The 567,047-nt window shown below is 38.1% G+C and overlaps 1 protein-coding gene, 2 long non-coding RNA genes and 2 pseudogenes across 7 annotated transcripts; 1 reads left to right on the plus strand and 4 right to left on the minus strand.

The window, feature by feature from the left end:
• Positions 1 to 7,688: 7,688 nt before the first annotated feature.
• On the plus strand, positions 7,689 to 184,418 carry Wdr72 (WD repeat domain 72). Its single transcript, XM_090358381.1, has 21 exons — positions 7,689 to 7,773; positions 11,052 to 11,220; positions 27,818 to 27,991; positions 32,980 to 33,086; positions 36,375 to 36,453; positions 38,781 to 38,952; positions 40,046 to 40,122; positions 41,704 to 41,823; positions 42,648 to 42,829; positions 43,204 to 43,300; positions 47,166 to 47,307; positions 47,890 to 48,135; positions 52,435 to 52,655; positions 57,822 to 58,017; positions 81,797 to 81,999; positions 110,262 to 111,079; positions 114,131 to 114,222; positions 117,210 to 117,289; positions 118,336 to 118,531; positions 176,742 to 176,846; positions 181,895 to 184,418. The coding sequence occupies exons 3-21, from the start codon at positions 27,839 to 27,841 to the stop codon at positions 181,948 to 181,950; spliced, it is 3,342 nt and encodes a 1,113-aa protein (XP_090214507.1). The 5' UTR covers positions 7,689 to 7,773; positions 11,052 to 11,220; positions 27,818 to 27,838; the 3' UTR covers positions 181,951 to 184,418.
• Positions 73,884 to 74,344, minus strand: LOC150046452 (small ribosomal subunit protein uS8 pseudogene; annotated as a pseudogene).
• On the minus strand, positions 144,651 to 156,654 carry LOC150046453 (uncharacterized). Of its 2 annotated transcripts, none has more exons than XR_016539618.1 (3): positions 156,509 to 156,654; positions 151,123 to 151,341; positions 144,651 to 144,923 (listed from the first exon to the last, which is right to left on the minus strand). It is a non-coding gene; the product is annotated as an uncharacterized LOC150046453 (long non-coding RNA). The 2 variants fall into 2 exon arrangements; XR_016539619.1 differs by lacking the exon at positions 144,651 to 144,923 and adding an exon at positions 149,818 to 150,932.
• Positions 170,433 to 301,068, minus strand: LOC150046454 (uncharacterized). 4 transcript variants are annotated; one of them, XR_016539689.1, is made up of 6 exons: positions 300,942 to 301,068; positions 184,454 to 184,651; positions 175,985 to 176,063; positions 173,397 to 173,517; positions 171,435 to 171,614; positions 170,433 to 170,582 (listed from the first exon to the last, which is right to left on the minus strand). It is a non-coding gene; the product is annotated as an uncharacterized LOC150046454 (long non-coding RNA). The 4 variants fall into 4 exon arrangements; XR_016539690.1 differs by lacking the exon at positions 184,454 to 184,651; XR_016539691.1 differs by lacking the exons at positions 184,454 to 184,651; positions 300,942 to 301,068 and adding an exon at positions 177,833 to 177,936.
• Positions 301,069 to 462,268: 161,200 nt separating this feature from the next.
• Positions 462,269 to 462,919, minus strand: LOC150046455 (acidic leucine-rich nuclear phosphoprotein 32 family member E pseudogene; annotated as a pseudogene).
• Positions 462,920 to 567,047: the final 104,128 nt, after the last annotated feature.

The following is a 567,047-nucleotide window of genomic DNA, read 5'->3' on the forward strand; positions in this document are numbered from 1 at the left end:
GACTGACTCTTCTTTCTGGAATATTCATTAAGTTCCGGGTGTTAACTTCTCTTCATATGAGACTTTACTAAAAAATCTATTGGGCCATTTTTCTTCTGCAAAACTTCTAGTTGCTGATGATTAATTACATTTATACACACAGCGGAGAAGAATTCACAGCAACTGCCAAATCCAAACTGTCTGTGGGTTATTCACCCTTCCCATTGCTTCACCTATCATTCTGTCTGTGCATGAAGCATTTAGAGTATGGAAAATAAATACATTGCATCACTCACTGTTGTGGTAACAGTTTCAAACTATCCAATGTCTACTTACCACTGTTGTGGTAACAATGTCAAATTATCAAAGCCTACTTCTGTAGACCTAGAAATCTACCATTTGAAAAATATGCTGACTTTTCTCATTTTTCTTTCACATGAGGTACTCCAAACACATGAGGAAGAAATGTATTTGACCTGGAAGTCAAGTACTAGAAAAATATCCTGTCTAAATGATACTTTTCATAGTCATAGTTCAATGACTCTATTATAATCAAGAATCTGATATTTTGTAAACTCTAAGTTACACAGGCTTATAGCTTCTTTAAAAGTCAGCCCAAGGATTTTCAGCTCCACTGCCAGGTAAGAACACACAAACATACACAGATTCATAGTTGGTTATCTATGCAACTTTCATTTTTATACTGAAATGTTGTATACTCAAATCCTGGTTTATAAAAACATTAATTCAGAGGCTGGGAGTGTGGCCTAATGGTAGAGTGCCTGTCTAGCATGCACAATGCTCTGGGTTTGATTCCTTGGTACCAAATACATAGGAGAAGCTAGAAGTGGTTCTGTGGTTTAAATTATAGAGTGCTAACCTTGAGAAAGCCCAAGGACAGTGCCCAGGTGGGCCTGAGTTCAAGTCCTAGGCCTGCCAAAAAAAAATCAAAAGATTCAATGATTTGAATAAGATACTGCTCTCATTGGCAAAACCAAAAATTTATATATATAACAGTGTGTGAGTGATACATGTATGAATGTTGTCATGTGTATATTGTAATGTGTATACATGTATATATAATTTATATAAGTATACACATACACACAAATATACACATGTATATGTATGCACACATCACAATCTTTAAATATTATTAATTCACAGATTAAATAAATTCATTTCCTTTAAGAATTATTTCTAGCCATTTTTAAAATTCTAATACATCTGAACTTAATCTACCACATACTCCCTAGGGGTATTTATTTTTATCTGGCAATAATCTTCCAGAGCTTAAAGGAAGCAGCTCACGCTGGTTAGCATCTTATCAGTAGAGAAACACATTTCAGCTGCAAATATTTGTCTTTTTGTTCAAATTCTTGAGTGAGTTTAAGAGATGAACGGATTATAAAGTAAGACATCAAGACATCATGGTCTGGTTCTCTCTACTGATAGGGAGGAGATATTTCTGTAATTCAAGCAATTTTATAGACAATACAAAATTCTTTCTGAGAGCAGGATACTGTGAAACATGTTTGTAACTCAGGAAGGTGAATTTGAGGACATCTTTGGCTACATAGCAAGACCCTGTTTATTTCTTTGTTTTAAAAACTATTCTAGGGCCAAGAGTATGGCCTACTGGTAGAATGCATGAAACTCTGGGTTCAATTTCCTGGTACATACACAGAAAAAGCCATAAGTGGTGCTGTGGTTCAAGTGGTAGAGTGCTAGCCTTGAGAGAGCTCAGACAGTACCCAGGCCCTGAGTTCAAGCCCCAGGACTGGCATACACACAAAAAAATTATTCTAGTGATACATATTTAAAGGCATTTGGGAATCCAAAAGATAATGTAAATGGTTTACTACATGAAGGAGTGCAGAGGCCTCTCATGTTCAAATTCAATGTAAAAAGAAAAATTTATCTTTGAGTAAGGAGACAATGTCATGAACAAACAGAAACAGCTACTGTTCTTGAGGAGTTAATTGTCCAATTTGTACATCAAGTTAGCAAGCACTGGAACCCCCAGAACTAAGAGTGGAGAAACTGGCTCTTTCAGGAGTTATTCTAACACATATATACCAACATGAAACATTTATCAGTATTTTGAATTAGCAATTCTGTTTCTGGAAATCTGTCTTAATACTCAACACAGAATATTTTTTTCAGTGTTGTACATTCCCTTTTATTTCTAATTTCACTGAAAAAATTAATATTTAACAATACCAAATAATGTATTTATAATATTTTCTTCTTAGTATAATTTCAATCTATTACTGTAATCAATTATATAGGTTCTTTATATTTACTATTCTTTTTTCTTTTTTTATTGTGATTAAAAGAAGGTTTACATTATATTCACCAGATAGAAGGTGCATTACTTCACAAACATTGATATCCTTTCTTATGACATGGTCCCCATTTTCCTGCCCCCCCCTTACCTTGAATTCCCCCCTTCCCTATCCAATTTTAAATAACCAATTAAGCACATATAAAATGTATCATAACAATGTGAAATACTGTAACAATATGAGATAACCAAGGGATGACAAAAGAGATGAGAGATAACATAGTACATTAAGAACAACAGTCATTCATTATATGGCTTTTGTTCCCTTATCCTGGAGGTCCTTACATTTAGTGTCATACTCTTTGGCCTAATGTCTCTAGATTTAACACATAATATTTTAGCTGAAAATTAAATACCGGTGACAGGGAAATGGAAAGTAAATACATTAGGAAACATTGTTTAATGGCCTATAAAATCCTTATGAAAAAGGATGGTAGCTGGACACCAGTGGCTCATGACTGTAATCCTAGCTACTCAAGAGCTTGAGACTGGAGGATCATGGTTTGAAGCCAGCCAACAGTAGAAAAGTTTCCATGAGACTCTTATCTCCAATTAAACACACAAAAACTGGCAGTGGCAAGATGACTCAAGTGGTAGAGTGCTAGCCTTGAGCACAAAGAACCTCAGGGACAGTATCCAGGCCCTGAGTTCAAGCCCCACAACTGATAAAAACAAGGATGGTTGTAAAGGCAATGTAAACATCTTTTAACATTATAAAGAATATAAACTATTCTTGATAAAATTATAATGTAAAAATAAGAGGTTTTCAACAAGGAGGCAAGAAATAATTAAAATGTTTGGATAATAATGGCTATTTTAGATTTGTATGTTTTACAGTATGTTTTTGTTTTCCTCCTGCATATTTATTTTAATGCATTAGGTCTCAGAACATGTCTATTAAAAATGCAGCCAAGTGAGCTTCTTATAGAATTTAGGGAAAATAGAAAGTTTCATCTAGATGAGTGTCAAGTAATTGTATATCATATAGTTTTTACTTTATAGATTATACAGAGATTTTTAAGTAATAGTATTTAATAATATATGAGTTTGAAAATAGTGGAATTAAAGGGGAATAAAAGGACTTTGTCATTATCATAACCATACAGACTGTCCTCTGTCAAAAGCAATGAACAATGTACAAATCAATGTAAGATGCAACATTTATTCATGGGGTGAGACTTTCAGGAAGGAGCCCTGGAGGGACACTTCACCCCCATAAACCAGGCATAGCAACCTCTTTGAGTTTATTAACAGAAACAGTAATGCATGAGTGGAATAAACAAGGAAGAGGTGGGTAAGCCATTCTGCCATTTGCTACTTACTAACTAACCAGGTGCTGGCAGTTTTGTATTGGAATTCATTAATGTTAGACCCAAAAGGATCCTGTGTTCTCCAATCTGCCTTTTTTCCATTTCACAGACATGAATCTGAGATGAATTTGTCTACCTCCTGACTTTCAAGATCCATGGATTTTTTTTTGGCTTGGGGGTGGGTGGGAGGTTATCCTTCCTTCATAAACCATAACTAAACGTGATTTACAATGCCAAATTTTAAAATATCCACCAGGTGTGATGGCCCACACTTGTAAACTTAGCAAATCAGAAGGCTAAGATCTTGAGGTTCATGGTTAGAAGCCATTTCAGGCCATGAGACTCATCTCCAATTAACCTCCAAGTGGAGGTGTGCCTCAAGTGGTAGACTGCTAGCTTGGAGCAAAAGTGTTAAAAAAAAAAAAACCAAAAAACAGGTCACCCTATTCTCAGGGATCAGGTCAAATAGGATTATATGATCTATTTAGACTGAGGTTGAGTCAAGTTCAAGTGCCAGGAGAATAGAAAGAAAAGTTGACCAAGTAAAGGTAGTATTTTTCCAAGGTTGGCCAATCTGTACAGATAATCCAGTTAACCTTTGTGATATAAAGAGTGTGTGTCTACAAGAAACACAACAAATCAGAGAAAGGCTGGATAAGTGGGACTACATTAAACTGCAGAGCTTCTGTATGGCAAAGGACATAGCTAGCAAATTAACTAGAAAGCCTACAGAGTGGGGAAAGATCTTCACTAACCATACAACAAAGGCCTCATATCTAAAATATATCACCAGCTCAAAAATTGAATCACTCCCAAACTAAGCTCCAAAGAAACAACCATCCCATTAAAAGATGGGCCAAAGACTTAAAGAGAGTCTTCTCTAAAGAAGAAGAAACAAAAATGGCCTATAGACACATGAAGAAATGCTCGACATCTCTGGTCATAAAAGAATACAAATCAAAACAACTCTGGGATTCCACCTCACTCCAGTTAGAATGGCCAGGATCAAGAACTCTAATAACAACAGATGCTGGAGGGGATGTGGCCAGAAGGAATCACTACTACACTGTTGGTGGGAATGCAAACTCATTCAACCACTATGGAGAGCAGTATGGCAGTTCCTCAAAAGACTAAACATAGAGCTCTCCTATGACCCAGCAATTCCACTACTTGGCATTTACCCAGTCATCCAGAAACAAGGACATACTAAATCCACTAGCACAACAATGTTCATTGCAGCACTATTTACCATAACAAAGATATGGAACCAACCCAGATGTCCCTCAGTTGTTGAATAGATCAACAAGATGTGGTATTTATACACAATGGAATTCTATGCTGCTGTCAGAAACAATTATATTGCCCCATTTGTAAGGAAATGGAAAGACTTAGGAAAAATCATATTAAGTGAAGTAAGCCAGACTCAAAGGAACATAGGCTCAATGGTTTCCCTCATTTGTCATAATCAGTAGAAACCTTGGGCTCTCCTAGCAGAGATTCACAATAGAACAAAATCTAGACACATAGGCCATATGGTATGACACTAAATGTAAGGACCTCCAGGATATAGAAACAAAACCCATATAATGAGTGATTGTTGTCCTTAAAGGACTATGTTATCTCTCATTTCTTTTGCTGTCACTTGGTTATCTCATGTTGTTACAAAATTTCACCTTGTTATCTGATATATTTTATATGTGCTTAATTGTTTATTTGACACAATTTTTTTTGCCAGTCCTGGGCTTGAGCTCAGGGCCTGAGCACTGTCCTGGACTTTCTCAAAGTTAGAGCTCTACCACTTGAGCCTCAGCACCCCTTCCGGCTTTTTTCTATGTATGTGGTACCGAGGAATTGAACCAAGGTCTTCATGCATGCTAGGCAACCACTTTACCACTAGGCCAAACTCCTGGCCCTAATTGTTTATTTGAAATAGGAGAGGGAAGGGGGGAAATCAAGATGTGCGAGGGGAGGGGTGAGGGAAATGGGGACCATGACATGAGAAAGGGTATCAATATTTGTGAAGTAATGTATTTGGTGAATATAATGTAACCCTTCTATTAATTACAATAAAAATATATTAAAAAGAGTGTATAACTAATCTTGCTATAGTCTTACCTCAGCCAAATTGTAAAGGATGGGTCTTTGCAGTGAGCTGTTTCTTAGAACACAAAAAGTGAAAGGGCTTCTTTAACTCCTACAGATTTTCCAGGATCAAAGTTTAGGTAAAGCTCATCATGGTGAAGAATCTACTTAGGATAAAGACCAATAGAAAAGGCCAGCCCTGGCGGTCACCATGCCTGTAATCTCACTATACAGGAGTCTAAGGTAGAAAGGATCATGCTTGCAGGCCAGCTTGGGTTATACTGAGAACCTTTCTAAACAGTGACAACAAAAGGTCAACAAATATTTTTTTTTTAAATTATTATTTTGTCTGTTGTGGGGCTTGAACTCTGGGCCTGGGCATTGTCCCTGAGCTTTTCAGGTCAAGGCTACCACCCTATCCCTGGAGCCACAGTAACACTTTCAGGTTTTTCTCTAGTGGTTAATCCGAGATAAAGGGTCTCACCGTCTTTAGTGCCCAGGCTGGCTTTGAACCACCATCCTCACATCTCAGCCTCATGCCATAGCTAGGATTACAGGTGTGAGCCACCGTGCCCATTTTCTTCACTCCAAAATTTATTTTGCTCCCTAACCCCCTTCCTCCCCACTTTTTCGTGGCTTCTAAAAACATCATGGAATCTGAGCACTGAATTTAAGATTAAGTCAGCCCTGACACAGGAATATCTTTTAAGACTATTATGCTAGTTATGGCAGAACTCAAACAAGACCAACCAGGTCTTGACGAGTTAAAAAACAAAAAAAACACAGGGACTCCTCGAAAGAAAGCCTGAAACAGGTTAATTTGGATAGAAGATCCTGCAGATTCAGAAGGGGTCAGGACTGACTGAGTCAGGGAATTTCTTTGTGGAGAGCTGCGAATTGGGATTCCTTATGAGCTGTCTGTTAAGATATTCATCCTTCACGATGTGTTACAGGTGTTTACCGTGAGCTCCACAGCCTAAAGACAGACAAGCCGACCTTCTGTCCAGCAGAAGAGGCACTAAATTCTATCAGGTGGTGGGAATGACACAGGAAGTGAGGCCGTTCGTGGACGACTGGCTGCGCACGTGACCTGCATGGGTCCTTAAGGCTCCACACAAACGCATACCAGGTACTAAACAAGACACAGCAGGGCGGGAGAATCTTCTAGATGGAAGGCACAGGGAAGGGCGCTCGCTCAGGGGAGATCTAACCTGGCTCGTATTCTCAGTCCCTAGGAAGGCAAGAAGTCAGAGGAAAAGTTACAATGTCTCCCTCCTCTGTTCCAGACCAGTTATTTCTTGGATCCCAAACGAGTCCCCCAAGTTTGCAGCCCCTCACGTTTGAAATCTTGGAGAAGCAAACGGTCCTTTTTTATTTATTTTTTTCTGGCTCACCTGCGGACCTACAGTCCGAAAGACTGGTTCAAAACGTAACCTTCACTCTTTCTTTAAAAAAATAAATATAAATTTACCTATTCTTGACGCTTCGAATCTCGGCTTTCCTGGCTCACCGAGCGAGGTGGCGTCTTGAAGGGAATTTCATTCTTTTCTCGAAGTTTTTGAGGTTCTCTGTCCATGAGGTCAAAAGTTCAGGTCACCTGATCTAGTCTGACGCCTCTCCAGTCACGGAAAGGACAGGGCACCGGCAGGCTGCGGGTTAGGTCGGCTAACTCCGGCCTCCACCGCCACCTCCACCTCAGAGCACCAGAGGAGGTGACAGGTGAACGTGCAGCGGGCGGGAACCGGCTGCGGCTGGGTCCCGGGGAGAGGACGTGTGGCTTTAGCGAGGCAAGGGGCGTGGTGGGCGGGGTTTAGGCTGGGGCCGGCGAGAATGGGCGGGACTCGGGGAGGTAATGGGCGGGGTTTGGACTGTGCCCGGAGAGGGTGGGCGTGGTGAGGCGTGGCATGGGCGGAGCTTGTGGCAGTCGGGGCGTGTTCTTGTCGGATGGGGCGGGGACTGAAGACCCTGAAGGCCGTGAGCGGCTGACAGACCGTGGCCTCGCGCCCGCGCGCGTGGGCTGAAGCACCTCTGCTGTACCGCGGTCGGGCCGCTCGGGTGAGGCGACGCCCCGGGTTTGGCTCGGTCCGCTCGGTTCTGGACACTGGTCCCCTCCGCACTGGCTCCAACTTTGGGGTTCCCAGTGTCGTCCGAGCGTGGCGCTGGAGGGCGGGAAAGGTGGGCGCGCGGAGCAGTGGCTGAACTTTTTCGGTAGTTCCCGGTTGAGGCCATGAATTTGAGGGGCGCTGGGATTCGTTCCTTTGGGTCTTGTGTGTGGGGGGAGGGGTGGGTGCCTCTCTGCTCCTCAGGTACTTTTAGAGACCTGCTTTTATTTTATTTATTTATTTATTTATTTATTTTAGCTTTTGGGAAGGTTTCTGGGACTCAGGCTTCCCAGTTCGTTTGTAAAGGGGGATTGGCATGAGGAGGGGAACTTGGGGCCTCCTGCTCGCCCCCCCCCCCCCAGCCTGGGGCTGTTGGCGGGGAGGGAGGAAGTTTGGTCAGCATTACTTTCTGCACACCTGCCATGAAGCAGCTTGTTCTTTTATGGTTGAATGAGGACCGGGAAAATAGAGCCGGGAAGCAAGGAGAAGAATCTTGTCCAGGTGCTGCCTTATCCGGCCTTCCTCATTCGTCGCCGCCGCCTCATTTTGTATACAGTTGAAAGTGATCTAGAAGGAGGATCTACCTTCTCCTCCTCCTCCTTGTCCTCCTCCTGTTCTTCTTCACCCCTTCTTTCCTTCCCTCTCCCCTTTCCCTCCGCCTCCCCTCCTCTCTCCTTCAAAGGACCAAAGGAGGGATATTAATGATTGATGCAAGTACTTAGATACTTTGGCTTTGTTCATTTCACTTCTCCATCCAGCTTGCCCCACCCTCCCTGCTCATACAGTGGAGTTTTGTTTTGTTTTGTTTTGTTTTTGACCAGAGGAGAAGAAAAGTACTCTTTGGTCCTGCCAAGTACTTGTGGTTAATTTGGTCTTGTGGGCATTTTTTTTTTGTAAAAATAGTTTTATTCCTTAGCCTTGAGTTCCTTCAACATGAAAGCATACCAGTCTTGTTTTCAGTAAAGCATACAGAGGGGGGAAGGAGAAAGGAACTGTCCTTGAAATGAACTAGTGAAGTTTTCCCCTTGAAGCCACCAAAAGCAACACTATGTTGAGTTTCAATATTGTCACATTTTTTTGGAAAAGATACTTGTAAGCTAGATTTCTTTCCCCCAAGATAGTAACTGTTTAAGCTTCTTGTCGCGAGTGAAATCTTCTGTTAATAGTCTCTAATGCAGGGAATGCTCTAGAAATCTGAGGTTATAGTTTACAGAAGACTATCAGAATAGAATATATTTAAGTTATTAAGCAGTAACAGTGGAATTTGAAAATACTAGTATCAGGAATATTTCAGATTTCATGATTGCTGGATTCAGTTGTCCTTTGGGCTTGACAATTATGTATTGTAATTAGTGATAATCTTTAATATTACTTATAGTGGTTGACATTCCTTATTCTGGCTTGAAAATTTACTTAAACTTTCTTTTATTTAGCAATACTAATGTTAATAGTACTTGATATTGCCTTCAGTGGATGGCATTCCTTATGAATAATTCCATCAGTCTATTATAAAAGGTATTTTTCTAGAGCCCTGCTTGATATGTATGTATTTGGTTAGGATCTTAAATAAAAGTGTTTAGGTGTGTGCTGAGTTCTAGTTTCAGATCAGCTTTGAAGTCTGCGGATCTTAGCAAGTCATTTAACTATTGTGTCATTTGTGATCTTCAAAATGACAGAATTGTCTTTGGTTGGAAAGCACGTGCAGAACTTTGTATCTCTTCCTTGGATCCTTTCTTAAAATGCAGGTGTTCACATTTAGAGGGGGTATCACTGCTCTAGGAGAGTTTTCACTAGTGTTGATTCTCATTTCCAGAATTTTTAGCCTCTGGACACTACTCATTTATTGTAAGGCAGTAATTAAGAGCCCTGGACTGACAGGTCTTTTTCTTTTCTAGTTCTGACCTTCGATCATGGCAAGTTATTTTCACTCTGTCCCATCCTAATGTGGTGATGGGGAGATGCTGGTTAACCATTTTACCTCTGAGCTTTGGTTTTCTGAAATGTAAGATGGGGGTCTTATTGTTTTACATAATCAGGTACTGATTAAACCTTCAACTGTGTCTTTGGAGGGGGGGGTATCTCCCCAACATATGGAAAGACTTTGTTGAATATAAGCACTCTCTAGTCTGATGCCCAGTAGGCCCTCAGCCCATTTGATATCCTCTCCTTCTCTCCTTTTGATTAAATAGAGGTAGATGGTAACCTAGACCTACGTACTAAAGGAGTGTACCACTTTTATTCTTACTAATTGAAACCCAAGAGATTTTTTTTTTTTTTGCCAATCCTGGGGCTTGAACTCAGGGCCTGAGCACTGTTTCCTTGGGCTTTCCTCATGTCCAGTGATCTACCACTTGAGCCACAGAACCACTTCCGGCTTTTTTCAGTGTGTGTGCTACCAAGGAATTGAACCCAGAGTGTTGTGTATGCTAGGCAAGCACTCTACCACTAGGCCAAACTCCCGGCCTCCCCAAGAGATCTTTTAGCTGTGCTGTTGGTTTAAAATATCCTACGGGATGTGATATGCCATTGTCCTTCCCTAACCACTATAGGCTTTCCTTCCTCCATGCAGTGTTAGTGGTCTGTGTTTTGGTTCTATGAAAGAAGTCCTCCTACCCCCAACCACACACCTTGAGTATTCTCTGCTAGAAGCAGGTCTACATTCCTACCTGTGCATGATAGGATCTCTGGTCGTTTTACGCCCAGCTTACATTTCAGTCATTGCCTTGGCTTGAGCTATTCAAGTAAGTTTTAAGGAAAAAAAACGTAATTATTTTAATTTTTTGTTGGCAATTGTTAGCCATTAAAATCCTTCTAAGTTCTGAAGAATGTGCCTTGAGATTCTATCTCCTTTGCAAAATGAACAATTGCATAGAGTTTTCTCCTTTTGTCTCTTTCGCTATCATACATTTTGAAGAAAACACAGTTTTGTTAAGAGAAACAAATTATGTTGGAAAGTCTTGCAGTGTCTTTTTGGGTCACTATTAATGTTGCATTGATCATTCCATGAAGTTTACTGAGATCGATTCAGGTTCTGTAGCCTCTAGTGTGAATATCTTTGGAGACAACGCCTAAATTCAAATACTTGGGCCCTTCTCCCTAGAGTGTCTAACCCATTATACCAAGTGTGGAGTACAAGAATTCACTTTCTCATAGATCTTTGAGAGTATGTCAATCTGATCCTGATGAAACTTGTATCCTCCTCCTCCTAAAAATCCTTTCTTTCTTTTGCAGTACCTGTGATTGAACCCATGGCTTCATGGATGGCAGGCAAGACTCTACCACTTGAGCCACACCTCTAGCCCTTTTGTTTATGTTTTATTTTTGAAAGATAGTCTCACCAACTTTGCCTGGACTGCTTCAAAAAGACTAAATTCTACCTCCAGAGTAGCAGAGAGTACAGGTATGTGTTAAATCACTCACTTGCTTTTGTCATCTTTTAGTCAGTGGTTTTCCTGAAGCAGTTGGTACACACACTACACGGGCTCTTGGGAAAACAAGATTATCTGTCATGTCAGTGTCTTCCAAGTAGAAATGATTGCCTTGCTTAATAGGGAAGATGGATACACACGATCAAATTATCAACTTGTCATAAAATGAGGAAATTGTAACACCTGTGCATTTGTATGGAGATGTGGCTGTTACAATCCTGAAAAGTATTACCTGTTGTAGAAACTAGATCATAATATAATGATTTTTTTGTAGGTACCATTATTTTTACTTTAAATATTAAAAGTAAAAATGAGAAAATGGATTAAAAGAAGAAAAAGAAATGACCTGTTAAGTCCTGTAAAGTCCTTAAAGTTCTTCGCATATCAAGATACCTACTTTCTTTATTACCACCTTCTTATATTAATAAGTACAAAGGATGGATGATTGCAGAACTAGGAATGTAGAAGGTCTGGTTCTAGTGATTACCTCTTTTATATATTGAGCTACTTTTTTTTTCTTTTTAGTGAAAGTGATAGGCAAGTTTGTTAGGAAAAGAATACACTTTTAATAGGCTGAAAGCAATTCATCTCTAGGCTTAGAATAACCACTATTCTTCTCTAAAGTGTGGCTATAAATAGGCAACTGAACATTTTAGCCTTTAGTAGAGGCCCACTGAATCCCCTCCTTAGGAAGCTCAGGTGTAGCACAGGCTTCTGTCCCTGTGAGAAGCAGGCTTCAGCCCTTGTGCCATATTTCCTAAGGTGTCAGCATTCTGGGGCAGAGATGGGTGCCTTCATTTCAGTCTCTCACAGCAAAGTGAATCACAACATACACATGTCATAGATAAATTTACTTTCTGAATGACTATTAAAGCAGAATTCCCTTACTTTCTTTGCAGTTTGCTCTTTTAAATGTTTTAAAAAATTAATTACTCCTAAATGGAAGATAAAGTGTTTTCATCTATGGTTTTGCTTATGTATTTAAAAACCTTTAAAATTATCATTAGGGAGTTTTACAAAGGGATTTTAATTCAACATGTCAGTGTGTGAATACAATGCATCGTGATCCTTGTCACCTCTTCCATTTCCTCTCCCATCTCTCCCAACTGTTGCCATTTCTTCAAATGATGACTGTGACTGTAGAGTTTATCACACACAGGAAGTAAGTTATTGCTCCTTTTCCTGAGGTACTGGAAGGACCATTGACCACTTCCTCATTATCCATTTTTTGAGTTCTTACTGAAAAACAACAAGAGAAGCTTCATCTTATTTTTTTCCCAGTGAAATCACAGGGGTAAACCAAATTCTAGTGACCCTTGAATTGCTAATGAATGTTGGTTGCCTACAGAAGAAGAAAATTATTTTCTGCCCTCCATGTCCATGTGTATCGAACATGTGTTCTGAGTAGTTACTCTCTTCACTGCTTCTCTTTCCAGTTGAGGTACAACATAAACTATTTTAATTAATACTATGCCACCAAAAGGGATTGAAATAGCCAATTGAATTCTGCCAAGATAGAGTCTTTTGATGAAAACATATCTTTATTGATTGTGGATGAAGAAAATCATTCTTAAAATGAAATCCAGAGAAAAATCATATCCCTCAGAGAAAATTTCTGAGTGGCAGGCTGAGATTAACATCATAAAATTGAATTTGCGCTGCAAGCCTTTGATGTAATCAGCAGCTGGGAGATGGTGTTGCCCTTGCTGCGTTCCTTCTGATTGTGGTGAATTATTGTGTGGAATGAAATAAGTGTTTTGGGTGTCCCTCCTCCAAGAAATACAAACAAGGTATTACTAGCTAGTTTCTTCCTAGTTAAAATGGGTTGGATCGATTCCTGGCTTCTTAGATTCTCACAGACTTTGGAGTATAGGAGTTGGGAATTGAATGCTCCAGGGACAGAATTTCTGGATGGCAGTAGATACTCCCTTTGTTCAGCAGAAACCCAGCAAAGCAGGACAAGAGGGATACTCCTTGCCAGGGACTATTTTGGAATAAGCAGAGGGTGAGGTACATTAGTACACATACTGTCTAGTTTCTGTTGGCCAACAGGTCTGGCTAGTTTCTCTGTCTCTCCATCCCTCCATCCCTCCGTCCCTCCGTCCGTCCGTCTGTCTCTCCATCTCTCCATCTTCCTGGCTCCCTGTCTCTCTCCCTGTGTCTTTCTGTCTCTCTGTCTCTCCCACTCCCTCCTTTCCTCTTTCTTCCTCCCTCCGTCTCCCTCTCTCTCCCTTTCTCCCCTTCTTCTCCCCTCTTTCTCCCTTTCTCCCCCTTCTTCTCACCTCTCTCTCCCTCCCCCTTCCCATTCTCCTTCTCCCTCTCTCCAGATGCAAACATATTGAAATCATCTCAGAAAGAAATTTTCAGTTTGTATAATGACTTCTTCCATGACAACATGATCACAATGAGCTTTTTGCTGTTTTCATATAAAGTTTTTAGGCTTTGAAAACATGACTGCTCATATTCATATATACATATGCTTCCATACCTGTAATGGATACGCTATGTAGATGAAGTAGTAAAAAACGCACTTACAGACATACTCTTTAGACTATTAAGTTACTTTCAACCTTAACAACTCCTCTGTGGTTGAACTAAATTGTGTTTGTTCTGCTTTATTTCATATTCTTTACAGAAATAGGCTTGCTTATGTGGAGTGTAAAGAGCAGATGGCATCATGCTTATGTACTCTCAAGCTCTTTGAAAAGTTGAGGGGGGAGACCTTGAAGTCATTCAGACCAGGAGTGTAATCAGTATTCGCAAAGGATTCAGATTAGCTATGTCCCCATTTCCTAATGGTACTAGTGGAAGATGAGCAGCTGAAATGGGAAAATGAACAGGGAAGCTTCGAAACAGTGGCTAGAACATATCTGACATTTAGCAAAGACTTGTTGAGTGGAATTTTTAATACCATGCTTTCAGACCGGGGGGCGGGGGGGGAAGAGGGCATATAATGAAAGCAGAAATGGAGACATGTTCTAAAATAAGAGCAAGTAGGAAGAGCCCTGACCAGGGATAATTCTCTGGTCCTGCAGTGTGGCTAATATAAAAAGGAAACAGGACTTGTATGGCTGATAATCAGAAACCCATAAAGATAAGAATGGTTGGCTGTAATTCTAGCTACTCTTGAGACTGAGATCTGAGGATTTGGATTTGAAGCCAACCTGGGCAGACAAATTTGAGAGTTTTTAAAATCTCCAATTAACTAGTGAAAGACTCAAGTGTAGGTGTTGTTCAAATGGTAGAGCACCAGCCTTGAGTACAAAAGTAAGGAAGAGTATCCAAGCCCTGAATTCTAGCTTCTATACTGCTGTGCACACACGTTCATACATATAACACAGATAGTTGTAAATGGTTCACTTCTTATGTTTTCACTTAGTGCTAGAATGGGCTGGAGTCTTGGAAAGTCCTTTTCAAAACCTGAGCATTCCAGTAAGGCTAAGATTCATTTGGAGTCTGTTGTTTAAGTCTTGGTTCTTCAATTTTCTTAGAGGCACTGCATTCATCAGTCTGCAGTGCTTGTGATTGTTTTAATAAAGGTTTCCGTGGAAGATGTTTCTGGTTGCTGAGCTGAGCCAGTAAACACTAGAATCACAGATGTCAGGGAAGTTTCTCCGAACAGGGCTTGTCCACCCAGGCCCGTATTCCTACCAGGGAGAAGGCCTGCTTTCTCTGGAAGGATGGATATAGTAGCAGTGGGCTGAACTTCTTTTTGTTGGCTCAGGCTAGATTTGAGAGAAGGAAAATAGAAGTCTGGGCTGAGAAGGAGATAGCTAACTACTGGAAAAGCATGAATTTTTTCCCCATGTAGTCATGGTATAAATGAACTATTGGTAAATTAGGGAACTAATCTCCCTTTGATGCTGTACCTTAGAACCCTCTGGCCAGTGTATTTCACTAGATACCTCATTCAGAAGAATTCTAGAAGGCAAGAACCTGTGTTTTTTTCATCTTTGATTTAGTAGGGTCTACTGAGTGAATACATGAATATATTCTTCCTCACAGGGCCCATAGTGTGAATGGAGATTTATTATATAAAAGAAGTTGAGAATTTGGTATATGATCAATTGGGTAATCCATATTAAAATTTAGATATATGCTTCCAGAACTAAGGCATTTGTTAATGTCATCTGTCTTCTAAAGAGAAAATCTCTTAAACTGGATGCTTGTTTGTAAGACTATGTAATATATTTCTACAGGCTGAGTGGCTTAAATAACAAAACTCTACTATATAACTCAGGATGCTAGATGTTTGAAATCGAGAGTTGGGTAGGATTAGTTCTTTATGAGAGCACACATCTACTCATATCTGACTTTTCTCCTAGTGATTGGCTGGCAGTCTTTTGCCATCCAAATCTGGTTTGTAGAAGCTTCATCCTTACCTCTACCTTCATCTTCATGTGGCTTTCTGTGTGTGTGTGTGTGTGTGTGTGTGTGTGTGTGTCTGTGTGTCTGTGTGTCTGTGTGTCTGTGTCTGTGTACGTACGTACGTGTACCAGTACCAGTAGTCCTGGATTAGTTTTTGTGGTCCAATATGACTTCATCTTCACTGAATTAATTATGTCTGCAGATAACACATTTTTTTTGCCAGTCCTGGGGCTTGACCTCAGGGCCTGAGCACAGTCCTTGGGCTTCCTTAAGGCTAGTGCTCTACCACTTGAGCCACAGCACCACTTCCAGCTTTTCTATGTAGGTGGTACTGAGGAATTGAACAACGGTCTTCATGCATGCTAGGCAAGCACTCTATCACTAGGCCTAACTCTCTGCTCCAGCTAAATCCATTTTAAAACTCACATTCGAATGTATTTAAATTTTAAACTTGAACATATGAATTTATTTCTCCCAGTTAATTATTACAATAGATCAGGATTATAAATAATAAAATGAATGTAAGTGACAAGAATTTCACTGATCTGGATACTATTTACTTAACACAATTTCAGTACGAAGTTTAGTAATTTAAAAAGTCAGGCTTAGTGGTGCTCTGAGTATAATCTTAGCACTTGGAAGGTGAAGGCAAGATTGAAAGTTCAAGGCCAGTCTAATCTACCTAGAAAAGTCAGTATCATACTGGGTTACCTACTGAGATCCTGTCACATAAAGCCGAGGACTATGGCTTCCACTGTAACTCAGTGGAAGAACCTTTTACTTAGGAGAACTCTGCAATTCTATCCCCTTAGCTTCTATCCCTGACATTGCAATTTACAATTTAGTGATTTCTAACTGTTATTGAACTTTCACATCAGCCATATTCGATCAGTATGTTTACTTATCCTCACTTTATTGATGATGAACACAACATACTGTTTAACAGTGGTAGAGATGGTGTTTCAATCCAGGCTGACTAACTCAAGGGCAGAACCATAGGCCAGGTGCTATATCTTCCCTGTTGGAGCCAGGTAAGGCAGATATTCCCATTTCATGGTGGAGGAATTTGAAAATAACAGGGTTTGAAAACTAGAAAACGTGTAAATTTGAATGTTCAGCATACGTAGTAAGCCTCTGGGGGGATCTTTCCCACACTTGCAGGCTCCTGTGGTGTTTCTTCACCTCAGACATGCTTGCATTTGCTCTGGCATATCGCATGTTACCTCGTGAGTGAGTTGTCAGACCTAGGTAAACTCCTTGAAATCTGTGACTGATTTTCATCTTTCTGGTCCACATCCTTGCACCATTGGGTACATCAGAGACACTTGTTAGATAAATATTTTAAAACTAAATTCATATAAATAAAGGTGTCAGAGAAATACTTTTTTGTTGGAGACAAAATAATGAGAGTAAATGAGGTGACAACATAAAATTTGGGATAATATAAAAATGTTGTAGATTAGTGCCTCTTACAGAATGTTAAAATAAGGGGTGGGATCTGAAGGAATGAGAGGAAGCTCATATCTGAATAACTTGATAACTGGGAAAAAGCATCATCAACCAAGAATGTCATTTATTTTAGTGGGCGTTTTGAAAGTAATTGTCAACACCTCAACTGTCATGATTTAGACATGCATGACTCCAAAGAAATCGTGATTCTCTTATAATCCTGAAGCTCAAGGGCATGACATACTATCAGTTTGGCTCTGGCGAGAGGTCATGTACTTGATTGGAGTGTATATGAGATGGGGAGATCCTATCTCAAAACAAGAACCAGAACAGTGCATCAGGACATAGGATAATTTACTGTTTGCCATACATTCATCTGAAGCAATGGATTAAGCAAAGTGTTTTCCACATTGTTCCTGGACACAGGAAAAACAACTGACTCAAAGAGTAAAAATATGTTTATAGAATTCACACACATTAAAAGACAATTGCTTGGCCATGAAGCACAAATATTTAAAACCAACCTCAAGGTGACTCAGCTATAAATACCAAGAGACAAGAACTGTGTTTTCTTCTCTGCTCTCTTTGTCCCACCCAACACCTTGTATGTGTTTGATTCTTGGTCACTGTTGATTTTTTTTATTAAGAATAGATAGGTTTTATTAAGGTCTAGATAGGTGATTTTGAAGCTATTAGACGTGTTAGGTAACTAAGTAAACAAAAAGACAAATAAAGCCTCAACACTTTGAGGTTTGAAACAAGGAAAACATAGTCTCATGACACTTTGACTGTTCTACCCAGAAAGAATATTTGCATTTTCATACTTCTCTGATCACTTTCATTCATCACTTTAGTGTAACTATTCATGGATGACACTAATCCTTCAGTTAATTAGCTCTGTTGCTTTCCAGCCTCATGGGCAAGGAAACAAAGTTTGAAGGTAATGCTTTGCGAAAACCTTTGCCTCAGATCCCTGGAGAGCTTTGAGCAGCAATGGAAAACTCATCCACATCATGATGGAGATGCTGTTCTAGACCATGAGTGTTTCAAGTTCAGAAATTAATCTACAAATCTGGAAAGGTATTTAGTAACTGAAACACATCCTTTCTAGGGTTTCCTAAGTAGCAGGCAAACATGTAGGAATATATATGCTGTTTTGAAGATCTTGGCTTCAAAAAAGAAGGTTCATTCTGAAATTATGCTGTAGTAGAACACTTTTATTTCTGTGTGTGCGTGCATGTGCGTGTGCGTACTCATGCTAATAGTAGGATTGAACTAGGGACCTGTTTATTATCTTTTTTATACACTTTTTATTGTAATTAAGAGAAGGGTTACATTATATTCGCCAGGTAGAAGGTGCATTACTTCACATACATTGATACCCTTTCTCATGTCTTGGTCCTCATTTCCCTCCCCCCACCTCCACCACTCATCTTGTTTTCCCCCTTTCCCTATCCTTATCTTTCTTTTACTCAAGCCCTGGTGCTTTGCCAGTTGAGCCACAGTTCTACTTATGGCTTTTTACTGGTTAGTTGAAGATAAGAGTTTCATAGACTTAACCTATCCAGACATGGCTTTGAATCATGATTCTCAGAGCTCAGCCTCTTGAGTAGCTAGAATTGTAGGAATGAACCACTAATAACCAGCACAAGCTGATTTTTATTCATATGTACTTTGGGAAGCCTTTGACTTAGTAGAATCAGCTTTTTACCTTTCCTAAGAAGTGGCCTGGTTAGGGCAGGATTGGAAGGACAGATCTTGTGTGCATGCCAGTTGTACAAACTTTCCTGGGTTACTGCTTTATTAAGTAGTTAAGTTTTCACTAGGGTCTATGCAAATCTCATGTTACTTTCTTTTCCTTCCTAGAACTATAGTTTGCGTTCTCCTAAACTATTAGCATTATGTAGCTAACTGTGCAATAGTGCTAAGTGTTTTCTCTGGTCTCTCATTTCTCCTTTTTTTTTCTTCAAATTTACAAAGGTATCATTTGTGCACAGCAAAATGTACCCATTTAAAGGGTACAGATTCTGAGAATTTGACCACTTAACCATTTTTAATCTTTAACCTCAAAATTTAAGAACTAGATTCCCTTTGGCTGTACCAAGTTATCTTTCTCAAAGAGAAGAATACACCACTTTTGTTTCTTTTAGTGGCTATTTTTGAAGAAAGTACGTAGGATTCTTTGCTCGTTAAGAAACAGAATTCTGAGCCTAATTCAGGTCTGTGGTATCTCATGACTTATTAGCTGGTCTGCTATGTATATATATATATATATGTATATATACGTATATATATGTATATATACATATATATATGTATATACATTTAATTCATTGTGGAAAGTCATACCTTGTATCTGAAGAATTTAGTGCTGGTACCTTTGTCTGTGATCAGACAAAAATGTTCTAGAGTGGTCAGTGAGACAAGGCAATGACTGATTATGTGGGTGTGTCCCTTAACAAAGCTATTTATGACAAAGAGTGTTCAGCAGACACCAGCCACAAAACCACATTTGCATCATACTCATTCCCTGGGCCTCAGACCAATCAGAAAGATATAAACAAATTATGAAGGGAAGAACATAAAGGTGGTGGGGGCAAAAGGATAGGAGCTAGAATGGTATGTTACTTTTCTTGTGTTTTCTTGGTACTGTGTTGATGGAGAAAGATCGGGAAGTATTAGATCAGCTTGTAGGGGTTATGGACGAAGGCTGTTAGAATCTGTAAGAGGTTTTGTTGCTTCATTTGACTCTGTGTACATGTGTACATTTACGTGTGTGTATATACATTGAGGTTTACACCCAGAACTTCATGCTCTTACATGATTTTTCTGTTCAGAGTTGATGCTCTACAATTTGAGCCATGCCTCCAGCCTAGCATTTTGCTAGTGAATTGGTGATGTAATCTAAAGACTTATTTGCCTGCTGGCTTTGAACTATGATCCTTCAGAATTCAGCCCTCTCTGGGTAGTATGTGTGCTATTATTGCTTGATTGTGTGTCTATGTATATGTGGTGAGTTTGGTATATGTGGTATATGTTTTGAAAACAAACGGAGTATAGCAAAGGAATTTTCATTTGTAGATCATTAAAACTTTCAGAATTGGCTTTTTAGCTTTGTTGTGATATGCAGAAATTACTTACTAGGATACTTATTTCTACTTCTAGCTCAGGTTTTTTTTTTTTTTGTCGTTGTTGTAATGAGATTGTTGTAAGTGCTCTACTACTTGATCCATGCCCCTAACCTTTCGTGCTTTATTAATTTTTCAGGTAGTTTTTTGCTTTTTGTTTGTTTGTTTTGATTGTGGGTCTAAAACAGGAACTGGATACTGTCTCTGACTTCTGTTTTCTCAAGGTTAGTGCTCTATCACCTAAGCCATATCACCACTTCTAGTTTTTTGATAATTATTTGGAGATGAGAGTCTCATGGACTTTCCTACATGGGGTAGCTTTGAAAAGTGATCCACAGATCTCAGCCATCTGACCAGCTTATATTATAGCTGTGAGCTACTATTGCCTAGAGTTTTTTTCCATTTTTTGCTACAGTGTCATACGAATCTTACTACCTATACCTCACTACCCTGTAGTTGGGATTTTATGTATGAACAGTATAGGTTATGCCCAAATGGTTGGTTGTGATGGAACCTTGATTCATTTTTTTCAGGGTTGGTCTGGAACTGCAGTGCTGACTTTTTATCTCCTGAGAAGCTGAGATTACAGGAGTAACATACCACACTTGGAACTACTCTTTGCTGGCATTACTTAGACCAAGCAGCCAACTTTCCTGAGCCTTTATTTCCACATTGTAGAAGAAGGAGGTATTTGTGATGTCCAAAGCTCTCCTTTATGTTCAGCCTAGGAACATAAAAGGGCTGTACAAAGGTCCTGTAGGACCAAGTTTTATTTAAATTTCATATATATATATATATACATATATATATATATATATATATATATAGTGCCGGATCTTGAACTCTAGGCCTGGGTGCTGTCCCTAAGCTCTTCAGCTCAAGGCTAATGCTCTTACAACTGGAACCACAGCACCACTTCGGTTTTCCAGTGGCTAATTGGAGGTAAGAGTTTCACAGACTTTCCTGCCTGGCCTGGCTTTGAACTGCAATCCTCAGATCTCAGTCTCCTGAGTAGCTAGGATTACAGGTGTGAACTACAGCTCCTGGCACTAATAATTATTTTTATAAACACATTCCCCGTACTAAATTTTTTTAGTGTAAGTATTTCCCTGATTTTACATTAATTCAAAATTTAAAAAGTGGTAGTATATTTTCTCTGTCCACAGTATAAAATTAGAGTAACCCATGTCTTTTGGTCACTCATTAGTGGGCATTTACTGAAGGCCAATTATAAGTGAGGAATGATGAAAGATTTCTGTTTAAGATTACTTTCACATCAGTTCTCCAAGAGAAAACTATCCCATTTTCTAGATGAAAAAAAAAAAGGCTCAAAGAACATTTCTAGCTTCTAAGGTGCATGATTAGGGGTGGGGAATCAAGACTGATTCATTCTATTATCTTGCCACTTTTCTTCATAAAGAAGTGTGCTGAGTACAACCTAACAATCAGCCCAGAATCAGAAATCGTCTGTTTCTATTTTAGTGAAGCAGGCAGAGGAACTTGAGTAATTACTCAATGCAAGTTCTACCACCACTGAATACTCTCTGGTCCTAGGAACATTGTGTCAGCTTTGCTCAGCTTCACCAAGAGCTAAATAAGAGTTTCGCTGTATATTGTTAAAGTGTCTTCCTTATTGTCTAGGTTGAGTATAGTCACAAGAAGTATGTAGCCAGAAGCCAGTGACTCATGCCTCTAATCTTAATTACTCATGGTTCAGAGATGAGAGGTTAATAGTTCAATGCCAGACAGTTTCAGAAAAGTCCAGACTCTTAATCTTCAGTTAGCAAGTAAAAAGCTGGAGAGGAGATATGATTCAAGTGATAGAGCACCAGCTACAACAAGCAAGGAAGCCAAGCAAGATGAGGCCCTGAGTTTCATCCCCAGTACCTAAAGATATCCTAAAAGGAAATATTGGATTAGTGCCACCTCTGTGGTAAGTTCTGTGTTAATGATTTGGAATGGAATAGTGAAATGACATACCTGCCCTTGGCTGACTTGGAGCTTTAAAAGGCTTTTCTTCACTGGTAACTGGAAAACCCATAAAGGTTCAGAAGATGGTCAAGGATCAGATGCATGACACAAATGGTATAGCACCTGTCTAGAAAGCTTGAAATTCTGAATGTACTTTCCCTAGTACTATGGAATGAAAAAACAAGAAGGAAGGTGATTAGGCATTTCTTATTATTAGCAACAGTAGACTGTTGCCAGATACTTTTGCTTTGATTGAGAACAGTTTGGGGCTCATTCTGTGAGCTTGTTTAGCCACCAGTGGTTATCAGCATAAGGACTTAACATGAGAGGTGAAGATGTAGTTTTGCAAACTCTGCAATGATTTGAGCCCTCCAGAGCTTTACAATATTCATGTCCCTAGTTAAGTTTTAATTCAGTACTTCCCACACTTCTTCACATCAAACATAAACATTGAATATGGTTATTTGGGTCCACACAGGATTGAGAGTTTCAGTTTCTTCCACACCTTTGTATAAACATTTCATGGCCTTTATGTTTTATGCCAGGGTCCACCACTGGGGAGCTTTGATTTAATTTCTATCACAGTGGGCAGCTGGTTTCTTGTTGAAATCTTCTGCAGGAAAAGAAGACTAACGTTCTGCAGATTTTATTATAAGGTCTATGATCCTTCACTTTTGGGTACATTCCTTATGTCACAAAGTTTTGGCCTTGTTTGACATGTACCTGAATGTCACTGTATCTTTAAATGTGTGATAAATAGCATTTTAAATTTAATATTATTTTTGAACATTTCATTATATATAAATTATATTTGTTCCTATAAGTAAGCTTGGTAAAATTAGCTTTATGTATTTTCCTTAATGTTCTCACGGTGCCATTGAAAAGCAGTGTATGTGTATGTACATGCACACACATTTATGAAAGAGGATTTTGTTCTTTTTTCTGTTTGTATTAGGGCTTGAACTCAGGGTCTGGAGCTCTTGATCAGCTTTTTCATCTACAACTGATGCTTTACCAGCCTAGCCTTTTGTCAGTTAACTGGAGATGGAATCCAATAGACTTTTCTGCCCAGGCTGGCTTCAAAGCATGATCCTTTAGGACGTACACTCCTGAGAAGCTAGAGTTACAATTACAAGCCATTGGCATCTTGTTTATGGGTTTCTCTTTTAATGTCCTGTTTTTCCCCTTGTACAATAGAAGTATTTTAAATTTCATTTAGCCGTCATTGAAAAATACACATCTATCTACAAGCTGTTTTTCAGACACTGCAAAATATAATTCAGGTGGTGGAATGTGAGATGGAATAATTACAAACTGAGGGTTATGAAATACAGGCTTGTAATTCCCTTACAAAAGTTTGGAAACTTGTCTAGACATATAATTATTTGAAATAAGATAAGACTTCACTCTCGCTTGCCACAGTGATTTCACCTAATTTGAGATGCTACATTTCAGGTTTTTCTTTTTAGGCTTATTTTTAATGGGAGTTTTAAGGAGATCTCAGAATACACAGGTTTTCTTGTCTCATCTGTTGATGGCAGAGCACTAGCTTCCTGGAGTTACTCTGTTAAATTTAACTGCAAGTAATGATACAAAGAGAGAGAGACTGATGAAACTGGCTTTCGAGATGTTATTTTGAGGGCAGTGCTTGAATATGAACTTAACCTTCTTTCTTGACTGCTGGGCTGTTGCTTTATCATTTGAACCACATCTCCAGTCCTGCTTTATGCTGCCTAGTTGGAGATTAATCGAAGAATTTTCTGTCTGTGGTAGCTTGGAATCACTGTCTTCAAGGTCTCAGTTCTTGAGATGTTGGTGTTAATAGGCAAGAGCTACCAGCACCCAGTTTCATTTTTTATTTTTGCTGTATATTCATTAGTCTCAGAATTTTATAATCAGAAATGGTCTTGAGAATGATGTAGATTCATTTCTCAAGCTTTCTTAGAAGAGATTAGAATAATGTTCCCCAAGGGTATACTTGATCTTAATTCTAGAATTGGGGGAATGTGTAATATGATTGATATACCCAAGATAAAATTAAAAATACCATCATAGGTATAGTGATAATTCTATGCTTGTATGTAAATATATATGTATATGTACATATGTATGTATATATGCATATCTATATTTGAATTTATTCCTCATAAACCACTAAGATACGGGTATGACTGGTGAAAAGATTCTCATTTTGTGACTTACTGTCTTTAAGATGTAGTAATGAATGTAGTTATGTGTTAAAATGAACCATGTGACTAGGTCTTTGAATTGCAGGAATGTTTATTACTGTGCTGGGCAGTCTGAATTGTTCAGGATGAAATCTGGTTGGGATTTGATTTCTTCTGGGTTTTGCTTTTGTGTGTTGTTTTCTAACTTGATTGTATTAGGTATACTTTTTCTTCCTTGGTCAAAGTTACCTCTGACAGCCTTGGCTCAGAGCCTTGCGCTTGCTAAGCTGACATTCTACCATTTGAAACATGGTGGAGGGCATGGTTCTTTAGATTGGGTGTCATACTTCTGTTGGAACTGGCCTCAGTTTATACCTCCATTTACAACCTCCTGAATAATTGGAAATATAGACATGAGTTATAATTGGCTTGTTCTTTAAGATAGAATCTTGCTAACTTTTATGCCTAGGATTATTTCAGACTTACTGTCTAACTCCACCTCCTTTTAGCTGGATTATCAGTTTTCCCAGGGCACTAGTCTCTCTGCTTGGTCATGGTTTGTTCCTTTTCTTGAAAAACAAACACATGCTTGTGCATGTGCACGCATACATGCATGCATGCACATGCGTGCACGAGCGCACACACACAGCCTTGCCATTATCCCTTCACTTTGTCACATAGACTTTCTTGCTGTTGTCTTCAAACCATAATCTCCAGATTTCAGCCTCCTGAGTAGCTCGGATTACAAGTGTGACCCACTTGTGCCAGGCTGTTTTATAATTTTTGGTAATAAATTTCTTTACTGTTGGAGCTATTTGTTTCTAGAGAGTTCAGTCTTGGTTGTTGGAAGGTCTCTGAGAATAATTTTAAAAGTAAACTTACAAAATAACACTGAACTTTACCTGAAGTATAGTTGATAAGCAGATAACTTGTATGTATATGTGAAGGTATTTAAAGTGTAAATTTTGATACATTTGTGATATAAACCTATGACCACAGAAAGTCATAAGGTTATTTACCACCTGAAAACCTACATAGTTCTTTGCCAATTCTTATGTCATATTCACTTACTTGAATTTGAATATTCTGAATTTTTACACAATGAGAATCATTATATAGAATGTATATGGTGAGAATCATTTTCTTTTTGGTTACCTTGTTATAGTCATAATTGTCTTCAAATTCATGCTGTATAAATCTTTTTATTGTGGAATAGTACCCCATTGTGTAGATATACCACACTTCGTTTATCCAGTTACCAATTAAATTACAATTGGGTTGTTCCCAGTTTTTAGAATCTATGAAAACAGCTGCATATGTAGCAGCCTTCCTATAAACAGAAGCTTTTTTCCACTTTTGGACAAGATCTAGGATTGGATTCATTGGGTCACATAGTAAACATGAGTCTAGCTTTGCAAAAACCTACTAAACTGGCTGTCATTATATGTTGCCATCATCAGTGTACTTGTTCTATTTCCTATATGTTTTCCTTAACACTTGGTGTGGGCTGTTTTTCCTTATATTGTATATATTCTTATATATTTATGGTAAAATTTTAACAAAGTCCTTGTTATATTGATCTAGGAGCAATTTTTACCTGGGCTTTTTTTCAGTGTGTGTGTGTGTGTGTGTGTGTGTGTGTGTGTGTGTGTGTGTGTGTGTGGTGATTTACTTTTATTCCATACCCATTTTAGTTTAAGTTTGGCACATATTTTTCCTTTGGAGATTTGGAAGTAAGCTGCTTTATTTTCTTCAACAATAGTGTACTTGTTCTGGTTTTTCCCATCCCTGGGCAAGGTTACTGCAGAAAGGCTTTGCCTCTTGTTCTCACATACAGGAACACTCAATTTCCTAGTCACCAAATTGAGGAATGACCCACCTCCAGTGCTTATTGTACTGACTTTCAGATTTCTCTCAGGTTTTACTCTTTGAGATTTGCTAAACTTATTTGAGTTTTTGAAAATGGACCAAGAATCTGAATATATGTGTAATGCAATATTTTTTCTGTTGTTGAATCAGAAGAAGTCTAAATTCAGATTATAGTGTTATTAAAATTAAAACACTGATTAGCTTAGCAATATGTTTTCTATGCATATAGCTGGTGTTCAGAATTACAGAACTCAGAGTATCTCAGGCAGAGTTTCATGGTCTATAGGTTGTTTCATGGTGCTTGAGTAGAAGACTTTTAGAATCACATGTCTAGCAAGGTATTAAATGCCTGTAACTGTAGCACTGAGGAGGTTCATGAGTAGGAGATCATGAGTTCAAAGCCAACCAGAACTGCATAGAGAGACTATGCTGAATTCTATGTAGATGGATGCAGTTAAGCACTTTGAATATCATGTACCAGTTTTAAAAATTCTTTTTGCTATTTACTTTCTGATGTTTCAGTACCAGATATCCTGCCAGACAGAAACTTTTCATTTTCTTCATTTCTGAAAGTAAAATGGAAAGCTGGCTAGGTTGCTTCTTCGTCTCTCCTATTTTTGACACATTTTCTTTTATTATTATTTACTGTTTAAAATTATCTTTAAGTAGTTGTACAAAAGGGTTTGAATTCCATGTCAATATATGAATACAATGCAGATTGATCACTACCACTGTTTTCGTCACCTCTCATCTCCCCCAACCCCACCCATCCCTTCAAGGTACTTATTCCATTTCACATATGTACATTGAGTATTAAGACTATTTTTCACTTTTTCCTTAAGCTCCACTCCTATGGAATTAACATATACTACTAGACTGCATCCCCAGTTATTTGCATTTGTGTAAAGAATGCTTACTTCAGGCATTCTTCATGTCTCACAAAAATGTAGCACATTACTAGATGGTACACAAGCAACTATTTTTTTTGTATTTCAGTCTCTGAAATTAACTCACAAGAGTAGTGATTTCATAAATATTACTGTTCATGATGATATCAAATATAAACATAGGTTAAATGAAATTATTACAGTATATCCAGACCAAGAAAAAATGTGTTTTCCCTCATTTGTGGTAGATAGAATATACCTATAAAACTATAAGTAAACACACTGGGCAATATGCACGTGGTTTACAAATGAATTACCCAAACTATTATACAATCTATGGGGATCTCAAATAGAGTAATTTTTTAGAAAGACTAGGTGGAAACTCAACATCAGCACCAGAAAATGGGTACATGCAAGAGGGTAGATGAGGCCAAGGGGAATCAGTTAGATAAGTGAATGGGGGGAAAGGGTAGAATACAGTCAAGATTTCATTTGATATACCACAAAATTAAGAAAAGTAAAGGAAGGGGTAGGCCAAAGGAGGATGAGGAAGTTGAAGGAATGACACTGATCAAGGTGCCTCGTATTCATAAACTGCTTTGTTAAATGACACCTTGTTTGTACAACTGCTTAAAGATAATAAAATAATTTTTAAATCTACTTTTAAAAAGGATCAATTCCCCTAACCATAAAAACAATGACAAGAGGACTCTTTTTCCCCTTCACCAGTGCATCCAAGATTTATGCAACATGTGGACTTCCATGCAGGCGGTAGCCCTCTGGGGAAAGAAGGCCCCTCCCCACAGCATCACAGCTATCATGATCACCGAGGACCAGCAAACAATTGTCACTGGAAGTCAGGAGGGTCAGCTCTGTCTGTGGAATCTCTCACCTGAACTGAAGGTTAGTTGAAACTTAACCGGTCATGAAACAGACACAGTACTCCTGACAGTGACAGAGGAAGATATGGGTGATGCTTATAGATGATCATTAAGGAATAGGTTTTAGGAATTTATAGAAAATCAAGCATTATATGATAGATCAATATCATATTTGAACATTATGGATATTGCTAATCTTCGCCATCAGCTAAGTGTTATCATCCTTTAAGCTTTGCTGAGTTCTACTATTTTATATCCTGAATTATATGTTTAAGCGAACTTACAGACATGTAAGTATAGTTCTAAAAATTATGGCTCATTAATTGAAACAGAGGGTACTCCTGAAAAACCACGATTAAGTAAATGAGCAAAATCTTAATTACCTGGGTATTTCTGCTGGTTTGGCCTTCTTGCTTTTCTTTCAGTCTCTGCTTTCCTATGACTTTTTTTTCAGAGCACATCAAAATGCTCTAACTCCAGTTTACTATTGTCTTCCTGTTCCCCAACCTGACCTCCCCCTAGGATTCAGCCCATCAATTAGCAATTAATTGCTCTTTCCTAAGTCATAAACATTTAACATATTGGAATAGATATTTGCTTAACTCAAGCAGCCTCTATACCCAGTTTGAACATTTTAACTAATGATGTACTTAAAGTATACTGCTCTCATTAAGAACCCTTTTAAAGATCAAAGACTATTTTTAGCCTTTAAAGTCTGTCACTTTAAAACCTAAATTAACAATTAATTGTAATTCTATTTTATAGTGTAATTAATTAACATCCTTTATCATTGAATAGTACTACAAGACTGCCAAGACCTGCATAGCAGACCTGCTCTGTTCAATGTTTAGCAGCATTAGTGAAAGAAAGAATAAGTATTATAGAAACAGTTGTTCTTTGGAAATGGTTAGCCATATGTATCTGTAATTTTTTTCTAGTATAGTTTCAACTTTTTTGTGTCTATCCTGGGACTTGAATTAATGGCCTGGACATTTTGTCCCTTAGTTTTTTTTTTGTTCAAGGCTGGCACTCTACCACTTGAGCCACAACTCTACTTCTTGCTGTTTGTTGGCTAATTGGATACAAGAGTCTTACAGACTTTCCGTCAGGGCTGGCTTCAAACCACAATCTTCAGCCCTTAGCTTCCTGAGAAGCTAGGATTACAAGCATGAGCCACTGGTTGGTTGAAATCCTACTCTTTAATGGCTTCAGATGTCTTACTAATTTTTTATTTCTGGCTGGAATAGTAATACATACGTCAATGTAAGTGACAGAAATTTATACTGGAAGTATTCTTGCCTTTCTTGGTATGTTCCTAGTATTCAACATTTGAGTATTTTGTGTGAGTCTGTGTGTATGTGTGCACATGTATATATGCATATCTGTGCCAGTACCAATGCTTCAACACAGAACCTTGCTCTCTTCTTTGGCTTTTATGCACAAGACTGGCACTTCACCACTTGAGCCACAGTTCCACATCTGGATTTTTAGGAATTTGTCTGCCAGGGTTGACTTTGAACTGTGATCCTCAGATCTCAGCCTCCTGAGTAGCCGGTATTACAGGAGCAAATCACTAGTGCCAGGCTTAGCATGTATTTTTGATACATATTGTAAATTGGGATGTCTGCTAGTTTCTTGAGTTGAAACATGAATGAGAAGTCATGTTGTGGCTGTGCTGAATGTTTCAGTATCCTAGAGAAAGGATGTAAACAGTTATGGTGCAGATATGTTGTAAAACATGGTACTTTATGTTAATAGTAGTCTGTACTGTATAGTCATTGAAGTAATTGGGCCATGTCTTTAAGAGCATGTCTTTGTTTGGGATTAGAGCAGTATTTCTATTAAGAGGGAACTGATAACGGCTGCATACCTTTTTGTTTGTCAAAATTAAAAGGATGCTTGGCATCTTAACTGGGCGGAAGCCAGAATATTATAAAATTATCCATCCCTGTGATAAGGAATTTGCTTATCCAAAGTGCTCATATTAAATTGAGTACTGGGAACAAGAATCAGATAAACATGGGTAAAAGATACCAAATCAGTCTGTTAAGGAAATAGATTATACCTGTAACAAGGTAAAGAGAGCTAGCATGTGGAAATTAGATGACCAATGAATCCTTCAAGCAAAGAAAACCACTATTGGGATTATAGTTGAGGGTAGGGAAAGATGTGTTTTGTTTTAGAAATTTACTATGAGATCCTTCTGAGAAACTCACATAAGATAGTAGGACACATTTGGCATTTTCTATCTGTATGAATTTAACTATTCTATATCACATACAAGTGGAATAACATAGAATTTGTGTATTTGTTATAAGGTTATTTCACTTAGCATAATATTTTCAGGATCTACATAGCATATACTCCTTTTTCCTTTTTTATAATCTTGGATATATACATATTCATATGTTTACACGCACATATATGTGATATTTTATTCATACATTCATCTGTACCTATCTATCTGTCTCTATATTTTTTTGTGGGCCACGGAGCTTTAACTCTGGGCCTGGATACGATCTCTGAGTTCTTCAGCTCAAGGTTAGTGCTCTACCACTTTAAGCCACATCACTTCAAATTTTCTGGTGACTAATTGGAGATAAGAGTCTCACCATGGTCTTTTGTTCCTGGGCTAGCTTTGAACCACGATCCCCTCAGATCTTAGTCTCCCGAGTAGCTGGAATTATAGGCATGGGCCACTGGCACCCGTCTAAATTCTTTTATTGGTCATGGGGTTTGAATTCAGGGCCTGGGTGTTGTTCTCTGAGCCTTTTCTATTTGAGATTAGCGCTCTACCACAGCTCCCCTTCATCAAGTATCACCTAGATTTACTTCTACCTTCTAGCTATTGTGGATGCTGCTGCTGTGGGCAAGGATATGTAAACACCTGTTGACATCACCTCTATCAGTTCTTCTGAATATATACTTAGAAGTGATTGCCACTTCGTATGTTAAATATATATTTTTTCAAGAGACTTTTTACCACCAGCAGTGCACATAGATGTGAAGCAGTATATATGTGTGTTGCTATACCTATAACACACATATGTATGTCATTAATAGGCCATATGATCATTCTGTTTTTAATTTGTTGAGAAATCTCCATAGTTTTACCAAATCACTGTATCAATTTATGTTCCTACTATGGTAAGATCCAGATGGACCAATGTTACACAAGGAACATTCATCATGTATTATTTTATGAACTTATTTCTGAAATCTGCACAGATTTTTGTTTTTGTTTTTGACATAAGGTCTCACTATGTAGCCCAGGCTGACCTCAAAATCCCAATCTTCCTGCTTAAGCGTCCTGAATGCTGAGATTAGAAATGCAAAGTATGCACATTCATGTGTTTGGGAGTTAGTTTTTGCATAATCATGAATATTGATTTCTTTTTGTTCAAAACCTGAATGTTGTAGATCTGATAGTCATCTAGGTGTTTGTGGTAGGCTAAAACAAACAAAATGTGTAGAGCACAAACAGCATAATTCCTTCATCAAGAAATGTACCATTTGTTAGATTTTAATATATCATATATAGGGTTTCTGAAACTTGTGTACCATAATGGCATAATAGAAAAAAGGGTTTGTCTTTACAGGAAGGAATAGGAGATACACTAGGCCTCCTTGGCACAGGTCGAAACTTTCTTAATAAGGACCAAGAATCACAACAAATCAGAGAAACGCTGGATAAGTAGGACTGCATTAAACTGCAGAGCTTTTGTATGGCAAAGGACATAGCTAGTAAATTAATTAGGAAGCCTACAAAATAGGAGATCTTCACCAACCATACAACAGACAAAGGCCTCATATCTAAAATACACCAACAGCTCAAAAAATTGAACCACTCCAAAACTAATCTCCAGAGAAACAACCATCCCATTAAAAGATGGGCCAAAGACTTAAAGAGAGTCTTCTCTGAAGAAGAAATAAAAATGGCCTATAGACACATGAAGAAATGCTCGACATCTCTGGTCATAAAAGAAATGCAAATCAAAACAACTCTAAGATTCCACCTCAGGAATGGCCAGGATCAAGAAAACTAGTAACAACAGATGCTGGAGGGGATGTGGCCAGGAGGGATCACTACTACACTGTTGGTGGGAGTGCAAACTCATTCAATCACTGTGGAAAGCAGTATGGCAGTTCCTCAAAAGACTAAACATAGAGCTCCCGTATGACCCAGCAATTCCACTACTTGGCATTTACCCAGCCATCCAGAAACAAGGACATACTAAATCCACTAGCACAATAATGTTCATTGCAGCACTATTTACCATAGCAAAGATATGGAACCAATCCAGAGGTCCCTCAGTTGATGAGTGCATCAACGAGATGTGGTATTTGTATACAATGGAATTCTATGCTGCTGTCAGAAAGAATGACATTGCCCCATTTGTTAGGAAATGGAAAGACTTGGAAAAAACCATGTTAAGTGAAGTAAGCCAGACTCAAAGGAACATAGGCTCAATGGTCTTCCTTATTTGTCATAATCAGTAGAAACCTTGGGCTCTCCTAGCAGAGATTTGCAAAAGAGCAAAACGTAGATACATAAGGCCATATAGTATGACTCTAAATGAAAGGACCTCTAGGATATAGAAACATAAGCCATATTAATGAGTGATTGTTGTCCTTAATGTACTATGTTATCTCTCATCTCTTTTGCTGTCCCTTGGTTATCTCATATTGTTACAGTATCTCACTTTGTTATCTGATATATTGGATATATTTGTATTTGGTTATTTGAAATTGGATAGGTAAGGGGGGAAAACAAGATGAGGGGTGGGGTGGGGGGAGTGAAATAGGGACCAAGACATGAGAAAGGGTATCAATGTATGTGAAGTAATGCACCTTCTATCTGGTGAATATAATGTAACCCTTCTATTAATTACAATAAAAAATATATGAAAAAAGAAAAAAGGGTTTGTTAATCAGAATGTGTAGTATCATGCTTTTTATTTTTTACATGGAGTTTTAAATTGTTTAATAACTTGTTCTCACCATTTTCAGATTTCTGGTAAAGAACTCTTATTTGGTCATTCGTCTTCAGTCACATGCTTGGCACGAGCTAGAGACTTTTCTAAACAGCCCTGTATTGTCAGTGCTGCTGAAAATGGGTAGGTATACAGCATAGAAGTTGTCAGTGCTGCTGAAAATGGGTAGGTATACAGCATAGAAGTTGTCTCCTCCATTTTCTTCTCTTTTAAAAAATTACAGTGCAATACAGTTTTAGGACTGAAAGAAACATTAAAATCAACCGGTGCCTTTTATCTTTTCTCCTTTAAAATTTTTTTCTGAGCTTTAAGAGGTTGTGTAAGGGGATTGCAATTTAACATGACCATCTAAGTACTCCAGTGCTTCTTGATCAGAATCATCCCTTTACTTGTTTCTTTTGTGTATAAGGAAAAGTATTGTCCCTTCATCTCAAGGAATATAATCATTTTTGTAGCTCATAATGTGATGCTCATTTTTTTATCTGGGTAGCAGGCATGATAACATCCCAATATGCATACAAGAATTTCTGGTTCCCATGCTAGGTAAAGAATAATGACAAATGCCTAATATAGAACTGGAAAGGGAAAAGTCTAGCTGTTTGTTTTAATCACAAGTACCTCCCTTCGAGTTTTTTTTCCTGGGTTGTGGGTCTTGAACTCTGGGCGTGGGCACTGTTCTTGAGCTCTTCAGCTCAAGCCTAGTGCTCTACCACTTGAGCAATGGCACCACTTCCAGTTTTCTGGTGGTTAATTGGAGATAAGAGTCTCACAGACTTTCATGCCCAGGCTGACTTTGAACTGTGATCCTCAGATCTCAGCCTCCTAAGGCTAGGATTAGAGGCGTGAGCCACCAATGGCCAGCTTCCTTTTGACCTCTTAGGCAAATTATTCATAGTTTTATGAAACAGCTTAACAGTCTTTGTGTTATTCCATGGCCAGCTGTAGTTGTAAAGGTGACTGAGGAAAGGTCTATATGAGTGGGGTGGTAGGAGAGAAAAGGAAGATAATACAGTGATTTGGGTGAAGTTCCACGTAAGTTAGTGTGCTGTGATGAGGTAGGACTTAGCTGTAGGGAAAAACCCATTGATGGATTAACTAGAACCTGTTGGAGTTACTTGTGAAATAAGCAAGTGTGCAATTGCTTCATGTATTTGTCCATGAAAGATTGATTTGCTGGTTGAACAAGAGAAACTGCTTTTGTTTATACCCCAAACATGTATATGTGTATATACATTTTTATATGCCTCTAAATTTTGGAAAATGCTAGAATGTTGAAGAGCCCAATATTGTACTTGTATAAACAAATATGTTTATTTATTTGGAGGATTGATATCATAGAGGTACGTTGTTCTCTTGGTTTTTAATAAAGGAATAGTAGATTAGATTGAAGAGTGGCTAAATCTGAAGTGAGATATCCTATGTTCATCTTTAACATTGGCGTACAGCTTTCCCACACATGCTGAAATATTGATTCCTACTCTGAAGCTCTGAAACATTTGGTGGATGGTAGAGTTAGAGTTTAGAGATGCTATTTAGAGATAGATCAAATGATCAAGTGACCTTTAAAGCCACATGTGGCAGGACCCCCAGCAAGATCTGTGGAATTGGAATCACTGAATATAACTTTTGAAATACTTAGAGATGATTGTCAGTGTATTATAGCAAGCATTGGGAAACACAGTGGTAAAGTCAAATCCCTTGAACTAAAAGATTTGTTTTCTCACTGGTTGCTAAAAGTTTAATTTCTTTACCTGTGAGATGTGTTTATTAACATTATAGGTGTATGGCTATCTGTTTTACCTCTGAGATACATAATGTCAATTTCTATTTGGTTTGGTAAACTTATTTTTCAGCGCATGTATAAGCACAAATGCAGATACACAGACATGCATACTTCCATGAACACACCTACCCATACTCAAAATGGTTCCTCCTGTTTTATGGAGCTACCTGCCTTTTTGGGTTACTTTATATCTTTTCTGAAATGAAATTGAACATAATGAGGGGGATAGAATGTTTTCCTTACCTATAAAACGTGTCTCTTCATCTCAGTACCTGTGATACTTTGGACTACACATTTCCTTTATTGGAAGGGACCTGTTAAAGAAGGCTTAGCATCTTTTCTGGTATCTCTCCACTAGATGCCAGTAGTGTGTTCCTAGTTAGGACATCTATGAATACCTCCAAATACTGCTAAGGTCATGTCCTGGTAAAGTGGAAAAGTGGGAACAAAATCACCTGAGTTTAAGATTGGGTAGAAAACTTTAAAAAACCCAAAGACATGTTATTTATCATTAGTAGTGACTATCTTTTGCTTTTGTTGTTAGCTGTCTTTTTGGTAATGGCAGAGTTTCTTGACTCTATTCCACACTGGCTTCAAACTCATGATCCTCCTGCCTCTGCCCCCCAAATGTTGGGATTACAAGTATGTGCCACCAAGCCTGGCAGGCTTTTGTTTGCTTTGTAATAGAGCATTTCCCTTATAGAGTTATGAAACTTTTGATCTTTTTCCTATGGGCATTGTTGCTTATGTATTACAATTGTAAAAACTAAAAAATGGTGCCAAACAACTCTGAAACAGCTATTTTGATATTTGTAAGCCAAAATTATATAAATTTTGAATATCCTTTCATTAGTATATTTTTAATTTTCACTTACTAGACTGCATCATTTAAGCACCAAATAAAATATTTTCAAAATGATAGGGGGTGGTTTCTAAATACTAAAATGACAAGGATGAGTTCAGGCTTTTAAATCAGAAGTGAAGAAATTAAAAGGGAACAGTGCAGTCAAGAATTCCATTGTATAAACCACAAAAGTAAGAGGTGTAGTGGGTCAAAGGGGGACCAGAATGTTGACCAAGGTGACATTTACCAAGATGCATTGTATACATAAACTGTTAAATGTCACCTCCCTTGTATAACTATTTAAGGATAGTATATTTTTGAAAGAATCGGCATCAATGAAAGATCTAATTGCCTCTGGGTGGCGCTGTTTGCTTTTCCAAAAAATAACACTGGCAAATGTACTACTTGATGCATTATACTTTTCAAAATATGTAGTTTAAGTTCATTTTAAAGAGGAAGCAGTTTACATGGAAAAATTATTGGACTGTCACTGTCTTGGGCAGTGATTCTGTATCCCCACAATTTCTTGTAGGCCAGTGTGGCCCTAAAATCAGAGTTACAAGCTGGTGGCAGGGTATAATTATCCAAACAAAAAGATACATATACCGTATGTCAACCCTGCTAATGACCACGACATTTTCTTGCCCAGTAATCTGTAACAAAAGCCATATAAACGATCAGGCTGTATTTAAGTGCAATGCTCAAGAAAAACTTGGCGGCACAAAAATTATTCTAGCCAATTGAGTGGAAATGACAGCAAATAATACAGAGCTATCTCTTCTAGAGAAATGTGTGTCTGGAATGTCAGCAATGGGCAGTGCGTGGAGAAGGCCACACTTCCTTACAGGCACAATGAAATCTGTGTAAGTATACCCATTTCCTCCAGAATATTTCTGGATACTGCACCTCATTTACCACATCTCTATCAGCATTGAAAGAAACAGCTTTGGGGAATATTGTTTTCTCGGATTTTTTTTGAGGGTAAAAATATTATCATTCATCACCTACTACTTTTGCATTCTTTCTCAAAGATACTGCTTGATGTTGTTTACTAATTCTTTCATGTCTTTATCTTAGCCTTTTGAATGACCATTTTGTTCACTGTCCTTAAACACAGAAGCCACACAAACCACATAAATATTTGACTTTAATGATGTGCTGTTTTCTTTCTTTTTTTTTTTTTGTGGGTCATGGGGCTTGAACTCTGGCTGGAGCACTGTCCCTGAGCTCTTCCACTCAAGACTTCTGTCCTATCCTTGAGCCAAGCCCTACTTCCCTGATGTGCTGTTTTATAAAGCATAAACTTAGCTGTGTACCAGTGGCTCATTACTGTAGCTACTCTGAGGATCGTGGTTCAAAGCCATCCAGGGCACGAAAAGTGCATAAGACTTATCTCCAGTTAACCATCAGAAAACCAGAAGTGGCACTGTGGCTCAATTGGTAGAGCAATAGTCTTAAGCTAAAGAGCTCAGGGACAACACCCAGACCCAGAATTCAAGCTCCATGACCAACCAAAAAATAAAGCATAAACTTACTCCCCATTCAGTTTCAGGTTTTTTTGTGTGTGTGTGCCAGTCCTGGGCTTGAGCTCAGGGCCTGAGCACTGTGCTTGGACTTTCTCAAGGCTAGAGCTCTACCACTTGAGCCTCAGCACCATTTCCAACTTTTTTTTTTATGTATGTGGTACTGAGGAATCGAACCCTGGTCTTTGTGCTTGCTAGGCAAGCACTCTACCACTAGGCCAAACTCCTGCCCTCAGTGTCAGTTTTAAATATTTTTTTTGTATTATTTTGGTGGATAGTTTTTTTCGTGTGTGTGTGTATGTGTGTGTGTATGTGTGTATGTGTGTATGTGTGTATGTGTGTATGTCGTCGTTTGCATCAGTACTGGAGCTTGACCTTAGGACCTCTTGCTTGACCAGTTTTGCTCAAAGCTACTCTCTACAGCTTGAGTTTTATTTCCACATCTGGCTTTTTGTTCATTAAGTGCAGAGAAGAGTTTCTTCTCAGATCTCAGCCTCCTGAGTAGGTAACAATTACATGTGTGAGCTACCAGCACCCATTTGGATAGGTTTTTAATTTCCATCTTATTTATAAATAGAGAACAATGACCTTTACCATAATTTAATTTTTAGTGCTTTTTTCTTCATATTCTGTTCTGTGGTTTGACCCAGAGATTCATACTTGTTGGTCAAGTATTCTACCCCTGAGCTGTTTACAGTCCTACTTTCTAATGTTCAAAGCAGCATTTGGTTTTTAAGAGATAAGTTCCAAGGACTTGGAAAGTAGTAAAGGATGAATTTCAAAACATAGAAAGTAGTTGCATGATTCCATTGGTGCTGACAGTGTCTTTTTATATTTCATACATAGCTTTTAGTGTTGGTGTGCCTTTCAACATTCACAAGCTTTTAACTTCTTTTTGTGACTAAAACCCTGCACAAAAGAGAGCTCATTAAAGGTAGAATTTACTACTCAATCCTTAAAGGAAGCAATTACAGAAATTTATTTGGTACCAGAACTTCTCAGTTGTTCTTTCATATCTACATGTAGCAGTATTGCTGGGGTGAAGAACCAGGGTTTTGTGTTGATGTTTAACATTACAGAGATAATATACCTGTGAACTTTCCATGATTTGGAATGTTTCTTCCCAAAAGATCTCTCTTTTGGATATAGAAACAAAAGCCATATAATGAGTGATTGTTGTCCTTAATGTACTATGTTATCTCTCATCTCTTTTGCTGTTCCTTGGTTATCTCACATTGTTACAGTATCTCACTTTGTTATCTGATATATTGGATATATTTGTATTTGGTTATTTGAAATTGGATAGGCAAGGGGGGAAAACAAGATCAGGGGTGGGCATGGGGGGAGGGAAATGGGGACCAAGACATGAGAAAGGGTATCAATGTATGTGAAGTAATGCACCTTCTATCTGGCGAATATAATGTAACCCTTCTATTAATTACAATAAAAATTATATGGAAAAAAAGATCTCCCTTTCTGCAGAAAATTGATGGAATACAAGTAGACTTGAAGTATAAAATCCATATTGCATGAGTGTAAAATAAACTAAAAATAATTTTAGTTGCCAGAACTAAAACTAAAATTTCAGAATAGTTCTTAACACAGCTAAAACTTAGGTTAATTTGGACATGAATGTTAAATTTTTACTTTGAATTCTATTTGTATAGTATTACCATTGCTCATTCCGGATGACGGGAGAAGGTTGGCTTCTGTGCTGTGGAGAATACCAAGACATTGTTGTCATTGATGCCAAAACTTTGTCAATTATTCACACTTTTACATCCCGGACTCCTGATTGGATCAAATGTATGTGCATTGTTCACTCCATGAGAATTCAAGGTAATAGTAAAAGGAGGAGAATCTCTACTTCCATTCCCAGCTCTGCTCAGTACTTGTAAAATCATCAAGCAGGTCTTTGCCTGGAATAATAGTAGGACTCTGAAGTTTTGGCCTTGCTGTATTTTCTGGATTTAGTCATGTGAACTCAGTTTCTGTAATGGGCGATGCCAGAGGAAAATGAGAGTAGCTCCTTTGTTATTTTGGAAAGTTAAAAACTACCAATATAGAAGTAGGGGGCTGGGACAGTTGGACAAAAAAACTACCAATATATAATGGGTAACATAGGTCATTTAAAGTTGTTTTCTGTATGTACAGAGATCACATTGAAATTTCAAAGCAAAATTGGACTAAGGTTGAAATGTTTACTTAAAAAAATACCATAGCCAGGGCGGTGGCTCACACCTGTAATCCTTGCTTCTCAGGAGGCTGAGATCTGAGGATCAAGGTTCAAAGCCAGCCCGGGCACAAAAGAACCTGAGACTCTTTATCTCCTATTAACCTCTAGAAAACTGGGAAGTGGGGCTTGGCTCAAGGGTAGGATGGTAGCCTTGAGATGAAAAACTCAGGGACTACACCTAGGCTCAGGGGTAGGGCAGTAGCCTTGAGCTGAAGAGCTCAGGGATAGCACCCAGGCTGAGTTCAAACCCCATGAATCACAAAAACAAACAAACAAAAACCCATACCCCAAGTCTACCAGATATGGTGGTATTGAGTAAACTCAGGTACTGAGGAGGTAGTGATATTAGGATTGTGGTTTGAAGCCAGCCTGGATCATAAGGTTAGCAAGACCTCATCTTGAAAAGCAGGCCCAATATTGATGTACATGGCACATGGCTGAAGTAAGAGAATGAAGATCAAAGGCCTGCCTGCGCAAAAGAGCTAATCATAATAGAACAGCAAAGAGCAAAAAGAGTGAAGGTGACTCAAATGGTAGAGAGTTTATGCTTGTCAAAAAAGAAAGCAAAGAAAAAAAATCCAAAGTTGAGTGCTTGCCACCTACATGGATCTACATAATTCTTAAATGACTATGAAATTTTACAATAACAAGTTGGGGCAATAGTTTCCTCATGTGTGATCTCTGTTCTTTTTATAGAAGATTCTCTTCTTGTGGTATCAGTAACAGGTGAACTCAAGGTTTGGGATCTCTCCTCATCCATCAATAGCATTCAGGTTGGTTGGCTAGAAACATTTTTTTCATTTCTACCTTATTTATTGATGTTTTAAATTATAAGATTATGGACATGTACTCCCGTTCATGATTAAAAGTTCAAATGATGTAGTAGTATATAAATACCTCTCTATTTTCCTCATCACTCTTCTTGAGAGTGAGGGAAGATGTAGACTTCCAGCTTTTTCTCTGTGCATATACAAATGTTTTTATCTGCACTCACAAACAACTTTTTTTAATTTAAAAATTTATAGCAGAATGTCTCTCTATACTAACATGAGAAGACACTATTTTCTACCATGGGGGGAAATCAGAGACCCTGAGCATACAGGATATTCTCACACTTACTGGCATTAAGCTACCAAAGAAATGGACAAGAGAGCAGATATAGTGTTGTTGTTGTGTTGGTTATGTAATGTTTCTGGCTATCTTAAGGAGCTCTTGATAGAACTCTTTGTTGGATGAGGAAGCCTAGCTATTGAGCTCAAGAAATATCAGAACTTCATCAGAAACTTACTGAGATGATATTATTCTTTGTATCTATGCGGTCATCTCTTCTCTCTCTAAATTTAAATTTAGCCATTAAGAAACTCCAGGTTTAAAATTATTTTCCATATTTTGTTTGATATTTCTTCCATGTTGAAAGTAACATAATGGTTATATTCTCAGTATTTCAGCATTCCTCTCTTCGTGTGTGTCTGTGTGTATAATGTATATATAGAGATACATGTTTTCAAATCTACAAGAGCTTCTTTTCAAAGTAGCATATTGGTTCAAAACATTGCAAAGAAATGGAAAGACTTAGAAAAAAATCATATTAAGAAGTAAGCCAGACTCAAAGGAACATAGGCTCAATGGTTTCCCTCATTTGTCACAATCAGTAGAAACCTTGGACTCTCCTAGCAGAGATTTGCAATAGAACAAAATCTAGACACATAGGCCATAGAGTATGATGCTAAATGAAAGGACCTCCACGATATAGAAACAAAAGCCATATAAGGAGTGATTTGTCCTTAATGTACTATGTTATCTCTCATCTCTTTTGCTGTCCCTTGGTTATCTCATTTTGTTACAGTATTTCACCTTGTTATCTGATATATTGGATATATGCATATTTGGTTATTTGAAATGGGATAGGCAAGGGGTGAAAACAAGATGAGAGGCGGGGGTGGGGGGAGGGAAATGGGGACCAAGACATGAGAAAGGGTATAAATATATGTGAAGTAATGCACCCTCTCTCTGGTGGATATAATATAACCCTTCTATTAATTACAATAAAAATATATGGAAAAAAGATTTTTTAAAATGATTTAATGGGGGGGAGGGAAATGGGTACCAAGACATGTGAAAGGGTATCAATGTATGTGAATTAATGCACCTTCTATCTGGCAAATATCATGTAACCCTTTTACTAATTACAATAAAAAAAATTAAAAAATGATTTAAAAAAACACTGCAAAGAACCTGGGGTACTTTGCCTTTTATACTGGTGTGATCCAGAGCAGGTATATAGAACAGGTTATCTTGTGGTTCTATTTAAATTTCCTGTAATTAGTATTATTTTGTTTTCTTTCCTTCTAAAGGAGAAGCAAGATGTCTACGAAAAAGAATCCAAGTTTCTGGGATCCTTGAACTGCCAGACCATACGATTTTGCACATACACAGAGAGACTTCTGTTGGTGGTGTTTTCTAAGTGTTGGAAGGTATTCTAAAATAACAATAAATGGCAATGATGTACAATGTGGTTTTTTTCTTGTCTTAGTACAATTATATGATTTTATTTATGAAACTTTATGACAATATCATTAAAACATAAAATGACTTGTCTTTTGTGCCTGATGACCCAGCGTCCAACTTTGTATATATAGCTATTTTTCTCCCCAAAACAGTACATATATACATCAGTATATTCTAATTTTATCAATAACAAGCCATTGTAATAGCATTTGCCTCTAAAACTATTTTCAATAACTACCTGTAGTATCAGAAGACTAATACTTTTGACTAAACTAGATTTACCTTCATTTTAAAATTTGTCTTTTGTCTATTTTATATCTGTACAGTGTTTCTTTGGAATATACATCTTTTTGCCTGTAAATATATACACTGATGTTTCCAAGCGTAAAGTAAAAGCTAGTTTACTTGCTGTCACTGGGTGGCACTTCTTTTCCTTAAATTTTTCATATAAATAACTCAGCTAAAGTACGCAGATGATACATTTATTAACGAAGATTTAAAGTGTATGTTCTTAGGAAGGACTTCTGCTCTACAAGTATTTTACTGTGTGCATCAAATCTTAAAATGTTAAATTTGGACTACACAGGAGAAAAATATAATTAGCTAACAATTTGGGATTTCGAGATTGTACATTAAACAGGCCTAGCCCGGCAATGAGACCACCAAGCTAGACTATTGCCGCATGGTTACTGTTACCTAAATAATCTTGATTTAGCCTACTTTATGTTTTCATCTCACTCGAGGCTTATATTGTAAGCATTTGTTAATGAGCATCAACGCTGTGTTCTAGGTCTATGATTATTGTGACTTTTCCCTCCTGTGGATGGAAGTGGGTGAAAATGGACAGTTTTTTGCTGGTGGAGAGGTGCTCGCGGCTCACAGAGTCCTCATCTGGAGGGAAGATGGTCACAGTTATATCTATCAGCTGCTGAACAGGTGGGCTCAGATGGGAGCAGCATACAAAACACTCAGGTAGAAAATGAACTTTGGGAGGTTTATTATGGAAAAATCCCTGCATGCTGTCCATGATCAAAAACCAGAACAAAACAACTTTGGCACTGGAAGATTTACCCTGGGCTTGGTGGGCTTCAGCTTTTGTGTGGAGCAGCAGGGGACGCAGGAATGAGATTAACCATGTATAACTTGTACAGCTGGTGCTGGGTTTTCAAAAAGTCACTTGTAATTATTAACCCAACAATTTCTAACCTGAATTTAGAAACTTGAATGGTACCATCCGGCTTTTGAAAGTGGAAAGAGGGTGCGGGCCGGAGGGAAAGGGGGTGGTGCATAGTGGGAGGGAAGCTCCAAACTTCTAAACTTGGCTTTTTTTTTTTAATCTTATTTAGTGGGCTTTCAAAAAGCATATACCCTGCTGATGGAAAGGTGCTTAAAGAGACAATTTATCCTCATTTGCTGTGCTCCACTTCTGTAGGGAAGAACAAGGTAAAGCGGAAAATGGGTGGCTGCCTTAGAGTAGGTTGTTCAGTAAGCATGGCTGTGTAACATTCTTGAGGAAAAACTAAATTGCATCAAGTTACTAATGAGAAAAATCAAATTTGTTAATGGAGTGGAAGAAAATTCTGCCTTAAAACTGTCAGTGTTGCTTTATTAACAAAATAATTTCTACTGAAAGCAGCGTTACAAATGTTGACAAAAATAGAGGTAAAAGTCAGACTTGTCCACCACAAATAGCTGCTAAGTTTTACAATTCATGTGTTTAGTTTTGTAGTTAGAATTACTGTTTTTAATATTTAGACCAGTTATGAGCATCCCACAGTGATGACTTACATATGTTTTTCCCTAGAGTCACCGATCATTAACATTTTGTCATATTTCTTGTCCCTTTCATACACAAACACCTCCCCCAAACTCCACACTTGGAAAAAAAAGATGCTATCTCTGCTATATGGTAATGGCAGAATGTGGTTAATATTTCAATTTATCTTCTCCAATTTTTAAACTTTATAAATGGTTTCTATACTTATAAATGGTTTATACTTTTTATACTTTATAAATGGCTTTTAATTTAACCATATATCAGGATGGCTTTCACATATACATAGCTATTCTTATGAATAATTTACTTATTAGAATAATATATAATAAAAAGAAGAAATAGATGATTATTTCTGGCAAACAATTGGAAATATAATTGTGAGATTATTACTTTGCTGAATTATACCTTTGACACTGTGAAGTCTGGAAATCTAAACAGTTTATTTCAGTGGTGTCATACAAAGTGAATTAAAAAAAATCCCTAGACTTAGTCACCAGGTAATTATCCAAAAAAATTCATAGAGTGAGGAAGAGTTTAGAATTATTGATTTGTCAACTATGAAACCATGGTATTTGTTTTATAGGATGATGGTTTGCTTAATTAGGCAACAGAGTGACTGGCAATCCTGTATCTTGATGGTGATCCCTTTACCATATCTATGAAGAGTTCTGTTGGAAAACCTCAATAAGAAACAGGCAAAAGTTAGGAGCCTACATGCCACCGGGGGGGCATGTCAGTTAGAATAATGACATGCATCCAGGGATGTTTCTAAAATTATTTGTGGGCAGAATTGAGGAAGACATTTTTAGTTATTTTAAAGGATTTATTCTTCCCTACTTTTTAGTTTCGATTTGATATATATATATATACATATATATATATATATTTTTTTTTTTAACCAGGTACTGTTTTCCTTGAAGCCAAATGAAAGTTGTGCTCTTCAGGAACTTGTACTCTTCTACAAATGTCAGTGATAGGCATGACAAGTTTAAAAAACTAGGATGCTGTATTGCTTTGTTTCTCAAAATGTATTTGTGAAATTTCTACTTGTTGTTTAGACCACCGTAATTCTGTATCTTAAAAATAGGGAGCAAGCTGGGCACCAGTCGCTCACACTTGTAATTCTAGCTACTCAGGAGGCTAAGATCTGATGATCGTGGTTCAAAGCCAGCCTGGGCACAAAAGATCATGGTGAGGCTCTTATCTCCAAATAACCACCAGAAAACTGGGTGTGGTGTTGCACGCCCAATGCTAGTGTTAGAGCACTGGCCTTGAGCTGATGAGTTCAAAGATAATGCCCAAGCCCAGAGTTCAAGTCCCACAAAAAAAAAAGGTAGGGACCAGATAGAAGCCAATGATTTATAAACATAAAAGTATGAAATCAAAGGGAATTGATCTACCTACCCTTAGATCCTTGCTTGTGCTCTATGCAGTAAATAAAGCCAGACATTTCCTTGGTCTATATTTACTGAATACAATACTTCGAGTCTGTCTTATAGATGAGGAAAACACTGTGGTATGATAAGGACATAAGCTTGATACATGCAGTAACCCTAGGAAGAGGTGCTCTGTAAACACATTATCGGGACCACAGGATACTGTAGAATTAAAATCTTCAAGTTTGACAAGAGTTTGTTTTGAGTTTTAACGATTGAACGTATCTACTGATGGAGTTGTAGTAACAAGAATGGGGACTTCTTCCTTTCTTCCATGTGAGGATATTCCAGGCTTTAGTTCATAGACGGTCACTATTTAGGCCTATGACATGGGTCCTGGTTTGTTAAGGACTTGAACTCACTGTGTCACCTGTCATTGTAAACCTTCAGCACCATAGTGGTGGTGGCTGGAGCAGAAAGAGACTGAGAAAAGTAGATAAGGAATTTGATAATATGAACTAATAGCGAGGATGAGGATGATGAAGATGATAGATAACCTCTGTTGAATCCTTCCTGTCAAACATAACCATACCTTGCTGACTTCAGCTGCCTACAAGATGCCAGTTTGGACCTGCTATTCAGAGAAGTTAATTCCTAGGTGTTAAACAAAGGCAGTCAATCTTAGATAAGATATCTTTCAGAGTAAGTTTATCAATAGTTCTGAAACAAAAGAAAAAGTTACTACTTATTGAGCAGGTACTAGATGTTAGTCATCATTCTAAGAACCTTGTCTTTCTCCACTCATTAATTCTTACAATAAACACTTCCCGTTACAGAAAATGCTTTTATGAGCCCTTTTTCACAGTTTGAAAAAGTGAAACAGAGAGATTAGATCACGTTCTTACATTAAGAAACTTGATCTTTTAATAGAACTACTAGCTGATAAAAGCAGAAATGGAATCCAGGTAGGTCTAGCAACCACAATCTTGTGTGGGTGCATGTGTGCGTGCGTGCGTACATGTATGTGTGCCAGCCTTAGAGCTTGAACTTGGGGCCTACACACTGTCTCTGAGAATTTTAACTCAAGGCTAGAGCTCTACATCTCAGGCATGCATTCATTTCCACGTTTTTTGAGGTAGTTAATTGGAAATAAGAGTCTCATAGATTTCCTGCTTGAGCTATCTTAAACTGCAGTCTTCAGATCTGGGCCTCCTGAGCAGTTAGCATTACAGGCATGAGCTATCTTAAACTGCAGTCTTCAGATCTGGGCCTCCTGAGCAGTTAGCATTACAGGCATGAGCCACTATTGCCCAGCTACCAACTGCAATCCTAAGGAATATTTTGTTGCTCTTAAAGGAATGGTATCCGCTATGATGATTGAAATGAAAAAAAAAAGAAATTAGAACTTGGGCTGGACGTTTGGCCTAGTGGTAAGAGTGCTTGTCTAGCATGCATACAAGTTATATATGTAAAAATGGTCAACAGATAGTAAGCCTATTCATGATAAAATTGTTTAAAAAAACAGACAAACACTGGCTGTTACTACTCTAACATATCCAAAGAGACTATGGGGAGATACGAGCTCCTTATGAGCTCCTGAGTGAGAATTACTACAGAAGCCCAATGCTGTCTGTCGCCCTTTCATAATGAAGACAGTGATAGTGCTATGTTTATAGAACTATTCTGAGGATCACTTAACTGAATGTGTACCAAGCTTGTGTCAATAATTAGATGTACATATTCTATGTGGATAATCCACATAGTGGATCTAATCACAGTAGTGATTAGATATGCTTATCAACTCCTGAAGTGTAGTTGATAACTTAGCTGCTTGGTTTTTGAAGACCAACTTTTTTGCAATTCACTTGAAAATTTTGGAAGTAATGGCAAATTAATCATTAAGATTTAATTTAATAAGTGAAAATGGAACTGTGTAACTTGAGATGGTGGGCAACAATGGTGGGAGGAATGACATTGATTAAGGTGCATTGAACTCATAAACTGATTTGTTGAATTAAAGCCCCTTTTGCACAACAACTACTTCTAATAGTAATAAAACTTTATCTATGAACGTTTGATCCTCTGTTTAAAAAATAGTGCTTTCTACAGTTAGAATGTTGCCTATATAAAAGTTCTATTTCTTATTTTGGCACAGAGTCTCCCTTTTGTCATGGGTTACATGAATGAAAGAAAAGAGCCTTTCTATAAAGTACTTTTCTCTGGAGAAGTCTCAGGAAGAATTACTCTGTGGCACATTCCAGATGTCCCTATATCCAAGTATGATGGCTCTCCCGGAGGTAGGACAGTTTCTAATCATATTCCTAAGTTTTCTTTCACCAGTCCTAGAGCTTGAACTCAGGCCCTGGACACTGTCCTTGGGCTTTCTCAAGAGTAGCACTCTACCACTTGAGCCACAGTACCACTTCTAGCTTTTTCTGTATTTTTAAAAATTGATTTACTTTATTATTATAAAGGTAATGCATAGAGAGATTATAATTACATGAATCAAGGAATGGATACATTTCCTTTCATACAGTGTCTTTGGTTCCCTTACTCTCCCAATCCTTCCCTCCTGTAATTTGTAAGTCAGGAATTTTCTGTGTGCAGTTACGTAGGATTATAAATAGGAAAAGTATTCTCATGATCTACTCAGTATTATGTGCCCCCCATAAAAGCAGGAATAAAAATGAATCTTAGAGATCAGATATAGAAGTATAACTGTCCTAAGTTATTAGTTGTTAATTCAAGTTAACAATGTTGACAGTATGAATGTGGGTTGAGCTATTGCACCATATTTCTAGTCTGCATGAGTTGATGTCATAATACTTTCTCTACCTAACATGAATTGATATTTTTCTTTTTTGTGTATTTTCCTTTAGAGATACCAATAACTACTACCTGGACCCTTCAAGATAATTTTGATAAGCATCAAACAGTGTCTCAAAGTATCTTGGACCATTTCTCTGGGTTTAAAGATGAGGCAGGTAGTGTGGTAGTCACGTCATCAGAGTACATTCCGAGTCTTGATAAGCTGATATGTGGCTGTGACAATGGGACCATTTTCATCACCCAGGCTTTGAATGCTGCCAAGTCAGGACTTCTAGAAGGCTGTTCTTTACTAAAAGGTGATTGAACTTTATTTGACCCTATTTATGTAATTAATGAAGCTTCAACTTCAGTAGGCTTTACTAAAGAAGTGGCCTAAAAAGGAATCTATCAGAATTTGTTGAAAAAATGTGTGTATTTTATTTTGTTTTTTTTTTTTTTAATTTTATTTTGGGTTGATGTACAAAGGGGTTGTAGGCAGTAAGTACATTACTTCTTGAACACTGTTAATCCTTCCCATGTTTTTCTCCCACTTTCCTTTCCCTTCTCCCTTACCTTGTTTTTCCCTTACCTTCCCTTTTTCAAATAAATAAACATATATACAGTACACCAGGTACCATATTCTGATACATTAACGAGATAAACCATAAGGGGAAAAGAAGAGAAAAGGAAGAGTTTCATATAATACATTAAGAACAACAATCACAAATATAAGCCTCTTGTTTCCATATCCTGGACTTTGTTTCCCTTAGCCTCATCCTATATGGCCATATGTACATGGCTTTGGAGCTGTTATGATCCTTTGTTAGAAGAATCCTAGACATACACTAATTGTTACAAGTAAGGGAAGCCATGAAGCCTGTGTTTCTTTGGGTCTGGCTTACTTCACTTAAGATGATTTTTTCTAAGTCTTTCCATTTCCTTACAAATGGGGCAATGCCATTCTTTTTTTTTCTTTATTTTTTTATTGTAATTGGTAAAAGGGTTACATGATATTTGCCAGATAGAAGGTGCATTAATTCACATACATTGATACCCTTTCACATGTCTTGGTACCCATTTCCCTCCCCCCCACCCCCCCCACCCGTCTTGGTTTTCCCCCCTTCCCTATCAAATTTCAAATAACCACAATACAAATAAATTCAATATATCAGATAACAAAGTGAGATACTATAACAATATGAGATAACCAAGGGACAGCAAAGGAGATGAGAGACAACATAGTACATTAAGGACAATAATCATTTGTTATATGGCTTTTGTTTCAATATCCTGGAGGTCCTTTCAATTAGCTTCATACTATATGGCCTTATGTATCAAGATTTTGCTCTATTGCAGATCTCTGCTAGTAGAGCCCAAGGTTTCTACTGATTGTGACGAATGATACTAAAATGAAATATATCCCTTAAGCTTTTTTTCTCTCTTTCTTTTTATGTGTTGGTACTGGAACTTAAACTCAGAACCTCACACTCTACTTTAGCTTTTTCACTTAAGGTTGGCACTGTACCATTTAAACCTCTATTGGCTTTTTGGTAATTAATTGGAGATAAGAGTCTCCCAGACTTTTCTGCCTGGGCTGGCTTAGAATCATGATCCTCATATCTTATCTTCCTAAGTAGCTAGGATTGTAGGTGTGAACATTGTGCTTTGCTCAATGTTAACTTTCTTTCCTTATTTAATCTTTCAACTTCTTTCAACAAAGGCAATAATAGTGTTTTTGAAACTGTATGTATGTATGTATGTATGTATGTATGTATGTATAGATACACTGGCTTATCAGTATATATTCTTTAATTCAGTTACACAAATAGAAATATACTCTAAATATACCATGTGCTTGAATATCCCACTATACCACTTGAGCCACAGCTCCACTTCTGGCTTTAAAAAACAAAAAAAAACACAGTTTAATGGATATAAGTCTCATGGCCTTTCCTGCCTGTGTTGGCTTCTAACCCTGACCCTCAGGTCTCAACCTCTCAAGTAGATAGGATTATAGGCATGAGTAACCAAGTCTAGCCATAAAAACATTTTAAGAAAATGATTTAGTGTTATTGTTTTATGAGCTTGTTATAAATGTCTGCCAATAATCAAATTTTATTTTTAAAAAATCTCCATTAGTTGGTGCTTAGATTTTCTACTCTATAGCTGCTATGGATAGTACAGAATTAATTACTTTTTTACATATATGCAGATATACCTATTTGTTCATATTTTTAATTTTGGAAACATACCTAAAACATTCTATAAAAATTTTATTTCAGTGTACATATATATCCAAAAATAGCCCGTGAAAATTTCCCAAATATGCTACATTTTTGCTACTAAACTTTTTAATTTTTGCTAATTTTTTTTGCTACTAAACATTTTTGCCAACAGGAATAAAATATATCCTCCTAGTTTGATTTTTATTAATGTACATTATGTCTTTGTCCATTGTAACAAGAAATATCTATGATGTAAATTCCATTTTGTAGCAATAAATACAGGAAAAATGGAGATTCCACAGTATGTAGAAAAATACATATAATTTTTTAAATAAGTCCTTTAAAAATGTAGAATGTTGAAGAGTATACACTGAACCTCAATCAAAAAATAAAATAAAAACTAGGCTGGTGCTTGTGTCACATGCCGGTAGCCCTACCTGCTTAGGTGGCTGAGATCTGAAGATTGCAGTTTGAAACCAGCCCAGACAGAAAACTTTCAGAGACTCTTTGCTCCAAAAGGCAGGAGCCTTTTGGCTCAAGGTGTAGATATGGGATTCAGGTCGTGGAGTGTCAGCCTTAAGTGACAATGCTAAGGGACAGCACCCAGGTCCGGAGTTGAAGGTCCAGTACTTGGATACAGACCTTCTCCACCACACACAAATCCTTTCCTATTGAAGTGTGTACTCTTTCTTTAGACTTACTTTCACTACTTAGTAGATGCTCCCTCTAACTCATAATTCAGTGATTGAAGTAGAGGAGTAAGTGGTAATGATCTGAGGAAAGGTAATGCACCGGTATATAGCTAAAGGTTGCTGTAAAGGTAAAACAGTAAAAGCCTAAGCATTTATTTAAATCTAAGCTGTTGTACCCTAATATCCAGAAGGCAAGCAGAAACCTATCTTTGATTTTTAGCATCTGGATTAGTGCTCAGTATGATTCCTGGGAATAGAAAGCAACAAGGTGCCCTATGGACTAGAAGTAATAGAAATAAGGACTTTCTGGAATTCATTATGATCTTCTCCAGTTTCAAGGAGGTTATTGTTGAAGGCATAAGTGGTGAGTGGGAAGAAAGATAACTTATCAGTAATACTGTATTCTAGTATAGATACAGTTTGAAACACCCTGGCTCTACTAAGTGCCAAGGAGAGTGCTGACAAATGATTTGTTCCACAAGACAGTCTCTTTGCAATAAAGATTACAACTATCCTGATCTTTCAGTTCAGTATTTGTGGCTAAGAGGGGAAAGGCAACTTATCCATGTTAAGAGTATCTATTGTCTACTCTTAAAAATGGTGTTTGTTGGGGCCGGGAGTTTGGCCTAGTGGTTAAAGTGCTTGCCTAGCATGCACGAAGACCCGGGTTTGATTCCTCGGTACCACATACATAGGAAAAAAAAAAAAGCCAGAAGTGGTGCTGAGGCTCAAGTGGTAGAGCTCTAGCCTTGAGAAAGTCCAAGGACAATGCTCAGGCCCTGAGTTCAAGCCCAGGACTGGCAAAAACAAACAAACAAACAAAAAATGGTGTTTGTTGCCGGGCGCAGTTTCTCACGCCTGTAAATCTAGCTACTCAGGAGGCTAGATATGAGGGTCAAGGTTCAAAGTCAGCCTGGGCACTAAGGAACATAAGACTCTTCAATTAATCACTAGAAAATGCGGAGTAGGGCTGTGGCTCAAGGGGTAGGATGGTAACCTTGAACTGAAGTGCTTAGGGACAGCATCCAGGCCCAGAGTTCAAGCCCCACGACCCACAAAAAAATTAGTGTTTGTTGTAAGTTAGCAACTCATGTATCATAAAAACATCTTAGAGAATCAAGATTTGAACTGACTTGAGTGCTTTATCAAAGGGAAAATAGAGCTTCTAAGCTCAGAGGCCTTTGCCTGTTCAAATAGCCTGAGGGTTTTTTTTTTTTTTACTCATTTTCTAGTCCAAGTGTTTGCTTATATTAAAAATTGATCAAAGAAAGCCAGACACTGGTGGTTTGCACTAGTAATCACAGCTACTTGGCAGGCTAAAATCTGGAGGATTATGACCTAAGAGCCCCTCCTCAACCAATAGCACTTATTTCTGTGCATACCTGTCACCCTAGCTATATGGAGGAACATAATTCCAACAGAAGAAACTACGTGTGATAGCATACACTTGGCATCCCACTTCTAATTGGATACAAACATTGGGAGGATCATGGTCTAAGTACACCCCTTACCAGGAAACAAGACCCTATTTCAAAAATAACTAGTGCATTGCAAGGAATGGAGCCATAGCTCAGCAGTAGAATTCCTGCCTAATAAGCACAGACCCCAAGTTCAAATAAAAAATTATCAAAATATTGTAATGAGTTCTTGTTCTTGAGCAAAATAACTTTGTATTATTTTATACTGAATTATTTTTCAGATTCCCCCTCTAATAAAGTTCTTAAAGGACATCACCAAAGTGTTACTTCATTACTTTACCTACATAGTGTCTCTTCAAAATTAGACCAAAGTTGGATGGTATCTGGAGACCAAGGTTCATGTGTCATATTGTGGGATATCTTCACTGAAGAAATAGTGCATAAATTCTTTTTGGAAGCTGGTCCAGTAATAAGTCTGTCGATGTCACCAGAGAACTTCAGAGTAAGTTAAAAAAATTAAAACATGACATATAATTTAAATGTTACATAACATTACACAATATTAAAAGAAAGCCAAGGAAAAATAAACCATGTAATCATGTATATCTATATATAATGGGATATTTTTTCCTTTTAATAATTCTATACACATTTTAATTATGTTACAATTTTATTCTAAAGGTTGTATGTAGTGAATTCTAGCTTCTCTAAAGCAATTTAATTATTTCTTTCAGTACTTATCCTTTTTTCCTCTCTAATTCTAATACGGGATTTAAGACAATAGTACAAAAATAAAATAATGGTTGGAATCCATAGATGAAAATTTAATTTAGTCTTCAATAATTTTTCCCTATGTGGATTATTTGCTTATTTCTTTTAAAATATAATTTTATTATAAGGTGGTATTCAGAAGGGTTACTATTTCATAAGTCATGCAATGAGTACATTTCTGTTTTGGATGACTCCTTCTTTTTCCCCGCTTTCTTCTTCCTGTCCCTGTGCTTTTTATGTGGGACTTGAACTTTAGGCCTGGGTATTATCCTTGAGCTCTTCAGCTCAAAGCTACTGCCTTACCCCTTGAGCCACAGTATCACTTCCGGTGCTTAATTGGAGATAAGAATCTCACAGACTTTTTAGTGCCCAGGCTGGCTTTGAACCACTATTCTCAGATCTCAGCCTCCTGAGTACCTAGGATTATAGGTGTGATCTATAGTTTTGTTTTTTTTCATGTAGTATTTACCTTTAGTTACCTTAAGTCTTAGGGCCACATAGTTTACAAATTATCTCCTCTACTTCTGGAAGAAGCTGGCAAAAAGCACTACCATCACACATATATGATAGTTCCACAATTTTGTGTTTCTAAATAGTTGCTTAAAGATAAACCTGATTTACAACTGAGTCTGTCTTAGTAAAGAATTCAAAAATAAAGTTGCCATTGTATCTACCATGGTCACTTTTAAAAGGATTCAAACTTATAGATCAATTCTAAAATGTGAGGAGTGTTAAATATTCTATATTTGACAATATACATAAGCTACCCTTAAATGCCTTTCAATAAGTAAAAAAGCTATTTCAGACTCAGGAAATTAGAATTAAACTGGCATAGTCAAGACCAAAAATACAAACATTGTTTCCTCATCTTTAGTCATTACCTTTAACAAGTTAGTGATCATATATTGAAACAGGTTAATATTGCTTGGTTCTGAGAAAGAGATTTCCCCAGTATTTAAAAATGTTCTCATAATTAGCTTTATAATTCTGAACACAAAACCAATCTTGGACAGATTTGGAAATGGCATTATTATTTCCTGTCTTGCTAAAAAATTAAACATTACTATGTCCAATTATATCACAGAAAGGGAAAACAATGACAGTGTACTTTTAAAGATCATATTCACTTAACCACAAACCAGTTTTACTTAAATCTGGACTGTCCAAAAACTATTTTCTCAGCCATTCATGATCTGAATTCCGATGTTAGAAATCAGTTAAATTATGATACATATTAAAAAGGCATGAGAGGGCCAAGAGTGGTAGAGTGCTTGCCTAGTGTGCCTGAAGCCCTAGGTTCGATTTCCTCAGTACCGCATAAACAGAAAAAGCTGGAAATGGTGCTGTGGCTCCAGTGGAAGAATGCTAGCCTTGAGAAAAGTGTTCAAGGAGAGTGCCCAGGCCCTGGGTTTAAGCTCCAGAACTGGCAAAAAAGAAAAAAAAAATCTAAAAAGGCAATGAGACTTTTGTTTTGCAATAAATAAGGCGGTGACTATGAGTCATTTGTAGCTTTTTTGAGAGAAGCTGTCAAATCTGCCCTTCTTCCCTTCTGAATGCCAGTGAATATCATTTTTGTTCTAGGGATGTACTTTTCGGGATTCTCCAGATACCCCATCTCCTCAGGTGATGCCTTTGTTCTTGTTGGCATCTGCATAAAAGAATCCAGTTCCTTGACCTCTCTTCTTACTAAACAGACCATGGAAATTAGGCCTCCCTTTTCAGTGGTGTGGCCCTGAGTACACGTCTGAACGAAAATCTTCTTGACTTTCTCAATATCACACATTCTAAATACACTTTTTCATGCTAGCATTGGAAAGGTAATAGCCCTGAAACCAGGCACTCCGCTGTCCAGCCCAGGACAGACCTACCTTTGCCTATATTCCACTGTGGATGCAACCACACTGCTTCAATGTGCTTATATTGAGCTTTAGCAAATACATAAATACCAACCTAGAACTGGGCTATCTGAAACAGGTTTAGTTATAATTTTCACATGAAATGTCAATTTAAATTCAGCTTCTACAAAGCTCACGAAAACATATATTAAAGAAAATATATACTGTTTTGTAGTAAGATATAAGAAAAGCGACATTTTAGTAATACAAATTATGAAATAATGGTAGATCAACAGGATATTCATAGGACAATATGCTGGAAATGTAGTCCACAACGTGGAAGGGGATGGGGAGAGAGAAAGTAGGAGACAAACATGGGAAGGGGTAACAGAGTTCAAAAAGTAATGTACTCACTACCTTATGAATGTAACTGTAAACCCCCTATGCATCACTCTGATAATAAAATACATTTTTTAATCTGGTTTGGGATATCTTGATAATATCTTCGATTCCTGAGTCTTTTTATTATTCTTTTCTTTCTGCTCCGGGGCAGAAGTCCAAGCCAGTTTCAGTCCTAATCCCTTTTTCTCTTGATTTGATTCTAAGGCTCAGGGCCCATTCAACCTATGTCAAAAGGTACTCAACCAAAGGAATAAAGCAGCAATCCTTTGAGGCATTCAAGGCAGGGCTCAGTGGAATTTGAACTATAAATTCATCAACTAGGAACCTGTACTCCAGAAGAATATGCTTTTCTGTGATTACTCCCTTCCCTTCATTCTTCATATGAATTCTTTCACTTTTTATTTTTCAAATGCTTAGAAAAATAGAATCTGATTGCCCTAGTGTCAGTCCTTAGACTGGATTCACTTCTGGTCATAAGATTCTTATTTCTCTCTCTCTCTCTCTCTCCCATCCTCCCTACCCACCTCATCCTCCCTCCCTCCCTCCCTCCCTCCCTCCCTCCTTCTCCCTTTTCCCCCCATCCTTCTGTCCCTCCCATCCTAGCCTTTTTGGTATATATGAGTGAGGCAGAAAAGTCAAAGAAAATCAGACATTGGATTTACTCTTCAAGTCTAGCTTCCCATGTAATTTTTTCCTCAGGATTCCTGTAGTCTTTAAAATTCTTTAATTTTATTGTCAAGATGATGTGCAGAGGGATTACAGTTAGGTAATACCATTTCTTGTCAAACATTGTTACCCCTCCCTCATTTTCCTCCCACTTTCCCTCTCTTTCCCAAGCCCCCCACCTCAAACTGTGAAGTTCATTTCTAACATGTTGTCTTGTGAGCATCGCTATGGTTCACCCTTTGTCCTTTGTCTCACCATTTTGTTGTTTCCCCTTGCTTCCCCCAATTCAGATACAAGACACAGGGTACCAAAATCATACAGTGACAACAGGGAAAAACCCAATGGGAAAGAAAAAAATAAGATAACTTCACACAGTTAAAAACAACAACTACAAAAAGAAGTCTCTTGTTTCCATATCTTGGAGTTCATTTTGCTTAGCATCATCTTACATGGTCACATGTACATAACTAGTGAGCTACTGTGATTCTCTTTTAGTATTATCCTAGATATGTACAAATGACTGCAAATGAGGAGTCTTATGTTTTGGGGGGGGTATGTCTTCACTTAATAAGATTTTTTTCTAAGTCTTTTTGTTTCCTTATATAAGGAATGTTGTCATTCTTTCTGATGAAAGCATAGAATTCCGCGCGCGTCTCTCTCTCTCTCTCTCTGTCTCTCTCTCTGTGTGTCTCTCTCTCTCTCTCTCTCTCTCTCTCTGTCTCTCTCTCTCTCTCTGTCTCTCTCTCTCTCTCTGTCTCTCTCTGTCTCTCTCTTTCTCTCTGTCTCTCTCTCTGTCTCTCTCTCTGTCTCTCTCTCTGCCTCTCTCTCTCTGTCTCTCTCTGTCTCTCTCTGTCTCTCTCTGTCTCTCTCTGTCTCTCTCTCTCTCTCTCTCTCTCTCTCTCTCTCTCTCTCTCTCTCTCTCTCTCTCTCTCTCTCTGTATCACATTTTCTTGATCCATTCATCTACCGAGGGACATCTGGGTTGGTTTCATATCTTAGCTATGGTAAATAATGTTGCAATGAACATGCTCTTTATAGAAAGAATCTTGGGGTGAGTGACAGGGGCAAAAATGTCCCCTAAAGCTGCACAAGTGGGAAATAAGGGCCCTGGGAGAATCTGAAGAGAGCTCAGCTACAAATACAGGAATTGAAACTGTGGGTAGGTCAGCAACAATGAGCATGGATGGTCGCTGCCCTAAATTATGGTCAAGGAAACCACATGCTGACTTTTAAAAATTACTTTTAAAAGTGATTCATTGTTATTGTAAAGGTGACACACAGATGAATTAGTTACATAAGTCAGATAAAGAGTACATTCTCTATGAACAATGTCACCACTTCCCTCATACTTTCCCAGTTCTCTCAGGATGTTGTCTTGAGAGCCTATTTTTGCTCCTTGTATCTTTGAGGCTGTACATTCAGTTGAACTACCTAAGGCTTACCTCTTTTAGATTGCGTCTACACTGAGTTTCCTGTTTGGATTAGAATCTGTATAGTTCTGGGAACAGCACCAAATCACATTTTGAGGCTTTAAGTGGAAACTATCAGCTCATGATACCCTTGGGCCTAAGCTTGTGTCTACAAATAGCTTCTTTTTGTGGCAACAAATTAGTTCTGGGGTTTATTTTATTCTACATTATTTCCGATGTCTGCCTCACTGCCTGAATTTGCTGAGTGATGATCAAGTCCTTCATTTATCTTCCAAGCAGATCTAGCCAAGAATTTTCCTTTTTACTTCTATCTCTTGACCTTCTAGAGAGGTTGTTGAGTTTAACTCTACTTTGTATTGCAAGGCTCTCCTCAGAGGGCCATGTGAAGAGTTTCTATAGAAAGTAGAAATGTCAAAGACAACAAATCAAAACCTTGAAGAATTAGACATTTCTTTTTAAATTTTTTTGCTTTTTATAAATAGGTCTTTATTACTAATGGGGAAAATTGATTTAATCATAAACTATCTGATTTTTTTCCTTGACCTTCCTGTTGTCTTTACACAGTTCCGAGATGATCAGATAATCTGCTGTGTGTGTAGTGACCACTCCGTGTCTCTCCTTCACCTGGAAGGAAGGTGCTGCCTCCTACATGCCCGGAAACACCTTTTTCCTGTGAGAACAATCAGATGGCACCCCGTGGAAAACTTTTTAATTGTTGGATGTGCGGATGACTCTGTCTACATCTGGGAAATTGAAACAGGTGAATTGAAATTTTACTTCGTGTTTATTCTTTACTTATTTATGATACACCAGCATTTGGCCAGGTAGAAAGCTCAAAAGATTACACAGGGTTGACTTCATTTCCTTTACTCTTTGGATGGGCTTTATCTCACCCTTCCGTTGAAGGCATGTATGCAAAATAAAGCATAGAAGCTTTAAGCTTTAAGTCAGATCCTGATCATCTGATGGTTAGCTGACAGTGCAGTGTAAAGGAATGAACCGGATATTTCTGGAAGCTATAAATAAAAACATAAGTTATCTACTTTAATTATTAACAAGAGAGGAATTTAGTGTCCTACTGGTCTCAAATTATCATTAAATTCTGCCGTCTTCAGCATACTCACTATCTCAGCAACATTTTGAGCTAATTGATCATGAGGAATAATGGAATATAATTAATTAGAAAACTCAAAAAAAAGTTGAGTCAGGGAAACTGAAAACTAAGTGGCTCAACTGAACTTTTCATATCATACCACAGAGAATGGAGAGTTTGAATTGTAATGGTCTTGGTTTAATTTGCTATATATGTAAAACTACAGATTGAGAAATACATATTTCAGAAAATTCTGAGGATATCAAATACAATAAGGTAATTAATGAATGGGAGTCAGGGAGGTGAGCTTAGGAGTGGATTTCATTGAAAGGATTGCATGATTCTTACTGATTACTCAGTGGTGGTTTTACATTGAGTGTTAATATACCAAATACTTCATAATAGTATATTTTGGAGCTACACCTCATCAAAATGATAGAGATTTTCTTTACATTTGGCTATCATGGGTTATGACAAAGACCCATGTCCTCATCATTTCAAGGTGGCATAGTATTGCCTTTCATTTGCCAGCTCATTTGGCTTTACAGTTTTGAAGTCTTTTGTGTTGGTTATGTCGTTTATTTGTCACACTCTCTAGGATACCATAGGAAAAGTATTATTGACATCTCATTGATGGAGACTTGCATATTTGTATGTAGGTGTGCAAGATTTCATAGCTCATGATTAGTGAACTAGTTTGACCACCCTAGCAGTTCTTTTCACAACAAATTTAAAATGAGGAGAATTTCAGAAAATCGTAGACAATTTAAGTGGCCATTGAGTTTCATGTCTTAAAATAGACCTTTAAAACCAAGATTGCCTCTAGAATCTGCTCATGAAGAGGTATATATGACCTTTGGTTAATAACATGGACAGTTTTCTTCTCTGTGAAAGGGGAGTCATAATCCTGTCTGCAGGATTAAAAAAAGCTAATATCCACAAGCTTGTAAATTAAATGAACCACACTACTTACTCTGTAGGCAGTATGCGCTATGATTAAAAGTTTTCTGCTTATGAAGTCTAAGTCTGAAACATGCCTAATTATAAATGTGCACAGTTGTATATATATAATTGTGAATATTTTGTCCCTGAACATATCTCTCATAGATAACTTGGTCATCAAATGTTCATGGTATTATTAGGATACGGTTAGGTAATGCAACATTTTATGTAATTCTTTGTTTTTTAACTGTATTTTTTTTGTCTTTTCTTTTTTGGTATTGGGGAATTGAACCCATGACACTGGACTTGCTAGGCAGGCACTTTGCCACTGAGCTCCATCCCAGCCCTTATGTAATTCTTGATGTCGGACATAAAGGAGGGAAGCCAACCCACTAGAATTTCTTTAGATTATATTTCCATTTTATATTTAATTTTATTTAATTTTATTTTTGTTTTATTTTTATTCCCCTCAAATACATAAGGACATATTATAGACATTTGAAAACTAAAAAGATATGAAGGGGAAAAGAAACCCACAATCCTATCCTACTACTTAAATGTAAGTCATACTAATTAATACTGTGATCTACTTTCTGTCAGACATCTTTTTTATGTTAATAAGTAGATTATTATGTTTCAATCAGTTGTACCAGGAAACAGCATTTCACCTAGATAGGTAAAGAATAATGAAATTTCAATGAAAGGAATATATTTAAGGCTATGGGTTGACAGACCAAGAGTAGATGTAAAGTCTCCAGCACCTAGACCCTGGCAGCATCAAGAAGTACTTGCCACCTGTAGAGCTGAAACAGAGGAGAAAGTAAGATGCTGAAACCCAGCAGGAGCTGATATTCAGGGGAAGTAGGTTCTCCTGAAGTGGTAAAAGAAGCTCTAGCTACATCCACAGTCTTGAAACAGTGTTGAAAGATAATGCCTTCACTTTGAGTCACCTCCATTAATTTAATCCAGAACTTACTGGTGAATGGCGTTCAGTCGAGAGCATCAGCTTTATTGTGTTGAGATAGGACAGCTGAAAAGTGAGAAGGAATGAAATGGACAGTGGTCATTATAGTGACCATTAGGAACACATCATGTTTTATGAATCCCCTAGAGCTGGCTTATTGGTAGTGTTTCCTATGAAAAGGTTGGTTTTTAGAATTGCCATGTTAAAAGTGTGTGTGTCTGTTGTCAAATCTAGAGTGTATCTCAGGTGAACTACATTGATGCTGAGGTTATTTTTTCTTTCTTTTTTGTTCCTGTTCTGAGGCTTGAACTCAAGGTGTGGGTGCCATCCCTTAGCTGGCACTCTACCAACTAAGCCTCAGCATTACTTCTGGATACTTGGTGGTTAATTGGAGCTAAGAGTCTCAAGGACTTTTCTGCCCCAGCTGGCTTGGAACCATGATCCTTAACTTCTTAGGCATGAGTCGCTGGCACTCGACTACAGTGATGGTTTCTGACAACCTAAGGAGATCTAACCTCAGAGGGAGGCTAGGATTGCTGAGAACAGTACTCATAACTGTATTCATATTGGTGACATGCTGTTTCCTAAATTACCTCATTCCTTCTAAGTTTGTGTTCTTCCTCTTGGTCTTGTGTCTGGAATTGTTTTCCTTACCAGTTGCCTTTGATCTCTGCAGTTCCAGTTTTGCTTAAAGTTGGAAAACCTTTTTTTTTCTTAAGTGGAATTTCATCTGGCTAAGAAGGTGTCATCATTCTTGATTGTATTTTCTTTTATGCAGGTAGAAACATCTAAAATACCAAGGCCAGAAGCCATTACATTTCCATAAATGTAGGGAGAAAAAAACACCAGCTGAGATGCAGAAACAGGCAGAAAAGAGCCTAACTGGCATATGACTTTTTATGTTATATGACTGGCCTGTACATGAATGAATGAGTTAAAGGAAAGAATGAGTGAAATAACTCTAGTATTCTTGGCTTCAGTAGTTGAAGTACAAATGAGTTCATATTAATACTGGCCAGTTTCAGTGACCCTCAGATCATGACTGTCCAGCTATAGCTGGTTCTTCAAGTTCTGGGATTTCTGGATCCCACAGGCCATATCCTTCCTCCTTAGATGGTAGTCTGTATATTTTCAACCCCAGTCATTTTTTCCTGGGCCTTTGCCTGTTATCAGTAGTAATAGATATTCTCTCTGTAGAGTTCAACACTAGCTCCAAATGTGAATGGCTTTACAACTGTGTTCTACTTCTTCAGTATTCTGCCTCCTGAAAATAAATGGATGTGAAAATAGCCATCATATCCCTCAGTCATGAAGTAACCCAGAGCTCATACAGAAAAAAAAATAGATGTCAGTGGGATAACCATCAGGGGGAGGGAGGAAAGTCACTAGAAAGTAAAAGGAAGAAATCATTGCACCAGAAATACTAATGTGTATTCTCAAAGTCTTTTTCTTTTTCTTTTTTTTTGTATATGATAGTCTGGAGGTTGAAGTCAGGGCCTGGGTACTGTCCCTGAGCTTCATTTGCTGAAAGCTAGCACTCTACCACTGGAACTGCAGTGCCACTTTGGTGCTGCATAGTTTGTTGGAGACAAGAGTCTCCTGGACTTTTCTGCCCAGGATGGCTTTGAACTGTGATCCTTATATCTCAGTTTCCTAAGTAGCTATGAATGTAGGTATGAGCCACCAGTCCCTAGCGTATGTGCTCAGTCTTTGTGGTTGATGTTTTGGTATGTAGAAGGCTTAGAATCCATTTCTGTGCCATCCCTCCCTTCAGGCATGGAAGTTGTCATAAGGCCTCATCATTCTTAAATTTCTTTTTGCCAGTCCTGAGGCTTGGACTTAGGGCCTGAGCACTGTCCTTGAGTACTCCTCAAGGCCAGCACTCTACCACTTGAGTCATAGCTCAAGCCATTTCTGGCTTTTTTTCTGTGTATTTGGTACCAAGAATGGAACCTGGGTCTTTGTGCATGCTAGACAAGCACTACTACTAGGCCATGCTCCTAGCCCCTTGGTCTTTGTTAAATACTGTATCACCTACTCATACTTCACTCTGGAGACTCTTGGTAGAATGCACTTGATTATTCTAGAGCCACTCCTACTATAGCCTCTTTTATCTTAAAGTAGCATGAGAGCTACCTTTCAGTGACTGGTGACATGGTCAGAGACATGCTGGACAAAGCTGAGGATCCTAGGTGTGCGCTCTGGTGAATGTGTGCCTCTCGTGGAGAAGGGGAAGTTGGAAAGTGTTTGTGCTACCACCAGGGGCCTTAGTCATGGCAGAAAAGAAAGGGCTGCCAATGCAAGCATCCAGTTTTTCTTATTGATTTCCTGGCTGCCTGTTGATATTTAGGCCTGATTAGGAAGGGAGAGAAATTGGAGATGTCATTTTGATTAATATTTGCACTCTCCTAGTGTGATTGGCATTGATGACGATGGGTAGATCTGTAGCCCTCATTTCTGCAACACAAAAGATGTCCCCACTAAAATGTACCCTGAAAATGATTTTCAGCAGAATTTCTTATTCTTTTCTGTATTAAATTTAGAATAATTCTCAGGACTTTTATGCTTGTGGTAATCAATTTACATAGCAAAACTTGTGAAATGACTACAGTGTATGCCGTGAACTTAACTATTATTACTCAGGGAGGACTTCTGTGTTTGATGTGTGCTATGTTAAGCCACTGGGTTTTTTTGTAAAAAAATTAAACTTGGTTTTCTTGAAAATTAAAAGATTTTTTTGGTAAGATGGTTCAGTGAAACTTTATCTGTGCAGGACTGTATAATAAATATTTTCACTTTTATGAGTCAGAATGATTAGTGAACTTTTTCATTGTCATTCAAGAGAAAGTATTAAATACATAGAGAAGTAGGCAAGGCTGTGTTCCAGTAATTTTTTTTTTATAATAACAGACCACATACAGCCTTGGCTTAGAGAACGCTGAAAATGAAGATGATTCTTCTCTTCTTCTTTCCTTGCCTCAGCTTCTTAAATGCTGGGATTATAGGCACACACCACCATATCTAGTAATTTTTTTTGTTTTACAGGAACATTTTTTTCATAACAGCTCATATTCAAAATAGTTCATAATTTGTAGTGCACTATACCTTACTGTTGTGATATAGAAGGCAGGGAGAGGTGGTTATATCCATCTTAGGGGAAATGAACCACAGAGAAGTTTTTAAATCTGAAAGTCCACAGGCCAGGTGTTCGTCCTTTCAACAGGACAGATGTCTCCTCCACCCCTCTGGTGTATTCTCTGTTGTGTTTCACAATAAGAACACCTCCTGCAGATGGAGGCCAGATCTTTTGAGACTGCCATGAAGGGAATTAGATAAGAAAAGGACTGAGAAGAAAGGAAATGGCTGCCAAGAAGCCTGCTACAAGCTCTTTTGAAGAAGGGTTTCTGGCTATCTCTCAGAGCTTGACTCTTAATTTACTGAGTTCTAACAGCCCTGGTCATCTGATTTCTTAGATGACAGATTAGCAGCAGCAAATTACAATTGGGAAGCTGTTAGTGGCAGGCACTTCTCTAGCAGAAGGGACAGCTGAGGGAAGAGAGAGGAGGGAAAAGCTATGCATCACTGCTCCAGGCAGTTTTTCCTCGGCATAGGACAAGCTGCCAAAACCTAAGTGCTGAAATGGATTCTCCTGCTCAGGAAGCACATGCATAACTCCACTGCTTCTGTTGGAGAAGAGCTGGGCTTTCTCCTTGTCAGGTACTTCCAGGCTCCACAAGGCATATTGAAAGATACTGTATTCAATGAATTCCAAGTCTGGAGAAATCTCAAACAGCTTGGAACCTGGAGTTCAGACTGAAGTCTGACCAATAAGTGGATGAAATTCAGGGTCCAGGTGAGTCTAGTTTAAATCCTTTCAGTTCCAACTGAGGCAGTGTGGGCCATGTGATCTTGAACAGAAAGCTTTTTAACTGTAGCATGGCTTTGAGGATCCAGTCTATAGTTAGGACCTAATTTCTGTGAAAAGATAGACTGTAACTATTAAGCAACCACTTTATTAAGAAAGCCTACTCATTTCAGTAAGAAATTAAGGAGCAGGGTGCCCAGTGCCAGTAGCTTACATAGGCAGTCCTAGCTATTCAGGAGGCTATGATCTGATGATCACACCAGTCCAGACAATTAACCAGCAACAAACTGGAATTGTAGGTATGGTTCAAGTGGTTGAACACCAGTCTTGAGTGAAAAAGCCAAGCAAGAGCTTAAGTCATAAGTTAGGGCACACAAAAAATAAAAGAAGAAAGGAGGGAAGGAGGGAGAAAAGGAGGAAGGAAAGGAGAGAGAGAGAGAGAGAGAGAGAGAGAGAGAGAGAGAGAGAGAGAGAGAGAGAGAAGAAGGAAAGGAAGAAAATGGATTAAGGAGTAAGAAAATGATAACATATTAAATGATAACATTTCAGGGCTATTTTTACCCTGTGTATTATATTCTTTAACTATTCATTTTTATTTTTAATTTTTTAAACTTTTTTGTGATACTTGAGTTTGAAAGTATGAGCCTGTTCTTGCTATGTTAATACTTGAGCCTTTTACTTTAGGCTATTTTTCTACAAAGGTTTTTTGTTTGTTTTCCTCAGGGTTGGGTTGAGATCATGATACTCTTACCTCAACCTAATATATAGTAAAGATGACCAGTAATTTTATTTTGTCACTATAGTTATTAGTGCTTATCTAGAAAATTATTCAATCTGCTTTGGTGATATATAAATGAAGCATTTGTGTTTTCCATGGTTTCAAAGCACATGATGTAAGTTTAAGGAAGATACAATGAGTTTGGTTAACCAATAGCTAATAAACTATATTTTACAACAATACCTAGTTTAATCAACTATAGATTTGAATTTGATGTCATTGTTTGCAAGTGAAGATAGTTCACATCTGTCATCCTATCTTCTTAGAAGGCTGATGTCTGGGACTTCAGTTCAAGGCAAGCTTGTAGCTAAGATTGAAGTGGTAGAATGCCAGCCTTGAATGAAAAAAACTAAGAGATAGTACCCAGACCCTGAGTTCAAACCCCAACGCTAGCGTAAAAAAATGCAGAATATGTGCAGGGCATGGTAGGGTAGAATTATGGTCACATTATCTCCAGTATGAAAGAATCTTGTAATTACATTCGTTGTTTGCTGTAAGGAAATGTCTCACAAGTTTACTATGTGGAGAAATCACTTTCCAGTCTGTAAGTTCTACTTTGCCACTTTCTTATGTAGTGTGTAATGACAAGAATTTCTAAAATTATAAACTATTTTTTTTTTGTCAGTCCTGAGGCTTGAACTTGGGCCCGGGGCACTGTCCTTGGACACTTTTTGCTCAAGACTTGAGCACTGTGCCACTTGAGCCACAGAACCGCTTCTGGCTTTTCTGTATATGTGGTTCCAGGAAATGGAACGCAGGGCTTTGTGCATGCTAGGTGAGCACGCTACCACTAGGCCATGCTTCTGGCCCATAAAGTAATTTTTTTTAATTATCCTAGTGAACAACTGGATCATTCTGAAGGTCAGTTTTACTTTGTTCTTATCAGGGTCATTACTTTTATAGAAAAAGGAGCAGAGTTACATTGTGTTAACTAACGAGTATACAGCTCTTACTACAAGTATGTTAAAGGTGCTAGGTATGCAGCATCCTGTGAATAATAGTCTTTCTAGTATGTCATTTTCTCAGAGCCATGTTATTTTGTTGAACATTATAGATGGAACCCTCTTGGGATGATTGTTTTTAGAAAACAAAAATAGGATATATTAAAATACAATGTGGGATCTTTTTCCTATATCACCTTTGCCAAGCTTCTTTTTCCTTTATAATAATTATTATCGATGTTATTGCTCAACACATACTTTTAGTCTGCAACCTGTTTTCTAAACCTTCCTGTCTTCCTTGTTGGCCTTAGTCATCACAACATTATAGTTTGCTGTTTTGGTTTATGTGTATATGTACACAGTTGTGAGTATGAACTCTGAAGTTTGGCAACTAAATATTTTCACAGTGGTTCAATTTAATGTTTTATGCAGAAGGTAGTGGACTTAGACAACACGAGCCTTGGGTGTCAAATTGCTAAGGTTGAATTGTTATCGTCTCTTGGCTTAACCTCACAAGTCAAGTTTTCCTCCTCAAAGAGGAATCAAATCTCCATAGCAGATAACTTGGTTTAAATGTTAGCTATTATTTAATATAAAGCCTTTTAAAATTACCACTCTGTTTAATACAGGAGACTTCATTACTTTTGACTCCTTAACACACAATGCTTACAAAATAAACACATGAAATCATCATGTCCCGTGCTTATCATAATAAACTAGATGAATCAAAGTAAAATAATCGGGATTTATAAATCTAATTTATTTTTGTGTATCAAAGCATCCTATTCAGAATGTGGAAGGTGCTGGTGCCCATGGCACATGCTATAGGATGCTGAGGATCACAAAGCTAGTTTTCACTTCAAAGTACATTAGACCCCATCTCTAAAATAACCATCCAAGTGCCAGGAGGCTTGGCTTAAGTGGTGGAGTACTTGATCAGCAAGTCAGTGAATGACTGTGAGGCCCTGAGTTCAAACACCAGTATTGGGGTTGGGGAGGAGAGAATGTGAAAAGACTTTACCGAATGAAAAATTTATTTACAAGTGACCCATATGTTAATGGCTTAACATAACTGAGACAGAACAACAGAAACCACCCAATTTTGAAAAGGCCATAGGATGGGAATGTATGTTTCTCCAGTAAAAATGTGTAAACATTCGGGCCAGGAGTTTGGCCTACTGGTTAAAGTGCTTGCCTAGCATGCATGAAAACCCAGGTTCGATTTCTCGGTACCACATATATAGAAAAAAGCCGGAAGTGGTGCTGAGGCTCAAGTGGTAGAGCTCTAGCCTTGAGAAAGTCCAAGGACAGTGCTCAGGCCCTGAGCTAAAGCCCAAGACTGGCAAAAAAAAAAATGTGTAAACATTCAATATGCATAGGAGAGGCTTGTCCTCATCAGCCTCCAGAGACATTCAAGTCCAAGGCACAGTGAGATTAGATACAACTTCACATTAACCAGGCATGTAAGTCTCATGGAATGTGTGTTTTTACTTTAGTAGAAATCCTCAGTGCTCGTTTGGATATGCAAAAGCATGCAGATGTATCTTTGTTCCACAACATGGTATGGGTCTGTAATTCTGCCTGGGGAGCCAGAGCTTATTTTAGTGAAATTATCTAAACATTAATTTGCCTTTGTAACTGCACACATGTCCTCCCATCCAAGGATGGGGATAATACAATAATCTCTTTGTAGATATATTACTGTCCTACTAATAAATTTTCATTCCTTAACTATTATCTTGCTTTTCCATCAGTCTTTATAAGATAAAAAATTGAAGTTATAGAATTATAGATAATACTAGATACAGAAGTATAGAATGATTCTTTATATGGATAATTTTCTATTTTGTTTTTAAGTACCAGTAACTTAGTTTTAAATTCCATAAAGTGTGATTAACTTTTTCTACTTAATCAGACATCCTTCTGTACACACGTTTTAATTGGTTTAGTACTCAATTCCATCTTCTGTGTGTGTGTGTCTGTGTGTGTATGTGTGTGCGCGCATATGTATATGTGTGTGTTGTGTGCACATGTGTGCGTGCATTGTATACACAATGTTACTGGGGCTTAAGCATTGTCACTCAAGGATGGCACTCAACCACTTGAGCCATGGCTCCACTTCGAGCTTTTTACTCGTTAATTGGAGAAACTGTATGAATGTCAAAGACTTTCCTGCTTGGGCTAGCTTCAGTTTATGATCCTTGGCTCTCAGACATGAGCTTGTTGTTCTCCGTCTTTTAATTAATGTATTTATTTACATTACTAGGAACTGAATTCAGGGGTCTCTCACTCTCAACTCCACCTTTTTTTTTTTCTTCCTGGCATCTTAATAGACATGTGGTATTTGCAGAATGTCTTTGGAACATTTTGTATGCTCAGAGGAAAAAGTAGGAAAATCAATACAATCTCATCTGAATGATAAAAATAAATGTTCTCTGTTCATGAAATCACGTTCACCGATTAAGTTCCATCTTTCCTGCCTTTGTTTCTTTTGGCTGTTGCTGTCTTCCTGGGTTTCCTCTGGTGAAGGAAGTATGGCTGTGATTGTTTTTAGTGATTTCTGTGGTCTGATTCCATTTGAGGATTGGTTGCTGGCTGTGCTGGCTGAGCAGAACAAGCAGTAAGAGTGTTTATTAGGGGACTGTTTGTTACAAACTGACAGTAGATGTGCAATGGGGAAGGGGTGCTGCAGCCTTGAGAGAGACATACTTCAGGATGGCTGCTCTGTGGCTGCTCCTCAACTAGGCCCCAAGCATGCTATAGGGACTTGGAACATTAGTGGATCTCCCAGCTGCAGTGCTGAGTGGAAATAGATCCAAAGGAGTCATCTGCCCCCCTCCACACTGCCTCTTTTCAATTCCCTGGCAACTTCTCAGTAGCCAGCTGCCACAGAAACTATCGAAAAATAGCAAGACTCAGTGGACTGTAATGATTGTTATTCTCCGGGAAAGCAGGTTCTGTGACTTGGCAGAGAGATAAAGGATATCAAATGCCCTCAATTCATCTCGGGGTATCAATAATATCCAACTCCTGCCATCAACTTGCTTACTGTTGGGATTAGATGGGAAAGGTCTTTTGTGTTTCTGGGGATGAACCACGTGAAAACAAATCTGAAGGTCAAGTCCTTGCCATGGGAGGGATGAACAGATAATTTGACTGCAAGAATGTCAGATTTTATCACGTGTGCTGCAAATAATGTTGATTGTTAATCTCAGACTTATCAATATGCCCTAGGTCATAGAATGGCTCAGTGGTTTTCCAGGACTTTTTCATACTTAAGTGAAGCAAATCCTGTTGACTTAGGTCTATAACCTGGGACTTGCTTCTTCTTGAGTCTCTGGAAAGCATCAGAGCCCTCGAAGCATCACTGAGGACCTTCTAGTTCACCATTGTGAACATTTATTCAAGGAAGTGAACTTCATGCAGACAGATCACAGTTAGTATCTATAAGTTGAAGTTCCAAGAAGAAAATTGCAATACAAAGACTTGCTTAGCAAAACTATTTTGGTTTGAACTCAGATTCTCTTCCACTTGAGCCACATTGTATCCCCTTTTTCCCCTTTATTTATACAGATAGTGTCTTGAATTTTTGCTCAGGGTTGATTTAGGACTGTTAGCCTCCTATCAGTACCCCTTACACAGATGTGAACCATCACTGCCTTATTTGTCTGTTGAGTTGTCACATTGATAACTTGTTTCTTTGGATAGTTTTAAACTATGATTGACTCCATCTCTGCCTCTCAAATACAAATACTGGGAATTGCAGGTGTGCAATATTACATCTGGTCCCAACAGCTTACTTTTCTTCTCCTTCTCTTCTTCCCTCTTCTTTCTTTACTTCCTCCTATTCTTTTTAGTTTTTGCATTCTGGAGTATTGGACCAGGGCTTCGTACATGCTAAGCAAACTCTTTACCACTGAGCTACATCCCCAGCCACCTAGAAGTTTACTTTAAGCAAATTATTTGGCATTGCAGATTTTTCTTTGATCACCAGTTTTCTTCCAGAAATATCACTGTCTAGTTTGAAATATCACATTGATGCATATTCCTTATTATATACTTTGTTCTTATATCCATTTTTAAATTTAATTCTATTGTCAAGGTACAGAAGGGTTACTGTTACATATATAGGATAGTAAGTACTTTTCTTGTTGATCAATTTTTATACTCTCTTGTTTTTCAACCATTTTCTCTCCCCCACATACCTGACCTCACCCCCAAGCTGTAAAGTTTATTTCCAACATATTGTCTTGTGAATATCACTATTAGCGTTGGTTTTTCTTTAGCTTTTGTCTCACCATTTTTCTGTTCCCCTTCCCTTCCTTATTTTAAATAAAGTTATATATAGTACACAGGGTACCAAAATCAAATACAGTGACAACAGAGGATTAAACCATAGGAGGTTTAAAATGAAAGAAAAAAGGAGTAACTTCACATAGTACATATCCCTTTCTGACTACCATAATAGTTCTCTCAAGATTAATCTTTCTGCAAAGACATCCTCATTAATGATTTTGTAAAGGAAGTTGTACTTTTCATGTTAAGGATTGAACTTAAAAGAATTCTAGGAGATTATAATCTCATAATCATTATGGCACAGACAATGCAGTCAGCCAAAGTGAGGGGTTTGATTCATATGACTAAGCATGCCTGTGCTGGGTGCTTTTGCAGTCACTATTAAGGACTCATTAAATGCATGCTCTAATGTCCCAGTGCACAAAACTCAGCATCCTACTTATTTCAGCCTTTATGTGTTTGCCAGTGAGATATGCCCCACCTACTCCTTGTCACTTATTCCTTTTCATCCTCAGTTTCTTTGTGCTTTGCTGAGGTGACTGCAATAGACTTAAGAATACCCAGTTAGTAGCAAACAATGGCAATTTTGATGATGAGCATAAGAAGGCAGTATTTTACATCTTATATATCATGCCTTTGGAAATAGGATGCTTTTGTAGGATTTTTTTTAAAAGACAATCTGCTCTATGTGTGTCTTTATGCATTTAATTATTTCAGAGTCAAAAATTAACACATAAAAGTAGTCAAAAAAAGAACTGTAAATATGATCCAGAGTAAACAAATGGCCATTTTCCAGATTGTATTGGTTTCCTGCTTCAATATAACAAAAAACAAAATTAGCAGCTTGAATCAATATCTCTTTCATATCTGTTCTGTAAGGGAGAAATCCATGTGAAATCAACTTGATTATTTAGGATCTCCAAAGAAAGGCAGGTAGACTCTTACAGAGAATCACTGGGGAAGCATTCACTTCCATAGTCCTTGACATCATGGCAGGATAGACTTCTGTCACAGCTGTAGGGCTGAGTCCTTGCTGGTTAAGGCCAGATGTTGCTCTTAACTCACAGTGGCCACTCCCTGATTCTTGCCCATGGTCTCCTCTACCTTCAAGGCCAGCAGCAGCATACCAAATCCTCATGCTGTTACTCTCCGTGAGTTTTCTCTCTTCCAACAGATAGAGCTCTCTGCTTACAAAGATGAACCAGCTACCTCTTTTTTTTTTTTTGCCAGTCCAGGGCTTGAGCTCAGGGCCTGAGCACTGTCTCAGCACCACTTCTGGATATTTTTTCTAAGTATGTGGTATCGAGGAATCAAACCCAGGTCTTTGTGCATGCTAGGCAAGCACTCTACCACTAGGCCAAACTCCCAGCCCCCAGCTTATCTCTTCTAAGATCAATTGATTAGAAACCATAATTATATCTATAAAGCCCACTTAGCTGTGTCACCTGAGGTGCTTGCCACTAATATTCCCAAAGGAGGCAATCTCATTCAAATGAGAACCATTTGGGATTATTCTTAGAATTCTACCTATTATGTTAGTGTTTGGGCAGAACAGTCTGTAGAAGATCCCATGCATCAGTGAGTCATAAATGAAATGTGAAGAAATGGGTGAACATTTCTGGGTCCGTTGGTGCAGACCTGATAAAGAATTGACTCTAATATGGCTATGTTGAACTATAGTGCTTTCAAAACAAACTTGATATGCTTGCTGGGGCTGTGGTCACCCATGTTTATTTGCATACAGCAAATACAGCCTGGAAAGTTGATGTCAGTCAATAATGGTTCATGCTCCTATCGCTACCCTATCTTCCTCCTCCAAAAAAATTGAAAAGCAAAACTTTCAAGACCTTCATCACTTGCCTGGTCCCTTACCTCAATCTTTGCTTTCTCAGAACCCTTCCTCTTCCCATTGAAAACTTCAGATAACTCAGAAAGATAATAACCTAATTAAATGAATTGGTGCCTGAAGTGAAAGAAATAATAAACCCAAATCACTTCAAGGAGACCATATCTAACAAATGATCTAACCTTTAATGAAGGGCAAAGGAAGATGAACCAAGACACTTGATATAACATTTCAAACATACACAGCAAATATTTTTGTAATACACAAAAGCAGGATAATTTTTATGTTTAGATATGACAGAGAATTAGAAATATCAGCATACTCTTTGCATTTTAATATAGAACATACTTTTTACAAATTGTCTTTATTTCCAAAGTGAGGTTAATGATGACAAATTATTCATAGTAGATATATGCTCTGTAAACATGGGTTTAGCAAATCTTACCAAGAAAATATTTGAAATCTGTTAAAAGTTAAGGCATTATCTGTAATTCTATATGTTGCCAATTTTAATTCTTGATATACTTTCTGTCCTTTTTTCTCCTTCTGTCTCCCCCATCTTGTCATTCTGGAGTTTGGTGGTTTGAATTAGATATGAGGGTTGAACATGGCCCTGCTGATGAAAGCCAAATGTTGCTCTGAATGTCTGCAGGCTGTGTTAGAGCCAGGGGTTAAGGTCAGTGGTCAGGGACTTTTAAAAAATACATTCTGTACCCTTCAGGCATAGAAGATAGATGTGAAGCCAATCATGAGTTTGTTATCACATTATGGCCTTCCTATAGTGTAAAAATGAGCCCCATCTTCCATATTTTGTCTTATGGCTGAATTTATTCTATTCAAATATAGTTAAGAATGAAAATAAGTATCTTTGTGCTTACTTTGATCTTTGTATATTCATTCCTTTCCTTGCAATTTGATCTTTGTATATTCATTCCTTTCCTTACACTTGCATTTCTTTCTAGTTGGTTATCTCCAAGACTCTGGTGTAAAATGCAGTAACTGGGAAATGGTTTTGTTAGGAAGTGGGCAGTGGGTCGATGTCTACACACTTCTGCAAGCAAGTCAGCGAACTTCAGTGTAAGCAAAGATAAATGATAAATCTCAAAAGAGCCCAATGCTCAAATTCCATGAATCAGGGAATTTGATGATAACTACCCATAAGCTCTTGGTCGAAGCCTGCTTGTATGAATTTGACTTCCAAATGGGCTAGTGAGGTCCCAAACCTTTTCTACTTTGGAATTAATTTGAAATGTAGCTGTTCTTAGATACTGCCCAGTAATGAGGTGGATTACATTAGAAAATGCCTTCTGATGGAGAAAAGATCCACATTTGTAACAGATATATTTGCATGTTCTTTTTGTTAAGATTTTAATGTAAATATGTATATTATTAATCACATGGTTACAACACTGAGCAAATTCTGATATTTTTACAGTAAGTAAAAGTATTTAAATGCTGGGCTTCCTTTTTTTTTTCTTTTGGTCAGTCATAGCGCTTGAACTCTGGGCCTGGGCATTGTCTGTGAGCTGTTCATCTCAAGACTAGTGCTCTGTGACTTAAACCGCAGTACCACTTCAAGTTTTCTGGCAGTTAATTGGAAACTAGAGTCTCATGGACTTTTTATGCCAGGGCTGGCTTTGAACTGAATCCTCAGAGTTCAACCTCCTGAGTAGTTAGGATTACAGGTGTGAGCCACCACACCCAGCTATAATTTTTCTCTCTGTGGATATTAAGGACTATTACATCTACAAGTCATATTTACATGGATGATTTTCTTATTCCCTACTCTTGTACCACAGTGGGAGGCAGAATCTCTTGTGATACATGAATATTACTTTAAGGTAGAATGATACTTCACAATCAGATTTCACAACAGGTATATCATAAGGTGATTATTTGCCTTTTTTTTTCCACTGAGGCATTTTATTTATATGCATGTGTTAATCCCTAGAAAAAGAATCCCAGGATTTTCCCTCCTGTGTGTTTCCGTCTTGCTTCTTCATGGTCCATGATGCCAGCTGAAGTGGTCAGTACAATGAAGCCAAACTGACGGGATGGGAGCAGATTATTCTGCCATTTTTCAAGGTCTTTTAGCTGTACATCAAATCGGGGGCTGATTACTCCACACTTGTTTAACCTGCCAGTGAGGTTCACAACAATTTTCCCAGCTCTGTGGTCATCAATGATTTCAAACTTGCCAATGTAGCCATGCTTCATCATCACAGTGAGAAACCGGACGATGACTTTGGAGCATGGCCTGATGAGGACCTGGCGCTTGCCTCTCTTCTCAGCATTGTTGATGCTCTTGAGGGCATCAGCCAGGACGTTCATGCGCACCATGATGGCGGCACGGAAAGATGGCGGAAAGTTATTTGCCTTTTTTTATGTGCTGGTATTGTAGCTTGAAATCAGGGCCTTGAATGCTCATTGGCTTTTTCCATATAAGGACGGAAATCTACCCTTTTGGCCACACCTCTGCTTCTGGATTTTTTAGGTGGTTAATTGAGGCAAGAGTCTTGAAGACATTTTGCCTAGGCTGGCTTCAAATCATAATCCTTAAATCTCAACCTCCCGAATAGCTTGCAATTACTTGCCCATGAAAAAACAAACAAAAGCCAATAGTGCCCTATGAATATGGATGTTCCTGATGAATTTACAGGACAGAGTATCACATTTTAGTGGTTTAGGAATCATCCTCCTTTCTGTTCTATTTTGTGCAGCTAGTATTTGAGCTAGATTACTCCAGATTCCTTCTTTCCTTGCTCATCTGCTGATAGTGCATGACCTCTGTCTCTCTGCTGAGATGTCTACCTGGAGTGTTGGATGATGTATATTTCAATAGCTGTCGTCAAACTTGTCCTGGACCACAGTGGAAACATTTCTGTCTTGGTCAGGGCCCATTAGGTCGCTAACAGGCAGAAGGAGCCAAGTAAAGTTGTTTTTCAATCAGAAGGAAATATTTGTAGTGTTTTGCCAGAGGTGTGTTGCACAGACCTTAAGGGTGATAGTTTTTAGAAAAGGAATAGAAACAAAATTAGAAATTTTAAGTTCCCCATCCCTTCTGACCTCTCCTCTGATTTCCTTTCTCCATCTCTTCATTCTATGCATTTTCTTATTTTTCTCTGCTTTAACTAGCTCATCCTGTACTGAGGAAGAAATGGTGAGGGAGCGTACAGGTCAAGGTAACATGACCTACTTAGAGACTGACACGAATGCCTCCAGTTCTCAATTCTTAGGGCATTGGTAATGGCTGTGGCTGGGAGTTGGGCCTGGTATCTGCCTTAGGATTTTAAATGCCACCTTGTCTTATATATACAGTCTCTGGAATCTGGGTCCAAATGTATAATGATCATAGTTGGTGTTAATTCATATCACACCGAGACCCATTTGTGCTCTGGATGCTTTGCATCTGCCCTTTCTATTTCATACAAGGAAAGGGTAAAATTTGACCAATCCATTCATTAAGGGACTATTTATTTTACCCTACTTTGTTCCACATATAAAGAACACAAACTTGTCAAACAGAAGCTAGTGTTGGGTGTGGAAGTAGCCTAGAATCTAAACAAGAAACTAAAATACACAAATGGGAAATGTCCTGAATGCTTTAAGGAAATTGAGGTAGAAAATAATGCAAGACAAGAGAAGAACTTGCTTTAGATGGGCCTTCTTAGAGAATATCTAAGATGAGATGGAGCAGATATAAAAGGATTTGATGGTTTCTAAGGAAAGGAAAAGGAAATCTCATTTATAAACATAGTGAAGAAGGTATGGGTGAGTAGGACTTGTAGGTCAGGAGTTTAGATTTAATCCCAAGTTGTTTTTTTTAAATATTTTGTGATTAATAGAAGGGATATATTATATTCACCAGATAGAAGGTGCATAACTTCACAAACATTGATACCCTTTCTTAATCCCAAGCTTTAACTACAGTTGAAAAACATCATTCGTCAAGTTGCTGGTGTCATATAGTCCATTAAGGAGTCTTATTTAGCCTTTAATTTATGCTATGCCCCATTCTGCTTTACAGCAAAGGATTTAAAAATAAGTCAAATCTATAATTCGACTTGGATTTTGATTATCACCTAGCCTTGGAGGCCAGGCTGTCTATGGAAAATCAAGCCTCATTTAGAAGACAGTGGGGGCTCCAGGCAGCCAGAAGACCAATGACCTTGATTGAGGCCAGTGATCAGTCACAGTCCAAAGCTAGAGAGCCATGGACAGTGGTTAAATAGCTCACAAGGGGCTAAGTAGAACCTCTGCTATGTGTGCCCAAACTCAAAGGATTGTTCAGATGTCTGATTAAGGGAACCTTTAGTGACCCTGTGAGGTAAAAGTTGTGATCCTCATTGTTTAGAGAAGAGACTGAGGCACAGTGACCTAAATAACCTTGCTAAAGGCCATGCAACCAGTAGTACTGAAAGCAAGATTTGATACACTGATTCAGAGAATCAGCTCTGACTCACCCTACAGTGAAGCTACCCTCTGCCATCTTGATAGAAAGGGACACATCAGCTGACACAGGACTGCACATGTGATCATAGACCTCTGGCTTCAAGAGGTTTGATGAGGGATGCTGTCAGATGCCTTGCTTTGATAGTAAAAACAAGACACGTATGAAAACAATGTAAAGATATCCTCCATGTTCTTCTAGGAATCCACAAAGAGGTCTTAGCTGTTCCTTTTTTCCTGTGCACTGACTTAGACAGACATGAACAATTCTGGATCAGTCAAATTTATCTCATCACTTTCTATCAGTTTCTATTAGTTGCCTAACTACTTGTTTCTCATGTTTCTTACACTTTTCTCATGCGTCCATTATTTCATGAACCAAAGATTGAGAATCTCTTATTTAAAATGCTTGGGAGATGTCATTCTTTAAAGAAATAGAAGAGGCAATCCAAAATTTCATATGGAATAATAAAAGACCCTGTATAGCAAAAACACTTCTTAGCAGAAAGAACAGCGCTGGAGGAATTTCAATACCAAACTTTAGACTCTATGACAGAGCTATAATTATCAAAACAGCTTGGTACTGGCACAAGAACAGGCCTGAAGACCAATGGAACAGAACTGAGGACCCAGATATTAAACCACAGACCTATGGCCACCTAATCTTTGACAAGGGAGCCAAAAAAATAGAATGGAAGAAAGACAACCTCTTCAACAAGTGGTGCTGCTAGAACTGGTTAAGCACCCGTAGAGAACTAAAGTTAGATCTTGCACTGGAATTAATTCCAAATGGATCAAAGACCTCAAGGTAAAAGCCAACATACTGAAAACTTTACAAGAAGGAATAGGAGATACACTAGGCCTCCTTGGCACAGGTTGAAACTTCCTTAATAAGGACCAAGAATCACAACAAATCAGAGAAAGGCTGGATAAGTGTGACTGCATTAAACTGCGGAGCTTTTGTATGGCAAAGGACATAGCTACTAAATTAATTAGGAAGCCTATAGAGTGGGAGAAGATCTTTACCAACCAAACAATGGACAAAGGCCTCATATCTAAAATATATCACCAGCTCAAAAAATTGAAGCACTCCAAAACTAATCTCCAAAGAAACAACCATCCCTTTAAAAGATGGGCCAAAGACTTAGTCTTCTCTGAAGAAGAAATAAAAATGGCCTATAGACACATGAAGAAATGCTCGACATCTCTGGTCACAAAAGAAATGCAAATCAAAACAACTCTAAGATTCCACCTCAGGAATGGCCAGGATCAAGAAAACTAATAACAACAGATGCTGGAGGGGATGTGGCCAGGAGGGATCACGACTACACTGTTGGTGGGAGTGCAAACTTGTTCAACCACTATGGAAAGCAGTATGGCAGTTCCTCAAAAGACTAAACATAGAGCTCCCCTATGACCCAGCAATTCCACTACTTGGCATTTACCCAATCATTCAGAAACAAGGACATACTAAATCCACTAGCACAACGATGTTCATTGCAGCACTCTTTACCATAGCAAAGATATGGAACCAACCCAGAGGTCCCTCAGTTGATGAGTGGATTAACAAGATGTGGTATTTATACACAGTGGAATTCTATGCTGCTGTCAGAAAGAATGACATTGCCCCATTTATTAGGAAATGGAAAGACTTGGGAAAAATATTAAGTGAAGTAGGCCAGACTCAAAGGAACATAGGCTCAATGGTCTTCCTCATTTGTCATAATCAGTAGAAACCTTGGGCTCTCCTAGCAGAGATTTGCAAAAGAGCAAAACGTAGATACATAAGGCCATATAGTATGACTCTAAATGAAAGGACCTCTAGGATATAGAAACAAAAACCATATAATGAGTGATTGTTGTCCTTAATGTACTGTTATCTCTCATCTCTTTTGCTGTCCCTTGGTTATCTCATATTGTTACAGTATCTCACTTTGTTATCTGATATATTGGATATATTTGTATTTGGTTATTGAAATAGGATAGGGAAGGGAGGAAAACAAGATGAGGGGTGGGGGTCGGGGGGAGGAGTGAAATGGGGACCAAGACATGAGAAAGGGTGTCAATGTATGTGAATTAATGCACCTTCTATCTGGCGAATATAATGTAACCCTTCTATTAATTACAATAAAAATATATGAAAAAAAAGAAGAAAAATGCTTGGAAGATACCTTTTAGGTTTCAGATTTGGGAGTGTTTTAATACAAACTTCATCACCTGAGTGTCCCGAATCTAAAAATTTAAAATGCTTCAAAGTCTGAATTCTTTGAGTGCAACAGCCTATAGAATAGTGTACAATTCAATTTTATCAAAACTCATATTAATAGAAAAATGGACATGCACACTACTTATTGAAATGAATTGTACAATTCAGTGTTTTTTGTTTCCCTTTTTTTTCTTTTACTATATGTATGTACATCTGAGGCCTTACCTCAGGGCCTGAGTATTTTCCTGAGCTTTTTTTTCCCTCAATGCTGACACTCTACCACTGGAGCCATGAGTTGTACTTCATGCTTTTTACTTGTTAATTGGAGATGAGTCTGAATCTTTGCTTCCTTAGCTGGCTTTGAATCTTGGTCCTCATATCTCAGCCTCCAGAGAAGCTAGGGATGAGAGAAGTGAGGATTATGCATGCCTGGCTATAGATTTTGTGTGTTTGTGTATTTGGTATTCGTTATAGGTATATAGAAGAAGAGATGGTATTCTGATTTTCAACATTATTTCAATCATGTGTTGTATACATCTCTCTTTGTTAGGGTCAAACTGGTTCAGAGTTACTCATTGTACAAAAGAATTAACCATTTGACAAGTCAGCTAATGTATCTTTGCATCTTGATTGGTGTCATCCCTTTTATCATTCTTGTCTCAATTTTCTTAACATCATAGCATATGCATTAAATTTTATAACTGCATTCCACCCCCACTTTCTTGTCTTCATATTCTCAATGGTGGTAGTTATTTTTGCACTTACTTTGGAGACTTAAATTTAAAAGTTCAAATGATTTAAAAAAAATCCTCATGTTCTTGTGTTTTTTCAATATCAGAAAAGCTTAGAAGGATATGTTTATGTGTTTTATATTAAGAGATATCCATTTGTGAATGTTCAATGGAAAAATATTGTGAGGATACTGAAAACTAAACATCTGCCTGTTTTAGTAGCTTCATGTCCAAACTACCAACTGATGGTTATTTAGTTTCTTTCAAGGAAAGAAAAATGGAAAAGTGTTGAATAATCACAATCTTCATATCTATCTTCTAATCTAAAGTCAAAGTACTCTACACATTTGCTTGCTTACTATTTTCTTTTTTTTTTACATTTTTTTATTATCGAGATAATTTATAGAGAGGGGTTACAGTTACATTTGTCAGGTAGTAGGTGTATTTCTTCTGACACATTGAGACACATTGAGGTTTTTATCATTGTTTCCCAATCATCTTGTTTTCTCCCTTTCCCTTTCCTATTTCAAATAAACAAATAAACGTATGTACAACACACCATGTAACCAACTCAGAGACAGTAACAATATGAGATGAACCATAAGGGCAAAAAAAAAAGAGAAGAGACATAACATAGTACATTAAGAACAATAATCACACAAAATAAAGCTCTTGTTTCCATATCTGAGTTTCTTTCCTTTAGTCTCATCCTATATGACCTGTGTACAAAGGTTTTGAATTATTGTAATCCTCTGCTAGGAGAGTCCTAGATGTGTACTAATTATTACAAATCAGGGAAACCTTTGAGCCTATGTTCCTTTGGATCTAGCTTAATTCTCTTAATAGGATTTTTTCCAAGTGTTTCCGTTTCCTTATGAGTGGGGCGATGTCATTCTTTCTGACGGTAGCATAGAATTCTATTGTGCTACTATTTTCTTTAGTGATGACTTCACTTGACCTTTGCTTAGCAGTACAAATAAGAAGAAGCTCTTAAATGATAAAGCTTTTTTCCTCACCGGTAGGAAAATATTTTAGTATTTTAGTGTTATTATTTTAATTTTATTGTCAGGGTGATATATAGAGGTATTACAGTTATATTCGTAAAGTAATGAGTACATTACTTCCCAAACATTGTTACCCCTTTCCATGTTTTTCTCCCACTTTCCTTCCCTCTACCCCAGTATTTTAGCATTATGTACAAAGTTTTAGTATTAGTTCAGCATTATGGTATTTTTATTATAATATTTTAGTATTACATACAAAGTTAATATTAGGGTCCGTGATCAAAGGAACGAGTCTGACACAAAAGTGGAAGTTAAACAGAGTGTTATTCTGCGCCTAGCAACGAGAATTACACTGATCGGTCAGGGTCGTCTCTAAGATGTGAGTGAGAGAGTGGCCCGCCTAATCTTACAGGCTACTTTTATAGGCCCCAGCCATGTGGTTGGGCTGGCCATACACAGATGGCCAATGGAATTCAACATGGTTGATTGATGGCTGGGACAACCACTGACACCTTTGCTGTTTGAAGGGGCCTATCATCTGGGTGGGTTTCTGGTGCACTGCTCTGAAGACAAGGGAAAGGGAGGGAGTTTCCTAGCAGGCCATGGGGGGATAAGGTGGGGAGGAATTGGGGAAGTCCCTTTCAAACTTCCTTTAGCATTTTTACTCAGTTGTATATAGGTTCTATCAATATATCAATAGCAATACAAATGAAATCATAACTGATGGGTGATTGTGGTGATGATTAATTTACTCACTGAAATTTCAGTGAGTTAAACCACTTGACTTTTGGCTGTCTGATAATTTCTCTCCTATTTGATGCTTATTCTTTTTAACTTCAAATTGGGCTTTCTGACAGTGCAAAGCATTGTCTGTTGATCTTCTAATACCATTGTGGTGATTATAAAGACCAACAAAACTAACAAGTTATGACAAAAGGATATAGGACAAATCAGCAATGATGATATCCTAATCATTAAAATTATATCTTAGCAATAGAAACAGTTTAAGGCTGGGAACTCAAAATGCTGTGGATATTGTGGTGGTTGTGAATTGAAACACTAGGTGACAGCAGTACAGTATTTCATAGTTGTTATTGATCACTTGTATACTGCATAATAAGTAAGGGATTTTACTATTAAAAGACTATCAAATGCCCTGTTTTCGGTGGATGAAAGAACTCATGAGGAAAATGAACATTTCAAGTCTATCATTTCAGCCTTTATGAGACGGTGATGTAAATAATTTAGCAAAAGCTCCCAGGCTGACTTTATTTGTTTGTATATTTATTGGTTTATTTATTGCTTGCCAGGATAGGCAAGATAACTAAAAGGATTTCAATTTTTCTGTTAAGAGAATTATATTCTCTTATTTGTAAGGATAAATATTTTGCATGCAACATTTATTTCTAATCTTATTTTTCCAGGTACTTTGGAAAGGCATGAGACAGGAGAAAGAGCAAGAATTATTCTTAATTGTTGTGAAGATTCAAAGCTTCTGAAGCTTGAGCCAGTACTTTCAGTTGCCTCAGAGACAAATAAGCACAAAAGTCTAGAACAAAAATCCTCCAGCTCCCACCAGCTTGGGTCAGTGTCCTGCTCTGGTCTGCAGGTGGATTCTTCAGGTAAGGTAAGTTCAAATGAAGTTTATGTGCCCCAAGAACTTTATCAACTGGTTTTCAAAGGGAGGAGGATTTTATTGTCTACTATGGATTCACTTTTATAGTTGAAGAGTATTTGACCTCTTACAAAATTCTTACTGCAAAGAAGCAAAAAGATATCATAAAAATTTGAGTATTGAATGGACAGTTCTCTTGATTTGGTATCTATAAGTTTAGCAGCTTTTGAGGGTTCTGAATTACACACAGTGATGTAGTCTGCATTTCTTCTTACAAAGTGGAGTATCTAAATGAGCAGAAACGTGGATTAGCTTTTTTAGTTTTCATCTCTAAACTTGATAAAGTAATCTGATTCATTTTGAGATTCTTTTCTATCTTTCCATCTTTGTACTTCCAACTCTCTTCTGAGCATTTTGTATCTGATATTGATATGTGTATATCAGACCTTTTTTCATGGAAGCATTTTCATAATACTGTCCTCTAGATGTAAATTTTACTTTAATGGCTGAATCATATTCTATATTTTGTTCCTACCATTGCAGATACAAAGTAGTTTCTTGTAACTTATATTTCAGTTATATGACTAACATTTATAAATTTAAATTTTAATCAAAAATTAAAAAACATATTAGTAGAATTTTAAAGTCGGGCTTTAGCTGATTTTCACATGCTAACATTTTCTGTGACAGTGTTGGTATTATGAAGATCATTAAGTGTCATTATTAAGGACATGTAATCATGTCCTTTATCATGTGTATATTTAGAACAAGAGGGAAAATGATAGTATTTTCATAAAAAAAATGTTCAACTAAAGCCATGTGTGCTTCTACACACCTATTAATCTCAATACTCAGGAGGCTGAGGTAGAAAGATCACAACTTCTAGGCCACGTTAGTAAATGTAGGAAAGCAGGAATACGAAGAGGCTGAGGATTTAGCTTAGTGGGAAAGCATTTGTATACATGAGGTTTGATTCCACTCTTGCTCCCAACACATGAGGATCTGGCTTCAATCCACTGTATCAGAAAAAGGCACTAGGTTGCCTAAGCCATGTGTTTAGCATAGCTGGGAATTCTGAGTGCCAGAACATAATCTTTAGATTCTTCTGCTTAGATATTTAAAATCTTTAGTTTTGCCAGTGAGACCAGAATTTTCCAACCCTTTGAGAACCCAGTCACATTAACCAAACACCTAAAAAACTTGAAGATAAAAATTAGACATCTATTTATTTTACAATGAAGAATGTGATCAGAATGGTGTCAGTCATTCAGCCCTTTGTCACCATAGCAAAGCTGGCAGGGGTGGGATCAGAGTACAAAACCATAGTGAAGAGTTCTTTGAAGGCCATAAAGGTCAAAGAGGAAGATGCTCATTCACTAAGCTCTGAGAGACAAATGCAGTCAATTCCCAGCCCTTTTTGGCTACCATCTCCTTGATTCAAGCTGAAATACTATGAGAGATTCCTAAAGATTGAATAGTAGTCTTTTCCTATTCTGTGTAAGCTACCTACTTTTGCTTATGCCCTCCTCCTTCAGATGCTGAAACCAATTAGCAGCTGCTTTTTCCCTCCTCTCATTTAGTCAGTTAATTTTAGATCATCGGAAACTAAAGATAGTTTTTTTTTTTTTTTGGTCATGGAACTTAAACTCACAGCCTGTACACTATCTCTGAGCTTTTTTGCTCAAGGCTAGCCCTCTACCCCTTTGAGCCACAGCATCACTTCAGGTTTCCTGGTGGTTAGTTGGAGATGAGAGTCTTAAAATACTTTCTTGCCCAGTCTGGCTTCCAGCTGTGATCCTCAGATCTCAGTTTTCAAAGGAGCTGGGATTACAGGCATGAGCTCCTAGCTCCTAGCTAAAGGTTATTTTTAAAGATCAGTCATATAAATACAATTAAATTTTGACTCTGACCACTGAACATAGATGGGAAATATATCACATATATTATGAGGTTGGGCAAACAAAGCATACATGCTAAACAAGCCTAGCTGACTCCTGTACATTCCATCTAAACATAGATGTGTGGTTCTCTGTTCATACCACAGTGAGCATTGGGTATTGCAAAGTGTGGACTAGAATGGTGGATGACAACTGGATGTCCTTTGACATTTCTAATGGCTAGGATGTGCAGGAACAATCTCATTCATCAAGGTCTACTTCTACTGGCTTAATTCCTAGAGGACAAACTGGTTGCTATTTGAGTTCCTTGGAGAAACTGAGAGCTACCCCTTAAGTAATGATTATATTATATATAATCATTATATATTATATGTTATATTGTATATAATTAGATATTAAATATAATTATGCATATATAATTATGTGTAGATATTATATAAACATATCTATATAATCTATATAAATATATAATATCTATACATAATTATATAATGTATAACTCTTTTTATATGTTATAATATAGTGTGTATTATATATAATATATAAATATATATTATATAATTTTATTTTCTGTTTATAATTTTGTTTATTTCTTGAGTTCAGGAAGCAATAAAATATCTGGGTCTTGTTTTCCTACTTGTAGGTTGTCTTTAACTTTATTTTCAAGTTGGTACCCTTTATCTCAGATAACCATTTCCATCCACTCTTTCCTTTTTATTGTTTTTTATTTTTTGTCTTCGTTCTCTTATATTAGCACGTAGTGTTCAGTGTGCGAGGTTTCTGGATATTTCCATACATGCATATAATTTACTTGGCTTATATTCACCCCTCTGTTGTCCTGTCACCTTTTTCTTGTCCCCTCTTTTATCTTTTTTTGTACTTTTAAAATTGTTCTTTATTACAACCTGTTCATACATGCAGAAAATGTACTATTTTATTCTCTCCCACTCTTATTCTTCTTTCATGGGGAAGCACTAAATTTGACAGGCCCAACATTTCCTTTGGTGTATGTCCTGTACACCTCTTGTTGAATATAGTGTTGCTTAATATTATTTTTATTTGTGTTTCTCAGTTACATTTTCTCCAGTTATATATTAGATTCTCTGTTATCTGTCATGTAGCTTTTTAGCTTTTCATCTTAAGAGTAATAAGATCATACTCATTTTTACCAGCTTGCAAATTGGTTAAATATAAAACTTTCAAAGATGTTTTTAAATCCCTTCTCATTATATGAAGTAGTATGCCTGTGGAATTTAGAATTTCTAAGATGTGTGTTTATATGTATGTTTGTGTGCGTGAGTGAGTGAGTGAGTGTGTAAGTCATAATGGAACATGAAATATTCCCTGACAATAATGTAAATCATCCAAACAAAATATCATGTTATATCCATACAGTGAGCTCTTTGTGTTTGTCAATCCTTAGCCATCTCTGGGAATATAGTATACACTTTTTCTTTCTGCATTTGTAGAGTGCATACAAATGCAGGGAAAGGTTTAAAAGAGAATAGAAAATACAGTGAAAGCATTTGGAAAATGGGTCCAATTTGAAATGCTAGAGGAGTTGACACTCCACAAAGAAAAAAAATCTTTGGAGAGTGGGAGAGGAGGGTAAAAGTCTTAAAGGATTTAAAGGAATACAATATTGTATTGGTGATAGGGAACTGCTTTTCTTAGGTTCAGCTGAGGATAAAACAAGATAAAACCTGTTTAAATTGCAGCAGGATGAACTTAGCTTCAAAGCGTGGAATAAACAGCCTTGCTGAAATCATTTCTACATTTTAGAAATTTTGGCATCATATTTAAGGAGAATGGTTTATTTGTTGGTTGGTTTTAAATTTTTCTGAGTTTTGTGTCTATAAAAATGAGTTCAAACATAAGGAAGATTTGTGAGCTTCCATCACTTAGGCCTGTTGGATGTTCTAGTTATGCCCCTTCCTTCTGCATGGCTGATTCCCTTAAGAACGGGTCTCCAGCAGCTCTTCAGTGCCTGGCTTATTACAGCTTCTTTGTCTAAAGCAACAGATATTAAGCACATTTGCCTACTGAGCAGAACTACTGCCTACTATGGCAGAACTGTTTGTTGGAGTGTTTTGGATATGCAGGGTTAAATGAAATACTTTCTTTTTATATTTCATTTTAATGTATACTGGGCAGTTTAAATTATAAATGTGATTTGCATTTTATTTATATTGAACTATGGTGAACAGGCTCAGGAAATGTAAATTCTTTTTCTAAAAAAATAAACTAAATATATTAGGTATTACAGGTCTGATCTTTGTTGACTATACCACGGTATTTTTACTTAATGGAGTTAGTATAGTAAGGGAAATTCTTTATAAAATGATTCTGAAATTACAAAATGGTGTTACAACCACTTGTGAAAACAATTTGAGGTAATTGCAGTTACCACTAAAGAAACTATTTGCAATGTTCAACAAAAACAACTCCAGCTAATGAAAACAGGTAATGGGGCCAGAGCTGATGCACTGATCAGTTTGCCCGTTAGTGATCTAGGTAATTCTGTCTGAACTAATTGCTGAGGAGATACTGGTAACTCCTTCTTTCCTCCCTCCGTGGCTGAAATTAATAAAGGAATCTGTTTGAATCTTGTATGCACTGGTTGGAAAGACTGCATTCACAATGGGCCCCGGTGGTTCACATGATGTGAGTTCTATTATTTAAAGGTAGTCAAGGCAGAAAGCTCTGTAACAATCTTATCTTCAATTAACCAGTATAAAGCCAGAAATAGAGATGTGGGTCAAGTGGTAGAGGGCTAGCTTTGACTGAAAAAGTTAAGGTCATGAGGCCCTGAGTTCAAGCCCCAGTACAGGAACAGATAGACACACACACATACACACACATGACTACCTGTACCAAGTGTAAGTGTGCATGTCAATTTATGAGTATACTGCATATTAGTCAAGATGCATTGTACTAATATATTGAATTAAAATGCCTTTGTAAAAAGTTTTTATTGATAAAAAAATGAAATTAAAAAATTTCAAATGAATTATACTTTTTTTTAGAGCATACATGGTGCAAGGTCAATTTTAAAAAACAAAACAACACAGCAACAACAAAAAGCAAGAGGGGAATCGGGGGTTTGGCTTAGTGTTAGCCTGCTTGCCTAGCATGCCTGAAGACCTGGCTTCCACTCCTTGGTACCAAATACACTGAAAAAAGCCAGAAGTGGTGCTGTGTTTCAAGTAGTAGAGCCTTAGCCTTGAAAAAGCCCAAAGACAGTGCTCAGGTGCTGAGTTCAAGCCCCAGGACTGGCCAAAAACAAAACAACAAGAGAGAGGAGGGAAAGTGGGAGAAAACCATGGAAAGAAGTATCAGTGTGTTCAAGAAGTAATGTACCCACTACCTGACAAATGTAACTCTAGCTCCTCTACACATCACCCAGACAATAAAATACAATTAAAAAAGTAATTTGTAGGTGTTATATATACCATCCTTTGTGGAAAAGTAGATGTGTAAATTATAGCTTCCAACAGCATTGTGTTGTTTTAAATGAGAATTTTAAGTAATTCAGTTACTTGGGCATCTTTAACTAAATGTGTACAACTGATTACAAATAAAAGTACACTTGCCTTTATCAACATTTTTAACCCTTATCTGACCTTAGGGTGATACATCTTTGATGCCATTTGCTGAAATATCTTACTAGAGATTTATGCTGTGACCTCTTGTCAAACTTAGCAGATGCCCTGTTAGGTCATAAATTGAAAACTGGATCCCCATGATTACCTATATCTTACTAGACTGGAAACACTTACATAATTTATGACTTGTAAAATAACCAAAGTAAAACTCAGAAAGTTCCTAAATAGTGACACTGCAAAATATCACCTGAATTTTTTATCTTTTCAAAAATTATATTTTTATTAAGTAGTTTTACAAAGGACTTACCATTCAACAAGTCAGTTTGTAAATACAATGCATCTTGACTGATGTCATCCTTTCATCATCCTCCCTCATCCCTCCCAATACCTGCCTCCTCTCAATCTCCTTCGTTTCACAGGATATTGAATATTATGACTGCTTCCTCCTCCTTAATGTAGCTTTAAAATTATGTTCTACCTGCTTAAAGTAAACACAGGGTATTTAAGGTCTTTTGGCATGAGTGGTTGTATCTGTATTGTGATTACATTTGTTCATTAATTTCATGATAACTTCAGAATCGAGTTCTGTCTTTGTTGGAATTTCTACTCTCCATTTAAAACTAACATGCATTGATAGACCTTTCTCAGGAAGAGTAGGTGCCAGGGGTTCTCCGCAGGGTATCACCTGAAATTTTACATGTAAAAAGTTTTACAGTTGCATGTTTTAGCCTAAATCTGTTTTTACATATCTTAATTATCAAATTTTTACCCATTCAAAAATGAATATTTATTTGTAAATAATTAATTATAATTACATTAGGCTAACTAGTCCATGACCAATGAAAAATTTGACATTTTCTGGTCAGGAACTAATTAACTTGGGATTCATTATTATTATTATTTTTAAAATATTTAAGAACATACCACTTTCTTTTTGTAAAATGTGTTGCCTCACTTTATATAATTTAGGAAGAAAATATATTTATTATTGAACCTAAAAACATTTAAAGAAAATAAATTGATATTTTTTCCTGTAAACAGTGTATTAAATTTTTTCTTTTGAAAATTGATTTAATCAATCCCAATTTAAAACTAGAGTGCCTACATAATAATCTTTCTATGAAACAGACCAGAAAGCAGTAGAGAAAGGTACAAATTGGTTTGTTTTCTGAACACAAAGTGATGCAGATTGTTGACGGTAAATACCCAGCTCTCTTTAGCATTTTATGCTAAAATAATCACTTGATGAAAAATAATCCTTCTTTTACTTGGTGGCTATTAAACTTTTCTTTCTGATGCAAAAGTTACACTTATCTATAGGAAAATTGAAGAGCATATCAGAGCTTTGTTGCAAACCTTATTTAGAAAGTCTGCTTCTAATGGCTCCAGCTGTCCACCTTGTCCAAAGAAGCCACTGTGAATTTCCTCACAGGACTTCAAAGCCTGACTTGTATCGAAACATCGGTTGTCCATGTAAATCAGAGGCACAAAAGGAGAATGCTGCCTCCTATTTCATGGTGCTCGGCTGGCGTGAGTCCTGCATTGTGCTACACGTGCCAGAGGGGAGTGCCAGCCACAGACACACACTGTCACAGACTCGTGTGACAAATGTAGTTAACACCAGATCCATATTAATGTTGTCAAGTTCCCTTGATGTATTCAAGCAGGTTTTAATTATTTCCAGCGTCCACGGGTCTAGAATATATAGCCTAATAACTCTTCAAAGGAAGCCTACTTAATGTGTGAATGTAAACCCTCTCATAAAAAAATGAAACTTTTATACCGGTCTTAGTCATTGACACAGGTTGTTCATCAAGTCAGCAATTTGTGTGGCAAAGTGCCATTTGAATAGTGTATTGTTAGGATACTTATGGTCCACTTGACAAGGGCTCTTGCTGTAAATAGTGCAATTTGACTCCAGCTGTTCAAGAGTGCCTTTGACAGTAGCACATTGAATGGAGATGCTCTACTGCACTGCTGGAAAATCAATATCGGGTTCTTGTTCATAGTAACCTGTTCTTTTCTCTTCTGTAGATTTATAAAGGACGATCAAGGGTTTCTAAGTGGAAGTTTAAATATTGTTTTAAACGCAATTCACTTTGAGTCTCAAATTAAGACCTGTGATAAATGGTGTAAACGTGGCATTTAGGGGACAAGATTTCAAAACCCAGACTCGCGGATTTTCCTCGCAGTGGCAGCGAAGTTGAATTTGGAATCTTTACACCCAGTAGAAAGAATTAGCGTAAAATATGGACTCTTGCGTATCTATAGTCGACTGCCAGCTCCATTATTTCTTGGTTTTGATTTTTCTGATCAGTTTCTCCTCTGCGTCCCTCCCATCTTCTCTGTGCGTATACCTTTTTTTGTGTGTAGAGTGCTTTGTGGCTGTGGCCATGGCAACCCCCACAGATGTTGAAGCCTGTTTCCTCCCCAGTGATTCTGTGAGGCAGTCTTGCTGGTTTTGAAGAGTCTTCTAGCACTTTTCAGCAATGCAGTGTTGCTATGATACCTGACTGTGGTTACATACATTGATTCTGTTAATTACATAGGGCTCTTAAAAAAAAATAGGAATTTTCTACTGTTGCTAGAGATTGTGTTTAAGATAAAAAGAAAGGAAGTGAAATTATATACTAAAGATGAGAGAACAGCGTTTCAGGGTAAAATCCTGAACCATCAAACTTTTTGAAAAAAAAAAACATTTTAGCTGACTGCTAGTTTCCTATGACTGCAAATAGAATTTATTTAAATTATTTCTAATCTTGACTGAATGTAATTTTGAAGCTTCATTGTTGTTTACCCGACATGTCTTAAGTCTTCCTTTCAAGTGTACTGTGAAGAATTTGAAAAGGCTGTCATTTAAAATATGAAAGTGCCTGTGCAGTGTGTATTTTCTCAAATGTGTTAAAAATAACTGTTTTGTGATTACTGATGGACTCTGCATTTATTGAATTGGTGGCTGAGATAGCAACTTGAAAATTCATAAAGTTGATCATATAATTGTGAACAAAGACCTTTCAGGCTGATTCAAGGTCAGTGTTATTGTTTTTATAATTGCTGATAGGCAATCACAGTTTCTACCAGAGGAAGGGTTTGTTCAGCTTTGATTTTAGCTGGTTTCCAAAACCCTTATCTCTTCTATTAATGCTAAAGGAAGATTTTTCAATGAATAAATGTTTATATCATTTCTTTGGTGCTAGATTTAGCCTAGATTTACCTCAATTCCCATCCCCCTACAATATTTCATCCACCCAGTTAGGGATGTGGAGATCTAGGATTTAAAATCTTTTCTGGAATTAAATTCTGTTTGTAATAATCATTTCATTTGCAGTAGGGGAAAAATATTGAACATACAGATAAGAAATATATCAGGCATTTGAATTTTGTGTTTGTCTTCATCTAGGGAAAATATTAATGTAATTTATAAAAGCTTGCTTTAAATTTGTATATTTTGTATGTAAATAATTTCATAGATACTTCAGAAAAGATTAGGGACTTTTTTTCTCCTCCTTTATTTCTTCTTTATCTTTCCTGATTTTTTTCTTTCAGTTTTTGTAACTTTTTTATTGTCTTTACATAGCTATCCAGAGGGATTTCAATTCAACCTGTCAGTTTGCAAATACAGTATATCTTTTCAGTTTGAGATGGCTGCTGCCTTTTTAAGAATCTGTGACTTTTCAAAAGTTGTTTATCTCTTGCTTCTTAGAAAGCTCAAAAACCGGACAATGCAAACCGGCTTAAATTGGGCTATTGCGGAGGCAAAAACTCAACACAGTGGATCTGGTTTTTCTTCTAGAGAAGGTGATAAACATTTCCCTTTTAAGAAACTTGGAGTTTTGTTACAAGAAACAAGTCTTTTAGGAATATCTATATCCTATTTTTTGTAATGATTAGCTCACTAGCTGATATTATGAGGAATGAAAACAGTTTTAGAAATTCAGATGTTGATGAACTTAGAGTTAGTTGCTTACCACAGAAAAGAAAAGGAGAATAAGCATCTTTCTTCTTGAAAGCTGGTCACTTATTGACTGATTTCACCATCTGGACCCATTTACAGAAATCTCAACAGGAGCCCTGCTTCTGCTCCCAATGACTTATGTGGGAACAGATCCTGAGAGAGCAAAAAGTGTAAAGTTATAGGAAGTAATTCTCAGAAAAGGAAAAGCGTATATTCTCATGGAACATTCTCTCTATATGACTAAAAATACAATCTATGAACGCTTTAGCATCATTTATTGGAACTCAGTGTGAATGTGTCTTGTCAGAAAAAATATATTCAGCCAATGACTCTTCATTTTTCTGAATTGAGTTTTAATAATGATATCTTTAAAATACCACCATATCTTTTCATACCCACTGACAACCACTAATTTATATTATTCTTCATTCCATTTAGCTACTACAAAAATGAATGATTTCATCATACATTAAAATATCCCATGTAACCTTGTGGTCCAAGTATTAGGACTCCTACTAGATATAAAAATGACCCTAACAGGCTGTAGTACGCATCAGGGTCTTTCTCTTCTTATGCACACATTTAATTCATTGCACAAATAAGACTGCTGTTTATCTCCACATATTGTATAATACTCAATGTTGTATTTTTTTTAAGTCATTAAGAAAACGTGTAAAATTCAAAGCCTATCTTCTCTATTTTTTTCCTGTCTCCCACTAGAGGTCTCCTGCCATTACACACAAAACTTAGCTTTCTCCAGTTATTTTCTGGTAGCAAATATTTTGTCTTCCTTTCTCTTTTTTTCTTTTCTTTCTCTTCGTTTTGTTTCTCCAGTCAATCTATAACAACAACCATAGTGTGCCATCAATCATGTGGGTCTATGGTGAAATATGGAAAGAATAACCTAAGCCCTGTCTTCCTATGTGAGTGTCATAAGGCTTAAATGTGAATACTGTTGGATTTTTGATAGGACTCCCCTCATCTAATAGGATGCCCAAATTGAAAACTTTCAAAAACTTGTTTTGTCATTATCACTCTAATATTTTTAGTTACTAAGGACTTCTTGACCTTCTGCCTTTGATGGACTGCTTAAATAATCTTGGGGCCATAATTCTACCTTCATCTCTAGTACTTAGTCAAGGTTGGAATTAGTATAATAGCTGCAGAACATGAAAAGTTTACAGTGTGTTGTATGACCATTTTACTAATCAGTATAAATTATTGCCTAAAACGCATACCTCTCTTTAGTGATCTATTCTAACCTGGTCTAGACAGCAGTTGAGATCTGATACAAGAAAATCACCAAACTGTACACTAAGTACCCAGATAATACATAGCAATTCAAACAACTGTTGGTTTTCCTGTTTTTGTGAACCTGTGACCAAAGGCCTATCAGTGGACACAAAACTTGATTTTTAATGCGCTGTGCTCAGATCTAGATTCTTGTGCTTTAAATCACTGTATTATTATACTTTATCATAATGCAATTTGTAACAAAATTAACAAATCAATATCTGTTGATCCTTCACTAATGAATAAAATCTAAGGATTTGGGACCTCACTATATATCTGTAAAAAGGTTATAATAAATTGGTACTTAATACATAAACAAGTTATGAAGCCCAACAAGACTAAGCAGTACCATCTACTGAGCTCATTATGTATGAATGATACATCATAGCTTTTAAAGCTTTTGCATCCCTCCTGCGGTTACCTGTCTTCTTGATGAATCATTTAATATGATTGCTTTTAATTCTCCTTTTCAGGACATGCTGAATTTCATTCAGAGTAGACATGCAACAGCATGTTATAATTACAAGTTCTAATTGATTTTTTACTGTCCTCTAGTAACTATTTACAATTTCTGGATCTGTGAATGCATGTCAAAGCCTTAAAAAATACCCCTTTTAGTATTTCAAAATGCTCATAAACTTTAATTTGTTAATCTGTAGTATTAAAATGTAAACATTTTTATCTCAAGTAAACTAGAAATTACACTTTCTGAGGTTTGTTTTGTTGTGTGCCTATACTGTGTGTGAACTCTTGCTAGGCTTGCACTCTAGCTTGGCTTTTTATATGTGATGTTGGTATTTTTATACTTGAGCCACAGCTCCACTTCCAGCATTTGGCTGGTTAACTGGCGATAAGAGTCTCTTGTATTTGTTTGCCCACATTGGTTTTGAAGCAATATCCTCAGATCTCAGCCTCCCAAGTTATTAGGATGGTAGTATGAGCCACCAGTGCACAGCCCTCTTGAGTTTGGTTAGGTTTTGAATATTAGCAGAAGAAGACGGGAACATATACCTTCAGTCATGAGTTCCCAGTCTGTTCAGATCACACTGTGCTTTAGGTGTCTTTTTAATCTCCATCAGCTTGTAAAGAGTAAAGGGATCCTAAAAAAAAGAACATTCTGTTTTTCTCAACCTAGATTATATTTGATTTTTAAAAATAAAAACCAAACTATAATATATATGTGGAAAATATTGAAAAAATATGAACTATATGTGTAAGACCATAAGATATAGTAGGCTTTATTAAATGAACTCATATTTCTTGACCTTCATTTTTCTTGGCCTTCAAATCTAAAGTTGAAGAGATGCATCTCAAGTGGCAGAGTGCCAGCCTAGAGCAGAAAATGATAAGGGAAGGCCTGAAGTCTACAATTCAAGCTACAGCACCAGCACAAAACAAATGACCATAACATTCAATAATATCCAAACACTGTTCAAATATATTAGTTACTCTGATCATTTAGATACAATTCTCAGTAAACCCAAAAGTTTATTAGGTGTGTGGAAATTTAGACCAGTCTAAATCATTTCAGAAGTTCATAAGAAAATGTTTATTAAAACAATGGCAATGTGATATTAACACATTAGGGATGAATGCCTTATCATAGGAGGTGAATTTAACAGTGAACTGCCAAAGACTCAGAGATACTAACCAATTTGGTTAAAATGGCTTCTTTTACCCTCACAGATTATATTATTATCTCATTTACTTGCCCTTAAACCTTCAACACCATTTTTCTTCTAACAATAAAGTTATTTAAAATAAGCACTCAAAAAATAGCCTGAGGATTCTATTGCATATTATAAATCCTCCACTTCCCTAGCATAATTACTTTACTAAGCCCTCACCTCAATACCAGGCCCCTAAAGCCAGCAGCAATCTAATCAACAGGTTTGTAATAACTTTTAGAAATGTAAGTATAATAAATATGAAGAGGCCTTATTTATGTTTCATTTCCCAAATGCAAAGACTGGCACAATTCTACATTCTTCTAGTAGCAAACATTGTTTCCTGCTTTTGTAGATCATTTGAAAATGGTTTAACTCCCCTCTCATGAGGGGATAAGGAGGAGCTGGTTACACCTGTGTATATATGACATTAAATACTTTTAGATAAATGGTTGTGCGATTTAGGGTGGTACTGGATTAGCGGTCCCCAGAGGTCCCAAGCCTTATAGGATTGATTTCTTCTTTATTGTCTCTTATTATCCCATTTAGATCCCAGTCATGTGGCTCACAGTAATTTTCACTAAGCCAATGATCTTTCACGTGCTGGAGCTGCTGACAGGTCTCCACAGGTCTTTTTCTATCTAAAATCAGATTTTATTCACTCAGTCTGGTCAAGTTCTACCCACTGAACATGCACCTGGTAATTAACTTGTAAATCACCGAGGGAATGCCTAATTATTTTATGAACATGTACTTTGTCTTCCCCAATAGACTTTAAATGTCTTAGAAATAGAGAATTACTGTATGTGTTATATAGGTTTATAGTGAAGAAGGCAAAACAGAATATCCATTCAACAAGTATTTTTTTCTGTGCCAAAAAGTCTTCTTGATATTAGGAATTCAGCAAGACCTGCCACTCATGGTTTTGTGTTTACATTTCTAGTGAGAAAGGCTAGATACTAACTTCAGAATCAGTTTCCCCTTCCCCCTTTTTCTCTAAAGGGGCAGACAGTAAATAGATTATTTATTTGTTTCCTTGTTAGCTTGTTTTGTGCTAGGGATGGGGTGCTGTCCCTAAGCTTTTTAATTCAAGGTTACTGCTCTACTTCTTGAGCCACAGCACCACTTCCAACTTTTTGCTGGTTAATTGAAGATGTGTGTCTCACAGACTTTCTGTTTGGGCTAGCATATTTCCAAGAGGTCTTAGGCAGATTTGACTAGCATGCCATGGTTTCCTGCATCCTTACTGGGCAAATGTTGTGGTTAGCTTGTGCTGTAACTGAGGGAAGTAGGCCACCAGAAGAGAAGTAGAAGTTTCCCACTGGAAGATGTCTTCTCATTGTCATTAACAGATTTTTGTAATGCCCCTTTTCTTCACTTTTCAGTGAAAATTGTTTACACTGAATTTGAGAGCACTAGTTTGTATGCTTTAATATGGCTTGTCTCATTCCCTTCTTTTCTTAAGTTATACTACAAGATACTATGTATCTTCTGGATAAATTCTAGGATGTGTGACATGCTTCAGTAATTTGTGGGGGAAAGAACTCATATCCTCTGTTAGGGATCTGATAAACTTCATATACTTTTTTTTCATATATTTTTTATTGTAATTAATAGAAGGGTTACATGATATTCGCCAGATAGATGGCGCATTAATTCCCATACATTGATACCCTTTCACATGTCTTGGTCACCATTTCCCTCCCCCCACCCCTCATCTTGTTTTCCCCCGTTCCCTATCCAATTTCAAATAACCAATTCATATACTTTTTTAAGACAGCATGTTCTCTAGGTATCGGTTTAATTTTAAAAGTTATGTATTGAGCTATACATCATGTAAAACAATCTAATTAGAAGCTCTCTTGGATCACACTTATAATCCTAGCTACTCAGGAGGAGGATTGAAATTTGAAGCCAGCTTAGGTATTAAAGTCCATAAGACTCTCCAATAACTGCCCAAAACAAAACAAAAAATGGCAGACGTAGGGCTGTGGTTAAGTGGTAGAGTGCTAGTCTTGAGCAAAGAAGCTCAGTGACAGTTTTTACGCGCTTAATTCAAGCCTCAAAAATGGTACCCGCTTGAGCACTCGTGTACACACACACACACATGTGCGTGCATGATATATTTAATTGAATGGACTAAAAATATCAGGTGGACATTTGGAGACACATATCCTAAATTAGCATCATAGCTGTTAATTCTTTGGAGAAATATATGTGAGAATCATTCAAAAGACAAGGAGCACTCTATACATTTTTTCCTTTGATCTGTGGAGCAGGAAACCAATTCTGACTAGGTTGTTTTTGAGACTCATGCCTATCCTGACCTCTTGACCACTTGTAAAATTGTTAGTCTGATGTTCAGAAAGCATCAACAAGATACCAGTTACTTCTGCATCCTCTTTTGGCAGCAAAAGTGTCTGGAGTAAGTCAAATCACTGTATGTATAGCACATCTCTCTTAATTGCTTTTCATCTCTAGAGGTTGAGTTCAGAGGCATTTAGCAACACATGCTTGTTATCTTAATTGACAATGTACTGAGAAAGAAGTGGAAGGAAATTTAAAGAGTTGCTTCTTGTGCCACAGGCCCCTGGTAATTAGATGGTTACTTATTTTTTAATTTGTATTTATTTATTTATTTGGCAGTCCTGGGTCTTAAACTCACCACTTGGGCACTATCCCTGAGCTTCCTTTGTTCAAATTTAACACTTTACTACTTGAGCCACAGCATTACTTAGGGAGTTTTCTGAGTGATAGGATGCAGAATAGCCCAAAGCTGCATTCTGAAAAGTCTGTCCAAATGGTTGGCATCACCCGTGAGAAGTGGGTGGAAAATATTATTCTGGTTTTCTAGTCCTTTTGTGGAAAGCATGAGATAGAGTACTTCACGTGGCACAACACTGGAGTTGGAGTCATCAGTTAGTGTTTGAATTCCAGGTTTGGCACACAGTTAGATGAATGCCTCTATGACTTTAACCTAGTTACTGAGCCTCCCTTGACTATCTTGTTCATTTATTTGTCCATCTGTTGATATCAAGTTAGATAATGCCCAAATACTGAAAGCTAAATACAACTAACTTTGTTGATTGCACACTGTGTGCCAGTCTGGGGCCAAACTGGGTATGTACTGGGCAGGAGTGGCTCATATCTGTAATCCTGTATATTCAGGAGGCTGATATCTTAAGGATCATACTTAAAAGTTAGCCGAAGCAAAAAAGTTCACTGGACTCCATCACTAAAATAAACAGCGCAAAACAGAATTAGAAGCACTGCTCAAGTAGTAGAGACCAAAATTTTATGTGTTCTGCTATCAGTAGAACATTAGGTAAGTTTATCAGCAAAGACTTTTATTCATTCCTTTTTGTTTTGCCTATTAGAAACACCATTGTGCAACAAGCCGTACCTCACTTGAATTCTTCCTTCAACTCTATGAAAGCCTTACCTTGATGTACATTTCTGTCAGTTCAACATGGCATCATCTAGAAAGATAGGGGGGCACATTTGCTTTTCAGAATTAGTCCTTAGATCTTGACATTTTAAAGGTGGTAGTTGGTTTCAGTCCCTTTCTGAAAGCAAGAGGCATGGGAATCACTGTGGCTCTTGTGGTTGGGAAGGCAGCACATGTCCCCAGCTTTTCTCAAGTTTGTTACCCAGTTTCCAGTATAAGATGCCTAAACACCCCCTTGAACTTTCATCTTGTTCCCTCATTTTCCTTCGCCTTCTAATTTCTTCAAAAATGCCAGGTGCCTTGCCACATTTAAGTGTGTTGTATAGTATTACTGCTCTTCTGCAGCTGAACCCGTTACCAAAATTTAGTTGGCTGATGAGAAGTTGTTTTGGAAATACTATCACAGGATGATAGCTGCATCAGTTTTATGAACACAAAATATGGAAACAAATAGGTTTGATCTACTTAGTAATTCCATATTGGGACTGGTCAATAAATCTGAAAAATCTTTCATAAAGCCATTAAAGAAATGGGCTTAGAGTTATCATATTTTTTGTTTTAAGTAGTTGTACAATGGAATTGCCACTTAACAAAGCAGTTTCTGAATATAATGCATCTTGATCAGTGTGAGTGCTATCAGCATTCTTACCCATCCCTCCCTTGCCCACCCCTTCCCTCAGTTCCTCCTCATTCATCTACCCCCCACCCTGTCCCCACATCACCCTTTTCAAGTATCCACTTCCTGGTGTTTATTTTATTAAACTGTTACTTTGCCTTTCTAAAGAATTACATTATTTGATTTCTCCCATGAATCTACCACATTGCAGTTGATACAACTGTATACATTTTCATAATATCCGACATGTTCATCTTAATTGTGGTTTATAGAATATTCTTCACCTTGTGTCACAGAAAGACTGAATGTTTTATTTTTGATAAGCAAACCCATTGCCTTATGCCTTTAAGAAAAAGTAACCTTGTATCCATTTTTACTAAGATAATCTTGGCTCATACCTATTGTTTCATTGTAATTACTAATAATGTCCTATCATGCTGAACACTGCTAGCTTTTGCCTGTAATCCTAGCTATTCTGGAGGCTGAAATCCAAGAATTATGGTTCAGAGCCTGCCAGGAAAATCTAACCTCCAATTAACTACCAAAAAAGCCAAAAGTGAAGCTGTGGCTCAAGTAGTAGAGTACTAGTCTTGAGTTCAGAAGCTTAGGAATAGCCTTCAGACCGAGAGTTCAAAGCTTAGGACCAGCACCATAAAAGAAAAAAAGTAACCTGGTTTGAACAATGAAAATGCCCAGTAACTTTATTTAAATATAAGTGAAGAAATACGTATATTCTCATCCTTAAGGCTCAGCTGTCAATTTCAAAATACTCATAAACACGAAGATACAATACCATGGATTGATCGATATCTAGAAAAATAAAGCTGATCCTAGTAATTTCCCTGTTATATCTACATAGGCAGAAGTAATCAAACTCCTTCCAGCAGGTAAGTGATGCAGTGAAAGAAATGGATTGTGCATTCCTAGGGCAAATTAAAGCCTTCATTTTTGCTTCATTCCATACTTCCAGCTTTAATCCTCACATGCTATATATACTTACTTTATTGTTCAGAGCTAGGATGCATGACAAAACTGAATCTACATTTTAAAACTGGCCATTATATTAGTTAAAAATGTAACTAGGTAACTCTAAAAGCCACTTCTCAAAATTCTGCTGTGTCTCAGAAATGAAAACATAAAACCTCCAATTAAAAAGAAAACATGCTATTTCCCCCCATTGATCACTTTCAAACTGGAGGTTTTTTAGGACCCGGTAATAATATTTTACCCTCATAAACCAGTTCGAAGCCTGAAACACATTTTCATTTATCTTGATAATTCTAGGCTTTATAGGGCCATGGAAAAGTGTCCATCTGTTCAGCCGAGATTGCCTGAAATAGTGAATGGTCAGAAAGACTTAGATGAAAAAGGTCAAAGGGGCCTTTTGACCCTGGGATCCTTGCCAAAGCAGTTTGAGCATAGGAGCTGATATATAGTTAGATACAGTTTGCAAAAGCAGGCTTTACTTTAATAGATAATGATAGCAAGAATATACAGTGAAGTCATGGCAGAAAGAAAACAAAAAGTATCCAATATAGTAATTTATTACCAGTCAGTGGGTTTCCCTCACTGGGTTGTTTTACCCCCGCAGTGGTGAGAGAAAGCAAAAAGGTACTCTAACACTTAGCTGAAAATGGATGCCCTGCTGATACCCAGATGTGTGGTGGCCCAGTGATTGCCCGTGCCATTAGCTTGATAATGTCGCCTCTATTGTAAACTCAGCTCCCCATGTTCTTCTCTCTGTATATCAGCCTCAGATTGAAGCTTTCTCCTTTGTCTTCTATTTGCACTGTCAATCACACTGCTCTTCACCTCACCGGATGAAAGAGATGGGTTTTTCCCAACAACTGTCTCCAGCAAGGTAGGGCTCCAGAGAGCTAAACAGAATGGCCCAGCACTATTCATTTGTATCTGGTGGTTTGATTTACACATTGTAGGGGTGGGTGTTTCTTCCTATTAGTCAACTGCTGGCCCCAGGTTTGTTCTCCTAGCTTGTAAGATATATGCTGTTCACACCTGTGCATCTCTATTTGTGACCTTTACCTCTGAAATTATGGGGGTGTATTTTGTATATTTGGTACAATATGAGCAAAGCTCTGTATAGATCCTTCTCAGTTAAGCTTTTGGAAAAAAATCCTTTTTAAAAGTACTTGTCAATGGAGATAAAATTCCTATGGAGTTCTTTGAACACTGAGGTTTTTTCTAAAAAAAAAAAAAATATATATATATATATATATCTTAAGATAGCCAAGTGCCAGTGCCCCAAACCTATAATTAGAGTTTCTTAGGAGATCTGATGATCCAGGTTCAAAGCCAACCCCAGGTAGAAAAGTCTCTGAGATTCTTATCTCTAAATGACCAGCAAAGAACTGGAAGTTGAGTTGTGGCTCAAGTGGTAAGGCACCAGCCTTGAGTGAAAAAGCCAAGCAAAAGTATGAATCCTTAAGTTTAAGCCCCAGTACCTGAACACACACACACACACACACACACACACACACACACACACACACACACAACCAACAAACACACCTTAAGATAATCTGTAAAAAAAGAAAGGTTAAGAAAAGATACCTTCCTAGACATGTTAAATAAAGCTTATTTTGTTGACCAAAGTAAAAGAAAGGTTCAGTTTGTATTTCTATGGTTTGTGTTTGTGAATTAAAATAGCCTCACCTTTACAAAAGGAGTAAAATTCAGTAAGCGTCTACCTATTCTTAACTTCACTGAAGACTTAAGTTTACTTAAATGACTACTTCATTCATGGTTCATGGTAGCTTAAATGCCTGTTCCTCAAATTACAGAAGAAATTTATTCTTTTTTTTTTTTTTTTTTTTGCCAGTCTTGGGCTTGAGCTCAGGGCCTGAGCACTGTCCTTGGACTTTCTCAAGGCTAGAGCTCTACCACTTGAGCCTCAGCACTACTTCCGGCTTTTTTCTATATATGTGGTACCGAGGAATCGAACCCGGGTCTTCATGCATGCTAGGCAAGCACTTTAACCACTAGGCCAAACTCCCGGCCCAGAAGAAATTTATTCTTAAAAGCATTATATGAGGGGTAGAGTTTGGCCTAGTGGTAAAGCACTTGCCTAGTATTCATGAAGACCCAAGTTTGATTCCTCGGTACCACATATGTAGAAAAAGCCTGAGATGGTAGAATTCTGTCCTTGGGGAAAATGCAAGGACAGTGCTTGTGCCCTGAGTTCAAGCCCCAGGACTGGCAAAAAATCATTATATGAAAGCAATATTAACTTAGAATTTTAGCATTTTCCTTTACATGCTAATTTTAAATTTTATTTTGATTTCACAACTAAGATTCCTAAGAAGTTTATTACTTTTGCAATAGATATAATAGTCTTTAATACATTTAATTTGTATATGTAAAATTCCATGGTAGAAGATCTGGTATTCTTGGAAATACCGTTTCAAATAAATACAGACATTTTAAGTTAGATCAGGGAAATGCATGAATTATTCAATAGAGTAGGGAATTTGCTCTGTTTGCACACAAATATTCTTTTTTGGGGAGGAGTCAGTTGTGGGGCTTGAACCCTGGGCCTGGGTGCTGTCCCTGAGCTCTTCAGCTCAAAACTACCACCCTACCACTTGAACCACAGTGCCACTTTGGCTTTTTCTAGTGGTTAATTGGAGACGAATTTCACGGACTTTATGCCCAGGCTGGTTTTGAACCTGGATCCTCAGATCTCATCCTCCCAAGTAGCTAGGATTACAGGTGTAAGCCACCCCAACAGGCTATATTCTGAGATTCAGGCTAGATATGTGGAGATCTGGGCCCAATGCAGCCTTCCCTCCAAGACTGTTTTGTGCCTGGCCAGACTATAAGGTTGTTACCACCACAGTGAGTCACTCTGGAATAAATCTGATGGGAAGCATGGCCCAGCCAGCACCCATCTTTGTCAGAATTAAAAGCTATAGCACTTGGGGCTTTGAAAACAGCTAAAGAGGGAGAGAATGCTGGAAGGAGTGACACTGATAAAGACATATTATACTCCCAAACTAATATGTTGAACTGTACATACAATAGTTAAGGATTACTTTTTAAAATGAAATTTAAAAAGCAACAACAATGAAGGACTTCAGCTAGAAAGGAGCATGGCCATCTTTTTAGGACAGACAGGAGGAGGGGAAAATCTTCATCCTCATAAACCTCCTTATGCCCTGAAAACCCAAGATGTTTTATTTAGCCTTCTACTGGATAAACAATCAGTTGTTCATAATGGGTTAATTTATGAGTGTATTAATAAGTTTGTTACTGGGATGGGGACCCAGCACAGGTTATACCTCAGTCTTAATAAACCAAGTCATTCTTCTGCCAAAAATGTGTATCTGGTATTTAAGTGAAAATTGTATACAAGTTTTTTAGCATTGAATGAGCTTTGATTTATCATTTAATCTGTTAACAGTTCTTATGCTTTTATTTTCAGCTTGTACTTTCCACTTTAGAATCTGAAGCCAGGCAAAGAGGCAGGCTAAGGGGAGTTTGTTTGTGTTTGTCAGGAGCATGTATCTTGTCAGGAAAAAGAATACTAGTCTTAGGAAAGAGATAAACTGACATGGGACTCTCCATCTGCTAATGGAAATGTGTGTTTTAAGGGAAATAGTAGAGTTCCCAGAACAAGGTGAATCCCAGTGGTAAACAGCCTTCAGAGACAAGAAGGTTAGATAGGTAAAACAGCATTTAAGTTGTACTTTCCATGAAATTTTTATGTGGTTATGTGTATTAAATCAGTTAATGCCTTGATGTATTTGAGGGGGGAAAATGTAAAAGCATTCTCTTTTCCTGGATATCATGTCAGTAATCCATGCAGTCACCTGACTTTTCAGGTATGGTTTATGTTGTAATTTAAGACTTTCCAAAACACAGTGTAGCAGTATTGGTTTTCATGTATCACTAATGGATGAAGGCTGAACTTTAGGAAGAGAGTGCTTGACAGTACTGAGAAGACCCTGACATTTATAGATAGCAAAGAAATCTCTCTCACTCTTCAAACCACAGACCTCTGCTAGCCTAGGTTATTTTTTTTAAGTGTATTCATTCCTAGAACATGAAATAGAAATTTGAGTTGGTCTGTGTGAATTCCATTTTTACATAGGTTATTTTACAGATGTTGGTAAAGAAGTTGCTTTTAGTTAAAAAAAATGGCGATAGTTGGGTGTGATTGCAAATGCCTATAATGTTAGCATTTGGAGGCTAAGGAAAGAAAATTGCAATTTTAAAGCTATGCTGAGCTGTGCAGCAACATCCTGTCTCAGCAAACAAAAATTAAACTGAAGCCAAACACAATTTGGTGGACCTTCTTCTGTATCAGTCCATTTAGCTCAACTCTGGTGAGACTTTTGGTCACAAATCCAGAAATACTGTTTTAGTTCTCCATTGAAAAATCTTTGATGGATGAAGTTACTGAGGACTGTGGGGCAATATGAAGTTATTACTAGCTTATACTTGGTATTCTTATATTTATCCAGTGCGCGCGCGCGCGTGTGTGTGTGTGTGTGTGTGTGTGTGTGTGTGTGTGTGTGTGTTATGCATGCATGTGTGCACTGGTATAGGGGCTAGAACTTGCATTTACCTCTTTTTGCTCAAGGCTGGAACTCTATTACTTAGTCTGTAACTCCACTTTTTTGTGTTGTTGTTTTTGCTGCTTAATTGGAAATAAACAATCTTATTCCAAATTCTAATCCTCAGATCTCAGCTTCCTGAGTAGCTAGAAACATAGGCATGAGCCTTCCCATGCAGGCTCATTTATACACTACTGGTACACAAATGGACATGAAATAACAGAAGTTAATGAGGAATAGTTACTCATATAATGAGGAATAGTTACCTCATATAAGTAGGCCTAGAAAATTCCAACTTATTCAATATTAAGGAAACATGAATCAAACAGTTTTTGAAGCAGCAATCATATCAGATGGAATCACAGTCTTCCAAAATATAAAAGACAGCCACATGCAGAAAATTAAAGATTGATTCCAGCCTATCACAATGCATAAGCATTAACTCAAAATGGAACAAAGATTTAAATATCAGACCTGAAACCCTGAAACTACTTACATGATAGAATAGGAGAGACACTGGAGGCATAGGCCAAAACTTCTTGAACAGACTCCCAGGGTCACAACAGATTGGAGAGAGATTTGGCAAATGGAACTACCTAAAAATAAAAAGTTTCTGTACAGACAAACACATAGCTATTAAAATGTTTAATATCTAATATCTACAGGAAACTCAAGAAACTAATCCCCCCTAAACCCAACAAACCAATCACTAAATGGGTAAGGGAACTAAAGAGAGACATCAAAAGAAAAGGTTAAAATGGCAAAGAAACATATAAGAAAATGCTCATCGTCCATGGTCATAAAGGAAATGCAAATAAAAACAACCCCAATTAGAACGGCCAATATTCTGAACTCAGACAATGCCAAATGCTGACGACGATGTGGAGAAAATAAAGTTATGATCCTGCCTTTTACAAAAGTAAACTTCAGATCTATAACAGTTTTACATATAGATTACTAGAAGAAATTATTTGATAATATTTTGAGTAATTTGCTTATAAAGCACCTATAAATACCAGACGCCAGTGGCACAGGCCTATAATCAAAGCTACTGAAGAATCTGAGATCTGAGAATCAGTGTTCAAAGCCAGCCTGGACACAAAAGTCTGTAAGACTCTTATCTCCAATTAACCATCAGAAAACTGGAAGTGGCGCTGTGGATTCAAATATGACCAACACAAAAAATTAAAAAGAACCTATAAAGAAGACAAAATTTCTAAAAGCTGCATTAAAATATTTTTACTAAAGATCAAATGTATTATAAACATCTTTAATGTAAATGAAAAGCCTAGGGACATGAAATACCTTTGCAGCATATTCATAGAGGATTCATATATTTAATTGTAAAGAGATTCTTGAAAACTAATGAGAAAATGAAGTAGTAAAATAGAAAATTAAGATGAGATTAACACGTAGGTCACCAACAAATTTAAGTAGCTATGAAGTGTTTCTCAATGAAAACTAGCAATGTCAGTTTCATATTAGATTATTAAATAAAATCCCGACAATCACCCGTGTTTACGCCAATGTGTTTTGAAGCAGCATTGCTAGAAAATTCTACGAATCTACTCAAGACCTTAATAGTATATATCACTCTGAGATTCCACTTCAAAGAATTTTAGAGGGAGCCTGGGAAATAGTGACTTATGTACATGTATGTTCAGAGAAGGCATAGAAAACAAGATTTTATTTGCACTCTGTAGAGAAACATCTATCTTCCTCAAAGAAAACTCTTATTCTCTATCTTGCTTGGCATTCCCTAGCAGTTGAGATTTGGAAGGGAAATTATCCAGAATCTGGGCAGTGGCATTGAACACAGATTACCAGCAACCAAGAGCGAATGAGCACTTGCACAGAGTTAGGCTGTACCTGGATGGGGCCATTGGCGCTGACACATTGGTTATGGAGCAGGTTGACTTTTGACAGAACTGTAATTAGATGCTTAACAGGGCTGGTGTCCGGAGACACTTATTTTTCACTTAGGTGACAGTTTCTTAAGTGAATTCCTCTGGTCACATAGAGGTTAGACATGGACTTATGGAAATGTGTAGGACTAATGCCTAATGGCTGCGTTCCAAGTTCCTGAAAACAAAATTGTCTAAGACTCAATAGCTTCCTATATCAGGTAGGACCACCGAACTCTGCATTGACCTTTTCTGGAGATGTGATTAAGTTTGTATTCAGTATGGCAGTATGATAACCTCTCACAAGGTAAATTTTAAATCTGTAATAATTTAATAATGATTAGTCAGGTGAATTAAAAGTATTTAATTGCATAGGTTTTTTTATTTGGGAGGGAGGGCACTTGTCCTGGAGCTTAAACTCAGGGCCTGGGCACTGTCCTTGATACAGTTTGTGCTCAAGTTTAACACTATCATTTGAGCCACAGCACCACTTCAAGCTTTCTCTAAGTAGTTTTTTGGAGATGAAAGTTTCATGGACTTTCCTGCCCAGGAAACCTCAATCCTCAGATCTCTGTCACCTCAGTAGCCATGATTACAGGCGTGAGCCACCAATACTCAGGCATAGTTATTAACTTTTGATAGTATAATGTTTGTGATGGAAATTATAGTAACAGACTTGATTGGGAGAATCTGTTCCGTACATTAGTGCAACCTTTTTTTTTTTTTAAGATTCAAGATAGTATGGTTACTCATTTCAAAGATTTATTCAGAAACTTAATTTAGATTATTTTGCTTTTACTGTCTTCAGTCAATATATAATCAAATGACCATTGGTATGGTATATTGGATTATGATTGACACATTCAATCATCTTATTAGTTTTAGTAGGCTATAGGTACATTTCTGAGAGAGAGGGTTAGGAAGAAAGAACGTTCATCTTAGGATTTTCTCTAAATCTTAGGATTTTCAGTCTACAAGTGACTATTTTACTTCTGTCTTTGCAGGAAGGTTCTCATTTGTTTTCCTTTATAATTGCTTAGGCTAGAACTTCCTTGTGCAGGTCAAAGCCTTTTATATCAAACTCATTAGGGGATCCAATATATTTTGAGAAAGAAGTTTTATCAAAACATGTTGTATACATTTATCAAAACATATTTTTGTCTTGTTCCTGAGCTTAGAGGAAGAGCTCTGGGTTTTTCTGTCCTTAATTATAATAGCTGTTGGTTTTTTAAATAGATGTATTCCATCAGACTGAGTGATATTGTTTTAATTGAGAAAAAGTGTTAAAGCCAGAGGGCTGTGATTCACACATGTAATACTAGCAACTCAGAAACCTGAGATCCAGAGAATTATGGTTCACAGCTAGTGTAGGCAGAAAAGTCCATGGGACTCCATCTCTAATCAGTGAAATGTCAGACTTGAGGTACAGTTCTTCCTATATTGTGGTGCCTTTGGCTTGATTGTTAGGGTGAATTTGACCCCATAACATGAGTTGGAAAGTATTCTCACAGTTTTTGTCTCCCTTGTGTCTCTATGAGGGTCATACCTCATAGGATAAATACTTAGCTGTCAAGGACCTTTGCATATTTTAGATATAATAAATGATACAATTGTTTTATTCTTGGAGGATTTATGGTGGAGAGAGTTCTCTGTAGAAAAGTTGAGAAAAGAAAACACAAACTTGAGAATCCTATCTTGGTTACTTTCTAAATAAGTCACTGTGAAGGTATCTTTTTCCCTTCTGCCTGTCACACTCTTAGTTTATGGAGGAGTCATTGTAGGAAATTTCTAAATGCTTTGTTCTCTAATATAACCGAGTCCCTAATGTGTTTTAGCATCTAGTACTTGTGTTTTTCTCATTATGTAAATATTTTTAGGAAGCCTTATTGCACAAAGTTACAAGTGTGAGAAGATGAGAAACATTTTCCTCAATGGATTATATGCAGTACATTTGTGCTCTGAGCAGGTTGCCTTTTATATCAAACTCAGTAGGGGATCCATTATATTTTGAGAGAGAAGTTTTATCAAAACATGTTGTTAGAAAGTACAACTCCACCTTCAAAGGGAGGAAATAAACCAGTGTTGTTTAACTATTTTGTCTCTTTTGAATCTGGTTGAAAAGGAAGTGTCAGGCACTATACTTAGTGGGAAGAAGGGAAATTTAAATCAATGAACAGTATAAAGGACATACATTTAAAGGTTTTGGACTTTTACCTTCACACCTATTATATTTTTCTTCAGACTTTCAGGTCATTTATTTTTCTTTATTTTTTGTGCATCAGGTTGCTTCAAGTTTGACTTTTCTGTTGCTGACAGTCATTTCATCATTTACTTAGGGTACTTGTTGGGAGAAAAAGAATAATTTCTGTTCGCTCACCGTCTGGGCTCCCACATTACAGACTTTCTGACTCAGTAGGTTTTTTGCAGTCTGTATGGATTTCAGACAAAGAAGGCAGCCCAGTGTGCCTTGTTCTATTCCCCACCTGCTGGTGGAGCTTTCACATGGAGATGTGTCAGCTTTATTTTACTCCTAGCCTTTCCAGAGTTCAGAGGTTGAACTGTGTTGTGCTCTTGCTCTCCTCATTGGAAACAATACCTTTCTTCTGGCTCAACCTGTAATTCCTGGGAGTGGGATTAAAAGTGATGGGATGCTAGGGAAATACCAGCATCTTCTCTACATGCCTAGAGTCTGGGAAGTACATGATGGGACATTCCCAGGTAATCAGAGTACATGCCATGAAGCAACAGGCCAATCACTAACACAGAAATGTTATCAGGTAACATAAAGTTCATATCTAGGCTTCGCACTTCTATATGACCTATGGCATATTAGAGAAAAGTGAAAATGAAAATTGCAAACTAGGCAAAAATTTCTGAAGAAATTGTCCAGGGTGAGCACAAAGAGACAAGAAGAAAAGCATGAAAAGCTTGACCAAATCTCTGATCATTGATCTTGGAGGTGATGGCAGGATAGACAAAATTCTCAAAAAGATGAGTCGTATTATTTCTGACTCATTTGGAGAAAAAAATCTGTATTCACAAGAAACATAGTTTGCTGCAGAATATCAAAGACAGAAAGGATCTAATGGGAAAAAAATAGAAAAGATAGGTGGAGTGACAGACTAGCAGCTGACTTCTCCAGTGAGTGAAAGGAAGCCAGAGACTGCAGAATAATGCCTTCCAAATTCTGTGAGACAGTAAGTCAAGCTAAAACCCTATACTCAGCAAAACTGTCTCAAGAAAAACATTTTACTTAGAGGCCAAACAAAGTTAAAGTTGATTCTCTAAAATGAATATCACAATTGACAAACTTCTAGCAGGACAGAAACGACAGCAACAACAAAAGAAATGAGAAGGGATTCATAGTTGGCCCAGAGTTAAACAACTAATAAACCAGTAATATAGACATTGAAGAAATTAAACATGTTGTAAGCCAGTGGGAGGTAGGAGTCTGGAACTTCAGATAGGTATCAAATGCATGTGAAAGAGTATAAGACTGTAGCAAGACCAAGGGAGGGAAACTTATGTGGCCAGATAGTAAATGTTTTCTCAATGTCATTTAGTGTTCTGTAATAATAGATACACTAATGGGTATTCCTGGTAGTGAAATCACTGAGAAAAAGGCAATTAGCAAGGAAGCCTCTGGATGTCTAGGTAGAAAAACATGAAAATTATTCCCTAACAAAACAAACAAAACATGAAAATCAATTTATGTAAGTTTTACCAAACTGTAAATACTATAAAAATACAAGGAAACATTTGCATTTGTGCTGTTTTATGGTATTTTTTTCCTTAAAGGAAGACACAACATGTACAATCTGTAAAGTAAGAGTTTCATGAAAGAATATTGAAAGATAAGCTGTGCCCATCATTAAACACTTCTTATGGCTATGTATATCGTTCTGTGATAGATCTTTGACCTTTCCTATATACAGAGAAGAATTGGATACAAGATTTTTCTTTTCTGTATTTCTGCACGTACTATAATAGGAAGATGTGAGTGTATTTCAGAGGATATAAATCTTGTTCCATCTTCCAGAGGCCTAGTTCAAATCTCTTTAGCAAGTAAAACCCTTAGGAAAAACAGAAAAGTTTTTAATAACACTAGATTGTAGAATATGTAGAGAGGACTGTTTATGGTAAAAGCAAAACCAGCTGACCCATTTGTTCTTAGCTGATCTCAGCATTACTTGCTTTTAAGTGTAACTCAGTATTTTCTTTGTATATCACTTTGGCTTTGTGGAGTGTTTAATACAATAGCTTAAAAGAAACAAAACTAGAATTCTGACACTGAGATCCTTTCCCTCTGTAGGTTAAGGATACCAAGCCTTTTCCAAGACCTTTTAATGTCTTGCCTGTGAAAACAAAATGGAGCAGTATTGGCTTTCATATTCTTCTCTTCAACCTGGAAAACCTTGTTGAACTTCTGCTGCCAACTCCACTTGGTGACACTGACTCTTCCAGTTCCTTCTACGGTAGTGACATCCTGAGGCGGGCCAAGAGTACAGTAGAGAAGACAACACTGACAATAAAAAGAAGTAAAGCTTCCTGCAGTTCACTCCAGGCTGAGACACAGGCCAAGCCTACGAGTGACAGCCCTGCTCAGGGAGATAATACCCTCAAATTATCTGAAGAAAATGATTGCATTAAAAGGCAGAAAAAAATGAAGAACTCCAAGAAGACAAATCCACAGCCATCAAGAAGAGTTGATGTTAAGGTCACAGTTGAAGCAGCAAAATTGTTTCTGTCCTGCCTGTTGCCCTGGGGAGTGGATAAAGAATTAGACAACCTGTGCATCCGACATCTCCATATCTTCAAGCTTCAGGGCCCCGTGTCTGTGGGACTTGCGGCCACTGAAGACTTCTTCTCACTCATGCTGCCAGGCTGGGACTTACGCAGCTCGGAAATGAAGAATGAGCATTCCAGAGTAAATTTGTTTTCCAGAAAAGTTTTGGATTTATCCAGTAAATACACAGCCACTGTTCCAAACCAGGTCACAGCACTAAGAGGATGGGACAATAATTATGAGTCTTGGTCAGAGTCAAATACGATAGTGTATTTGTTGAGCAGACTATTTTTAGTTAACCAATTAGTTGACCTGCCTTTGGAATTGGCCTGTGAAATTGAGAGGTAAGATATGCCTAGAGATTATGACTATACTACTTAAGGACATGAAAAAAAAAGCTGTTATTTCTGTATCCTGCTATCTAGTCTTCCTTCTTCCTAATGGGTGGGGGAGTTGCACAGCTTATTTATTTGTTTTGTTGGTCTTGGGGCTTGAACTCTGGGCCTGGGTGGTGTCCCTGAGCTCTTCAGCTCAAGGTTTGTACTCTACCACTTTGAGCCATAACACCACTACAGGACTTGTTTAAAATATGAAAACTTTAGTTTGGGAAGTTTCTGTTGTTGGAGGACAATTTGGCAGGACATCTAAATGCTTTAAAGTTTGTTCATTCAACAGATATCCATTGTTCTCTTAATAGTGTTCAGAGAGTCTTAGTGCTAAATGCTAACCACTAGAGCTATAACAAATCTAGAAATGCATTATATATTCTATAAGTTAATTATAAACAAGGAATACTTAATTGCTTATGTTGATATAGGTCATCACAAAAAGGAAAGTTGGAATTTTTACATCTCGAGTCATGCCACTGAGCTTATATTTTGGCAGGAGTATGTGTGTGTGTGCCTGCTGGTCTAGGCACTGTCCCTGAGCTTTTGTGTTCCATGTTAGCATACTACCTCTTGAGTCACAGCTCCACTTCTGGCTTTTTGGTTGTTAATTGGAGATAAGAATCTCATGGACTTTCTTGCCTATGCTGGCTTAAATCCACAGTCTTCAGATCTCAGCCTCCTGAGTAGCTAGGATTACAGGTGTGAGCCACTGATACCCAGCTTGACATACTTTTTAATGGCACCTGTCTAGTATGTCATTATAGAAAGTACAGTTTCATAGTAATAACTATTTTTGAAGTGTTTAATTTTGGCTAGTCACTTGTATAATCCCTTTACCTATCTAGCAACATGGATGACAGAACTGTTAAACATATACTATATTTTGCAGATATTTTGGTAGTTGTATAAATGAGGATACTAAGGTTGTAGACAGAAAGTATAAAACCTAATTTAACTCCTAAGCAGCTAAGACTGAATACCAACCCAGTTCCAGAGTATGATTAACTACTAGCCTCAATTCTCTGTTTCTTTGCCCAATGATAAATCACTATTTAGTTTTCCACAGTTTGATCTTACAGGATCAAAGTCAGTTCCCCAAATGCTTATTTATTGAACCTTTATCCTTACCTGTGACCTACAGAAGATATAGAAAATAAACTTAAGGTTTGGGTAGCAATGCATTCAGATGATTAAAATATTGCATATGAAACAAATAGAAAACAGAAATTAAAAAAAGATAAGACATATATTTGTAGTATACATAAATAGTGCAGATGATAGGAAGCAGAGAAAAGCATCCTTGTGTGTTGGAGAGGCTTTTAGAAGAGACACTGTTGGCTTCACCCATTCCTGGGAGGTAGATGGTGGACAACCTTTCTATTCTTTGGCAAGAGCTCAGTTCACAAAGTAGCTCTCCAGGCATTGAATAGACTTCCTGTGCTCATAAAGTCTGGTGGAACAACAAAAAGATTCCATAGTCCTTAGTGTTAGCTTCTTTCTGTCATAACATTTCTGTAACATAGGGCTTTTCATGTTCAGTTTGTAAGGTCTAACAATAAGAATACAGTGCCTGGTTAATTTCTGTGGCTCTTTAGACAGTTTCCCTACTTTTTGTTTAAATGTCCAAGTATATAGTTTCAGAAAAATCTCAGATAACAAACACACACACACCACAAAAGTATGGTAGGAAAAAAAATACGCAATCAATATGGCACATAAAAGACAAGGGTTGAATCCTGGTTTTGTTGTCACACTAGCCGTGTGCCTGTGGGCTAAGAATTTCATCTCTCTGGAGCTTGCTGCATTTACAAAATGAGCTAAATGGGATAGGTCAGTATAAGATTGCTCAGTTCCTAAAAACCCAAATGCTAACAAATGTTGTCTGCTTAAATATGACCCCACAGAGGAGAATTATTTGTCAATTTGTTTCTGACCCTGGAGCAGAGGATGGAGAGGTAGACTGGTGCCCTGCGGGAGAGCTTACAGATTTTCCAGATGCTTTTCCTGAGATAGTGTTTAAATTGTCGCAAACGTAGTCTTTCTTTGAAACATTTCCTTCAGACATTCTAGAATGGGAATGGAGGTGCCAGCATTGCACTGTTCCTCTCAATCACTCACTCTCAAGCTGATTTATTTTCAGACCTTTTATTTCATTTAATATATTTTTGAGAAATAAAAATAGTGTGTATTGGATTTGTCACACAAAATTCTTCCAGCAAACTGAATTATCTTAGTATAAAAGCATATTGTTGTGAAGATGGAGAATCCCTGAATGCTTAAAATAGGGCACATGGCTTCCTGAATTTTAAGAAAATCACTACCCTACCTGCCTGCCCACAGAATATCCCCAATGGTGTTTGATGACTCCTATGATGGAAATACTGGCCCAGAAAAAAATCTAATGTCACCTGGGGAGAAGCCTTTGACAGATATCAAAACTTAAGGTCTAGTGTAACGACACATGCCTGTAATTCCAACTAAGGAGGCAGAGTTCACAAGAATCGTGGCTCAAGCAGTCTGAACAAAAAGTACCTTAGCAAATAAGCTGTACCTGGAGGGGTATACCTGCCATCTAAGACGCTGAGAAGTCAGAGATAGGAGGCTCATGTTCTGAGCCCAGACAAAAGTGTATAACCCTAGGTAAAAACAACAACAACAACAACAACAACAACAAAACCCAAAACAAAACTAAATGGTCTCTGAACCTGAGTTACATATATTTTTTTAATGGTGGTAATATTCAGAAGTCTTCTTCTAAAGAGTTAGACACAGTTAATTCCAGAAACGTAAATTTTTTTTTGCCATTCAGTTGGGAGTTAAATTTTAGGTGGTTGGTTGAAGGGGCTCGAGAGAAGTGGTGAATGTGGAAGGTAATGCTTATAAAGAAACCAGGTCTCATTCCTGAAGTTGCTAATCAGGAATGACCTATATCTGCAGCTTGTTTCCTTGATATATTTTTTTTCAGGCTTTTGAAACAATCTCTTTTTAATCATTTTGTTTCAACAGATCCTTCAAAACAGAATCTTTACATAATAAGATGAAAAGTCCCGGGAGTGATAGTTCAAATTTTTCCAGCTTCTATGGTTACTTAAGAAATGGTAAGCCAGTTATACACACAGATATGATCTAACTTGTTTTTTTACCCCCTGTGGCCAAAAATCGTATCTCTGTAATTAGATAGAAATGTTTAAAGTGAGTAACATCCTTTAAAAAAGAAATGATATATTTCAAACAAACTTTAAAAAAATGCCTGAAACATCTGAAACTTTTTAGTAAATGAAATATTGGACTATTTAATTGAGGTTTTAAAAAGATTTTTGAGAATTTTATAGAGCCAAATCCTGAAGAACCACATACTACTATGCGGCGCTTATTTTAAAGGATTGACAGGAACCTGATGCCCTTCTGTAAGCAGAAATAGTGATTGAGTAATATTGGCGAGCCTGGGATGTTTTTATCTATCCCCTGAAGTTGCAATTAATTCCTTAACTCACTGACATTGCCAAGAAAAGTTGGCTCTCATTTTCTATCTCATATTAAAATTTTAACATCACATTAAAGTATGCTCTGAAGTGCCCCATGGTGCCAGTAAGTAGTTACAGTTGAAACCAATCTTTAGCTTTGATGGTTGAGTCCCCAGGTCAACAAGATGAGAGTGAAAGAGAGAGATCAAAAGATAGTTTTCTCTTTCCTTCTGTGCCTGTGAAGAAATGGGAACTATGACTTCAAAATCACTGTGCTGTCATATATGTTTCATGCCCTGCATTTGGTTATGTCAAATTCATTGTACATACTTCATGGTTTTCTCATCTATTCCTGTTGTAGTCTTTATTTACATTATATCCAGTTGTTCCTAGCACATTTTCCTTGATTATAAAGATGATAAAACAAAGTCAATTATATAACATATAATGGAGGGGGTAGGGGAAGGAAATAGGGACAAAAACATGAGAAGGGGTATCAATGTGTGAGAAGTAATGCATCTACTACCTAGTGAATGTAACTGTAACCTCTATACATTATTCCAACAATAAAAATTTTAAAAAAAATCATAGGTTACTATCTCAAATAAGAATATAATCAAAAGTATCTTGGAAAAATGCTAATTTAAATAGTTGATACCAGAATGGGAATGTATGCTAACATACTAATTTAAATAGTTGTAATAGCAATTTTCCTGCCAGCAAAATCCCTCTTTATTCTTCCCTATAAAACACCTAGGATCTGATACCTAGATAATACACATTAGTCATCAAGGAGCCTTAATTCATGGACTTGTCTTTTGGGAGATAATGTGTATATTTTTAATGAATGTAAAAGCTCTTAATAAATGCTTTTTTTGAGTGAGGAACTTCCCGGAATTCTGTGGATCAATTTGAATAAAATGAACCCTCCCTCACTCTTAGCATTTCCACTGAACATTACGATAAAGGCAGGAAGGACAATCAAGAGGGAAAATGTAAACCATACATAGCAAAAGAAGCCAAACTGAAGCATTTGTGCTTGGCCTATTCATCAGATTGGAATCAGATTGTAAGGGCAAATCAAAGGAAATCTTTTATTTGGTTTCATACATGATAGGTATTCAACCCTGGCAGGAATGAATTTCAGGAGCTATCTATGTAAGAAACTCCATATCTTAGCTATGGTAAATAGTGCTGCAATGAACATCATTGTGCTAGTGGCTTTAGTATGTCCTTGTTTCTGGACTTTCAGGTAAATGCCAAGGAATGGGATTGCTGGGTCATAGGGGAGCTCTATGTTTAGTCTTTTGAGGAATCACCATATTGCTTTCCAGAGTGGATGAATGAGTTTACACTTCTACCAACCGTGTAGTAGTGATCCCTCCTGGTCACATCCCCACCAGCATCTGTTGTAACTAGAGTTCTTGATCAAGGCCATTCTAACTGGAGTGAGGTGGAATGTCAAAGTTGTTTTGATTTGCATATCTCTTATGGCCAGAGATGTTGAGCATTTCTTCATGTGTCCAGATTTCTCTTCAGAGAAATCTCTCTTTAAGTCTTTAGCCCACCTATTAATAGGATGATTGTTTCTTTGAGGAATTATTTTTGAGAAATTCAATTTTTTTAGCTGTTGATATATTTTAGATATGAGGCCTTTGTCTGTTATATGACTAGTGAAGACGTTCTCCCACTCTGGGCTTTCTATTTAACTTACTAGCTATGCCCTTTCCCATATAGAAGCTCTGCAGTTTAATGCAGTTCCATTTGTCCAAACTTTATTTAATTTGTTATGTCTCTGGGTCTTTATTAAAAAGTTTCAGCCTGTGCCAAGGAGACCTAGTGTATCTCCTATTCCTTTGTGTAAAGTTTTGAGGGTATCTGCTTTTCACCTCAAGGTCTTTGATCCATTTGGAATTAATTCTGGTGCAGGGTGACATATAAGGGTCTAACTTTAGTCTTCTAGAGGTGCTTAACCAATTTTGCCAGCACCATTGGAGTGTAAGGAATCTTGATCCGTGTCACCTCTTGTACCATCTTTCTTCATTTCGCAAACCCACCTCTACCTTCAATTTTTTTGCCCGTCCTGGGCTTGAGCTCAGGGTCTAAGCCCTGTCCTTGAACTTCCTCAAGGCTAGAGCTCTACCACTTGAGACCCAGCACAACTTCTGGCTTTTTTCTATGTATGTGGTATAGAGGAATCAAACCCGGGTCTTCATGCATGCTAGGCAAGCACTCTACCACTAGGCCAAACTCCCGGCCCTCTACCCTCAATTTTTATCTAGTACACATTAAATATAATGACTTTTCCCCTACTCTTCTTCTATTCATGTGCCTTTATGTATAACACTGCCCCCCATGTTTCTACTTCCTGGTATTTATGTTGTCAAACAGTTTTTTGTTCTCAGAAGTTTCACAATTGGACTCATCCCCTAAGTATACCATCCTTTAGTCAGTTTATTGGTACATATATACATATGCAATTATGTATGTTTGTATAGTAGAACCAACTTCCACATGTTGTAAAAAAGCAGGCTTCCAGATGATTCTAAGTCCATCTTAAGGACCATTGACCTTCACCATTTTTAATTCTCAAGATGTATATGTGTTCTATGTGTTTCTAGGTAAGAATGACTCTGGTATACCTGAGGCTGATCTTTCACTTTTGAAGCTGATCTCCTGCTGGCGAGACCAATCTGTGCAGGTATGACACAGTCCACATTTGTATTGTTACTGGAGAACTTTCCTGCTCAGAAGTGATAATCCAATGTGAGGGAAGCCATGAGCCTAATGGCATATAGCTGAACTAACTAAACTGCAGGCTGTCCCACAGTCTGGCTGTATTGTGGTCTAAAGCTGTCCACCTTGATTTACAGGCATGGGCAGAACAGTTCCATACAGTATTATGTTGTTGAAAGCTCTCAGCTTAACTTCTCTCATTATCAAAGATTTCATTTATAAGTGAGCCCGTAAGTGTCAAAACATTTGTGTCTTTTCCAAAGGTTGCATTTAGACCAGGCACTGGTGGCTCACACCTCCTATAATATTTTCTAACTACTCAAGAGGCTGAGATTTGAAGATTATGGTTGAAAGCCCGCCTGGACAAGAAAGTCCATGAGCTCTTATCTTCAATTAACCACCAAAAAGCTGGAAATGGAGCTTTTGCTCAAGTGGTAGAACACCAGTCATGAGTGAAAAAGCTAAAGGACAACATCCACGCCCCTTGCGTTCAAGCCCCAGTACTCATACACACTCTCTCTCTATATTCACACAAGCACACGAAGGTTGCACTTATTGTTACTATTAACAGTTGAATCAAAAACTCCAATGTCTATGTTTTGACACACAGTCTTGTCTTCCTTGATGAGATGAGATCTGGAGGAACAGGATTCAAACCCAGCCCAGCAGGAAAGTCCACAGGGCTCTGTCTCTAAAAATAACCAGCAAAAAGCTAGCTGGAGGTGTGGCTCATGTAATAGAGTGTCAACCAAGCAGGCATAACCAAGTTCAAACTTGGGAAGAAAAAGACTTAAAAGCCTCCTGGGAACTGTATTTTCAAAATAAAAATTTCTGTTTTTACTGCCCACATTTCAGTTGTTTCAGGTGTTACTTCTAGCAGTGCGGGACAGTGATATTTCTAAAAAGTCAGTTCAAACCAAAATTCTGATATTCGGATTTTTTTTCTTTTAGGACTCTTACCAGTTTCTAGTATTACTAAAAATAATTCCTTGAAAAAAATAATTTTTGCAGGTAACTGAAGCAATACAAGCAGTTCTTTTGGCTGAAGTTCGACAGCACATGAAGAGTCTGATTAAGACTCCAATCAGGAGTCAACCAGTGTCCATAGAAGAGAGCAGCAGCTGTTTGATGACACTGGTCCCAGCCAGGGTGGAACAGGCTGAAGAAGTGGCATTACAGTGTATGACAAACAGTTCCCCCTCACAGAGTAAGTACAAAATCTGTTAGATTGCTCTTTCAACAGACTTTCTTTTTTACAACTTAGAGTATGTTTGAGAATATTAATTGACAATAGATCATTTATGCCAGATCCAAGCCAAGTAAGTGTCCTGTTTCTGATATATTTGGCTATCAATTTCCTCTGTGAATTGTAACATTTTAAAGAACTTAAAAGAGATTCTATTTCAATCACAAATACTTTCTTGAACAAAAGTACATATTTTACACAACTATGTTTTGAAGGTAAATTATTTAAAAAGACAGGAATAACAGAAATCAGGCAAATATATATGTATATATATTTGTATTTGTATAAGTAGCCCCTAATAATAAGTGCTAATTTTTCATTTTAGACCTTCTTAGTAGCCATATACAAATTTTTCTTATTTGGAAACATGAAATACAAAGAAAATTTATAATTGCTTTTATATTTGTACTATTTGATTTTATAACACATTTTATCTACACAAGAATAATGTTCATGGTTGTTGGCTAATGACTGGAACTGTAAATTTATACCACAAATTCGTGGGTGTACCAGTGGCTCATGCCTGTGAAAGTGAAACTTTAAATGAGTTTTGCTGTCACACGACCTATTCATGTTTAAAGTTTCACCAGATTGGGGCCAGTTCTTTCCTGTTGATTCGTGGGCATAAGGACAGTAGAGAACTCTTGATGTAATTATCTATGGCTATACCTGCTTAGATTTTTAAGTTTGGCATCCACTGTGATTTGATTGGTTTTGAACCATCCTTTCTTTACCAATCGTAAAAGAAAATTTGGATTGTTGTGTGATAACAACTGAGATGTCACAACATTAAAGTTATTACATATACTAGTGGATGAAATTCAGAGTATTTTAAAACAGTGATCACATAGTCACGAAATATTGAACATGTATTTTCTCAAGAAGTACTACTTGCAGGAAAATATTCACTCCAACTGTAATTAAATGAAAATGCAGAGCAGGTATGGAAAGGGGCTCCCTTAGGTAACATTATTAAGTTACTATCAGCTTTCTTATTTTTCCCACTATTCAGAAGAAATTAGTAAAGTTACAGGAGATGGTTTTAGACCTTCGAGTGGTCTACAGTATGTAATGATATCTTTTTTAAAAAGGATAAAAGCTGCTTTCTTTATTCCAAGTGTGCAGAGATAAGATTTAAGATGTTGTAGGGCTGTGATGATGCCTCAAGGCTCAGTACTCCTGTAGCATGTGATGTTTCACTAACCTTGCTTATTTGTGCTTTCCACAAATAAGCTCTTCCACCCTCAGCTTTCTCTTCAGTTTCTCTCTCTTTTGTATTCTTGGTGATGTATCATATTTGTGAATCCTTTAGAAAATGATGATGGTTTTGTTATGTATAGATAACACAGAAGCTTTCTTTGTGCTGAAGTGGAATATAATGGGTTTATTTAGGGTAGTATGGTAATAATAGATCATAAGAAAAATAATACCAACAAATATCAACTTATTAACACCCTCCAACACTGTGTAAAGAACTTGGGATGCTATTTCACTTTTTACTTTAGTTGTTACTCAATAGGCTTGAGCCCTAGGACTCTGGCTCCCACACATGAATCCTTAGTTCAAATGAGCTCACAGTTTTTGTTTGTTTTTTTTTAATTCAATTTTATTGTAAAGGTGCTGTACAGAGGGGTTACAGTTACACGTAAGGTAACGAGTATATTTCTTGTCACACATTGTTCCCCCCTTTCTTGTTTGTCTCCCACTTTCCTTCTTCTACCCAGACTCTTCCCTGGCCCTGTTGTAAAGTTCATTCCAACATAGTGTTTAATGAGGATCGCTGTTGCATTGGTTCACCCTTTGTCCTTTGCCTGGCTGTTTTCTTATTTCCCTTCCTCTCCTCAAATCAGATAAACGTATATACAAGATACAAGGCACCAAAATCAAAAACAGTGACAATAGCAGATAGACCAAAGCGGCAGGGGGAATGAAAGAAAAAAAATGACTTCACATAATGCACAACTGTTAAAAATACAATGAAGAAAAACCTCTTATTTTCATATCTTGGAGACCATTTTGATTATTAGTATCATCTTAAATAGTCATCTGTACACAGCTATTGTTTTTCTGTGATCCTCTGCTAGGACTGTCCTAGATATATACAATTTATTACAAATGAGGGAAACCATGAGGCCTATGTTGGTTTGGGTCTGACTTACTTCACTTACTATGATCCGATTCTTTCCATTTCCTTATGAATGGAGCAATGCCATTCTTTCTGATGGAAGCATAGAATTCCACTACGTATATATTCCACATTTTCTTGATCCATTAACCTACTGAGGGCCATCTGGGTTGGTTACATATCTTAGTTGTGGTAAATAATGCTGCAATGAATATAGTTGTGTTGGTAGTTTTAGTGTGGCCTTGTTTGTGTTCATTTGGGTAAATGCCCAGGAATGGGACTGCTGGATTATAGAGTAGTTAAATGTATAGTTGTTTGAGAAACCTCCATATTGCTTTGCAGAATGGTTGAACAAGTTTACATTCCTGACAACAGTGTAGTAGTTTTCCCTTTTGGCCATATCTCCTCCAGCTCCCACTATTTCTTTGTTTTCTTGAGCATGGCTATTCTAACTGGTGTGAGGTGGAATCTCAATGTGGTTTTGATTTGCATTTCTTTTATAGCAAGAGATGTTGAACATTTCTTCATGTGTCTATTGTCCATTCTTATTTCCTCTCCAGAAATGTCTCTTTTTTAACTCTTTATCCTGCTTATTAATGGGGTGGTTGTTTCTTTGAGGATTTTTTTTCGGGGGGGGGGGTTAATTTCTTACTGTTTTTTTTAAATGTCCATGTTTGTAGACATGACGTTTCCAGGTGTGACCCCAAAGAAGTATTTTCTGAGAAAGATAGATTACTCTGCTTCTACCTAGGTTTTTTGTTGCTTTTAGAACCTTTTTATATTTGACATTGACATACTGAATATGTATGTCCTTCACCCTCATTGAAAACTGAGTGAAAATAATGGTAACACACCTAGTGTATCACTACTGCAGACACTCACGTGCAATTTGTGGTGAGACTCTCACACTTGGATGTGTATTTCCTGTGGCTATTCTAATTTCTAAGTGAACCATTTCTAAGTGGCTCAAGACAAACTGTGTCTCACTTACCCAGATTCTCAAAATAGAAATGTAGATCCAGATGTGCTCTTCTTAGGTACTCTATTAACACATGTTCATTGAACCAGTTAACTTGTTTCTTGGTGACATTTCCATCCATGCATTCCAGGAATTTATCTTAAACAGTGTACTCCTACTTTGTAAGTTGTATTCTTAATACTGGCACTAAATGAGCTTGATCTAAAAATTGAATAATTTATTGACTGATCTTTCTTGGACTCTGCTTCTCTCCTAAATCATATTACCAGAGAAAAAATGCAGAATTCTCAGTCATTGTCTCAGCCTCTCCCTAAAGACAGTCTCCAAGCTACTAGAACTATTTGTATAAGATATGATTGGAAAGTATTGAGTAATATGAGTTGAAGCATGTGTGTTGGAACTCTACAGTTGTGTGTCTTAGCTGTTTTTTAGTGTTTTCACTTGTTTCCTGCATGTATTATATCTGAGGTCTTAATACATGTGTATCAGTAAGTTTTAAAATTACTGTTAAATACTTGTACAAAAAGGTGACAATTCCAGATGTTGGGTTTATGTATATACTGCTTCTTAGTCAGTGTCATCTCTTCATTCTCCTGCATTTCCCCCTCCTGTACCTATCCTGTAGTAATATAGTTCATTTTATATAATATACATTAAATATAATTTTGTGTATCAATGTTTTGAGTAGAATTTCATTTTCATTTTTGTGTCTTTTAGTAAGAAATTACAAAATTAATATGCTTCAGAATTGTGACTTTTAAAACAGCAATAGTTTGTGTTATTAAAATGCATTTAAAAGGTGGCTCCCTTTTAAAAAATGTTATTATAAATGTGATATACAGAGGGGTTACAGTTACATAAGTCAGGGAAAGAGGACATTTCTTTTTGGGCAGTATCACCCCTTCTTTTCCTCTCTTCCAGTTCTTCCCTTTACTTTTCTCTGGAATGCCATGGAGTCCAAATTATTGTATTAAATTAGAGGATGGTAGATAAAACTGTCCCTTTGAAATTATTGGTTGAATGTAAATGGTGAATACTAGAAATGTAGGATATTTATATGTGATTTAGTAGAGCTGTATTTGTCTATCCTAGTTGGAAGGGGTATCGTTGGGATATAGGAAGAGTGGAAGCAATTGAAGACCTTATGTTTATAGACTGAATTGTCAATAGGCAGTCTTATTTACAATACCTAGATGCTCACGTGTCAGCTGAAGACTGACATAACAAGCAAGTGCATTATTCTGTGCCAGGCTTCTATTACATATTTTAAAAAAACTGGTAGTGATGTGAGCTTAATGTATCTTATTTTTTACTCCTCACCCAAGTGACAGAGAAGGTTCATCTTCTCCCTTGTGTCTACATAAACTCTTCTGAACTTCACTGCTCTTCTCCTGTGTCATCTCACACACTGCACTGCCTTGGTGAGACTGATGGAATTCACTGTCCTTTCTCCAAAAGCCATTTCATTTTTCACAGAGATTGAGATTGATGATTTCATCTTGGCATATGAGGAACTAAAGCATTTCATCTTTTTTTTTCTGCCTGCACAATTAGAATGCAACTTGGCTCAAACTGCACAGAGATGGTAGTGTTAAAGAATTGAGTTAAGTATTTCCTTGGTAACAGTGTGCAAGGCCCTGCTTTATTGATTATTATCTACAACCCCTTTAAATTTATTGACAAAGAAAAAGTGATCTAGATTCTGTTGCTGCAATCAATGTGCTTTAGGCTATTGTTCTCTCAAGCCGAGACTGCCCTCCTGACACTGACCCTTCAAGGACAGGAATGGCTTCTATTTATCTTTTTTCCTCCTAGCACCTAAGACGGTCTTTCACCTACTAGCTGTAATAAGTCTTTATTGAGTGGGTGGATAAATGGATAGACAGTGGTATAGTTTATACTGAAGACTCAGCCAAGTCCCAATTAGAAAAAAAAAATAGGGTAAGTCGGCAGGCTGCCGTTCTTTGGCAGTATATAAGTGCACTCTGAAGTTCACATATTGAAATTTGCATTTTTCCATGAGTTATCCTTGAGAGTCATGAAATGGACACGAGGTAGCTTCTCTCTCTGGATCTGGATCTGTCTCTGTCTCTGTCTCTCTCTGTCTCTGTCTCTCTCTCTCTCTGTGACACACACACACACACACACACACACTTAAAAATAGACACAGAGAAGGATCTGGTTTATAAACCCTCCGCAAGTTAACTTTGTGACTTTCTACTCTTCATCATCATCTGCTTTTAGGTTGGTGCTAGAGTCCCCCAGCTTTGCCTCCGTATACCTCCTTTTCTCATTCAGGTATGCGGTTCTGCCTGAAAATACTTAAGGAGCTTGTGTCTCCTACATGTTCACACCCAGCCTTCTGCACAGCCTGAGTGACCTGGCCTTCTCTAAAATGACCCCCTCTCTACTTGTGTGTAATATTTGGTTCTTCCCATCAAAGGCAAGTCCATAGAGCACAATTGCAAATGTACTCCCTGCTCTGAAAGCAGATGTGGTATAATCATAGTCTAAGAATTATCAGGGCAAGAGCAGGGATTTAGTGTACAAGATACTCTCAGCAAAAAGCAAACTGTCTTGCACATGACAGCTGATGCAGAGGTGTTGGCTGAGGAGAAATGATCCATTAATCTCTGTATTCTTGAAATACCCAGTGCCCAACAGAATGCTGAGTTTTTTGTAATTGCTGGTGAGTGTCTTATCTTTCCATTTTAGCTCTTCAATAAAATTCCCCAGTTTTTAGCCGGGGAGCAATGTGAATAACACATTAAGGTTTGGTGTTCCTGTAATGTTCTTCTAAATTAGTGTATTTCACATTGTACCCTGATTATCCCATTCCCCACCCAAAAAAAAAGTTGAAAGTTAATCTTGTGTTGCTGTCAGCAGGTGCAGCTTATGGAGTATGTTGAAAGCTTGTTGAATTTTTGTTATGGATGACTGATAGGTGACAGCATTGACATTTATCAAATGCAGAAAGGACAAAATGTTAGATAATATGTGCTCATCCTCTATAGCTAGAAAGAAAATGGAAATTGGCATTATAGGGATAGAAGTTTTCTTCTAAAGTGTTAATCCAAAGGTATTTTTTTTCACCTTTTTTAAATTACAAGAGCAGGGCCAGGAGTTTGGCCTAGTGGCTAAAGTGCTTGCCTAGCATGCATGAAGACCCGGGTTCGATTCCTCAGTACCACATATAGAAAAAAGCCAGAAGTGGTGCTGAGGCTCAAGTGGTAGAGCTCTAGCCTTGAGAAAGTCCAAGGACAGTGCTCAGGCCCTGAGCTCAAGCCCAGGACTGGCAAAAAAATAAATAAATAAATAAATTACAAGAGCAATGGATCTATCATTCTAGATCTCCAGTGACTGGTATTTGAAAGCAAAACTAAGCTATTCATTTCTCAGCTACTGGGAATAAGCTGCTAACAATGATGACAACTAGTTTACTGAAGAATGGTTTGTTTCTTTTTTAAAATTTTTTATTTTTTCCTCTGTGCCTGTCCTAGGGCTTGAGCATCAGGATCTGGGTGCTGTCCCTGAACTTTTGTGCTTAAGGCTAGTGCTCTACCACTCAACCACTTGAACCACAGCTCTATTTTCTGGTGGTAATTGAAGATAGAGAGTCTCATAGATTTTTCTGCCCAGGCTAGCTCTGAACCTTGATTCTGATCTCAGCCTCCTCAGTAGTTAGGATCACAGGCATGAGTCACTGGCAGCCCGAGTTATTACTTTTATCTTTCATATGCGTCTGTTGAGCATATTTATATCTAGCTAGGAATACTTATTCTTGAGCCAGCAAGGCTGTCAAGCAGAAGCTAGTAGACATGCTTCCACCTTCTTAGGTTTCTTCTCCTTAAAATGAGATTGGTCTTAAAGCTTTAGAAAATGAAATGATAGCAGTTTCCAATTAGTATTTTTTTTTTGCCAGTCCTGGGGCATGAACTCAGGGCCTGAGCACTGTCCTTGGACTTTCTCAAGGCTAGAGCTCTACCACTTGAGCCTCAGCACCACTTCTGGCTTTTTTCTATGTATGTAGTACCAAGGAATTGAACCCGGGTCCTCGTGCATGCTAGGCAAGCACTCTACCACTAGGCTAAACTTCAGGCCCTGTTTTCCCAACATGAAATTCAACAGTAAAATAAGCCAAGTGCACCTATCATTTAAACAGTATTTAAAGGAAAAATACATAGTATGGAAAAAATACATGGTATGATAATACTAAAAAATGTAACATAACACTGGCACCCACACTTCCCATTGCTTAGATAACTGCTATAAATTCATACTCCTGTATATGTGTGGTGTCTGCCAAGCACAAGGGTATGAAAGTGAGTGTCCAAGGTCAAATTTTAGACAATAGCAGTAAACGATGGCCATTTCTTGACTTGCTTATGATACATTAAAATCCCTGCAAGATGTCTATGTGTGTCTATGTAAAACAGGTTAAGTTCTGAGTATAGGAAATCCTAATACATGCTTTCTATTCCATGTGTTTCCAGCATAGTTTTAGGAACCCATGATAAGCAGCAGGAAAATGATTAACTATGAAGATCTTCCCTGAGCCTTCATTGCAAAATACCTGGCAACTTGGGTTCCTGTTCACAAGGTACAAGTCATGGAAAATTTAGTCATTTCTCACCAGTTCCCAAAAGCTGCCCTGGGAACCACTGCCCTAGGGAAGAAGCTTCTTCCATTTCTGAGTTGTTTCTGTCCTCTTCTTCCTCCTTTAAAAATCAACAAGGAGAAGAAACCACATCAGTAACCCTCAACTCCTAACTCAAGAAATCCATGTGTAATCCCACCATCTTTGTTCTGTCCTTTTTCATTGAGCTTCCCAGGGTGACGTAAGCCAGCGTGTTGCCATCTGTCTCCCCCATCAGAAGAAGACCGTTTCTTTCTTATTCACTGTCATGTCTATAGCCTCACATTTAGATTCAAAGTTAGCAAGGATAAAATTTGGGACAATTGGGTAAAGGATAGGTATTACTAGACTATTAAGTCTTAACCCAAAGTATCATCAAATGAAATTCCAAAATGTGTAACTTTATTAAAACTTTTTGATACAGAATAAACATAACACATCAGTCAAATTAGAAATCAGATCAAATATTTTCCAACTGTAAACTGAAAGAGAACACTAGAATAAAGCAAGGAGTCAAAAGAGATAAACGGATCACTTCATCTATTTATGACTTAAATTGGATTAAGGATTGGGAACATAATTTCAAACTTTTGGTTTAGAATATTCTAATTTTTTGTCATCTTCAGATTGTATTCTTCCCTTTAAAATTCTTTGTAATGCTGGTTTAGTTACCATGAAATCCTCTAAATTAGGTTTGTCATGGAAGGTATTCATTTTACCATCTAATGTAAATGATAACTTCACTAGGTAGGTAAGTCTCTTGGATGGGAGTTGTTGATCTTCAGTGCTTGGATTATAACATTGTAGGCTCTCTTTGCATTGAGTGTTTGTGTGGAGAGGTCTGAAGTAATTCTGATTTTTTTCTTCTGATTTTCTGATTTCCATTATAATATAGCTCCTTCTTTAATTCTGTGGCATTTAAAATCTTGCTATTTGCATCTAATGTGTGTCTATAAGTGTTTCTTCTTGGATCCAATCTACTGAGATATTCTCTCTCTCTCTCCCTCTCCCTCTTCCTCTCTCCACCCTCTCTCTCGTCTTTTGTTTTTGCCAGTCCTGGCTTGAACTCAGGGCCTGAGCACTGGCCTTGGGCTTACCCGAGGCTAGAGTTCTGCCACTTGATCCACAGCACCACTTCCAGCTTTTTCTATATATGTGGTACTGAGGACTCAAACCTGTGTCTTCATGAATGCTAGGCAAGCACTTTACCACTAGGCCAAATTCCCAGCCCTGAGATTTTTTTCTTTTAACTCTAAACATTAATGGACTTAATTCTCCAGTCAAAAGAAGAGTAGCAGATTGGATCAAAAACAAAATGCATCCAATAAATGCATTCTGTTTTGGGTTATTTTTGAATTGATTAAAGCTTCCACTAATTATGATATATGCCTTTTAATATATTACCTGTATGTCTCTGGTTTTAGATTAAAGAATTCAGGTATGGACATTTGCACAAAATAACATATATTTTAAACATACAGAATCATCGCACCATAAAGGCTAACTTTAATAGAAAACAACCCTATTGCAAAAGAAGAGGAAGGAGAAGCAGCAGCAGCAGCAAGTCCCCAAACATAGGGTCTTTCCCCCATCACCTCTCCTCCACCCCCAAAAAGAAGTGTGGTCTAGTGGTAGAGTACTTGGCTCAAGTGGTAGAGCACTAGCCTTAAGAAAGCTGAAGGATGATGCCCAAGCCCTGAGTTCAAGCCCCAGAATTGGTAAAAAAAAATGTAAGTTTAATCATTAGACATCTAGTACAAGGCTTGGCTCTGCTTAGTGTATGTGCTCAATCAATCCTAATTAAAATCAACTATCTTGCACCCTAGCCTTATAATCTTCTCTGCTTACCATTTCTCATGAAAAGCAAACCAAAACAAAATACCAAAAACACCTGCTTCTGGAAGGACCCAACGGCTACTCCTGGGAAAGCATGTGGCTTACAGAAGGCCATTTCTGAGAAGAAAGTGCTCCTGGGAGAGACACAGGCAGGCTAGCATGCCTGATCAGACCCTGGGAGGACCTGAGTGGGGAGGGACAGCAAGATCAGGTGAGATGCCTGCAATCAAAGGTTCTGCTGTGGAGCTTTTTCCTCAAAGATGCAGAAAGCTATTAAAATTATGTTAATAGGTACAGAACATTGCCACCACAGAGCAGCAGGGGATGCAAGGAAACCCAGTTTCCGAGTTTTGTCAGTTATCTTTCTGTTGAATTCTTCACTTATAAATCAGTATTCTTTGTATTTCCTCGAGATTTTTTTTTCTATCTCCATGAGCCTAGTCACTTCAGTAGAACATTAGTGTTTCATGTCCAACACAAAGATTGTTTGTTCACATTCCATCCCTGAGGGAAATTTTGCTTCCTGCTTTTAGCCTGGAACCCCTTAAAGTTCTCACAATTCCAGTCGTGGTTAACTGATGCCTTAGGAGTTGTTGGAATCCTTGGTGCCAATTTGAGGATTTCTTCATTGATTCTTCATTCAATCATCTACTAATCTTCCATTTTTCTTGACTCAGTAATTCAACCATTCCAGTTCCTATATATTCATTTCCTTCAGCTTTGTGATGTTCACTAGTGACAAATTTAGAATTCTCCATCCATTGTTTGTCTTTTTTTAAATGGACTTGGGCAACATTATTAAATTCCTTTTCTCCCTTTCCTAACAAACTTCCTTAATTGAAGCATTAAGTAAAATCAGGCCTATTAAGTTTTTGCTATTAGACATTTTCCAGGAATAGGATATATTATTTCTCTTGACCACTTGAAAAAAAAAACCTTGACTTGATGAATAGACTTTAGCAAAGCAAGATGACATTGAAGTGTGCTTTTCTATGTTTTTATATTAGTATCCAGTGACTAATTCCAATAGCTCAACTTCATGATCCATTTCTTTAATCCCTCTACTTAATTTCAGAATCATTACATCACCTGCTTCTGTCACTGATTTATGTTTCTTTCAACCTGCTGATATTGGGCGCTATCATTTATTTTCTATGTGACATACCCTGCTCTATGGAACAGTTTGAGGAGTTAATAGCAAAACACCTGTAATGCAGCGCAGGATTGCCTGCTCACCTGTGGGGATCACTGAGAGTCTCCCCATATTAGAAGAGAAGGGCAAGCTGTCCTTGTTTTTCTGTAATAAAATTGTTGGCCACTCACTGCATGGCAGTGGTTGTCACATACCCACCAAGTATTGTGTAGGTGTTTAATGCTGAGAGGTGAAATGAATGGTGAGAATTTTCTTAAGATAAAAGGAGACTGGGCCAGAAGTATGGCCTAGTGGTAGAGTGCTTGCCTAGCATGCATAGAAGCCCTAGGCTCGATTCCTCAGTACCACATATACAGAAAAGGCTGGAAGTGGTATTGTGGGCTCAAGTGATAGAGCTCAATCCTTGAGAAAGCCCAAAGACAGTGCCGGACCCTAAGTTCACGCCCCAGGACTGGCAAAAAAAAAAAAAAAAGCTAGATTATTTGCAAATGATTATCATGACCTCTCCGGTTCCTATGTAACACATTGCTTGCCAAAAAGTAAGTCTGTCTGTCTGTCTGTCTGTCTGTCTCTCTCTCTCTCTCTCTCTCTCTTTCTCTCTCTCATGTGCTCTCTCACTCACTTTCTCTCTTTCAGGTTTCAGCAATCAAGTGAAATGATTTTCTCTCCTCTCCTGTTGAGAGGCAGATAAAGGCCCACATAGTCACATTGCTTTACTATGACTCTGTGACTTGTTGGATATCATTACGCTGTCATTGCATGTGTCTGGAGGCCAGTCCCAGGTACTTGTCTGTGAGCAAGGCATTTTGTGATAGCAAGGATGGCATTTAGGAGAGAGTAATAGGCTGGGAATGTACCTTAGTAGAGTACTTGCCTTGCAGGCTTGAAGCCCTGGTTTCAATTCCTCAGTACTACATAAACAGGAAGAGCTGGAAATGGCACTGGAGCACAAGTGGTAAAGTGCTAGCCTTAAACAAAATAAGCTCAAGGACAGTGTGCAGACCCTGACTTCAAGGCCCAGTTCAAGCTTGCAAAAAAAGAGTAACTTCATCTATTTATGAAAAATGATACATTTCATTCTTGATAAATTTGAGCCTTTCCCTAAGAGAATATTACCATTTTTATATTTTCAATGACTCCTTTTAAGGGAAAATATATTACACATTTTAAAAATGAGTTAAACTATTTCTGCTTGTTAATAGCATTCCACTGTTATGATATTCATATTATAAAAGCCAACTATTAGTAAAAAAAACAGAACTTGATGAATGTAGTATATTTTTAAATTGAAGATAGTCATTTTATTCCTTCCACAGTAAATTTGCTTTAAATATTAGTTTATTATATATGCTGGCTTGAGTTACAAATAGTTCCAGTAAGCAAACACAAATCATTTTTATATTCAGTGTTTAAAATGTATCTTAACATGACCGTTAACTCATGTATTAAATATTCAATTGAAGTGGGTTTTGATCCATTTTTTAAATTAGTGGTCAGGTATTCGGGGAAACCAGCTTGCAAGATATGTCTAAAACACAATTCACCTCATTTCTCGTTCTGTGTATTTTGTCAGAGAACGCCCTAATGTAACAGAAATCAGATTTGGTGTGTATTTTTACACCAAATCAAATTGTGCAGGCGCCACCCACAGCTTTCTCCCAAGCATCAGAAAGGATAAGGTTCCACCATGAGGTAGCTTAAGAAAGTGGCACAGCCCTGGACCATGGACATGCATGGACAGCATGGCCAAAGGAGGGAGTGACTGGAAAATCACGTGACCCCTAACAGCATTGCACAACTGGACTTACCACAGTAAGCTTCCTTCTCTATGGGAAGCTAATGGTTTTTCTAGTTATTCTGTAGGCATAAATCAAGAGTCTAGAAGGTACTAAAGTAAGCATGAAGATGGGGGGCAGTGGTGACCTCTGGCAAAAAGCACTTAGCTGCCCCAGTCCCCTGTACGGAGAAGGTGAAGGGATATGGTCATGGTGTGCCTCCCTCCTCTTCCCCATCACAAGCCATGGCTGTCATTTCCCCAGTTCCTATTATGTAATGTGCAGCCTCCCTTCAGAGTTAAGAATACCTTCAGATCAGGAGATGAGGAAAGTCAAGTGAAGCTTTGCGGCCTCGAGAGGTGTTTAGGGTCACAGGTTGTAAGTTTTTCTCTCTCTGCATGCTGCTGGAGAGATGTGTGTGTGCTACTCCCATAAGCAGTGGCTTAAATATCAGGAAGAGACTAAAAAAGGAGTTCACTTCAAGGTGGCTTTGACTTGGGGTCTTCTCCTCGGCTGAGATTGGGTTTCTTCAGGATAGTAAGAAAATGGAGCCAAGATTAATCAGTCATAACTTCTGTCATGTGTATGGAAAGAACAAAGTTTCTAAGGATTTGTACCAGTAAATAAGTTCCTTTTGCTTTTTGAGGCTGTTCTAAATTTGTTTTAAAACATTTTTGGAGGAACTCAGGACAGGTACTCTACCACCTGAGTCATGCCCATAATACTTTTTATTTTAGATATATTTTTTGCCTGTGTGGGTCTGAACATTCGTCCTCCTACTTAATGTCTTCATGTAACTGGATCACAAGCGCATGCCCTGACACCCAGTGTGTTTTTCAGGATGGGGTCTCAAACCAGGTTCCCTCCAATTTCCATGTCCTGAGATGGAAGCACTATAGGTATGAGTCACTGCACCAGGCACTGTGTTTTAAAACTTGCATAAGCATCTTTCATAACTTTGTAAAAATGAAACAAACATCAAAATCGATATATCTTGTGTAGTTTATAACTGCACGTTTCTAATTATTTGTATTTCACAAAAGTTAAATACCAAGATCAGGGGCATTTCAATGAAGTATGTGGGATATGAAAATGAAGAGAGATAATCAAAGCCACTAATAGTTTTATCTCAACATTGATTATTACAAATGAGGGAAACCATTGAGCCTATACTCCTTTGGGTCTGGCTCACTGCACTTGAGGAAGCAGCCCTGGATACGTGGTGGTGAGAATTCATGACTCGTCCTGGTGATCGGAAGAGCCCCTCCCTCCATAGCCCTTGTCCATCCAGTTTTCCATGAGCAACACTGCTTTAAACTAATATTAAGCATCCATACACATATAACGCCTCTAATAAGTGAGGTAGTTTATCAGTTTTTAATTAAAGCCCAGTAATGCTAGGATTCCCTGGAAGAGAAGTTAGATCCTGCCAGACAGGGTCAGAAGGATAGAAACTTGGTCGTTTCTTCTGTGGACCCCTGGCTCCTAGTGCAAACTGCAGTACTGGAGCAGATTGTCTAATAACCCCTATTTTTGTATGTTTAAATAACAGAGGCTGGTATGTGATTTAGATTATATTTCTTATTCCCTTTTGTCATGTTTTCAAGGCTCAAGTCATAAGTCACAAACTACCTTCCCACCAATGAGCTCCTGCCTTTCTAGCACTACCCTAGGATGTGTGCCTCTATTTAGCACCAGCTATGCCAAGCAAGCTGCTGAATAGCAGGCAGGAATTCCAGGAAGTCTTCGGAGTGGGCTCCTTTCCAACAGTGCTCCCTGGCACAGACTCAGCATTGGGCTCTTTTGCAAATGGCTCATACAAGTGAGGTCTGGAAGAGATTTCCTAGAAGTACACGCAATTCTTTTCACTAAAACTTTCTACTGTAACACTTTTTGTCAAAGTGGAGATTTCCCTCTGCATTCTTAATGCAGTCTGGCCATACCTCAATGCCTTTAAGTGCCCCCTGCCTAGGGGAGTGCTTAAATCTCTTGGAAACGTGCTTCTGAGGCATGAAAATTATTATAATTGTGTATCATTTGGTTTTAGGTCATTGGCTTGTTCTAGATTCTTATGTATGTCTTCTAATGGTTGGCAAGCACAGGGTACTGAGTATTATTATTCTGTCAGTCAGCAGCAGCCACTGAGTTGATGGTAGGTGATGGTGCTGGGGCTTCTAGGGAGCTTAGTGTAGACTGGCTAAGTGACTGCAGCACCGCCATGCAGGAGCCGGGAAGCACAGGAGAAACTTCCACAGGGTGAAGTCTGGGCGCAGGTTCAACATCGTCGACAGGCTGACGCTGCCCACAGCTGCCCGCCTGGGTCTCTCTCTTTATATGCATTTGATATTTACATGATTTTGAACATCTTTTGTGGAATGCTTGAGATTTGTGTTTGGTTTCTAAGGGTCATTCAGAGGACAACTCACAGTGCCTTTGGCTATGTGCAGGCCCTGAGTCTTTCCTTTTTATTTTCTTCTGCCCAGGGAGCTGTGGCTCAGGGAAGCCAGCCTGATGACTTCCTAAAAGCCACACAAGTAGTCAGGAGTGAGATAATATTCAACCTGACCTTTCTAGTATTTGATCTTCCTTTCCTATTTCACCTTTTCCCACTGGCTATTCTTATCAGTGCCACAGAATGTTTTCTCCAGTAAGTGGCTGGTGAATCACTTGTGGAACTCCATGGAAGGCAGCAGCTGGCATTCCTACATGCTCCACCTGCTATTCCTTCCCCTCCTTTTCCAGGCTTCCACCCCATACCAGCAAGGCTAGTAACAGATTGTCATTAAAGTAATATTTGAGAAAAGAATCCTAGAGAAATCCTCCTTCAATAGCTAGGGACATTGTAGAAGCCAGTCACTTCATATTAACTCTCCAACCTGGAACCCCACTCCAGGAGGCAGTGTCTTCTTAGCATGGTAAACATCGTGTGGCTCATCACGTGACCACACTCCACACCTAGTGTCTGCCTAGTCAGGATAGTGAGCAGGAAGCGGCTGCACCAGGCTCCTGTGGCAGCAGAGCTATGGAAGCCACCCTGCTTAGCAGCCCAGTAGTTCTCACAGAGATTGCCTAGGCCTGCTTCTCCAGGTCTGCTCGTAGGGAAGAGCTGAGCTATGAAATCAGATTTCTATGGTTCTAATATTTATGGTCTTTCCTACTCCTGCTACAATTCATCAACAAGAGCTAATATTTATCAGTGAGGTCGCCTTGAGGTTTAGTTGATATTCTATGCAGTAGGAGTTACCTAAAGGTAACTTATGCAAAAAGGGAAAAAAGTTTCTGTCTAAAATTTGTATTCTTTTGCAAGCCCCACAGCTGATGAAATAAAATGAAATCTGTGTTTCCTTAAAGGAATACAAGACTCCTTTTTGAGAATAAGTGCAGATTATTGATTTATTATACTTATCTGGCAAGTAAAAGCCATACTTCTGGTCCTTTTTCACTTCATTTTTTTCAGATGGGGTCTCATTTTGCCCAAGTCTAATCTCAGATCAAATTCTTCCTACCTGTATCTCTGGAGCAGCTCAGATTACAGGTGTGCATCACAATGTCTCTCCTTTTGGATGCCTCCAAAGCACCTATTGTTTGTGCTTTGCCAGCCTTCACACTGCTGTTCTAGTAGTCATTTATCTATACAGAGTGTCTCTCAGGAGTCAAACACTCAAGGCTCTGAGTTCATGACAGTGAACAAGATAGCCTGGGTGGTGTTTCTGGGTCCCTATCAGAAATCCCTTTCCCTGTCCCATTTCCTGCTTTTGGCTTGCTCTTGTAACCCTTTCCTAGTCCCCATTTTATAGGTCAGGTTGCCTCTATCACAACCCTAACCATCCTGTGCTGACATGGTCTGTACCTTGTCTACCCCCACCCCTACTGAGCTGTGAGACCCTGGAGATAAGGACAATGTCTTGCTTCCCATCATCCTATCAGCAGTACTTAGGTCAGGGCCATTTACTCAGCAAACATTTGATAAACAGATAGATGACAGGGAAATCTAGACTTGTGATAGGATTTTAAACTATAAACTGTACTTTCAAGTTTAACATTTCAGGTCACCTTACAGCTAATGAAGAGGTAATTTGGAAACAGACAACCATCACAATCCATGACAGATATACATGCACATATAATATGTACATGTTTATATACACCTTATTTCTTAAAAGTTAAAGTTACAGATAAAATAAAGGGAACAATTTCTATTTGTCTAAAAACAACATTGACTTTAGTGAAGAAACAGTGAAAGGACTGAAGGAGCTTCAGAACCTCAGAAATGAACATGAGATGATTCTATTGAAGTAGTGTACTTGTAAAGTTTGGCTCGTAACTAAGACAAGAACTTGTCTGTGATCCATGCATCTGTGAGAACAGACATCCTTAATTGAGCTGCTGTGCTGGCACTTACCACCTGGGTTCCTGTTGAAGCAATTAACAGAGTAGAATGTATCTGTAACCAGTTCTTGAAAAGGGACAAAATAGATTCTTTAACATGGAATTTTTTATATTAGACTTCTAATAAAAAAAATTAAAGGAAACTGTAATGAGTCATGGCCGAGAAGTCTTGGATTTGACTGACTGAGGTAATATGGTACATGACATTATTTTTTGATGGTCTAAGAGAACTTGGAATTGTGCAGGAAAATGGATGGTTAACGTGCCCATTCAGGCTTTTTCTAAAATATCAGATATTCTAAATGAGCTTTGGAGAGGTGTTGGACCATGTTCAATTTTCAATCCAATTCCTTTAATGAGGTTTTTCAGTACCAGAAAGCATTGACTGAGAGGGCTGAGAGGAGGAGGACGGGAAGAAGGCCTCCAAACTGTCAGGAGCTTCTAAGTAGCATGCTGATGTTTTGGAAGGGGTAGTGGATCTTTTCAAAGGCAGATCAAAATGGCCATGATGCCTAGAGACTGTCAAGTTTTTTCCGTTCTATGGCCTTCTCTCTTAGCAGTACTGTTTAATTTACATAGAGTAATTTACGGAAAACACCAACCATAACAACTGTCGGCAGTTCATTTTACTGTCAACAGCCTATCCACTGTTCATCTTGCGGAGATCCCAAGAGGTCTTTGAAAGATGCTAACAGCTGAGACTCCTTTCAAGTGTGATTATCTTGAAAGATGTGTGGGAGCATACATTGGTTGGCTTGCCCCAGAAAAATACACTTGGAGGTACATTCCTTTATAGGCAATCCAGATGGGGGTTTGGCCACTTGATCAGTGGTCACTCTGCTACCAGGGCTGTTATCAGTAGAATGAGAATGCATCCCATGGGCAGGGGAGGGGGAAATCCTGCTTCAAGTTGGGACAGGAACAATCTGGATAGTTCCGTGTATCCTGTGGTAAGTACCAGAATGTTCCCCATGATTAGGGTCGTTTTCGATATGGCACACAAGCAAGAGACAGAATGGGGTAGAAGAGGAAAATCATGTCTCTCTCAGCGGGCCCTGTGTAGGTAGCTGGGAGTTGGCACTGCACTTGGTGACAGGAATAAAGCTGAGTGACTGCATGGGCTCCACATGAGCAGTGACTGGTCTGCACAGTGGGCACTGCTTGCCCTGTAAGCTTACATAGGTTCCTCAGTGATGGACGGCAGAACTCAAGTTCAGACCATTTTCCTATTTGCCAATTTTAGAAACAGTTCTAAATTCAGTATGTTTTATGCATGTTACATAATCTTATTTTTATTCAATATTTTATTACATCTTTTGTGTGAAATTACGGATTTCTGTACAAACCAATTTTTTTACAATAGGCTACAAAAATTATGCACGATAATTCTGTACAACATGTGTTGCTTTGTGACATCGTGTGATTACAGTACCAGTTCTTCCTCCTTATCAATGAATGAAGACATTCATTTTATACATGAGGATCTATTTGCATGGAAAACACTGGCTGAGGTTTTGCCTTGTAGGTTTTTAACATTTTAAGACTTTTTTTGTTGTTATTGCTGGTCCCAGGGCTTGAACTCAGGGACTGGGCACTGTCCCTGCATGTCTTTGTATTCAAGGCTTGTGCTTCTACTATTTCAGACATGGTGTCACATCTGGCTTTTTCTGAGTTGTTTAGTGGAGATAAAAAGTTTCATGGACCTTCCTGCCCTAGCTGGCTTTGAACTGTGATCCTCAGATCCCAGTCTCCTGAGCCACCAGCACTCAGCACATTTTAAGACTTTTAAACACTCTGGATTTTTTAAACCTAATAATGAAGCTATATTAGGTGATACATAGAGTTTATTTCAGAGACTGAGCATGTAGCAAATAGTATTGACTATAGCTTAATAGGTAAAGTGTCAGCACCCAGATATACTGCTGCTTATTAGAATATTGTAGACACTGGCTGTGAGCCACTTCTCACAAACACTGAAGTCTGCATGGAAGTACATTCTCACTTAGCCTCTTGCAAATGCAATTAGTAATGATCCTCTTGCTGAGTATGGAACAGATGGTACCTTAGAAAATCTCCTGCTCAGTTTGCTTTCCAAAATATATATCAAACATAAAACATACAGAGACCATTACACACATGCATTTGCAAATGAGCTTAAGATGCATCTGACTGCTTGCAATGTAGAGATCGGTTTACATTCTAGGCGACTCTTTATTGGACTAGTTTATCTCTCAGTCATGCCACACACTGATGATGCTTCAGAAATGGTTATGCCACAGTTGGACAGTTTAGTTCCTGTGACCAGCAGGTTATTCCTTAGATTTGGGGAGAGTGGCCTACTGGAACTTTGGCATACTTAACCCATTGATTGACTGGTGGCACCTGCCTATTCTTCTCACCAATTATTTGTATGGAACAAGCAGCGCATTACACAGTCCAGGCAGTCTCAGAAAATCTATACTCATTTCTCCATTCCAAATGTGAAGCCCCCCCCATAAACCTGGAGGACTCTGGGAAGGATTTACAGAGAAAATATAACAAGGCTGATTTTCCAACATGTGTCGGACACACAGCTGACATAAAGCTCTGGGCGGCCCTCTGTAGATTTATATGAGGTAGTCCAGGAACGTTCTTGCCGCTCAGTGAGACTCTCAGCTTCTGAGTTATGTCAGGTATGTAGGAATCACTCCCACACCATCTCCTGGGACTACAGGCGCTGCCTGTAAATCCTCCATTTGACAGTTTTCTGCATGGGTATTAGAGCATTAAAGAAATGTATCAAGACTCTTGGTCAGCTTAGGGAAAGCCATCTTCCCCTGGACTATCATGCCTGCAAGACAGTATTTGGTGTCCATATCCTAGCAAAGCATTCTTTGCTTGTCTTTGGGGAACGTTTCAAGAATGTTACTTTCTCAACATGTTAGCATTCTTAGAAATGAGATTTAAAAAGGGATGAGGGTATAGTCACAATTTCTTAAGTAGTTCAGTGATTTAGTGGGGCTTTTTGAAAATCTTGGTTTAGGGATAATATTTTTTGCTGGTTTTCTCTGCTTTTCTCTTGCTTCCCTCTCCGTCTTTGAGTTCTTCTTGTAGCTTATTATGTTTCACATCACAGTGGTTATATGCTGATGGCATACTATCTACACCTTTAGACCAGAGTCTCCTACCTCACCTCCACCTAAAAAATTTAACTACACAGCTCTAAAAGAAAGTTGGCGGAAGTAATAGGAGGATGGGGTTGATTCTGGGTTCTGTGTCTACGTTTGCTATAAGGCCTTAAATAAGTCAAATGTCTCTGTTAGCATGAGTGGGTTATTATTAGACTATCCTGTAGATATAAGAACATCATGTAGAATATTATTTAATTTCCTTCTAACTACCTGTTGCTTTCTGATTGTAAATCTTCCTGGGTTCCCAAGTCTCTACAGATAATCTGGATCTTTTCACTCAGTTACCAAATTTTCTCGGTCCTACTCTTGATAAATTTCAAATGCCCCAGCTTCTTTCCACACCAAACAGGATATTTATTACAGTGGCTGAGAGCGTTAGCTCTGAGCTTACATTTCCCTAGTTGTTTTTTTTTTTCATTTCAGTAATGTATGGTCTGTGTCTTTGTGTGTTACACTCCTAAAAATGTCCTCCATTGGTCTTGCTCTGTGTGAATTCCTAGAGTCCTGGATAGTTTATCATGTCCCAGTATAGTTTAGATCTAGCTTCTGCACATGAGAGAAAACATGTGTCATTTGTGTTTCTGAATTTGGCTTCCATCACTTAGCATGATTTGTTTTCTATCCATCCATTTCCTTGCAAATGACTATTATTTCTAATGGCTGTGTAAAATTCCATTGTGTGTAGATACATTTTGGGATCCACTTATCTATTGTGGGGCATCTTGGCAGTTTCCACAGCTTGGATATTGTGAACAGTACAGCAGTGAACACAGATATGCAGCTGTCTTCACAGCATCTTGTTGTAGGTCATTTTCCTATCTGACATTGCTGTGGTTTTGATCTTCGGCATTCCTGCCCCGAGGCAGATATGTACATGTCTGTACATAGCTGCATGCATGTACACAGTCTCTGGAAAGGCCTACTGGAGCCTTTTCAAAAAGTAGGCGGAGGAGAGGAAAAGGAAGAGTTCTATGTGTAAATGTTCAAAAGATCAATTACTAAAAGGACTTTGTGTCTACAGCTTGCTAAGTGAGGTGGCCTGGTTTTCTGAGTGCATTCTTCCTCTGGCAGTTCCCTCTCTGGGACACTTTGCCTAGAATTTTTAGCTTTCGTGTGCCAGATGATGTTTGTGAGGTTTTATTTCCCCCGGACTTCTTCCAACAATCCTTCTCTGGGCTTTTAGGATTGAAGCAAATATTTTGTATTGTGTTAAGTCACCGCACCTTGTTGCACTTCTTGTCTGCACTGAAGAACTGTTCTGGTCACCCAGTCACCTGCATTAGGGTTGACTAGAGTGGAAGTTAGACATAAGAACCCAGCTCTTTATTTTTTTCATTTGTTAAATTTTATTTTTTATTTTTTTGCAGTTCCGGGCCTTGAACTCAGGGCCTGCGCACTGTCTTTGGGCTTTCTCAAGGCTAGTGCCCTACCACTTTGGCCACAGCACCATTTCTGGCTTTCTTCTATGTATATGGTACTGAGGAATTGAACCAAGGTCTTTGTGCATGCTAGACAAGCACTTTACCACTAGGCTAAGCTCCCAGCCCTTGAGCCCAGCTCTTGATGTGCTATTGAGCCTGGGTGGCAGCCTGTGGGATCTCCACTGTGAGATGGGTTTCTGGCACACATGGTCATTTTCTCTCTCTCAGCCCACGAAGCTGCCAGCAGGATTTGTTTCTGCTCTATTTTATGTATTTAGCCATGTGACCAGAAAATAGAGGTGTTGAGCAAATGTTGGAATGATAAAGATCATCCCCCTATGTAGGACTTTGGATAAGCTAGCCAATATTTTTCATATAATAATCCACATGATAGTCTTATAAAAATCTACTCGTGACTTATCAAAGGCCTTACAGAAAATGTAAACACAGAACCCAGAATTCAAAGCCAGTCCTCCAGTTACTTCTTTTAGAGCTGTGTAGCTGACCAGAAGATAAATTTCTAAAATTTGAATATAAAATTGAACTTTAAATTGAAGCATTTTAACTTTAGGAAAGGTCATAATACACAGAATGTCTACCAGGTAAATTGTACAATATCTTTAATACACATCTGAGATAGGAGAATGGAACACACAACAATGAATTACAGGAAAATTAAATGCAGCATCATAAATAATAAGGGACAATTAACATTTCAAGTTTATATTCCTAAAAGTATATACTGCTTTCCCATACAGACCATTCTGCAAAAATTAATTATCTTATTGGACATTTCTAGCCATTCCAAGATGATAACCATTAGAAACCTTATGTATTAAGTTTTGTTGCAGATAAAGATTCCAGAAATAAATTAATGACTGTTACAACAGCTGGGCTTTCTTAGTCACAAGAAAAATACCTTGGCATATTTTTTGGCTCTGTGATTGGTCTATACTTCAAGAGTATAAATTAATCTTCAGAAGGCCCTAAAGAATATCTTCCCTGGACACTTCACTTATACATCAAGTTGGCCGTGTTAGCAATCTAATCACAAACCTGTAATTCAGCAGACAACAATTTCTTATTGTGAACAGCAGAGCAGCTCTTACTATCATTCAGGTCAGCCCAGGATTGCTGATGCACCGTATGTTTCAGGCCAGGGATGATGGATGGTGAGCTCTGATGCCCATCCCTAAGTGATTGGAAAGATTGAAGACACACAGTTCACTTAAGCTTGCTTACTATTACATCAAGTAATCAGTGTGATAGGCTAGCCCACGCGCTCTGTGTCATCTCAACTTTCTGCTGGAACAGTCTTTCACATCGAAAGTAAAATCTGAAGAATGGTGTTCTGGCTGACATTCCTATTACGAGATTAATCATGTAGCCAGCAGCTTCTCCTCAGACTGGGAGGGGGTGGGAGGGGGTGAATGATCTGTTTCAAGCTGCCTCTCTTAAGCAGGCAGTTCTTTCTTATCTTTAACAATACAAAATGTTATGAAAGAAAGATGCAAGTTTTGGTTGTTTTGGTTGTTTCAGACTTAGGCTGGGGGTAGGGAGAGGGGAAGGGGAAAAGGGAAGAAGGAGTGGGAGGAGAGGGGGAGAGAGAGATTTACTTTGTGCTTTACTCCTCATTTAATTGTTGGTAACATTAAAAACTCAAGTTCTAAATTTGTGACTTTGCTAAAGCAGATTCGCACATGAATGCCAGTCTCTGAATCACAGCCAACGAATGTCCAGCACAAACAATTAGGATCCTGTTCCTGGTGAACACCTCCGCCATGCAGGTTTCATTCCAAAAATCAGGAGGAAAAGTCAGGTATATGCCTGAAATTGTCAAGTTTGCAGCAAGCACATAAGTCACTGAGAAAAATTCAACAAAACCCCCTTGGTTTTATTGTTTCGGATGCTGTAATTTATAACCTCAAGCAAAACATTTCATGGACTAATTAAATATATCTTGATATGACTTACGTAACATAGGGAACATAAAGCATAGAAGACCTTAAGATTGTCCATCAGTCTTCATTTATTTCCTAGGCAGAGTCAGAATGTAAATTTCCTTGACTTTTACAATACTTTCATTGCCTACCACCAGACACCAGGTCTGATTTTAGCTTTGGAGAAAAAGGCATACCCAAAAGCATTTATCTCTTGGGGAACATCTTCAGCAGAGCTGGGGAAAACATTCCTTATTTGAAGTTTTGTTTTTGATTCAAATTAACATAATTTAGATATCATCCTTCTCTTTTTCTTTCATTAACATATGCCTTTTCTCTATTTTAATAAACAATTCAAGGAAGTGTAAAGATGAGTAGCATAATAACCTCCATTACAATTAATCAGCCCTACTAATTCATGAAATTGAATTGTGGTACCTGAACCACAGAAGAGCATGATCTAGGAAATTCGTAGAAACATAAACTCCTGGGTCTGAGCTCAAGTCTTGCTACATCACCACTTAGGGTTTAACAAACTCCCCTGTAGATTATAATCCACACTGATGCATGAAACCTACTTTACACTGTAGAATCCAAACCAAAGGTAGGAACTACGCCAGGTAGTAATCAAGAGAAATGAATCCACTGGTTGAGAAAAACAGTGTACAAAGTTGTTCTGAACATGAATGTAGAAAACATTTTATTGTAAGCTCTATAGTCAAACACAGCATGCAATTCTTCATTTGTACCTGCTTGTCTCTTAGTTTGCTGTCCTGGAAAATGGGAAGAATAACAGTATTTTGAGAATTAAATTAGATGGTATACTTTAAAAAGGGCTTACTGAAATGCTAGCTGAGGAACTCAGTCTGAGTTCAAACCCCAATACCTTTCTAATATATCTGTTTCTTTCTCTCTTTTCCTCCCTCCTTCCCAACACACACACACATACACACACACACACACACACACACACACACACACACACACACACACACACACACACACACACACACACACACACACACACACACACACACACACACACACACACACACACACACACACACACACACACACACACACACACACACACACACACACACACACACACACACACACACACACACACACACACACACACACACACACACACACACACACACCCCTCTCTTCCTTACCACAGCTAAGCCCTGGTGCTCACTCCTGTAATCTTTGCTTCTCAGGAGGCTTCATTGTTAGGATTGTGGTTCAGAGACACCCAGGCAGAAAACCAGCAAAGACTAGGAAGCAGAGCTATAGCTCAAGTGGTAGAGCACCAGCTTCGAGAAAAAAAGCCAAGTATTAGGCCAAGAGTTTAAGTCTCAGTAACAACACACACACACAGCAGTAACCAAGAAGCTATACATGGGAATTTTAGCTTTTAAGACAAAGTAATAACCAATTTCAATTTAATCTAAAAATATTCCTGTTGACTAAGCTTCCTTGGGGCTAGGAGCATTGTCTAGTTGTAGAGTGCTTGTCTAGCACGCACGAATTCTTGGGTTCAATTACATGGTACTACATACACAGAAAAAGAGCCAGAAGTGGTGCTATGGCTCAAGTGGTAGGATGTCCTTGAGCTTGCTCAAGTCCCAGGACTGGCCAAAAAAAATTAAGCTTCCTCATGGCTCCTATTAAACAAAGTTTCTGAAATGATTCCAGTACTTCTGGCTACTGGCAGAAATTATTCTGACTTTTGAGTGGTCTGTTACTAGGCTTGTGGCATCTATATTTTTAAGGAAGACATAGTTTAAAATATGCTTAAAAGCAGAGCTTATCCAAGTTGGATTTATGTAACAGTTGTGATGGAGTTTATTAAAACACAGGCTCATCCTCTTGGCAAAGGAGAGTGGATGGTCTATGCAGCCTCTAGGTATCAAGGAGTTCGATCTGGATTTTGAGAAATTCAAAAGTTCCTAAGGAGAAGCAAACCAGTTTTCCCACCTTCAGTAGTAAGAGGGAACAACCAGAACACAGCAAAACATGGTCTTTTGTGTGCAGGGATAGTCATATGGCTGAGTTAAAGTAAAACTGCACTGTATTTCAGCTGTGGGCTTCTTTCTGTGATTATTTTTATTTTCCTTTTTGAGTTATAGATTTGGGTTATTATAAATAAAGGCAGAAAAATACTTACCTTTGCTCTCAGAGCATTTAAAAATAGATTATGGAGCCAGGCACCAGTGGCTCATGCTTGTAATACCTACTACTGCGGAGGCCATGTGAGATCAATGATTATGGTTCAAAGCCAGCCCAGGCAAGAAAGACTGTGAGATTCGATCTCCAATAATCTCCAATTAAATAACAACAAAGATGGAACTGTCTTAAGTGGTAGAGGTCAAAGAAAGCACTCAGCACCTATACATATACTATAGTCCCTAATGTTTAGGAGGAAAAGACTAGCCTTAGGTTTTGATGTATTAGGAATATATGAATATTATCATTAATTTCCAATGGTGTCCTTTTTGTTGAATGTGCTGTAAGTTTCCTCATGCTTTTAAAATGAAAAGTCCCCAGGACTTTGAACAACCCTGTTTATGACACTCAAAATCAAATGACGCATATGAAAAAAATCAAAAGAATGAAATAGAACTTGAAAAATGATTATAATGGTCTCATTTCAAACAAAGAACTGTATCAACAGGGATGGTGAACTGTATTGGAAACACAAGGAAATAAATATAGCCTTGTGTTATATCTACGTATAAGGAAAAAGTCATCTTTCTCATGATTTTAAAGCATTTTTCTTCTTTCTCCATTCACTTTCTCCTTCATTCCTTCCTCCCTCTTTTGCTTGCCTGCTTGTCTTTTCCTTCCTTCCTTTCTTCTTCCTTCTTTCTTCGTTCCTCCCTCCTTCCTCTCTTCTCTACTATTTTGATACTCTTTCTGTTTCCTAGAAGACAAAATAAGAATAATAGTAGAATTATGTAAAGTCATTATTTAGAGATTTGTACATTTATAAGAATCAAGTCCAAAACAGGTCAAAACATTATACTGTGTCCTGTTAACTCCTTAGAAAAAAAAACAAATTTTCATCAGTAAATGCACTAGAAACCACGAGGCTTCAAAAGAGACCCAAGTATCCATTCTCCATCTCTAAGCCATTTCCTGTTTTAAAGTACAAACTGAAAATGGGAACAAGAACAGCACTGCAGGGTCCAGGTGCTGCCAATACTGGCAATAGTTCTGGAGTTAGAACACATGCCACAAGTGGGCCAGCTTGGGAAGCTCATGACAGCACTCTTACTCTACACCACAGCTGGTCAGCTCGAGTAAAGAATCAGGTGGCAGTCCTAGGGCTTGAACTCAGGGCCTGGCCACGGTCCCTGAGCTCCTTTTTGGTTCAACACTCTACTGCTTGAGCCATAGCACCAGTATGTAGCTTTTTGATAGTTAATTGAAGATGAGCGTCTCCCAGACTTTACTGCCCAGGCTGGTTTGAACAACAATCCTCACACATCTCAGCTTCTTGAATAGCTAGGATTACAGGGGTAAGCCACACACTTCCAGCTTTATTTTAACTTTTTAAAATTTTAGTATCTTTTAACTTGTACAAAGGAGTTGTAATTCAGCATTCCAGTTTTTGAGTACAATTCATCTTGAGCATTGAATATGAGTTTTTAAATCAGTGATACCTTCCATCCTGAGCAATGAACCTGTTTTGTTTCTATCTTTCATATTTGTTTTCCTGCTGTGAGAATGGTAGATACTTCTGTGAAACGCAGTGGCCGGCTGTGTCAGGTCGAGTGTGTGTATAGGAAAGTGGAGGAGTGCAGAGGGAAGAGCGACCTCAGGCTGGGCTGTAATAAAGTAGCTGTTGATCCGTGGTCAGACAGCTCCGCAAAGGACCTTGAATTCCTTCATTTCGCAGAAAGCCAAAAAGCCTTGCATCCTCTAGCTCTATCAAGGGTCTCAACCACTGTTCACCATTTGGTGCTGAAAGCTTTCCTATTTCGTTCTGGGTTCTCCCCTCCCCCCAGTGGCTCAATAACTTGTCTGTGGAGCTGTGATGAATGTGCCATGTGCTTCTAAACTGTCTCCTTAATGCTGGACTGCATTTCAACTTGAATGTTGGTGACTAATTGTGGATATCAAGAGCTTTTTATTTATTTATAATGATCAGCCAATAGGCTGGTGGTCATTTCTCACTTCTCTTCATAAAGTAATTTTACTTGGGAGTTCCTAGAGCGGCAACTTTGTTTAAATTCTGAAGTGTGGAGTTAAGAGAACATAATTGGCAGGCCGTACTATGGAGCCAAAGTGAGTGAGACTCCTAATGACTTGTCTCTTCTCTCTCTCTCTTGTTTTTTGTGTGTGATCACCACCAATCAGCCACAGTCTTGAACATCAGCTTCATGGGAGCCCACTGTGGCTGTCGGAAGGGAAATTTCCTATTGGTTTTGTGCTCTTGTGTAAGAACAGCAGTCAGGATCACAACACATTCTTATTTGGGCACAATTGCTAGTTTCTACTAAGGAGGCCCAGAATAGAGCTATTATTGTCAATGAATAACTTCTCATTTTGAAAGAAGGTGGTTCTTTCAGATCAAGTTGAAGGTCAATGACAGGGCAAGGAGACAAAGCTAATACTGCAGCTGTCTGCAAATGAGCTTCTCCTACAGACACTGTAAGGAAAAATAAGTCTACCGGAGGAAGCTGATCTTTACAAATGTGTTTTTTAAAATGAAAACCTAACTTTTTTCATAAACTTCTAGTCCAGGGCTATGAGGTAAAGGAATATTATGACAGTACTAAAGTTTGAGTCTTTACACTCAAATTGAGAAACATATTTAAGTTATAACAAATGACTGTTTAAGGTGACTTTTGCTTTTTGATAACATGTAAACTGCATGCTTAACCATGAGATTCTAACACTCAAAGAATGTGGAACACAATTAAAATCACATGCAAATAGAATAGACTAAGAAGTAGAATATACTGTTTTATGAAAGGTCAAAAACAGTTCATTAAGGTAGTCTTAATCTAAATCCATTTCTTGTGTCATTGTAAATTTCTTTTAATCCTGTATAGCAAATGAAATAGAAAGGCAGCTTTAGTTAATCTCATATTGTTACTATACCTCACTGTGTCACCTGGTATATTGTATATACGTTTGATTATCTGACATAGGAAAAGGAAGGGGGGAAAACAAGATGATTGGAAGGGGCTGGAGGGGGAAGGTAATGGGAAAAAAACAGGAGAATGGGTATCAAAGTGTGAGAAGTAATGCACCTACTATCTGGCAAATATAACTGTAACTCCTCTATACATTACAATAAAAATTAAAAAAAAAGAAATAGGCAAGTACCATTTACTACCATAAAATAGAATTTACCAGCTTCATGCATTGTCTCAACTAAAAAGAAAAAGGCTCAACTGAAAAGAAAAAGTTATACATAAAATCAAGTAATCTAAATGAAGTGTTAGAACAAACATTGCAAGGTTCTCACTTACATAGGATCTTATACAGATTTTTAACTTTAGGAATTTACAAATTAGGAAAGGAATTCATTATTGCATTGTATTACTTTAATACAATGTTGAATTGCTAAATCATTTTCAGAGGAAATAAAATAATCTTTGCTCCTCTTTAACTCTAACCCTAAAGTATTTCCTTAAAGATTAAAAATAAAAGGTAGTATCTGTAAAATACTATTTCATAAGGTTTCAACTGTCTAATGAAATTTGATTTATAGTATTCACTTTAGAACCAATTACTTCAGAATTTGTGATTTTTTTTAATATAACAGGGTTACCTTTCAATTTTGTTTAGAATAATCCCCCCAAATCTGGTAGGAGGTAGAAAGAGGCAATAAAGACTTCATGCATAAATAATGTTTAAAATATGGTAAAGATAAATTTTGCAGGACAATTGTCATTAAGACTGGATGGAAATTAAAATTAGTATTAGAGCTCCAGCCTCTCGGTCATGTTTATGGTGGAAGGGGAACCTATCACTAGGCGTTTGTGAAGGCAGAAGATAGTGCCCTTTTCTCTGAGCTCTCTCCTACTTCTCTACGTCCTGTTTCCACATCAGCAAGGGCAGAAATCCTGTACATTCACGATGTAACATACCAGATAGCCCAGTGAAGATACTGAAGCGTTTTCTTTCTTCTGCTTCCTGCATTTTCTATGCTGTCCAAGCAAGTTGCAGCAAAAGTAATCAACTACCTTTTCTAATGGTTTCACCTGACACATGAGGGCTGTGCTTTTTTGTTTTCATGACCCGCAAAGCAGGAGAGGTCTGGGAGAAGACCTCTGCCGTCAGAGTCTGGGGGGGTCTCTATGACTAGAGGAAGTCCAGGAGATTGGGCTATCTTTGGGTGTGAGTCCCATCAACTGGCTGTAACTGGGGTATGGTGAAGAGTCTCAGAAGTCTAGGCAAGGAAAGGGGCCCTTTAAGGAAGGAGGGAGGGGATTACCAGGTGATCATCTCATAGGTGCCAAAGAAGAAGGTACATTTGGCGTGTCTGTTGAAAGTGCAATGTATATAAAGTAGTGTATTGGTTGGTTTAAGCCTCTGAGTTTCAGTTCTCTATCCCAAAGTTAGTAATGACATGAGATTAATATACAGAAAACAGGGTTGAACTGTAATCTCACTATAGAAACTTTCCATACCTTTACCAGGTCTGATGGAGCCTTAGAGATTATCTGGAGCCACCCCTTTCATTCAGAGGTGAAGAAATTGGGCCTTACTTTCCCCTCAGGTTTAGCCCTTGATCTTTCTTGACCTTGGTGGAGAACTCATTCTACAAGGTCACAAAAGATGCTATGACAGTGAGCCGCCTCTTCAATCCTAGCACTTAACAGACTTTACTCATCAGTCTATTCATTGTTTCTTAGTGGGACCAGAAACAACCTTAGAAATCTCCTGAACATATCCTTCATTGAGTATTTTCTTTTTTGGTGTAGTCTTCTAGATGAAACAAGCATCTCAAAATCAGAGGAGCGCTTAACCCAACACAGAGAAAGCTGACAAGACTATTCCCTGCTCCAGATGTGCTTATAGGAAAACTGAAAGTAGTGGTCAATTTGTTTAAATTTAATCTTATTGTTGAGTAATGTACAGAGGGGTTACAGTTACATACATAAGATAGTAATTTCTTGTTGGACAGGAAAATTTAACATATGCTATACATAATATAGTTGTACTCAATCATGGTTTTCACTTAGCCAGAAACATTTTCCTGTCCTTAGAAAACTAACGTGTTATGGCATTAAAACTCAGTTTGTTTATTTTGACCTGCTTTCTGTACTGCTGCTTCTGGGCATCAAAGTGCTCTGGATAGCCAGACAGCCTCAGTCCTCATTAAGTAAACTCTTTTGTAAAGTACAGTTGGTCATTCTGGCCAAGTCAACTTTGGCAAGAACCATTGCATAGTTGTTGAAGTCTAATTACTACTGTTGAGGATCTTTATACACTTAAAATTTTTTTCTTTGTAATCTATTCTCAGCGAAACTCTTTGCTAGTAATTCCTCTAATAACCTGAATTCTTCACTTAAGTTACTATATGTGTATGTGTGATGTATGTTACTACATGACATTAGTGTATGATCTTGCTGTATGTGCTCAGAAGCCTTGTATCATAGGGGATTTTTTGAACCAGCTTATGGACTCACTGGGTTTGTGTTCTTGTGTCCTGAATGCCTTAATAAGCCTGCTACTGTGGAAAGACTCCATTCAACACACTGTATTTTGAGTCATCAAAAAGGATTCCTCATGGTTTCCCAATGCAATTATATTTATTCTTTGAACTTTTATCAGTCTAGGCCATTTACTGGGCTAGGTTCACTAGATAATTGCCAGCTTGGTGCCAAGTCAGCTGTTTTCACATGGATGACTTGGGTGATAGGGTGACAGCTGATGAGCCAGTTCCATCCATCCATGTAGAGGAGCATGGCCGACTGTCACCCAGCATTCCCACCGCCTCTTGCAAGCAGTCTGCTCATGAGTTCTGGGAAGTAATAAATTGGGATAAGGAAGTAAATTCATGGTAACATAAAGAAAATGAAAACAAGAAATGAAACCTGAGTCCTAAGATCTGAAATGTGGCAGCTGTGCTTTTCTCATAGCTGAAAGTGTAGGTAGTTTTTCATCATATACATCCATGTCTTGATACTCAACTTTTCAATCTCATTAACTGCTGGAAAGATGTTTTTCCTAAGGGATGGCTATTATATAGACCTCATTTCCATGTTTTCCTCTGAGATTCCCCAATTGAATCTTGCAAAAGGATAACCTGGTTTTCCCTATTTACCTTCCAAGGACATGATACTTATTTTAATTTTGGAAACATATTATACTGGTAAATATCCTAGAATAATAATGCATAAACATAGAGGCGTCAGGTCATTTTGCTGTTCCTTAAAGAAAATTATCTCATTACTTCGATCTTTACTTACTTGGTACAACAAAAGAATAACAGCTACCTCCTCTAAGGAATGCTGTTATTAAGACTTCGTAGGTGGCAGGTATGAGACCTTTTACCTTACTGAGTAATACTACTATGGAGGGCTGGGAGTTTTTTCTAACTATAAAATACATCCTCTTTCATCTGTGACTGGGTCTTTGCTCCTGCTGTGTCTTCCCTTTATGTCTACCTCTTCACTGTGGGCTCCATGGTTCTAGCCTGCTTCTCTCCTCTAAGGAGGGTGATGCCCTTGGAGAATCTGTACACAGAATCCTTACTTCTGTCATAGTTACATTTCTTTTGTCCATAACTATGTGTAGCCAGTGTCAGCTGTTGGTTACAGGTAAGCCCCTCAGTCCCACTTGCGTGCCAATTCTGTGCCACCTCTGGAGTGGCGATGATGGCGTGGGGCCATATCCAGGGATGAGATGGATTCTCATCATGACAGCATTCATTTCTTCCTGTGCTCAAGGACATCCTCTTTTTTACTACCTTGAAATTAGACATGGTAAATACATTCTTACCATGCAAATCAGAAAATGGTGCAAATCAGGTTTCTGGTTTTCTTGCTTTCTTCAAAAAAAACCAGTTAACAGTTATCAATATAATTGCACTATATTGATGAAATAATAAGCTGAAAGTGCAAAGAACTTGTATGGATCAAGGAAATGCTCCACAATACCTATAAGAATATGTCTTATTTTCTGCAAGCCCATGAATCAATTCCATCTTCTCTTATATCACAGTTCAGCTGGTGAATACAGTAGTAATCCAAGGTAATAGAGTGTAGCCTCACCACAGATCTAATTCCAGTGTTTTTATTTGGAAAACTTGTGCCTCTACAAAAGCTGAGTATGCACAGGTAAATACCTCCATATAATATATCAGTCTTTCCAGAACACTGTAAGCCAAACATGTAAAGTATGAATTTGAACAATGCAAATTGAAACAGCTTGAAAACAAACAGGACTAGCTATTTTGTCTTTCCCTGTTGGGCAGATATGAAGACTTACATGAATAATTTGTTTTTCTATTTATGATAAACAAGAAAGCATTCCCTTCTCATTTGTGTTATTCAAAGGAACATATTTTATCAAATGGTAGAACATAGCAATTGATAAAAATTAAGTATGGCAAGTAATGAAGAATATATTCAGTGGAAAGCTGAAAAAGAGACCTAGAAAGATACATTTAATTAGCTAAACTGAAATTTGGCTACATTCCTGACATTTTCCATTTAAAATAATACCAAGTAGACACAGCTTAAATGCATGGTACATATTACAGTGTCTAAATTAGTCATGTTATAGGATATTAATAAGCATTTACCAAGGTGACTTTGTACAGATAGTCCTTTCCAAGAGCAGTATGAGATTTTAAATTACTGAACATATGAAGAGGGATGGATACTCTTAACTTTAAAACACATGTTTTCAATCTTTGCTGAAAGTTTGTGTAAGTTGTACATTAGCTTTCTGCGTTAAATGAATGCTTAAGCTATATAATGTGTTGATTAGTTTAACAACTTGCACACAGAAATTTGATACTTAGTTCTATTGTTTTGCAATGCAAAAAATCTGAAGTAAATTAGAATGGGGTGAGAAAGTTCAACCAGTGGTTAGGTTTCTACTAAACTTAACATGAATTTAATAGACGCATAAGAACCAGAAAAGAAGTTTTCTTAAAAGCAACCATATCTCTTTTAGAACATCTTCTCTGTTGTGCACATCAAACTGAAATACTGTAGCACCTACCCTAGATTGAGGCAGTTCATTAGCTGGGTTGTCTGTGAGTGTGTGTGTGTGTGTGTGTGTGTGTGTGTGCTATCAGCATCTGGCCAAAGAAGAAGCACTCACCCTGCCAGATTTGGGTCATGAGGTCAACAGGTCTCATTTATTATTCAAAATTGCTCCCTGACCTTTTATCTGCTAGGTCAAAGGATGCTGTATTCTAGCTGGCTGGATTTTTTTAATGATGAGGCCAACATCTTACTAGATAATAAAATTGCTCCCCCCGCTAAAAAAACCTAAGTATTCAGACTCATTGGCTGTGAAGAGAACTTTTAAAGAAAGCAATTCATTTGAAATTTTTGAATTTTTTTGTTTCTTTCATACCATTTTTGGAGATGTGAATGATACATTGACAGTAGCTGAAGTCATGATCTGGGCTGTGATTTGAACCTTTCATTCCCCATTTGGGAATAAATTTTCCACAGAGTTTCTGCTCTGCCCAGAAACTCCTCGTCCAATTCATTGCCCCTGGGTGTGAGTGCTCAGAGGTTTCTGAAGCAAAAAGTGCAATCAGATGGAATTAGGTTTGTACTGGTGAATATTTGCTTCAGGACTGGAAATGATAAACAAACCACGTCTCCCAATACAGGGTATGCATGAGAAGGTTCTTCTTCTGAGGTTTTTTTCATTACAAAGGAAAAGAATTTTCTAAACACTTCACTATTTTCTATGTCTCATCTCATAAAATATAATGAAAGAGCAGTTTTAAAACCCACTTCAACAAGGAATACACTTGAAAATATTTAGACATCTACCTCTGTACTATAAAAATAGCTATAAACATTTAACACGCAGTACTGCAGAAAACTGAGACTAGTTCATAGTAGATTGGGTTCGGTGCAAGTGGACAATGTTGATAAAGATTTTATCCTTTGTGAAAGAAAAAGTCAAAGGTCATTCTGGCCCTGCTCTTAAAACAGACATCTGAGCTGTGGCCATGTGCTTTGTGATGCTGCATATGATTAACACCTTACACAGGCTGGTAAGCAAACAGGGTAGAAAATATGCATGATGTCTATACGTATATCTGTCTATCTAGATCAAGATCTATATGGATCTATTTAAACGTATAAGGATCTACAGATCACTCAGGAGCCAGCCAGGCATTGTTACACAGTCTGCAGCTAATGTTACTACTGTGACCTTGGATATATAATTCTGGCACCAATATGAAATGATCTGGTGTTTACTGCGCACCATTGTATATTTACACGTAATAGTATACCCGGGGAGATGTAGAAAAATGCAGTGTCATATGACACTAGCAAAGCATTGTGAACTGCCATATTGTGTTCTTTCTGCAAATATGCCCAGCAGCAGATGGCCAAGTGGTCACTTCCTGCCACCCCGCCCCCCTCTGACTGTGCAGGACTGTTGCCCTAAATGAAGGCCAACTGTCGGGAGCAGAGAAGCCCCCGATCTGCCCAGCAGATGCGCCTATAATGTCGATTCTAAGTCTTCTTCCCCACCCAAATTTTCATCTCACCTCTGTGTTTGTACCATCTTTTCCTGCCTTCCACTGGGTTGAAAGAATCCTCTTCAAGGGAGTTTCTACCTCTAGTTCACTGATTTTTCTTGGGAGGGGGGAGGAATATAATATCTTCTATTTTAATTCTGAATCCATTATTTCATACTTACTCTGATTCATCTGTGTGGCTGATTTTCTTTTTGATTTATACACATTGTTAGTGTTGTGTTTACCTGGGGAGGCGGCTGGGGGTGGTCACTGTTTTCATTGTGTTTATGAATACACAACAAAGCTGAGGAGGAGACAGAGAGAGTTCTCCTTTTACCCTGGCCTCATTCTCCACACAGCTGCAGAAAGGCATGCTGCTCAGAGAAGATGGGAGGATAAAAGTGGAAAATGGATTTGATCCAATTTCCCTTCCAAATTAGGTTTCACATAGTAAGCGAGAGTGATCTTTAAGTATATATGCATGCCATTCCACAAGTGAAACACTGGTGTTTTCTCATGGAATTTAAGATAGAGTATATAACCCTTGGCAAGTTCTTTGTGGTTTGATCCCTCAACCTCTCTAACCCAATTTTCTGCCCATAGCTTCTTCTTGTTTATGCCTTTCCCTCCTTGGAGCACAGGGACTGGCCTTCTTTTAATCCCCAGCCATGCTAAGCTCCTCCTTCCTCTCCAGGTTTCATAGATATTCAATTAGTGACACCAGTTAAAGGCATCCATGGCCTTTCCCAGAGTAGACTCTTTACCTGCTCTTGGCCCATCTGTCAGTTCTGGCTATAACAGTGTTTTCCTTCACTGACTTGCAGGAATCATCATTCTTTCTTATAGCATCCTTTGACTGTCCTTCTCATCAATGGTTTTCATGTATAGCTAGTAATTTTATGATTATACAATCAGACTCTAAGCGCTGTGATTGTGGAGGACATGTGCGTTTTCTTTGCCACTCCTGTGTAGAACCTATATGTGGTAGGTGTTCAATATCAATAAACATTCCTTGTAATAATGGTGCCATCATTCTTTTTCACCTATAGTACTTTCAGTATGTATATGGGCCATAGACAAGAGCCACTGCACATGGAAACATCATCTTTATAGTGGTTTAATTAGCCTATAATATGTAGCAGCTACTTAAAAATACTCCCATTGGGGCCAGGAGTTTGACCTAGTGGTAGAGTGCTTGCCTAGCATGCATGAAGACCCAGGTTCGATTCCTTGGTACCATGTATATAGAAAAAAACCAGAATTGGGCTGTGTCTCAAGTGGTAGGGTTCTAGTCTTGAGAAAACTCAAGGATAGTGCTCAGGCTCTAAGCTCAAGCCCAGGACTGGCAAAAAAATACTCCCCATTGTCAGACTTTGTCCTTCATTCCTTTGAAAAATGTTCAATGGGGTGTACTCTGTTTTTATAATAGTAAGGATTCCACTCAGGGTCTCACACTTGTTAGGCAGGTGCTCTGTCACTTGAGTCTTGCCTCCAGCCCAAATCAATTTGTTTTTCAAGCTAAGTTCCTTTTTCTATCCTTAGAGTTTGTAGCTTAACCATCTTAAGTCAATGCTCTCAACAATAAATGGAAAAACACTGCGATATGATTACAAGATGTCTGATGTCTCTTTTCTGTTGGGCCAGCAGTCTATGAGAGCATTAGCCATATCTATCATTCTCTATTGGTCCCTGTTTGTAGCACCTTGGACAGTTACCTAATGTACTGAGGTCTCCCATAAACTTACAATAAATGTTAAGAAAAAATCAGGACTCTAGAAGAAATGAAATAGTATTTTCCATGCCTAGCTGCTTCAAAAGATTCTTCCCCACCTGTCTGTCCTTCATAGGCAGTGCACAGCTGTGTGTTTTCTTTGTACTTTACATCCTCTGAGTTTTATAATATCATTTGTAAGTAATGACTACTTATATGCCTTGCTGGCAAAGAGCTCTTCTGTTTTTAAGTGACTAGAACTAGTTTTGCTAGTCCTGGGGCTTGAATTCAGGGCCTGGGCACTGTCTTTGAGCTTTTTTATTCAAGGCTAATGCTCTATCCCTTAGACCACAGCTCTGCTTGCACACATCCATTTCTTTAAGTTATTAATTGGAGATGAGAGTCTATAGACCGTCTTGCCCAGTTTTCCTTTGAACCATAATCCTCAGCTCTCAGCCTCCTACAGGTTAGGTGAACCACCAGTGCCTGGCCAGAACTAGTTTTTCTTCATTTTAGTTTTTTAAACTATTATAAACACTTATGAACTATTCCACAGTTATATCTTACCATCAACCTCTGCTCTCCCCCCCCAAAAAACTTCACAAATTGGGATGTGATCAGGATGTCATTACAGTTCACACCAGCTTTTACATTTTCACCTCACCCCATTTCCCATTCCCCTTATAAATTAGTAAGTGGAGCTTATAAAAGATTTAGGGCTTGCTTTCTCCTTTTGGTGACTTTCTCAAAATCATTCTCTTTGAAGTCAGCTGCAATTCTGCAGGTGTGCAACAGGAATTGCAGGGTCTATCGCTGTGTGAATGATGGAAACTAATCATGGTGTGCCACAACCCTCCCCCTCCCCTCAGGCCTGTTCTGCTGCTCTTTAGGGAAAGGTGGACCTGGCTATTTCTCCTCCATTCAGGAATCTTACTATGCAATTTACCTTAACACAGGCACATATAAAAGGAAAATGAGAAGCACAATTTACTGCTACCTTACATTCCTTTAAGAAATCAAGATTTTAAGTAGGAGATTAGCAGAGCCTGGATTAGCTCTAATTCACTATAAGAAGTTGGCAGAGTTGATCGTTCTTTCATTAATTTCATACCTGTTGTTTTCCCCAGACAAGGTGGCTTCATAGTCAGTGCACACTCAAGCAGCAGACAATTCCAAGTGGTTGGTTACAGAGAAGCCATGAAGCTTGTCTTATCAACCTTTGCAAATCAGAGACATTTCTGTCTTGCTGTCCATCACCCATAGCTGCCCTGCGAATACCTCCATTGTCTTTTGAGCATTCCTATGGAGACAATAAATAATTGCTTTGCTCCCTTCAGATACCATGAACATAACCAAAGCATCTACCACCATTGCCAAGAGAGGAGCAGGTTCCTGAGCTCAACCAGTCATTCCTCTCCAAGGCTCAGAGCCGAAGGCTGAATGAAACATACAGAGCAAATGGGGGAAATCCACTAAGTCCAGGTGCGGTCATCTAGGACATTTTAGAGGTTTCCTATTCTTGTCACCCTGTGGGAAGCAGCCCCGTCCCTTCCTTCACATGTACTGAAACCTGAAAAACCATCCAGGTTCTCCATCGCTGCTGCAAACCCAGTACTTCATACACAGCCTGTCACCTAGCAGCCCTCATGGTTTAGGTAATTAAATGAAATAGTAATAGCAACACTCCTGTTATTCTACAGTCTCATGGTATCTCACAGCCAGGAAACTCATTTCTAATGGAAATCAGGTCTGAGCTTCTTGAAAATACCTACTCATCTAAATTTTGCCAACAAACATACATATGTTCATTTTTATCTAATTGGTCACAATAGTTATATTTTGGGTAAACTGAGTTTATTGCACATAAACCATGAGTTCATCTCATAGGCCATTGCTCTTCCTGTGAAATAGGGCCTTCAGGACAACATCTTTGAACTTTTTGGGTTTTATTTTTTTATTGAATGTCATCATGCCATATAATTAAATTACTTACTTTTTAAGTACATCTTGTCATTTATTTGGTAGGGTTTTGCATATACATTATCTAAGATTGCTTTAAAGTTTTCTTCACAATAGATTTGGGAAATAGTTTTGTAATTACTATAATTAGACCATTTATATTATAACATAATGTATACTATTTATAACTATCAATAACAGGTAATTACATCAGAATGCTATCTCAATGGATTTGTTTACATCTTGGAAGACTACTGATTCATATACAGTGCTGCTTCCCTTAGTTATTTTGCTCACCATGGGTTTTGTTTTGCAAAGATCTATTGCCCCTTCAGGGATCCTAAGTTTGTAATTCTTGAAACCTTTCATTTTACTATGCCTCTGACTGTTCTCATTAGACTTAATTGTATTAGTAAACGTCTCCAACTCAGCACTAACAGTAGTTTTTAATAGTAGTCATTCTTAGTCCTTGTTTTCTTCATGAGAAAAATCAGTAGTGTTTCTAAATTAAATAATACTGGTTTTGGAGCAGATGTAGTAGTGAATATATTTTTTCTTCTTTTTTTCATATATTTTTATTGTAATTAATAGAAGGGTTACATTATATTCACCAGATAGAAGGTGCATTACTTTACAAACACTGATACCCTTTCTTTTTTTTTTTTTTTTCTGCCAGTCCTGGGCTTGAGCTCAGGGCCTGAGCACTGTCCTTGGACTTTCTCAAGGTTAGAGCTCTACCACTTGAGCCTCAGCACCACTTCCGGCTTTTTTCTATGTATGTGGTACCGAGGAATCGAACCCGGGTCTTCATGCATGCTAGGCAAGCACTTTAACCACTAGGCCAAACTCCCGGCCCCTGATACCCTTTCTTATGTCTTGGTCCCCGTTTCCCCCCACCCCACATCTTGTTTTCCCTCCTTCCCTATCCTGTTTCAAATAACCAAATAAACATATATACAATATATAAGATAACAAGGTGAAATACTGTAACAATATGAGATAACCAAGGGACAGCAAAAGAGATGAGAGATAACATAGTACCTTAAGGACAACAGTCACTCATTATATGGCTTTTGTTTCTATATCCTGGAGGTGTGAATACATTCTCATATGAAACAAATACACAGAAAGCCTTTTTCTTTAAGTATTTTCAAAGGGGTGTTGAAATTTTTTCAAGTGACTACTTTCCATGCTTCTACTATGATTATTAGTTATTTTCACTTTCATCACTACCAGGTTTTCCAGAAAATTACTGAAAATAGATTTTCTAACTAATTTGCATAGAGCTAGACACTGTAACCAAGCCCATATGACATTAGAAATTTCCCTCCTATTTATAGAAGTCTAGCCTCCTTGCATCAGTTTTGAGTATGATTTGTTTTTAATTTGATTTACTAGTAGTTTATGAGTATCACAGTTCCTATTTCTTCTATTTTACTATTTTCTAACTTCTCATCTTTATATAGCCTTTCCTTTTGGTTTCTTCAGAAGACACCTGTAGTATATACTATCCTCTTGAGTTTAATATTTAGTTTCTTATTTTTTGTGGGCTGTGGGCTTGAACTCTGGGCTTGGGCCGTGTCCCTGAGTTCTTTAGCTCAAGGCTACCACCCTAACCCTGGGCTTGGGCATTGTCCTTGAGCACCTCTGCTCAGGGCTATCATCGTGCCCCTTGAGCCACAGCCCCACTTCCAATTTTCTAGTGATTAATTGGAAATAAGAGTCCTACAGACTTTAGTGCCTGGGCTGGCTTTGAACTTCGATCCTCACATCTCAGCCTCCTGAGTAGCCAGGATTACAGGTGTAAGCCACTGCACTCAGCTATTCATGACTTTATTAGTTAAAAAATTGTGTTTTATATATTTTCATTATTGTTATTCTGAATAGTTTTTCAGTTTGGTGTTGAATTTCCCTTCAGAGCTAAGAGTTACCTAATAAAGTATTTGAAATTTCTGGGTGGAAAGATATTTTTCCTTATTGGTAAACTTATTAATTTCCAGTATTATTGCATTGTGATCAAGAGAATGCTGTTTATGCTAGTTTTATTCCTTGGAATATTGGAGGGATACTTTGGAGTTTAAAATGTGGCCAATTTTGGAGAATGTTTTGTGTGGTACTAAAAAGATGTGCTTTCTATTATTGGCATTCAGAGTTTATTAGATCTACCTTATTGATTTACTTTGTAGGTTTTCTGTAAACTTGTCAATATTTAGTCTCTATCTTCTATCTTAGATTGAGACTGATACTAAAGTTATCTTTTATTAGTTTTTATTTCTCTTGCATCTCCTGTAGTCTCTTGCTTTATTAAATTATCTGTGTTATTATATGCACATATATTAGCCAGTGAAATCCTTTCACTGTGAATGGTAGCCTTTAGTAACATAAAATGTTTTTCTTTGTGTGTTTATGTCATGTTCTTTGGTTTGTATTTTATCATTTCAATAATACAGCCATCATTTTTCTCCACATTTATTTAGTATTTAGTCTTTATTAACTCTTTATGGTTGGTGTGTCTCTTTCATCCAACATACTGTTAAGATCGCAAGACTATGAAAGCACAACTTTTTTTCCTAACTAGTGAATTCAGCCATTAACAATTACTGATAATATTGGTAAGTTTATACTTACTGAAGACATGAAAGCAACGTTCTTTTCACTATGTGGTCTGATTTATTGGTTTTGTTCAAAATCTGTCTCTAATTTTTTTAAGTAGGGTAAGGGCCATATAGAAAAGCTTATTTTTTTATTCTAATGCTTCTCCTTAAGCTAAAACCTTTACATAATGATTTTCTAGAACTGTATAAATACCAATTGTAAGATAGTTACTATTTGCTATCAAAAGGTGTTTACTGAGAACTTTCTAAGTACCATGTGTGCAAGCCAGTTACTTCAAATGTTGTGGGTTTTTTTTTTTTTTTTTTTTGGCCCAGTTTTGGGACTTGAACTCAGGGTCTGGGCTCTGTCTCTGAACCTTTCTCTATGCTCAAGGGTAATGCTCTACCACTTGAGCCACAGCACCACCTCCAAGCCTTTTCTGTTTATGTGGTACTGGGGAATCAAACCTAGGGCTTCATGCATGCTAGGCCATCACTCTACCACTAAGCCACTTTCACAGCCCAACTCAAGTGCTTTTTTCAATTTTAGGATTTACCATTTACATAAATATGTACATACCCCAAGGACAACTTAATGTTCAAGAAAGAGTTTTGGGGGATTTTTATTGCCAGTCATGAGGCTTGAACTCGGGGCCTGAGCACTGTCTTTGGCTTTCTCAAGGTTAGCACTCTTTTACTTGAGCCACAGCAGCACTTCTGGCTTTTTCTATGTATGTCATATGGAGGAATTGAACCTGGTTCTTCGTGCATACTAGGCAAGCACTCTACCACTAGGCCAAACTCCAGGCCCAACAAAGAGTTTTTTAACTGTTATTATTTCATATGATGATTTATGGTGCTTTTAACCCTGGAGATAAGAAAGAAGGAAAAATGTCTGGTAACAACCGGATTTATATGTCATCAGTAATGTTTTGCTGTTGGTGGGGCCAAAATGAATCAGAGTTTTACTTTGACTATTAACACTTCTTTTTTATTTATCTAATTCACAGTTACTGGAAGCCTTGACCCTTTGGCTTTATACTTTGGTCCAACCAAGTCTTGTTTGCTCCAGATACTTTCTTTGCCATATTCAACTTCAGTATACACATCACAAATTAATGGGTCACTGTATAGTATTTGGTTCTGATGTATTTTCCCCACAATTAGTTGTAAAGGGGTTTCATTTTTACATATCATCTTATATGCCTCTTCATTAACCCCTCTTCTAACCCCTCACCAAAACAAAAACAAAAACGGTATCACTAAGTTCCCTTGTTCTACTTTCACATATGCAATAAATCATTTTAACTTTTAAGCCAATCTAATTTTTAAGTCTAAATCTTTTGTTTTCAATATTGAGAAGCAAACCCAGATCCTTGCACTGGCTCGATGCGTGCTTTACCACTGAACTATTTCATTAAGGGTATCAACATGCCATATCTATTCAAATTAATTTCTGTTTAATTTATTGGCAAGAAAGGAACTTTGTAGAATAACTTACCAGTCAGATCCCATGTTGTCTGATCAACATTACCAGAAACTATTTTTTTTCCTTTCTTCTACTTTTGGCACTCTTTAAAGGAAGAAGCAATTACAGATTTTATTTCTTTTACTGATATTCAATAGCTACAAATCCATGTTCTTGCTTATACTATTAAAGAATGACTGCTAAAACAGCTTTTAGAGTTCTACAATTTTAACTGAAGATCAAGATAACATAATCATTTAAAATAGTTCTTACATTACTAATCATAGATTTTTAAATATTACTCCATTGCTAGTAAAATAAGGCAAAATGTCTGATCTTATTGCTGTATTTATACACGTTTCTAGATAAAGATAGATATAAAGCTCATAATCTTGATGGATTTATTTGGGCCTTCTATCCTTCAGCTCTTAGTCTCAGCACCATAGCTGTTATACGTGAAGAAACTTTAGTTACACTCAGTAAGGTGAACTAACCTGATCAAGTTTACTTGGACTGTGATAAAAAAAAACTGTTTGAATTTGGATATTTTAAGAGCACTTTGGCAAAGGTCCCCAATAGTAAGCTACTTTGTCTTTCATCAATGAAAACTGCTTTGCTGTTCCTAAAATTGAAGAGTGATCTTAAACAGTAGTTGTTGAGGAAAAATCTTGTTGGAAACTACCATTAAAAGAGGAAAACAATACATTTTATTCTTTAAAATCTAATCATACTATATCATTAAATTGATTTGAATAACATAACAGTGGAATCCCTGCATTAACATGCACAATTCTTGCCAACTGTCTAGACACAATCACAGGATTTAAGGATTACTAGTCACATAAAAGATGACCTAAAATTAAGCGCAATAACCTAGAAAGCTGGGACAGCCATGCTCAGTTGTAAGTCAGCAATCTGTTAGACTTAGTGTAAGATTAAGCAACTGGGTAACCTGCAATTATTACACTGTTTTTCATTAAGAAAAACCTGACAGTGGTTCTCAGCAGAGTTCCACCCTCTCTGTGCCCCTGTTTAATTGGAGTTGGGACTATTGGAACATCTTTGCCTGGATCTTGTAAGATGATGATCCCAGCTGTTTTCCAAGCTTTGGGCACAGGCAGACAAGACAACCATACAAGGCTCATACGTAAGCCTTAATCCTACTTTTCCACCCATCAATTGGCAGCCCTGCGTTTAACCTTCTAAGTGCTAAATGTGCTTTGTCCCTGCTTGGGTAGATTTGTCACTGCACTGTGACTGTTTAATGCTGCTAACTTTGGAACTATTAGTAGATCTCAGTTCCCTCTTTGGATGTTGACCAGGTTAGTAGTCAGTGGTTTATTGTACTTCTGAAAAAGAACACTGACCTCTGTTTTCCTATGTTCATCCACCTACTTATTGCTGGACAAATGTGGAGGTTTTGTTCTTTCCCCAGCTCCACAGTAGAGCTAGAAGAGCAAATACAAAAAGGCACACTTGCTTGCTTGCTTCCTTTCTTCCCTTCTTCCCTCCCTCCCTCCCTCTCTCCCTCCCTTTTATTTTTCTTGCCAGTCCTAGGAATTGAACTCAGGGCCCGAGCACTGTCCTTGGGCTTTCTCAAGGCTAGAGCTCTACCACTTGAGCCATAGTACCACTTCCAGCTTTTTCTATGTATATGGATCCGAAGAATCGAACCCAGGTCTTCATGCATGCTAGGCAAGCACTCTACCACTAGGCCAAATTCCTGGCCCCCTCATTTTTTTTAAGGGAGGGAATTATTTATTCTGACTCTTGGCTTCAGAGATGTGTCAGTGGTAGGATGTATAAGATGGTAGAACACAATGTATTACATCTTGGCCCAGGAACCCAAGTAGCAAAGGGATACAGGAAGAGGTCCAGACAAGCTGTGGCCTCTTAGCACTTGTCCTCCAGTGACCGACTTCCTACACCGAGGCCACCTTCTTTTCTCTACCTCCCAGTAATCCCCTCATATTTTGAATCCATCAGGCAATCAATTAACTAGGTCAGAGCTCTCCTGATCTGATCATCACTGGCTATGCCCCCAGACACACCTAGCAGTGTATTTTACTAATCTAAGACTTTTCTTAATCTAATCAAGCTGACAATCAAGATTAGCCATCACAAGTCCACCCTTTGTCAACTTGTCTCTTTGAACCATAACATGTTTGATGTGCTGCTTCAGAAGGCACACGTCCCTCTCATCACACCATGCATGTAGTTTATGAGTCTCTGTAGTGTGGACAATTCCAACCATGGTCAAAAGTCTAAGCTCAAACTCTGTTCTCTCAAACTCTTAACTCCAAGTTCCTATGAAAGTGAAAAACAGCCCAGCAATGGAATTATAATCCCAGCTATTCAGGAAGCTAAGATCTAAGGATCTTAAATTGAAGGCAACCAGGACAGGAAAGTGTGTGAAAATCTGACCTACAACAAACGATTCAGAAAAGGCCTGAAGTGGCTCCAGAGCACTAGATCACTAGCCTTGAGCCAAAGAAGCTCAGGGATAGCACCCAGGCCCTGACTGCAAGACTGGCAAAAACAATCTGTAATTCTCCCAACAAAGATAGCGTAAACATTACTATTCCAAAAGGGAGGGGTGAAAGGACAGCCAACATATGAGGGCCAAGATGGGAGAAAAAGATGCTTCCTTTCTTAAAGTGGATAAGCTTTTTTTCTGCTAAGGCCCACTTAGATATTTAAAGCACCATTCATTTGCAACCCATACAAACTTATCACCTGTGTCATAACACATGATCCCCCCAGGCCCTCATGGCCTGTGGGCTGGTTGCCATTGCCTCTTAGGCAGCCCTTTGGATTTCACAACTAAAATTAAGTTGGAGTTGTCCTTTACTTTGTTTTTCTGTCTACTTTTTGCCTTTTCCAGCTATCCAAAATCAGTTGCAGTTTTGCCAATATTAGTAATATCGTAGTATTTAAAGTGTCAATGTGAAATGGTCAAATCAGCTCTCTCAGTGCTATTTGTGTGGGAAGCATCTTACCCCCTCCCTTTTCCACCTCTCCAGAAGAGATAAGAGAGGGGAAAGGAAAGATGGCTTTCTGATTTGTCCCCGTGATGGGGAGCAGCCAACAGAACACAGACACAGTGACTGCTCAGCTGCTCCAACCAGTCAGGCAAGCTCCAAAGGCCCAGCTGTGCCTCTTGATGTTTTCTGATTGCAACCACTCCTCAATCTGTGAACTGTTTTCTGGACTCTGATTCATCAAGCACTGCCGCTTTAAAAACGCACGCAGGCAGGCATCCTAGGATATGCCATTATAAGCTGCTGCCAGGGGATCTTCTAGGAGATAAATGGAATCTGTGTGAAGTAAATTAGTGTGAACCAGTCAATCTGAGTGTCAGCCTTGAGCCACTTCCATGGATAACTAGGCGGCTGACTGGAGGCCAGGCTCTGGTGCCATATGTGGGTTGGAATCTCAGATACCGTTTCATAGGATAAGGGGATTTGGTGGCTGTTTAGTCTTGGACGAAGGCCAGTTTGATCTGCTTCAGATTTGTCAATGGAATGGACTTCAAAAGCAGTTTTGTTTACCTCCTTCCTTCAGCTGTACCAAATACCCCCCCAAGTTGGACAACTGTCTCACTGGGGAAAAGGAGAGAAAGATGCCTAGGAAATCATGCCATCCCCCTTGCACAGATGCCACTGCTTCATCTCCAACCAGGCTGGGCTTCTTAGGACTTTACTAAGATCTTGAGGGGTTTAAAACAAAATAACCACAATTTGACAAAAAAAAATATGACATAAATCTCCTCTCCCTACTAGGTTGGTTTTTGTGTGTGTGGAATAAATCCATGTGATCTTTAATTCATGAGGGGAAGGGTCTATGCAAAGGCAGATCATGCCTCTCTGTAGATGCCCAGCACGGGAAATAGAATTTTGGCCATTAGAAAAAAGAAAACTTCTCTCTATAACAATAGAACGAGAAAAACCATTGAAAATAGCTTACGTATTTCTTGGAAAGAATTTACAGGCAAAGCCTGTATGGGACTAGAGCTATCAGAATCATCATTTAATATGATAAAATGGTAAGTAAAAATGACTCTATTATGTAAAAATCATGTTTCCATAATTTAGTATTCCTTTAGAAAAGCTCCAAGTTTGTCCTTAAAAAAATCATAAGAATTCATTTTATCTACTTAAATGATGACCAGTCAGCTCCATTTTTCCTTTTATTACACTAATAAAATTTTTATCACTACTTGTGCATAGAATGAAATACCAGTAATATGGCTAAACACAGAATGAAAAGGTTAGAATATTTTAGAGGAAAATTTTAAAGCATCTTTTCCTCTAGCCCTATGGAAAAGATTTTGCCTTTTATAGAAAGAGAAATCCATTTTGGAATAGAAACTTTAGACAAAACAGTAATTGTTTAAACATTGAATAAGCTTTTTTTAAATTTCGGATCACCTTTTCCTAGAGTTATGTCCCGTGTTACTTCTAAGTTAGAACCTTACATGACTGTTTCTCTTTTATAGGGTCCATGGAGACAGATTTTATATAGAAGACACATTTCAGTATACTGAGTTGTCGGTGGATGTTAGAAAGCATGAGTCATAGCAAAGATCAAACCAAATGCTTTAAACATTGAGTGACCCTTTCCCTGAACTAATGAAACAAAAATGGGATGTCCTGTGAGAACAAAATTTGTTTTATGCCTGTACAGAGAAGTAAAATCCCGGGGGCAAATTTGACTTTGTGATTTATGAGGGTAAGGAAAAGAGTGAAAAATCAGTGAATTTTCCCTTCTTTTGTAAGGGATAGATGTAATCTTCTGCAGTGTAAGTCTACTTTCATTCCCTGCAGAGTGGGGAAGCAAATGCTGTACAATGGATGGTTTAGCGTTGAACTCTTGCTCAGTGCATTCTACCCAGTGTCCACCTGAAGATCCGGGGCTATCCAAGCACATTTCCCCCACCACCATGCCAGAAGTGAACTGCCCCTGTGGGGAGCCAATGTTCACTCCAGGCCTTCGTAGACCAGCTAAAGATGACAGAACCTGACAATGGGTCAGACCTCCATTTTCTTAGCCTCTCGTTTTTAGATTGTCCACTAAAGGTTCCACTGTAATTGTGAAGCTGATGTCAGGTCATCAGCCCCAAGATTTAATGATGCACCTAAAATTCCTGTCCTGCCAAGGTACCCAAAGAGGACACGGCCACATGTGACATGATGATAAATTCAATATAGGTCAGATGTACTAATAAAGACAGTAATAGAAGTATTAACTGGAGGAAAGGTAGAGTTTGAGCTAAGTATCCAGTAAAGGGGATATTTTGATAAAAACTTGGGAGCTGGGGGTAAAAAAATGGTATTTATAGGCAAGAAGTTGGACAGAAAGTATAAACAGCAACTTATATCTAGGGGACAAGTGTTCTTATCCAACTGAAGTGCGTGATATTAGAATCTAATAGAGAAAAGTGAAGTCACCCAGCATCAGTTGACACTCCATGTTGAAAGGTCTTAAAAATCACCGGCATACAGAAGTCCCCATTATTGGCTGATTAGAGGTCACTATGGAAAATGATTTTCCACATAGGAACTACAAGAGCAGATCCTTTAAAGAATGATTGTAGGGAGACATTAAAGAAATACTCTAGTAATGAAAAAGTGAAGGGAGAGTATAATAAGACAGCTGATAGAAGTGGAGGTGAGAATAAAATTACAACAACTTAGCCACTTAAAAATACCATTTTATATTGTTCGTCAAATTTACCTCCAGATAGGCGTTTTCTGGAGCTATTCTTGCATACGTTAACTCGTTTCTCTTACTTCCTACTGAGCAGATGTTGTTCTCAAGTTTTTTTGCATTGTGTGATATTCAATGACTAGAGATGCACGCAGGGCTCAGAGGTCTCATGGGCTCGCTTGATTCTATGGCTAATCTCTGGGTGATTTGTTACATGTCTCTCTCCCCTTTTCCTAAAGTTCCTGCTTGCAGGTGGACACCAGGCCTGAACTTTATTGTTGGCACGATGTCCATTTTTATGTCATTCCAATAAAAACAAATCACCTTCAGAGTAACTAAGCCAAATGGTACAAAATAAGAAAATGAACACCTTTGGTCCTTATATCCGATCTACTACTGCAAAGGATTAGAAAACTAAGGAACACATTAGGTAGTTTGATTTCCTTTTCACTTCCAGTCTGGGAGATGAAGGAGCTCTGACACTTGACTAACCATCTGAGACAAAGGTCTCCCCTGAGATGGAGAAAGCTTATCACCTGGCATCTGGGCCTGCCTCCCAATCACTCTCTCCTTGCTGACCCAAAGAATTTCCTGCTGCTCTTGAGGTTTTAAATGCTAGTGAAAGTTGACATCTTCTTTCCTCACTTATTGAAGGAGGTAATTGTTTCTGGTACTTTGCCTTATGGCCTGTGCTATGAGTCTTTATCATGTTTATTTCTAGTCTCATATGCTAGCTTGATGCTCCTTTGACTGAAGGGTCTCTTGTCTTGCAGAACCTTCTTCTATATTTTCCAATATAAGCAGGGAAATTTACTATAAATTCCTTCTGCAGTCCCTTTACTGACTGCTCTTCAGTTTGTCAACACCTGGAGATACATGTTGATTTTCTTCTTTGGAATCTATTCCTGCTTTTAACCTTTTTCATACTTCTGAACTCTAAGCAAACCACAAGATTTAGTCCTTATGAGAAAGGTCACATGACTTTTTGCAGAATCTAAACATCACGATGCATTCTTAAATCTCATTCGTCATCTCCACTTCCCTTTAGGCTTGAAGGAGTCTTTTGAGATAAAGGTGCTTTTGAGTTCTTCAATAATTATCTCTATTGAGTATAAAAACCAGGACTTAAGTGGATGATCTGACCGTTTTTTTTTTATTGTAATTAGTAAAAGGGTTACATGATATTTGCCAGATAGAAGGTGCATTAATTGACCGTTTTCTTTTTGTTGTTGTTGTTGGAGGCTACTACTCTTACCACTTGAGCCACAGCACCGCTTCCAGCTTTTTCTTTGTATGTGGTACAGAGGAATCAAACCCAGGGCTTCATGCATACTAGGCAAGCATTCTACCAGTAGGCCAAACTCCCAGCCTGGTCTGACCATTTTGCTTCTTGCATATGTATTATCAGGTTATGGATAAACATGAAAAATAATGTTTTCTGACTTATTTCCAACCTGCATCAAATGTTCAGAGAGCAAAGTCAAGAGAACCGTGTCTGTTTACCTGCTCCATGCCATTCCTCTTGGACACTGCTTTTTTTTTTTTTTTTTTTTTTTTTTTTTGCCAGTCCTGGGCTTGAGCTCAGGGCCTGAGCACTGTCCTTGGACTTTTCCCAAGGCTAGAGCTTTACCACTTGAGCCTCAGCACCATTTCTGGCTTTTTTTCTATGTATATGGTACTGAGGAATCGAACCCGGGTCTTCATGCATGCTAGGCAAGCACTCTACCACTAGGCCAAATTCCCAGCCCTTGGACACTGCTTTTAAAGGGAATGGTCCTCTAAGAGCACTTAAATGGAGACAAGTATGTCAGTAATTCTTATATGAAATAAGTAATTTCATTTTTTAGATTCTTGTCACTTGATTTGTTTATAGAAGTATAATCTACTTTGTCAGTTCTTTGGTTACTACGATACACAAGTTTATAGAAAATTTTGCCTCAGAGGCACTGTGATGATACATGAAAGACATTAGCCTGGATCATAAAAAGTCAATTCTTTATGGAAAAGACATTTTTATCCCTAGAATAATAATTTTCTTCATAATACTCTGGAAGATAGCATAAAATAAAAGATATTCACTCCAAATTAGTGTCTTCATTCCCATGCAGTTAAGAAAAGAAGTAAAAGTAATACATGACAAGAAATTACCTCAAACTTTGGGCAAATCTATGTTTTGTGACATACAAACTTAAAAAGTTGCTTGTTTTAGAAAACATTTCAACAACAAAGAAATTCAGTCCAATCATTGGTGACTGTGAGAATCACGCTGGTTAGAAGAAAGAAAAGCAGCAAGAGGAGAAAGGATCCCTGTTAACTTTGTGTCTTTGGGTTAAACATTTTTTTTTCTTCTAGCCCACATTCTATTATCTGTTTTAGTTGATTATAACTGCCTTTCATGTTGTTGAACCCCTTATTCTTATGTATCTAAGAAGCAGGAAGTTTTGGGAGAGCTTCCTTACAACATTTGAGATGAGGATAATTTTTTTTTATTGAGGAATTTCTTTTTTTAATTGTAATTAGTAAAAGGGTTACATGATATTTGCCAGATAGAAGGTGCATTAATTCACATACATTGATACCCTTTCACATGTCTTGGTACCCATTACCCTCCCCCCCATACCCTCCACCCGTCTTGGTTTTCCCCCCTTCCCTATCAAATTTCAAATAACCAAATACAAATAAATTCAATATATCAGATAACAAAGTGAGATACTATAACAGTATGAGATAACCAAGGGACAGCAAAGGAGATGAGAGACAACATAGTACATTAAGGACAACAATCATTCGTTATATGGCTTTTGTTTCAATATCCTGGAGGTCCTTTCAATTAGCTTCACATTACATGGCCTTATGTATCCAGATTTTGCTCTATTGCAGATCTCTGCTAGTAGAGCCCAAGGTTTCTACTGATTATGACAAATGAGGGAAACCATTGAGCCTAAGTTCCTTTGAGTCTGGCTTACTTCACTTAATATGATTTTTTCTAAGTCTTTCCATTTCCTAACAAATGGGCGATGTCATTCTTTCTGACAGCAGCATAGAATTCCATTGTGTACAAATACCACATCTTGTTGATCCACTCATCAACTGAGGGACATCTAGGTTGGTTCCATATCTTTGCTATGGTGAATAGTGCTGCAATGAACATTGTGCTAGTGGATTTAGTATGCCCTTGTTTCTGGATGGTAGGGTAAATGCCAAGTAGTGGAATTGCTGGGTCATAGGGGAGTTCTGTTTAGCCTTTTGAGGCACTGCCACACTGCTTTCCATAGTGGTTGAACGAGTTTGCACTCTCACCAACAGCGTAGTAGTGATCCCTCCTGGCCACATCCCCTCCAGCAAGATGAGGATAATTTGAAGTTCCTCCATCACACCTCTTCATGACCTTATCCCATTCTTCTGGAATAAAGAATCTCTTCATGAAAAGTGAAACCAAGAAGGAGCTATTGTTCCTGTAGGAAAATAGAAATATTATTGAATTCAGAAAAAAAAAAGACAAAACCTTCCCAATCACTGTTGCAAGGCTAGACTGGTGGTCACATACTTTCTCCCAAGCTACTCAATAATATCTCCCAAGCTACTCAATAATATCCTGGGAGAGTAGCTGGTTCACTGATCTATAGAACACCCAAGCCTCATATGGAGGGACTCTGAGGTCTTCCAGTCCACCTCCTTCATTTTGTAAAATATCTGAGGCCAGGAAAATGGCATTGCATGCCCAAGGTCATATGATTGAGATCAGAGGTGAGATTAAAAACCAAATACTCTTACACTTCATTCATTTTTTGTGCAGTTAATAACTTTTTCTTTGGCAAATATGGTCTGTTACATGCAGAATGCCCTTGGCCTTGTTAATAGATTGTTTCAGATCTTCAGTTATGCTTGCGGTATAAACCTTAAGCCCGACTTTGAGGGTTTACCCTTAAAATTGCAAGTGAAATTAATCATTGCTTTTTTCATTCTTCAAAATCCCTATTGGCAGTTTCCCCCTAGTCATTTGGTACGTTCTCTCTCTCTCTCTCTCTCTCTCTCTCTCTCTCTCTCTCTCTCTCTCTCTCTCTCTCTCTCTCTCTCTCTCTCTCTCTCTCTCTTTCTTTTTTTTTTGCCAGTGTGGCTTGAACTCAGGGCTTGATCACTGTCCTTGGACTTTTTTTTTTCCTTGAGGCCAGAGCTCTACCACTTGAACCTGGGTCTTTATGCATACATGCTAGGCAGGCACTCTACCACTAGGCCAAACTCCTGGCCCCAAGTTCTCTTATGTACTTATTTTGTGTCTTGCAGTACACCAGAGGCATAGTTCTTACTGCTTAGCAGCCTAACCAAAGGAGCTGGCTGCTCAGGTGTCTTGATAAGATTTCGACATTTGAGAGCAATGTAGAGGTATTGTAGATTTGGTCAACAACAGGCACTTCTTTCTCATTCACCATTTTCTTCCTCCAAATTTGTTGGGTGATCCAGCTAGACTCTTCACCTATAGAAGTAAGCTATGGGCATATTATGAACAAATCAATACTTCATTTCTGTATGTCTGAGTAAAACAGCAAAGTTTACACAACTAGGCAAGGTTGCCAGTGTAACAGCCACTTCACAGCATTTTTCAAAATTCACTTCTTAAAAAGTACATCATCCTGAAGCAACTTGTACTGGAAAATATCAGATAATCTGTACATACATGCAAGATGATGGCAAAAACTCGTATTATTAGTCATGAAGATGAATTAAATACATATTTTTCTTTTAAGCATTTCTGATTTCTTTTTCCAGTTTACAGTCCACACTGAGGAAAACTGAAATCTGGCACAGGTGGTAGCTATTGCCATTTAGATATGATTAAATCATCCTGCCACTTGATTATCTCAGTAGATACATACTGTTTAAAGCAGGGGTAATATATACATAGTTATTTGTCTACACATGCTTTTCTGATAAGAAATCTTGTTTATGAAATTGTTATCACTAATTCTCTTCAAGAAGTATGCTTCTTTTTAATTTTAAATGTACTTCAGGGTTTGTGTGTGGGTGGGTGGGCGTATGTGTGATCTGCCAGTTTTGTGTTAGCATTCACTTCTACTTGAATTTTCTTTCTTTTCTATTGGGATACAATTTTTACTGTACTTAAGGTTCACATTCAGACTGGGAAAAGTTTCCAGTAGGAAACATGTGTGGCTGTGGCCACCATTTTGAGCTAGAAGATCTGAATGTGGTTCTTCCATTCCATAGAGCCTGACCTCTACAACATTTTTGTGCCCTTGATTAATAAGTGATTAAAAATTCTGTCTGATCTTTATCTGGTGCTATGGTAGTTTTCCCCATTTATTTGGCAAGTTTCCTAATTTCTGTATCTTATTAATGATTTTTCTATAAATATCCCCTTTACTTCAAAATGTCTTTACATATGATGAATGAATTTCTTGTAAATCATTCAGCTTCATTGTATTGAAAACATTATTTGGAGCTCCAAATTTTTTTCTCATAGAATGAATTGTTTGGATTATCAGTGGTCTAACTCAAAAGATCATGAACTGATGGTGAAAGTGGATAATGATGCACTGATGGTAAAAGTGGATAATGACTCCATTCTTTTCCTGTGGCTTTTCTCTTGGGGATATTTCTTAATCTTTGCTGGGTAGGCCTAGCAAATGCCATGTTTCTACAAATGATGAAAAAAGGAAAGAGGAAGTTTTAAAGGATAACTGAAGCGATAGTAGCAGAAGGGAGTGGAGGGAGGAGCATTACCACTGACTCTGCTACCAGAGTCAGTGGGTCATTGGGTCATTGTGAATCCTCACAAGGCCGTCTGGAGAGAGTTTTAACCATCCGGAACCACTTAAGATCTCACAGAATTATTTTTAAAGGTTTTCTGAATAAACATCCACATGACGCAGATGAGCCCTAGCCACTGCAGGTATAGAGACGTTTAGGACACTGGCCTGAGATGCTGATGATAACAGGTGTGTGAGGAGAGCATGGAAGGCTCAGCACTGTATTGCTGGTCAAAGTCCAGAAAGTTTTTGTTTCTGGTTCCCTGCCCTGCAAATATAGACCGTTTCAGCATCCGTTACGAATGAGACACACAGCTGATTTCAAGCTTACAATGAGCCTAACAATCATTTGCACTGTATTGATATCAAAAAATACCTCTCTGGCAACCTCTACAAGTACCTTCAAAAACTTCTGAAAATATCCAAGAACTTTAGTGATGAGCTACAAATGGACTTGGGTATTGATAAATAAAAGTCAATATGTATAGTGAAAGGACAACTTACTGTGATAAATGGGCCCACCATCAGTAAAGATCACATTATTGACTATCTAGGACCAGGAAAAACCTGTCTATAGTTGACTTCCACAGGTGAGAACTAGCCAACAACATCAATTGTGGAAAAGCTGAAAGAGACAAGGGGGATTCATTAAAACACCACATCAGCAGCAACACCAGCGTATACATCTGTGGCACTAGGCCAACAGATTTCCTTAGCCATGCTTATATTCATTTACACCTTTTTTTAAAATGTGAATTAGTTGTCTTTGAGTTTCTCATAATCCCTTAAAGAGTTCCAGTTCAAATTTCATCTCTGTACTTACTGCAGAGAATTCTCCTCTGCCAAAATGAAGTGCACACTGTGCTTGGAATGTGGTCTCCAATGCATGTATTAGTTAAATTCATGGCACTTCGACTAGATCACAAGTCATGTGCGGGTACGTTAACATTCCTTCATTTCTTTCTCCCTTGTGGTATAGCATAGCGCTCTACCCATAATAAGCAGTCGATCAATATTTGTTGATTTCACCAGTTTTGAAATGATTCATTAGCAAAGCCTTGGTCACACATCATGTCAGAGTTAATGATGAAACATCACAGGAAGCACCCAAAAGAACAATCGCAAGGATTAGCTTTTCAACACACAAACAAAAAAAAAGTAGCATGGCAGTAATTAACCTCTCCAAAGCCTATGCCTCCACATGACATGATGTCATCGTTTCTATAGTGTGCTTAATTGAATGCTTTATGAACTGTAGAGTAAAAAAGGACAAATGTACCACTTAAAATTTGGGAGAACACCTGTAATTTAGCAAGATGTCTGAATAACCACCTCTAACACTTCCAAAAATGAGAGATGGAGGCAAAAACCGCAGGTTACACACAACTGTGAGAGTTTATAGCTACACTGACATCTAACTTCCTAGCTCTCTCGTGAGATTAGATACATCATTTTATCCTGCATCTGCTTTACTTGGTTGTAACCATTTCTAATAACATGGACAATAATCTGTTGTTTTAATGCCATATTCTCTTCTCTTTTGAGGTCTTAGATTTAAATGTTTGGTATTAGCAGGAATAAACAAATGAATGGATGGAGGAAAGTATTAAATTATGAAAGAATAACATACTGGCTGACAAGTATAATACATTTACTCAGACAGATAGAGGTGCTACCCCATTGGCTTTTACTAAAAGATTTAGCTACATAATTGATTCCCTATTATAATTCAGAAAGTGAGTAAGAGAGATATATAGAGATAATAAACTCATTAAACAAGCCAGGAAATTTTGACCATTATAGTAGTTTTCTGCAGCTTTGATGCATTTAACTATTCCACTCAAACATCCCACAAGAATCTATGGATTCAAAAAAATAATCTATAAATATGATTTAAGCTGAGGAAAATTAAATTAAAGGCAGCTTTATCCATGATTACTTAGGCCATGCATGCCTCTCCTTCTGAATCACAGACCATAAAGCACATTGCCATTTACAAATATGCATCTGTGGCATTAAGTGAACAGATTTAACAGAACGATAATTGAAAGCACATATCCTCTTGGGTTAGCTGGACATCTAGCCTAGATCCTTTGCTTTAGTCCTGTGTTAATTCATTTATCTTACAGATCCTCTGAGAATAGCTTCTGTGGTCCAGGCCCTGGTAAACACTGAAAAATGAATGAAACAGATGTAACATCTATTTTGCTTTTAAAATTATCTTTTTAAAGAATTATATGAGTGGTAGGGGAGGCTGGGATGTAGGTCAGTGGCAAAGGCTTGCCTAGCAAGTGCAACCTTCTGGGTTCTATCCCCAGTACCGAAAAAGACAAAAAAAAAAAAAAGAATTGTGTATGTGTGTGCGTGCGTGCAGAAGTACTTGATTGATATTGTTGCTGAGAATTTTCTGCAATAAGCATATATATATATATATATATATGGACATACTCATATACATTTTCCCCTAAACAAAAGGTTTCTGAGAACCACCGAAAGCCTAGTATGTTTCCACCAGACCAAGTCGTTTCTGTGTCGTATGAGGGCTGGTGATACTGTCTGGAGGGAATATTCGACCAGAATTACATTAGCAGTCTCCTCTAAAGTGTGTCTGTGTGGGCCTCGGGGTATGACTACTAGAACTGCACATGCGCCATTAAAGCGAGCAGAGGAGTGTGGCAGGTGTGGCCACTGCTAAGGCACCCTGTGTGGCTCCTGGCATGAAGCAGCAGTGTCTCCGGATGCCATGCTGCTTCTCTCATCGCCTAAGGAAGGTTTCATAACAATGGCCCTGTGCCAGCAAACAGATTTCCTGTTTGACTTCTGTAAAGGTCTATTTTGGTTATTGTTTATTTATTGCTTATAAGTATGGTGTGTGTGTGTGTGTGTGTGTGTGTGTGTGTGTGTGTGTGCTGCTGTTCACTACAAGAACTTATATTGCATTGCATTCCACCATGCTCAGTGTGCAAGTGTGTGGCTGCCTGTGCAGGTGTGTTCACACTTCCGCTTCGCATTAGTGTGACATAATATGTATGATTAGAGGCTTGTCTTACCTGTTTTGATTCCTTAAATTCCTTCAGGAAGACAATGCTTACCTTACCCAACAGACTGCTAGGAAAAATAATAATGTGGAAAGGTGTAACTTCCAGAGGTAACCAAGACCACGTATCACACCTGTGGGAAATGCAGAAATTAGGGTCTGTTGCTTAAACACAGTGAGTGTAATATGCTTAGAGGGAAATTTAGACTTCTGTACGTACTTCTGTTTCTGGACATAATTCCCAACCAGGAAACACTGCCACCTGGAAGCCATTGAAAAACAGGCAGTTCACAATTCCAGCCCTTTGTATTTACCTAGTATTCTAAGATTTCTTTGGTGTTTGGTACTGTATTTAATGCAAGAACCAAAACGAATACCAAATGTTCACTAGCTGTGATCTGTGCAGCAAAAGGAAGCCCTGTCACCAGGGAAGAGCTCATCTGTCTAATGGAGTAGTCTGATGTTCTTCTCTGAGTCCTGTTGCCATTAATTGACTACACTGTTTTAGATTTATGCACTAAAATTACGATTTCTACTTCTGAAGGCATCACTTTGTTACTTGGTAGCTTTTAAGCTGATGCTATGGACTTATTTTTCTTCTAAGATAAAGTCACATCTATAGATTTTGCAACTAATTGCATGTCTGCCAATAAATACTTAGAGGATACATTTTATTTCAATTTATTATTTGTGTTTACACAGCAGGTCCCTAGAAACAATCTGTGGGACTGAAATGTTCTAATGGTGTTTACTACTACTTATTCATCCTCCTCTTTGTCTTTCCTTTCTTTCTGCCTTGCTCTTTTTAATAGCTCTAGTCTGTCTGGTCAAGCATGACAGCAACTCAAACTCGGCAAACTTCCAAGATGGTGAGGACATGCCTGACAGATGTGTCTTAGAAGAGTCTGAGAGTCCAGGTGAAAGCCATTTAAAAATAGTCAAGTATAAAATGATAAATTTGACACAGCTTTGGGGTCCTTGTGAGGGGACTGGGGAGAGAGGACATTGTGATGCAGTTTTCTCTTAGCAGCTGCACTGTCAAATTAATGGTCACCTCCAGAGGTCACGCTGTGGAGCTGTTATCTTTTCCTCTTTCATCAAGAATTCAGTTGGAAGAAATACAAAGGCTTTATGACTGAGAAGGGAAGCTGACACTATTAGTTCATTATCATCAATTTTAAGCTTAACTGGTTAATACACGCAGAGATCGGAAACCAGGGAAATGTTGGCATTTTTAAATGTTTCAACTAATGAGATCTAGCAAGACTCAGGGAGAAGTGGCCAGAGTAGAGAAATTGTGTCAGCATTACAATTTTTGTTTTGGCTTGACAGGAATGGATGTTTTCAAAGAAGAGAAAATGGTAACCCATGGTCATCCCATAAAATAGACTCAATGCCAGAGTATGCTTCTGTTTCCTTTGTGGAAAGAACAAACAAAAATACTGGAGGGTTGCAGCCAGAAAGATGGAGCATCGATTTTGTTGTTGCTGCTTTGAAGCATGCCTAATTTTTAATGAGTACTTAGTTTTTAAAAACCTTGTGAAAGCCGAATGCCATTCCTGAATCATTACAAAGCCCTAAGATGCTCAAAGGTGTCCATTATCATGAAAGACAGAGTCACAAGACCTACCCCTCTCACACCAGGAATATTGCTCTTTCCAGTATTATCTGGCAGTTGTGTACTCTCTGTACTCTTTGTGTATCATATTTTTGATTCATCCTCTCTGTGGCCTGTCAGCTTAGTTAAGAGATTTCCAAATCTCGTTGCCTTTGCTGACAGGGGCAGCTGCAAACAGTCCCCTGATCCTTCCCCGAGGAGAGCTACTGAGATTTAATTTTCAGTGAAAGGTCCAGCCTGCAATCTATGTCAGGTCCCCTAAGTCATCTTAGAACCCCAACAGACCAGTGGTGATGGCATTGTATATCAGTCCCCGCTATGCTGCTGAGATTCCTCAGAAGTTGAGCCACTGCTGGGCGCCCAAGCTCAACCAAACTTCAGCCTTGGGATCCCATGGCACAGGGCTGTTGAGCAATCACAAACATTTGTAATGAATGAGTTAGCTCCTACCCCTACCATCATAGCCAGAAAGTATTGATCAGTTTCACTGGAAAGGTGAGAGGGTAAAGGAAGAAATAAATTTCCATGACAATTATTTTAAAATGACTCTTAGTTTTAAACTAAAATTAACTAAATCTGACTAGGTTTTTTTGAAGTGTCTTAGGGTAAATCTTTCCTACCAACCAGTTATTCAAGCAATAAAAGCCATGAGTCAGGTGTTTACCTAAATGCTTGCTGTTTTTGACAAAAACACTTCAGCATTTTACTACTTCGAGAGTAGAATTTTCATCTTCTCATAATATGGTCTGTAGAGTTGGGTTCAAGAGTAGCTAGCATGTACTACCTGACTGATGCAAAGGACAATTTAAAAAAAAAAAGGTTAATTAGAAAACATAGGTGCTGATAATCACAACTTAGGAAGAAGTGAATACTCTTCCAGACATCGGACATCATTAAACTGGTAATAAAGAATGAATTACTCTGGCTTTTCCCTCTGTCCATTCCTGCATTTTAAGATATCTCGCCTTATAGGCCTAGAAACCTCTGGAGGGTTCACTACTGGTCTCACTGCCTTCCACTGAGAATTTGTGGCTTGGTTGTCATGGAGACATCGTATTTCTCCAAGAATTGCTCATATTGATCCGTGGCCAGGCGTAAATGGCCAAGCGAGTGTGAGGAATAAAGGGGGCTGGGCAGCCCTATAAAAATGACCAAGGCTTGGGGGTTGGAAATAAGCTCATAGCAAACACTTAGGTAAAAAGAAAAAAGCAGTTTTGTTTTGTTTCAGGATTTCTTTCTGCACTTTGGACCATTGTCTTCTTTCAGCGTGAACTGAAAGAAACTTGTTAGTCACTTGTCATGTCAGATCTTTGGTGCTTGTCCTGCCTGACACAGCTGTCAGCCTTCCAGCTCTGTGCAGTTCAGGGACACACAACAAAGAGGCAGTGACATGAATTATTTATTGCTCCTTGTGTGGATAAAATTCTGTGATAAGAAATTAAGACACTTCTGACAGAGGTGCTTGTTTCCTAAGAAAGATTTTGATGAGACCATGCATTTCCCTGAAGTAGAAATATTTGGTAGGCAGAGTTCTTAGAATAGAGAGGATAGTAGGCTTTGTGTCTTGTTTGAATTTGGTGGTAAAGAAGACTTTTTTTTGAAGTATAAAAATATGATTGCCCACTTTTAAAGATCCGATTCTTACAAATATAGGGGCCCCCAAATGCTAGCTATTATTCTAGTGATTTAACTACCAGAGTGAGAGGTATTTCTCTGGAAAAATTACCTTCCTTTGGGAAGGTGTCATTAAGCTAGTAGAGGCATTTCATCCTGTAGCTAAAATAAACTGTATTAGTATATCCTTTACATATTCATTCCTCTATAGAGAAAAGAATGCATGCAAATCTAAATACATAGGTCTTACCATTTTCAGCTGGAGTCTCACTACTCCTTTAAAATTCCTTTTAACCTTTCCACATACAGGGCAAAAATCCTCCAGTTACAGAGTTCAATGTAGTTAAATAGTTTCTATGCAGTGCTATGACTAACATACTAATAAGTACAGCATTTATATAACTAGACGAACATCACACAGAAAATAAAAACAAATCATTTTTCCATTCAAACACAATACAAGAAAATGACTTCTTGAATTGTTCTTTCTAGCTTTTTCTTTGCGTATCCTCTAACCATCATTTTACTTTAGTTATAGCTTCATATTGAAAATGTCAATTCACTTTCATCCACAGAAGGCAAGAGAGACACTGAAACACAGAAAAATTAAATTAGGCCTTTGAAGAGTTGGAGCTAGGTAGCTTCTAAAGATCATTAATAAAAGCACATTTCTGAAATTTGTATAAAATGAGATGGACCAGGTTAAGAAAAAAATCTTAGAGCACAATGGGTTTTGAACTCACTGGAGAGATTCTTTTTTCCCTTGACTTCCCTCCTTCTCCAGCACTGTGCTGACCAGGCTGGTCCATTTGAAAATAAGCTACAGTCTGCATATAGGTCACAACTTAATGCCTGCAGGAGTGGATGTTCACCTGCTCTCTAGAGTGCTGTACCTTATTCCTCATGCCATTGTGATTGCTTTATTGGTTCAAGCTGTATACCCAGGTGAGTGACTGGAGTCCATTAAGGTTGGCAAAGCACCTTTAGAGACCAGAGCATTCCTGTTACTTTGACCCAGCTAGTGAACCTGGAGGTCTTCTCTGATGGGGAAACGAATCCCTCACTAGTGTCTTTCCTTTGGAATAATTCATTAGCAAAGAGTTTTGACTCATAAGTGAATCCCAGATTGGAGTTTCTATCTTAAACTCTCTGAAGTCTGCTTGCTCCTTCGCTGGCACTATACGTTCCTGAAACCTGAGGGAATAACAGATGTCTAGTAATAGAAGAACCAAGACAACATCACGAACTTTAAGCTCCATTTGCATTTGCACTTGTGTGTGTGAGGGATTTTAGTGCCATTTGGGTTTTCTTTTCTTGGCTCTTCAAAGCCTGTTTGCTTGTAAGATGTCTTCACAAAAAATAGTATAGTTGAGTAAACATCTTGTTATCTGTTGGCTTTAGTCTCCAGAATAAAGAACTCAGTGTCTTTCATCTTTGCATTCAAAATGATTTAAAAAACACATAGTGCAACATTTCACATTTTTATGCAAGTATTGATGTAAGACAGTGAGCCTTTATCACTTTATTGGCTTGGAAAATTAAGACTTTTATTTCCTTCTGTTCTGGGGACATGCAGCTGAAAGAGTAGTGGCAAGAAAGATCTTGGAAATACCAAAAAACTGCATTCATATAAAGTTTCACATCAGTCCTGACGTAGCTGATAATCAGTATGCATTCTGCCATTAACAGAGCATTTTAGTGGCTTTTACGTAGCACGTTATGTGTGCGGATCTATATACATCATTGTCAATCAATACTACATTTGCATGAATCTGATGAACAAAACTAGATTTCTCAATTTCCAGAGGACAAATACATTGTGAAAGGCCAGAGTGGATTTTTTTTCCTGTTACTATTCTGGCTCATGAATCACCAGCAAAAACCAGGTAACAGAAAGTAGGACAGATCTGGGACTGGAGTGCTGGAGATGGCTGATGATGATGCATGAAGCAGAAAAATGCGGCCTGTATGAGCAACCCATCCATCATAGCCATCGAGAACACACTTCTTACGGCTGCTGCTAGACAAAAAATGTTCCAAAAGAAAACGATTTCAAATGGCAGAGCACAAGCTCTATTCCTCTGATCATACTTAACAGTATCATTATTATTTAACAATATCATTTTCTATTTCAAAGGAATAAAAAAATTGTACATATACAAATACAACTCTTCAATTTAGATAATGGTATTTAATTAAGTTATAATGCTCCAACTGCTTTGATAGTCAAATTATTTTAAAGCCAACCATTAACCAGCCAGAGACTCGTGTTCCATTGCCGAGCCATGCCTCTGTCTAGCAAGAATAAGGCCCTGACTTAGAACCCCAATACTTCCAACAAAGATAGTCACACAAATAGTTTAACAAATAAACAGCATTTTGATTGTTTACCTCATCTAATATACAAGATTTGACTGAAGTGGGAATCATGGGCTGCTTAAAGCCCATAATTGTTCTTAAAGAATAATTAGATTACCCGGAATATTACAAACTAAATATCTTGCTTGAAACTGTCATCTTAGCAATTAAAAATAGCATGTTAATAACATGTGCAATTAAAATGTATCTACCTAGTGTATAATGCAAAAGTATTTACTATATAGTTATTTTATTTCAAGAGGGAAAATAAACGTACATTCTAAGCTATGCTTTTACTCTTTCTGCCTTCATTTCCTCAACTATCCTATAGTTCACCATATAACCCAGATAATCTGTCTCTTTTATTCTTTCTAGGTCAACTAAGACGCCACCCATGGATAGCAAAAGTGTGTTCCTGCAAGATGTGCTAAGTGGAACTGAACTAGAGACTTTGGATCTAAACAGATGAAGAAACTCACACATGCCATTTGTTCATGATAGAACAAAAGCAATGTTGTTACTGTTCTGTAAGGAGATGGATATTATTTTAGTCAGTGTGCATTTGAAGAAAATACCCAAATCTAACTCTAGAAAAATCACAAAGTCATTCTACATCCCTCCTTATTGTATGAATATTTTCAACAAGAAATGCCAGTCCACAGGCACAGAAAAGCACTACTTTAGAATCGCTATTTTTGAGTTTCTGAAGCACATATGAGAAGCCTAAAAACCAGTATAAAAACACAACACCACATGTAATGTTGCTTGAGGGTATTTCAGTTGAAAATACCATTTTGATTTGTGAGGTTAGGACAGTTTGTCTTAGTAAATGCCTTAATTCAGACCAATCAGTGAACTAAATCTCACCCCTAAGCATGAAATGTTGTCAACAAATAAGTAGCTCCATTTAGTCATCAATTAACCCAAATAAGTGACACACACAGGATAACAGGGACCCGCCTTGAGCAGTCTCATTAGTTTGCACTTCTAATGACATTGAGGCTGACGTCCTGAGTTACAGGGTGATGCTGTTGGCCATACAGATGTGATCTAGAGAAGGGAGCCTACTCACAACACACCACAGTTGATTCTTATTAGGTTTAAACTCATGTGTCTTTTCCCCAGAGTCTTGACTAGCAGTAATTATAAAATTAAAATATCCAGAGTGATATAAATAGGAATTGACATAAAGTGCCCATCTATTAAGGCCTTCAGTAACTTATTTTCTGCAATTTATATTGTATGGTTCTTCAATTTGTAGAACAGTCATCAAGTATTGTTAATGTACATATATTTTGAATCCAAATATGGTCCTAATCATAGGAGAGTGAAAAAATTACTAAATGTATGTTATGTAGCTCTCTCTACCAAAGGTAGTCCACACCACTTTAACTCAGTAAACATTTTTGAAGACAGCCTCAGGTCCTGTGTCAGGATGCAGGGAGCTGTGGGGAACGAGCTATGTAGCTGAGGGTGTAGACGATACCTATGTCCTCTTTTCAAGTTCCCACTCCCTTTCTGCCCCCATCCCCCCATTTAATGTTTCATTATAGAAGATTAGAGAATTGCTTAAATCTCTCAAATAGAGAAGTAAGTAATGGAAATGGCACAGTTACCTACGCCTTAGGACATGGTTGACCTAAATGGCTATATTAGAATATAGATTCTTTCAAACTGAAAATTTCATACTCTTTTGTTTCCTAGAATATAATGTCCCTGCCTAAAATCACGTGAGTTATACTTAGGAAATGATGTTATTAATATGAGTAATTGTGCTAAGGTGGGAGCCTCTGGAGATTGGCATACATTTTCCCCGTTGTGAAACAGCCAAAGCCACTTGAAGTACAGGGAGGTGAGAAGGTAGGTGAGACTGGGGGTTTTCTGGCATGCCACGAGCTGGCTGTCATGCACATTTCTAGAAATAGCCTCAAAATCATTTTGAGTAGGGGAACTATCAAGTAAGTAAGTTACCTAAAGTGGAAATTTTAAGGGGTTAAATTTCACTGTGCTTATTGAAAATAATCTTGGGCTTGCTTGGCTGGTGCTGTGTCACATATTTAGTCCTGGGTTTTGCTGATTATTATATGGGGTCTCATGAACTTTTCTACTAAGATGCTTCCTTGGAAGTTATGATTGCAGGTCTGAGTTACTGGTGCCTGGGTCAACAGTAGTTTTAACCCTTAGTATTTTTAAAAACTAGTTTTACTTAGTTATTGTTCCTAGCATTACTTTCAGGTCTACAGTACCCAATATTTAATCCTTAGTATTTTATGATATCCCCAGTGATAGGAAATTAGAAATGGAATAACCCTTACTTTACTAAATAGGAGTCTTAATCATATATTTTTCATATATGATCACATAAAATCACTCAAAATTTTAAACTTACTAAATAAGTTTAATTGTATCAATGTCATTACTGGAAACAGACACCATTTGTAACTATCAAAACATTTAACTTCTAACAAAGAGAGTCTGAGAGATTCAAATTATACTACTTTATATGCAACTTTATATACAAGTGTATTTGTGACACAAATCTACTGATTTGTTTTAAACCATTTTCTTTGTATTATCTTGCCTTATGTTCAATATATTTCAGTAATTTGTGTCGTGAGGAAACTTGAAGTAGCAAGTTGTAACAGAACTAAGCAGATTCGAATCCTTAGCACCACAACTAGAAAATCTAAAGTGATTTCTTGACTAGGTGCTTGCCCTTTTGCACAACTGGGCTTAAATAACCAGTGGATTCATTTTTACCAGTAAACATGTTTGCTTCTAGTTTTTCTGTCATTTTAACAATGAATTTATTAAAAAACAATCTTGGGTTGCTTTTTTGTAATCATCCACATGAACTTTATCAATGTACGCATCTATAAAGAGTGTCTATCCTAAGCAATTTTCAAGTGTGTAAGCTTGGGTTCTTTTACTTACGGTCACAGTGCACGTTAGCTGTGCTGTATGCTGTGTGGACGTGAATCTGGAAGGCAGGCAGGGCTAAGGGCTTTACTGCATGTGTTCATGCAGCTCAGCCTTCTCACAACTTTGTTTTCTCAACCACATAGAAGTTTCCTCCTTAGGGCCATCCAGGGCTGCTTTATGAGAGTGTTTATGGACAGCAGGGTGAACACTCTAAACAATTCAAATGTAAGATAAACATGAATACAATTAGAGAGGTGACCTTAGGCTTCAAACATTCTCTTGTTGTTCTAGAAACTAAGGGAATGATACTTGGGACATGTCACTGTTAGAAGAGTAATACTTAGAAAAATGGTCGGAATTTTTTAGCTAACTCTAGATAATAGCATTTGAGGTAATATGTATTTCCTTATATGCCTTTTTAATTTTTTTCCTAGTTATTTAAGTCAATATTTTAGAAAAGACTGTTTCTCCTCAGTCTTAAAACACACATTGTAATAATCGACTTTATAAATCATGTGTTTAAAATGGTTCAGATGATATTCCTACTGATTTGAAAGCCTGATTTTCACGGAATGTACTCATAACTTTAAAATTTTTGTATTGCAGATATTTTAATTACACAATTATAAATCCTTTTATTCTTTTTTTTTGTCAATCATGGGGTTTGAACTCAGGGCCTGGGCGCTGCCATCCGAGCTCTTTTTGCTCAAGGCTAACACTTTACCACTTTGAGCCACAGCACCACTTCCTAAACCCTTTTATTCTGCACAACATATCGTCTCATATGTATGTACATACAAATACACACACACACACACACACACACGTGTGTGTGTATATATATATCCCGAAGTTGGGTGGAATCTCCGAAAAAAAAGTCACTGCTTTCTTGATACCTAGCAAATTTTAAGCTTTTCCAACAGTATAACAAAACACGAACTTGCTGGAGTGGATGGTTTTCCCGTGAAATTCAACAGTTTTGTGTACAGTGGGTTTTTCCCAGGCCACTTTGACAACAAGGATCCTAGAGATGGAACATGGGGCAAGGAGAAACCAGAGGTGAGCATGTCTCCAGCACAAAGTTTCCTAGGCACTGGGAACTCTGGCCCAACGTGGGCTTCCCAGAAAGTGGCAGGCAACATCTACTCCCCTTAGAGAGGGGACAGGGCGAGCCTGTCCTGCTGTTGCTCTTTTCTTATCTTCATTCTAGCCTTCTCAGATCTCATCTTAAACTTTTTGATAGCATAGATTTTTGCGGTAGTTTTTTAAACACAAATATTGTACTAAAATGTTAATCAGGCTTATTCTGGTTTTATTTTTTAAAGGATTGTGACAGTCACACCATTTCTAGTATAGTGATTGACACAAATACTAACAAATGTGTATTTTAAAGCCATGTGAAACTAAATCCACAAACCATTAAAAGCATTGGGAATGACTTACTTGTTGAATTGTACAACAAGGGAGAATGTTCAACTGAGATGGGCCTTTTGATATTCTCTTCCAAATGCCTTTTTTTGTTATAAAGTACATGTTTTCTGGTCATCAACTGCAGAGGTGGTGATGATTTTCTTTCAAGGTTGCAAGAGTTTTGTTTTTTGTTTTTTTGCCAGTCCTGGGTTTGAGCGCAGGGCCTGAGCACTATCTTTTAACTTTCTCAAGTCTATTGCTCTACCACCTGAGCCTTATCACCACTTGCGGCTTTTTTCTATTTATGTGGTACCGAGGAATCAAACCTGGGTCTACCACTAGGCCAAACCCCCAACCCCAAGTTGCAAGCTTTTTCTTCACAGTAAATTAGTCCCATGTCTAATACACCCTGAATCTAAAACTGTTAAGTGCCAAATGACAACAAAATGCCAATATTTATAACATTACGTAAAGGCAATAATTAGTTGGCACATGCTTCCAAAACCCATCATTTACTCATTAGCAGTCATTTTAATTGCAATTATCTATAAAGTCATCAATTGGTTTTTCGATCTTGTCTGTGTATATCTAAGCCTTACAAATGGAAAATTGGGGTCTTGGGTGAAGTCTAAGATGGAAAGAAAACCTATGATAGTTCTTCTCTAAATTTAGGAAGCTTCTGAGATGTCAAGTTCTGCTGTGTCCACTACTGTTCCTATCTATTAAAAAGATACTTGTGTCTCTGAATATTTAATAATAGCTGAAACAAATGAAGAACTGTAAGAATTTCAGTAGATTTATCATCAATCAAGAAAGCACTGTTTTCCCTTTTTTCCCATTCTAAATTTTAGAATCTGCTAAGGAAAAGACAACAAAAACTCTAACCCAGTTAGATTATGCAGACAAAGCCTTGGGATTGAAGTTTCAATAGCAATTGTATGATAAAATTTTTCAGTGCTCAGACTATGTCAAATAAACAGTGCATTTCCAATAATCTAAAGCAAAATTGTTTGTTGTAATTTACAAAGAATTCAAGATAGAAAGTAAAAAAATATAAACATGTCACTAGGATAGGAGGAAAAGGAATGTTAGGATTTCCAGAGTATGTTTTCATGAATGTGCGCTATAACAGTGTGTACTGGAACAGGGGATGGTTTTTATTTGGTCTTCCTGCCATGTAGGTGGCAGCAACACACAACATTAGAAATTTTCTAATGTTTCTTAGCTCCCATCCCAAACACATTTTTGCTACCAAAAAAAAAAAGTCCTTGCGGAAGAGGTTTTAAAGTACAGAGACAAATTTTTCTGTGTCTGCACCTATCTCTAAAGCACTACTTTCAGGTTATGCTTAAAACAGTTCCCATAATGTGAAGACATTCATCATTTCCCTTAATACAAGTCATATTCTGCTCTTGTTCACATTGGTAGCATTAGGTTTCTGTTTATTTACTGCAACCTGACTTCCTTACTGTTCCTTTCTCTCAAAGAAAAAAGCAGGCAGCTATGCCTACAACCTGAACTTTAGGGGGGGAAAAGTGTATAATGCTATTTTTTTTCTCTAAACATCTAAGAATCCAGAGTGTCAGTACATGTGGAGAGATAGATTCCCTTAGTCTTGGAAATGAAGCCATTTTCTGTGATTGTCTTAACTAGAAGTGACTGAGTTAGTTCTGTGTGCAAATCAAATGAAGTGACTGAGCTAGTTCCCTGTGCAAATCTAATGAAAGTCCTGGCCACACATAGAGGCCCCAAGGGCACCTGAAAATGGAGCCAGAAGACCTGACCTTAGGCCACATGGGCTAAATCTGAGGTTGCTGACTTAAGTGTGCACAGGGTTCATGCAGTGAGGAGCTGTTTGCTCCCCTGAAATAACAGTATGCACATTGTGTAAGTTCTTCCTCTGTGTACTGGAAATTAATGGAAGAACAGTAGGATTTCTTTGGGTGTTTTGCCGGAACTGGTGCATATTGTAGCAGACATGGCAGCTTCTGTGAAAGCATGTCTATTGTCCCTGTAATATATAGGGTCAGTGTATTTGAAAAGCAAGAAAGGTGAAAAAGCGATTAAATCTCAAAGGTAAGAAAAGGTGAGAGGGAAGACTTTCTATCTAATTTACACCCCTTCTCACTTCTTTGGTTTTTCTTCATCCTGTATCTCTCCCCACATTGCATTACCTACAAGGTAATGGGAATGTTCTGAGAAATAGATCAGCCTTACAGCAGGATTAAGAAATACATGGTTGGGGCCGGGAGTTTGGCCTAGTGGTAGAGTGCTTGCCTAGCATGCACGAAGACCCGGGTTCGATTCCTCGGTACCACATACATAGAAAAAAGCTGGAAGTGGTGCTGAGGCTCAAGTGGTAGAGCTCTAGCCTTGAGAAAGTCCAAGAACAGTGCTAAGGCCCTGAGCTCAAGCCCAGGACTGGCAAAAAAAAAAAAAAAAAAAAAAAAAAAAGAAATACATGGTTAAGAAATATTAGCCACAGCTCCTTTGCTTTCTTACTGGCTATTTAGTATAAGAAACAGTTTAATATTCATCTATGCATGGATCTAATAATATATAAATATTGGTACAGATGCCAGAAATGCCTTGTTGGATTCATAATTATGGACAACCATAAAAATATTCAGTGCATAGACAAGCTTTTAACTCAGATGAGAGAATAAATAAGCAATACCAAAATGGTAAACTTCTAATACGAATGTCTCCCCTTGTACTGTTTAATGAAAAGCCAGCGCTCGCAGGATCAATAGATGCGTTCACAGGTTCCTCATCCTCTGTTTAAAGTGCAGGGTGATCCTCAGCACACTGGCTGACAATAAATAACTATTCTTCTTAGTCCCGAAAGATAATCTTCCAGGAATGTTTTATGTCAGAATAGGTCAGGCAATAGTTCATCTCAGGCTGTACAAATCCACAAGGAACTGCCTTTTTGAGTTCTATAAGATTCATATAGCAAATAACACTTTAAAAGGCACATATAGCTTTTATAAAAGTAGGATGAAAAGAACAAACCGAAACACATACACACAACACTTGATTCTAAAACCTCGAGAGTCACTGTATAAAGCACAACCGTGAACAACAAATTCTTATTTACAGTGAGGATGGTGTGTATTAGAAATGTTTTCAGTCTCAGGGGACTCCCGACGGTGGATGAACTCATGTGTCCTCGAGGGTGTCACACACCAAGAGCCCAGACCTGGAGAGGGAAGTGCATCCTCCTTCTCATTCTAGTCAATCTCTGCAAATGTTTCATTGGAACTTTGCATCCGCCATGTTCTCATCTTCTCCCTCCCTTTAGTAAAATGTTTTTTGAAAAGTATTAAACACGAATAATAAAAGATGGTTGAGGATTGTCAATGAAAATGGGAAGTTAAGAACACATTAACCTGAAGCCTCCCTGAAATAATGGAACAAAGGACAGAAAGCTAGAAGAAAAGCATAGACAATCAGGAAAGAATAACAGGAAAATCCTGAAAAGCAGAGAAAAGCCACCATAGATGACAGTGGGAATGCCACTAGTGGGAAGGATAATGAGACCAAAACATGAGAAGCGGTATCAATGTTCAAGAAGTAATGTACCCATTATCTGATAAATGTGACTGTAGCCCCTCCATAACTGTAATTGTTACCCCAACAATAAAATACAATTTAAAAAAAGGACCACTGGTGTCACATGGTGCCAAAAGCTAAGAAACAAGAGTCAGTCAGCACCTCTCAATGCAGGGCTGCAGATGTGAAAGGAACAGGCCATCTACTTGGTTTCCGGCAAATATTGGTTCTTTCCCCCGAGGAGGTTTCCTGGGGACAGTAGGACAGGAGGAACACTGGACTTCACAAACAAGGTCCAGCAGAAGACAAAGTCATCATCTTGAAAGAAAAGGGATGCTGAGAATTGGCACACTGACGTCCACACCTTTAGCATAACTTCCTTTTGTGTTGCTTCCAAAATCTGGTAACTGTTCTTATTCATTGTAAAAAGGGATCACACATCATTGTTTTCTTATAAAACAGCCAGCAAGGGGCAAGGAGTTTGGACACAGGTTTGATTCCTTAGTACCACATACATAGAGAAATCTGGAAGTGATACTGTGGCTCAAGTGGTAGAGTACTAGCCTTGAGGAAAGCCCAAGGACAGTGGTTCAGGCCCTGAGTTCAAGCCCCAAGACTGGGGAAAAAAAAACCCAAAAACCAGCCAGCAAGAGGCCAGGACACATGAAAAGATGTTCAACATCACTAATCAATAGAGAAATACAAATTAAAATAGCAATGAGACTCATTTCCATTGAGTGACTTATGAAAAAAAAGTGTTAAAGCAAAAAAAAAAAAAAAAACCCAAAATAATAGTGAGACCTGTTACGCTCTGGTTTGTAGAAAAGGAAATGGCAGATCTCTTGTGAAACTTATATTCATGGTAGTTCCTCAGAAAATGCAGAAGAGAATTACCATATGATCCAGAAATGCCAGTTCCACGTAGTTATCTAAAAGAACTGAAAATAGGATCTTAACGCAATATTTATCAGTGTTCAGAGCAGGGATATTCACAATGGCTGGGAGGTAAACCCAACCCCGCAGTCCATGATATATGAATCAGCAAGAAGTGCACACACATGCAATAGATTATTGGTTATCAAGAGGAAGACAATTCTAACAGATGCTACATGGTTAATCTGGAAGACGGCACATTGAATTAAAACAGTCATAAAAAGACAAATATGATTCTACTCTTTGGAGTCCATATGATAAAATTCATGGAGACACAACCTAAGAAAATACTTTGTCAAGAGGATGGGGAGGAAAAACTGCCAAGTTTTTGTTTTATAAATACAGTGTCACTTCTGCTGCGTCAAAGAAGGCACTCTAGAAATTAAAGTATGTGATAGCTTTCATTCATTCAATTTGATAAGTTCATTTTCTATTTCTACTGTATGTCAGTCACTATGCTAGAGTTTTTAAGGTCTAACAGAATATATATATATATATATATATATATATCTTTGAAGGCAGACAATTTTTAAAAATGTTTGTGAGCTGTAATTGAGGAAATCTCACAGAAAGCAGAAAATTGGAGACATAATGTTTTTGAAGATCAATTCCATTACAGAAGGTCCTATATTAATATTAATGAGCAGTCCATAAAGACTACTCAGTGAAGTCCAAAGGAAATAATATAAAATAAAAATAAAATTTCCAGGAATAAAAAAACAAATTTCAGATTGGAAAAAAAAACCCATGATGTTCTCAGCAAAATACAAAAGATACATTTCATCAAGATGCATTCCACACAAAGTTCAGATTGTAGAAAAGAGAACTTCTGCCCAGTGATAAAGAATCAGAGTGGCATTAGAACTATTGCAATTCTCAATCTAGGGGAAAAACGGGGCAGTGACCTAAATAACCTGACGAAACCATTTCCATAATGAAATTCTACATTTAGCCAGTCTCTCTCTCATGACCCCTTTCTTATTTAAGTACCAGAGAAGACAATGTACCCAGAAAACAGACTGAAGGAAGAAAGAGCAGCACATGCAACACAGGAAAGCAGAAAAGCATTCAGATGGCGAGCAGTAGCTTACAGGTCTTCTCCTGATCACAGGTCTAGAAGGCAACCAGTCCAGACTGGAAGAGGAACTAAGCATTCCTGGTAGGGAAGTGTCCAGAGTGACAGCAAAGCTGGCAGGTCCCCTGAAAAGTATGGCAAGTACGAAGCCTGATTGCTGTGTTTGCAGATGGACTTGGGGATGAGTTTGTGATAGGTTATTAACTCTACGAAACACCGAGAAAATGAAAAAAAAGGAAGAGGAAATGCATTAAGAGTGTATTCCATGGTCCAATTTTAAGTAAGAAAATAATCGCAAAGCAATTATTACTCTAACCAAAACTTATGTGAGAAATCATTCAATCTTGGTATCTACATGCCATTTAGAAAATGGAGATAAAACAGAGTAATCACTTAAAGATTCATTGAAAGTGCGTTCAGTGAACCTGTGCTTTTCCTCAGTCTGATTTTCATAAAAATGTAATATTCCATTTTCTCAGGAAACCTTTTAAGCCTTTATTTTTGTGTGTCGGTTTACTAGTTTTAATCCACGCCAGGATGGCCTGTTCTGTTGAGACCTCAGGAGACAATGAGAAGCTGTGCGACTCAGGGCACCTCTGAGGGAATGAATGGCTCCAAAGACCCAGGATCCCCAATCCACTCCAGCCCTGGAAGTTTCCACCCCTTCCCAGTAGTGCGCCTACCCAGGCAGCCTTTCACCCAGCCTTTACACACTCACTACAATGTGGTCTCTGGATTGTGAGGGCCCTAAATAGTTCGAATCCGAAAAGAAAAAGTCAGCTATGAGATTTTTTTCTGTAACACTGTTAAACCAGAGGTCAACAGTGAGGGAGGGGAAGAAATATACAGAACTTTGCATTTCCCTCCGCAGTACCTGGATGACCGGGGACTCCTCATATTAATCAGCTGTCAGGACTTACCTTCCCACACCTGACACTCTTACCCTGACAACATGGCCTCTTCGCCCATGAGTGATGGGATAAGGGTGAGGCCCCATCCATCATGCATTTTGATCAGACTGTCATTTCTGGGTGACACACGTCTCCTAGTAGGGCCTCAGCCCCAACGATGTCAGCTCCAAAGTGATAGCTTGTGAAGCTTGGGTGGAAGATTCGGAGCAGATGGAAGGCAATCAGGTTTGCCGCATGTCAGCGCCAGGTGGCCCGCTGTGACACATGAGCTCTGCACTCATATAAAAGTGCAGCACAAAGATGATGCTGGCCTTGGCCTACCTCTTTAGCATAAGGATGAGTCTAATTGGAAAGGTGCTCAGCTGTGCCTCATCCAAGGTCAAGGGCAGGTCAGAGAAGGCCTGGATTCTAGACTAGTGAAGAGTGACGCAGGACATAGCTGGATGCCAAGTGTAGGCAAAGAAAGAAACACGAGCAGAAGAGAAGCTACAGCTCTGGAGACTGAAAAGAAAACCAGCCAAGTAGATAGACTGGGAACATTCAATCATGACCTTCACTTCAGAAGCAATAATGATTTAGAGTTCACATTACACTCTGTAGGTATTTAAATGTTCAAATTCAGAGTCAGTTAAAGCCGTCTCTGGTGTGGAAGCCCTGCCTTTGACAGTATCCTTTTTGATGGGTTGGGGCTGAGCTTCCCTGCCTTAAGACGCGCCCCACAACCACCCATTAAAAATCTACACCCTCTCTCCCTAAAGCTTGGCAGAGCCACTGCTACTCAGCGGTGCGCTAGACATCTGAGGGACAGACACATGGATGCTGAGAGTATCAGCTCACACACCGTAAGACACAGGCCTATCATGTCGTCCACAAACATGTACACATACCTATGAAGGTTTATCGGAGCAGGTTTTTTTCCAAACCTGCCTCCTAAATTTATAGCTGGGCGTGCAGTAGCTTTCTCTGGGTTGATCGGTGGTCACAGCCCTTGAGTGTTGGCTTGATACTCCTCACCAGTGTGTACCCTCCTCAGGTTGCTCACTTACGGCTGGTATTCAAGCTTGGACACTTCACACAGACGACTGCTTGTCAACAAGCTAGGTCTTCCTGACAGGTGCAGAGAGGGGAACGCCTTGTTACCCAGGCTGCACAGCCTTCCACGTACACACATGCCGTCTCTGTCCTCCACATCAGCATCCAGTAAATTGGGCTTCACTCACTTTTCGAGGTTGAAATTGTGTCTGTTTCAAATGCCTCTTCTAAAAGACTATAATAACACCAGGGCTTCATCTCCACTGCAGAGAAATATGCTAACGTTCCCCAAATGCTGTCTTTTCTGTCATCTCAAGTAAATTTCACTTTCTTTACTGCTTCTACTTCAGAGCCTCTCATTTGGAGTAATTTCTTTGGAATATTGCCAAGGTTAACAAGGGGACCCCCTCTATCCATTTTTGAGTTTGATATATCATTCTCTCTGTTTTTCCCTAAATCTTACTACCAATATTGTTTTATTCATTCTGTACATTTTCTACTTTTTCTCACACACTCATTAAACACCCACTATTATCATCAACTCTCCTGCCTTTTACCATTTACTACATATGAATTTATATGACACTATCTTTGGGATTCAGTTTTCTCATCCATAAGGAGGTATTATGCTACCTGCTTGATAAGACTGTCACAAAGCTTAAACTCTGTGTGTGTGTGTGTGTGTAATAGTATTATGAATTGTCATTTGTATCTTCAGAAAGAACTACATCAAACCCAAGATAATGCTTAGTCTCTAGCAGTTTTTTCTTCCCTCCAACACCAACATAAAAAGATGGGTAGGTAAGCATTCTCCAGGCAGCTTTTATCATAGCTCTTGCCCCTGTAGTACTTCCTGCATAGCCAAGGGAGAGAGCAGGAAAGACTTCAGATCTCAGCATGAACTCAGTGTCTATGCAACACTGGCATGTGTGTGCCCATCTTTGGACAGTTCACAAATATCTCTGTGACTATGGCTTCCACCTGGGCTACAGGAAGAGAAGATCAACCATACAGAGGGATGCAAAATTAGAACAAAAAGTGATGAGTCAGTATTTTTAAACAAACTCAGTCCTGAAGAATTCTTGGAATATTATGTAACAACGCAAGAGTTCCAACATGGAAATGTTTGGGGGAAGTTAAATTTCAAAGGTTATTATTTTGTCTCGCTGCCAATCCTGCTGTAGCTTTCTTGTCATTCATGTTGTCCCCACCTGCTTGGGCCTGGTGCTTCTCACTGTCTTTTTCCTTCTAGTTCCTTCTAGTTCTTGCCAAAAGAACTTTTTTAAGACATAGAAAGGATAACACTTTGATTTGAAGTCATTAATACTTCTAAATGCCTACACAGAACCCAACTTTTAAACCAGAGCTCAGAAATTACGCAGAATCTGAGCTACAAATCATGCTTTCAGTCTCTCTTCCACACAGGCCCTGTGCTCTGCTCATACAGGGGCGCCAGTCACCTTCCTCACACAGGGCCCCTGCCCTAAGGGGCCTTTCTGTGCTCACACCTTCTCATTCCATCCTTGCCGCACACCTCACAGTTCATCTGCTTTACAGCTGAGTCAAGTGAGAAGAAGGGCTGTTAGATAGATTTGCAGAGGTCGTGTATGTCATCGGTAATTGCTTTGAGCCCAAACAGATTAGCTCAGGACCTTAAACCTTAGGCCTCCCTGCCTCTGAAAAAGTGATGAAAAAAAATTTCTACTAACAAACTCAAGCTTGCTTTTGACCAAATATGTCCTGATACTCCCCAGGAATGTGCAGCCATTTTATACATAAGGGCACATTTTGCGTATCTCTGCCACCTGTTATAATACTGTCTTCCAGATCAACTATGGCAGCCAGGTGCAACACCTTATGTGTCTAAGATTAACAGGGGTGAATTAAAATGAAGCCACTTGGATGTCATGGAAGCTGTGGTGACAGCTTGGCTGTGCTTGCTGTCCAGCAGCTCCCAGTCATACAACTGATCAATGCACAGTCCTTGTCAACAATGACAGTGTCTGCTGAGCTTTATGTTGCAAGTGAGTGTTTCTGACCTGTAATTGTCTCAGCAGGTTTGGAAATGGAACTCAAAGTATTTTAGAAAGAGTCTGCCTTGGTGAAGAACTCCTTCCTCTGAAATGGCCTTGGGGAAAAAAATCAGTGTGGCTTCCGGGCTGAGACTTCCTGATCACGTGTAACGACACAGGCACACCTGCCATGCACTAGTCCTTCCACGGTCCTTTCCATGTGAAAGCCGACCCCAAGCGCTGAAACCTGACCCCCACGCATGGCTCATGCCATATGGAGAGTTCCCAGCAGTCCACAGGGTCCAGTTCATCAGTACATCTCCCAACAGGCAAAGGGGCTAGAAATGCACAAGACACGGTCTCTGTCCTAAAAGAACGTGCAGAGGAGCAAGTCAACATGTGGTATGTTACAATGTGGTATGGGTAAAGGTGCACAGAGGACCCAGGGTTCTAGAATCCTGAGGGATTGAGGAGACACCTCCCGGGGCTAACCTCTAACATTAAACCAGTAACAAGAAGGGACAATCTCACTTGTATTGTGTACTCCATCTCTATATATCACTTGAACTCTTCGTGTACTGTAAGCCTTTTCCAGTCTTCCACAATAGCTGCCTGGAGAATTGTGCTTCTACTAGTCGAGCTATAGCCCCAGTCAGAGAGAAATCTTTTCATGAAAAATGAATTATCCTGCCTCTTCACTTAAATCCAACCGATAACACCTGACTGCACTTGGATGGAGTCAAACACTGGTGACTCCCTAAAGCTCTGCATGGAGGACATCCAGCTCTGCAGTGCCCCTGCTCGTCACGCACTTCCTTCAGCCTTACAACACATCCTTACTCCAGAACCCAGATGTCTGGTCTTCTGTCAGGAAGCCCTTGCTATGGGTGTTCACCTAGAACATCCTAACATCACTGCCTTTACCTCCGTCCTCTTTATCATTTCTGTGAGCATCTGGGTGTTTTTCCTTTCCTATTATCTGTTGTAATTACTTCACAAGGTTTTCTGTTCCCCCACTATACAAAGCACTGCATAAATATTTGGTATTACAGATTTGATCAACAATGTCTAATGCACAGTAGGTATCCAAAAAGTGTATTGACCAAGTTAAGGAGAGATGTGGGAGCTTGGGAACCCAGTCCACAAAGGAGTCACGATCCGCCGGTGACACACCCACAGGGAGGGACAGAGGATCTATGACTGAGTTCAGTATATGACAGTGAAGCCACCTTGCATGCCAGTTGGAAGAACAAGATCTTCTTTTCTCAAGTGATGGGGAATTGCTGAAAACTTTTAACCAGTTAGTGTCTTTAATGCATTTTTGCATTTTGCTCAGGGTCAACTACATGAGAAATAAGACCTTGGGAACTGGGCTCAAACTGTCCAGGCCCTGACTAGTGATCCAGGAGCTTCTGATACTTTTTACCATTGACCTAAACACAGAAAAACCTTTCCTTTTGGCTGCCAATTGCTAACTATATTAGTGCTTTTATTTTTTCATCCACAGAGGGATAACTCTGGGAAAAGGGAGTAAACAGGGCAATTTCTGATCTTATTGGTTAAATGGTGACATGAATTTAAGACAGAGTGTGACCATTGTATACCATTCTCTGCCTAACATTCCCACCTGAAACATAAGAAAAAATTTATACGTAATCATTTGTCATTTTCACTCTCTGACAAGCCCTTTCCATATTTTTATTACCAAAACACTGTAAAGTGTACAAAATGCACATGATATAGTGAAGTTTTTATGTCGCTTTCCAATCCAGCTGTATTGCAAAAGAACCAAGCAGCTGTCTTCCAAGATATATTTGTAAAAGGACTGGTGCAGCACACAATATATTCTACATTCTCCTGCTACCCAAACCCTAGCTATGTGACCAGTGGAGAGCTTTTCATTATTTGAACTGGAAATATCCTTTTGATAAATTCGTACATGTTTAAGCTTTACTTACAAAAGGCACCTGTTTCAAGTATTTTCTCAGAAACAGCTATGTGCTGAATCTGAAAAAGATTTTTTTCCACTGGGAAAAAAATTAATCAAAAAAGCAATTCATTAGAGGGCCATCTGTTAAGTGAGCTGGACTGAGTGTCTTTCTATCTTTGAAATGTGTGTAGTATAGAATAATCAAGCAGCTGCTTTTCCAAACTAGACCCCGTGATAATGAATATCCTACCACCATTTTATCTAATTTCTGGTAATGAATTACATCATTTACTTACATTTTACCCCCCAATTTTTCTAATTCTCTTGTTTCGTTTTCTATCAAATTTACATAGAATTAGTTTTAAGGTATTAAGTAGAAGATGAGAATTTTTTTGAGGGTAGGAAGCTACACTGGAGTTTCAACCTAGGGGTTCATGACGGTGAGGCAGGTGCTCTACCAACTGAGCCGAGAAACCAGTGCTTCTTGGTTACAGTTACTTTTCAGGTAGGCTCTATCTCTTGAGCCATACCATCAGTCCTCTGGTTTCAGTTATTTTTTAGATAGCATCTCGCTTTTGCTCTTGGACTGTCATTCTCTTACCTCTGCCTTCTGACCAGCTGGAACTACAGGCACAACACACAATGCCTGCTTGTCTATTGAGGTGAAGCCTTATGTGTTTTCCGCAGGCTGGTCCCAAATACAAATTGTCTTGACCTAGAATCCTTCGGTTCTAGGATTACAGGTGTGAGGCATCATGCCTGGCATGCAAGATGTTACATTTAGTTATACATTATCAGCTCTAGATAGTATCTACACCTGAAACATTTCTCATACCTTTAACTTCTCCATGAGAAACTAAATAGTCTCAACTCTACCAACTTCTGAACCGGCTCTCAAAGCAAGACTTGCGACCATGATTGGGGAAAATTCCCTTTCATGGGCATTATCTAGCCCTCATTGTTGTGGCTGTGATTGATGTGAAACATTATATCCTATCCTTCGCTTTTTAAATTTATTTCATGCAGTGTCTTAGGATGAAGCCTAGGCTTCATACTAAAGTCTTGAACTTTTGACTTTCAGTACTGCGATTATATGTGTGTGTCACCCCACCAGTCTACATCTGTTTTTGGTTTTTTTTAGTTGTGCGGCTTGAACTCTGGGCCTGGGCACTGTCCTTTGCTCTTCAGCTCAAGGTTATCGCTCTACCATTTGAGCCACAGCATCACTTTCTAGTCTTCATCTTTATTCTTGCTATCAGATGAATGACAGGAAAACCTGACTCTATGGAAAATTAGAGAAACCCAATGCCAAAGCAGGAACTCCATTCAGGTCTATTTGTCTATTTAAGTATTTGAGTAAAAAAAAGCACTTTGGTTCTCAAAAGAGGTTGAATACATCAACTGACAAGGGGAGGTAAGGTTTCCGCCTTTTAGTGCTGTGATTTGTTCAGGGGAGATTTGAACATTTACGATATAGTAAATGTTTGATGGAACCAAAACAGTTCCCGCAATGTAGCTTACCGTTTTTCCATCCCCAAAGAGAAAGCTCTCACTCTGGGAGAGGCTGGAAGGCCACGCAGGGTAAATGGAGTGGGGGTGGATGAGTCCAGACCTCACTTTCCACTTTCATTTTTCAAGAGCAAACCTGTTATTGTCAAGTAACTCTGAAATTCCACTTTGAGATGAAACTGAAATTGAGCCCTGAAAACCTCCATTGAAGACAGCCCTAAATTACAGGAGAATGTGTTTAAATACCAGACTCGCTAGTTTTCTGATAATTCGTTGTGGGGGAAGAGGAGGCCCTGTGTGCAGGGAACCTAGCCCATCCCCCATCTTGTGTAGGCCCACGTGGACTTCTCAGTGTCATACTGGTTTCTAGTCCATGAAAAAAACTACAGGTTGTCCTCTAGCAATCAGGCTCCACAAGAAATACCATATTTAACCTTATGTAATAAAACGGAATATTTCGATCATTTTCAAAAGATAATCTCCATGCTTCACTATGAGCCTCTAAAATGAATTTACAACGTTGGAAACGAGAAGCCTCTGAGAGGTATTTTACCATACATCCTGAGACTGAACAAAATGCAGGCTCAGGGAAATCTGGTCATCATATCTTTAGGGGCCTGCCTGACACTCACACGCCTGTAGGGATCAGTGTTGAAAGTGGTTATTCAGCTACATTCTTTTTTTTTTTCTTTGACAAACATCTGAAAATCAGAGTAGCACTCCTCACGTTTTTTCTGCCCCAGGCCCAAGTTAGAAAAATGCATATGCTAATATTCTGATACTTTAACCATTAACTGTGCAATTATGCAGCAGTATTTCCTTCAAGACTGGCCCCCTAGGGAGGAATGAAAGAACCAGGAAGAATCCTTGTAAGCACACTGAATGTTGGCTTTAGTGAAAAGTGTGCTCTGAATCCATCTATCCAAAGGAACAAAGCTTAGCAGACATGTTTGTAGCTGAGCAACACAAATTTCTCTCTCCCTCCATCTTTTCCTTCCTTTTGTTCATCTGATAATATTTGGATTCTGATTATTTTCTATTTGAGTGAATGAAAACATCAATAGGATCAAAGTAATCCCAACTGATATTTAACAGTTTTCGGTTAGAACTGAATCACACATGGAGTGCAGAAAGCACATGGATGAATGAACACTATTTTTGCTTAAATGATCAAGACCATTTCTCCCAGTTCCTAAGAGAACAACCATATCACAGACTAAGTTTAAATAAATTAAGTAAATTTAAACTTGTTTTCAAAAAAAAAAAGTTAGTTGCAATTCCATTCCTCTCCAGAGTACCTCACAGGAACCACCTAGACCTTATAAAGTTGTCAGCAGAAGGAAAGTCTGTCCCTTTTGATGTTCAGTCATTTGAGTGCCAGAAAGGTAAGACATTTGTTTAGAGTAGGAAATAGGTTTAAAAAAAAAACCTGTGGGAATGAGTAAATGAATACCTGGGTGAATAAATACTACTGTTCCCTATCATGTCGGAAGTGTTCAAACTTGACAGTAGGTGAGACATTTAGCCAGGAAATGAATATATTAACTACAGTATTACGACAGACCAAACTCTTGTATTAATCATTTTTCAACTCTCCTCAGTTAAAAGGAATCAGTGAAACATTTAAATTTTTCTTCTGTTATCATGTATTTTTTTTACATTCTCTGCTGTTCTGTGTTCTTTCTCTTGTTTCTTACTGTTCTGTAGTACAGTTACAATGTCCTCTTATCACTAGCTTTCCATAATAACTGCAGAAAATTCACACCTTTTCCTCCAGTAATTATGCCTGGTTCAGATTTCAGATTGATTTTTAGTTATTCAACAGCTCTGAGTGCTAATGTTTCTGTGTCTACAATCCAGAATGCTAGAACAGAAGGACAGACTCTTCAAAATACCCACTTCTGGCCCAGATATTGCGGTGTACTCCTGGTAATCTCAGTTACTTGGGAGCAAGTGGTAGGATCAAGACCCAAAGAAGACTATCTGTAAAACTAAAAGCAAAAGGCTATGGGTATGGTTTGAGTGGTAGAGTGGTAGAGTGCTTGTTTAACCAGTGAGAGGCATCAAGCTGGATTTTACATGGAAATCACCATGTGAAGCAAAACAAGCAAGCCTGTTAAAGACTACCATATATTCCCTTTCATGTACAGAATATATAGCCCCCCCCAAATAGAATGATACAGGTATGAATTAGGGAACTGGGAAAGGAGAGGGTGAAAGGAATAAAGGGGCCAGTGGATATATTCAAGTAATTCATATACCATGTATGGAAATAGGGTAATAAAACTTGTAAAAAAAACTTTAATAGGGGAGAAAATAAGACAGAAATTAAGGGATAAATCTGGTCAAAATGCTTTAGATGAACGAATGATAAAAAACCCCTTCACATAAGAAAAGGATGACAAAAATAATCTTTTTTTTTTTTTTGGCCAGATCTGGCACTTGAACTCAGGGCCTGGGCACTGTCATTTTGCTCAAGGCTAGTGCTCTGCCACTTGAACCACAGTGCCACTTCTGAATTTTTCTGCATATGTGGTACTGAAGAATAGAACCCAGGGCTTCCTGCATGCTAGGTAGGCACTATCACTAGGCTATCGTCCAGGCTTAGAATCTTTTAAAAAAATTTAAAAAAAGATAAAGACAAAAGCAGGCAAAAATAAGAGCCACTGTAGTTCCCATAGCGATGGTATAACAATGTTTCACACTTACGTTCCAGTTGGAAGCTACACTCATAGAAATCTTTTGTACAAAACTCAGACTTACGTTAGGAACTCACAACTTTAAAGTTTGGCACAGCCTGCATTGTTCTTTTCTTTTCTTTGTAATATTTGAGATACTAAGGACCATGCAGCATCCTGAGCATTCCATAAATGTCTCTGACGTCCAGTTTCCTCCTCATTATTCCTTCCCCAAATCCTCCCATCTGAAATGTATGAGTAGTGGTTTATTAAGTATGCATTCAAATGACTTATGTGTAAGTCACGGGCTTGGGATTTATAGAACATTGCTTCTAGTGCATTGTACTTCCACGTCAGAGGAAATAAATCGACTTTACTTTTTGTTGTTACTATAGTTCCCCAGGGCCTCACGCAGGCTAGGTAAGTGCTTTATCACTGAGATACATGCCCTACTAGCTTTGGATTTTGGTGGAAGGAGTTGCATAATTTTTGATTGGGAGGCAATTCTGGTTACCATATGGACAGAAAACTGACTAAAACTACTGATAGATCAAGCAAACACTTTCTAGGTGGTATGATTAGGTTCTGTCTATCAACTATCATTTATTAATCTGTTAGTTGTCTATCAATTACTAATCTGTTGATTTATAATTTTCAAATACTTGGACTATGTTAAATGGGCCTTCCATTCTACTATGAGCTGGTTGTGTGATCGACAAAAAGCTTAAGAATGTGGAGGCTTTGTGTGAAGTCCCGGAGTCTAAGAAACAAAACAGAATTTGTTTTGAAACAGTTAATGGCATGCTTCTCAGGACTCTGAATAAATGAACATTGTAATCAGATTATTAATATCTCCCTCAATCTATTATTTTGGTCAAACATTTATTAGCTTTCTACTAGACAGGAAATCTACAAAGACAGACATTTTCTGCATCAAATTTGTGGCATTAGATGTAGGACATAATACCTCGTACATACTGGTCACTTAAAAAAAATAAAAATTGTCAAAAATTGGTTGGACTGTGGGTGCCAGTGGCTCACGCCTGTAATCCTAGCTACTCAGGAGGCTGAAATCTGAGGATCATGGTTCAAAGCCAGCCCAGGGAACATGAGATCCTTATCTCCAAGGAACTACTAGAAAACCAGAAGTGGCACTGTGACTCAATGAGTAGAGCATTAGCCTTGAGCTGAAGAGCTCAGGGACAGCACTCAAGCCCAGAGTTCAAGCCTCACAACCAACCTAAAAAATTGGTTGAATTAAAGTCTAGAGCCTGTAAGAGTGTAAGCAGGTATCTTCCTCCTTTAGGAGCGATACAAATGAAACCGTTCAAAAATATGAACTTATGCCTGCTGACAGTGGCTCACAGCTCTCATTTCATCTATGCAGGAGAACTGAGATCTGAACATCTCCTCCCAGACCAATCTGTGAGAGTCTTCAATTAACTATGAAAAGAAGCTGGGAATGGAAGCATGGCTCAGCTGGTGGATCACCAGCCATAACCTGGTGTTCAGCCATAGCGTGCGGCCCTGAATTTAAGTTCTAGTAGCAGCTGGCATGTGAACGCATGTGCACACACAAATTACAAACTCATGTTCACATATATGTTTTATGTAAACTTGATTACCAATTGGAAGTGTAAGAGTAGGTACAAGCTTTTAAAGCACTGAACACTAAGTACCTAAAATGTTTTTCTTGAAGCATCAGATGGTCACTGTTCATTTTAGTGGCACCTATTTTGGTATTTTTGTAGGTAACTAATGCCAGCATTTCTGATGCAGATGAAATTTTGGGTGTCAGCTCTGGACTGCTTCAATGGCCACGATCAGTTAGCTCTTAGTTTACCAATTTGTGTTCCAGTGAGTTGAAGAGTAAAAATCCTTGAAAAGGCTATGAAGATGACTTATGGGCTCTGGTGCATAGTACTTTGTCTAGACAAAATAGTGCTTATAACTCTGGATTCAGGAATGACGGTTTATTCTTTAGAACTGACAGTCCATTAAAAAGAAAATAAAGTAAGCATCAAGATTAGTTCCCTAACTTTCCATCAAGCCTTTCGCCATGGACATAAGTGTGTTTTCTCCTGTCAGTTTTTGATACCCAGAATACATTTCCAATAGAAGATAGTATCATACCACGACTTGCCTTTCCTCTCGTCCACCTCTTCTCCTAGCTCCCTTACAAAACTCAAGTCTTATTTCCTTAAAATAATAATAAAGAAAACAAAAGCTCTTAGAGAATGAAGGTCATAGCAGTACCTTTTACAAAGAATTCCCTGCACCATCTGAACCTAGCTGTTCATTGCTATTAGAAAAGAGGGATATGAGCTATAATGATGTTGAGCATGATGTCATGTTTACAGTTGAGAGAAAACAGGAAAAAATGATAGAACATGATTCTCTAATGCTAAATGAATTTCCTTGGTAGAGCTAGCTTGCTTTCCTTGCTCACCAATCAAATCAGCCCTTTTTGCCATCACTCCTGTCAAATGAAGAAGCCAGGAAAACACTAGCTTATTGTGGTCAAGAAATTGTACCCAATACAATTGCTAAGGTCTAAGATCTAAGTTGCAGGAGAAAAATAATAGTAACTTGGAAGATCAAATGGCTTATTGCGCTGGCAGGTGACTAGCCAGCACTGGGAAATGGCACTGGCGGCTCTGAGTCTCGTCGCCAGGGTCCAGACACACATCCTCTGGCTGCTTTGTCATCATAGTACGAGCAGGATGACAGGATTTCAGTGAGGATTTGGGAGACTCTTTCGGAGTCCATGCCCTTAGGATTCCAAACTCAACTGGCAGTGGATTGGCAGCTGGAAACCAACTGGGGTTGAGTTTGTAAGAACACGCCAGTAATGTCCATTTTTACAGAGTTAACTAAGGCACAGAAAGGCACACTGATGCTTACTCCCTAACTACCTAAACTTCTTTTTTCCAGTGAGCAATCTAATGTTTAAGGACAAAGTTGTTGCTATTTGGAGACTGAGCTTGTTTTAGCTAAGGGCATTTGGGAGAAGAATGTTTGAAATGGGAATCCCAACAATGCATTTCTGGTTCACAGGCCAAGGAATCAATCTCCCCCAACTGGATCCTACTGAATGATCTTGTCTTACCTTGAACTAATTAGGTATTGTTATTGTTGGTACCTTATTCATAAAGGTGGATAGAAGGTACTCTTTTTGTTTAGAAAACGTGTAGATTCTATTATACCAAGGTATGTCGTAGAAAAGGGCTATTATTTTCAATTGAGCCAATTTCAAATGACAGTGTGTTCCTTGTCAGGCAGGTGTTCTACCGGGTAAATTATGGCTTCAGACATTTTACCTTATTTTATAAAATAGTATCTCATGTTTTAGTCCAAGACTGGCTTTGATTGTGATCTTCCTGCCCTATATTTCCCATATAGCTGGATTTTAGGTGCATGCCACCATACCAGACACAATTTTTTTCTTACTTTTCAGTTGTATGCCACATTTCTTATGCAAACAGGTGTTAGCTAAAGGTTAAACCAAGTGAGTATTGCAAAGGGTGCATAAAATGCTTCAGCATTTAGTAGTCAGACTGTCTGACTACTAAATGAGAGATCACCCTCACAGCGTAAGTTCTGCCAACAAAAACTAAAACTCTGAATCTGAGACTCAGTTAGAAACGACTCAGGAGTTTCACAAAACCAAGCACTTCCAGTGCAATGTATATGTCACTGAACTCTGAAGATGGGATGTGGATGTGCAGGCATCGTTCATAGTGAACTTTCAGTATTCAGAATTCATTTACTACATGTGTCTCCAAGCATCAGTCTCTCCATTTATAACCTGGAAATGACCATGGTTAATTGACTAATTAGGTCATTAGGAAGATCAAATCATCTGGTTGTGAAGTACTGAGCAAATACTTAAGAACACAATCTGAGAGTGCAGAAAAATATTAGCTAACTAATAATACACATCTATTCTGAGAGGGCAGAAAAATATCAGCTAATAACATGCATCTACTAATAATAGATAAACCTCATGTTTCTATGGTACTTACTATGGGTTTAAGGGAGATCATATTAACTTGCTCAAATACAAGCTGTTGAATTTGTTTCCTGCTCTGATTTATTTTTCCCATTAAATTACTGGTATACAAGAGCCAAGTATTAAAGTTCTTCCAGTGTTCTTTTTGTCGCCAAAAGGGCAAGGTAGCTTGTTGATTTTCAAACTCAGGATAGCTCTAATGGACCAGAGAGATGAGTGGCGGAATAAAGGCATACTTAGATTAATAAACCATTTACCCAGTGTATTCAACCAGTATATTCTCATGATATTCGCCACAGACTCCTTTTTTTTAGGCCTCCCTCCCCTATGGTCTACCATGATTCCAAGAGCATTTCCCACTGTCTACAGCATTTTCACTGTGTCTACAGAGCCAACCTCAGAGCAGACTATGCAGTTCAGAAGACAGGTGGTTCTTTGTCACCAAATAATTCAGTAATTCTATCTTGGGAATTTAAAAACCATAACAAACCAACAGAAAAAAAAACCCAACCAACCCTCCTCTGAACTCTCTCATTGTTTAAAAAGTGCTCAAAAAATTTAAGTATCTTAAGCTGACTCAGTGATGTTATCTAGCTATTCTCCATATTTCAGAGAACGAATTTCAACAAAGTAAGCTTTAAAGATCTAATTGGCTTTTATTAGCAACTCATGAATGGGGAAGTGTCCAGACAGCATACATGATAGGTCCGAGCTCCGCTCCACTGTGCAGAGCAGAGGACTCTTTTCTTATAAGGCAACAGGAGCCAAAACAAGGAAACAGCCTAACACAAGGAAAGAATAGTCAATGGTAAGTTACTCCAGCTTACTTTTATGGTTATGAAAGCAGAAAAACTTCCTTAGGATACTCTTTGAAGGGCTCAAGTCTAGGCCTCTTTTGATTAGGTGCTGTGAAACCTAAAAGATTTGGAGAAGGCTGGCTTGTTTGGGGATTCAGCTATCACCTTGTGATTTCTCAGAAGGTCAAAGCTTACAAGCACGCAACTTGAGGTTTCAGTTTGGCGATACAGAACTTGAGAACATACAGTTCTGTTGGGGCGGTCTACTGAGGCCCATTAAAGAAGTGTGGTCCAAGTCAGGCCCTTTTTATCAAGGTCATTCACACATTCTCTAGCAAAATCTTTCCAGCAAAATTTTAAGTCTTAAGAGTACTGGGAAGTCCTTAATGTAAATGTACTGAGACAGGCTTTTCCACGGGGAATTCTCTTCTGTGCCTTGTCAGCTCTCCTCTCAACAAGTAACGGCATTATCTTTTTCTAATGGCAGTTAAGTGCTGGTAGTTAAAGTCCCTTGCAGGAAGCTTGTGGATAGCCAAAGTGCTAGTTAAGATGCCACAGTGCCCAGGCCAGAGTCCCTCATCCACTGATCAAACTCAGCAAACACAGACACCTGAGCCTTCTGACTGAGGAAACCTTCCTTTCTTACCTCCCTTGCTGTTTGCTGAAGTCCCACCTGGAGCTCCTGCACACCGAGAAGAGATTTTTGCAGCAGATGCACACCTGTCCCGGCACATCCCCACGGGAGTGGTGGCATTTGTCCACACAGTGCTCAGGGAGGGTGACTCACAATATGTAAAAACATATTTTTTTTGTTTTTTACACAAGCGTAAGGAGAGTATTCAGAGGAGAGTTTTAAGGCAAATAGATGATGCCAACAAGAAGCATTAAGAAAACTGTACTGAGCAGTTGACTCCTGAAGTCATAGCATCTTCTGCATCTAAATGCTCTAGGCAGAGAAATGTAGCCAAACGATTAAACTAGCAATGCATGTTTGTCTGCAAGTCATTACTTCTTCACAGGGAGAGGGTGGCAGGTGGAAAAGGGGACACAAGAATGTTTCATTTGGGGTCAGTGTTGGCCAGTGACCAAATCCTTGTGTCAGGAACGAGGAAAGGATTTAGCTCTCTACTTGATCTGTAGATGTGCCCGAGGGGCTGTGAAGTTTAGAAGGAAACAAACCAATGGAGGATTTGCCTTGTGCTCTCTCAGTTTGGACCTAAGAATCTATGGAGATGCTTGACGCACTATCTTCTTTCTTAGCAGATTTTCTTTCCTTTTTGTTTTTGCTCTGTATCATCACAACATGTAAAACCCCGACACCTAGGATATCCTGAGGGGAAAGCACGAGAGAAGGATGTAATTGTGCCAATTCATCTGTCCACGAGAACTCAGGGCACAATGTCCTTTGGGCAGAATAAATTGTTATTTGGGGACCCTGTGTTGATCATTTTGGCAGCAGTATCCTGGAGGGACAAATCCGGAGCTGCAGAAAGATGTCTGGGTGCCTGGAGCAGGAAGTCAATTAGTCGTAAGACTTTCCATTTTCTTACCCATATTTATACAGGGTGAATATCCATTAAAGCTCCAATTTAATGAATGGAAACGGAATTATATTTTATAGCCTAATTTAAAAAGCTTATGATGTAAATAAAAGCAATGACATGCAATATTTAACACACAGCAGAATGCTGTGTGTGTGTGTGTGTGTGTGTGTGTGTGTGTGTGTGTGTGTGTGCGTGCGTGCCTTCCTATTTCATATATAATTGAAGTCTTATAAATTCAAGTTCTGGTTCCCTCAGTTCTCTCCTCATACTTAAAAAATTCATCCTCAATTTGATGTTAAGAAGAAATACTGTTTGTTCTATTTCTGTAAGGCCACCTGGGCCTGATTTCCAATTACCCTTGCAAAGTGGGATTTCCAGCTGCCATCCACCTCAGTGTAGAATTAAACACAGTTCTAGGATGCAAAGGTCTAAGAAAAAGACAAAGGAAGTCAAGGCTCTACCAATATGCTCTGCTTCAAGATGTTATCCTCCCTTTTCCCTTTCTTCCATCTCCTCTCTTTCTTCTCAGACTACTCATAGCTACATCTTAAGCTCCCTTTCACAAACCCCAATTTTGCCAAGTTCTGCATGACACACTTGGCAAAAAGAAAGAGGAGACAGAAGCATGCAGGACACAGGGTAAAGCTGAACAGCAGAAGCATGCAGGACACAGGGTAAAACTGAACAGCAGAAGCATGCAGGACACAGGGTAAAAGTGAACAGCAGAAGCATGCAGGACACAGGGTAAAGCTGAACAGCAAGCAGCCTCCTGGGACACTAAACTCATCAGATGAAATAGGCCTGGGGATTAGAATGTTATGGTTCTTCTAATTAATGTTCTTTTCTGATAACTGTCTTCCATCTTACGCTTTTCTTCTTCCTCCTCTCACTTCCTTCCTACTCCTACTTCTTGACTATCTCTAATTAATGCAATAGAGAATTCCCTCTAAGGGAGATAGTTATGGAGGTCTTGACTGGCTAAGTCCTTTGCAGAGACAAAACCTGCCTGGACTGTAGAGGTAGAAACAGAAATGAATTATTTCCATGGAAATATCATAACGAACAACAACAAAGAGTACTGAGCTGGCCGAGAGAAGATGAGACTATTTCTTTTCTGGGAGTTTTAATGTATACCTTTCATATGTAATCAGTGGAGACCATTGATATGTGCCCCACCTTTTCCATTACATAATAGCTACTTCTTCATTTGTTTAGGTAATGAGAGCCCTTCCTACTTGCATGTCTGCCTATACATTTTCTCTCATCTGTGTTGATGCTGGCATTTTTCACCCGAGACACAGATTCTCGTGTGACCCAGTTCATGTGTCATTAGAGCATCTCAGTAGTTAAATTTTTACGTGATGAAGAATGCATCGTTGAAAAGCAAACATTTTTGAGATTTTTTTTGCATCTGTTTTAAAATGGAGCTAGGATATTATCAGATTTCATGTTTACACTGTGCTTTGTCCCATGCAACTTGTAAATATTTGACAAATGTTAGCTTTTAATTCCTGATAACATTATGAAAGTGTTAAGAAATGCTATGGCCGATAACCTCTTTCTGAGAGTAAGAGTCACATTTACCATGTAGAGTTATTGATTGACTAGGACAAAATGATCTTGTTTGCAGGGAAACAAAGTCTCTCACAGGCCCCATTCAAACTTTCCCTTCATTTGATTGTATGTTTTCCAAGGACAGAGATAAGATATATTTTCCCCCCTGCTGTTTCTCAAGCAGGTCAACCTGAGTCTACCAAGACCAAATATTTATGGACATGTGTGAGTCTGCAGTTGGCTAATCACAAATGTGTGATAATATGTCAGAATGAAAGATTTTTGAGACAGTAATGTTGACTGTCTGAGTTGGCCATTTACTTAAACTGGTTGCTGGGAAGCAAGTACCTGACTCTCCAGAAAATAAAGCATTTTCTAATGAATATGTTCACTTTCTATGGTAGAACCTCCAAGATCAGGACACCTAGGTAATAAAAGCATCATGCTAGGCAGAAAAGTCAGCAGTTTTTACCCCCAAGTACTTAAGATTATTTCTTCCCAAAGCTATGCTTCACAACAACTTAACTTTTATTTTAACTTATATTGGGTTATATTTTAATGAAAATGGCATCAAATAATAAGTTGAAATTTAATGAAAATATTTTATAATCTGTACACTGTACACTAGACTTTATATAAAACCTAAGGAAGAAAATGTTCATGCTTTCAACTACAAGTTTTGGCTCTCTGAGAAGTGGTGACATGTGTGTATGTGTGAAACATATATGATCATTTCCATTTCAACTTTCATATATATTGTAAATGATGAGTATAGATGCACATAGAAAAAGGTCTGCATGTGCTCTGTAGCTTTTCATTCTACTCTTCCTTGAAGAAGAATGCATTTTCTTTCCATTTCAAAGGGATCTTTGGAATGAACATATTTTCATTTTCCTTGAAGTTGGTATGTACAATTACATTTCTTGAAGAAATCTCTGAACTATATCCCATCTAGATTTGTGTAGCTGTTCACATAAGGGAAAATGTGTTCTCCCTGCTGCCTCCTGCTTTGAGCTTCCTGAGGCAGGCAGAGGTCAGGTCATGTTTATGTCCTAGAAGCCTGCTATATAGTAGGTAATCAATAATTATTGAATCATGCAAAAGATCAGCTAGTGTAGGGCTCCTGATAGTCAGTCCCCAGCTCTAACCCCCATCCCCAGTCTCTTTCGTCTCATTCTGCTTGCCAGTTCATAACACTAGGTGTTAAGGGAATTTACACCATGGGTTGCATAGTCCGACCATTTCTACTGTGACCAGGTTACAGGAAGATATTGCGTGAGATCCAAGAAGGAGCCAAGAACAAGAACTGAGTAACTTTATCAGAAGTAGATAAACAACACCCAGCACAGCAGCTACGCTCAATAGTGAAAGTTCAAGCTGCAATGTCATGGACATATCTCTTTCTATCAGGACTACATAGATGCCGCTTAGAGACCGACCTGGAAGAAAAGATTACAATGAAAATTTACCAAGTCAATGATGACTTATGTGCTTGTTGTATGTTCTTTTAATATTTCAAAAACTCTATAATTTAGGGAATGTTGTTTTATAAATGAGACTAAAACTCAAAGAGTTAAGCAACTCATTCTCTGTCACCAAGTAAATAACAGAGGTGCAATTTAAACCTAGATCTCTCTGGCTGACTCCAAATCCCATGAACAGAGAGATTATGCATTTTAAAGGAAAGGTTCTTTAAAATAATTCCATAAAAACTCAGAATCATTCTCATAACCTCAAAACTCAAAAAAAGTCACAGGAGACAGCAATAACAAGTATGCTTACTGCTTTTTCCCATACAATAATACACTAAACTGACAATCTGTGAAGAAACTTGTCTGAGGCCACACAGGTAATACGCGACACCTTCCGGATCTACAACCTATGCACTTAATGCACTGAGGACTTACATAGCTTTTTCTCCTAAAGCAAGCCCTGGTCAGTGGGTAGTGCTGGGAGGAATAGCGAACACCAAGGGAAAGAAACCTGGGATAGATTAGCCACACCATTTACTTGCTGTCCCACTTTCGCAAACTGACTTCGCTTATATCCCTGGGATCCACCCATACATAGGTGTCACACACCTTATGCTTCCCATCCTACCAGGTCACACTCTACTAAGGCATCTTTATATCTGCCTGCTAACAAAGACATCAGATCCATTTTATCACCGAGCAACAGGGACAGAGGCTGGTCATATTTGGGCTTTAACTTCAAGTAAGACATTTTAATGACACAAGCATGGATTAAAATTATTGTTCATATAGTATCAGTCCATCAATTATAGATCTCGCCTCAAGAATATCCAAACTATTAGGGAAAAGCAAAGGAGACAAGCTAGAGATTATTGTACAAACCAATGAAGAGCTTCATCCGTGACTATGAGGAAAAATCTTGGGACAAGAGAAATGATTAGAAGTGAAAAGTTAACCTAGAACCCGTGGTTCTGAAGAAAGAAAGAAGGCACAGCTTAGTGCAGCACCTCGGAGAGGCTTGTTCTCCCTGAACTTCCTAGAGAACTGACTCCGTGCTCATACTCACACCGGTTCTCCCGCTCTCTAACTTGGACTTGAAAATGTCAAACTTTCTCATTCTATGAAATGGGGAAAATAATATTAGGTTTGCTGAGGGCACAAAGGATAAAATTGGACCACACATATGAATAGGCTCTACAGAGCTGAAAAATTAAAAAAAAAAAAAAAACACATGGAAAGTGTGACATTGGCTTGATGGCACAAGGAAAGACCAGAACTAGATACAGCAAGTGAGTGAGGCATCAAGGGCATAAACTTACAGCATGAATCTTTGCTGTCTAAGGTCAGCCCCAATCTAAAAAATAATTAAAACACATGAGCTAGAAGCATGGCTCAAGTATTGGAAAACCTGCCTAGCAAATACCAAGTCATGTGCTCAAACCCAAGTACTACCAAAGAGGAAGAATTAATGATGGCACAGAAATAAACCCTTACGGTCTACCAACTTTACATCATGGCTTCTGAAACAGAAAGAAATGTTTACAGAAGCTGTTACTCTGAGCATAGTAAGTCTTGAAATGTACAACTACCTGGACATAAATTTGAAATAAAGTTGACAGTGTATCAAAAGAGTTAAGTGTCACCTATTTAGTGGAAAACATCTTTCTGCCTGCTGAAGGTTAGGGACAATCCTCCAGGGCCATAGAGGGTCAGGGATCTAGACATTCATTTTGGCCTGTGATAAGGAAGCGACATCTCAGCTTAACTAATAATGGCTTCCAGGAATTCTGTCAAATGAAGGACTCTGAAGTTTCTTCCGGGCTTGTCAGCATAGATGAGTGGTTAACTAGGTGCCATTTTAGAGTACTGGTTCTGTTTTATTATTGATAAGGTAGGGCTGTAATAGGGGAAAATGTAATCAAAGCCCCACAGGTCAATGAACAAGTAACACATTCAAGTTGTCCAAACCAACACAATTTTTTGCCAGTCCTGGGCTTGAGCTCAGGGCCTGAGCACTGTCCTTGGACTTTCTCAAGGCTAGAGCTCTACCACTTGAGCCTCAGCACCACTACCAGCTTTTTTTTTTTTCTATGTATGTGGGACCGAGAAATCAAACCCCAGTCTTCATGTATGCTAGGTAAGCACTCTACCACTAGGCCAAACTCCCCGCCCCGGGAGCTGCATTTTAACTAAACTTTTCTATCTAAGGATTTCATTTATTCCAAGATTTCCCCATACCATGAACTTCATTTGCTTTGCAAAATCTGTTAAGGATTATCTCTCCCTTTTTATTTTTAAAAATTTTATATTGGAGTTTGTATTCTGATTGTAGGCTACGGGAGAAGGTTCAGTACCTCCGAGTGACACTTTTCTTCAAGCTTTTTTACTCTCTCTCAAACCATGTTCTTTTCAGACTTGTGTACCAGAAATGTAGCATGCTGTTAAAGATGAAGTCGAACCTGGAGACCAAGTACCCATTGATGTTTAACATCCTCTTACTAACAGAAATATCTGTTCTCTGAACTTCTCTCTCATTACCATTTTAACCCAGTAAGTCGTTGAGTTTGATGACTCCCAACACACGGTCCCTGTTACTATGAGGTAAATGGAGTGCCCTGTGAGCTACCATGCTACAAGGACAACAACAACCCAATTCCCCTTACATGCCAAGTGGCATTTTCCTGAGGTAGGGCTTCTGTCATGACCGGATGTAACCCCTCTGACGTGCACTGTGAACGAGAAATGAGTGCTGGGGTCTGGAGTTCTCAGACAAGTCTTGATATAAACCCCCAGAAAACAAACGAAGAAATAACCTCATGGATCACGTGCACATATCCTATGTCTAGGAAAAGCAGATTTGGGGTGGAGGTTATAAAGTAAGTAGGGACTGGTATTATGCTCTTGGGTATCATTATGCATCAGGCTTTGTCTAAATTCCATGCCATATTGGGTATTCTGAAGGCAAGCCGAGGAAAGGCATTAGGGCACTGCTGTTACTTCCTAAAAATATTTTAAATTCATTTTTAAATAAATACAGTATCCAAATTAGTACCAAGTAGAATATAAGAGAAAATGTATTTTACCTTAAATATCACTGTATTAAGCCAACTGTAGTATTTAGGTATATTTATCTTGAATTTTCCTAAGCATGTATTTTCCCATAGCTATTATTAGCAGTAATTAAGAACAATTATAGTATTAGTATGCTATATAATTATAGTATTAGTATGCTATTCACCTAAGGCCACAGTGGTTTCTTCCTATATTCCATTATTTCTGATCACCAAATAATATACTAAGTAACAGATCTACCATACCTTTGGTTTGGTTTTGTTTTTTACTCCTCTATTACTGGCACAAAGGTTATATCCAGTTCTAAATGGTACTTCTCTGGGCATCTCTGCGCATGACACACTTATCATACCTGTGCACTTCCCTCAGCTTAGATTAATTAGTTCCTCCTCTCCTTCCTGTGTCCCTTCCCTTCATTTCAAAACAAGCAGCTTTGTTCTGATGCAACTAGGTGAATTATTAAAGTTTTGCAGCAATCCTGTCTGCTCTTCCTCAAGGATGACCTTGGCCCTAGTGAAACCAGCTTTCCTTTCCCTCACTTACAAGGCAGAGCCAACTTTGCGGTGCAGGGGGAGACAGCGGGCAGCTCCTCTGTGAAGGGCTTCAGTGACATCCCAGGTACAACAGTCTTTTGTGTTGGTGGCCTCGGCAGGGACATCACTGAGAGTCCTGCCTGAAATAAAGATGGCACTTTTATGGCTATGGATGTGTTTGTTCAAAGAACATTTAATCACTCTGAAGGGTTTCTTTCCCCCTTGTCTGGAGTAAGCAGCATGTTGTAACTGTAGAGTTCTGCTAATGCACACTTCTGCCGGGAAGCTTCCCAGGGCGGGGCACAAAAGATGCTAAGTGGCTGGGGGAGATGGGGAGAAAGCCATTAACACTCCAGCAGTGGGGTCAGATTTGATGTTTCCTTTTGTTTGCAGGATCCAAATTAAGAAGCTGCTTCTGTACTTTCCCTGTTGCCTCCCACCTACACACACTCTTGGGTCATTCTACTCTGGTCACATCTTTTGACAATTAGCCACCCATTAACAGGATGATTGAAAAGGAGCCAGAGTGGTTTACACATAAAGTGCTTACTCTTTTCCAGGAAGAACATGTATTCTCCACAGTTTCATTAAGGCTTTGGCTGATTAGTACACAAAATACTTATACTCTAGAAAGCAAAGGGAAGAAAGTGGAATGGGGAGAAGGAAAATTAAATGATAAAAATAACCCTTAGAGGGCTTTCGACTGTCTGTTTTTTTTTTTTTCTTTTTCAAACATGCCCGGGGAGGGGGGAGGTGTTATCCTGCTTCTATCTTTCTCCACCTTTAAAGCCAGTATTACCAGCCATTTTACTTGTACTTTGCTATTATTATCTGTTTGATGGCTGTGACATGTTGATCATATATGGCAGTGAGAAAATTGATTTCCCTCAACAGAAATGCTTCCAATTTTCCCAGGGCCATAATTTTATGTCCACAACAAAATAAAAGGGTCATTTTCCTTAAGATGAGGGGAATTGAAATCTTTGATAAAAGCTATGGTAAATGTTGTACTTTTGATTGCGGGAACTGCAGTTTTCACAAACATCTGGCCTGGTCTGATTTGGGGGTGTGTGCTAGGGGGCAGGGAGAAGGGGTCTGAAGGCAAAGAATTGTTATCTTTTCTTTAAGGAGTTGAATTTGCTTTAAGAAAACCCTGTGGTCCACTCTAACGGTTCATATTTTCATTACAGTGGAGCTACAGTTTTGTGGTGAGCTACCCATCAACCAGTAGGAAGACTTAAAGGAGACAGAATCAGAGATGCCCCTTCTCAAAGAATAAACCTGGGTGAGGCCTTCAACTCAGACTGAGCCTGTGACACATGTACCAAGAAACTCACAAATGCTGCTCTGCAAGCCAAAGGGTTATCATACCAAAGAAAGAGAATGGTAGCATGAGTCTGAGGAGGACCTAACAAAGCACTGGCACAAGAGGAATGAAAAACAGGTGGTCTTCTCACTTGTCCTAAGTGCTTGCTGTTTGGTTAGCAGGCTTTACCCAATCCGTTGGAACTGATTTCTAAGAGCTGATGGGGCAACATTTCCCAGCAAATATTTAGAACCAGAGACCTTTGATTCACCCTGAATCTACATGCATGGTTAAGCTGTAAGCTTTCTAGCCAAATAGCCAAATTTTCCATTCACGACTTCACTTATTAATGTCAAAAACAAATGTTTTACATAATGGCTGTAGACATAATTCTTGGTTTTAAGTGGTAACAGTACATGAACTAAAAATAATCTACATTCATATACTTTCACATAGTCTAAAAAAAACAAGTACAACTTGTGCAATCAGAAGTACTAATTTTGTTATATTATTTTGTTGTTAGGAATCTGGCAGTACTCTCCTGGAAAGACTAAAAGAGCAAAAGTGTAAGAAAAATTACAGTAGTCTTTCCCAAAGTCCATTTATGAGAGAAAATAAGAATGTTTCTTGATTTTTTCCCCTTGGATATTCTCTAATTTCACAAAGTAAATTCTAGAATTACTAGTATTTACACACAGTAAGTGTTCTGACATGTTTCTATGTTCCTATGATTTCATATAAGCAGGTAAAATAAGTTTATGTTGATAACAATCTCAAAAATGAAATATAAGTGAAGAAGTATTGTATCTTATTTCCAAAGCTATGAGTTAAGACAAGAGTCAATGAACTTACAGCATGGTCATGAAAAATTATTTTTACATGTTTCAATTTGTTGACCGGAGTTTTGAAAAACATGGTATTTTGTTACATGTGGAAGTTATACGCAAGTTCCAATGCTGCCCATGAGTAAAAATTGATAGAATGTACCCATTCGTATGCATTGTTTCTGGCTGTTCATATGACACTACAAGTCTGAAGAGTTTGCTATCTGGTCTTTGTTTCCCTTTACTTATAGGAAAATTTATGAGAGGATTATTCCAAAGCCTTTCACATGTGTCATCATATAAGCACAGCCATAATAATTATTTTTATGTAGGTACGAATTCTATCTCCTGCTACAGATAAGACTTACTTACAGATGTGGAATCAATAAGAAATCTTCCCTTCCCAGATCACCTTTTGGACAAAGTAAAGATCTCTGTATCTCACAACTGTGGGGCAAATAATGTTTCAGTTTTACTGAGGTATTAGCCTTGAAAAGAGAGCGAGAAATTTTCAAGGAGACTCTTCAAATAATAGAAATTCTTAGAGCCCTTAGAAATGTGTGCACCCTGAACAAGTCTAAGTGCTTGCACTCAGCCAGCCAAGAGCAGTGTGCTCATCTATTCAGAGGGGCAGGTAATAGAAGGAAACTCACTTTACTTCTTATGAGCTGTGCTCGTTCAATGCCCTGTTCTTTTTGGTGCAGGTTGGATGTCAGAAATTACAAATGGCTGAGGTCACTAGACCAGGAAGGTTGAGGGACAAACCAAAAGTGAGTGGCGTTCATTTTGAATCCACGGCCCTGCCTCTGTAGTGTGGAGGATCCCTGCATTTAGAGTAGTAACCATGAACTGGAGAAACTTGACTGCTTCATTAACATGTGGTCTGATCTAGGTAAATCAATTTGGAGGATGTCAACATATTTAATCCTTCCCCAGGGTGATTTGTGGCTTTTTCCAATTTGTTGACCTTACAGCTATGCTCGGAAGAGTTTCCACATCTCATCTCCAGCCTGCCTCATACACTGAGCATGTATATGGTAAATCAGGAACAAGACTGAGTCACTTTAGTTTTATTCCAGCAAGCACAATCGTCAGTGAATACTGGAACACCAAGGAAGACATACATGTCACTCAGAAAATGCCTCACAGCACAGAGAGGACGCCCACCATTCCAGTCCTGCCACTCTCTGGTACTGAATCAGCCTCTGTAGAGTAGCTGTACTTCTGAGAAATCAGAGATGAGCATATGTCTTTAAGACAGATTTCCAAGTAAATTGCTGACTGTGCCTGCAGGGAAAACTTCTTCCAGGGACAAGGAAGTGTGGGAAATGCTGAGTTAAATAATATTAAACAAGTCTGTCACCATTTTTAATTATATGCATGAAGTATCTCTAAGAGAACAATATTATGGGCACTTCCTCAAATTACATGACCAGGTATACTTCTTTTAATCAATCAGATTTTCATAGTACAAGTTTTTTTTTAATGATAACGTTTTAAACAGGAAGGGGAATTATCTAAAGTAATGTAGACAATGTTAGACTTGGAATGGGTCCTACTTTTCTAACCATAAAGTTATCAGCCTTAGGCAGTACTCAAACCTGAATGTTATCTCAGTGTTAGCCATTTTATATGCTTTTGTGTCTTACATACATAGACACATTTAACATTTTTTAAAAAAAAACCCAAAAGGTCAACAGTTTCTGTGATTAGCTATGAGTAAGTTTACGTTAAAGTCCTGATAAATTCATAGAGATATTTTGTATTCCATCAGCTAACGGGATAGTACTGTTCTTTGACAGAGTTATTTTTGTAGGGAAAAAGAATTTTCCTACTCCTCTTTCTGTGTATAAAGTGACCGTCATCTGTCTCACTATTAATGTAACTAGAATGATTCCTTCTGAATTGCTTCCTAGTTCCTGCTTTCTTTGTGGTTGGACTAGATTTGATTCAATAGTTTGTTTTTTTTTTTTCCTTTTTTCCGTCTGCCATAGGGCTTGAACTCTGCTATGGCTCTACTCCTTGAGCCACAGGGTCACTTTTTCCTTTTTTTAAGATCAATAGATTACTAGTGGCTGCACGCCCCTCAACAGGCAGACTGTTATTTCAATGTGACAAAAAACCAAACTGCTCATGCCTGAAATCCTAGTGACTTAGGAAACTGAGACATGAGAATCAAGGTTCAAAGCCAGCCAGGGCACAAAAGGACCCGAGACTCTTATCTCCAATTAACCTCTAGAAAATGGGAGGTGGGGCTATGGCTCAAGGGTAGGGTGTAGCCTTGAGTTGAAGAGCTCAGGGTGAGCGCCCAGGCTGAGTTCAAGCCCCATGACACACCAAAAAAAAACAAAACAAAACAAAAAAACAAAAACAAAAACAAAACACTGTGAGCTGCTTCCTGATTTCTCCATTTGATGGTAGGCTGTTGTTAGTGGATAGTTTTTTTTTTTTTTTTTTTTTTTTTGCCAACCATATAGACATCTATGCAATTTATGTTGAAGCCAGAACAGGATGTCTTTAGGAAGATGGGAATGGCTTAAGGCAGGACTCATAGAACATTAGCACATCCCATGACAAGCAAGTACTGACCAGGTAGGTATAAGGTACTAATATAAGCAAATAATGTGAACCATCTAATAAAAAAGCAAAATGGTATTTCTCATCTAGATGTGAAGGTTAGCTCTAAATAGGGCAGATACCAGGAACTCCAACTTTATAAAGGTACTGAAACCATATATTTAGGAACAAACTTCTCTGTTTACTTAAAGTGACCAATCATGTCATGCCTTGGAACTTTGAGAATAAACTAAGTCAAGTTACAGTGGCATATGCTTGTAACGTCAGCAGAGGAAAGGCTGAAGCCAAAAGGAAAAAGGAATAGGAGGAAGAGGATGAGGAGCAGCAAAAAAAGGGGAGGGGAGGAAAAAGAAAGCAACGACAGAGGAAGAAGATAGATGAAGTAGAACAGAATGTTCTTAGGAATTCCTAAATTTCTTGAGCTGACAGTAAGGCCTGGCACAGAAATCCCCTTGGCTGATTTAAGTCTCAAATCCTCAATAAGTAAGAAAGGAGACCAGAAGATAAGCATGACAAGAAGTCAATGGCAATATGGTCAAATATCTAGAGGACAGGAAGCAGCAGTGTTCACACAGGGATATGACTGTCGTAGTTGTTTACTGGTTTGAAGAGCTGCAGCCCACGAAGCAACCCTGAAGAATATTACTGTGGCAGAAAAGTTAGAATGACAGGCAACAAAGAGAGAAAAGTAAATAAATTTCTTAAAAACAGCAGTACTATAGAGAAAACCCTAGTTTCCCATCGTGGTGCTTTTTGTTGTTTTGTCTGAGGCTGGTACTCAAAACTCGGTATCTGGCACGCTTGCTCAAAGGCTATCAACCTACGGATTCAGTGGTATTAAAGTTATTTATATGACATCATTATGATTTGGGTCTCGGTTGTCCCCCAAAGGATTGGCCCCCAGGGTGGTGCTGGTGAAAGATGCTAGTGAGTCCAAATGGAATGTCTTATGATCACCAGGGAACATGCCCTCAAAGGAGATGTGGATTACATGTGTATGACCTCTCCATCTCATCCTGGCTATGAGGTGAGCAATTTGCTCTATGGAACTCTCCTTGACACCGTCTCCTGCCTGCCCACAGGTGTAAAACCTCCGGATGAACTGATCTTGGGATGAAATCAAGATCAGCTAAGAAGCAATTATGGTTTAGCATTATAAAAAAAGGAAAAAGAAAAGCAATCAACAGGAATTTTCAGTGACTTTTTAGTAGGTATAAATTCCTTAAAGAGGAGATGGATTTTAATAATGATAATAGTGAAAATAAGAAGTGGGGAGAAGAAACAAATAGAAGTATCTGGACTGAGGTTGTGGTTTTAAGTTCAGAGAGGAGAGGTAAGGCAGCAGGTTTGTGGTGAATACTAGCAATAGTACTGACTTAGCATAACATTTAGCCTCTGGCTTTAGGAAATTGGTCACCATGATCCTCCATCTGTGATGATCCTTCACAGCCATGATGGTCAAGACTGAGATAGGAAGTGGGCTGAATATCATGATGGTACTGCTTGGAGAAGTCTGATTTTGCTCTGCTCAATTTTACAACTAGATCAAGACAATCTACATGTCATTTGACATCAGAAGTTCTTGGAATCACTGCATGTTTCTCCAGTTCCAAGGGACTGGAAACCCTTTTCACCAAGATGGCGCTGAAAGTAAATAAGGGAACTCCTGGCCCTCCTAAAGCCAAGGTCAAGGAAAAAAAAGGCTTTGAAGACCAAGGCGGCAGTGCTGAAAGGCATCCACAGCTGCAAAAAGAAGATACACACTTCACCCACCTTCTGGCTGCCCAAAATACTGCGGCTCCCGAGACAGCCCAAATATCCTCAGAAGAGTGCTCTGAGGAAAAGCAAGCTTGAGCATTATGCAATTATCAAGTTCCCCTGACCACTGAGTCAGCCATGAAGAAGATAGAAGACAACAACACACTTGTGTTCAGGGTGGATGTCAAGGCCAGCACGCATCAAATCTAACAGGCTGAGAACAAGCTCTATGACATTGATTGGCTAAGGTCAATACCCTGATCAGACCTGATGGAGAGAAGAAGGCATATGTTTCCACTAGCTCCTGATTATGATGCTTTAGATGTTGCCAACAGAACTGGAATCATCTAAATTGCATCCAGGTGGCTAATTATAAATATACATCTTTTTCCCTACAAATAGATAAATAAATAAATAAATATATGTATGTATGTGAAAAAACTGAGTCAAAAATCTGCCATCCATTGCTTTTACATCAATTAGACGCAATTCTTTCTTCAGAAGTCACGAAAGACGAACACCAGGCAGAGGAAAAGATCCCATTAACAGAGAAGCCTAATTGTTAGACACACAAGTTGCTGAATAAGAAAATAGTGACTCAGTGGGAAGAAAGAGGCATGGAAGTTCTCAAAAAGGATTTTGTGCTGGGTACAGGTGGCTCATGCCTGAAATTCCAGTTACTTAGAAGGCTGAGATCTAGGAATCTTGATTCAAAGCCAGTCAAGGAAGGAAAGTCCATGAGATTATCTTCAATAAACTACTCAGAAACAAAACTGGAAGTGGCACTTTGGCTCCAGCGCCTTCCTTGAGGACAAAGAGGCTCCAGGATAGTAAGTATCCAAGGCCCACCACCAGAAAAAAGAAAAGGATTTTGATACACTAGTAATAATAATCAGGAAACTGGAAATTACGGTTTTTACACAAGCTCGCCTGTCCAAGTTAAATGATATCCTTGAATGGACAAATAGTCAACTGTTGCTGTAATACAGACAACAGGATTGAGCAAATGAGGCATGAAAATAGCCTCTTTCACCATATAAAATGTAAATTCGCTTCAGAGCACATTCTTTTCCATCTCAATATCAACTGGTCTGCGAAATTATCAGGGAAAGAAGGGGGTAAGACTGAACTTTATAGGAGCAAGAATTTAATTCATATAAAGGCTAAATATTTGTAAGAGCGAAATCTAAAATGTTATTTTAGACAAAACTAATGTATTTTCTCATTTCTGTCACCTGTCTCTTTCCCATTACCTTCAGACTTCTCCTCAGTAACTAACAAAAAGCACTATGGTTTAAAATTTTTGTATGGTTTCAAAATTGCCTTCTCTCATCATTTAACTTTAGAATTTTATCACCAATGATACCATTTAGTCTCAAGACTAGTATAAAGATTAAATGAAATAATACATGCAAAGTGCTTAGCATAAGGACTATGACACAACATCTGTTCAATAAAATAACAATTGCAATTACAATTTTATCAGCTAACATAATAATGTAATAGAAAGAACACTGAACTAGGGAGTGGATATAGGATTTAATTCCCAGTACATCACTTTTAATCATTTTTAGGGGGAGTGACAGGGGTTGATCAGTCATAGGGCTTGAATTCAGGGCCTGGAAATTATCCCTGAACTTTTTCACTGAAGGCTAGAGCCCTATCACTTTGAGCCACAGCTCTACTTCCAGTTTTCTAGTAGTTAGAGATGAGAGTCTCAGCTGGTTCTGAAATATAATCCTCAGATCTCAGCCTCATGAATGGCTAGGATTGCAGGTGTGAGGCCCAGATACTTTTAATCTTTTCACCCTTCATTTTTAGATAGTAATAATGGTATCCTTAACAATAGATTCTCCTAGGCTTATTCTGTAGATAAAAATAACTATGAATATTTTCATTTATAAAAATATTTTAGTGTAAAAGAAAAAGATATGCAATCGCAACTTTATTTCTATATCCCAAACTAGAACAGGACAAGTAAAATATATTATTAGTTACTTGAGATCTCACCTAATCATAATTCATTAGATAAATTTATAATTAAAGTTTTAATTGATTAAATTAGATAAATAATTCATGTTGTTATATTAATGATAATTATTAAATAATTTATATAATGGAAATGTAACAGTTATGTTCTGTTAGAGATTTTCAAACCAGTAAAATGTTCCTGTCTTAAGTCAGTCTCAGATTTAAAAAAAAAAAACCTTGAGGTTGCATTTATTAAATTGGCTATTGATAATGTAATAAAATTCAATGGATATTTTTAAATACCTACTATGTACCATGCATAATCTAGTAGTAAATGTTAGACATGGAGGGTTAGAACCCTTCAGCTGTATCTCTTGAAATAATTTTCAGTGACATTGACCTTATAATGTATGTGTTTCTGTTGAGTCATCTATTAAAAGGCGATTATGATACTTATCTACCATGCAAAGGAACTATAAATTGGTCGGAATGTGAAGCTTCACTCAAGAAAAACACTATCTAAGCAAAAGTCCCACATTGTGTCATTCTTGCATTTGATGCCGTGGTTAATATATGCAAAGTACAAACCACTGAATTATGCATTTGCTAGTACAGTTCTGCCCCAGAGCAACGTACTGCTGGAAATCAGCCCATCAAAGGGCAGCAGAAACAGTTTCTGGTTTTGCAAAGTGATGAGAAGAGGACATGGTGAGGGACAGAGGCTGTGGCCACTATTTGCCACTGGCGAGGAGCCAGTCTTGTCACTAAACCTACTGGTTGACTAAGAATGCTGGTAAAGGGTCTCCCAGGAACTACAGAAGACAAACACTTCAGAAAAATATCATTTGACCAAATGTAAGCAAGCCATGTATGGGATACGGATTAAGAGAGGGTCCAATTTTGTTGACAAACATCTCAGCTGTATGAATGGCAGTCCCAACACAATGAACACCAACAAATGCTTTGACTTGGGAGAGTTCTTCAGCACATCCCCATTTAACTCTTTACTATTGGTCTAAGGGTTTAGAGAGTTTTGTATGTATCTAACATTCTGGGCCAGCAGGAGAGAGGACCTTCTTTCCCACTGTGCCATGGGGTCACTCTGCTTTTAAGTCAGTAGCAACTCCTATACAAGCTGCTCTCTCTCTCACCAGGCTGGCCAGTATTTATCTACACTGTGGCCAGGTCCTGGCCTTTCATTCCTGTCAACAGACAGGATGTCCTAGAGCCACATCACACCCACAATTTATCATCTGCTCCATTTCCCATGGCCTTTCTTTCATGTATGTCGCAGGGCTGTGCAATACGGCTTCCTGAGATCTTCAGATCCCCTAGGTTCATTGCTTCATAAAAACTTGAGACTTAGAGGAAGAGATTTCAGAAATCTTTTAGATAAAAACTTTGATGCACAGTAGAAATCCCCTCTGTAGGGTTGGATGCTGATCATTCAGCCTCAAAGTGAGTGACTACAGTGAAAAAGGCATCCTCAGATTTGCAAGGAAACCTCTTTCAGCAGGGAACAGTTTCCCTTATATCCATGCTGATATTCCTATTCATCTTGTTCAGTATTTTTTATGTGGATCTCAGGCTTTTTCTTGATGAGAGTACAAGCTATGGCTCCTCCACTTCACGCTGGACAGAGTTTTGCTCCAACGAAGAAGCTAGCAGAATGGTGACTATGAGTCCAGCTCACAAAAGACTCCAGATCCTAGTTGGCTTACAATTTAGGAGTGCCAGTCACTGTGCTGTGAGAACCTCGTTTTAGATCACAGGGTTGGAATTGGGAGAAAGGCTTGTCACTCTGTATCAGGGGACAGTAGTACAAAATTCCAGTTGTCTGTGAAGTCCTAGCTGGAGAATCTTACGCAGGATGTCTAAATATCTTAGGATATTAGGAAAGTCGCATGAAATAGTGAGATAATAACTTGATTCAGAAGGGAAAAATGAGGGGAGGGGGCAGAGGGAGGGAAATGGGGACAAAAGCATAAGAAGGGATGTGTGAGAAGTAATGTACCTTCTATCTGGTGAAAATAAGTGTAACCCCTCTATACACTGAAATAAAAAATATCCAAAAATTAAAAAAATAACTTGATTTATCCAAAAGGACAAACTCTAAGGATCAGATCTTGCTCTAGAATTTATGATTCTAAATTGCCCTTTATGCATCCAAACACTCATTGTAACTCATTACTGAATCAAACATATGACTTATTTCCAAACTGGAAATCTCTCCTCCAGTAGGTATATTCATTATTTGCCTTTTACTCTCTTCTAAACCATTCTCTCTCAGCCCTTACTTATGCTGCTTGGATATAGATTTTTTTTTTTACTGAAACCAGTTCCATAGGATAAGAGGAAACAAAATTCTTATAGCACACCAAAGAAAATAGGAAACTGTATGTTTTCCTAACAAAATAAAGTACTAGCAGTGCACAAAATTGATTATTCTTTGTAATTAATCCCTTGGTTGGCAAAGAAAATATTGAAATTTTCCAGAGATCTTAGAACAAACATTCTTTGCCAGAAAAGATTTCCATTTCCAAGCACAAAGCAATATTCCCCCAAAACTAATTTCCTATCTGGAGATTTAAGGTATAATGTTGTTTCACTTGAAATCTCACATGACAGAAAGAATACTAGCTAAATGCTTTATCAAAATTGAAACAGATCATATACCCTCGATACCTGAATCTAAACCAACTAATCTAAATTAGGAAGCAAAACTAACAAATATTATGGATATATTAGGCTTCAAGAAAATTCTCTTATTTTCAGGAATAAAGGATTCAGATAAGGAGGTACATTGTTATATACTGAATTTATTCTTCAACTAAAGAAAACACAATTTATTTGGACTACGTGACTTCAAATTACCCAATATAGCTGATATCACATTCTAGATGAGGGGGAATTTCTTGGGTCTTCCTTCTCCTCTTTCTACTGACCAAGCCTTTTAGTTCCCCTGTTGTTTACCATACCCTTAATTTCCCCCTAAAAGATATATCTTTAAGCTGTTGTTGATTTTTCCCCTAAATTGATCATTTTGATGTCAGGCCATTTTAGAACGAGTGATTAGTGACTATAAATCACCAAGAGCACGTTTGAAATTTTGACGCATTAGTTATTTCCACCAGGAAAAAATATAACTCTGAGAAACATCCACTTCTAAATCTCCAAATGGAAAACTGGTTTGTGAGGAGTATTGTTTTGAGTTTACAGATGGAGGTCTTCTGTGTGAGAAGATCTAAAAAGCACCTGCTATTTTTAAAAATATTTTCAGTTTGGCCTAGTGGTTAAAGTGCTTGCCAAGCATGCATGAAGACCCAGGTTTGATTCCTCGGTACCACATACATAGAAAAAAAGCTGGAAGTGGTGCTGAAGCTCAAGTGGTAGAGCTCTAGCCTTGAGAAAGTCCAAGGACAGTGCTCAGGCCCTGAGCTCAAGCCCAGGACTGGCAAAAAAAATATTTTCTTACATTTTTCTCTTCAACATGTTTCTACAGTCCCAAGATAGGGGCTTTTAGAGTTTAAATCATGTCAAACTTTTGACAATTCTGAATCTCATCGATTTCAGGGCATAGGCATAGTATGTTCTATCCTTTTGTTTGAGAAACATCTATGATACTGAATCATTTTTTAGAGGTATGCTCCAAAATTGGCAGGTCATCTGTCTCTTTGTCCTCATCTTATTTATCCTCGCTCTGAAAGGGTCTTTGAACAATGGAGTTAGCAAACTCCACATAAAGCGAGCATCTAGATGTATATATTCTGAAGCTGATGGTTCCACAAATATTTTACTGTTGGTGATTATGGGTGTCTCTGTCTGAGAAGCCTTGTTTACATGAATTTCTCTCTGAGAATACACATGCACTCACAATAGCAGTGGCAGTTGGATTTTCAGGGGACAGAATTTCAGGACAGTGTACAGCATCAGAGCCCAGGGGGTCACGACCTTGCCTATTGATCCAGTCTCTCTAATTTCCACAGCTTGCTGAGGCTTGTTCTTCCAGCCTGCTGGTGTACATTAGAGCAGAAATCCATAACATGGCCATGTTCATCGAAGCACAGGAAGAAACTAAATTAAATGTTAAAAAACAATCTGAGGCTAGAGTTGGAGACAATTCATCATGATCCTAGACGCCAGGCAGGTGGGAGGACCAAGGATTCTTCAGCCGATAGACCCCCAAATGGAATATGGAAGGGCCTGGGTGCCTCATTTGTCAGGTATGGAGTGGAGAGTCTGAAAACACACGAGGTCAGCTCTTTCAGTTCAACATATTTTTCCTCAAAAATGAGATATTACACACCTGAAAAGTGTAGGTGAAGTAAATTAGCAGAAGAAATGGGGAGAAACAAATGAAATTCCTTATGAAAAACATGTCAGCGGCAGTGCTTGGTCATTTCCAAAGCTAGCAATGTTTCTGCTCCTGGCTCGCCACTTTGTTCATCCACTGTGTTCTGGGTTGAGCTGCCTGGATTTATGGTGAAGGATGGAGAAGATCTCAACCCAATCATGGCCTTTCTTCTGGTGACAGAGATCAGAACCAAAGTACTTTTGGCACCTTGAAATGAAGTCTGTGTGCAAAAGGACCTCTGATATGCCCATGGTGCCAAACACCTGGAAGATTCCTTTCCCTCCATTTTCCATCTGCTTTGCCACACCAAGGAGACAGAATTGCACAGGGCACTGCTTAAGGCTTTGGGCAGCGCCGAAGGTGTTCTTTTCTGCTACTTCAGTTGATCTCATTTACACTGGATATGGGGCTCATGGCATTTATTTGCTATTTACTTACTGATTAATCTAAAATGTTTAACCTGAAGGAAGCTGCACAAATGGCAGGTTGTTCTGCTGAGACATGCTGCCAATTCTGGGATGCCATCCTCAAAAGGCATTACGCAGGTGAATCCCACTCCAATGATGAAGACTACAATGCGGCTGTGCCCTCTAGGTGGAAATCAGCCCTGGGCCATGGTGGCTTGCAACCACGATGATTTAAAGGCTGACCGAATTGCATTGAACAACAAATTCAGTACTCAAAACAGCTACACTCCACCTACCTATAAAAGACGGGGGAGTTCAGTAGCTGTGTAACACATGCATTGTTCCCTAATAGTGTAAAGTCTCCTGAGCTTGTTGGTATTCATAATGGAATATTAGTTTGTTCATTTCTTTGTTTTTGAGACAGGGTCTTGTTGTGTAGCTCATGATCCTCCTGCCTCAGTCTCCAAAGTGCTGGGATTTCAGGTGTGTATCACCACACCCAACACAATGGAATATTTCTTTTTTTTTTTTATTGTCAGGGTGATGTATGGAGGGGTTACAATTCCACCTGCCAGGTGCATTACTTCTCACACTTTGATACCCTTTCTCATGGTCTTTGTTCCCATTTCCCTTCCCACACCCAATGGAATGTTTCTTAACAGATAAATATTCTATACTAGGAAGGCTCTAAATATCCATTGCCACTGAAGTATCATTTGAATTTGCAAAAGAAAATTAGGTGCCTGGTCAAATAAGACAATTATTTTTCCACACAGGAAGAGGTGGCATTTGATTAAAGCACTAGCATTTGACCTACAATAATACAGATTTGTCAAGTACCTAAATTTGATTTTGACTCTGTAACGTCAATTACAAAGTTGTACTAATTCATGTGTGTTACAGTGTGGTTGCCATTGTTTCATTGCATCTATTTGGTATCATATAATCTAGTATTAGCTTATTCAATAGGGCTGAATTTACAAAGATATTTTCTAAATCCTAGTCTCAAAATGAACATTTGAACAAGTATCGATGGAATGAAGTCCTGCATCTTTGTCAGTTAAGCAGAAATTAAATCCATTGAATAGAAGATTTTTCCTGGCTCAAAATCAAGAAAAGCACACTAGGAATGGAAAAAGCTGGGCTTGGATTAATTAGTGGAAGTTGTCCCATTTGAAAAGATAACTACAAACTACTTCATCTCTCCTTTACTTCTCAACAATCCTACTGAACTTCTCTATAATCCCAAATCCAGACTGAAAAAGTGTATTTTTGTCCAAATATATACCTTTTACTGGTGTCTTAAATGAATTTATATTTTTTCAGGCAGAGAAATGACTCAAATTTGTACTCTAATGCCTTTAAAATGTGTTTACTTTGTGTATTTTCATTTTTTATATTTTCTGAAATTATTTATGCTATTCTATATAAACTTTACTTTTTTTCTTCATATATTTTTATTGCAATTAATAGAAGGGTTACATTATATTCACCAGATAGAAGATGCATTACTTCACAAACATTGATACCCTTTCTCATGTCTTGGTCCCCATTTCCCTCCCCCAAACCCCCGCCCCTCATCTTGTTTTCCCCCCTTCCCTATCTGATTTCAAATAAGGAAATAAGCATATATACAATGTATCAGATAAAAGGTAAAATACTGTAACAATATGAGATATCCAAGAGACAGCAAAAGAGATGAGAGATAACACAGTACATTAAGGACAACAATCACTCATTATATGGCTTTTGTTTCTATATTCTGGAGGTCATTTCATTTAGCATCATACTACATGGCCTTATGTATCTAGGTTTTGCTCTATTGCAAATCTCTGCTAGGAGAGCCCAAAGTTTCTACTGATTATGACAAATGAGGGAAACCATTGAGCCTAAATTCCTTTGAGTCTGGCTTACCTCACTTAATATTTTTCTGTCTTTCCCTTTCCTTACAAATGGGGCAATGCCATTCTTTCTGACAGCATAGAATTCCATTGTGTATAAATACCACATCTTCTTGATCCACTCATCAACTGAGGGGCATCTGGGCTGGTTCCATATCTTTGCTGTGGTAAATAGTGCTGCAATGAACATCGCTGTGCTAGTGGATTTAGTATGTCCTTGATAAACTTTACTTTTTATATGAAATGACTTTTTGTTCCTAAATATACTACTGTAATGTGACTTTAGGCTTTGAAACCATTTTTACAAATGTATAACTTTGTTCTGCTTGACATGGTAGTAGCCTAAAAAATTATACAAACATACTATTTTTAGTCCTACCAAGAATAATATGAAATATATTTTGGAACTGTTGGTATAAAACACTTTCTCCTCTGAATAAGTAGTGAACTAGACTTCTCCATACCTAGTCAATTAATACATAACCAGGAAAAAATATAAAGACTAAATTTTAAACTCGTATGAATTTTTGGTAAATATTTGTTTACATATGTTTGTGCATGGTTGATGAATAAACAAGTTAAACACTGCCAGCTGAAGCAAAATAGGAAAAAACATCAGAGTCTGAAAAATCACTTTGCCTTAATATAAGCTCATGTGTAGCTAATCCCACATAGCCAGGCATCATTGGTAATCCATGTGGACCTGGAAAAACAGGTGCTTGCTGTGACAAACAGACTGTAGCAATGGCACAGCAAATATAAATATTAAAATACAGTATCGTATTTGGTTATGGTGAAGTAAGAACCCCCCATGAGCTCACCAAGAAAAGGATTTCAGTACTAAAAGTTTGTGGCACTATCTGTTCTCCAGTCTGCATCACAAATACATACTACATTTCCTGATTATGATTCTATTCAGGAAGACTCATCCTTTTGAATAAGAAATGGACAGAGGGGCTGTGAGTTTGGCCTAGTGGTAGAGTGCTTGCCTAACACGTACAAAGACCCGGGTCAAGTCCACGGTACCACATATACATAGAAAAAGTCTGAAATGGTGCTGTGGCTCAAGTGGTAGAGCTCTAGATTTGAGAAAACTCAAGGACAGCACTCATGCTCTGAGATCAAGCCTCAGGACTGGCATTAAAAAAAAAAAGAAAAGAGGGGCCAGGAGTTTGGCCTAGTGGTGGAGTGCTTGCCTAGCATGCATGAAGACCCAGACATACATAGAAAAAAGCTGGAAGTGGTGCTGAGGCTCAAGTGGTAGAGCTCTAACCTTGAGAAAGTCCAAGGACAGTGCTCAGGCCCTGAGCTCAAGCCCAGGACTGGCAAAAAAAAAAAAAAAAGGACAGAAAGAATAACATTGTCCCATTTATAAGGAAATGGAAAGACCTGGAAAAAATTATATTAAGTGAAGCATACCAGTCCCAAAGAAATGTAGGTTGCATGGTTTCTCTCATTTGTAATAAGTAAAATATGTCTATGATATTCTTAGCAGGGGATCACAACAGTCTAATCACTAAGTGCACAGGATTATAATAAGGCATATCAAAATGAACTCCAGGCATTGCAAACAAGAGGCTCTTATTATGTCCTGTATGCAGTTATTTCTATGTGTTTTAATTTTCTGTACTCTTTATCTTGTATATGAGTTTTTTGATCTGTGGAAGGTAAAGGGAATCACAGAAACAGCAGGACAAAAGATGAATTAATGCAGCAACAGTTAGTAGACACTATGTTGGAAATAAACTTTACAACTTTGGGGGGAGGGAAGTAGAGAGCAGTAAGAGGGAGAAAATGAGGGAGTGGTGACAGTGTTTAAAAAGAAATGCACTACCTCCAGGATATTGAAACAAAAGCCATATAACGAATGATTGTTGTCCTTAATGTACTATGTTGTCTCTCATCTTCTTTGCTGTCCCTTGGTTATCTCATATTGTTATAGTATCTCACTTTGTTATCTGATATATTGAATTTATTTGTATTTGGTTATTTGAAATTTGATAGGAAAGGGGGGAAAACCAAGATGAGTGGGGGGTGTGTGGGGGGGAGGGAAATGGGTACCAAGACATGTGAAAGGGTATCAATGTATGTGAATTAATGAACCTTCTATCTGGCAAATATCATGTAACCCTTTTACTAATTACAATAAAAAAATGCAAAAAAAAAAAAAAAAAAAGAAACCAGGATGTGGGACTGTGGCTCAAGGGCAGGGTAGTAGCCTTGAGCTGAAGAGCTCAGAGACACTGCCCGGGCCAGGAGTTCAAGTTCCATGACTCACAAAAAAATAAATAAAAAACAAATAACATAAAAAAAGAAATGCACTAATTACCTTATTACTTTGTCATTATAATCCCCTGTTTATCACCTTTATAATAAACATAAAAAGAAAAAGAAATGGAAATGTCCCCTGGAACTCAGTCAGGCCATACCTACAAGGCATAAATATAACTTTACTGATAATTTCCCAATCAAATTGGTTTTTTGGTCATCGTAAGGACTGATTTCCAAATATGGCCAAACAATGAGACTGATATTTCAAGCACATTTAACAACTGAATTGGATCAATCATGCACACGTCCATAGATAGCTCATTGATTGGCCATTATTGTGGCTGATAAAACTAAGTCAACTGGAAAAGAGCTCTTTCAACCTGGCCTTGTAGACAAACTTTTAAGTCTTTACTGTGGAACCATCCAAGATAATCAGCCCTTTGAAGTGGAAACGGGCATAAGCCTAAAGAGATTATGACCATATAATGGATGAGGGACAAGCACAAAGATTCTACTCAAAGAGAGTTACAGCTTCTCTAAATACACTCAAAAAATTCAATGATTGGCTTACTAGGGCTGAACTAATTAAACCTATAGACATTTAATACTCCTCTGTTGCCATGATAGTCAAAAGATAGAGCAGTCTTCTTTCACAGGGATGAAGTATATCGATGAAGTAATTAATACAAGTGAATGAGATCTTCCAAAGCAAACGTATATCTATTCTCCCTGACTCAAAAGAAGACATTAACCTCCAAGACAGAGAAACTCAATGTTTGTTTTGATAAGCAAAGGACAGAAAGTTTCCTCCCAGAAAAGAGGGCATGTTTGGGCTGGGAGTGTGGTCTAGTGGCACAGTGCTTGCCTAGCATGCATGAAGACCAGGGTTCGATTCCTCAGTACCACATACAGAGAAAAAGCTGGAAATGGTGATGTGATTCAAGTAGTAGAGGACTAGCCTTGAGAAAGTCCAAGGGCAGTACTCAGGCCCTGAGTTCAAGCCTCAGGACTGGCACATTTGTGATCATTTATAACATAAAAAGTTTTGCATGTATATGTTCCAGATACTTTTAAAATGCTCTACATATAATTTATACTTGCCTTTTTAGTTTCTTCAATTTATACTAAGGAGTGGTCTAAGTAACTTGCCCAAGGTTACCTAGCAAATTAAGTAACAGAAACTGGGATCTCATGGAGGTTAGCATTAGAAAACTCTGAGAGTAAGAATTCTGAACTGGGATTTTTGAAGACCAAACAGGAGAGGAATGGAATCTATTCTTATGAAATTGGAAGAGGGTTACACAGGCACAAACACCAATTTTATCTTTTGTCCTCACCATGATATGATAGTTCACAGTCACAAGGAAAAAATCTAGCCATAAATATAATAATGTGTATTGATGCCAGTTTTGGAATTATTACCTAAGGAAACCTAATCTACAATTCTGCTTTATCTTGAATGTCACAAATGCAACAAATAAATATTGAGGAAGTACATTATTTTAAAGTTGGTGCTATGGATAAGGCAAATATTTAAATATCTCAAGATACACACACACACACACACGGTAGCAGGAGGGAAATGGGGACCAAGACATGAGAAAGGGTATCAATGTTTGTGAAGTAATGTGCCTTCTATCTGGTGAATATAATGGAACCCTTCTATGTACAATAAAAAACATATGAAAAGACAAAAAGTAATGTACCCACTACCTGATGAGTGTAACTGTAACCCCTCTGTACTCCAGCAATAAAATTGGAAATAAAACACACACACACACATATATATATATATAGATATATATGTATTCTTGAATACTAGTGAATGTCACAAAAATCATGAAACAGTCTCTGGCAGAGAAGGAAGAAGTGGACACTCACGTAGATGGTCCTGAGCAGTGGCCTCCCTGAGGAGGAGACACAAAGCAGGATCTGAGCAACGAAGAGTAACAAGCCAGGCATCTACTAAGCGAAGCACTTAAAGCAGGGGACACAATGGTGCTGGTGTGGTCATAAACGGGGAGCCTGTGCCCAAAGAAGAACAATAGAGACTGTCAAGAGGAAGCCTGTGGAAAAATCTTCCATTTTAGAGGAGCTTTAGGGTTATAGATAAAATTGAGCTGAATATACAGACAGTTCTCATATACCACCTTTCCCCATCCAGTGTCTCCTATTACTGACATCTTGCCATAGTATACATTCATCACGACTGGTAATATAACACTGACACATTGGCTAAAGTTGATAGTTTAATAAGAGTTGACTCTTTGGGTTGAACACTTCATTGGGTCTGACCAATGTAATATATATATATATCCATTATGATAAAACTATATAGAATATTTTACCCTTCCCCAAATCCTCTATTTTCTACCTATACAACCCTTACTTATTTCCCTAAACCCCTGGAAATGATGGGGTTATTTTTGTTTTTTGGGTTTTTTTTCCTGTTGTCTCTATAGCTTTGCCATTTCTAGAAAGTCCTATAGTGGACTTCTATACTGTGAGGATTTCTTACACTGGTTTATAAGGGATGGGGAAGCACTGGAAGGTTTTAGGTATTACATAGACTTGGTAACAGCTTTAAAAGATCCCCAAGTTGCTTTAAGGAGAAATCATTACAGGAGAGTAAGAGTGAGAAGTGGGGTCCCTACATCTGGATGGTAAGGGGCTAAGTCCCAGACAAGGGGAGGAAACATGAGGAAACTGGGACAGGCCTGCTGTATATTTTGTGAGTGGGATAGATTTGCTAATTTGCCAGATGTAGCAGATGAATAAAATAGGCCTTGTCTAGGTTTTTGACCTGAGAACATAAGTATGCATCATTTATGAAGATGGGACATGTTTAAGTCACAGTAGAACAGCTAAGGAAGAAAATGTTGAGAATTCTATGTGTATATTCTAAAATGTGAAATAGCTGTTGGACATCCAACTGAACAAGCCAGTCATACTAGCAGATGTACATGAAACGCTTACCTTCAATTAGCTACAGAAAGCTTCAAGTGGGAGTGTGCCAGCCTTGAATGAAAAAGCAGAGACAATGCCCGGGCCCTGAGTTCAAGACCCAGTAGTGGTGCAAAAAAATGTTAAAAAAGTTATGCATTGGACCGGGAGTTTGGCCTAGTGGTAGAGTACCTACCTAGTATGCATGAAGACCCAAGTTCAATTCCCTGGTACCACATACATTGAAAAAAGCTGGAAGTGGTGCTGCAGCTCAAGTGGTAGAGCTCTAACCTTGGAAAGCCCAAGGACAGTGATCAGGCCCTGAGTTCAAGCCCCAGGACTGGCCAAAAAAAAGTTATGCATAAATCTTAGGTTCTCTATGCTGTTGTAAAAAAACTGTAACCAGTTTACATATGACAATTTTTAAAATTTTTCACAGTATGGAGATTTGGAAGCTCCAAATCAATGTATGTCTGATGAGGGCCTTCTTCCTGTGTTCACTTCAAGACAGGAAGATCCCCCTTTGAGGGGGTTCTCTTTTATTAAGACACTAACTCCAATCAAGAGGCTTCTGTTGTCCTGATTTAATCGTCTCCCAAATGACCTACCTCCAAACACCATCACCTTGAGAGAGAGATTTTCATATGAATTTGGAGGAACACAAGCATTCAGAACATGGCCACTTTTGTGCAACTTCAGTGATAGCCTCAACTTCTTAAAAACCTTACAATGAAAAAAATTTACTTGGAAAAAAACCCAAAACCTTCCAATGAACTTTTAACAAGTAGAATCTTCGTGGGCACTTGGTGGTCGAATGGTGCTACCCCGCAAAGTCATTCCAAAGCCTTACCCCTAGGGCCTGTGAACACGACTTTGGGGGGAAAGAAGCCTTGTCTTTGTGGATATACAATAATAAAGAATCGCAAAGTGACATCATCTTGAATTAATTGGATAGGCTCTAAGTCCAACATTATGGATGCTTATTACAAAAGGCAAGTGAAGAAGGCCATGTGAAACCTAAAAGAGAGGCAAGTTATATCTTCCCAAACAAGGAACACACTGAGCTGCCAGAAGTTGGAAGTTTCCTCCCCTAGAGCATCCAGAGAGAATGCATGCCTGCCTACCTTGATTAGAGACTCTTGGCCTCCAGAAATGTGAAGGAATCAATTTCTATTGCTTTAAGCCAATAAGTTGTGGTAATTTGTTACAGCAGTCATAGGAAACTAGCACAGCCCTAACTTTCAAGTTTCATCCCTGCCTGATCTTAGCTCCCACAGCAGCTCCAGGGAGCCAGGGCCTCCTGAAGCCATGGGACCTTGTCGCCAGGCAACCAGAACACTGGGAAGCGCTGTCTCTCTGTCATGAACACAAGCACTCTAAGTTCCATTTGTTGCTTTTGACCACTGGCCTTAGAGAGAGTTAGGAATTCAGTGGGGAATTCAGAGTAATGTGACTTGTCATCTGGGAAAGTGACCAGATGAGAAGTCACCAATTATGGGCTTCCTTAGCAGAGGGAAATGAAAAATAATCACTGGAAATGGCACAAAAGCCATTTCTGGAGAGAAACACCAGGTTTCTTATTTGTGAGACACCAGTCTCTGGGAGAGATTCTGTTGCAAACTTGCTATGCTGAATATTAATAGAAAGATTGTGTTCTTTGTAATACAATCCAATGTCAAGGCAAAATGGCAAAAGAGAAGTCAGATGAATTTCATGTGACAGATTTTTTTCATCATATTCAATATTTTCAACAACAGCCTGCATGTATTGCTGTTTCTCATTAAGCCTTAGTTCAGATTATTATTATATCAGAAGATGTTGAAGCAAAAGAGCAAAGGGATTGAGACTCACCCTGTGGAATCAGGTGGTCATAGGTTGAATACTGACTCCAGTACATGCAAACAGTGTAACAACAAAAAGAATCACTCAGCCTCGGTGTTATCATCCTTAAAATGGATTAAAAACAGGGCAGTGCCAGGAGTTCATGCCTGTATTCCTAGCTGCTAGGAGGCTGAGATCTGAGTATCTCAGTTTGAAGCCAGCTTGGGCAAGAAAGTCTGTGAGACTCATGTCTCCAATTAACTATTAAAAAGCTAAAACTATGGGCCGGGAGTTTGGCCTAGTGGTTAAAGTGCTTGCCTATCATGCATGAAGACCCGGGTTCGATTCCTCGGTACCACATACATAGATAAAAGCCAGAAGTGGTGCTGAGGCTCAAGTGGTAGAGCTCTAGCCTTGAGAAAGTTCAAGGACAGTGCTCAGGCCCTGAGCTCAAGCCCAGGACTGGCAAAAAAAAAAAAAAAAAAAAAAAAAAAAGCTAAAACTAAAGCTGTGGCTCAAGTGGTAGAGCAGTAGATTTACATGAGGAAAAAAAAAAAAGCTCAGAGACAGTGCCCAGGCCCTACGTTCATGCCCCAGGAGCAGCATCACAACAAAAACAGGGCAGGGATAACAGCAGTGCTACTATCCAAATCACATATTTGTTAAGAAATGACAGGTGTGATACATTTAACACAATACATGATATATGGTATACATGGTCATAGATACCGAAATGTAGAGATTAAATTTTATTATTAATTCACTCAATAGTCCTCAGTGCATATATGTCACAGTAGATGGTGGATGAACAACTATTCACAAGCATGTTAGTGCTTCCTTCCTACCCCAAAATAGCATCAGTGTTGACCAGATTTTTATTCTGTGACAAAATTCCTGAGGAAAATAACTTAGAAGATTTCACCATCTAGAACTTTAAGTCCATGACTGGCTGGCTCCATTGGTTTGGACTTGAGGTGAGATATAATATCATGGCAGTGAGAAAGCATAGTTCAGGAAGCTGCCCACGTCATGACAGCTGAGAAGCAGAGACAAGAGAAAAGTAAAGGGACACAGGAGAAGATAAACCTTTGGAGGGCACAACCCCAATGACCTACTCCCTCCAACTAGGCCCTATCCCTTAATAGTCCATTCAGCTGTAAACTTGTGATGGGTTGTCCACTGATGAGGTTCAGAGCTCCATGATCCAATCACTTCTCAATAAAATAACCAACTGGGACCAGATGCCAGGGGCAACACTTCATATGCAAACCATAACACCACTGCCTATTGACTTTTCTAGAACACAAAGGCCAAAGACAAAACTCAACAGCTTGTAAGTTTGGATGCCTACAATCTCTGGAGTTTGTCAAGTTTCTACTACCCTGCTTCTCTTTGCTACTGTAATTTGAAGTGGAAAAGCAAGTAAACCTGCAGCACCAGTGAAACAGAGTGATCATGCCATATGGTTTCTACTCCCTTTACCCTGGCTAAAGGCACAGCTCTGCTGGCTTAGGCAGGCAACCCCAGGCTTCTCATCTGAAAGGCAGACAGTACCAGGGCTATGTTCTCATTTTCACTCTCTGGAAAAGACATAAAAATGCTCCTGTGCCTGGCGTGGTGGCTCTCGCCTGTAATCCTAGCTACTCAGGAGGCTGAGATCTGAGGTTCAAAGCCAGGCAAGACACAAAAGGACCTGAGACTCCTATCTCCAAATAACCTCTAAAAATGAGAAGTGGGGCTTGGTTGAAGGGTAGGGCAGTAGCCTTGAGCTGAAGAGCTCAGGGACAGTGCCCAGGCCCCGATTCCAAGTCCCATGATCCACAAAACAAACAAACAAACAAAAAACACCTCTCCAGTGCTCAATTTTGGACAATTTATATGAATATCTCTTTGCCTGTCCTGGAACTCATTTTTAAATTATATTATGCTGTATGGCCTTAGAGAGTCAGCTTATTGCTCAATTCTCAATAATGTCCAAATTTAACTTAAACTTCTGTTGTCAATCTTAAATGAGATTAAATTTAATAAATTAATAATAAATTGAAATGGATATCAAAATTTTCTAGAGATGAAAGCCAGCACAATTTGGATGGTTTGCTCTAAGAAAATAATTTAAAGTTATTAGGTACATCATCTTTCAAGGTATCTAGAAAAGTGGGAGTCTATGAATGGCATGTTTCATGGAAATCCTACCTTGAGGAAAATAAAAATCAGGTAATAACCAATCATTGTGAAAATTATTAGCACAGACACATTTGGTCTTACTAGAAGGGAGACCTGTGGAGAGCCTATGCCATTAATGTGGACTTGAGGGTACCCACCTGTAAATGTCACCATTACATGGAAGAGAGATGAAAGGACTAAACATATAGCAGCCAAAGTTGGGGATTGATGGTTGACAGTAACATTCTACTAAAAGGAGCCGTAACTGTCTAGTCAGGGATGAAAACTATCAGGTCTACATATCATGCAAAGGCAACAAATTCGGCACATGATGAGACAGACCCATATGCCTCTTGTACTCTTCTCATTGCCTGTGTATGGACAGCTATCTACCTATATTGATCATTTTGTACGGCCTACAAACGTTATAAATACGCAAATGGCCCTTGGCAGCATAAAAGTTCATGAACATTTCAAATGGGAGTCTCCATCCAGCAACTGTTCAGGTCAACTTCCAATGGGATTGGACTCCTCCAAGAAGAATACTGTCTTGCTTATCCATGGGCTCAGCTGTAGTCTGCCCTTGTATATTCCAAAGTCAGAGCTAGAAATACACATAAGCTGACAGCTGAGACATGCCTGCGTGCATGCTGCATCACAGCACTCTTGAGTCCCAGACCATCAGAATCTTAGCAGGAAAAACTGGGAACTCAACTGCGAACAGTTCCCTTACCCTAGGAGTGACCCTTTTCTGTCACAGAATTGTGACCTCTTTGACCAATGCAATAGAATAAAAAAAAAAGGGCCACTAAGTCATCCAGGTAGACAGGCTAAATAATTAACCCTAGCAAGAATGGCATGACAAACAATTCTACAGAATGAGCTCCTTATTCTAGCCTAAACATCTATATTCTTTATATTTGAATATGTGACTCTTCTTATTAATGTTATCTAAATACCTGGGGGTTTAGGAACATAGTATGTGCTCACCAAATCTTTCCTGAATGAATTGAGAGAGGGTATATAGCTTTTATTTTCACTGAAAAGTCAGGTGAGTCTTCGTTCACAAAGGTTCAGAATCCCAAGGTTCCATTGATCACAGAAGATGATCTCGTCATCCAATGCACTTCTGTCTCTTATATTCCTTTTGCTTTTTTTCCCAACAATAAGACCCTAGGGGTTGGATTCAGGATGGAACTGTCCCCTGCTGTGGGAAGGATGCAATTTCTCAGCAGTTTGATTAGTTTTTCCTGTGTACAGAAAATGCAGCAGCTGAGACAGAGCCTCACCTTATAACCAGGGCAGACAAAACTAAACGCCACTTCAGAGAACCCACCCCAACAAGGGCAGAGCTGTGCATTCATGAAAGCCCATTGGGCACAGGTAGCAGGAGACATCCCTTTGCAGTATCTCCCTTTCTGATTGTGCCTTCCAAAAGGATCGCTGGGGACTGCCCGAGACCACTGTGGACAACCGATAAATGCAGTCTTCAAAGCCACTCATCCATTCTTAATAGACAGCCCGTTAATTTGAGGTCTAGGTCATGAATTTGAATGCTGTGCACTGAACACCTCTTCAGCAAGAAAACCTGGTTGTGCCTCAGGGTAAATGGTGATTCATTAATTATAATTAAATTAGGCTGGTGGCTTAAACTAGATGTGACAAAATGAAAATCCCCATATAAAACCTGAGATGCATATCACAGGCCTTCTGTCAATAACATCTCGTTTTTTGTCTAAGTGGATTTAAAGGGAACAAGATGCTCTTTGCAAAGAAAAGAAAATAAAGCACCTCAGTTAAATAGGGAAATAAATAACTTCTGAATGTTTCTTTTTTCATGCAGGTCTGGGCATAGAAACCTGGAAGGACTAATAAAAAGGGTATTAAGTGTCCCCTGAGTATCTAGGAGACACCCAGTTTTAGTGCCTTCAAAGCTGTCTATGAAGCTGACCTACACCACCCCACCAGGCTTGAGGTATGACATGAATTCTTTTGAACCCATCCAACATCTCTGTACACAGAAAGTAAATAACAGGCTAAATCTTTGGCTAAATGTCTGGAGTCTGAGCTCTCATTGCACCTCATTCAATAGGTAGATGGCTCAAGTTTCTTAGATGAGAAATAAGGGAATTCAGACAGGAATCTTTTGAGAACAAAAGACAGCTGAAGAAATTCTCAACATGAGCCTGGTGCCTGTAACCCTAGCTACTCAGGAGTCTGAGAACAGAGAATCTCAGTTCACAGCCAGTGGGCAGAAAAGTCCCCGTAATACTCTTATTTCCAATTAACCACTTAAAATGTCGAAGTTGCACTGTGGCTCAAGTGGTAAAGCACTAGCCTTGAGCATAAAGAGGCTCAGGGACAGAACCCAGCCCTGAGTTCAAGCTCCACAACTGACGAAAGAAAGAAAGAAAGAGAGAGAGAGAGAGAGAGAGAGAGAGAGAGAGAGAGAGAGAGAGAGAGAGAGAGAGAGAGAGGGGGGGGGGGAAGGGAAGGGAAGGGAAGGGAAGGGAAGGGAGGAAGGAAGGAAGGAAGGAAGGAAGGAAGGAAGGAAGGAAGGAAGGAAGGAAGGAAGGAAGAAGGAAAAAAAGAAAGAAAAAGAAAGAGACAGAGACAGAGAGGGAGATTGATTCCCAACATGAAATGGGCAAACCTAAAGTTTCTCTAGTGGAACAGCATGGAGAACCCTTATCTGGGAGACCCACAGTCCTACTTCTGAGCCTAGGAAGGGGTTTCAGAGGAAGCTGGAACAAAGTGTGAACGCTGTTCAATTGAACATTGCCTCCAAAGTAGATAGGCCAACTAATTCAAGAGGAACATCAGGATGCAATTAGGCAAAAATCAAAGATATGCTTGTTTCTGCATTTACAAATGTTGCAGTAAGAAAAATCATTATGTGTGCATCTTTTCCTATGTATGCAAGTATAGATTGCCTTTTCTCTTTTCTGGAGTAGGGAACTGAGGATGGAACTCAGGTTTCATGTTTGCTAGGCAGGTGTTGTACTGCTTAGAGTCATGCTCCCAGCCCTTCTTTCTGTGGTTACTTTTGAGATAGACTTCTGTTTAATGCCTGAGTTGCTTGGAACCATGATCCTTCTGTTTACAATTCTGCTGTAACTGGGATGACAGGGACACACCACCACTGTGACCAGTTATTATTAGTTGAAATGAAATCTCACAAACTTCTTTGTGTACGCTGACATAGAACGAAGATCCTCACAATCCTCACCTCCTAAGCAGCTAGGTTTACAGTTCTGAGTCCCTGGTACCTTCTTTACAATATACTTCAAAGAGGAAGGCACAGGGTATTTTCTTTCAGGGACCCTTATCCACTGGTCTCAAAGATTATTCTTCTGAGTTTGTGAGTAGTAATAATTGTCATCATTGCTAGTTTTAGCACTTATGGTTTGCTAAAATATATCTCTTCCAGTCTTTATAAGTAAGCAAAGATGTTATTTCAATTTTACAGTTGAAGAAAGGCCCACAATTTGAGGAGAATAACAGGCAAAACTGTACTAAAAAGCCTATAAGGAGAACTTTGGATTCTCATAGCTCATGGTCAACAGAGGCAGAGTTTAAACTTTCTCTTTGTATGAACAGGAATAAAAGAGAAATAACACTTTAGACATCCATAGTTACAAACTTTTAAAATTAGCTTTATGCTTTTTCATTGACAAAAAAAAACCCTGCATTTAACCTTTGTTGGAAACTAAATGAGCCATGTTGTTCAGCAATGTGATTGCCCAGAGTAATTAAAGATGTTCAGAAATTGAGTGATCTGAGCCAGGAGTTTGGCCTAGTAGTAGAGTGCTCACCTAGCATGCACAAAGACCTGGGTTCAGTTCTTCAGTCCCACATACATAGAAAAAAGCCAGAAGTGGTGCTGAGGCTCAAGAGGTAGAGCTCTAGCCTTGAGAAAGTCCAAGGACAGTGCTCAGGTGATCTCTGAGAATAAGAGGCAAAAATTAACATACCAGAAACGGGGCATTTGTCTACTAACTGCATAATTTAGCACATCAATAAAACTCTCTTGCTTTATCTATAAAATTTATTTCACACAGATTATGAAAACAATGAACAGTAAGTAGCCATGAAGGCCTTCCTCCTTCTGCACTGGAAGTCATACTTGCTACTGAAGGGCAGCAACAAGTCGAAGAGCTGAGCATCAAATCAGAATTACGGTTGAGTGCAAGTACATGCACTGGTTTGTCTAGGGAATTCCTGGGTTAGCACTGATGACAGGGTGTTCCCTTCCAGTTAGCACTATTGGACTCTCAAATGTGGCCTGAGTTTGAACGATAAATTATATGGCAATGAAAGGATCAGAGAGTAGAGCAAAATCAGTCTATCACAAGGTGCAAAAGTCACCTGGTAGCTTAATTTGCACTCTCTGTTACCCTTCTTTCTCTAGAAAGAGCTAAACCAAAGTAAGCCAAACCAAGATTATGGATTTCTGAAAGCATGCAACGCTAAGCAGAATTTACTCACTGTCTGGCTGATTTCCTATCACTCATCAGTAGGCCAAACCTGATGGATAGTATATGTTAGTATATGTTACAAAATAGCAAAGGCTTACAAGATTAAGAAGCAGGCATCTTTTAAAGTGTTTTATATTGTCAACACTTTTAGTACTACAGGCCTCCATAAGGCAGGGTTATCAACTGTACTTTATGGGCAAGTAACTAAAGTAGAATTAAAAACTGCTATGGTTTGGATAGTCTCTCCCTGTGCCCAAGGGTTAACATATGAAGGCTTAGTACTCAGGGTAGCATTGCTGGCAGCTCATTCTTTGAGATAGGCCCTTAGATCATCGAGGCACTGCTTTCAGAAGAGAATATCGGCCTTCTAGGGTGAATTCTGTTAGGAAAATTTGTCCTGGGCCTACTCAGCTGTCTTCAGCTGTCTTTTGTTTCCTGGACAATCATGTGATCGCTTTCTCCCACCTTTGTCATCTGCTATGATGAGACACAGCCAACAACTGAGCAGACACAGACACCATGCTCTTGTAAGCTAAATAAACCCTTGGGCATTTCACTGCAGTAATGGAAAGCTGACTAATGTAAGTACTTTCTCCAAAAATCACGTAGCTACTATCGATCGGGAACAGATTTTGAGCATAGATGGATGGGCTTCAGAGTCTCTGCTCTGTACATTCTGTTATGGGTCTCAACAAGCACACGCACAAGGTCCACTGTGGCAAGTATAGTAACAGAGAAAGTCCTTCCCTTCCACCCAGGGAACATATGGATATGACCTGCATCTTCTGAATGTCTGTGATTTTGAGAGTGGTTGTTTTCTGCTAGTGGACATGATCTTCCATATCAGGACCTGCCATGTGCCAAGATGACTTGACTCGGTGAGATTTGGTACTGGACTACTGTGATTGTCATGACTTGTGAAGATCATTTTTCTTACTACGTTGATGGTCTGCACAGATAAATTGTATTTTAATGACAATCAGTAGAAACTTCCTGTTCTAATGCACAGCAGCATATCATTGCAGGGCTAGTAGGTAATGGGCTAGGAAATCTGTTTGGTTTGTCTTTTGTGGGCTTCTCCAACACAAACTCATTCTTTAACTCTCTGAATGCCAAGTGGTATCCTACAATTCAGTGCAATTCTCAATCTACTTTGGCTTAGTGAAGATGTCCACAGGCTAAGTGCTCAGTCCAACAAAACAAGTCTATAACTGCTTCAACTACAAATCACACTTCTGACTCATGGACTATAAAATTGAGGATTTCCACAACATTCCCCTCCTTAGGTACAATAATTGGAAAAAGGCTCACAAAACTCAGCAATGTGTTCTACCCACTATGACTAGTTTATCATAAAGGGTTCAACTTTGGAACAGCTGAATGGAAGAGCTACAAAGGGGTCAAGGTATCGGAGGAAAGATGTGGCACTTCCTTACCTTTCCACACACTTGCAGTATCTCTAGGTATTCACTAACCCACAGTTCCCCAAATTCTATCATTTAAGTGTTCTTCTAACTAATATAATTGTGGGCCACTGGTGCTTAAACTCACTCTAGCTTTTCTCCTACCTGCAAATGTCTAGGTAAGGTGTGGAGCTGAAAGTCCCAACCCTCAAACTCTATCCTATAGTCATTTATCATTCTCAGAGGCTTGTTCTAAATTAGCACACCCATCATTAGAAAAACTTCAAGTATTTAAAAATCACTGCCAGGAACTGGAAATCAAGATGAAATATGCATCTCACAGTCTATCAAAGTGACCTATTGCTTACTATACAGAAGATTCAGCATAAATTTCTTGAATGAGGCCACTGTAAATAAGAAGAGAAAAGTAGTTGCGTCTGGTTTCACTTACATTCACAGTTAAGACATTTGGGACACAGGAACGCTGTGCCTTATGAAAGCCTAGCAATCCAGAGCAACATCAGCCATGCTGTGAGAGAAGGACGGAAGTGGTGACATTGATCAAGATGCATTATACTCATAGCCAGCCATAAGGAATTGCAACCTCTTTGTACAACTACTTAAGATTAAAAAAAATACTTGTACTATTACTTCACTAGTGCTCTGGTGCCTCTATCTTTGATGTATTTTACTAGGAAGTAGAATAGGTCACCATGTTTCTGGTCAGTGCGGAGGATAAACACTGAATGTTGATAGATGATAGTTAAGGAAATATACAAGGGCATCTATTTGTGTGAATTTTGAGAACAATCTCACGGCTGGGGGGTTATCTATCTTCCTTGTGTTACTTCCTGCGCTGAGTTCAGAAGTGACCAGTCCCTCTCCCAGCAGCCTCCTGCCAGAGACCTCTGCAGGACCTGTCAGAATCCTGGCTGCTGGCTGAAGGCCTGCCAAGGTCTTGTACACGTGCCCAGGTGTGTGCAATGCCTTACCATAGCAGTGGCCTGTGACACGTGGGGAAGAACAGCTGCCTGCCTTTCCCGTGCTAATTTCCCTTCCCCGCTGAGGTACATGGGGGAGAATAATTGTCTTCCCTCTGAGCTCTGACATTCCCACATTCAAGCACCTGCTCTGCTCCTGTTCTCCCAACAGGAAAACAATTTCTGTCACCCTTGGTGTCTCCTTCATAGCCAGCCTGCTGATTAGAGAAACACATTTTAGAAAAGGCAGTTGGAAGGCCTGTGAACTTGGCCAGGGCCAAAGCAGCACTTTGGAAAGCTGGCTAGCATTTTCGTAACATCAGTGTGAACATGGTAGGAATATGACAGAGTGAGTTAATTGCTCAATCCCCATTTCACTCTCCTATAAGCTCCAGCACTGTCACCCTACACTAAGCAAGAAAGCCTAAACCCAGGGAAAAGGAAAACCAAGTCATGGTATCTAAATAATACTACATAAGATTTAGCATTGCTTTTCCTAATACCTAGGATTGGGTATGGGTACTACAGGGTTGAAATCAGAAAGAATATAAGCTATGCTTTTAGTCCTGAAAAGGTTCCCTTCCTTTTCTTCGCTCATCTCAGTTCACGTTTTCCTCATTAGGAGAGCTGAAATGTGTACAAGTAGTGTTAAGGGGAGCAGAGAGTGTTAAGGGTAGCAGGGACTGGTGGCATCCCAAATGCCTAAGAATTCCTCGCTCCATTGTGGAAGGTCAACAATTGTACAGCCCAGCCACCTTTGCCCTTCTAGGGAGGGGCAACCTTGACCTTCTCCCCACACCCCTGTGAGGGAGGGAGTAGGCCTGCTTTGTGTGGAAACCTGCCCAATTCACGTGCCAACTCCAACTAAGGTGATAGGTAAATTCAAACACTGGGCTGTAACCCTATTGGCTACCTGCATGTGGCTGGAGCTGGCTATGGTCCCTCTGTGTATGTAACTATCCCATTGTCCACCTGTGTGTGGCCAGGTTCGACTGCATGAGTTTTGCCCTTAAAAACCTAGTGTGAGAGCCAATCGGGGTCACAGTTTAGCTCCCGAGTCTGCACTGTGTCCCTGGCCGGTCAGTTCACCATCTTACTTCCCCAATAAATTCACCTTTTTATATGAGACTGTCACTGTGTGGTGGACTCTGGTGGGACGTGGAATCCCCACCTGGAGGGATGTGGAATCCCCTCCTCTTGACCCCGTAACAGTACAAAATCAGGACATGAGAACAGAGTGCCTTGGCTCATGATTGTAATCCCAGCTATTTGGGAAGCCTCTCTGCAGCTAGCACAGGGGGAGAAAGTGGGAAACAATGTAAAAAATAACTAAAGCCATGAGAAGGCTGCAGGTGTGGCTTAAGAGAGAGAGAGTACTTGACTAGGAGTACAGGCCCTGTGTTCAAACTCCAGTTCTGTGAATTGATGATCATAGCACAGACCATTAACCTGAAGGAAAGATCCAGGTATGCCTCTCACCTGTGTAAGGGAGCTTTGATCAGCTCGAGGTAGCTGAGGCCATGAGAAACTACTGGGGTCTGGATCCTGAGCCATACATAGTTCCTCTGCACAAGGGGTCTATTTGTAGGCTCTTCCTTGGGGGCAGCTGAGGGTGGAAGCAAGTTCCAAGCTCCTCCCCCAATACTTCCTGCCTGAGCCACCTTAACAGAGCCAGAGTGTCAGGCAAGCATACTATGAAAGCTCAGAGGAGTTGAAAAGATTGAAATAGTGGGGATCAAAGAACAAATATGAATGTCCTATCATGAGCTGGATGCTCTGTATCTTTCTTATGGATCCATAACTTTTATTATAGAAAAGTTCAGACATACAGAAAGGCAGAGAAGCTAGTGAGATGAACCTCAAAACCTCATCCAGCTTATACAGTTAACATTCAGAATCATATTATGATCTATAAAACAGCACTGAGAAGTGGCTGTAGTCTTTGTCCCTTTTGAACAGGTGTGGGGACTGTGATCGCCAACCAGAATAAAGCTACCAAGTTAGTGGCCGGTGATAGAAGAAATAGCATTCTCTTGGCTCTAAACCCTGTACACTTTCAATATCCTACTGCTTCTAGAGAATTAGCAAAGGACAAAGGACCTAAACTGGGTCGGAGGTGTCATGGAAGCAAAGGGCACTTCAAGAAGGAGCCAGAAGGTGAATCAGAGATGTCTGGCATGGCTGTAAGGCTTCTAGGTCTTGCGGCTATAGTGTCTGGAAGACTCACCCCTGCCCCAGCCATCATGAAGACATACCATGTTCCAGTGGAACCGCAAACGAAGCTCTTTAGCTTATCTATCATGTGGATGCTTGCTAAGTAGTTCCCTTTGTTCCAAGTAGGTAGAAGACGACATGACCAGGCGCCTTGCTGTGAAGTCTAAGTGGATGGCCTTGCTTTGCTTCCTGAGGTTGTATGGAAGTGATGCCTCATCATCCAGCTTAATTTTATTTCCTTTTCTTTTTTTGACACCAGATTGAACATTGCTTGGCCATCACAGAAGGGAGTCTACATTTGCTGCCTCCTGCCTTGCTTATTATTGAGTGCTTCCAAATAAGGAACAAGAGTCTATGGAAAGGAAAAAGATTCTCTGAATCCGCAGGAATAGGTTAGATATCTTCAGCAATTTTAATAATAGGTTGGGAACAGATGCCCATATGGTCTGAAAGTGATGAGAAGTGAGACCCTAAAAAGCTTCATTATCTCAGGGAAGATGGACTTGAACTTGGAGAGGGGGCCTTAATAGAATAAGAAATTGAAAGCCTGCCTCTGTGTTGGCTTTATTAATCCAGTAAGTGAATTAGACATTAAATACATGTCCACTTTTTTTTTTTCTGTGGGTCATAGGGATTTAACTTAGCCTGGGCACTCTCCCTGAGCTCTTAAGCACAAGGCTACCACCCTACTCCTGGGCCTGGGTGCTGTCCCTGAGCTCTTCAGCTCAAGGCTACCTCGAACCAACCCCCATTTTCTAAAGGTTAATTGGAGATAAGAGTCTCAAGTCCTTTTGTGTCTGGGCTGGCTCTGAACCTTGATCCTCAGATCTTAGCTTCCTTAGTAGCTAGGGTTACAGGCATGAGCGAGTGGCACCTGGCTAAAGTTCTCTTACTTCCTAAATTTTGAGATGAAATTGTGTGTGATATAAATCTTCAGGTACATATTTTAAACATCTCTCAGATCCAGCTTATTAATAGCACTAATGCATGTTATTTAGTTTCCTACTGCCACTAAGTTTTAGTCACACTAAAAATGTTTAGTGTATTTATTAAGTCAATTTCAACAGTCACCACCTTATTTGTGGATTTATTACAAGCTCTTCTGACAAAGCATGATTGAAACAACAGTCATAATTCAAAAGAAATTTCAAAATCTTTTAATTCCCACATGCATATTTCATGGCTCAATAGATGCAAATAGTGTTTAAATAGTGTGATTTGCTAAGTGCTTATCTCCTTGCCCTCAATTTTCTAAAAAGTTATCCTCCCTCCTCCAAAGCACATGTAGGCTAAAATGCAAGGTAAAAATTAGTATGTTTAAGTGATATGGTGGAAGACTGAGACTTTGAGAGATAGCATGTGGAAGTTGGATCTGGGAAAAGTGAATCAGGCCCCTTCAGTACAACACCGAACTCTACATATCCTAAAGCACGTGCAGATTTTCCTTCTTAGTGGCTTCCTTGGAACTACAGACCCACCAAAACCAAGGCTCTACTATTTGGAAAATCTACACACAAATCTAGCCACCTACAGAAATGTATGTTTTGGAGGAACGTATGAATATCATTCCCAGAAAGTGACAGTATCTTCTACTGCTGTTACTCAGGGGAGGCCAATAGTATAGATAAGAAGTGTCTGGCCAGGCATGGTGGCTCACACCTGTAATCCTAGCTACTCAGGAGGCTGAGATCTGAGAATCAAGGTTCAAAGCCAGCCCAGGCACAAAAGAACCTGAGACTCTTATCGCTAGTTAACCCCTAAAAACCGGGAAGTGGGACTTGACTCAAGGGTAGGGCTGTAGCCTTGAGTCAAGAGCTCAGGGACAGCACCCAGGCCCAGGGGAAGAGTGATAGCCTTGAGCTAAAGAGCTCAGGGACAGTGCCCAGGCCGAGTTCAAGCCCCATGACCCCCACAAAAAAAGTGCCTGGAAGTGGTTCTATGGCTCAAGTGGTAAAGTATTAGCCTTGAGTTGAAGAGCTCAGGGACAGCACCTAGGCCAAGAGTTCAAGTCCCACAACCATCGAAAATAAGAAAAAAAAAAAAGTAAGTGTCCTACAGAACCAGGACTGTAGCCCAAATCTAATGAGACATACATGGAAGAGAAGAAATATACAGTATGAGAAGGAAAGGAAATAATTTCAGCTGCTAAGATCTCTTCCTTGAGAAGCTCATGAGCTCTGTTCTTTGCTCTACGCAGAGTAGAGGAAGATGATACTTTTTCATGACACGATTTTGCTGTTGCTGGGGCATTTAGAGACTGTGTTTGTTCTTCAAGAAGACCTTTTCATATATCCCTCTAAGGACAGAAAAGGAAGGATGACAGGTTGTGTAAAGCAATATGAACCAAAATGACTCACAGGAGACAATTTAGCATCCGGCTTATAGGTTTCTGGTGGGACCAAGAGATTTGATCAATCTATACCAGACACCAGGCCACAAGGGACTAGCATGAATGAGTTTCCCTCCCACTTCCCTGAAACTGAAAAAAAAAAAAAAAGCTGCAGCTTAAGAACATTTGAACTTTTCATGGCCTGGCAGGCAGTGGGCTCATCTGGCAACACAAGCCCAAGTGCTTCCAGAATGCTCCAGGAGCTTCTAGCTCAGTCGACTAGCCTCAGTACCTTTAGAGAAGCAGTAACTCATCTTTTATGAACTCTTCTTTAATCTCAGTGCAAATAGTTGTGGTGTCATCCCCCTGCTGTTTCGGAGTGTGGTGACTGTGAATCAAGCCTTAGAATAGTGGATATTGTATAAAATATAAAAGGCTGAAATGAAGAAGGAATCTGAAGTTACAATTCAATCCTTGCTAGGTAACAGAACTCTATTATCAAATAACAAATGTATAGGATCTGTTTTACTGCCTAAACTTTCAAGCATTTTTACAATATGGGCTAATACAAATGCTATTGATTTTCTAGTAAAGTTTTTAAAAGATTTTTTCCACTATAGTGGAAAAATGAGCAAAAGACAATCACAGGCAGTCAGTCAAAAAGAAATAAATGCTTAACATGTATATACAATGATGTCCAACAGAAGTCAAAAACAATTTACAGAGACAATCACACTAGTGAACAATATGTAATCATAATTCTGAGAGTTTAGATATATAGATGAAATTGTGCATTTTCTTTCTGTAAGATTAGAAGTACAAATTGAATACTCCTGGAAGTCATTTGAAAATATGTTTTCAAATACAAATGAATATACCCTTTTAACTTAGCGATTCATCTTTGGGAATCCATTCTAAGGATAATATTAGGTATTCATGCAAATATGCATACATATAAAGGCTCCACAGCAGTCTCTACTACAAAAAAAAACTAATGGATACAGATGATTATCGATAATGTACATTATCAGCCAAAAATAGTTTGAAACCATAATCTGAAGCTATATTATGCAAGCATGATTTGCTGCCATGTCATGGAATAACTATGCAATGTATTAAGTTCAAAGAAAAAAGTTTCTTAAAAAGAGAACATTTAATAATACATTTTCCAATTCTGGGGTACACCCAGGGGCATGAATTAAAATGAGAATTCTCTCATGTGTGTCTATATGGGCAGTGAGATGGCATTCCAAGGATGTTCTTCGTGGCTTCTTAACTGTATAGGTTTGCTTCCACATTTACTTTATATGTCTGATTTATGTATTTTACTAATCTACTGAATATTCACCATGTACTTCATATTGTTCTAAACGATTCTACTGTTCTAACTAGGGGTACAGCCCTATTGTTATGGCACTTGGATTTTGTTGCAGGGAAACAGAAATGAAAGAAATGCAACACAAACTGAATAGTAGGTTTTGTAAGTGTTCAGGAAGAAAATACTTCCCTTACACAAAGCCAAAAAAGGGACTCAGCAAGATCTTGCCCAATCTTGTCCTCAATCAACTAGCACAGTGTAAGGCAAAAAGGGTTTCCATAGCTTTTACTAAACTAACTTTGGAAGGAGATTCTAATCCAAGCGCAGCATGCTACAAGACCCACATGTAGTGTCTCAGTACATACAGATAATCTATCTTCCTTTAATACATATATTCTTATTCCAAGAATCAGTATTATTTAGTCACTGTTATCTTTTATTCAATCATATTTTTAGTTTGGCCTTCCTGAGATTAACATTTGTTCCTTGGACTATACTTGATTATCATACCATTGCTTCCCAATTGTTTTGTAGAATGGATTCTCTCTGTGCATTGCTGGCCTCACTCATTATAAATTGAAAAATATGTACATTGTCCTCATACTCTGGGAACACAGCAGTCAATAATGTGTCTTGGATATTCTCCTTTACTTCCTCTTTTCATTCCATATTCCTTAGAATTCTGCTCTTGCTAATGCTCCATGACTTTTTGTCTCAGATAAAATTTAGTCAGATTATAGAAAGAGGGTGCAGCCAATTGGGAAGGCAGGAGAAACAATGAATAATGAGTATCTTTCATGTATATTATCTCAGATTTTAATGAAAATGTTCTCATATGCACTGGGGCAAATGCTAAGGGCAGGTGAGATCTTCAAGCATAATGAAGAAGACTCAGGCTCAAGACAAAGAATCCAAAGAAAGTATATTTAGCAATTGTCTTTCATCTGTCTTTGTAAGTGAAGGGCTGAGGGATTCACTTGCTAAGAGCTCCTATTAGTATATGCATCTGAAAATGGTCATGATAGGCTCCAAGTATTACTAATAGACATGTATTACTAGTAATGCTTTATTTTCCCTTTTTTATTCTTTCTTCCCCATTCTTCCCCTCCCTCCCTTCCTTCCCTTCCTCCTTCATTTCCTTTCTTTCCTTCCTTCCTTCCCCCCTCCTCCCTTTCTTCCTTCCCTTCCTCCCTCCCTTCCCTTCCTTTCCTTCTTTTCTCCTTCCCTCCTTCCCTCTCTCCCTCCCCTTTTTCCTTCTTTTTTAAGATAAGACCTTATTATACAGTCAAAGCTGGCCTGGAACTCCTGATGATTTTTCTTTCTCAGCCTCACAAGCACTGGATTATAGGTTTGCATTTCTTTTTCCCAGAAGAGTAACTTTTCAAACTATATAAGCACAAATACAATTTTCAAGTTGCATAATAAGAAAGACAGTTATTGATATTCTCGTAGGAGATTTTGTTCCCTGAGTATTTAAGCTTGCTGCCAAAAAAAACCCCATAAAACAAAACAGCAAACATTTTACAGTATCAGATACCACAGTCAAATTATTCAGTAGGGTTGGGCATTGGGGGCTCACAATTATTATCCTAGCAACTTGGGAGACTGCGATCTGAGAATCACCAGTCAGCCTAGACAAAAAAGTCCAAGTGACTCATTTCCAATTAACCACCGGAAAACTGGAAGTGGCACTATGGCTCTAAGTGGTAGAATACTACTAAGTCTTGAGCAAAAAAGCTCAGGGACAGTGCCTAGGCCCTGAGTTCAAACTGCAAGACCAAATTTTTAAACAATCACTAAGTAGAATATCAGGATAGGTCTCATTGGTTTCACCCAATAAACTCAAGAATGTACAGCATAATTTCCCCAAACATCCCTTTATTTTTATCTTTCAAGGGTGCTTCTGCTATGTGGATTTATTCTAAGAAAATAACTCCTCTTCAGTAAAATGGATATATTAGTATTCATTACTAAATTAGCTCTCAGATATGAAACAGAAATAATTCTTATTAAATTCTTCATATTTCCCTAAGTAATAAATATTCAAATAATGCATAAATCAATTTCTCAAAAAAATTTTAACAAGGAAATAAGCTTCAATAAAAGATACTAAGCCTTAAGTCTCAGGAAAAGAAAAAAACATTTAGTTTTTTTTAAGTTTTTTTTATTGTGATTAATAGAAGGGTTACATTATATTCACCAGATAAAAGGTGAGTAACTTCACAAACATAGATACTCTTTCTCATGACATGGTCCCCATTTCCCTCCCACTCTCCCCCCGCTTATCTTGATTTCCCCCCTTCCCTATCCAATTTCAAATAACCATTTAAGCACATATAAAATATATCAGATAACAAGGTGAAATATTGTAACAATATGAGATAACCAAGGGATGGCAAAAGAGATGAGAGATAACATACTACATTAAGAACAACAGTCATTCATTATATGGCTTTTAAAACAGTTTATTCAGTGCTTTTTTGAATCAACTATCTTATTTAATCCTTACCATTCTACAGAAAAAATTATAACTGTTGTTCTTTTGTAAATAGAACTGAAATGTGGAAATACAAGGTCACTTGTGCATGATCACAGTTAGTAAATGCCAGTCTGAATTCAAACTCAGTTTTTACTGCTTGTGCTTGCCCCCCCCCCCCCCGCCACTAAAAGGACAGTTTCCTTTTGCTAGACACCTTTCAAATCGCATGTTCTTTTTGGCTGTGTTATCTCCCATACTCCTGTCAAAGTACATCAAGCATTTCTATCAGTGTAGTATTGAGGCTCTCATTCATGTTTAGAGTATTAGCGTTACTCAGCGTATCTACTTATTGCTTACCTGGCATGTTTACATTGCATTTACCTGAATATCTTGCTCCTTTTATCCAAGTGTAATTCCAAGCATGGAAATTAAACAAACCACTAGTCACTGATCCTCACAGAAGCATAATGGTAACATATGGAATAAATGGTACTAATAGCGCTGATCTTAAGATATTAACTTTGGAGAGACATTAAATCCATTTTCTTTCTGCTCTTTTGGAGGTTCCAAATAACATATGTTGAATAAACCTGAACTCTTGTTTCCAGAAGGATTCAAGTTCGGACTTCTCCCAAGACTAACATCTGTAGCCTTCCCTGCACAGATGCTTCATTCTATTCTATGTGTGGTGATAGCAAAGTGTCTCATATTGCACCCGGTCAGCAGGTTATCCCTAGTAGAGTTGGTGAGGAAGACAGTACAAGTTTTCCAATACTGGCTGGTGGAGCAGACACTGAAAACCATGTTCAATGTTCACACGTTCAAGTCCAGGTCTCTTTACTTGCCCTTCTCTCTCCTTCCCAAAGCACAGAGATAGGTCAGTCCTTCAATTTCAGCATGACTTGTCACTGAATTTCAGACATTCTCTGTGAGGATACTAATAAAGGAAATGGGGTCTCCTTGTAAAATAAGAATCTAAGGACTTTAGAGAAGGGTATGACTATTATACAAACTCAAGTTTCGGCTACCAAAAGGAATTTCAGATTATCTTGATTGCAATATGGACTTTTCAAAGTGGTTCAGGCTAACTTGAGAAACAGAATGCTTTCTTACAGGTTTAATTCAATCAACAAAATGTCTGAAAAAAGACACTAGAGGGGGAAAAAAACTAGCTATCACTCCAAAATTTGGAGTGAATTTAGCAACCGAACTGGATGAACTATGTGTTTATCTGTTGCTATCTGAAGATTTGTTTCCTGTAAGACTTTGCTCATTAAATATTTTATTAGTAGTAAAATAGAGAGGATTTAATACATCATACTAGCCCAAACTGCACATCTTACATCCTTCCCTACTCACTTTGCAAGTCCTTTACTGATAACCTCTGATAGCAGGTATAGTACAGTTTTATGGGCAGTCTTCATTTTGTAAAGCCTTCCATCTAAAATAATTAGAAAAATGAGATTCATAGATAAAAGATTAATGAATGATAGAACTTGTATCTAAAATTGAAGGTATTACATTTAAATGTGCTATACAAATCTTTCTTGAGGGTAAAAGGTCATTTTAATACTATATACAGTGTGACTAGAGTAAGTGTATGATATGAAGTTTGGGCCATTAATGGGTTTTGGGTTTTTTTTTCTTCTTTTAAAAAATGACACATTAGAATGTTTTTTGACTGTGATGGGAAAATTGGCCTTAATGTATTTTGTCTGTGGTCACTACCATGGGTCACAAAGGTGATTGAAGTCTCTCAGCAGACTTTTAAATACTTGAAACCAAAAATATTTCAGAGTGTGCCAAATGAGTAGTGCTTTAATTTTTATTTATATTCTATTTCTGGTGGTGGTGTGATTATACCCTCACCAAGACCGGTGATCAGTAATGAATGTGTGCTGTTGGCAGATCCCTCCAGGGCTCTGATTCAATCTTTTGAGTTATGGGATGAGGACAAAATGAACTATTTTTCAAGCTTGTAAATATGTGACAAATGACAGTGCAAGAACTATTGATTCCAATCACAGTGATACAATGTTTCATAGTCAGGATGGACTCTGGCTTTATAAATGACTTGCAAGTTGAACAGTAAACCCATGTACAACCTGCTTCAAACTGGATCAATCATTAAGGATATTTGTGTCAGTATTCAGATCCAATTTGAATAAATTCCCAATTAAATCAGACCAAACTTCAGTTTTTTATATTAGAGGAATACTATTGAGTTTTCCCCATCTTAGAAAAGACAGCAGAATTCTTTATAAAATGTTAGGTGAGTATATAATGTATATATATATATATATTTATCTTCATTAGTTATGTAGGTATAAAGCCAAATATAATTGAGAAATATTTCTTAAGAATGTGAATCTTTGAACAGGTACAAATTCAAATCCTATTTTAACATGCTTTGAGAAAAAATATGTGTTCCTATGGATTCACTTGTATTGGAAAAAGATCCTAACATTACAGTAACTTAGTTATATGTTACTTATTTATACGTTATTTATCTGTTTGGGAAACAGATGCCCTTAGAAACTTCCACACTTCGATCCTGAGCATTCTTGTTTACGAATAAAAAGTCCCATATTCTAACTAAGCAAATAAGTAAAATACACTTCAAAAGGGAAGAAATCAGTTCCAACCTCTGTGAGAAGGAAGCTTACATGCACCCACCGCTTGGGCTGTGGAGCACCATTTTTAACTTGGTCTCAGGTTGTCATGGGATATTTTATGCAGGACTGACCTTAGCAGAGACGCTGCTTGCTGATATATTATTGACCCTCTTCCCTACTGCTTACTCAAACAGGCCATCTGGGTACCAGGATGGTGAAGGGAATATGTCCAACTTTCCAGACCAAGACAAAAACAAATACAATAAGGTGGGCTGGGATGGGGTGAGGGAAGACGAGGACTTTAGTGTGTACTGTGGCTTCGTTTATTCAGACGTAATTGGTGTAGAACTGGCCAAGACAGTTTCATTCTTTGTCTAGCCTCCTAGCCCCTCCCCCTATTGTTCAGTTTCATCAAAGTGTGATGAGCCACTAAGCAAGAAAGAAGAGAGACTGTACAGCTACCACTGTCCTCTCATTATAGAGTCAGACTTCTGGACAGACTGGAATTAGTCAGGATGTGTCTGTCTGAGCAGTGAGGCTCAGAAGACTAGATACTAAGCCTGTCTACGTTGATGAGTCCTATCTTTCACCCAGCCTTCAGTTGGCCCAGTTACTGGAGAATCAGAAGAACCAGACTGTCACAGCTAGAGGAATGCATTATTGGTCTACCAGGTACGTCTTGGCTCTCACCTAGTTGAATCATAAGGAACCTAATCTTACCAAAACATGCCAGGCACATTTAGTTTCCCTAGTGATTTTTTCCCAGGCTAGAATCCATTTTCAACAGCTTCACCTAAGTGATCAATGGTTCCTAGTGAGAGGTGATACTGACTTTGGAAACTGGCTCAGAATGTCAGATGCTGTCCGTATTAGACTACTCCTCAGGACCCAAATATAATAGTAAATTCTCTATAGTAGAAGAACTCTAGAAGTGGGGAAAATAGGTGGCCCCTGAACTTGGGTGCTGTGAAGAATAGGTGAGACTAAAGCTTAGGGAATGCTTAGCCTAGTAACAGGTGCAGGTTGACGAGTTTAATAGTGAATACCTTCAAGATAGCAAAATGAATGAAAATCTTTGGTTAGCTGTTCAAAGTGAGTAAAAATTACTAAGAATCTGAGACACGATAAATTATACAGGATTCTAGGCATTCTTATACAAAGGAGGACACTCTTAGGAAAAGCACACAAAGGTACAAGGCCTATGTGCATCTGATCATACAAAATGGTATTTATGGAAATTGAACTCCAGGAAATGGAAACAAGAGGTTTCTTTCCTTCGTTTCTGTTTTTGTTTTCTTTTCTTTTTGTCTTATTTGTTCATTTATATGTCTTTGGGAAGGCAAGGGGGGGTCATAGAAATGGAGAGATGAAGGGTAAACAAATACTGCAGTGGTATTCACTAGAAACATGTTGAAAATGGACTGTACAACTTGTGGATGGGAGGGAAAAACTGGGAGAGAACAAGGGAAGGGATGACATTGTCCAAAATTATGCTCTCTACCTAATTTATGTAACTGTAACCACTCTATACATCACCATTAAAATGACCAAAAATTTAAGAAAAAAAATCACTAATGGTGAGAAAAGCCAAGGAGAACAAAACATAAAAGAGATAAAAACCTCTGTCTAATGGTATTATTAAAATGTTAGATTTTGTTATGTATATATATATATATATATCTACAGTACAAAAATCTACCTAATAAAAATTGCCCTCCTAATGCAGGAACTAAAGCATCAAAATTAACCTATTATTACTTTAGAAAGTTCTAAGTTATTTAGAATAATTAGCACTGTTTTAATTATTGTTAAATTTCAAAACATCAAAAAGTTTAATTCAAATATTTCTCTATCAAGTAATGATAGTATTGAACCAAATTTTTAGTATATCATTTAGAATCTTTTGATGCAGTCTCTGCCTTTCCAAAAACCATAAAGGCATTGAAGGTTTATAGTATTTTTAAAAAATATTAATAGCTGCAGAGTATATTATTTTTATAAGATGTTCTTTGCAATTCATAGAATGTCTATTAGTACCTGTCTAGGAAATCATGGCTTATCAGGCTTAGGAGGACAAGAGACAAATACACAGAAGATTGGAAGAAATGACCAAGCAATGGACTGGCTGATTTCATCTATGGCTGTAGGGTTCTCATTCACATATCCTTAACTTCCGGTGTTTCTCATTTGCCATCTGGTTGTCTCTGAGACCTGAAGTCAATCTGATATTGCTTTGGTAAATACTGCCTCTTTACTTGGAGGAGAATAATAAAAGAGAGGTTCTAATAACCCTGAGGTTAAGAACAAGAGACAAGGCATAGAAGGCTGCAGAAAGAGGGTGAGGGATTATCCTCATGGAATGCTGGAAACTCTGTGTCCAAGAGTATTTCAGAACCGCAGAGTTGTCATAAGTAGTGTTCAGCAATCCTTCTTGGCAAAAGTTTAAAATAAGCATCGGACTTAAAAGTTCAAGTAGATCCGAGTAATAATGATTTAGAATAACAGTGCAAGGACCTAAGTGATGGGAAATCTCCCATCAGGTAGAATTAGATGGAGGAGACAGAACACGATCTGGGTAGTAAATATGGAAGCATTTAAAAGATCCTCAGCCAATCTCCTTTCTCAACTTCTAAGGTGCTATATTGGGTCTGATTCTCACCTTTTATCCAAGTTGATCATGTAAAAAGAATCTTTTCTCTTCACACACAAGTTTTTGGGATTTTTTTTGTATCCTTTCCTATCCTATGATATCAATATTCAACCAACTGTCATTTAAATTGACAATCCATTTAGTAGTATACTTCGCATCATACCACAAAAATCTGTACAGTGTCATCTCCATCCTCTCTATAAAACCCATCATCTACACCCAGGTCATGTTTTCTCTGATTGGCTTCTGCATATTCTCTTCAGAGCTTCTATTTGTCAAATACCATTTGAGGAGCAAAAATATTTGCTCCTTAGTATGTTCTTGCTAATGCACAAAGCATGTAGAATCTTAAGGCCAGATAATGCTTTAAAAGTCATGTAGCCCAATATTCAATTTGTTAGAGAGGAAACTGAGGTTCTGAGAGGTAAAAACCACCCAGGAAAGTAGAAAAATCCCCATGCAAGTACTCACCTGCTGTGTTATAGTGTGGTTCATTGTTCAATTTCTCAGTATCACATACACAGAAAAAGCCACAAGTGGTGCTGTGGCTCAAGTGACAGAGTTCTAGCCTTGACCAAAAGAAGCTCAGGGACAGTGTCTGGGCCCCAAGTTGAAGCCTCAGGACTGGCAAAAATAAAATAAAATATATCATCTGAGATGATTATAGGCTTATGCCTATTATCCTAGCTACTCAGGATGCTGAGATCTGAAAAGTGAAGTTGAAAGCCAGCCCAGGCAATAAACTCAGCCATACTATCTTCAGTGAGCCTCCAGAAATGTAGCTGTGGCTCAAGTGGTACAGCAGGAGCCATGAACACAGGAACAGCACCGATGGCCTGAGTTCAAGCCCCAGGATGAGCATTAAAAAAAGAGAACTGATCTAAAAAAGTATTTATTTCCTTGTATGTTGCCTTCTTATACTGGCTTTCCTTGCCTGAATTTGTCTAAAGAATGCCCCATTGTTCCCTACCTATTCCATGTTAGTACCTTAACATATTTTCTTAACAGTATTGAGAACTAACAGAGTACCTTTATTATTTCATTTCACCAAAAAAATGTAAATTCTATCAGAGTGTGGTCTGACCTAGAGTCAGGCGTCAGACCTATGTGTGAAGTCTGCTTGGATGCTTTTCCTAGTTCTGGTCCTGGTATCCTCCTATCCTACTTTAAACTGTACAGTCCACACTCTCCAGGTTCCCCATTCCAGGTCCTTTAAGGTAGCTGCACTCTTGCTGCCTCCAGGTTGTCATGCCATCCATCCTGTTGACAGATTCCTGTCTCTGGCTCCAGTGTCTTCTCCCTCTGCAGGGCATGGAGGCTCATAATTGCTCCTTTTCCAGGTACTTCAAGGTTTCCTCTTTCTCTAAGCCAGGTAAATAAAGGTGACCTTTCACCTTTGAGTCAGCAAATGACTCTTTATTTACCACAAGAAGACCATCTGTCACCTAACTGAAGGCTCCCATGGGCTTTTATTTTTATATTCCTGGATGCTAATACTAGACAATGGAAATAATAGGCCCTATGTCAATGAACAGTGGGTTGAACAATAAGGAAAAGAAGGGGAGAATCACTAGATGTGATACTTTAGAAACCTTTCACATGGAGATCACAATCTTAATAATGTGTTAAAAAAAAAAACAAACTGAACACAGAAAGAAAGCTGCCAGCAGGGGCTGAAAAGCCTCAACATTTCTGGCTTTACATATATGTTTCTACAATTCCTTTGCTCTTCCCTAGAGTATATACAAGATTGCCATCTGTGGCATTCTCTGTTTTATTTACAGGTTTTGAGACAAAAAATGTAATACAAAAAAGGAAGAGATTAATATAGGGACATTTCCCTCAGATGGGGAAACACTGGAAACTGTTCTCCTTGTAGAGCTAATACCATCTCTGGTAAACAGAAATTTTCACCCAGAACAAAGATTCGTCGAAGGAAGAAGACTTCTGGGGAGGAACTAGCATAAAGTCAGAAGAGCATTCTCCATATTGGCTAATCTGATGATATACCTTTTAAAATATAGCTCTATTATGGATGCATTTCATTAGTTAAAAGGGTGTCATTTCTCTACATTAATGAAATAGAATTAAGTTCCAATCAGATGAACACTCCATAATTGAATATTTATTCAATTCTAACTGATAGAGCTTTTACACCTTCATTGATGATAAAAAAAATGGCTTCCTGATTAAAAGAGAAACTCTAGCTGCTTCCTAGAAGAACAGATGGGAGGGAAAAGAACATAAAATAAAGATGTATTGCAGAGCACAGCAAAGCTATGCAAGTTTCACATCTTTCTTAAATGCACATGACAGGGAAACACTCTGGGAAATAATTCAGTGGGTGAAACTAAGGCTTAGATAAGTTAATTGAACTTTCCCCAAGTCACTCTGCAGATCTGTGATGAGAATGAGATTTGAACCCAGAGCCATGGATGCTGCTGTTCACCTGAAGAGTTCATGTTATATAGAAACACTAGCAATGCTACTGTAAAACTTAGCACCAGAAAACTGGACTACGAAAATTGAATTCTCTTGCTGATTCTACTAGGTTATAGCCCATGGCATTCTGGTAGCATACTGGGTAGTAACTAATGACTGTCAGTAATCATTCTTTGGTCAGGTATGAATGAAACTTCAGTGTTTGTTTTAATGTTGTTATATTTCAATTAAAATTTTTTGAAAGAAAATCTTACTAATTCAAATATAGTTCAATTTCTCTAATTTGACCCGTACTGAATTAAAGATCTGGGGGTAACTGCAGCCAAACTGAAGCCAAATTTCATACTATTCTTGAAGAAAAATAAATGGCATATGGCCATCATTAGTATAAACGGTATAACTTATTGAAATGTCTATGTATTTTAAGTGTGGGGAAGAGGATGATTTGAAGTATATGTGCTAAATGATTTTAACAACTGGCATATATAGTGTCTGCCTCCAAATAACCCGATGTCTCCCCAATAAACCTATGAAATGACCTAACCTCACATAGTAGAAAAGAGAGGGATTTGAATAAATCTAGTTGGTTCCAAAGTCTGTTCTCGTATTCATGTTACAGTAACATAATTCTGGGGTTCTAAGGATTCTAGACTCTTAATGATAATCTCATGAAAGCAAAGGTGTTGCTTATGACTTCAAGAGGATCTTCAATAGAAGAATGCCTGCCCCTTGCCTACTTATAAATAAATCTCTTCTTTGTGTTCATAAAATCAGGGACTCATCCAGCTGAAACCAATTTTGTTGGCCACATGAATTATGAACTAGAAAGCAATATACTTTTTTATTTACAAATGATTTAGACTCATCCTGAATTTTAATAAAGTCCTTCTTACTATTAGTAACTTCATATTTAAAGATGCAGTTTGGTACATCCTGTTTCTTAGTTAAGACACTAATTTGATAATTTACCTAATGGTTTTATTTTACAGTCTGATTGCTCCTTGAATTGTAGCAACACAAAACTGGCTCTGCTGGCTGTACAGTGCAAGTAATGTCTGAGCCCACAGCACAGGCTGCTAACTGGAAGCTGAATACAGTCCTGTGTAGATTCATGTGAGAGCCTGAGACAAAAGACATGTTCAGTTTAAGTTTAGATTTTTTTTATTAAAATGTTTTTTCTTTAATTTTGATATTTAAAATGCCATGTTACAGTGTTATTTTACCTTGATTACTAAATTTTGGGTCAATTTTTAAATTGACTCCAGACAAGTACTTTACATGCCTCTTTCTCGTCTCAGTACTAGATGAAGAATTGGATGTGCCCAGCAGAGTATTCTTTAAAATAAACGTTTCTAGTTACTCAGGTGGCTGAGATCTGAGGATCATGGTTCAAAGTCAGCCTGTGAAAATTTTATGTCCAAGAAACTACCAAAAATCTCAGAAGTGGATTTGTGGTTCAGCTCTAAGCAAAAGTGGTATAGACTTAAGCAAAAAAAAAAAGCTCAGGGACAGTGCCCAGTCCCTTAGTCCAAGCCCTAGGAACGGAACCAAAAATTAAAACAGGAATATCAAACTGATTTTGAGATGGGGGTCTAAGTGGGAGGGGAGAGAACAAATGGAGAGAGTAAAGGAGGATGCATATGGTCTAACCCTTTATGTACCTGTGTGAAATGGAAAAATGAAGCTTCTTGAGAGGGTAGGAGAATGGAGGAAAGTGACAGAGGGTGTGAGTTCCAACCAGGTACACTGTATGTGCAACTACCTGATTCTAATAAATTGATACCACTAAAATGTGGGAAAAGTAAAACATTTGTCACACAGCTTAACATTTCTTGCATATCTTGGAAAAATAGTATCTGGTTAAATGGACTTACAATTCCACAGGGCAAAATAGCATCTTTCTCTCTTAATGGCATTCTCTCTTATATCTGCAGCACCCTCCGCTGCTTGCTGGCTAGGTAGTTATCTAGTTCCTTCAGGGATCTGAGGAAAGCATTCTGAGCTGGGCCTGTTGGAGAAGGTATAAATGCTCATCTCTAACTTTCATGAAACATGGTCTTCCCTATCCTGTAACCTTCCTTTAAGATTACGGATGTGCCACCTTTGGCATTCAATCCCAAGATAAGATCACAATGAGCAAGGCCCTAGAAAACCCCATTGACCAGCACAGACACATTACAGATCACATTGCTGAAGGTACCTGCCACATGATTTCCACGCTGAGTAAATGTGCTTTTGTCGCCTGTCGAGATGGTAAGGTGACAAATATCTTTGTCATCAGCCAGACTGAGCACTTACAATGTGCCTAATTCTATGTTAACAGCCTTAAATATTACCTCTTTCAACCATCACAAGAAAAACAAGATATGTTATCCCCATTTTGTAGATGTAGAAACTAAGTTACTCAAAAAGTAAGGGAAATCGCTCAGTGACATCTATCAGCAAACAAATGAACCCAAACGCAAATCCAGTTGGGTGATACCAAAATCCTGTGCTGTTTGCTATCTGCACACAGCATTCTGTGACTGGCCTTATCTTCACAATAGACATTGCTTCCTTAACTTTGCTCTTTGCTGACAATGATGTTGTAATTTCTTAAGCATGCAGAATTGCATTCATGTTCACTCACCAGCTGCCTGTTCCAGTCTATTCCCTTTAAGAACCCGTCTTCCTTATTTTTGTGCCCTTTTTTAATACCAGATTAATTTTTCAAAGGTTAATCACATGGCACTTATTTTAATTATGCCTTTCTAGTTGCGACAAATGACAGCATTTGACTTCTTGTAGCCTTCCTTTGTATTGTGTGACCAATGAGATTATTAATAAATGCCTTTTTATTCTGTAGTCATGCTGCAGGTGCCCATGGGGTATGGACTGGCCTCATGTATTTTATTCTGGGTGCCGTGTCAGCGGGCCTTGTGGATTTGCTAATGAGCTAAATCCGGTTAGTGCCACATGCCCTAGACTGCCAGAGATCTTTTAAATACATCATTGCTCTTAGAGACTCAGCTGGGTTTAGTTTGAGAGAGATTAACTCCTCATCCCAATTAGCAGTGAGTCACACTGTTGGACAGAGGCCCGCTTGTATATTCTCCAACTCCAGAATCCTCTGACGGATGAACTGACCAGTCAACAACAAACCCGTGCTTATAAAAGGATGGCCTCAAGAAAGGATTCTTTTTTTTATTATCATTATTTGTTCTGTGTGTGCCTTGAAGGCCACCATCTTCTTAATGGGATAGGCTGTTCTATTTCCCATGTGGACAGCGACTGAACTGGAGAAATATATTGACTTCTATCTCAAATGATGAAAGTTAAAAAGCAAGGAAGTGAAACATTTAAAATCAATGACACCAGGCTATGATAAACTTTGGCTATACTTCTCCAACCCAAAATGCCAGGAATAAATGAAACTTTAAAGTCTAACATTTCAGCCTTTATGCTAATAATAATGCTAACTAACCATTACTGTGCATTTATATCATCTGGCATTCTTATAATTGCTTTGCATATAGATTAATTAATACAATCTTCACAACAACCTTTGAACAAATAGAATTATCTTTGGTCATTATACTGCCCGAAACAAGATCAGTGAGATTATACTTTTGCCTTGTGTTTTTTTTCTCTTCTCACATCTTTTTCTTCTTGAGTCAAATTAATATTTTTACATGTACATCATAAGCTTACCTTTGTTCAAAGGGTATTTCAAAACTGTATGCCTTATGAAAGTTAAGCCCCATTAGGCAATACACAGAAAAATAGCATTTCACAGACACATGCAAGGAAGTTAAAAAAAACATTTTTTAAAATACACTTTCTGATTTGTCATAATCAGTAGAAACCTTGGGCTCTACTAGCAGAGATTTGCAATAGAGCAAAACCTTGATACAAAAGGCCAAACAGTATGATGCTAAATGAAAAGATCTCTAGGATATAGAAACAAAAGCCATATAATGAATGATTGTTGTCCTTAAGGTACTATGTTAGCTCTCATCTCTTGTTGTCCCTTGGTTATCTCATATTGTTACAGTATCTCACTTTGTTATCTAATACATTGGATATATTTGTATTTGGTTATTTGAAATTGGATAGGGAAGGGGGGAAAACAAGATGAGGGGTGGGGTTGGGAGGAGAGAAATAGGAATCAAGACAGGTGGAAGGGAATCAATGTATGTGAATTAATGCACCTTCTATCTGGCAAATATCATGTAACCCTTCTATTAATTACAATAAAAATATATGAAAAAAAAGTAACAGGAAAGGACAGCTCACCAAGACTGGCCAATGTGACAAAGGGAGTGAAATCCATCTTGAGGGTGGTTGTATATTTAGCCACAATTTTACCTACAATATTATCTTCCTTTTATTTGTATTATTTTCTTTCCAGATTACTGCTTTAGGTTAACACAATATCAAATACTAAATGTATAAACTTTAAAATATCTATTAAAATTTAAAATATCTACTTTAAACATTTTAAACAATCTAAATATTTTCATGATTTTTACAAACACTTTTTTTTGCCAGTCCTGGGCTTGAACTCAGGGCCTGAGCACTGTCCTTGTATTTTTCTCAAGGCTAGAGCTCTACCACTTGAGCCTCAGCACCACTTCTGGCTTTTTTCTAAGTATGTGGTACCAAGGAATCGAACCTGGGTCTTCGTGCATGCTAGGCAAGCACGCTACCACTAGGCCAAACTCCTGGCCCCACAAACACTTCTTTCAGTTCATCATTTACTATCCTGTGATAAATAAATTTTTGCTGCCATCTGAAAAAAAATACACTTTCTGATAAGTAAACCAATGAACAATGTAAATACTCAACCTAAAAATCAAGAAAACGATATACATGAGTATCTTCCTTCCACTTAAGATTTAAAATGAGTCAGAAAAATATAATCTAAAACATGTGAAGTAATAAGATTTTCTTACTACAGCTGTTATTAAGGCAAGTGCATGGGCCCATCTGAACTCTGAAGTATTCCTGAACAGAAATCAATGTGTGTACCCTAACCACAAGCTCATCTAAAAATCAATGAGGTTTTAGGGGAAAAAAGTACTTGTTTTACAAGAGACTGTATTCTTTATAAGCTATGAAAAACCAAGGTGTTATAATTAAGTATTGATAAATTTTTCCAAAAGCAATATCAATCATTTAAAGATCAAGTATCATAATCCTTTTTGGATGTAACCGAAGCTCAAAATAAAGGATTCTCAATGTACAAATGCTTTCTAAAGCTACATTTCCACATATCCATGCTCATACACACTCATACATACACACATGTGCGCACACACGTGTGTGTACACACACGTGCGAGCACATACACACACACACACACACACACACACACACACACACACACACACACACACACACACACAATGGCTTTAAAATGACCTCTACATCTAGAGCTGCTGAAGGCAAGACTTGCTAAGGGAAAGGGGTTTATATAGGCATGTAAAGTGTCTATAATGTTCCTTTTCAAGAGTATAATGGCTTCTTTATCTTTAATGTCTACAGGGGAGTCAAGAGTGGCTGACATTAGGACAGATCAGAGGAAACAAAGGGTACACTTGAAAGATATCATAGGAGAATGGATAGGTATATGCTTACATGTGTGTGAAGTGGTGGCTCAAGGTGAGAAGTACAAACACCAACCAGCTACCAACAAAAATCCTGAAGATTCCCGTCTCCCTTATATGTTCTTAGCACAATAGCTAAATTGTATGAAGGTAGCCTATTCTTCATGTTATTTCTTAAATGGCATTTAACTCATTTTTCTGTGTCCTATGGAGATACCTTTTTCTCTCTTCTTTTCCTTTCCTTTCTTTAGATTTCCTTTCATTTCTTTTTTTTCTCCCTCCTGTTCTATTTTCTTTTCTTTTCTTTTTTTATATTTTATTGTTGGGATATGGAGGGATTAGTTACATTCGTCAGGTAATGGGTACATTACTTCTCAAACTTTTGATACCCCTTCTGTTTGTCCCCCTTTCCCTCTCCTCACCCCCTATCAATCTTATCCCATTTTCATACTTTGATTATACTGTGATTTGTACTCAGAGCCTCACTCTTACTATATAGGCACAAACTTCTCGAACTACATTCCTGGCTCGCTTCCTTTTTCCTTTAAGTCCTAGTGATTTGGAATGTTATCAAGTTTTATGAGTTAGAACTCTGCCTTAACATACCAGCCTCATCACCCTAAGCTGGGCCACTGGAGCCTTTTCATACTGCTGCTCTGTGAACAAAAGTGATCAATAACTACCTTTGGCACCTAAAAAGCCAGGTTAATCTCAACTTGAGTCTCAAAGGCCAAGACAAAATCAAGAACAAGGATAGGGTCTTACTCATCTGTATCTTCCCAGACTTGATGCCACATGAATCTGGTGTAGATGCTTTGTGGTTTGTAATGCTTGGCTAACTATAAGATTCTGGTTAATTTCTTAAAATGTGTTGATCAGACCTAGCAAAAAGGAAAGCAGGAATGTCTACAGTATCTATTAGGTTGCATAACTTTATCTTTTGAACCAGGATCAGTGTTTTCCATCCAGAGAACAAAAACTTAAAGACCATTATACTGTCTAATTTTTTAAGCCCTCTAAGATATAAATAATATGCCAAATAATTAGCAGGAAAGTGCTAAAAAAAAGCTGTCTTTGATGTCTTAAAAATGGAAAACAGTTTGATAAAAAAGAGATGGGCTTTTAGGTTTTCAGGTTCAGTCTTTTAATGATGTGACTCTGTCTAAAATCCTTAGAAGAACAAATAGTGTCTTGAGATTTGGTCTTAGTATAGCTTTGCGAAAGTTCAGGTTAGACCCAACAAGTGAATAACTGAGCTATAGAAGTTGTGGTTGTACTCACCAAACTTGCCTAACACCAACTAATATCAGAAAGCAAATGTGCACATGATCCCTGACTTATAATGCTTCAAGTTATGATGGTGCAAATATGGTTTGCTTTCATTAGAAACTGTACTTCAATTTTGACTTCTCAAGGACTATGATCTACACAATATTCTCAAATGATCCTAGACACAGGCAGAGAACCATAGTTCCTAGACATCCACATAATCATATGGGCAAAAAACACAAATCACTCTACATTCTACTGTATTGCTAAGCTATACTTTTTGGCTACATCCAACATAGATTTGTTTTTGACTTTCTATACTCTTAGCTTATAAAATGGGTTAGTTTGGAAGTAACCTCACCTTAAGTTGACAAACATTGGTACTAGTATATAGCACAATAACATCTTTCATTTAAAGCTCCAATATGTGTCAGACAATGCTGTTAACAATTGGATGAGGATAACTTCACAGGATAATTAGTCTAGTGAGATACAGAAATATAAATGGTCACCTTAGATTCTCAACTTGTAGTCTTCACATCAGCAGCATCAACATTAGTGGAAGCCTAACAAAGAGCACCACTCCTATCCTAAGCTCACTAAGAAAGCACAAGTTTCTAGTTCAGAGTCCCTTAGAGATCTTTCCCCATAGGAACTGCATGGTTTTCTCTTTTGAGTTTTCTCTTTGTGTTTTGGAGCTTTTCTATGGCTCAAATTATCTTCCCATTCTGAGAGGAAAAAATAATTAGTAGTTGTAGAACGATGAGGGAATATATTACAATATGAAACTGCTAAATGGAACATATGGATAAGTCTATGAAGGCTGAGTCTAAGGCAAATGTATTAGCTTTGAGCTAGAATGAGCTCAAGTAACAGTGGTAAGCCTCGTTACCTCATATTGATCAAACTGAATATATGACAAAGAAATCTGAAAAATGGGTTAATAATTATTGGTAGACATACATCTTCTAAAACATTGCATTGTTGGAAGGAAAGAAAAGGAGAGGGAAGAACGAAGCCAAACAAGATAGATAAAATTCTTTAAGATGACCCTTAAAATAGCAACACAGAAACTGATGACTCTCTAAGGGAAAAAATATATAAAGGAATACTTTGGATCCTAAAGATAACTTTCTTTGCTTTACTTAAAAATTAACCTTGAATGGTCAAGTGAGAAATCTCCACAAGGAAGAATCCTCCTCTATATAGGATAGAGTTTGCATAGCCTTAGGCTTCTTCATTTGAGCAGCTAAGAACAAAAGCCTACCAAGATGACAGTTTTAATATTGAATGGACACTTAGTCATTAGGAATTTTGATGAAATGATGAGATTCATTTTGCTTGGGTTAGCAATGGTAATAATGCAATTAGAAATACCACCCATGAAATAGCTATAATTATCTGAATTGTTTTTAACATATACTTATGTTCCGTGGTAGTTTAAAAAAAAAACGTATCAGCCAAATTTATGCTTCTAAGGTTAGACCTTCCAACCTAAATTACATCACAAAAATGCATGTATAGCTAATTTACAAATCAAAACCACTTATATTACTCTTCATTTGCACACACAAGCCTTACATAGCCCTCATCTATTGTCCAAATCGCTCCTTCTCAAGCAATTGTTTTCTGAAGTCAGCAAATATAAGAAATACTCAGAAGCTTTTCAAATTAAATGTTTCAAGTCATGCAGCTGAATTTTTCTGTACCTCAACTTTTGTACCAATACTACCTCCCCTGCAAGGGATGTAGTACTACTTCACAGGCAAGTTAAAACCTAAGTATTTTCCTGGCCCTGTCCCATCATCATCAGCTCCATCTTTTCTAGCATGGACTCTAGGCCCCACATCTTTTTGTCTAAAGAATTTTGAAACACTCTTTTCAGTTTCAGTACGATAGGAAAAGATTCTGGCTGTATTTGACAACAACTGGCTGGTAACGCATAGCTTCTAATTTCACTATCTTCTACATTTACTAATTTGTGTTTCCTGACTAATTTCCTATTAACTGCTGCAGGTTTTAATTCTAATATTTTCATTTTTCAATAAGGTTCATTGGAGATTTTCTCTGTTTAATTTCTTTAATTATTAGTAACAGTTACTTAAATTACTTTAATACATCTGAATTTTCTCATATGTCTAGCGTCTGTAGGTCTGTTTCTATTTTCTGGTATTTTTCCCTTAGAATATGGTTGTTTGATTCTAAATTAATTTTAATCGAATTCCATATTATATGTAAAAAATCTCAGCAATGATTTTACGATATGGTTAGCATTATCTTCTTCCCCCCAAAAAACTTTTGCTTTTGGAGAGGTAGTAATAAAGACATCTCACCATTAGAGTGACTGGGAATTAACTTGTTTCAAGTTTGCTTTTCATCCTTCTTTTTCTGGCTCACCTTTACCCCTAAGGCATAGATAATGCTTTAGAGATTCCTAACTCCGAGTCTGGAATTAGTAACAATACTTGACTTTCTTTTACCCTACCTTCACCCCCTACTTGTGTTTTCTAAGGACCAAAGTGCAGACAAAACTCATCTCTTATTTCTTCATTTTGCTTTATTTTTCTCTCACTTTCCAACCACTTATGTACCAAAAAAAATTCCTTCGGCAGGAACAATGGTATAAAATATCCCACACTTCATAGACAACACTTACTTTCTAAATTTTATTCCTCTTCTCTCTTATTCATTTGCTTTATGCTACAATTCATATATTGCATAAAGCAGTTAAATAGTAAAGGCACAAACAGTACTGATAAAATGTAATTTCTGGACAATTTTGAGTTTTTTAAAGAAGGAATTCTCTTCTGAAGTAACTATTCCATAATATTTAAACTATCAGATTCTAAACTCAAATCTTTAAATCAAATGTGTATCTTAAAACATCTACTCCCTATTTCCGTCTTAGATCTTATCCAGTCCCGTCTCTACTTTTTATTCCCTGAAACTTTTTAAAACATGCAAAAGTACACTAATAATTTTATAAATTCTCTTTAAGTAAATATCCTTCTAATACATATACATATTCTCCTTGATTTATTTTACCCATCAATACAATACTAAAGAATGTTCTATTAAGTAGTAAATGATAATATGCATTCATTTTAGAGTTGTGTGTTATACCTGTATTAGTTTTCTCAACTACTTGTCTGTTTCCAATTAAATCTATTATTTATTTATCTGAGTATTTATTGTTCATTATTATTACATTAAGTTGTTGGGGTTTTTTATGTTTCTGATTTTGACTTGTCTTTTCTAAGAGCAATCAATGATCTAAGGTCGGACCTACATGACACCAAAGTACCGTCTTCAGAATGCTAGAATGCTACTTCATACACGTCTTGTAAGAATGTCACTCCTCTTCTCACTGTGCACTTCCTTCCCACTGAAGGTCCCATCATTCTTCCTTTATCATTCCCAGCACCTTCAAGAAGTTTTGTTGTGTTCTTCTCTGTAGTGTAGGATTGTCAACAGGAGGTGCTACCATCAAGTTGAATGTTTAGGGGAATGAATACAGGACCAGCTGCTAGCACACAATCACCAATGATTCTGTGAGTGTAGTTACTATGAAAGGTAATAGCTAAAGTTTGTCTCAGAGAGATCACACCTGGCACCTGATCTTTATGTCCCTAGAACTGAAACAGATATACTAACAACTCAAGTCTTACTTGACAGTTGTAAATTAAAAAGCTCTAGGTTTGATGAAGAGTCAGTCTGACTTGAATTGCCAAAAAAGAAAAACATAAATTTCTAGGATTAGGACAGTTTATAAACATTTTTAAATCCCCTCAAATGATGAGGGAGGCCATTCCATTAAGGAAGAATCCTGTTGAGCTGTTAATAATATATAATTATTTCTTTAGGACTTCTACAAAGGGCCTCTGACCATTTACCAGAGTAACTGCCTTGAGGACAACAGATAAATGGATTACTAGACAATGGTGCCAACTGACATTAATTCCTAGAAACTCGAAATTCCAATCGAAGGAACACCTATCCAAGAGATGTTAGAAAGGCCAGCTGATTGAGGAACTGACCTGGGTTCAGGTGCATGTCAAAGTAGACAGAGGAATGCATGTGATTCTGATGGTCACAACCAGTGTAGATATATATGTATGTATGTATCTATGTATGTATGTATCTATGTATGTGGTATTTATATGTCAAGCTGTTAAGTACATCCACCTTCTTGAAGTACATTTTTAAAACTAAGGAGAATATCAACAAAGCAGAGGAAATATGGCTACGATATTTAAACTTGGTCACACATTCATAATTTTAAGTCTTTCAATGATGGATTTTGTGTTAGAAAAACCTATATAAGTAAAGCCTTGAATTTTTTCACCTCCCACAGATCTTACTGAGATAGAGTGCATTGATTGATAGGAATTCTCTTTGGAAGAGTAAAGAAAAAGAACCAGAAATCACTGTTTCAAAGCTGCACCCATATTTCATTGTCAAGAAGATACTAAAATATGCCACAGATAGGAAATGAGATTCTAACTCTTCAGTGAAATATAATGTGAAATGAAACTTACGTCCTCCTCTTCAATAACTGTAGATCTACTGCACCTAGCAGGAAGAATGGTTTTGAAATCTGATGCTACTTATTTTAAGACATTTGAAATTTTACTTTATTTCCTCCTATCTCTCTCACCCTATTAAGAGTGTCCAGTTGTCCAAGTTGGTCACACTTTATAACTATCTCTAACATCTCACTCAAATTGAGGATCCAACATTGTTTTCAAAAGAATGCCACAGTCTGAGGGATAAAAAATCTATCTATAATTCAGGAACGCCTTTAGCCACGTACCATTAAAGATTTTTTTTCTAAAGGAAAGTAGTTTGGAAAACTTTGCTATGAGATTGACAAAGCATCAAGTATTTGATCAAAAAGATTTGTGGTCAAATACAATAAGGTAAAAGACTTGCTCTCAAATCTCAAGCTTTTGTGAGGCTATAAAATGTGACACAGGATGAGATTTTCAACCCAGTTGTCCAAAGAGTGATTTCTTACTGCAAGAGATGTGTTACAACCTCATGAAAATTAGAAAGAAAATACTCGTCAGATTCTTTGCTCTCACTTTTAAGCCAGTTTGACAATATATTAATCTCATGTTTGGCCTTTTGGTAAGTTATCTCCAAGTCAAAAGAATGAGGGCTTTTAAGTGCTACCGAAGTGCCAAGGGTCCATGTTTAAAGGCCTACTCGTAACTAATCTTTGTCTATCTGGAGGTGACATTACCAAGCACTCATCTCTTCCATGTCACAGCTCTCATGTATCAACATCTGGAGCAGAAGCAGCTGGGAGGCTTCCATGGGAGTTACCGGGTTAATTGTAGAACACTTGTCACAGTAAGACAGAAATTCCATAAAATGAGGGTTTTAAAACTGAAGGCAAACTGAAAGATGTCCATAGCAGACTTGACCTTGTTTTCCTTTTCTAACAATCTCTTCTCACTTCCCCACTTAAGTCTGTGGAATACATTCCTATCACTTAAGATTGGGATGAAATGTGACAAGTTCAGGAAAGCCTCTCTATTTTCTCAGTTAAAACCAGTTCTAACTATCTCGTGGCTTTCTTACAGCTCCTACTCTTTGTTACTCAAATGAAATTTAGCTCCATGCATACCTGCTGCACACAAGCAAATAGTGTGTGGGTCCTGTTCAACTTTCAATTACCTCAATGCTCAGAATGCTACCACCTCTAACGGCAAATATTTATTGGAATGATTTTCACTACTTGATATTCTTTTATTATTCCATGTATAAGTAGAATCAGACAACCTACTGTTGATACATTTGATAAAGATCCTCTCAAGTATTTAGTTGAAAACTCAAGCTATAAGTACACTATAATGTGTAAGTCCCTAAATTTTCTCTACAGTATCTTACTTCCCAATATAATCCTTAAAACATTACTTAGTAGAGTTATGAGAAGGTAATACCTAGCATCTTTAAATTTAGCGCATTTAAAAATTATGGTTAGGATAATTGAGTAACTTTTGATTTAGTACCATGTCTGCATGTCCAATTAGCATCTGACTGAAAAAAATATTTTAATGTTGTTTCTATGAAGCACCAGTTAGGCTGACAATCATTTTGTTTATATCAAATATCTGCAGACCTTGTTTTCATTATTATTCTCTAAACAACACAGTATAATAAATGTGCACTGACTGTGAAGTATAATGAAAAATATACATAGGTTATATACAAATATTGCAGCATTTTATGTAAGAGACTAGAGTAGCTACAGTTTTGAATACCCACAAAGGGTCCTGCAACCAGTCCTTAGCAGTTGCCAAAAAAGACAGTAAAATAATGTTTACTGATTTTCCTTTCTGAGATATGTTTTTGTTCTTTTTTTCCTTTTCTGGAATTGAGGTATTATTCCCCAATAAAAGAAAAATTCATTAAAAACGAATAACTGGATGGATCTTTACATCGGAATACAGCACTGGAAACCAAGGCCCAAAGTATTTCCAACATTGCAGAAAGCCCCTAAATTCCTTCCCTCTAACATGAGTACTATTTTGATTTTTTTCACTACAATTTCATTTTGGGTTTTTTTAAACATCATAAAAATTAATAACTGTGTGCTTTTAATGTCTGGTTTAATTTAACAATACAAAATCTATTCATGTTGTATACAGCTGAAGTAAATTCCTTCTCAGTGCTACACAATCTTTGTTGGTGAACATATCAAAATTTTCTATCCCTTCCAAGATTCAGTATATTAAAATTTATTTAGCTAAGTTTCTACTGACAAACATTAGATTATGTCTAATCCTTTTCTATAATAAACAATGCTACAGTTGATCTCTTCATACAAATAACATTTCGCCTAGGCAAAATGGAAGTATTAGGGTAAAGAGGATATTTATAACTGATAAAAAACTGACAAATTTCCTTCCATGGCCTTTGGCCCAATTTGCATTCTCTTCAGCAATGCATTAGACAAAGTAAAAGTTCTTAACCTTGAGTTCATAGACTTCAAAATTTATTCAATCTTTTGGGAAGTTTTTCATTGATTTTTTTTTTTTTTGCCAGTCCTGGGCTTGAATTCAGGGCATGAGCCCTGTCCTTGGACTTTCTGTAGACTAGAGCTCTAGCACTTAACCCTCAGCACCACTTCCGTTTTTTTTCTATGTACGTGGTATCAAGGAGTCAAACCCGGGTCTTTGTGCATGTTAGGCAAACACTCTACCACTAGGCCAAACTCCCGGCCCCCTTTTTTTTCCCATAATTTTTTTTTTATTGTAATGAATAGAAGGGTTACATTACATTCACCAGATGGAAGGTGCATTACTTCACAAACATTGATACCCTTTCTCATGTCTTGGTCCCGGTTTCCCTTCCTCTACCCCCACCCCCATCTTGTTTTCCCCCTTTCCTATCTGATTTTGAATAACTAAATATGCATATATCCAATATATCAGATAACAAGGTGAAATACTGTAACAATATGAGATAACCAAGGGACAGCAAAAGAGATGAGAGATAACATAGTACATTAAGGACAACAATCACTCATTATATGGTTTTTGTTTCTATATCTCCCAGCCCCTTTTTTTCCATTGATTTTTTCAGCTCTATTGACAAATAATTGTCAAATAAAAATTATATACATGTACACATCTTTGACATACACATACAGTGTGAAATGATTGTTTCCATCAAGCTAATTAACATATCCATCATCTCATTGGCTTATCTTTGTGTGTGTATAGACTACTTATAATTTACTTTCTTAATATATGTGAATTAATGCACCTTCTATCTGGCAAATATCATGTAACCCTTTTATTAATTACAATAAAAAAAGAAAAAAATTTACTTTATTAGTAAAGTATTACATGTGGATAATATTAATTTATGTAGATACTACCAGTTGTTCAAAGTAATTTTACCACTTTTCATTCTAGCAATGTACACAGGCTCCATTTTTCTCCATTAGTTTGCTAACTTATTAATACTTGTTACTGGTAATTCTTTTCATTTTAGCCACTGGGTTATGAGTAATACATCTCATTGTGGCTTTAACTTTAAAAATAGCAAGATTTTTCATTATACATTAGTCGTACGCATACCTTTTGTTTTTTTCTTTTTCTTTCTTTTTTTTTTTTTGGCTAGTCCTGGGGCTTGAACTCATGGCAAGAGCAATGTCCTTAGGCTTTCTCAAGGCTAGGTCTCTACCACTTGAGCCACAGCACCACATTTGGCTTTTTCTATATATGTGGAACTGAGGAATCGAACCCAGGTCTTCATGCACTTGAGGCAAGCATTTTACCACTAGGCCAAACTCCCGGCCCTTGTTTCTTCTATTAAAAGTGCATGATCAAGAAAGAAGGGGTTAAAAGGTTGAGTGGAGGGCCAGGAGTTTGGCCTAGTGGTTAAAGTGCTTGCCTAGCATGCATGAAGACCCGGGTTCGATTCATTGGTACCACATACATAGAAAAAAAGCCAGAAGTGGTGCTGAGGCTCAAGTGGTAGAGCTCTAGCCTTGAAAAAGTCCAAGGACAGTGGTCAAACCCTGAGCTCAAGCCCAGGACTGGCAAAAAAAAAAAGTTGAGAGACTAAGCATATTACCATGAGGAGGAAAATAGGATTCAGAAAGAGATGAAGGAGATAGCACAGAGACAGATCATAGGTTTCCTTCACTGATGTCATAGGAGCATGTATGGGGCAATTTTAACTTAACTTGTCCAAAGAGAAGCATGTATGACCACTTGTATATAATGCTCTTGACACCCCCCCCTTACCCCCAAGTAGTGTTACAACAGTTGGTGCAGTTTCAAAACAACAACAATAAAAAAGACCTAAAGAAATATTCCTAGATCTGAGCAGGTAAAGAAAGTTGAATAAGTATTCAGATAAAAATTGTAGATAAGCTTTTGGAATGAGAAAGGAAGAAAAACTGTTTACTTGCCTGGTATTTAAATAGATGCAAGGGAAGAAAATATGATGAAAAAAATAAGGTTTAATAACTAAACTGGTTCCTACATAATCTGGCAAAAGGATATAAAATTGCCTAAGTCTAGCACAAGGCCTGACACCATGGTACAAGTAATAGCTACAATGAAGAGAAACAAGGCATACTGTTGAAATCAAACCTTACTTGTCACAAGCTGCTGGAAGTACATGCCCATGTCTCATCTTGTCCCTAACACTCTCTATAATACAACAAACGATGCAGTGATGACATGACTCTCAACTGAAAAAATATCCTCTGGCCTGTGTATAAGTAATTAGGCTGATAACCCCTGAAACAAAGACAAGCCATTCCTACTGAGTTCTCTAAGGCCTACAAGTGCTTGGTTCTCAAGGGTAACCATTAAGTCTCCTTTCTTTGGCTAGATTCTATTTCCCACAGAAAGCTCTGCATCAGGATGCCCTCCAATAGTTCAGCACAGCTGTTAAATCAAGGCTGTTGACGGCTATTTCTCAAAACCCTTTAAAGAGCTGTTCCCTAGTGAACAGGGCAAATGTCACCCATATCTTATCAGGCCATAGGTTACTATTTTTTCTCAATTAAACGCAGATAGTCCTCACATTCCAATTCCATCATGCACCCTGGGGTAGGGGTGAGAGAGCCCATGTCTCCCAAGAAAAGGGACAAATAAATATCACTCCGTGCTCCTGAATGAAGCTTTGAATACATTCATTGGATTTCTATACCTCTGTGAAGAAAAATGTCAGCTACTTGCTAGTATTGTTTCTTTGTTCAAGATTGATTCTGTCTTTAAAAATAAAACATCTTCTATTCAAAACAAATGGACAAATGAGATAAACTTAGTTTCTATTTTCTTTTACAATAGAAGATGAAAAAATAGAAAAAAATAAGTAGGTAGAAATGGTTCTTGGAAGCAAATATGGCTGATACTGTTAGCTTGGTTTCTGAATGGGTTCACAGTGCTAGAGTATAGACTGAGCCTTGTGATTGCCAGGCAGGCAATATACAAATTAAACTTGCTTGAACTTCTTTTATTTTATATTCTATATTTTGGATAAGCTCTCATATTTTTGCCCTAGGGCTGCTCTACGACAATCTTCCTATGCATGCCCCCAGGAGTGGAATTACACGTGTGCTCCAACAAGCGCCCATGGAGTCTTTCTAAACTTTTCACTGTTAGTCTCAAACTATCATCTCCTCTGCCCGAGTAGTTGAAACTACTATCTCCACAAGTACGCAATGTCACACCTGGCCCTGCTATGGTTTTGTTTCTTTGGAGATCCTCAGGAGAAGTTAGATTTTTAAAGGAGGTAGAAGACATATTTGCTAATCAGAGAACAAGGTTCCTGAATTCAAGGTAGAAAGCTTGGGACAGAAGATGATTGGATGGGGAGGGCCTGTGTTCAGGTGGCCAACTTCAGAAATCTGGAACAAGTTGAGTCTATCTAGAACAAGGCCAAATAAAATCTGGACCCATCCCATCTCTGTGGGACAGCAGTCAGAGATTCTACCCTAAGACTTGAGGCTCAGATGGAGGAGGTGATCTCAGGCTTTCTCTCAACATCAGAACAGATGGAAAAATGAGATCAACTTAGTTTCCATTTTCTTTTACAGTAGAAGATAAAAAAGAAAAAACAGAAAAAAAGTATGGAGAAATGGCTCTTGGAAGCAAATAGGTCCACTTGTTCTGACATCTCCACACTGGTGAGCAGCCTCAACTGAAGGTAAAGAGGCTTAGAGAAAGGAGAACTTGGAGGTCACAAGGGTCGAGAAGCAGAGGGAACAACCAGCATGATCAGCTGCTACAAGCTAGTGAGGAACTTGTTTTTAATCTATCAGTGAGTATAAGGAAAGAAAAAAAAAACTTCCATGAAATTTTGTGAGGAGAGCCTGTCTTTCCTATCTAAGGGTGTTGCTTGAAAGTTTATGGTTTGGCCTGGTGGCTTGGCTCTTGCTAAGGAAAAGAGGAACTGCTCCAGAATAGTGAAGAGTTTTTGAAATGTAAGGCTTTTTGTCTTACATTTCTTCTGGTTTCTTCTCCAGAGGGAATTAAGACACACTTCAGCCAGTTCAATAGATAGCAGAGTGTGGTAGTATTTTAACATTACCAATGTACAGTTAGCCATATTTCAAAGTCATCTTTTTAAGCAAAAAAGGGTATTTATTGGTACACATAACTGAAAAGTCCAGGGGATATACTATCTTCAGGCACAGCTGGATCTAGCGGCATAAATATTGTCAGCAAGACTCAAGTCTCTCCATCTTTTGGCTCTGTTTCCCTCTGCACTGGCTTCATTTTCTGACTGGCTCATTCAACATGCTGACAAACTAGCTTGAGATTTTCTTCCGACAAAGCTAAAGCATTTTCAGTAAAGACAGTTTCTCTCTGATTCAAAGTCATCTCATATAAATACATTTCACTCTGTTCAAAGTAGCCAATAAAAGGCAGACTGTGGAACTGAGCTCAACAAACCTGAGCAGGGATTGCTGTATTACAGATAAATAGGGGGGCAGACTGCCTGCTCTGTGTGCTTGCATGCCAGATTTTTGACTGATGGTTCATCCTTAGCAGAAGTAAATTTTGCCTTGCTGAGGCAATTCTTTCATGTCTACATTGTGACTCCAGTGGTTCTTAGAGAGCATGCTAATGACAATTTTACCCATAAAACAAGGGCCTCATAGCTCACACCACCTATAATCCCAGATATGCAGGAGACTGAGATTTAAGGTTCAAAGCCAGTCTGGGCAGACAAATATGAGAGACTCATCACTAATTAACCAGCTGAAAGCTGTAAGTGGCGGTGCGGTTCACATGATAAGAGTTTTAGCTGTGAGCAAAAAAGACAAGAACTTGGCGCTCTGAATTCATGTATTTTTGTAAGTGTGTGTACAAACACACAATTTCTCATAGAAACAAAAAATTAGTTATGAAAAACATAAGTGCTCCTAATGTTAAAACCAATTATCTATGCTTCTCATATACGTTCTCATGAGAGACATGTGAGACAAGCAGGAGCATTGCAGGTGTCAAAGAAGGCTGTTAGCAAAGTAGCTCATCAAGCTGGCAGAAGATGTAAAGAATCATTTTCAGGGCCGGGAGTTTGGCCTAGTGGTAGAGTGCTTGCCTAGCATGCATGAAAACTCAGGTTTGATTCCTCAGTACCAAATATATAGAAAAAGCTAGAAGTGGTGCTGTCGCTCAAGTGGTAAAGCAGTAGCCTTCAGAAAGCACAAGGACAATGCCCAGGCTCTGAGTTCAAGCCCCAGGACTGGCAAAAAAAATTTAAAAAGAATGCTTTCCAGTAATCTGGATCTAAAATAGATCATTTTTTCCCCTTAATGTAACAGGATGAAAATTTTTTAGCTAAAATAGTGGCAAGCATTTAAATTCATCTTTGGAGCAAGCATAGACTACGAGTAGATGAATGAATAGTTTAAATATAACTCTACTGGCAATCAGGATGAAAATAATACCATAGCTCAAGTTAAAAAAATGTGATTTTTACGTTTCATAAATTCAAAGTTATATATTAGTTTCAAATTTTAATAATCTCTGAAATTAGACTACTAAAATCAAGGAAATCTTGCAATGAACAGCTGTCAGCAAGATAGTAGCTTGGTTGATATTTCTTAGATCATTGGTTCTAAAAGTTGGTTCTGTCCTCTACCACCACCACCATCACCACCATGAAATATGTCAAAAATAAAAATTCTTTTTTTAATGGGTTATGGGGCTTGAACTCTACCTGGGTATGTCTCTGAATTCTTCAGTTCAAAGCTACCACCCTACCCCTAGACCTGTGCATGTTCCTAAGTTCTTCAGCTCAAAGCTACCAAACTACCTTTGAGCCAAGCCCCACTTCCCCATTTTCTAGAGGTTAACTGGAGATAAGAGTCTCAGGTCCTTTTGTGCCCAGACTGGCTTTGAACCTTGATTCTCAGATCTCAGCCTCCTGAGTAGCTAGGATTACAGGTGTGAGCCACTACACCTGGCAAAAATACAAATTCTTGTGCACTATGCCACGTTTACAGAAGAGGAAGCGAGGGAGGAGGGGAAGAAATAGAGGAGTTAGGGAAGGAAAAGGGAAGTTTCACATTTTTCCACATATTTTGTAGCACAGAAGACAGTGGTATATGGAAGATCATAGTAAGAGCTGGCAGTGCACAAAAAAATTCAGATGAGTTCGTTTCTAAATATGAGTTTCAGCAAAATATTCATTTTTATATAAACAGAGACAAAAAATCAACAAATTAATGTTTCTAAACCATTAGACATTCTGGCCTAGAGGTAGAGTGCTTGCCTAGCATGCATGAAGCCCTGGGTTCAATTCCTCAGTACTACATACACTTAAAAAGCCAGAAGTGGCACTGTGGCTCAAGTGGTGGCATGCTAGCCTTGAACAAAAGTGTCCAGGCCCTGAGTTCAAGCCCTAGGACTGGCAAAAAAAAATCTGTACTTTACAGTGTAACCTTTCTTGTAGACAGCTTTTAGCACAGTCATTGAAGGGGGTCTGCCCACAACCAGGAGACCCTGATTGATGAGCTGAATCGTCAGAATCTGTGTAGGAAGGCTCAGCAATTTGGTATGACCAATGAAACTCTGAGAAAAAAATTTTATTCTAAACTTTCTGAAAGTAAATTAAGTCTTTCAAATAACATACTACATTGTCAAAATGAAAACATGTTCTCATTATTTTCTCTCAAGAGTTATCATTCTTATTGATGGTATTTTTGAAGAAAATGACTAGTAAGAGACAAACAGATTTCCAATGGATTCATCCAATATGATGACATTATTTCTTTCCTTAACTATCATCTACATCATCACACACAAAACAGTTTATCAACAACTTAGAGAACCTTTTTCTTGATAAATAATGTATTCACAAATAATAAAAGAGACTGACCGGAAGGAATTATGTCACACAGGTTTAGAGTTTACTCTTTTTGTCTTTAAGATGCTGAATTATGTCAGGAGGTTATACACTCAGAGTTAGGACTCAGATCTAAAAGACAAGCCATACACATCCCTCCAGTCAAACAATATCTACCTTTTCAATTTGCCTTTGTCACTACTGTAGAAAAATCTCTGAACAAAAATTTATAAAGTCTGAAAGAAATGTATTTAAGTAAAATAAACTCACATAAAATAGACAGACTGAATTTCTGGCATTCTGTGTATTCAGGTTTGTAAACTGTCTTCAGTGAATTCTGATTTCAATTCTATGTTCCCTGATCTCACTTCCTGTCTTGCTTCCTCATACTTCCTTGATTAATAATAGTAGTCATTATGGAAAAATAATTTCACTATAAATTTAACCATGATGAAAAGCCTTACCCCCAGAAAGTTAATTTATTCCAAAGTCAAATAAAGACATAATTGAAGAGAGAGAATGTTGTAGGCTTAATGACAGTGCTAAGAAAAAGTTGATTATGCTGTACTACATTTGTGTTAGAGTGAGAAGAGCTTCATGTGCAGGTCAACATCAGTCCAAACTTTTCTCTCAGATATTCAGGTTCAAAATCCTCATCTCTTCCATTAAGAATGGGCATTTCCTCAATGTTATGTTAACCAAAACCACAAGTGGCTGATTCATAATCCCAAGATATTTATCATACGGAATATCTTGTCAAAGACCAGAATCTCTGCCAGTTTCCCCACAGTATCCCGACTTTCTGTGGTAAAGTGTCCTATTAACAGAATAATTTCTATGTTGTTTTCTTATGAAAAAATAGAGCAAGTATCACTGAGGTATTGTATTAATTTTTATTCCTATAGCTCTTTGTCTACTGGTAACAAATGCCTACCATTTACTTAAGTTTCTGATCCCCCAGAACACATCTATAAACTATCATCTTATACCAAAAGTCACCTCTGTTGATGCCTGACATTCTTATCTATGTGTTCGATTTAATTTCAAACTTTGCTTTTTAATCTTGTTTGAATTTGCATTCAAATACCCTAAGACCATTAAGTTTATGTGTCCACTTGACTGATAGATGGTAAAATATTATTTCTGAGTGTGTCTAAGGAGGGATGTTTCAAAGAGATTAACACTGTGTCCTCACTGATAAAGAGGCAGGCCTCATCAAAGCCATAGAGGGCCCAGAGAGGAGAAAATGGCAGAGGGAAGGGCATACTTTCTGTCTTTGAGCTGGGATATCCATCTTCACTCCCACTGACATTGACGTTATTGGACTTAGTATCAGGACCCTACCACCTTCCCCACCAGTCCTCAGATCTAAGCTTCTGAACACTTTTTTTTTTTTTTGCTAGTCCTGGTCATGAAGTCAGGGCCTGAGCACTGTCCTTGGGATTTTCCTCAAGGCTAGAGCTCTAACACTTGAGACAAAGAACTACTTCTGGCTTTTTCTGCTTATGTGGTACAGAGGAATCGAACCCGGGTCTTTGTGTATGCTAGGTAAGCACTCTACCACTTGGCTAAACTCCTGGCCAGGCCTAAGCTTCTGAAAAGCTACTTCATCAGTTCTCCTGGTTCTTCGGCCTTGGGACAGCCTAAATTCCTCACTAAATTCTCTGGTTTTTCACTTCTGAAAGGCAGATCCTAAGACTTATGAGCCTTGTAACGACATAATTACTATAATAAATTTCTTCATAAATGTATATGTGCAGAATTGATGCACGCACACACACACACACGCACGCACGCGCGCACACACGCGCACACACACACACACACATACAAAATCGCCTATTGTTTTTCTGGAGAACTCTAATACATCTATTTAATATCCTGAGCAGATTATGTAGCATCGTAAGACCCAGGTCTTACCTTGTTGGAAGAGATCTACTTTTTAAGAACATTGGGTCCAACTTCTCATGTTCTGTTTGGATGTTCTGTATCATGTCAGTCTTCAGGGACATATTACTAATTTATGATTTCATATTTCTGCTAAACAGGAAACCCAACAAAAACATAAACTCATTCCAAAATGTATTGCTCATTGCAAAATGATACCGTCACCATAAAGTTTCTGTCTCTAGTGAAATGAGCAGGGAACCACAGCATCTTTCCAGTACCTTTCTTAATTTGGTTTCTGTTTTTTGTCAACTATTTTAAAAAATGTCCAGTCATCAACATTTCCTTCCTGAAATTAAATCCATCTCATGATAAGTCAGCACTTATTCTGAGCCACACAAGCAGTCCAGTCAACTCATTAGATCCTAGGAGAAGTGTAGATTACGAATAAACAGGATGAACTAGGAGTGGTGGGGGGAGGACTTGTATCCATCAAGGAACCTTTGCGAACAGCACAGCCCTAGAGCTCTCTGCCTGAAGGCTTAGCTAAGAGACCTTGAAAATGGTGTAGATTGGTTCAAGGAAGGAGTACTTAGATGTTGGGCATATGGATTATTTAGAACCACTTTGATTTCTTAGATTGACATGCTGTTATAGGAGACAAAAGCAAATGCAGATGAAAAGGCAGATGAAAGTGTCAAAATCAGAACCTGCTGCTCAGTGGGGGAAAAAAAGATGGGGCATTAGGTTGGAGAACTACAACTCTCTTGCTTTCTCTCTCTGTTCCCTCAGATCAATGAAAGAAAGCACTTTGAAAAGTCAAAGGAAGGATCCATCCATATTTAACATATATCTGACTCTCTAGCATACTGATATGTAAGCTATATCAACTTGGTGCACTGACTTCATATATAAAGTATGCTTCTGTTTAATACATGCATAGTGGGCAACTAAGTAATACCAGTTTCCCCTGAGAAGTGGAGATATAAAAGTAAGCACAGTCAGATTCCTTCCCTTAAGGAAATGTTGGTCTAGAAAAGAAGGAAAAAGTAATAGGAAAGAAATGAGTAAAGACAGGGAACTGTTCTCCCTTACCTACTTCAGATATTTAGGATTAAGCTGACCTTGGTGGAGGAACAGTAACTTTTCTAAAAGTACTCTATTATTACACATATTTGAAGGTATTCTTTTGATTCAATACTATGCTTCTGACTTACAAGTGACACGTTCTATTAACTTTGAGTGAGCTGTAAAGTCAGTTTCTTTAGGGGGAAGAACAGGTTAGTAACATGGAATCAATGATATGTACAATGGTGAAAAAACAAGCAGAAAGTTCTATTTTATGTCGAGTTTTGCTGTTTCAACACAATTTTACACTGACTGGTAAGATGCTCTGTTTAGATTATGTGTAACTAGTTGTCAACTAGGCAAAAAGAGCACATGATACTTAAAATATGACTGTTTCCCTGTTCTATCTATCCTGTTTTTTTTTTAGGAAGTCTGGTTATGGAGACATCCTTATTGTATATTCCATTCGCTCATATTTTTGATAAACAATCGGACCCTATGACAGAACACATTCTATTTTGCTCAGTAAGCCTTTCCTGTAAACCTATTTCTAACCCTTCCCTGTGATGCAAGGTAGGTCCTCTTCAGAAACTCAAGTTGACAAAACAGCTGGAATCTTTTCTGCTCAAAGCTTGTATGATACTGTAATTGTGTCTGTCTTTCCTACCAGACTGGAAGTTCCTCTATGGAAAAAGGATCATATTTTGTCCACTGATAGATCCTAACATGGTGCCTGACCTTGAATAAATGCTTAATCAATATTTATTTAAATCAAATATTGCTTAAGTAACTAATTCATGGTCAAATGATGTATAATTAGGTGTAGCCACTCGCTTACCCCTCTGAAGGTCCCCTGCACTGACTATAATGCAGCCCAGGGGGAAAGAGGAAGGAAGGAGCAGCACAAATCCACTCCCTTCCTGAAAGCCAGAAGGTGCTCATTAGAACCCTCCTCAGAGCCAGCATATCGACAGAAGATGGATCAGCATACTCCATATTCCATTGAAAGTCACACGAAAGCCTTTTCCCCTTTAGCTGCTACTGTCTTTGTAAAGTGAAGTTGGATAAGGCAAGTTCTCTCTGTGCCTTTGAGCAGCTTTAATTGATGTGGATCACTGACCGATTGATGTGGATATAGCAATCAGCATCAACTGGAAGGCTGCTGAAATGAGAGGATCCGCCATCCTGCAGTCGGGTTTGCTAGCCCCATATAACTAGAGCCTGGACAATTGATCTTTGTTGCTTTAAATGATCAAACTGCAACCTATTCAAGACTCATATGGTTTCAAAGGCTCCCAAATGCTGATGTTGGACACTGCTAAAAGGGGAATAATGAGCCTAGCACCATTAAAGTTGAGTCAATTAGCAGAGTCAGGAGACTGACATTGTGTGTTTCTAAGTATAATTTGCATCCTTTGTATCTATAATAAAACCTTAGTGATTTTCCTGTAGGATGATCATTCCCTGAGGAGTTGAATTCGTGGCTAGGTAGAGCAATGTATGAAGAGATTTGGAAAGCATGGTAAAGTGTTTGCCTCCTGAGGTTTTAATATCATCCCTAAGCTTTATCAGCAAACCATTCTCTGGTACAGCTTTCTAGGGACAGCACCCAGGCCAAGTTCAAGACCCATGACCCACCAAAAAAAAAAAAAAAGGTAATGTATCCACTATTTGATGAATTGAACTGTAACCCCTCTGTACATCACCTGAACAATAAAATAAAATTTAAAAAAGAAAAAGATCTTTTGACTTCAAGATTTTTCAGTTAACATGTGTTATGCACTATGTAATGTATGTCCATATGTTAGGAATGTCAATACATGTTAAAGTTAGGAATGGTACCTCTCAAAAATTCTACTAATGAACATTTTTCATCCTGCAGCAATTTATTCATTGGATTCTGAGAAACAGACTGGGCATAGTCAAGGGATGGTATCCCATTGGGATCCCAGATTTTCCCTGTGAAGAAGTTAGCAATGTCATTCCCGCTATAGATTTTAGTTTTAAAAAATACACATTTAAAAGTATAAAAATATCAACTTAGGATAGTTTTATATTAACCAAAATAAAATTATGTAAAGGCAGTACAGTGCTCTCCCAATCAGATTCTCCAAAAATATCATACAAGTACATTTATCAAAAGTAAAAGTCAGTATCATAACTATAGAAGCCTAGCTATTATTTGGACTTAACTATTTTTCCCTAATATCCTTATTCTGTGTTTCATGCAAGTTATTTCATATTTAGCCATCAATAGATACCTTTTGGCATCCCCACCTCTGTGACAGTTTCTCAAAAGTCTTGTTTTCAATGACCTTGGGACTTATGAAGAAGATGCTTTTTAATGGTAAGAGCAGTCAGGCAAGCATAATGAAACTAGAAATTTTGTAGGTAAGAGAGGATGAAGAAAGTTTAAAAGGGCAAAAAATGCATAAAGGTAACAAGACAAGAGACAGAGCTCAGTGACTCTTCACTTTTACAAGATCAACCCTGAACATAAACTAATTTTGTAGAAAATACATATGGAGACGATAGATGCAAATCACATTTAAAAAATTTTTAACCTTCATGTATCAAATCATTGTTTTTTAAGACATCGTTTGTATAGTTCAAAGAAAGCAAATATCAAACTAAAAGCAAAAGAACCAATAACTTTAAGACTAAGAAAAATGAAAATGATTTAAAATGGCCAGAAGAATAGTGTTTGAAGGTTTGTAAGCATGGAAAGATTTCTCTATCAGCCTTTTGACATGGGCTGGTAGCTTTTGAAGCATTGTTTTGTTCCCTCTTTGTTTTTAGAAGCAAGTATTTTTTGTCGGGGTGATGTATAGAGGGGTAGAAGCAAGTAATTTTAAAACTCAGAAAAAGAAAAAAAATAGGATTGTCTCTTTGCTTTCTGGGCTTGGGTTGAGTAGATCAAAATAATGAGTCCGAGTCACTCTTTTTCCTTTAGAGAAACAAAAAAGAACATTTTCCCTTCTGAGCTGAAAATATACTTGAAAGTCTCTAAGTAAGACTAGAAAGACAGTCATCAATTAGATCTAGTATAATTATTTTTCATCATAACCATCGTGAGAAGCATGATCAGAGATACCATTATTGGGGGCCAGTGGCTAGCTACATTTTCCTGGGGCATGTGATAGAGTTAGATTTGTGGATGACATAGTAGGTATTATTATTAATTGCTATGATATTTAGGGTGTGCATTAAGCTACTCTAATGAAGACTAAAATATGTGACCTGTCAAAAACAAAAAAATGATTTATTTCCCCTTCATTTAATAGGCCAAAGTGGAAAAGCCATTGAAAACTATTCATTTTACCATTTTAAATGCTCAGGCCAAAACAGCTATCCAAGTTCTTGCTATTTCTCAGTTAACCAAAGAGGACAAAACAACAACAACAACAACAACAACCTACGTATAGACATCACTAATCATAACTACTCAATATCAAAACATTTGGTTAATTTGGTTAGATCAGTCACAAGGAAAACTGGAGAATGTAATCCTAATGCCCATTTAACATTTTATTCCTATGGCACAGAGCAATGCCAAGTACTCTGAAGCAACCTGCCAACCAGTCATTCTCTGCTCCCCTTTTGTTTTTATTTGCTAGAGAGCCAATATTGCTTAAGGAATCAATGTACCCATCTACCGGGTTTACTTTCAGACTCCATTGCAGTTAGAAGATGCTGTGTGGTACAGTTCTGGCCAGTGAGAGGAAAAGAAGTTTGTTAAGACTTAAGTTAGGTATCTATTTTCAAGTAGGAATCTGTTAGGATAAAGTCTTTGCTTCACTAATAAGGAAGGGAGGAAAGATACAACAGCTGCCATCTTCCCCAATACTTCTTGTATGTAATGTAGATATGATGCTGTTAAACTTTGCCCATGGAGAGAGGTCAAGAGGATGACAGAAACAGTTGCCCTGACACCAATGAGCTGCTAGACTAATACTAACATCTACTCCCCCAAAACTTATGGCTAAACTTGCTTCTCCTATTTTAAGTCTGTTAAATTTTCTGTTGCTTGTAGTTGGATAACACACAGAGATTATGTGTATACAGAAAGAGAAATCCTAAGAGTCAACAATAGAAAATTCAGCCTGACAGATCACATAAAAATGACTGCATGGCACAATTTAACATTAGGCAGAGAAGTCATTCAAAGAACAAACATGAACAGAGAAGAAAAATAGTTAAACCTGAAATATGATGGGGTATTATGAAAGTGTAGAAGACAGAATCTACAACGCCCTTACAACAACTATGAGACTGACTGAGAAAAATAAAGAGCACATTTTTGTCATAAGACAAGAAACAGAGCTACAAAAATCTATGAATATAGTTTCCTAGTGAGAAGAAATTGAACAATAAATACAAGGCAAAAATCTTGAACCACAGAATAAAACTTCAAGAGTTGTAACTGAAATGTTTACAATAGTAGTATAATAAAACCCCTTTCTTATTATCCTTGGAGGTTCTGAGTTTCTTCTAAATATCATCTTTTGATTCTCTAATCATACTTAAAAGCTTCATTCAGATAGTCTGTGATAAGCCTATGTAGTGGTATAAGAGAGTTAAACAGCATAAAGCCTGGGTTTGACTTTTGTCCTGACAACTTGGTGACAATGAGAAAGCACTCTGGCTCAGTGCTGGTATTCTGTGACTAACTAAGAAGTAAATGTGGCTGTGGTTGTCAGGCAAAGTCTCAGTGGAGTCTGGGTGAAAGACATTCAGTATCTTTGTCAGCACGCAGGGTATGCTGGCACACACCTAAGGATCGTTGCTGCCAAGTTACTCGTCAGGAATCATTCCTAGAGTAAGAAGTAAGAGGGACAGAGAGAATATGCCTGAAGGAAAACACTATAAAGGAAATCTCTGCCCTAGAACATGAATACCTAGAACCCAGGTGGTTGTGACTCACAGCCAGTACCAGATTCGAAACCATAAACTTGAAACCATAAACAGTAATGGCTTCATTTATTACTCTACCTCCTACAACACAGCCTGTATGTGAAAGGTAGTGCATATCAAATGGTTGAATCATATCTCATATGACCTGTATGATCCTGGACAAGTTATTTAACTTCTCCAACCTCTATGTTAAAAAATAAGATAGATTATTTCATAGGGCTGTTTTGGATCAGGAATACTCATGACACTGTGAACCATTAATATAAAGGCAATTATTGAAGCAGTATCAGCAAAGTGGTAATATGTCTTAGAGCTATGGAAGCTCTCATCAGAGCCACCATCCTTCAGAAGACACAGTGGAGAGGAAGTCAGAGGCTGAACAGCCAAACTCCCCCTGGAGATTGTGAGATCCTGCTATGAGCTAAATTGTACCCCTTGAATTCATATATTGAGGCTTTGATCTCTAATGTGACTCTATATGGAGACAGGGCCAATAAGGAGGTAATTGAGGTTACGTGAGATCATAAAGGTACAGCTCTAATAATTGGGTTCTTGTAAGGGGGAAGGAAAAAAAAGCCTACTGAATCTCATGAACAACAAAAACTCGTGTGAAGATATAGTCTTCAAACCAGAAAGATAACCTCACCACATACCAACCCTGCCAGGCTTCTGATTTCACATTTCCATCCACCAGAACTGTGGGGAAATTAATTCATGTTGTGTCAACAGCCAGGAAGGTAGCATTTGATTATGATAACCTGAGCACAGTAATACAGATTTTAGTATGAGAAATTCAGACTACTCTGGGTACTACTTCAAGAACACATGAAGTCTGAAAAGAGAAAAAAAGAAAGAAACACAAAGTAGATTAAGGCCCATAAAAGTAAAGACGCTGCTGTTCAAGCATCTTTGGAATTGGGTAATGACAGATTGGCTGAGTTTTGAGGTACATGCTATGAAAGACCAAGATTGGATTGAAAAGAATGTTAGTAGAAATGTGGATGATAGAAGCCATTCTGGTAAAATCTCAGATGAAAATAGAGATCTGATACTGCAAGCACAGAAAAAGCCAGACGTGACAGGCTCGGTGGCTAGCTACTCAAGAAGCTGAAATCTGAGGATTGTGATCAAAGCCAGCCAAGCACTAAAGACATTAAACTCTTGTCTCCAATTTTTCACCAGAAAAGAGATGTGGGGCTGTGGCTCAGGGGTAGGGCTATAGCCTTGAGCTGAAGAACTGAGGGACAGCACCCAGGCCCAGAGTTCAAGCCCCAGGACTGACAAAAAAAAAATAAAGCAAGAAAGAAAATGAGGATGGCAAATGACAAAGAGGTTGACAGGGAAAAAGAAAAGAAAAGAAAAGGCCAGAAGTGGTGCTGTGGCTCAAGTGGCAGAGCTCTAGCTTAGATAAAGTACCCTGCCCCTGAGTTTAAGCCCCAGGACAGGCAAAATAAAAGAAAAAGGAAAAGGAATGGGAATAGGGGAGGGGAGGGGAGAGAGGCAGGGTTGTTTAAAAAAAAAAAGTACTGGAAGAAAAAAAAAATCAATTGTAGAAAATGGCATGAGCTTATCTCCTGTCTCTTCCATCTCTTTGTGGAAGACAAAGTTTGTGAAACATGAAATTGGATAGTCAGCTGATAAGTTCTCAAAATGTTGATGTAGCATGGGTTTTCCTGAATGCTTACTGTAAATCTGAAGGAAGAGAGCCGAATTGAAAAAGAAACTATTAAGCCAAAGGTAATCAGAATTCAAACATTTGGAGATGTTTCTGTATTGAAAGAAGTTAGCGCATTCAAGAAAATAGTGTGGCTAGAATATCACTGATAAAGAGATTATGGCATAAAAACAACCAATTTGAACAGAATGGGCCAACATGAACCAGGGCTGTCAGACTGCTAATGTTCTACAGGATTCTGCAGCTAGTAAATAGTATTTTTTTTAAGGAAGAATGATTAAAAGATGATTCCAAGACCTTTAGGGCTGACAACTCCTGGTTCTTTCCCATTTCTTAATCAGTATCTTTGGGTCAGGATGGAAAATCTAGAGCCTTGCTGGGGCCTCTCCTTCGGGATGCAGGGCTGGCTCTGCCACCCCAGCGAGTCTGAAGAGAAAAATAATGAACCAAAGAAGATTATTCTCAATACTTAAGATTTAATGGAATGTGCCTTGTCGGGGGTGATGTTTTCTTGGGACTTACTGCCCCTTTCTTATTACCTCTTCCTCCCTCTCAGAATGACTTTTCTACATCTAATCTCACCAATGTATTTGGAAACACAGACTTCACAGGTTCATAGCTGGGAAGTTTACCTCAGAATAAGTCCACTGAGTTCTTCTTTTTCTAAAACAGGTTAGGTCATGATCATCTCTTCTCTCAAAGCCTGAAAGGACCCTATATATCTTCATATGAGTGCTCTGAAGTCTGGTTTAAAACCTGTCTCATGCACAGAGTCAAGCAAGGTAAAGAGCCAATTACTTCTCTTCACTTTTATTCTGCCATCTTCTTTTTCAGGACCTGAATCACCTTTGTTAGCCCCATCTTCTTTCTCTTCCAGCCTCTTTTGTCTTTTAGAGAAGGAAGAGTACTAGAGTACTATTGGGATTTCTGAGTCCTGACTTTAGCTATATGCAATTCACATTTATGTGAGGACATTTTACTTCTTGAAATCTGTTTTCCTGTTAGACGCATAATGAAGCCTCTAATTCTATGCTCACTGGTAAGGATTTAACCTTTTCACTTATGCATTCATTCATTCTTCTTTGGTACTTTTCAGCATCAACTAGATGAGTTAATTATGATTATTGTTTTAATCAGAAGAGAAAAATAGCCCAGAGCTGCAAGCAGAAAGACAGGATATAAAAATTGAGAAAGTCCGGAGGAAGATATCAATATTTATGGGCCTACAGCGTTCTGCATTTGTGTGGGTCTCAAACCATCTCTCACTCCACTCTATGCCATTTTGACTTTGGCACTACAAAAGTCCAAATCTTACTGCCAGAGGTGCCAACAATCAATCTCTGGCTGCCTTGTTACCAAGGCTTCAGGGGTCTGGACTATAGTGAACTATGTGTCTGAGTAATTAATCTTCTCCATCTTGAAGCCCTTCTTCTGTGCACAGCTGCCACCAAAGCCAAGAGCAATGTTGCAGATTAGTTGTTTAAGTGTAGCCTGGCAGCTAACCTTCCAGGGAGTGATGCTTAAACTGCACCCTCACCATAGCCAGTTCTTATCAGGAAAGCCAGTGGGTAACTATGACCTTCGGACCATTTGATTAACTCTACAGGTGCTGATTAGTTCTTAACATATAGACATCTATTTATCCGGGGAAAGCTTCTACATTAGGATTTCTTTCTTGGTTCCTGGCATTTTGTATTAATAATTGAGTCTAAGGAAAATTACTTGATGATAAATGTAGACTTCTAAAGATTTAAACCAGGCTGGAGTGCAGCTCAGTGGCCAAGCACTTGCCTAGCAGGTACAATGTTTTGGGTTCAATCCCCAGTACCAAAAAAGAAAAAGACAAAAAAAATTAAACAAAGTAACATTTTTCAATAGCAATTATTAGTACTGAAAACTCAAGATACTGAAAGTAAGAAGAATGTGACCAAATTATTTCCCATCGTAACTAGAGAGGAATATTTTTTACTTACCTAGTTTTAAGTATTAGTCAATTTTAGTCTTTTTGAATTAAAATTGTATGCAAATGAAATGATTTTACTTAAATTTGATTTTCTCTCTTTTGACACATTTAATGCGATAATTTAACTACCTGGGTGGCTGGTAACATCTACAGCAAATGTATTAATTATTCAAAATCATTTCATCATTAGATGAATAGGGGTCTATCCTCTACCTGAGGTCATTATTTAAATTCTTATGCAAGTTGCATTAACATTGCTTTTCTGTAACAAATTCACTGCTGTCAGGTTTAGAAATCCTAAAAAACGAGGAAACAAACAGAATGAGCTAGAAAAAAATAATATTGCCTGCAATCAATACTTTAATACAGTTCATTCCCAAATAGGAACAACAGTTTTGTCTATTTATTTGAAGCCAATTTTCTGATCAAGTTCTGTAGAACTACTGTTAATGAAAGAATTCTAAATTTTGGCCTTGTCTGTGTGTTGTATGTATGTGTTTCTACGTTCGTGTATGTGTGGAAATAAGAGGGTTTTTTCTGTGTGTGTGTGGGGGGGGCATAGGGCTTGAACTAGGCCTTTCCCGAGCTCTTCAGCTCAAGGCTACCGCCCTACCCTTGAGCCAAGAGTGAATTGGAGATAAGAGTCTCAGGTCCTTTTGGGCATGGGCTGGCTTTGAACCTTGATCCTCAGATCTCAGCCTCCTGAGCATCTAGGATTACAGGTGCGAGCCATTGTGCCATGCTAAGAGTTGCTATTTAAAGACAAAAATACCAAAACAAAAGCAGTATCCTCATATAATCCATTGACCTATTTGCTTTGAGTAAAAAAAAAAAAAGGCCAGACCAAAGAAACAGGCTGCATGGTTTCCCACATTTGTAATAATTAGAATGTGCCTATAAATTTACAAATAAACCCAATGGACAGTTAAAGATAAATAATTACACCTGGACATGAGTAAACAGCAATCCAAACATTTCCACAGTACAAATAAAGGAGGCTATTCTTAGGAGAGGACTACAAGGGCTCAATAATTATGTGCAAAGATCATATAAAATGATGTTTATCGAAATGAAATCCAAGGAATGGAAGAGGGTTTTTTTTATTATTATTATACTGTTCTCAGTTCCTTTTTTTCTTTTCTTTTTCTCTTTTTTCTTTGGCTTATTCACTTCTGCTGCCGTTTGAAGTTTCTGTACCCTTTGTCTTGTATGTAAATTTATCTGATTTGGGGAGGGGAAAGGGAAGCATAGAACGGGTGGGACAAAGGGTGAACCAATTCAGTGGTGACCTGTATAGACACTATACTGGTAATGAACTATACAACTTGGGGAGAAGGGAAGTAAAGAGGGGGGAAAAAACTGGAATTGAGAGAAGGGGTGACACTGTTCAAAAGGAAATATACTTATTACCTGAATCATGTAACTGTAACCCTTCTGTACATCACCTTTACAATAAAATTTAATATGTGCATGCATTTGTGTACACAAATACACACACTTATATACATATATATTATATATATATATAAAGTTGGAAAGTAAAAGCAAGAATAGGCAAAGAAAAATCCAAGTTCAGTGTAATTTATAAGCTGCTTAGACAGAAAGGGACAGAAGAACAAAGCAGAGACACTGTTCTTTGACTTAAGGTATACATTTACAACTATGATCACACATGATGATTTATACCAATGAATGATAATTTAAATGTATTGGTGCCAGATACTTTATATTATTTTATTTCATCTTCTCAGTAAGTCTATAAAGTAAGGGGTTATTTTCTTGCCATTTTAGAGCTGAGAATAATCAGGCTCAAAGACAGAGTAGCTTGTCCATTTCTATAAAGTAGTAATTGCAGAATGCAAATGCCTTATAGAGGGGCCATTATCAACTACAACCCTACACACCTCTACTCTTTTTTTGTGGGTTATAGGGCTTGAACTCTGGGCCTAGGAGCTGTCCCAGCTCAAGGCTACCACCTTACCCTGGGCCTGCATGCTTCCCTCAGCTCTTCAGCTCAAGGATACTGCCCTACCCTTGAGCCACAGCCCCACTTCCCATTTTCTGGTAATTAACTGGAGATAAGAGTTTAAGGCTTTGAACCATTATCCTCAGATCTCAGCCTCCTGAGTAACTACGATTACAGACATGACTCACCGAGCCCAGCTCTACATACCTCTACTCTCATCTTAGATACTCAAAGATGCTTACATGCAGCTGCAATACTCCACGCAAAAAAAAAAATCACATCAGAGTGCTACGACTCTTAGAGTATGCATGAAACTTTCTCAAGAGACAATTAAGAAATACATTTTAAAATGCCCACCAAATAAAAAATAATACCGTCCTAATAATTGGCTTTATACATCAACAAAGTAACTTAATGACCTCAGAATATTTTAGTCAATAATAAAGTGATGCAAGTGGGTTGAAATCTTTAATCACTAGTTTCATTGGTCATTATTTTATATCATATCATTATCATACTGTAACATCTGAAAATGTGGTTCTTTGTATGAAATGAAGTTTTACTAGCCTTTCACCTATCTGTTAAATGTCTTATTTCCTCAATTCCAGCATGTATTTTCTTCTCAGTTTCACAATTTGGTTATGATAGTTTGCCTTGTAATCACTGCTTACGTTAAGTTGATTTTTCCTGCAAATCTATTATAAAATTGCTGGTACAACATTGTGTTGCTTGGCTCCTTTCAGAACCTCATTCCCACGTTAATTTCATGGCAAAATTAGCCATCATGATTATGTTACCCAGTGGCAGGCAATGGTAAGGCACAGTCCAACAATCAAAATAGAAGAGACACTTTCACCACCACGTATCATCAGAAGAAAACTTTATTTTTTGTTTTCTGGTGATACTGAGGTTTGAACTCAAGGCTTTTCTCTCTCTTTTTTTTTTTTTGCCAGTCCTGGGCTTGAGCTCAGGGCCTGAGCACTCTCCTTGGACTTTCTCAAGGCTAGAGCTCTACCACTTGAGCCTCAGTACCACTTCTGGCTTTTTTCTATGTATGTGGTACCGAAGAATCGAACCCGGGTCTTCATACATGCTAGGCAAGCACTTTAACCGCTAGGCCAAACTCCCGGCCGAACTCAAGGCTTTTCACTTATTAGGCAGGTCCTTTACCTTTTGTACCTTTGGCCAAGATGGTTTTTGAGTTAGAGCCTTACTTTTTTGCCTTGCTATCTTGAACCATGATCCTACTATTTATGCTTCTTTCCATAGCCAGGATGACAGGCATGCACCACTCATCCAGGTACTGTTAAGAGATGAAACCTTGGCTTTGGCTTTATTGTTTGTTTGGGTTGCTTTCATGATGGCAGAAGCTGGGTTGGAAAAGCCATCATCCTGTTCTCTGTCTCCTGAGTAGCTAAGATTACAGGTGTAAGGCACTAATACCTGCCCAGGAGAAAACTTCCTAACAAACATCAGAAATAAATATCCCAAACATTTCATCAGTTCACTAAAGCAGCTGCAGCAAACCTTGTAGCCCTGAACCAAAAACCCATTTTCAGAATAGCATTATGAGCTTTGGCTGAGCTACACCTATATAACGATGTGTAAGATTGCATATAATAGATAGTAACTTGAGAATTATTCACAAGTACAGAATAACATTTAATGCACATATACATTATATAATATGCATATTATATACTACATATTCATATATTATATAATATATACATTATATATGCTATATATATATGACCCTCCTATCCCTGAGTCCAAAGTATTTGTGTCAACTGTAGTCTATTTTGTATAGCAAAAATATTCCCAGCATGATTACAGGTACTGACAAGTACAGTAGAGCTAAAACTAAAATGGCTCACTTGTTCCTAAATAATCCCCTAGGAAACAGTTCAGTCTAGACCATTATCTTGATAGTTCATAATTAGGTTCAATAATAAAGCTTGTTTTGCTGACCTAGGTCAGATCAGCATGTCCACAGCATCTAGGCACAGTGACCTTGCTTTGAGAGGGTATTGTTAGAAAATCCATTATTATCATCACATACACTTCAGAGAAGTGGCTGTTTTGTGAATTGATGGTGTGATGTTGCCACTTTAGATAAAAGAGTCCATGAATTATTGACTTAATGAGTTAATGTTGCTTGATTCCACAACAAAGTCTTTGCAGTCCTGATGCAATTTACTGAGCACATAATGACAGCCTATGGAGGGAAGCACAGGTAACAGGCTTTGCTGTGCATTTGTGAGCCACACCAAATCTGGAAAAAGACCTAAGCCACACCAAGGTGTCACAGTCACTCTGAAGTCATGACATCTCGGTCACTATGGCTGAGGCCAGCTCATGAATAGTCACTGAAGTTGACTTTCTTCTCATTATTTTTGCCTTAGATACAGAGTAGTTAATTGCTTCCCCTTCCTCTCGATTCATCTCAGGCCCTTGGTGAGGGCACAGGGGTTGGAATGTGTAAATTACTCTGGCTATGTGCAGGGTTGCTACTGGGTTGAAGTCCAAAGGGATTCTAAAGAGAAAGGCTATCACAGGAAAAATGTGCCACTACCCTGGTGCTTAAAATATCAAAATGGAAACCAAAATGTACTAATGGGAGATATTTTTCTGCAGAGTATGCCAAATGTGGGTGAAAAGCTTTAAAAAAAAGACCAGACACAAAGCAGTTAATAGGTCTTCTTCCTAAAGTTTTCTTAACTCTGGTTTTGCTACCATTCTTGGTATGCTTATTATGTGAGAGTTTTAGCTACAGTATTTTGTCAGATCTTCCCTGGAAACTTCCAAAGTTAGTGTCATGTTCCCATTTTACAGATTAAGAAACTGGAACAGGGAAGGAAATAAGTTGGTCACAGCTGCAAAACTAGCAGAAAGGGGCTTCTGTTCAGCCTGGCGGATGCCTGCACTCACATGAACACTCCACAGTGCCTCCTGCAGCCTCCTGATCTCCAGTCTTTCCATGCTTTTCATGTGTTTGCTATTTCAGCATCTTTACATCCCCTTCATAAAAACCTCAAAATCAAAATCAAAGTCCATGATATAATTTAAGACTCACATTTTCAGCCCGACATAATTTTCCAGACTACCTGTTCAGCATAGTCTGAGTTGTCATAATTATTTTTGGTCATATATAGTTTCTTCTGTGTTAACTTGGAACCTTCTAAGGAAAGGAATCAGGTCTCTATCATCTATGTACCTTCAAGGTAAAGGGTCATATTTAGAATGAGGATACTCAGTAAGTGTTAGTGTAATAAATGAGGAGCAGGGTAGTGATGCAGAAGTATTTCTATGCAACTTGCTGTGTAGAGACAACTAGGAAGAACAGAGAGGCTGCCTTGGCCCATCTGTCCTTGTCCCTTATGCTGCCACATCATTTGTATATTAGAATTCAAGTATGGCTCCATCTCACTGACCCTATCCTTTGTCTGAAAGGAACGTGTAGCCAAACTAGGCAGAATTGCTAATCCATCTTCATTAACTAGCTACCATAGCTCAGTTTCCCTGGGTATATATCAGGAGCATACAAATACTTCATTTCTTGATATAGCCCTTATCTCTTTGAATTTCTTTGCATACCTTCATATATAATGGCTTCTCTGTCAGAAATGTGTCCCACTAGTCCAAGGTCTACCTCTCTTCTACACAAAACTGAGGGACCAAAATCTGTATTGAGGATGCACATACGTAGTCCTTTGGAGCCACGTGGAAATCACTTGAGAAACCCAGGGAACAGAAGGCCAATTCATGTCTTCTTTCTCTAGGAGTCAGAATGGTAAGTGTAGAAAGAAGATAGTTTTTGTCTGTTATCAGACAAAAAATTCTGATATCCTTCAGTTTCCTATAACCATTTTTCCTTACGTAAAATGATCAGAGGATCCAATTGTCAGAAATATCTGTAGCCATTCTACTGTATAACTAAAGTATTTTCCAAAGCATTTTCCACTGTCAAAAGCTCATTCATTCATCAGGAATAACTGCTTATTTTTATGACTTTACTATACTTTGAAAAAGCAATAGTGATGACAGTGTTTTCAGAACATGCAAGTTATATGGAATCAAAGAACAACTCAAAGTGTCCCACATTCTTAAAAGGGTGAAAACTACCAGTCCGAGACAAACAGAAGGGGGGTCTTGTATCCACCCACAACCCCTACAACTTTGTTTCCAGACAGGAACCTGGGAGAGAAGGCCTGAGGCCGGTTGTGAAGTTTAACCTATGGACTGTGGATGAGGAGTTTCAATACTGCTCTTTTCCTAGGTCTTCTAAGCTATCTCACACCCTCTCCCAAGCCTCAGCAGCTCTTTCTTCAGGACCTTGGACAAGCTCTCCAATGGACACACCTATGAAATGTCCCAGCTTATCCACAGAGCTAGAAATCTTTATGTGGAGTAGACCCAGGAAGAAAATTATTAAGTGAGACACGGGAAACAGACTGTTCAAGGGTACCATGCCTTGTCCCAAATCAGTATCTGGACTCTCATACTTTTCCTTTTCATGTCTTCACTATGCCAAGTGGGAGACCATCTTGTATGTGGCTTTTCCTCACACTGGTCTTTCTAATTCTCTGTATCTCTTAGTAAGCATATTTCTGTAGAAAAGGTATACCAAGGGCCGGGAGTTTGGCCTAGTGGTTAAAGTGATTGCCTAGCATGCATGAAGACCCGGGTTCGATTCCTTGGTACCACATACATAGAAAAAAGCCGGAGTGGTGCTGAGGATCAAGTGGTAGAGCTCTAGCCTTGAGAAAACCCAAGGACAGTGCTCAGGCCCTGAGCTCAAGCCCAGGACTGGCAAAAAAAAAAAAAGGTATACCAAGGGTTGTTTTTGTCAGTTATATGTGCTTGGTACAGTGTTCCTGTTTTCCTTTATCTTTGTCACCACAAACTATGCTCTATTTTAGATGTAGATCTTGCCCTCCTTTGTCCTCTTCCTCGCCATAAAACTGCTCTTGAGATTGTGTGGATGTGCTCTCCCCTTTCCTACCCTGTCCACTCACCCCACACGCCCCTGCACATCAGGTTATATGTTTCTTACCTCTGAGGAAGCTGAGCCCTAACAGGTAGATCATAATATTAATTCTCCTACCTGCCAAGAAGATCAGAGAGGACTTTAGTGTTGGCTGTGGTGTGAGGATCATCTTCCTGATGCCTTCTGGTTGTCTTCCTAAATGTTTAGTTCAATAACACTAGCAGAGTCCATTGGGATCTTTCAATACCTTTTGGGAAAAAGCATGGAATAGTCACCAAGTCCTATAGCTTCTGATTAGCTCTTATCTATCTCTTCTATGCTCTGATTATTTGAGGCTGCTAATGACTCTGAGTTCTTTGCATTGAGCGGACCCAATAGGAAAATTCAGTAAGACAGGGGAAACAGACTGCTCAAGGGTACCAGGCTTTCTTGGCCCCGTATCTGCCATACTGCCTCCATTTACTTTGCAGTTCCACTTTCCTGCCTTATTTTCTGACATGTTCCCATGTCCTCTCTCACCACCTTTTATTGTATGTTCTCTCTCCTCAGTTAAGCCACTGTGGTTTGCAAACTGAAGAACAATGACAATGATTTTTAAATCTGGGTGTTGGTTCTTCCTTCCTGACACTATGGGTAACTAAAATACAGTAAATGTCAAAGTAACTCACTTTTCTCTTTTTCCCGTCTTCTTCCATGCTGTTAATGGAGTCACTCAGTCCTTATTATGCTCTAGACTCCAAACTTTGGTGTTTATCTTCCTTGCTGTCTCTTTCCATAAATCATCAATAACCAAGCCTGCTAGGTCAGGTTCTTCAGCGTTCCATGTCCCCACGTCCACTGCCACTGCCTATGCCTACCTCAAGCCTTTACTGCTTGCCTCCATCACTCCATAGCACCTCCTGCATCCTTCTTGCTTCTAGTCTTATCCACCTACAATATATTTTTGTGCTGTTCCAGAATCATCTTCCTGAAATGCCTCTCTGTTCAGGTAACTCTGTGTTCCTATACTTTTGAATCTGCCCATTGCCTACCCATGGCCAGATGACAGCATGCCAGGAAAGATACCTTCCAAGAACTGAATTAAATATCCACTCTACTCACTGCTCTATTTCCCTTTTGCCTTTCTTGTCCTGTTCTTCTCCCTTGTTTTGATGCATGTCTTTCCTTCTTCATTAAAACCTAACCAAATTTTCAAATGTTTCCCCCACCTGCATCTTTGTCTTTGGCCAGTCTTTTATCTTCCTCCCATGTATTTTGTTAATACCCTGATTTAGCAGAGGTCTCTGAGAGAACTGTCTTTTACTTCTTTATTGTTATTTTTAGGATTTATATATGCCCAGATAGGTGATTTATGTATCCGTTTCTTTTTATTTTTTTTTTCTGTGCCAGGATTGGAGATTGAACTCAGGGTCTCACATTCTTCCTTGGTGATTTTTGCTCAAATCTCACACTCTACCGCTTGAGTCACACTTCCTCTTCCAGATATTTGCAGGCTAATTGGATTTAAAAAAGTCTCACAGACTTTTCTGCTTGGTCTAGCTTCAAACTTTGATCCTCAAGTTTCCAGCCTCTCATGTAGGTAGGATTATAGGCATGAGCCACTAGGGCCCAGCTATCTATCCTTTTTTAATTATTCTATGAAATCGATTTTATTAAAAACAATTTACAGATGGAAAAACTGAGGTTCAATTAGATTAAGTGATTGGCCAGTGTCTTACAGTTAGTCACAATTAACTCTTCCGACTGCATTTTCTATGCTCTGTTCTCTAGAGTAGGCATTATTTTAGGACATTTCTCTACTTTGTCTGCTCTGAAGAGACACAGCAGTCTGAGAGAAATGATACGACCTGCAGACAGTGACAAATCAGCTTTGAGTTTGGCTTGTCCTCCTTCTGGTTCTTTGTCCTCTCAGACCCTCTTCTGATATTTGGTTACTGCTGCCTTTTAAAAGTTTCATTATTATGCATAATGTATTCATTGAAAGGCAGCATTTCCTGTAATTTATGTCTCTTCATTTTACTACTCAGCAATTCCTCAGTATTTAACCTCATAAATTTCCAGTTATTGTCCTATATTTACACATTGCCTCTGCTGAAGAGTTCTGTGCAATTTAATACCATGTGGAATCTGAAGGGACACTTAGAAAAAGGAAGAACTTGCTGTGTATTCCTCTCCTGACAAAGTCAGGACTGCTCATGAGTAAAATCAAATAATCTCACTCCTCCCCTTGGATTATTTTATGAAATAACAGGCAATCCTGATTCCCTTGACTTTCTGAAATCTTCCCTAACCCATCCTGGGAGCCTTTGCCACTAGCCAAAGGCCCAGTGTGGCTGTTATGCTGAACTTCTTCCTCATTCTGCTGGAATGCCTTTTCCTTCCCCCCTTACAGGCCAAATGGTACTAAAACCTCACCTCATCTGGCTCTCTGCTCTTTGTTTCTCATATATTGTTTTGCCATTGCCCTAAGGCCAAAAGATCTTTGGGGCAGTGGCCCTGTTTGGTGTTTGGCAAAATTTCATTTACTGAACATCTCTATGTACATTTATGATGCCATATAACTAATAATAAAAACAGGACAGCCTAGGGCATCATTTTTTATTGTCAGCACTGTGGCAGCTCTGGGGGGATGGGAAGGCAGAAGATCGAAGTACAGGAATGAGATAGGACTTGCCAACTCAAGCTGGCCAGGCTGAGGCCATTCTGCAGAGCCACATCCTATCCAAGGAACCCTAACCTTGTCCAGGCATTCCCCATGAAGCCATCCACACAAACTCCCCTCCAGACCTTTCCCGCAGTGCCATCCATGCTTCCTAAACCAGCTATGCAATAGGAGGGATCAGGTTGGAGGGCTTTGTGTGCTACAGTGGAGCTGTCTGGGTTGGGCACTCCACAATTTTACACATGCTTTGTTTGCACACCTCCAAGATGTGTGCAAAATGGACAGCATCAGAGCTGAAGCCATCCATCACTGCCTGTTGCTGAATTGATGTGGCTCTCCTTGGACGCCATCAGCTGTACAGTAATCCATATTGATGGTTGGGCTTTAGAGCAGCTGTTTGTTCGTTCTGCCTTCCTCTGTGGCTGTCTGCTTTTTGTGAATGTGGCCTGAGTGGTGTGCGCTCCGGATACTCTGACTTGGGCTTTGGCATGCTGTAAAGGCTATTATGGGGTTTTGGAAGCAAACATTTGTTTCTTAAAAGCACTATTAGAAGGCAGGGTAGAATAATGGAACACGCTCTGACTCCAAAGTTTAGTGTCTCGACTTTGTGTCTCAGGTCTGCCCTTTACTAGCTGTGTGACCTTGGATAAATCACTCAACCTCTCTGAGTCTCTATTTTCTTTTTTATAGTTGAGAGAAGAGATAATTATCTATATTAACAGGTTATTAAAAATTCTAGGTAACCTCTGTGTATGTTGAAGTATATTTTATGGAAAATATATGCATGGAAGAGGTCATTATTACTGACACTATAATCAAACGTTCTCAGAGGAGTATGTACAGAAATCAATGTCTGTTACATGTATTATTTTAGAGGTGTGGCAATGTTATGGTAAATGCTAGAAGACATACAGTTCAAGCCCCACGACAAAAAAAAAAAAAAAACGAACAAAAAAAGAAGATAATTATCTGAAGAAGAAGTGAATTAAGTTTTTGGTGACATGAATTTCACCAACAGCCATTTCCTAGGTTTGAGTCTTGAGACACTCTTTTCAGGAACCTATACATGGTATGTAGATTATTTACACAGGTAAGTTACAAAAGGAAGCCATTCTCCTATCCAGTGAGTCCTGACAGCAGGTAGCGATAACCCATTAGCTTTGACTAATTGAGGAAAATGAAGCTGGATATTCCTCATATTAAACAATTAAATCAGAGCTAGGCACCAGTGGCTTATTCCTATAATCCTAGCTATTCAGAAGGCTGAGATTTGAGGATCAAAGTTCAAAGCAAGTTCGGGCAGAAAAGTTCGTAAGACTATCTCTACTAAAGCAGAAGTGGAGCTGTGGCTCAAATGACAGAATGCTAGCTTTGAACAAAAGAGTTCAGAGACAGTACCCAGGCCCTGAGTTCAAGCCCCAAACAGAAACGAAAAAAAAAAAAAACAAAAAAAACAAAAACCAGACCAAAAACAATTAAACCAACTAGTGAGGAAGAGGAACTAAAGGAAGACACAAAATAGAATATTCCCTAATAGTCTAAATATTGTGAGGCAAAGGTGAAACTAATTACTTTCTCCTCATAATTGGTTCCTATTGGGCTAAGAGAATTATGGTACGATGGCTGTGGACTAAGAAGAATGCAACAGCAGAGGCTAGCCCTGCTGTCCATTAGTAAGAGAATAGCCCTTTAATGGTACCGACTGTGACGTTTACTCTGCATAATGGACCAGCATCATGGATATGAACAACAATAACTTTTACAAACTTACGTCCATACACAACGGAATTCTATGCTGCCAGCAGAAAAAAAAATGGTATTACCCTATTTATAAAGAAATAGAAAAATGTGGGAAAAAATCATATTAAGTAAGCCAGACCCAAAGAAACAGACTCCATAGTTTCCCTCATTTGCAATAATTAGTATAAATCTAGGATTTTCCTAGTAGAGGATTACAATAGCTCAAAAGCTATGTGCTTATGGCTACACAGGTTGATGCTAAGCGAAACGAACTCTAGGATATGGAAACAAGATGTTTATCTTTGTGGCTATTGTTTTTGATGTACCATGTGCAATTATTTCTCCCTCTTATTTTTTCCCGCATGGTTTATCCCCTGTTGTTATTGTATCTGACTTTGGTACCTGATGTATTGTATATACGCTTATTTATTTGAATTAGGGAAGTGTAAAAACAAGATGATGAGACAAAGGACAAAGGGTAAACGAAGGTAACAGCAATATTCATGAGATATGTTGGAAATGAACTTTACAACTTGGGAGGGGGGAGAGGGAAGGAAAGTGGGAGAAAACATAGGAAGGGGTAACAATGTTCAAAAAGTGAAGGGGGTAGTTTGGCTTAGTGGTAGAGTGCTTACCTAGCATGCACAAAGACCCGGGTTCAATTGCTCAGTACTGCATACATAGAAAAAAAGCTGGAAGTGGTACTGAGGCTCAAGTGGTAGAGTTCTAGCCTTGAGAAAGTCCAAGGACAGTGCTGAGGCCCTGAGCTCAAGCCCAGGACTGCCAAAAAAAAAAAATGTAAGCAGGGCGTGGTGGCTCACACCTATAATCCTAGCTACTCAAGAGGCTGAGATCTGAGGATTGATGTTCAAAGCCAGCCTGGGCACTAAAGTATGTGAGATTCTTACCTTCAATTAATTACCAGAAAAATGGAAGTGGTACTGTGGATCCAGGGGTAGGGTGTTACCTTGAGCTGCAGAGCTCAGGGACAATGATCAGGCCCATTGTTCAAGCCCTACAACTGACCAAAAAGCAAAAAAGTAATGGACTTACTACCTTACAAATGACTATAATCCTCTATACAATAAAAATAAAAATTTAAAAGAACTGGAGGAGAAATAAAATGAATGCTCTATTCTACATGAATTCTGCTACGTCACATGCTCTGGGTGATCCTGAAAATTTGTCATGGCTATACCACCAGAACAAATATGGCCAGCATTCATTACAAACAGAGCAAGTAACACTTTGCTAAGCTTAAAATAAAAATTAATTCTGATTTTTATATCTACTTGGAGTATGTGGCTCCAAAATAGTTAAAGGAGCTTATTCTGGGGGCATTCATGGGATTATGTACTACAGAATGCATGAGTGGCATGTACTGGGAAAACGGATTCTATCCATCTAGCTGCCAATGACCATGGAAACATGTGGCTAATTGGAAGCAGCCTTTGAAATTTGCCAGAGCCAAAACGACTAAGAAAACCAATGTAACAAAATCTGTATCAGAGAATAACAGATTCACATAGGGTAGATACTTAGTTGTGGTGCCAGAGCGAAGACAAAGTTACATGCGAGGCAAAGTGGAGAAATTGCTGTGTATGAGACCAATGCGCACAACTCTTGGGAAATTTCTTTAATGATCTCATTTGCTATGTCTTACATAATAAATAACCAAGTCGTATCATTTAAAACTGGTCCCTTCTCTGCTATATTCGGACTTCATCCATGCCCTGTGCATACTATTTGGGGCAGTTATTCCAGAGGACTTAGCAATTATTTCTGAACTGCACACTAAATGTTCCACTGAGGCCTGCTAAAGGAGGGGATCAATTCCCCTCACGTGCTTTTGAGCACCTGACAGTCAGTTTCATAAACAGAAGATTAATAAGAAATGTTCACAGAGAATATGTTCTTTAAACAAAAAGACTATTCCACATAGCAATTTTTTTACTTCAGTCTGCTAATGCTAACGGAGAATTCAAACAATTATCTGAGCTGTTTACCTTTGCTTATAACTGACAAGTCTATTTGGACTTTAAAAAAATAATAAGGGTTTAAGAAAGTGTTTCTTGACATTGATCAAGATTCATTATATCCACATACTACTTTGTTGAATGGCAACTCTTTGTAAAACTATTTACAGATGAAGAAAAGAAACAAAAGGAAAAGGAATAAAAGGAAAAAGAAGTATTTCTTTAACTAGGGGTAAAAGGGAGTGATTTCTTTAGATTTGTCTTGGTCTCTGCTGGTTTTTGACGCTGAGATTTTGTGTATCAGAAGGTGTGTCTACCCAGTCGTCTCCAAACCCAGTATTTCAGGTCTCTTCAATCATTAGCAGGAAGGAAGGAAGGGGATCAAGGCCAACACTCACAGTCATTTATCATCTTCTTCAAGTGCTGCATTCTTTGTAAAGGAACGAGGCTGATCGATAGGGCAATAAGGAAGGAGGAAAAGCAGCTGGGAAGGGCTCAGCACGAGGTGAGTGGTGAAATCTCTTCACAGCCAGAGCCCCGTACCCACTTCATACCCAAGGCTAGCTCATGAGCACCGCAGAGGAAAATACCACAGGTTTTCTTTTGTGTGTGTGTGTTTTCTTATTAGTTTTCTATTTAAATGATCAAGATAGTTATGATAATACTTTTTCTTGTTAGCAGCGGAAAAGCAAACTTGAGTCTCACAAATGAAGTTGCTGAAATTGAACCATTTGCACATTTGGCATTGATGCTGTGATATGAAGGGGAAAATCCTCGGACACAAGCAAGGAGATGGGAATTCAAATTCAGGCTTTGCCACTCATCAGCCCTACCAAGGTTCCTTTGCTTTTCTGACTGTAGTTTTCTCTTCCATACTTTGGAATGATCACAGAATCTATCTTAAGGACTCTGATATAAAAGATAGTTTGTGTTTAAGCACGTCACAGACTGCAGATAGATACCAAGTGCTAAAAATGGCAGTATTTTGTGGAAGTTAAAATGACACTTGCATGAGAACCTGCTGAGGCTGTCCTGTCATATTATTACATCCATAATTTCCTTGAGAAAGAACAATTTATAACTACCTGTCTAAATTTTGGTAAAGCAAAGAACCCTTGTTCTTAATTAATATGCAGAATAAGGGATTGATAAGACCTAGATTTCTGAACACAATATAACTGATTTTCCATTTTCCTTGGATTTCAAAAATCTAAGTAATACATTATTACTTCATAAAAATCCCCAGTTCTACTTCTTGCAGATTTTGTCTTTGTACATGAAGGTACTGTTCATAATTTCATCCTCATCTCATTCCCAGTCAAGCACCATGTGCACAAAGAAATACTGTTTTCCTTACAACCTTGCTTCCAACTGTGCCAAGTATTCTTCCAGAGCTTTCTTCCTCCCCCATCAACACCAGGTCCTGAGACAAGTGAGGAGGTCTTGATGACAGAAGAGACACAGAATTGACTCCACACACTGAATCTTAGCTGCAGGATCCTTTTGCAGATGAAGATGTCAAAAGGCAATCTGCGGCGAGAATGACAGTGTGATTAACCAGAATGAGGCCTAAGTCAGAAGTAGCACGGACCACTGGGAAATTAAGGCACCAATTTTCACTGTCAAGATCAGCTGTGATAGGGCAGTATATCCTAGCAACAGCAGAAGTCTTAACCTTGCCATCACAGCAAAAACTAATTTTGTGGTGTTATCCGTTCCAATATCTTTTAATCCAAAAAGTCTTTAAATAGAAAGTAAATACACACACATTTCTTTTCCTATATCTGCCTTTTGCTGCTAATTGGGAAATCCTTAATTCACTGAATTAGAAGGTTATTGAGTCTTAACACAAATTTCATTCGCTTTTGTTCTTGACTATGAGAATCTTGTTGCAGTAACAGGAAAAGGTCTTAATAGTTGAATGCTAACAGAATTCCTGGAGAAAATGATACTTAAAATCACTCGTGTTGCTTAATCCAAATCACATTGTAATGTCCTGCACAACAGTGCAAGAACATGCCCTTGTTATTATATACGCTGATTCAGAATCACCACTGGGCAACCTCATCTTCCACAAAACCAATTGATCACCAACAGAGACCGAAAACAGCTTCTAGTTCTCTTGATATCACGTATCAAAGAGACTTGGCTATCATATCTTTATATTTAGAAACATAAGCAACATGAAACTAGATCTGTTCTTGAATCAGTAATTTCATCCATAATATTGAAATATCAAACTGTCAGAATGTGGAGCTTTTCTCATTAAAAAAAATTAAGCAAAAATCAAACTGTTCATCATGAGCTTGATCCTCCCAAGGTAAAATTGAGCTACAAGCTAAAGTTACTCTGCATAACCTGTTTCTGGTAGGAGAATTGTTCTCTTGTTTCCCAAGCATCCTAGGCACCCAAAAATTGCCAGAAGCAGCCTGTTACGTTTACCTGAGACTATGAGAAGGGGAACTGAACAGGGGAAAGCAGCCATGACCAGGAAGCAAGAAAGGAATGTAGGCCAAATTCTAGTTGGCTTACAGGATCTGGACAGAGTGACTCATGCTATTATCCTAGGTATGCAGAAGAGAGACACATGGAGGCTCCTGGTTCATGATAACCATGGACAAAAGTTCATCTCAGTAGTACATGCCTACCATAAACAGGGGACACTGACATTGAAAGGAATGTAGGTACAGGCTACCAAAAGAACCTGTGGGCAAGAGAGTCTACAAGATTCCATCTCAACAAAAAATTGGGTATGGTGGCATGTGTCATCCAAGCTATGACAGAAAGTATCATAGAAGACCATAGTCCAGGTTGGACCAAGCAAAAAGTCAGATTCTCATCTCAAAAGTAACAAAAAGGAATAGTGACATGCCTCAAGTGGTAGACTGTCTACCTATAAAATGGGAAGACCTAAGTTCAAATTATAGTACCTCCCCAAAATAAAAAGCCACAGGAGAATGAGGTACTTATTAAATTCTCTTTAAAATATATTTGGGGGGCAGAGAGTTATAGCTACTGAAAATGTGATTTCCTTTTGTATTTCACATTCAGATAATTTGTTTTTTGACATATAAAAGCTACTGAGTTTCGTATGTTGATTTTGTATCCTGTAATTTTGCTGAATTCATTAACTCTAATAGGGGTGTGGGGGGGGTGTACGTGTGTATGTCTGTGTGTGTGTGTATTTTCCTGGGGCTTGAACTCAGAGCCTGGGCATTGGCCCTGAACGTTCATGCTGAAGATTATCACTCAAGCAGTTAAGCCACAGCTTCACTTCTAAGTTTTTTTTTTGGAAGGGGGGGTTTAATTGAAGGTAAGGGTCTCATGGACTTTCCTAGAAATATTCCTAATTCAGGAGATGAGTAAATCCTTCTGTTGGAAATAGAAAGTCTTTCCTATCCCAGAAATTCATTATTATAATAAAGTATAGATTTTTTTTTTACCAGAAGTCAAACTTCCATACAAGCTCCTTATGCAAGTTCCTTAGAAGAGTTTGAAAACAGATTGGAGAAACTCTAGAGTGAACCACAGGATGAAAAAATCTATTTGCATGTTTCTCTTATATTCAAGAAAGAGATTACTTCAATTAAACAATGAATGAATAAGGATAGAACTTCTCTCTTCCTATATGGATGCTGGAGAAAGATATCATATTGGTAAAGAAGGGAATAAATATTACACAGTAATGACTCTCATTCCTTGGTCTCAGTGCTCTCTAGAAAGTCCAGATTTTGCCCAGAAATGCCAGTATATATTTTCTGGTGTCTCTGGTTTAGCAACACTGTTAAATCGCTGTTGATACATGTGTGAGGAGCTGGGTCTTCAAACTCTACAGCTTGCCCACTCGCCCTTTGCACCTACACATCTCAGTCTGCTGCCTCATCAACTGCGTGTAGGTCTTGTCTCTGAAGATCAACACTTGCATTTCTGAAGCCATCTGTCTTGCTAAATTATTCTTACTAAAAATAAGCTGCACCTCTCCGTTCTACTGCTTGTCAAATTGGACTGGTTGCTGTTCTCATCTCTCCTTCCTTGCAGCTTTCCTCAGAGCTGCATAGGCCATGCAGCTTTTTCTCTCCTTGCCCACCAGACTCTAGCCTGTCAATCACTCTATCATAGTTCTCTGTCTGAACTTTGGGACAGACTACCCAGATGGAGTCTTAGCACCAACCATTACTAACTGGCTATGTGACTTCAAATAAGTTACTTACCTGGGCCTTTTCCAAAATGTCAAATGAATAGTTATACAATAGTTGTGCCAGCTACCATTAGGTGTCAACTTGACTATACTATGAAATGCTCTGATAGCTGCTAAAATACTATTTCTGTATTGTCTCTTGAGGGTACTTTTGGGAGAAATGAGCTTTGGAAATAGAAAAGAAAACCTACCCTTACCAATTTGAGATAGAATTATCATCTGATCTATTGAGGGCCCAAAGACAAAAAGGCAGAGGACAAATGAATTTGATCTTCCCGCCTCCCACTAGAATATCCATTCTTCTTCTGTCCTCAGAAATCCTTTTAAACTTGGGGACTTACCCAGTGATCCTTCTGTATCCTGTTCCCAGGCTTAGACACTGAAATTTCTAACTACTTCCCCTGATTCTCAGGACTTACCACTCAGACTTACCAGCATTCAGATAGCATAGTATAGGATTTACCCTGAGTAATTGCTTAAGCCAATTCCCACAATGTACCTCCACTTGTGTGTGTCTGATAGTGTTACTCTGTAGAGTTCTAACTAACAGAAAAACCTTTGGAAAGTGGCTAGCTCACTTTTTTTGTTACTAAGAGTCCAATGGATGAACACACCACTATTTTTATAATAGATAAATTCACAAAAATTGTTCATGTACAAATTTTTTTCATATGCACAGGCTTCAACTCATTTGAACAATTCATGTCTCGGTCATATACCAAGTTTCTGGTACCCTTCAAAGTGGCTGCATTATTCTGCATTCTCATCAGCAATGAATAAAGAGTCCCAACTGCACTAAATTCAACCAGCATTTGGGGTATCAGCACTAGCTCATTTTTTTGCTTCATTTTAACTTCCCTGATGAAAAATGAATTGGAACACCTGTTGGACTTTCTCTTTTACCCTAACTTTCTTTGGGTTTGTTTCCTTACTGATTTTAAAGACATTTTTGTGCTTTCTAAATAAGAATCCTTTGTAAGACACACAATTTACAAAATTTTCTCCACCTACTAACATCATTTTATCTCTAGTAGTATCTTTCAAAATCTGAAAACTCAAGTTTTGGTCAAGACTTGTATATCAGCTTTGTTATTTTACAAGGAGTGCTACAGGTGCCTTATCTAAAGAGTCTCACCTCTATTTTCCTGTAAAATTTTTTCTTTTTGGTTTTATATGTACAGTTGTTTTCATTTCATGTTAACTTTTTTGTTTGGTGCAAGATATGGGTTGAAGTGGAATATTTTTGCACCTATCCAGCTGTTCCAGCATCATTGTTAAAAACTATCTTCTCTCCACCAAGTAGCCTTTTGCACACCTGTCACCCACATCATTCAGCATATCTATTTTGAGGTATTTTATTCAGGGGTAATGTACTAATGCTTGCAACTTATTGTTGAACTCATCAAAAAAATAAGATGGATCGACACATAGAAAAGGATAACTACAATGGATCAGATGAACTGAGTATATGGTAAAATATTAATGAAAAATCCAGGTACAGAGTATAAGGGTTTCCTGTAAGACCCTATCATGTTTTTGTGTTGATATTTTTCAAAAACTGTTCTTATAATTTCTTTAAGAATTTGTATGGAAATCTAGCATCCTCTTAATGACTTTACAGGCAAGTTTGATTAGATTTTGATTTATTCTCTGAAAAATATTTGATAGAGATGGTAAATGGAAGCCTCTAAAAATAATTATGATCTGATGTGATAAGTGACCACTGAAGAATGTTATTAATAGATTCATCAATTCCCCTATGTGTGAACAGGAATAATGTTTGTGGTGTGTATGTGGCAGAGCTCTTACGTGGAGAGGGCTGTGACTACAAGACATGGCTCCTCATTTGCCATTTATCTTCCTGTCCCAACATCTAATCCAAACTCTCCTGTCCTGCCAACTTCTAGAAGTAGCATAGAGACACAGTGCACACCTGAACAGAATGGTAGATCGGCCATCCTGGAATATGGAGGCTGATTTCCTAGAGGAAAGGATTGTCTCTGACATTACATCTAGGAGGCCATTTCTTAAGCCCATGAAGAAACCTGAAAAATAAGTCCTTGCTAGAAGAGAAGTCTTAGCATACGGAGGAAGTTTGACTCTCTTCCTTTGTTTCTCCTCTTTCTGGTCCACTTGCCATGTTTGAGCTACAACATCCTTTAAGAGATTCAGACTTAAACTTAAATCTGGGCTGGACCATTCATTAGTTCCCCATTGATTCTCTGTAGTATTGTCACCAACCTACCCAGGAAACTGGCATTGAAACCTGCTCCCCCCCCCCCCCCCCGCACTCCCACCCCCGCAAGGCTCCACTCTGAGGAGGAGCATCCTGTCTCCTCACACTTGCCATTGAATCCCTTTATAAAAAAAAAACAAAACAAAACCCTCTCATCTTAACCTGCTTCCTGGATTGTTTCCATGCCTGGGTAATCCCATAAAAGCAGCATCCCCAACAGCTAAGAAATCCACTGTGGCAGCCAGTAAAAACTAAAAATGGCTTTTATTTGGAGGCTGCTCGTTCTGGTGAAAATCAGAGTCAAAGAAGGAATGGAGGATAGATATCAGTAGTCTGTGTTCATCAAGGTCCCTGCAGTTCCAAACTATGGGCAAAAAAATAAAAGGTAATGCTGACTGAGCTTGAAAAAGTGCAGCGGAAGGCAAACAAATAAATGATTTAAGGTTTTGGAAGAAAGACTTTTGAAGAAAGCTTGACCTTAACCTCTGGAGCTTAGAGCAAAGCTCTACTGAGTGAAGGTGGGTTGCAGTAGTAAATTGGTCTGGACAAAACACATAGAGAGTCATTATGAGAAGAGGAAGCCCTCCTCACCTTATTGGGGCAGTGACTGCTGATAAGACATGTCCTTAAAGGGCAGCCTGCTGGGAGGAATTGGACTAAATTCAAGGACAATAGCAATCCTCATTAGGGCCAAAAGCCAAAGGCTATGATATGGGGCCAGATTTCTAGGTTGTTTCACGAGCTGCTTGCCTATGGCTGGTTTGCTCCATTGGACAGCATAGGGAGTTAATGAGGCCAAGGACAGGAGTCTCAATTTCAGCCCAAGCCAGCTAACTTTGTTCTTTCCACTGCTATGCATCCCACTACTAAGCCAGGGTCTTCTAATTTCATGTAATTCTTAGAAAATGTACATATGTGCTAATTATTGGAAGCTCAACTACTGGTCTGACCTAGCAATAAGACATTCATTCAATTATATGTTCATTTGGTCTAATGTCAAAAATTTAAGTTCTTGCTCAAAGGAGGTATTGTGCAATGTGGTATAAATATAATAAACAACAAAAGAGGAAGACATAAAATTGAAGAAACAGATTTCAGAGCAGGAAAGAAGCAAATAGACTATCCACATTGGTATGAATAGAAGTTTCAATGTGACAGCTGTAGCTGTGAAACCCCATGAGGGAAGAAAAAAAAAAGACGAATTCTTTACTAGAACAAGAACACGGAAAACTGTAGAATAAGGTTATTTAAAAAAAATAAAAACTGAATGTTGGGATGTAGAAAGAATTTGAAAATATAAAAAGATTTTTAGTTATCTTGGTAACTTTACAGTGAATGAGCAATGTACATGTAAAAAATTTGATAAAATAATTACTAACTATAAAAATGAATTACACAAGGTAGAAAATCACAGTACAGGTAACAGCTGAAATATAGAAACTAGGAATGTAGCCTGTAGAGACAAAGGGCTGCTCTCTTCCATTATAAACTTACTAGTGCTTTCTGATTCTTTGACATACCTGTCTCGTGTGTGTGTGTGTGTGTGTGTGTGTGTGTGTGTGTGTGTGTGTGTCGGTGCTGGAGCTTAAATTCAGAGGACTGTCTGTCACTTTCCTCAAGAGTGTGGGTCTACCACTTGGGCCACACTTCTGAATTTTCAGTGATTCATTGGAGATAAAGAGTCCCATGGACTTCCTTGCCTAGGCTGGATTTGAACCTCAATCCTCAGATTTCAATCTCCTGAGAAGATAGGATTATGGTGTGAGTCATCAGCTTCCTGCTGAGAAATTTATTTTTAATCATTTTAAATGCGTGAGTCTGAAAGCAATGGTCACCAGGCATTTAAAACTATTATAAGTGTAAATAAATACATATAAAAGACTTTCCTTGCAGCACATAGTCACTACCATGACAATTTAACAACTTAAATCATCAATAATGTTACATAAATATCAGTTAATACATAAAATAAATGGACTGTTTCACAGCTTTTGAAAATAAAGGGCAATAGACATGGAGAGATCTCTATGCGTTTAAAGCTCTTGGAATGATCAAGTGACAGTAGAGTATGCACCATTGTATATGTATGCAAATACATGTATTTATGTTTGGGACTACGAATGTCAGGATACAAAATAAACTATTACCCATAGCTACCTCCTGGTAGTAAACAATACTATTAGAAACACTTTTTTCTCAAGTATTACTTATATTTTTACAAAGAATAATACTTCTATCATTAAAGGCAAAGCCTACAAAAATAATAGATTCTATGTAGAATAAAGTTTGACTCCATTTTGAGAGGAAAAGAGGATTGGTCTCAGAAAGAGAGAGGACAACGTAAAATAAGACATCTATAGAAGGACGAAAAATTTGATGTGATTTGATCTGAGCTGGCAAAGATATGATGGATGTTTTACTTTGATTTTCAAGCAGTAGGAAGTGGTTTGGTTGGTGGAAAGGAATAATCAAGACTGAGAACAAACACCCAAATTGTTCACATCTCAGTGAAGCCTATAAGGTATCTTTACAGAGATTAAGTGCAACAGCTAAGATCAGTTTGGTATCAAGTCAGTTTTGGTTCCTACACCCTAGTGGGAAGGTTCTGTGAACATCAGTTGTGCTGAGGCACTGCCATTTTTGATTTTGACCACAGCCAGAACTTCTGGCTGTGCCTCGGTCAGCACCTTCAATGCCTTTGCATAGTTGTGGTGAGAGAGAAAAGCCTGGGAGAAAGAACAAAGAAGAAAGAATAATCATAGGAATATATAATGCTGAGTTTCAAGCTGTTTGCCCATCTTGGATATGAACTGTTTCCTTCTCTAAACATTCACTAAAGCCTGTTACACATAAACCAAGGACCTTGTAATTGTGGGTTTGCAGACTAGGCTTAGATAAATAGAACAGATAAGTTACCTATATTAAAAAATAGGAATTAATTGTGGCCCATTAAGGACAATTAATAAAACTTGGAGTTAGGAGCCAGAAGTTTAGCCTAGTGGTAGAAGAGTGTTTGCCTAGCATGCATGAAGACCAGGGTTTGATTCCTCGGTACCACAGGCATAGAAAAAAAAAAAAACAAAACAGAAGTGGTGCTGTGGCTCAAATGGTAGAGCTCTAGCCTTGAGAAAGCCTACAGACAGTGCTCAGGCCCTGAGTTCAAGGCCCAGGACTGACAAAAAAAATAAACTCAGAGTCAGATTAATTTCATCTGAATTTTTTTTTCAGGGGACGGTCAGTCATGGGGCTTGAAAGACCTTAGTGCTGTCCCCAAGTTCTCTTGCTCAAGGCTAGCGCTCTACCACTATCTAGCCACAGTGCAACTTCCTCCTCTGAATCTTAAAAGAGTTGAAAGTTCATTTTACTATTTGGGTTAGATGATAATAAAATCAGTAAGTATGGGACCAGGAGTTTGGCCTAGTGGTAGAATGCTTGCCTAGCATGCACAGAGCCCTGGGTTCCAAGGTACACAGGAAAAACCGGAAGTAGCACTGTGGTTCAAGTAAAAGAGCACTAGCCTTGAGCAACAAGTGTCCAAGGGCAGTGCCCGGGCACTGAATTCAAGGCCCTAGAGTGGCAAACAAACAAACAACAAGAAGTAACCTGGAACATATTGTCCACGGGATGAGCCTGCCCGGGTCCAGACTGAAGCAGAAAAGGGAGGGATCTATCTAAGGAACTGTGCTAGTCACTTGCCATCACTGGGACAACACATTTGCTAGAGACAACTCAAAAAAGAGGAAAGATTGTATATGGTTGCTTTTGGGCTTGGAGCAAGGCAGCACGAGTGCAGACAATCATAATGAATCACCCTCATGTTATTACTGCACAGCAATGCAAATTTTATAAAAGAATGTGAGAGCAGTGGCTCATGCCTGTAATCCGAGCTATCAAAGAGGATGAGATCTGAAGATCATGGCTCAACAGCAACCTAGGTTAAAAAAATAGTCTGTGAAACTCATCTCCTATTAATCACAAAAAAAGAAAAATTCAAGTATAGCTCCGGCTCAAGTGGTAAAGCACTAGCCATGGAGAAAAAAAATGTTCAAGGATAGTACCCAGGCCCTGAGTTCAAGCCCCAGGACCTTTATGAAAGGAAGAAAGAGAGAAGGAAGCGGGGAGGGAATTGTGCTACAATTCCTGCCATGAATGCCTGTTCCTAGACTTGTAAGTCAGTATGTTTGGGTATAGTCTGTACTGAATTCTGTTCTAGGCACCAAGTCAATAATGAGTATTTTCCATTTTTACTCCTATATCTTACTCAAGCATATATCATTATTTTTTCTCACTTTTCTGTGGTTTGGTATATGGTGGAAGATGAGGGAAAGTAAGGCCTCAAGTAATACATATGTACAGTGGCACCTGTAAAATGCTATAAAGCACTAAAAGCAATAAGATCTTTTTAGTGCAGACTGGGGTATTCCATAAAGGCTGCTCACTTAAGCTACCCAATAGGCTTTAACAATAATATTAAAACCTTTGTTGGGAATGTAGTTAGAGGAATGGGCAATTTAGATTTTAAAAATCAATAAAAATTAGTCTTAATCTGAATTCACTTCAACAGGAAAGTATTAGTTCAGGAGATAGTATAATGAGGAAGAATCAATTTTTACTGATTTTATTTTTTCCATGTCTCAAGTTCAGCTCTACAAGGTTTACAAAAAGATAAAACACCTGTGGATCATGATGGATTTAAGTGCTTGTTCTCCATTCACTTAAGAAGCTTTTAGGTTATGGTTTAAGAATTACAGAGCAAGGGTGAAATTCGAAGAAATCCACTGATCAAACTGTAATCCTTGTCCATCTATCTAGACACAAAAGCTGAGGAACAAGTAGAAAACACTCTAGAACTTACTTAAGGTCTACAGAGAGGTCTACTGGTTCAAAAAACAGGTGCTTTGAATTTTCATATTTCTTCTTACTTCAGACCTCATGGTTTTTAATCACACACCTATATGTGTATATACTCATATATTTAATGAGTAGTCCATAGTAGTCCATATACCTATTTCAACAACTTACCCAACTCTTTACAGACCAGAAAATAAATACTGTAGCATACATCACAGTTATTCAAATTTAATATCCATTCAGGTTCTAGCATCTATATTTTTATTTAATATTTACCAGTTATCTACATTTTAATATTTACCAGTCACAGTTTGGAAGTCTATGCTTTTTAGGTGCTGGGGAGGGGGATAGATTATATAAAATTAGATACTCTCAATATGTGACTTCTCTCGTTAGCAATACTACAACCTAAACTTCGAGACTCCTCTGCTAATGCAGCACCCTTTCTTTTTAAAAAATACTTTATGCTTCCTTGTCCTTTGGTACTACTAGAGCAGCAATCCTTGCTTATCTGGATTCACAGTATCTTCTTCCATCTTCAGGACTAGTAAAATATTTTCAGATTTTTCCCTGTAGTGTCTTCACATTGCCTTCTTCTCTGTCATATTGCTCTGTTATTTTCTTTAGGGTTCACCCATAAAACCCTGCATAAAATATCTCCAGATCCTTAATCACACATGCAAAGTCTCTTTCAGTATTTATGCCAATATTCACAAGTAGGAGATGAGACCATGGCTATATTTAGGGCCATTATTCAGCCTACCGCTGTCTATCCAGACTTTATCTGAGCTCTTATTCCTGAGTGCTCCTCTAAGTTGTGTTAGTACTACCAGTGTAGGACTAACTAAACCTAAAAGGAGCCAACAAGGACATTTTCTCCTTTTCTGACTCAGTTATTTGTAGTTAAGGTGGAGACAAGCAGACAGATATTTCTTCTGGTGGGTGATTTTTTTCCTCTATTAAATAAAGTCTAGCTCTCCTTTCCTGTTAAGATTGAGCATAGACAAGAATTGACATCTTTCTCTAGACCAAATGCTGGTTCCAACCTTCATTCCTGTGGATTAACACTTGTTTTCTTTCTGATTTTTAAGAAATGTTTTTTTTTTATTATGACGTAATGGAAGAAAAATACAAAATAAATTAGCATGTTTGAAGAAATGAATTAGTAAATGACATGGGAATAAAACTAAAAAAATGGATCAGAGTTCAAAAAGAACTGGATATATTTTATTTTTATGCCAATCCTGGGGCATGAATTCAGAGTACAGACACTGTCCCTAAGATTTTTGTTCAAGAATGTATACTATCACATGAGCTACAGCTCCACTTCTACCTTTTTGGTGGTTAAAAATGAGTGTCAGACTTTCCTGCCTGGGCTGGGTTCAAACCATAATCCTCAGATCTCAGCTTCCTGAGTAGTTAGAATTACAGATATGAGCCACTGGCACACAGCCACATATAATTTTTTTTTTGGTCACTGGGCTCGAACTCTGGGCCCAGGCACTGTCCCTGAGCTCTTCAGCTGAAGGCTACTGCCCTATCCCTTGAGCCACAGCGCCACATCGATTTTCTAGTGGTTAATTGAGATAAGAGTCTCAAGGTCTTTAGTGCCCGGCCTAGCTTTGAACCGTGATCCTCAGATCTCAGCTTCCTGAGTAGCTAGGATTACAGGTGTGAGCCACCATGCTTGGCTATTTTTTTGCATATGAAAAGCCTATGAGTAAAATTAGAAATTTAAAATATGAAATAGAGTAGACAAATATAAAGGAAAATTCAATACACTAATGTATAAGTGTTAAGAAATACCTAAATGGGATATAGCACAGAATAACACATATAAAAACTAAGAGAGAAACTTAATGAGAAAATAGAGCTATATGTCTACTGAAAGACTTAGAATAAGAGAGAGCATAGTGAATTAGACGAAAGCAATAAAATTCTCAACATAATAATCATGGAGAATGTTCTAGATTAAATTTAAGAATATCAATATATCCAAGCAGCATTAACACACAAAATGTTGATATCTGTGACACAGTGTATACAGGTGCAAAGCTCTGAAACACCAAAAATAAAAATAAGTTTGGGAAAGGAGATCAGATACAAACTGCTTAAAGAGCAAACGAACAGTAACAATTAATTGAGAAAATCAGAAGTGTACACTGAACAGTAGTCTATTTTCAGAGTGAATTATTACCAAAAATATAATAGGAATAAAAGATGTTCTAAAAACAAAATTAAGAAGACAGAAAAGTCTAGGACAAGAAAATGGCAACTATATGGTGAACATGTAGAAATTTGTGGACGAAGAAGGTATCAGCAAATAAATAGGCTTGAGCCACCTCACCCTGCCCCTCCCCCCAAAAAACTTTTTAAAAAGGACTAAAACTCGAACAAAGAACAAGATCTTTGTAAGGTAAGAGTGTAAAAAAAAATTAAAAATGAATCAAACAGCCAGGTGCTGGTGGCTCACACCTGTATTCCCAGCTACTTGGAAGGCTGAGATCTGAGGATCATGGTTCAAAGTCAGTCCAAGCAGGAAAGTCTGTGAGACTCTGGTCTCCAATTAACCACCAGAAATCAGGACTTGGAACTGTAGCTCAAAGTGGTAGAGTACTAGCTTTGAGCACAAGAGCTCAGGGACAGCACCCAGGTGCCAAATTCAAGCTCCATAATCAACAAAAAATAAACATAAAATAAAAAAACAAAAACCAATTAAATATATCACCAATTACAAATAGTGTAAACTGATTAAATTTGCCCAAGGAAAACACAAGGTTTCCAGAACGATTTGCTAAAATATAAAACTCTACCTAGGGAGAAATGTTAAATTCAAGGATTGTATCTCAATCAATAATGCTAGGTATGATGGTTCATTGCCTCTCATCCCAGTTAGGAAGCATAAATAGGTGGATCACAGTCCTATGCAAAAAAGACCCCATGCAAAAAAAAAAACCAATTTCTTTTAGTGGCAAACTCATATTGCTGTGATTGAGTTCATGTTCTCATAAGCAAAGAAAACACCTACAAGGTAGTGAAAAGAAGCAATTTTCTTCTAGTATTTGTTTCAGAAAGTTTTTCTTGTAAGAATCAAAGCAAACACTGATGCTGAAGTGGTTTATATGTTCAAGGAATTTGAACTTTCTTATTTTTGAATAAGAATTACTTAGGTTTGGACTCAATATTTAAAGTTCCAAGTTATCTTGGGGCATCTTCTCTTTGACAGTAATAAACTGTGAAGTGAAATTTATGGTGTCCTTATTACTCCAAATATTTTGGGAAATACATTCTAAAAATGCATTCTACTTAGAGTATGGTAAAATTGACCAGGATAATGTTAGGGGGAGTTGCAAACATGGCAATGGAGCTATAGAAACATGCTGCCCATCTGCAAAGATCAGTCTGTACATAGAGGTCTTTGCATGGGTACAAAACTGTAAGGAGCCGCTGTAGCCCACTCCTGTTTCCTATGGAGTCTGAACTCCTGCCTATTCTGTGTATTTACTCTTCTCCTGTTTGCATATCTTGTCTGTTTTGGTTGCCTCAAATGAACATGCTTCATTTTGGTAACCTAGTCTATTTCTGTGCACTGAATACCAGCTCAATTCGGTATTCTATACTTCAATATTAATTTGTCTTTTCAGCTATTTCAACGGAGGATATGTGTCCTCTGCTACATCTGGGCTAAAATCTGTCCGTCATTTTATTGACCTGCTGGAAACAATGTCCAAGGCATTTCAGCTCACAGATTTAGTCTGCCCTAGCTACACATGAAATCAGGACACTATATAGGGTTTTTTTTCTTTTTTTAAGAAAAGAGTAAAAAGAAAGAAAAGCATATTTGTAATGATAGATTTTTGTCCGTAAAAATGAGTACCAATCATAAAAACAAATATATAGAATAATGGATTAGGAGCTTTTGAAATTGAAAGGTTAAACAGATCTCTCCCAATTACAATGGTAAGTGATGATGCATGCGTTTACTGTTGACTTGGGGGAGATTTCATGCATTTCCTTCAAGTGTGGATTTATTAAGAGTATATTAGAAGTACCAAATAACACATGTAAGATCATTTTGGAGTATTCCCTCTGTTTCTTTCTACAAAAAAAGCACACTATTTTAAAGATAGGGGAGAAATGATTTTCAATTTTAAATTTTCCTTCAGTAAACACATTTATGAGACCAACAGATAAAAGGCTGTTTTCTTCCTAAAGGGCATCTGGTCTTCATTGAAATTAGGCACAGAAAATTCTAGCATAATTTTAATCCTCCTTATCTGTGGTACTCTTCATTGCACTTTAAGAAAGGACTGCTGTGGTTTATTTGCTGTTTATATAGCTCCAAACAAATAGAAAACTATCAAACAGACATTCATAAATATACAATTCTGGAGAGGTTTTTCTTAAATTGCTAACCTGCAGGTTTCAATTCAGGAGGAATTCAGTGCTTTTTTTTTTATATCAGTGAAAGAAGGTCTCTGCTGACAGGACAAACAGAAAAGCCCCACTGGAATTAGTCTCTGTTCTTTAGACTCTGTTTACAAATGCCTCTTTCTCTAGGCAAGAAGTCCTCCCAGAGCTGCTCTGTCTACAAAAGCTACATTATATCATAGCTGTTACTTTGAGTAGATATTTTATTTGAAATGACATCTTCCATAGATTCAAAGAGGGGAAATAATTCTCAAAATAGGGTTTTTCCAGGAATTTATAAGAATAAAGGCTCTTTCATCCTGCCAATACTAACATGCATTTTGGAAAATAGTCATTTTGAAAATCCATATTCCACAGACTGCTGTATAGATTTTCAACTGCATTTTGAATCTATTCCTATCTTCACTGGAAATGCTCGTTCTAAAAATAGATGTCGGCCTATTTTGATCATTTACAAGTGAATGTATACAGTTATAATCAGAAAACACTTAAAATTAAATAATGGCTATGGATATAATTTAAGACACATACAAAACAATCTTTAATAATCATTTCTGGAATCATTAGATTCTCAAACATCCATTGTGGGCTATAATATAATAATCCTACAAAGATTTCATGAACAAATTAGCCACCATTTTTCCCCCTTTGGTGTGAACAATTAATCCATATTCATGTCTCAATCCTTCTACTTTGTTGTATTTGCCAGGTAAATCACTCAGACACAGTAAATGAGAATAAAATTATCTCCCACTTAGATTTGGGGATTAAATCAGATAATGAATTAGAACAAGCTTTGTAAGCTATAAAAAGTATTACTGAAAAATTATGTCATTATTGCTTTTTAAAATACAGATATTATTCATATTTGATATATTATAAAATGTGTCTCTCATCTTTTTTCTGTTTTACAATCTCTCCCCCTCTCTGAATTGGCATGGAAGCTTATTGTTTCTGCCAAATAAGTTTGGATGTAAGCAGACATGGCAACACTACTTGACAAGGGAAAAAATTGTTAGTAAATACTAGTACAAAAATCACTGGGCATTGCTGTTACCTGAATAGTTGATAAAGAAAAGGTATCAATGTTTGTGAAGTAATGCACCTTCTATCTGGTGAATATAATGTAACCCTTCTATTAATTACAATAAAAAACCTAAAAAAATAATAAAAAGAAGGTTTTAATTCCTACAGAAAATGCTTACAGACCAGAAGAGACACACTTTTTTATGTAGTTCAACATACTGCTTATTGACATAAAAAAAGAAGACACTTTAATTCTCCTAGGCCTAAGTAAATGAATAAAGAATTGTCTTGAAAACAGATATAGATACATACACACGCAAACACACACACACACACACACACACACACACACACACACACACACACTGACAAAGAAAACAGAAAAAGATTGCTGAGTGCCATGGCTCACACCTGTACTCCTAGCTATTCAGGAAGTTGATATCTAAAGATCATGGTTCAAATCCAGCCTGGTCCATTAGACTCATCTCCAATTAACCAATAACCACTTGGAGGTGTGGCTCAGGTGGCAGAGTGCTAGCTTTGAGCAAAAAACTTCAGAGACAGTATTCAGACCTTTACTTCAAACCCCAAGACCAAATTTATTAAAAAAAATGTCACAGAGCCAAAAACATTTTACATCTTCCCTTCACAGACTTGTTTTGACTGATATGTCACAAATAACAAGTGACCTGTTTAATATTGCAAAGAAAGGGTATCAATGTATGGGAATTAAAGCACCATCTATCTGGCAAATATCATGTAACCCTTCTATTAATTACAATAAAAATATATGAAAAAAATTACCCTTTCTGGTTATGAAAACTGTTAAGTGCTCATTGTAAGAGATTTTAAGATACTTAAAATATACAGGAAAAGGAACAACTTACGTTAATTCAGGGTAGCTAATATAAACTTCCTGTTATATTTCATTCTAATCTTTTTCTATGCTTATTTGGAGACATATTTGAAATGAGATTACAAATATGCATCTGTCTTTCATATGGGGAAATTATATTGAGTAGCTGCCAATGTTAATTCATCCTTGATAAACATAATATTATAGAAAGGTCATTTCTCCTTACATAAGTATATCACATCATTCCAAACTGTTCTGCAATTGCTTTGCACATAAAGGTTTATAACCAATAATGCAATGAACTTCATTGCACGTTATAATGTATATGTACCCAGTACTTGATTAGAGTCATTCCCTCCATCATTTTCCTCAATTATACTGTCATTATAAAGAGCTGTGAAATGTTTCCATTCTTCTGGTGAGTGATCTCTAGCAAATGTACTTTGTATTATAGACTACAGATACTCATATTACTTGTGTTATTTCACCATTAGATGTGCTTTGGTTTGCCATCAAAGTCCCAATTAAGTAATATCTAATTTAATTTCATTACCTATATAGTAATTTCATTCACTCAACAAGTAGATGCCAAGATATGTGTTAGTGAAGTATGTGGAGTTGGATGTACAACAATGAAAATTAGAGATCATTAATCAGGGAATCAAATGCAAGGAATCATTCCAGATATAAATGGGGGCTAACTCATTCAAAAGGAAATGAAAAGACTTGTAAAAATGTCATAGTAAGTGAAATAAGCCAGACCTAAAGAAACATAGGCTCCATGGTTTCCCTCATTTGTAATAATTAGTACACATCTAGGATTCTCCTAGCAGAGGAGCACAATAGCTCAAAAGCTTTGTACATATGGCCATATAGGATGAGACCAAGTCAAACACACTCCAGGATATGGAAACAAGAGGTTTATCTTGTGATTGGTGTTAATGTGTTATGTAAAATTATTTCTTTTCTCTTTTTCCCCCTTATGGTTTAACTCATGTTGTTATTATATCTGACTATGGTCCCTGCTATATTGTATATATGTTGATATATATTATATACATTTTATATATGTATATATGGCTACTGTATTTTGCTTCAAAGGAAAAAAGTTCAAAATTAAGCAATAGTCTAGCCTATCATTTTTGTATCTTAATGAATGTGTAGGTCCCCATCACAGATGGTAGCAAGCTATTCTGAATTATGAATTTATTTGTTTTGTCCTCATAAATGTTCAAACACAGCCAAAAGTTTTCAGAGAGATGGTTGATGGGGAAGAAACCTAAAAAGAATATCTAATCATCTCTTATCTTCTTACAAGGGAGTTTTGTTAGATGATTATATAAATGTTTGTAGGATCCTTAACTTATTTCAACAAAAAGATGTCTAGTAATTCCCTATTTTTAAGAGGTCAGAAGTAAAGTTGAAACATAGGTGGACAACTTGTGCAACTTAGACAATCTGTACAAAATATATAACACATAATAGTTATAGGGCTCAGGACATGGTTCAAGCACCTGCATAGAAACCATGAGGCCTTGATTTCAAACCTCAGTACCACCCCTTCACCAAAAAATAAAAAGGCATAGTTACATAACGATGATCTAGAAAATACTGCTTTAAAATACATTATCTGTTTGTTCCCCTGATTCACTATCTCAGGAAGGATAAATAAGAATTAGGTAATACCTTTTGTTTAAATGATAATCTTTAAAACACTGTCTTCCTGAGACAGAAAAGAATTATTTGCAATATCATCTTTCAATTTCATCTAAGACATTTCCAAAGTGCAAAGAACCAAGAAAACTGAACAATATAAAGACAATATAGTATTAAATGTCCAGCTATTAGTGAATCATATGATTCAATTCAGCAGAGAAGGCTCCACGAAGTCTGTAATAAAAAAAAAGTAATGAAGCTTTGTAACAAAACAAAATAACCCTCTCTGAAATGCAGATAGAAATCTTTTCAGCACAAAGAAGAGTTTGGAACTGAATGCTAAAAAAGCACAACAATTATGAATTTCAGGACTGATATACTTAAATAGGAAATAAAGCTTTAAATAAACGAATCAAAATACACAGTGGTGTGTTTCCATGTACTATGTACACTAATACATAGTACACATGTAGATACATGATATATTCATATGTAATAACTGCATCTCATCACCTTTACATTATTTTTATAATTGTCATCTTAAACAAAAGCAGAGAGAAGAAATTCGAAAGTCAATGGAACTACACATATGTCCAGATGTGCATCATAAGCAATAATAAAATTTTCAGGCAGAAATGGACCTTCAAGAACAGAGTTCAACCTCCTGTTTTACAGCTGGGGAAGCAAGGGCCTTTACCAGAGTGTGCTGGCCCAGGGATATAGAAGAATTGTACCAAGAAACCTCATATTCTAAACTCAGACCAGAGACCAGCTTTCTTTCCCTTTACTCACTTAATTTCCCCAAATTAATTATTCTAATTAATGTTCTCAATAATATGTATTGCAGGTTACTATAAATAACTTAGCAAAAACGTAATTCATGGGTCCGGAGTTTAGCCTAGTGGTAGAGTGCTTGCCTAGCATGCACAAAGCATCAGGTTCGATTCTTCAGTACCACATACACAGGAAAAAGCCAAAAATGTTGCAGAACTCTAGCCTTGAGAAAGCTCAAGGACAGTGCCCAGGCCCTTAGTTCAAGGCCCAGGATTGGCAAATATATATATATATATATATTTAATATGTATCTATTATATATATATTACTTGCTAGGAATGAAATAAACCAAGCCAAGGTCAAATTTCATCAGAGATAGCAACAAAAACTTTAGATGTTATAAAATACCAGGAGCTTTGTTCTCTTTTGTCCTCTTTCTAGTAACAAGTGTAATCCAATCCAATCCTAGCCTATCCATCCCATCCATCTCATTCTGTGTATCCTAGCCATCCAATCCCATCCCTATCCTATCCCACCCCATCCCATTCATCCTATCCCATCTATCCTATTGTGTCCTATCCTATCCTGCTATTGCTTTATGCCAGGCCCTATGCTAGATTAATTTTTTAATGAACAAAATATAAAGCCTGCCCTGCAAGAGGACAAATTCTAGTCTGTATTTCCACTAAATATAAACCCCTTTCAAAAACTTTTTTTAAAAAGAGGTTAATTATTTCATTTGACCATCAAAAGCCGGGGAAGGAGGGCACCACTGAAAGAAATCCGTCAAACGTCCTAAGTGTAAAGCTGTAGACCCAGTTACCATAAAGCTCTACAGAGCAAATCAAATTCCAGTTAAATCAAATTTGAAATTCATCTTCTAGTGGAACCAGCTTTTGTAGAATGTGTAATTATTCTTTCCTAGCAGGACATCACACCTCCAATGTCTTATGTCTTTACAGATCAGTAGAGTCTGCCATGCTAGTGTGGATGAATTTTTGGTTACAAATTCCATTGGATTTAAAGGTCAATTAGTTTGGTCCCACTTTAATTAGAAGCCATCATAGTAGTACTGTGTGAGTAATTTATAGAGGCATAAATATTGACATCAATTTTTGTTAGATATTCTGATATCATAAACATCATGTAAATCTAAGCAGCAGCAATCAATTTGCACATAATAGACTAATTTTATTAGAACTGTATGACTGTACTATTTGGTGTCCTGAGTCCCTCTCCTCGTTCTACATTAAATCATCATTTTAAATCATGTCATGGTGTTTCTTACAGCAAGCAATCAAAAACAGAAAATTTAAGTGTATTGGATCTTTGCCTGATTTAATGATTTTTCTCCAGAGGTGTGCTCTCTTGGATCCTTTTATGAAGTTCTGGCTCTGTGCCTAAAAACACCTCCACACTGCTTCAAAACTGGTGGAGGCACTGCCAAATTAATAACCAAGGAAATTCCTCACCGATTCTAAAACCTGCATCATTTTCTTAGAACTGCTTGTGTGGTGAAGCTGCTAGGTAGGGAAGCTTCTGATCGCTGCACACTCTGACCATGAGTCACTAAAAACCTTGAGGTGTTTCAAATCCTGAGTTACTTTGTTTTTACCAACTGTCCTCATATGTATTTCCAGGGGATCTTGAAAATTATCTATAACCCTGTTTTGAATATTTTATCCAAAATTATTTTACCTTCTCATTACCTACTTTGTTGATAATAAATTTCCCTCCTCAAATATAGGCCCTACACATCAAGACAGTGACCCTATCTATTTAACTCTTGCTTGCATCTCAAATGCCTATAGTAGCACCAACAGGAAGGAGGTGTTGGTCAGCTAAATGAACTAATGAAGAAGAACAAATTTGGGGTCAACTTTATGACTACTGTGTAACAAAAAACCAAGACTTTATACCAATATTTGACTTAGATTGTTAATCACAGGTTGCCAAGTAATCAATACTCTGAAGTAGTATTCTTCAAAGGAGAATCCATAGCCCCTGGGTTCTGTGAATATATTTCCAGAGGTCCATTAATTGTCAAAATGAAGGAACACTTGGTAAGCCAAATGTCATCACTTTATAGAAGGGGAAACTAAATAAAAAAGACAGCACATGGCTTTCTTCAGGCTAGTCAGCTCTGGCTCCAGTGGGGAGGTAGGGTGGTACCTGGGAATGGTTTAGAATCCAAGACTATATCTGATGTCCTTCAAAAACAAATGATGTGATAGTTTGAGAACAGGAAGAACCACTAGCAACAAAATGCCTCTCCTTTATTACTGAACTGATTGAGGTTTGGGGTTTCATTGTTAGAATGTTCAGAATGAAAGACTTAGACATACAAATGAGAAATTAATGAAATCAAATAAGCTAGAATCTAATTGTTTCTGGATCCAGACAAATGCTCAAAGCCCTACCAAAAAAAAAAAACCTTAAAAGCAGAAGACTTGGAGGTACAGCTCAAGTGGTAGCATATTTGCCTAGCTGGTGTATGGCTCTGAGTTTTATCCTCAGTTACTACATACTATCAAAAATACTTCGCAGTCTAATTCTAACTCCAAAATAATTTAAGCCATCTTCCCACGGAAAACATTCAGAACTGCTGAATTCATAGGAAAGAACTTCTGTTTCTCTTATATAGAGATCATCTGCCCTTTCTATGCAACTGCAATGCAAAATCATTCTTCACTCTTCATTTCTTTCCCTTTCCTTTAAATACACCCATGCTGCTGCCACACTTTTCCTTAATATGCCAAATGATCCACGGACCTGTTCCTTTATGAATGTTCATCCTGATGCTTACAATTCCCTGTGTCTATCCAGAGACTGTCCATGTCCAATCATGCTTCAAGATTCTTCTCAATTATTTCGATATGCATGAATCATTTTGCCATGCAGATATATTTCTTTGTTTATGATGGCCATTAATAATTTCCAGAGCACTGGAGCACTATGCCTCTTTCTCATTGTGATTATTGGTTTGTCTGAATGTACTTCATTGAATGCTGGAACTCTTTTTCCTCTCTACAGCCTGTACAGCTCATCAATTTGTAGAATGATTTAAAAGCCAAGCATTTGTTACATTAGATAAGACTTTATGCTTGCACTACAGATTTAATGTTTGAAAAATAAAGGGAGGTTAGCTGAGCCGAGACCCCGGAATATTAAGTGAAATTCAAGGACAATGGTGTGAAACCAAATCATTTTTATATGAAGATTATCACTAATAGCCTTAAGCAAAGTAGGACATTTTATTTTAAAGCAAGTGATAGATCTTGATAACAGCAAGGCAAGCCAAAGGACACAGTCCCTTTGCTAGCTCCCTGAGAGCAGGAACTCCATTGCCTGGTTCTTTCTTATCACATGTAGCACCTTGTAAAGTGCAGGACACATGACAAACCCTTAGTAAATGCTTGTGGAAGAAATGAACTATTTCTATAAACATGTGGGTAAATCCTTGTGTTTTAAACTTGATGCTTACTCTCCTACATCTCACCATGGCAGAAGCTAGCTAATATAAAAATTAGTTAGCAACTTAAACTAATCTCAACATTAACTACAATGACTTATGGAGAACTTTTGCATTCTCTTAGTATCTTAAATTTTATGTATTTAATATCTTCCTTAAAGATCTGGGTTAATTTTTTTCTATTTTTCTGCCTACAGTTTTTTTTTTACACCCTCGGTAGTTATCTGAGTGGTCCCTCCAAAGTCAAGGATGCTAGCAAGAGCATTTTTACATATAGTTGTGCCATACCAGGCTCATAGTAGGATCTTTACAATTGTTTGCTGAAATGAAATAGCATATTATCTAACCAAGGTATAGGTTTTAGATATAGTACTCATGCATAAGTATATGCACACACATAGAATTCTGAAAAACAGAAAATTGGATGTATCTGAAATCTAAAGTATTTAAGCTAATCACAAACAAGAAAGATGTCATTTTCAAGGTTTTGGCAGCCAAGTAGAAGAATAGAAGGATTGTAGTTAGAGAATGTAGTCAGATCTGGGTACAAGTTCTAACTCCATGAACTTCCTAGCTCAGTACCTTCAAGTAAACATTTATGTTGTCATTTTCTTTTCTGGCAACACTGGGCTATTACTACAGTTTTAGATCAGATTGTGGTTAAAATTAAATAAAGTACTTAATCTAAAGCATATAGCATAATATCTGGCTCAAACTAGTTTTTCCTTAGCAGTTGCTGTGGTCTGTCAGCCTGGGTGGAATCATTCAGTGGTGTTTCGGCCTTTCCTCAACACCTGCACTGGTTGTTGCTACACATGAACATGTCTGGAGAACCATGACCTTTCGAGCAGCATTTCTTGAAATTCACCATATGCAAAAACAGATTGCTGTGATCCACCACCAAGATTCTGATTCAGTATGTCTGGGTGATAAGAGAATTGGCATTTCTAACAAATCTCCAGATGATGCTGGGCCTGGGACTACACTGTGCTTCTGGCTAATTACATTTGTTATAATGGCAGCAGAAAAAAAAAGTCGTTTGAGTGCAGCTATCTCTGACAGATTCCTGGGAATGGGTATATAGAAAAGAAGTACTCTCACCAGCCAGCCCTACACGGAGAAAGGTAGAAATGACACTGGGTCTGCCTCATGTCTCAATGAAGAAACCTAGGGCAACCATTGCTAAAAGACAATGTAAAAGCAAAAGAGAAGAATTCACAAAGCTCACAATCACCTAAGTTCTGTCAAGAGTTCAATGGCTCCTTCACTGAGCCTTTGGAAATTTCATGAATTACGTGTATATTCATTCGTTAGTTCTATCAGAGAATGAAAAGGATAACACAGGATATAGAAACACAGGATATAGAATGAAAAGGATAACACAGGATATAGTGCAAAAGCTATGTAGTCCAAGCTTTTATACTACATATGCAAATACTGTAATATGAACAACATCCAATCACAACAACCCCAGTAGGTAAGTACCATGACTGATCCCACTTTATACATGAAGAAACTGATGCAAGCCAAAGTTAGATAAATTTCCCAAGGTCACACAGAACTAAAATATAGCAGAGTCGGGACTTAAACCCAGGGTTGTTCAGCTCCCTTTAATCTTTGCCACTATACTGTCAGGAACATCACATATATGACTGCAGTGAAGGAAAATAGGTGGAGGTAAAAGGCAATTTATGAGATGGTTCAGATCAACCACCAGAAACTCATCTCCCTTTCTTTTCATATGCCAGGGTACTAGATTATTTCTGCTCTAGAAACTGATTGTGTAAAAACACTATTGCATTACCATTTCCTAAATGAGGATAATCCAAAGGGCCATACTGAATATGGGCATTGATGTATGTATGCTGCACTATTCCCTAAATACCTACTGCAGAGGAAAGGCGATTCATCATAAATTATGTCTCAATCCTGTGCATTAGTGCTGGCTGCTCTCCCACAAACAATGTCAAAATTGTAAGCAATTGGCACAGAGTCAGTGACAATATGTAAATTACTTGTAAAGTGAACTTGATCTTGTGTAATAAGTGCTATTTGAATCTTAATTTGCTAACAATATTTTAATGTGGTAATTGAGGTCATGGAAGACATGGGCTAAAGACGAAACCATCTATAACTGTCGAGTTTAAGAATGACTACATTACCCTGGTTTATAAAATCCCCCATGGAATTTAAAGGCAAATGCATTGCTCTCTATTTGCTAAGAATCAACCTTGGAAAGCAAATATGGGAAAGAGTCTACATACTAAATAGAGCCACAAAAGAAGTTTGGAAGCAAGCATCAAAAGCTCTTTCTCATTCTCAGTCATTGGTGCTAGGATATGTTCCCTGAACTACCAAGGTATGTCTGTACAGAAATAAAAGAACCATTCATTGAATTGCATAGCCCCAGTTTAATTCCTCCCAATCCAGGACAACTCCTCATCTCCGTGATTGTCACTTTTGTCTTATCAAAGAAAGTCCTCCATAAATTGTCTGCCCAATCTTCTCTCTCCTCTTTTCAGTTGAGTTCTCGGATCAAAATCAGATTCAGCATCTGTGAAATTGACCTCCAGCATGAAATCATTTTTTCTTAATGATAAAGTGACAAAAGAGCTCTGCAAGTCTATGGTATTGAGTGCTATAATTATTATTATCTGGCTGCCATCAACAGTGATGGCCTTTGTATCCATGTCCTTCCTCAGCTCTGTCTTATGGTCTCTTTCTGAGGATTTAAAGCCTCACTTCTTTTCTGAAATCTCTGTAGGGAAGAATATCCAGTCTCAGGCCATGTAAGGCCCCTGAAATCATTAGGTATATGACACAACAGACACATATGCTATTATGATTACCTATGCTCCTATGCTTTTTAACTCAAGGCTGGTGCTTTACCATACCTCCACTTTGAGTTTTTTGCTGGGGCTCATAGACTTTTTTCTCCCTCACCTGGCTTTTAACCAATCCTCAGACCTCAACCTCTTGTGTAGCTAAGTACAGGCATGAACTGCCAGTACTAAACTTTGTAATATCATTTTTTGTTTTATTTTATTTATATGCCTTCCCTGGGGCTTGAACTGAAAGCCTGGGTGCTGTCCCTAAGCTTCTTTTGCTCATGTAGCACTCTACCACTTGAACCAAAGCTCCATTTGGGCATTTTTGCTAGTTTTTGGTGGAGATAATAGTCTCATAGACTTCCCTGCCCAGGTTGGCTTTGAACTGCGATTCTAAGAGTTCCGCCTCCTGCATAGCTATGATTATAAGTCTGAGCCACCAGAGCCCAGCTTGTAGTATCTCTTTAAAGTCTAGAGTCCACATAAAAATTCTATGACCCAAGTATCAATAACAGGATTTTAGTTTAAAGATGGAGTTTAATTTTGTTTCTTCACATTTGAGAATGACCAAGGTCAAACCAGCAATGTAAGGGTGGGCATTATTTGTAGCTGTATAAAAGCACTTGCAAGCATTTGATCTTTGTTCTCTCCAGCAACAATAGATGGTGAGTGCTAGCTGCTCAGCTGGCAGGTGACCATGTTTTGAAAGCTTTGGAAGCCTGTTTCCAGCTGATTGGCTATTTTCACTATTGGTGAGTTCCTCTGTCTTAATCACAGCTGACTGATCTCAGCTGGCTGGAGAAAGGCTACATTCTCTGACCCTATACCTTTTCCCTACAGAAGCAGATGTTAATAGCAAATATGTCACTTTTCCTGTGACTTTGGAAGCCACTGTCTATTTACGGCTGGCAAAGGACCTTTCTGGTAAACAGCATTTCTAACACCTGTTAAATAATAAACAAACTCTTACCCAAACTGGTAAAAAAAAAACAAAAACAACCACTAGGGAGGGCAGCTCAGTGTGGGGGCTTTTTAAATGCTGAACATTTTTATAGCTCTACACAAAGCATCCCAATAATTAATAAGCTGAATGTAATTTCTTCCTTTAGAAACACCTCAAAATGAGATTTACTGAAGAGGCAAAAGACACCCAGATCTTTAATGCACGTTCAGGGGTATGGTAGTAAGGATGAATGAACTGCATGTAACAGTCTCACATACCCTCTGTTTTTTACTGTTTTGTGTATTGACTTCCAAATGGATTTAATCAAAATCAATAACAAAATGTACAGTAATGAAGTAATGTAAAATGCAGTAATGTATAGGCCAAAAGGTTGAATATGGAATATATTAGCTGAAAAAAAATGACTTTGCAAGAAAACCTCATCCTCTTTTCAGAATCATTCTTCACCTAAGAGAAAGCAACACTCTAGAGCTAGACTACAGAGGGATCCTTTACACTCAGCTTCATCTACTTAGGGGCCGGGAGTTTGGCCTAGTGGTAGAGTGCTTGCCTAGCATCTATGAAGACCTGGGTTTGATTCCTCAGTACCACATATACAGAGAAAAAAAAAAAAAGCTGGAAGTGGTGCTGTGACTCAAGTGGTAGAGCTCTAGCCTTGAGAAAAGACCTGAAGGACAGTGCTCAGGCCCTGAGCTCAAGCCCCATGACTGGAAAACAAAAATTACCTACTTAGCAAATTTAGTGAGGGAAAAATTAGACAAGAGTTAGACAGACAAAAAAATTCTGTAAGATCATTAATTTTGACCTACAGAGAGATGGTCCAAACTGCTCCTTTCAGGTTTGCTTATAAAGATTTTTTAAATGATCTTTAACTTCGTTTTCATGATTTTCTGAAAGTTAAATGACCATACATTAACATATGTATTTAACATTTACATGAATTTCCAAGCATATGCTTTGATCCTATAGTTTAACGTCAAAAGCACAATTGCTAAGATCAGTATATTTTTTAACTTTATAAACTAAGAATAAAAAAGGGGGAAATATATTACCCAGAAGTGGCCAGAAAGGCCCAAGTTAATTTTTGAATTATCAGTATTTTCCAATATACACTACAGCTTTAAAACATAGAGGAAAAATAACTCATAGTAGCATTCACTAGAAATCTATTTTTTTTTCTTTTAAGGGCAATTTAATGACTATCTCTAATGCACAGTGTTTTTTGGTCAGTCATGGGGATTGAACTCTGGGCTTGGGCGATGTCCCTGAGTTCTTTAGCTCAAGGCTACCGCTCTACCTTTGAGCCATAACACCACTCCCAGATTCCTAGTGGTACTTGGAGATACGAGTCTCACAGACTTTAGTGCCCAGGCTGGCTTTGATCCTCAGATCTCAGCCTCCTAAATAGGTAGGATTACATTCATAATCCCAGTGCTTTAAAAGCATTTTGTTAAGGAGAAAAACGTTCCCAGTTTATGGAAACCAAAGTAAAGCCTAGGACCTTGAGAGACTGCATCCTAAGTGGCTTGTAGCACATTTACCATTCTTCTTTCTTTATACCTTCAGTGTATACCCATCACCTGCTTGGTTACTACGACTCTCATAAACCTCTGTGCTACCATTTCTATTTCCTATCTGTTTTCCCACTGTGTTCCCCTTTCTTCTTCATCTGACTGTCCTTGGGCTCTCTGCAGAAGCAGAAAAGAGAAAGGAATGGAGGCAATAAGAGACAAAATAGCTTTTAATCACAGACAAGACTGCTAATTTAAGGCAAAACATAATGGGAAGAAAAGTGGGTGGGAGGAGAAAGAGGGAGGAAGGGAAGAGGGACGGTGGGGGGGGGGAAGAAAGGGAGAGAGAGAAAGAGGAGGGGTAAGAGGGCAAGAGGGAGGGAGGGAAGAACGGAAATGAAAAGGGGAGGAAATAATGAATTACCAAACCCTGCTAGCACAGTCCTACAATGATTAATGTGAACTTCCACATACCATTTCAGTGTAATGCCTGATCGTTATTGGAGACAAGCACGGACATACACAAACATTATTAGAATCTGAGCAGCCAGGGCACTGGGAGCATGGAATAGCTCTGAATTCAGAGGCCAGGCACAGAGCATCGAGGGTCTGGTGGCATTTCCCACTCATCCCCGAGGGACTTTACCAACGTTGGAGTAATAGAAGTCAAAACTTCAATCAGGCCCTTATTAGTTACTTTGCACATAGGATACGAAGTACCATTGTTGGTGGCAAATGAGGGCTATTGCAGCTTGGAATTGACAATGCTGTTTTAAAAAGCTATCTTTGACTGCTCAATATAAGGTTAGGAGGAGGTCATGTACCAGGGATTTTACAAATTAATGCTATCAGAGAAATTACACTTAAATGGAATTCTCTCTATCTAAACAATTCCATCTAGTTTTATCACTGCTTTTACTTCCCATCCTTCCCTATATAAAATAATTCAGGAGTAGACATGTGAAATAATATATAAAGAATCAAGTTATCAAACAAGTCAAGATTTACCACCAGGTCCTGTGCCCTCACTCTAAGTCATCCAAGAAACAATTCCGCTCAAATAACCAATAATTTTTTGACAGGTTTCAAGAAATCTTTGACACTCCATATCTCAGTGCACAATTTCATGTGAATGACGAAAAGACCTTTGCATTTGGGATTCATTTCCTTTATGTCTTTTATTTAAATAGCACATTGATAAGTTAAAGAGAATGCTTTTAAAATCATCTATCAAGTAAATGTAGGAATCTAAATCTAATCACAAAACTTATAGTTCCTCACTTAAGCACAGCTGCTTTTTTTTTCAATGTAGCTACTCTTTAGTATGGTATTTCCATTACAGAGAATCATATTGTCATTACTAAGTCAGTTCAGCTGAAGAAAAATACAGTCTACCTACATCTACACAGAAACAGCAAATTAGATAATTGAGACCATTGGTTTTCTTTAACTAAATAAGCCATCAATGATTCTACAAGCCTCTGTATATCTCTCTGTAATGTACATTATGATATGGGAGGTGGGGACAGAGGAACGCTTAGTGAAACAGACGTCAAGCGTCTCTAATAAGCATAATAAAAAGTGACATGACTGAAAGGAGTGGTGGTGAATTGCTAGCAGGTCCTAAACTCTAAAAATATAAGGGACGGGGCAGTGGGGCATGGTAACTGATGCTTATATCCTGAAGTTGGTCTGGGTCACCAAGTGCAACACCTTGTCTGAAAAAAAAAAAAAGTAAAAAGGGCTGGAGGATACCTGCCCAGCAAGCACAGGGTCCTGAATTAAAATTCCAATACCACCAAACAAAAAAGAAAAGTGAAGTATCTGGCTTTATCCAGAAATGATATTAAGTGATACCAGATTATTAAACTAAGAAGTAGTGAAATCAAAGCTGTGTTTCAGGAAGATCTATAAATTGTGATTGGTAAGTAATGGGGGAATGAGAGATGCTAAGGGAACGGGAGTTAAATGAGAAAGAGCATAAAAATCAAAGATAAAAATGCTATAGCTGTTTCCATAACCAGTAATGCGAACAAAGAAATGAGGAAAAATGTGGGATAATGAGAAAGGTAAGTTGGAAGGCAATGTAATTATTTTTAATCATTGACAGGCATAGATAAGCAGATAATTATAAGATGTATTCTATCTTGCATACCAAAGGACCAAGGAGAGGAGGAAAATGGCAGAAAAGTGGAAGCACTGAATTTGAAACTGGGAGGTAGGAAAATTATCTTGTTAAATACTGGGTCAATACTTGTTAAATTTGAAAGGGTCAAGTAGTATCCCAGGGACATATGGGTATCTATCATATCATTTGCACATCACACAAAATTATCAATGCTGGGGCCAGGAGTCTAGCCTAGTAGTAGAGTGCTTGCCTTGCATGCATGAAGACCTGGGTTCAATTCCTCAGTACCACATACATATAAAAAGCCAGAAGTGGTGTTGTGGCTTAAGTGGTAGAGCTCTAGCCTTGAAAAAGTCCAAGGACAGTGCCCAGAACTGTTGGAAAGAGCCTCATTCTCATACTAACAACAACAAAAACATGCCAGGCAGGTTGTAAAACCCTAACTTTCCTTGAGCCCTTGGGGGCCCTGATGCTGTAGAATGACCATGCAGCTTGGTGAGCATACTAAACAGGCACTTTCTAGAAGAGGGCACCGTGCACAGCCTGAGAAGATGCACTAGGCACCACACAGCAGGTAGGAAGAAATGAAGTGAAATTCCTACTGCCAACAGCCAGGAATCGGCTAGTGTGGCCATGGTAAGCTGTTAGAACACTAGAACATGAAACATTTATTCATTCTCTCACTCTTTCTCACATATGCACGTTGTGCATGCGAGCGAACACACAAACAAACAAACACACACACACACACACACACACACACACACACACACACACACACACACTCGATTTTCCACAGACTTCCAAAACCAAAGAGAGCATTCCCAATGGAGCAGGCCTGCAGGAAAGCTTTGAAGCCACCACAGAAATGTACATAATTAGCCTTGCATTTAGGGGCATTTTTTCAGATGAGAAAATCCTTGCCTCTCTTCCAGAACACAAAGAACTATTCGAATATAGAACCTGTATCTTGGAGGTTAGGGCAGTAAGAAGTCAGATTGTAGAGTTCAGATATCGTATCGGTATCATCAGAGGTCTTCTATTGCTCTCCCACATGAGAACCACTCACAAGAGACTTGCCACAGACACAAGACAGAGTTACTGATGCACCGAGGGTAGACAGGGATGAGAAAGTAAATGCTTAAGACACAGCCTTCGAGTAGGAGTCTTTTCCAGGATGTCAAGCACTGTTCTCTACCCTCAAGTAACAGGCACAGCACTGAGCCTCCAAAGGAGAAACAGAAACCTGCAGAGCAACTTCTGATAGGATCTTGACAGGCAGGGATGGTTAGAAGCTGAAGGCGAAGCACTCACACTGACAAAACCCTCTGACTTGCCCAGGCTCAACTAAGGTCAAGATGGCAGCAGTCCAATACCAGAGCATCTGGAGCTTGTAGTACATGAAAGGTGATGATTACACGAAACCTTGTTCAAATTCTGACACTACTGACTTAATGCCACCTTCTCTCTAGCACACCAGCAAAAATGTCAGGCAAGGGGGAAAAAAAAAAAACAGGTGTGGCCACCTTCCAGGCATAAATACATGTTCCTATGCCTCTATACTTCTATGCATGAAGTATAATTAATACAATCAATGACACATAAAACTAAAGGAAAAATCCATTGTCAAATCAATAGAATCAAACACAGAGATCACCAGATATTAAGTCACAATAGAGTTTAAAATAGGATAAGTATTTTTTTAATCTAGTGAAAAGGTGACACCCAGGCACAAATATATAAAGACTTTCAACAGACAGAAACTTTAAAAAGTGAAATAAAAATGCAAAAAAGTTAAAGCTCAATCGCAGAGATGAAGAATTACAATTACACTGGCAAGCTTATAGTACACAGGATATCAATGAGAAAAAAAAGTCATGAGCTTAAAGAGATAGGTTATTCTCATCTGAAAATTTCTGGACCATTAATACTTTGTGTGGGGCAAGGTAAAGAGGTCTCCAGCAAGTTTCCATAGTTCCCAATGGGCTTTTACTGCCCTAGAGCTCACCACAAGGACATGATGTCAAGCTCTCTTTCCAAAATATCCATGCCAGATATATACAATTCCATGCATAAAATCTCCATTTAGTCTACCTTTACTTCATTCTGAGAAAATGTCTATTTGCTGACTTTATTTGACAAGCTTTGGAGTGCCTATAATGGACAGAACACTGCTCTAGGAAGTTACTAAGATTATTGGAGTTGATGTGGGACATATTTAAAGATCAGATGAGCTTGAAACATAAACTTCATATCACCCTCTTTAAGCTAGTCTAACTTAACCAATGCCCATCAAGATTTTCTACTCAACACTAACCATATGCTAAAGGCAAAAAGACACAGAAGACCTCACACACAACCTCACATTCAACTCATATCTGTGTGACAAATGTGGCATCAATGATTACATCCGAACACTGTGAGGAGCCTTTGTAAACTACAAACAACAGCCAACATGGACATATACACCATTCAATTGTGCTATATACTTTGCATGAATTTAGAGCCATATGGGCCAACTTCTATCAATTATAAGCTAATACCGGACTACATCAGAGTATGTTGTCAATGAAGCCCAGATCATGGGTCAGTCTGTAACAAAGTCTTATCAATGCTTCCTTTCCAGGTTCCTGATTGGCTAGCTACCTTATAATATACATGTGTGCACAAGGATGTTTGCATCTGAATGAGGCTGGAGTAGAGTAACTCCAACCCCATTGTCAGAGGAGTAACTCAAACACCAACTACTGTCAGAGGAGAAAACACTTTAACAACTGGAAATCTGACTATACTATTTAGAGTTGGGGATTTGGAGAGGTGATTAGGTTAAGGTCATCATGGTAGAGCTCTTGTGATTGAATCCTGGTAGCTTTATAACAAAGTAGGCCATCAGTGGTACATGCCTGTAATCCTACTCAGGAGGATGAGACAAAGATTGCACTTAATAACAGCCCAAGCAGAAAATTCCAAGAGATTCCAACAACTAACCAGCAAAATGCATGACTGGAAATATGGCTCAAATAGGTTGCTAGCTGTGAGCAAGCAAGATGCACGTGCACATGCACACATACACAAATACACATATACGCAAACATCCCAAAGGCAGGAGAAACATATGTACCCCATGTCTCTTGTCATGAGATACCTTGAAAAGGACTCTGCCATTACTAGATGCAACTTCCAGGACTGAGAGCAAGATAAACTTCTTAAAAAAAAAAAAAGTAACTGGTTTCCAGCATTTTATTATCATAAGGAAATATAGACTAATACAGATCACTATATTGATCTTAGTAAGAAAAAAAGTCTTTGTTTTCATAAGAACCATTTTCAACCTGCATTGGAACAAATGACTCAAAGCAATTTTCAGAGCTCTAGAAAGTAGCTGGCCACATAGGGTGGGACATAATAGCTGTAAATATTTAAAAACCTGCAAGATATTCCAAGTGCTTTTTCAAACATACACACACACACACACACACACACACACACACTCTTTTACAAAGAATGTGTGTATACTTTTCCAGCCTTCAACATGTTTTCCACATTTCCACGCAGGGTGCTCTCTCTACTGAGAGCCACCGGTGGAATCGTTTTGAAAGTGCTTGCCTTTCATCACAGGCCAAAATAAATCAAAACACTGTGGTCACAGCTTTTGCAAGGATTGGTTCAATTGTGAAAAAGAATATGTTTGATGTGTAGAAGCTCTCCAGGGGAAAATGTTTGGAGTGAGAGAGCAGCATTTTATTTTCTAAAAACAAATGCTTCATCATCCTTCATCCATAAAGGCTGTATCGGCATAGGAAGAGGTGCTGAAAGAAGGGGGGACCACACCATTACTGAGATCACAGTGGGATGGTTCTTGCCTGTATTATTCAAATTAAATATCTGACTTGAGCAAGTGCCCAGATTATTGTTTTACTTTCACTTCATCCATCTTTATTGTCCTAGGAAACTACTAGCAATCTTCTTTGGATTCTGTTAGGATAGATTTTTCCAAGTGTGATGCGTAAGTCAAAGTTCAGCACATTTTCATAATTCTGATTATTAACTGAGAGCCACTATAAAAAGCATGTCTTCTAAATGTCAACCAAGTACTTTTCCCATATTGTCTGATGTTTTCTTTGATGAGATTTATAGCCTTTTTTGCATCCTTAATCAAATAGTTTCAATCAAATAACTAATCAGCTTTGCTTCTTAATTTGATGAATTATACTAATAAACTCCAATTTTCACCAAGAAAATGTAGTTTTACTGTCAATTCCTTTTCATTTGATGAAATACCTACACCATTTCCAAATTTTAACATCATTTGTTTTATTTGGAGAGGATTTTTTTTTTTACTAAGCTAAATTTTCTACTGGAGTATGTCTAAGAAACTAGTGTCAGTCTCTATAGACGGTAACAGATTTTTATCTACTGATTATCAGGAGATCCTAAAACTACATCATGGCTCCACTGGTCTCAGTCTGGTAGTGGAGAACTACAGCATTTGGGGTTAGTTTGTCTTGAACAGCAGAAATATGCTGGGCCTTGATCTGGGCACTGAAACATTGAGTCCTGATGTTCTCTCATTCTGATTTATAGTCTTTCTTTTAACATATGTCAATGCTGCCAAAATTTAGATTTATTTTATGAGAGTCAACGATAGATTCAATAAACATTTCATCATACACAAATATCCTCTTTACTAAGTTAATCATCATACTCTGTAAGAAGCTAAGTCAGGACGCTCTCTTTATATCAATACTCAGGCTGCTAGTTGAGCTCACCCCTGTTGGAGTCCCAAATAACTGGCCAGCTGACTAAATGCCTAATAAAGCAATTTTTCCATATTAATTTAAGTTTAATACTATAATTACTATTACATCCCCATTGGTGGTTTAATATTGCATAATAGATGTCTTTCTTCATGAACTCGTAACTTCAGGGGATCCTATATTAGTATTTTTATCTTTATTAGTATTTTAAGCTTTGATGCTTGTCTTGAACAAAGAAATTTCTTTTTTCATATATTTTTATTGAAATTAATAGAAGGGTTACATGATATTCACCAGATAGAAGGTGCATTACTTCACAAACATTGATACCCTTTCTCATGTCTTGGTCCCCATTTCCTTCCCCCTACCCCCCGCCTCTCATCTTGTTTTCCTCCCTTCCCTATGTGACTTCAAATAACCAAATACGCATATATCCAATATATCAGATAACAATGTGAAATACTGTAATATGAGATAACCAAGGGTCAGCAAAAGAGATGAGAGATAACATAGTACATTAAGGACAATAATCACTCATTATATGGCTTTTGCTTCTATATCCTGGAGGTCCTTTCATTTAGCATCATTCTATATGGCCTTATGTATCTAGGTTTTGTTCTACTGTAAATCTCTGCTAGGAGAGCCCAAGGTTTCTACTGATTATGACAAATGAGGGAAACCATTGAGCCTATGTTCCTTTGAGTCTGGCTTACTTCATTTAATATGATCTTTTCTAAGTCTTTCCATTTCCTAACAAATGGGTCAATGTCATTCTTTCTGACAGCAGCACAGAATTCCATTGTGTATAAATACCACATCTTGTTGATCCACTCATCAACTGAGGGGCATCTGGGTTGGTTCCATATCGTTGCTATGGTAAATAGTGCTGCAATGAACATCGTTGTGCTAGTAGATTTAGTATGTCCTTGTTTGAACAGAGAAATTTCTAAGAAAAGAAGGAATAAAAAGCTTCAGAGTTAACCTCATCCAAGCCTCTTTACTGAGGACATTTCCTTAATTGGAGAATTCTTCTACATACGTATGTGTATGTAAAAATGCATTTCTTCTTCCAGTCCCTCCTAGTACAACCCCTTTCATGAGACCAAGTTCCAGGAATATCTTTGCTTAATATAGTTCTTGTATGGTTCTTATAGGAACCCTGGTTTCTAACACCGACCTCATAATCCTTTGGGATTTCCCAGGTGGCTAAAACATCCTATTTTTTTTAATGAGGGGACTCCTGATATGTTCTTGGAATCTTTCCTTAGGAAAAAAATCCCTGAGATATTTCAAGCTATGTACATGTGGAGATGCTAGAAGGCCAGTGGACCCAAGAAGGTAAGGAAGTTTCACTTCGTTTCCCCATATTTTATCTTATGTTCTGCTTCCAATTGACTTAGGAATTTTAGATAACTGATGTTTATATAATGATTAGATTTGCCTAGCACATAAAGATGTATATCTATTAGTTAAATGCAATACAATGATGTAATGTTTGATCTCAGACATAAACCACAATACAAAGAAGTATATTGTGTCTAAAAATAATTTTTTCCATGTCTTATACAGGTGACAAATATCATGGGTAGATATATCTGTTAAGGATTGGCTGTGTAATTTCATGCTGTAACATTCATTAAAATACAATGTAGCTTAAAATTTTATATCACCAGATGAAAAATACTGCATATATATACTTTTTTAAAATAATAGTGTTAAGTTGGTATTTACCACATTATGTTCTGTGGAATATCCATTTCCTTGGAATATAAATATGCCAAATGCACGGAGTATACTCTTCAGTCAATAATGTCAGGAAGCACTGAGATAAAATAAGATTGAATAGACTGAATACCTGTGTTTGCTCTATGTTTTAAAAGACTGCAATATGCTGATGTGAACTCTATTTAGTAAGGTGAGAAGTTGTCATTAAATATAATTGTTTTAAACAGCAGCTCACACAACTCAGCTTCACGGTGCTTTTATAGCTGATAGATCTTTGGAAGGTCATTTTTTCAGGTGCTGTTTCTGATAGAGGTTTCAAAGTATAAATCTGTATGACCTTTGACTGGGAATGTCTATTAAGTTTTTCTACAGCTTGATATCCAAGTTGTGTCCACTGAAAAGGCCACAAAACTACCAATCTTGTGCTACTTTCTATAAGATAAAAAGAGATAAAAGTAATTTTTATCTCTTTAAAGGGAGAATTCATCCCAAGATTGGACAGACTGTCCAGTCAACTTATCTGCCTGCTGCTAGAGTACGTGGAAGATCATTCTTTTTTCCTTCATGTGGGAACAACATACTTTGAGGTTATCCAGGGTCTTTGGTTTCTGAAAAATTCACTGCTATGAGAAATTCAGAAATATCCGAGCTCATAATTCACAAAAGGATTTAAACCACTTCCCTTATTTAAACTGTCTTTCCAATGAAGTACATTTTGCTTAAAAAGCCTCATCAAGTTTGAGTAGCCTAAAGGATTGCCAAATTGACAATGAAGACTACAGTTCACAAAATGCGAGACAATTATATCCAAGAGATCTGGGTAATGATCTATTCTATAGGCCAGGACAGCTTTTGCCACATCCCTAATGATTAAGCACTTGCAGCCTGCTAATCTGCCTTCATTCATTGGCTATACCTACTCAGAGAATCTCATTCAAGCAGTTGAAATGATAGCTTCAAGTTTCAATAGGACTGAAATTCATAAATTCTTGAGTGTCCCTTCTCCAGTTCATTTCATATGCCTTCTAGCTGCCTATTCAAATGGTCCAATAGTTTATGATAAATTTTTATCAAATGAAGACACTAGAAGAAAAGCTGTGGTCAAAGTTCTGGTAGAGAGCTGAGTGCCAATGGCTCACGCCCATAATCCTAGCTACTCAGGAGGTTGAAATCTGAGGATCGTGGTTGGAAGCCAGCTCAGGAAGCTAAGTTATTTCCAATAAACTACTCAGAAAAGGTGGGAAGTAGTGCCATGGCTCAAGTGGCAGAGCCCTAGCCTTGAGCACAAAGAAGCTCTGGGTCAACTCCCAGATACTAAGATCAAGCCCCAATACTAGGAAAAGAAAAATAAAAGCTGGTTCCTAACTCAAGGCACCACAGAAGGCCAGTTCTCATCTACCAGTGTGATTCTTAACCACTAGTTCATAATCTATGCTAATGCCTATCCTTTTTATAGTTGACAATTAGTAGTCACCATTGAGATTGATTGATTGACTGATTTTTGTGGATCATGGGGCTTGACCTCAGCCTGGGCATTGTCCCTGAGCTCTTTAGCTCAAGGCTATGGCCCTACCCTTGAGCCAAGTCTCACTTTCCGTTTTCTAGAGGTTAATTGGAGATAAGAATCTCAGTTCCTTTTGCGCCTGGCCTGGCTTGAACCTTGATCCTCAGATCTCAGCCTCCTGAGTAGCTAGGATTACAAGTGTGAGCCACTGCGCCGCCTTTGGGAATTATTTTTAAGGAAGAAAAAAGTGTAGGAAATTTTTAAGATGGTAAAAGAAAGCCCTAAGAACCTATTGGGAAAGTAATTCTGTGAAGTGGATTAAGATACAGATCTATATCAGGAATGTGCTATTTGCATTTGCTCTGGAAATAAGTTTCCATTGGAAGTGGAAAAAATATATACTTGATACATAAGATAGTTTGATCTTAACTACTGTGATCCAAATATATGCATGAATGTTTCTATGTGTTATGCCAGTATTACACAACATTGTAACCACAGAGTATGAGTGAATGATATTATGAACTTGGGGAATGTATAACATTCCACTAGGTCCAAGTTTGAAACTGTTTACAACAATATAGATATCCAAGAGTCTCCTCCAACTCCTGTCTACTATACCAGTTTCCTGTTTGCTCCCCTACTCAGCAAACATCATCTCCCCTCAGCACAAATCTATTAATCCTACAAAATCCTTTCTGTCTCTGATATCTGGAATTAAAATTACAACACAAACCTGGTAATAACATTCTAGCTATATAATTATGATGATTTTAAGGATTTAAACATTCTCTTCGAGAAATGTATTTTTCTCATTTATCAAGGAATATAGAGTCCTGGCAAGTTTTCAATATTATTTTATTGAAGTCATATTAAATTTTACTACTATATTAGCTGGAAATAAAATGTGGGATTGGTAGCAGAATTTCAGGCTGTGGTACAATTCCCAAAGGTTTTCCATGTCCTTTGAAAACTTATAAACAATAATGGAAGATAAACTGTGTTAAATGCCAGGACTTCTCTTTCCCCATCTTCTCTGTCATTGTAATAAGCCAAGAGATCTCATTGCCAATCAGAGTCTAGGAAAGAAACAGTATTTAGAGTTCTTTTGATTTTACTCATGAATTCATTATATCCTTTGTCTCTATGATTCCACTTTGAGTTCGATGTTAATTTGTTATACATTTACCTACCTAAAATATGCTGCACATCATGTCTATAACAATGAAGGGGGGCAGGGGAGGGGAGAGGAGGGAGGCAGGCAGGCACTTTATTTCCAACCTCCATAGTTATGTTCAAACATTTTTAAAGCTGCTTATTCATCTTAATATAAGCATGGTAAGTCTACAGACCTACTACCAACCCCTCAAAAAACAGTATGTCATTTTATGCTTAACTTTTTCAGGCTTTGTATGGCTTAGACAGAGTAACATTTAAATTTAAGCCCTCAGTTCAAATACTTTTTTTTTTTTTTGCCAGTCCTGGGCTTGGGCTCAGGGCCTGAGCACTGTCCCTGGATTTTCTCAAGGCTAGAGCTCTACCACTTGAGCCTCAGCACCACTTCTGGCTTTTTGCTACATATGTGGTACCGAGGAATCGAACCCGGGTCTTCATGCATGCTAGGCAAGCACTCTACCACTAGGCCAAACTCCCGGCCCTCAAATACTTCTTTAACTTTAGACCACAGGCACACTGTTGTTCTTCTTCTACCAAGAGTTCCTATTTATCCAGTCCTGTATTTTCAGAAATTATTTCTCACAAAGTTTGTTCTCTCACATGCAATACCCATCTCACATAACACTTACCCATGTGTACTATGCAAAGCTGCTTCTATTCTGAGAGGAAGAATATGCTACTTCATATTGTCATGAATGTATTTATCAAATGATTTTATCCTGACATTACTATAAAGTAAGAGTATTTTTATTTCTATATGAAAAACATGACACAAAGGGTTGAATATTTTGGCCAAATCCCACAGTCATGGGTAAAAAAGCCAGGATTAAAAGCTAGCCTTGCCTGATAACCAACCCCTCCCCTCCACAGGACCACTAACTGAGAGCAGATATGCCTGGAGTCTCCTTCTCTGACCCCTTTACCACTCTGCCTTCCCTTCTTCCTTCTTCAAAAGTGCCATCTTATGTATAACTACTTTTCAGCATCTCAATTTTGTAATATAAATATGGGTTTTTTATGTCACTATTTCAACCAATCATGGCATCCTTCTTTATTTGCTAGTGATTTCTTTGATGGCATCTTAGTCCAATTATACAATTACATACTCTGTATGTTACTAATATTCAGTCTAAGAAAATCTGAGGTATTAACTTAAATCTAAATTTAAAGCTCTATATTTCCCTCTGTGGGCATCCCTTTACTTGTTTACTTGTCCTGGGAAACCTGTTGGTTCATGCCTCAAATTTCATTCTCCTGCATCACGAACCACTAGGTTCTCTTGTACTCCCATCTAAGGTCATAGATAACAGATGAAACAATCATTGTCTCCTCTCTTCCCCACAAGCCACTGAAACAATTTCTGCACAATCTGCTGGTATAGATTCCTCTAGCAGGCCTCCCATCCTCCCAACATCTTCACCAACATCTCAGGAAAACTAGAAAACTCCAGGGGATATATACCTGACCTTTCTCCAAAAATTTCTCCCTACAGTGTTCTGGTAGGAGGTTGCTGATCTCAGAGAAAGATTTTTCCCTATGCCTAATGCAGGTTCACAAATGGATGTAGATTTAGAGGCCGAATACTCAGCTTTTTTTTTAAGTCTACAGCAAAGGTCGAGGCTCTTATAGCATTGCCACCTCTGAAGACACCACTGAGCACATACAGGAATTCCATATGCTGCAGCCCGAGAGCCCTGCAGTGAGAAATGTTAGATGCCCACATCCTGTCCTTGAGCTATTTGGCCCACTGAGATATATTTTTTCCACCATTGTTTGGAACACTAAGCTGTTTTAAGCCCTGGTTTCTTTTCTGATTGCTTACTAGGCAGTAATTATACAGGTTCTCCATTTGTCCTAGAAACAAAAAGGATTTTAACCTTTTTTTTCCTCTGGAGGTTTAAAGGCACTAGTAGTACTAGTGAGAGGCCAAAGACAACTCTACTATACTGACTCAGCTCTCAGCCACATACTCTCACAGCCCAAACTCATACTGTTCTTATACTGAGTCAGAGGCCCTGTGGGTCTAATGGTTCAACTTACCAGATCAGAATAGGAGCCAAATGAGTGAATGTAGTAGAATAGAGAACTCCATTTTCCAGGAAGGTTCCAGGGGGCAAAATTTTGCAAACTGGGCTCCTAGAAGCCCTGGGACCAAAGAACAGGGTTAAAAGAAGCAGAAAAGTAGTCTCTTCTTGATATATTTTATAGATGGGACTTAGATGGCAATTTAATATGGAAAGGGGGTTCCAAGCTCTTAAAAACAAAGGGAGAATAGGTTAGTTTCAGAAAAAAAAAGTTTCAAGCCCTAGCTATGCCCTTCACTGGTCACTGACTCAGAAAATTAATGCCTCTAAACTTAGCTACTCATTTATAAAATGAAAGAAACAATAGCTGCTTAATTGACTAAAAAAGTAATTAGCATAAATATAGGAAAATGTTTTGATTTCTTACGACACAGAAGATGCCCTTGCTTTATATTCCTCCCTTAATCTTGACAACAACCCTATAGTACAGGCACCATTGACCTCTACTTCCCATGTTGAAAAAACACAAGTCCAGGAAGATTCAGCAAATTACTTATAGTCATACAGTGATTGTTCCAAGATTATTCTCCATTCTGAGTCTTCTCAGAATTATTAGCTATGCTACAGATTTGTTCTATTGTTTAAGAATGGTCACTCTGGCTGAAGAAGATATGGTCCAACCATATCTGGGCTAGAATGAGGTAAAAAGACTCTTAAATAGAAGCAGTGGTTCAGAGTTCATTCTGCTGTTGTCACACTTAGTTGTAGTCTACTCCACTTCCTCTACCTCTGTCTACAAAAATTCCAGTGACAATAATGGCTACTGTTCATTAAGCTCAAGACATTATGCTAACTGCTTATTTCATTTAATCCTGACTCAGCGGATCCCTCCAACACTTACTTTACTAGGCACTTTCACTATTCTTATTTTACAAATGAGGAAAGTTATGCACACAGAAATTGGATGAAGTTCCCAGAGGTTGCCTGGACATGTCATATTGAATGTTCCATTACAGCTACAACTTTTACCTCTCCTCAGTGCCATCACCAATTTGTCCACCATCAGTAATGGCTTGTGACAATCTTCCATCCCTGCCACTACAAGGTTAGAAAGCCCCAGCTCATGAATGGTCTCCAAAATGAAAACTTATTCTCAGTTTTATTATATTCTTCTTCAGGGAACCTGAGACACATTTTAGAAAATATTGGAGAACCATTCCTATGATTCAAAGATTCTTGTGGTTCAGTACCTCAAGTTTAAATGCAAGGGTTTCATTGAGTGATCAATCTGCATAACCCAATTTAAAAAAAAATTAAAAAGGTAGGTAAAGTGTTCTCCCAGGAAGAATGCTTTACCAGTGCACGATTCAGAATCAACAAAGAGTCAACGTGCACGTGAGGTGTATGTTGCACATGGCTTACGTAGAACGAAAGGAAATATCTGCACAGTTCTAGTCCCACATAGTCATAAGCCTAGCACAAGTTCTGTGAGCCTTTTATTTCTTGGTAAGAAATGTATGAGGACCAAGGTCCAGTCTTATATGACTGAACAAGTGGTGAAAGTCTGAAAATCCCGAGGTATCAAAATAAAAGGACTCATGTCTTCAATCCATGGTTGCTTGGCAACCAAATCATTAAAAATACATTTAATTAATTTTCATAACTCTGAGAAAGATACAGTGATTGCTTCTAATTTACATGTGAAGAAATTGAAGCACAGAAAGGTTAGTAACATATGAATATGTACAAATGAGTGACAAGAGAGCAAGGTTTTAATTCCAAGCTATTGGACACTAAGGTGAACAATGATAATCACCATTATGCCACCAAAGTTCTGTACATTGGCAAGAATTCACTAATAAATAGAACATGGAACATATTGCATGAACTGTTGAAAGGATCCCAGAAAATATCACTTCATCATATTGCCACCTTTTCATGTGGTTTTCTTTATGTCTTTCTTGCATCCATTCCTTTCTCCCAGGAAAATATTTAAAGCATGCACATTCTCTTTGAGCTTAAGATATATTCACAAAACCGCATAAGGAATGGCAATGCTTTATGATTGTGATGGCAAAGATATTAATAAACCAATTTCTATTTGGCTCTTTGATCAAACAACATATTTATTGAACTATGAATCAGGCATCAGCATGTGTACTGGAGAAATTATAGATAATTCAGGAAGTTTTTCTAAGGGAAACACCAGGCTCTGAGGAAGTTAAGTTTTAATTACCTTTAGTCTAACTAGCCACAGTTCCTTATTATATCATGAGCACTCTTGGTCACTGCTCAACTAAATCATCTTCATGCAATACCAAATGTAGAACAGTCCAGTGTCATGTCCAGTGCAAACTTAAACTGTTAAGCATCTTAGTGAAAAATAACTAAAGACTTTCAAGATTTGATAGCACCTCATTAAACCAAGAAGCAAGTGCTGTGTCATATGCACATGAAACCAATTCTGATATCAGGGCATTATTTTGTACTACATACCACTCTTGGTGCTGCTTCTGTGTTTTATATATTGGCTAACCAGACAATTCCTCTTCCTGAGCCAGCTGCTACCCTGATAATTCCTCTAGACCATACCTGCTCTTTATGTGTCCTACTGAGACTTTGTTTCAACTTTTCCAATTATCTATTTTCTGTATTCCTTTCTTCTCTTCACAGTGGGTTAGGAGGCAATGATGGACGTCTGGTTTGCAGAGCTCATAGTAATCTAACACTATTGCTCAGTCTTCTTCCCATCTGTAAGCCACTTGCCTCCTTCCCCCCTTCAGAAGTGGAGATGAGAGTAAAGGGGGGCTAGCGGAAAGATCAACATATAATTTATATCCTATTGTTACCACTATAGTAGCCCAAACTTATTTTGATCCTTCATACATGAAGGATGAAATTCCATGATTATTGACCGGAAACTGTTTATACCAAATAGCAACCCAACACAGCTAAAGGCTTTCTTTCGAAGTACGGTACCGAACAGAATTGGAAAGGAGTATGTGTTAATCTTCCTAATGAATACAGTTATGGTGGATATCTTCATTTTCATCCTTCTCCTGGAGAAATAAAAGGGTGCATCATGATCACCTTAAAGTATCTTTAAGTTCTATATGACAGTAGTCAAGTGAACAATGCAATTACTAGGGACATAAGAGTTGAGAGGAACCTGCATCGGGAATTTAATAAATCCAAAAGTCTTCCATGAGAAGATTAAAAGTTTTAGTCTGAAAATCAGACTAGATCAGTAGCATAGTACCTGAAACCCTAAGTGCTTTTACATTATATTTAAGTAGTTGCACAAAATGGTTGCCATTCAACATACCAGTTTATATGCACAATACAGCACCACCCCTTTCATTATTTTCCCCATCCCTCCCAACCCCACTTGAATGTTTTTCTGCATAGAATTCACATATGTGTTGTTGCTTCTCAGAACCCAGTCTTTATTATGTAATTGTATATTACATGTCCTTTTATAAAAACATTTAAAATTGTTGGCACTATATCTTATGTTTAAACTTCCATGTTCTTTTTAACTCAACAGTTATTTTCCTCAATGTTTTAATTGGCTTTTCAGTTTCTTAATGATTAATTCATTGCAACATAGGAGGAACTCTTGATCACAGGAATAGTTTAGCTACAAATACTAGCCGTTAGCTGGAAATATTCTTAAACTTGTTGCCACTTCCTCTGGGCTGTTTGTCAGTGTGGGAGAGGGGAATTAATGGGGTCAAAGGGCCCTAATTAGTATCCTCATGTCTTACTCTCTTATGAGTCCAAGTTCTCCAAAGACGGGGTTCTGATTTGGTTCATATGTATGCCCTACATGTAGGAAGTAAGTTAATAAAAGCAGATGGTTTGGTTGATTGATTGGTAGACAGGGAATTAAGGAAGAGGAAAGAGGAAAGGAAGTCTGAGTTGCATGCTTCATTCTCACTAAGATTCTCTTTATAAAGTAAGTTATTCCTTACCAAGACTGCCCTTTTCTAATTTCTTATAAGCAAATATCCAGAAAATAAACACCAGAGAAACCCTACTGCCTTCAATATTCAGTGGACATAGTATGACCAATGAAATAATGTTGCTTGTTCCTATGAGTTAACTACACTAGCAACTAACTACATTCACCTTGGGTGTCTACCTAGGAATGCTGCCGTTGTTACAAAGAGAATAAAGGTATATGCATCTCAGTAAAGCCAACATTTTTCTTGTTTTAATAGGAGACACTGAACTTGAGTCTCTCAAATCAACAGCATTGTTACACTAAACTAATTCTGACCTCTCAACTGTAACAGATAATTCCAGAAAGCAATCATATTCTCTGGTTAGGACTAAGTAAAACAGACAAACAAACAAGTATAGACACAAATATATTTCAATCTCATTCTTCCTGCTTATGAACTCCATCAGTGGTTCTTCTCGAAGTCTGCTAAAAGAACTGAAACAATGTCTGTCTCATCTCAGGGCCTGTGCCTTTAAATCACTGATTTATGTGCCTGAGCCCTGAAGACAGCATATTACATAGTACAATGCTCTCCAGCAGCCCACGTCCCCAAAGGTGAGTGTATCATTGGAAAAGGTTCTAATGCAGCTGGGGAAGCAGCAGTACCTCCCGGTAATCACATGATCAGCACACATAAATGGACAGCCGAGGCCTGCATATTTAAATCTGTAGCCGGAGATGCAGCTCTGTTTGCACAATGCTGTCCTGTGGCAGAATTACACAGCTTGCCATGGCTGCAGCCAGATAATTATTATTGATTCACTCTCAAACTGTCAATCTGGGGACAGCTCTGAGGCAGTCAGTGATGGACAGAAAGAGGATTGGACAGCCACCACCCAACGAGGAAACTTCATCTTGAAAATGAACTTAGATGAGATGGTGCTGGTGGATAAGGGTAATTGATGATTGTTTCAGAATGAAGGGAAAGAAGGAAAGATTTTTTTAAAAAAGAATCCTCTTAGCATTTATCTTAGTGTCCTTTGTGGAATATACTTGGGGGGGGGTGTCTACAAATTCCATAAAGTTTGTATTTTACCCAAATATTTTTAACATGCTGCCATAGCCAGAGCAGAGCCACCATTTTTTCAAATAAAGAAGACTTTCAGCAGATGTTTTAATGTGTTTTCTTGATCACCTTAGGACTTGTATACTTTTGAAAGCATACGCACATAAATGGTGATTTAAGATGTGCTTAAATGTATATCTGTATAATCATTCCTACTTTTCAAAGTATATTTCATATCTATTTAATCCTTAGACAAATAAATGTTAAGCTCTAATATTTGTAAGGCAATCCACTCTTCTCAAGCACTGTAGGAAAACCATCAAATACCAGTTGACAATTTGATAGATGGGTAAATTGAAGCACAGAGCAACTAAGTGACTTGCCTAAACTCACAAAACTCATTAAAGGCTGAACTAAATGTAGATCCCACACTTCCTGTCTCTTAGAGCCTTATTCTTCCCCTAATAAGCATTCTCATTTATCAAATGGCTAGACTGAACCAAGCATCTGAACAGAGGTCTTACATGTATTATCTCATTTAAAATTCCCAATAGCAAGGGGGTTCTCCTGAATATATCTTTTTACAGACAGTAAAATACAACTCATAGTAATTTTAGCAATTGACTATGATCATTCAGGAGAGAACTAAGATTGGAATCCCACACTGCCTGGTATGGCATTTACAACAGAGACAACTGTATTCAAGAATTAGGCAACTTTCACGGTTGTTATAGGAGAATAAAAAGTAGCACTGGGTTTGGGTAGTAATACATTAAACCGTAGTCCTGAAAAGAGAGAGCCTTTCCTATCAGGAAAGGTAACATGGTTTCTGTGGCATCTGTGCCAACATCTCAAGAGTGGAAGCCATTTAGGAATTGCAACAAGGAGGCAGTGGTGCTGGACCTTTTATTTGTACCCCAACTTGTCCAGTGAGATAGCCATCCCAGCCTGTGGAAGCCAGAGGTCAAGCTAATCTGGATAGGATGTGAAATCAGCCTTTGTAGCTATATTTTTTCTCTGCTGCCTTTGTCAGTCTTCATTTGAAACATGACCTGGCATGCACTGATTGTCAGTGACATTGTTTTACACAGTCATTTCCAGGCCTGAGGTTGTGTCACCTCAGGGCACCTTCAATTATCTGAAAAAGCATTCTGAGATGATTCTTTCAAAGTAAAGTATTGTTAGCTCATTTTCATTTTAAAAAGCACTATTTACTCCAGAGAATATTTTCAAAGAGAGTGACTTTAAAAATCAAGCAAAGATTCACAGAATAAAGAAATCATTGGTGGACATATATCACATATTTTTTTAAGGAGCTGCTATTTTGCATATTCTGAACATTTTGGTTAGAGGGAAAGCAAACTATAAACCCCTTACAGTTTACCATGTCACGTATTAGGTGTCTATCATTCCCAGCATTCACATATACAGACTTAGGACTTTCTTAAATTAGGAATGAGACTTTTAATGGTTATACAGGAAGTTCTCTTTCCAGCATAACCCTATGCCCAAGAAACTTGCTTTCAAATGCAGATGGAGAATTTCTATTCGATATCACTGTGTTCATCTCTGCCAAACCTGGTGATTGTGGTTCCTTTAGTTATCATCATTCTTAAATACATTTTCCCCTACACGATTGACTTAGAATTTAGAAAGGTTGGACAGATACTATTATATCTATTTTATAGAAAAGATAGATTGAGGACCCAAAGGCTTCTTAAATGGCACAAAACTTAGGGGGATTACAACAGGTATAGAAAACTGTTTTTGTTATTATTTTGGGTGCCTACCATGGGGCTTGAACTTGAGGCTTAGACACTGTGTGTGTGCCCCCCTCTCTCTCCCTCTGTCTCTCTCTGTCTGTCTCTGTCTCTCTCCCTCCCTCCCTCTCTCTCCATCACTGCTTTCACTAGAACCACAGCTCTACCTCTACCTTTTTTGGTAATTGACTAGAGATAAGTTCTTGCTGTGGCTGGCTTTGAACGACAATCTTCAGTGTCCTGAGTAGCTAGAATTACAGGTGTGAGCCACCAGTGCCTGGAAGAACATTTATACCACCTTGTGTCCCTGGTCGTGTAGCTGCATCTTGTTTTTAAAATACTGGATCCATTCAGTATGCTGAATACTGTAAACTGGATTCAGGGGTCATAAATTTAATTACTGTGAAAATCTCCTGGTACCTGTTAGTGAAATATCTCATTCCTTCAACATAAAGTTATTAGGAAAATACTAAACACAACAAAAGCAAAATATACTTAAAGGAAAACTTATATTTTCATTTGCTCATATAACCTTCATCTTTAGCCCCAAATCTGTAGTTTGTTGAATGTGACCTATGAAAAGTAGATAGAAAAAAGCATGGTACACAAAATCTAAAACAAATAAATAAAACTATTTGCTTAAATCCTCAATTATTGAAAGCCCACATCACTTTCTACCTTGCAATGCTGCAGGCACTAGTAGAATTGTAGACACCATCTCCATGGGATATCTTTCTCAGCTCTACCTCCTGAAAGGACGCCACAGAATGGACAGCATGGGAGGTTAGCCTCATTTGAACTACAAAAAATTTTGTCATCAGCAGGTATTGGTATTTACGTATGAGAACAATGATGACTTTGTAGTAACCTCACAATGAATACATGTAAATCAAAAGCCCCGTAAAAAGTTGTTAATACTCAAATGTGTAGACTTAAAAAAAAGACAGATTCTAACAGAAATCAAGAGGTTTATTATTCTAAGTAAATACTTTATAGATCCTTGTCAAAGTTTAGTCAGACTAATTATGTATGTATGACAGTTCTGTTTGCTAACCCTAATATATTGTGGTCTACAGAAATCCGAGGATCACATTAATATCTTAGATTTTTGTTTAAAAAATCGGTTGCATTTTTTATATTCCTATTACCTTTAAGAAGTTGCACAAAGGAGTCATACAACAAAGCAGCTATTTTTGTTTTAAGTAGAGGTGCATGAATTTGGGGACTGTGACAGTTTACCAGTGCTGGGCTAGGAATAAAACCAATCTCAAGCTATTTTATTAGGAAACGGGCCATGTTTACCTTATGAGGCTGTTCGGCTCTGTCTGATTATAAAGGAAATTCTTTTTTTCATATATTTTATTGTAATTAATAGAGGGTTACATTATATTCACTGGATAGAAGGTGCATTGCTTCACAAACATTGATACCCTTTCTCATGTTTTTGTTCCCATTTCCCTCCCGCTCACCCCCACCCCTCATCTTGTTTCCCCCACTTCCCTATCCTATTTCAAATAACCAAATAAATGTATATACAATATACTAGATGACAAGGTAAAATACTGTAACTATATGAGATACCCAAGGGACAGCAAAAGAGATGAGAGAAAACATAGTATATTAAGGACAACAATCACACATTATATGGCTTTTGTTTTAAAGGGAATTCTTTACAAAAAAGATAACTTCATCTGAGAAGACAAAGTTGAGATCTTTTACTGAAAAGCCTCTTATCCAAGTCCTCAGTACTGCCCCGCTAGGACAAACCAGCTCATTTACCCTGTGCTCCATGGCTTTGTTACTAGTCCACTGCCTCTTCGGTCCAGGCTGCTTCAACTGCTGCCACACTAATAGCTTAAGGCAATTTTAAGCTTCTCTCCCTCGTGTGATAAGAATAACTTAACTTCATAAGCCATTTCTAAAAAGTATTCAGAAGAAGCTCTACCTCTTTCCTTCCCGGGATGGACTAAGCATTTCAGGAAGGGTAGCCTCAGCACTTCTGGGGAAGCTACCGGTACCTTCCCCTCCCCTACATAGAACATGAATCGCATCATGTCTGTATAAAAGGCAACCATGGCCAACGAGAAGCTCTTCTTCTGGGAGGAAAGGAGGCCACACTGTAAAGAATGCTTAGGTACAATTGGCAACAGGATGCATGTATAGCCCTGGCAACAAACTCTTGAGTGGCAGAACTAGAGTGCTGATTTCCCTTTTAATCTTCACTTGCCTTCATGATAACATCGCTCTCTGTTGGAAAAGTTTATCTTTACCCATTTTGTGAACTGTGGCCAAGAATCACAAATACTGCTTTGGCTAAAACTCTGATTCATTCTCTGAAATTCTGAACATTCTCTATGATTCAATAACAACAGCAAAAAGTCAGAGGGTCTGTATACGCTATCTCTCTTTGTGGTCACTATACCTTCCTTGCTATCTTTGTTAAGTTCTACTTACAGGTACCACAGCCAGCCATACAAGCTGATGGATGGAGGCTATAGTAAAGTTGACTAACAAGAAAGGCAGTGGGAGGAAAAGAGAGATAAGAATTTACAAGAGCCACAGGAACTCAATTGAGCACAAAAGAAAGTATGAGAGGACCAAGAATTTGTTGTCAGTTAAATTATGCATAAATTTCCCCCTACCTTTCATAGGGCTTCACACGCACGGGGTAGAAAAAGGAGGACATAAAAACACAGAATGTGACAGAACTAGCAGAATCTACAAGGGCCTTTGGTACTGTGCAGCTACAAATGAAAATTATGAGAGGCAAGTACTAGCACAGGAGAGCAAGACTAGATGATTACTAAGACCACATTGAAGTAACTTAGAATTAGAAGGAATGTTGATCTTTCTCAAGAAGATATACGAAGAAAAGCACAGAATAAATGACTTGAACAACAGACATTGATTTTCCCAAGTTTTGGATACTGGACACTTTGCAAAATGCCAACATATTGGACTAGGGTTTTCAGACAGCAGCAAAAGGTTTAGATTCTTTGTTAGCATCCTTGAAGTTTCATTCCATGTGGCAGCTACTCTGCACAATGTCCCCTTTGGCCCATTCCCCCATATTTTAGACAAGTGCTTCTCCTCCCACCCTTCACTACATCTTTTATTTTGTCTTGGATCCCATTTGCCACCAGTTGTTGAAAGCTACTGGTTCTCTGACTTGACTGATATCACCATAACCCAGATTCTCTTCCTGACTTACAAAGGCTGTTTTGTTGCTATGTCTTCACATAGGAGAGGAAGAACCCTCCTCCTTTTCTGATAAAACCTATTCCTATCCTATATTGATTAAGACCAGATCCTATGCCCTGTCTCTAATAGAACCACTATGAAGGTTAAGGATTCAGCATATGGACTTGGAAGTAGGGAATAAAATTCAATCCACAGCACACAAATTTGAGAACTAGTATTTTAGGCCAGTGACTTTCAACTATGGGCAACAGTACCCCATCTTCTGGGGATAATTATGAATTTTTGCCAGTATTGGGATTTGAACTCAGGGCCTGGGCACTGTCCATGGACACATTTTGTTCAAGGCTAGCAATTTGAGCCACTTCTGGCCTTTTCTGTGTATGTGGTACTGAGGAATTGAACCCAAGGCTTTTGTGCATGCTAGGTGAGCACTCTTCCACTAGGCTAGTGCATGCTAGGTGAGCACTCTTCCACTAGGCTACACTCCGAGCACAATAATGAAATTTTTGGTTGCCATAATTTGGAGAAGAACTATTATTGGCATCTACTGAGTAGAGACCACAGATTAATACTTTGACATCCTACAAGGCAAACGAGAACCCTTATCCCAATCAAGGAATTTTCCCTCTAAAATAGCAATAAGGTGCTGTTGAAAAACTTTCTTCTAGTTCTTTCTAGTTTTTTTTCGTTTCTGTATTCTACTATCCTAAGGAGTAAGGCATATCCAGGCTTCTCTCTGCCTGAGAACATGAGCAAAAATGGAGGAACAAGAAAATGCTATCATCTTTATTTCTGTCTTGTTTTCCTGGATTACCAAGAGTAGTTCTCAAATTGAGCTTGCATTAGATTGCTTGCAGGGCTAGTGAAGATGCGAGTAGTTGGCAGAGGTACCCAGAGTCTTTAATTATTAAATATGGGGCAGAACCCAAAACTTGGCATATTTAGAACATTCCGTGATGATGATGATGATGATGGTGATGATGGTGATGGTGATGATGATGATGATGATGATGATGATGATAGTGATGATGATGGAGTAATGGTTCCAGGACCTCACTTTGTGAAGAAATAAACTAGAGGAAACAAGACTGATATGCATTAGACTTCTCATGTTTTCATCTAAAAGGTTAAAGACCCTTGGGCAGTAGCAACAGCAAGATGAAAATACTTTGAGGGGGTTCACCACTGTCATGAAGAAGGCACTTCAAACAGAAACTTTCACACTTCACAGTTGCTTACTAAATAGAACCTGTTTTCCCTGAAAATCATGAGGACAGTCACACTACTTGGTTCTATGGGCAGTGTTTAAAAATTCAGAAGAGTCCAAGTGTGGTGTCTCACGCCTGTAATCCTAGCTACTCAGGAGGCTGAGATCTGAGGATCAAGGTTCAAAGCCAGCCTCGGCACAAAAGAACCTGAGACTCTCATCTCCAATTAACCTCTAGAAAACAGGAAGTGGGGCTTGGCTCTAGGGTAGGGCAGTAGCCTTGAGCTGAAGAGCTTAGAGACAGGGCGCAGGCCGTGTTCAAGCTCTATGACCCACTCACAGAAAAAAAAAAAATTTAGAAGAGAAGATGTTGCTGTTTGGAAAGGCCCATCCAAACACAGCCTACCAAGGCACTTGTAAAGCTGCCTGCACTAGGGAGTACACAAACAGAATAGGGTTTCTTTCTTTACTTCTTGGAAAATGGAACCAATTAGGCACCCTACTGCTTTTAGGTGAATATCTTCCTTTTATATTTTACTCTTGGGGAAGAGATACACACCTGGCAGAGGAGCCCCGTAGGGAAGGTGGAAAATGGATGACGTCTGACACTGAGGCATTGTGTTACATACAGGCCAGCAACTTTCCTCTTTGGCTGAGGAACAAAACCTGCAGAGCTTTGTCAAAGTACTGAGACCTCAGCTCACCTGAAATGATCAGATTCAATAAGTTGGGAAAGGGCCAGAGAAGCTCTTGTTGTTATTTTATAGCTATTTCTGGTTACACAGCAGGAGCTCAAAATCATTGTGAACAATTCTAGCACAACCCAGTAAGGCAAATGGTTTAATCTCAGTTGTACCAATGAGAAAACAGGTCAACAGGGCTTCAACTTATCACTAAATATCAGTGGATGGAAAGAAGAACTGAGATGATTATTGCCTAAATCTTCCTGGCTTTCTTATACCAAGGGAACAGTTGTGTGTGTGTGTGTGTGTGTGTGTGTGTGTGTGTGTGTGTGTGTGTGTGTGTGTGTGTGTGTGTGTGTGTGTGTGTGCGCGTTGTGTGTGCTGGGCATGTGGGTGATCTGTGACTGGTGTGTTTATGTTGAAAGATGACACTAATTTTTCTCCACATTTTTTCTCAACTTTGGAATTTAGTTTATAGGTTGCTTTTTTTTCCTTTTACTCTCTATACTAAATGGCAGAAAAGAAAACAAGGTAAGTTTCTTCCTTTTCAAGCCAACACTACTTAAATTAGAATGAGCATCAAGATGATTTTGAGAGACATATGATGATATAAATAATAGAAATTTTTTTCTCCAGCTTTTGTCTCTACTTGTTCACACTGACTTTACTTTCCTCTAAAGGCTCACCCTTTTATGTTCAGAGGTACATCATCAGTGCTAAGAAACATCAAGAACTAATGAGACCATTTTCTATTATCTTTTCCCTCACTAATATACCAGCAGTGTTTCTGACAAGTTTCTTGAATGGGTCCCACTGTCATCACTACCACTGGACAGAAGACACTCTATGTTGAAGCTACTGTCTCCTATGCCTTCAGAGGCAAGAGTCATGTAACAGCTGTAGAATTTTATAAAAAAGGAACTCAAGCTTCTTTCCCACTATGAATTCCACAACACTGTGCAGCATGATAGCCACATTCCTGACGTCCCTGATGCTGCTTACCACACTGCGTCTGGGGGGGAAAAAGTGTTTCTGTATGTAGCTATAATTATCACAAAGCTCAGAGACCAAAGACACCTAAGTAGATTAATATTAAAGAAAGACACATATATCTCCTACTGCTCCTCATTTTCTTCCTGATTCTTTATCCCATAGCTTTTGTTTTCTCTCATGTATCATGTTACTCTGACAAAATACCTGAATTCCCTCTTCCTCCAATTCATCCTATATTCATAGACACACCCAAATCGGCAAAGCAAATCTGTATGGGCCAAGGCAGAATCCCAATGTACAGGTGGTAACCTTCCAAAGTCATGAAAAATCTTTATATACTTGTAATATCCGAAGATTCTTTTTATTAAGTAATGCTGGACCTGACAGAGAAAGTGTAAGACACATCATCAGGTTAAGGCCAGGTGAGATGGTAATCTATCCCTGTGGCAAATTAATATGTCAACCTGACTGAGTCGTAAGGTGCCCTGACACCTATAAGGTGTCTACTCAAGCATTATTTCTCAGTGTGTCTGTGAAAATACTTCCAGAAGAAATTAGTATTTGAATTGGTGTAGTAAATGAAAGATACTTCTGTCCTCCATGTATGCAGGCAAAATCCAATCAACAGAAGTTTTGAACAGAATAAAAAGACAGAGGTATAGGCTGGGAATTTGGTCTAGTGGTAGAGTGCTTGCCTAGCATAAACAAAGAGCAGGGTTTGATTCCTTGGTACCACATACATAAGAAAAGCCAGAAGTGGTACTGTGGCTCAAGTGGTAGAGCACTAGCCTTGAGGAAAGCCCAAGGATAGTAGTCAGGCCCTGAGTTCAGTCCCCATGCCAAAAAAAAAAAGAAGAAGAAGAAAGAAAAGAAAAAGACAGATAGGTTGAATTCACACTTGTCCTGATGACTTGAACAGAACTTCAATCTCCTGCCCTCTTCATTTCTATGTCTCAAGCCTTCAGATTCAAACTACAGTCTTTTACATTGGTTCTCCGGATCTCAGATTTTCCACCCAGAAATGTCAACTATGAGACTTTTACCGACTGTATTATCACATAGTGTGTGTGTGTGTGTGTGTGTCTTTGTGTGTGTGTGTGTGTGTGTGTGTGTGTGTGTGTGTGTGTCCTGTTGGCTTCACTTCTCTGAAGAACTCTAATGCAATGTCCAACCCACTATAATGGCTCTTATGTAACTGACCATCATACGCATAATGAAGCTTCTTTTCTACAAGGACCAAGGTAAAATGCATTCACATTTGTTAAAATCTCTTCTAGGTCTTCAATTGAAATGTGATACAGAGAAACAAAGTGCTGTTACATTAACTTAATTATGAAGTTACTTACTAAGAGCAAGTTTTACAGTATTTACATTTGTTTAAAAGCCAAAAAGATTATCAGCTATACTTCCACAGACTTTGAGTCGCCTATCTTTGTTCTATTTACCAGATTCTAAATTTAGGTAGAAGATTCTGCTATGCACTTGAACTGCTGGCCAATTCTGTATGGTCAGACAAATGTGCAATATCAGGAAGAATACTAAACTTTGGGCCTAGAAACAGTAATACACCAAGGTATTTTAGATCATAGATAATATTTGAAACTCAAGAATTACATTTTCAAAAGCAATCAGTTTCCTTTAAATATAATGTATCTGTAGGTTCCACTCATGGATGTGTCTGCAAATAATATGCTAATTCCTTATACTGAATGGGAAAGCATGGGACCAGAGGCACTTTAAATGTTTTTATATTTTTTTCCTCATTTCAACTTTCTATGAGACTCTACAAGATTGCATTTGTACAGCTGGAGGGACCACTCTCTATAGATAAACAGACTTGCTTTGAAGAAATGAATAAGCAGAAGATTAGAGATTACAGTCCAAATATTGCAATTCAAAATGATGAGGCAAGCCCTTAGAAGTTGATTCCCTCTCAGACAGCATCCTCTCTTGTCAAAGAAAATCCACTAGCCACTTATCACTAGGCAGTCCAGTCACATAGCTCATTTGTCAATAGTCTGCTTATTGGAGATTGCAACCACACAGAATGCAAGAAGCCCAGGAGGAGGAAATTCTTGAGAAATAAGGCCAATGGATGCCTAGTATGAAACCTGCATGGCAGTCATGATGCCTGGTCTACATCTACAGATGTGAGACTGGGTAAGTGAGGCTAATCTGGGAACTTTGGTGCTCTTATCTGTAGAATGAAAATAGTATTTTTTTCCTCCCTCAGCAGGTTGTAGACAAGATTAGTGAACTGATGTCTCTAAATCTTTTAGAATTATGTAGCTGTGTGTAAAGTTCTGAAGATATCACAGTTGTTATATGTTCCTCTAAATGCCACTGTGCAAGCCTGAAGGTCATGCTGTCTATCTATTTAGATTAGAAGCTAAATAGTCAAGTAGTCAAGTGGGAGATTATTCTACTAGAAGCAGAGATGTAGGCGGTGGGACAAAGTCATGATCTGCAGGTTGCAAGTGAGAAAAGGCAATGAGAGAAAGATGTAAGAAGTCAAAAAATGTAATCTTGAATACTTCTCCTTTCAGGGAAAACAAGATTTCAAAAATTCTGCAAAATACTTCATTTAGTAAACTAAAAAGTATACCACTATTTTGCTTTCCTTAGGGTATGGTATAAATTTCCCTTTCTGATAAAAGTGATCGACAATACCTCTTTCCCTTACACCTTTGACCACCAGGATAATTTAGAACCAAATTCTAGTCTACAAAATTCACAAACAGCCTTTGGTGTCTGTTGTTACTCTTGCTCTGTGCTGGCTCTAAGACTTGAATTCAAGACTTCACACTCTCATCTGATTTTTTTTTTCTGACACCTGGTGCTCTAACCACTTGAGCCACCTCCAGTCTGGCTTTTTGCTCACTGATTGGGAATGGAATTTCTAGAATATTTCTGCCCAGGCTGGTATATAAATTCCGTTCTCAGATATCTGCTAGAATTACAAGCATGAGCCACCAGCACCTGGCTTCTTTTTTCCATATATTTTTATTGTAATTAATAGAAGGGTTACATTATATTCACCAGATAGAAGGTGCATTACTTCACATACACTGATACCCTTTCTCATGTCGTGGTCCCCATTTCCCTCCCCCCACCCCAGCCTCTCATCTTGTTTACCCCCTTTCCTATCCAACTTCAAATAACCAAATAGGCATATATACAATATATCAGATAACCGGGAGAAATACTGTAACAATATGAGATAACCAAGGGACAGCAAAAGATATGAGAGATAACATAGTACATTAAGGACAACAATCACTCATTATATGGCTTTTGTTTCTATATCCTAGAGGTCCTTTCATTTAGCGTCATCCTATATAGCCTTATGAATCTACATTTTGTTCTTTTGTAAATCTCTGCTAGGAGAGCCAAAGGTTTCTACTGATTATGACAAATGAGGGAAACCATTGAGCCTATGTTCCTTTAAGTCTGGCTTACTTTACTTAATATTTTTTCTAAGTCGCAATATCATTCTTTCTGACAGCAGCATAGAATTCCATTGTGTATAAATACCACATCTTGTTGATCCACTCATCAACTGAAGGGCATCAGGGTTGGTTCCATGTCTTTGCTATGGTAAATAGTGCTGCAATCAACATCGTTAGCACCTGGCTTCTTTAGGGTGTCTTTTTATTCTAGTTCTTCCCTTGGGATTACTACCAGATTTACATTATCTTCTTTATTCTTAATTTTACATGTTAGTATTATATTATATATGGTATACATAAATATTTAATAGGTAAAAATGTATTTTATCATATGATAAAATTAAAATGTCCATTAAATTATTTTGATATTATGTACATGTAATGGAGTCTCGGTAAATTTCACTCCAAATACTTTAAATTATATTCAGGAATTATAAACATAAGCTATGTGGAAGCATTACTAAATGTTACTCTCTTCCTAAATGAAGCCACAGTTTTTTCCTAAGTCCTTTGCCTCCAGAGTAACAGAACCTTCACCTCCCTAAACAATGAAAAACAAAAAAATAGAGGTTCCAATCAAGGGAGAAAGGGATGGTGGCCTGGGAAGAATGTGCTGAGCAATGGCTAATGGCACACAGGCTACAGAATCCCAATCCTCAATCCATTAGATCTCAGGTAAATATCACCCAAGGAGAGGCCACACCGGATACCCTGAAAAACAGCCTAGCCTATTCCCCTATTCCTCTTACCCTGTTCTACTGTTCTCTGGGGGATGTACTGACATCTAAAATATATTGGTTCATCTACTGTCTCTTTTTCCTATTGGTAAATAATTAACATTGTACTAGACACTGTACAACATATAGGTTTTTTTGGGTTTTTTTTTTGTTGTTGTTGTTGTTTGCCAGTCCTCAGCTTGAGCTCAGGGCCTGAGCACTGTCCTTGGACTTTCTCAAGGTTAGAGCTCTACCACTTGAGCCTCAGCACCATTTCCGGCTTTTTTCTATGTATGTGGTACCGAGGAATCGAACCTGGGTCTTTGTGCATGCTAGGCAAGCACGCTACCACTAGGCCAAACTCCCGACCCAGCTTAATTCTTTTCATAAGCTAAATTGTGTAAAAAATCTTGAGATACAAATAGTTTAACTGCCAAATAACCTGAATAATATCTTACAGCAAATCAGTGTAGGAATTGATTTTCAAGCAGATTTTCTAGCATTCTAAGCAACTCATATTATATATTATATTATTTATACTGATGATCTTTTCTAAAAAAAAAAATCTTTCTTACCTTCCTAAGCATATTACAAGGCCTTTGAGGGAGAGGAAAATGTCACATTTTTACCTCCGTAATAGGTCCTATATTTTTCCATTATGCAAAGGGATTTCACTGTGATTTTCTATATATAGACACACTCTGTTCTTGATCTTCCATCTCCTGTTAGTATGAATTCCACAAAGTCAACAACTTTATATTTCAATTTGCTTTATCTTGAGTTCCTAAATTAGCTAGTAATCACAGATCAAGTATTTGTTGCTTGACTGGATGAATGATTAACTAATAAGGTTTTTCTTTTTGCCACTTCATAAGGAAATGTCAAAAATGCTTTAAAATTCATAACTTCGAGCTCTTTTAGGCCTTTAAACAAAAATCAATTAATAATAAATAGTAAACACATAAATAATAAATAATATCAAATATATAAATAATAAATTAAGTATATTATATCAAAGGATAAAAGAATACTACCTTCCTTGACAAAGATTTCACAACTTTACAGAAATTACTGATTTCCAAACCTGGGGATCAGTCAGCCCATCAGTCTAATTTCTTACCAAAAAAATCATTCAAAAATGTACATGCCTTGAGTAGGCTTCTTTCCTCATTAGAAGCCTATATCCAACCAAAGAAGAGATTTTTATGGAAATCTTATTTCACTCCGTCTAAAAGTAAACTCAAAAAATTATCTGAACATTCTATTGTCCATGATAATTTTATTTCTATATAGACATAGGTTTGATTTTTAAGGTAATGAAACACAACCTAGGTCATAAAAGAATGAGGTGTCAGCTAGGTCACACGTAAGTAGGGAAGACAAAACAATAGGAGAAAGTAAATTCATGGAGAGTGTTCTTTCATTCAGGCTGAATTAGCGCAGACAGGGCCACAAGTCTCCAGCTATGTCAGATGTAGTGGCACTAAGGGAGACTGCAGGCAGAAAGCCAAAGCCAAAGTCACTTCTTGATCTTTTCTAAAGTGGCAAAGCATCAAATGAAACAAATCCCAATTAGTAAGAGCAAAAACTTCCTAGCAAGGAAGGATGGTGTTTGATATATGCTGGTGGATAGTTTTTGTATCACATAGCCCCAGCTTTGTCTTAACCTCCAGAAGAAGATGGGTCAGAAACGCAGAATCACCTTGAGGATTTGGTAGAAAACAGTTTCTATTAATATACATGACAGCCTGTCAAAATATTTAAAAAAAAACCTTCCTGCTGGTGAAGGTTTTTCCATCCTTTTCTATTAACAGAGTGATAAAATCTGAGCCAGAATAGGACAGAAATTTTTTCCAAGATACTCTAGACTGGTTCTCTTGCTCTTCTGCCTTTATGGCAGATATTAAAAGGACCCTACTTGCTATTTTTGACTCAGGTTTCTCAAATGGCTGAATTATAGAAACCATAGGCTAGTTCTGGTAGCACAAACTTGAAATTACAGGTACGTGGGAAGCCTTCCTGAGAGGATTATGATCCACAATCAGAGGTCAGCCCCAGGGGCGAAAACATAAGAACCTATCTGAAAAATAAACTAAACTAAAAGGTATAAAGGAATAACTCAACTGGCCTAACCTAGCATGGGCAAGGCCCTGAGGTAAATCCTAATACAACCAAAACCAGAGATTAAACATACAGTAAAACCATCCTTCCACTACATGTATATTTCTGCTTAATTTCTATTATTTCTTTAACATTGTCCCTTTGGGTGGGTAACTTGAAAATCAGACAAGGAATCTCAAAAGTATTTCCAGAAAATTTGCCTTACAGTGGTAGCAGCTCCTGTGTTCTCCTCACAGGTGAGACTCCACAGGCTCACGGAGGCAAGTACCCTCCCAGAGTCACACCTGAGACCAAGAACACTATCCTCCCTATTAGACAGCCCCCACCTCTCATGTTTGTAGTCATCTAACTATACAGAGAATATCAAGCCAAATGATCACCACCCATCCCAAAGTCTCTCTCCCAACCCTACCTTTTCTAGAGCCAAGAATAGACCATATTTCTTCCCATTCACCTTGACATGTATCATTCACCTGACTTTGCTGTGAAGGCTACTGTTTACAAATCTAAGGAGTATTATTCATCTATCTCTTTGATCCATATTTATTGAATTCCTACTATGTGCAAGGAAGCAGTCATGTAGCTGTGAAATAGAAGTATTTATCAAACAAATATAGATGAAAATTTGTTTACTGAATAATCCACTTAAATACTGCAAGTTCCAATCACTTATGTTGTTTCCAAAGTAAAGCAAATCACAGGACAACTGGCTCCAATTCTTTTTAAATAGGCAGAGTATAAATAATAAATAAAATAAAAGCATCACTGTGAAAATATATCAGAGGCAATAAACATGAAGAAGAATCGGGGCTTCAGTCCAGAACCTGCCACCAGTTCTGTGTGACCTTGGGTAAGTCACCTTACCTCAGCAAGCCTTTGTTTTCTCCACTGTAAGATGTGTCAACTAAATGCAGTGATTTTTTTTTTTGCCAGTCCTGGGGCTTAAACTCACGCCTAAGCACTTTCCTTGAGTTTCTCAAAGCTAGAGCTCCACCACTTGAGCCACAACATCACTTCTGGCTTTTTCTATGTATGTGGTACTGAGGAATCGAACCCAGGTCTTCGTGTATGCTAGGCAAACTCTCTACCACTAGGCTAAATTCCCAACCCAAATGCAGTGATTTTTTTCTGAAGAGACTTTTCTCATTTTGGAGCTGAAACATTGCTCAGTGCTTCTGACGCTTGTCTCCACATGAGATACAAAGTTCAAGTGCATCATTGCATATGGGATGTCAAATGATACAGCATTCTCAAGAGCAAACCATGATCAAGCTGAAAGACAGTAAATTAAAGTATAAATTTGAATATGAAAGGATATAACAATAAGTGAATATACCAACAATTCCTAATTCAGAGCCAATGTCTTACAATGATAAATATCCAGGTAAAATTTAAAATCAATAGTTAGTAAAACTAGGCACCAAAGTATCATGCCAGTAATCCCAGCTACTCAGGAGGCTGAGATCTGAGAACCGCAGTTCAAAGCCAACCCTAAGACTCTATAAAAGCTGGAAGTAGAGTGCTAGAGCCTCACAAAAGCTGAGGGACAATGCCTAGGCCTTAAATTCAAACCCTAGGACTGAAACAAAACAAGCCAACCAAGAACAATCAATAGGTAGGAAAGTAGCAATATTGGTTCCTTAATGTTAATGAATGTATCATGACAATATAAGATGTTGACATTAGGGAAGCCAGAGCAGAGAACACAGAATTTCTGTACTATCTACCCACCTCTCCTGAACATCTAACACTATATTCTAAAACTAAAGGTTACTTACAAAGTAAATCTGTAAGTAGTTCTGATCTACCTATATGAGAATTACCTACCAAATGGGTTTTCATTGTCTTTTCCTATCCACATAGAATAGGTTATTCACAAGTTTAGGATTATCATTCAACCATTAAAAAAAAAAAACTTCATTTTTTAAAAGTGTAATCCAATCCTTTTAACGTTTAGTGAATAGCCATGTAACATGAATTCAAAAGTTTAACGATTTGGTTGTACTATTTTATATGTATATCAGGACACAGAAGTATAAACTGTCCTTTGAGTTTTCAATTCTGTCCAAACCGAACCAAGTTGACAAATGCTGACATTTCCTTTTTTTTTCAAGTGGGTCATGGGGCTTGAACTCAGCCTGAGTGCCATCCCTGAGCTCTTCAGCTCAAGGCTGCCGCCCTACCTCTGGGCCTGAGCCTTGTCTCTGAGCTTTTCAGCTCAAGGCTTCCCTTGAGTTAAGCCCCACTTCCTGTTTTCTATAGACAAGAGATAAGAGTCTGGGTCCTTTTGTGCCTGTGCTGACTTTGAACCTTGATCCTCAGACCTCATTCTCCTCATCAGCTAGGATTACAGGTGTAAGCCACCACGCCCCGCCATTTTCTACCTATTTAGCCTCTTTAAAAATGAGACATGCAAGTCAGGCACCGGTGGCTCACACCTTGTAATACTAGCTATTCAGGAAGCTGAGATCTGAGGATCTCAGTTTGAAGCCAGCCAGGCAGGAAAGTCCGTGAGATTCTTATCACCAATTAACCACTAGAAAACGAAGTGGAGCTGTGGCCCAAAGCAGTAAGGTGGTAACCTTGATTACAAAAGCTCAGGGACAACACCCAGGCCCTAAGTTCAAACCCCAGGATAAAAAAATTTAAAAAACAGAAGTCCAGCCTGGACTACAAGGCAACAATTACAGAACATTTACAAACTCATCTTTAAAGGCTCACTGTTGAAGACAAAGGATCTGAGGAAAGGTGGGGTCTAACTTCACCTAGTATTTGCTACCATTTAGAGGCAAAGCAAATGCAAACACACACACATACACACACACACACAGCCAGAAAAAGTCAATAATAATAAATCCACAGTGTATGTGATAACAGATGTGTGGATAAAATCCTACCAGAGAAATATCCTACCAGTTTTCTTCATTACCATTAGCAAATTCTTATGAAACCTACATTGAATTGATGTCTGCAAATCCTGCCTAGTTTTTTATTGTAATTAATAGAGGGGTTACAGTCATATTTGCCAGACAGAAGGTGCATTACTTCTCATACAATCCTGCCTAGTTTTATCTCTGAAGCATCGACTTCTCAAATGTGCTGCGCCTTTGGTCTGCACACCACCTTCAGATAGTCTGTTAGATGGAAGCTCCAGTATCCTTTATTATGATTCCAGCAGCCTTAGCTCCTTGCTCACAAATAATTGATGCTCTCTTTGCACCAAGCATAGTTTGCAACTGATAAGCAGCAGGGTAATTGGCGCCTTCACAGGATATTAGGCAGCAGGAGGGACACAGCACCACACTTTGTAGGCATGAAGCAGAGTGGAAGGTAACCAAATAATCAGGCTTTTGCTAAGAAAGCTAAATTCTTCTTGGCAAATGATACACTTGGTGTTTCCATAATAAATACCTTTTATAGAACGTAGAAACACATATTGTAAAAGAATTGTTTCAAGTTAAGGTACTCTCTTGGTTTATTAAAGATGAAGTGATGATGTTTCAATTTATTCTTAGTGGTATGCAAAATTGATTTAACTGCTAGTAATACATAGTATTTGCAGCATATGTATTTTCTAAACAGTTGTAACATAACTAATGATGTAGTGCTACTAAACATAGACATGAATTATTAAATTAAAACAGAATTGCTGTAGAATTAATACATAATGCAACTGTCACCACATATACAATATTAATAAAGAATCTAAGCTAACCTGTGTGTAATCTTTTAAAATCTAACCTCTGATTTTAACAAAGCACATCAAAAAAACTCCGACTATGGCAGATTTGAAGAAAATTTCATTGAATTTTTTAGGACAAAATGATGTCAGTATGATTTTGATAGAGGCAGTGGGGCAAACATTTTTTTGCCACTCCTGCGGCTTCAACTAAGGTCCTGGGCACTGTCCTTAGAATACTTTTTGCTCAAGGCTAGCGCTCTACCACCTGAGCCACAGTGCCACCTTTGGCTTTTTCTGTGTATGTGGTACCAAGGAATCGAACCCAGGGCTTCATGCATGCTAGGCTACACTCCCAGCCCCTACATTTTTAAAATTCTTTCTTTCAAGATAAATCCAGTATCTCTTGGGACAATAACTAAACAGTAAGTATTATGTGAGAGGTTGACAAGTGGCTTAGATAGAGGCTTATTTGTTCTGAAACATTGTATTCAGCCTTATCTCAACCCTGTCCCATCAAAATATAGTTCGTGGCCTTGGGTGACCATCAAAGGATAGAAGACCAGGCCAAAGTAGAGAGTGATGGAGAGAATATAAGAAGGAAAATCTCATTCAAGAATCCACACCACCAACTAACCTTGCCCATTCCCTTCTCCAGTATCGCCAACATCACTTCTGCTACCTTCCAGTCCCAAATGAGATTCTGCTATCAGAAGAGTCCGATCCAGGATAATGGGAATCTCAGCAGAAATCTCCATTTGATGCATGTACTACTCAGCATGCTCACCTTGGTCCACTCCCCACACAAACTTACCCGGTTCTTCCCAACTGAGGCCCTGAATGTGAACACTTCTGCAACAAACCCTGTGCTCCATTTTGCTGCTAGCACCTGATATTTCTTCATGGATCTGCAGGATTTGCTTATACTCTTACATCCAACCCAACCATCAGTTTCAACCCTAGCTCATTCGCGTTTGTCTCTAACCAATCAATTATGTCAGCAGCTAGACCAACCAGCAATGCCCCTCTGAGCCAGGATGATAGGCCCTTGATAAAATAATCTATTCATTTCAGAGACTTCATTCTCTTGAATTGATTAGCCTGAATATATTGGCTTATGGCCTGACTTTCATTTATCCCATAACCACATGTTGTGATCTTACTATAAATTAATGAATCAAGAGATAAAATTTCCTTCCTAATTTCTCTTCCCCCATCATTCCCTAGGGATACCTGCAATTCCCCCTGCAAATTTGGTTCTCAGTTTTAATTTATGACCTAGACTTATTTTTACACAGACTTTTTTTTAAAACTGATGCTTATAGGACCGGGAGTTTAGCCTAGTGATACAGTGCTTGCCTAGCATGAGCAAAGACCGGGATTCGATTCCTCGGTACCACATACATTTTTTTTTAAAAAGCCAGAAATGGTGCTGTAGCTCAAGTAGTAGAGCTGTAGCCCTGCGAAAGCCCAAAGACAGTGCCCAGCCCCTGAGTTCAAGGCCCAGGAGTGGCAAAAAAAAATGAAGCTTATATTGTATTGGAGGAAAAAACTAAGAAAATATAAACTCATTAAAGTTATTGCTTATGAGCCATCACATATCAATGTAAAAGGAATTTTATATTAAAATTACATTTTCTAAAATGAAAAAATTAGCAAGATGGGTTTCATTGGTTTGAAAATTCTCCAATTCTCCAAATCTCCTAAATTTAGCATAATATAAGACAGATGATGGGGCCGGGAGTTTGGCCTAGTGGTAGAGTGCTTGTCTACCATGCACAAAGACCCGAGTTCGATTCCTTGGTACCCCACATACATAGCAAAAAGCCCAAAGTGGTGTTGAGGCTCAAGTGGTAGAGTGCTAGCCTTGAGAAAGTCCAAGGACAGTGCTCAGGCCCTGAGCTCAAGCCCAGGACTGGCAAAAAAAAAAAAAAAAAAAAAAAAGAGATGGATTCTCATTTCTGTTTCTCTATTGTCTCTTCTCATGTTATTTTAATTGGATTATATGAAGGCAAACTGCTAGAGAAGCATACATGTATATATTTAAAGAAATAATTTTTTTGACCAGGAGTTTGGCCTAGTGGTAGAGTGCTTGTCTACCATGCACCAAGACCCAGGTTCGATTCCTCGGTACCCCACATACATAGCAAAAAGCCCGAAGTGGTGCTGAGGCTCAAGTGGTAGAGCTCTAGCCTTAAGAAAGTCCAAGGACAGTGCTCAGGCCCTGAGTGTAAGCCCAGGACTGGCAAAAAAAAAAAAGAATTTTTCTTTTTCTCTTTATATTTTACCTTTAAGTAATTATACAGAGGATTTACCATTCAACATGTTAGTTTGTAAGTACAATGCACCATGATCAATATCATCCAAAGAAGGTAATTTAGTAGCCTTTTCAGTTAACTGTGGCTATTTTTCTCTGCACCTACACTCACAATGATCAAGCACTACTATAAAGGACCTTAAACTTGACCCATGATCTTTCAATACTTAATACACTTAAATCTGTCAAGTTATTTGCATTCCAAGTACATTGCCCTTTTTGTAATATATGTAATTGAGAAAACATTCATTCATTTGGTTTTGCAGATAAATGTCACATTTTTTTACATACTAGTCTATGTATCATGATATTTTGGAGGGAAAAACAAAATTATAGGCATAGAAATTAGGCCTGCAGCTGCCAAGTTTAGTACAGAGACAAGATTATTGACTATAAAGAAATATCTGGCAATTATTTAGGTTTGTGAAAATAGTCTAGGTCCTATTTGTGGTGACAGATGCATTACTATATTTGCCAAAGCCCACTAAAGATCATACCTAAGAAAATCAATTTTACTCCTTGTAAATTATGTCTAGATAACTAGTCTTTAAAATAAATCGCAGTTGGGCCCGGAGTTTGGCCTGGTGGTACAGTGCTTGCCTAACATGCACGAAGACCCGGGTTCAATTCCTCGGTACCACATACATAGAAAAAAGCCGGGAAGTTGTGCTGTGGCTCAAGTGGTAGAGCTCTAGCCTTGAGAAAGCCCAAGGACAGTGCTGAGGCCCTGAGCTCATGGCCCAGGACTGGCAAAAAAATAAATAAATAAAAATAAATAATCACAGCACTACCATCTATCAGAACATTTTTGTATGTACCGGTTTCTCAAACTTCCTAAAATTCTAATCTTTGCTAAATTCTGAATTTTATCTCATTGTCAAAAATATTGTCAACTTTCATGTCTATATTTAAAATATTCAATTCTCTGTTTATTAAGCTTCATGAAATTCTCAAAATTATGCTATACCTGGCCCTGGAATACCATTCAAAAATGTTCTAATGTCGGGTGGGGTGGCTCATACCTATAATCTTAGCTACTCAGGAGACTGAGATCTGGGTTCAAAGCCAGCCCGGGCACTAAAAATTTGTATGGCTCTCATCTTCAATTAACTACCAGAAAACTGGAAGTAGTGCTGTGTCTGAAGATGTAGGGCGATAGCCTTGAGCTGAAGACCTCAAGGACAATGACTAGGCCCAGAGTTCACGTCCCACAACCAACAAAAAAAATGTTCTATTGCAAATGGCACAGCAACAATAAATTAATATTACAAATGTCAAAGGAAAGATAGTATTTGTGATGCTTTCAACATGACAAGCATTTCATTTATTTTTTAGTAAATGTCAAATAATCCTAAAACTGTAGTACTGTACTATAAATAGAAGTTTTTCATACACACTTCCAATTTTATCACACCAAATGTTAAAAAGACAGGTGATCAATGATTAAGATATAATAAAACTTAATACTTTTACTAATTTTAAAGAACATTTGGAAGCAAATCTGGCTTTCTAATAATTGTGCAACCATTGTAGGGAATATAATGGCTACTAAGATTCTTTGGTGAACTTGCTTCTGTATGAACTAAGGTGTCTTGGTTTTACCCACTAGTGCCTCATGCTCTCAGTGTTCATGTCAACAGAATTGTTTCAATGTAAACAATGACAGTCAAGGAAAGGATTTAATGCCTTTTAATATGTCTGTACCACTGAGTTTGCTGCCAAGGTTTCTCATGAAAGTTCATCTTGGATGAATTCCTTTTGTGACACTGGTAAGGGATAAATGAACATAAGACTTACTCATTTGTCAGGCAGATGAGATATTAAGTCAATCTTCAAATGAATATATATAACTAGATTAGAATATACATGGGTAGATAAGACTATACATAGCTAGATAACAATATAAACAGCTAGATCAGACTCTCAGGTATTATAGAACTTCGTTAGTCAAGGTAATACAACAATTAATGTGTAAGGTGCTTTAAAAAGCTGTAACAAAATATTTAAATAATTATTTTCATATCTCCATTAAGGTCTTTCATTCCTTTTTCTGTAGATTCTTCAAAACTTGGTCTCAAAATGTTGCCATGAGTGGTATCATAGAAGTATCCTTAAAAGTTCATATTGCATATGGTACAATAAAACTAATCCTTAGTATTACCAAAGCCAAAGGAAACAAAAAACCTTTCTTTCCTTTTGCCCTTCCTGGGGCTGGAACTCAGGGCCTTGTGCTTTCTCAAAGCTAGAGTTCTACCACTTGAGTCACAGTATTATTTCTGGCTTTTTCTGTGTATGTGGTATTGAGGAATTGAACCCGGGCCTTTGTGCATGGTAGGCAAGCACTCTACACTAGGCACGTTCCCAGACCCTTAGAAAAAAAATGTTTTGCCATAGTTTACCTATCTATAATTTCATCTAGACTCCTCCTTTCCATAAGTCAGAAAACTCTATAGTCAGATTCATTTTCTTCACTAACTTTAAATATATACTCATTTTGACTGTATTAAAAAACTTTGAGGACCTGCAATGTGGTAGAGTGTTTGCCTAGCATGTGAGAAACCCTGGGTTCGATTCCTTGGAATCACATACACAAATGCTAGAAGTGATATTGTGGCTCAAGTGGTAGAGCACTAGTCTTGAATAAGCACAAGGGCAGTGGCCAGGCCCTGAGTTCAGGGCCCAAAATGGCAAAAAAAAAAAAAAAAGAAGCAACAAATTTACCTTTGAAAAAAACTATTCTATTCTTTTTTAAGACAACTCATCCTTAAATAAGAGAAGATATATCATAAATATGTTTACTTTAGAGTAAAATATTAACTTTTAAAATAATTTGAGAACTATATTCAAAATACATTCTATTGTATATTTTAAACATTTTTAGTATATTTGAAGCATTATAAAACAAGACCATAAAATATAATTCTTTTAGTGTTTTCACATAAATGGAAAAAACTTCAAGATAATGATCTAGTGGGAAATTATGAAATGATAAAATTATAGCAAGTATAATCTGCTAAAAGAGCATAGTGGAAGTACTATAAACAAACACACTGAATTCATCTCTAAAAGTGCTTATATTTTACCCTCAATGTACGGCCTTATAAACTTCTAGAAAGCACAATATATATTATATATTATATATGTTATATGTAATTTATATAAGAATATACCCCCATAGGCATCAGAGCAGCCATACCACCATATTCCTAAATAGCTGTCAGAAAATGAGAGCAGAAGCAGCAAGTTATAGCTAAGTATTACTATGCAAACAGTTCTGAGCTGACCATGCCCTCAGTCTTAGGGACCTTCAGGTTCACATAGAAAAGCACTAGCTTAAGTATGGAAGTTCCTCAAAAGACTAAATATTGAATTCCCCTATGACCCAGCAATTCCACTACTTGGCATTTAACCAATTGTCCAGAAACAAGGACATAACTAAAGCCACTAGCACAACGATGTTCATTGCAGCACTGTTTGCCATAGCAAAGATATGGAACCAACCCAGATGTCCCTCAGTTGATGAGTGGATCAACAAAATGTGGTATTTGTACACAATGGAATTCTATGCAGCTGTCAGAAAGAATGGCATCGCCCCATTTGTTAGGAAATGGAAACACTTAGAAAAAATCATATTACGTGAAGTAAGGCAGACTCAAATGGTTTCCCTCATTTGTCACAATCAGTAGAAAGCTTGGACTCTCCTAGCAGAGATTCACAATAGAACAAAATCTAGATACATAAGGACATAGAGTATGACACTAAATGTAAGGACCTCCAGGATATAGAAGCAAAAGCCATATAATGACTGATTGTTGTCCTTAATTTGCTATGTTATCTCTCATCTCTTTTGGTGTCCCTTGGTTATCTCATATTGTTACAATATTTCACTTTGTTATCTGATATATTGGATATATTTGTATTTGGTTATTTGAAATTGGATAGGGAAGGGGGGAAAACAAGATGAGGGGTGGGGAAATGGGGACCAAGACATGAGAAAGGGTATCAATGTATGTGAAGTAATGTACCTTCTATCTGATGAATATAATGTAACCCTTCTATTAATTACAATAAAAAATATATGAAAAAAGCACTAGCTTAGATAACTGTGTGGCTGACTCAGATAATGTAATTGTTTTGGTGACACTTGAAGGAATCTAGGTGCTTTTATGTCCTTGTTTGGGAGATTAGAGATAAATTCAAATGGATAGTGAAATACCAAACCCTGTGCTTCAGTCAGCTAGTAACAAAGGTAAATGAGCAACAACACTGTCATCCTATAAGTCTAATATTAGAGAAATATCAAGTTGACCTCAGGATCTACACTCCCTACAGCAAATACTACCAGCTCTTAGTTTAGACCCAAGTTGCTTGACTCTTTGTGAAGGTTCTTGAGTGGTCTTCCTGCCTAAAACAACTTATTAAAACACGTTCATGCCTTTACGTAAGATTGTCTTTTTCTAGGGCTAGGAGGGTAGTATGGTGGTAGAGTGCTCACCTAGTATGCACAAAGCCAGGGATTCCATTCCTCTGTACCACATACACTGAAAAAGTAGGAAGTGGCACTGTAACTCAAGTGACAGAGCTCCAGCCTTGAACAAAAAGTGTCCAAGGACAGTGCTCAGAACCCGAGTTCAAGCCCCAGGACTAGCAAAATAATAATAATAATAATAATAATAATAATAATAATAATAATAATATCAACAAAATTTTTAAAAGATTGTCTGTTTCTGCCACTCTAAAAAAATTTCCAGGTACTGAATACTCTGTCCTTTCTAGCCTATGCACATGTCCTGATCCTTGGATTCCACTCTTTTTCATGTCATTTCCTTTATGAAGCATTCCCAGGGCCAAGATAGAGTTTTTATTCCCAACACACAACAAGGACATAACCACTTGAATCACTTGCATACCTATCTGTCTCTTCAAACTCCCTGGAGAAAAGATATAGCATGTCGTATCTTAGGTATCTTAGCTATACCTAGAGCCCTTACTATAATGAAACTCATGTCTGAAGCCCTAGTACAGAGAGTTGAATATAATGCCCGCTGAAATAACACACTTCCCTGTGAAAACTTTAAGTGTTCCAGTGACCACTGACTTGGATGCTAGCATGAATTCTACATTATACTATCTTTCCACAGGGTCATGTAAAGTTTTGCTTGAGATCTAATACACAATATAAAACTGCTGACACACAAAAGTTGAAACTGTAGTCAGACAAGTTGAAACTGGTGGCAAGAACAAAGCCAGTATTTTTTTTAACTTGGGCAATATGCTGGCATTCTACATAGGCAGTTTTCTAATATCTAAGTTTTGATAATGACACATGTCCAGACACCTGTCCTGAAACTCATCTATTCTCATTAAGTCTATAAAGGATGTCTCATTAAGACCATTTCCTAGATGAGGAAGCAGAGGTAGGGAATAACTTGGCCAGGACAAAGCTACTATTATACACAGAAACATCAAAATCAAGTGCTTCAAAACATATTGCTGGATACTTCTTTCAGTAGTTTTAGACTGTGGATTGGTGACAGTTTTCAATTTTATTTTTGTTTTTGATGAACAGTAAGGAGATAATATGGGAAGAATCTCCTGTCAAAAACCAGAGGAAAAATAATTAAGAATTGAGGTCTCAGAACTCCTTCTTTGGACGCTGCTTCCAGCTGGTTCATAAATGGAACACATAAGCACACAATTATAGTAATAAGCAGGACTTACTTCTAAGTCCTGGCATCCGTTTTACACTTCCATTGTAAGCAAAATGCCCCTTAGAATTCTACAATATAAACGTGTCTCCATTTTAATTACTGTAAAAGGGTTACAAAAGGTATAGCATTGTACTTTTTTAGATAAGAATAAGGAGTGTCACTGCAATATTATATAACATCCCATTCCTAAGAGAATGGGATGTCAGTCCTGACAATGGTGTTTCTGTATTTAGTTTCCAATTACATCTTGAATGAGCTAAACAGACCAGGAGACATAATGAGGGGAATCTACTTTCTAACAATTATGTTCATGCCCAGCTTACAGGTAATAAACATTTTCACTGTCCATTTTCGTATCCAGTCTTTAAAACAGCCATACACAGAAACACATGAATATTTTCTTTCATATGTGGAAGGTAAATTAGAAAAATAAATGAACTGTAAGTAGTAGAAAGGCTACTAGGAAAGGAGGTAATTGGGAGGAAAGGCAAGAAAAGGCAGAAAAGGACAACAGATATGATTAAAATACAGTGTCTGTAGGTAAGAAACTGTCACAATGAAACCCAATTAATATAAACAAAAATGCATTATCAATTGTAATAAAGTACAGTACAGAACCTTAAAGGCTTAAAAACTGCTTTCCTTCTCCATAAAGTAGTTCTATGATTAACCATTGCTTGTCTGCAGGGGACAAGCACAATGACATACTGACAGATTCTTGTCAGTATGTTCACTGTTTGAACAACAAATCTTTATGGTAACTTTTTATGCTGATTCCAGAAGAACGTTTTGAATTAATTACTATAATGAGATTAAGCATTGTGATAAGTTCCTATGCTAGTTTCAAAATATTTTTGAATTAAATACTGTCATGGGACCAAATATCTTATGTCTATTGAAGTCATCATTTTAAGCCTCTTTTAAAACAGTCAAAATTGGACCGGGAGTTTGGCCTAGTGGTAGAGTGCTAGCCTAGCATGCACAAAGACCCAGGTTGGATTCCTCGGTATCACATACATACAAATAAGCCGCAAGTGGTACTGAGGCTCAAGTGGTAGAGCTCTAGCCTTGAGAAAGACCAAGGACAGTGCTCAGGTCCTGAGCTTAAGACCAGGACTGGCCAAAAAAAAAAAAAGTTAAATATCAGTTTTAACGTTACTTCACATAAAAAATTTTAAAGAGCTTTCAGTATAAATTGAAATAGCAATGAAATGTAGAAGTCTTGTGTTGGTTTGAAATATAAACACGTAAAAATATATGTAAAGACCTTATATGAAAAACTAATAGCATAAGCAACTGGTTTTGACTCAGTATACTAGGCCATGCAGTAAAAAATCATTCAATTTATATAACTAAGAATTTAAAGTTTGATCTTAAACTTTTAAAAAAATTGATGAGCCAGGCATGGTGGCCCAAGCCTGTAATCCTAGCTACTCAGGAAGCTGTTATCTGAGAATCACAGGGTTCAAACTCAGCCCAGGCACTAAAGTCTGTAAGACTCTTACCTCCAATTAACTACCAGAAAATTGGAAGTGCTGCTGTGGCTCAGCCGTAGGGTAGTAGCCTTGAGCTGAAGAGCTCAAGGACAACACCCAGGCCCACAGTTGAAGCCCCACACGGAAAAAAAAAATTGGTAAGTCACATTATTTTCAGAATGAATCATTTATATCTTCCAATTAATGTGTCATCCTAAACTCTTTCTATTCCATTTGATACAAACTATTCATGCATCAGCTAAGTGCCACAAATGTTAAAATTTTCAATCCTGCTTTGTTTCCCTTTATAATATTTTCTAATTTCACTTAACAATCCATAGAGAAAATTTCTTACTTAGCTTATTGCTCCTCTTAGAACTTTATGGTATTCTTTTTTAATTTAATTTTATGGTCAAGGAGAGGCACAAAGGGGTTATACTTACATATGTAAGGAAGCGAGTACAGTTCTTGTCAAACATTGTTACCCTCTCGCTCGATTTTCTCCCACTTCCCCATCCCCCAAGTTGTAAAGTTCATTTCCAGCATACCGCCTTGAGTGTATCACTGTTGCATCGGTTCACCCTTATCCTTTGTCTCATCATTTTGTTATTCCCTTTTCCTTCCGTAATTCAGACAAACATGTATACAATACACAGGGTACCAAAATGAAATACAGTGACAACAGGGGATGGACCATAGGGAAAAAAAAGAAAGAGCTAAGATAGGGAACCAACCCAGATATCCCTCCATAGATGAATGGATCAAGAAAATGTGTTATATACACACAATGCAATTCTATGCTGCCAGCAGAAAGAATTAAATGGTCATATTCGTAAGGAAATGGGAAAACAATCAACAATCACATTAAGTGAAGTAAGCCAGACCTAAAGAAGCAAAGATCTGGGTTTCCCTCATTTGTAATAATTAGTATATGTCTAGGATAGTCCCAGCAGAGGATCACAATAACACAATAGCTATGAACATATGACCATACAAGATGATGCTAAGTGAAATGAACTCCAAGATACAGAAGCAAGCATTTCTTCACTGTTTATAATGTACTATGTGAAGTTATCACTTTTTTCTTTCCCTTTGTCATTGTATTTGATTTTGGTACCTGGTGTACTATATACATATATATCTATATATATACACATACATCTATATATACGTCTGAATTAGGGAAGGGAAAGGAACAATAAAATGATGAGACAAAGGACAAAGGATAAACCAATACAACAGTATGCTCACAAGACATGTTGGAAATTAACTTTACAATTTGGAGGAGGAACTAGGGTAGGAAAAGTTGAAGAAAAATGAGTGAGGGATAACAATATTTGACAAGAAATATACTCATTACTCTATGTAGGTAACTATAATCCCTCTGTACATCACCTTGACAATAAATTTCTTAAATAAGTAATAAGAAACAGGGGCTGGGAGTTTGGCCTATTGGTAGAGTGCTTGCCTAGCATGCACTAAGACCAGGGTTCAATTCCTTGGTACCACAAACATAGACAAAAGCTTGAAGTGGGTTCTGTGGCTCAAGTGGTAGAGCTCTGCCCTTGAGAAAAGTTCAAGGACAGTGCTCAGGCCCTGAGTTCAAGCCCTACAACTGGCAAAAAAAAAGTAATAAGAAATAACTACATAGTACATTAAAAAGAAACAACCACCACAAAAAAAACCTCTTGTTTCCATATCTTGGAAACTCAGCATCATCTTATATGGTCATATGTACATAGCTATTCAGTTATTGTGATCCTCTGCTAGGACTATTCTAGATATATACTAATTACTACAAATGATGGAAACCAAGAACTCTACATTTCTTTGGGTCTGGCTTACTTCACTTAATGTGATTTGTCCCCAAGTCTTTTCATCTCCTTATGAATGTGGCAATGTTATTCTTTCTGATGGCAGCAAAGAACTTCATTGTGTATATATATTATATAGCAATCTCTTAATAGAACCTTTGAGAAGAAAATTAAGAAAATTTTTAAGAACTTCAAAAGTTATCAATGCTCATTTGCCAAATTCTGCCTCTATTTTCTAGTTCAGCTGTATATGGACTAGGTGTGATGGTACACGCCTGGAATCCCAATTACTCAGGAAGGAGAAATCAAGAAGATAGAAGATTATAAGCTGGGCACCCATGACTCAAGCTTGTAACCCTAGCTACTCAGGAGGCTGAGATCTAAGAATCACAATTGAAACCCAGCCTAGGCATGAAAGTCCACGAACTCCTTATCTCCAACTAACCACCAGAAACTCCAAAGTGGTGCCATTGCTCAAAGTGGCAGAGAAGTAGCCTTGAGCTGAATTGCTCAGAGACAGGACCCAGGCCCAGAGTTTAAGCCCTACAACCAATTTAAAAAAAAAAAATCACGATTATGGCTCAAGACTAGTCATGTGAGCCAAAAATGTGGCTTAGTGTCAGAATGCTCACCTACCATGCATAAAACTCTGGGTTTAGAAAATCCTTGGTATCACATACACAAAAAAAAGCCAGAAGTGGTGCTGTGGCTCAAGTGACAGAGTGCTAGCCTTGAACAAAAAGTGTCCAAGGACAGTGACCAGGCCCTGATTTCAAGCCCCAGGACTAGCAAAAAAAAAGGCTAGTCACATAAAAATTTAGAGTCTTCATCTCAACAAATAAACTGGTGATGATTACTAGTTAAGTGCTAGAGGCCTCTAATAGAGGCTAATAGGCAGGAGGACTGTGAGCCAAGGGTTGTGCCATGCCAAAAATGCAACACCTTTCCAGAAAAGACATTAAAGCACAAAGGTCAAGGGGCATAGCTCTGCTAGCAAGCATGAGACCTTAGCTCAAACCTACTATTTAAAAAGTGGTAAATATATAAAATTACTTGAATTATTCACCAAATCTGCCTTAGCTTTTGGCTTTACTTTTTCAGGTAATGCAATGTACACCTCTTTGGGATCCATTTTATTATTTATTACAAAAACATGTGATAATTATATGTAATTTATACATTTACATAAATATACACATGTCTATCAAGTTATACATATGAGGAATATTTTGTTTCTTGAACTGTCTGTATAAGTGTGCTCATTCTTTTCACTCTCTACAGAAAATATTGTACACACCACTTTCTTGAAAGTCGAATTCTGTGATCATTTATCCCATTCTCTTTCATAAAATTGAGTTACAGAGATTGTAAGCTTGGTACAGATACATGCACACATATATGTTACAAGTACATTCATATGTATATTTGAACTACTTTCATTGTTTACTGTCATTAAATGTCTATTTCTTGGAAGTGGTGCTACAGCTCAAGTGGCAGAGTGCTAGCTTTGATCTGAAGAGCTCAGATCCAGTGCCCAGGCCCAGAGTTCAAGTCCCATGACAGACAAAAAAATATGTATATTTCTTTGTTGAACTGGAAAAACAAAGGGCATTACTCAAAGCTGAGGCAAAAAAAAAAATCAGACAGATGAGAAATGAGTAATCTATACCTGAGCAGAGAACATATACATTTTAAAAAATGCTTTGAAAGAAGGCTATATTCCCCCAGGACACAAGACTCTAACTATCCTCTCTATTTAGTAATATAGTACATCAGTACATGATTTTCATAGATTAATTACACGGTCCTACTCAATAATAATGACTCATTATTCTACCAAATGCATCCTATTCCAGCAAACTGGGAACTGACTGGCTATTTTAAAGGAAATAGCCTCTCTACTGATAGACCAATCACATACAAACACAGGGTGTGCATGCGTGCATGCGTGCGTGCATGCATATGTAAGAGCAAGAGAGAGACAGAGACAGAGCAAGAGGCAGATATTTAGATCCAAAGAACAATTTGATGATTGAAATCTTTAGGAGAGGTCAACTGCCCCTCAGGATATTCCATTAGTTAATTTAATCTAAGATTACACACCAGTTATGTTGACAGTTTCACAAAATCATCTTCCTCCTCGCTGTTCAGATCCTACTCAGTCAGCACTCAGCACAAGCCAAACTCCTCCTTGAGGTCTCCACTGGCCCCTCCAGTGCATATCCAACCCTTCTCACTGCTCTCACCAGCTATGTACTAGTACCTCCCCTCAACTGAGTCTTATCTCCTTACTCTGTAGAGAACAGTGTGGTTGAGCAAGCAGCTGTGAGAACTACCATGTGACTAGCACACTGTTTGACATTATAGAAAACATTCGGAAAAAATAAATCATATTAGAAATACTCACTATGTGCCAGTCTTTACAAGGCCCTCATTAATACTTGAGAAGGATACTACTACTCATAAATACCAATGAAGAAACAGAAAGTCAAGAGAGTTCAGTGATTGACTATCTAACAAGTAACATATCCAGAAACAAAGTCCATGTCAATTGAATTCCATTTGGGACAGAGACTATGTGAGTGGCATATTTTCCAGGTCCCATGGCAACCTATTGCTCAGTAGTCATATACTGGGTTGCTCCTTTATATTGTTTGCATAGCTCTCAGTGGCAGCTGAGTTTGTTCCTAACCCCTTCAGTAAGAAAGAAGTTAGGAAATCAAGCAGAACATAAAACGTTAAGAAGGTATATAGACATTCCTAAGAGATAGGATTCTCAGGGGATTTGAGAGTCTGGGAGGCTATGACTCTGGGAACTGAAGGTATTCTAAAAAGAGGAAACAGAAGACAAAGCCCAGTAGGTAAGATGAGAAAATCTCAGACTTCATTTTACTTAATAATGGAATTTCTTAAATGAAATGCTGAGCACGAAAACTGAAAAGGTTAGTGTAGGGTCTGATCCTGGTAGATTTTTCTCTTAAAGCTTACTTTTTCAGGTAAGACTTTGCCTTTTTCATCAGGTCAACCTCAGACTATGATCCTCTAGATATGCCTCTCATGTACCTCAGATTACAAGCATGTGTCACCTCATCCACCTTGTCTGAAACACTGTTGATTCCATATCAGCAGTCCAAACCTTTTGTGTAAAAATCAAAATATAGAAAGGTTTTTGAGGCAGCACATATTTGGAATTAGATATCAGATGGGAAAGATCAAGTAAGAATGAGCTACAGTTACATGTCAGGGGAAATGATTGGGTTAAAGATCAGATGGAAGAAATAAGGCCAGCTATGCTGGAAATGAACCAGACTAAACCAGAAAGGGCAGGAAATCTGAGTAGAACTTAATGTAGCTTAGCATAGCTTGTAGCTATGAGGAAACCACTGCTCACCTGCCACCTGAGATGCTCCCTGATCACCTGATACATATAGTAGCTTTCCCATCCCATCCTCAGCCCCCCAAGGACCTTGAAGCCCCTTCCTCACTATTTGATATACTGTCCCATTTCCTTATTTATTTCCCACTTGACTGTGCTGACAAGAGTTAAACTTCAGACACACATTGATTCTTGTCCGTTTTATTTCCTGCAGTATCTCCCAAAGAGTGGGGCAACTACAAGGTACTATGTATTTGCAATTTGAATAAACAAATGACATCTTCCTGAGGGTGCAATGCTTTTTTCCCATAAGCTCAGGAGACATGTTTCAGTAGTGTGAACCTGATTATGTCTACAGTCCACATCAGAAGCTACAGTCACTCCCGTACCTATCTTCTGGGCAGGTACCACATCTTCCCCAACTGCCCTCCTTGCAAGTAGAAGAGATTGACCAGAGAATTTCCAGAAACCACTATTTTCCAAGGGGAAAGAGTCCTGGGTCCTAAATAAAACTACAAGTTCATGTCACAGTGCTTGTCCTGTGTAGGACTTATCAATGCAATTCATTAGTTGTTAGTATAATTATTTATTTATGAGACCTGTGGTTCTTAAAAATTACCAGACCCAAATCTTTTTATGACAAATATTTTATAGTGCCTTTTTTTACTAGCTTGAATTGAAATTAATGGATAATATAACCTGCCTACATGCATATTTTTTAAAAATCAATAATATGCTCTCGTTGTAATATAAAAAGAAATAAAAGGAAAGTTAAGGTGTAATAAAATAGTATATATTTCAATATATGAATGTTCTGAGTTGGCTGTGCTAAGAGACCTGGGGGAGGTAATCAATGCCTGTCCCTGTTGATTGACTCACCATGAATGTGACACTACCTACCAATGTAGACAAAGATATGTTTCTTTTAAAAACCAAAATACTATGAGCAATCTTCATAAAGTGAGTTTTCCAAAATGGTGAAGACTTTGCTCGATGTTGATTTACCAAGAAAATTCAAAGCTGGGGCCAGGAATTTGGCCTAGTGGTAGAGTGCTTGCCTAGCATGCATGAAGACCTGGGTTCGATTCCTTGGTACCACATACATAGCAAAAAGCCGGAAGTGGTGCTGAGGCTCAAGTGGTAGAGTGCTAGCCTTGAGAAAGTCCAAGGACAGTGGCTCAGGCCCTAAGCCCAAGCCTAACACTGGCAAAAAAAAAAAAATTAAAAAAAGATGTTTAGAAAAAAAAAAAAAAGAAAGAAAATTCAAAGCTGTTGGAGAGAAGGGGAGAGGAGGAAGGGAAGGGGAGGGGAGAAAAGGGGAGGGGCTTAAAGGCCCTGGGCAAATGTATTCCTTCCAACCTGATGCTCCCCATGACAGTCTAGAGTTCCATCTTGTTATAAACTGTCAAGAAATCTTGAAAGTGTCAAAGTCAAATAAAGATCTAAAACAAGACAAAGGAAGGGAAATTTGCACCAAGTGTCCCACAGTATCAGGCATTGCCAAGGAGAGGGAGATAAAAAGTAATAGCCTAATTTTCGTTAAGTGATTGCTCTCATAAAGTAAAAGAGAACTTGTCCTTACCAGGACATTAACCCTGAATTGCTCAGACAATTAAGGAGAGTCATAAATTAATTGTAATCACAATCTGAAAAGAAAATTTATCTTAGTGCAGGGTTGAACATAGAGAGATAATCATCTTTGAGAGGGCATCTCTGCAGTTCTATTTTACAGGACAAGCCATAGCCCTGAAGTCTTTTTCTGCACAAAACTCTTCCCCATTACCCTGTCTAGTCTTAATCCCTTTCACTCCACCCACACCCCACTTGCCTGCACTTTACAAGGGTCTCTCTACTCCAAACCCTCAAGCTTCAAACATGGAATATTTTCTTAGCCGCTCTGAAAAAATATTGAATTGCTTTAATATGAAAGTTCATTCAAAGTGTGTTTCTTTTCACTAAAGATTATAGACACCCTTCAGGGCTAAACAGAAATGAAACCTAGGAAATGAAAATAATCAGGTGGTTAAAGGGAATGTGAGGTGTTATCTTTGATTCTATTTTTATTTCCTTTATGGTATTAATGGTAATATTTGAGCAAAACAGACACATATCTGAAGAGAGAAAGAAAAGACAAGTGGCCAAAGAAAGGACAGTTATTACCTATGCTTTATATACTATAACTACTCTTTGTTTCTTTTTTAATTTATTGTCAATCCTGGGGTTGAACTCAGGGTCTGTACTTGTGAGACAGCTGCCCTCTTACTTGTGCTCTGTTCCTAGACTGGTTTTTGTTTATTTATTGATTTATTGATTTATTTTTTCCAGTCCTGGGGCTTGAACTCATGACCTAAGCACTGTTCTTGGGCTTTTTCAAGTGCTAGGCAAGTGTTCTACCACTAGGCCAAACTCCAGGTCCAATTTTTAATTTTTTCATAGCTTTATTAGCATACCATATCGTCAGTATGACATGTCTAAGCATGTATCCAATGCACTTTGCTCAACCCTTGCACTCCTGTTACTCTACCTTATCATCCCTTTTTACTTCCAAACCAGTATTCATTGTTTCATTAGCACACATGTACACAAAAGATTTTGGTCACATCCCACCTTCATTCACCCTCTGGTCACCTCCCCAACGGTAACCATACTTTGGACAAGACTTGTTTTACATTGTTTATCAGATAGGGGATCATGTTTTTACTGAGGGTGGCCTTTGACCATGATCCCCCCTACTTTCCCAGAATGCCTTCTGCATAGTGTGTCACCTGCCATTCCTAGCCTATTTGTTGAGATGGAGGAGACTCACTTTTTGTCTGGCCTGGCCTGCCCTGACCATGAACTATAATCATCCAGGTTTCTGTTCCCAAGTTTCTGGCATTGCAGATATATGCCACCCAGACCCAGCTTAAATAATATGTTGCTGTCCCCATTTTGGAGATGTCGAAAGGAAGCATAAAACAACAGAAAAGATTGGGAGCAGGGAAAGGATGAGGTGGGAAATAGGGTGAAATTTAGAACACAGAGTCTTGCATTGTTTCTCACTATCAACTAGCTTGTTCCTCTGGACCTCTCCCAAGTAATGGCAGAGAACCAACAAAACAGCACCACACTAGCTGATACTAGTGACACATGCCTGTTATCCTGGCAAATCAGAAAGCTGAACTTTCTGAGGATCACCGTTCAAAGCCAGGCAGAGGACTGTGGGAGATTATATCTCCAATTAACAATCAAAAAGCTGGACTGGAAATGTGGCTCCAATAGTACAGCAACAGCCATGCAAGAAAGTGAACAAAGGCACAAGGCCTTCAGTTAAAATGCCAGTACTGTCCAAAAAATATAAAGGTCCTCAAACCAGCCCTAAGACAAACCACAGTTGTTCAGAAATAAAGTTCTCCTTTAATTTATTCTTCTGCTGTTTTTGAAGCAACCTGAGATGAGGCATTTGCAATGTGAACAAGGTGACTTTCAAATGCTGTAACTTTCTATGAAAAAAAAAAAGCAAAACAAAACAAAAACCCACAGTTTCGTCTAGGTCTTTTCAGAAACACTCAATGGAGAAATTTCACATTACATTTCTGTTCTGTCAAAGTCCTTACTTAAGATTTCTCTTTGCTAAGATCTTAATGTTGGAGCTGAACTGGATTTTGTATTATTTCTACACAGTAGTCAACACTTTTTTTAAGCACAAAAGATAGAATATGTCCCTCTACATTTTGACATTTCAACAGAAAAAGCAAAAGCACAAACAATAGTACTGTTTACTTGTGCTTAAGTGCCCTAATTAAACAACACACCTCTAATACCTTAACAGAGATAATATAAAGATCTTGCTCCAGATGAATACAGACTAAGGAAATATGCCTACTAAATGAAATATTATCTGTTATAGTATCCTATGTCACATATCTTAAGGTATCTATATAGAAGATGTATATTTATATAGATCAAATGTATACGTAGGTAATATCTACCACAAAATATGTCACAATGTAAATGATCAGTAAAAATACAACATGTTTATAAAATGATTTCAATATGCCATTTTCTTTCTGGAACCAGGTTGGACTTGTTGTCTTTTGTACTTTCCTTTCTATGAAATATCTGTTTCTATAACTTGCCCATTTTAAATTGGGTTACTGATTATTAGGCTATCTTAATATAGTAAAAGAGCTTTTTATGATATAAGTTCAAGATATATCTACAAAATTTAAATTTTGGGGGAAGATACTGGGTTTTAAATTCAGGGCCTAACATTTGTTTGCCAGGTAATCTACCACTTGCGTCATTTTCCAGTCATTTTTTACTTAAGCTATTTATTACACAGTCTTGAATTATTCCAGGGTCTAGCCTCAGACCATAATGCTTCTACCTAATGTGCTCAGCCTCTTTTTTACATTTTATATTGTTTTGCATCCTAGAATCCTAGACTTATTTCACTTGCAGTATAGTTATCAAACATTCCTTTTGTTATGATGTTTAGATTAGAAAGGCCAATGATATAGCTATGTTTCACTCTAGAACATTTATGATTACAAATAAATATTCATAATATGTGAAATGTATGAGTTTAAGTGAAGAATAAAAACTAAATTTCCTGGGCTGGGAGTTTGGCCTAGTGGTAGAGTGCTTGCCTTGCATGCATGAAGACCCAGGTTCGATTCCTCGGTAGCACATACATAGAAAAAAGCCAGAAGTGGTGCTGAGGCTCAAGTGGTAGAGCTCTGGCCTTGAGAAAGTCCAAGGACACTGCTCAGGCCCTGAGTTCAAGCCCAGGACTGGCAAAAAAAAAAAGAAATTAAATTTCCCTATATCCTCTAGTTTCAATCTCATGTGCTAAATTAACTTTTTTTCTTTATTCTAAAATTCCATTGCATAAATGTAAAATAGGTAATTCTACAGGAAAAGCTTCTTGGGGCCAGAAAAAACACAAGTGTCAGTCCTAGAAAAACACAGCAGTAGCAGCAGGTATAGGTATGAAGATTGCAAGAAAATTTAGGATCATGGCAAATTCATTTGTATTAGATAAAAGCTTCATAAATTAATAAACTTCCCTGTATTTATTATAGCCATTGCCAAAGGAAATAAATGTAGTAAATGCCTTATTAAAAATATCATGTTATTAGCTAAATTATTAGTGAGCAGTGACCCTAATTAACAAAGTAATAACTTGCTGCCTTGCTGACAGGGCAGTTTTTCAAAACTCATCTGTGCCAGGTGAGCCTCCCTTGAAAGATAATAACATATATTATGCCTAGAGAGATGAGGAAAAAAACAAAAACTAAACTGTTGATAGATCTGCAGAGAGAAAGGTGTGCTCTTATTCCTTGGGCTCCTTCAATGCCCATCTCTCCTGTTCCCATTTGAGGAGACAGTACAAGGAGTCCTATCCTTGAGAATGACATATTTGCTATGTCTCAGAGTCAGCCAGTCTTGGTCTGCTTCTTATTCACTCTGAGCTCCTCTTTCCTTTAGTCTGTAGCTTTTGAGGACCTAGTAGACTGGGCTCCAAGTGACAATGATACATATTTTTTTTCTTTGGTTGACTAAGAAATCAGTGCTTGGCATGTAGAAAATTGAAGTTAGATCCTTATATATCACCCTGCACCAGAATCAACTCCAAATGAATGAAAAACTTCCAGATAAGATTAAATACCTGAAAATAATACCTCAAAATAGTATAGGGGAGGATATGGGATATACTAGGGCCCCTTGGCACAGATGGAAACTTCTTAAAGATCCAGAAACACACAAATCAAAGAAAGTCTGCATTACATTAAAATGCAGTTTCTATCTATACCCTATAGCTAGCAAGAAAAATAGAAAGTCCAGAGATTGGGAGAACTTACTAATTATATAACAGACCTAGAATTCAAAACATATGTAGAGATTAAAAAATTATAATAATCTTCAAAGAAACAACCAGTCCATTAATAAGAGGGATAGAGAATTTTAAAAAGGCGGGGAGTGTGCCCTCATGGTAGAGTGCTTGCCTAGCATACACAAAGCCTTGGGTTTGATTCCTCAGTACCACATATACATAAAAAACTACAAGTGGCACTGTGGCTCAAGTGGTAGCCTTGAGAAAGCCCAAAGGCAGTGCCCAGGTCCTGAGTTAAAGCCCCAAGGCTAGCCCCCCAAAAAAGGAATTAAAAAGAGACATCTCTGCACAGGAAGTCAATAGACACGTTAGCAAGAAATGTTCAACATCTCTGGTCATAAAAAAAAATACAAATCAAAACAACATTGAGATTCTACCACACACCAGTTAGGACTGCCATCATCAAGAAAGCAAACAATAACAGTTGCCAAAGGGGATATGGCCAACAGGGAGTGCTACTACACTGTTGGTGGAAATGTAAACTGCCGGCTTCAACCACTCTAGAGCACAGCATGGAGGTTCTTAAAAAGACTAAATATAGTCAGCAATCTTACTCCTGGGCATTTACCCAAATGATCACTAATAAGGTCACACTAAAGCTACTAATACAACTGTGTTCACTGTAGAATTATTTACCCATAGCTAAGATATGGAACCAACCCAGATGCCCCTCAGTAGATGAATGGATCAAGAAAATGTGGTACTGATACATAATGGAATTCTATGCTTCCATCAGAAAGAATGGTATCACCCCATTCATAAGAAACAGAAAATCTTAGAAAAAAACTGTATTAAATGAAGTAAGCCAAACTCGAAGAAACATAGGCTTCATGGTTTCCCTCATTTGTAATAATTAGTATATATCTAGAATAGTCGTAGCAGAGGATTACAATAGCTCAATAGTTATGTACATATGATCATATAAAATAATGCTAATTGCAAGGAAGTCCAAGATATGGGAACAAGAAATGTTCTGTTTTGTTTTGTTTCAATGTACTATGTAAAGTTATTTTTCCCCTTTGGTTTATTACTCCCCTATTGTCACTGCTTTTAATTTTGGTACCCTGTGTCTTGTATATCAATTTATCTGATTTGGGGAAAGGAAATGGAATAACAAAATCATGAGACAAATGACAGAGTGAACCAATGCAATATTCACAAGACACTATTTTGGAAATGAACCTTACAACTTGAGGGTGGAAGTCGGGGGAGGTGGGGAAGCAGGAGAAAGTGAGGTAAGAGGGGTGAAAATGTTCAACAAGAAATAAAACACTACAAGTACTTAAAGGGGGTAGGATGAGGAAAATGAAGAGAAGAAAAGGAGGAGAATGCAGTCAAGGATCCCTTGTACATCCTAGTAAATTAAGAAGAGTGAGAGAAAGGCTAGGTAGGAGAGGGATAGGTGACAATATTGAAAAGGGTGACACTGATCAAGATATATTTGTAAATTGCTTTATTAAGTGGCAACATCTTTGTACAACTGCTTAAAGTTAATTTAATTTTTTTGAAAAAGAGAAATTAGAAGAGAAATCAGTGCTTATGACAATGTCATCCCCAGTTAGTTACAGTTTAATTACCTCAAACCATGAGCATGTTCTTCTTAGGGAAGTCAGTTCAATCCAGGCCAACTGATCCCTTGCTGACTGTTGTTCAGAAGACCTGGCTTTGATAGCGATTAAAAAGACCAGGCACTAGATGCTTATATTTGTAATCCAGAAAGTAAGATCTGGAAGATGATGGTTGAAGTCAACCTAGGTAGAAAGGTTTAGTAGACTTCATCTGCAAAAGAACAGGGCTGTATTTATGGCTCAAGTAGTAGAGCACCAAGCAAGCAAAGGCTCTGAGCTCAAGTCTGAACTTAAAGTCCGTACTTGATACAGTCTTTAGAGACAATAATCAAAAGCAAATATATAGGATCTGATTACTAATACTTTCAGTAGAGCTGAAAGTATAAGTGTGGGGAAAACAAGAGAAATTCACATTTGACTCAAATTTTTAAAAAGCATACTTCATAAAGTCTTCTTTGCAAGCAATCAATTATTGATATTAATCAAAAAATAATCTCCATTGCTTCCCAAAAAGTTTAATTAAGAAGCATGCTCTAATAGGTCTACTATATAGGTTCAAATTCAGATCAGTCCATCCATCAATCCATGAGTCAATACTTATCAGAGACTCCAACAAAATAAAGTATCGATTCAGAGGAGGTTCCCTCCAGAGAATAATTTGATGTTCTCATCTTCTCCTGGCTCAGTAATTTAGGAAAACATGAGGTGTGACTATGAAATAATGATACCGATTCTACTTGTCACACATGAAAATCAACTTTGTCATTCATATAATTCCAGGCACTTATATAATGGGAGACCTCGTCAGTTACATAAATTGGAACCCACTGGAGGAAGAAAATTTTATCATTGGTTATGTCTCAGGATGGAAGGATATTGAGGTTAGAACTAATGTTCCTATAAATTAATAACTTCAGTTTGATTTTAGTTTTAGAGTTTTATGGGATCAAGAATCAACAATATTACAAGGACTGCCCACGAGCCTGGCTGTTTGGTACTGTATGGGCATGTTTCTATGTGTGAATACACCTGAGTATGTAAATAAGCTTCAGGAAGATGGGACTGGTGAATACAACAAAAAGAGAAATTAAGAGTTTGTAAATCTTGACAGGAACATAAAACAGGTCTTGTCGAGCACCTGTACTAGTAAAAATAGGAAGGTTGAATAGAGAAGCTGAAGGAGGGTGAATATGGTCAAGATATTTTATATACATGTGTGAAAATGGAATTATGACATGTACTGGGATTGGTTTGAGAAGGCAGCTGTTGAAGGCAAGTGATGGAAGGAGTGAGTCTGATCAAGGTAAATTGTATATATAAGTACATGTCAAAATGATACCCCTTGTACAACTAATTAATACTACTAAAAATTCTCAACCCAAGTCCTATATTAAATAACAATTTTTGTTTAAAGTTGAGCATAGTCTCTCAGGAGGCTGAGAAAGGAGAGTCATGAATTCTAGGCCAGCCCTGGTTACATGGTAAGTCCATGTCTCTAAATAAAAAATTAAAAAAAAAACTGATTAAGCCATGTGCCAGCGGCTCTCAAGAGGCTATTCAAGAAGCTGACATCTGAGGATCATGGTTTGGTGTCAGGTTGGGCAAAAAAAAAAGCCCTTATCTTTCAATTAACCACTCAAAAACTAGAAATAGCACAGTGGCTAAAGTGGCAGTATACTCGCCTTGAGCACAAAGAAGCTCAAGAACAGCACCCAGTCCCTGAGTTCAAGCCCCACAACTGACATCCCCCAAAAAAACAGATTACAAAACTAGTCAAAGTATATCAATACTTGTATTAATATTAACGACCCTATTCCTGACAGCTGAGTGACTTCAGCAGCTAACTTGGTCTTTTGTTTAATTTTGTTCTGCCAGTACCAGCTTTGAACTCAGAGCCTTGAATTTGATCTGTTGACTTGATTGCTTGCCTGGGGCGCCTACTTCTTGAGTCACGTCTCTAGTATGTGACAAGATTGCCATTAGCTCTCAAGGCTTTATTTTGAACTGGGAAACTGGGGGGGGGGGGGGAATAGGGTTCCTTGCTTCAAATACATCATTCTATAGGAGAGAAACTGGAGGGTCAATGGAGATTATCTAACTTGGCTAATGTTAGCTCCTAACCTTTGCCTCATCTGCATGATTATGGAGAAGTAGAATGTAACTTGCACTTTACAGGGAGTTGCTCAAAACATCAGTATATGAAAACTATCCAAGCAGATTGAGGCCCACAAAGGGTAGATATTAAGTAAAGTCAGTTGCCAGTCAACAGCATTTATTGATTTATTTCTGTGTGAAGAGCATTGTATTATGTGCTGAATGGGAATGCTGTATACTTATTCTTAAGGCATAGAGTTGACCTGTTACAGGTTGACCTGAATTTTTCTGTAAAAGCCTTCCCCAGATAGCTGCTTAAACAGCTGTTAATCGAAAGGGAAGACTCCATTCCCAGCACCTTTCATTCCTCAACCTCACTCATGCCTGGAGTGCTTAGGATGTTACAGATGGCCCTGTGCACATACACATTCACCACTCGGTGTGTCCTCATACTTGAGAAACGCTCCCAATCTCAGCACAGATTTTGGCTGTATTTCTCCCTCCAAATTATAATATAATCTCTTTAAAAAATACAGTTCATAATATGAGTTGCAGTGATGGCTGTCTTTCCCTCCATCTCTGCAATCAGTCCCCGGTGTTATAGAGAGGCGGGTAGGATGGATTTAGCATTCTATCTGAGCTCCAGGTACTCAGGTATCAGCACAGCATATACATTTCAAAGAGGAATAGGCAGAAACACAGAAAGGTTCCTAAGCCCTCAAACCTGCCGTGTATGTGCTGAGTTGGTCTTTATCTATTCTCACTTCAGCACTCTTTCATATTTGCTTTTCTTACAAATCACATTTACAATTACCATCACTTCTTTCTCTGAATTTTTCAGAAATTGAGGAGAGAAATATGAACTGTCATTTTCAGCAGGTAGATTTTTCATCTTGATTTCTTATTTACTTAATATGTGTTTGATAAAGGTCTTTTGGTGTTGTTTCTGTTTTCTACCCATCTGTGCCTCTCACTGCCTGTATCTGACAGCTGGGGAAGGGAGTCATCAAAAGATGTGCAAGACATCTTGACCCATAAAAGAAGTAATAATTGAGAGAATTTTAAGGTGAAATTATTTTTCCCTGGGACCTCAGTAAATTCTATGAAAATCAAAACGTAAGGTTAATTAATGAATTTTTTAAACTTCTTAATTCTTTGTCTTTCAGACTTAGATGAGCTGCCTGACAAAAACATCAATATTAAAAGTTCATTCTGTATCCTTAGATTCTTATTTATTATTTTGTAAGTCATGGGACTTGAACTCTACCTGGACGCTGTCCCTGAGCTCTTCAGTTCAAGGCTACTGCCCTACCCTCCAGCCAAGCCCCACTTTCCATTTTCTAGTAGTTAATTGGAGATTAGAGTCTCAGGTCCTTTTGTGCGTGGGCTGGCTTTGAACCTTGATCCTCTGATCTCAGCCTCCTGAGCAGCTAGAATTATAGGCGTAAGCCACCATGCCCATCACTGGCTCTGTATCCTTAGATTTTTGTCTTAGATCTGGATATTGGAAAAAACCTATGCTGACAAATAAGAGGGCATCTACATGGGGCTACCGATGGAACTACAGATAGATAGATAGATAGATAGATAGATAGATAGATAGATAGATAGATAGAGCTATATACATAATAGTGAAGACATGAGGTAGGGAAATATAATGGTAGATGACTAGTAGATGGCAGATATAGGTAACGTATAAAAGAGAAATAAATATAATGGCAAATGACTAATAGAATATACACAAAACAGAAAAAAGAGTCAACTCAATTAATAGAAACAGGAAATTATACATTTCTGCCTCTTAACAGAAGCACAAAATAAAGCTCTTATGGTTACCAAATATATTTACTATGTTTTTGACTTTGTTGCTCCAGTCTCTTATCCCCAATTATTATTAAACAAGGAAGTGGCAGTACTGGGAAGTATCCTATATATGGATTTGTATGTAGATAAGTATGTGAAGAATGTTTATACCACTGTCCTTCAAATTTTTAGGTGATTAGTCTATTTTTCTACTTGATTGATCCTTACTGCCTGGTGGCAACTAGCTGTAATACCTGAGGAGATAGAAACCTCCCAGTTCCACTTATTTATGAAATCTTCCTCAACGGGAAAGTTCTTTCCCTACGTATGTAATACTTCAGAGCAGAGTTCCAAGGAAAGAAAGAATGGCTTTGTTTGTATCAATTTAGAAAAAAATCAGAAGTTTGTGGGATATGAGACTCTTTTTATCACTACATCCTAAGAATAGCATTCATCTTATGACACAGTTGCTATTTATACAACTGAATCAATGATTATAAAACTACATGAATTGGTACTGATCACTGGACTGAAAATTAAGGCTTGAAATCAAACAAGCAGCTTCACAATCTTATTTTTTGAGGTTAGAAATGTATGTAATAATCTGCTACAGTGAACATTAAGAAAACAGGGCACATATAAGCTCTCTCTACCTCTATTTTGTTCACTTAATCATCTGTAACATACTCATCTCAGAAATACAAAGATGGCCCGAACTCTCTTACATTCCTCATTTTTTGCATTTATAAAGCTTCACCCCTAGGCATCCCCACCCCCACCTTCTATGATTCAGTCACTTCATATTGTAATACTTTGTTGACTATTGATTTCTGGTTAGGTTTGGTGCCCAGAATGACTGTGTGAGTGTTCTCTGCCTTCAATTGGCTGGTAGGCTGCTGCCTGCCCTGTCCATATTGGGAGGCATCCTCTTAGTTCAGATTGGTGCTCCTTGCTGATGAACACGCAGGAGGGGGGGGTCATGACCTTTTCTCTTATCTGGACAGCTCTTAGCTTCACAAACATTTTTTTGCTGCAGGGTGTTATTAACTACCGGGTGATAGAACAAAGAAATGAAGACATGCGAAGCACACGAGTGTATAAAATTTTCATTATTAGGGCACTGCTGAGGCCCAAGGGGGGTCTAATTATAATGGTGTTGCCTTTCTCCTCTTCAGAATAACACATTGTCCATACACACGCACACACACACACACACACACACACACACACACACACATACATGCATCCACGCATGCGTGCATACATATTCTAATGAGGTCATGATTTGAAAAGCAAGGGCGACTCATTCCCCACATCCAAGGGAGCATGCTACTCCACTTTCATTGGAAATCAGCTTACGTAAATAGAATAGAAAACCAAAATAACTGAATTTATTACAGGGCAGTCAGGACTTAAGACAAGACACATTATAATTAGATGCAGCATGTTGATGGTTAAAATTTAATGAGCTTATTTCTCCAATATCGGAAGGGTGTGTAAATTCAGCTCTGTGGGATTATTTAGGGCAAAGGTGTTAGAAACCTAGACAAATTATTACTAGTCTCAGTTTACCTCCACTCACCTCCACACACACTCTCATCTCACAGCCTTATGTCTGAATTTAAGAACTCTCCAAGGTATGGGAAAGTTACATATTTTTAGTGAATACTTCAATTTAGATTCTATGACCTATTTCATATTTTCTCTGAAGCACTAAAAGAAAATCTGAAGCCCAAAGTGTGAAGAATATCTCAAGATAATTCTATTTTTCCTTTGGTATAAATTTATATTCAGATGGAAATTTCTCAGGTCCCTGAATATATTCTTGAGCTCTTTTTTTTAATATTCTCAGTACAGGAACTCAAAATGAAGAAGTATAAAAGACCTATAAACAAAGCACTAGAATAAGAACCTATAGAACTAAATGATATGAGTATCAGGAACGAACATTCAGAGAACCCAAATTTGAATCCAACTATGGGATAAGTGAAAATCAACAAAATTGTACTTTTTAAACAAAAGATATTAAATTTATACAAATACAAAATACTATGTGAAAACACTAGCTAGCGTCATTTTATTTGGTTCCTTAAAAGATGCATAGCTTGTATTATTTTCCTCCCTTGCATTTTAAGAAAAGATCTTTTCCAGCTGGCAGAAAGTATACACCATTTGTTTAAAATACTTGAAAATAGAGATTTAAAATGGAAAGGGGGTACAACCTTGACTCTAATGGTCCCAAAAGAGCTTCACCAATAAATGTAGGGTTTTTTTATGGGACGGGGATAATTTGAAATTCCTATTGCCTTACATTTCTGTATTACATTTCATTTAAATATCTCAACCATCTCAGACACATGAAAGTACCAAATTTTATTGTTTTGTAGAAAGTGGTAGTTTCCTCCTCTGAAATTTTTCTAACTTCTTTGGAGGTAACAAAAAAAGAGTTCCTTGAAGTCACATCACTGTGAGAATCCTTTCCTTATCTCTGATACATCATCTTCAATCCCAGAAATCTTGAGCCAGTGACCATCTCAATTCACCTGTTTATGGACTGTTAATTACCTCTCTTCCATTCTTGACATGCATAACCCTAATATGGCCCTCAGATCAGTAGACAGGAAGTAAAGCCTCAGAACAGGGAAGAAGTGTCTTGACCACAGTTCCTCCCTACAGCAAAGGAATCTGTACATTCCACAGTGCACTGATTACTGTATCAAAATCCTGCAGTGCTGGAATGCAGTCTATGTAAACTTGTGTCACAATAGCCTAGCACAAAGCAGCCGCTGAAAATAATGTGTATGTGTCTGAATAGTCAACATAAGTAAATGACGATTGTTACAAAGAGAACAATAAAGGGCTCCATATCTCTTCTCAAAACTAACCAAAGAAACAGTAGCTTTTGGAACTAAAAGGAGAACCAGCCTTTAGCAGCCTTTAAGACTCCTTTGGAGACTGGGAAGAGAGCTGCTTGCCCTCTCCTCCCCTGTTCATCCTCAGAAGCAAGCTATGCAAATGAGAGGCTCTACAGACTTAAGCCATGGAGAATTAGAAAGAAAACTCCAGGTGAACAAGAAAGTGAATGCTACCTGGAAGATTATCTCACTCAGGTAATCAGATGTGAACAAAGAAGAAGCCCGCCAAAACATTAATGCAGTTTGCAAGAGCAAGTCTGTTCTTTATTTAATTGTAATGTATAGAAGGGTTATAGTTACATTCAACAGATAGGAAGGACATTACTTCTCATACATTGATACCCCTTCTCATGTTTTCCCCATTTCCCTTCCCGCACCCCCTCCCAAACGTTTCCCCCCCTTCCTTTTCCTATTTCAAATAAACTATATACAATATACCAGGCAACAAAGTCAAATACAGTAACAATATGAGATTCACCAAAGGGCAACAAAAGAGAAATAAGATAGTACATTAAGAACAACAATCGTACAAGATAAAGAAGAGCAAGTCTGTTTTTAAGCCCTTCAAGGATACTTAGAATTCATCATAGGAAAATATAAGTACATATTTTAAAGTTTATACTATTTTGATTTCTTCCCTTCTTTGCCAGATAAAAGTCTTGATGTAAGCAGAAGACTCATAAATCTAGAGACAACTGTATTATTGGAAACTGAGGTAGGCTAAGCAATGAGAGGAAACAGCTTATCTCCTAAGAGAAATGCAGTGATGTATATACCTAGTCAAGTCAGAGTGATCCATCTCATTCATCCATTTGGGGTAGGCTCCAGTTCATTTTGAACTAAATGACTGCCCATACTTCATACAGCACTTTGATTAAAGGTACTTCTAGAGGGATTTAGAGCTGACAGCCCCTGAACCACACGGTGAGAAATCCCATGCAAATCTGATACCATTTCACACTCATACATGACATGAGTAATAGATTACACATCAGTAAAGACAATTATGATTTAGCCACGGTCAAGGACTCTGCATTCCTTAGACACAGTCTGTGGAGTAAAGAAAGAGGCTAGGAATGATTGTCTAATTCCCCACCAATCCGAAGACCATCACAAGGACTTCTACCTGAAAGATCTAGCCCTCAAAACCATGTTTCCCTAACCCAAAGTTAGGGCATCTAGGAAGGCAACTGAGGTGAATAGAGCATGGGCCAGGAACACTAGACTCAGACTGTTCTGATCCCACCAGTGCTCTGTACAGTGATGAAAAAGGTGATCACTATGGCTACCCAGCATGCGAGGAATTCTTCCAGGTTTGATGCTCTCTGGGCATCAGTGTTCCCATTCAAAGAATGTGATGCTTCTGTTTGTTTCTCACAAAGCTCTAGGAATTCCAAAGGGACTTTGTAAATATAGATACACAGATAACAGATATAAATATATATATATATATCAACTTCCTTTCATGTACGCAAATTAGCCTAGAATCAAATGCATAAAAAGATAATCTTTTCTTAAAAAAACATTCCAGGGGCACGAAGTTTTGCCTAGTAATTAGAGTGTTTGACTAGCATACACGAAGACCTGGGTTCAATTCCTTAGTACCACATACACAGAAAAAAAAGCTGGAAGTGGTGCTGTGGCTCAAGGGTAGACTCTAGCCTTGAGAAAAGTCCAAGGGCAGTGCTCAGGCCCTGTGTTCAAGCCCCACAACTGGCAAAAAAACAAAAAAACCATTCCACCAACAACAGTTTTGGAGCTATGTATGTTTGGTAGAAAGAATAATGATCTAAAGAGAGAAGAAACAAGACAGTTATAACTGAGGTGATATTCATAATAAAGAAAAGCCTGTGAAATCCAAACACTGACACATCAGCAGATGCGGGCCATGGCTTTGAAGTCTAGTGATCTTTAAACACTGAATGGCTAGAACTTGTCCAGATGGTGCAGAATGGGCTAGGACAATTGTGGCATTCCAGGAACTAAGGTTATAGGTATTTACCAAGTAGAACATAAAAACTTTAACATTTAAGCAAATGTGAAGCCATACTTGTATATACAAGCTATCAGTACTGGTTGCATAATGAAACTAATGCAATGTCAGGGAATAGCTGGTTGCCACAGAAGCTTTTGGTGTGACACTTTTGCCATAAACAAGTTCAAAGAGGGTTTTCAGTTGAAAGGAATAGCTTGGAAAAAAAAAAGAAGAGTCAAAAGAACAGCTAAGAAAATGTTATCAACCCATCAGAGATTGGGCAACCAGCTGGAAGGGATACAAGGGTGTGAGAGCACTGCCACACAGGTCAATGTAGCTGCTGATCATGGAGGCCAGAAAATGGTGAACAGAATAAACTCAGTTTGGATAATGGGCTCTCTTTTGAACAGCTGAGTTGCACCAGACAGGAAATCAGTTGGTTATGAAAATTTAATAGAATAAGTCCAATTGGCATCAACCCCTACCCCCAAAAAAGAACAGTTTTGTTTGAATCATGAAAAATGTGATATTGTTGTTTTTGGCAACCCCAACATTTTCACCAGTAAAATTAAAAGTATACTCTACAACTGGGCATAGTCATTTGAAATACATAACTGAATTGTTTTCTTTTATATACAAACTAGTCTGAAGCTCAGAGAGATGATTATTCACCCAAAGTCACACAGCTCTTTAGCAACAGAGCCAGGATGAATATTGAAGCCTTCTGCCTCTAAGTGCTGTAGACTTGTCTTTACTCCCACGTAGCTTCCTGGGATCTTTATCACAAGTATAAAGAGGCGTTTATCACTGCCCTACCCAGATGTCCAGAGCAGGATTCTTCCTGAGAGAAGACCAATCAAATCTCAGGGTAAAGTACAAACCAGAGACCCTGTGCTAAAGTGTTAGTAAAACACTAACAAGAAGTAGAATGAGCCAACAGGCTTAATTTCTCTTCTAATTAGTGTCTGTTGAAAATACACAATGAAAGGTACCAAGAGTGCATTCATCAAAATTTTTGAAGCGAGAGATGATACATGCAAATTCATTCTCACTCTTGAGTGAGCGACAGAAAGAAGCCATGTGGGATAGCAGTTGCCAGAGCTTTGTGTGTGGATTTGGGTGTAAGAAGAAAATGCAACTTCACGTCTCGTTCACTTGCTGTGTCATATGGCCACGCCTAGGGGGAGCTCTCAGCGTGCTTCCCAGCCTGTGCTCCCCAGCCAAGCAACCCAAATGATAGCCAATGGTTTTTTCCTTTTACTTCCACATTTGGGGGAAAGGAAAGACATAGTGTTAAAAGGAGGCTTTAAACCATGCCCCACACTCTCTGAAGCAGAGAAATAGCTTTAAAATATTTTGTTTAAATATTTCCTCCCTGATTTCTCAGAAAATCACACATTAAAAGTAAATGAACAAAAGAAGTATCTGCCTTGAAGGTTAAAAGTAGGTTTCTCCCCTTTTGTATGGCATATGGCAAGCTTTATTGGTAACAGAATTACAGTCTGCTGAATAAAATGGCTGTTTGCAATGACCTGGTTTATTCCTGCTCTAACTTGCCCTGTAACCTAAGGACAGCGTTAAGTCCTTCAAAGTAGAACACAGAATGTCACCACAAAGGTTCTTACATGGAAATTCAGTAAGTTTTATCAGCTATTCAGCTAAGAGAGGCTCTCAGGCAGAGCACAGAGCTGCTGAGTTTAAGTGATCAATTCCCCAATTCCAGCCATTCAACTGAAGCAGGGCATATGTTTAGCTTCATCTCAAATTTACTTCCAAATGTTTTGTTAAGGTTTGGCTAAGCTAGGGAGCAGTTTCAAGAATATGAAGAACTTAGGACACTGTCACCTAAACCATTCTAAAAGCATTGCAATTAAAGCCAAGAAGGAACTCAAGTATCAAATGTTCACGAAAACTTTCTGGGTATACAAAACAAGATTAAGAAGTGATTGTCACTGCTAACAGTAAAACATTGCTCTGTGTATGTCCCCACGTATTAATATATATCCTCCTACATCCCCAGAAACCAGGGTATTTGAAGTGTATATTTGCATATGTGAATAATTCCAAGGAAGATTATCTTGCACACAAAGCAAACCAGCACTGCCTCTATTGTGAGAGAATCAGTTCCCCCAGGATTAGAGAAGAAGGAATTGCTCCTGGTCAGCAGAGGCCTGAGAACAATAGAGTCCCCAGCTAAGGCACAGCCGCAGCATGCTAGCATGGGTGGGGGACTGACCACATGGCTACTGCAAACTACATGGCATTGTCATTGTCACCAGAAGTGACTAAAATGGGCTCAAATTAGCGATTGTTATGATTAGCAGGTGGTTTAGGAGATACCCAGGCTGTGGGGGAGGGTGTGATGGGCCTTAGAAACTATTCTAAATTTTCCTGTAGCACAGAATAGAGGCTTATATTGTTATTTGAATATAAGAACTAAAAATTCCTTTAATGAAAAAACAATGAAGATGTCTAGGACCCAAAATAAGAAAAGGGGAAATATCTCGATTCTTTAATAATCTCACTATCTCATACCATCATCACAAATGGATTTCAGTAATAATTTGAAATGTCAATGCTTTTAAACTGCAATAGCTAAAAAAACTCTATATTTTAATGCTAATATTTCTCAATTTACCCAATATATTTCCTGTCTAAAAGATACTTTGGACACTTAAGCAAAATTTAATAAATTATCTTTTATAACTTAGTAATTATTTACTTCCCAACTTCTCATGAAGTTCATTAAGGCATCCTTTGTTTTTTGTTTTGTTTTTTTTTTGTCAGTCATGGGGCTTGGACTCTGGGCCTGGGAACTGTCCCTGAGCTCTTCAGTTCAAGGGTAGGGCCCTACCCTTTGAGCAGAGCCACTTTTCTACTGTTTAGTTGGAGGTAAGAATCTCACGGTCTTTTAGTGCCTAAGCTGGCTTTGAACCACCATCCTCAGATCTCAGTCTCCTGAATAGCTAGGATTATAGGCATGAGCCACCATGTCCAGCTAAGGAATCCTTTCTGATTCCTTCTTTTATTGGGAGCAAACTGACTTTTCCATGGCTCCCTACCTCATGAATCTCAGATTTCAAGCAAACACTTCCAAGGTCTCTCTTTAAATTTTTTCACTAAAAAGAAAAAAAACTTGGTAATAAATTTCAAGAGGAAGTAGCTTCACAGAAAGTCATCTTTAGGAGTCTTCAGCACCAAGTTGTCAAGAACGGTCTGTCTTCCTCCCTTCCTTGTGGATTCATGCTCGTGAAATTTTAACTAACTGGCCAAGATCTATCTTTTTGCATTGGCCAAAAGAAGACTGCATCAGAATTATTTACCTATGTTCTCTAGACAAGGTTTGATAGAACTTAAACTCACGACTGATGTTCTCTTGAATGAAATGTAATAAAGATGCCCATTGCAGGAACATTGGCCTTGATTTTACCTGACCAGTAAGTGGGGGATAGATTTTTATGAGGCTGCAGCGCTATGCAAGTCCAAACAATCTCCTAAGACCAAAACAAAGCCCCCAAACTATTTCAGCTGGGGGATTAAGTGTTTAGAATCAACTGAGTAATTTTGTTGCACTAAAAATATAAGTGGGACTCTAAGGGGAAAATGAGGCCATTACCTGGGACAATCAAGTACAAAAGACAATCATACCATTTAAGGTATTATTAAATTATATTTTAACTTCATGTGAGAAAAATTACCGTAGGTATCTCATTTTGAGGAAAATTTGATGTAATCCTATTTTGACTCCAATAATTCATATCCTCTTTTAAAGGTCTAAAAAAAATTCCCATTGTCAGTCTGTCTATCTATCTGTTCTAAGACTAATTTTATATGTGGGCCAAATATATGGACCAAGCTATTGTGGGAAGCATGACACAGGAAGATTACAATGGAGGCCAACTTCAGGGTAAGAATGAGACTCAATCTCAAAACTAACCAGTGCAAAAAGAGCTAGAGATATGCTAGCATGGTAGAGCATCCGTAAGCAGAAAGAACTGAGTTCAAATTCCCATACAGCTAGAAGAAAAGAATGGAGAGATCCACAATGGAGAAGTTTTCTGCAATAATTTGTTACTCCACCTCAGCTATTATCCAACTAAAGATCTATCACATTTCTGACTAATTTCAGCACATTTTATAAGAAGTCTTGATCACTTACATAGCAGTTTGCCTTTTCCAGACAGCTATTCTAGTTGGCCCAAATTCACCAAAGAATGGCTTTATCTCCCTTTAATTCATTTCAACAATAATGTAAGGATCCCATCCTGCATCATTTTATCAGTAATGATTTGAAGCCAGAAGGAAAGAAGTGGACCATCTAGCTTTTGATGCTGCCAGACAAAAAGGACTTTTGTCCCCTGGACTGGGGAAATATGGATACATGAACCTATCCTAAATGGTGTGCATGGTATCGTCTCTAATGTTTGTCCCCATCCTCTGTTGTATTGATTCCCATCCAAATGGTCAAACCCGAACAAACCTTTTAAAACATGAAATAATAGGCTGCTTGTATCCTGCAGGAAACTAGACCATTCAAGCCACAATTGGAACCATTTACCAGGAAAGCTGATGCATTTGAACCTTACCTGACTGAACAGAAATTAACCCTCATTCTCCACACTGATCCTACACAACCAGTTCATCCTTCTGCACTTGAACATATTTATTTTGATATGCTATTCACATATCGTTGCTATGCACTTAAGCATTTAAGATATTACATTCAGACAACTAAAAAAGGTTCAGTTTATCCTTTTCATTAGTGCTGTGTTGGTGAGATGAATTTAACACAGATTTCAGGTAAGTGGAGTTTCTCATTACAAAAGTAAAGAGGAACATTGACTTTGACCAGAATAATCAGGCTGTCGTGGTACACATCACAAACATTCTAGTAAAAAGCTCACATATGTCTGGTTTCTTTAAAAGCACAGATGTCAGGGTATATGCAAGCATGGATGCTTTTCTCCAAAGATGCTTCTACAAATATTTACACTGAATAGTTATAGAACTGAAATTGTCTGTGTTCAAGAGTTCTCTAGGTTCATTAACTTTTAGCATCAAAAAGCCTTAAATAAATGTACGATAGCTTGAAAAAGTACAAGCTTTCCAGATTATACATTTCTGTATGATATAAATATAAATTATATCTCTAGTTTTATTTTTCCAGTAAAACAAGTATGTAGTCAAAAAATAATCAAATGCATCAAAAAGAGTATTTCTGTTTTTAACTACCAGTTTACAACAATATCCTAGCTTGGTTCCATGGCAATATTTGACTGTGGCCACAAGATCTAGTCAGTACCATGGACAGGGAATGCATTAAGGCACAAATATGGTATTTACTTCAACTGTACACATGAAGTAAGTAACAAAAAATTCTTCCTGTTAATTTTAGTAGGTGTGTGATCTTCATACATAAACATACAATGTGACCATATACAGATGCTAACTATATTCTTAAAGATAAATTTGAAAATCTTACACTTATGACTGCTGATAATGTTACCTATGGGAAACATGGAAATTATTCTTCCTATGAAATAACAAAAAAGTCACAGATCTGTGGATTTCTGAAACTAATTTTTAGAGGTAAGACCAAATAATTTAAAATTCACACTTTAGTTGAGAAAGTATTTTTAAAAGGTAAATGAACCATTAAAAAAAAAGTTAAATGAATACCAGGAATTTCAAGCATAAATTAAATGCAGCAACTGCTTTCAAAGAACCTGCAGTGTACTGGAAAATAGAAAAAGGAAATAAAGCAAATATATGTTGAGCATAGTATTTTTCAGAGATGGATCTACAGACTTTACATTGTATCATTTTTATGAATACTAATTTGGCCAATTTTCTTACCTAGAAGGAAAGTCAAGTTCAGCAAGGGTGAGTACCCTTTCTACATCATTCAGCTAAAATGTAGAAATAGAATTCAGGGACAGATACTTCTGATTTCAATGTGTATGTGTTCTTGATTGACAACTCAAGGCTGCTCCAGAAAAAGAGCAATTCTGAGAGGAAAATGTGGAAGATGTGCTAAACTGTTACCTGCTTTGTGACATTATATTTTGTCACTTACAGATCATGCCAATTTCAGCCTATTCTTTGGAACACAATATATTTATAACATGCTGATGAGCTTGTATTTGTAAGTGATCTCAATTTTTCTTGACAAAGAAAGGAAACTGTGACCAGGATAATGCAAAAGAAGAACTAACCTTCAAGTCCTTTTTTTTTAATTTTTGTCAATTCTAATATCTACTAATCGCATTAGCAAAAGCTATCAAAATGAGTTTGCATTTCCTGCTGCATACAAAACTGGTGATGGAAATTGGCCTAGGGCTACTGAGTCAACTAATGACAGCAGCTTTAATTTAAAATGCGTTGTGGGTAATAGACCTAGTGCATAATCCACTTGTGGATAATTCAGAGTATATCTGCACCCATATTTTAAGATTTAGGTATTTCATAGAGGTCCTATAACATAACATCATAAAATAACCTGTTCCCAATGCACTAGTATTCACTGAAATCAATAGGGTTTTGCAAGCCATGCATATGATAGATAGTATGAAATGTAATTAGTATTGGAAAATTACTGTACAATCTCCAGCTCTTTATACTTAAATGACTGAACTGTTTTCCACCGGAGCTCTTGCTTTAGAATGACTTAGTGAGTACATTCTGAATGATTAAATAATAGGTGTCATGCTAAAGCAAACGAAGCCTGTTGTTTCTAGGTACAGAAACACAAAAATTGTATCACTGTAACATGCACTACTGTTGATGACACTTTCTGAAATGAAGTGAACTCAGGATTTAACAGCCCTTGGGCTGAAATTTTTGTATCCTATATCTGACCTGCTGGGAATAAATTATCTAAAGCTGACATCCCTTAGGCTATGGTTTTATAATGGAAGCACACCCCCTGCCCCTCAAAAGCCTTAAATATACAGCAATATACACGGATCTCAAAAATTTAGGTTCTCTCTTTTAAGTAAATGTACCTACAATGTAGAACTCAGAAATTTATATATATATATATATATACATATATATATGTTATATCCAAAAGACATTTGTAGAAAGAAAGAGAATAAATGCACTCTTTTCTTTCTGTTTTAACCTTATCTGTGCATTCCTGGGTCACGCACGCATTGTGCTGACTCTGGATGAAAACAGTCCTTTGATGGAGGATACATGCTGAAAGGGAGAATTCTGAATTATGTTCTCTAAATTATCTAAGGCTTGGAGAGCAAGTATTGATTTTAAAAATGACTGAGCCAGACCTCGGACTGCCGCGCCTCCGCCCTGCCTTCCTCCCTCCCTCATTCCCCACCCTGCCCAAGCCCCAAAGCACAAGAAGAAATCTCTGGTGCTGTACTGTCACCACTAGACTCTAGGCTGGCATTGTTTCAAAAAAAAAAATCACAAAGTCATCTATAAACCAAAGAGACATTGGAATAAGTACATGGTAGCAATCGACACATTTTATCTGCTCACAGACACCCAATTCAATGAGCCGCAAGTATGAGAATAGCATTGAAGCAATTAACTAATGTACTCTGGTAACCATGAACTGTTAAGGTGTTTATTTTGCTGCGTCACATGAGAGAATGGGAGTTTATCTGCATAGTTAAGTGTTCTGTTTGCTCTAGTCATAAATAACTAAGGAACAACTTGTATTCATACCTCCTTTATGGAGGAAGACTGAGAACTGGAATTTATTCAGCAATTGCTTCCCATACTTTGCAAACAATTTGAGCACAGCAGGAGTTGCTCTGTTGTTAGAGGTGATGGGGTGTGTGTGTGTGTGTGTGTGTGTGTGTGTGTGTGTCCACTTAATTACTGTGGTTAATTTGAAACTATTATTATACATTAATTTTGAATGTAAAAGACTAAAATTACTAGCATCTATGCATTAGAACATTGCTTAGTTCTATTTAATAAGCACTGGTGTTTAACAGCATAGGCACATCACAAATAGCATTATAACTTTATTTTATACTTTTCTGAAGATATATTTTTATACTTAAACTATTCAGGTCACATGAACTTATTATATCTACTTTACATGATGTCATTTCCAGAACAACTGAGACAATAAATTTTCAATTCCCTTCTCTTTACACCTATCAAGCAAATGCACACAGTCTTTAATTAAAAAACAAATTCTCAGGCCTAGGAAAAAGTTGTAAGCTGTACCAATGGGAGCTGCCCACCATTTAGAGCAGAGTTTCCCAATCTCTGGGATTTGGGGCACCCTAATTCTTTGTTGTGGGGCTATGGTAGGCACAACAGATGTTTGGCAACATAGATGGCTTTAGATGCCAATTACTCAATTACCCTCTTCAGGCTGTGACAAAAAATACCTTCAGACATTAGCAAATACTGTTAGCTCCCATTTGGAAATCACTTGATTAAGAGTTACCTTTGTTTTAAGATTTGTAGGAAAAATTGGAAGGGTTTTCTGAATGAAAGTTACACAGGTGCTCTATGCTCATCTGGGCTGGTAACAACATTCTTTTGTTGGGCAAAAGTACCACAATGGTCCAGGAATCCTCTTCTAAAGCTCAGAATTAAACTTTCCAACGTATAGTATCCCCATCGAACTCTGGGGTAAGAAAAATCTAATAGACTCTTTTCAACCATCTTTTATGGTGATTTTTGAAGTTTAATTCCTTGGATTGCTGTGGCTTAAAACATTACACTGGAAATTCCCTCATAGAAACTCTACTATTTACTTTTACCCTTGGCCTTTTGAAGGATGTGCAACTGAGTGATGGCACTGATTTCATTAGCAATTCCTCCTGAAAAAGGGCAAGTTTACTAGGTCAAGGTTGAAATACCAAGTCATGGGATAGAAAGAAACCTAATCTACCTCTAAATCACTCTGCAACTTGAGAGTTATTATGTTGGAACAGATCTACACAGAGCTGAAATAAAGTCTATTTTGCCCTTACCCAGTGAATTTGGGCAGTTAGATGTACCAAAATAGGTAATTCACTACTCCCTGTCACCTGCCAAGATAGCAAGAAGTAATATAAATGATGTGCTAGAGAATATTTTAGGGAATTTATAAATCGAGGTTACATAAAAGAAAAAAGTCAATTTGGAGAATATTTCGTACAATTCATTTTCTTTTTTTTTTCCTTTTTTGTTTTTTATTGTAATTAGTAAAAGGGTTACATGATATTTTCCAGATAGACCCTTTCACATGTCTTGGTACCCATTTCCCTCCCCCCTCCCCCCACATCCTCCTCCCGTCTTGGTTTTCCCCCCTTCCCTATCAAATTTCAAATATCCAAATACAAATAAATTCAATATATCAGATAACAAAGTGAGATACTATACCAATTCATTTTCTTATTTAATATTCTTATTTATTTATATTCTTATTCATACTCTTCCTTATTTAATACTCTGTTCTAATACTTCCTAAAGTGTAGATACATAATAAGAGTTCTACTGGAAAAGATTTTGAGGAGAATTGGGTAAAATACAACAAAATCAGTGAGAAGCTGTAGATTTTCGTTTTTGTTTTTTTGCCAGTCCTGGGCTTGAGCTCAGGGCCTGAGCATTGTGCTTGGACTTTCTCAACGCTAGAGCTCTACCATTTGAGCCTCAGCACCACTTCCGGCTTTTTTCTATGTATGTGGTACCGAGGAATCGAACCCGGGTCTTCATGCATGCTAGGCAAGCACTTTAACCACCAGGCCAAACTCCCGGCCCCTAAGCTGTAGATTTTCATGAAGCCTTTACAATGTCAGTGTGCAGGATGATCCTGCAACTTTTCATACAAGGGATATTTTGAGTTCCCATTTTCCCAGACATTGCAAAGGACCATGTTGGCCTCACAGAGAGAGCTGCCAATCTCACTGTCTCCTCAGGTATGCCCAAGAAGGAGGACATTGTGAAAATCCATTCTTGGAGTGCCTTACCTAGCCTCCCATTTTGTTAGTCAAATCACAGGGGACAGCAGGATACAACCCCTTCCAAGAGTCTGACACATCTGTGCTCCAATCTGCCTTTTCCCTCTCCCAGAGAACTTTCATTTCCTCTAGGCTGGGACAAATGGGCACTGATTGATCACTTAGTCTCCCAAATCTATTATTTATGCCAGGACCTCAGCGTTTGAAACTCAAAAACATGATTTTTGGCTTTTATTCAACTGCATCATCCCTTCCCTGAAGCAGTAAGCCCTGGAATGCTCAGGGAGCCACTTAAGTAAGCAAAGAGACCCCAAATAACAGGAATTATTGGGAATTAGAAACTATGTGTCATAGAATATGCTGTTATTCTATTGTACTCTATTATTAAAATATTTTACACTGATTATATCCTGACTACTTTCTAAACAAGAATTTTAGATGGCTTAATTTTTAAAAAATAGACACAGTGACAAATTATATAAAAAAGAAGGCAATGAATAAATTCTATGCTCTAATAACTAGATATTATGATCCTTATTTTTTCCTAAAAGTATACTGAGTTTCAGACAATTCTAGAAGCATTTCTCTTAAAAACGATGGTGTGATTAATACCTGGCAAATTATCCGGATCATCCTTTAGTTGGTAGATACAGAGACCTGCCTGGCTCAAGGTCATACTCAGGACAGTGACTCCCATGACTAATCAAAGTATAGCCACCCTCACCAAACAAACCCAAACTACTTTGAAGGGCCACCCACAACGTCTCTCCTTACCCATTTCTACTCCCCTTTGTGATGCTGACTTCAAATTCACACCTTTGTCAACATCTTGACTACTAAGTTTTAGAATTTGTTCCTGGAGAAGTTCAACTTGCAGCAGTCAGATTGAGGATTGAGCACCAAATCTGTTTTATTACAAAGTCAGCTCTCTTCCATCATCATGTGAATATGGTACAGGAAACAAGAATTTAATGTATGAAAGAGGAGTCAGTCATATTGATGGATCGGTGAATGGTGGTGTTAACAATTACTATACAACTTGAGTTGAGAAATTACATCCCTGTTCCAACATCAAATTCCTTGTGACTGCAATAAATGTTGGCATTGTCCCTGCACCACATTCTGTCCTAGCAATAATTCCTAAGAGAAATAAATTTTTCCTCCATCAAGTAGTAATAACAATGACAATCTAATTTACTAAAGCAGATGTAAGCAAACAGTCAATAAACTCAATGGCATTGGAGGGAGATTAGTTGACTAGTGAGGAAAAGTTAAGTAATTCACCTAAGCATCAGATCCAGCTCTCTATCTACCAGGGTTCATGTCATCAATGCCTTGCCAGACCTCAGGAGATCTCACTTCCTGGCTTGCACTGTCTGGGTGGCTAATCAGTATACCTAGTCAGTCAGGTGGTCATTTTCACAGAAAAGTCATGTTGCTTGATTTATGTTTGTCTCATTTCAAGACCCATGTTGGGAAATAAAGCTGAATTGCAGTGAATGAGTTGTAAATTATTTTCTGAATTTGGGCCACAAAGGCAGCCAAAAGCAGATGATTCTTGCCAATTAAGTGAATTTATCACATGTTCAACTGCATAATTAGTGTGTAAAAAAATCCATTGCTCCTCTTTCATTGTCATGAGGACAACAAAGGGGACATTTTGGATAAAGAAATCATTTATCTATTGAGGAACTAACTATTTCTTTTATAAAGTTCAGCTTTTATATTCATTAAGTAGTTTAAAGGAAGAATCAGTAACTGGAGGCTTCTTAATGCCTTGCCTCTTCACTCAGAACCAAATAATGCTGGTCTTATGAGGAGGTGGCTAAATGGATGAAATTATTGAAGGGACAACCAGAAAAGCCCATGGGTCTAGAAATCATTTGTTAAGATTTGACACAGGACCTAAAATTCTACTCCCTACCATGTCCCTAGAATAAATGTATAAAAGTTCTGTATGTGCATGTACTCTTCAATACTCAAGATGCTCCCGTTTTGCCAAAGAAAGAAAGGAAAAAATACCAGATCTACTTCTCACAAAATCACAGGACAATATGAGAATTTAACTACTAACTGTGTTGTTTAGGCAAAAACAAAATGGCATACAAAGAAGACATTAAGAATATGGAAGAAAGAGAGAACTGAGAGAGTGGAGGGATTTGAGCTTGATTTTTAAGGATTAGTGGTACCTGGAATGAGGAAGAGAGGTAAGCATTCTATATTCTCAGCAGGTGGTTTATTTAGAAAGCTGAGGAAAGGGCAAGCTGTTCCTCATTGAAATGGCAAAGTACTATCTTCTGTTTAAGAAACCAAGGTCACCACCAAGATAAGTGACTTGCCCAAATATTATTAGTCCCACTAAAAATACAATCATGCCTTTCCCTCTTTTAATCACCAGACTTGTATTTTTCTCCCTTAACCACTGGATCCTGTATCCATCCTCCTCAAACTAGGAATTGTTCCCATCTACAAAGGTGCTGAAAAGTGAATAGAATGAGATAAGGCCTCTTCCAAGAGTATGCACTTCAAGAAGGCACCAGAAGAAAAGACAGATTGCTAAGTGATAAGGAATCAGTAATCTGCATGTTGAGATATGGAACATATCTTTCTTAAAGCAGGAGATCAGGAGATGGTACATTACTTGGTGAGATATTCAAGACTGTTCATATTCTATCCCCAGTTTAACTTTTAATAATCCTCCCCCCATTCTCTCTCATGCCTAGACTTTTACCAGGCTTTTATCATCTTCAGGCATTTTTGTGGTGACACCACAGGATTTCAGCAGTAATTTTCCTCTTGAATATGAAATATCTTCATTTCCATCTCAATCTAACAAAATTCACTCTGTATCAGGATCATGTGTGAATTCTGTTTCTTCTACAATATTACATGTGCACTGGGTAGAAGGAAATATTTCCTTCTCTGAGCTCTCAAAACACTGAACTATCCCTGTTCATCTGTAATTACATTAGCCTGCATAGCAAAGTAAGCTCAAGATGTCTAACTAGAAAACTATAACCATTCTTACTAGAAGCAAAACAAATTTACCCATATAGTGAGTCCAAGTGGCAAAAATAAAACTGATAGAAATGACTCTCTGTACCTTTCCATACATTTACAAACCACATCCTACCAAGTATTTTCATGTATATATAGCTTTTCACTATTGTCCATACACACTTAGCTTAACATGCATGATGCATGTCACAGTACACAATTCCATGTACTGTTTTTATATTATATACATATCAAATTTATTTTTGCTAAGGTCATTGTAATACCTTTATAATTCTTTGTTATAGTAACTTGTCATGATCGCTTTTTAAAAGACATTAGTTATGATCACTTAGTTACAAAAATTTCCATTTTTTCCTTTCCTCCTCACTGCAGCTCCAGGTCTTAGAGCAAAATATATAATCTTGTATAGTCTAAAACAAACCCATTTAAAATAATTGTGGTAGTCTTTAGCATTCATCGTCCCATGTCATAATTACTAGAACACATCAAGATAAAGTGGTAACGTGTCCTATTTCAAGCTTACCAACAAAAGCCCTGTCAAAAGAAAAAAAAACCCTCAGTAATTCATATAGAAATTTGGAAGTAAATCTCATTTAGCATCTTCATACGCTTGTATTTTCACAATATACTCTTTAACAATATACTCCCTGTTCTTGTCTCTCCACGGGCAAATCCAGTTTTTTGGAGCAAATTCCTACTTCTTCATTCTCCAAATGGCGAAAAAGAGCCATTAGCCCCTTTACACTGGCTAAATTACCAATTACTAGCAGGTAAACAGTCTTTCCCAGGAACATGGCTCCAAGCTTATTATGAATGTCATTTGCAAAGGTGGAGCCCTTCAGAAAGAAATCTCTGTTTTATTAGCATAAAGAGGTCTAAAGAGCACTGGCTGGGGCCAGGAGGCCCTTCTGGTCCCCGGAGATCATGGTTGATTTATGAGCTCCCACACACTCACCCACGACATCCCAGTTCATCCTTGTGGAAAATGCTCTAAGATTCCTCTACCTAAGAGTAAGATCAGAAAATATCAATTCGAACCCAACACGTGATTCCTAAAGCAAATAGAGAGAATAACTCGTTTTATAAAAAAAAAAAAAAAAACCTCAAAGTCAAAACCAATTAAGCAGGAAAACTAATCTGGAGACATGGAGTAAACAAATGAACAAAAGCAAGAGGGAAAAGCCAGCAGGCATTTTTAAAGTGTCAGTTCCCAAGTCCCTAGAGGCCAGACACAGCATCTAATTGCTTGGTGAGAAAGAAAGAGCTTGAATTGTGGGAGCAGAAGACCCAAGTGCAAAATGTTATTCCTCCATTTTGAAATACGTGGCCTCCTGCAAGTTATGGGCCCTCACCAAATCTTATTTAAAAAAAAAAAATCTGCCTAGATTCCTGTGGTTGTGAAGAGGATCAAATTAAAACACTTACTTTGGACAATTACAATATGTTAAGTATGTGAAAAATAAAACATCTACTTTCTAGCATAGAGTAGGCTACGTGAGCCCAGCGCAAAGCTTCACACCCACAGCCGTAATTTCTTCACATGGATTGTTCTTGTCACTTAGGAAACAGGCAAACTCTGCGACTCTGGTCTTCTGTTCTGGGAGTCTTTGTGCTTAGGAATATGAATACATATATCCTTCCATCTACTTTATTTAGTTCTTACAGTCTAGATTTCCATCTGACAACTTTTTTTTAAGATCAATTCTGGGGCTGGGAGTTTGGCCTAGTGGTAGAGTGCTTGCCTAGCATGCATGAAGACCCGGGTTCTATTCCTCGGTACCACATACATAGAAAAAAAAAAAGCCGGAAGTGGTGCTGAGGCTCAAGTGGTAGAGCTCTAGCCTTGAGAAAGTCCAAGGACACTGCTCAGGCCCTGAGCCCAAGCCTAGGACTGGCAAAAAAAAAAAAAAAAAAAAAAAAAGAACAATCAATTCTAATCCTTTATGTACTGATATAATCAAAGACTTTAGGGCCAGACATCATGGCCTCAGGAGACAGGGGAGGATGATTTCGCTGAAGACTAAGCCAGGCAGAGAGTTAGCAAAACCTCATCTCAATCACCAAGTATGCATCCATGATCCCAGCTACGTAAGATGCTGTAGCTGGAAGCTCAAGGTCCATGCCAACTCCAGATAGCCACCAGACACTATCTGAAAAATAACTGAAGTCAAAGGATTCAGGCACAGCTCAAAGGGCCTGTCTAGCAAGCAATAGGCCTTGAGTTTTAGCCCCAGCATTGCCCCCAAAAGTTATAAAAAGAAGATTTAAAGTCAACACAGGATTATCATGTAAATTTAACTTCTTCCAATATTACCCAGGTCACATAATACCATCATATGTACTACCATAATCTACCTATACCATCATTATGTAAAACATACATATGAATGTTACATATATGTGTGTGTATATCTATACATGGGTCTGATATATTTAAATACTTTCTTAACTTTTGTTTGTTGTTACACCTCAGGGGAACTACTATTTTGCAAAAAGCTAATAATTTTCTCCTTTGGAAAGATAATCATTGTTCATAAGTTTGAAAATTGTTTCCAAACAGGATTTCTTTTCTTTATAAATTTCCAATTCCCAATGCAAACATCTTTGGATTGTCTATTGCCTACAAGCCCACTTTTATGCACTGTAGAATATTAGAGGCAAATTGGATCAAGCAAAAATCTGTGTGTCTTCATGAACTCAATCTCCTTGTGCAAAAAAAAGAAGAGGAAAAACTGATGATATTTGTGAAGGAAGAGGTGATCTCTGTCCTTTCATCATAACTCCTTCAGAGAAATGGATGTTCTAGACTGGAATTAATGATACTCAGTCTTCAGACCCCACTCCTCTTCAGTTCTGTGTGATTATTTTTGTGTAATTTTTACAAGTATATTTACATATGACAAGAGATATCTTCTTATTGTGACATTTGAGACTCCTGGGTCTTATACTTTCAATTATCTACCCTCTACTGTTATCTTTTATCTCTTCTGCTTCACTGGCTTTTCTCTCCGATATTGCCAACCTGTACCTCTAAATTCACAAAACCATTCAATCATTTAGGGGTCCTCAGGCTTTGACACTCACCAGGAAATGCCTGCTTAAAAGTGATACTTTCTTGCTTTGGTCATAAAACCTCCTTAAAGAAAAGTCCAGATACATTTGGGTCCTCACAGAATGCCAGAACAGTCCACCTTGGCCCCACTACAGCCCTCCTTGGTCCGGTAAGAAAAATGTTTATTATTTCATAAAACTGGAAAGGACCCTTTGCTCCAACACCAATATCCGTACGACCTCCACCTTTCTCCATAGTTCTCAGTGAGGAAGAGGACTGGCAACTGAAATGGCTTACTACTTCCCAGACCTTTAAAGACTCCCTTCTCTACCCGTCTCTGAAAAGTCTGTCTTTCATCACACAGAATAATCTGTCTCTAGCTTCACCATATCCACAGGGCTAACAACAGGTCCTCAATAAATATGGCCTCAGGTACAGGAGTCCTTTCCTTTCCGTATTCCGCTCAGCTCCCCTCTTTATGTTACTCAGATTTCATGACTTAGTGATGAATCCTCCTACTTTCAGCTTGGTCTCTTGGTTGTTCCCATTCCCAGATGCCATATATGATTATTCTACCCCCCCCCCCCTTTTTTGAGCTTGGAGTCATTTTAATAGCTGCATAGTAACTGTTCTCCACCTTTGGGCTGGTAGAAAACAGCCTCGAACTTCAGTGGGGCTGAGCTTTTACAGGTAAACACCACACAGGTGGTAGTCACTGTGTGACATCACCATCTGATGCCCTAAAGTTAATAACCACAAGGATGAAATCACACACAGGTGGTTGAATAGGTTAAGCATTTTTACAAAAACAATTTCCTGTCCCTTCTTTCTGCAGACAGCTGAGCTCATTCTAGAGCTCACTCTAGAACCAGAAGTCCTGGCCTATAGTTTCTTACTCACTCATTATTCATTTGATCAACCATTATTCATTGAGCACTAAGTTCGGTTCTAAGTACTTCATTAGGTACAGGGAGGACAGAGGGAAAGAAATAAAACAAACCAGGCTCCTAGTCTCACATTGTCTATCAGTCTTGTGAACAAGTGGGATTGCCATCTAAGTCATCTTTTGAAGGCCACCTTTGGTTTAGAGAGGGATCAGACATTCTCTAAGTTGAAATTGACTTGAGTTTTCTGGCCTGAAAAACAATCCTATATGCTCTCTGCCACCTTCTTCTCACCATCTGGGTTACTCAGACCTCTCTAAATTGGTTCTTAATCCCACTGAATCCATCCTCTTTAGAATCTTTGACCAGGTTCAACAATTTTTGCAGTTGATATACTGAACTGTATATGACTTCTGTATTTCTATTACATATGTATACTGAAAAACACAGCAGTATTTTATTTATCCTCCCTCTTCTCCTCCAGGATAGGTTACTGAAACCTATAAGCATCTTTTATCATTCTTCTCACATCTGTGCCTCTTTTCTCCAATTCATACTGCCCCCAAATTTACATTCTCTTGCAAACTAAAGTGTTGCAATAGAATCTTATTCACCATCTCTAACTCCAGGGTTATTTCTCAAATCATACACTAAAACATGGTTTTAATCAAAGCTTATTATGGCCCAGACAAATTACCCAATGCTTAAAGTCTCCAAAGTGTGTGTGTGTGTGTGTGTGTGTGTGTGTGTGTGTGTGTGTGTGTGTGTGTGTGTGTGTGTGTGTGTGTGTGTGTGTGTGTGTGTGTGTGTGTGTGTGTGTGTGTGTGTGTGTGTGTGTGTGTGTGTGTGTGTGTGTGTGTGTGTGTGTGTGTGTGTGTGTGTGTGTGTGTGTGTGTGTTGTTAGGGGTCAGGCACTGTCCCTGAGCTCTTCACCTCAAGGCTACCACCCTAGCCTTTTTCTAGAGGTTAACTGAAGATAAGAGTCTCAAGTCCTTTTGTGCCCAGGCTAGTTTGAACCTTGATCCTCAGATCTCAGCCTCCTGGGTAGCTAGGATTACAGGCGTGAGCCACCATGCCCAGCTTCCAAAGTGTGATATTATATAAAGGCATTCAGAAGCAGTAAATTTAAAATTTTCAAGATTCGTTGAAGAAATAAGGAAGTAAATATGGATTTTTCATAAAAATGAAAAAATAAAATGAAGCATGGATTAAAAGAGAACTCTGCTTAGAAAAAGAATGGAAATAGTGAGCTAGGAGACTGGAGGGTATGCTCCTTGGAGATGGACTATTGACCAGAAGTACAACTTTTCAACTAGGTGATTAGGGCTGATGTGCTCAGGTCCTTGGCTAGATCCTAAAGAGTCTGGCTATATCTCCTCAGAGACTTCTACAGTGTTACCACCTTCATTCCCTATCTGTCACCATCAACCACTGAATCTTAAAATTAGCATCATTTCTGTCAATATTTTACATTAGTTTTTCAGGATTGCTTTCATCCTAGGGTTTATACATTTTACATTTTATCATGACATTGTGAAATTGGTATCATGATCATCACTGTACAAATGAGAGATGTGAGTTATATACTAGTATAATAACTTACCAAGATTCATGTAAGAAAGCCTGCATTTGAGTCTATGAACTTAAGTTATAATAGGCAGTGCCAGATTTCTATATAAAAATATAGTGTATTACTACATCAAACACTATAGGCTAGATGTAAAATCCCTACTATGAAGACACAGATTAAAAGGATCATGGTTTGAGATGAGCCTGGGGAAAAGGTTAGCATGATCAACAAGCTGGGCACTGTATTTCACACATGTGACCCCAGCTAGGTGGGAAGCATAGTTATGAGACTGCAGGCAAGGTTGGCCTCAGGGGAAAAAAAAAGTACAATGCCCCATCTGAAAAAATAATGTAACAGCAAAAAAGTCTAAGATAACGGGTCAAAGTGGTAGAGCATTTGCCTATCAAGTGCAAGGCCCTGAGTTTGTAGTTGGTTTGTGTGTCTATCTCCATTACACTACAAAGTTCTTGGGAGTCCTGGCTGCATCTTACTTACCTTACTATCTCTAGGCCAGTGTACAGTTCCTTGCAAGGAAGCACAAAGGAATGAGTGAAGTAATCATGGTGAAAAAACCAATTTGCAAAGCAGACAAATCAGGTAAGTTTGTAATCTTTAGCTGTGTAAACCTGAGTAAGTGGTTTCTGTCTCTCAGCTGGAGCACCTATAAAACATGGATAAGCTAAGAACAACTACCTCAATGGACTATGATATTTTTAAAGATTACGATAGTTACAATAATTGGTGCAAGGTCTGGGATAGAATGGATGATTGATAAACAGTAATTACTATCACAAATAAACACATTTTTAAAAAGGAAGGAAAGAAGTCACTCCCTATATGGTAATGGGGGTGAGCAGGTCCTGGCCTAGCCCTCTCAAGTCCATCCTTTGGTTTGGCCCATTCTAGACCTTTGGTGTTGGAGAGCCACTTTGCCCATATAGCTTTCACTTAAATGGGGCTTTAAATCAAACTGTCCTTTGCCACCATTCTTCCTTGGACTTCTGATTATAATCATGCCTCCTGCTATTAGTACAGGGATGTTTAAAACTCCTATAAAACAAGTGCTAATTGCTGATCTGCTTAATTAAAGTGAGCCTTTTGTTGTCACATTTACAAAGATAAATGAAATAATCAGCTGTGGACTAATGAGAGATAATTAGATTATGCAGCCCCAATAAATAAAGACCAAAATGCTCCCAATTGTGCCTAGATGTCAGAGAAAGACCATAGTCAGCTTGAAGCAGTACACATCAGTGATACTTTATTGTAACAGTGAGTGCTTACAGAATTCTTCTCCAACTCAATTTTATTATCAAGATTTCCAAGAATCAACAGAGAACCAAGCAGTGACTTCTGTATTGAAGCCCTCCAAGTCTTTAACAATTACTCCTGTCTTTTATGTAAACCCAAAATTAGAACTAAAAAATAAATGTATTTTATTTTTGTTAACTGTTCTAATTGATTTTAAAAGGATATTATGAATATAGCATTTTAAGCAGTTTTCTTGCTTCATAGTAATTTACTATTTTGCTAAAAATACTGCATAAAGTCTAAAATAAAATTGATCCAATATATCAATTTGACTGCAAGCAAATTTATTTATTCTTGTGTGTCACAAAACCAAAATTGCCTAAGTCACTTGCTATGGCCTGTCCTTTTAAAGTTGCTTCTGTTCCTCTCAAAGATGGAGGGGGACAGGGAGAGAGAGAGACAAGGAGAGAGAGAGGGAGAGAGAGAGAGAGAAGGAGAGAGAGAGAGGGAGAGAGAGAGAGAGAAGGAGAGAGAGAGAGAAGGAGAGAGGGAGAGAGAGAGAAGGAGAGAGAGAGAGAGAAGGAGAGAGGGAGAGAGAGAGAGAGAGAGGGAGGGAGGGAGGGAGGGAGGGAGAGGGAGAGAGAGAGAGAGAGAGAGAGAGAGAGAGAGAGAGAGAGAAGGAGAGAGGGAGAGAGAGAGAGAAGGAGAGAGAGAGAGAGAAGGAGAGAGGGAGAGAGAGAGAGAGGGAAGGAGGGAGGGACGGAGGGAGGGAGGGAGGGAGGGAGGGAGAGAGGGAGAGAGGGAGAGAGAGAGAGAGAGAGAGAGAGAGAGAGAGAGAGAGAGAGAGAGAGAGAGAGAGAGGGAGGGAGAGAGAGAGGGAGAGAGAGAGAGGGAGAGAGAGAGGGAGAGAGAGAGGGAGAGAGGGAGGGAGAGAGGGAGGGAGGGAGAGGGAGACAGCGCGCTTGATTTAAAGACTCTATAGCCAAAGGAAAGCAACGCTACTCCACATAAGTTGGTAGATATGAAGGTGAAGATGATTATTTAGCTTGGATAAAATGAAGACAGATTGTAGAGACTGATAACATATCCAGAAGGAACTTCCTTTTCCAAAAGAGATTACAATGGAAAAATCTCTAATCTAGTAGCCTCCAAACTTTTGATTCATGAGCCAGTATTACAGATGTTTATACACATAAGTATATATACATATGTTATATATACATATACAAATACTACACATTCTCTTTATTTTTCCTTAGGCATATAATTCCTAACTTTGTACTTTACCAAGTAAGAATTTTAGGAGAAAAATCTATCCTTACAATCATTTTACAGTAAAAATAAGGAAAACATACAATCTTGGAACAAAGGGCAGGCCTTTAAATTGGACACAAATAGCACCTCACTATTGTTCTTTTTCTCGTTTATTCTGCATCAATAGAAAATCCATCTTGGACAGGCATCCTCCAAAGATCAGAGTTTGGCAACCACAGAGCTAAGCTGCTGTTACCAATATCATGACAGTTCCCTAAAGCCCAGAAACTGATGATTGTTAAAGTCAATACTCTAAGTCATTTTGTAGAATTGAAGGTTGATTTCATAAGAGAATAAAGAAACCAAAGCCTTCAAAGCGCACAAATCCACAGCAGTCCCTTCTGCTCCAGCACATAACTGACCAGGGCTATGACCTTTGATGAACAGCGCTAGCATCTAGCAAGAAGCCAACGTGAGCTTACCGATGATACTCATGGTGATGAGGCCAAGCTGATTTTCTAAGATTCTGGAAACTCCCAGGTCCTGTCTTCTTTTTCAAGAATATTCTGATACACACTACATAAATGGTCATCTTTGAGTAACCCTTCATAAAGGATTGCCATGGTATAAGACCTAACATCTTCTCATTTCCAATGCTAATACTTAAATCATGGCCAATTGTTTCTGAGTCTTAGTTTCTCATTCTATGGAAATGTCATCTATCTCTCAGGACCAGTGAGAGGATGAACAGACAAGCCAAGAATTAGAAAAAAAAAAACACAATGTGAGTCTTCAGTTCTGATTTAAGTTAGTAGGTCTAGAATCTTAAAATATGTTTGATGATGTGTTGAAGCTTAAGCATTAAATATAATGTCACCTATGCAAAGTAATTCCACCCAGTAATTCACTCACAGAGGCTGAATAAGTTGGCTCTGTCCCCAATCTTAAAATATATTCCTGCTGTCCCTAGAAACCAAGGCATGGATACAGAGGGGAGGGAGAGAAAGGCAGTCATAGATCAAGTGTCTTAAATGTCAATAAATGGCAAAGGAGAGTTATGGAGCACATAAGAGAAGGAGGAGGCTCAGAATATGGGGCTTGGAATGCCCTTTGACCCCACTCAGAGAAGCCCAGTAATAAATCCAGAGGTGAGGGACATCTTTAGATATTGGAGCCATCCAGAGAAGCCATAGAGAATTTTCCAGCATCATAAACAGTTTGGAGAGGAAACGATCTTATATGAGAGGGCAAGGACAAAATGGTGAACAAGGGGGAAATCCTCCTTCCTCCTTAAGTTTTTTATTATTGTTGTTTCATGTGCAAATATTATGACACTGGGTATTCATTTGAACAATCTTCCATTGCACCTTTTCCCTAAATTAAGATCTGAGTTAAGAAGTCAGAGACTCCTTGCAGAGCCACATGAAGATGAGTGCTAAGTATCTAAATGAAGACCATCGGACACACCACTCTCACTACCGTACGGATCCAGTAGCCTTCATTTGAATTGCAGGTCTACACAGGAAGAGCTGCCATCTACATGCCTCGATTCTGTGTCAAGTACATTGTTATTCATCAGGAGAAACAATGGTAGCTATAAAGTATAATCTCAATTTCCTCATGTAATCAATTATTTCTGTTATGTGCTTAATCCAGTACAGGTTAGTCACAGATTTCCGTCTCCACAGTCCTCAACACCACAGTATTTTCCACTGGAAGCTCTATGTCACAGACAGACAGAAAGTGAGGGATCTAGGACATTTTATAGGCCAGGCCTGGGGATGGTGAACATCTAGTACAATTCCAATAGATAGAAAACAGTTCACTCAAAATGTGAGATGTGAGACAGTAGTGCTCCTGTATGAACAGGTGGCATTACCACAGAGAAAGATCAAAAGAAACAATGTGGAAAAGCAACCCCTGTAGTTGTATGTGGCAGGCAGAGCAGTTGTCATTTCATCGGTTAGTTACCATTGTTGTACTCAACTGAAAGCTATTTATGGAGAGACACTACTGATACAAAGCACTGAGAGACTGAGAAGAGCCTGAGGTAACATGGCCCAGTTCCTATGGTCAGAGAAGTCCATCTAGTAAATGGGCTAGAATCGGGATACTTACCTATCTCAAGCCCAGTTTTTATCATTTGCGAAGTGTGCTAACCACCTGGAAGCTACAGTGTGTTATGAATTTTAAATGTGATAACTCATGTAAAGTGCATATGACACAGGTCCTCCCTACCTGCTTTTTCTTTAATCCTCTTCTTTTCTTAGGCATCCTTTCTCCTTTATTGCCATTATTACTATTGTTACAAGACATCAGCTAAGAGCAAAGTACCAGGGGGGAGTCAAAGAAAAGGGAAATTGTACCCATCTGGAGAACCAGGAAATCTACTTCAGAAGACATTGATTTTTTTTTAAAGTAGATACTGAATAGATTTGATTCTAAAAGTTATAGAAAGAAAGGCAAGGCATTCCAGATGAGGGAGGAGCAAAACAAAAGCCATTTCCTGAGAAGCCTTAGGCAAGGCTCTTACCTACACAGTGATGAAAACTGGAGAGGACCGGCACTGAGGATAGGAAAGGAGCTTCTAGTTCAAACAAAGCACGTGTGGGTGAGGGCATGGGTGAATCCGTCTACATCATTTCTGGGAGCCTCAGCCTTCTCATCTGAAAACCAGAAATAATAGCCAAATTTTACAGGGTCATTAAGAACATTCAATTAAATTACAGAATCAGATCAATTAGATAATTAGACTATCACAAAGCAAGTTACCTTAAGAATCCAACTGATGTTAGCTGTTTTCACTTTATATTACTTTTAAGATTGCTAATTTTTTTTAACTAGTCCTGGGGCTTGAACTCAGGCACTCTGTCTCTTGAGCCACAGCACCACTTTCAGCTTTTTCTGTGTATATGGTTCCAGAGCATTGAACCCAGGACTTTGTGCTTGCTAGGCCAGCATGCTACCACTAGGCCACATTCCCTGCCCAACTAATTCTTTAAAACTCTACTTTCTGCCCATTTGTAACACACACACACACACACACACACACACACACACACACAATGAATACAGAAAATATAGTCAAATCTAGGTGATTACAGAAAATAATCATGAAAGCCAAAGCCTTTTGGTTCCTCAGTTTCCAGTTAAAATCTTTCAATACAGCAAATGTAATCCTTTTCATCAACTCTATTTAAGAAAATTAAAGTTCTCGGGCCGGGAGTTTGGCCTAGTGGTAGAGTGCTTGCCTTAGCATGCACGAATACCCGGGTTCAATTCCTCGGTACCACATACATAGAAAGTGGTGCTGGAAGTGGTGCTGAGGCTCAAGTGGTAGAGCTCTAGCCTTGAGAAAGTCTAAGGACAGTGCTCAGGCCCTAAGCCCAAGCTCAAGACTAGCAAAAAAAACAAAAAAGAAAGAAACAAAGAAAGAAAGAAAGAAAGAAAGAAAGAAAGAAAGAAAGAAAGAAAGAAAGAAAATTAAAGTTCTCAATTTGAAAGTGAAAATGTAAATATTTCAGTTCCAACTTATACAGTTCAGCTCATGTATATATTATATAAAAGGTCTATACTGAAAATAATACTATGGCCAGTATCCAATACACATGGAATCAAACATAAACAATCTCAGCATAAGTAGCAAAACTAAAATTCAGAGGAGTAAAGAGCTCCAATATTGGCATCAATAAATTGGTGAACCCCAAAAATCCAACTGATTGTTGAACTCTGTTTCCTACAGAACTCCCTGAAGTTAAATATACTGCAAGTAAGAACAACAACTTGGCAACTGAAATAGGACAATGAACATTAAAGAAATCATTTATATGAAATGTCCACCATAGTTCCTGGTGGTAAAGTAGGCAATTAACAGTTAAATGTTGGCTATTAGCATATAAAGAATGCATTTTTACATGAAGACACTGAGGTTCACAGTTTAGTGATTCCCAAGCTTAGGAACCTATTTTGCAATCTTTTACAATACTCATTTGTATATGTACATTTGTTCCAATATTTTGTGTTGGGAACAATACAATAGTACCTCCCAGTAAATCTTGTGATGATGGAAAAAATCTTTGAAATGAAAATATTATCCTTCTATAAATTCCTTGTTTGTCCATACTGACTTCAATGCAACTATACTGTGTGACTTCCAGAAGCAGACACTTTCTCCCAACAGAATTACTAATTCCCTTGTCTTTCACAAAGGCTAGATTAACACAGTTTAGTGCTACAGAGCTCATATTCCCTTCTGATACTGAAACCTGCAATCTTTGACCAATTAGAGGACTGGACCTAAGAACAATCAATTGATATTTAACTCCCTAAGCCAGCAATCATTGCAATTTCATTTTGATGTTTCCCTTAGAAAACAATTTGCTGTTCTTCTTATTCATTCATTCACTTTTTCCAGACACAGTCTCATTATGTAGGCCAGACTGGCTTCTAATTCACAATCTTCCTGCCTCAGTCTCCAGAGTTCTGGGAGTACAGAAGTGCACCACCACTACTAGATATATTTTGATATTCACAACAGACCTGCAGAAAAGCAAAACAACAAAAAGGGATTCTTCTCTCTCCCTCTTTGAGAAAATGTAATTTTTGTTTTCACCTTTAATATTTGAAATTCAAAGCAGATGAGCACAAACACAAGACAAAACATACTGGCTACCTCAAATTCAGTTATAAAGATAAATTTCCTGAAAATGCTATTCATTTTATTCTGAAACTTTGGTATCATTTGGGTGATATGGCCACCTCTATAGTAGAACAATGACAATTTGGCATAAACTAGGAATATTTGCCTCTTTTGAGGAACCTTTCACCATGTTCATGATGGTATAGTTATTTTGCACTAAACCCTTAAGAAGAGAGCAATGGGGCCTGGAGTGTGGCCTAGAGGTAGAGTGCTTGCCTAGCATTCACAAAGCCCTGGGTTCACTTCCTCAATACCACATACACAGAAAAAGCCGGAAGTGGTGCTGTGGTACAAGTGGTAGAGCGTTAGCCTTGAGAAATCCCAAGGACAGTGTCCAGCCCAGACCCAGAGTTCAAACCCTATGACCCACAAAAAAAAAAATAATAATATAATCCAAGGACAGTGTCCAGGCCCTGAGCTCAAGCCCCAGGACTGGGAAAAACACACAAACAGAAGAGAGCATTGCATTCCTGTTTTAAATAGGAGTTCCTGGAGGCCCAGAAAGGCTAATATGCTCAGGGGCTGATCATTATCCAGGCGTAGCTCAGCTCACAATGATTCTCAAGACTCAATCCTTCACATCTGGCCACTAATTTCCATAAACAGATTAACTGATTGCTGGTCCAAAGTAGCAACCCAGTGTTATTACTCATATGCATTAAGGCTTAAACACCCCTGACTGGCCCTGTGTCAGTGTCCATCAAAATCACTAATGATGTTTGTGTTGATAAACCTAGCAGTCATCTTAGCCTGTCTTCATTTAGTTTCCAGAATACATTTTTTTAAATTTTCCTCCTATTCACAGCAGTTCCTAGACTTGTAATGTCATGATTTCCTTCTTTTCTAGTCTACACCACACTCACGTCCTTGGTGTTGAGGTCAAATCCCTTGTCTTCACACACAATCTACTGTCAACAATTGTTAGCGTCCTTCGAAATTCCAGTAATCAAATGTCGGCTTCACCTAACAGATATTTCAAAATTCAGGCTATCAAAAAACACTCCTCATGGGTACTGTTCCTCTCTCATGCCTTAAAAGAGTGTACCAGGAAATCATATTGGCTCTGCACTTTACGCACCATCTGGCTACTTTTAATACCACATGTCACTATCGCCCATCCTGAATTGCTGTAATAACCCCTAACTGCTTCTGTCCTTGTCCCTAACAACCTATTCTCAACACAGTGGCCAGAAAGAGATCATGTCAGTTTTCTGCTCAAAATCCTTTAATGGCTCCCCATTTCACTCAGGGTGAAATGAGCCCTTAAACTGGCTTAAAAGATCCTAAATTATTGGGGTCTAGTTATCTCCCTGACCTTATCTTCTACCACCACCCCCATTCTACGACAGCCACAGTGACCTACCTACTGTTTCTCAAAATACCAGGCATACTTCTACATTAGGGTCTTTGCACTGGCTATTCCTTCCCTGTGGCATGCTTCTTATCCAGATGTAAGTCTAAACACCATTACTTTACTAACTTACCAGTGTCTTTATAGACTTCCACACAGTCCCCTCCCTCTCAAGCAGTAAATATGTTCGTCTCTCATTAGGGAGGTAGACTAAGCCCCCACTGTTGCCACAGTTCTGAGGACTAGTCTTTCCCTTCTATGTATGATAACTGCAATAGGATGGGGGCTTGTAGTGGTATCAACAAGTGGAAAAGCAAAGGCCTGGCTCATAGTATATGCTCACTAAAGCAAATTTCTCCCTATTTCCCTACCATTATATCCATCTAAGAAAGAGAAAGCCATTCTAACTTTGAGCCTTTAGGGCAATTCTAGAAACCCAAACTCTTTCTGGACCAAAATTTGTCTTTCAGGACTCCTACTCTATTCTAGGAGCTCCCCTGGAGTAGTAAAGCGGATCGTTTCTCCCCCAGGTCAGCCTAACAGCAAGCCTCACACAATTCACAAAGTCCCTTGAGTTTCCTTCTTCAGGTTGACTACTTCCCACCTTCATTCTTCCTGCACCTCCAAGCCCATGGAACAGAAATCGTGCTATTCTTTATATATTATAAACATGCTACATCCTCCACAACAAGCAGCAACTTCTGCCACAACTCCAATTCTATTCAAAATTCCTATAACATGATCATTGTCTGAAAACAGTCATTTTCACTTCTCCAAAATGGGTGAAAAAATATGTCTTCTTTACTGTTTTCTTTACAAACTGAACTCCATAAGGGAGAGGAAGGAAAGAGGAAAAAAAAAAAACTCCTTGGACTACAAGAAATGATAATGCCAAGTGAATGGGGAGTTTTTTAAGAGTCTTGAATCCTAAGGGCTTGTCTTGTTCTTTTAACTAGAAAGTTTCAATCTTGATCCATTAATCCAGAGCTAATAAATGTCTGGTGGCAATTTGCCAGTTTGAACTCACAAGTGCGAGCTTATTCATTATTACGAAGTAGCGATCTCTGTGGGGAAATGCTTGCAAACAGGATTAGCAGAGCAAGGGGAGGGCAAAGCCTTTGGTGAAAAAGTGCCCATTGCTAATCAATGGCCAGGAGCTTCTTGCTGGAATGAGTTGTAAAAAGCAATCGGAGTTCAGTGATCACTTGCCAGAGTAGGAAGCAGCTTTGTGCACTGGCTGAGTCAGTATTTCCTAAAGGATTTTTTTGTTGTTGTTTTTGTTTTTGCCAATTGCCTCTGACAGCAGTACCAGGAAGATAAAAAGCCCAACATGTGCTTGAAGTCTGTTTATTCTTCAAGTCTTCATGTGACGTTAGCATCTTTTTCTACGATACCTAAAGAATATAGAAGCAAAAGGTTTTCCCTTACATGATTCACATAGGCCACATGCTATGAACCTCCAGAGCTTCACGGCCTCTAGTTGTTCGGAACCATATCCTCTACAATCTCAGGGAGACCACCTTGGGAGGTCTCAATGATCATTCCCATTGCCATTTTTTACCTAGATTGGTTCCAAACAGAAATACACAAGGAAGGGAATCTCAGTTTCAAAGACAAGCAGACAGTTTAGATCTAGGCACCAAATTCAGGCAATGTATAACCTGAGACTGCTTTAATAGCTCCAAACCTCAGTTTCCTATGGGCAGCAACTTCATAAGCTGTGCCTCCAACAAGTACAGTGGCTCATGCCTGAAATTCCAGCAGTGATCACAAAGACTACCATTCAAAGGCAGTCAGTGGAAAGGTGGGGGAGTTAGGGAAACTTCACTTCAACAAAAATATCTGCTATTCTGGAGCATAACTGTGATCCCAGCTAGGCTGCAGGTGTAAGTAGGCAGAGTGTGATCCAAGAACAGCCCCAGGCAAAAACATGAGAACTTATTCAAAAGACAGCTAAAACAATACACTATAACATCTATTTTGCAGGGGTTACAGGGAAAATATAGAGATGATAACATATAGAAGACAGCTAATAACTATAACCAGTACCTTTTTTGAAACTGTACTGGGGTTTGAAATCAGAGTCAGCCTTACCATGAAGACATTCTAACATTTGATTCACATCCCCCAGCTCATTATTCTTCTTAGGATACAGTAAATTCTTTCCAAAAGAAATCCAAAATAAGTTTGCATAAATTTCATTACATGAAATTTAAAATCTCAAATATCCTTTTATGTTTCTCCACAATATTAATACAAATATATATTTCCCCACAATATTAATACAAGAATTCATCCAATAATTTGTGCCTCCATCTCAAAGATATTCATGTATCTTTCCTAATCAAAAGATGCCCTAGAGTGATTAAATCATGATTGAGAGCACAAGTCCATGCAGGTTAGCATAATCAATGCCTAGAAACATTAAAATGGTTCTTGAAGCTTGGGTACCTGTGGCACACGACTGTAATCCTACTTACTCACGAGATCTGAGGAACTGTTTGGAACCAGCTCAAACAGAAAAGACCATGAGATTCTAATTAAGCACCCAAAAGCAAGACCTGGAGCCGCGGCTCAAGTGGTAGTGTTAAGCCTTGACCAAAAAAGCTCACAACGGTATTCAGGACCTAAGTTCAAGTCCTAGGACTGTCGTGCATATGAGCACACACACACATAAGCACGCACCCATAAATGCCAACGCACACACACGCATGCACACGTGGCACACACACACACACACACTTCTTGTTTTTTTTTCAATTTTCAAAACTAATTGGATTTGTGTTTCATACTGTTCTAAAGACAAATCAAAGTTCATTGGCAAACAAGCAGAATCCAGCCAAAATTTCATGACTTAAGTAAAATTCCTTCATTGTAAGCAACAAAGGAATGTGAAGTGATGAGACAAATACTCATCAATTTCTGATTATTAGTCTATTCTACCTTAGAAAAGACCAAAGAGATTCAATCACCTGGTCTCCTGGATTTGAACTGATAAACTCCTAACAGATAAGTAGGCAAGCATTTGACTAAAAGATTTTATAATGTTCCTACTGGCAAAAGGAAGATGTTATGAATCCTACATGGTACACAAGATCTTTGGGGCCAGGAGTTTGGTCTAGTGGTGGACTGCTTACCTAGCATGCATGAAAACTTGGGTTCGATTCCTCAGTACCACATACATAGAAAAAAAGCCAGAAGTGGTGCTATGGCTTAAGTGGTAGAGCTCTAGCCTTAAGAAAGTCCAAGGATAGTGCTCAGGCCTTGAGCCCAAGCCCAGGACTGGCAAAAAATAAAAATAAATAAAAATTTAAAAAGAAGATCTTATGCTAGCTCCTGTTTCTGTGAGTGGCAGCATTATGGCTAGGTCTTGAGAATCAGGAAGAATGATAATTTGGGGAAAACTTATAATCCTCTTTCCAACAGTATGCCACTGTTGTACCGTAACTTCTTATAGAGCCAAAAAGAATAGGTGAGAGGCTGGGAGGGAAGAATAAGGCACTGCAATGGCTCTCTTGCAACAGGTACCATGCCCAGTAGTCCCCCAAGATTGCAGCCCGTATATCCCCTGATAGAGATAGTCTCTATTGGTTAGACAAGTCAATCAGATAAGTTAGCCAAATCCAGGGTGAAACTGGCACTTCTCAAAGATCCACATCTACTTGCCAACCTAAGCTGCTCCTAGAAAGGGGGTGTAAGAATAGAAGTTAAGAACTCAGCTTTTCTAGCTGGGCTGCTTCTTCAATGGATCACCTACAGGGTTTAATCTCCCTGTGTCTTAGTGTCACTGAAAAGTAGAACGAATTATATTAGCATCCAACCTCTGAAGTTATGAAGGCACAATAGTTAAACAATGCCTAACACACAGTCAATGCCCAGTACAAACCTCTATTATCCTAAAAAATAAATTTCTTTGTCATATACCTACACCACTTATATTCTGGCTCATTGTGTGCTTTCAAGTTCTTAAAGACAACCCAAGAGGGTCTGCTAGTGTCATCATCCCCATTTTCCAAATGAGAAATGTTTTCTCCAAAGCTCATGATTCTAATCACAGAGGGGTAAATAATGTATCCAGGATTCAGGTTTCAGGGTCAGAAATAATATGCATATAACACAGCATGTTGAAAATTTTGGCTAAACTTTTAAATTTAACCAAAGTACTTACTGCACCTGGAATCCATGTATGTACCTACATGTGTTAGGTATCATTCACCAAGTATAAAGCCGCACACACTTGCACTGAGTTCTTGGCCCAGTGCTGATGAAAGTACCTTATCAGGAAGACTACAGTTAACCACTTGAAAACAGATGATTTTGTAGGCCAGATTCATAATACAGGAAAGCACACACACAAATTTCCTGGCTTATCCTGATGTGGAGACAACTGGACCTGTAACAGGATGTCTTCAGTGAATAAAAATCTAACTATACCAGTAATTAGATTTCACATGCCCCAAAGCCGTCAGTGACAGAATGTGCTCAGAATTGAAGAACCACTGAGGTGTTCTTGGCCAGTTGGAGAATGTCACCCACACAGGTTTGGATGGCTCAGATTCACACATGGAACATGTGCAAGACAACCATGACAGCTGGCTGGTCAGTATTCACAGATACACCTGACAGGACTAAGTCAAAAGAGGGCAGAGGTGGAGAATGTGCAAAAATAAAAGGTTTAGTCCTTAAGAAGGGAGAAGGCTGCTTTCACCTGAATTACCTAATTTTTTTTATAATTTTTAAAGATACAGTCTGGTCAAAGATCCCTTTTTAATCTAAATGGACTGCTTGGAATTGACTTCTCTAGCAAAAGGCAAAGGAGGATGACTACAGCCATAGATGTGCCTGCTCCTCTTGGATTTGTACTTCAGGAATGAATTAATTTCAAGTCAAGCCCTTTTCTTATCCTTTGTGTCCTGGTAAGCCTTTCCCCTGGAAATGAACTGGGCTGGCTGTCCCTTTGATCCCATTGTGTGATTCTATCTCGTTCATCAAGCTTTGACACCTGACCTGCTAGCAGGGTTTAGAAAATAGTACAATTTGAGCATTTCAAGGTAGTAGTTTTCAATTTTTTTCTTTTTTATTGCCGAGGTAATGTATAGAGGGGTTATAGTTACATTAGTAGTTTTCTATTTAAAAAAAAAGAGGTAGGATTACTTGACAGCTACCTCCTATCCACTTGCTTATCAGGGGTTCGTTTCACAAATTTTTGAGAAAGAATACCATTTATTTGGCAAAATTGAAAAAAATGAACAATAGTGAATTCATAGCCCATTGAAGATGACTTGAAGTAGCCAACTCTATAGCCAAGAATGAAATAAAGAATAGCCTCATATCTGTGTTATATCAGAAAATGGTTCAGGCCGGAGCTTGTATAGCCTACAACAAAGGTGATCACAACAGGAGGGTGAGCACTTAGTCACCTCCAGCTCAGGGGATGTAGATACTTGCTCTGTCCATCAAGCCAAGAAGTGACACAGATGTATCCCTAGCCAGACCCTTCTTGGGGCCATCTTCCTTGGGGAGTTTTCACTGATTGCAGAAGTGGCTGTTAACTGGATGAGTAACACAGTGAGAGGCAGAGGTCCTGAGATGATTCTGAACTCCCTATCCTTACCCTCTCCTACTTTCCTCACTCAGAAGACACAATCACCCCTAATGCTTTACCAGATAAAAGAAAAACAGCCTCACAACCTCAGGCCACATACACCATCAACAGCCATGACAAAACAGAAGATCAAAACCAAGGCACTTGTTTCTCCCTGCTTCTCACCCAAGATAAAATTCCATGCTTAGCTAAAAACGTTTCTTGTTTTTAATCAGATGTAATTTAAACAGGATTGATTTTATTCATTTAAGAACATTCCCATGGTTTTCCTCCATTATTTTCATGTCCTCCAATTCTCCTTAGCATCTTCCAGGATGACATTACCACTGCTGGTTAAACTTACACAAAGCAACTGGAGACCAACCCAGGCTCTTAGTATATGTGAACACATATTGCAAACTACCGTTGAGAGTCACACATTTGCTTCCATTTGCTTGTGTTTCTGATTTAACTCAATATGTTTTCATTCAGGCTGTAGAGTGCCCCTTTTTAGCCTCTAGCTGCTGGATGACACCATCTGTGATTGCCAAGGAAATTAAATTAAAATTCAATCAACACAACACTGTTGCCTCTATGACTTTACTAGGAACCTTGGGAGCATAAGCTTCTAAATGCCTCTCTCATAAGCTAGAAACAAGCCATTTCTCTGGTAGCAACATTGGCACATGGTTTACAACACTCTGGACCATGGGCCAGAGTCTCACCCCATCCCCGATCTCTACTCCACCTCACATGGCTCACAGAAGCTAGAAGAAAAACAGTTTTGGCTTCTTAAGTCTATGCTTGGCTCAGGGAAATCTTTGCATCACACCTAAAACAAGAAAACCTTTATAATTTTATAGGGGAAAAGACATGGTTAGTTTGGACAATAGCTTGGACATTATATAAATTCTTGCTTGATTAAACAGTTCCATTTTGCTAAAATAAAACCCATAAAAATAGATTTTTAAGCCAGACTCAAAGAAACATAAGGCATCATGGTTTCCCTCTTGTAATAATTAGTATACGTCTAGGATACTCCTAGCAGAGGATCACAATAGCTCAAAATCTATGTATATATATCCATACAGGATGAGGTTAAGTAAAATGAATGCCAGGATATGGAAACAAGAGGTTTAACTTTGTGATTGTTGTTCTTAATGTACTATGTAAAGTTATTTCTTTTCTCTTTTTTCCCCCTTATGGTTCATCTCATGTTGTTACTGTATCTGATTTTGGTACCTGGTATACTGTATATGCATTTATTTACTTATTTGAAATAGGGAAGGTGAAAAACAAGATGAGTGGGCAGGGGTGGGGGAAGAAAAGTGGGAGAAAAATATGGCAAGGGTTATCCATGTTCAAGAAGTAATGTACCCACTACCTGATGAATTTAACTATAACCCCTCTATACATCACCCTGACAATAAAATGCAATTAAAAATAGATTTTTATTAGAAAGAGCCATACATTGATCTTGAGAACTTTTAAGTATTAAGAGCACCAATAATTATTGATAGAGTTGAACATAATAGAAACAGAATGTAAATTCAATTGACAAGGAGAAATGTTTGTAACACTTATGACACTGCACCTGAATATCTATATAGATTAAAACACATATATACACATACTAAATCTTATGACAAATTTTAGATATCTAATTTATAATCTAAAGACACTAATAGTAATAAATTATAAAATATATACAAATAACTGCTGGGCACCAGTGACTCATGCCTGCAATCTTAGCTACTCAGGGGTCTGAGATCTGGGGATTGCAGGTCAAAGTCAGCTCATGCAGCAAAGTCTATGAATTAACCACCAAAGAGTCAAAAATACAGCTATGGCTGGAGTAGGAGAGCACTAGCCTGAGCAAAATGCTTAGGACCTAACTTCAGGCCCCATGACCAACACATACATGCACGCGCGCACATACACATACACACACACTATATACAATACAAATATACAAAAATCTTTTTTATTGTAATTAGTAAAAGGGTTACATGATATTTGCCAGATAGAAGGTGCATTAATTCACATACATTGATACCCTTTCACATGTCTTGGTACCCATTTCCCTCCCCCCCACACCCCCCACACGTCTTGGTTTTCCCCCCTTCCCTATCAAATTTCAAATATCCAAATACAAATAAATTCAATATATCAGATAACAAAGTGAGATACTATAACAATATGAGATAACCAAGGGACAGCAAAGGAGATGAGAGACAACATAGTACATTAAGGACAACAATCAAAAATCTTTTTAAAAACATTTTTTACTTTAAAAACCAACATACACAGACATCCATCAGGAAATCATTTATGTGGAAAAGTACCAAAGAATGTATTTTTAGAATGTATTCAAAGAATATATTCTTAATTTGATAACAATGAGGGAAAAGTAAAAGGGCTCAGATGCTGCATACTTTGGAATAAGAGCTTTCATAAAGTAACTTGCCACATCTTCCCAGAAAGTAACTTGGGCAATACATATTGAATCTCAACCTAGTTGGGGAGCAAGTCAGCCTTAAGAAATAACCACAGGTTATTTATACACAATGGAATTCCATGCTGCCATCAGAAAGAATGACATCGCCCCATTTGTAAAGAAATGGAAAGACTTAGGAAAAAAACCTCCTAGCAGAGATTTACAATAGGATGAGGCTAACTGAAAGGACCTCCAGGATATGGAAACAAGAGCCATATAATGTGTGATAGTTGTTCTTAAGGTACTATGTTATTTCTCATCTCTTTTGTTGTCCCTTGGTTATTCTCATATTGTTACAGTATCTTACCTTGTTATCTGGCCTATTGTATATATGTTCATTTATTTATTTGAAATAGGATAGGGAAGGGGAAAGCAAGATGAGGGGAGGGAGTAGGAGGAGGGAAATAGGGACAAAAACATGAGAAAGGGTAGCAATGTTTGTGAAGTAATGCACCTTCTATCTGGCAAATATAACCCTTATATTAATTACAATCAAAAATATTTTTTAAAAAATAGTTCAACAGAGAAACAGCAGGAAGTCTCTTACTACTTTCCAAGGGATTGCTGATGATTGCGATAAAAAGAAACTAGTGAAGGCGTTTAAGAAGAAATTTGCCTGCAATGGTACTGTAATTGAGCATCCAGAATATGGAGAAGTAATTCAGCTACAGGGTAACCAGTGCAAGAACATATTCCAGTTCCTGGTAGAGACTGGACTGACTAAGGACGATCAGCTGAAGGTTCATGGGTTTTAAGTGCTTGTGGCTCACTGAAGCTTAAGTGAGGATTTCCTTGCAATGAGTAGAATTTCCCTTCTGTCCCTTGTCACAAATTTAAAAACCTCACAGCTTGTATAATGTAAACATTTGGGGTCCGCTTTTACTTGGACTAGTGTAACTCCTTTATGCAATAAACTAAAAAGAGCCATTAAAAAAATAAACACCACAGACGTACATAAGAATTTTTCTGAAAACAGTATTTTTGTAGCTTCATTTATAACACAAAAAAATGCAAATAGCAAAAATGCCAACCTGACAATATCACTTATAATAAATACAAAATAAAATATATACTTTTTGAGAATATAAGAAATTTTACAGTATTACTAACATAGGGCAACAATTACACTTAGTGTATGTTTACATTTGTTTGCAGATATATAAGTATATATATACTTGTATATGTATAATTTAGGAATATTTTGCTGAAGCATTATATTACATGTTTCAATATCATAAATAGTATACATAATACATGCACAACCACAGGAAAAGATTGACACAAAATTACCAAGAAAACAAACAGGCATTATTATAGTTTTAGGAGCCTATGCCATTTCTATAATCCTAGGTTGCTATGATTTTTTGAAGTTTTATAAAAGAAAATAGCTCTTCATGAGTTTTAAAGTAGCAAATGTTACTAAAAGAATAATAACCTGTTTTTGTGGTCTCTCCCAATGACAGAGGTCTTGTTCTCTCCTGCTGTATAGTGATGTGTATTTCATTACCATTTCCCATAACCATGTTATAATTATCTTCTTAACCAGTTAATAACAGGAAGTACAAAGACTCACAGCAAGGCAAAATACCAGTAAAAATTTCCCAAGGGGAAGAACTAAGTGGTTGAGCCAGGAAATGTGGTTTGCATTATCATATGTGGCTCGTGTTTGGCCGCCCCCTCCTTGGCTCTACTCTGGGCCTGCCCCCATCTCCCACCAATACTTCATCTCAACAAATAATTTCAGCCATCTCAATATTCATTCCCCTACTTAATAATATGAACCTTCATGCCTCCAAACCTGAGGTGCTCTGGGTCTACCCTTGCAGACATCCAGACAGCCATGGATTAGAAAGAGCAAAAAGAATGGATCATGTTGAATTCCTCCTTGCATACCCCTCATAGAAAACTATCTTTCCGGAATCCATTTGTTGAGCACTTACAACATGCCATCACACATATTATCTTGCTTTTTAGACTTCAAACAACCCTTGTTCTTATTCTTGCTGTTATGTTTATCATTCATGTGGATGAATGGACTCTATTCAGTCTAAAGACATTAAAGGGAATGTCTTTAAATCACATCGCTAATAAGCAACGAAGAATAGCCTTAGAGTTGGTGCTCTACTCCCCATTTCCAAGAGCTACTGGCATGTGCAGTATTAAAAGCTTTCACTCCAAAGTTCTTGTTCCATAGATGGTAGTCCTTAAGCCAGTTACAGACAAAACTTGTTCTTTATGAAAGGAAAACTATCTTTTCCAGAAGGCTACTGTTTTTTCTGCATTCTCTCTTTATTTGTGATAGTTCCACTTTGAATTACATTTGGTACTATACTTGTTTAAAATTAATCTGGATCCAACATCTGATTCATCCTATTATCCTAAGATAATAATGGTCAAAGCTAACGCAGGAAAAAAAAGTCTGACAGACTCTTATCTCCAAAGAGCCAGGTTGGAGGCATGGTTCAAGTGGCAGAGCAACAGCAAGCAAACAAAAAGCCTTGAGTTTAAGCCTTGGTATTGGCAAAAAAAATCAGATTCTAAAGTCGAAGAATATATATATTTTAAGTACTCTTTCCACACATTTTTTAATTTTACACTAGGCTCCAAAGACCGATGAGATTCATGTCTAACGCTCTCATTCTACAGCTAAAGCTGTGATTGGGAAATTAGATTAGATGTTCAGAATTCACACACTAATTTCTCACTTATTTAATTGCAACTAGATTGTTAAGAAATGCCCTGTGAAATATAAACTTAGAATTAAAGTAGTTATCAAACTAGTTTATCTGATGAATGAATTCTTTGCTATGGAGAAAAATAGACATGACCTATATGTTTGTGAAGGTAAGTCATTCCAGGCCCAGTTTCGTCATTCCATTTTGCCAGCCAGATCATGGGTCTAATTAGACACTTGACTCTCTCAAAACTTTCCAAGATGGGGTTACAAAGATTTATTTTGGTTGTTATTGGCTTAAATTCATTCCTCAACCCATTACTAACAATGAAACTAGGAACACAGTAACAGACTGCAATAACAACAGGTGTGGAATGAAGGTCCACAAACTACTCATAGCATCCACTACCTAACAAGGAAAATAGTGAAGAAGCACCCATGCCTTTCCCAAATGGTCATTCCCTAAAGAGAAGTCAGGTACTTTCTACATCTTTCACATGCAAAGTACATGAGTATGTAAAATATATGCAGATACACAAAGAAATGGATTTCTTTGTTCTCAGATTTGAACTAATCTTCCTCCAAACTCACAAAATCCAGAGCAGCCAAGTTAAGAGTGATTAAATTTGGTCCTATCTAATAAACTCAAAGGAATCATTATAGCTCAAACAAATGCTTCCGGTAACCTAGTCATCTTACTGGCTTAAAGATTCAGTGTTATAGTTTCCTAAACTGGCATTTAGGTACACAAGAGACCTAAGAGCAAGAAGAGACAGTTTAGTTTTAGCTCCACATAGCATCATGGCAAGAAGTTACTCAAGAACACACCGATTCTTCTGCCCTTCACTCACCCACTAATGTCCCCATGATTTATCTAGATCCAGGAGCAGTTGGTTCTCTCCATTGTTTCAAACAATGCATTCCTTTCATATGTAGCACACATATTGGCACGTTGTGCATTACACATTGCTGCTGTGACCATAATGCAGGAAGCTTGTATAGAGAAAGTACAGGAATCTGATAAAGGGGATGAAAAGTAGCTGTTTCAAAAGTATGATTACACATGATAATATGCAACACATAATATGTGCTGCCTTCTTCAAAGCCCGGATAGTGGAATGGATAAACCCATTCCATTAATGCATGTGGAGAAACAGAGGGTAGAGTAGGGCTTAATGTAGTGAACATAAAAACATAAAACAAAACCCATCATCCCTGCAAAATATCAAAGCTGAAAAGACACAACCATTCCCTTAGAGACTGAGGTTTAAGTGCAAAACGGTAAAGTATCCATGAAATAAAGAAAACAGACAGGTTTCCAGTAATCTTGACTGTGTCTAGACAGGCGACATCTAAAAGCCATGTTGCACAGAACAGATTTGGCCATCAGTCTGCATGGTGAAAGGGCACAGAAGTATCAGTGACACTGGTGCCATTAACACACAAACAGCTGAGGAAAAAACAAGGCTTTGTGGGGCCACAGCTGAGACTTTTTAATGATTACAATAGGACTTCAGTGTCACCAGTCTATTTTCTTAGTAAATACTTTTTTTCTGAAAAATTATAAAACTTGACTAGCTGGAGACATAGCTCAAGAGGCAGAGTACCACCCTAGAAAATACAAGCCCCTTAGTTAAAACTCCAGTAACATCATAACAAAATTTCAGAGGTAGGAAGTGTGGCTTCGTTGACAGAATGCCAGTCAATGAGCAAAAGTGTCAAATACCAGATTCAAATCCTGGTCTGGCACAAAAATTTAAAAGTTCAAAAACTTAATGTGGAAAAAAAAACTTAATGTGCTTGGTGAAGTGACATTGAATTGTGTTTTACAGCAACTCATATTACAGAATGACTACCCTTGAAAGTGACAGTATGTACTTTTTTGTTTTCTATGAACTTGTTTATATTTGAACCTATACTTTCACAAACACTACAAATGTACTGCTTTGCTTTAAAAATGGTTTTTCACTTCACTAATGTATTCATTTTTTATTTTAATGTATAGAGGGGTTTCAGTTATATTTGCCAGATACACGGTGTATTACTTCTCACATTGATACTCCTCATGTTTTTGTCCCCATTTCTCTCCCCCCTCCCTCCCCCATCTTGTTTTCCCCTATTTTAAATAAACAAATAAACATACATATATATATATACCAGTTAACAAACTCAGAAAAAAAATGATGTTTTTTAAACTTCTATTTATTAAAGAAAGAGCCAATGGCCTTATAATAACTCAGGTTGAGAAAGTTAAAATTTTTAGCTTGAATTTTCAAGAAAACATAATAAACACTTCTATACTAAACTAGTTACAATGCTAGAAATCAATGCTAATTAGCCAAAGTCAATGCTAATGAAAAATACAATAAAAGAGAAGAAAAAGATAAAGAAGACACAGAAGGTAGAGAAAGGAATGACTAGGGAAAATATCCACCCTTACTATGGTAAACAAATAGAAATACATATATAATGTGCTTTTGTTAGTAATGAAGAAGGCTGAGGGCTTCATTTATTTTTCTGTTTCTGATTTAAATAAAACGCCTCTGATGGAAAGATTATTTTAGAAAACAAACTTGGTGAAAGAGATCTTCAGCTAAGTGCAAGATAATACTGAGAAAGGATAATACTGAAAAACTCAGCAGAGAAGGTAGTATCTAAGCCGGAATCTGACTAGTATTTTTTTTGGCCAGGCAAAGGCAGAGAAGAATGAAGAGGAAGGCATTCCAAGGAGACAGTGAAATGTGTGCCAGATATAGATATGTGCCACTCTTTGCGGGTGCCTGAATCACCACACCACTGGTGAACAGGATGATAGGAAACTCTTAAAGAATGGAGTGTAAATCAGGTTCTGGTGGCTCCTACCAATAATCCTAACTACTCAGGGGGCTGAGTCTCAGGACCAAAGTTAGAAGCCAGGCAGGAAAATCTGTGGGATTCTTATCTCCAATTAAGCCCCTAAACAACTAGAGGTGGAGCTGTGTGTCAGGTGGTCTATTGCTAGCCTTGAGCATACACACATGCATAAGCACGCTAACACACATGCGCGTGCACACGCACACACACACACACACACACACACACACACACACGCACGCACACAGTGGAGAGGAATATGGAGAAATTTTGGAATGAGTTTCTAAACAGGAGAACAAGGAAAAATACTGAAATGTCTATAGGAAGTGGGCAATACAGAAAAGGGGAAAAGTTTATACTTGTTTAGAATACAAGACAAATCAGGGTAAGAAATACTTTAAGAAGCAGCTGAGATACCAGAGACACAGTGCAAATGATGGAAAAAGGAGATTCAGGATGAGGGTAAGAGCCAAGAAGTGGATACCTTAAGGAATCTAAAGGTACAAGATTGAGGGAAGACTGGTACTAAAAGGTCAGCCTATCTGCTATGGCTAAGACCTCAGACTTGACTAAATTAACTGGTTTATAGTTTCCTACGTACTAGGTAACACTATGAGAGGCCAGCCAAGGCCCAAGGTCAGAGTAATGGGAAACACAGTCCTGCCCGAAGTTGTCCACTCTAGCCTTGTGTAGTAACTGCCCCAGAACATCTGGCAATACTGAGGTTGACTCCTTGAGTATGTTGATTGCTCTGTCCAATTTTTATTAACATTAGGTGTTACCAGTATGTATCATGCAACTTCTTTTTCTTATTTAACTCTGGCATGTTGGTAAGTTTTCTGCTGAGTTGTGGTTTATCTTTTGAAGCGGTAGTGTAGACTCTATAAAACTATGATTGGTTTTAATGACCAATTTAGTTAGGTTACTACCTGGCTAGTAGTAGTTCTGTTTTGTAATCTGAGAAGGAAATAAATTTTAGATGTCAATTTTCTCTCTTCCTCTGTCTGCTTATGGTCAAGTGACCCAGATTAATTGAGCCACTAATATTCACCTCTTATGTGCTATGGCATCTAGAATTTTGGTCCACAACTAAATTTAGCCATTAGAACTTGCACCACATGTATTTATCATCTTAATTTCCCTGTCTAATTCAATCTAACTTTTAACTCTTTTGGCCACTTACGAACTAAAATGTCCTCTATGGGTTTTTCCTGCTTAGCTTTATGGTTAACCATCTCTATTATCTGTAAGGCCAGATATTTACAGGTTTCTTTGTTTTCTTTTTTTCTTTAAATGTTTATGACAGATTTGTTTTTGCTAGTCTTGGGGCTTGAACTCAAGGCCTGATAGTTTCACTTCCAGCTTTTTCTGTGTATGTGGTACCAAGAAATAGAACCCAGGACTTTGTGCATGCTAGGCAAGCACTCTACCACTAGGCCAAACTCTCAGCTCTCTTTGTTTTCTTTCTTAATCTAAGTTTTAATCTTTTAAATCTGTTACAACTGTTATTAAAAAAAACAGAATACATAATACCTACTTAGAAATTTCTATCACAGTTTATTTGTCCAGATTTATTTTTCTTAGCCTAGTTAAGTATTTGGGGAAGGAAAAAAAAAGAAACAAGAAAAAGATTTTCCTTTCACATCTCCTTTCATGCTTTTGCCTGTTTAAAAGTATAATCATGGGTCGGGAGTTTTGACTAGTGGTAGAGTGCTTGCCTAGCATGCACAAAGACCCAGGTTCAATTCCTCAATATCACATACATAGATACAATACACTAGGTAACAAAGTCAGATACAGTAACCATATGAAATTAACCATAGGGGAAAAAAGAGAAAAGAAATAACGGAACATAGTACATTGAGAACAACAATCACAAAGATGGCTTCCTGAGTTAAAAAGCTCTTTCGATACTCAACTTTATCCACAACTCCAATAGGCACACGAGCTGGCCAAAAGCCAGACAGAAAACCTAATGTAAATGGCAGTTATAACACCGTTTGTCCCTCCATTCACAACTCTCCCAGATAGCACATTCTTGACTCTTTTTCTCATGAAGTAGGTTCTGATGGCCTTTTAGCCCCTCATGCAAATAGATATCCAGAAGATCTTCCCTACCAGCCTAGCAGATAAGTGCAACAGCCAATCCATGATCCTTGGAGAGTTTTACTCTATATATCAGGCAGGCTTTGTTGTAATGACCCTTTATTGTAGCCTCCTTCCAGAAAATTTGAGACCATCCACAGCTTTAGTAAGTAGGCAGTAGATCATGTGACCCACTCCCCAAGCCATGACATAGTGGTTGAATGAGAGTGAAGATCTGAAGTCAGCTTTCAAAGGCTGGTTAGCAACTTGTGGTTTAGGGCCACCTGGACCAATTCAATTTCTGTCCTACAAGAAAATAGTAGAGACATATAGTAAACCCCTTTTGGCTAAGACTGGGCTCTTTGGACTGCAGTTCTACCATGGCTAATGGAAAGGGGTAGGGAAAGCCTTTTGCAAACCAACAAGGAAAGCTGCGGTAGCAGGGTTGCATTGGAAAAGAAAATGTGTCTACACGGGTCAACAAGGTCTTGAGTAGTTTCTTCTAAATAAAAATACTTTCAATGAAGTAAAACATACCAGGTATGACCCTTCCCTTAACCATGTTAGCTATTTTCATGTTCATTGCCCATTTATGCATATGTATCTCCATAGTCTCTTATTTCTGTAAGACTTGAAACTGTACAGACCTTTGGGTTACCATTTCAATGTTGGAGCTCAAGGCTTTGAATTTACCCGGAACTCTATAATGATGCATATTGATTGGGATGTATTTCTTGGTTGCAAGAAACTCCCTCTACTCCAGAGGAGTGATGAAAGATTCCTTTCATGAACAATAGAGTAGGTAGAAAAAGCTCTTGAGGACATGACCTCCAAAAGTCTGTGTACTGGGAGACTGAGAGATTTGTGCCAGCCAAGAGTCTTCCTGAGAGCTAGCTCTGGCCCTAGTGGTTCTCCAATTTGTATTTATATCTCCACACGCCTCTTCCATCAAAATATGCCATATGCAACTAAAAGATGCTGAATCAAATATTAATGCCCAAGATGCCCACACATTTTTGTAATGTCTTCAACCTCCTTTACAAAGGATTTTAATGCACTCTTGTAATTTTAGTTCAGTACAATGTAATCAGCAAGTATTAATTTCTCTTTGGGACCACAAAGATTTGTTAACTTCAGTTCTGCTACCTACAACTTACTGAGAGAGAGAGAGAGAGAGAGAGAGAGAGAGAGAGAGAGAGAGAGAGAGAGAGAGACAGACAGACAGACAGACAGACAGACAGACAGACAGACAGACAGACAGACAGACAGAGAGGGGGGTGAGAGAGGGAGGGAGGGAGGGAGGGAAAAGGGCAGAGAGGAGAGAGGAAAAAAAAGCTGTGTCAGACTCAAAGAATAGTATCATCTATACATCCTGGACTGAGGACACCATGAAGCATTTGTTACACTTCTGCTGGATCATTTTGGGAAAAAAAAATCTGCCTCAAGTTCCTGCCCTTTCTCTACTTGGTAGACTCCTATCCATTCTCTGAGGATAAACTTAAGTATCACCTCCATGAAGCCTTCAGCATTCCAATGAGAAATGCCTCCAGTATTTCTACCTCTTTTAAAGAAAAGCAAAATGGGGTTTCATCACTACCCTTTACAGCTTTATGTTTCCTGCATTCTCTCTTGTAGACAAAAGAACAAAATTATAGTGGCAAAGCTCTGCATTCCTGAAGTGAGGGACCCCATTCTCTCTAGCCTCAGTTGGGCTGCTCCCTCTCTCCATCCCTACAGGTAACACACAATGTTAGTACAGGGTTCATATTTAATAGTTGCCTAAGTGCTATGGTTCATCATTTTACCACATGCAAATATCCATCTTAACTTTTATACCTGAACATTTTAAAGAAAATGCAAACAAAAAGGACAATGTTACTTAGCAGCTATCAGGGCCTTTCTTCTCACTAGTTCATCTGCAGGTTATTTTTTAATCAACAAGGTCATTTGACAATCCTGTCATTATCCCATTTTGCATACAAGGAAGTAACATACAGATAGATGGAGAGGAGTGGCAGAGAGGACTTCTCAAGACTGTTCCAATCATAGAAACAAAAATCAACAGAGATGGCAGATCTGCCTTTCTTTCCTGTATCTTCTTATTTGTCTCTTTTAAAAGCCCTAAGTAGATTTTTGTACCTCTGAACCAATTGTAAGACTAGAGTCAGAATTTAGACAAATTCTTTGAAATGTTTTGTGAAGATAAATGAGAATTTAACTTACTGTTGAATGAAAGCTGTAGATACCTGAGTTAAAAGCACAGACTTTAAACACTGAGCTCATTTTTATGTCTCTGAAATTAAACCACTGCATAGACCTCTGTTCCTTCCCCTCTTCTGATTCCAGCATTCTGGATCTTCTCCTTAGTAAATTTCTTTTTAAGATAACGAAATATTTTCTAATAAAGTAGATATTATTCTCTTCCAGATATATCTGCTTTTTAAGAAAAATTTCTTGAGGAACAAAATTAAGCAAATAAATTCGTAAGAAAAAGACAACGGATGAAGTAATATAGCTTCTCAATTAGCCTCAGGGAAACACTGTAGCTGTCTTTGGGTGAGGAGGGTAGGTGTGTGTCAGGTGCTCAGGAGCCTTTCTTTCCTTGAGTCTGGTCTATTCCTAGCCTACTAATCAAACCAGGTAAAATGTGGAATTTTTTAAGTCTCACATCCGTGCACAAGGCCGAAAATGTGTTTGTTTCTAGACTTCACTAGAGATGAGCACACTCAGTATAAAAAAAGAGTTTATGGCCTATTTAGCCTGTCCACGTTTCCCTCTGACACTTTGGTCTTCTGGTCCTGGCAAAATCAAAGACCCTGGGGTCACAAGGCTTCTCTTAGGTCCCAAGTCACTGTCTTAATTTGATTCGTCTGCGACAAACAGATGAGTTCATCTAGCCCTTGTCTCACTCTATATAGACATCCAGTAGTAAATATTTTATATTTATATTGCTTATGTTTAAGTTAATGCCATCTTCTTCTGGTATCTCAGGTAAAGTGAGCACAATAAATGCATTTGTATACCTCAGCAGTGCTCTATTTTTATCGATTTAGGCTAAATGTCTCAAATAAGGAAAATTCTCAAATCTTCACCTGAAAATGGAAGTATTTTACTTTGGATTCTGTCATCATTCGGTAATTACTATATGTTCTAATGCCATCCTTTGTCTTCCTCTACCTTCTTCCGGTGACAGAACTATATACACAACACCTCTTCTGGAGCTCAGCTGAAAATGTAGCATCATTTTATCCAAGATTTTAAATGCGTAGAGGTATTGATCCAGCCTGCTAGCTAGCTCAGAAAGATGCTCTACTTGCTGCTTTGTGCTTAGAGACAATCTAATAAAAGCTTGCTGAATAATAAACAATGGGAGCCCACCAATTCTAAAAATTTAGATTGACAGGAATAATCCCCTCCCTGGAAAAGGCAGAATAGCAGCCACTTCCCATAAACCCATTACTACTCACTCACCAATAGAAGCCAACAGAAGACATTGGATTATTGAAACTCCTAGCTTTAAAAGAAATTGCTTTCCTAAATTTGACCTCCCACAGTAAATATAAAATATGGACCATCTGTAATGAAGGGATTGCAGCCAAACAGCTACCATCTCTCTGAGGCAGAGGTTAGAAGGTTGAGGCACACTGGCTCCAAAGGGGTAGCGATGAGGATGAACTTTTACCCTGAAAACAGTCTCTTAGAGCTGTAATGGGGGTGGGGAGAGAGCAGGAATTAGCCAGTAAAGAGGGTCTGAAGCTTCTCGCTGGTTAGACAGGGTGAGGTGGGAGAAACTTCCAGAGCAGTTAACAGGAAAAAAAAAAAGACAGCATCAACTCCCATAAACATGAGAATATAACATGGAAGAAAGGGGAAACTGCACACACTTCAAATGAGGATTAGGGTTTCAAAACCCTTAAACAAGTAACTGAGCATAAAAGCCAAAGGATTTAGAAAGGAAAATATTTTGTAAGTACTTGTGACACACTTTCAATGGTCTCATTCACAGGTCAGTTGGCCACATGTCCCCTACTGCAGACAAAGCAGGCATAGTTTCTTCAAAGCTGATCCTTTACAGAAAAACACTTTATAAAAGCAATTTCTGGAGTTATACAAAATTCCTTTGACCACATCTTGAGTTTTATTGGATTCTAACCAAAAAAAAATGCAGCTATGGGAATGTGGGCCCAGAAGTAGTAGATGCTTTGTAAGCAGCAGCATTATTTAGAGAAAAGATATGATGTACCAAACAAAAGATTTCACCTGAAAATTGAATGCCCCATTCAAAGGAGAGTGGTATTCAACAGGAAAGCAAACGATGTGACTAGGCATCAACTGAACAAGACTGAGGGGAAGATTCATAGTGGCTTGGGAAAAACAGAAACTTACATCCATCAGTCTCATGGTGGCTAGTAGCAGAGTTTGAGGATGTAGTTTCAAAAAAATAAGTGAGGAGAAAGGATAGCTGTCTAAGTTTAGGTTTTGACATGATTGGTGTTTAGAATCTGAGGGATCATGAATAAAATGTTAAATGTGATACTTTTATCTCAGAGAGTATTTCCCATTCTCTTTCAGATTATCTCTCCTAAGCCACTATCTTTAGCAAAACCATTCTGAGTGAGTGGTATGCATAGTAATTAAACTTCAAAAAAACAAAGAGGAATCAATTAACAGCTATTCCAGCTGATAATAATACCTTCATCGGCTTGGTATGAGAAAGAAAAATGACAGAGTAATATCGCCACTAGCAATTCCTAAGTCATGTGACTATTTTTTTTTTTTTGGAATGGATCAATGTTGGTTGCCAAGCAACCTTCACACACAAAAAAAGAAGAGAGAAGGGAAAAAAGAGAGAAGCACTGCTGTTTTGATAAATCTCCTCTTTAGAAAACTTATGGATTTGATACTATCATTCCAATTATTTTCAAGCTCTATGCTACCTAAATGAGGATCAGCCTCACTAATTAAGACTACTTTTTGTGAACAGCAAACAAGTACAATGGTAAATGAATAGTGAACTTTAGATACCAACACTGAAAATTCATAGCCACCATCTTGGAATGCTCTATTAATAATATGTGCATGTTTATTAAAGAGCATATGGCCTTTGTGTCATACTTCAGTCACCATCAACTATTAATGTTTCTTATATTATAATAATATCTATTGATATAAGTGAAATTTGCTTCCCAGTAGGTGTCACCATGAATAATACTTCTGAAATACTAAAATCAATAACAAGAATGTTATGGGGGCATTATAGTATGTCAATGAAATGCGGCATGTAACATAAACCAACTAAATATATCAAGCTATAATTTTAAATACATAAATGTACAGGTTATGGATATATTTATTATATACAAGAATACATTGTCTGAAATAATGCCACCAAATAAATGGATAAAGAGGCTCTGTGGATTCTCCAACTGAAAGTCAAAAACCTTCTCATTGTGGCAATTAATGAGCATCAGTTTCATTCATTGTGACAGGAGATCCTGTAGACAAAAGGTAGTCTAAGTGGTTTAAATAAATCCTAAATTCATTACCCTCAGAGAAGATGGCCGCTGTTTCTCCCTCCACTGACTCCTCCCACAATTGCAAGCTCTTGTTCAGGAGGGTTTTTTTTTCTTCTTTCCCCATTGCGTAGGACTGGAGAGTGCTGGTGTGAGAAAGACCCCTTCCCAGAAAACACCAAAGCAAAAATGTTCGCCTTGTTTCTGGGACTCTGAGCAGAGGCGGCTGTCAGGGCAGCTGAGAGCTTGGCTGCACTATGTGAGGATCAATAGAAGACTTCAGCCTAGTGCTTTCCGGAGCTGCTAATAAAGAGAGAAGACGGCAAGCTTCTTTAACCAAGGGAGAAAAACCACCCGAACTGTAACATACAACCCATCTAGATTCTGGTTAATTGTCAGAATACCTGTCATTCTCTTTAATTGCTCTCCTAGGCAAGGCTAAGGGCAGAAGGCAAAATAGAATGTGCACTTCCTAGTTACTTCTGTCTTTATGGCCTTGGTCTACCCACCAAATTCCTCACTTTGGTGTGCTCTGCTGAAACTTTCCTCAATTGCTCACCCTTGGACTAAGAGAAAGGTGAGTCCGCCATTACTGAACAACAAATCTGACAAAACCAACATACACAGGATAATTTACCATGTACTATTTCTAAAATTATGCTGAAGAATCCTTTTTCTGTCAGTCCTGGGGCTTGAACTCTGGGCCTGTGTGGTACTCCTGAGCCTCTCTGTGCTCAGAGCTAGTGCTCTAGCCACAGCACCAACTGCTAGCTTTTTTTCTGTGTAGTTTATTAAAGAGTCTCATAGACTTTCCTATCCATGCTGGCTTTGAACCGAGATTCTCAGATCTCAGCCTCCTGAGTAGCTAGGATTACAGACGTGAGCCACCAATGCCTGACTCAATACTGCATAAGTATGTATTATTTATAAAGATCCCATCCTAGAAGTTGCAATGAACTGTGGTACCCTGGTCAAACTGGTTGGCTAGGATATATGACTCACACTCAACTCTTAACTCTCTAACCATTAGCAATCTGAGAGGAGCTAGGGTTTATGTCCATGTTTTCTCTAAGACAAACTAAGAGTAGAATATGTCTTTTAAAAAGAATGGACAAGGGGGCCAGGAGTTTGGCCTAGTGGTAGAGTGCTTGCCTAGCATGCACGAAGACCGGGGTTCGATTCCTCGGTACCACATACATAGAAAAAAAGCCGGAAGTGGTGCTGAAGCTCAAGTGGTAGAGCTCTAGCCTTGAGAAAGTCCAAGGACAGTGCTCATGCCCTAAGCCCGAGCCTAAGCCCAAGCCCAAGCCTGGCAAAAAAAAGAATGGACAAAGTTAGGAGAAGTAGATGAGTTCACCCCACAGAACTGGTTCTTAAATTTCAGTAAGTTCCAGGAAATGGTCACTATAGGTACTCAGGAGGCTCAATCTGAAGATTGAGGTTCAAAGCGAGACCAGCCACCAAAGTCTTTGGCACTAGAATTTTAATTTTTGCCTACATCTATAAAGGTGCAACTTAAGACAAGGGACAGTGCCAGGCCTTGAGGTCAAGCCCCAGACTTTACACAAAGAAAGAAAAGAAGAAATAAATAAGCAAGTAAATAAATATTGCAAACCAATATAATAATTGTATTTTTAAAAATTAGGATAAAGCTATTTCAGTAACATTAAAAACCATGACAATGATATTTGTAGGTTTTTTTTTATTTTGGTCTTTTTCAAAGGAGTTTTGAGAAAATTAAGATACATTTGGTTAAAGCATTTGATATTTACATCATTAGACAGTGCACTAAACTGTCTCTAGATAAAACCTCTATCAGTCTGACTTTCCCCATGAAAATCTGTATGGTGAACTTGTAGTTTATTATGCCTACTTGAAAAGGGTAATTTAATAAGGCATCAGTACAAATACTTAATTGTGCAATGGCTATCGACAATGCCTTTAAACAGTTGCATATTTGCCAGATTTAGCTAATGGAAGTAGAATTGCCACTTAATGTCTCAGCTTGCACTGGTAGAAAATAAATTGTATCTGACATTTCTTTGGCTTTTAAAGGACATACTTAGATAATATTTACAGTCAAATTGATCTATTGTTGCATTTATGTTTTCTTGAGTTAAAAAAGGGGGATCAAATGGGTTCTAAAGGATAATCTTTCTTTGTATCTGCTCAGTTTGGAATGCTTTTGCATATATATGCCTCATTTAGTGGGTATCTAACCAAAGTATGAGTATCTGAATGGAAAGTAGACATTTCAATAAGGCAAACGTTTGTCTCAGCTACATCTCAATCTTCCCCAGATGTCTCAGCTATATCTCAATTTTCCCTAGATGTAAGGAAAATCATTGGGGCAATAGGCTGCATTGTACAGTTACCATGGAAGCTGAATCAAGAGATTCATTAACCCATCTAATACATTAAATATTCAAGAATTATCTTTAGTAGTGACTGAGAAGAAAGAAGAGATAGACAGAAGTCCAATAATACAACATCCAGTACTTGCCAGATAATTTTGTAGATACATTGTATTACTTCATCTTCATTCCCTCCTGTAAATAATGCACCAAGTCATAACATAATTATCTTAGTATCTTTCTTTAGACTTCCCTTTCTATGAAATTAACAAATAAGTCTGATCATGATGGATGATGTTTCCCTTCAGGGGCAGTAACAGAAAGCAGGGCTACACTCTTGTACACTGGGTTGTCCCACTTTATCAGAATTCTAGTTACCTCAAAATGTTTATGTATGCACACATGTGTGGCAGGACTTCCATTAAAAAATACTATATATAGCCTAGCTTCAACACTTATTTTCCCATAGTTCTAGAAGCTGGAAGATCAATGTGTAAGCAGAGTTTCTGGTAAGGGCTGTTTCTGGATCACAAACAGTTGCCTTCTTACTATGTTCTCATGGGAGAGAGTATAGAGCAGTAGGATTTTTCTCTTATAAAGCTATTGATCCTATTAGATTAGGACCTCACCCTTATCATCTCGTTGACTCTTACCTCCATAAGGCCCATTTTCCAAATATGGCCACACTGGGGGTAAGGGCATGAACGTATGAGTGGGACAAGGATTGAGTTCATATTCTCTTTGACCAACACTGATGTCAAGATTTTGAAAGTTTTACCATGAAGAAATGATATGTAAAAGTTTATATAAATGGGTTATTATGTAACATTCCGAAGCATGTATATATAATGCAATGTATAAATAAGATTATTTATCTTCTGAAACATACCATATATCGAATAAAGCCAGATGTACTACGCTATCTAATTTGAAAATCTACTATAAAATTATAGTAATCAAAACAGCATGATACTAACAAAAACATACCAATCAGCAGAACAACACACAATGCACAGAAACAGATCCAAATATTTATGGCTAATTGATTTTTGACAAAGGTACAAAGAATGCACAATGAAAAAAATTCTCTTCAATAAATAATACTTGGAAAACTGAACACCCTCATGCAAAAAAAAAAGAATAGATTCAAACATCAATTGAAATAGGCTGAAATCCAGGCCGGGAGTTTGGCCCAGTGGTATAATGCTTGCCTAGCATGCATGAAGACCCGGATTCGATTCCTCTGTACCCACATACATAAAAAAGCCAGAAGTGATGTGCTGGCTCAAGTAGCAGGGCACTAGCTTTAAGGAAAAAGCCCAAGGACAGTGCGCAGGCCCTGAGTTCAAGCCCCAAGACTGGCAAAAAAAAAATGGGTTGAAATCATAATAATACTGGAAGACACTGTAGAGAAATCATTTATCATATTGATATAGATAACAGTCATTTGGATAATATCTCAAAAGCACCAAGAATATAGCAAAATAGGTAAAAGATAGTATCAAAATGAAAAATTTCTATACAAATAAGGAAACAAGAGTGGAGAGAACCTCCAAATGGAAGGTTGTATCCTGATTTAAAAAAAAAATTAGATGCCAATATCCCAAAACATCACTCAAAAAAAATGAACTGAAAAAAGTAATACCTTGACTGAGCCATTCTACAACGTATATATGCATCAAATTTTTATGTTGTATATCGCCAGTGGTACAATTTTACTTGAATTTTTTACAGTATCTTGAGTCTTTCTCTCTACAGGTCACAATCTTTTTTTTTTTTTGGTCAGGCTCAGGACTTGAACTCAGGACCTGGTCACTGTCCCTGAGTTTCTTTTGCTCAAGGCTAGCACTCTACCTCTACCACCTGAGTCACAATGTCACTCAGGTCACAATCTTTAATGTAATTTTTTATTTTTAATTTGAATTTTGTTGTAAAGGTGATGTACAGAGAGGTTACAGTTATATAAGTCAGGAAATTAGTACATGTTTGTGAAGTGTTACCTCCTCCCTCATTTTCTCCCACTTTACCCGCTCCCCTCCCCCATATTGTAAAGTTTATTTCCAACATATCCAATGAGTAGCACTATGGAATTGGTTTGCCCTTTGTAGCATTTCTGTGATTCCCCTTCCCTTCACTAAATCAGATAAACTTATATGTAAGACAAAAGGTATAAAAATTTTAAAAAAATATTGACAATGGAGAATACACAACTGCAAACAGTACAATAAAATCCTCATTTTCATTTCTGGAGGTTCATTTTGATAAGCACCATTTAATATAGTTTCTATTGAGCCACTGTGATCTTCTCGTAAGAGTCTCCAATCTTCTACTGTGTGAATGCTTAGGAGTGCTGTTTAATTAATCATGTCCAAGTGCAGTTGGATTAACTTGTAGATTTGTAGATCTATTTTAGTTATTATAAATTAGGGAAACTATGCTGCCTATGTTTTTTGGGGTCTGGCTTACTTTGCTTACTATAATTTTTCCAAGTCTTTCCATTTCCTTACAAATGGGGCACTTTCATTCTTCCTAATGGAAGCATAGAATTCCATTGTGTATATATATATACTACATTTTCCTGATCCATTCATCCATTGAGGGGCATTCATATCTTAGCTACAGTAAATAATACTACAATGAACATAATTGTACTGGTAGCTATAATGTAAGCTGGTCCACATCCCTGTCTCATTGAAGAATGTTGTTGGGATTTTGATGGGTGTTATACTGAATTTGCAGATAGTTTGGGGCATTACTGCCATTTCTACAATATTAATATTCCTAATCCAGGAATGTGGGAGGGTTTTCTATTTCCTTAAATCTGCTTTAATGTCCTAATGCAGGTTTATAAAGTTCTCATCATAGAGATGCTTCACATATTTGGTTAATTCTCAGGTATTTCTTTAGGCTATTACAAATTGAGTTGCTTTCCTGATTTCAGCCTCATTCTTCTCATTATAGGCATACAGAAAAGCTACTGACTTCTGTAGGTTAATTATACAACCCGCTATTTTGCCAGTTTCAGATCACCTCAAGTAACAAGTCTATAAGATTCTTTAATTACAGGGTCATGTCGTCTGCAAAGAGGGTGGAGTTTTACTTCTTTATCTGGATCCCCTTTATGTTTCTCTGCATTATTGCTCTAGTTAGGGACTTCAATAATACAGGGAAGAGGGGTACAAAGAATGGACATTCTTATCTGATTCCTGATTTTAGAGGAAATGGTACTAACTGTTCACCATTAAATATAATGCTGGCTCTAGGTTTGTCAAAGGTAGCCTTTATTATATTGAAGAATGTTCTACAGATTCTTAGCCTTCCCAGAGATTTTATCATAAAGGGGTGTTGGGTCTTGTCAAATGGTTTTTCTGCATCGATTGAGACGATCACATGATTCCTGTCCTTGCTCCTGTTGATGTGCTGAATTACATTAATTGACTTGTGTATATCGAACTAGCTTTGCATCCCTAGAATAAATCCCATTTGATCTTAGTGTTCAATTTTTTTGATTAGCTGCTGAAGTCTGTTGGCCAGAATTTTATTCAGAAGTTTTGCAGCAATGTTCATCAAAGAGATGGGTCTAAAGTTCTCTTTCTTTGATGAGATCCTATCTGGCTTTCGGATGAGGGTTATGCTGCTTCATAGAATGAGTTCAGTAGTAATCTTTCAATTTCAATTTCATTGAAGAGTTTCAGGAGTACTAGAATGACTTCCCCTCTGAAGTCCTGAGACAATGTGGCAGTGAATCCATATGGTCCTGCACATTTCTTGTGAAGTCTTTTACTGGCAGTCCTGATTCTACCCTTGGGCTTTCTCAAAGCTATCACTCTACCACTTGAGCCACAGCATCACTTCTGGTTTTTTTCTGTGTATGTGGTACCAAGCAATCAAATACTAGTCTTTGTGCATGCAGGCTGACCCTAGGCCACGCTCCCAGTCCTTTTATTGCCATTTCTATTTCATTACTTGTCATTGGTCTATTTAGTTCGATTAAGTCTTCTTGGTTTAGTTTGTGTATATTATATATTTGCTAAGACCTTTTCTATGTCTTCTAGATTCTTCAATTGGTTGATTTTGTAATATACTCCCTTATACTCTTCTGAATCTTGCTTGCTTTTATTGTAATATTCCTGTTCTCATCTCTACTTTTTCCGTTTTCTTTTTGGGGGGTCAGATTTGCTAAGGGTCTGTCAATTCTGTTAATTTTATTCAAAGAACCAACTCTTTTGGTGATTCTTTCTATGATTTTTATATCTATAATTCATTCACTTTTGATTTATTTGTTTCCATCTACTTGCTTAGAGACTGGCCTGTTCTTTTTCAAGGAGCTTAGGGTACATTACTGAATTGTGGGTTTGAGATTTCTCCAATTTGTTCAGATAGGCACGCAAAGCTATAAATTTTCCTCAGAGTACGGCCATTGCTGTGTCCCAGAAAAGCTGGGGTTTAGTGTGTTCATTTGTGTTAAACTCCATAGATGTTTGAAACCCTGTTCTGATCTCTTCAGTGACCCACTGGCAATTCAACAATGTGTGGCTCGGCCTCCATGAGGAAGAGAATTTTCTATGGTGACTTTTGTTGTGTAGCTCTAATTTCATTCTGTGGTGTTCTGACAAAATAAAGGGAATAATTGTAATATTTCTGAATTTGCACAGATTTGCTTAGTGACCCAAAAAGTGATTTAGAAGAATGTTCCATGTGCTGTTGAGAAGAATGCATATTCTGATATACTTTTGGATAAAATATTCTATAGAAGTGTAGTTGGTCTATACAATTATTTAGTTCTGAGGTTTCTCTGTTGAGTTTTTGACATGTTGGTCTATCCAGAAGTGACAGTGACGGGTTTAAGTCACCAACAATCCATGTGTTTTGTAGGATATGTGTCTGTAGGATAAGCAGTATCTGTTTGATGAAGCTGAGTACTCTGGAATTTGGTTACAGATATTTAGAATTGTTATATCCTCCTGTTGGAGAGATCCTGTTATTGGTATGCAATTTCCTTCTTTATCTCTTTTCACTGATTTTAATTTGAAGTCTAGTTTTATCTGATATTAGTATTGCCAAGTCCAACCTTTTTATGGTGACCATTTGCTTGATAGATTTTATTCCATCCTTTTACTTTTACTTTCTGATTATGTTTTTGTGGGTAAGATGTGTCTCTTGAAGACAGCAATTGGAAGTATCTTGCTTTTTCATCTATTCAACCTATGTGGTTTAAATTAAAGTCCTCTAATATTGAGAGGACTGAGAAGCGTTTGCTAGTTCCTGCCATGTTAGCCACTTTTTAGGGGCTATACCTTCTTCTAGGAACCCCTTCCTTTCATTATCTCTTCAGAGAAACATATAATCATTCTGATTGGTTTTCCTTTGTAAGTAATTAATCTTTTCATCCTTGCAGCTTTATGGATCCTTTCCTTTTTCTCTATTGATCCTAGGTAGATTACAACATGGCAGCTGGATGCTCTGTTCTTGCCTGATCTGTTTGGGGTTCTCAAGGCTTCTTATATATGAATAAGTCTATCAGTATGGATGTCTGGGAAGTTCTCTGCTAGAATTTTTTTAAATATATTTCCTATCAGTTTAGCTTCCTTCTCTTGTCCTTCCTCAATACCTATTGGCCTTAAATTAGGTCTTCCAATTAAGTCTAGAGCTTCTGTAAGAGCCTTTCCTGTTTCTTGGATTTTTGTTCTGAAAAATAGTTTGTTCACTACAATATCTAGACTATCTTCCCTTCCAGTGATTCTGTCTTCTGTGTCTTCTAATCAATCATTTTTTATGGCTTCAATCTCTTCATTGAAGTTTTGTTTTAGATTTTGTATGGACTTCCTCCTTGATATGATTTTCATTGTCTTCTCTAATCCTTTAGTTATTTTTTCAATGGACTCCCTTTCCTTCTCTTGTAATTCATTCAGCTTTCTGTTTGTCAATTCCAAGAATTCATTTAATAATATTTGGTAAGCCTCTTCATCTCAAGCATAGTCATGTACAAGCTTCCTATCTGTTCATTCAAGCTATTTATTGGCAATGTTTTATAGCATTTTTGAGTGCTTTCTAGATCTGCCACTGAATTCTCTACTGCCTGGTTATTTTGAGTGGAAGTTGAGGTTCCTTGACTTGCCATTTTCCTATGGTTTGTTCTACCCATTTGGCAACCAAAGCAAATCCAATACAACAACAGAACACAATTTTAGGAAAGTCAATATATAGATCTCACTTTAAAATAAGCATCTTATATTTGGCAAAGTTACAAATGTGAATTTTAGGAACTAAGACCATGGGTATTTCAATTGTTAAAATTAGGAGAAAAATGTTCAGGTGTTTGGAGATTGCAATCTTCCATACCATATTTATCTTATGTTTTATTTCACTCAGTTGTGCAGCCTTTTTAGTTCGCAAACTTCACAGTTTTTAAAACACTAAGGTAAATATCCTAAACTAATAAAGGAGTGACAGTGATTTATACCTCACAAACAAACAGAAAATCAAGTAATTTAATTTTTTTAATTTACAAGCATGCAAAACAAATACATTTCAACTTGCTATAGTTATTTTCAACATGGAGCCTCCATGACAAAAGGAAGATGCACTTGTCTTCTATTAAGCTTTAGTTCGTAGCCACATAATGAAAGACATACCAATCACAACTATTTTTCTTATTCTTTTTCTTTTTTTGCCAGTCCTGGGTCTTGAGCTCAGGGCCTGAGCACTGTTCTTGGGCTTTCTCAAGGCTAGAACTCTACCACTTTAGCCACAGCACCATTTCTGGCCTTTTTTTTTTTAATGTACGTGGTATCAAGGAATTGAACCGGGTTCTTCATGCATGCCAGGCAAGCACTCTACCACTAGGCCAAACTCCCGACCCTATTTTTCTATTTTAATGGAAAACAATTTTAAAATAAATCTCTACTTTAGTACTTAGTCTTGACTATTATTCTAATTTCCTATACTCCAAGTAAATGGATTACCTGGTAATGCTATAAAACTGATAGAAAATTAAAGTTCTACTATGGAAAGTTGTAAATATTTTATAAGGTCAGTTTCCAGATCATTTGGAAAAACAACTTTAAAAACGGACTCAACAATCACTCTGATGTTTTTAGAACTGCTAATGCTACTTCCTAAAGCCTCTTCTAATTTCCTCTCTTCATCTGGATATAGTATTGCATGTTATCAACCAAGAAAGATTTGACAGTAAGACAAGCATGATGCATAAAACTGTATTTATAATTAAAGAAAGTTTGGACAAAGGGGATTGCATTAAACTGCAGAGCTTCTGTATGGCAAAGGACATAGCTAGCAAGTTAAATAGAAAGCCCGCAGAGTGAGAGAAGATCTTCACTAGCCATACAACAGACAAAGGCCTCAAATCTAAAATATACCTATAGCTAAAAAAATTGAATCTCTCAAAAACAAATCCTCAAAGAAACCATCCCATTAATAAGTGGGCTAAAGACTTAGAGACTTCTCTGAAGAGGAAATAAGAATGGCCAATAGACACATGAAGAAATACTCAACATCTCTGGCCGTAAAAGAAATACAAATCGAAGCAACTTTGATATTCCACTTCACATGACTTAGGAGGGATCAATACTACACTGTTGGTGGGAGTGTAAACTCATTCAACCATTCGGAAAGCAGTATGGCGGTTCCTCAAAAGACTAAACATAGAGCTCCTCTATGACCCAGTAATCCCATTCTTCGGCATTTACTCAATCGTCCAGAAACAAGGGCACACTAAAGCCACTAGCACAACAATGTTCATTGCAGTATTATTTACACAGCTAAGATATGGAACCAACCTAGATGCCCCTCAGTAGACGAATGGATCACACAAAGGAATTCTTTGCTGCCTTCAGAAAGAATGACATTGCCCCATTTGTAAGGAAATAGAAAGACTTGGAAAAAAAAATCATATTAAATGAAGTAAACCAGACCCAAAGGAACATAGGCTCCATGGTTTCCCTCATTTGTAATATTTAACACTGATCTAAGACTCGCCTAGCAGAGGATTTTTTTAATAGCTCAAAGCCTATGTATACAAGATCATATAGGATGAGACTAAATGAAAGGAACTTTAGGATATGGAAACAAGAGCTTTGTCTTGTGTGATTGTTGTTCTTAATCTACTATGTTGTCTCTTCTCTTTTTTTTCCCTTATGGTTAATCTCATGTTCTTACTGTATCTGACTTTGTTACTGAGAATATTGTATATACATTTATTTGAAATAGGAAAGGGAAGTGGGGGGAAAACAAGATGATTGGGAGGGGTGGAAGGGAAATGGGGAAAAATCCTAAGAAGGGCTATCAATGTGTGAGAAGTAATACGCCTACTACCTAGTAAATGTAACTGCAACCCCTCTATACATTACAATAAAAATAAAAAATTAAAAAAACACTAATTCTCCCACTTTGTTTAAACCCCAAGAGAAGCCTGAAAAGGTAGTTGAGGCATTAGACTAAAGGTTTTCTGGATAGTTGCAAGTATTCTTTCTTTTGGGATGGGGAAGGGAATTAAGCTAAAAGGAAAGCTGATCATAAAAAAATGAGTGTTGAATGCATTTCTCAGAAAAAAGAATAAAGCATCACTGGCATGTCATGATCTACATCCTGAAGAAAGGGCTCATCTGCATGTCTCTACTTAGCATAAGCTATTTTCCTTCCAATTTTCCTTCGCACTCGCCATAAAACCCCTTCTTCATCATACATACCATCATCTTCATCCTGAATTTCTTCTTTCATTAAGTATGAAAGACCCATTTCCTCTTCTCCCTTCCACAATTCTGATCTTCTTCATCCTCCTCTTCATATTCTTCAAGTTGACCAGTTTCATCTTCATCTTCATCCTCATTCTCATCATCCTCTTCTGAGTCTGCTGCTTCATCATCCTCCTGATCAAATCCATCTAAGTATGTGATTTGCTACAGCAGCTCAAAGATACTTTCTCTGGAATCTTCCAGGTTTGTGATCTCACAGTTAAACAAGTCAAGATTTGCAGAGTTTCCACTCAGATTGAAGTAGGTAAGAACTATAATTTTCTCTGCCAGGACTACCACACCTCCAGAAACTATACTGTCACCAAGTCCCAACTTTCAAAGTTTATTCAAGCTGGGGAGCTGAGCCTGCAAACAATTTCACACTAGTCTTACTCAAACTCCAGTTCTCGTTCTTTTTAAAAGTGTCGTTCAGGTTTTCAATTTTCCCATTGACACACAGGCAATTATCAAGAATGTACTCTGTAATCTCCTCTGGGGCTCTGTTCCTTAACTTCAGGCTAATCTTCTTCATCTCCGTGTCCTTTCTCTCTTCTGCTCCTACTCTCCTCCTTTACCCCTTTTTCCTATTTATCTTCAACCCTGAAATTGTTTCCTAAAACATTTGGAAATTATTGAAAATAAAAGCAAATATGAATACCCACAACCACCAAATAGGTGTAGAGGAGAAAAAAAAAGGAACAACAAATGGAATCCAAGGACTTACGACTCTAACTCGGCCGCTACTACCTCTTTGTCCACATACCCCACACACACGGAAGGACATGCTCCCACAGCTCCTTTCCCTTCAATAGCTGCTCAGAGCCTCTTGCCAAATTTTGTTTAAAAAGAATTCATACTATGAAACAGTAGAATCTAGCCGTACACTGGTGGCTCATGCCTGTAATCCTAGCTACTCAGAAGGCTGAGAATCATGGTTCAGAGCCAGCGCAGGCATGAAAGTCTGTGAGCCTCTTATCTCCAATAAAACTGCTAGGAAACCCAAAATGACACTGTGGCTCAAGTGGTAGAGTGTTAGCCTTGAGCTGAAGAGCTCAGAGACAGCGCCCAAGCTCAAGGTTCAAGCCCCACCGACAATTAAAAACAAAAGCAAAACAACAAAGTGGATCTGGAACCAGGACAGAAGAATGACCAAGTGCAGACTGAGGCAGCAAAGGGAAGCCAAGTAAGAACAAGCCTTGGTGTTCTCTGAGAGAGGCTACTAAAAGTCACTTGATTTGAGAAACTAAATTGCCCTTAACTCTTCGTCCCAAAGATGCCCATTGCTTATGGAAGAAGAACACAGACCATTTTGAGCCCAAAATAAAAAGGGAAATCAGATACATTCCTGGCCTCTGGGAACAAACTGGATGATCTTCCTTGAGAAATAGACAAAACCATCTGAGACTTTATTGTTCTTTTTCATGAAAAATGATAAGAATGAACTTACACAAGAGTTTGCATTTTTGCTATTCATGCAGTAAGTGTATTTTCCACATAAAAATGAATACTTTTGTAGAAAAGCGTAAGAGACTTGTATAATATATTTCTACCGATTCGGACATTTCTCTCGTTTAGCTCAAAGAATCTACATTCCACAGCTAACCTGGTGGCAGGCAACACAGCAGAGGTTTCAGCTTATTCCTATGGACTGAGGTCAAACTCTGAAAGCAATACAGAGCAAATTTTACAAATAATAGATACTGTACAATAATGTGGCACACTTGACTTTGGCTAGACTCAGTATTTTACACAATTATAGACATTTAACAACACAGGGTAAAAATTATGTTGCCTGTGTATCTCAAGGAGAAAACCATTTTCATCATTTCCAACTCTAATATTATATTATGCTTTTTGATAGGCAAACAGGATAAATTTCATTCACATGTTAAAGGGCATTTTAAAAATTCAATAACACTCTAGAAGAATCAAAAGTGCCAAGTGTTTACATAATTGAGTTGAACAACTGTTATTAAATCAGTGGCAAAGGTTATCCCTTTTGATAGAAGGTAGTTTGGATAAATAGTAAAACTATTTCAAATTCCCATGGAGTCTCTCCACCAACAGTTAAACTTTCACTCCCATAACTAAAAAATGCCTGAGGGGATGATAACAATTTTCTCTTCTTTTTCCTGACTTAAAAAAAAACTAGTAATAAAAAAATCACAACAAGGAGTAATGAAAATCTACAGAATGAGGTCCCATGTATCCACTCTAAGAAGGCAGGGTTTATGAGGATCTTCTTATTCCAATCGGGGTTTGTTAAAAGTGGTGGATTCTGTTGTAAACCATATTGGAAAGAGACAATTTCATCCTAATTCAAAATACCAGAACATAAAATGAACAGGTCAGGAAAACCTAATGGGGGTTAAGTAAAGATAAAAGAAACAGAGAAAGAAAATCCCATAATTTTAACCGAAGTTTATGCTGTTAAAATACATAAGGAAGAACAATTATTCTAGAACTCCAGTAGTTTTTAGGAAATGAATACAATTAGCATAATTTAATTCAAATGTTTTCAATTTGAATTCCTTTTAACCAGCTGAATCACAAACCCTTGGTGACCTACTTAGGAGAGTTCTTTAGGATCATTTACTTCATTATTTGGCCTTTAGCTGTTTCTCTTAATAAACACTCCAGCCAGTAACAGCTCTTGAGGACAACTTAAATGCCAACCACTACTCCAATGGAATAGACTGGCAGAAGGAGGAGAATGGTATAATGCAAAATGGAATAACCACTTTGTAATACATTTTGGCAGTTTCTTACAAGGTAAACGAACAAATGATCCTCAATGTACTCCTTGGTATTTCTATGTGTCTACACAAAAGCTTGCACCCTGGTATCTAAAGTACAGTTATTCTTTTTTTTATAAAGGCTAGTTGTGTTTTACTGTTTATATTTGATAACCTGAATGGCATGTTTCTTCTTTGACATACATTGAATCTTTCCTCCATGAGGCCACAGCCACTCAAAAAAAGCTTAAAAATATTTCAAACCAGAGGGAAATGTTACATAATGATGTCTTAGTATATTATTCAACAAGGGAAACTGACAGCAACCTTTCTTTAAAAATCCACTTGTTGGAAGCCAAATAATGAGTGATTGTTGTCCTTAATGTACTATATCTCTCATCTCTTTTGCTGTCCCTTGGTTATCTCATATGGTTACAGCATTTTACCTTGTTATTTGATATATTGTATATACGTTTATCTGGTTATTTGAAATAGGATAGGGAAGGGGGGTAAACAAGATGAGGAGTAGTGGTGGTGGGGAAATGGGGACTAAAACATGAGAAAGAGTATCAATGTTTGAGAAGTATTGCACCTTCTACCTGGTGAATATAATGTAACTCTTCTATTAATTACACATTACAGATGTCACACATTCCACGATCCTTACATTGGAACCTAGTAGACTTGGCACTGCAATCCAACATCAAACTTCAGACTTGCATCTTATGTTTCTGTGTCCAGTGTTGTTGGGAAGCTGTATTCCCATGGTCTGTAAGAGGTTAAAAGCAGTCCCCGCCAGTCTAGCTTGAGAGCTATAGGATACTAATATATTTGAAACCAAGTTCAAACCTATATCCACTGTTGCCATTCCAGAATCTCCTGCTGCAGAATCTTCCTCTTCTGAATTGGTAGCCTGGGATGGAGGGTTCCTTACTTATTTGCTCTTGAATGGTGAAACTTTTACCAATGGTGTTGTGTGCTAATTCCTGTTCCATCTGAACCATGTATGATTTGAGAAAAAGTACAGTTATTCTTGATTGCCAAAACTTTGAACAAACAAGGATATTCTTCAGTAGATAAGTAAATATATCAACTGTGGTACAGTTAGTGAAGTATCTTTTATGCTACAGATAATAAAATACTATATGGCACTAAGAAAATGAGCTATCAAGTCCCAAAAATGCTAAGAAGACATTTAGAAATATTTTGCTAATGAAGAAAAAAGGTTCATCTGGAAGAGCTACCTACTATCTGACACAAACTATAGAACCTTCTGAAAAAGGTAACAAAGACATATGTGGTTGCCAGGAGTTGTCATTTCTTTGTGACAAGAACATCCAAAAGTATTCCCTAAGTTATTACTTTGAAATATTCAATTAGTTGGCATCAATCATAGTTTCTCCCTGTGCTACAGAATATTAAAAGTTATTTTTTCCATGCAACTACATTCCTCTGACATTCCCATTAACTCTCTTCTCTCCATTGGACCTCCCCATACCCTTCCCAGGCTCTGATAACTACTATTTTATTCTTTACTTCTATGGGATTCAACTTTTTAAGCTGCATATTCAAGAGCATTTATCTAACTGAGAGTTCAGTCACCGCAGTTAGATGTAAAAGGCTGTTTCATTTGAACATGTTCACTTCTGGTTACAACGCACCTTGAGCAGGGTCACCTCCTTCATCTTTCTCCCTCATTCTTCTCCCTTCCCTGACCAGTCTTACCTTATTTCATTCTACCTGAGTTTGTCACTTAATATTATGTCTTCTGGATCACTACTAAACTCTTAGTGGGAGTGTAAACTCTTTCAACCACTCTGGAAAGCTACATGGAGATTTCTCAAAAGACTAAACATAGAGCTCCCCTACGACCCAGCAATCCCACTCCTTGGCACTTACCCAGATGTCCAGAAACAAGGGCGTACTAAAGCTACTCGCACAATGATGTTCACTGCAGTATTATTTACCATATCTAAGATACGGAATCAACCCAGATGCCCCTCAGCAAATGAACGGATCAAGATGTGGTACTTATACATAAAGGAATTCTATGCTGCCTTCAGAAAAAAATGACATCACCCCATTCATAAGGAAATGGAAAGACTTGGGGGGAAAATCGTATTAAGTGAAATAGGCTAGTCCCAAAGGAGCATAGGCTCCATGGTTTCCCTCACATTACTTCAAGACGTAATGTACCCACTACCTGATGAACATAACTGTAATCCCTCTCATTATCCCACAATAAAATATAATAAAAAAACATATTATGTCCTCTGGTTCCATCCTTTTGCTATATGATAGAATATTACTCTATATATTAATTGTAAAAAAGAACATTGTGACAAGTATCATTCTTTTAAATAGCTGACTAATATTCAATTTTGTGTTTATATATATATATATTTTCTATTCATATATTGGTGGACACCTGCGTCAATTCCACTTATTAACTTTCGTGAATGTTGTTCTATTGAAAAATGAGCGTGCAGTGGTTTTAACATACTTGTTTCAATGCCTTCTAATATATACCAGTAATGGACAGAAATGTTAAATCAAAAGGCAATTCTGATTCTAATTTTTTGAGGAAACGATTCCTCATGACTACAAAACTCACATCTGATCTGGTCGCCATTTGTCATGTATAAGGTCTCAGAAATCTTTAAGGATTTTATTAAACAGGGATATTTTTTTAACCCAAGAGTTTGTACCTGTTAAGATTTCCTTTATTCTTTCCTTGTTGTTACAACTTTAGCCTATTCTTAGATAGTTCCAACAGCTACCACAGAGTCAGATCTACATGTCACTTTTTCTGTCCACCTACATAAAATAAAGCATTTAAAACTCTTTATTGAGGTATGTTTCACGTGTCATAAAATTCAACCATAATTCAGTGACTCTTAGTAACTTTTTCAATGTAGGCAACTATCATCATAAATCAGAATTTTTATGCCCAGTCCACTTCTTTACTTTCTGACTCTATAAATTTTCCTTTTAAAGGCATTTCAGGTAAATAGGAACATAGAAATTATCTCTCACTCATGACTTCTTTTACTTAATACAGCAGTTTTTCTTTCTTGTTACTTTTTGAGGATGGTGTTTTCTTTTATTGTTTTCCTTTTATCGTAAAGGTGATATACAGAGGGATTATAGTTACATAAGGTAATTAGTACATTTCCTTTTGAATAGTGTTCCCTCATTTTCTCCCATTAACTTCCCACTGCCACTTTCTTCCCCCCAGGTAGTTAAAGTTCATTTCCAGCATAATGTCTAATTATCACTGCTATCTTTGTTTACCCTTTGTCCTGATGTTTCTTCCTTTTGTTTTGTTTTTTGTTGTTGTTGTTGTTCTTGTTGGTCATGGGCCTTGAAATCTGAGCCTGGGCACTGTCCTTGAGCTCTTCAGCTCAAGGCTACTGCCCTACCCCTGGGGCCACAGTGCCACTTCCAGTTTTCTGGTGGTTAACTGAAGATAACAGTCTCACAGACCTTAGTGCCCAAGCTGGCTTTGAACCACAATCCTCAGATCTCAGCCACCTAAGTAGCTAGGATTACACATGTGAGCTACCGTGCCCAGCCAGTCCTGCTGTTGCTGTGATTCCCCTTCACTTCACCAAATCAGATAAACTTGTATACAAGTTAAAGAGTACAGAATATCAGGGAATAAATCAAAATGGGGATAGCAAAAGAAAATAAAAAAGAAATAACTTTGTTTACCAGGAATGTGGCCCCGCCCAGGAGGAGGAACTTCTGCTAGCATTGCAGCACTATTTACCATCGCAAAGATATGGAACCAACCCAGATGCCCCTTAGTTGATGAGTGGATCAACAAGATGTGGTATTTATACACATCAGAATTCTATGCTGCTGTCAGAAAGAACAACATCATCATCCCATTTGTAAGGAAATGGAAAGACTTAGAAAAAATCATATTAAATGCAGTAAGCCAGACTCAAAGGAACATAGGCTCAATGGTTTCCCTCATTTATCATAATCAGTAGAAACCTTGGGCTCTCCTAGCAGAGATTTACAATAGAGCAAAACCTAGATACATATGGCCATACAGGATGAGGCTAAATGAAAGGACCTCCAGGATATAGACACAAAAGCCATATAATGAGGGATTGTTGTCCTTAATGTACTATGTTATCTCTCATATCTTTTGCTGTCCCTTGATTATCTCATATTGTTACAGTATTTTGCCTCATTATCTGATATACTGTATATATGCGTTTTTGGTTACTTGAAGTCAGATAGGGAAAGGGGGGAAACAAAATGAGGGGTGGAGTGGGAGAAGGGAAATGGGAACCAATATATGGGAAAGGGTATCAATATTTGTGAAGTAATGCACCTTCTATCTGGTGAATATAATGTAACCCTTCTATTAATTACAATAAATATATGGAAAAAAAGAAATAACTGCAAACTATGTTCCAGAAAAGCTCTTGTTTTCATTTCTTGGAGTTCATTTCAATGAGCATCTCAAAGGGTCATGTGCACATAACTATTGAGCTATTGTGATCCTCTGCTAAGACTATCCTAGATATTCTACTTAGTACAAATGAGGGAGTTCATGCTGCCTATGTATGAGTCTGGCTTACTTCACTTAATATAATTTTTTCTAAGTCTTTCCATTTCATTACGAATGGGGGAATGCCATTCTTCCCCAGGCTCCACAGTGAACACTCTATGAATAGAGTTGTTTGCTATCCATTTGCCCACTCTTCTCGTATTTGCCATTCTCAATTCTCTCCTACTTTAAGAGTTGCACTGTTGAGTATTTCAATGTTTGAATAGGGTGTGTGAATTTATAGAAAGAAAATCCACTCAGTAGATAATTGTTGGATATCACATCTCCTCAGTTACTGACATTCTGATTTTTCTCTTTTCTCATTCTGTTCAAGTGTTTCTTAAACACACTCTCATCAAGAAGCTTGCAAAATCAGGCATCAGAGGCTTACACCTATCATCCTAGCTACTCAAGAAGAGGAGATCTGAGAATCATGGTACAAAGTCAGCCTGGGTAGAAAAGTCCCTTTGAGTCTCTTATCTCCAATTAAGTACTCAAATGTGGGAAATGGTGCTGTGGCTCAAAGTGGTAGAGTGCTAGCCCTGAGCAAAAGAGATCAAGTGTAACACCCAGGTGCTGAGTTCAAGCCCCACAACCAACAGAAAAGAGGAAGGAAGAGGAGGAGGAGGAGGAGAAGAAGGAGAAGAAGGAGGAGGAGGAGGAGGAGGAGGAGGAGGAGGAGGAGGAGGAGGAGGAAGAAGAAGAAGAAGAAGAAGAAGAAGAAGAAGAAGAAGAAGAAGAAGAAAGAAAGAAAGAAAGAAAGAAAGAAAGAAAGAAAGAAAGAAAGAAAGAAAGAAAGAAAGAAAGAGAAGAAGAACTGGAGAGCCTGAAAACATCCTTCCATTATCTTCACCTGGGAACATGAGCATGGCCAAACATAGGATTCTTGGACTGCTGTCTTTTTCATTCCACGATATATAGCAAACACCGCTGTGTGTCTCTGAGCAAATCTGAGAACAGAACTTCATTATTGAAAAGATTATTATTTGTTTCTATGTTTAATTTTAACATAGCCCTCAAGTAGTTCTCCTGCTTGCTTCAACCACACCAAGACCAAACAGGACTCAATGTGCTTGGTACACTACACAGCACTTCCATTCTTTACACATGGGTACATCATATGCCTTTCTCTTAAGATGGCTTTAGAATCAAGAGCCCTAACAACAGCCTGAGCTTAATTTCACTTGCAGACTCTGCCACTCTGGATACATATTCCAGCAGCCATAGACTAAGAAGTACCTGCTATACATTATTTCTAAGGCCACTTGCAGATTAATCATCATTCCCCTCAATCTACTAACATCAGCACATCTTGAAGAAACTGTAAAGTCTTCAAATTCTAGTAGGAACAGGCTTCACACCCCTTCTACACCACTTTTAGGTTCCTTAGATCATTTCTACCATTGAAGTTTGGAATTGCAGGAATTACATAACAGAATTATATCTCCAGTTTAAACAGCTTGCTCTTTAACCATAATTATACAAGGATGGTAAGTGGAAAAGGAGACAAATAATGGCATTGATATTGATCTTCCTATGGAAACTGCTGCCAAGAAAGTTAATTGTGGCTAAGTTGTTACATGATATTCCCTTAGTCAAACAGAAAATATCAGGTAGGTGTTGGCAGCTCACGACTGTAATCCTAGCTACTTAGTAGTTTGAGATCTGAGGATCACAGTTCAAATCCAACCAAGGCAAATAGGTCCATGAGGCTCTTTACCTGAAATTAATCACCAGGAAACCAGAAGTAGTACTGTGGCTAAAAGGTAGACATCTAGCCTTGAGCAAATGAGCTCAGTGACAGCACCCATGCCCCAAGTTCAAATCTCACAATCAACAAGAAAAGAAAAGAAAACATCTAAATTCTGCTTGGGGAAAATTGTTTTCCTACAGTAAACTATTCATTAAAGACCATGTTTGGTTAAAAGACAGCAATACAAAGGACATCTTGACTTTTTAAATCTTTTTCAGGTATTGTGCTGACCTCTAAAGGCAAACCAATCAGAAGAACTCATCATCACCAATGGACTGAAGTCAGAAGTGGCTTTCCTCACAGCCAAAACAGGGTACCTGGCAGTATGTTTCTAGAAATGTTCCATTTAAACTGATCTTTTGTCAAAGAGCAAAAGGGTTTCAGATGGTTTATTTACTGACCTGGTGAATTACTCTCATATAAGAAATAGAAAGATCATAAAACATACTTTTGTAGCTACTTCTTTAGAAGTTCAACCTGCCTACAACTGATGTTCATCCTGTGCCACATAAGATGTTAGAGTATGAGAGGCAGGCACTGGATGGGAAGACACAAGGCCTTAAAATGTGATAGAGCCTGAAAAAGAAAAGAGATCCAGCAAAGCAAAAGGCAGAGGTGGAAGATAACAGCTGGGATGAAACAAAGAGCAGCAACTGCAGGCATAAGACATGCCCTTGGGGAACATTTTAATTTTCATTTTTACTGGTCATAGGGCTTCAACTTAGGGCCTGGGTGCTTTTATGTTCAAGGCTAGTGCTCTCTCATCACTTTTGAGTCACAACTTCACTTCCAGTTTTCTGATGGTTAATCAGAGATAAGACTCTCAAAAACTTTCCTGCCTGGGCTGGCTTCAAACTGGGATTCTCAGACCTCAGGCTCCCTAGTACCTAGGTACAGGCCTGAGTCACCAGCACTGGCCCCATTTTAGTTCTGAATCTCTTCAGTGCTTTTCTCTGCAGAGCAAACCCACCTGTCTTCACGGAAGCCCAGAGACTCACATAGTTTGCTTTAAAACTGGTCAAAGCAAGCTGCTTACTGTCAGGACATCCCTTTTACATGGCTGAGTTCTACATATCCAACTGCTGACCGAGGCACATTCAACTCCATCAACTCTGTCTCTGCCTTCTCCACGCATTTTAGGTTACAAAGACAAGGCCAAGAGAGAACACAACCTCCTAGATATAGGGATATGCTCTCATTTCATATAGATTTGGACTTGGAATTTTCTCTGGTAAAACAACAAAAAAAAATTATAAAGCCTAGGTATTCTGGTGATTCAGATATCTCAGGGCCTACAGATCGATTTACCAAGTCCATTCTCTGCCTCTTTTGAGATATGTGTGGTGTCCAGAGAACTACTCAGTCATAAATAACCATAAAGCCTACTGGCATTAAAGTTTTTATGAGACTGATGATTCATGACTCATCTCTATGCTTCAAAATCCCAACTGAAAGAAAACATTTAGAGTCATAATACTCCAGTAAAATAAAGCATAAAAAAGTTAAAGCCATGGATTTCAACATTACTACTTGTTACAAGTGAGGCTGGCTAACTGAGCAACAGTGTTTAGGTCATAATACTAAGAAGCAAATCACTCTTCTGAAAAGAATCTCATTATAAGTAGATTTAATTCAAATTTTATCTGGTGAGTTGGAGAAAGATAAGTGTTTAAATAGTGCCATTCTGCTCAAGTACTTGCCCCATTTGGCAATGAAACAGTGAGTCCTAATTACCCTCCCCTGATGAAACATCTTGCTACTTTTGGGAATGATTTCAGAGCCACTCAGGAACAATTCTGATGGTTCACAATTTGTCGCCCACTGTGAAGACTATACCTATACTCACAAAATAGGGTTTGACAGATTCAAAGATTGTCAAGCTTTCATGAGCCCAAGAAGCACCTGTTAGCAATTTATGTCTCAGGCAAGATCCAAGGGGTGATTCCCTGCCAGTAATTTCTTAGACCACTTACAGATTAATCACTCTTCTCAATCCAGTATCATCAGTATGACTTGAAGAGACTCAGAGTTTCTTTGCTTATTTCGTATTGACAGTTTCTTCTAACCCTGTGACGCACCATTTTTTTATTCCTCAGACCATTACTATGGAAATTAAGGATTAAAGAAATTAAATAATAGACTTTTATTCAAAAAATGCTCAAGTGATGTTGAAGTTACAAGATCACAACCACACTTTAAGTACAAGGGCTTCTTACATATATTTTCATACATACTCAACCCACTGTAACTAATTACTAAGCATTAACTGTAATGTTGTAATGTTGGTGATGACAGAGATACAAAAGACACTTATTTTCATGATTCTTCCCCTCAAAGCGTTCCTAGTCTAGTCTGAATTGATGAAATATAAAAATAATGCCTACAAGAACATTTAACCTTAACGTAAGGATAGCACTTTACCACATACAAAGCAGTATTCCACCTCTTGTCCAGATGAACACTTCTAACAGAATCATATGTTTCCCTCAAATGCCATCTGTTACTGACTTTTTTATGTTGGCATCACTACATATGGTGCTGAGAAGGAGATTACAGATCATTGTACACTAAAAGTAAGCTAAATAGTCTATTCTGAGATGCTTCCACTGCTGTATCTATACAAATGTCTAATCCACTAACAGAGCAAATTTGGATTTTTTTTCATAATGTATGTGAAATAGTAGAAAGCTGAAAAGGCCACAGTTATCCCAGTATGGGATCTTCTGCAGACTGCCATGTTATCACATGCAAGTTAGTTAACCTCTAAGGACCTCAATTTCCTCATCTTTAACTGGAGTAGGTGACCTCAGAGGTCCTTTACAACTCTCCATCCCACCTACCTTGAATTTGCTATAATCTGTGCTTTAGATCCTAAAGACAGATCTTTTCAATAACATGAGCACAACCACACCTCTGTTCTCCTCCTCCTCCCGCCAGCCTTGGCTACACTGTACAGCAAAGCTTTGAAATTCCCAAATACTGTAAGTGTAGGATTGTCAGTACTGTGTGGAGCTGCTACTTCACAATTCAAGTAGTCAGCTATTGACTTGTGGCAATCTATATCTGCATTAAAATGGGAGTTTTGGATTAATGTGGAGCTGAAAGCCCGACTGAGGCTCTTTGCTGCCAGCCTGTCTCTGTAATTGCAGCATGGATTTCACCAACCACAAAGGGCAAAATGAATGTGATCATCCCTAGTAGTCAATAGCCCATTGATTTTTTCTTTTGACTGTATGATTCGCACAAATATTGAAGCTCATTTTTTTAAGCAAACAAACTTATTAATCTACATTCTTCAAAACTAGTGGCCCCTTCAATGAAGTGAATTCTGAAGATATTTGATATGCAAGACATAACAGATTAGTCACATAAATTTTTCAGCTTTTTCAAGTACGCGTGAGCGCGCGCGCACGCACACGCGCGCGCACACACACACACGTCCTTACTTTGTTTCAAATTGGCACTGCACACAGATGGTGGAACTGTGCTCATTATCATGCCAGTATGTGTCTGTTTAAGAATGACTAAGAAGGGGCCGGGAGTTTGCCTAGTGGTTAAAGTGCTTGCCTAGCATGCATGAAGACCCGGGTTCAATTCCTCGGTACCACATACATAGAAAAAAGCCAGAAGTGGTGCTGAGGCTCAAGGGGTAGAGCTCTAGCCTTGAGAAAGTCCAAGGACAGTGCTCAGGCCTTGAGTTCAAGCCCCAGGACTGGCAAAAATAAATAAATAAATAAATAAATAAATAAATAAATAAATAAAATAAAAAGAGAAAGCAAAATAAAATCCCTCCAGGTCCTGATCCACTTTCATCTGGTCGAAATCACAAGATTAAGAACTCATCCCGGGGCCGGGAGTGTGGCTTAGTGGTAGAGTGCTTGCCTTGCATGCACGAAGCCCTGGATTTGATTCCTCCATACCACATACACAGAAAAAGCTGCAAGTGGTGCTGTGGCTCAAGTGATAGAGCACCAACCTTGAGCAAAAGGAGCTCAGGGACAGTGCCCAGACCCTGAGTTCAAGACCCAGGACTGGCATTAAAAAAAAAAAAAGAATGACTAAGAAGGAGGTGATTGCCAAGCGCATTCAAGGTGTGGTCACAATTTTCTTAGTATTTCACTTATCTCCAAGGTTATAAATAGAATGTGAACACTACGACCTGTGGTCCTAAAGATGGACTGCAGATCTAGGACATTTCTTCCCTGAATGGAGACTATTAATCTGCAGAAACAAATATATGGTAAGGCTGAGAAATAAAGGCAGCCTCTTCAGGATTCAATTGTCGTTTCTCCAAATCATACTAGTTCTGTTCATTTCTCATGACTCATTTTCATTTCATGTTGTTCCTAGACATTACATCCTTTGATCATTTCTTTTGTCAATAGCCTCCTTAATTGTGTTGGAAATTCAGACTCTGAATGATCTGAAACCGCCTTTCAATTCTACATCTGTCAGTAAGAAGCCATCAAGGTATATAGGTTTGGCTGATTTGTTCCCTTTGTTATTCATTCATTCATTTGTTCATTCATTTATTCATGGGCAGGATATTTCTAGGTGCCCAAGTGAAAACAAGCAAAGTCCTTGCTCTATAAGCAACAAGCACGTAAATAATTAAAATGTCCTTACAAAGTGTTAGTAGAGATACATTCTACCAAGGATCAAAAGTGAAGGAAACAATATAATCAAAAGAAAGGGTCAAAACACAGAGAAAGCAACTATCTAAGATTTTCATGTTATGTAAGAATTTAAAGGAAATAAAATAGATAATGTAACCAGTGGGATTTGGTAGGAAAGTTATGTCTGCAAAAGGAAGGAAGAAGGAGGAGGGGCTAAAAGGAATTCCAGGCAGACTGAACATTTGTTCAGAGGCATGAAAGGGCATGGTATTTTCAAGGAACCCTGAATAATTCAGAATGACGGAAATATGGTTCCCACTGAGAGAGGAGAGATGAGAAGGATCTGGTAATAAGGTGAAAATGTGGTCAGCAGTCAGATAAATGCAAAACATTCCTGACAGGTCCAAGAGACAGACTTTGTGAAGAGGATGGGGAGGTAGAGAATAAGAGGTGTCACAGAAGAAGCAGGACATGTTAGGGAAATCCTTAAAGATGGAAGATTCTCTATAGGAAAATAAAATCATTATTCTTCATAGCAAAATAAAATATGTCACTGTTAATTGTCCAAGAATAAAAACCCAAATACAGTAAGCCAGTCTGGAGTTACAGAGTTATGAATGACAGAAAGAAGATCTGGGAATGAAGGAAAGGGCAGGAAAATGTCAAGTCAGTGAGTAGAGATCGTGAACTCCTTCCAGAAAAATGCAAGGCCCAGAGTGTACACCAAAATAACTCAAACTGTAAAATAAAATGACTCTGCTCAGGATACTTTACTAGCTGCTCTCTAGACTGAATGATGTGCTCTTCTACCTACTCCAGAAAACATCACGATGCCAGAAAGACCACTTGAAACTCACTGTCTCAGCATTATGCAGAACACAATTTATAGACAGATTTATTCCTGCACACTAGACATGGGTTTTTTTCATATATTTTTATTATAATTAATAGAAGGGTTACATTATATTCACCAGATAGAAGGTGCATTACTTCACATACATTGATACCCTTTCTCATGTCTTGGTCCTCATTTCCCTCCCCCCACCCCCACCCCTCATCTTGTTTCCCCCCACCTTCCCTATCCGACTTAAAATAACCAAATACGCATATATACAATATATCAGATAACCAGGTGAAATACTGTAACAATATGAGATAACCAAGGGACATCAACAGAGATGACATAGTACATTAAAGACAACCATCACTCATTATATGGCTTTTGTTTCTCTATCCTGAAGGTCCTTTCATTTAGCATCATTTTATATAGCCTTAAGTTGGTCTCATTCATTCTTAAATCTTTTGCAATCAGGAAAGGGCCTGGTATAGTGTAGGGTTTCACAATTTTGCTGAATAATTACAAGAAAAGGGATGACTGAACAAACTAATTTGTAGGTCCTTCCCAGACTACAAGATGAGTTCTCTGTCTTCTAGATTGGAGCTCTCAAGGACACTAATTCTGTGAACATGAATCCTTATACAGAGAAGTTCAGTATAAAGTCTCATAAAAGCCATATAATGAGTGATTGTTGTCCTTAATGTACTATGTTATCTTATCTCTTTTGCTATCCCTTGGTTATCTCATATTGTTACAATATTTCACCTTGTTATCTGCTATATTTTATATATGCTTAATTAGTTATTTGAAATTGGATAGGGAAGGGGGGAAATCAAGATGAGTGGGGGGAAGGGGGGAGGGAAATTGGGACCATGTCATGAGAAAGGGTATCAATGTATGTGAAGTAATGCACCTTCTATCTGGTGAATATAATGTAACCCTTCTATTAATTACAATAAAAATATATGAAAAAAAAAAACAGTACCAAAAAAAAAAAATCCCAAGGATGCAGTTGCAGAAGTAGCTAGGAGACTAAATTCTGGGAGCTGTCCAAGGTACTGGGTTAACTGAGCTGTTTCCACTCCCAATCCAGGGCTGTTCTGCCACTTCATCCATCAGACACAAGACTGGAACCGAAGCATTCATCCCCATCCCTATGCCACGGGCCTATGCTCATGTGACTCCTTCCTGACACTGGCCATTCTCTACATCAGTTGGTGCCCTGTTATAAGTGGCTTTAGTTCGCTGGCATCCAACCTTCAACTTTACCTACCCTGAGCACTACCACACAATGAATTCTCTAGTACTCTCTTACTGAAGATCCAAATTGCCAGTGTGTTTCCAATTAGGCCCAAGATGCCTCGTGAGAAAGCAAAGCCATGGGCTCAAGTTGGACAATAGAATGCACAGGGCAAAAGAATTGTCATGCAGCATGGAAAGAGCAATCACCTTACAAAGTGGCCCCTCATGCTGCCTAAAGCAGAGTGGAGCAGGATAACTTAGGTGTGGCGCTTTCTGCCACATTCCATCCCACCCCCAACTCCCAGCAAAGGTCTCACATGAGACAGAATAAAACTCATAGAGAAAAGAATTAAATTCCACCTGGAATTATAGGTAAAATATATGTAATTAACAGTGCAAAGAAGAAAAAAAATGAAAGATTAAACAATTTCATTTTGCTTCTCTATAAGCATTGCTACTTAAGCGAAATACCTTTCAACAGTTTAAAGATGATGAGAGTTGTAATTTATATTTATTTATATTTCTACTTTATGTCCTATGATGTTAAATACTATTCATGTTACTCACTAGTCATAGTTCATTGCTAATATAATGTTGTTTGGTATAAATTCAGGATTAGGGTTTGTTGGTTGGTTGGTTTTGTTGCATAGCATATCATACCCCAATCTTAAGTTCTTCAAGTACCTCTGTCAAGGATTCACACTGACACAGATGTTGCAGGCCTGAGCTCCTCTTTCCCATGCCAAGAGCCTAGGAAATGGAATGGTTAGGACAGAACTTCTCCATTGTGACTCATCAGGTCTGAAGGGTCACAAATTCCATATGAGTCCAGGCACTGCAACATCCCTTCAATGAAATGACTCTTGTATCAATCTCCTTGCACTTACTCAGCCCTTAGATACTGACATAAAAAGAGTCCCCTGCAAACAACTCTTCCCCAGCAATAGTACTTGGTTCCATGTAACTTCTCTGAATTAGAATATTAGGCTATCTCAAAAAGTCCCGCTTCTACTTGAAACTCTTTGCTGTTAACAGCCTTTTATCCTTCATGTGTGTATGTGTGTCTGTATGTATATATCCTCATACATGTACATTGTATGATAGTGTGTGTGTAGGTGTGTGTAAGAGATCTGCAACTAGAGGTGTACAGGGCAGAGAAGAAAGGAGACCCTCTCCATTCTTAGCCTAAGGTCTTAATGATCAGGTAATTGTGTACTCAGGTGACCAAATGTTCAGGTTTTTCTCCTCTGAGCTTGGCTTTGGAAGTAACAACCACTGAGTTCAAAGCACACTGAGGCCTCAGAGGAATTAAAGGATGGCATTAGGAAGCTGCTGACCTCTGCAGCTGTCAGAGCTGAAAATTGGCTGCTGTGTGCCTCTTGGCCAGCCCCTTCACATCTGTGAAAGAAACCAGTCATGCTTGAATCACTCTTTTGTCTTCATGGATTTTAATTTTTCCTACAAGCCTAGGGGTGCTTAGCAAGATACCAGAGAAAAGAGATAAAAATATTATCTATATTCCTTTTCTCACATACCTCACTCCCATATTCTACTGTCAAAAAAAAATCTAGCCAAGGCTTAAAAGCTAAAATGGGGCATTTTCTATGTCTAAATTTTGAATTAAAAAATTATTGCTACTAATAACCAAGAATATTTCTTATTTAAATTTTTGGAGCATACAATGCTTATTTTTGAAAGAATGTTTTGTTTCACTGTGTAACTTAAAAGCATTCTCTTCTTTTCACAACTACCTTGTCGATCCCTGGGCCCTCTCTTTTTCCTTGTAAGCCACACAACCATTCCTTTACCTGAAAGGCTAGGCGCCTGTTGAGCACTTCTCTATGATGAGTACTTGCCTTTTATGAACACTTCCCCCCTTATGGTGAGCACTTCCTCTCTGTAGGAAGAACTTTTTTTTTTTTAGAAAGAACATAGTACATTAAGAACAATAATCTCACATTATATGCCTCTTGTTTCCATATCCTGGAGGTCCTTTCATTTAGCCTCATCCTATATGGTCTTGTGTATCTAGGTTTTGAGCTATTGTAATCCAAGGTTTATACTAATTATGACAAATGAGGGAAACCATTGAGCTATATTCCTTTGGTCTGGCTTACTTCATTTAGTATGATTTTTTTTCAAGTCTTTCCATTTCCTTACAAATGGGGTTATATCGTTCTTTCTGATGGCAGCATAGAATTCCATTGTGTATCAATACCACATCTTGTTGATCCAATCATCTACTGAGGGCATCTGGGCTGGTTTCATATCTTTGCTATCGTAAATAGTGCTGTAATGAACATTGCTGTACTAGTGGGTTTAGCATGTCCCTGTTTCTGGACGATTGGGTAAATGCCAAGTAGTGGAATTGCTGGGTCATAGGGAAGATCCATATTTAGTCTTTTGAGGAACTGCCATACAGCTTTCCATAGTGGTTGAACGAGTTTACATTCCCACCAACAGTGTAGTAGTGATCCCTCATGCTGGCCACATCCTCACCAGCATCTGTTATTAGATTTCCTGATCCTGGCCATTCTAACTGGAGTGAGGTGGAATCTCAGAGTTGTTTTGATTTGCATTTATTTTATGGCCAGAAATGTCGAGCATTTCTTCATGTGTCTATAGGCCATTCTTATTTCTTCTTCAGAGAAGACTCTCTTTAAGTCTTTGGCCCATCTTTTAATGGTATGGTTGTTTCTTTGAAGATTTGTTTTGGAGAGATTCAATTTTTTTAGCTGTAGATATATTTTAGATATGAGGCTCTTGTTTGTTGTATGGTGAGTGAAGATTTTCTCCCACTCTGTGGGCTTTCTATTTAGCTTGCTATCTATGTCCTTTGTCTTACAGAAGCTCTCCAGTTTAATACAATCCCATTTGTCCAAACTTTAATTTGTTGTTTTTCTGGGTGTTTATTAAGAAAGTTTTGACGTGTGCCAAGAAGACTTAGTGTATCTCCTATTCCAAGAAGGTTTGATTTTGAAAGTTCATCAAGGCTCTCCCAAAATAAAGAACTAAATGTTTTCATCAGGTGTGCTTTCTAGACCCAAAAATGAAATTTACAAATCTTTATTCTATGATGTTAACACAGTCTAAAAAGTGTCATTTATCCATTAAATGAAAAACTTGTCTTTGCTGTTAAAGACTAAGTAAGATAGCCAGGTTCAGTGGCTCACACCTGTAATCACAGTTACTCAGGAGGCCGAGATCTGAGATCTGGTTCAAAGCCATCCCAGGCACTAAAGTCCATGAGACTCTTATATCCAATTAACCACCAGAAAACTCAAGGTGTAGGGTGGTAGCCTTGAGCTGAAGAGCTCAAAGACAACGCTCAGGCCCAGAGTTCAAGTCCCAGGACTGACAAAAAAAAAACTAAGGAAGATAATGATTAGCTGAGGTAAGACTAGAAAGCATACTGAAAACAAAGCAGAAAATACTCAAAGAAAATATCACTTTTTAGATATGTAGAATTATATTTCTTTTTATATGATATGCTCTTATTAACAAATTCTAAGCCAATATTATTATACACAAAAAGCATTGCAATTAGTGAGCAATCATGCTTGCTTCAAAATCCAGAATCTGTTTTTTAAACAGCTCTGGTTCCCCACCCCTCCACTCTCTTGCCTTTTATCCCCAGAGGACAGGACAAGCCAAAGCAAGCATTCTGAAATTGCCAGGGGGTAGGTGGCAGAATTTGCTTCTGACCACTGAAATACTGGCATTGTTTACACGCTAGCCACACCACTGAGAGAGTAACCTCTTTCCAGCACTGACAAGTGAACATAAACAACCCTGCTGACTTTGATTGGTGGTTCACTGGGTTTCTGACCTTGAATGACATTGCTGGCAGATTCTGATTGACAGACTGAAACTCTCCAGACCACCTCTAGTACACAGACTCAATCCCCCAAAATTAGCTCTTATCTTTTCAAGATACTATGTGTTCCCCAAACATGAACTAAAAAAATACAAATAGAAGAATAAATAAACCAAAAATGTGCCCATAGGTAGTAAACATACTCCAAGAATAAAAATGAAAACAAAAAATACCTGATCTTTAATTACAACCTATAGTCACTGACAATGATGCATGCAGACAGAGAAAATATCAGAATTAAATAGGATAGATTTGTAGCCATTCAAACTGTGTTGCCTACAGAATACCAAACATTCATATACATGGAACCTCTGGATGGTCCTTGACAAACAAAACATCTGGTGACTGGCTAAATGTAATTTTCCTCTAGTTGCTAAGGTATACTGAAAGAAAACTCCCATCCCTGCTGGAGGCCCTGATCCTATATGAGTCTGAGTTAGACAGGGGTGATAGAGTCTTCAGACTGTTGACTTCCACCCAGAACTCTACAGAAAATCTGCATTTACCCTTAATAAAATTTTCAAATACAATGACATGCCTGCCTAAGAAACTTTTTGTTCTTAAATACATTTAAAAAGCTCTTAAATTAGCAATAAACAGTGAATTAACTCCTACTTCTGTTACGAAAGAAGGATACATTGCACACTTGTGCTCAACCCTGGTTTTTCCAGAAACTCTGCCAAATTCAGAATGGGTGGATTTCAAAACTAAAAACTTCCTAGTGTGCCAGGTCGGTGACTCACGCCTGTAATCCTAACTATTCAGGAGGCTGAGATCTGAGGATCGCTGTTTAAAGCCAGCCTGGGCACTAAAAAGTCCATGAGACTCGTATCTCCAGTTAATCACCAGAAACTGGAAATAGTTGAGAAGTAATGTACCTACTACCTGGCAAATATAACTGAAACCCTTCAAATACATTACCCTGACAATAAAAAACTAAAAATTAAAAAAAAAAAAAAACAGCCCTGTGGCTCAATGGGTAGGGAGTAGCCTTGAGCTGAAAAGCTCAGGAACAGCACCCAGGCCCACAGAGTCCAAAACCCACAACTGAAAAAAAAAAAAAAAAACCTCCCAGTTTAAAGAAAATTAAAACAATAGGAATTAGGGACACGGTAACACATTTTTAGAAATCTTAAAGTAGTTGGAGAAGTTGAAAAACTTGACAACTAAAAGCCTGCAAGAAATAAAGGAACTGGTTCCCTCAACACTATCTAGGGAAGGCTCATGAATTAGAGGCCCCTGGTGCCATAAAACAAAGGGGCATTGGAAATGGATAAATGTTAGCATGAGAGGCACTGGAGTCTTAGCTTCCTCCTAAGCAGCCAGCCCTCTCCCTCCCTCCCAAGAAGTCACTTTATGGAACAAGAACATTTAAGTGGAAGCAGGAGAGAAGTGGAGAGAAGGAGAGAGAGAAGGAGAGAGAGAAGGAGACAGAGGAGAGAGAGAGAGAGAGAGAGAGAGAGAGAGAGAGAGAGAGAGAGAGAGAGAGAGAGAGAGACAGAGACAGAGAGAGAGACAGAGAGAGAGAGACAGAGAGAGACAGAGAGAGACAGAGAGAGAGATAGAGACGGAGAGAGAGACAGAGACGGAGAGAGAGACGGAGAGAGAGATCTACATTTTGAGCAGTACACTCACAGTTTTCTGATGCCTCTCAGCTGAGATACTGCTAACAGTAAAACAACCTCTCTGTCAAAGGTTAGGTTTCCTGAGAGACAAACTGAAGACTTATGGGTAGAAAGTATGTGGAAAATGGTCTTAAGAACAATAACTGTGAAGGAGTAATGGAAGCAGGACTACACAGACAAGAAGGTAAAATGTTGATAATGAATGACTCAGTCAGCTCCAAAACTAGGATAGCCTTTCTAGAGTCATCCATACAAAACAGAAGGCTAGACATCTGTGCCCCCATCTCAATGAGTTGTACTGTTTGGGTTGCTATCTTCACCTAGAGGCAAATGATCAAGGAAGACTTAGCTAAGAACTATCAGTGGAAAACACTCCCAGAAATGGCAGGGATGACAGGTTCAGTCCTCAAAGAAAAAGGATACATGAAGAACCAATTCTAGGATGAGTGTAAGTTCATACCTGTCTACAGACAGAATGGAAAACATAGTTGTCTAAGCTGGTAACTAATCAACTATAACAAATGAGTTGTATGTTCACTATATTACAGGACCAAAGGTTAGAAAAATGGGATCAAGTGAAAAAAGTGGAAGTACAGAGGTTCTGGAGTATCTTTTCAGATTAAGTAAATGAATTGGATGTGAATAGATGCATGGCAGTGTATCCCTGGGAGAAGTATGGGAGAATGAACCAGATGGAAGATTACAAAGAAGCAAAGTATGGGTAAAGATCAAGTCTAATGGGGTAAGTAATGAAGCAGGTAAGAGTGAGGAGATAAATCTCTGAAGACTGGAAATAGGGAAATGGAAAAAAATTGCTCTGTGCAAGGAGCTACTCAAGGTTTTGTAAGCAGGCAAAGAAACTGACAAATGTCAGTTTCCAAATTCTAGTGCTAGTGATTACAGTAAAGCCTGGAACTGGGAATGGCTCCAAGTAGAAACATGAAGAGAAAGAAAATTTAGAAAGTTGAAGAAAGCAGTAGCTTATAGGATTGCATTCTAAAGGACTCATTTTTAATTCTCCTTTTTTCCATGTACCAGCTAGGAAACCTTACAAAGGCCTCTCTCATATTTCAGTTTCTTATCTGATAAATATGGGCTAATAATTCATACTTTTGAAGATCTGGGGTGCAAAATGAGGTGATATATAATTGTTTATACAGCACCTCTCCAAGGAACTGCTTATTAAATAAAATCTGAAAGTAGAGGAAATAATAGCTAACTGCAATGGGGGCTGAAATTACCCTGCAAGCAGGAAGAATGGGGAAGGAGTAAGGCTGAAAGCACTGTGAAAGAAATGTTCAAAGAACAATCAAGAATAACACGCTTTTTCTATGGAAAGGAAAGAAAATAGATTCAATGACATCTTTATTGGTTTTGACCTGAAACAATGTTAATCCTACTACCAGAATAACAGTTAAGAAAAGGAAATCTCACACAATTTTAAAACATTTGTTCTTAAGAGTACATACATTTTTGTTCAAACATTATTCAGATATTGTTTAGGAGAGTATCTGGGGACATGATCAATACTTGAATAAGCAGAATGGATAAAGAAGATTGTCCTCCACCAATGTGAGCCTTATCCAGTCAGCAGGAAGCCTACATAGAATGATGTGGTGACCTCCTACAAGTGATAAGAGCACTTTTTATGCTGAGAGTGGCATTTCAACATTTTGCCTTCGGATTCAAACTAGAACACTGGCTATTTCTTGAAATACTTTAGATTGTAAATACGTTGATAACCGTGTTATAAGACAGAATTTCAAGAAGAAATAGGTGTTATGTTCTAGATATCAGTATTAAGTTTTCTCACTGTTGTAAAAAAAACTGAAAAAAAAAACAATGTAGAAGAGCAAAGATTTGTTTAATCTCATGGTCTCAGATGTTTCAGTCCAGTCTTCAGTTCTGCTGATTCTGAGCCCATGATAAGGTCAAATATCATGGAGGTAGAAACCTATGGAGGACAACATATGTTCAAAAGAAAGAAGAGGGAAACGACACCTCAGATCCAAAAGAAAGTATAGAGAAAAGAGACTAAGGGCCAGAAACAGGAGACCCTAATTACCCATCCTGAGTTACCTACTTCCTCCAGGTAGGTCTTATCTTGTAAAGTTTCTAGAACTTCCTAAAATAGCACTACCAATTATACACTAAGCCCCTAACATACTTAATATCCTAACTGCTAACCCATCTGTACAGCAAAGTGTTAAGATCTCTAAGAAAATTTAAGGTCGGGGAAATGGGGTTAATGCACAATTACATGCATATAAGTTTTGTAATACAAGTATATAAAATATACTATTTGGTATGAGATGACCATGGGGGACTATTGTTTGGTTTTGTTTTTGTTTTCTGGATTATTTGAAAAATGAGGAACTATCTTCATGCAACTTTTGGAGACATACTGTATATCCATTTAAATTTGCACTGTTTTTGGTTTGGTTTTGCTTTGGATTATTTGAAAAATTAGGCACTATTTTCATACAACTTTTGGAGACACACTATTATATCCGCTTACATTTGCTTTGACTCCTGGTTCCCATCACATTCCTTAAACTTGGTAGAAATTATGTGTTTTGTTCACTGAAACAGTAGAATAAGACTTGTACTCTGGCTGTGATACATAGCTCCTTAATGCATAAGATACGTTTATCACTGAATGCTGAAATCAGTCCCAGAACTAGTATGCTGTGCTCAACACTTTAAAGGCAGAAACTTAGTGGGGAATGTAGTAAGGGCTGACAGACTTTTATGTTTGATAGGGGTAGGTAGCACATTTAGTTAACCTATATTGCTTAAATATTCTCTTGACAGATTCTGCAATTTTTTTCAGTAAAAGTAATTGCCATTATGATTCAGGTGTCTAGTATTAACAGAATATTTTTTCTCTCTATGGTAAAATGATGAAAACCTTGTAGCTAGCATATACCAAGTATAGGTACCTTATCTGAAAGTTCCTTCATTCCATAGCTAAGAAATTCTCTGGATTCTCAGTCTCAGACTTCCTCACAAGTCAATGTAGTACTACAGTGGACACGCTGTCAATGTGCCTTTAAAAAATAATTGCATTTGTATTATTCTCCCCAAAGGAAAGGTCTCAAATTATATTTTCATAATGTTCCCTATAAACATTTAAATCTAAGTAGTCAAAGCAATGAATCTCTTGTTGCAAATGTATAAAAACAACACCTCAAAAAAATAAAAACAATAAACTTAAAATGTCCTTTCTAAAAAAAAATTAAAGCCAGGAAACTATAAAGCAGATTGCTACCTAAGAGTTAATAAACTCTCATAATGAGCTATAAAATAATTCTAGATAATATCACAGATAAATACTGAATGCCAAAATATAAAAATTGCACTAGAAAATGCATATGTGCATGCATTGTGTGGTATTCATCTACAATACAAAACATTTCTCAGAACCAGGGGTTTAGTCCTAGCAGGGATGACTGTAGTAGATCTCTAGCTTCCCATGGCTGAGTTAATAAATTTGATACTGCAAAATTTATTATTTCATAGCTGTAGAAGCTTAGAAGCAGCAAGTCCAAAACAGTATGCTCCTAGGAATGCAGGTGATTGCATCAAAGATCCTTCTCGAGAATCTTCCCTTCTCAACAATCTTCCCATCTCAAGATCCCTAGGTTAATAAAAATTGCAAAGTCACTTTTATGTCATACTACATTCACATTTTATAGGAACTTCACACAGCTACCAAAGTTGGTAATATAAGGACTATGTCAGAACATCCACCCTAAAAGATCAGCTAACTCATCATCAGCCTATATCTTAAACCCAAACGTCCAAACTCAAGGATCTGAAAGAGAAACATCCTCTAAAAAAATCATTTTAAGGAGAAAGCAGGAAGACAAGATCTCTTATGAAAGATAATGAACAACTGTACAAGGCCTGTCACTCAGCAGAAGCTGTGAACCAATCAGATGCTCTGTCAGAAGGCAAAGCAAGAGAAAGCCCTGCCTAATTGGATTGGCTGCCTTAATAGGCGAGAAGTCAACAAGTCAGAATGAAAAATATACTCAATTCAGCCACCTGGAATTGGTTGTAAAAAAGATGCAATAAAATAAGTCAATTTTCTGAGACTAGTAAGAGAGTCCATACCCAAATGGACTGAATGCTTCCACCTTATGTGACTATTTATCACTTTGTGACTACAGCCCTAAACCATTTAAGCTTGGAGAATCTATCTTGTCTTTAGAGGGTTAAAACCCATTACATGAATATATTCATGTTAAAATTCCTTCCTAACTACTGTCAATGAAATGTTATGAGCTTGACCAATTGTACTCATTTTCATCCTCCCTCACCTTCCTCTCAATTTTGTGTGCATGTTCACATACACAATCATCCTCTTTTTTTCTTTTCATTTTTCTTTCTTGTCAGTCGTGGGGCTTGAACTCTGGGTGTGGGTGCAGTCCCTAAGCTCTTCAACTCAAGGCTATACCACCCTACCACTGGGCTTGGCTGTTGTCCCTGAGCTCTTCAGCTCAAGGCTACCACCCTACCCCTTGAGACAAGGGCCATTTCTGGTTTTCTAGTGGTTAATATGAGATAGAGTCTCCCATGGGGCCGGGAGTTTGGCCTAGTGGTAGAGTGCTTGCCTAGCATGCTCTAAGACCCAGGTTCAATTCCTCGGTATTACATACAAAGGAAAAAAAGCCGGAAGTGGTGCTGAGGCTCAAGTGGTAGAGCTCTAGCCCTGAGAAAGTCCAAGGACAGTGCTCAGGCCCTGAGCTTAAGCCCAGGACTGTCCAAAAAAAAATCTCCTGTACTTTAGTGCCTGGGCTGGCTTTGAGCCATGATCCTCAGATCTCAGCCTCCTGAGCCATCATACCTGGCAATCATCTTCTTTTTAATGTTAATATTATCCCCCGGCAAATTTTCAGTTATGTAAATCTAGATTTGTCCTCTTCTCAGGATACCATTATATTTCATGCAGTCACCACACTGACATGATAGTGGCATTCCCACCGGGAATGGTTAATCTTTGTACTCCTTTGGCCAATAGGTCTTTAGGTGTACTGTAGGTAAGGAACACATTTACAGAAAACTATTATTTAGTAGTAGCTGACATGGTATTTCCTATTACCATGACTGATTATGTGTTTGAGTACATATGCCAAGTTGAACAAACATTTAATCCCTTCTGCTCCACATAAAATGGACTTAAGCTATTTTAACATTCAGTTATGAAATGTTAAAAAAAACATTGCTGACCCTTCAGAAGCTGATAAGTATGCAAAGAATGGTTAGTCACCTTGCCCTCAGACAGGGCACAGGAGCACTCTCTGAGAGTAGTCTGTCCTCTGAGAAGAGTGTACAAGTTCCTTCCTCCTAAAATGGAAAGGAAAAGCCCAATATTCAAAGTCATATCTTAGGAGGAAAGACTATATCCAGTCATAACTCAAGGGACTGGGATGAGTTATTAGAATTGGAGCAATGAGAATGGTGTCTCCATGCTAAGCCCAATGATGCTATAAGGGAAGAAACCATACTGCTCTTCAAAAGAGTGCAGAAGACCTGCAGAAAACTAAACTTGGATCCTTCTTTGTTGCCCTGCACTAAGATTAACTCCAAATGGATCAAAGACCTCCAGGTAAAAGCCAATACACTGAAAACTTTACACGAAGGAATAGGAGATACAGTAGGGGTCTCCTTGGCACAGGTCGAAACTTTCTTAATAAGGACAAAGAAACACAACAAATCAGAGAAAGGTTGGATAAGTGGGACTGCATTAAACTGCAGAGCTTCTGCCTGGCAAAGGACATAGCTAGCAAATTAATTAGAAAGCCTACAGAATGGGAGAAGATCTTCACTAACCATACAACAGACAAAGGCCTCATATCTAAAATATATCAACAGCTCAAAACATTGAATCACTCCAAAACTAATCTCCAAAGAAACAACCATCCCATTAAAAGATGGGCCAAAGACTTAAAGAGAGTCTTCTCTGAAGAAGAAATAAAAATGGCCAATAGACACATGAAGAAACGCTTGACATCTCTGGTCATAAAACAAATGCAAATCAAAACAACTCTAAGATTCCACCTCACTCCAGTTAGAATGGCCAGAATCAAGAAATCTAATAACAGATGCTGGAGGGGATGTGGCCAGTAGAGAATCACTACTACACTGTTGGTGGCAGTGCAAACTCCTTCAACCACTATGGAAAGCAGTATGGCAGTTCCTCAAAAGACTAAACATAGAACTCCCCTATGACCCAGCAATTCCACTACTTGGCATTTACCCCATCGGCCAGAAACAAGGACATACTAAATCCACTAGCACAGCAATGTTCATTGCAGCACTGTTTACCATAGTAAAGATATGGAAGCAACCCAAATGTCCCTCAGTTGATGAGTGGATCAACAAGATGTGTTATTTATACACAATGGAATTCTATGCTGCTGTCAGAAAGAATGACATTGCCCCATTTGTTAGGAAATGGAAAGACTTGGAAAAAGATCATATTAAGTGAAGTAAGCCAGACTCAAAGGAACAGAGGTACAATGGTTTCCCTCATTTGTCATAATCAGTAGAAACCTTGCGCTCTCCTAGCAGAGATTTACAGTAGAACAAAATCTAGATATATAAGGCCATATAGTATGACGCTAAATGTAAAGACTTCCAGGATATAGAAACAAAATGAGTGTTTGTTGTCCTTAATGTATTATGTTGTCTCTCATCTCTTTTGCTGTCCCTTGGTTATCTCATATTGTTATAATATTTTACCTTGTTATCTGATATATTTTATATATGCTTAATTGGTTATTTGAAATTGGATAGGGAAGGGGAAATCAAGATGAGCAGGGGGGGAGGGGGGAAGGAGAGGGAAATGGGGACCATGTCATGAGAAAGGGTAACAATGTCTGTGTAGTAATGCACCTTCTATCTGATGAATACAATATAACCCTTCTATTGATTACAATAAAAAATATATGAAAAAAGAACAACAATCACAAAGAAAAAAGAAGAGTTTAGAAGAGTCCAACAGCCTTGCCTATCAGCAGGTTCAGATTTCTCTATATAACCAGCTCAAGAATATGTCAACTTAGTTGTAGACAAGTGATCAGAATTAGGGCAGAAATCAAGTGTCCAGCTAACATCCCAAACCCTTGAAGTTAAGGGTCAGTTTGTCTTCTGTTTAAGTTTATCTGTTTCTTCCCTCCCCCCCTCTTTTTATCAGCTTCCCTTTTTTTTTTTTTTCAGTCGGTCGTGGGCTTGAACTCTGGGCCTGGATACTATCCCTGAGCTCTTCAGCTCAAGGCTATCACTCTACCATTTGAGCCACAGTGCCACTTCAGCTTCCTTTTCTATAGCCATAATAGCTGGTATATACCATATGGCAGAATTTTTTTTCTTGCAGAACTAGAGTTTGAACCCAGGGACCTCAGGCTTATTAGTCAAAAGCACTACTGAAAAAAAATGTACTGCTGCTGAGACATAACTTCAGCCCTTTGTGACTGGTTATTTTTGTGACAGGATCTTAGTTCCAGCCTGAGCAGGCACCTGGACTTCTAACTACCTATTTTAGGATTCCTGTCATAGCTGGGATTACAGGTACCGACCACAAAACCCAGCTGCTTTCCACCGAGATGAACTCTAGTGAAGTTTTCCGTCCAACTGGCCTGGAACTATGATCCTATTATCTCAGTCACCCATAGAGCCAAGAGAGGTATGCACCATCAGTTGAGATGGTATCTCATGTGTATTCCCAAGGCTGATCTTCAATCTTAATTTTCCTAATCCTAGCCTCTGAAATAGCTAACCTTACAGGCATGGACCATTGGTGTTATGTTTCTGTACTAGAACTTTTTTTTCCAGTCCTGGTGCTTGAACTCAGGGCCTAGGCACCATCCCTAAGCTAGCTTTTGCTCAAAGCTAGCACTCTATCACTTGAGCCACAGTGCCACTTCTAGCTTTTTCTGTTTATGTGGTACTAAGGAATCAAACCCAAGGCTTTATGCATGCTAGGCAAGCACTCTACCACTAAACCACATTCCCAGCCCCATGTTCTAGAACTTTTAAAATGTGTTTATTTACATAATCATACTATTATATTTCATGACATATATATATATACAATTCTATTTCCATCTTACAGATGACAAAAATTAAAATGCTAAAGAGATTACCCAACTGCCCAAGAGTTACATAGCTATCCAGTGAATGTAACAGAATTGTAAGGTAAAAACAAGTCTCCACGGGCCACAGAGCAGTGACATTCTACCCTTGCTCTAACAACAGCAACAGTGCCATCTGCCACACTCTTAATGTCTAGTAAGGACCTTTAGATGTCATCCTGGAGTTCATATTAATGAATCAATCTTAGCATGAATCCAGACCCTGCCCTGAGTACAAGAGTATTCATATATTGGAGGTGGGGGTTATGATAAGGGAACAGGAACAGAGAGATCTCAGTAAATTTGATCCATTCACATCAGATATTGCTATGATTATATGGATTGGCAGGATCCCAGACTACAAATCAAATGGGCCACATCCCAGAAGATACTTTAAAAATTTGTTTTATTTACCATAAATCCAAAAAGCATTGCAATCTCTTTGAGAAGTCTAATTTGGAATCAGAGAGAGAGAGAGAAAGCGAGAGACAGAGAGACAGAGACAGAGAAAGCGAGAGACAGAGAGACAGAGGGAGAGAGAGACAGAGAGAGAGACAGAGAGAGAGAGAGACAGAGAGAGAGAGACAGAGAGAGGGCGAGCGAGAGCGAGCGCACGCTTGGAAACATAGATAAAATCAATAGAAAGGTGGATCTTTCAAGAGTCCCAGGGTACATAAAAAGAAAAAGCTGCAGCAGGACATGCTGGAGGGTTGTCTTCCATCGCTGAAGTGTCTACAACTGACCAACAAGGTAAATCAAATCTGCTGCCAATACATTCTTTTGCTGTCCAGATAAAACGGCAGACTAAGCTGGTGAACTTTCACCCTTCACCCGCGCTCTTCAAGCCAAAGTACAGATTAAAAAAAATCAATAACCCCAATCGATGGGAAAATATTTTTAGTCTCTAACTGAACGATATGTTTTGACAAGGCCAAAGAGGAGCACAAAAGAATGGCAAAAGATAAAAGACAGAAAATTAGGAATTTGCTTTATTGGGTGAGGTGGAATCACCAATCACTTCCTTTTTCCCTCGCTGACATTCGTCTAAATTATCTCACAGCTAGGAAATAAAGTGTAAGGAGATGAATTTATAAAATGGCATGATTCACCACCAAGCACCTTAAAACCTATTATTGCTACCATTTTCTGTTGCCATTTCCAAGAAAGCAATCTAGAGAAATGCTCATGTTCAGAAGAGATTCAAGGGAAAGAGCATTTCCCCAAAGTGAAAGGGAGAACAATGGAACAACAGAGCCCACTGTCCCCACCCCTACCCAGAGATCACATCGGATACTAAACACATCAGAAAAGGTTTAACATCTCCCCAATTTGCCTCAATTTTCTCTCAAAATATCCACTGTTTTTCATAACCCAATACCCCTGAGGTCTTTTCATAACTGAGCCAATTAAACACATAATATCACCCTGTCTTCTGGCCCCTTAAGCAGTAATTTATTTTCGTGCCTACCCTGAGCCAGTTATACTTTCAAAAATTATTTTATGTTTTCCTCTATTGAATAAAACTGATAAAGAAATATGAGACTGAATAAAATCAACAGAAATTACCCAGCAATTTTGTTTTGTACATGAAAATCTTGAACAAAGAGGATAGTCCAAACAATCGATTAACATTTTCAATTGTTTTTTCAGTAACAACAATTGGTAAATAGATAGATTTGTGGGATTCAAAAATCTATGTAAATCCAATAGACTGATAGTTGGAATACCAGCAACCAATTTTACTTATTAATTCATTCCCCGCCCCCAATATCAATACCCTATCTGCTATTTGATAGCCTTTGGAGCAAATTTGATGACTATCATTTTACTACAATTCCCTCTTCTTCCTTTCACTAGAAAGGAAATATACAGTAAGACTGATGCAGCCAATTCAATCCACAAAAATCGGTCAATTCAGTACAATTCATTATAGTCAATTCAATACTGCCAAACCAATGGTTTGATTTTCTGTATTTTGGCAGTCAGAGCATCCATTGAAAGCTACTTTTTACTTCTGACCAACTTTTTATTCAGTAAGTTGTTTTGGTATTAAAATCAACATGACCGCATAGCAGTGCCATCGTTCTGGCAAAGACTGGGAGTCATTCATAAGATCCCATACTCGGCCTATACGTGCAGACTCTATGTCCAATGTGAAAGCTACTGCTGCTCTCATTTATCAGACTTCCTAGTAAACTTTGACATGCTCACACTTGTGTGACTACAAGCAATGTACGTCTCTATCTATATTATAAAAATCATCCAACACTTGCTTATGTTTCCTGAGCACTTAGTATACACAAGGCCATCTGCAGTTACCATTTTTACATTCACCCCAAATTATAAGAGATCTGTAGGGAGATGAAACAACTGCTGAAGATTATACCAGCTAAGTAGTAGAGACAAGAAATAAATATATTTCTCTCTGATCCTTATATTTATAATACTATACAGGTCTTCTGTGGTACCATTACAAAGGAAATGGAGTTCATCAGATTAACTATGGATAGTAGTTAGAATAACCACAAGATTATAGTTGACAGAGTATTTCATTCACAAGCCATTCTGTCATATTCAAATGGGCATGAAAGACATTTGTAATTTGTCATTAATGCAATAGGTATTCACTAAGTATCTTTAGTTCTGAGATGTTTATATAGCCACTCTTGCACTTAAATCCAAAGGAATTTAAGTCAACATCCAATAAAGATAGCTGCACATCCAAGTTGGCTGCCACATTTTTCACAATAGCCAAGCTATGCAAACAGCCTAAGTGCACATTAACTGATGAATGTACACACACTCACACTCACACACACACACACACACACACAATTTTGAAGAATGAAATTAGGCTATTTGCAGGAAAATAAATGGAACTGGAGATCATGTTGAGGGAAATAAGCCAAGCTCAGACAGGCAAATGTCACAGGTTTTTCTCTCATATGCAGATGTAGACATAAAAATAATATTGCATGACTGTAAAAGGGGGACTATTGAGGGAGCAACCCATGTGAGGAGGAAGGGAAGGGTGAACAGATCAAAGTGAAGATGAAAGTCACTACATGTATGCATATATATGTATGCATATGGGCATTATTATGAAATAGCATAATAAACCTACTAAAACATGTTAAAAGAGGAAGAAAGGTTACGGAAAAATAAAAAATAACATGAATTTGACTGAAGTACACTATATCCATGCATGAGAGTTTTCACAATAAAATCCCTTTGTACAATTAGTTGCTGCTAAAAAAAATTCTTGAAAAAGGTATTTATATGAGCACTGCTCATTAGTAGTTGCCAATGAGTCACCTTGTTAAGGAATATTTACACTTGTACAATGAAAAATCAATTCATTGTTAGAACATTAGAAGTGTGTCCTGTGCATACTTGATAAGCAGGTGAAATGGCAAAAGCAAGAATGTAATAGACTGTCCATGAAGACATGTTTCTAAGAATTTTCTGAGATAATTTTGTGATGGTGAATTGCCACATTTCCCCCAAATGACTGTCAACAACATGCTTCAAGTTATTCATTTGTCTAATTCTCTTTCCATAGTGTCCCAAGAACCTGTGCTCCCTTTAAAAGTCCTCGAAATTACTTTCTGTAGTAGTTGATTACTGAAGCACTGATGACTGAAATAACCAGATGATTAAGATGCTGTAAGCCTTCAACATTCCCAAGGAGGTATGATAACTGCTTGACTTAATTAACAAAATAGCATGCCATCACTACCACCATAATAATATATATTTATAGATATATACATGTATATATTTGCAGTTGAGAGTGCAAAAGAGTGAACCTTTGCAACTGTAACTAGTCTATGTCTCCATCATTTCCAAATAAAACTGAATAAATATGCAAATATCAAAATAGGCTCAGTGATTCAGGGGTCCACTATGATGTCCAAGAAAGAGAGTCCCTCCAAGAGCTATGCAGGGAGAGAAAAACACAAACCCACACCCTGTGAGAGAGCATACCAGAAAGGTAGTAAGAGTTCAGTGTCTTAAAGATCCATGTAATGAGATAAAACAAAGATGAATACATTATATGAGGCATCTGAGCTTGCCTTACAGAGGGTCTCCAGGTAAGAAGGATGGACTGAACATTAAAGATCTTGACGCTCTTGTCCACATATGACGTAAGTCTCCAAATATTGCTCAAAGATGCAAGATTCCTAGGTAATGATTAAGGCTAAACTTCCTATCAACCCAGGAGATGGGTGTTTCTGAGCCTGATTTCATGTAAGAAAAATTAAGACGGCAAGGCCCAGAGTGCGACCTAGAAGTGGAGTGCTTGCTTAGCATGCATAAAGACCAGGGTTTGATTCCTCCATTACCACATACATTGAGAAAGCAGGAAATGGTGCTGTGCCTCAAGTGGTAGAGCTCTAGCCTTGAGAAAGACTAAGGACAGTGCTCCGAGTTTAAGCCAGGACTGGCATTTGCCTAAAGGTACCAAGGACACTTCTGCTATACCAGTGTCTACACTGACCAGCATGGCCTTAGCCAGGAATGCCTTTAGCTGTCCTTTTCATTTTTGGTAAGGAAGAAACTAAGTAAAATAGGATCCTTTAGCTTGCTTTATCCCTACATAAAAAAAGACAGCTTATATTTGCATACAGGATGGCAAGAACCTATGACTCAGAAAATCTAGGTTTGAATCCTGGAGCTATACAGCCTTAGGCAACTCACTAAATCTCTGAGCTCAAATCAATAGGATATAAATAACAACACCTCACAGAGCTGTTGCAGAAAATCAAAGGAAATGCTGTAAATATATTTATATATGAATGTATATGCATTTAAACACATTTAAATGTATGTATTATATGTTTTCTCTGTACCTTTATATATTAACCACAACAGACTACAAACATAATATGGCAAAATACATGTTCATCCAATTTATCATGTACCCATAATGTACCCATCTCAGCACACAGATAAGAAATACGTTAAACAGATCTGAAATATGGCCTTTGAAATTATACACCAAAATACTAACCACAGATATCTATCATTTCAACATAGTTTTTGTCTTTGTCTATTTTTCTAGAATTTTTCAAATAACCAGTATTATTTGTACACACAAAAAAAGTCCAAAACCTTTTCTTTAAAGCACAAAATGGAACTGCTGGGAGTTTCAATGACACATACCGAAACAGCATTTTTCCCCGGTCCTGGGGCTTCATCTTAGGTCCTGTGCACTGTCCCTGAGCTTCTTTTAAGGCTAGCACTCTGCCGTTTGAGCCACAGTACCACTTCCAGCTTTTTCTGTGTATGTGGTACTACGGAACTGAACTTAAGGCTTCCTGCATGCTAGGTAAGCACTCTACCACTAGGCCACATTCCCAGCCCCTAATCCATGAGTGGCTTACATTAAATTCCCTAAGAAAGTAAGTAAAACTTGCTTGCCTCTTTTCAATTTTTATAAAAATTGCCATTAAGATTTTGATAGGTATAGTCTCAAATCTATAAGTCACTTTGGATAAAATGGATAGTTAAAGGGTATCTTTTCCAATTTACAAACACAAGATGTTTTTCCATTTACTCATTTGTTTAGGTCCTCTTCAATTTCTTTCATGAACATTTTTTACTATGTAAGTCTTTCATCTCATACATTAAGTTCATTCTCAAATGTTACTCATTTTGATACTGTTTTAAGTAGAGCTGTTTTCCTTAGTTCCTTTTCAACTGGTTTGTTGTGATCTATAAAAATACAACTGATTTTTTCAGAGACTTTATTAACACTGATTTTTATATCGTATTTCAAATATCATGTTTAACAAACCAATATTCAAGAAGTGAATCTCTGTTGTCCTTAATGTTCTATGTTCTCTCTCATCTCTTTTGCTGTCCCTTGGTTATCTCATATTGTTACAGTATTTCATCTTGTTATCTGATATATTGTATATATGCTTGATGGGTTATTTGAAATTGGATAGGGAAGGGGGGAAAACAACATGAGCGGGGGGGGGGGGGGGGGGGGGGGGGGGGGGGAAGGGGTAGGGGAAATGGGGACCATGACATGAGAAAGGGTATCAATGTATATGAAGCAATGCACCTTCTATCTGGTGAATATAATGTAACCCTTCTATTAATTACAATAAAAAATACATAGAAAAAAGAAGGGAATCTCTATATGCAATCACTGGCACATGGATTTTAGAACAAAATTATAATTAAGCTGAGGGTCTGTATGTCATAGAGACCTATCAATCTATGTAACATTTTATTTATAGAGTATATATTCCATCATATATTTTTTTTTGCCAATTCTGGGACTTGAGCTTAGGGCCAAACTCCCAGCCCCCATCATAGATTTTTATGATTATGTAGTTATGTTTATATCTCCAAGACTATGTCAATAACCTTGGGCAACCAAATATAGTCTCATCACTCTTGCACTGTTTGGATCTAATATCCACACATCAAGGAGACCATGAGCCTTTTGTTCCTTTGGTCTTGACTTATCTCACGTAATATGATTCGCTCTAGCTTCAGCTACTTCCCAGAGAATGCCATTATTTTATCTTGTCTGCTGGCTATGTAGAATTCCACTGCATATATGTACCACATTTCTTTATCCATTCATCTGTAATGGGGGTTGTTTCCATCGCTTGGCTATTGTGAATAGTGCAGAGAAGGTTGTCCTTATTATATCCTGGGTTATGATACTCAGGGTAGATGCCCAGGAGTGGTATGGCAGGATCATAGGGAAGGTCTATTTTCAGTTTTTTAAGAAACCTCCAAACTGCCTTCCAGAGTGGCTGAACTAGTTTACATTCCCACCAGCAGTGCAGTAGGGTTCCTCTTTCTCTCCACATCCCTGCCAGCATTTGTCATTGTCTGAGTTCAGAATATTGGCCATTCTAATTGGGGAAAGATGGTATCTTAGGGTTGTTTTTATTTGCATTTCTTTTATGATTATGGATAAGCATTTTCTCCTGTTTCTTTCCATTTTTAACCACTTGTTTTGATAAGTCTCTCTTGAGTTCCCTTGCCCATTTAGTGATTGGTTTGTTGGGTTTGGGGGGAGTAGTTTCTTGAGTTTCCTGTAGATATTGGATATTAAGCAGTTGTCTGATGTATTACTGGTATCTTTTCCCAGTTGGATGGTTGTCTTTCTACTTTAGTAGCTATTCCTTTGTCAGAAACACAACTGATTTTTATATTGATTTCTTATTCTAGAACTTTAGTAAGTTTTTGTAGTGTATTATTTTACATATATAATCAGGTCATCCAAAACACCATTATGTTACACTTACCAACTGTCATTATCATTATTTTTTTCAAGTTACTATTCGTTTTTTTGATATTTTTATTGTAATTAATAAAAGGGTTACATGATATTTGCCAGATAGAAGGTGCATTAATTCACATACATTCATACCCTTTCACATGTCTTGGTCCCCATTACTGTCCCCCCAACCCCTCATCTTGTTTTCCCCCCCTCCCTATCAAATTTCAAATAACCAAATACAAATATATCCAATGTATCAGATAACAAAGTGAGATACTGTAACAATATGAGATAACCAAGGGACAGCAAAAGAGATGAGAGATAACATAGTACCTTAAGAACAACAATCATTCATTATATGGCTTTTGTTTCTATATCCTAGAGGTCCTTTCAATTACCATCATACTATATGGCCTTATGTATCAAGGTTTTTCTCTATTGCAAATCTCTGCTAAGAGAGCCCAAGGTTTCTACTGATTATGTCATTATCATTATTAGTAACGACAAGAGCTAAACACTTGTGAGGACTCTTATTTTCCAGGATGTTTATTAGCATCAACTTATAAATTTATCAAAGATCCACTTCCTTGGTAAGGAATTTGAAAATTAAACAGATTAAAATTATCCTTCATAAAGTGTCAAAGCTCAAGTATGGAGCTAGGATCTGAACTCCAGTCTCTATAGTCCTAGAGCCTGCACTCTGAAGTACAATGCCATTCTGAAATGATTTCATGAAGGAAACTCCTGCAAGGCCAAGAGGTAAGTACTTCACTGATAAATACATGACAACCCAGGAGCCTACTTGACGGGGCACCTGCCACACTCAAGGTGGTGCCCAGAGTGTCAAGTTTCAATATCAACTACAATGAAAATGAGAAATCAATGGAAAAGCTTGATTAGCAGACAAACACTAGCAATAAACCCAGCACTGAACACAGCCCAGATTAGAAGAAGGCACTATGTAAAGAGCAACCCCTGTGCTTCAAGGTGACTCCCTCCTTCACCCTTCTCTGGAGATCCTGATCTGAAATGCCTAATATCATCAGCACAGCTTAGAACTGTGGGTTCCTGGGTCATCAGCTTTAATACTGTTTTGTTGGTTTTTTATTTTATTGCCATGGTAATGTATAGAGGGGTTAAAGTTACATTCATCAGGTAGTAGAGGTATGACTGGGAGTTATTTGGAGTTTGTGATCGGAGGAGAGCTGGAGAGACAAATAAGGACTCAAAATGGCCCTTTTCCAGAGCTTCTCACACAGGTATATTCTCTACCTGTGCGCCCCCATGTTCTACTCTTCCTGATCTTTATAGAGAAACTTTTCAAATACATAAGTTCTCTTTGGGGGATCAAAAGATCAAATTTTTTCAATAGAAAGGCAAGCTGGCCAGCTAAGAGACTATTTTACACCAGCTTCTGAACTTAAACAAGCAGGTCTCAATCTATGCAGGATGGAGAGAAGGCAATGACACCTTGACAGTTATACTGATCCATTCTGTTTAGCATACATACGTAAAAGTATCTCAACTATTTAAATGTTCAGTTGTGATTCTCTTTAAATTTCACAAAGCTCCAGCAAAATAAAACACCAGGAAGCAGGTACTGGAAAGAGGTGAGGAGGGGTTGAGGATGGACAAATGAAGAGGAAAAGATTATACTAAAAAATACAAAGAATATCCTACAAAATTAAGAATGAAGAGAGGAATGAATAAGAATATTGAAAGGACTGACATTGATCAAAATATATTGTATTTATAAACTGCTATTTAAAAATGGCAATTCCTTTGTAAAACTACTTAAAAATAATAAAAACCATAGAACATTAAAAAAAATTCACAAAGCTTCACAAAGGCAGAATCTAAACCTGACTCATCTTTCCTTTCCTCTACCTACTAAATTCAGTACCTGCTACAGTATTTTTCTTATGTGAAAAACCCATTCGTATTCAAAAATACAGACTGCCCTTTTTACAAAACCAGAAACCAAAGTAATGTGGTAATCAAACTATACGTCTGAATCAGCACAACCTAATCTACCATAGTTCTCTTTCCATGGCCTCCAGAGTTTTCAGAGTAGAACTCAAGTCATTATTTTGAGGTCCACAGCAAAGACTCAGAATAATTAGCAATCAGTACATGATGGAGACATGACTAATTCCACTGAGACTGTGTAAGTACCAAAAATTCTCTCTTCTGGAAATAATCTGAATCACCATGAGAATGCAACTGCTAATGGAATTAGCCTTCATGTAGTAGAATCATTTCAAAGAATCCAAACCCTTCAGAATCAAAAGGTTCTTACGAATTATGTGGCCCAACCCCATAAATAACAAGTGGTAAAGCAGAGCCCCAGAAAGACAGAAGGCTTGCCTGCAGCAAAAGATCTGATTGGTGGCAGGACCAGAATGAAAATCCCAACCTGTGTCCTTGCTTCTATCTACTCTATATTCTTCCCCTTCTTCTGATCTCAATGGAAGCCTTTGCTGCCCTGAAGCTCCATCAAAATTAGGTCCTCCACCTCCTTACCTCCTATACTGTTTCTTTGTAGTTGTTTTTAAAACACCAGGCTGAATGTCTGCGTTCTCCCAAGACTGTACAATACCAGTAGCTTGCCAGGTACCAAATAGTCCATAGACTATTTGGATCAATGAGTAAATAAATCCTTCCATTAACAGTATGTAATACTGCCTTCATTTATTTATAAATCCAGTATAACTTTTGACTTTTCTATGTATGCCCTCCACATACAAATTGCCTGTACTATTTATCCAAATTACTTGAGGAAAAAAAAAACTTTACAAGGTGGGGGAAAAATCTGATGCCAGTGAGGCTTACTTGCACTCAAGAGCCTTGATTTTTTTACTCAAAGTTGACAATACGCCATTTGAGCCACAACTCTACTTCTAGCTTTTTAACTGGTTAATTGGAGATAGAGTCTCACAGACTTTTTTTCTCAGGCTGGCCTTAAACCACAATCCTGAGTAGCTAGGATTACAGGCATGAGTCATCAGCAAAATAATTAATAATAATAAATTAATAAGTTTCTAGAAACAAAAATTGTATATAATATTTTAACTGATCAAGTTCTAGGACTTTTCTTTTTACAATGGGAATGTCAAGTATAGCAAATCAAAGAAACACTTATTAAATAAAAGAATGAGCCCCATGCACTATATACATGACCAGATAATAGTAAGTCATTTCAATGATTAGCTGAAATGTCAGAATTAAGTTCTTTTAAGATATTTTATTAGAATACTGTAGCTGCACAAAGTTCTATATTTCCTTATGCGCACATAATATATTTTGATCAAACTGACCACCTCTATTTCTCTTTCTCATTCTTCTTCCCTTGTTTTTAAACAATGTTCAACAGGCTTCCCTATTCTACCTTCATACATGAATAAAGTACTTCAGCTATGTCCGCTTTTTCTAGGCAGAGCCACATTCTAAGAACTAAGCAGGAGGCTGATGGCACAGTATCTGAAGCCAAATTGAAAAACGTCATCTCAGCTGCTAAGGTTAGGAGTCACATCTCCTCAAAAGTGAGAGTAAGTTGGGAGGTCACAGAAAGCCGGAAGAATTACCATCCCCTGCCTGCCTTAGCAGCAGGGAGTCTAGGGCCAGGCTGCCCCCTTCCTGGGTTCAAACCCAACTACAGTGCAGCAAGCTGGCTGAGCAACAACTGAAGAGAAGCCACCCACTGCTCCAAGGAAGCCTAGACACAGCCACCAGGAGAGCAGTGACCCCCCACACAGCCAGCCTGGTCTGACCTAAATGCCCTTCAAACACAAAGCATTTTTCTGAATTTCAGAGTGAATTATTGCAGCCACCCCTGTGGCTATCTTAGGTTAAGTCCACGAAAGCAAGGGTTAACATCGAGTGCTGGGCAGAGAAAGCATCGCCTGTATTATGCTAAACCCCCTTCATATAAAAGGAAAAGTCCAACTGTTGTGCAGAAAATCCCTACCCTTTCCAATCGATGCTTCCTACCACCAGGGCATCTAGTAATTTCTGATTCTGTCTCCTGTAGCCTTTACTTCAATGACAGGGCACAGCAGGCCAGGGGCAGACAACGGCCAGGATCTGCTTGGCAAATCACCAGCCCTGCCAAGAGATGTAAGCGTTAGGGATGATGCACAAAGCAGGGGGGGAAGTCACTGTAGGGCGCACTGGGACTGTGTTAAGCCTAGACCAGGTCCTCAATCATACACTGAGAGTTCAAAGGGCTGTTAGGCTGTGGGCCACTGATCTCATCTCAAGGTGATAGTCACCTTTGGCCCTTCAGCAGACAGCAAGTCCACTGTCTATCCATCTTGGGGCAGCTTGACACTAGCCTCTCTACCCATTCTACAGCCAGTGAACATTTCTTATTGATTTATTGAACAATGTCTGCCTGTGGAAGGAGTCTGGAAGAGACTGAACTCAAACCCTGTCATAGAATTTTTCCTTCCTTTCTTTTCTCCTTTTTCTCTAAGAGGTGTTAGGAGTCTAAGGTAGAGCAGCAATTAAGAGTCCATAGGAGCCCACTCCCCTGGTTGTCAGTCTGCCCACTCCTGTAAGTGAAATCTGTCTTTTCTCATTTCCCACCTCCCCTCACTCTGTTCAGTCTTGTACATTCCTCTCTTTCTTCTTTTAAGAGCTCTCCTAAATCCAACAAGCGACAATCAGAGAGAAGGGATTTATGACAATTAACCTACTCTTCTCAGTTCTCTTTTACATCCCATTATAGGAAAAAGCCCCTCCATACTTTCTTCTTTTGAATAGGCCCACTTTGGTTGCTTTGAATCATTTATCAATCAATTATGAGACATTTTGATTGCACTGGTTTCTCTACTGGGAGAGACGTGTTTGGCGACACAGTTCTCTTTACAGAGTTTCAAGAATGAGTTTCAAGATACCATGAAATCAGGGAGGTCCTTTAAGTTTATCATCTGTAGAGAAAGGTAAATAAAAGTGCCTATAAAGCAAACACCTTCTTTAAAGAGAGAGAAACGGGCAAAATTCTTAGATAGCCCCACTTGGATCAAGTCTAAGGTACATTACTAGAAAACACTAGAATGACACGTCATCTCAGATGATCACCAATCACAACTCCTGACCCCTTAGTTCTTTGCTGCCTTTGGGGTTTTCAAAGAAAGACATCACTTATCTCCTTAGAGTAATTAGATGGAACCATGGTATCCTGAGTAAAACATCACATTGGCCTTGAATACTCACATCACATTTTATTCAAATTATTTTCTCAAATATATTTTCTCAAAAAATATAAACTTGGCTCAGAGGAGCCAAGATTTCAAAGCAGAAATGAAGGACCAGGATTCTCAAGTGCCTGTCATTGCGCCTTAGTCTTTTAGAAGCTGCTGCAATTGGATAAAGTTATATCAGCCGTGGTGCTACAGAGCCCCATCTTCATCTACATTCCAAAACTTTTCATTCCTCTTGGAGATCACTAGCTGTCCAACAGACTGTCCAATTTCCCCATAGTTAACTGACTTTCTGTATTTCCATCTGTTGAATGAAATACACATACACACACACACACACACACACACACACACACACACAATCACAGTGGTTGTGTTTTTAGTTAGAGTTTGGGATTTTTTGGTTGGTTTTTGCCAGTACAAGGGTTTAAACTCAAAGCCTCACACTTGTTGGGCTAATGCTTTACCACTTGAACCACGTATCCATCCTGACTTTTTATTAAATGACTATGGAAACTGAAAGAATTTTCTGCCCAAATCTGGCTTTAAATTATGACTTGCCAAGTCTGAGTCATCTGACCAACTAGGATTATACATGTAAGCCACAGACATGCAGGTATTACAGAGTTTTTAATTACATGTAATAAATTTTAATTAAATGGTCCCAAAATTCTAATAGTAATGGATCAAAGGAAGAACAATTTAAAATGCTTAACAATTGAAACAAGTTATTCTTTATTAATTAGCAAAACAAAAAAATGACAATTTATAAGACAGGTAAAATGTTCACCTTATAGGCAATACAAACTAGGAAAAGTATTTTGAAAATACTTAAATTATATGTCAATAATCTTTTAATATACTTACACACATCTCTGATGTAAATAAATCATTTTGAATTATAAAAATATTTATGGTTAAAAAAGTTCACAACAGTGATGCCCAAAAATAACACCAGGAAAGTAAAACTAATTTTTAAAAGTATGGAATCATTAGTTGCTCAGTTTAATCAACTATTGTAAAGCATGAATGTAAGGAGAAATTTCTCTTCCATAACCAGAGAGGATAACCATATATGACCAACAATATAATTATTACTACAAAAAAATGGACACTGAATATGCTGAAAAATGTCCATCATGTCAGCTTGGAATCTTGAATTTATCAGCATTTTTAATCCAATTTTCTCCCCACTGCCATGCAATTTTAAAACCATTTTACAATTTAAAACACTACAACATCAGCTGGTCCTAAAATCATTCAGGATTGACTTTCAAACATGTAATGTAAATACTTGTATGTTCCCGGCTAAGAAGTCATGGATAGAGCACAAGAATAGAAATATGCTATTTGTTTTAGTAAAATGGTTTTGAAACCAGTGAGCTTTTCCCCCGACAAGCAACAGAAAGCTTTTCAGCAATAGACAGTTAACAAGTCAGCAATACAACAGGAATCAGATTGTGTGACAGGGTAGAAAGGGGCTTTAATTGAACACTCTGGATTCTAGATCAAGTATGATATTGGCATTTAGCTAATTGAGAAAAAATCACTAAACTTCACACTCTGGTGCTTTATCCTTTAGATAAAATCATAATAAGGTTCCATGTTTAAGTATTGTTCATTTCTTGTCATTCCTTTGATAGTTGGCTATGGCACTTAGCATAATGTTCTCTTGTTCCATTCAAATGTAAATGACCAAATTTCTTTTTATAGCTGTATAGTATTCCACTGCAAATATATTTCACATTTTATTGTTTATTCTTCAGTGGATACTCAACTTGACTACTGTAAATAATGCTAAAATGAATATTGGACTTCCATACCCATCAACCTAGTGATTCAAATTATCTGGGTAAATTCCAATAAGTGAGAATATTAGATTTTATCCTAACTCCATTTTTAGGTTTTGTAAAATTAATAATTTATATTCACATGAACAGTGTACAATAGTATATAAGGGTCTTCTACCCTCCAAAGCTCACTATTCATCTTGTCTATAATAGGCATTCTAAATTTAAATGTATAAACTGCTACATGATAGGATAGGAGAGACACTGGAATTCATAGGCACAGATAAAAACTTCTTGAATAGAGTCCCAGGGTCACAACAGATTGCAGAGAGACTCAACAAATGGGACTGCCTAAAATAAAAAGTTTCTGCACAGAAAAAGGCATAGCTACTAAAGTAGAAAGACAACCATCCAACTGGGAAAAGATACCAATAACACATCAGACAACTGCTTAATATCCAATATCTACAGGAAACCCAACAAACCAATCACTAAATGGGCAAGGGAAATCAAGAGAGATTTATCAAAACAAGTGGTTAAAAATGGCAAAGAAATAGGAGAAAATGCTTATCATCCATAAAAGAAATACAAATAAAAACAAACCTAAGATACCACTTTATCCCAATTAGAATGGCCAATATTCTGAACTCAGACAATGACAAATGCTGGCAGGGATGTGGAGAAAAAGAGGAACCCTACTGCACTGCTGGTGGGAATGTAAACTAGTTCAGCCACTCTGGAAGGCAGTTTGGAGGTTTCTTAAAAAATTGAAAATAGACCTGCCCTATGATCCCATCACACCACTCCTGGGCATTTACCCTGAGCATCATAATCCAGGATATGATAAGGACACCTGATCGGCCATGTTCATCTCTGCACTATTCACCACAGCCAGGCAATGGAAACAACCCAGATATGCCATTACAGATGAATGGATACAAAAAATGTGGTACATATATGCAGTGGAATTCTACATAGCCGGCAGACAAGATAAAATAATGGCATTCTCTGGGAAGTAGATGAAACTAGAACAAATCATGTTACGTGAGATAAATCAAGACCAAAGGAACAAAAGACTCATGTTCTCCTTGATATGTGGATATTAGATCCAAACAGCACAAAAGCGATGACTCAATATTCGGTTACCCAAGGTTATTGACATAGTCTTAGAAATATAAACACAACTACATAGACATGAAAACCTATAATGGGATATATTCTATATAGACATGTTATATAGATCAATCTATATCTATGACATACAAAGTCTCAGATTAATTTTAATTTTGTTCTAAAATTTATGTGCCAATGATTGCATATAGATTCCCTTCTTGAATACTTGTTTGTTAAACATGGTTTTTGAAATATGATTTTAAAAATCGGTGTTAATAAAAACTTTTAATAAAGAAAAAATTTTAAATTTATATATATATAAATTCACGTATCTGTAGGTAACTTAGGTTTCTTCTCTTGAAAAATACCTGTTCAAATCATTTAACCATTTTCTTTGCCCGTCCAGGGTTTGGGCTCAGGGCCTGAGCACTGTCCTTGGACTTTCTCAAGGCTAGAGCTCCACCACTTGAGCCTCAGCACCACTTCTGGCTTTTTTCTATGTATGTGGTACCAAGGAATCAAACCCAGGTCTTCGTACATGCTAGGCAATAACTCTACCACTAGGCTAAACTTCTGGCCCCCATTTGACCATTTAACTGAGTTATTGTGGTTTTGCTTTCAAGCTCTTTTGAGTTTAACTATTCCAGATATGAGCTGTTTATTAGATATATGGTTCACAAATATTTTCCCCCAGTCCGTAAGTTGTCCCCTCACTCTGTTACAAGTGTTTCTTTGCCATGCAAGCAATGCAATCTGTTCATGTAATTTTGCAATCCTATTCATGTAGTTTTGCTTTGTTTCCTTTCAGTTTTTGAGTCCTGCTAAGAAATTAGTGCCAAGAACAGCTTTTTCCCTATTTTCTTTCTCTAGTAGATTTTCAGCCCTGTGATTTGTCTTCCTCTAAGTCTCTTACCTATTTTGAATGGGGGGGGGACCTTGAATTCCAGCACTGGGCATTGTTCCCTAGAGTTTTTGCCCAAAGGTAGCACTCTACCACTTGATCTACATCACCACCATTACTAGTTAGAGATAAGATTCTCATGGACTTTCTACGTGGACTTTCTTCAAACTGAGATCTGAAGATCTCAGCCTCCTAAATAGGTGAGATTACAAGTGTGAGTCATTAGCACCCAGTGTGATCATTGTATCTAGTGTAAGGTAAGGGTCCAATTTCATCTTTCTGCATGTAGTTTCCTCAACAACTTTTTTTGAAGGAACTGTCAATTCTTCATATATGTGCTTGTGGCACCTTTGTCAAAACTCAACTGATCATAAATGTGTTATCTTATTTCAATAAGACTTTCTATCCTGTTCTGTAGGTTCTTTGTGCCTGATTAAAGCTAATACCATAACCTACTTGTACCTCCCAAGTAGCTAAGATCATAGGTATTCACAATAATGCACCATTTTTTATTAATTGTACAAAAGCTGGGTTCATTCTGAAATTCCACACTTGCTACAATGTATATTGGTCCTGTTCAACACTCTAACATCTCTTTTGGCTTCCTCCCAGTGCCATTGCTCCCTTCCTCACCAAAAAGGGGTCCTCTATTCAGGTTCACGTATTTTTTACTTGTTTTTATTAATGGAGATATAAATTCTTCATATGAGAGATTTACCATTCATTTTCCTGAAAATGAAAGTAATTCTTCCGGTTAATCTGGGAACTCTATGAAGTAGCCCTTACACTTTGTCATGCAAATAGTGCTGATACATGTTCTAGGGTTGGATGACTTTGCAGGCTGATAGTAAGCCTGAGTCCACCAGCTCAGAGTGACTTGCTGACCAATAGAACAGGCCCCCAAGGGGGTGTGACAGGGGGACACATTGACTAGTCCTTTGACCTGAATATATCTGAGAGTTGGACCGTAAGAACAAACAAGAGTGAACAGTAAGCCCAGATGTTCTATCAAGAGAGCAAAGGTTGAAGCTCAGCATACTTCACACAAGGTTAAGTCAATATCATACCAACTTGGCTACCTAAAAAATCACCTATGGTGGAGTCACAAGTATCAGATCCAAATGCTGCATGAATATGTTTGTCTGCAAAAATGGTCAGATGTCTAAGAGATCATTGCCTTTGCCAAAAATAAATACCAATGCTTTTCCAAGAGCTAGTCTGAGTCCAGATGGTCAAGTTACTTGCAAAATCTACACAGGAAGATATTGATTCATTACTTCAACAATGACAACACATTAACAATGTGCTAAGCAAAGGGCATGAAAAGAAGAGTGGAGGGGGGCAGGGAATATGGCTGTGGCTTAGTGGTAGAGGGCTTGCCTAGTGTGCATAAAGCCTTGGGTTCAATTCCTCAGTACCACAAAAGGAGAAAAGCGAGAAGTAGCACTGTGGCTCAAGAGGTAGAGCACTAGCTTTGAGCAAAAGAAGCCCAGGAACAATGCCCAGGCATTGAGTTCAAACCCCAGGACAGGTGAAAAAAGGAAAAAAGAAACAAAGTAGGGGACAGGAAGCTGGAGGTATGGCTGAGCTATAGGGTGATAAAACAGTTCAAGCTGCAATTCCTCCAATGTAAGTAAATACTGTTTTTTAAAAAGAAGACTAGATACAATCGCAGTCTCTGACTATAAACCCTGGATTCACCCCAGCAATTGAGTTTCATAAAAATATAGCAATCTAAAATATGATATAGTCTGTGGGACTGTGGAAAGGATTTGCTTATGGCCAAAGGGTTTTCTTCTGTCCACATTTAAGATAGTCATTTCAGTACATATTTCTCTTGTGCAAGAGTTTAATTCCTTAAACTCTTGGAAAGAACACAAACTTGACCATCTAACTACAAATCTGGTAATTACCATTTTTACCATGAAATCCAGAGTTCACATACCAGGAAAATACTTTCTCAGGAACTAGAGAACATCCAGCCACCTCCTGGTAGCTTAAACACACCCTGCCCTGCTGCCTCTATCTTGCTGTCATTGAATAAAATCTCCTAGAAACATTGCACAATGTCAGAGCTGGCATAGAGTTTAGAAATTATTTTCTTGTAGGCCTTCAAAAATTTAAAACTTCAAAAACATGAAAAATTAGGGCTCATAAGAGATTATATCTTAAGATTCATCAGCTAACCCCCAAATTCCATGAAGACACAAACCAGTATAGATCTATACATATGCATACATCCACACATTCATCTTTACCTGCAGTACCAGGCAAAGCAAGTGGAACATTAGAAGTCACCCAGGTTGCCCTTTTAAGAAACACTATCCAGGCACTAGTGGCTCATGCCTGTAGTCCTACCTACTTAGGAGGCTGAGATCTGAGGATCAAGGTTCAAAGCCAGCCCAGGCACTAAAGTCCTTGAGTCTCTTATCTCCAATTAAGTACCAGGAAATACAGTCGGGTTGGGTGGTTCTCTTTCATCTCTCTATTTTAATATGAACTTAAGGACAAATATGGACAGCAATGTTATATTAAAATTACTTCATCAAGGTTGGTACTGGAATTCTTTATTGATTAGGAGCTACTTCACTTTATTCATGCCTTAATGTTTCTTGCTAAAAAAAAAATTAATCAGGCTGGGTCCACGTGGCCCATACCTGTAATCTTAGCTGCTCTGGAGGCTAACATCTGAGCAATGTGATTCAAAGCCAGCCTGGGCAGGAAAGTCTATGAGATTCTTATCTCCAATAAACTACTGAGAAAAAGCCAGAAGTGGTGCTGTGGCTCAAATGGTAGAGGGGTAGGTTTGAACACAAAGAAGCCCAGAGATGGTACCCAGGTGCTGAGTTCAAGCTCCAAGACCAGTTTAAAAAAAAAAAAGAGGAAGGGGGAGGGAGGGAAGGTGAACCAGCAATATTCACAAGACACAAGACAGTATGTTGGAAATGAACTTTACAACTTGGGAGGGGGTGAGGGGAGGAAAAGTGAGAGAAAAACCTGGGGAGAGTAACAATGCTTAAGAAATATTGTACTCACACCAGGCACAGTGGCTGAGATCTGAGGATCAAGGTTCAAAGCCAGCCCGGGGACTTGAGACTCTTATCTCCAATTAACCTCTAGAAAACAGAAAGCAGGGCTTGACTCAAGGGTAAGGCAGTGGCCTTGAGCTAAAGAACTCAGGGACAGTGCCCACACCCAGGGGGTAGACTAGTAGCTTTGAGCTGAAGAACTCAGGGACAGCTGAGTTCAAGCCCCATGACCCATAAAAACAAAGAAAAAGAAAAAGAAAAAATGTACTCAATACCTTACAAATCTAACTGTAACCCCCTATACATCACCTTGATAATAAATAGAATTATGTTACTCAAAAAGAAAAAGGAAATTAATCAGACTCCTAATGCAGCTAGATGGGACTTGCAGCTTTCAGTATGCACTGGTTAGACAAGATGACCATGATACAACATAGTTCATTTTTCCTACCTCAGCCTTTGCACTTCAGAACCCTATTCCCATCCTTTTGGCTCTCTCTCTTACTACTTGCTGTTATTTGCCAGGAAGTGAAGGTGTCGGTGAGCTTTGAAAATTGGATCACAAGAATAGCTCCACATTGGCCTCAGTCATGTTGATGGCAAGAATGATCAATCAATAACCTGTATGACACTTTCAGAACTCACTGGAAATGATGCCCTTTTCAAATGACACCCACCTCCAATTGAGAGCAACTCTAGTAGATGAAAAAACACACAAAATTTGATTAAGTAAGACATACCTGGCTCCAGTAAATATTGTTAGGACAAAGTCTGTATGTTCAACCTCCTTAATACCACCACAATGTCTTTGGACAGAAACAGATTTGGACATCTGAGATTTTTCTGTGCTCCTAAATCTCATATTGGAACAGAAAATGGCCAGGTTTTTCTCATGGCAGCAGGTTTGTTGTGGTGTTGTGGGCTTTTATTACAATAAACTCATACAGAAAACAAATGAAGATTGTTTTTGAGAAGAAGGCTTGAATTTAGCCAGCTACTATTTGAAATCCTTAGAAAAAAGCTGATTTCCCTGTCCCCAATGATGCTGGGTAACACAGCAACTGTTTTTTAGTGTAGGATCTAAAGGGGAAGAAAGGAGAGACTTCCCGCTCCCTAGGCCAGCCAAGAATGTGGGTGGTGCTGCTCTATGAGGTGAGAAGCTATGGATTCATTGTTGAGTTTTAATGAAATTAGAGGGTTCTCAGAACTGCCCTTTCAGCAGCCACAGAGCCCAGAAGGAAAGGTCACCATATCACACTGAGCAATCAAAGAAATGGTACTTCTGACCACGAACTCAGGAAGAGTATGAGAGAAAGAATGACGATCCCAGATACCATTGTTTAAACAAAACTCCAACCCCCAATAGTTAGAACAGCATTTTCAACCTAAGCATCAGGGTCAGCTGCAGGGCCAGTTTCAAACACAGTATTGCTGGGCATCAATGGCTCATACCAATTATCCTAACTAGGAGGCTGAGATCTGAGGATCACAGTTTGAAGCCGGCTCAGGAAGGAAAGTCTAGGAGACTCTTATCTCCAGTGAACTACCCCCAAAATGGAAGTGGAGCCATCGTCAAGTGGTGGAGCATTGGACTTGAGCACAAAAGCTCAGGGACAGTGCTCAGGCTCTAAGTTCAAATCCAAGGACCTGCAAAACAACAAAGCCAGTATAATACCTAGTACATATAAAGCCCTTGGTTCTATATCCAGCAACACACACACACACACACACACACACACACACACACACACACACACACACACACACACACACACACACATATGCTGAGGCCCCATCCTTTCTAATCAGCTGATTAGGAGCTGCCCAGGACACTGATACTGTTTCTCTAAAGTAGCAGACATTTTAAGAATACTCATGTACAATGCCTTCACACTGCCTACAAACCAAATGAACACAGCTGCAAAAATAACACCAGAATCGTTTTTCTTTTGTCATTATCAAGGTGGGCATGATAAAGGAACTCCTTCATGCAAACCATATCCCAGTGTGCCTGGGTTTTATTGGGGATTGGTTTCGTGGCTAGTTTGGGAGAAGGGATGTTCATGTGTTTGTTTCCCTAGTACTATGAAGAAAAGAAACCACGGGTATGCTTGAATTTTATTTTCTGACAGTGACAATTCTGCAAACAAAGCAAGCATGTGACTAGTCCTGGAGAGTTTGAGTTCTGCCTAAGGTTCAAGGAACGAACACATGGGCCACGAGGATCTAGGTCAACTAATGAACCACACAGTGGTCAGTCACAGGGCTCTGGACTGTCGCAATGAATGCGCAATCATTATGCCATTCTATCCCAGTGCCAAAATACTCAAAATCTAATGCTTAGTCATTTCTGGGTCTGGTTATCCTGAAAGCCAAATAAGCTACTTCTAAACAGCCAAGTTGTCCAATATGAAACAAATTCTTCAGCCTCTTAGCAATTTCCTCTTGGGCCTATCATGTTAATTATCAAGAATTATATGAAATATTCCTAAAGTAAAACAACTAAAATAATCTCTACCTATCAGATATAACAACAATTCCAGTAGATTTTATATATATATATATATATATACATTACTTTTTTTAACTTTAGGATAGCAAATAGCACCCTGTGAACACACACATACCAAAAAAACAGAAAAAAAAAAACCAAAAACTGAACAGACAGCATCCTTCTTCTTAGTGGTGAGCCTTCTGTCCCCTGCTCCTTATACAGAACTTCAGGAACCATGATTCGCTTCTGGGCAGCTTTTCAGCAACTGGGAGAATATCACTCTCAGCTGCTGTGTATGAGATTTATGAGTTCTTCCAAGTGGGGATAATTAGAAAAGGAGAAAGTGGTGTAGGGAATTGGAGAGGAAGCAAAAGAGGCAGCAGAGAGGGGCTGGAATGTATGCAATGCTTTCTCTGTCTTTCTCAGGATAAATCTGGCCTCAGAACCATGCTTCTGTGCCTGCTGGGAGGCAGGAGGCAGAGAAACAAGTATGAAGGCTGAGCATGCTCCTACATGAACAGGCTGAGCAGACAGTGTTTCCAAATCCCTGTGTATTAGCAATAGAGGGAGAAAAGACATTTTCAATGAGAGGGAATAGGTTAAAATCCTTCAAAATTCTGAGGCTTGCTTATTAGTGTCTTTCTTTATCTTTCATTCCCAAGTTACCCTGCATTTCTAATTCAGTAAGACTTGTCATATCCGAAGACACTCAATACCATGATAGTAGAAAAGACAGGAAGAAAGCATTCTCAACATGCATATTATCTGAATATGTATCAAAAAAAGCAAGAAGACTTTTTTTTGATGTTGTTGTTTGGTTTTGTACCAGTTTGGGGCATGAACTTAGGACCTGGGCTCTGTCCTTGAGCTTTCTGTGCTCAAAGCACTAACCACTTTAGCCATAGCTCTACTTCTGGCTTTTTGGTGGTTAACTAGAGATAAACACAGAGTTTCCTACTGGGGCTGGCTTTGAACCATTATCCAAAGATCTCAGCCTCCTGAAGAGCTAGGATTATAGGAGTGAGCTATTAGCACCTGATTTAGAATTGTTTGAAGTGTTAATAAAATCACAGAGCTCTAATTATTCAGTAATCAAGGATTGGTAATTGGAAATTAACTGTTAGGAAATTTTTATGACCAATAATAATATGTAACGGGAGTAAATTTACATGAAATTAAGAGAACCATTTTATTTTTATCTCACAAAGTATCTTAATTTATGTGTATCCATTCATTTCCTCAGATTAACTTTTTACCTATTTAAATTTGTTTGATTTTTAACTGTAAATCCTCCTATCTGGGGCTTTTCAAGTTCTTACGAAATTTGAAGCAATTTCTGTACTATTTATACAAGTCAGTGAAATTTACTCAATTACTAGAGCTGCCTATATGGAAGTTAGACTCAAAATATAAACATGAAATTACATACAGGGCCATATGCACATATACAAATCAAACTGACTAAACTATGGTATACACAGGGGTGGGTATAACTTTCTTGAAAATGAACATACAAAAAGCTTAAAACATGTCTTATCTGAGGGTGTGAAGGACAAAAGGAGGAGGAAAGATAGAGAAGAATGGTGGGCCAATATAACCTTAATATTCAATGTAGGTACAGAACTAGGAAATGAAGAGATAAATGGGGATAGAAGAGAGGTAAAAAATGGTAGAAGAAATGACTAATTCAAGATGTACTGTATACATGAAGACATGTTAAATAAATTGAAACTTTATACATCTAACTTGAAATAATAAAATAAAAAATACTAGAGCAATACAAGTCAGAAAGTACAGAAAGAAGATAAAACAGGACCTTTGTCCACACAGTGACAGGGACAGAACTGCAAATACCAAACTACTATATAAAAGTAAAATAAAGAAAAAGTATCCGAGGTGTTATATGACCACCATTCGTGTGAGACTGGCAAAGAGGAAGTTTTCATAAGAAAATACAACAATATATTCAAAAGATACGTACAAGCCTATCTTTATTGTGGAAGTCTTCACAGTAACATACAGATTCAACTCAGGCGCTCACTGGCAGATAAATATAAATATAAATATATATGTGTGTGTATATACAGTATATACCATTATTATAACACTGTAATGTTATTTTCTTCCTTTTCATGGTTCTTGAAGACCATGTTTTCTATCTCAGTGTTTTGTTGATTTTTATTTGCCAGTCCTGGGGCTTGAACTCAGGGCCAGGGCATTGTCCTTGGGTACATTCTATACAAGGCGAGCGCTCTGCCACTTGAGCCACAGCACCACTTCCAGCTTTTCCTGTGTATGTGGTATCAAGGAATCAAACCCAGAGCTTTGAGCATGCTAGGCCAGTACTCTACCACTAGCCTACGCTCCCAGCCCTTGTCTTATTCTATATACAATACCTTGTTCATAGAAGATGCTCAATAAGCGAAATAAATGTATGAATAGATAACAAATGAATAAAATTAATGTATATATTAATCCCTTTGTTCAGGCCAAAGACCAATGAACTTGTATAAGAAGAATAGCATAGGGGCCGGGAGTTTGGCCTAGTGGTTAAAGTGCTTGCCTAGCATGCATGAAGACCCGGGTTCAATTCCTCGGTACCACATACATAGAAAAAGGCCAGAAGTGGTGCTGAGGCTCAAGTGGTAGAGCTCTAGCCTTGAGAAAATCCAAGGACAGTGCTCAGGCCCTGAGCTCAAGCCCAGGACTGGCAAAAAAAAAAAAAAAGAAGAAGAAGAATAGCATGAGGAGGCAGAAAGTAAAGAATATCTACTCAAATTTTTAGAAAAGAAAATTTGTATATCAACTGGCTATAGAGTATGTGCAAGGCAAACTTTAAGAAGTGCTATAAATGAAGTATAAGATTATAGAAGGAATCGTAATTTTCAAAGACATAGATTGTTATATTAAGAAATTATATGCTCATAAAACAAAATATAAGTAAAGCACTTTCCAGCAAATGGGCCAATTTGTCAAGTAGCCAACCAACAAAGAGGCATGAATGACATTATCTATTTGAATTCTTTTCAGGAAACTTTAATTTCTAAGCTTTACACCACTATTTTCATTTTTGTTTTCTTTGGCAATTATCACTAGACAACTTTAAATGGAATCAGAAGAACTATAAAAACACGTAATTAATTTTAATGCAATTTTAGTTTGAGCTGTCTGGCATCAATGGCTCATTATAGATTTTTCAAATGGCCCCACAGTGCACCGAGAAATCAGTAAGAATTTTTTTTCCTTTTCTTTGATTGGCTGAATTTCCATTCATACAAGCTTGAGTTTGAATTCCAATTCTACTCCTCATTAGTAAAATAATATCAGACATTCTCCTTAGCTTCATTTCCACATGTATAAAATTACTATAAATACCAATGGCTGTATTTTGTATTGTATATGCTTAGCAGGATATCTTACATATAGGGTGATTCTTCATTTTTCCTCAATATTTTTTCTTATTTCACCCAGCTTGAAACTGAATACACACAGCATAAAGTTCAAAAACTATATAAAGGGATGAACACTGAAATTTTCTTCCCCTCCTGTCTTATAGTCATACAGATCTCTCTCCCAAGAAAATCACTTTTATTAGAATTTGAAATACACAATTAAAACCAAAAACACCTGAGATGGCCATTCTAATGACCATAATCAAAAAGATAAGCCAAAAAAACCACTAGTATGGATGTGAATCAGTACAGCCATGGAAAATGATATGGCGATTCCTCAAACATTTGGGTACATGACCAAAGGAAATGAAATCAGTATGCCAAACACATCTAAATTCCAATGTTTTATGGCAACACTTTTCACAAGGGGTCAATAAATGCAAACAACCTAGGGTCTACTACCTGATAATTGGATAAAGAAAATATAGTACAGTATATATACAATGGAATAGTACTCAGCCAGGAACATAACAAAAATTCCATCATTTGCAGCGGTGTAGCTAGATCTAGAGATCATAGTTCTAACTGAGATATGCCAGGAACAAAAAGACAAAATACACATGATTTTACTTAGATGTACAATTATAAAATTGTGACTTTATACAGGGAGAGAGAAGTAAAGTTACCAGGATTCAGGAAGGTCAAGGATAGAAAGGATAAGAAGAGATTGGTTAAAGGTGCAAGTACTCAGCCAGATAAGAGTAAGTTCTCAGGCTATATTACACAGAAACATGATTTTGTTAATAATATTACATTATGTAATTCATAATAATTACAAGATTCAAAATGTTGGCATCACAAAGAAATGATGAGTGTCCTGAGTTGATCAATGCAAAAGATATAAATGTAGTAAAATATCACACGGAACACCATCAAGATATATAATTTATGTACTCATTCTGAAGAGAACACTTGGGTCATTTGGGCTTGGGGTTACTGGACTGATGTTGCTTGACATTCTTGTTTGTGCTGTCTCCTAGGTCTCACGTGGTGGAGGAAAAGGGAGTTACATCTAGAAAATAACTTCTACATGTATTTGTACATGTATTTTTAACTTTAATACTAAGCTGCTATCTAAAATTAGCACACCAATGTATGTTTCAGTGAAGGTGAGCTCTTGTCCCACATTCTGACCATCACTAGGCATGTGTCAGTTCTATTAACCTTAATTATTCAGGAAGATAACAAGTAATAGCTTCTCACCATTTTCAAGTTCATTTCTGACATTACTAAAGAAGTACATTTTCATGGGCATCTTAGCCATTTAGGTTTTCTATTTATGACGTGCCTGGCTCAAGTCTCTTGCTCCTATGTTTATTAAGTTCCCTTTACATCATTTTCTTTTTTTCTTAAATTTTGACTGCAAAACCTTTGCAAGTATACTGCACATACCTAATATATGTTGGTAATACTTTCCTCCATTCTGTTCTAACTTTTCACTCTAAGTGAAAATGAGTTTGTAATGTTAATATAGTCCTTTTTACTCTACCTTAGGATGTAAAGATATCTTAAATTACCTTCTAGACTATCACTGCTTTGCCTCTCATATTTGTATCTACCCGGAAGTCATTTCTATATATAGTATTATTAATTCCATTTTCCATGTTGCTCATCCAGTTGTCCCAGCATACCCTGATAAAAATATACTTTCCCAATCATCCTGAGGTGCAACTTCTGTCATAAGTTTAGCATTTATGTTCTACTGCTGAGCTATTACATTATATTATTCTGTTTGTTTATGCCACTAATCTTCTCACTTCACCAGACTGCTTTGACCCTTGAAGTTCCTAGATACAGTGGCAGACATCTGTAACCCAAGCACTTGAGAGACTGAGGCAGGAGATCATGAGTTCTAGGCCAGCCCAGCCTACACAGTGTGACTTTACCTTGGGAGGAAAAAAAGGAGGGGCAGGAAGAAGTGTAAATAATAATAGTAATAATGCTTAACATCTCTGACCACAAAGAAAATGCAAATCAAAACAACACCGAGGTTCCATCTCACCCCCCTTGCCATTAAGAATGGCTAAACTGCAAACAACAACAGATGCTGCCATGGATGTGAGGAGCCCTAATATACTGGGAATGTAAAGCTGTTCATCTGCTCTGGGAAGCAATTTGGAGATTTCTCAAAAAAAACTGAACATAGAACTACCCTATGATCTAACAATACCACTCTTCAACATTTATCCAAAAAAAAATATAAACTATAATACAGTAAAGCCACTCGCACAACCACGTTTTCTATGGCACAATTCACCAGAGCCAAGGTATGGAAACAGCCAAGATGCCACTCAGTAGACAAAAGAACAAGAAAATGTGGTGTATATACACAATGAATTTTACTCAACCATTAAAATAATATATCATTTGAAAAGAGATGGATGGACCTGGAAAAATTATGTTAAGTCAGGCCCAAAGAGACAAAGGATGCATGTTCTCATTATATATGGAAGCTACAACTAATTTATAAATGTGGAACTAAACACATATGAGGGGTTATATTCAAGTGCACATAACTGCACTAATTATAGTGTTTGCAAGGAAAAATTCACATGGTAAAATCACTTAAACAATGCAGCAAAATGCATACCAGGAAACTAGGACTTAAAAAGAATAGAAGGGAGATCCAAGGGAGCAGAGTAAAGGAAGAGAGGAAAGTCAAAATTTTTGATGCAAATCCTACAAAACTAAAATTAAGGGGAGAAGATGGATTGGGAAGAATGGGAAAGAATGATGACAATGATCAAGACACATTGTACTTACAAACTTCTGTTGAATGTTAACTTCTTTGTAAAACTAAAGACCATATGAATATATTTTTAATCGACTATTCTGGACTATTGGAATCTTCAGGTAAATTCCAGTTTCAATTTATTAGGATGGCAGTATTAAATTAGAAAGCTTAATTTTTGTGATGTTTAAATGTGGTTATTCATTTCAGCATGGTTTGAAAAAAATTCAAATATTGGAAACAACCCAATTATGGTACATACTCACATTGGATCATCTGCAATTTTAAAAGGTCATAAGAGTTCATGTCTTACAAATTTCTTTTATACAAAAGTTTAGTGCAGGCCCTGAAAAATGTGTTTGATAAATATTTGGTAAACGAATAATTCAATGATTGTATGGATGACACCACACAAATCATAGCCCATCATATCAATGAATTTTATTCCCAACATTCAAATATTTATTAGGAATCTGTTCTATATCATATATTATGTTGAATGTTCAGAAAGAAGTTGAAAACATATCCCACTTTTTGAAAACTTATAGATAGGACAAAAATAAAGCATGATTAGAATTCAAAAAAAAACATGTTATCTGTTCAATCATTACTTAATTACAATGAAAGAATTACACAAGGTTCTCAAGAAGCACCATGTTCTTGAAATAGTTTTGCCTCCCCCATCATGGATACCAAGTACTGTCTACTTATTCAAATGTTGCTCAGGGATCTAAAAAAGTAAAAGGAAGTCTTTCTTCCAGCAATATTGTAATGTGACTGCTCTTACATACCAATCACTTCCCTATTGTATTATCATATCTTTCACTAATCCCATTGTCCACAAACTCCAGCAACTAAACTATGCTATGTTTCTATCTCAGGATAAGTTATATTTTAAAGAGGGAGAGAAAGGCTGGGGCCAGGACTTTGGCCTAGTGGTAGAGTGCTTGCCTAGCATGCACAAAGACCCAGGTTCAATTCCTCAGTACCACATAAATAGAAAAAAGCCCGAAGTGGTGCTGAGGCTCCAGTGGTAGAGCTCTAGCTTTGAGAAAGTCCAAAGGCAGTGCTTAGGCCCTGAGCTCAACCCCAGGACTGGCCAAAAAAAAAAAGGAGAGAAAGGGATGTGAACTCCAAAAGCCTAACCCTTTAGTCTAGGAGCTGAAGATAAAGAAGTAGAAGAGTGCAATCTGAGGTGTGTGGTCTTTCAAAGTGATGAAATCTAATGTTTTCCCTTACTAGATACCTAAGCCATGAAAAACCCAGGAATCTGAGAAACAGGAGGTAAAGCACAGTGAGCTGAGACAGCCAGCCATTTAGGGAGCCCCAGGGATCTCCACGACAGCAAAAGATAACAGAATCGTGACTATACACAGGAGTAACAGAAAGAGCCATTAGACTTATGTGTACCATAGAGGAAAAGGGGAAATTTCTTGGACATTGACATGTTAACCAGTGTCATAGGACCAGCTGGAAAAATGAGGCTCTCAGAAGACCAAATGTGCCCAAGTATCATAAAGCCACGCCCTCTCAAACTTAAAGACACCAACACAGGAATAGAATGGAGAATTATGTTTCTACTACCAAACAAAATGGAGGCCCAAAACAGAAATTAGATTGAGTTACTGAAAATCACCTATTTTCTGTCAGCCTGAGTTGAGGATTGTTATAAAAGCTAACCGTAGCTGGTTCTACGTGCTTTAAAATTCCTGCAACAACCATGTAGAAATACCTAGTTTCAAACTTGCTATCAAGAGATTTGAAGGGATATGAACACTGCCTGGGCCCCTTTTAAACTCGACCTGCTTTAGAGGTCTCCGTCCTCAGAATAGCTAAGACACAATGAGTTGAAACCCAAAGCCACTCACTCTACAAGCATGTGGTCATTAGAGCTGTATCATCCGTCACCTTTGGGTGGTAATTAGAAAAGGGAAGTCAATAACAATAGTACATAACACTACTTTACCAAGATTTAAACAAGATGTAATATTGCTGAACATCTATTGATGAGTCCAAATGTGCCACAGGCTATTGAGCACAAGGAAGGCTTTGATGGGAGGCTTTTCATTATTAATTTGATGGGGTAAGGTTTATAGACATCACAACATACATTTCATTTGTTACATGAGCCCCAGCTTCCCATAGCCATCAAACCTAATCAGCATCTTGTAGGGTGACATCTAAGGAAGGGGGCTGTCTCCCAAGTCTGTACCTGGGACTTGCAACCCCACATAAGGGAAAGAATCGAGCCATTTTAATTTGTACAATTCTTTCCCACATGTTGGGAGAAAAACAAATGGAAAATAACTTGTGATCCTTACAAAGAAGAGTTTCTGAGCTTGGAATCAAAAGGCCTGGATTTTAAGTAAATCAGTAGACAGGTATATGGGTATTGTCACTATCTCTCTAGACTTGAGTTTCTCTACCTGTAAAATGATAATTTTATCTCTCAAGATGAATTTCAAGCCCATTATTATATTATTGTTCAGGCTTTAGTTTCTTTCATGTAATTAGTAGTTGTATGTTTTATCTCTACTCCCAACCTCTTTCCTAAACTCCCTTGACAAATTCATTTGGATGACATCTCAAACTTCACATATCCAAAACCAAACTCTTCACTTCTCCCATTCCTGTTTCTCCTTGTTTTTCACCCCTACCTGGTCTTCCAATCCCAGCAAATGGCAATCACATACCAGAGTTTCATTTGAATCCTCTTGTTCTCCCGTCCTAAATCAATCCTTTATCTAGGTATGCTGAGTCTACCTTTGAAATATATCCATAACCTGATGCCTTTCTCTACTGCATCCTTAAGAGTTCATCCTTCCTCCAACAGACCCTGGTCACACATAATTCAGCACCAGTGAATATTCACAGAGCTCTTATTGACCCTCACGTAATCTCTTCTGAGTCTGACTAGTAAGAAATTTAATTTCAGGAATACTTTTAGAAGTCCTGTATCTCTGCAGTATAGACTAAGTATATACCTTCAGTCTATCTTTCTTCTATTTAATAATGAAACTCCTCAGTTTTAGCTAAGCAGAAGGCCATTTGCTAACAACCACACACTACATACACATACACATACACACACACACACACAACCCCAGTTTCTCATGAAGACAGGTGTGACTATAGAACTAATTAGATTCAAGCCAATGGAAGGTATAACAGACATGACTTCCATTCCACAAAGAAAAGATCATTTTCCCTGAACTTTTCTCATTGTTTTCCTAGGACTACAAAATAAACATGGAAGTAACAGTTTCCAACAAGCTCTAAATGAATTCACTGGTTTCTTCAATTATGAATGTACATTTTTAATGTCTATTTACAGTATCAATGAAATTATTATAATTGAAAATAATATTTTGTATCTCATAACAATTATTCGGGTATCATGAAATATTTCGTGTTTATCCTCATTCTGAACCTACAGTACTTATTGAGAGTACTACTGGACCTCATTAATAATCAATAAAAAGTCATCTACCAGCTGGGTGTAGTAGCTCACGCCTGTAATCCTAGCTACTCAGGAGGCTGAGATCTGAAGATCGTGGTTCAAAGCCAGCCCAGGCACTAAAGACCAGGAGACTCTTATCTCCAATTAATCACTAGAAAACAGGAAGTAGGTTTGTGGCTGAAGGGGTAGGATGGTAGCCTTGAGCTAAAGAGCTCAGGGACAGGGCCCAAGCCCAGGGGTAGGGTGGTAGCCTTGAGCTGAAGAGCTCAAGGACAGCCCATGATCCACAAAAAGAAAATAGAAAAAAAAAAACCAGTATCATAAAATAGAACATACTCCTTTCACCAGGTGACCCAAGAGAGCTATGTCATAAGATTTTAAAATCTTGTTCTAGCTAATGGCGCGGTACCCAAAAGAAAGGAATCTGAATTCCTAATTAAGTTGTTTAGCTGATATGAATAGCTTGCTTTCAGACACTCAGGCCAAAGCATTAAGAAAATAAGTTTATACTTCAACCTCTTTGTTTTGAGGTTTCTGTGTTACAAGAGTTGAGTCTATCTTTCAGTTGACCCCTCCTTCCTATGTCAATTCACAGTCCTGGGGTACCCTACACTGGGATTTAGGAAAGAACTCTGAAGCTTTCAGACTACACACTGATGAGCTCATTGTTCAAGCCTGTGGTTCCCAGATGACAAGCATAGACATGATATTTTATTGCTTTCGGATATTCAGAGCAATCATTTCTCATCCTCTCCCATCAAAAGAAAAATCTGAATAACTTCATTCATGAAAGCACACTACTGTTCCTGACCACAAAGAACTTACACAAATCTACATTTTCTTCTCTTTAAAGTATTTTTCTAAAGAATATTCTTTTTAGCTTGGTCCACTTCTACCTCACAAATTCACTCTCTTCTTTCATTTCTAGGATGACCAAAGTAACTATTGTCAACAATTTTAAGCATTTGTAAATCATCTCCAACTTGGGTTGGTGATTATCTGGAACTTCCCTTTTTGCCATTCATAAAAGTTCCATGGATAGAGAACAGAAAATCTTAGTTTAACATGTTGCTTTGGGAGAAAAAAAGAATACTACTATAGCAATGAGAAAAGGTTAGTATATAAATAAATAATTTATGGCTACCATAACAACCTAAATCTAAGTTCTTATGAGCTGATTTAGGAAGTGGTAAGAGTAGAGGTGGGGAGATGGGAAAGAAATGTTTAAATGAAGAGTAGAAAATGGCTACAAATGAAGAACCCCAGGAAAGGAGAAATCAAGGCTGGCTGCAATACTGAATTTCAAAGGAGCAAAAGAAAGACAAATGAAAGAACAACATGGGTAGAAACATCATGTTGAAGCAGAAGACAATAGCTTTTAGATAAGGTAATTTCCAAATAAAAATACCCAAGAGGTAGGGAAAATGAAGTTCTGAAATCAAGGAAGATGCTCATCAAGGCAGAGAATTAAGAAAACACAGAAGATTCCTGGAGGCAGACAGACACAAAGAGACTAGAAACATTCACATTTAGGAAATAAAAAAAAAAACCATCATCAAGAGAGACAAGGATAAATTTAGAATTATACAATGTGCCAGAGAGCATGGAAACAAGTTCCTTCAAACCAAAGGTAAAGTAGAACTAAGAACTAAGCTTAGGCTAGAAGAGTTTAAAATAAAAGTAATAAAACAAATAGCAATAGTAGTTGATCAGGAGACAGCTTACTAATAATAGGATTCCAAATAAGACACCCTGAGGTACAAACATTAGTAAGAAGAGCTTGTCGGGATTTTCAGAATTATAATGAAATTACAATCTTCTTTTAACACATTTTTCATACTTTTTGGAAAATTCACTACCAAAAAAATTCTACATGTTATGTATAATTATATAATGTCTCTGGTTTGAAAAATATCTACATCTAGAAAGTGTCAAAGGCAAATGGGCTTGGAATTATTAAATATATTTCACTGGATCAATATCATGGAGAATACTTATTTTCATTTCACTTACCAGAAAACTACATGTATTACATATAGCAGCTCTTAATATATGAACATTCCCTAAAGCTGTTTAAATGTAGGTATTTCCCTACATTGTCATGTTGAAGAATAATGTTGAAGGAATAATAGAGCACTAGCTAGTACTTGCCTAAACCGTGAAAATGTTCACCTACAATGGAATCAATATGTGGAATATGGAATTCATCTCACAGAGGAATGCCGCCTAATGGACTCTAGATTTTAATGCTGAAACATGTGCCCAAACTGCAAAGCTAAAAAAAAAAATGATAAAGAAATGAAAAAGGAAAGAAAGAGCAAGGTCTTCTCCAAGTCAAAAAAAAAAGTGTGCACATTTGTACAAAGGAAAAAGTATGCAATTAACAATGCCCTTATAACCTTTCTGGTGAACATGAATAAAACATTAACGGGAATTGTACCGATTAAATATTGAGGTGCTTGATGTTGGCACTCACCACAAACAATGAGAGCCTTTTATACTGATCAGTTATTTCCTTATTAAAAGATTTGTCAACTCAGAAAAAAAAACCACAACCCAGAAAACATTTAAAAAGCACCTTTTCCCCTAAAATTCACAAAAGAAAAAAATGATTTTTTTGAGAGTGAAGTTATGTTCAACTTTCCAAACACCAGCTAACGTAAGGCATTTTCGTAGCCACATGATTTTTTTAAAATTTCCTTCTAGATACCTGGTGGAATTTAATGCAGGTGTTCAATTTCCATGTTCTAGTTTTCATGAAGTTCAATTCTTTTGTAATTAGTTGGCTTTGGGGTCGGACTGTTGGCAGAAGATGGCACTGGGAAGACTCCATGGAATATAAGATTTAGGAAACTGAAGTGAGGGAATCTTTGTGATATGCTCATCATACTGCCCCTGTGGCTCATTCTATTCTATCACTCCCAGGACCTGGATCTTCTACACCCTCTACCACTAGTCTACTTTGCTGAGACAGGAGCTACCCTCCAGATAAAATGAGTCCCCCTGTTCCCCTACAGTTAGCCCCAACTCAACTTCTACCTTTTCCTTTCTCACTTCCTAACAGATGGTGGTCATGGCTTTGCCTGTCCTTTTCAAGCATCTTTGCTGACCTCTTTGCTCTGTTATCAAAAATCCACTCATTTCACCCATTTTGGTGTTTGGACACACCTTAAATTTTCAGGGAGCTTCATCTATCCATATGTCTGTAGACTTCCTTTGTCTCTATCAACATTTTTTAAATCATCTACAGTAGAAAGCAAAATAAGGAAAACAAAAGATGGAAAATCCCATTCATAAATAAAGGTTAATACTCAACAGGTAAGAAAAATAAAAAAATGTACCTATAGGAAGAATATAAAACTTTGCTGACAAAATACAATTACAATGAATAGAAATGTGTCCTACACAGGAAAAATGAGTATCAAAACCTTTTCTCAAAGATTTTTCCTTAAAACTTAGATTATAGGATAAGGGGTTCAGCCTAGTGGTAGAGTGCTTGCCTAGCATGCACGAAGACCCGGGCTCAATTCCTTGGTACCACATATATAGGAAAAAGCTGGACGTGGTGCTGTGGCACTCAAGCCCTGAATTCAAGCCCCATAACTGGCAAAAAAATTAAAAGTTTTGGACTATATTTGGTTTATTCACATCAAAAACATTTGGTTCATTTTTTTGGCTCAGTAATATTTTTAGATTCTATCTGACAGCGTTATTAGAACTACAAGCCAAAACATTTGTGTATTTCAAGCTGGAGGCTTGGCTTAAACATGAGAGTACCAGCCATGTAAACATGTTGTCTTGAGTTCAAACCCTGTACATCATACATATATACATATACATGTATGTAAGTGTAAGTATATATGATTATATATACATATATTTGTGTTTGATTTATAATAGTGAAAAAATTAGGTACAGTCTAAAGTTCCAAAGAAAATGAGTAATTGAAAAACATGACACTAACAATAAAATGTCTGCAGATATTAAAAATTCAGATGGATTTAATAGTAAACACTAAATGATAATTTTATATAATTAAGAAAAACAATGACATGAACTAGTACAAATTCAGCCATGAAAAACACTGCCCAAGGTATTAGATGAAAGAATACCAGCATTTAACAGGAATGGCCTCTGGATAATGACTCTACAAGTTTATTGTAGACTTATAATTTATACTAAAAAGTGTAGAAATTTCTAGTTAATTTCTTACTTTTTTCTATATATTCAATAAATTCCTCAATCTGAGAATATTTTTCCCTTTGGTTTTCTGTTGCTACTATATATTCTAACATTTAGTCTTTTCTAGTCCTTTAAACTTTTTGGTACTCTCCAACTTATCAACTGTGAGCATATTGAGACTAGGATTAATAAAACCAGCTTCATGACTCACTGTTCCCCAGTTATAAGATAATAAGTCCACCTTCTCTCTCATTTTTCATTCCAACAACGAATCTGATGCAGGTATGTATTTTTCTTTTTGTGACCTATAGCCCTGCAATGGCTGTCTTGAATCATAGCCGACTATATGGATTTTTAGTTCTGAATCTGCAGTATGTACAGTCTCATCTCTCAGAAACCAGATATTGATCCCTGTCTCACTGGGTCTACACAAACTGGATTGCCTGAATTCAGGGACTTTTTTTAAGGAACAAATTCAGTAAATTAAATGGAGTGTACTTTTTTTTCCCTCTATACTATGGCAAATAACAAATTTGAGTGTGTCTTTTATCTAGGTTTTCTGCTGACATAGAAATCTGCAATGCAAAATGGTATATAGGGGAGCCACTTTTTGATGGCTCATCAAGTCAACTTTGGCATAGGCAATAATGGTGCTCCAAGTAAGCCTAGAAATTAAGATGCAGATATATATATACACACACATATTTACGTATCTGTGCACGTAAGAAGGGTTTATATATAGATATCTATCTGTCTATAATACATAGAGTTATATAGACACATGAAGAGAAGGGTCGAAGAGGAATCATACAGCTAGAAAATATCCTAGATATTACCTCCATGATCAGTCAGTATGTAGAGTCAGCAAAAGTTTAGTGAGCACCTTGTAACATACCAAGCATAAGGAACAAGACATAGATGGAACTTGTCCTCAGATGCTTTCAGTCTACTATAAAAGACAAACCTTAGGGCCAGGAGCGTAGCCTAGTGGTATAGTGCTCGGCTAGTATGCAAAAGACCTGGGTTCAATTCCTCAGTACTACATACTAAGAAAAAGTCGGAAGTGGGGCTGTGGCTGAAGTGGCAGAGTGCTAGTCTTGAGTAGAAAGTGTCCAAGGACAGTGCCCAAGCCCTGAGTTCAAGGCTCAGGACTGGAAAAAAAAAATATGTGATAGGATGGGTCTAGAAGTAAAAACATGTTGTAGACACTTAGCCAGACCCCAACGTAGCCCAAAGACTTGTTACTTAATGTGAACCAAAAAAAGAGAATCAGCTCATCAGGACTACAAGCAGAGTAGAGGGCAGAAGCAAAGAGAGAAGCACAGAGTGATGGCCAAAGACTGAAGACAGAAGCTGAGAAAACTCCTCAAAAGCCATTTCCAAAAGTCACTGGGAAACAAAATGAACCTACAAACTGAATTTGTCTTCACTTCCTAAACCACAGTTCTGTCCTCCAAGTTTTGTCTTTCTCACTCCCACCCCCTACCACACATACACATATACATATATACATACGCGCACACACGCGTGCCCGCGCACACACACACACACAACACACACACACAGAGGAGTCATGTAGCTGTTTCAACCCTCTCAGCTTTCATATGGCTCTGGACATTTAAAAAATAAAATGGATGTTGACATAGATTTTTAAGAGGATTTTTAAAAGAAAACAAGTAATATATCCTTTCTCTATTGTTTTCCCTAGAAACCATCTACAAAAGGTTTTTATTATCCAAGGTAGCTTTTTAGATGTCACTCCTGCCCTAAGTGTATTTGTATTAAGATGTAGCTTATTTCTTGTGTCTCTAAGAACCATACCCTCTCGCTATTAGTACATTCACCACCCCTCACACTCACAACAGAACAAGAGAAGTCAAAGCAGATGAAAGGAATCAGATCCATTTGCTCCTAACCAGCCCTCTGAAGAGCCTCTTATAGGATCCCACATTACAAATATGTTCATCTTTCCCATTCACAAATACCTTTTTCAAGACAAAGACTAGTCTATAAAATGGGGAGGAAGGGGAGGAATAGCCCGCCTTGTCCACTATCCCTTCTAGAGTACTCCCTTCAAAAATGTTTCCATCTAACATCAGAAGGTTAGTTTCAGATATATATCATTTGTTCCCCAAAGTGTTTTAAACATTTACTTGTTTGTCACAACTGTGGTTTTCTATGGCACTTTTCTCTTTACTGAAAAGTTGTAAGCAAGAAAAAAGAACTTGATTTGGGAGACAGAGAGAAAAGCCATGGCTTTATGATCCCATCTCTACTGCAGAATAGTGTATGCTTTCACAGAAACTTTGAATTGACTCCAGAAACCTCTGTAGAAACTGCTGGTTTCCATGACAACCATGCTTATAGCACATACTTTGCCTTATGCTCTAGCAATGCAAGATGACGTGCTACATTTGTTAAGCTCATTTATGAATCTGTTAGAGCAAAGAAAATTTTAGAAAGGCCACAACTTAAAAACCTTCAGAATTTAAGATATTATAATGCTGGCCTGTTAAAAAGGCAAGATGTGTGGTCCAAGAATAAAAGAATGTCAAGCCAAGCACAGTGGCTCATGCCGGTAATCCTAGCTACTCAGGAGGCTGAGATCTGAGGATCCAGGTTCAAAGCCAGCCCCAGCACAAAAGGACCTGAGATTCTTATCTCTAATTAACCTCTAGAAAATGGCAAATGGGGCTTGGCTCAAGGGTAGGGTGGTGGCCTTGAGCGCAAAAGCTCAGGGACACTGCCCAGACAGAGTTCAAACCCCATGACCCTTCCTTCACACTCACACACAAAGAATAAAAGAATGCCAAAGTACCCATCACCTATAAGCTCAGATGTGAGCGGTGGGTATGGCTGAATTTTTGCCTCATGTAAGAATGCAGTTTTAACTGACCCTCCATTCCTGGATATAAAACACACAGGAAATGTATATAATTTTCCATGATTCCCTTCTTTTTTTAATGTTCTTTATTCATTTTGACAATAAATTAGCGATGAAAATACATTAAACATAAGGATGAGATAACTTATTGAAACTTCCCTTTCAGTCATTCTAACCAAAATACTCCATGAATGAGGAATTCTTCATGAAAAACATCTTGATGAGAAACACACATGGAGCCCAGGAATTCTCTCCCAGGGAGGTGACAATTGATTTTTTTTGTCCGTTTCATACAGAAAGTATTTCTCAGTGGTTAGGCACAGACACCCTTGAGTTTGGCAGAAGTGAGCTCAATCTTGGTTCCTGTCTTTCAGACAAATTTCTTAATATTTATGTTTTAGTTTTTTTCTGTGAACTGGAAATAATAATTACTTCATAGGAGGGTTGGGCTTAAAATAGTCGGTGCCCGAAAGATGTGTTATTCACAATTATATTCATAATTATGTTATACGTTGATTCTGCATTAAGAGTCACCTTTATAGTTTTTTAGACTAAAAGGATTAAATGTTAAGAACTCATCAAATGGTTATGTGTGAAATGATTAACAGTAGGTCCAATTATGCTGAGGAGTTCCTTGTAGAGACAAATGGCTGTTCAAACAGAGTTCATTTCTTGTATGTATTATACCCCTAAACCAGAACCATCTCTCTTCATCCTATTCTCAATTGGACTGCTTCTTGAGGTATCTTGTTTAATCTGGGGGTCTGTCAAGCATAAGATATTTTCATATCATACATCTTAAAATTTAAAAAAAAATTATGTCCCTTTCAGGCCATATAAGATGCAGGTCACAGGGGCCTGGACTTTGGCCTAGTAATAGAGTGCTTGCCTAGCATGTACAAAGACCCAGGTCTGATTCATAGAAAAAGCCAGAAATGGTGCTGCGGCTCAAGTGGTAGAGCTCTAGCCTTGAGAAAGCTTCAGTCCCCAGAACTGGCAAAAAAGGAAAAAAAAAAAAAGATGCAAGCCACAGAAAAGCTGGTTGTGTGGATATAGAATCAGTGTTTAAAAAAAAAAGGACCATATGTAATTTAACACAACCATACCATTATCACACTGCTTCCACCTAAAATTAGAAGACTACTGAGTTGTGTGGGCACAAAGACTCATGTTCGTGGAAGAAGTATCTACCATCTGCTCAGCTGAACTTTAAGCATGTGAATTGTTCCTTAATTAGTAATTCACAAGACATGCATGCAGGCCAAACTTCTATGAACTTCAAATCACTAAGCTTTACAGCAACTCAGTTATGCGACACCAGGCTTACTCCATCTCCAGCAATGCAGCACTTCCACTAGATACTAAACAATCCCACAATGAATCTAGCTATTCAGGATTGCATCTTTCAGCAAAGCCAAGTTATCTAACCTTTCCCTTTCTTTTAGCCTATCACAGAATTGCTTTCCCTATGGGCTTCACTCTTAGTTTAAATAAAAGCATCCTGTGAAAAAGAAAAGAATATTTAGTGGTAAAAACCTGACTCCTTAGAAAACAAAAAGAAAAGAAGGAAAGAAGGAAGGAAGGAAGGAAGGAAGGAAGGAAGGAAGGAAGGGAGGGAGGGAGGGAGGGAGGGAGGGAGGGAGGGAGGGAGGGAGGGAGGGAGGGAGGGAGGGCGGGCAGGTGGGCAGGTGGGCAGGCAGGCAGGCAGGGTGAGAAAGAGGGAGGGAGAAGCAGCAGGAGCAGCAGGGGCAGCAGGAGGGGGAGGAGGACACGGGTGGTTCACCCCTATAATTATAGGCATTCAAGAGGTTGAGATCTGAAGATCAAAGTCTAAAGCCAGCCTGGGCATGAAAGTCCATGAGATTCTTACCTCCAATAAACTACCAAGAAAGCCAGCAGTAGAGCTGTGGTTCAACTTATAGAGCACTAGCCTTGAACAAAAAGAAGCTCAGGAACACTACTCAGGCTTTGAATTCAAGCCCAGAAATGGCACATATAAAAAGTTCATGAAATCCATTTTTATAAAATGAAGACATGACTTATTTATACTGTTGTCCTGTGAGAAATATTTAAAGCATAAAGAGAAAACTTTGTAAGCCTACCCATCCTCTATGTGAACATGTAATTAAAAGGTGTATGTTTGTCTTAGAAGCTCATATCAACTTAAGTGAGCAAATAGTTTATTCAGAACTCTAAGATCTGCATATTTTTGTCCTTTAGCTTATTCTTAATGTTCAATTATATTCACATTTTAAATTCTTTTTTCCTTTGTTTGTCAATCATAGGACTTGAACTCTGGGCCTGGGCATTGTCCCTGCTTAAGCTGGTTTTGAACTGCAATCCTCAGATCTCAGCCCCGAGTAGCTATGATTACAAGTGTGAGCCACTGGTGCCTGGCTTGAATTCCAATTATAATTGTACAGATTTCATAAGTTATATTAACATGTGAAAAATGAAATAAAGTCAGAAAACCAATTAATTGGTTAATCAATTACACAATGTTGATGAAACACCTTTAGTGTGAAGGCAAGTATTATGAACTTATGTCCAAAAAAAGGAATTTTTATTCTGGCTTTCCACAAAACTGTTCACATAACCCTAAAACTGAATTCAAAGTTTTCTGAAACTTAACCCTTCCTATATCTTAATAATTATAGTTTTGGAGATACAAAAGCTTTCCTGGCAGCCAAATTCGTTCAATAATATTTATTGAGCACATTATTCATAATATGCACATCACAAACAAGGCAGTGAAATGTTTCAGAAAGACTCTGGAGCTAGACTCTAGCCTGATTGAGTTTTCATACACCATTAAAAGCCCTGTGTTCTCACAGAACTTCTCTCTGTGTGCTTCATTTTTTCTTATATATGTAACAGGCCTAATACTAGTACCTATTTCAGAGAGTTAAGTGAGCAACTATCTGCAGAAGAGTGCCAGGCATTGCAAGTACTGTTATATCCTATCACTTATGACTTTTAAGAAGGAAGATACCACTAGACCCTAAAAAAAAATCTCAATATCAAAAAAATCTCAATATCTTAGAGAAAGGCAGATGCATGAACAGTTCTAACAATTCAAGGAAGAAGATAGTTTAATAAGTATTACCCAAATCAAGTGCAAATTTCCAAAGATGTTAAAGATAACAGTTGCCATGTGTTTTTACTATTTTTTTAATATGTTGTAGAACTTGAACTCCGGGCCTCGGTGCTGTCCCTGAGCACTTCAGCTCAAGGCTACCACCCTATCCCTTGAGCCACAGTGCCACTTCTGGTTTTCTTGGTGGCTAACTGGAGATAAGAGTCTCACAGACTTTAGTGCCCAGGCTGGCTTTGAACCCCGATCCTCAGATCTCAGCCTCCTGAGTAACTAGGATTACAGGCATAAACTACCACACCCAGCCAGTTTTTACCATTTGACATTCATTTCATTGAAAAAAATCACACACTGCTTTTATTTGCATTCATGTAGTGACTAGATTTGATAGAAATTCATAATAATTCTGATAGTGAATATTAAGTGGCACATGTTGATGTTCCTAACATTTAATCTAGCTGTTCATATGTATAGTTTGGTCTGAACACAATATGACGTAAATCAGACCACTGGGTATAACTGTCTTCAATTGTGCTCTATCCCTCTCCCTCTCCTCTCCCTCTCCCTCTCATTTAAATTCCCTGTGTTGGGGCTGGGAGTTTGGCCTAGTGGTTAAAGTGATTGTCTAGCATGCATGAAGACCCGGGTTCGATTCCTTGGTACCACATACATAGAAAAAAGCCGGAAGTGGTGCTGAGGCTCAAGTGGTAGAGTTCTAGCCTTGAGAAAATCCAAGGACAGTGCTCAGGCCCTGAGCTCAAGCCCAGGACTGGCAAAAAAAAAAAAAAAAATTCCCTGTGTTGACAACAAAATTTCAGTGCCAGGATACATATACTCACAAAAGCAATTAACACACAAGGATATATATGCACAAAAGGAGGTATCTGACTGCCATAACTGAATTTACCCATGTCTAATAAACCTTTTTTTCCCAACATTTCAATCGATTGTGCAGCAATCAACTGGACAGATCATGTGGCAACCTGACTGGATCATTAAGACAGCTGTGATAATCAGATCAGCTGAGAAACATTCCATCTAGAGATTGCAGAAATTTCTCGTGTCAAAAACAATTTTGCAAACCCCAGATAAACTTCATTGTTTTTAAATAATCATTTCCTTTTCATATCATTCACATAATTTGGATCTAATTATCAAGATCCCTTTAAGCAATACATTTTTGAAATGTGCACACAGGGTGTGCAATCAAATCTTGGAATGTAGATGCTACATCTACAGAGACTCTCCTGTTAAATAATGCAGCTGGAAAGAGACACCACTCAGACAACAAGGCTTCTTGGCTCCTTCACAAAGGGCTGAATTCTTATGGCTTTTAATTCCCCAACTCATAATTCCAAAGTCTGGGCAGCAGCAACGTCTAGTTAGCTACATCTTCATGTCCTGCAGGGTGGTGGGTACAGCTGGGCAGCAGCAGGCTACTGCTTCGGGTTGATTGTGTGGCCTGGCCTGAAGAGTCTCCTGGGACTAGCAGTGTTCTGCAAATTAAAGTCGGCCTGGCCTGAAGGTCAGCAGCCAGCCTCCAGCAGTCACTGGCCGTCCCAGCCCACTGCCCTTGAGAAATTGGTGCACTGCAAAACATATTTGCTCAGATACAGAGAGAAAGCGATTCTTCACCTAATTACATCTATTTGGCCCTGGACCTATAGACCAGGTCTCTTCTGGGGGGGGACAAAACAAGAAAGGGGTATTTATGCTATTTCTTTATATTTAAGTCAATTTGTATAGGTGAAACGTATAGCTAAAATAAGAATGAATGTGTTGGTTTTGTGAACTATGCACTCTATATAAACAAGGTAAAGAAGAAAAAAGAAAATGAGAATATACACAGACCTCCCCCCCACCCCATGGAACCGTCTTACACAGTGGCTATGGTGACTCCCCATTTACAAAGAGCTTCCTATCACAAAAGCTCTCCAGTCCAGGACAAACTAGTCATCACTCTGTCATTTCATTCAGAGGTCTCTGAATACTGCTATTCAATCCTTCTCAACCTTTTAGAGCCGTATCTTCACTCACTTGCAGAGAAAGCTGAATTTTAGGCCAAAATGTCATATGTTAAGCTAATTTGTTAAGGAGTGATTAAGTCCATTGATTCAGAAACCCAGAGAAATGTTCTCCAAGTGCAGCAGCCTGAAAACTATATGATCTTGGGTGCCAGTCTACCACGAACAGAACAATGACCCTGGATGCTAGTCCACCAAGAACAGAACAATGACCTCAAGTCTGTTGGGGGGAAAAAAATTACCAAGTAGACAGCAATTCTCTTTGACCAAAGATGCTTCCAGGGCCTTTATCTGCAATTTTCTCTCTCAGCTAGTGTTCAGATGAGTGCCTTCATTCCGTGCTTATTTCTTCTCTATTCCCATCTTTTCTATCCACATTGTTCCATTCTGGCCTTTAAAACATTCATTTCTATAAAAACAATTAGGACATTTCTCTTGGGTTTAGTTACATTTTAATTAAAAAAATTGAAGAGATTTAACAACATGGAACTTCACGCCTTTATTATAAAAGAATATATCTGGTTATGTGAACGTTTTTTACATCCATTTTTCCCTGTAAGAGATTCTCTCTCAGCTGTGTCCTAGGCCCTCAGATTCATCCTCCTGTCACTGAAGCTTGTTCTGTACTTAGAAATTATCTTGAGCATAGTATTTGATACAGAAGCCCTGTGAAAACATAGACCTGAAGTAATAATGAGTTTTGAGAGGAGAGCCAGCTTTTATAGTCATGTCCATCAAATTTGTCTGAAAACAAGGTATATATTCTCATCTTCTTACCATATTACACCATGAAGAAGGCAGTAGAAATCTTAAAGGCTTTGAAATCCTCAGATTAAAGAGATTGTACAATTTAACAACAAAGGGATCCAAAGCCCTAATGTACAATTTAACACATTATTACAGTCCTAGTTTCTAGTCTTTAAAAGAATCACAGCTTAGAGATTCCCTCCTTGAGCACTTGTTTGTTAAACTTGTCATTTAAAATATGATGTAAAAATCAACGTTAATAAATTCTCTAATAAAAAATAAAATAAATTGTTAGCAAATCATCTCTACCCATGCAAAAAAAGAATCGCAGCTTTTCTAGTTATTTTATCTTAATTTGTAAGCAGTTCTGATGAATTGTTCATGTATTTCTAAAACCATGTCGTTAGTACAAGGTTAAGATCCAAATGGGCAAGGGAGATGAAGAGAAAGCAAGCTGGTAGTAAGAAAAATGGACCCCATGACCTTTAGTAAGAATTCTGTTTGCAAAGCATGCAATTCATTCTAGCTAACAGTGAGAACACACAGATGTAGAGAATAGTCCCATCATTTTCAGCCACATGGGAGCCCAATGTTTAGGGTCTATCTGACTCTCCTACCCTGGAGTAGAAACCAGGGTAGGAGCCTTTTAGAAGTACTATCTCTTCTGCTCCTAATTGTGAGGAAAAGCCCTAGTAGTGTGTGAGAACATAATTAATTCCTTAAAACTACATTTGTCTCATTACAAATTGGTTGTGGCCTCAACCAATTGAAAATAACAAACGTATTTATATTTAGCTCAGAAAACTTACGGTAAGATAAGTAGGAAGGAAAGAAAACAGGCTGAAAATGTACATTTAACATACTTCAGTTGAAGTATGTTAAACCATTTAACATACTTAATTGAAGTATGTTAAACCAGTCTTCGCTACCAGTTGCTAGTGGCAGATTCATCTCTAGCTCAATCCAAAGTTGTATTTAAGTTGAAAACAAAATTTTTTTTTAAAAAAGTGCTGGGTGCTGGTGGCTCACCTCTGTAATCTTTTTCAAGAAGATGAGAACTGAGAAGCTAATCCAAGCAAAAAACACCATGTGAGACTCTTATCTCTAATTAACCACTGAAACACCAGAAGTGGCACGGTGGCTCTAAGTGGCAAAGTGCTAACCTTGAGCAGAAGAGCTCAGGGACAGCACCCAGGCCCTGAGCTCAAATCTCACAACTGATACACATACAGCAAGAAAGGAAAGAAGAAGAAAAGAACAAGACCAACTATTTAGGTTTTATCATTATGTGTATAGTAAAGAGATGATTTTTACAGTCTCTGGATACCTAAAAGGACACTTCATAATAGAATCCAGAGCCTTTCACCCCTAAATCACTGATTTGAATCCAACCCAGGTCACTATTGACAGAATGTTATTACCTCTAGATGCTGTCTGGTAGCCCATGTGGAATGAGTTGATAGTCTCTGTCCTGTTCCATGTGGACAGTTGCCTGCGTCACCTTGCTGTCAGTTTCAAACGAGAAGCCAAGGAGTTAATGGATATAGAGCCCAAGCCCCCCTCACACTGAGAGGTGATGTCCTCCAGGTCAGAGTGGGGAGCACTGCCTACGATGTGTGAAGTCAGGCCCTGATCTCCCTCATCACTTTCCAGGACATCAATCCATCTTGTTGTTCCATAATCACCTTTGCTAGGGACAAAGAAATTTTTCAAAATATATACAGCTGGGGTTTTAGCCAGGATTGTTTACTGACATGGGAGGTTGCCAATGATGGATTACATTTCTATGAACTTTCAGTCCACAATGCTAATTAGGAAAGCAAGAACTCTTTTTTCTAATGGCAAAGTCATATAAGCACACAGTGTGTATATACCCATGTTAGTGTATTATGCTTTTCTCCTTGTTTTGATAAAACAAATTGTGCAGCAAAAACAATCTGAATTTTGCCACAGCTAAGGCACAATACTGGAATTTCTATTCAAGAAGACAAAAAAACATGTTTGAAAATAGTCATCTATACTCCATGACCTTGTATATTCCCTGTTGAGGAGAATTTCACAGATTATCCATTTCGAGCCCTCCCTCCACCGACAACTTTTTCTCAATAAGAAAACTGATGCCCACATAGGCAAAGTGGCTTGTTAAATGTCACACAGTGAGAAAATAACACAGTTTAGATTTATTCAAAAACACCTGGACTGATACCACAGTGCTCTTCACTGACTTGTTACATTTTCTTCATTTAGCAGGTGTTTATTGAGTACTTCCTGCAAGCTGGGCACTCTGCCAGATCCTACGGGTGGTGAATGGAGGTGGCAGCTGGGTACAGAATACAGTGAAACACTCCTCAGCTTAGCACCTAACACGGAGACTGGCACAGCGAGATGTCAATAAATAACAAAATAAGGAGTGAACGAAAGTTTGAGATAAGGATTATTTTATGTGGGATTTTGTCAGAAGCATACTGAGTTAAAGATTGAAGTGCAAGGGAAACTGAGAAAGAAAGGAAAAGAATGACATACAGAATGTATTAGGGCGTTTACCACGGGAGGAAACTGAGGTTCAGGCCCAGCGGAGACGTTTGAGAGATTAGAGATTTCCTCAAGGTGAGAACTTCCTGTTGTTAGAAAGCTGGGTATCTGCTACCAGCTCCCATCCATCACTGAGTAAGAGCTAAATGGACAGATGTTTGTGCCCCAGCATCTCTCTCCTGCTTAAGAGGCAACCAAGCACATTGTTCCAGTACATTTCCAAAAACTAAGAGAGGCAGATTGTATAACAGTTCCTTGAAAAATATACCTAGCACTTAAATGACAGTGCGTAACATAGCCCAGATGAAGGCTTTGGAGAACTGTAAGCTGGCAAGGGATTCCCATGCGCTACATGGTGGCAAGAACAGGCCCATGTGGCTTAGCTCTCAACACATCCATCTTCTCTGCTTCCCATGAAAAAGCTGCAGTTCACTGTGCTCTCTCCAGCCTCTCCCCTCCTCTCTGCTGCCTCTTTCTTAATGGCTCCTCTGCATGTTTTCTTTCTACAAAGCCCTGTCCCCTTTCATCTCCCGCCAAAGCACCTGCATTTACAGTATTGTCTTGCTCTCGGAATAACACACTGAAGTTTCCTCCTCATGTCCCATCCTCCAAACATCTTTCCATATTGCCACCTCCACCCCCTACATCTATGGTAATAAATGAAAATTTGTTTCTGAATAAGAACAGACAATAACTACTCAGAAGATTTAGTGAATAAATGTATCACTACATTACTAAGTTGTAGAGAACACACAGGAAAACAAACCAGACACGGAACTGAGAATTTTATAGCAACATTCAATCCAATTACCATACAAAATTAGACCAACCCCACAGCCTACAAGAATCAGCTGAGTTGCAATGTTTGCTAGTAAGATGTTTGCTAGTAAAACCAAAGAAAAAGTCCCTTGGAATTCTTGTGCCCACGCAAGATGCACTTCCCAGAATTTTCCCCTGGCTCCAATTTACTTCAAAGAAACCTTGTCTATAATATATACAGTGCAGCAAGATTGCTAAGTGCATGGTTACACAGACATTAAGGTACATGGAGGAAAATCTGTCTAGAATGTCAGTAGAAATGAGGAATTGTTTTCTGTTTCCCCCTTGAGCAAACTGTAGGAATTTTGGAGAGCAATGATCATGCAGAAATACTTTTTTCTACTTTTTTGCCTTTTGAGGGGTGATGGCTAATAGTTAAGATAAAGTATTTATTGTGTTCACCAGTTATTCCAGTCATTTTATATATAGCACATATATATATATATGCAGAATTAAACCCAGGGCTTCATGCATGCTAGGCAAGCACTAAGCCACATCCCCAGCCCTATTTAGCATTTTCAGCTGTAATAAAACTATGAATAATAATGAATGGTAATATTACTGAAGCACAACTCTGGGAACTACACTAACTACTTTAAGATAGTGAACATCCCATGAGATCAGTACAATTATCCTCATTTTACTCATGAGTGAACTAAGATGTTTTGTAATCTGCCCCCAAATTACCCAGCTTACATGGAACTTCTGTTGCCTGACTAACTTATAAACCTTTCCAGTTTGGCCTAGTGGTAGAGTACTTGCCTAGCATGCACAAAGACCCAGTTTCAATTCCTCAATACCACATACATAGAAAAAGCTGAAAGTGGTGCTGTGGCTCAAGTGGTAGAATGCTAGCCTTGAGAAAAGCCCAAGGACAGTGTTCAGGCCCCGAGCTCAACCCCAGGACTGGCAAAAAAAAAAAAAAAAGCAACCTTTCTTTCTGACCATTCTGTCATGGAAGTGGTCCAATGGTCTTCCACCCAGAACCTTCCTTATTCAGCAGAACTTGAATCATGAAGTTAAAAGTATTTTGTTATCTTCATGAGTGCTTCAACTTAAGCACTTTGGAGGACACATACCTCCAAAGACATGGACCCTTTATTAATCCAGGAATCTGGTACCCATACTGCCCAAGGCTTTGGGATTATACATACCACATTACTTCTGGTCTTCACTGTTATTTTTGCAATCTGGCTAAGACCAAAAATAGTGAGAGGAAATAGTTTCCTTTATTTCTGAAAACCACAGCCTCCTGCTAGAGGCAGGATGGGGTCTGCAGAGCCAAAGCAGTGGCTTTGTGTCTAGTTCTCAACCGTGAGCATAAGTCCATGGTGACTGGAAGATGAGAATAGCACAAGAAGGCTCAAGAGAAGGCCCAAGCTACATATTCATCTCAGTAGAGACATGCTCATTTGCTCATCTGAGATAACTAAGGATGTTTCGTACTGATTCCTGAAAAAAAAACTCAGAATAACTGAGTATCTTAAATTAAGATTGTACCAAACAGGACAGGGGGCAGGGGAAGGTCAAAAAGTTGAACATCTGCCTGCCTAGGAAACAGGAGGCCTTGAATTCAAAACTCTAGTACTGCTAGCACCGATAGCTCCTGCTTGTAATCCTGGCTACTCAGAAAGCTGAGATCTAAGGATGGAGGCTCAACGCCAGCCCAGCAAAAAAGTCTGTGAGACTTTTATCTCCAATTAACTACCTGGAAACCAAAAGTTGTGGCTCAAATTGGTAGAGTTGCTAGCCTTGAACAAAAATACACAATGCCCAGGCCCTGAATTTAAGCCCCACGACCAATGAAAACCAAACAAACATACCACCTACAGTATTACCAAGAGAGAATAGGGAAAGAACAAGAATCTTTTGAAATGAACAAAAAGACATAGTATTGTTAAAAGTGAAGGTCACTGAGATAGCCCACGAATACCACTTTGATTCATCATGTGTTTTTTTGTTTTTTTTTGCCAGTCCTGGGCTTGAGCTCAGGGCCTGAGCACTGTCTTTGGACTTTCTCAAGGCTAGAGCTCTACCGCTTGAGCTTCAGCACCACTTCTGGCTTTTTTTTTTTCTATGTATGTGGTACCATGGAATCGAAGTCGAGTCTTCATGCATGCTAGGCAAGGACTCTACCATTAGGCCAAACTCCTGGCCCCTCATCATGTCTCTTACACAACTTTTTTGAAAACAAAACAGGTTTCAAGCTTCTTCTGGGGGACAACACATTCAACTGTTGTCTCTCCAAAGCAGAGATGTTTTAGGTAAATGATGGAACTTAGGCACCAGAGAGCCCCATAGGAATAGACTGAGGGTTTACTCAGTGGGTCCATCAGTATCATCATCTACTGTACGAACTCTGGATCCCAAAGGTAGAAAAGGTATGAAGGGAAGGAAAAGCAACTACTACATATAGTGAAAGAGCACCCAAAGGGATATTTAAAAAGGTTGTAAATTGGGAGGTAAGTAGTAAGAACTGGGTGATTTCAGCTCTCATTTACAGGATGTGAGCAATGAGTTTAACACCCATTCATGAGGCTGCCATGAGGATAAAGTGAAAAGTGGCTCATAAATTTCTAGCACAGCATATGACACTTGGTTTACAGAAAATGCATGTTCGTTAATTGCATATTTGCATTGTTGAAGAAAGCTTTATGTTCTTTTCCTAACTGTACTGCTTCAATTTGTTCTTAACAAGAGTTCTGACTTTCACAGCAGCCTTAAGAGTAAAAATTCTCATTTAAAAATGAAGAGAAAGGCCCTAGCAGTTCAAGACTTGCCCAAGATCACCCATAGAAAAGACCTTGGACTAGGGGCCGGGAGTTTGGCCTAGTGGTAGAGTGCTTGCCTTGCACTCTACCTGGGTTTGATTCCTTGGTACCACATACATAGAAAAAAAGCTGAAAGTGGTGCTGAGGCTCAAGTGGTAGATCTCTAGCCTTGAGAAAGTCCAAAGACAGTGCTCAGGCCCTGAGCTCAAGCCCAGGACTGACAAAAAAAAAAGACTTTGGACTCTTTGTACAGGATCAGTTGTAGACTTCCTGAATTACTCTACCAAGTGGAAACAGTACTGATCTCTCAGTATAAGTGTTGCTGGATCTAGATTACCATGCTGGGGAACAGAAGGCTTTTTATATTGTTGAAGGAAGACTTCAAGGACAGACAGAGGAGACTACATCAAGAGCACATTTATTAATGCTAAGTGACGTGAATGGTCACTCTCTAAACATGAAGGTGGACCAGCTCACTGCTGAAGTTCCCAAGACCTCGACCTTCTTACAGGGGGATTTTTAGCCATCATGTGATAACTCCTGGAAAACTGGATAATGTGTTATTAATTCCTCCCACATATCAAGGGGGGAGTTTAAGGCACTGAATAGTCATTTTTCTGATGGCTATGGGGCTTGCGGGTTAGCAAGAGTCTTGTATATATGAGTGAACCAGAACATACTTTTGTCAATATCTAAGCCATCCTTCTCAGCCACCAAATTTCCTAATTCCCTGCCTACACCCTATGTCAACACCAAGTATCAAGTAGGCAGTCACCATTCTCCCAAGCTCCTCAAATAGACTCTGTTGAGAAAGCCTTAACAAGAACCACGATGGAAAGAAACAGAGGCATCTGCTAGAATCTGGCCTTCTGAATTTTCTTTTTCCCTCATCTTCCTACATAGGATGAGTGTAAGTGATTCTGGCACCTCCCTTATTGGGCTCCTCTTTGCTTCTGAAAAAAATTGAAGTAATTATCTATTTATTAATCCAAGCCCTGTGAGGTTTCTAGAAGTAACAAGAAACCTGTAAGATTTCTCTAAGAACATACATCCTTCTTTCCTTTTTCCATAATTTCCCTAGCCATGTCACAGGCAGTGGGACACACAGGACCGGGACAAGTGGGGCCTATGGACATGATTTCCATGTCTTGGTCACTCCCTTTATAGTCATGCACAAATTTTAAGGCTGACCTTTCTTTTCCTATCAGCCACTAGCTATTACTATGCCTAGCCACATATTTACAAAGAAGAGAAACAGGAACGCCCTTTGTTTTATCACACCACAGTCACAAAAAATCTGCTCACAACAAAGATCTTCTCTGTATTTTTCAGCTGGCATCAGGTCTTGGAAAGAAAAAAGCATATTTTATGGTGAAATAAGAAGAAACAGAACATGAAGCCCCCAATCAAATATCATACCACTTTGTTTGTGCTCTTTCCTACATGCTGTCTCAGAATGGTCCAAAACATTTTCAAAGAGGAAAAAAAATTGCAGACTGAACATTACAACAAAGGTGTCCAGAGCTTGTTAATTCTTCAAATGAGACAAACATAAATGGTGTGTGGATGTGCAATAAGGTGTAAAGGAGGAAGTGCGATGCATTAGAACCAAGAGTGTATAATGTATTATCAACAGCTCTGAGGCTTTGATGGGCAAAGGCTTTTATATAGACACCATATTGATAGGTATTTCAACCAGCAGGGAAAAAAAATAAAAAACAATTCTTGACATTCATCTATAGGGGGAAATGTACTTTTGGCTGTAGGACCAATTAGTCTGTGAGAGCAGTGAGGTGGGGGACAGAATATAAATGCAGGATGCGTCCACACTTGATTACTCTAATAAAATGTCCATTGATTCCTATAGATTAATGTGAGAAGGACAGCAGCTGTGGAGTAGCTAACACTCCAGGTCAGCAGCTGTGTGTGAGGGTTTTGCGTGTTTGTGCACACGTGTGTGCATACATGTGTGAGCATAGAGGTCCCAAGAAGCCTTGTTCTGTGCAGGAGGAAGAAATTAGAAGTGTGTGGATCTGAGTGAAACTGATTCCACTGGACAGAATCAAGGGAAGAAAAATTTGGCTGCTTTGGGAAAAAGTGAGGTGTGGCTGTGTGCTGCCAGACAATAGGAATCTGGCTCCACCCCTTGGAGAGACTGAGAGCTCCAGTTTACCTCTCTATCCTCTCTTTCCCCTCTCCTATCTCCTTTTGACTTTGCTATGAGAAGGTCAGAGAACTCACAGGTCACCTAGTTTTGTTGTATTTGTTTTATATAGCCTTTAATCAGCCAGAGCAAATATGGAGTTTAAAAATGGCTCTCTGCCAGCTTACTGATGCCCACATTCCACCCAGACCTGACATTCTGCCCCGTGTCCAACCCAATAGAGTAAATGCACCAAACAAAGTAATACACTCACCAACTCTCTGTGTTATTACTCGAGCACTATTCTATTCCTGCTACACTTGGCAGCAATTTATACTCCAGATCACTGAAGTGGGCACGGAAAATTTAATGGGTGCACTCTTCAAGTAAACAGCTCTCCTATGCCTACCATATAGTTAGAAAGCCTTCTTAACTAATACAGGCTTTCTTTACTAAATACTCTGTTTACACAGACTTGCAACAAAAAGGCTGAGATCAGCTCAGATTGCTACCTAAAATCTCTCCAGTACACAGAAGACATTTACATAAACATGTCAACTAGCTAGTGTGTCCTTAAACCATCTCTCTAGCAACTATTTCTACTTACAGAAAAGCACGGAGTAGAAAGTGCTATAATCCAGGATAATGCTGTGCCTGCAGGCACCAACAGCTACAAAGGTACTCTGAGAAAACCCCAATCTGCTGGATCAGCCCCAGAAAGAACTGGGAGGATCTCAGCAATGCTCTCCACAGATGCACACAACAGTGAAGAGAGGAACCTAAGTATAAAGCAGCCAACCTGCCCTGGAAGTCTCTTCACACCCAAAGAGGAGCTTCTGTTGCCACTGATGAATTCACTCCAACTGATGAATTCACTCCCATAGGAAAATAAACCTCATTCAAGCTGAGTAAGGTAGCAGATTCTGTATTTCATGCTATCACTTTTTCATTTCTTCACAAGACCCTAGTGGATAGTTGGAGCACATTGCTTTTACTTCCGTTTCAATACATCTCTACTTATTAAGGACTAAAAGAAAAGGGACCCTCCATAGGGGAGTAAAGCAAACAAATGACAGGAAAGAAGTTATTTAGCAATGCTTCTGTGTTTTACATATTTACCCAGGGAAAGTTTTCTGAGTACAAAATGCACTGTACAAGATACAAAATACATTGAGCATCTGTGTATTTGTTTGACATATTTATCATTAAATTTGTCTGATTTATGAACAGACAAAGAGTTTACACCAGAATTTTCGGGAAACATACAGATAGACCCACCAATAGATGTCAAAACTCTACCATGCATCAAGGCTGAATGGTAATCACATAGATGCCTAAGTTCATACCTAAGTGGGCTATGACTTAAATCATTCCCCAGCTAAGACAAAGCCTTCCAATTCTCTAAGTCCCCTTCACCTGTCGACACCATGTAAGTCTATGTTTTAAGAAGTACAGGCTCAACACTCTTTTTTATTGAGGAGCTGCAGAACTCTAACCAGTGGTTCAATAAATTGTATTACATCCCCCTCACACTGAATGCCCTACACGCTTTGGCTTTCCATGTGTAATTGCAAGCTGTTATTAGCCCTGAGCTGTGTCCGTTACTGGCCACACTCTTGCTGAGCGGTCAATTTTTTCCCCTGCCATTTCCTTTGCTCACACCATGCTGACCACGTTGGCCAGAGGCGGCCCGAGGTTTATAGTGCAGCATTGATTTTTCTTTTCTCTCAATACTGACAGAATCATAGATCCAAGGCAAATAAAGAAATGCATTCTGGGGTGATGAAATGTCTTTCATTCAGGCTGGATTGAATCAAAGCCCATCACAGAAATGTAGGGCTCTGAAATGCAAGAGAAGCTCATGCCTCAAACTGAGGAAAAATAAATTTTATGTTTTCTCCACTTTCCTTTGGATTCGTAAATCACTGGGGACATTACCAGTCCAGCCAATGACCAAACTTAGGCAATGAGGGCACTGTAAACAAAGAGTATATGTTACCACCTTTGTTAGTGAGAATTTTGCTTATGATTCTATTTTGTAGGGTAGTCATTTATTAGCTTAGGTAACACTCAAAAAAGTCTTTCATAGAACTGTTCTGTAAAAATATTGACTGGAGCATAGCCTTTGCTAAGAAATGCAAGATGGCAATTTACACATAGTAATTTTTAGATTTGTGAAAGTATTTTAACTGAGGAATAGCAGTAGCTAGCTGTAATATATTGAGGAAATCTTCAAACAAGGTACTCTAGTTGACACTTGGAAAAGTGTAAATATGACCTTCACTAATTAATTTGGTGATAATCATACCTTGTTTATAGAGATTAATCCAAGACTGATCTTTAACACACACACACACACACACACACACACACACACACACACAGGAGTACATATTCACAAAGACAATAGGATATTAATTGGAAAGATTTCTGCAGTAGTAAGTCAGGAGACCTAAATTTTCATCTTTGCTCTTCCACTAACGAGGATCCCTCAATCTAAACACATTACTCTCTTTTGATCTGTTTCCTACTCTGTAAAATGAGATGACAATATTGACCATGGATGCTTTTGGTAGTTCAGTGAAATGATATGTTTAAAGCCCGAGACAATTCATGCTTTTGGTGATGCAAGTAACTAACTATATAGGCGAGCATATGGTAGTAAACCACCAGTAAACAGAGCTACTTCCTGCCTTCCTAAAGACTAGAGTCTGGTAGGTATCACATGCATACCAAGTACTCAAAATAACTACTGTATTGTGATTATTACCATTAATTGTAGTGTTATATTTTAGAAAGGAGCTGGGCTCATGAATTTAGGTCCTTTCCAGCATTAGGCCTTTTAGTCCAGCATCCATAATGACTGTGCATGTGTAAGCGTATGTATGTAATTGCTATGCAGGAATGGTTTGTATGTAAGCAGATCTGTCTTCCAAATGGCTCATTTCTATGACCATTCAAAACGCATATATGCATTTGTTTGTTTTCCTCTCTGCTTAATCTCAGAAAATAACTCAAAGTACATACCACTGTAAACCCAAGTTGAAATATGTATGAGGCCTGGGTTCCATCCCCAGCATAAAAGAAAGGGAAAGACAAAGGAAGAGGAAAGGAGGGTTAATACAAATTGAAACACCAAGAATGCATACAAAAAATTACATTATTCTTCATCTGACACATCAACCCCAGATTTGCAAAAGGTGAGTATGAATACAGGCAGCAGATTTGACTTCTGGAAGGAATGTGTGCCATTCCAAGTAGTACCAGTAGTGCACTGATTTACAGTGAATGTGAAAACTAAACACCTTTCTATAGCACTAAAAGTTGGGAGAAAAATATTAGCGTACTTTCTCATGAATTTCTGTATTTCACATGTTTAATGACTATTTCTGTCCACCAGTTAGTGTCCCAATCAGTCAGAATCTGGTAGGAACCTCCCCTATGCAAACTGGGACACCATCTATTTTCCTTTGTAAATGACTACACTTAAGCACTAGCTTCTCATGACATTTTGATTTAAAGTACTCAGATGTATCTATAATTTTAACACTTGAAAGCCTTATCAAGAAAGTAGGAAAACGTCTATAGTTCTTTGTGCTTTGGAAATCGTCAATGCAAGAACCAAGGAAAGGGTGAAACTCAGAAATCCCTTTTGATACCAAAAGAGACTAGCGAAGGAAACAAGACCAATCTTTGTTTCACTATCTCAAATTATTCTCTAGGACGAAGGGAGTCTTTTTTTTCTGTTTTTTCTATATGCTTTTTAACGATCAAATGTATCTCTTTGGGGTGCTGGGAGTTTGGCCTAGTGGTACACTGCTTACCTCGCATGCATGAAGACCCAGATTCGATTTCTCGGTACCACATACATAGAAAAACTGTGGCTCAAGTGATAGAACTCTGGCCTTGAGAAAACCTGGCCCTGAGCTCAAGCCCCAGGATTGGCAAAAAAAAAAAAAAAAAAAGAAAAAGAAAAAGAAAAGAGTATCTCTTTGGATGTTTATTGACACAAGTTGTTTTGAACACACTGACATTTTTCTCCATTTGAGAGGTGACAAGTTCCCCTTCTGAACATCTGTTTGACTTCCTACATATGACATAATTTCAATGCCTGAGCCAGAATTATAAGCTTAAGTGGCAATACTTATAAAATGCTAATATGTATAAAATGCACTCCTGCTGTTTTTCAGGCAAAGATCAAGTTGATTTATGAAAGCCATTACTCACACAAGGCACATATGTCAATTTAGCCAAGTTCTTAATCCCAGACTCTAGTATTCTAAGTAATTCATGTATATATTATAATCACTTGGGCCATAAAAATGCTCTGCTCAGCTCTACCTTTGGCCTTAGGGATATACATGCAACAAGTATTTTGTAACCACCATATTTCAGGGTCTAGATCTCTACCATCCTGAGCTTCTTAGGAAAACAAATGCAAGCAGAAGTCAAAGATTCATGTGATACAGGCTACAATAGAAGACACAGCCAAGGATATGAGAAAGTACAGAATGATTTACATCTATAGGAAGAAGACACAGCCCTGAAAATGTTTCTGGGCACCTAAGCTTTGAAGAAAGAATGAAGTTGAATCCAAGAAAACTCAGGAATCAAGGAAATGTGTTCCTCTAGTTCAAGAGGGGCATTCATTTATGTGTAACACACCTACATTGTTCCTGAGCTAGTCAAAGCAACATCCAAAAATGTTCCAGTGGAAATATCCCAGAAGGGTAGGAAAGTAAAAACCATATACATGTGATTTCTTCCCAGCAAGACATAGCTACAAGTTTCTCCCCATAAACTCAGCCTCATTCAGCAGGCCCTCAGGACAGGACATCTGGAAGAACAAGGCCTATCCTGATTCAGTCTCCACTCACTGGCATGTATGGACATGGGAATAAGTAAGGATAATAAGTCAAAGGGAAACAAAATGAGTTTGGCAAAGAAAGATATAGCTCGAGTCTTTTTGAGGCCCAGAGGACAAAGAAAACTCACCCTGAAAAACTCGGACACTGGGCTCCCAAGAGTTGGTCTGAGACTGCCTATATCATTAACCTTAATTCAAATCAATTCTGATTTGCAGGAACATCAGCTGTTTGAAGAGATTGGTAACTTTGCCAATACATTCCTCCTTATCTTTCTCACTGGCTAAATTAGTAAATTTAACAACAATGACAAAAACTTCAGGGATTTGGAGACAAAAAAAATGTTTGGGTGCAATTATTTGGACCAAATCAAGTGGGATGAAGAGATTATTTTGTGTAACACAGAGGTTTGGCATTTCCTGACTTTTGGGGATACTTCAAGTCAACCAAATAATGCCAGGCACATTAGGGACAAAGACCAACATGATGCATCAAAAATAAATGATGGATGATGATGATGATTACAACTTAAATATTTTGGAGCAGGTGAGTGTAAAATTTTCATTTTACAGTGTTATTCTTGAAATTTCTTTTTAGAGCCTTTCAGAGGTATAATCGTCAAGGTATTATCCCAATTCAGAGGAGCAAACATTATCTAGCTTTGAGTAGATAGCCTATGAATCTTAACATTCAATTTCTCTCCCTAGGAATGAAGGGGAACATTGAAGAGAAAAATATGGGATACCTTCCTTTGGAATGAGAGATTCCAGCTGTTAGTGAAACCAAGCCCTGGAGAGCGAACCAGTATAAATTGAATCCTCAATACCTAGAAACATGTCTAGAATTCTGAGCCACCAATAAATGATGAATGATGCATAAGTGAGCATATCAGTCAATGAGCAAACACCTTGTTTCTAAGACTAAGTTCACAGCAAGCCCTCTCTAGCATTACATTACTACCATTACATCACTGGTATACTAGTACAAAACACTGGACAGTTCCTACCAGACTTACAATGCTCTCTTCCAGAATTTATTCTCATGGGGTCCAATCATCAGATTTCTACCAAGGATCATCTCCTCAGAGTTAGTCTCTCTGACCACTAGTACCAGAAGGAGGAAAGGCCACTTCATCAATAGGCACCAACTACTTCCTCCCGTATTATCTTCTTCAGAGTGATTATTACTCATAAAAATAATTTCACTTGAGTCCATAATTTTCAAAGGCTAATGTGATTATTACTATGTTACTAGCTTAAAAGAACACCAATTTTACCTTACAGTTCTATAGTTCAGTTCTAATACAGGTCTCACTGAGATAAGGATATAAACAAGGTTTTGTTCTTTCTGGAGACCTAAATGGAGAATTGATTTCCAAACATTTTCTACCTTCTAGAACACATTCATATTCTTTGGTTCATGATCTTCCTCAACTTCAAAACCGGTCTCTCACTGACCATTTATGGTCCTATCTCACTACAACCTCCTTACCTTTCAGGACTTTTATGAGAGCTTGGCACAGTGGCTCACGCCTGTAATCCTAGCTACTCAGGAGGCTGAGGCCTGAGGATTGCAGTTCAAAGCCAGCCAGGGCACAAAAGTCCAGTCCATGAGACTCTTATCTCCAATTAATCACCAGAAAACCAGAAGTGGCACTGTGGCTCAAGGGGAAGAGCCTTAGCCTTGAGCTGAGGAGCTCAGGGACAGCACCTAGGCCCAGAGTTCAAACCCCACAATCAACCAAAACAAAAACAAACCAAAAAACCAAAGAAAGAAAAATTTGAATATGGACAGGCTTATGTTACTTTATTCTTAATTTGCAACGTCTTAACTTATTTTTCTTGTCTGTTATCCAATTTCCATAGGCTACAAATTTGGTACCATTTGCCACTTACTGTATCTGTAGCTCTTGGAAGAGCACCAGGCACATGCTAGCCACTTGGGAAATTTCTGTTAAATTAATGAATATTTGCTCAGTATAAAATGGTATTATTTGGACAGATCATCTACTCTCCTCATCTAAGATACAACATCTAAATCATCCTTATGGATTTGCAAAGTATTATGCTTAGAACTCCTCATGAGTTAAAGGGGAGAAGAGTATTTTGGTTAATAGTGGAAGTCAAACCCTCATTGATTATAAGAGAAAAATCAGTTGTAGAATTCAATCAAACTTCACCTTTACTAATTTTTCATAGCATTGACCAATTATACAAAGGTGTTTCATTGTGATATTTCCAAACATGCATATGACGAACTTTTTTTTTTGGTCAATCATGAGGCTTCAACTCTGGGTCTGGGCGCTGTCGCTGAGCTCTTCAGCTCAAGGCTAGTGCTCTACCATTTGAGCCACAGCCATCACTTCTGGTTTGGGGTGGTTAATTGAAGGTAACAGTCTCACAGAGTTTTGTGACCAGGCTGGCTTTGAACCAAGATCCTCTGATCTCAGCCTCCTGAGTAGCTACGGTTGCAGGTGTGAGCCACCAGTGCCCAGCAAAACATCCTTTCATCATAACCGTCCCTTCTATTCTTATCTCCCCCTCTGATTTTTTGCAATTTTAGTTGGTTTCATTATTCTACTCTCACACATACAGAGTGTGCTTAAATCAGATACTGTCATCTCAAGTAATTCCACTTCTATAGTCACTTCATTTTGTTTAACTCTAAATTCCACATATTAAAAAATACCTTGTCTTTATGAGCCTGCCTTATTTGCTCAATATGATCTCCAGTTCTATCCATTTCCTGGAAAATTATATGCTTTCATTTATATCTAACTGCTGAATAATATTCCATTGTTTACCTGTTCCATACTTTGTCCACGCATTGATAGGCCTTTAGAGTGATTCCACAGCTTGACTACTGTGATAGTCCCACAATACACATGGCTGTGCAGATATCTCTATGTTAATTTACATCTCTTCAGATATATGCCTAGGAGTGACATAGCATGGCTATATAGCACTTCCACTTTTAGTTTTCTAAGTCACCTTCATTCTGATTTCCATAGTGGCTATCTTAACTTACATTTCCACCAAAGTACAGAAGAGTTCCTTTTCCCTAAATCCTCAGAAGCACTGTTGTTTTTCTAAAGATACATCGACATACATTGAGATGGAATCTTAATGCTTCTTTGATTTGTATTTCCTTTATGGCTAAAGGTATTACAGATTTCTTTATCTGTGGTTTGTAACTCTTTTTGAAAACTCAATTCATTTTCTCATACATTGGATTTTTATTTTTATTTTTTAGTTGTTCATTCTGGATATTAATCCTTTGTCCAATGAATAGGTGGGAAAGATCTTTGTCTCACTCTGCAAGTTATCTCTTGATCCTGGTGGGTGAAGCAGACAGTACATACATTGTAGAAGTTGCAGTTTTATATCTAAGACAAATGAGCAAATTACAGGGCTTACAACTCACTGAGGGCAATATGGTGTCACATAAAAGGACTTGAGAATCATATCCTAAATTTGAGTCCTGTCTCCACCATTCTAGTCATGTACTGCTGAGCAATTTCAGTTGCTAGCTTGAGCATTGTCACTCCCCAAAATGAAAGACCAAATGAGATGATATACAATAAGCATGTGTGAGGTATACACAGAGCCTTCGTAATTTTCAGTTCTTTGTCCTTCCTCCCACTGATTGCATAGCTTGACAGGTTAAGGGTGGGAGAGTGGTAATAGACAGAAAAGGAAATAGGACAATTAGGCAGAACTAAAGAATGGAACTCTCCTGACAACCGATATTACTGTAAGAATACATCACCTATATATAAATATCTAGGAAAATGTGAACATAACATTATTGTAAACATGTGTTTTTCAGGATTACAACTAGAAATGAAATTGCTTATTTATCCATAAACATAATAAATAGTTGTCTGTCCATACAGCTCAGGAAAATGTTATGAGGATTAAATATTAAAAGTTCTCTGCAAATTCTAAAATATACAGTGATATAACGAGCATTTTGCTCGAGTTGCAAGGAAAGGATAGCAAGGGTATAATGACACACTATTCACAATAGCCAAGTGATGGAAGCAGCCCTACAACCAATGAATAGATCAATAAAATACATACATATATATATTCACATACATATGCACATGAAATTTTATTCCCCATCAGAAAGAACAATGTATTATAATTTGCAGGGGAAATGAATAGACCTCGAGAATCATACAAGTAAAGTCAGCCAAGCTCAGAAAGACAAAGGTACGTGCTTTCTCTCCTATGTGAAAGTTAAACCTAAAGTATAACGTATTTGAAAACACATACAGGTCCACAGGCATACATATGTGATCCAACAAAAGACTATAGGATGGTATATGGAGGGAGATTTTCCAGGGTAACCTCCTCTGAAAAATTAACAAGCACATGCATAAAAACTAAACTAGGAAATGAGAGGATCGGATGGAATAAATGGAAGGAAAATGGTGGAAATGATTCTGATCAAGATGCACTGGCATACTAAATTTAAACTCCTGTGTACAACTATTTGAAGAAAACAAAATACTAAAACATGAATAAGCTCTAGATATTACCATTCTGCCTCAAAAACACTAAGCGTATTTTACACAGAGTAGGTTCTCAATAGCGGTGAGTGTGCTGACTGATTTCTGTAATGATCAAAAAGGAGAAACGAAATAGTAATATTAAGTGGTATTAATTCTTGAGTGTTGTCTCAAACAGAAGGAAGTTATTCAGTGAATCATTTTGTTTTCCTGAAGCAGAACAATGAATGAGATCTTGAAATAAAATAAAAATGACCCACTGTCTTTAATGGGTTTGCATACTGGTAGTCCATCTCTTCAGTCAGACTCTAGAGCAAATGGCTTATGAAAACAATAATGCAATTCACCGGGGCTATGCAATGTTTGGGGAGGCTCCTCCACCTCTGCTCCTCTGAAGAAAAGCTGTCACATCTCCTTTTGCTTAGGAGTTAAATGTAGAGTCACACCACTCCACAACATCCCTAAGGACAAACAGCATTTTTTTTCACTAAACTGTGAACTGTCCATTCATAAGGAGACTCATCACTACTACTTCAGCAGTGTGTTCATTCAGGTGTTCTGTCTGAATTAAGACTTTTAGGCACTAATAATAATTAACTACTTTCTTAGCAATGAAAAAAGTCTTAAATGCCTATTTACTTAATGGCCCCCAGGGTGCCTTTGTTTTGAATGGGATAAAAAAAACTTAGCTGCAAAATAAGCAGGTGATTCTAATCAATAAAGCCAGAGGACTATATTGATTACAAGAACTCCATTCTTTAGCCATTAACCCTGTAAATTCTCTACCAAAGCCGGGTAACACTATTTCTTCCCATTGAAACATAGGCTCACTGAAAACCTAGAATCTCAGTTCCCTCTCATGCCTTCCATTCATCCTACAAGACCCATTTCACTGGCTTCAGATGGAGGAAGATGACTCTCAGCCATTCTCTTAGTGGGGTATGTGCGTGAAGGTCTTTGGGGTTTATCTCCCATGGGTGGTGGTAGATTTGATGACAAGGCATTAGGCCTAGAATGGGAATTTCCTTTGTGCAAACAAAACATTCCACTTCTTTTGGTGATACCAACATTGCAGCATTTCAAAGAGGATGTAGGAAAAAGACATAGCATCAGGTTTTATTACAGAGAGACACTGATTATGATTATGTAATCTATGAGATACACCTGCAACAGAAAGGATTCCCCACTGTGGCTTGAGTTGAGATCCCTGGTATAAGTTAAATTCACTAGTAATTTAAAATCACCCTCTATGATAATCTGACTGAAAACTGTTGTTTTTGGAGTGATGGTGCATGCACTCAGGGGTCTGAAACAGAAGGCTCTCGAGTTTGAGTACAGTCTGGGCTACTGTAAAACAGTCCAAAAACAAAAGGAAAGGAAAGAATAAGGAAGGGACCAAGACTACTGTGTCAAATACATTGATAAGAACATTTTTAAGGATAGCAATGTTTGTGAAGTAATGCACCTTCTATCTGGCAAATATAATGTAACCCTTCTATTAATTACAGTTTTAAAAAGAAATGAAAAAATAACATTTTTGCCTAAAAAAACATAAGGAAAACCTATCACCTCTTATAATTAGTTTATGTAGTATATATACAGATGTGAAGGCCACTGTACCCATAGAGAAGGTATTGTAACTTATCAAAAGCCATAGGTCAAAAGATCTTCACTAAGCACTGTCTATGTATGTCTACATTTTAACATTGCAATTAATTGGGAACATTTAAAAAATAAATAACATTGCACAGAAATATAGAATTGTGGCTTCTTCCTCTCAAAATTCGTGTACAAAAATCAGCCAGAGGTCTAACTACCTCTTCAAAGGGCCAGGCACAGTGCAATGCAACCAAGCCCCCAGCAAGTCATCTTCACTCACTTACACTCCTTACCTATCTGGAGTAGATATCTACATTGGGGACCTTATTTCATTCAATTACTCACTGGAACCCTCCTAAATATACAGGCTAACCTAGAACAAGCCAACAGCAAGCTCCTTCATGAGAGATGTCTTCCCGGGCATGTGATTGGGTGGTTCAGGGTTTCACAGGCTCGGGCCCAGCCCTGAGGACTGAGCTCTTAGAACATCATGCCATACTGTCCAATGCAGAACTTTGTAGCAGCCAATAGTGACATAATTTCTTCAAAGCTCATAATGTAATTCCAATCTTCCTAGTAAAATGTAGTTATGTTTAGTACTGCTTAAGAACAAAAGGTCTAGCTCCATCACTCATGACCTGAGTGACTTTAGGCAAGTTAATGACCTTTATCAGACTCAATTATTTTCTCCAGAACATTAATACTAGCATCCGAGGTATGTAAACAGTAATATCAGCAGACTGAAAACACTGCACAGGGTTTGACTCACAATGTTTAACAGAAATACATTAAACTTCATTTCTGTCATAATTATCATTACTACACAACATCCAAGACAGGCATTTAGTCTTGAGGCTTTATTCACATAAATGAGCATATCCCAGTTTCTCCCTTTGTGTGTGACATATCACAACCTATCAGGCTCCACAGCAGGCTCAAACACGCTATTAAATACAAGCCTCCAATTCAATGCTTAGAACAAGCATCAAGGGAAAGGAGCCATGACATATGGATTCAAAACACTTTCCTTCAGATGGTCCTTCATCTGCCCATGTAGCTAGTGTGTGCTCTGCAGCATTAGAAACATCATTCTAAGGGATCTCATTCTGCCATCTTTGTTAAGTGAAGATCTTGGAGTACACTTCATTTACAAGAATTCATAACCTTAGTCAAATGATACCTAGACCACCACTACAACCAAATTTTAATACCCATGAAGTAAAGGAATATGGTATTTCAACTCAGTTATAATGGGAAATAAATGTATTCTCTGGTCAGTAAAATAATAATTGACGATTTGAAATTTCAAGATCAGTACAATGCTCTAAAAGACATGCAACATTTAACAGTGACAGAACAAGGATATGTTTCATAAACACTTATTATTATAGTAATTTGGATTCAGAACTACTTACCTGTAGCTTGATATTCCTAAATATTGTCTTAAAGACCTTCCTTCATAACTTTTCTATTATAATCTTGCTTTTGAGTATTACTTCAACCTCTGAAAAAGAGTAGGAAAAGAAAAAGATGTCCCAAGTATTCAGAGTATCCGAGAGCCCACATATTGTACCTTGATTCAAATTAGGCATTAGGGCCAACTTTGATCCCTATGACCCACCATCTGTGCTACAAGTCTGCCGCTTTATCAAGCCACACATGTAATTATGTGTCTGAGTATTAGGATACTTTACATTTTAGAAAAAAAGACACAAAGTCTCACAAATATGTCTGATCCAATTATAGTAACCCACAAACAAGCCCATAAAAGTTCAAGGAAGCCCACACTGGAAGAGGGACCAGGATAATTTAATTGGTGGTCTTAAAGAGCTAGCTAATACACCTCAAGGAGCCATAAAAAGAGGAAGGGGAATGGAACAGAGTAAGAAAGAGGATCTTAGTCCCAAATGTTCTGATCACAAAAAGCCTTTTTTTCCATATGGATAATACCCAACTACCATTCCTTGCTTTTTAAGGAATGATTAAAAAAAAAACTCAACCAGAGTTGGGCAAGGATTTCTGACCACAAACTTATCTTTACAGCTAAATGCAAAGATCAGGAATCAATTCAGTCCTAAGGTTTTCTCCAAAAATATAAATATGCATCTACATGGCAAAGCACACAAACAAAATCCAACCCTTTTCAGAGAAGCCAGCCTTTTTTTTTCTTTTTTTTTTCTTTTTTTTTTAATTGTAATTAGTAAAAGGGTTACATGATATTTGCCAGATAGAAGGTGCATTAATTCACATACATTGATACCCTTTCACATGTCTTGGTACCCGTTTCCCTCCCCCCCCACACCCCCCACCCGTCTTGGTTTTCCCCCCTTCCCTATCAAATTTCAAATATCCAAATACAAATAAGTTCAATATATCAGATAACAAAGTGAGATACTATACCAATATGAGATAACCAAGGGACAGCAAAGGAGATGAGAGACAACATAGTACATTAAGGACAACAATCATTCATTATATAAGCCAGCCTTTTTTCATGCAGAACTTATTCAAGAAGAATTCAATGAAGAAAAATTTTATTCTAGATGCAAATGAAACAACGTAGCTATTATATTACTTTTACTAAAGTCAATTAATTTGTATTCAAGTTCAGGTTGTTAGAGAAGCAAGACTGTTATAAAGTTAGCTTTCGACTCAGTCATTTACCTCCATTCTTCGGGATTTGCTTTGGTATTTGGGATTGCTGAGAAGGAGCATAGGTCTTCCTTTTTCCCTCCTCTTCCAACACAACACCGTTAAGTTTGTCCAAAGCCAGAAGTCAAAGAATTATACATGAGCTGACTTAAAACCCTCAAGATCCTTGATAACAGAGCACACAATCAATGAGAACATTACGAAAGTCTTTATTTGCAGGGCATTTCAGTATACATCTGAAATTTCAGTACTTGGGAAACTGAGGCAAAAGGATCGTAAGTTTGAGGAAAGCCTGGGCTATATAGTAAGAACCTGGGCTATATAGTAAGAACCTATCTCTGAATACAAAAAAAAATTTAAATACATATTACATGGAAAAACTAGACTCAGGATTAAGTGCATTAGAGTTCTTGTCCCAAGGGTTTTTTGACCTTGGCCAAAGCACTTGTTCCAAAAAATAAATAAATAAATAAAAATAAAACATTAAGTCTCTCCTATATTTTGTTTAAGTGGGAAAACTATAGTAGTTAAAAATATCATTGAGGAAATTAGTATAAACCTTGGACTCTCCTAGCAGAGGATTACAATAGCTCAAAACCTAGATACATAAGGCCATATAGGATGAGACTAAATGAAAGGACCTCCATGATATGGAAACAAAAGCTATATAATGAGTGAATGTTGTTCTTAATATACTATGTTATTTCTCATCTCTTTTACTGTCCCTTGGTTATTCTCATACTGTTACAGTATCTTGTTGGGGACTGACTGTGGGGTCAGTGACCTTGGACCCGCACAATTGAGTACACAAGGAAGTAAGCTCTTATCATGATTTTGGGCTGTGTCAATAGCTTCTCATTTAACCTGTTTGGGACTTGATAGCTTCTCATTCAACCTATTTCAGACTTGATACTGTTTGCACGAATGTAGCCCCTGGCAGTTCCCTAGTCTAAAGAAGTGTATTTAAGATCAGAACTGGAAATAAACTGGGCGACGGTCTTGGGCTACAGGCTTCTTAAGCTGTGGCTCCTGATTTGGGCTGGAGCCCTCCTGAACCCCATCTGTTTGTCTCTCTTCTATTTTTTCCTAGTCCTTGCCCCCTATTTCAGGAATCCCAATCTGCGAACCCTGGTTTGCTGCCGGCTGGCCCCGGCAGTATCTTACTTGTAATCTGGTATATTGTATATAAGGTTATTTGTTTATTTGAAATAGGAAAGGGAAGGGGGAAACAAGATGAGGGGAAGAGGGAGGGAAATGGGGACAAAAACATGAGAAGGGGTATCAATGTGTGTGAAGTAATGCTCATTCTATCTGGCGAATATAACTGCAACCACTCTATTAATTACAATAAAAAAATATATCAGAGAGGGGCCAGGAGTTTGGCCTAGTGGTAGAGTTCTTGCCTAGCATGCACGAAGACCTGGGTTCGATTCCTCAGTACCACATACATAGAAAAAAGTCAGAAGTGGTGCTGAGGCTCAGGTGATAAGAGTTCTAGCCTTAACAAAGTCCAAGGACAGTACTCAGGCTCTGAGTTCAAGCCCCCCCCCCCAAAAAAGAAAATATATCAGAGAAAAAAATAACATTGAGCAGATCTCAGCCTTCTGAATAGCTAGGATAACAGGTGTGAGCTGCCTGCACTGGCACTCTAATATGTATATTTCATTATCACTAAATTGAGTTTACTTTTGTTTGTTCAATGAATTGTGACTATTCACATATTAGTACAAAAATTAATCTGATGTAAATATTTTTTAAATATATCATTGAGGAGGAGGACAGGCAGAGAGTGTCCACTATAGGCTTGTAACAAGAGCTTCAGATTGGTAGGGGAAGGAAAAGAGGAAGTGGCTAAGCTGAGAACAAGGGCAAAATGGTGAAGACCTCTTGACATTAAATCATTTTTTTAAAAAATGGACATCGTTTCCTAGCTATTGTGAAGGGTCTCTTTAAAATGTGTCCATGGTCATACTGTGGCCTAGTGGTGGAGTGCTTGCCTAGCATGCACAAAGCCCTAGATACCAAACACAATTCCTTGATAACACAGAGAGAGAGAGAGAGACAGAGAGACAGAGAGACAGAGAGACACGGGGAGGGGAGGAGGGAGGGAGGGAGAGAGAGGGGGGGGGCACGAGAGAGAGGGCGCGTGCGCCAGAAGTAGTGCTGTGGCTCAAGTGATAGAGTGCTAGCCTTGAGCTGAAGAGTTCAGGGACAGCACCCAGGATCACAGTTCAAGCCCCATGACTGACCAGAAAAAATTAAATGTGTCCAGCTGGATGCTGGTGGCTCACACCTGTAATTCTAGCTACTCAGGAGGCTGAGATCTGAGGATCACAGTTCAAACCAAGCCAGTGACTCTTATCTCCAGTGAAGCACCAGAAAACTGGAAGTGGCTCTGTGTTTCAAGTGGTAGAGTGCTAGCCTTGAACTGAAGAGCTCAGGGACAGCACCTAGACTCAGAGTTCAAGCCCCATCACCGACAAAAAAAAATGTCCAAAAGATTGAGACTGCCACAATAAAAATGCTTAGAAGTTAGAAGTCCTCAAGACTTCATTTCATGGTGCTACACCTGTTCTAAGGCTCGATTTTATCATTGATTTTGTTCCCCTCTTGGCAGAGCCTCAGTTTCTGCTTAGAATCTAACCTCAAAATGAAAGATACAACTTCAGAAGCTAAGTTTCTAAATAGTGAAGATGATGTCATAAGCTTGCCTCACCACTATACCCTCAATCCAATTCCACAGCATCTCAGAAACTCAGCAACCAGCAAAGATTCCTCAGCAGCATTTAAGGTCCAGAGTCTCTTTCCTTACACTGCTTCTGATCAATTATTAAGTGCCTACTAGGTACAAAAATGCTGTAAAAATGATGAGCACTAGAGTTATCCCTTTGCTCAAAGAGATCGTGACCTTCATGATCTCATAGGGAAAATTACTAGGGAAATAATTAAGCTGAAGCTAAAATATCTTATGACTGAGGCACAAAACCTATGGGCACAAGATTGCGGCACAAGAGTAAATCCTAGAGAAGGCTCCCAAAGACTGCATTTTCAACTAACTGAGCACATAGCTGCCCACCCTATATTGACCACTACTGACCTGACCTGTTAAACTAATGCTTGACCTTATATAACCGTAACAAGGTTTTTCTGCCTTATTCAAGGTTTTGGTAGGTTCTTTGAGGTTCTTTGGTGGTAATGGGGTGGGGGTGGGGGAAGAAAAGCTAACTGAAATAATTATTGTACATATTTATGGATAAGAATCCCTATCACACAGTCTTGTGCAGCTGGTCCTAACATCTCCAGCCAGACAACCTTAAACTAGTTGGGAAAAACTTTTCCTGAAAATGTGGCTTTTGATAAAGTAAATACAATTTTAATGACAGTGTGCTTATCACTGTTGGAGATGCGGGGGGTGGGGAGAGAGGGGTAGGAAAGGGAAAGAAACAAGGAAATACAAGAACAACAGTAAATACAAGTATTCTCACATGAACAAAGATGAATTATGGAGTTGGATACAGCAAGTTCTATGTTTTTGAGCTCCTCTGCCTAATAAAGATATTTATAGATACTGAAGATCCAAACATATTAAACATACTATATGAAAACTCACAGGTTGATTTAATTACCTTAGCTTGATTTAATTACCTCAGCAATTTTAAATATATCATCTCATTAAAATGGCAGAAAAGCATATGAGAAAATGTTCATCATTCATGGTCATAAAGGAAATGCAAATAAAAACAACCCTAAAATACCACCTTACCCAAACAAGAATGGCCAAGATTTTGAACTCAGACAATGACAGATGCTGGGGGGGTTGTGGAGAAAAAGGAACCCTACTACACTGCTGGTGGGATGGTAAACTAGTTCATCCTCTCTGGAAAGCAGTGTGGAGGTTTCTTAAAGAATTGAAAATTAACTTTCCCTACAATCCTGCCATATCACTTCTGGGCATCTACCCTGAACATCATAATCCAAGATATAATAAGGACACCTGCTCAGCTATGTTTATCTCTGCACTATTCACAATAGCCAGGCAATGGAAACAATCCAGATGCCCTACTGCAGATGAATGGATATAGAAAATGTGGTGCATATATATATATATATATATATATATGCACACGCACAATGGAATTCTACATAGCCAACAGACAAGATAAAATAAAGACATTTGCAGGGAAGTAGATGAATCTAGAGCGAATCATGTTAAGTGATACAAGTCAAGACCAAAGGAACAGAAGGTGCATGGTATCCTTAATATGTGGCTATTAGATCCCAACAGTACAAGAGCAAGGACTCAATATTTGCATACCCAATGCTATGGACATGGTATTGGAAATTTAAACACAATTACATAGACATAAAAACCTATGACTCTACAGATATGTTTTATTTCATAAATTAATATGTATCTGATATAAAAACCCTTGGCCTAATTTTGATTATGTTCTAAAAACTAAGTACCAGTGATTGTATGTAGAGATTCCCTTCTCGAACACTTGTTTGTTAAACAGGTCATTTGAAATGATGTAAAAATCAATGTTAATAAATTCTTTAATAAAATATGTAAAAAAAATCTCAATGCTTTAGTCTTCAGGTCCTAGAGTCTCATGGTTTGCTAAAATAATTTGGATAAATGAATTTCTGAATATGTATGCATATGCTGAGAAGATACTGGCTCAACTATTCTCAGTATTTCTGCTTTCATATCAAGGCCAACTTTGATGAGTGAAAGTATAATGAACCCAATGAAACATTAAAACCCTGAGACTTAGATGGGTCTCCAGAATAGACCTTTGTCATATAGGATGAAACTAAATGAAATGAACTCTAGGATACAGAAACAAGAGGTTTATCTTGTGTGATTGTTGGTTCTTAATGTACTATGTCATTTCTCTTCTTTTTTTTGCCCTCATGGTTAATCTCATGTTACTACTGTTTCTGACTTTGTTACCCAGTATATTGTATACACGCTTATTTGTTTATTTGGAATAGGGAAGGGGAGGGGGGAAACAAGATGATTGGGAGGGGCAGAGGAAGGAAACGGGGACAAAAACATGAGAAGGTGTATCAGTGTGCAAGAAGTAATGCACCTACTACCTGACAAATGTAATTTTAACTCTATACATTATAAAATTTTTTAAAAAGGATAACCCTTTGTGAGATTTGGAGACAAAGATAGGAAATCAAGACCCCTGCAATGATACACCAAGAGTCTTGGCTCTAATGCTAGAGAGGACTCACTATGTATGAGCTCTAAATCCTAGCTCAAGTCTGTGTAAATGGCCTACCACCCAGCTACCAGGGCTTCCTCAATGACTGTTCAAGCCTCGATCAGTCATGTGGCTAACAGCTACGGATACCACTAGCATATGGTACCACTACCACTAGGTAAATGTCTCCTATAACTGAAGAAAGAGAAAGAAGAGGATTTGGGCTATTCCTTTCCATCTGTAGCTACTTCTGGTATAAATGGCAAAGACATAAAGTAACTTTCCTTTTACAAACCCATTTCCATTCAGCTTTTATTTCCATTCCCTCCAACTATCCCTGGGGCTTCAGATCCTCTTCATCAACCATCTAGTCCAGTGTGCAAAGCATAGGGAAATTTTTCAGGAACAGTATTTGATGCTTGACGTTTTATGCCAGAATTATTTTTTTAAATACAGAAGAAGAACATTTACCAGAGAGAGAGAGAAAGAAAAAGAATCACCTATCTTCTACAGATGCTGCTGGTCTATGAAACCAAGGTTAATCTGCCATTCACTTTTGCTTTCAGTCACCTCCACTGCTGAAATTGCACAGTGACCTTATTCTAGCAATAATCCTGCAATAGTTTGCTCAGTGCCGACTCAAGACACGTTCAGAGGGGAGCCTAGGGCCAAGAACTGGGAAGAGTGCATGCCGACATCATTGGAATTTGAGCTTTCTAGTGCTAAACTATCTGCAAGAAATGTACACATCTATTGATGTTAAACTCCATTAAATTATTTTACATTCCCTGAACCAAAGCATTTGAAATGATTCAATTAACTCAACATACACTTATTAAGTACTGCCATGTGTCAGGCTGTTCAAAGTACTAGTGCTGTAGTAAGAGAAATAAAACCCTTCTAAAAACTTAAAAATAAAACTTCAGTTTTTTATTGGGGAATCTACATGTCCCATGCACACAACTGACTAATGATAGACAAGTACATTACATACATACATTACTTACATGCATTCATATATACAACAAGATAGACTGGATGGATGGGTGATAAACACATTCACACAGATATACAATATGAAATATACAAAGACAGAGAGGTAAGACATGAAAATATGTCATGGTCCAGCAGTTGTAGCACATTTGCTACAACAAAGGCAGATGAACAGACACACACAGGTCATTCTAATGCAAACAATGACTTAGTTTATCTTACTGAAGATTTTGTGATGGGCCAGAGAGCAGAATGGCATCAGAGAACTCACAGCTTTGCAGCCAGGATCTCATGGGCATCCACCTCATCTTCTTCTATGTATCATCAGAGTAACAGGATATTCCTGCTGGTTCTTATGCCAATCAGATGGATCACCTTCAGATCCTCTCTTGAAGGTCATCCTTTTATCTCAAAGTTGGTTTGTTGTTGTTGTTGTTTGGGGTTTTTTTTTGGCCAGTCCTGGGTCTTGAACTCAGGGCCTGGGCATTGCCCTTAGACAATTTTTACACAAGGCTAGCACTATGCCACTTGAACCACACCACCACTTCCAGCTTTTTCTGTGTATGTGGTAGTGAGTAATCAAACCCAGGGCTGTGTGCAATGCTAGACAAGCATGCTAACGCTAGGCCAGACTCATAAAAGTTTTTTCCTAAAACATATATGCTGCTTTTCCTAAAAAGTCATCTCACTAATGTTTTTCTTTTATTTCATGAAACATTGTAAGAAAAATTCAAAACAAAAAAAAATCAAGCGGGTGTCATTAGACTAATATTTGAGAATTACAGCAGAAACAAAAATATGGAAATGGTTAATAACCCAATACACAAATTTGGAATCACTTAATATAACCTGGTTCATTTAACAAGTGTGTATTGGATGTTGACTGTGTCTTCTCAGCTTACATACACTTAAAAATATGTTCTGCTGCCAGCTCTGCTTACCTAAATCTATCTTTACTAAGCAAAGAATTATAAACATGTAATAATATGTCATAGTGTTAAGTGCATGAAGGAACTAAATCTTAGAACTTGACTCAAGAATTTAAGATAGCCCACTTAATGGCATGTATACATGCAAAAGTTAAGCAGGAAATCACTAGCAACAAAATCCCTGCAGATCGCACTTCTTTTCCCTCTTATAGTTAAAATCTATAAAGCCCCTTATCCCTGGTTCTTGAAGAGATTCACCAACAACTGTTCATTAACACTCATACCTCTTGAATTTAAATGGATTTTACAGTTAGCAATTAAGTACATAAATAGCTTGGTATCTAAGCAGGCAGTTTATAAGCTTCTGAAGCATAATCCAAAAGTCTATCCCTTCAATAATACCTCTGGAGGAATTGTCACTGCAGATACTGAGTGTTTTCACTGTTGGTAACCTAGTTCTGCACAAGAAGTGGCCTATCTTTTATGGACCAGGAGTCTACCCAAGGACATCTGGATAAGGGCGAGGCCAGAGTCTGCCCAAGACACTGAATTTTTTTTGCCAGTCTCCAGGCCTGAACTCAGGGCCTAAGCACTGTCATTCTCAAGGCTCAAGCTCTTCCACTTGAGCCACATCACCACTTCCACCTTTTTCCCTGTACGTAGTATTGAAGAATCAAACCTAGCTTTTCACGCATGCTAGGCAAGCACTCTACCATTAGGCCAAACTCTGGGCCCCAACTTTTTTCATGAGATTTATGGCAAGAAATACATTTAACCACCTTGGTGAAATGGTATAAAAATTAGCACCAAGTGTGCCATAAGACTCAACCTGTGTTTTTGAATATACATCCAGAATAGAAGCGCTCTCACTCTAATAGTAGTTTTATAATGGATTTGCTTATTAGAACAGTTAGGAGGAAATTATAAATGTTAATGGCATCATACCTTAAACTTTGCTATGCAGTATTAAGACATGTAAATATTCATTTGCTAATCTTCTGAAGAAGGGCCAAACATTGAATGTGGGCAATCAGGGTTCTGTGACATCTTGATAATGTTCACTACAAACATGAGTATGACAACAGCTACTTCTAATTTCCACTTATTTAAAGTATAGTAACTTCAACACATTTACAAAACATCTAATTTATATGGTTTATAATTTTCCCAGTTTTAGACAAGCATTTCCTCTCTCATATACATCTTACCAATGCACATGAATCCATTGTAGTAGAAGCAATTCTTCCATTTGTGTCCTCACATATCATCAATATGTAGTATTTAATGTCACTGATACATAAGTAATAATTACATAACAGGTTTGGAAACAAATACAACTGACTGGTGTGCAAACAGAAGCTCACCTGGAGTACGAAGAGCCTGCTGACACTATTTACCATGGCAAAGATGTGGAACCAACCCAGATGCCCCTCAATTGATGAGTGGATCAACAAGATGTGGTTTTTATACACAATGGAATTCTATGCTGCTGTCAGAAAGAATGACATCACCCCATTTGAAAGGAAATGGAAAGACTTAGAAAAAATTATATTAAGTGAAGTAACCCAGACTCAAAGGAACAGAGGCTCAATGGTTTCCTCATTAGTCATATCAGCAGAAACCTTGGGCTCTCCTAGCAGAGATTTACAATAGAGCAGAACCTAGATACATAAAGCCATATAGTATGATGCTAAATGAAAGGACCTCCAGGATATAGAAACAAAAGCCACATAATGAGTGATTGTTGTTCTTAATGTACTGTTTTATCTCTCATCTCTTATGCTGTCCCTTAGCAATCTCATATTGTTACAGTATTTTACCTTGTTATCTGATATCTTGTATATACGCATATTTGGTTATTTGAAATCGGATAG

Source organism: Megascapheus bottae, chromosome 25, assembly GCF_031878675.1.
Source record: "Megascapheus bottae isolate mThoBot1 chromosome 25, mThoBot2.hap1, whole genome shotgun sequence".
NCBI lineage: Eukaryota > Metazoa > Chordata > Mammalia > Rodentia > Geomyidae > Megascapheus > Megascapheus bottae.

What these genes read in the sequence shown, in the direction of transcription:
- Wdr72 (XM_090358381.1), top strand. Translation starts at nt 27,839, where the DNA reads ATGTGGACTTCCATGCAGGCGGTAGCCCTCTGGGGAAAGAAGGCCCCT. An exon ending in TGTTTTCTAAGTGTTGGAAG is followed by an intron (nt 41,824 to 42,647) that starts GTATTCTAAAAT and finishes GCTGTGTTCTAG; the next exon opens with GTCTATGATTATTGTGACTT. An exon ending in AGAAGAGTCTGAGAGTCCAG is followed by an intron (nt 176,847 to 181,894) that starts GTGAAAGCCATT and finishes TATTCTTTCTAG; the next exon opens with GTCAACTAAGACGCCACCCA.